This window comes from Argentina silus, assembly GCF_951799395.1.
Source record: "Argentina silus genome assembly, chromosome: 3".
NCBI lineage: Eukaryota > Metazoa > Chordata > Actinopteri > Argentiniformes > Argentinidae > Argentina > Argentina silus.
The window spans coordinates 22,110,254-22,527,702 of NC_139657.1; the positions used below are offsets into that span (position 1 = coordinate 22,110,254).

General features: G+C 41.4%; 23 protein-coding genes across 36 annotated transcripts in view; 15 read left to right on the forward strand and 8 right to left on the reverse strand.

The window, feature by feature from the left end:
- Positions 1 to 47,801: 47,801 nt before the first annotated feature.
- ankrd26 (ankyrin repeat domain containing 26) lies at positions 47,802 to 83,407 on the forward strand. Of its 4 annotated transcripts, XM_083665743.1 has the most exons (41): positions 47,802 to 47,839; positions 48,996 to 49,295; positions 50,397 to 50,511; positions 50,793 to 50,966; positions 51,399 to 51,505; positions 51,649 to 51,786; positions 51,985 to 52,145; positions 52,764 to 52,800; positions 52,887 to 52,956; positions 54,229 to 54,289; positions 54,371 to 54,564; positions 57,236 to 57,455; positions 57,577 to 57,638; positions 57,731 to 57,812; positions 58,834 to 58,886; positions 58,962 to 59,040; positions 59,409 to 59,453; positions 59,773 to 60,114; positions 60,262 to 60,357; positions 60,450 to 60,529; positions 64,829 to 65,061; positions 65,516 to 65,737; positions 66,058 to 66,088; positions 66,234 to 66,381; positions 66,616 to 66,829; positions 66,959 to 67,142; positions 67,422 to 67,568; positions 67,724 to 68,692; positions 68,825 to 68,977; positions 69,228 to 69,403; positions 69,649 to 69,742; positions 70,024 to 70,050; positions 70,487 to 70,564; positions 70,881 to 71,015; positions 72,923 to 73,035; positions 75,938 to 76,088; positions 77,079 to 77,369; positions 77,674 to 77,909; positions 78,140 to 78,389; positions 81,841 to 81,886; positions 82,173 to 83,407. In XM_083665743.1, exons 2-41 carry the CDS (start codon positions 49,090 to 49,092, stop codon positions 82,319 to 82,321), a joined length of 6,369 nt encoding a protein of 2,122 aa, XP_083521869.1. In that variant the 5' UTR covers positions 47,802 to 47,839; positions 48,996 to 49,089; the 3' UTR covers positions 82,322 to 83,407. The 4 variants fall into 4 exon arrangements, with proteins under 4 accessions (XP_083521869.1, XP_083521868.1, XP_083521871.1 ...); XM_083665742.1 differs by lacking the exon at positions 47,802 to 47,839 and having other exon boundaries at positions 48,749 to 49,295; XM_083665745.1 differs by lacking the exon at positions 47,802 to 47,839 and having other exon boundaries at positions 48,749 to 49,295; positions 65,516 to 65,635.
- Positions 83,408 to 92,377: 8,970 nt separating this feature from the next.
- On the reverse strand, positions 92,378 to 100,431 carry LOC310802228 (forkhead box protein P2-like; the record flags this gene model as incomplete). Its single annotated transcript, XM_083666519.1, has 15 exons — positions 92,378 to 92,498; positions 92,642 to 92,793; positions 92,946 to 93,015; positions 93,326 to 93,447; positions 93,852 to 93,953; positions 94,065 to 94,141; positions 94,400 to 94,607; positions 96,102 to 96,185; positions 96,495 to 96,582; positions 96,731 to 96,829; positions 97,208 to 97,412; positions 97,878 to 97,980; positions 98,119 to 98,208; positions 98,288 to 98,392; positions 100,276 to 100,431. 15 exons carry the CDS (start codon positions 100,429 to 100,431, stop codon positions 92,378 to 92,380), a joined length of 1,782 nt encoding a protein of 593 aa, XP_083522645.1.
- A 7,805-nt stretch (positions 100,432 to 108,236) lies between these two features.
- ppp1r3ab (protein phosphatase 1, regulatory subunit 3Ab) lies at positions 108,237 to 111,221 on the forward strand (the record flags this gene model as incomplete). The annotated part of the gene is made up of 6 exons (XM_083666522.1): positions 108,237 to 109,015; positions 109,354 to 109,406; positions 109,493 to 109,581; positions 110,174 to 110,290; positions 110,456 to 110,641; positions 111,189 to 111,221. 6 exons carry the CDS (start codon positions 108,237 to 108,239, stop codon positions 111,219 to 111,221), a joined length of 1,257 nt encoding a protein of 418 aa, XP_083522648.1.
- Positions 111,222 to 118,405: 7,184 nt separating this feature from the next.
- samtor (S-adenosylmethionine sensor upstream of mTORC1) lies at positions 118,406 to 126,179 on the forward strand. Its single transcript, XM_083666408.1, has 5 exons — positions 118,406 to 118,584; positions 122,097 to 122,238; positions 122,337 to 122,471; positions 122,851 to 122,965; positions 123,273 to 126,179. Exons 1-5 carry the CDS (start codon positions 118,422 to 118,424, stop codon positions 123,900 to 123,902), a joined length of 1,185 nt encoding a protein of 394 aa, XP_083522534.1. The 5' UTR covers positions 118,406 to 118,421; the 3' UTR covers positions 123,903 to 126,179.
- A 1,370-nt stretch (positions 126,180 to 127,549) lies between these two features.
- amfra (autocrine motility factor receptor a) lies at positions 127,550 to 137,775 on the forward strand. The gene is made up of 13 exons (XM_083665741.1): positions 127,550 to 128,594; positions 128,789 to 128,881; positions 129,137 to 129,301; positions 131,128 to 131,280; positions 131,435 to 131,475; positions 131,590 to 131,722; positions 132,471 to 132,604; positions 132,712 to 132,822; positions 133,039 to 133,232; positions 134,382 to 134,488; positions 134,779 to 134,913; positions 135,111 to 135,295; positions 135,600 to 137,775. Exons 1-13 carry the CDS (start codon positions 128,349 to 128,351, stop codon positions 135,787 to 135,789), a joined length of 1,887 nt encoding a protein of 628 aa, XP_083521867.1. The 5' UTR covers positions 127,550 to 128,348; the 3' UTR covers positions 135,790 to 137,775.
- A 9,206-nt stretch (positions 137,776 to 146,981) lies between these two features.
- Positions 146,982 to 224,478, reverse strand: immp2l (inner mitochondrial membrane peptidase subunit 2). 4 transcript variants are annotated; one of them, XM_083666858.1, is made up of 6 exons: positions 224,436 to 224,478; positions 215,825 to 215,962; positions 213,429 to 213,532; positions 156,238 to 156,303; positions 153,100 to 153,202; positions 146,982 to 149,621 (listed from the first exon to the last, which is right to left on the reverse strand). In XM_083666858.1, the coding sequence occupies exons 2-6, from the start codon at positions 215,957 to 215,959 to the stop codon at positions 149,478 to 149,480; spliced, it is 552 nt and encodes a 183-aa protein (XP_083522984.1). In that variant the 5' UTR covers positions 215,960 to 215,962; positions 224,436 to 224,478; the 3' UTR covers positions 146,982 to 149,477. The 4 variants fall into 4 exon arrangements, with proteins under 4 accessions (XP_083522984.1, XP_083522987.1, XP_083522986.1 ...); XM_083666861.1 differs by lacking the exon at positions 224,436 to 224,478 and adding an exon at positions 219,977 to 220,046; XM_083666860.1 differs by lacking the exon at positions 224,436 to 224,478 and adding an exon at positions 219,972 to 220,041.
- Positions 168,498 to 170,720, forward strand: lrrn3a (leucine rich repeat neuronal 3a; the record flags this gene model as incomplete). Its single annotated transcript, XM_083665620.1, has 2 exons — positions 168,498 to 170,555; positions 170,712 to 170,720. 2 exons carry the CDS (start codon positions 168,498 to 168,500, stop codon positions 170,718 to 170,720), a joined length of 2,067 nt encoding a protein of 688 aa, XP_083521746.1.
- Positions 224,479 to 230,356: 5,878 nt separating the features above from the next.
- Positions 230,357 to 235,176, forward strand: znf277 (zinc finger protein 277). Its single transcript, XM_083666410.1, has 12 exons — positions 230,357 to 230,418; positions 231,949 to 232,162; positions 232,321 to 232,409; positions 232,499 to 232,581; positions 232,678 to 232,769; positions 232,919 to 233,029; positions 233,201 to 233,333; positions 233,526 to 233,593; positions 233,806 to 233,902; positions 234,014 to 234,056; positions 234,180 to 234,354; positions 234,579 to 235,176. The coding sequence occupies exons 1-12, from the start codon at positions 230,385 to 230,387 to the stop codon at positions 234,769 to 234,771; spliced, it is 1,332 nt and encodes a 443-aa protein (XP_083522536.1). The 5' UTR covers positions 230,357 to 230,384; the 3' UTR covers positions 234,772 to 235,176.
- A 7,416-nt stretch (positions 235,177 to 242,592) lies between these two features.
- Positions 242,593 to 249,017, reverse strand: tmem168b (transmembrane protein 168b). The gene is made up of 4 exons (XM_083666619.1): positions 247,430 to 249,017; positions 247,107 to 247,249; positions 245,059 to 245,333; positions 242,593 to 244,930 (listed from the first exon to the last, which is right to left on the reverse strand). Exons 1-4 carry the CDS (start codon positions 248,561 to 248,563, stop codon positions 244,383 to 244,385), a joined length of 2,100 nt encoding a protein of 699 aa, XP_083522745.1. The 5' UTR covers positions 248,564 to 249,017; the 3' UTR covers positions 242,593 to 244,382.
- Positions 249,018 to 250,250: 1,233 nt separating this feature from the next.
- On the reverse strand, positions 250,251 to 263,456 carry LOC310802111 (nuclear factor of activated T-cells, cytoplasmic 3-like). The gene is made up of 9 exons (XM_083666392.1): positions 263,072 to 263,456; positions 260,573 to 261,710; positions 260,107 to 260,269; positions 257,752 to 257,951; positions 257,070 to 257,242; positions 256,746 to 256,886; positions 256,588 to 256,643; positions 254,277 to 255,336; positions 250,251 to 251,051 (listed from the first exon to the last, which is right to left on the reverse strand). The coding sequence occupies exons 1-9, from the start codon at positions 263,160 to 263,162 to the stop codon at positions 250,921 to 250,923; spliced, it is 3,153 nt and encodes a 1,050-aa protein (XP_083522518.1). The 5' UTR covers positions 263,163 to 263,456; the 3' UTR covers positions 250,251 to 250,920.
- Positions 263,457 to 263,837: 381 nt separating this feature from the next.
- Positions 263,838 to 268,618, reverse strand: dus2 (dihydrouridine synthase 2). 4 transcript variants are annotated; one of them, XM_083667322.1, is made up of 17 exons: positions 268,533 to 268,610; positions 268,144 to 268,232; positions 267,874 to 268,013; positions 267,729 to 267,774; positions 267,463 to 267,554; positions 267,325 to 267,368; positions 266,997 to 267,057; positions 266,853 to 266,900; positions 266,646 to 266,711; positions 266,430 to 266,500; positions 266,229 to 266,315; positions 265,836 to 266,004; positions 265,492 to 265,613; positions 265,219 to 265,362; positions 264,928 to 265,015; positions 264,744 to 264,817; positions 263,838 to 264,639 (listed from the first exon to the last, which is right to left on the reverse strand). In XM_083667322.1, the coding sequence occupies exons 3-17, from the start codon at positions 268,003 to 268,005 to the stop codon at positions 264,375 to 264,377; spliced, it is 1,509 nt and encodes a 502-aa protein (XP_083523448.1). In that variant the 5' UTR covers positions 268,006 to 268,013; positions 268,144 to 268,232; positions 268,533 to 268,610; the 3' UTR covers positions 263,838 to 264,374. The 4 variants fall into 4 exon arrangements, with proteins under 4 accessions (XP_083523448.1, XP_083523446.1, XP_083523449.1 ...); XM_083667320.1 differs by having other exon boundaries at positions 267,874 to 268,016; XM_083667323.1 differs by lacking the exon at positions 268,144 to 268,232 and having other exon boundaries at positions 268,533 to 268,618.
- Positions 268,619 to 270,447: 1,829 nt separating this feature from the next.
- Positions 270,448 to 278,438, reverse strand: slc7a10b (solute carrier family 7 member 10b; the record flags this gene model as incomplete). The annotated part of the gene is made up of 11 exons (XM_083667385.1): positions 270,448 to 270,575; positions 270,819 to 270,996; positions 271,204 to 271,353; positions 271,891 to 271,987; positions 272,097 to 272,200; positions 272,454 to 272,577; positions 273,934 to 274,087; positions 274,291 to 274,416; positions 275,849 to 276,000; positions 276,132 to 276,336; positions 278,267 to 278,438. 11 exons carry the CDS (start codon positions 278,436 to 278,438, stop codon positions 270,448 to 270,450), a joined length of 1,590 nt encoding a protein of 529 aa, XP_083523511.1.
- Positions 278,439 to 279,456: 1,018 nt separating this feature from the next.
- faap24 (FA core complex associated protein 24) lies at positions 279,457 to 282,618 on the reverse strand. 2 transcript variants are annotated; one of them, XM_083666039.1, is made up of 4 exons: positions 282,449 to 282,618; positions 281,524 to 281,579; positions 281,217 to 281,372; positions 279,457 to 281,092 (listed from the first exon to the last, which is right to left on the reverse strand). In XM_083666039.1, exons 1-4 carry the CDS (start codon positions 282,549 to 282,551, stop codon positions 280,850 to 280,852), a joined length of 558 nt encoding a protein of 185 aa, XP_083522165.1. In that variant the 5' UTR covers positions 282,552 to 282,618; the 3' UTR covers positions 279,457 to 280,849. The 2 variants fall into 2 exon arrangements, with proteins under 2 accessions (XP_083522165.1, XP_083522164.1); XM_083666038.1 differs by having other exon boundaries at positions 281,524 to 281,663.
- A 702-nt stretch (positions 282,619 to 283,320) lies between these two features.
- tdrd12 (tudor domain containing 12) lies at positions 283,321 to 301,285 on the forward strand (the record flags this gene model as incomplete). The annotated part of the gene is made up of 35 exons (XM_083666523.1): positions 283,321 to 283,345; positions 284,278 to 284,468; positions 284,687 to 284,823; positions 286,117 to 286,236; positions 287,669 to 287,724; positions 288,522 to 288,607; positions 288,730 to 288,949; positions 289,091 to 289,155; positions 289,254 to 289,342; positions 289,464 to 289,530; positions 290,337 to 290,449; positions 290,739 to 290,792; positions 291,008 to 291,091; positions 291,278 to 291,338; positions 291,550 to 291,657; positions 291,892 to 292,077; positions 292,373 to 292,526; positions 292,655 to 292,782; positions 294,003 to 294,194; positions 294,772 to 294,900; positions 295,180 to 295,297; positions 295,467 to 295,606; positions 295,732 to 295,943; positions 296,140 to 296,221; positions 296,402 to 296,583; positions 296,771 to 296,978; positions 297,763 to 297,855; positions 297,943 to 298,115; positions 298,390 to 298,641; positions 299,042 to 299,109; positions 299,371 to 299,455; positions 299,541 to 299,654; positions 299,960 to 300,113; positions 300,632 to 300,692; positions 301,212 to 301,285. The coding sequence occupies 35 exons, from the start codon at positions 283,321 to 283,323 to the stop codon at positions 301,283 to 301,285; spliced, it is 4,281 nt and encodes a 1,426-aa protein (XP_083522649.1).
- Positions 301,286 to 307,440: 6,155 nt separating this feature from the next.
- On the forward strand, positions 307,441 to 329,498 carry ankrd27 (ankyrin repeat domain 27 (VPS9 domain)). Of its 3 annotated transcripts, none has more exons than XM_083667221.1 (29): positions 307,441 to 307,570; positions 314,284 to 314,406; positions 315,427 to 315,537; positions 316,421 to 316,577; positions 316,669 to 316,823; positions 316,980 to 317,039; positions 317,139 to 317,192; positions 317,275 to 317,340; positions 317,450 to 317,526; positions 317,811 to 317,932; positions 318,542 to 318,620; positions 318,778 to 318,910; positions 319,122 to 319,214; positions 320,279 to 320,403; positions 320,774 to 320,856; positions 322,093 to 322,208; positions 322,336 to 322,428; positions 324,139 to 324,336; positions 324,429 to 324,488; positions 324,576 to 324,692; positions 324,848 to 324,892; positions 325,001 to 325,120; positions 325,209 to 325,406; positions 325,563 to 325,682; positions 325,905 to 326,078; positions 326,279 to 326,372; positions 326,521 to 326,599; positions 327,238 to 327,310; positions 327,494 to 329,498. In XM_083667221.1, exons 2-29 carry the CDS (start codon positions 314,305 to 314,307, stop codon positions 328,127 to 328,129), a joined length of 3,540 nt encoding a protein of 1,179 aa, XP_083523347.1. In that variant the 5' UTR covers positions 307,441 to 307,570; positions 314,284 to 314,304; the 3' UTR covers positions 328,130 to 329,498. The 3 variants fall into 3 exon arrangements, with proteins under 3 accessions (XP_083523347.1, XP_083523348.1, XP_083523349.1); XM_083667222.1 differs by having other exon boundaries at positions 320,822 to 320,856; XM_083667223.1 differs by lacking the exons at positions 307,441 to 307,570; positions 314,284 to 314,406 and having other exon boundaries at positions 316,674 to 316,823.
- A 231-nt stretch (positions 329,499 to 329,729) lies between these two features.
- LOC310802515 (palmitoyltransferase ZDHHC7-like) lies at positions 329,730 to 335,431 on the forward strand. Its single transcript, XM_083666926.1, has 8 exons — positions 329,730 to 329,865; positions 330,339 to 330,440; positions 331,607 to 331,909; positions 332,096 to 332,220; positions 332,420 to 332,516; positions 333,182 to 333,263; positions 333,382 to 333,512; positions 333,849 to 335,431. The coding sequence occupies exons 3-8, from the start codon at positions 331,613 to 331,615 to the stop codon at positions 334,026 to 334,028; spliced, it is 912 nt and encodes a 303-aa protein (XP_083523052.1). The 5' UTR covers positions 329,730 to 329,865; positions 330,339 to 330,440; positions 331,607 to 331,612; the 3' UTR covers positions 334,029 to 335,431.
- A 658-nt stretch (positions 335,432 to 336,089) lies between these two features.
- On the forward strand, positions 336,090 to 340,785 carry tmed6 (transmembrane p24 trafficking protein 6; the record flags this gene model as incomplete). Its single annotated transcript, XM_083666524.1, has 4 exons — positions 336,090 to 336,236; positions 337,601 to 337,727; positions 337,924 to 338,099; positions 340,564 to 340,785. 4 exons carry the CDS (start codon positions 336,090 to 336,092, stop codon positions 340,783 to 340,785), a joined length of 672 nt encoding a protein of 223 aa, XP_083522650.1.
- Positions 340,786 to 341,176: 391 nt separating this feature from the next.
- On the forward strand, positions 341,177 to 347,067 carry LOC310801691 (mixed lineage kinase domain-like protein). 2 transcript variants are annotated; one of them, XM_083665771.1, is made up of 11 exons: positions 341,177 to 341,301; positions 341,821 to 342,272; positions 342,440 to 342,511; positions 343,730 to 343,907; positions 344,043 to 344,143; positions 344,410 to 344,545; positions 344,780 to 344,864; positions 345,951 to 346,090; positions 346,255 to 346,304; positions 346,486 to 346,626; positions 346,819 to 347,067. In XM_083665771.1, the coding sequence occupies exons 2-11, from the start codon at positions 341,831 to 341,833 to the stop codon at positions 346,866 to 346,868; spliced, it is 1,395 nt and encodes a 464-aa protein (XP_083521897.1). In that variant the 5' UTR covers positions 341,177 to 341,301; positions 341,821 to 341,830; the 3' UTR covers positions 346,869 to 347,067. The 2 variants fall into 2 exon arrangements, with proteins under 2 accessions (XP_083521897.1, XP_083521898.1); XM_083665772.1 differs by having other exon boundaries at positions 341,223 to 341,301; positions 341,825 to 342,272.
- Positions 347,068 to 348,710: 1,643 nt separating this feature from the next.
- Positions 348,711 to 360,475, forward strand: LOC310802601 (mixed lineage kinase domain-like protein). Its single transcript, XM_083667065.1, has 11 exons — positions 348,711 to 348,752; positions 353,581 to 354,034; positions 354,571 to 354,678; positions 356,758 to 356,935; positions 357,044 to 357,144; positions 357,269 to 357,404; positions 357,923 to 358,007; positions 358,244 to 358,383; positions 358,549 to 358,598; positions 358,747 to 358,890; positions 359,065 to 360,475. The coding sequence occupies exons 2-11, from the start codon at positions 353,587 to 353,589 to the stop codon at positions 359,112 to 359,114; spliced, it is 1,440 nt and encodes a 479-aa protein (XP_083523191.1). The 5' UTR covers positions 348,711 to 348,752; positions 353,581 to 353,586; the 3' UTR covers positions 359,115 to 360,475.
- A 180-nt stretch (positions 360,476 to 360,655) lies between these two features.
- rfwd3 (ring finger and WD repeat domain 3) lies at positions 360,656 to 374,849 on the forward strand. The gene is made up of 13 exons (XM_083667386.1): positions 360,656 to 360,790; positions 361,511 to 361,805; positions 362,073 to 362,305; positions 362,601 to 362,659; positions 362,787 to 363,002; positions 368,317 to 368,408; positions 368,533 to 368,647; positions 368,831 to 369,056; positions 370,233 to 370,383; positions 370,651 to 370,827; positions 371,804 to 372,018; positions 372,347 to 372,564; positions 373,807 to 374,849. Exons 2-13 carry the CDS (start codon positions 361,519 to 361,521, stop codon positions 373,948 to 373,950), a joined length of 2,133 nt encoding a protein of 710 aa, XP_083523512.1. The 5' UTR covers positions 360,656 to 360,790; positions 361,511 to 361,518; the 3' UTR covers positions 373,951 to 374,849.
- A 445-nt stretch (positions 374,850 to 375,294) lies between these two features.
- glg1a (golgi glycoprotein 1a) lies at positions 375,295 to 392,259 on the forward strand (the record flags this gene model as incomplete). Its single annotated transcript, XM_083667006.1, has 26 exons — positions 375,295 to 375,618; positions 379,435 to 379,464; positions 379,829 to 379,915; positions 380,241 to 380,456; positions 381,377 to 381,580; positions 381,936 to 382,007; positions 382,143 to 382,329; positions 382,561 to 382,775; positions 383,125 to 383,246; positions 383,372 to 383,473; positions 383,623 to 383,776; positions 384,179 to 384,316; positions 384,453 to 384,539; positions 384,785 to 384,847; positions 385,577 to 385,690; positions 385,842 to 385,930; positions 386,067 to 386,184; positions 386,284 to 386,376; positions 386,481 to 386,618; positions 387,631 to 387,754; positions 387,990 to 388,132; positions 388,262 to 388,363; positions 388,464 to 388,571; positions 388,691 to 388,811; positions 388,935 to 389,041; positions 389,162 to 392,259. 26 exons carry the CDS (start codon positions 375,295 to 375,297, stop codon positions 389,327 to 389,329), a joined length of 3,426 nt encoding a protein of 1,141 aa, XP_083523132.1. The 3' UTR covers positions 389,330 to 392,259.
- Positions 392,260 to 394,039: 1,780 nt separating this feature from the next.
- LOC310802233 (fibulin-7) lies at positions 394,040 to 408,622 on the reverse strand (the record flags this gene model as incomplete). The annotated part of the gene is made up of 11 exons (XM_083666525.1): positions 394,040 to 394,400; positions 395,452 to 395,587; positions 396,346 to 396,483; positions 396,752 to 396,959; positions 397,289 to 397,464; positions 397,746 to 397,911; positions 406,486 to 406,570; positions 406,713 to 406,858; positions 407,115 to 407,160; positions 407,263 to 407,501; positions 408,536 to 408,622. The coding sequence occupies 11 exons, from the start codon at positions 408,620 to 408,622 to the stop codon at positions 394,040 to 394,042; spliced, it is 1,788 nt and encodes a 595-aa protein (XP_083522651.1).
- A 2,062-nt stretch (positions 408,623 to 410,684) lies between these two features.
- LOC310801982 (RNA-binding Raly-like protein) overlaps positions 410,685 to 417,449 on the forward strand; it is a gene marked incomplete at both ends in the record, with an annotated part of 33,941 nt that continues 27,176 nt past the window's right edge. Inside the window, 2 exons of the mRNA XM_083666208.1 lie at positions 410,685 to 410,721; positions 414,309 to 414,384. Coding sequence (XP_083522334.1) covers positions 410,685 to 410,721; positions 414,309 to 414,384 — 113 coding nt within the window. The remainder of the gene's footprint in view (positions 410,722 to 414,308; positions 414,385 to 417,449) is intronic.

Consider the following 417,449-nt stretch of genomic DNA (forward strand, 5'->3'; position numbering starts at 1 on the left):
TCTCTCCACCTCTTCCTTTCTGTCCTCACAGTTTATTTATTTTTTTCTCCCTCAGTTGCCACCCCTGACCTTTTTTAGACATCCTCACAACAGTGTCATCTCTCTTTTACTCCCTGTCCAGTGCCCACCCCTCCTCCCTCTTTTCTGGCCATGTTTGGACATCCCTCCCTCCTCACAGACCCATTGTGCATTTGTTTAGAACTTCTCATTGTCTGACCATTATGGGTGACGCCAGTGTGGTTTTGAATTGACCTCCTAAAAATGTCCATCATAATTAACAATCTCAGATTTCCAAATACAATTACTAGGGAGTTGTGGTCATTCAACTGCTATTTTCAGGTCAAATCCATCTGGTCATGATGATAGTTGCCATGTGCCTCTGTTGTTGTCCCACCAACTTGACATTGCCAATTCACTTCTGTTCATTCCAAATTATCCCTGTGGTCAGTAATGTAAGCTGAAGCTCCGGTTCACACAGGAACCTCGTCCTAAATTGCTTCTCAGTTAAATTCGCTGACTGGAATCATCAAGTGTCCCCTATAATCCCTCTGCCCAATGTCATAGTGCACTTCTTAGTGCACATCTTCCGATCAGATCAGAACCAATAAAAGGGAAATCCTATGATGCCACTAGGGCTGATGCAGACCACAGACTCTTATTGGGACTTCTTTGTGTTTTGGCTGCCCTGCAGGAGGGTGTGTACGTGTTTAGTTGGAATGTCCTCTCTCACCAGTCTTATTCATCATGTCCTCTCTCCTGCCCGAGGCTAGGTAGGCAGATGGATTCTGTTAAGCCACTGCGGCTCGGCATAGCCCAGGCTGGACTGTGTCCTGTTTCTGGGGGTTCAGAGTGGATGTGATGATCTGTTATTACTGCTCCGGGCACTTAGTGTTTCATTAGCAATGGAACCTGTTGTGTCTGTTGTGTCTGTTGTGTCTGCGTCCTCCACACAGATGATGTGTCCCGGGGAACTAGGAGAATGTGTGTTGTGTCTCCGGTAGCTCGAGCGGTCACTCTAAATCATTTCCATGACTCTTCCCAGTGCTCTTCCGTTCAGAGTTCATTTGGTTTAGCTCATACTTGCAAGTAGCTCGGGCTTTGATGGCCCTATGAATAGTATACATTGTATAGAATATACTCTTGCATAATACAATATATAACGTGTATTTTATTTGTGTTTATTTCATAATACAACCCATGTGTTTCAAATACAATCATAATAAAACCTGCATAATGCAAAGAGTTTGAATTAATTATTATGTAACATGATTGATGGCCTAACATCTACAAAGTGTCTTTGAATGATGCAAAATATACATATCGTTTTGCTTTACTCTGCAAGAAATTCTAATTTTCAATTTATATGCAGACTGCCAGGAAATATTGGACAGGATTAAAAATGTTTTGTTCGATGACAAGACTCACTTTCAAACTTTTCCTTTTAGGCAAAGTTTGTGAGAGAAATCTGGACACAAATAATCATGTCTCAGCAAGAGTGATGTAATATGTTAAAGTAATAAACATTTATTCTCATAAAATAGTCAATACAGTACTCAATAGTTAATACAGAGCTTTGTCATTCGTCATGTGGACATATTAGTTATTGTATTAGCTTTAACTGTTGCAGTGCATGAAGCTGACTTGCTCTCTTACTCTCACTCCTGTTCATTGTTGTTCATATTAATTTCTGGTTTTGTTGGGTTAGGGTTTTTATCTGTACCAATCAGTGCACTAAGAGAGTACTTCAAAATCCCTCCTGAGAAATCCACAATGAATTCTCCCCAAGAGGAAAACATGCTGTGCAACGACAGATGATTCATAGTGCCTAAATATGACACCCAAGCCCTCTAAAAGTACTTCAAACAACCATAACTCTATAACTCTAAAACCATAACTCATACTCCCTAAGGTCCAAAGCCAGTGCCCCGCTTCAGTCCTTTTCCAGCAAGTTCTCTCTCTCAGTCTATTTTCCCTCAAATAAAATGATAGTTGTACATCAGAGCTACTCTTAAACATATTTATATTTCTACATGCCAATATCTGGCCTGTCAAGTCTAAATCAAATAGGAAATTTAATTTACATTTTTATGGTATGTTCATCAACAGAACAGACATAATGGGCTCTGTTAAAGCTACCAATAAATGGTGGGTTATGTAAGTTTTATATACCTATGTTTATATACACTCACCAAACACTTTGTTAGGAACACTATACTAATACTGGGTAGCGCCTCCCTTTGCTCTCAAAAATTCCTTGTGGCATTGATTCCACAAGATGTTGGAAACATTCCATTGAGATTCTGGTCCATGATGACAGGATTGCATCACACAATTCCTGCAGATTTTTCAGGTGCACTTTCAAGCTGTGAATCTCCCGTTCTACCACATCCCGAAGGTGTTCTATTGGATTCAGATCCGGTGACTGGGAAGGCCACTGAAGAACACTGAACTCATTGTCATGTTCATGTAACCAGTTTGAGACGACTTTTGCAGGTGAACCTAATAAAGTGTTTGGTGAGTGTATGTGTTCCTGTTTGCCCACAGGTGCTGTATGGATGTCATAGCAAACAGGGCAGCAGGTTTTATTACTATGTGAAGATATACCTGCTGTCATTGTAGGTTACACAACCTGTACACCAATGACATAATGAAAATGTATGTTTAAGACATTTAAAGGGCACAGTGGCCGTCAAAGCAGATCCACAATATGTCAACTGCAAATAGTTATGTAACTTCAGGTAGACGCAGACGTGCGACATCGAACGAGACCTGAGTGTTTGTCCACGATGATTAATAAATGCTTGTCTAATTTCTATGTTAAATGAAACAATAAAATAAAGCTCTGAACATTTGTTGACACGTCTAATGTGGAAGCTCAAGTATGTTGCATTGACAGTAGCTTACCCTTGGACTGGGTATGTACAGCTTCATACATGAATGGCTTCTTCTTTTCTTTTTTTTTCTTTTTTATATATATTTTTAGGGCATTTCTGCTTTATTGGGATAGAGATAGTAGAGATTGACAGGAAGGATGGGTGAGAGAGGAGGGATGACATGCAGGATATGTCGATGGCCGGAATCGAACCAGGGACCTTGCGATGATATGGTATGTGCCTCAGTGTGCTACGTCACTGAGCGCCCTGTGAATGGCTTCTTAACCTTAATGTGTTCTTGTTGTTCAAAATAGGCAATATAAATCATGTCTTATTACATCCACTTTTATGGTGCTTTGGTGTATTGTCAAATCAAAGTAATTTACATTGTTATTATAGAATGTTAACAATAGCTCTTTAATTGTGTTCCCAGTCTGATCCATCCATTGAATAATTCACAATGTGTCCATGAACATTGCAATCACATTTTCCACATGAAGCATTATTGGAAATGAACAACACAATTAAATATGTTTTAATCAATGTGTTATGGGAACATTTCAACAGGTCAACTCACTTTGTAAGGAGAGCTACAGTATATGTGGACCTAGTTATAAATATCCTTTTTGAAAACTGAAAATGACAAACACAGGAGAATATACTGCTTTGAAAACAACCCCGCAGTGCCATAGCTAACTGTGGAAACTAAAAATAGCTAGTCAAAGAAATGGCCCATCAATTTTCAATGAAACTCTTGGAGGCCATTGCCACGGGTGACCACTGTCTGTCAGATCTACTTGACCTGCGTCTGGCTGAGTCAGTCTCACATGACCATGTGACTCTGTTCCCACCCAATGTCAGATCGGTCCTCAGTGCTAGTCCTCACGACCCACATGCAGTAGTACAATATCTAAGATCAGTCTCTTCTATAGCCTACTTTCCACTGATTCCCAAAGACAGTGATGTGATATTCTAATTTACCAGGCTGCCTGTATATACTGATATACAATACCAGGCTATACCTCTACCTGCCAGCCAGACAGTGCACAGTTGCATGTGTTGCATAATACACTGAGATACCATAGTGTTTAAAAGACTATCACTGTATGAGTCACTAATTGGTATAGTCGCTGCATTGTTATTTATGTTATCATTTATGCTGTCAGATTTAAATGAATCTGCCCCATTAGTGTCCATATCTACCATTCAATCACTCTCCTAATCACTCTCCTAGTGATTGAAAGGATTTCTTTTTTTTTTTTAAATAGATTGAAACAGTCATTGAGCTTGGAGCTACAATCAGCAGTAGTCAACGAATGAAACAGTTTACTTTTTGAAGTTCAAATATCAAGAAATAGCCTGATCCACTGAATATAGTGGGATTTCCATTTTCCTGATAGGATAAAGCCAAAAAATAATCTAATTCTTATGCGGGATGAAAATCTACGTAATTCATCCAACAGGAAATTACCTGATTCCTGACTCATCATTCTGTTCTAAACAGTAGATTGAGTGATATGATGTTTGTTGTGTATGTGCATATGCAGCCTGCTGTTCTAGCAGAACCATTTGTGTCTGTTGATACAGACTGATGAGAAACTTTCGTCCAAGACAAATAATGTTAAAAACCTGCAGCTATTTTATAGCTAAAATAGATGAGCTGAATGGAAACTCTTCCTCCAAAGTCTATGTGTGTGTGTGTGTGTGTGTGTGTGTGTGTGTGTGTGTGTGTGTGTGTGTGTGTGTGTGTGTGTGTGTGTGTGTGTGTGTCTCATGTGAACTTCTAATCAAGACTCATGGGAAACTATGAGCCATCACCACAACTGATAATTTATCAGAAGTAATGACCTTCCTTGTTGGTCTGCCTTTTTGAACCCCCCACTCTATCCCCATACCACTCTCCTCTCAGGCCTCTGATCCCACTCACTGAACTGGGACGGAACTCCAGTAAATCCATTTTGTTTACATTCTTACTGCCACTATATCCAGGGTACAGATGCACACTCATTACTGGCAGCTGTTGATGCACATACATTGCACACACACCAAATACATCTGGCCAAAGCCTACAGTGTACAGTATGTATAGTACGCACACACACACACACACACACACACACACACACACACACACACACACACACACACACACACACACACACATCCAGCCCTGTATCATAACCTGCACATGCCCATATTTTCCTATTGGTCATATTATAAGACAAAATTCTCATAGCTATTGATACAAAAGGAATAGTCCTACTTGTCACAAAGAAAGAATGGTTGGGGTGCTGGAGAGTGCATCACCAAGATTTGCAATCCGAACTTTTCAGGTTTGAATCTGCTTTGGGACAATTTTGGCAAAAGTGCTTTTTTCTTTTTTTTTTGATGGTTGTGTTTGCAAATTCTTGTTGCTAATATTTGCTAATACCTTCCCCTGATAAATTACACTTACCCTAACCACTTCGAAGCTATTCCTAACCCTTACTTTAACCCTATCACTCACAGTTAATGCCCAACCCCAACCCTAAACCTTACCTTAAACACTCAAAGTGAATTCCTAATTCTGCCTAACCACCATGTTAGTCTATACTAACACATTTGTTATTATTATTATTATTATTTTTTTAATACGAAAAAGGAGATTTCCTAGACATCTTCTATTTTGACGAAATATCACATTGCCTAGACATAGTATAAGAATGTTTTGCAATGATACTGTGTTGCAGCCAAGCTGGCCGAAGACACAGCTGACAAATTGGGCTGAGGGTTTCCTTTCATTCTGCAGTTGCTCTGAAGTGGAGCGTACAGTACTACATACTCCAGTGAGATAGATGTGTGTATCTGGTCCCGGTTCCCCCCACTGTCCCTCAACATTCCACAGTGATATCCAATCAAACACAAATGTGGCTGTGTAAATAAATAACCTTTGTTTTATTAAAGCCCTACATCATTGTCGAACAGGTTACACAACCTCAAGGGGACTGTGGCCGGTTATTATTTTCAGGGCGAGACTGCGACACCTCGCTGAGAGGTGGAGAGGAAACAGAAATAGCCCATGTCTGGGTCTTGGGCTATGTTAGTGATAGCAGTAACAAGGGCACTCCAACATGCCCTTTCAGGCAATTAAAATGTTCTCTTCCTGATCATTCCCCTCACCATTCTCCACCTGCAACACTCTAGTGCCACAGGACCAAGTAGAGTCTGAATGTCAATCGTTATTCTGCATATCCTCCCTGAAGAGTCTACTATTGTTTAATTTAGTCATATCTAAATAGCCTACAAAAAGAAGACACCATGGGTGTTTTCAGTTGAATTTGGAGGACCATTTTCTTCTTCTTTCCATGACACATTCTGTTCAACATGTGTGCTACTCGTGGTGTATGTGAAGAAGTAGCCGCCACACTCTTTGTGACTTTGCTGCCCTTACTCGTTGACCCTTTGCAGTGGTTCACAGCAGCAGAGTAGTAACCCTGTCCCATGAGATCAATATTTATGTCTTCCCTAAGAAGATGATGATAGTGGCTAAGGGAGATCCTGCTGCAATACGATGTTGGAAAGTATGTGATCCAAGATTTAGGAATATTTGTATCATTTTGCATCAGCGTCATTTGAATCTTCTGTGAATCTTCTCAATGGAATCCTCTTGCAACATTGCTCTCCTTCTCCACTTTAGTGCTTGCCGGTACCATGCGCATATGCAGACATGGTCTTGTAGAGTCATACTGTATGGTTTCTGGAGAAGGTGCTGTAGGTTTGTGTTAGCCTGAAAAGTGTGTTTCAATTAGGTCTGTACAAAGGTTATGTAACAATAAATGGGATGGCTTGAAAGAGAAGCAGAGAGTTTTCACTTGGCTGAGTAAGTGAAGCCTTTGTTTTTTAGCTAGCCTGTCAGAAAGGATTTGGATTGCCTGCGAGAGAGCAGATTTACGTTCCCTCTGTAGGTGAAGTTTTCTATTCATGGTTCCAGAGATTTTCTGTCCACTCTCACTGCCAGTTTCTCCTCTGTCACATGGTGGTGTTGAAGCTGTGGTTGTGTTTCCCAGTTGGTGTGGTTTCCCAGTTCCGCTATGGCGGAGCAGTAGGATTAGCCATGGGGTTAGAGTGGAGAGTGCTTCCTCAGTCCTCCATCAGAGGACTGACGGTTGTCTGTGTTAACGAGGTGTTTGATGAGGGGCCCACAGATCTAGAGGCGTCTAAACTTTGTCAACACAGTCTCCTAGCAAAACCTGTAGGCAGAAACAATAGTACAATGCCACCATAACGTGCACATCTGCAAGTTACTATAGCGTGAAATCTGCATGAAGCAAAAAAACAGTATGTTAGCGATGCAACTATGTAGAACTTGGACTTACAAGGCTGTTAGGCAGTAATAGGTGTGGTTACGGTAATGGTAAGTTGTTTGGGGAAAGCCAAAAAAAGGGGGAAGGGGAAGGCAACAAAACCAGTATTTTTGTCAAAATTTCCCCCAAACCGACTTGAACACACAAAGTCTTGGTTATACATCCTTCCCCACCCCTACCCTACCTCCTAGCAAAACATTCTTGCTTTGGTAGCTGCGATGCGTGAATGAAAGCACACTAAGCTGGTAACTATTATTGTGTGCCTTTGACATTGAGTGGTGAGTGTCTTGTGTAATGTAATGTGTAATGGTGTTCTGATTGTTTTTCTTAACCAAGATGCTAGCATTGTGACTGGTCGAGAGGCGTTCGAAGCCGTGGTTTAATAACGATAATGTAATCTATAAAATCACCTATTATGACGTTCCTGCGCTGCAGTAGATATGTCTATCACGTTCCCTTGACAATGTTTTGGGAACTATATTATATACCACCACAATATATCAAGAAATACATACTTAAAGCATTGTTTGCTTGTCGTAATTTTATAATAATATTTTTTTGTTGTATTTTGTATGTATTGTGTTTTGGATTCTTTTTGACGCCTATGCATATTTATGCGTTAAAAATCATACACACGAGTTTCAGTGCCACAAACCTTGACTTGGCCGCAGCTCATGTTTATGAACAGGATGGCTGGCTGAGATGTCCATGTATGCATGCTGGTGGTGGTGTTGACAACTGTCTGTGTACTGGCCAGATGAAAAAGATACTGTTCATCATGAATAACTCATCATACTACAGGCCATGGCATGAAGTAATTGCCAGCACACGGGCCAGCGCTCAGAGCCAGTGCAAGGACCGTGGAGGGAGGGCGTCTGTCTGTCTGTCTGTCTGTCTGTCTGTCTGTCTGTCTGTCTGTCACCACACGGCGCCTCCTTCCTCTCTTGTCACCCTCTCCCCTCTCCTCTGGGTTTGTTATGTATTCAGAGTCATGTTGCAGATCGCGTGAAGCTGCCTACTGATAAAAAGTGTATTTTAATGAGTGGGTTTTGGGTTGGCCACCTCTGCCAGGGTAAACCTCCCCACGGGTGATAGACTCAGAACTCACTGTAAACACTTGGTTATAACCAATGTATTTTACTAGTATCACACACACACACACACACACACACACACACACACACACACACACACACACACACACACACACACACACACACAGATGAAGTAGATCTTCATCTGTGTTAACATGTTCATAGACCACAGTTATCCTGTGAAAGCTTTATCTCTACATGGGCTATGCAAGTTACAGTGTAGTTGTTGATTGATAATTACATAACAGTCTACATAGACCACAGTGTATTTATGAGTACCGTTTATGTAATGGAGGATAGCATATGACCCTGGTCTCCTAGCTATACATACCTCACTGGCCAGCGCAGAGGCGCCTCTACTTGTCTAAGTTGGACATGATGAGCCGTGTCTTTCCAAAATGCCCCCTTATCACAGTTGTCATAGTGATAGCTTCCAGACTTAAATACTGCAGCAGGGTGCCAGGAGTATAAGATGAGGTATGTGCTTTATATACTGGAGTACTCTATCAACCAATATCGACTGATGTACGATACTCTATACTGTCAGCACAATTCACTGATTATTTGGCATTTGAGGGAACAGTTCTGATTTTGACTACAGTATGTTGTCAGAAAACTGAATTCCAAATGGTGTGTTTGTAACATAGTCAGTGTTATACATTTCACAGGTATACAGTGCCATGCGTAAGTAATGGACAGTGAAGCATTTTTCTTCTTTTCTACTACACTCCAAAAGTTTGGATTTTAAATTACTGTAAGGTTTTATTTGATGGTATTTATGTACATATTGGTTTCACCATTCAGAAATTACAACACATTTTATGCATAGTTCTTCTATTTCAGGGCACCCAAAAGAAAGGGGACAATTGGCTTGACAGGTGTTTCTGGTAAGTCAGGCGCGTTCTGTCACATCATTTGTGCAGGCATAAGAGAGATGCCAATGTCTAGTATTCAATACTGCTATTGGTGTCTGTCAACATGAGGACCAAAGCAGTGTCAATGAAAGTCAAGGAAGCCTTTATTCAATTGTTTCCAATCCAAACTTTTGGAGTGTAGAGCCAAAAGAAAATCTTCATTGTCCCATTACTTACGCAGGGCACTGTATATACAGTTGTATACAGCTACTGTAGCAATGATGGTGAGACTGGTAGCCTGGAACTATTCTATATAATCTATTTATTACAGGGATTTACTTTATCTGGCAGTCAGTATAAAACATACACTGGAGCTCTCAGGGTTGCAATAATAATATACGGTCTGTAGTCATTATGATATGTGATTTTCGTGTGAATGAAGGAGCATTCCTGTTTTCCTGCATTGTAGATTTACCAAAAGGCCAGACAAGTTAATTGAATAGCTACTTAATATCAACCAATTTACATTAATTGGATAGTTTCACTATGAAAACACCGAAAGTTCAAAGCTCTCTTTGTTTTCTATTTTCTTTGCAATTTTCCTTGTGCTTTAATGAACAATACTCCCATGCCATTGCAGTGATTACATGCTTGGAAGAGCTAAAGAAAAATGACTATTATCCCCCCATTAATTGTGTACGAGCCACTCTCATTCTTAGTGACACATTGTTGTTTTTCGTCATTCAATCTGGAATCATCAGTTCTTGTCAATCATTCTTGTTTTGGCTCTAACCTACTACTGTTACTTCCCCTCAAATCATTCATCTCTTAAGAATAACTTGTATTATTCTAACACAGAGAGATAGAGAGAGAGAGAGAGAGAGAGAGAGAGAGAGAGAGAGAGAGAGAGAGAGAGAGAGAGAGAGCAAGAACGAGAGCGAGAGCAAGAAAGAGAGAGAGATTGAGAAAGAATGAGAGAGAGAGAAAGAAAGAGAGCGAGAGAGATTTCAAGGTGTTAGTGAACAATGAAGTACTCCGCCTCTAATTTGAATTCACCTCATGCTAATAGGATTATGGTATCTGGTATGTACTGCATCTTATCTTTTTGATTTTTCTCTAGTCTACCCCTCTGCTTCAGTCTCACACACTGTGCTCCTGCAAAGCATAAAAACAATGTAAAAACTTCAGTCTGAGGTCAAACACTTCACACCATCCATATAATGTGTGTGTGCTTTTGCGTGCGTGTGTGTGTGTGTGTGTGTGTGTGTGTGTGTGTGTGTGTGTGTGCGCGATCAAATGGCTACACATTTTTGTTTACATGTTAGGTAGGAATGCACATTTAGTAATATGATGTATTTTGTACCAGATGTCAAATGAAATTTGCTAGAAAAATATGCTATGATTGACAATCAGTATCACAGTGGTCGTCAACCATTTTGGCTCACAAACCCCCAAAAATGTACATTTGAACAGGCACATTCCATATGTTCATGTGGGCAGGTAAACCACACCTCTCAGCTCCTAGCACTCCTAGCAACAGACCACAAGCCTTCCTCCTCCATAGGTCTCAGATCTGAATCACATGACCCATAATGTTTGTGTTAATAATGGCCAGAAATAGCAGGTGTATTTTTTCTTCTTCTTCATATAATACTATTGATATTGCAATGAAAATGTTTAACGTATTGTAAATGATCAAATGATTTCCTGGGTGGAAACCCTCCACCAGAGTACTTTTATCAACTCAGAGCAGAATGAATGTACAGCCATCATCAGAGACAGAATAATCCTCAATTAGACTATGTATACTGCCTGATCCAGACTTCACCCTGGTGACGTACAAACACAGTCTGGATATTATCTAAACTGTTTGTCAGGTTTGGTTGTTACGGACCCCTTTGGTGACGATGTGTGTCACATCTCTGCTTCATTTCCTGAATTACTTTACTGAATGTTGTAAAAGACGGTAAATATTGATCCTCAGTGTATGGCTTATGACAGAGCTTGGGTCTTAAACAGGGCCCTGTTACAGATAAAATGACACCAGGGGGAAAAGTCAACAGCCTTTGTCAAAAGAACGTTAGATAAGGCAATCCTCCACTTCTGGCCGTCTCGGCCACAGACTGTCGTCCTTTATTGAAGTCTTATACAACACGTCGTCTACACACAATGTGATACCAAAGACATTCAGTATGTGAGTCTCAACAAGATAGAATATTCAGAAACACTACTCTGTTAAATGCATATTTTCCTGCCTTTTGTATGATTCACAATGAGATATTGAATAAACACTGTGAAACTGTGCTTTATTTTAATAGACCAATCACTGTTAGCCCTTGTGTGTTTAGCAACGGGGAGGATAAATACAGTAAAAGTAAATGTGCATCAAAACATCATTCACAGTTCTGAAGTAATTATCTAGCAAGCTGATTATTGGAACAGAAAATGATTTTGAAAGACGTCTGCATGCTTGCTAACTATTTGGATAACTATAGTTGGACTTGTTCAAACCCAGGTTCATACAGTACTTGGCTAAACATTTCTGGCTGGCTTTCCACCATTGTTCCACCTAGCTACCGTAACTTCACGTGGGGTTTGTTTTGGTTCTCGTGTAGTAGCAGTAGTCCTAAAGAAGCTAATCTTGATAGCATATGCATGTCTCTTAGATTTCAATACAAACTAATTTCAGTGGCTGTTGACTATTTGAATTTGACTATTATTGATTCATCATTGATTCATCATTATTAGTCATGGAATCCTATAACTCAACACTTTCACATTGATACAAAAGTGAGATTCGACTTTTAGTCAGTAGGCCTATAGCCTATTGGTCAGACGCTGCCATCTAAAGATTTGAGTGAGTTTTATAGATTATAGGACCTGGATGGATAATGGTGTGATTAACAAGCCTAATTAATTCAACTCTCTCACTACTGTGTTCCTGACCCCAGCAGTGGCTAATGATCTCCATTTCCAATAGGAGAGAAATAATAACCTCTCAGCCTTTGTCACTGAGCTGGGGGCGTTTTTATATCTTTGTGATATTGAACCTGTGGGGAATTTCTATTGATCAAAACCCCTTTCTGAGCAATGTGACATTGTGAGAAGAATCCAGACGCGATATTAGACCACAGCCATCTGTGTCATCTCTCCTCTGCCCTGTGCCCAGCAAATGTATGCTTTTACCACTCTCTGAATTATTACACCACCCTAAATCAGAAAGATGAAAGTACAGTGCATGACCTGAGGAATGGTACAACAAATATTTTTTTTGTCTCATTCTCTTTCATGACTGCAATATAGTCCCAAATTTAGATGCTTGTGGTGACAGAACCCTCAAGGTAAGGAGAAACAATGTTAATAATCGAATGTAGTTTGCAGTTGTAATCTAGTCTTTCAATCTTTTTCCCTTTTGATGCATCAACCCCTGGCAGAGCAAAAAGAGAATACAATGTTCTAGTGCCCTTCGCTCAACTCTAAATGACCATAAGCAATGAGACAGACATCAGAAATGTTGTTTTTGTTTATGGAGACACCAAATAGAAAGGTTTCATGGTTCAGGTTCAGGTTACTTTATTTATACACGTAGGTAGATTTGTTTTGCAGTAAACGAGTCATCCATGTTGACACATTTTAGAAACAACACATACAGTAGACAAACATAAATAAAAGTACTCAATGTTCCATTCCTCACTAAAAACTAAAGACATAATAATAAAATAATCTGTGCAATGTTGCTACGACTTGTTTATCTGAGTGATGGCTGCTAGAACAAAGCTATTTTTATACCGCTTTTTTCTGCACTTTGGGACTATAAACCTTCGTCCAGAAGGAAGAAGCTGAAATTCAGTTCCTGAAACCTCATTGTGTTGATACACTGAATGTGTTGATACATTGTTGTTGTTGTTAGAGATTGTAACGATTGTAATGAGCTCACAGTGCCAGAGGAGCCAAGGCCTCTAGATATTTCGGATAAATCTATCTCAAGAAGTGTTTTCTTTGGATACACAATACGTTATTTTAACATGACTAGGCTAGGCTTCACCCTTTCCATGTGTTAAAGGAATACACGTTATTGCATGAAATGACTGCTGGTTCAGGTGAAACAGGTTCTCATTGAAACAATATTTCACAAATAAATTGTTTGAAATTTTAGGATACAGATTGGATCCAACAGGCCTATAGTATTGCTTAAGTTCTACCTGTTTTCTACACAATGACAGCATTTTATTCATGCTGCCCAGGCATATTTCTGTCAATGTGCAGTAACATATCTTAACCACTAAATCTAAACCCTGGTGATTTTCTCTCCTACCAAGCATGTGTCAAGAGGTAGGTAACCAGGTAGGTAGGGTACACTAACACAACTTGACTCTACAGGTTCAAGGATAAACAAAACTACAAAGACGTGATATAATCAAGAAAAGGCTCTTTATTAAGTATTACAGGAGTAAAATCAGAATATACTATGCAACACAACTATTACTGAAAAGTGGTGTTCCCAATAATCACTTACCCATTGTCTGGGATGCATATGAACTCTCATCTGTCAATCAGCTGCGTGATGACGTTGTGTCTTGTTGCGGGGGGGGGGGGGGTCCGGCCAACAAACTCACTCAATACTAAAAAGAGCTCTTGAGCTCTTCATGATTTTTGCTCCAAAAAGCAAACACAGTGCACATTTTGATGTGGAAAAAATATTCTAACCTGTGTACCTTTCACCAAATTTCTGGGTATAAAAAAATTAACTAGAAAAATCACAAAAATCTCCCAACAAAATGTAAAAAAAATTGCTAGGAATATTGGTGCAATCAGTGGAATACGTCATCTTCTACCGAGGAAATTATTGTAAATTTGTATTATACTATGATATATCAGTTTATTTCATATTGTAACATTGTTTGGGGCAGCACTCACAAGAGCTATCTAAATCATCTTTTCATTTTGCAGAAGCATTTTGTAAGGATGGCAACCCTTTCTGACCCCCTCATTAGCACACCCCCTTTGTTTTATAGTCTAAAGATTCTTAGCATCTATGACGTCAACAAATTACAGCCAATTTGTTTTCAATTTCAAAAGGAATCTTCTATCGATCAGCTTTCACAACATTTTTCAGGTTTCAAATTCACAATTACCCCACAAAATCCTCCTCTAATCTCCATACTGCCTATTTCAGAACTAGTACAGGTCAATTCTCAATGCTTTACAGATTTTGCTGGGACAACCATCATCTGAAAAATTGCTCTAGCATTTGCCAGTTTAAAAACCCCCATAAAGAAATATCTCTTGGAGCAACTGTTATAATATTCATTTTCAATTTATGCCTTTGATATTGTTTTATTTTCATTTAATCAAAATGTTTTGTTTTCATTACAATTTGTAACTTCTGTCTTGCAAGACACATTTTAGACTAGCCAACAATAACTTAATGTTTTGTTTAATTTTATTATTAAGATTATATACATTTTCCATTTTATTTTTTCTTATTATTCTATTACTTTTTAGGGGAGTCTTCTCGACAAGCCCTACCAGCTTTCTTAACCTCACCTGCACAATTTGCCTTTTTTCTTTTCATTTTGTCTTTAATTTGTTATTGTGTGTGTGCAAATCCTAAAGTGTAACTTGTGACACATGCATCACTTGACCTGGAGCCATCACTCAGGTTTTAACACGCCTAAAGCAGATATTCAGGTTGGGATGCCAACCACATCACTCCAAATGGTTTGTGATATTTTTAGGCCATCTCGAAGTGTAATGGGATGAGGGCCACAGTCAATTTAAGAGATTATATGTGAATTGAGCCTTCAGCTGGGAAAGAGTGATAAAGGTTGATTGCTTTGGTCCTTTTTTGCCTTCATGTCCTCTTGGTTAACGTTAATGTGTGATAATGGAAGCAGGTTCTCTCTCCCTCGGCATAGCCTGTGCCAGCTTAAGCTCCATTAACCTTTTCCTCACGCCTGTTCTAACCTTTGTGCCCAGGTGCTGTGGCCGCGGTTATTAGAGTTTATAAAACGGTTGGTTTGGAATTCCCATTGTTAGAGCCTATCCTGCTATAGCACATGAGCTGTACAAATTGTATACGTAATGAATGCAGCATTGGGGTCGATCACTGCCAAGCACAAGCCACTATGTGTGCTCACATTCCTCTTCCCCCTTGGTATAAAATGTAGGTTCATTCAATTTGCCTATGCATGTTTTCACAATCATGGACAGTGTCCCGAGAAACTAGTTCTGGAACTATAAACCAGCGCATTGGTAGATTTGCTTTAACATGGCAGTCAATACAAATAGAACTAACGACCAGAGAATGCCCTAAATTGCACCTCACAGCCAGTTTTAGTTGTATGTAGCATCACATTCTGTTGAAAATGTTATGGTTTGGGAATCAATCTTGTTTTTTAATGCTGGTTGTATAAAAGCAATAATATACTTGTGTCCATGTGTTATGACATTTTTGTACAGTACTTTTTTTACTCTGCTTCGCCTCCTGGCTACGACCATGTCACAGCCATGCTACAAATGTCATAATACATGGCCTCATGTATTATTGCTTAAATACCAGTACTATTAGAAAATAGCCAGATGAGGTTTGTTGAATAGTGACGTGCGTGTGTTTAGTGCTTCAACCTCTCTACTGTTTGATGAATAATGTAGACCTTGGCACAGGTGGTTTTCACTTAAACTTGCCTCTGACTATACAGAGATTATAAACCAGTCTGCATGCATTGGTTTCTTCTCAGCAAAGAAACAAACATACCATCTGTGACATGGAGAATTGGAATTTGAATATTATATGATATCATAGTTATCACACACCATCTCATGTGGCATGATGATCGACATTCTGCCAATATTATAATTCAGTATGTGTTGTTAACTTAACATTAGTTTAATTTGCCTAAATCTTTGGATAGTTCATATTTTCATAAATTAATAATTCCCAGAGCTTAATTATTCTTGACATTATTTTACATCTTATCTTAGCAATATTATTTACAGTGTACTGTACAGCTAGCCCCTGACTGACACATTTCATAAGCCTCTTGGATGAAAGAGGGCCTTACTCTGAGGTGCTGCTTTCATCACAGGCCTTCCTTTTGCCCTGACTCTGGGGCCTCCCAGACTCCCCTGTCTCCTCTCTGCCCTGGGCCTCCCTGTTGATGGTAAAGGTACAGAACACAGAGCATCAGCCTGTGTCTTCTACTATCCATCCTGAAGAGTTCTGTACAGGGGAGATGACCACAAACAGCATTCCCAGGACAGGGAGGAGACAGGGAGTCTGGGAGGACCCAGGGTCAGGGGAAAAGGAAGGCCTGTGATGAGAGCAGCACCTCAGAGTACGGCCCCCCTTCATCCAAGAGGCTTATGAGACTATGAGGAAGTCATAGTATTAGTATTGCAAATAGGAATTTATGCAAATAATATCCAAAGGGTATAGATGATATGTAAGCTTTTATCAATAAATTACTTTCAATATGAACTATAAAACGTTGTGAAAGTGTCATTATTTAACATACGGTAAGAACTTATTAAGAATCAAAACATACACATATTATCTAATGCTTATTTGTCACAAACATCATAAATTCTCATGTTTAATAAAAAAAAACTGTAGTAGTAAAGACAAAATTAATCATTTTTATGAGGTTTAAATTGCTCATATCAAATCATGTCCATTAAATGGTGATATGATGAATATGCATTTAACTTTCTTTGTATGAATAATATTGGAGATCCAATCTACTTTAAGCACAATTCTTTTTTGACTGAAACCTCCTTGCAAAACCATAAATGGATGTCAGACAAAAGAGAAAAGATCACATTTCTCAAATAGTCGTCGACATCATATTCTGTTAAAATTTTCGCTAAACCTGAGACCAGCCCAACCAGGAAAGGAGCAGTTCATAGGTTAGTTTATTCTAATAAGCCGTCTAAGAGAGGAGATTGCTTTTTTGGCTGGTTAAACAGATAGTCTGGTATCCATCCTCCTGTAATATGTTTTAGCCTTTCTCCCTGCAAAAAAAAGAGTGATATATTATTATTTTTGGCAGTCCTGAAAAGTGTGAAGTTTGAAGGCCTTGGCAGCAGCATCTCGGAAATCCAACTGATGCAGAGATCCCTATGAGTGTGAGCCCTTCTTTGTCGTAAATTAGGCACTGAGCACACAAGACAGGGGAGGCACTGACACGTTAAGGAATTCTCCACTCTGTTTGTCCTCACAGTAAAAACCAGATGATTCACAATGCCATAACCAAGCTGATCTTAGCCTACCCACAGTTGTTTGTATATGAATGAAGAGGTAACTTTCTTTCCAGGCTTTCCGAACTTTCCAGGCTTTCCGAACTAGGTAGAAGTTAGGGTAAGGATAAGTTGTCCGGGGAAGGTATTAGCAAACATTAGCATTAGTAACAATAATTTGCAAACAAAAACACCAAAAGCACTTTTGTTAAAATTGCCCCAAAGCCGACTTGAACCTGTGACGTTCAGGTTGCAAGTCTTGGTTATACGACCTCCCCCACCCCATTGATGATATATAATAATTGGATACAGTGAACTACAGACCACCCACTGGATTCTTATGAGAGATATGATTGTTGCCATGAAGCCAGAAAAATGCAGTTTACGGGCACTGTCATCTTGAATCGTCATCGACATCTGATTGGTGGAACCAGAACCTTGGCACCACCACAGGTGCAGTCCCTTGCTAAACAAGAGGCAATTTGTAGTTTCGGAAAGTACAGTGAACGCGCTTTAAGAATTTTAACGTCTAACGTCCAGGTCTACACATCAGCCTTTAAAATGATCAATCCTGTCAGCTGTAGGTCACTATCTGGAGACACAATCAATCAATTGGATGAATATGAAATCAATTGTAAACAATGAACTAAGACATTGGCATAAGACATGGGCATTGGCATATACAGGTATATAGCCTATATTACACATAGTAACAGTAGGCCTAGGCTGGGTGGTAGAATTATGAATCAGCTATTTGACGAGACTTTTTTTTTTACAGGCATCCGCAGCACTTCTGATAATAGGCTACCTCAACAATTTGATGACATGCAATATGTGTTATCTGTAGAACATGGTTAACTTTCAGCTTTCACTTTCACCTGCAACAACCTGCACAATCTGAGGTGATTTACAATTTTTTTTGTTTTTGTTACTGACTTTTTGTTATACGCTATATTTTGCAACACTAATCACATTAGGCAGCTGCAAATTCAGTGTGGACAAATCGATGCTCCAGGACCCGTGGAGTGAACAATTAGTAGCCTAGGTTGGGTACAGAAACATCTTGTCTGCTGGAGTGCAAGCAAATGCCTCCAAATTCATTGGATGGCACTTCATCATATAGTAAGACAATGACCCAAAGAATACTACCATAGCAACTAGGGAGTTTTTCTGGGCCAAAAAGTGTAAAGTTTTTGACTGGCCAAGTCAATCTTCAGATTTAAATCTAATTGAACATGGATTTAATTTCCTGATTATAATAATTTAGGCCAAAAGACCTCAAAGCAAACAACAACCGAAGATGGCTGTAGTACAGGCCTGGCAGAGTATCGCCAGAAGATACCAATCGTCTGGTGGGGTCAATGGGTCACAGACTTCAGGCAGTTATTGCATGCAAAGGATTGTCGACCAAATACTAAACATGAGTGCTTAATTTGGACATTATATGACTCTGTCTCATTACTTTTGGTGAAATAGGGAGACTATGTTTATAAAGTGTTGTCATTTCTAAATATTGAAACCAATACGTACAGAAATACCAGAGAATCTGAGAATCTAACCTCATAGTAATTGTTTGATTTGAAATCCAAAAGTTTAGAGTATAGAGCCAAAAGAAGAAATAAATGTTCATTGTCCCATTACTTACGCACTGTATTCTCTTTCTTTAAAATTCAGTAACCATTCACCTTTGAACTATTAGAAAGATGACGATAAGTTAAATGGACCCAAGTAAATCATTAAATAACACTGGTAGACATGTTATTAATAGAAAGAGCAAATGAACACCTTAGCTTTTGTGTTTGCCCAAAGTGTACCCTTTTTGTTCATTGGCGCATCCTGTGCAAATACATTAGGATAATCCATGTTGACACTGGGAATACATGAAGAGGGACTGATATTATTTACCCAGTTTTAAATGGGTCTGCCTGCCCTATATAGGGTGCGCAATAGATGCACACGCATGCACAGAGGAAAGGGCAGCATTTTCCTCATCAGTGGAAAACGGAGTGAATCAATGATCATCTGCAAAGCTATGCTGTTGCTACGATACAGTCGCACAAGCCTCAGGTATTAGAGCCTTCTGAGATTTCATTCAAGGAAAATGTGCATCAGCTTGGTTCGATATTTGGGACCCAAAGGCCCTGGTTATTACCCAATAATGATGATGATGATGGTGATAATAATATCATCACTAGTGCAATCACACAAAGAACTGAACATAAAGTAAACTGACACATTAGTTAATTTAAAAGACATTTTAACATTACATTTTATTAGCATTGTCTTATTTTTATACAGTGGCATATTCCTAGTTTTGTCGTCTGCAATCAAGTCAATAGTAAGGGTCATTTATGAATATTCTAATAAGATGTATAGATATGCTACAGTAGCATATCAATTATACAGTATTGGTTTTTTAGAGTGTGTATTATTTAAAACCTACCAACAGCAAACTGCAGGACCTGACTTGGACAAGTAATTACTAATTGAGTGACAGCTCAACCTTCTGTCATACCTCTGGGCAAAAATGAAATGTATCTGCTTTCCTTCGATGGGTCCATATAAAAATATCATACTGATCGTTCAGTAGGATTCGCCTGTTGCAAGTGATGAAAAGAAGGGTTCTTGTTGCTTGGACTTCGGCAAATGTTGATAGCGGTCAGAGCTTTCAGACGTTATGGTGTAAACACACAGCCCATGACAAATCAATTTCATGGCAGTTACCATTCAGTGGTTGTAGTTCTCACTACCAATAATGGAGTCTGGAGGCCTGTGCTGTAACTGAAGACATCTGCTAAAAATTACTTAGCAAGAGGAAGGAAAATTCCAATTTAAAAAGACAACATCACATCAACAACTGAAGTTTTGTCAAAATAAACACTAATAAGGTTGGTGGTGAGGAAACAATGCTAACTGGTGCAAACTGACAAAGCATACTTGTCAAAAGGTCATTTGAATACATTTTAATGAAGTCATGAGTCTCAAAGGATTTCTAAACTAAATAACAAAACAAGTGTTTGTCTGCCATGATCATTTTCTATAAAGCTTGTTCCTATTTCAACATAAAAAGAAACTCAAAGTGTTTTTAAAAAGGACAGACATTTTTGGGAAAAGGTCTTTACTGGCTCTATTTGAAATAGATTGCAGCTTGAAGAGAGGTATTATTCTGTGTCATTATTGTGATTGCGCAGTTTTTCTATTCAAACATCCGTTTGAGAGAAACTTGCAGTATTAAACCCAAAAGCGTCAACATTATGAATCATTGTCTACCATTACAGAAAAAGTGTTTTCACACGTTGCTATTTAGTACTGACTTAGAATGGTGCTTATGGTACAGTATGAAGCTGCAAGTTGTACAGTATGAAGCTGCAAGTTGTACAGTATGAAGCTGCAAGTTGTTCAATATTTTAGATTATGGTTTGTACTGATTATTTATCCCCTATGCTATAGAGGTCAAAGCACATTTGCTAATATATATCCAAGGGAGAAACTACATTGCTACACAAGAAAAATATTGTATTTATCTGCACTGCAGAGTTCGAGAAACACGTGTACTGTTACGCCCTGCAATCCGTGTTGAATTGCCATGACTGTTCAACATGTGCAGCAAGAACAACACTTTAGCAGGCTTCCCTTTTATCTAAAAGTACTACATAATTACTGTAATAGGAAGTCTAATAATACCTGATTTTTTTGTCTAGTGTTAGACATCTGGAAGCTAGCATTAGTATCTGCTCTTCTCCATCAGTACATGTTTGAAGAGAAAAGTGGCAAAATATTGTCTAAACTCTGATATTCAAGTACTACTTGGGCAGTAGCAAGTGAGGTTTGGAACAATGTTCCACAACTGTGATGGAACACATGGTGGCTGCTATTTACCCTGTATCTCAGCATACAGTTCAAGTACTAAACCGTCAACCTGTCACATCTAATTTACATTTTGAGTCCTTTAGCCTGGCTTGATGTGTCACTCTTTGGGGATAGACTAAGTTAGCTATATGGTAATAAACAGAGGCTTATGATTTAATGAATTATCTTCCAGAAAGGCATCCTATTCAGTGAAGTGCTATGATAAAGGGTTCTTCAAACATCTGCAAAAAAGGGAGTCCGTTGTAAATACCTTAGACATGAACAATTTACAAAATTGTCAGTCTCTTTCATCTGTGATACTGTGTCATACTTCAGGTGGCTTAAACAATCTAACATTTACCACAAAAGTACATGCTGCAAATGGACTTATAAACCATGTTTTTGAATGCAGAAATGTCTAAGGAACGGACAATAACAGTCAGGACTATATGAGAAGAATTTTAAGACATCTCAATATAATGTCACTGGGAATTTCCTCATACCTCTCTCCCACGTCCTGTGTTCGTCTATATCTCTCATGGCCTTAGAATGAGGGTTGAACCTTCGAGGAATAAAACCCCCGAAGCTCCCCTTCCATGTAGAATCAGAGGGTAACCCCACAGTGAGGCCAAGGAATGTCTCACATGCTACACGGCTGAAATACATCACGTTCTCTGGGAGTCTCAGTGCTCATGTTTTGAAACATAAGGCTAATGTTTAAACAGCCACTCGAGGAGAGGTTTGTGATCACACCAATGGAAAAATAACAGTGATGCCTGAAATATAGCACTTTAGAGAGATGTGCATAAAAACCAGATGCAGCCTATGCTAAGGCCATAAAATGTGGATAATGACTGTGCTGACAATGTCATGAACCCAAGAAAAAAAATGTAAACCAAAAACAAGGGTCTCAAGGGCCAATAACTTCAGCTTTCTGCTTTTGTAACACTATAGTTCTGTAACAAAACCAGAACCACCCAGAATGGGGGCAATGGCGTACTGGATTTAGCAGAGTAGCGTTCCCTGCCACCACCTTTAGTAAGCTGGTAGGTCTCGTGTCAGAGGTCCCAACACACTACCACACAAACACAAGCTTTTAAAGGTAAACAGGAGCAATCTCTATTATAATTCATGAACAGCAGAGTAACCTGTAGGGGCCTACTAAACCTAAGCACAGGCCGCTGGCTGCAATTGGGTCCAAGGCTGACACATGCAAAGGGGGTGAATAAACATTTCACCAATGGTCATCACGACTCAACTGCAAGTTATACATGGTCTTTGTTGTCTAAATAGCCAGGAAGTATTTTTATTAAATTGCGCAATTAAGCGAGAAAATAGCCTTTTATCAGTCCAGGAAGTAATATGTCAGAATTATTCAATCCTACAACACCCATTATGCTTTGCGGCCCCCAGCCAGCCACAGAGGCATGTCTAAGCTAAGATGCACATTAGTAACCATAAGTGATAGATGTATGTGCTAGCGCAGTTATTACAGATTAAACAAATCAGGCAGTAGCTAATTCGGTCCACACGTTCGTAAACGTAATCTGGACAATGATTTTTAGGTAAAAAATGTATGATGATGATGAGGAGCAGTTGGAAACAAGTGAGTAACAACTACTCCAACAGGTTTTAGTACTATACACAGAGCTGATTAGCCTACACTGTACATTTGTAAAATCACAGTACAGCACTGTAAATCATTTTACTGTAAGCAGAGGTACTCTAACCCTAACCCATAGATACAGAATGCAAAGGTCAGTTATTACACTTTTCTTTTTTTAATCTGAAGTCTTGATCTCCACAAAAACAGGCAACACATTCATAACAGGATATGCATTCAGCTCAATAATCAAAATAGTTTTGCTGTAAATCATCTCGGTTTTGCTGTCAGCATAATGTGTTGCAATAGATGTCAGGAGAGAGGAGAAGTCAGGAATATTTTAGTGTGCTGGTTTTCGCATCAGCCAAGCCTGGCTGTTGTTGCGATAACGACATCCTTGATCCCCTGCCAAAGAAAAAGCATTAATCTCAAATTACATAACCTCATTGACCTAACGCAGATATACACAGGGGAATGATATACATTTACAGTGATTAACTTTCCTTTATGAACTTCTCACTGCGTTTTATTAGCGTTGGTTCTGACAGAGGTCTACAATTATTATACTCTCGGGTGTCTTTCTAAGACAATCCTGTTATGCCGAGTGCCATCAGATTAGGTTGATCCTAACCTCTTAGAGACCAGGCTTTCCTAGTTTGGAAAGCCTGGGGAAATCCTTTGCAGAAAGTAGCTACAAAGTCATGGAAACCAGTTTGAAATTAGTGCTGCCTCGCCACACGTCAAACCAATCAAATACCTTGCTTGTGCAGAGCTCCAAAAAAACTGAATTCAGTTCTGAAGACCCCTATTCAAGGGTTTGTGCATGGCAGTTGTACTGCTGTGGTATGCTATTTGGGCTTTGCACAGTAAACAAAGAACCTTATAGTATTCCCACACTTTGGACGCTCTGGCTCTGAGTTTTTTAGAGGAACTTTCCTCAGCACTGACAACAGGTTTTGCCTCTGCCATCTTCAAAACAAAACGATGTGTCAGTCTTAAATATGTGTATTGACAAATTTACATATTCAATGTCAATGATTACGTTGATTAATCGTTGCAGCCCTTATGTCACCTCCCCATATGCCAGCACTGGTGCTGCACCATGCACACACAAAAACTGGTTTAACCAACCAATCCATTTCTGTAATCGCTCTACTGTGGGGAAAGTGGAGGGAAAAGACAGCATTCTCTTCTCGTTTACCAAGTTGCAATGACCTCAGTAGTTCAATAAAGCAACTTGAAGGTCAAAATGTTCACCTTCAAGTTGCTTCATTAACCCACCGAGAGGTCATTGCAACTTTGTGAAGGGCTATTACAACTTTTGCCTGTGTTTGATGGGTTTGTCAGATTTGATGAAGGTTACCTAACACAATTTCCCAAGCCAGGTCTTCAACTGGCAGTGAGCTATGTTATCATTCCACACTATCCTTAGTCTTCTCAACTGATATGCAACAGCTGATGATGATCTTACAGTAGGTCCATTTCATTGTTTCCTCAACTTACAATTCCATTTCAGATCAGCGCTCTGTAGAGCATCCACTTATCTGGAGTATTATATCTTCAAATAGGGTGAAGCATTATTGTGAGGTAATACACTTATAGGCCTCTTTTGCAATCTTCAGTGTGTTTAGAGAAATGTCAAACATTTATTTGATCACGATTGAGAACATTATGTGTTCAGCTCTGCTTCCATCTCAAACAAAATCAGATCCTCTCTGAAGCACAAAGGAATTGACTCAAGTCATATCCAATTCCTCATTCAACCCCTCTCAACCATTACCATGCACAACTGTAAGGTCTGGGTTGAATAAGAGTAAAGTTTATATACAGAGGCTTGCATACTTCACATGCTTATTACATATTCTACATTTTACATGGAAATACCTGTCCAGGGTGAAGACAGTACTGTTTGAAGCATGTTTCACAAGTGATGTATTTGAGAAACACATCAGAATTCAGTCTTGGCTATTTCACAGAGCTGTGTGAATAGTACCATAATTCAAAATGGGAAATGACAGATTGACTATCGTCTGAAAGACCACTGTGAGCTGGCTCAAACGGCCTATGGAGAGCAGGCTTCATTAAGTCTCACCTTTCTATTGCAAACCAAATATCTGTAACTGAGTGATTGTAACCTAGTTATTATACAACTCAATGATATGTTTTGACACCTCAACAAAACTGAGTTCACGATAAACATTGCTAGTAACTGGGGTCCATACTCACTACACAGTACATTATATATATATATATGAGAGAGAGAGAGAGAGAGAGAGAGAAACCTTCAACCTTCACTTTAACAACATAAAAAGCGTAAAATTACCAAATCCATGAGGCCTTGAGGATGCCTTTGTCATGAGAGTCTCGTAATTGAATCCTCTTGCATATACTTCTTTCACAGTTTTGTGTATATTGGGGAGATCTTTTTGTTTGTGGACCAATTTTGTGAATTTGAGATAAAAGGCCATCTGTTGCATGTTTCAAAGTTGCAACATGCAACAGATGAAACGGACACCAAACTGGCACACGCTCCTTCCAGTTTTAATCTCTTCTAATCCCAGCATCTTAAGATCCAGCACGCTGCCTCACCAAGCTAACTTCCAGATGAGCTATCTGGCTGAGGAAGTGGCTGTCCTTATAATGTAAGAACCCATCGCCAACCATAACCAAGAATATAACACCCAACCCAATAGCCAAGTTGGTTACCATAGGTTCTCTAATCAACTAGTATAACATGGGCCTCAGGTCTTGATATGTGCCTATGGTATAGAGTTACTCACATTCGTATTATAATAGACTTTAAAAATGTAGACATGTCAAAACTCTATACACACAGAGAGCAACATTGGGACATTTGCTTTTCCTTACTCCCCCCTCATCAATCTTAAGTTTCTTACCCTTGCTTTTCTGAATGGCTAAACCCCAGACGTCTGAAGTGATGTAAATGCAGGGTGGTATGTTGAGTGGCTGCTGAGTGAGTCCTGGCCATGATTATACATGACTCAGTGTTTAACCATTTGAAACATGACGCATGTAGACTAGACTAGCCGAGGAAACAGTTGATGAGGGGTTGGAGTCGATCGTGTAATGGATCAGTGGGAAGTAATGATGAACGATGCAGAATCTATGACCCTGGCCTGCAGAGAATTCAGAAATGAGCTGATAGCTGTCGTTAGGGTCAGTCATACCGTATTTCATCCATCCTTCTTACCGTCTTATATTTTTTTACCCATCCATCCAGCCATCCATTCATAAAGCAAGAACACAAAGTTTCGACAAAAGCTTGTTTTTCAAGGTTCTCAACCACATTCATTACTAGAGGTCTTTCTCTGCTCTATTTTAGCTCTCTATGAAAAGTAAAAGTAAGTAAGTAGCCTTGTGCCCAGGAACACACAAGCCAGAATGGCCCATAGGGGCAGGAGCTTGATGTACAGTGAACCCCTGGGCAGAAACCCCTGGCCAGACACTCTAACCACAAGGCCAATGAGTCTCCATGAAAAGTCAACCATTAACTAGAGTAGAGAGAGACTGCCTCAACTACTCACTGAGTTGAAGTGTCAATATCTGCTGAAGATTGGAAAGTGAAGATTGGCCAAGTACTTGGTGTCATTCTCCTCTCCATTTAGCAGAGTTTTGGCAGCATTAGACTGATCAGTTATTTTTCTTGCTTGGTCGCCAAGTCTTGGTTTCATTACACTTGGCCTTGGTCTTCCAAGAGTGATAACGGAAATTACCTACATTATCGAAAAATGCCCTGTCACCAGTCAAAACAGCAATGCGGAAAGTGCAATTGACCGCTCGGTTCTGTTAAGATACTTAGTGGATGCTAAGGTAGAAAAACAATCCTCTCTCTAATTGGTCATTCTTCCTCTTTCCCGGTCATCAGATTTATGAGCCTGACAGGTTCTCTGTTTTTTTATTTATAGCTCTCTGACCTTTTCCTTTCGCCTTCGAAATCGAAAGAGGAGGCGTGAAAGTTCCCTTAGAGATTTTAGCATTCTGTTATTTTTGCAAGAAATAGGCTTTGACATGGTGTATGAGTTACGTTTCTATTTAAAGCTGTGGTATAAAGCACTGTTTTAACATATGTCAAGCTGGGTGATGAATTATATACAGGTATTTGCACAGACAAGCTTAATACTTAGTTTCAGGATAGATTTTGCACAATTGTTAAAATGGGTCTTTTTTTACACAATCTGTAATTCGAAAACGTCCCATCACGTAAAGCTGAAAGATGGGGTTGTTGAAATGCTACCACTTTCAAATTCATAGACAGAACTCTGGATGCAAGGACCGACAATCTGTGACATCAACATGGGAGTATTAAGCATACTTTGAAGCGATAGAGGCTATTGCTCTGTCACGTAGCATTTTATGTTTAGCCGCGTTCCCCATAAACAGACAATTTACATGGTTTACACTTAATCTGTGAGTGTGTAAATCCTGATTGCTCTGTCAAATCATTCGTTTGTTTAGCTGATTCGCAGTGAGAGTTTGCGGAGAAGTGTTTCACGAATAGTAACTGCACTTTTCTTCTTCTTCGGTTGTGATTGCCTCCATGCGCATGACGTAAATGCATGCGTTTCGTTACCACTAGTGGGTGAAATACAGATAGCAGATTCGATTAACAAAAATGGATCGCATGCATTGTTTTGTTCCGAGATTATTATCTCGAACCCAGTGAGACTTCATTACTTTTTTTTACATTTCTAGCATTAGAAGTGCCTTGATGGTCAAATTCATTGTCATTTAAAGAATTCTGACTGAACAGATTGCAAGTGTGGTAGTATTTCCATTATTAATAGTCTGATGTTTTCAGAATCAATAATTATGCTTCCTTCATAGGCCTATATGTGTGCTTAACCAGACATTTCAAACCAAGAAGTAAAGGGGGGAAAGTCAATCGTGTGCAAAGTAGGCTGCAATTTGTGAAATTAGAACATAATTGTCTTGACAGAAAAAATATAGGCTATAATTTTACCAACTATGTACAATATGTGTTGGATTTGCCTTTCAAACAGAGATAATGTTATAGTCCACTAATACGTAGAAAACTTCTCCTCCTCTTCCCCGTTTCAAAGTCGATCAGGTGATTGTCACTCAAAGATGTAAATAACGTACTTTCAAAAGTGACAATGACATAATTTTCATAGTGATTAAGTTGCTTGTTTGAAATAATGGGCAACTATGCCAATAGATGATGGTGTTGACACCACTGGATGTCTTAAAATATCATAATAACAAATGTATAGCCTATAGCTACTGAAAGTGGATTTGAACCTAAATAGAATAGATAATATCTACGTAAATTTGGGTTTTGGCAGGTTTAGCTAACAGAATTTAAATAGAATTTGACTCACACCTATTGGAATTGAGGTGATTCCTGGCGCGCACTGCAATGGAAATGTGTTATCATTGATTTGAAATTCTGTAATTATGTCGTTGGGTTTAGACGGCATGATTTTGATGAGCTAGCTGTAGTAAAACAGGCTTATATTTTGAATTATGATGAGGTAAAACTGTTGTATTAGGCTCATGAGGCATCTGTAAGTAATACTCTTCAATAATCAATGGGTATATATATCACATTTTTATAAATGCCATTTTTTTTATTAAAAAAAAATACTTCACTAAATACAGGTTGTGACTTTAATGCAAAGTCAATGGCCAGTTAACGTACTACTCTTAAACCAATGGGAACATAGTGTCACCTTAATCTCCACAGTGAATAACTCGGTATGAAGGGATGGCGTCAACGTGTAAGGCATGCACATTTCACCAGCTGTGTAAGCAACTGGAGGGAGAAGATATGGATACACTCACAGGAAAAAACACCATGGAGGTGCTGTTACAATACCATGCAGTACTTACATGGCTTCCTTTTGGACTACTGTAAATTGACTTCCAGCTGTTAGAGTACTTTAGGGCAAAAGAGGTATTGACTATTGTATCGAGTGGTAGTTCTAAGCCTGGCTAGGACCATTCAAGACATAACTCTGACCTGACCTATTTTACTGAGCAAAGCAAGAGGAAACAGAAGCCAATCAATGCTCTCACCAGAGTCTATAAGACATCTGACTCATTTTTGTCAGTTCATTCAGAAAGATTGTGTCCAGATGCACACACAAGGTCAAGGTCACCTTTTGCTTACCCATGACCCTGTAACTTATTCTGAAATGATCCCTTGATCTCTTGAGGTTGTTTAAACCCTCAGACAATACATAACTTTAAAGAAATCCACTGTCACCTAATCTAAGGAGTTCCCATTACAGAGACAAGTAAACAGTCCAGTGCATTTAGTGTTGAACCAACATATACAGTATTCTACATTCAGTGCTGCAACAGTTTTCTTTCCTTCAATTCTTTAGCTGCTCAAGGCTCTTCTCCCTACACAACCCTACCCATGTCTCTGTTCACAGTCTGTGGTTTATGATTGGTTATAGTCTCCCTGGGCTTGAGCAGTAACCTAAGGCAATGAACACTGCCAGTTTCCCGCTGACTCTCTCATGTAGGTACGTCACCCACACATTGCCAGCATTAACCAATCAGGCAGTGACATTAATGTTATTTAAGCTTCGACTGAATTTCAAAATGGGGAAGAACACATTTATGCACACAATACTGCAGAAAAGCTATTGAATCCCAAGAAGCCATAATCTCCTTGCTTTGACATTATTCAACAGTAAGAAATTGAGATCAGACATACTCTCATCAAATATGGCAACCTGATTCTATTATTACTTGCCTCTCTCTCTCTTTTGGCGGTTAATAGTCCGCTGATGATCTCAGCAGATGTGAGGAAATGACAGCTACATAATTCAACCAAGGACAACGGAAAACAAAACATTCTAATAGCTGAATTCATTATAACTTTTTAATGCTAGACAATCCTCTAAATCAACTTTGATTTCAGCCCTGTGATTTAGCTCATGATGTTTTGGCATAGATTGTCTTTATAATTATATTATATTAATATTAATTATGCAAGATCTTTGTAGAGAGAGAGTCTTTTTATTAGAGAGTCATTAACTGTTTGTCATCTTAGAGAGGGAACCTAGAGCCACTTAAGGCCAAATGGGCCACAAATTATTTGAAATCAGGGTCAAAAGTAGTTTCCCTTTTGGCAGAATGATATCCTCTGTGTGGACCTCCAACTCTGCCTCATCTCTCTGGCACAGGCTGCCCTGGACTCACACCCTCACAGGCTTGTGCAATATGCTGGAGCGGAAAGACCAGGACATGAAGATTAATGGTGTTTGTATCCACAGAGCCAAGACCTTCTGCCAGTCTAGTGCATCTGAACTGTCCTCTGTTTTGAGTGCTAGAGAAAAGCATTGTTCACTACTAAGAATACTCAAGAGTAGTATTCACTGGCATCTATACTAGATAAACAAATCTGAAGGGAACTTAAGTATAAACACAGATTGAATCTTCGACTTTCTGTCGGGTGTTGGGACCATTTCAAAATCTCTTGGGATGATTATCATATGAGAGAATACCGTATATTTGACTAACCTGTGAGTGGAAACAAAATACAGATGGATCTGTGGAATGCCTCACTCTTTTTCTGGAGTTTGCTTCCGCTTGTCATCCCACATCACTTCTCAACTCCCTCTTTTACCTACAATCCTACCTCTAACTACCTCCTGCTAGGCTAAGTCAGAGCAGACCAGGGCAACCAACCTTTATATGCCATACTCTTTCTCTCTTTGTTACATTACTTGAACCGTAATATTCAAGGCCTAATGAAATACCTGTGTGGTATGGTTGTGTAAGTCTGTGATGATGCAGCTTAGAGAGAGGACTAAGAGTCAGGCTGCCTCTGACATGGAGCTTTCATCAGGGAGTCGTTACTGCCAGGTTCTGTCCGGGGAAGTGTTCTGCATTTCCCCCTTGCTCCCACCGATTGTTTTTGTTGTTTCTAGAACTTTCCTGTCTTTGTGTACCAGAACAACACTATATAATAGAATCTCAGAAATCAGAACACATTTGTGTACTCTGATCTAAATGTTATGATCTAAACACTGAGTTCTGATTGTTGTTTATTGAACAGACAAAACATTCAACTGTCAGCAATCAGAGCCTATTCCTGGGCCTAGTTACTGTAGCTAACCTGTAGTGCTCACTCCCTTGAACTTTCATGTAATTCATGCATTGGACATTCTAATAACTTATTGCCCAGAGCTCACCAAAGTGACAGTTTATTAGTCACCCAGCAGTCTGAGGTTGGCCTTTCACTTCAGATGTGTCTATCTGGCTTATTGATTCGTTTGGGTGAGTCACTCTCGTCTTCGCACAGCTTTTGGATTCAAGCAGTTCCAATGTTCTAGTAGAGTCCCTTTCAAGATGTAATTTCCTTTAATTCAGCAAAATTTCAGTTTTCTTCTCTCTCAATTGGCTCTCCATTTTTTTATGTGAAGAGGATTTTCTTCTGTCTGAGTAATTCCCGATGACTTAGGTATAGGCTATTTGACCGAGGCTGACAGAGACTATCTAGAAATGTTACTTGTTGCTTATTTCTACATACCATGAGAGAGACATATTGCTGCACAAGGCATCCATAATGTCTATGAACACAGCTTTGTCATTACAATGTATGCGCAAGTCAGCAACAATATACAGTAGAAACCCTATGTACTGCACATCAAAATACACATGCTGTACTCCTAATTACCTAACCTAATTACTACCCTATACTCAGCAACTCCCGCACTTCCAATAGTGTTAATATTGGTTACCATAACGTATGAAGAATTTCATTTTCACTTTGTACATTGATAACACTTAAAAGAGCAGAAAATGTATCACATTTGGGGAAAATTTATTATTTTGTTTATTCATTACTGCTGCAGTTGCAGGGAAACTGTTTTTCATTGCTGTTTCCCCTACAGAATATTTATTGCAAATAAGAAGCTTTTTCTTTGTTTGATCATCAGGCTTGTTTCAAGGAAAACACAAATATAAGAAAGCTGAGAGCTAAATGGATTAGATTCTGTTGTTCCTGGCTCTGAAATGTCAATGCTTTGAGATTCTGACCCTCAGAGGTTGTTTTTTTTCATACTTTAGTCAGTCAAGCCTAAATACTTTGAAGTTGTTGTTTGTGCGGCAGACACAAACATTTTGGCTCTATACTCCAAAAATGTCAGCAGTTACATCATCAATTAAGACAAGTTATCCAATTCTAGTGGCAGCTATACATACCCAAACCATAACACTCCCCTTGTGGTGGAAATCTTTGTCTAGGGGATTTACCACAAATAACGATCTCGGTGCACGAACACAATATCTGTTTAGTAGATTTTAATAATGGTTGCAAGCATAGCAATCTGCACCATACGGATAGAAAGCACCGTACGGACAGAGAGCCCCGATACAAGTTGCAGCATACAATTTATACCCTTAAGATGGTCCGAAGATGAGGCGGGGCCCTCACATGATAATAATGTAACCTTGAAAACAGGTGGCATGATCTACAGCGGTCCTAGATAATACCCTGCCTGGGGACAGCCTCGAAGAACAATGGTCCTGTAGTTAGAAGTTACGTCTCTATCTCCTGGGGACAGACTGAACCTATGAAAAGACACTAATGTGTATTTTCATCTTCTCCTGTCAACAAGTTGTGTTGTATTCTGCTACAGGCAGTAAATATAGTTAGGCTACTAGTTAGGCTTATTGCCTTGTGACTCGATAATGGGATCGTCTCCTGATCACAGGTTGAAACCTTGGCCAGGGGCACAATCTAATCAATGAGACTGAACACATGATACTCCATATGATTGTCACAGATGATGTAACTACCTAGGGGGTTAGTCATATGGAACACTAAAGCACATTCCAATACATAAAGATGTGTGTTTAATCAATATGTGTGTTAATCAATATGTGTGTGTTAATCATAATGCTGGAGTATGTGCATATACTGGTTTTTCCATTACATTCTCCATCATGTTTCACAGATGAAACTGATTTTGGCTATGTTTCTGATTGATTTTGTCTGATATTTCAGCCTCATAATGGCTCCATTGAATCTCAGACTCCAAAGGCAAATGCAGAGCTTAGAATCACTACTACACATTGACAGTTCTGTTATGACAAATGATGTGACGGAACACACCTGACTAACCAGAAACACCTGTTAAGCCAATTGTCCCATTACTTTTGGTACCCTGAAATAGGGGGACTATGTATAAAATGTGTTGTCATTTCTAAATGGTGAAAATCTTTACTTTAACCTCATAGTAATTGTTTGATTTCAGATCCAAACTTCTGGAGTGTAGAGCCAAAGAAGAAAAAATGCTTTGCTGTCCCATTACTTACGCAGGGAACTGTAGCTGAAAGCCTCCACAGGCAAGACTTGCGGCCTCCTCAGCACACTTCTCTCCCTCAAGGTATCTGATGAATGGTGTAGTTTGACTTGAATCCCATCTCTTTTTGTTACAGGTTTTGTAGAAAAAAACACTTTGTTATCTGTATAGTTCTTTTTTACTTTTCATATCCATCATGCATTGTTGTGGATGTTCATAACAAATCGCTGGGTAGGGTTGAGGTTCAAAAACTCTAAGGCCTGTATGAGATTTTAACTTGTTGAGTGAAAACACCTCACATTCCTCTGGTCTTTTCCAGCCACACTTGAATGTATGCGTCTGGACCAAACTTGAAGATTATCTTCTCTCTCCTGACTGTTTGTCTCCCAAGATGACAGAATTGCAAATTGATGACTTTGATGTGCAGACATATTGGGATTGAGCTGATTCCAGGTCATTAACAGTGTTGTTGTTTTTTTCTATATGCACTGCATATTTTCTCATCTCATTCCATTTTTGGCAGACTCATGTGAACTGCCAAACTGGTTTCCAAATTTGAAGAAACGAAGGTGTCATTCTCTTAACATATTCCAACACAGGGAGAGAGATGGTTCCAACTTGGACCTCATGAAACATGTTTATGCCAACGGTATATTGTATTTGCATTTGCCAAGGTGTCTGTTATGTGTTTTCATGCGTGTCAGGAGGTTATAATTCTAAAGATGTGTGTTGTCTTGTCAGTATGTATTCCTGTTTGTATGAAATGCATCGATCTAGACATTTGAGCATAAATTATTTAGTGTGATAATAGTATGATGAGTTGCACACCGTACACCAGACACCCTTGAACATTCCATAACATGCATAACACATGAAAACTCACTTTTAGGCAGTGCTTGAAGTGTAGGTTTGAGTGCTCACTTTGATTTTACCGTACCAAAGTGTATTCAATGGCTGTTATTCTGTAAGAGGTGGTGGTACTTAAGCAGTGAAACATTAGAATTCCTGATGGTCTTTGCTGATCAGCACCAGCCCACTTCAACCACTGCTCTACGGTTCTGTGGGTCTAAATAATTAATGTTGTGATGTATTTTGATCAGTCTCCATTTCGTCTTTCGTTTTGATTTGCCTGCACTTTCCACTTTGCAGTAACTGTAACCACTCATCAATCAATGTATTGAGCTTAAGCCAGTAATTAACATTTGAATAGAGGTGTTTAAATGACCACTACAACCTGGGTATTCATGCTTCCATGCTGTGTATCTTTACTGCTTACAATAATTACATACACTAAACCAAGACTATCACTTTCTTAACTCATGTTTCTTTTTAGACTAATAGTGAATGTGACCCTTTGGACATGCTTGATAGAATAATGGTAATGACCTTTTCATTGTGCGTTGATGTATACACTACATGGTAATGAGGTCCCACAGGTCTCCACAATGTGGAACTGAAGAAATGTGGAACTGAGAATTAATATGTGTTTAATAACCCCTATAGCCTCCTTCAAATGGGTTCTCATATGATTGCATGTTCTTTCCATCATACAATCATAGCTCCTTGTGAGTTCCTCTCCAGCCAGCTCTCATGTGTGAACAAGGCATGTAATGACAAACAGCTCATTGACCGGAAAGTTTTTTCCCAGAGCTTTGCATACTGTACTCTGTAATTATCAGTCTCTAAAGCTTGGGTTACACGAAGAAACTTGGATGCAATTTTAGTTGTGTGCAATAAAGGTGCACTTTCATTGCTCAGTGTACCACCCTGAACCACCCTGGAATCCACTTGTCTGCTGTACAGTGGTTTCTGTTGGCCCAATAGCTAGCGAACAGTGGCTAGCTTTTGTGACGAACAGTATACCCATCTCAAATGCATAAATAGCAACATTATAAAGGCTATAGCTGGCTAGCTAGCTAATAATCAGTCTTGCTAAAATGTATGCGCTTTCCTCAACATTTAAATTATAAATCCATGTAACCATATTACTGTAGTGTGATATCGCTGCATGACAAGCTACAATGAGACATTCATGGAGCAGGATACAGTGGGCAGGGGACAGTAACATAACAGTGTTGCATGGCTATCATCCAACACCCATCATCTTTAGCTAAAGATGCAACTGCCAACAGCAACAGAGGAGGGCCCATATTCACAGGAACAGTGGTCAAATTCCTAACAAGAGAAGTAATACCCAGATTTGGAATACCTAATGAGATTAGCTCAGATAACGGTGCAGCATTTATTCAGAAAACTCTGAAACAAGTCATACAACAGTTAAGAATAAAACAAAGACTGGGCTGTGTCTACCATCCACAATCACGGAATGGTAGAAAGAATAAATGGTACCCTCAAAACAAAGCTGAATAAGATATGTGCCAGCACAAAGCTTAACTGGGTAGATGCCCTGCCACTTGCATTAATGAGCTATCGCTTGCAAGCTAACAGAAACACACACTTAACATTGCATGAAATGCTTACGGGTCGACCCATGCCAGTGCCAACACAAAGAGGACCTTTCAAAGGACCCCCACTGGAACAACTCCAGATGGAACTAAAGCAATACATGAAACAATTAACTGAGATACACAAAGTTATATATTCACAGGAAAAAGACAAGCAGCCAGAGCCGGAGCCACCCTTGCCCAATCCAATAACACCAGGGGACCAGGTGTACATTAAGGTCTTCCGGAGGAAGTGGAACGAGCCAAGGAGAGAAGGACCGTACGAGATAGTGCAAGCTACCCCCACTGCAATACAGGTCAGAGGGAGTCTAACCTGGTACCACCTGAACCACTGCACCAGGGTCCCGAGGCAAGCACTCAGGCAGACCAGAGATGAGGACGAAGGGACGGGTGAGATCACACAGGAGAACCAGGAAAATTAAGAAGCAGGTACAAAGGCTGTACAGGGGCCGGAAACCCAGCCCTCAGCCGGACGGGAAGGGCAGTTGAGCTGGGGGATCCCGGGGAAGGGACTAGTGCTATACTTAATAGTAGTACTAATCTATTTGCTGTCCCAAGTAGAACAGGCCCTGCCGCTAGAATTGACTCAGGAAGTGAAGCAAACACAGGTGACAGACAATCAGATCCAGAGCAGGAAGGATACTTCCCTACTATCGACTTTAAGGCCCTACGTAGGGAACCAGACACAGATCACCCTAGCCAGGAAACACTATGACTAGAAAACATCCCTGTAAGAAAGAAAAATAGGGTAGTGCTGTCCCCCAGGAAAATGCCTTTATTAGAAGCAGAAAAACCACCAGAAGGGGTAGAAATGCTGAATCCAACACAACAAAAATCATAACAATGGCCAACACACAGGTTAATACAAAAATAGATGACGACAGAGCAGACAAGGAAAATCCATTATGGGAGCTGGCTAGGCAAAATAATTGGTACAAATGGGTAGAGTTTACAGCCCAGTCAATAACAGAAGGAGATTGCCTCATGTGTAGTCCATCACCACTCAAAAAGCTACGAGTTGTACCTTACTCACAAACATACCATGATAATGATAACAGTGCGGTCAATAGGTGAAAGGAGGTTCATCGGTACCAAGCACTAGAACCACAGTACTAATATTCTTGTGATAATTACAATGAGCTCACCACCAATATTGTACCCGAGAACTATCTTTAAAAATGGGAGGGGAAACCAGGCTGTGACGAGGTATAGGAACTGGGTGAATGATATTGGTGGAGAACAGCCAGGAAGTGTAAATGATTTGATGATGATATGAGGGATGGAACCTAAATTTGAAATGTATAAAGATGGTGTATTGGGAGAAAGAAGGAAGATGCTTCACGAACCACCTCGGCTTATGTTACTTGTAATAAAAGTCTCTGAATAAACCATCAGCTCTAGTCTTTGGCATTTTATTTCAAAGTATTTTAATTAATTCCACCACACATTCTCAGCTCTGCAAAGAGTGAAGGTGGGATAGGTCGATACCTCTCATGGCTTAGGGGCGCTGTACTGGTAGGGATCTGGTGATTTACCGCATTAGTCCGTCCAAAATCCTCATCATAGGCCGTAAAAACCTTACTCCAACGACAAAAGAGGAGGTTCAGCCTCTGTTGCTGGTCTGCTGTTAACATTTCACCTTGCAGGGAGAAAGTGGTGTTCTGCATCATTGGATAACTGCACCGTCTGGACATCCACCTCCACTGTGCTTGGGTCAGCAGAGCGGAGTGGGGCGTCGCTGGGGCACAAGGACAGGATAACGGTTAACATTTTAAATCTGAATGTGAGATTCCAGTACCTGAGCCCAAAGGTTCATCTCACTGTGGGGGGGTACCTCTACCAGGTCCTGTCGGGTCAGTCTGGCCATGCCCACTTTTCTGTCTGGGGACAACTTGGTCTCTATCCTCCTGCAAACAGCGAAAGCCCGGTCCCAGGCCTCCTTGGCTTTGGAAGACACTGTTGTGCCAAAAAACGACTGGAGGGGACCTTTAATTATGGTGAGCATTCTTCAGCCATCCACTGTAGAAGTCTTCCTTGGCCTACCAGGCTGTATGCAATTACTGAGCTCACCAGTGCTTTCTTTCTTTTTAATGATGTTCCAAACTGTTGTTTTTGTCTAAGGTTTTGGCTATGTTTCTGGGTTTTTTATAATGGCTTCCTTGACTTTCCCCATGGAATAGAAGTTCATGGCTTGTCTGTGTCTCAGCATTGATCGCTCTTTTTTTTTTTTTTTTGTGGTCCACCGCAAAATAGGACTCACTCAATAATATTTGCTCACGGTAATCATATTTTCTTCAGTTATTGTGGACAAACAACAGTAGTCTTCCTTCAATTATCTAGACATTATACTCAGTTGCCATAAAAAGAAGATTTGTATTGGCCTCATCATCTTAAATTGATGTTCTCATGTTGATCATTAAAGTTTTATTGTTCTGTGGAGTAATTGTGTGTCCTTACACTATCTCACCTCGCTGTTTCTCAGTTGATGTGACGTAGAATGTAGCTGTGCTCTGTTGACTCTGAGCCAGAATTCTCTGTAGAGTAGACAATGAGAAAGTTAAATCGTTTTCAGATGTTCCAACCAATGGGCTCATTTATCGACTCGAATTCTAAGAACTCCAGTCAGACTCGTCGCCCAGTATCTCCATGTGGTGAAAATATACTACTGTGTTTGTGGGTTCAATCAAATTATTTTTTCTTCTTATATCCTCTTATTTCTCCCAGATTACTCTACTGACAAATTAAGCCTGTAGGTTTGCAAGCATCAGAGAGTGAGAATATAATTAAAGTAATTCTCTTACACACTGGTTACACACAGGTATCCAATATGGCTTTTGTAGAGACATATACATTCTAGATTGTAAATTACACTAAAGTTATGTAAAATTAAATGCCCTGAAAATATAGTCATTTCCCATAGGTAAAATAATGGATATGTTTGTAATTTTACAGTGAATTCACAGTGAATTCTACAATGACCCTTACTTTTCAAATGTACTGTATATTGAACATCAAATTAGTTATTTTTTCATGTTGAAAATGTGTTTTATGTTTTATGTTTTCATTTTCACTTATCAGTTGCTGTTTCATTTCTTACACTCAAGGTCAGCACACACACCTGTTGAGGTTAGAGGGCACAGATGTGCCCACATTTTTCTAAAGGCAGTGATAGATCTTTCATGTGCAAAACAAGTGAAATCCATGCTAGTGTAGAATCTAGAAAGCTTTTTTTTTTACCAACCCACCAGGGAGAGAGCAGTCTCTGGGATGTTGCTAACCAATCCCTCAGATAGCTAGCTGAAAAACAAAGAAGTCAGTCCTTCAAACAAGTGCTAATTTCAAGTTCCATAGCTTGAAGGTCCTGAGGGCAGGAAAGGTTGAGAAACACTGATGATCATGCAGCCTAGGGTTTAGGGGTTACAAAAAGGTCATGCTTGATAAACAGAAATGTTATGCTGCGATGATTAATAGTGTTTACAGAATGTGGGTCTGACTAAGATATCTCCTATGTATTCTGGGAAGGTGTCCAAAGAGTGATACAAACCAGTAGTGTTGACAAGTGCTGGTATGAATTATTAGCTGCATTATTATAAAATGATACAGGTACTTGACTCAACCATAGTGATTTTACAGGGAGGTATACAGTTACTCACATCCTTGGTATAAAAAAACAATCTGCAGTTGTGAAGACCTCTCTAAGATAGCTAGAACATTAGGTAATAATAAAGCAAATATGTCATACCACTATTAGGTACGGTACTCAAAAAAAGGGTCACTCTCATTCCTGACACCTTGAGTCTGGGGGAGCTTTGTAGGTCTAACCCTGAAAGTATGATACATTTCTCACAGATTGTTCTGCACAACTCATATTCAAAGCAATATGACAGCAGCAGCCTCAAATACTTTTTATACAATGTATCTGTGTTTTATATCATGGCAGCTGATCCTTTTCAAACATAAGTCATAGAATAGATCTATGCAATAGTTGAATACTTTCTCACCTCATGACCATGTTCTAATGCCCCTTGAGGGGCCACTCTTGCATTATGGTGTTCCGTCCGTATCTATCATATATACAATGCCTTGCGTAAGTAATGGGACAGTGGAGCATGTTTTCTTCTTTTGGCTCTAAACTCCAAAAGTTTGGATTTAAAATTAAACAATGATATGCTATGAGGTTAACATAGAGATTCTCAGCTTTTCTTTGATGGTATTTGTGTACATATTGGTTTCACCATTCAGAAATTACAACACTTGTTAGACATAGTCCCCCTATTTTAGACCACCATAAGTGATGGGACAGATTTATCACATGTCCAAATTAAGCACTCATGTTTAGTATGTGGTCTATAATCCTTTGCACCCAGACGCTGGGTATCTTATCTTGTGATGCTCTGCCAGGCCTGTACTGCAGCCATCTTCATTTGTTGTTTGTTTTGAGGACGTTTTGCCTTAAGTCCCTCTTCAGCAAATTAAATGTATGTTCAATAGAATTTAAATCTGGAGATTGATTTAGCCAGCCAACAACTTATCGGTTTTTGGCCCTGCCAAACTCCCTAGTTGCTGTGGCAGTATGTTTTGGTTTTTAGGTATTCGCTTGTACTTGGACTGACAAGATGTCTGTACAATTCATCCTGCTACTGCCGTCAGCAGTTACATCATCAATGAAGACAAGTGAGCCAGTTCCAGTGGAAGCCATACATGTCCAAGCCATAAAACCCGCTCCTCATGCTGGCAGATACCAATAACAGACTACAAAGACAAACACAAAGCCTAGAATCAATAGACATTGAGAGCTCTTTTATGACTGCACAAATGATTTGATGGAACACACCTGATGAACCAGAAACAAGCCAATTGTCCCATCACTTTTGGGTTCCCTAAAATAGGGGGACTATACATAAAAAGCTTAAACTCATAGTAATTGTTTGATTTCTGTTCAAAACTGTTGGAGTATAGAGCTAAAAGAAGACAAAATGCTTCCTCTTTCCAATACTTATGGATGGCACTGTATATAGGCATTCATAGTATATCCTTCCATGCATTCTTAGGGTCAGAGTGAGAGCAGTCATGGACAATTCATGGAAGGGGATATTTCTGCTTGAACTTCCTTGAAGCATCATCTCATCCTGTCCTATTAGTGCAACGACCTTTAACTCTGAAAAGAGTTAACAAAAAACAACAGATGGCAAAGATAAGGCCATTATTGACTTCCTGCTTCAATCTCATTCACCTCTGACCAGACACAACTCTATGGGAATACAGCGCTCTTGTTTTGCTCCTTCTCAGTCTCACCATGTCTTGTGAGTGTTGTAGACTTCTAGTGGGTTGCTTCATGTGTTGGTGTGGTGGATCCTTGTTACTTCAGTTTGTACTTCAGTATAATCTCTATTCTATCATGTTGTCCGTTGAGACCGTTATCATCGTGGAAGCTCAGGAGGAATCTGTCAGTGAATCAGCATGGAGTGTGTACGTTATAAGTACAGCACCTTTGATTAGGAGCTCCTCGGCCTCTACCTCACCGTTTGACACTTCCGCTTCCTGTTGGAGGCCCGGCCATTCACAGCTTTCGTGGACCACAAGCCATTGACTTTCGCAATGGCAAAGGTTTCTGAGCTGTGGTCTGCCCGTCAGCTGCGCCAGCTGTTTTTCATCTCGAAGTTTACCACAGACATCCGACATGTTGCGGGTAAGGACAACCACATTGCCTCTCCCGGGCCGTCGCCAGTGCCGTCCACCTTGGCATCGACTACACCCATACGGCAGTCGATCAGGCCTCTGACCTGGACGTTCAGGCTTTCAGGACGTCTGTCACGGGACTCCAGCTGGAGGACATCATGTTTGACAACGCCGGAACCACCCGATGGCCAGAGGCTGTCCCGCTACCAGCAACTACGAGGTGGCTCGGGCGTTCATTGGCACTTGGGTCGCCCAGTTCAGCCCCATCTGACGTCTCCTGACTGAGGACCAGAGTTCACATTTGAGCTCTAGAACGCGATCGCCGGAGGCCTGGGGGTGAAGTTGCACCGCACCACCGCATCACCCACAGGCTAACGGGTTGTGTGAACGGTTTCATCGCAACATGAAGACCGTGCTTCGGGCCAGCCTTAAGGACAACAGTTGGGTCGACAGGCTCCCATTGGTCATGTTGTGTCTTAGGACCGACGCCAAGGAGGACCTTCAGTCCTCATCTGCTGAGCTGGTCTATGGGCAGCCGCTGCGAGTTCCTGGGGATTTCGTCCCCAACGCCATGGCCCCCTGGTCAGCAGCCAAACAGCGAGTCACGCTCATAGACAGTGCAAAGGTTTTCGCACCTGTGCCCACATCGCAGCACGGTCTCCCTCAGTCGCATGTCCTGCCCAGCCTGCGGATGGCAGAGTATGTGTTCATCTGCCATGACGGCCACCAAGGACCTTTTCTTCCTCCCTACGACGGTCCGTTTCACGTCCTGGAGGCCGGGGACAAAGCTTTCCTGGTGGACATCGGTGGTAAGCCGGATTAGATTTCAGTGGACCACCTCAAGCCAGCCCACCTGGATCTGGACCAACCCGTGGGGTTGGCTCAACCCCCGTGGTAGGGTCGTCCTCCAGCCTTTCCCCCACGCCGCCACAAAGCTCCTAAGGAGCCTCTTGTCAGCCCCCTGGTCCCCGCTCCGGTTTTACGGAGCTGTTTTGGACGGGTGATCCGGGCCCCTCCACGTTGACATTGCCAGTTCTGATGAATTCTTGTGTTATATGGGCTAGGGCCCTTTAAGACTGGGTTTTTTTATGCCAGTTGTGAGGTGAAAATAAGCTCAACACATTTGGGCTTTTCACTGCAAACAAGTCTTTGGTTCCTTTGTTCCCTTCCACCCCTTTGTTCCCTCTACTCCTACAATAGGGGGAAAACAGTAGTAAAAGCCAGGATCAGGATGTATTGTGTGATAGCCCACAGCTATGTGGATGAGTAGAGTAAACATCCATATAGAGCTTCTTATTAGCTTGTTAGTTATATTCAATGCAGCCTGCACAGAATGTTTTCGTTCCACTATTCTCTAGAATCCACATGGTATAAAAGTTAATTGAGTTTTACAAGCCTATTTTTTCAAAACATTTGTAATAGACTTGCAAATGCACTGCCAAAAAAGCAGTATCATGTCGTAAAAGAAAAGTTCATGTTTTTGCACTAAATTTATAAAGACTCACCAGGAATTCATGGAGAGGTTTTGTGGATGTTACTATACTGTAGCTCTCAAAATTCATGTGAAAATCATCTACAAGGCGTCAGAGGCTCAAATTCATTATGAAAAGTAGCTGAGAAGGAAACACAGAAGAGACGCACTGCAGAGGGAAAGTAATTTCAAGCTCATAAATACAATCTATTTATTCCTCTGAGCAGCACTGTATTTTTAATAAAGTGGTCACTTTCAAATGTCATTTATCGTCCTGACACGAACTTGACATTATTATAATTATTTGGGAAAGGGCATACAGTAGCCCCTTAGCTTTCATTTTAAGGTAACATTAAAATTAAGGAAGACTATTTCCCTCTGAAATAAAAATGGTTGACTCAAGACAAAAGACAATAGTCTTTTCAGTGTCCTTGTCCAGTTTAATTTAGTTGTTATTTTATCCTTGTCTACTTTTTTGGTTTGGTATCTCTCTATACTCTAGCTTAACAATGAGATGTTCACCAAGGCCTGCTACTCCAATTAAAATGTCTATCTGACAATGATTCACGGCCCAGGAAGTTTCTAAATGCAATGATGTACCAGCTAGTCATCAGTGGCACCGTTATTGAATGTTAACTGATAATAACTGAGTTATTCACAACTCACTGGCTTGTCATATTGGGATAGCAGTGCATAATTCAAACTTGCCTTATCTGCAAGTATGGTCCCATGAAGCATTCAAACCTCTCCCATTTGATCTCCATTTGATCTCCATTTAATATCGATTAGCAGCTTTAATAGAAATCTCTGATTGAGGGGGAAGTTTTTCAGAAAGTTGGAAACAATTTATCTTAATTCAGATGCAAAATCATTATAGGTGTATCGATAACCCTAGCCGATTGTCCATAAGTAATATCTTCAGAATTAATTAGGTATGGAATTTGACATTATTTAAAAAGGAAAGATGGTGGGGAAAATAGTGTAGAAAAGAACAGGCTTTTGTAATGGGCTTTTGTGGTAATTGTGGTAATGGGCCTCAGTTATTACTATTCTGAGCCTAACCCAGTCACTGACTCACATTTTGAGCCCATTTGGGAGTTTTAATTTCCAAATACCCCAATGTTTTCCATGGTGTATTTATTTCCATCTGAGGGACTGATGATGTGTGTACAAGTAGTCCTCCCTCGAATCACTCCTTTTTTATAAATCTGTTTGCTTTGGGATGTGTCCATAGGCAATGTCATTGGCCTGCTGACTTGAGTTTGGCCGAAGGTTGTCCCCAGGCAGGGTACAGTATAAAGAGAAGGTCTAGACTCTAAAGAAGGCTCATAGCGACATGGTCCAAGCTCTCTTTTTCAAATATGTTGTCTCATGCTGACCGAATACAAGGGAACAATGCATAACAACTTGTTCTATGGTAGGTGGAAGCCAAGTCATTTTTTCATTGATGTCTCCTAAAAAGCCAATTTTCCAAGCCCATTTTCCGCCATTATTCAAATGTGACACATTCTTGCATCTCTCCTAATCTCTCATCAGATCACCCATGATGCTACCAAATAACATGTTTTAAACTTCATTACATGACTTCAAACAGTCTGACTTTTCTCTTCATATTTGCTTGCCTCAATAAACCTAGAGTATTGTATCACTAACACACAAATGAATAATTCTCTCTATCTATATAGGCAGTCTAATTCAATACATTCCTTTTGTCATGAATGTCACATTACATCATTTTTATTTCCTTTAGTCAATGTATTGTTTACTCGCTGTGTTTCTGAAATATGATGTTGGGGACATGAACTTTCTTATGTTGTACTGCTTGTTCTGCTGTAGCAGAAAGCAATTTAGGGCCGCTGTGCTCTAGTGGAGGAAAGAGAGCTTAAGGTTCAAGAGATTGATTTATCTCATAGTTGGGCTCTGGATTATGTGTTCACAGTACGGTTGAATATCTTCTATCTCTTATTATGAGCAGCAGGCTGCATAGGGGGGAGAGCAAAGCCACCAGTTCTCAGGGAATATTTACCATGTTGCACCAAGGTTTACCCTTTGATACATACAAACTACACATATCCAAGAGTACTAAATTCAAGCACAAGTATTTTTTTACAGGGATACTGTTCTCTTGGTGATGTTGCATATATCAATACAATAAGCTAATGTAGATTGTGTGCTGTATGGTGAAATGAATTTCTGTGAAAACTAACTCGACTTGATTTAACCTTGAGTCACTCTGGTATTGAATGTCAAAAAACACACAGAGGAAAAAAGTGCCCTGTGCACTGACCGTACTGTCCATTCAGCTGTAGAAGTAAACAACATCACATTTCTCAGAAGTAAATATGGTCAGAGTGGAGCTCCACTAGTAAGGATATGGTTAGGCCTAGGGATTTGGCTGTCATTCTGAACGTGTTTGGCAAGTGAATTTCACATCAGTGGCTAATAATGTATTGAATTGAATCCTAATCCTGCCGAAACAGAACACCAACATAGCTGCCAAATCTGAATAACCACCCCCGAAATGTTAACCCATAACTTAATTGGTTATGTTATGATTATAGTTGTGTAGCAGCAATATCACACAACAAATGGGACAGTAGGTTCTGATGACACTTAAATGACAGTCTCTTCATGTCATGCCATGAGTGCCCAGAAAGCACCTTGCACTTGAGCATGGCCCCTGTGGAGGAGAGAGACTGAATACAATTCAGGCAGACATAATCCCCTTATTAGAGCCCAGTCTGGATCTCCTCAGCACTTTTATAGAGATAAGACATTTTTCAACCGCTCGACTGTGCCTACATTTATGTTTAAGCCACACACATGGGGTGGGCTTAAATACAGCATTGTGTCACATCAAATACAAACTTCAAAAGTGATTAATATGGGAATGTGTTTTGTACTCAGGCGTTGCTCAAGGTCTCAAGTCTGATAGGCCTACCTCCTGATTTAAAGAAGTTCTACAATCATGAGGTGATTCTTTTTTTAATTAGCAGTACTTCGCCACTCTTTGTATTTGGATTAACACACAGGAATCTCTCTTTCAAAGGTATGTCAAGTCCTGCTCCTCCAGAAGCAAAGGAAGCACAGAAACAGCACAGAAACATATCGCCAGAAACAAATAGCACAGAAACATATCGCCATCTTGAGGTCTTCTCTGGCTCTTACAAGGAACCAAGTACAACCAATCATAGTTTGTTTGCAGCTAGTCATGAGATCCTAGGACGAATATTTCTTGTCATGTAAGCAACTTCCTTCAAGACACTATGTCACTGTTGTGTTGAAGCATTTTATTGCAATTTAATACATGCATCTGTCCATCATTGTACCTTTAAATATTTTATCACAAACTTTTAAATGGGTTGAATGGGCCTTTCAGGCTGACATTTTCGTAGTCTGTCTCAAGAAGCATGATTAAGTGGCAGGTACAAAAACTATATGATATGTCTGCCATTCAACAGACATTTTCCTTTGATAGAGACTTTGCCTACAGTATGTCACCAAGTTAATTCTAAAGCAAATATCACCATCATGTGGCTTGTAGACAGTGCCTCCTTTTTTTATTTCTTGACATTTCAACATAACATAACACATTTGTATGAAGTGTAACGGCAGTGAACATCAACGGCTAGAACCTAAATACTAGTACTAACACAATGAAGCCGCGCCTCCTACTGGACCTCACAGGTAGGTAAGTAGCAAGGATAATAGTAAGCTTAGCCAGGATACCACGTTCATCATCGACTTTTCGTTTCTTGAGTGTTGAGAGGGACATTTTTGCATTTAAATTCAGATCTCTCCATGATAAAAGTTTGTTAAATCAGCAAAGTGGCTGAGGCGGTATGGTAGGCCCAACATCAATTAGTCTAGCAGCGTTGCAAAATGCAAAGTTGAAGAGAATGCTGATTCGCTGTAAACTGGTAACTTGGTGATATTGATTGACAGTACTCAATAGGCGGGACAGCAGAGAAAAGCCGCTTCTCCTATTGGATGAAATTAGATTCAGGCTATAATCAGTCTGGGTGTGCTAATCAGCCGCGTCCGCCAGAAGGCTCTGTATGCGTCTAGGCTGTCAAGCGCGTTAAAGGACGCTCTCTCTCTATTTCAGATGCTTGGGTTGGGTAGTTCCATCCATTGTGGTTTGTTTTGGTGTTGTGCCATCTGACGGATCATATCAGGACAACCTCCGTGGCACGCAGTACGTTGAGGCACGCGACAGAGTATATTGAGTTTAAGTGTTTTACCTGCACAAATGATGTGAAGGAACCTGTCAAGCCTATTGCCCCATTACTTTTTGTGCCCTGAAATAGGGGGACTATGTATACAAATACCTGAGAATCTATATTTTAATCTAATAGAAAATTGTTTGATTTCCAATCAAACATTTCTTGGCATACTAGAGAGCCAAAAGAAGAAAAAATGCTTCACTGTCTCATTACTTACGAGGGCACTGTATATGCTCAGTTGATGGTTGTGTAATGTGGTGATTATTCAAAGAGAATTCATAATGTTTTATTGAGCATTTCAATAGCCGTCATAGCCAGCCATATTTTCAAGCCCTGCAGTCAGAATTGCATCGTTGGCCAACTTGAGACTGCACAGACTGGGATTCGATTTTGATGTCAAACCCCATACACCCCATACTAAGCCTGTTCTCGCCTAGCGTCGTTTGAATTTTAGTCAGTTTAAATGTTGAAGTCAAAAAGCCCTATTTTGATCTCATTGTCCCAGCTATAGGATGTTATCACAGAAACATTATTTTAACACTGCTTTTAGAGGGAATTTGGGTATGTGTGACAGCTACACAAAATACGTGGCCCTTCCACAAATAGATGGGCCAAGATCAGTGAAATATTTTAAACCACAAAAATGTATGTTCCCTCAACCACACTAGCCTGCGCAAGTGTAGTGATTTTTTTTTTTTTTTTTTTTTTTTTTACTAGACCGCGATTGGACAATGAGGGTGGTACATCATACAGCAGATTCCCGATTGGCTCAGTCCAGACAACAGAGTAGTGTGTAGCTAGCTAACTAAGTACTTGCAAAACGCAAGCAAGTGATCAACAGGTCAGTGTATGGCAAACAATTGTTTACAGTTTTTTTTCTGAAAGTATTTAAAAATGTTTCTGTAGATAGCCATGTAGCTCAACGCAAATGAGTCTAACATGCGAGAGGGCCATTTCCGCTTGTACCGGGCAGTCGGTAAAGGTACTAGCTACCTAGCAGCAAACGTAGCAGCAAACCTAGCTACATAAACTACCTTCTAAAATGTACATGTTTAGCCTAACCAGTGACAGACATTGACTGAACTAGCTACATTTTTTTTAGCGCGCTTAGTTGGCAAACTATGCCACCAATGAAAACATGACTATTTAAACTTTGCAACAAACGGATGAGTAAACTAACAAGAACATGTATTTTGTGCCCGCTGGCTCCGTTACAAATTTAAATATCGCGGTGCACTACGTTTGGCACTAGTATGTTTGCGAGGTGACGATGTGGATTGCGATTAACGATACAGCTTGCTGATGTTGGGTTTTTCTTGCCCGGGTATTGGGGAAATTAAAATAGAGAACAATATTTTTTATTGAATTGGGTAAAAGTGACTAACCACAATTAACATATTTGTAAGACAATAACGCAAATGTGAAATGAAAAACCAAACCAGTATTTACAAGACAAGAGCTCCCCTGTTTCTGATACTTTTGAACGGTTGCCCTGGCAACGGTCTGGGTCAACGTTCCTTCCTGACTCGTCTACAGCCACAAAATTGTGAACACCTAACTAATGATTTCGATGTTGCATGCACGTTTTAAAACGAATACAGATGTCATGTAAGAGTCAATATACGGTAAGGTCGGATTAAGTTAATACTCTCACCGTACATAAAGCCCTTTTGCTTGTAGCCATAGCTCTCTTGCTTGATCGATAGAGAAGACTGCATCATCCTATTTGTCTTGGCCATTTACTGTAGCTATTTTACTAGACATCGATTTAGCTCTTTAGTCATTCGTGTCCATTCAGCTTTCTACGCGTCAAGCTTAAGAATTAGTAACAATTCATTGTATTGTATGAATATAGCTAGCTGTGACTGACTACAGAGTATGACACGCCTGAGGGGGTTTATATGAATTCTGCAATTTCTCATGACGTCCAACGGCAACGGTGCTCGCTACTGACATTATTGAATGGCGGTAATCCGCTTTACTCGTTTTATTTTTAGGGATGGGAAAGACCTACAGTGGCATCTTAGTGCCAGGTAGTGACGGTGCACAAGCAATGCAGTCACCTTACTGTCAGCTGTGCAACCCTACACAATGAAGAAGATATTCAACTTCACTAAGAAAAAGAAAGGCTTCTCCCCCAACGCCTCGGACGCTGGGAGTGTGCTGTCAGTTGCTGGTTATGATCTGAAGGAGAAAGACCTTCCGAAGGTCCATAAGTCTGCCTTCGCGGGTGACTTGGCCAAGCTGAAGCAGCTCGCCAAGAAGAATGATATTAATCAGCTTGACAAGGAAAATAGGTAAGCAACAGGATAGCAAGTAACACCACAATGGTACTGCGTTAAAGATTCAGGATAATCCATGTGATGTATACTGGTAATGATCCTGCAGATTTGCTCTTTTGTAATTTTTACCCCTCTTTCTACTCCTCACCCTATCACTACCTGCTTTACAACTTTTCATTTCCATGTGTTCATACAGTAGGCAGTAGTACGTCCTGTAATATTAGTTTGACAATTCCTCATAGAGCTTAAACTTAGTGTTGTAGTATTGTCTAGATGACTGTTACCTCTAACCTACAATGTCTGACCTGACAATATAGGCTATGCATAGTATACAGTAAGTACTTAAAGTACTTCTGAGTAACTACTACAAGATAAACCCTCTCTCAATTGTGATAACTATTCCCCAACAGTATCAAGTCTCTATTGGTTGTCTAATGTTTACAAGCATATAATCCATCCTCCTTATCCAAGAGACTAGGTATAGCTTCATATGGTGCTAATTCATGCTAGTGATTCATGGATGATGTGATGCAATGACTTGTATGTAGGGTTGCAAAGGGGTGGAATTCTGGAAACTTTCCATGGAAACATGGGCCTGGGAATTTTGGAGAAAATCTCAAAATTCTCCAATTTCTCTGTGTTGAAAAAAGTGAAATTAAGTTAACTAAATAGCTCACCAATGATTTAACAAAAGGGTAGGGATTAAAGCTGTGTCCAATGAGGTGACGGCACACATAGGACAACTGTGAGAGCAATAGAAACAAGGTAGCGGTCAAAGCTCCCGGGAGAAGAGTTGCACACTTGCCCGCCACTATCGATTCAATGTTATAGAATGGATATTCTGGAGCTGTGTAACAAGTACAAGGTCAATGTTACAATCTTTCTCAATTACAGCTCAAAATGTTAACCTAAATTAAGTTTTAAGAGGCTGTTTTTATTTGAAATAGAAGAGTATAGTAAAAGGATCAGAGACAAATACATTCAGTGTGCAAAAAACCTCCCATTTGCTGAAAATTCCCAGGGGAAGTTTCAACCTGAAAATTTCTGGAATTTTGCAACCCTACTTATGTGTATGCAAGCCGAATGACTACATTTTCCCCCATACTCCTATTTTAGAACAGCACTTCATATTGCCTGTGCCAATGGACATGCAGAGGTGGTCCAGTTCCTGGTTGAGAGCAAAGCCAAGCTTAATCTATGTGACAATCAAAACAGATCCGCCTTGATGAAGGTAATTGAAGATGACATGAGATATTCCTAGACAGTGATGGAACCTCTGGGAACCTTTTGCTATCTAAGTGAAAATGATGAGAATCATACACTGACAAAACATCTGAAATATCAGATACAATTGTATGTAAGTGAGTAATGCTTGTTAGCCCATAGTACATTGTTTATAGCCATCGGAATAGATTCTAGAATATCCAGCAGCAGGTCTTAAGGCCCCTCCTTGCCTATGAGTTGCGTGCACATTCACATACAGTATTTAATGTGTTATCTGTTACTTGGCAGGCGGTACAGTGCCAGCAGGAACGCTGTTTGGCTTCTCTGCTGGAGCATGATGCTGACCCAAACCTAGTGGACATCAACGGGAATACTGCCCTGCACCTGGCTGCTTTCATTCCCACAGTCTCCACCGCTATGCTGCTACTGGAGCACGAGGCCCACGTCAATGCCCAGAACAAGGTGTGGCTGAACCAGCCAGGGGCCAACAGTACTACCATTCCCCAAGGGCTCACAATACACTTAGGGCCAGCACTGCTAATACACCCTGGGAGATCTTAGTGGGGTTCCAGATTGCTTGGGAGTAATCCTGTCCCATAGGTTCTAATGGAAAGAGGATCAAGCTAAGGAAAAGAGAGCTCAGAGCAGTAAATAATATCTGTTCTTGTGGTTAAAGGATCTTGTATCTGATAGCTGTAAGAGAGTAAAACGCTTGGATGTCATGGAGGCATGCTTGCTGTTTTATTTCACACATAACTTTTTGAAGAAACTAAGAAGTGATGCACATACAGATATGATAAACATGAAACTGCATAATAAACCACATGGATATGCAACAGATTTGGCAATGCCTCGTATAGTGTTGAGTTGGTTTTGATTTGGTTCCGCTTGCAGGAGGGATGTACCCCCCTTACCGTGGCAGTGAAAGACAACCACGTAGAGATGGCAGAGTTTCTACTCAAGGAGGGCGCTGATGTGAACACTAAGGACCAGGCACACAGGTAAGTAAGAAAAATGAAGCTATTGAGATAGAAAGAAGGTATGGAGGACAGGAATTGTTTGAATTGTTTTGAGATGCATGCACTTGTGATATTCAAGAGTGTATAGGTATGTATATTCAACAACCAGCAATTTCCACCTGTAGATCCCCATTGATGATAGCTGCTTGCAATGGACAAATCAGTATGGTGCGGATACTCTTGCAGTATGACGCAGACATCATGTTAAAGGATAACAATGGATGGTCGTCTGATGACTATGCAGTGATGAATGGACATCACGGGTAAGTATTGGACACTTTTACTCCTTTTACACTTTTACTCCTCCTGATCCGGCGTAGATATTGTGCTTTGTATTCCATTATACTGTGCAAATTTGCACTTCATCACCTTGTATTAGACTGAATCAGCAGGATGCTTTGAGTTGTATGCTTCTTTGTTGGGCACAGAAACTGTTTCATATACTGGCATCTCTGTTTCAGCTGTTCCCATCTCATCATTGAGCATGGGACCAAGAGGAAGTCCGTGCCATCTCCTTCACATCTTGTCCCCTCCAAAAAGAAGCAAGCATCCATGTTGGGCAGCCCCTCCCAAGGGGTTGAAGCAGGCTTCTCTCTGAGGGGACCAGCCACTGACAAAGATGGTAAGGAATTTCATGTATATTTTTGCATGTTTGGTTTTATTAAATGTGCCTCAGTGTAACTAATGTTTTCTGCTCTAATAAGCTGTCATAACAATGTGCATGTTCATCATGACCATGAAGTGAATGTATTTATTTATCTTTAATATTCCATTTACCCCTCATGCAATACCACATGACTGGATCTAGAGCATGGAGCAAGTGAAGCAGGGAGAGGTATTATTGCCAGCAGCCATAGCAGTTACAATAGCACCACAAGATCAGACACGCTTGGATAGTTGATGTTCTGTCCAATATGGTTTTGGATGAAAAGCCAAATAATCCTGCAGCGTCTGATGGATATTAAGCCTCTTAAACAAGGGTTCATGTACTCAGTTTGTTTGGTCTTTGTATAGTCGTTCATCCTGTCTTGTCCTAAATGAGATGTCTGAGCTAGTTGTGCTATTTATTTGATTGCAGTGCTAGTTGTGCTGTTTATTTGATTGTAGCTAGCATTTGACAATACCCAGTGCCCATTTCATGGTATGTCTTTGTTAGTTTGTGGTGATCAGTTGATTTTAAGTTGTTTCAAATGTAGTTAAGAAAAAATGCACAGCCAACACTAATTTGACTTTTTTGCAGATGTTGAGGACAATTCACATACTGAATCAATCAGTCGGTAAGCAAATGCTATTTCTCAACCATGAACTTTAATTTATTCTGTTTTACATATCAATTTGACTTTCATCTCCTCTTTGTCCTTAGGGCATCAAAAAGTGCTGCTGATGATTGGCCATCCTCAGATGAAGATGATGAATTGGATTTAAGCCCAAAGGTCTTTATGATATATAATTTGCTAACATAAGCAAAGGGTGAATTAGGGCTGTACTTGACCAAGAAATTGCTTGGTTGAATTTGATTCGCCAGTTCAAACCCATAGTCAACTAAGTCACAAGTTTATGATAGGCTATTTAATTATTTAAATATACCTAAATATGGCCATTAGGAAATGCACTGGTTTGACTTTCAGTGCTGATCAAGAATAAGTTAAATGTCTACTATACTACTGAGGAATCATTTATTATAATGACTTATTCATTAAGATTACTGCAGAGGACAAGGCATTTGATTTAGTGTTTCGATTGGTCCTGAAAATTTCAAGCCCAACCCAACCTGGGTAATTGAGATGAGGCCGAGCCCAACATTATAGACATTTTATGATCCCAAGCCCAAAAAAAATCAGACTTCTAGAAAATGGCTGTGGCTTTTCCATTATGCGCAACAGGAAAATTGCAGCGCCGCTGAGTGAGGAGAGGAGAAATTGTATTTCAGTCAGGACACTTACGTCGGTTTAATATGGTTTAATGAAAATGGTAGAACATTAGGTTTGGCGTAATTGGATGGCTCCACTCTGTAAAGCTCTCCGCCTGAAGTTCAACAAGATATAATACAATGATATAAGGCAGGGAGCCCATAACTTCTCAAACCCTCCGTAGGTAGGTTAAATACAGCGACCAAGCGGGTGGAGGCTGGGGCAGTGGATGGGACGACCCATAAGTATAACTCATAGCCAGTTGCGTAACTGTTTGACCATGGTGAAGTGTTGCATAACTCGGCTCTTTTAAGAACATGTGATGTGTTTTGCATACGTGCCGTTCGACTTCAAGTGTCCTGCCTGAACTTACGTAAACTTCATTTACTGCATCTGCCTTTATAGAATATTCTGAAAGTCACGCAATGGAGAGAGCAGACGCTGCGAGTTATTACACACAGCAATGCAAGATTATATAAACAAATTAAATAAACCGCGTTATGTCGCAGCAAACCCGAGCCCTTCCAATTCTTTCTGAGGTCAGAAGGCAAACGAAAACAAAATACTTGTCTCTCTTCAATATTATTTATAGAAGCCTAAGCATTTCCATGTGGAATCACTTGCTATAAGGCACCTCTCCCGCATGGACATTTTTCCCACGATTCGACCAAACTACATTTAGCCGACCACGGGTCTATTGACATACCAATTGACTAGTCTTCTATTTTGGGGGTCTGTCCTAGGTTGAATCATTTTGAGTTGTGGTGTCTCATATTTTTCTTCTTGTACTTCCAGAAACATCAAAAGCTAAACCTAAAGAAACTGATTAGTGCCTCCAAGAAGGGAAATAATGGCGGTAATTATTTAACCTTATTTCCTTCAAAATGTTCTCCATTAGCTTGTGGCTGTGTAGTAACGTATCACTCCTACCCTGTAGCTTTAGTTGGTCCCGACAAGTCCTGGAGCGAGGTTGAGTCTGAGCGTGAAAGTGAGGACAGAGTCCAGAGAAACCCATCCCTCCCCAAGGCTTTACTGCCCAACAGAGCCCCCCAGCACCTTGTACCCCCCTCACCCGCTTCCTTTTCCAAAGCTCCCCAGATGACCTCAACCCCTCTCCAAAGCTCAAGAAAGGTAATGTGCTTGTGGCTAATGTTGGGTTGTGCATCTGTGACATCTTTCTCTGTGTTCTCTTTTCTCCTTTTCTCGTCCATGAATGCCAATACAAACAGGAAGTGGAGCTGAACTTGAGGGGACTGAGCTCTCAGAGCAGCCCTCTGGTAGCAAGGCGAAAGGTGATTCACCTGAAGAAAGCTCAGAAGGATCTGAGGGAGATGATGATGATGATGATGATGATGAAGAGGAGGAAGAAGATGAGGATGATGATGAAGTTGAGGAAGAGGAAGATGATGATGAAGAGGAGGAGGATGACGATGATGAAGATCAGGAAGATGAAGAGTTAGAAGAAGGAGACATTGCTGCGACCTCAGTCACAGCAGGAGAAATTGGCACTGATGACTTACCAAAACATTCCAGTGCTGGAGCTGTTGAAACTGTTGGTGATGATGATGGTCAAACTATACCCGGTATCAATGTCTCTGATAGTGCAGTAATTGTTTCAGAGCATGTAAATATGTCTAAAGAGATAGAAGGTCTTCAAAAGTGTTCCAGTATTGAGAGCCAAAAAAATGAGGAAATTGATTCAGAGATTCCAGTTGAACCAGTTCCAACCTTGAACTCTGGAATCCCAGTGACTCTTGATGTAGGGGAAGATTGTGTTGTATCAGCCATCAGGGTAGAGTCAAGATTTTCTGACGAAGAGGATAGCCTCTGTAATGAGAGTGGATGGGCATCGGATCATAAGATTGTTCCTGACGCAGGTTCCCCAGCAGAGCCCATGACCCCCCAACACAGCACAGGAGTTACATGTCAAAGAAACTTAGATGATGATGATGGGGATAATGATTATGATGATGCAGGTGCAGACTCTTGGAGTGATGATGCTGAACCCGATAGTTACATGTTGAAGAGAAATGATGCTGATGAAGACAATAACAGAGAACATGCCTCAGTACCTGATGAGCCAAACAGCACAAGTGCAGTTCCTCAGGCTAAAACGGAGAGAATATCAGACAATTTCTATGATGCCGAAGATGATGATGACGATGATGAGCTAAAACCAAAGATAGTTGAATCCTCATGCAACTCCCCATCAGATGAAAATGACAAAGATGTCACTAAAGAAGATGATGAGCTAAATAAGAAGATTCCCCATCAGAAAGGAGATGAACTAGGTTCAGATTTTCAGCCAGCACAAACGACCCCACGCGCACAAAGCACATCACCCAAACCAAAGGTGGATGAACCCAAGTCCTCATGTAATTCCTCATCATATGAACATGAGAAAGATGGTGTCTCACTCTCTAAAGATGAAGTTTTACAGGTTGTTTTTGCAGCAGAAGCAGATAAGCTGCCACCAGCCAGGACCATTGCATCAGCAAGAAGCAGAGTTGAAGAACAACAGCATTCTTTTGATTCTTGGGAAGATGCAGATGAAAATGACATTAAGGAGATTTCAAATGACTCTCCTACAGAGTCTCCAGAGCCAGGAGACAAAAAGGCTACCAATAAAGAGATGTTTGATGATGATGGTGGTTGGGATGATGAAGATGATATAGCAGCCACAGGGTCTCCTGACAAGGCTATTCCACATAAATTGAAAGACACAATGTCCGCTTGCAGATGGACAAAGGATCTTGACCTTTATAAATCCTTGAAGAGTGGCTCTTCAACCTCAAGAGACTTGCCATCACCAACAGCCAGGCCCATGAGTGCAAACAAGCAGAAGTTAGATAAAGCAGCTGATAAATTCGATTTCTCTGAAGCCCGAAAGGATGTAGGTGAGGGAGATATAGAGGATTATGAAGAAGTCACTGTGTCAATGATTGTTGGACAGAATGATTCTTATGAGGATGACTTGCAGGATGAAAAAGAGGTGGCTGTTGACAAGGAAGATGATAACAACATGAGTGACAAAGATGAAGAGAAAAGTGAAGACTCTGACTGCCAAGACCAACAATGGCAACATGACTTTGCCAGTGGAACAGTCAAAGAGGGAAATTATTCTGACAATCTAGATGGATGCCCAGGAGAAGAGGATGAAGAAAACATAGATGATAATGATGGTATGAAGTCAGATAGACATCCAGTGATGGCCATTAAACATAGTCATAAAACTGGTACAATGTTGGGTCATTTTTCAAGTGATGACGATCTCTCCGACCCTGACTCTGAGGATGACCAAAAGCCTGAGGCTGCTGCTTATACTCCATTAGATGATACCGATTGCATTTATGACAAAAGAACTGGCATTGTCCGGCAGACGTCAAATGGGATGTTTTTAGATGACCATAAGGAAGAGGACAACAAGCTACCAAACACCCCCATCAAAGACTCTGCTGTTGTTCAGCAGCATGATCCTGAGAGTGATGGATTTTCAGATGAAGAGAAAATACCTCAGACAGACATTGATGATGTTGATGTTGATTCATCCTTTGAAGATGAGCTGCATGATAGGGAAACATTTGAGGTCAGAGACATTACAAAGCCTGTCAAAGATGTCGAATATTCTGTTAAACAGGTAAGATGGAAGCTATAGTACCACAACTAGGCATTAAGCTGTGCAATGATTTCTGTTGACTCCCTCAGACGCAAGGCAATGTTAATTTACTTGCTTGGCAAAAAAACTCACTGTTACTGTTTGTTTATACAGTTCAGAGCTTCACAAAATATCTCTACCACACAGGAAAAATATTCCACGGAGGATGAAGATGATGATGAGGATGAAGAAGACGAAGGTGATATAGACGAGGAAGATGAGGAGGAAGAGAAAGGGCACAAGGAGGAGATGGATAAGGGAAAGACAAAGCATCATACTGACGAGGAGGAAGATGAGGAGGAAGATGATTCTTCTGTTGCTAATGCACCAGTCCCAAAAAGTGAGGTCTCCAAAGATAAAGAAAGAGGTAACTGATCGATCATAGACCTTTCTCAAGAAGGGACATTTTTAGATATCAAGCTAAAAACACAGAATACACTTTGATACAACTGTTAAAGCTCATACACCTATAAACATTTTCTCCATAGATTTCCTTTCTGAGTTGGGTCTGGAGAAAGGAGATGAGGAGGAGGACTCATGGGATTCAGAGGTACAGTGGGAACTAGAAAAAGACATTGAGTTCCCTTGTAGCATTGGTCATTCTTTATCAGATTTGCTTACAGACACGTCCTCTTCTTCCAGACCTGCTCTGGCAGTCCCAGAAAACAGAATGCTGGGGATCTAAACAATGTGATTTCCAGTATTTCAGAAAAGAACAAAGAAGGTAATGCCCATAAGTAATGTTTTTTTTTTCATTGGGACTTGATCTAAGCAAATGAATGGATGACCACCATTATAGCTATGCTTTCTTGAAATCATCCCAGCTACCATTCCATGCTCTCTAAGAACAGTATGGCTATACTATTAAAATCAGTAACTGCATACAGTATTAGTACTTGGTCAATTCATTATTTAGAAAATTAATTATTTAGATAGAGCTAACCATAAATATCTTGCTTTTTTCACTGATTACTTTTACCTTTCTCTAAGAATTATAACTTTAGCTATTTTTGTAAACACCTAGTATTGTGAAACAAAAGAATAGTCTCCTATGGTGCTTTTTCCACCCTTTGACAAAATGTATTACATTCCTTTTGTAGACCTGTTTTACATTCCCTCTTTCTTAAGAGGATCTGGGAGCTATAGGATGGCAAATCTAGAGCCTCGGAGGAGTGTAGGCAGGCCCAGAGGCAGCCAGGGACCGGGTATGGATGTTCGTAAAGCGCAGCATGCCAGTCATCCCAGTGGACATCACTCATGCAGTGAATACTCATGGCACCCACATTAACTCATACCCCCCCCCCCCCCCCAATAACTCACCCTACACCTGGACCCCACATGTGGTCCTAGAGGGCCACAAGTTTCTAGGTTTGTTTGTTGTGTCGATTACCTTATAGACAAAGCTAGTGACTGACATTTTGATTACATTTTTACCAGCTTTTTAGCAACAATAGAACAAAACAACTTGCATGGCTTTGTGGCCCTCTTAGAACAGAGCAAGGGGGGCTTTGTTTATATATTCTTGTCCATTCCCTAACCACCCTCCTTTTTTATTCAGCACATTAAACATAAGATCATCTGCATGGCGGAGCCTCTCACAGTACTGCTCTGGCTTCATTCAGCACCCTGCCATGCCAGCTCATCCAACTGGAGCCTTGTGCTGTCCTCTTGTCCATTGATTCGCTCTTGTGCTCTTTCAGCTCATCATATCAAATTAATTCAGTGTTATATTTGTTTTCTTGCAGTTTTAAGAAACAACAGTGATGATGATGACAATGATGATGTCCCAGAAAAGGAGGTAAGTTCAGCTTCAGTTAATTTAGGGAAAATACAGGGTTGTTGGTGTAAATTGTAACAGGTTGCCTTTCCACAGCCTGAGAAGATAAAGAGGGAACCACTGTCTGTTTTGAGCAAAATCGAGTCTTCCAAAGAGGATGCTGACAAAAAGACAGGTAACACAGATTATTAGTTAACTTAGTACTTATAGGTGGGAGGCTAGAGGCCACATTTTTAAGGAATTGTGCCTTTTGTGATAAGAGCACAACATTTGACACAGAGCCATGGCAGGTCTTAAGACCATGTTTAGCTATGTTTGGCTAATATCGCTCGGCCCCAAAGTGATATTAGCTGCCATTTTGAAAATCTGTGATGGCCCTATAGCTAAAAATGCTCCTTAAGACCTGCCCTTGCTCTGTGTATAATGCGGTGCTTTTATCACAACAGGCACGATTTCTTCTTCCGTTATTAGTGCCTGGCTATTTTTTCATAAACATGTTATATTTTACATGTGTGTGACATTGTCCTTCATTCTGCTCTACAGACTTCATGGAGGAGCTGGGGTTGGGTGACGTAGATGACCTTGAAGGTAACTTTACTATGAAGTCTAATGACCTGTATCTGTCTAATATTATTCAAACAAATCATCCCATTAGTCTATTCTGAATATCTTTCTCTTCTTTCATTAAACACTTTTTAAGAAACTCAAAAAAATGAAGCAGGTTAGTGCATATGAATCTCGTTTGTTGTCGTAAGCCTCTACATAGTATTGTTTTTTTTAGTGCCTCCTCAGTGCATGATCTGTAATGTATAGATCCAAAGAAACGCTGTAATGGTAAAGTAGCCTTGCTGTTCATGTCCTGAGACGTCCCACTCTCTCACTATTCTCACTGTGTCATTGATGCCAGATGCCTCTGACTGGGACACAGCAAGCACCACCAGCAGGAGAACCCTCCCTGGCCGAAGAGTAGCCTCTCCTGGGGTCGAGGAGCTGCAGGAGGAATCTTCTCCATCCCCCGTCCCACTGCCTGCTGTCCAGGAGCAGGAACAAGACATCCCCACAACACCTCCTACGGATACATCCCAGAGGAGTTGTAGCCAAGAGAAGAAGCCGTCTCCATCTGAGACCCCTCCACTGCCCAGCCCCCGGTCCCTGACCCCCCTCACCCCTCACTCCTCTGTCCAATCCCAGCCACAACCCCAGGCGCGTGCCAGGAAGATATTGTCCCAGAGACCAGATAGCGAGGATGGTAAGGAGGGATGAAACCACAGGCTCTGCATGTGCTTTTGAGTACATCTCTAATACCTTTCCACTGCTATTAGGTTATTTAAGCCTGGTTGTAGCCACTGTGTGAGTCACAGGATTTTGTCTCTCTCTTTTTTCTTTTTTTTTTAAGACTCAGATTGGGATTCAGACCATGTGACCTCTACCTCCAGCCCAGTCAAGACTGCGAAGGAAATGCCAAATATAGCTGATTCAGTGTTGAAACCAGGTAAAGGACCCAAGGTTGATTAAGACTATGGCTATTTATGTACATGTGTTGCTACTGCTTTTGTTAAGACAGATTTGTCTTTCCCCCTGCAGAGTCTCCTGCCCGTAAGTCCCTCCTGCCAGTGAGTCAAGAGAGTGAGATCCGTTCAGAGCTTGAGGAACAGCCACAAGTGGTGGGTCTTAGTCTGGGAATACCCTGCTGTACCCTCTCCATCTTACCTCATCATGTATTCCTTACACCGCTACATACAGTCATGAGAAAAAATTAGGACACCCTATGAAAACCTTTGTCTTCTTCAACATATTCAAACATATGGACATTTGATATTCATTTGAACAATATTGAAAAATTGAGGTAATATAACTAAACAAATACAACTGAAACAAATTATTTAAAAAATTATTGGTAAAATGTAATTAATAGAAATGCAATCTTCTTGTGAGGAAAAAGTTAGGACACCCCTACATTTAGTTCCACTTAAAATGCCTAAAATTATAATAAAGAGCACCACATCAGGTGCAAATGATTAGAACATCGTTACAGAGGATTTTGGAGGAGCCTGTCCTATTTAAACCTCAGATATTTAGTTTGGTTTGCTCTTGATTGTTGAAGTGAGTTGCATCACCATGGCGAGATCAAAAGAGCTCTCTGAGGCCTTCAGAAGAAAAATTGTAGATGCATATGAGTCTGGGAAGGGATATAAAAAGATCTCCAAACTATTCGAAATTGGCCATTCCACTGTCCGGAAAATAATTTACAAGTGGAGAACATTTAAAACCACCACCAACATGGCCAGGTCAGGCCGCCCAAGCAAGTTCAGCCTAAGAGCTGACCGAAAGATGCTTAAAGAAGTCTCCAACAATCCCAGAATGTCATCACGAGACCTACAGGTATCTCTTGCCACAATTGATGTCAAAGTACATGCATCCACCATAAGAAAGAGACTGAACAAGTTTGCATTACATGGGAGGTGTGCAAGGAGGAAACCCCTGCTGTCAAAAAAAAACATCAGGGCAAGACTAAAGTTTGCCAGAGAACACCTAGAGAAAGACCAGAACTTCTGGAACAATGTGCTTTGGACAGATGAATCCAAAGTTGAACTATTTGGGCACAGTAAGAGTAGACATGTTTGGCGCAAAACCAAGACAGCATTTGAGAACAAGAACCTCATACCAACTGTGAAGCATGGGGGTGGAAATGTCATGGTTTGGGGCTGCTTTTCTGCAGCAGGGCCTGGTCAGCTCACCATCATAGAATCCACTATGAATTTTGTATTGTATCAGAGGGTGCTTGAGGAAAATGTGAGACCATCTGTTCGAAAGTTGAAGCTGAAGCAGATGTGGACCATGCAACATGACAATGACCCAAAACATTCCAGTAAATCTACCAAGGAATGACTCAAGAAAAATAAATTGAGAGTTCTGGAATGGTCAAGTCAAAGCCCGGATCTTAATCTTATTGAGATGCTGTGGATTGATTTGAAACTGGCTGTGCATGCAAGACACCCCTCGAACATCACACAGCTGAAAGAATTCTGCAAGGAGGAGTGGGAAAAACTTTCTCCCAATTGATGTCAGAGACCTGTAGACAGTTATAAGAAACGTCTAATTGAGGTTATTTCAGCCAAGGGGGGCAATACTAGCTATTAGGGCATAGGGTGTCCTAACTTTTTCCTCAGTAGGAATTGGCATTATTGTTAATTTTTCGTTAAATAAATGATTACAAAGTTACATTTTCATAGTTTTTTGTTCAATTACATCCCCTTTATCTATAGACATTGTTAGAAAGAAGATAACATATTGATATGTCCATATTTTTAAGAGAATAACTTAATATTTTGGGGGGTGTCCTAACTTTTTCTCATGACTGTATGTTATACATGATATCTCTACCCTGCCTTATCACTTTCGCTCAAACACATCACTCATTCCCTATATCATCATACTATACATTCACTCTTTCATATCCTCAGCACTGTATCCAACGGCAAACCCTGCTTGGCTGTATCTCATCCATTCCACACCTTCCACCCTTCGTGATCACTACTACTTCACCATGTTACTACCACAGACTGCTTCATTAACCACTTATCCACTGTCATAAAGTATATTATCTGTTGACCTGTACTCTATACAGTATTGATGTGGTAATCTTGTTTTTAAATGATATGAGTAAGAAATCGTACCTGCATGCTCCCACATCTTCCTTTTGAACAGTGTTTTGTTTGACTTGGTAACACTTGCATATTCTAGACCCAAAACCTGGTTATTGTCCCTTTTTAGTTTGCTGCCTCAGTGTTAACCACATTTCTTTGTCTACTCATGCCATCAAAGGAGAAAGATGATGCATTACACCCATCAGAGTTAGACGTAAGTAAGTCATACCATCTTGGCCCTTTGGGGTTCCAAACTGGAGAGGAGAAGGAGAAGGATGAGAGACATTTAGATAGAGAAGGAGAGGGAGCCGATGAGGAGGTGCCATGGGAGAAACGCTATGAGAAGATATGGGTGGAGGTGGAGAAAAGGGAGGTCAAATCCCACTATATGAATGTGGCGGCTGAACTGAAGGAGATTTTTGGGGAGCTACCTGAGGTCACTACTGAAGAAGAACAGAAGGGAATGGCTAAATCCCCCACTGAAACTGCTGAGGAAGAGTCCAGTGATGAAGAGGAGGGGGAGCCCATCGTGCGTCCGACCACCAGAGCGAAGAGCACAGTCCTGCTCACCATCCCTGAGCAGAGGGAGTCGGGGCTGGAAGACTCCTTGACGGACTCTGCGGAGAACTCTCACTGTGACGACAGAGCCCAGCCCTGTGATCTCCCACGGAGCCCCCTCCTCGGCCCCAGTACTGAGGGCAGTGAGGCAATGGACATGGAGCTCCCTAGTGACAACACTGCTGCAGAGAAGCAGCAGGTGAACAGGTCTCCTTCAACACAACTGTCTGGAGGAAGTAAAGCTGTAGAGGGAGACTCTGATATGGACAATGCCACTAAGATCTTCACAGATGGAAATGCAGAGCCCAGGTCTGATGCTGTCTCATCGTCAAGCGAAACCAAGGCCAAACCTGAGCCAGATATGGGCAGCAAACCAGAGTTTAACACAGAGGGAAGCTGTTCTGTCCAAAAGGAAGATGCAGAGAAGGACCCATCTCTCTCAGAAGAAGAGGTACCTGAAGTGCGCTCCTCCCAGCCCCCCTCCCTGAGTGTACGGCCCCCAGCTCCACCAGGCCTTTCAGACGAAGAGCTGGAGGAAGACATGCAGAGGTTCAAGCATGAGGTAGGGATGCTGAAGGTTGTGTTCCTGGATTTGGAGAAAGAGAAGGACCTGCTCCAGAAAGAGGTAGAGAATGGCCGGCGCCCTCGCTCCCATAGTCTCCACCACTGTATTTCTCTCTCTCTCTCTCTCTCTCTCTCTCACTTCATTCATCCATTCTATGACTTCAGCTGAGTCTGTGTAAGAAAAGACCCAAACCATGGCTGGAGAAATAGACCTAGAAAACAATTTTTTCCTCTACCAATTTCTCTCTGTTTTAGAAATCTGCTGTTTTCCACATCAAGGAGTCTGTATGTCCCAAAGTAGAATTCCTTGTCTTTATCTCTTTCATGAACCGAAGTGAACTTCTAGTCCTCCTCTGCTCTCCACCTTCACCTCTACACCCTCACCATGTATGGTGTTGACAGTTGCTGCATCGTTTAGCACGTCATTGACTCCTTGCCCGAGACTGTCCTCTCTGTCACACAGGCCTCAGGAAGGGGTCTTTCTTTCACTCAGCTGTTCAGTGTGTGCATCCTGGATTTCACTCCATCATCCACCGAAAAACCATTCATCTCCTCTTAGTGATTTTTTTTTTTTTTCTCCATCTCTGAGCTCTGCATGCTACTTTTTGAGAAAATATTAGTTTTTCTATTCACTTGGGTCAATTGTATTTTGCTCATTCTCCCTAGCTTGTGTGGTGGGAAGTGGTGAAAGTGTGTGTGTAGAAATTAATTGTTTTCTTTTCAATGAAAACAAGCTGTGATTGGATTGATGTGTTGTTCTAGCAGTTTTCATTTTGACTGTGTGTTTTTGCATGGTGTTGTGATTGCACATTAAGTCTAATATATGACTAATATTGTAATCCTCATACACACAAAACTTTTGGCCAGCCTTTGGAATGTCTTGTCAGGCTATACGTTTTGATAATAAAGTGTGTTTTTGTATAATATGTTACATCTCATATGCAAGAGTAAAGTAGCTGTTTTGTATTGCATGGGAATGCAAGTATATCCCTGTAATTAACTGACTACAATGTTCCCTTGTAGAGTAACCACGACGAGGTGTTAGGTCTCCCTGGGGAGGGGTGACACACTGAATTATATATGTTGGAAGGATACCTGCTTCAAAACACATCTTAGGCTGGCCTTAACCTGTTTCAGTACAGTATGTGTTCATTCTGAAGCTCTGATCATTAAACATTTACCCTGTCTTTTCAGGTCATCCAAGAGAAGACAAAGACCAAAATGAAGGTGCAAAAATCAAGTGCTTCATGGGATGCTGGAGGACCAAGCAGACCATCTGAACTTGAACGAGAAGAAGAGAGGAAACCTGAAACCAGTTTAGGACACCTAGAGGAGTCACAGAGTGGAAATGGAGCAACTCACAGGGAACAGCAGCTCAAAACCAGTGACCATATTACCCAAAGACTGTGGTCAAAAAGTCCAAATAGGTATGCACCTTTTGTCTTTAAGATAAGTTAAGTTTGCTTTGTCATTTTGTCATAGTTTTAGCAGCCAAGCAATTGGTTCTTACATGATAGAGAACTCAAAAGTAGAGCAAGTAAAGAGTCTTATCCACTCTGATGGGCATCTTCACTGTTCTTAAGTGGAACTGATTAATCTCATTCAACAGTTATTTGCCTCTAAGGACAAACCACCCAAAGCCAATCCTTAGAAAGCACCATACCTTCATACCCATAGCAGTAGAATTGAGATCTAATTCTATGGTCATACCCTGGTCTGTGGTACCACAACCCCAGTCATAGTTTTGATTGGTTTCCCTCCCTTCCCGAAGCACTTCTTGGATGACATCACACAGAGCAACCATATGACCGGCTGTTGGTGTACATGTACATGTACATGTCATGTGCGTGACATTCACTGCTAGGTCTATGCTCTTCCTAGCGCCAACAGGGCTCCAGAGGAACTACAATACCCACGGCTGCAGCAAAAGGAGGAGGGGAAAGCTGTAGCTAAAGAGGGGACCTTACAGCTGCCCCCTCTGGAGCTGGTCAGTGGGGCCAGGTGTGGCAAAGCCTCTAAGACCCCCTACACCCATGTTAACGGAGACCCCCTCTCAGTGTTTGACGATAGTACTTTAAGTGAAGTGTCGGACGATGAAGGAAGGTATATATGCAGTATGCCATTTTCTTTATCTTTGGCAAAATACTGGTGTCACCTCTTTGACAGTTCAAATATTGGTGGTGGGAAATTATCTGGACTTTTCTTTTGGCTTGAATTAGATTTGACTGACTCAATTAGGTTTTCTCTATTTAGTTGCATGTCTACTTCCTTCCTAATATTGAAGCGTATACTGCATTATACCATCGTACGTCAACTAAATCACCTCTTCTCAGTGTACTCTGTACAGACACTGAGCTTGAGGAGGGACTGTTACATTTTCCAAAATAACTCCTCCCAATCTGTTGTCTGTTTGTGTTATTTAGATCTCCATCTGCAGTGCTTCGGAAAGACAAGGTATAGTTCTGCCATAGTCATTCTATACTATCATGAGTTTTTTTTTACAAATCTTACTAACTTACTATTTTACTAATTTCATATTAAGAACCCACGACTGTGATACCACATTTTAACTGTCACAAATCCTTTGTTGTGTGTTCAGATACAGACTGCAGGTGAGATGGAGATGGCAGAGGACTTTGATGAGCTGACCCAGTCTTCTGACACAGCCACAGATGACATTGACTCTCCCATCTCTGGCTACCGTCACGCCTCTCTGCTCATCAAACAGCTGGACTCCATCACATTAGGTACACAAAGCTCAGCCTTCACTGGCTTCACTCACCACATTGACTCTCAACAGCTGAAGCTGTCTCATGATTCCAAACCTGCACTTTGTTACTGCCTTTATTTAACTTAGAATGCAGTATCTTTAGTAATACCTGTAAACTTCTGTTTGGGTTCAATAGAGAGCCTAACATCAGCTGACCTCATAAAACCACAATGTAGTCTTTGTATGCTTTGACCCTAAATTCTCCCCTCAGACTCAGTGAGCATGGTGAAGCTGCAGAATATGTTCCATGAGTATGAGCGCACCATCCAGAGGGAGAGGAACCGTCATAGCCGGCTGGCCGACAAGGTAACACAGTTGGAGCTGGAGAGGGGCGAGCTGAGGACTGCCATGGAAGAGATCAGAGACACCAAGTCTGCCCTGGAGCACCGACAACTGGAGCTGGACACAGACCTCAACAACCTCAAGTGAGCACCTCTGTCTGTCTAGTCTCTCGACGTCACTGTCCCAACTCTGCATTCTCTTTCTTCTTCTTTTGCTTCTTTGTGTTTCTTTCTTTCACATCTCTCTTCCTCTCAATGTTACTCTCTCTCTAGGTTCATGCTGAAGCAGGAGCAAGAGAAACACAGGAATGCCTCCATGATGTATGACAAGACCCGGGAACAGCTGAGGAGGAAGGAGGAGAAGCACCGCTTAGAGGCCGAGGAGAGGCAGAAGGTGCAGCTCTCCATGAGGAACCTGGAGCTGGAGATGAGAGCTCTGGTCAACAACATGAAACAGGTTAGGGTTAGTGGTCTAGCACCATGACCAACAGTGCACACTTGTGCCCATGTCAGCATTGAATTCAAATCTGGCTCATGCCCTGCTGACATGCCCTCTCCTCCATACTTTCCTGTCTATCTTCACTGTCTCTATCCAATAAAAATATAAGAGTGGGACTGGTCTACTCAAAAAATGTAACAGGTCAGATGTGATGTCTCAGCTCCCCTCTTTATCTGTATTTAGACACATGAATGCAAGTCAGTATGTGTGAGTGTGAATGGTTTGTATGTCCTCTAGCTGGAGGAGGACCGCAGTGAGACTCAGCGGCTGTTGGCCCAGGAGCGCAGTGCTCGTGCCCTGCAGGAGAACCTGCTCAACAACCATCTCCGCAAGCAGCAGGAGATAGAGGAAGAGAACAGGAGGAACGTTAGCAAGAGCAACGAGGTAATGTCGAGTTTCACTCATGCCCTCAATGTCATGCTGTTCAACACAGTAGTATTGATTAAGTCTCTAACAGTTGAGTATGCTGCTGTGCTGACTCCTTTGTATTGACTGTGGTCAGTGCTGTGTTTGTTGAGTGTGGGCCTTGCTGTCTTCAGGCACTGTCCCAGCTGACCGAGGCCAGTGACCGGGAGAAGGAACTCGTCCAGCAGAGCTCTATCTTCCAGGACGAACTAAGCGACTTGAGGACGGAGCTAGAGCGCTCGCGCTCCCACAGTCGCCAGGAGGAGGGCCGTCTGGCTGAGGAGAGTGAGGCACTGCGTGAACGCCTGGAGGATGCCCGTCGGGACCTCAAGCTCAATGAGGAGGCCCTGGCGCAAACGGTCTACCAGTACAACGGCCAGCTGACCTCTTTAAAGGCAGAGCTGGCTGTGTCTACCACCCGGCTAGAGCATGAGAGGCAGGCCCGTGAGCAGCTAGAGACCGAATCCGAATCAGCCCGGACGCGCCTGGCTGGAGCCCTGCAGGAGGTTGAGCGCTGCCAGGTGGTCCGTTCTGATGCTGAGAAGGCCCTGCATCGCGAGAGAGAGGAGCGTCAACGCACCCAGGACAAGCGCACTGGTGAGGCTGCCAGCCAGCGCGAGGCAGTCAGTGGCCTCTCCCAGAAGCTGTCCAAGGCAGAGGCCCGTGCCAACAGCCTGGAGAACGAGGTGCACCGAGTCACACTTTCACTGACGGAGAAGTGCCTGCTGCTGGAGGCGCTGCAGCGGGAGAAGGAGCAGGCGGCAGCCCGGCTGAGGGAGCTGGAGGGGGCCCTGCAGGCGGAGAGGGAGCAGTCGAGCCGTACCGGTGCCCGGCAGGAGGCCATCCAAGAGAGACTGGCCCAGTCCCAGAGCGAGGCCATGTTGATCCGCCAGCAGCTTGAAGAAGCCCAGAACAAAGGGTCGGCTAAGGACCGCGCTGTGACTGATGCTCAGGAGCGCTTTAGCGACATCCTGGTCAAACTTCGCTCGGACTGCGAGGAGAGGGTGCAGCTGGTGGAGGACAGGAGCAAAGAGCTGGCCAGCAAGGCCTCTGACCTCCGGGACCAGGTCTACAAGCTAGAAGAGGAGAAGAACGACAGGGAGGTAAGGCCAGGATAGAGTATAGTAAGAGGATTACCTCTCCCCCTTAGCCCTTCATCCTTATGCTAGCTGACAGTGAGACTTATCTACAGTATCTATTTAACTAAATGCCCACTCTGTTTTCTGTGACCACAGACTGGTCTGAGGCAGTTACAGCAGGAGCTGGCAGACTCCCTGAAGAAGCTGTCAATGAGTGAGGCTTCACTGGAGGTCAACACCCGCTACCGCAATGACCTGGAGGAGGAGAAGTCACGCCTGCTCAAGGACATCGACAGGCTCAAGGGGAAGGTAGGACAGTGCCCCCCTGTGGCTGTTTGGAGTCATTGTGTCTACAATACAGAACGTGCTGTATAATGTGCATCAATCAAGCTGCTTAATCCTAGCTCACTAGTGCAGGTGTATTTAGAGAAAGCTGCTGTCTGCTGGCCATAAGACCTATGAATGGTAGAGCTGTTGATTAGAGTGAGCGTGATAGCCTGGGATTAACCTGTAAAATGACTATGACCTCTGGTCTGATTGGTAATTTGTTTGTATGTAGCTGGAGGACAGTGAAGACCAGTATGTCCAGGCGGAAAGGCGCATTAACAGTCTTAAGAACAGTCTCGATGACAAGGAGCGTGAGCTCAGCAGTTCCGCTCAGAAACTCCAGGAGACACTGTCGGCCTCGGCAGGCTCAGACATCACAATCAAGCAACTGGAGGAGGCCATGCAGAGGTATCCAAACACACACATTCTCTGAGATAAATAGGCTCAAATTAGAGGGTTTAAAATACATAGACGATACTGAACATGCTGTCATAATCTGTCCCAGTCATTTGTTTTGCACCCAACGCTAGTTAATAAATGAATTAAACCATATGTGTTGAAGCTAGAAGAAAGCTTTTAACTCTATGATACTGTGCTTTTGAATGAATGAATGAAAATCAGCAAATATGAATGTTAATCTGCTGTCACTGTAGGCTGGAGATAGACAATGCCAGGCTAGAGGCTGCAGCCAAACAGCAGAACAACAGAATTGAGACGCTACAGAAAGGAGCCCAGGAGGCTGCCATGGTGAGTCACTGCCTCCAAACATATCCACCCCCATTAAGTTAACCCCTACCTTCAGAATCTCAGTGGAACCAACCCTGCTACACTCAGATATGAAAGAAGCACAATATTTCAATAAACATCTGAATATGTTAATGTAGGTACTGTATAAAACGTGCTGTTTTATGCAGATTACACCACTCTCACCCTATACAAGCTCAGCCATCTCCATATGTTGTCTTACAAATAAGATGCAATGCAATGTTATTTAAGTACTATTATTAAGGTATTGAATTTCTTTACAGCCATCTGACTCTTCACCGGGAGGAGGGGTTGGTATTTCAGATGTAGTTGTAGACGTTTTTCTGGGTTGATCTATGGTCTGGAAAAATCCCCCCCCCAAATTGAATGAATAGAAATCACTATTGCCCTGCACTTTAGTCACTGTAATTAGACTTTACAGGCCTTTTGCACAACCTTATACATCAGAAATCCAAAGACATTGCATGAAAGTGTTTTTATCATAAATGTCTTTTAAATTTTTCAGGTTGTGTTATTTTTCTTGGTGATGGTTTCTCTGCGTCAGTATCTTTGTTTCTACCTATTGTAATCTTGGTGCGTGGGACCACTCTTTTGTTTGTATTAAGAGCTGCATGGTGCATGTTACATCTTCTAGATTGAAGTGGTTTTCCTTGTGTTTCCAGGGTGATCCAGATGATGAGCAACAGCATTCATTCACACATTTCTTCACCTTTATTAATTCTTCAGGTCAGGAATCGTTTTGAGGACTTGGTTACAAACCTACAAGGCAGCAAGATGAGTTTGGAGGATCAACTCAATCACGAGGTTGGTCACTCGCTCAATTTCTGTGACCATGAAGGTTGTGTCTTGTGTCTTATGTGGCTGCCTTTCCTTGTCACCTCTCCATCATCTGCACTGATCTTTAAACACAAGATGGGTGAATTCAATATGGTGTTGCTCCCTGGTATCTGCTTTTGCCTGCCCATTTCTTTCATATCAGTGCAGATAAAGGAAAGGAGATGAGGAGAAGAAGGCAATTAAGAATAGTGATATATACCTGTTTTTTGTGGCTCCAAATCACTTAGCACCTTTGTATGTACCCCCACATCCTTCACCCTACCCCCTACACTCCCTTGCTCAGGTGCAGAAGCAGAGCATGCTGTCCCACAATGCCCAGGACTCCCATGCACTGTGGGAGGAGGAGCTGAAGAGCCGCTCCAGGCTGGGCGTGCGTCTGGCCGAGCTAGAGAAGGAGAAGGGAGAACTCAGCAGCCAGGTGACGATGGCAACCACACATTCAGTCACAACACAGACAGGTCCAACTGGCCATGAAGGTCCAACTGGTACAACAGGTCCAACTGGCCATGAAGGTCCAACTGGTACAACAGGTCCAACTGGCCACGAAGGTCCAACTGGTACAACAGGTCCAACTGGCCATGCTAAAGCAGTGCTTTAAAGGCATAATTTTGATGTTTTTTAGCTGATATACAGTGCCCTGCATAATTAATGGGACAGTGAAGCATTTTTTTCTTTGGCTCTATACTCGAAAAGTTTGGATTTGAAATGGAACAATTACTATGAGGTTAAAGTAGAGATTCTCAGGTTTTATTTGATGGTATTTGTGTACATACTGGATTCACCATTTAGACATTTGTATACATAGGCCCCCTATTCCAGGGCACCAAAAGGGGTTTCTGGTTATTCAGGTGTATTCTGTCACATCATTTGTGCAAGCATAAGAGAGCTGTCAATGTCTAGTATTGATCCTAGACTTTCTGTCTGCTATTGATGTCTGTCAACATGGGGACCAAAAAGGTGTCAATGAAAGTCAACAAAGCCATTATTAGGCTGAAAAATCTGATATCTAGCCAAAACCTTAGGCTTGCCAAAATCAACAATTTGGAACATCATTAAAAAGAAAAAGAAAAAAGTGCTGGTGAGCTCAGCAATCGCAAACGGACTGGTAGGCCAAGGAAGGCTTCTACAGTGGATGACCGAAGAATGCTCACCATAATTAAGGAGAAGAAAGAAAAAAAAAGTGTCCCACAGATCAGAAACACTCTCAAGGAGGTAAGCGTGATGTGTCAGTGACTACCATCCACAGAATACGTCACCAGCTGAACTACAGAGGCTTCACTGCAAGTTGCAAACCACTAGTTATCTTCAAAAAGGATGGTCAGGTTACAGTTTCCTAAAAAAAACAACTAAAAAGCCTCCAGAGGTCTGGAAAAGGGTCTTGTGGACAGATAAGATGAATATGATCATGTGCCAGAGTGATGATGACATTTTAGGCAAAAAGACCTCAAAACAATGGCTGTCGTACAGGCCTGGCAGAGCATCACCAGAGAAGATAACCAGCATCTGGTGGGGTCATTGGGTAGCAGACTTCAGGTAGTTATTGGATGCAAAGGATTGTCAACCAAATACTAAACATGAGTGCTTAATTTTGTCATTATATGAATCTGTCCCATTACTTTTGGTGCCCTGAAATAGGTGGAATATTTATACAAATATATTTTTTTTTACCAATATACAAAAATACCCTTAAATAAAAGGACATAATCTATACTTTAACCTCAAACTAATTGTTTGATTTCAAGTCCAAAAAAATAAGAAATGTTTCACTGTCCCATTACTTAAGCAAGGCACTGTATGACATTCTGGTGTTGCACAGTGTTATTTCACAATGATTCAAGTACAGAAAATTGCCATTTAGGTCAAACTATGTGTATTTTGGGCGATACGTTCTATTTTCTTAGCTCCTCCTAAAACGATTTTCCACATGCCGTGACGTATGACATTCCATACAGCTTTAGAGTGCTAAAGTGAGACGTGGCTAGTCTGTTTGTAACGTTAGCGCCCATATTTTATTGAGAATTGCTCCTAGCTATATCTGACATTACTATCATAAATAGCCCTGTGAATGACTAACGCCACCACTTGGTGCTTCCGTTCTTTGAGTCTTTTTTTTCCTTCAAGAAAAGCCTGGTAGAAAAACTGGCTGGCGCCTCTCTCAGTTTAATGTAATTTAGACCCTCCAGTGTTATCGTTAATGTTGTATGTTCTCTTTAGTAGCTGAAAATATAATACTACCAACATTACTTAACAGACCAAATGGGTTGATCTATTTAGACAGACTGTGGATGTGTTTAAAGACTTCTCATCAATCCCTCTGTGTTACAGATGGAGATAGAGAAGAAGAAAGCTAAAAAGATAGCAGAGCAGAAGAAGTCTGTGGACACCAGGCTGGACCAGGAGATGAATAGAAACACTGAGCTCCAGAAAGAAATGTACAGGTGACACCTTACTTCCAGCACAGCGACCCCCTCACCAACGGCAGAGCGACCCCTATATGTGTACTAGCTACCGTATAGAGCCTAGTAGAGCACATTCCTTCCCGGCTTCGCCAACCCCTGGTGTCCCTATCTGTGGGTTTTGTGTGAGTCAGATGTGTCTTATTGTGTCTGTGGGTTTGTTTTTCATCTGAAATCTGCTTTGTTGTGTCTATTGATTTGGGTTGCTTCTCAGTTTGTTGGCAGTTAGATGTGCCTTGTTGTTGTGTGTTGAATGTATTTAGTTCTGACTCTTGATTTGTTTTTGAGTTTGTTGTGCTTAGTTTTGTCTATGGATTTGTTCTGGTAGATGTACTTTGGTTTGTCTATGTGCCTTGTGTCTGTGGTTGTTGTATAAGTTAAAGCCGATTTATGGTCAATCCGGCGTCTGCAGTGTCCGCTCAGCATTTACAGCAATGTGGCCTCCGCAGCTGTCAAGGCGTTCATGCTTTTTGCGCTCCATAGAGCAGAGGGTGTCTTCTACACATTCAATAGTTTCTGACGATCTACCTCTGCCACCTACCGTCAACCGATTATGTCACTGCGGAGCGATATGGAGCTCTCTGCATTGTTACACATTTTAGGAAGCACAAGGAATCGCTGTACAGAGCTTGATTTCACCTCCACATGACTCCGGAGGCTCCGCAATTGCCTCATACCCTCCATATGGAGCCTCAGTACTGCAGTGCCAGATCATGCATAGATTGGCTTTTAGATGTGCCTTGTTGTGTCTATTAATTTGTCAGTTAGATGTGCAAGAAAAGGAACTGTACTGTACGCACATCCAATAAGCTTTAGGCAGGTGCAGAAGTTCAATGTGTCGAAATCCAGAACTTTTCAACCCTTACGCCAGAACTACACGAACACCGAAACGAGAGTGTACCGTCTTAGCTCCGTTAACAGTTTTCAGGGTGCTGCACCAAGAGCGGGACGAGATGCACTGCCACAACTGTTGATTTGATGACAAAATAGGCAAAATTTCATAAAGGGAAGTGAAAATAATTTTCAGCTACACTTGTTAGGCTATACTTGGAGGCTATATTGTTAAAACCTCAACAACTAATATGCAATTTCAGTTATTTGAAGTAGCCTATACCTGCATGACATCAACAATTGCGTTCACACTGTTTTATAAGCCTTTCAATGTGTGCAGGGTGATTTTAGCAATTTACATTTTTTAGGATGATTTGTGAATTTATATTTGATATTATGTGCTTATTTCTTTCTTTGTTTGGCCGTTAGGCAGACCTGATGAAGTCAACACCTAAGGGTTGAAACTTGGGTTGTGACGGTTACTGGTGTTACACGGTTACATGAGGACGACCATGAAAAAAAAAAAAAACGACAGTCATAACCATTGAAATACATTTAATTTTAAAATCTGGATTTTTATTTTCATGTAGATATATTTTACCTGATAGTATGAGTGTAAAATCATTATTATTAACAATTTTTTTGCAACAATAATCTGTCTATCAAACTGTTTCGTATTTTGCTAGCTAGCGAGAGCTTCAAAGGAATAGTACATTTCTTGAGGGAGAGAGCATGCGAAAGTCTCTCTCCCTCAAGAAATGCACTATTCCTTTGAAGCTCCCGCTAGCTAGCACGCTAGATGTGGGGGAGGGGAGGAGGTAGGCCTAAATAAAACTACTGTCACCTTTGCCACCCTCTGCCAAGAAGAGGAACCTCTGGGATCTCAGTCAGTGAAAGGGCCAGCAAAGCACTGCCCCTCTACCGATGAGAGTGCGTGCTGTCACTTAAATTACGAGCTACCTAGAAGAAGACACGCTGGAGTCCACTGATGATCCCCTGGCGTGGTGGCGCAACAACCAGGGTCGCTTTCCTTTGATGGCAAAACTTGCAAGAAAATACATGTGTATTTGCACAACGAGCACAGCCTCAAAGTTTAGTGTTTTTAGTACAGCGGGGAACATTGTTACCCCTGTCCGGTCTTGCCTCAAGCCAGACAATGTAAATATACTTGTGTTCCTGGCACAGAACTTAAATGAAGAGGCCTAATAATAGACTGAACAAAGTTCTTATAGTTCGCCTATTTTGCTATTAAATAGCACGTGTTTATTTTGCTCTTTTAGCCTGTTATTTTAAAAGGACACACACAACAGTCTGTAATTTGCACTGACTATGGTAGGCTTAGAGTGTCTTTTGTGTTTTTTTTCTAATTATCAAGCGGCAGCTGTTCTTGCTTTTTGTTGAATCAATAAATAGATTTTCTTAAAAACCTTGGATGAGTTCAGCAGTCGACCACAAGGTTATTCTGGTTCTTTCATGCGTTAGAGTTGTGTTCCCGTTGCGAAACAGTTATGATGGTTATAACGATTATTTGCATGACAACCAACTCTTGCCAAATTCCATGACCGTCACAGCCCTAGTTGAAACATTGTAAAAAGAGTCCTCTTTTTCTTTTTCTTTTTCAGTAAGATTGTCTTGTTGTGCCTATTGATTTTTTGTCAGTTAGATGTACTTTATTGTGTCTATGGGTATGGTGTGACTGAGTTAGAGTTATGCCTTGTGTTTGTGGTTTTTGTGTGAGTTAGATGTGTCTTTTTGTGTAGGCCCATGTTAAGGGCGTCAGTGATCTGTATGTTGTGTGGTGTATCTGAATCTGTTGTAGTGATTTTGCACTAAGTCAGTAAAAGCATATAGTGAGTGTCAAGACAGTCAGTAGTGTGCAATTGTTTGTGACTCAGTAATGGTATGAAGTGTTTCCAGTGTGTATCTGTGTATAGCTGTTTTTTATCCTATTTCTTTGTGTTGTCCACCGATGAGATGGTGTGAAGTTTGTGTCTGTGCTTGTAGTCAGTGTCTGACATTTACATGGAGTGAATGTGTGGGGTGTGTATTGCAGGTTGCGTACTCTGGTAAAGACTGCTAAGAAGAAGCTGAGGGAACAGGACGGTGCTGGTGCTGAGTTTGGGTCTCCAATGAGCAGCCTGAGAGGGGAGATGGATCACAGACACTCCCAGACTGAGGCAGCCATCGGACGGATGAAGGACAAGGTACACCTAGGCTTCAGCACCTCAGCTAGACCAGCCACCCATAAAGGGAAATGTAAAAAAAACAATTATTTTGATTGGACAGAGTTGTTAACATTAGAAGCCCCGGACTCTCATTACTAACCAAAGTACCCAGAGAGCGGTCCGGAGACATCCATTTGTTGACGTGAGTGTAACAGCGTAGTCATTTAATTACATAAAAAAATAATGCACTGGTTGCATTATAACCCTAGCCCATCCTTCCCCAGATATGTACAGAAGAGCAGTAGTATACAGTATAAGAGCAGTGTGTACAAGTGGAGATACAGTATGTACAGTTTATAGGAATACTAAAGGGTAAGAGTAGTACAATTGTCCGGGGGGGGGGGGGGGGGGGTTGATAGGTTGTCAGGTTGTCACCTAGTTGCAGAGTTGGAGTTCAGTAGGGTGACAGCCGCAGGGAAGAAGCTTCCTCTGAACCTGCTGGTTCGGGTGCGGAGAGACCTCTAGCGCCACCTGGAGGGGAGTGGGGTGAACAGTTTGTGGTTGGGGTGAGAAATGTCCTTGACGATGCTGCGTGCCTTACGCGCCTTACTTGCCCTGGACATCCTCAATGGAGTGGAGTGAGGAACCGGTGATGCGTTGGGCAGTTTTCACCACCCTCTGCAGTGCTTTCCGGTCAGAGGCAGTGCTTTCCGGTCATCCCTCCTCTCTCTCCCATCCTTCCTGTCAAGTCTCTACTGTCTCTATCCCAATAAAGCAGAAATGCCCCAAAAACGTATTTAAAAATAAATAAATAAATAAATATTGTCACAATTTTCTTCTGAACTTTATTTATTTTCAATTACAATTTTGATTAGTCTTGTTGGACCTAACCCTCCCAAAAACAAGGCTTCTGTTGTAAAATGTTCCCAACACAAGAGCATCATATCTTTCTCATACTTGCTGCCTATCCCACTTATCCAATATTCTGCCTGTCCTCTGACTCATGTCTTTTTTCTCTTCTGTCGCCAGACGGACGAGCTGTCTGTGCAGCTGGAGAAAGAGGTGTCTCGCTGCAGCCAGCTAGAGAGGGTAAACGGGGAGCTGAAGGAGCAGCTGTCCTCTCTGAAGGGCCTGGGTCGCAGCAACGAGCGACTGGAGCGCAGCAAGAGGCAGCTGGAGGAGGAGGTGTCGGGCCTGCGGAGGCAGGTGGAGGCAGGCCTGATGGACCAGAGCCAGGCCGAACAGTACCGCCGCGACGCCGAGGAGAGGGCCCGCCAGGAGATCCGCCAGAAACTGGAGGAGGTCAACCTCTTTTTGCAGGTGGGGACGCGCTGGTAGATAAAGGCTATATAGATGTACTGTATCATTTCATCTACCCACTCATTTTAGGCAAATCTGTACACATGACTGTATTATTGAAGCATTATGATCAGAGCACGTATTGGTCCATGTTACCATGTTTTCCTGTGTAACCATTACAATATGAGGCAAATCTACACTCTTTTAATAGCTTTTTATCCTGTATTAACGGACATTACCTTTTTGTGTCATGTAAGTATGTTTCAGACCCACCTGTCTCATGGCCTATGACTTCCAATGCATATGTTGTGTGTGTATACCTCAGACCCAGGCGGCGTCCCAGGATGCTTTGGAGCAGATGAAAGCAGCCAATGAGGCCAGCCTACGCTCACAGCTGGAGCAGCGTATCAGGGAGCTGGAGGGAGAACTGGGCCGGACCCGCTCCACCCAGCAGGATAGCCTGAGCCAGCGAGACTCCACCCGCACCGAGCTGGACCGTTACAGAGAGCTTTACACTGAGGAGCTGCGTCTCCGCAAGGCCCTGGCTGCCAAACTAGAGAGGTGAGAAGCCTGTCCTAGACACCCTGCCTAGAATGGAGCTTTATTTTCTTAGCTTGAGGAAGCAATTATAGGCCTGGATAAAGGACTGATTGGCAATCCTGGGTATGTATGAAAACAAAGTGATGCTGAGGCATGCATGCAACTTAACAATATATAGGTTGTGGGGCTCTGACTCTTTTCTGTTATTAACTCAGCATTTGGCAATTTGGCTCTGTGTTCTCTGTACCCAGGTCAAACGAGCGTCTTACTGAGGCCAATGCCAAGCTGCTGGGCGAGAGACAGCGCAGCAAGTCCCTCATCGCCAGCACCATTGCCAACGGCAGCCTGGGAGGGCCCTCGCTGGACGTGGGCTCTTATGGCTCAGCAGGGGCCTATGGGGCCACACTGGGGCCCCTCAACAGGAGCTTTGGCCTAGGTGCACCCCTCCTCAGCCCCCTGGGGGAAGGACAGAGCAGCAGAGTAGAGGCCTACCTGGCTAAGGTGAGCACTCTGGTCAACACACTTCTGATTGGCAATAGCAGGGGTTGCTTGTATTGCTTAAAAATATGAGGTTTGGGTTAGCAATTATTCTGATGGCCGTGATTTACTTTTGAACCATTTTGTAACCTTTCCAAATTTCATCTCCATGGTGACGTCATTGTTCACATTATTTTAATATAGCAAATTGTTTTATTGTATGTACTATAACTTGATCTGCTTTTTATGCATTAACATGTCTGACATTTTGTCTTAACATAGGTACAGTAGGACATCAATACATGTGGTTTTTTTACCAAGAGTAACTTTTGCACACTGACAACATGTATTTAAATTAATCTGAATTACCAAACTCTTCTTATGGCTTTGCTTATAATTCTCTCAACTGCTTTATTTCTTCCTCTTCTTACTAAACCTTAATAACTACATTTCCATCCTATTCTTATTTCTTGCACCTTTTCTGTCCTTCTTGAGTTTCTCTTGTAGCAGGACTTTGTGCCTAACCTCTTCTATTTCTCACGCCTTCTTCAGCTTCTAGCTCAAAAGTCTGTCTCTCATCTCTCCTCTCTTCAGCCAGACTCATGATCAGGTGTGTAGTCGTGTGTAGCTGACTGACCTGCTGCCTCTCTCTCCTCCACCCTCCTCACCCTCCCATTGGCCCATGCTTATACTGTTGCACTCCACGTAAATGTATTTTTGCATCGCATGGGAGAGTGGCAGTGCTGGTTCACTTCATGGCAGGCAATGGCAGTATCTGCAGCTAGAATCACAGTTGTCACAAATATCAAACTGAAATGAATGAATAGGTGAAATTAATTTGTAGAAAAGCTCCAAAAACTAATTGTGACAACTGTCTTCTAATTTGTTATGAATGGTAGGATTGTTTCAGGAAACAATCAATATTTTGGTAATATTTGTGATTTTAGGCCTTATAGATATTAATGCAATATTGATCATTTCTTAAGTTTAGAATACAGATGTATTTTGTTCAAGGTTTGGTCATTAGAACGTTTTTTGTTGTACCATACTCAAATGAGACAGTAAGTCATGCTATAGGCTATACTGTGTAGATGAAAATAACATCTTAAAAATAGGAATGCCATTAAATTTCCAAATTATGTTAGTTACTTTATGTTAGTTAATAATTTCTGGGTAAATGTTAGGCTGCCTACTTCAGTTGTTTACAATCAAAATGGTAAAAAAAAAAAAAAAAGAATAGTGCTTAGCACCATTTCTCAAGTCAGCAGACTTGTCAGACATGTCACTCACATTTTTGATTAACTGCTTGTTTAGTCAGTCATTCCTAGACCTAGGTTCAAAGCTGGATATAACGATTACCAATTCATTAGCAGCCTACCAGTGTCTCTTATGTGGATTTATGCATTTCTGTTTGTAGTTGGATGCTATTATATTTTTGGTGAGTTACCATGGAGCTGGCTTTGTAAAATTGTTAGCATCTCCACTAATGTAAGTTAGCAAACGTTACGCTCATAGTAGGATTAGGATGCAATTAGGATGACTGCAAACCAATCACAGAGCTTTCAATCAAGCAAGTGGGAAAACGGCAGCATTTACAAATAAATTGTTATTCATATGAATAAAATATGTTTAACTTCTCAATGATTATCAGCATTAAAATGACCATTACCGATTACCATTAGGTTACATGCCTGCATAAGGCTATTCTTTTGATTTGTTTTTTACTTTCCACTAACTAGCCATCTTTATGCCTTAACTTGAATGATCCAGGGACCTAATACTATCTCCAACAAAGATTTTATTCACAAGATTGTGAATAGGTTTCAGGTTAGGTTTCAGGAAGAAGAAAAAAAGAATACCACAATATATGTAAAGCCATGGATTTGATACATAGCAGTCTAACAAAAAAGAGATGCACTTGTGTTTTTCTCATTGTTAATTTCTCCCTTTGGTGGGCTTTCAACATCACCGATTCCTGACAAGAGCACGCATGAGAGCGCAATTTGGCTTTTCCGGGTAGACAATTTACATCTCGTAACATATATTTACATATATGTGTAGTGCAATTTTCCAGTGCGCTCCCCCCAAATAAATGTTGCTATCATTAATATAAGAGCATGCCCACAACACTCAGTGGCGACGTTTCAACTGGCAGAATCATTGGTCAAATTAATCGTAATTTGGACTGAGGGTCTGGGAGTTTTCTCCCAGGAAAATATGGTCGTCTGTAAGCACATTTAATGCAATTCTACATAGTTTTCAGCAGCATTTTTCATCAGCAGTTTGCTTGCTAACAAACCATAACACTAACCCTAACCCCGCTGTCCTGTGTCAATTTAGTATGTATAAATATTTCCCTTTGAGAGAGCAGAGAGTCAGTGTCACATGCATCAAGCAAGTGAAGAATTGTTTTAATGTGTCTCATTGAGCAAGCATATAGGCCCACCTATAGGCTATAGGGTGCAGTTCATCAAGGGTCTCAGCTCACATGGAATGCGTTTCCCACCAGTGTCAATCAAGTCCCTGTACATGTTTATTGCAGGAACGCACAGAAGGTTGAGCCTTTTGGTCCAGGCTGCTGATTCCCTGCTTGCAGTGGTGGCTATCATCAGCGTCACACTTCTCATCTTAATGAAACATTTATCTCCCAATCGCACATAAAGCAGCAACTCTCCTCCAAATCAGTGAACACTCATCTCAACAAAATGAAAAAAGTTGAACATAAAAATGTGTTCCTCTCTGCCCCCTACTACACTTCTCCTACTAGTTCCACTTGCCTTTACACCCACCACCGCGGAACAAACACCCCTCTACTGGGGTACGGAAGTGCGGTTTTCCAATGCAGTTTTCAGTGGGGTACAATTGTCTTTTAACTATAATGCAGGTAATTGATGGTGATGACAGCTAATTATTTTGAAAATGACACTCCAAACCCATGAAACAGTTTATTGGAACATGAAAATAACAACAACAGTGAATGTTGAATGTGTCCAACAGTAAGCTATTTGTAGTGAATGGGGAAACTCGACTTCCAGGAAGGCATGGCTTTAGATTTCTGGGATTTGAAAGCTTCCGGTATGAGTCCCATTCTGCTTGATTACGTCTCTCCTATAGGGAAAGTTGTCTAGGATGGAATAAATAAAAAAAACACCATTAGGTTTTCATCTACACTAAAAGAAAAGCCTTGCTTGCATGTTCTGGTGTGCTTTTATGATTGCAGTGTTTTGTTTCATGCAGTCTGCCTTTTCAACAAGCACGATTTCAGTCCATTCACCAAAATGATAAGCTTTAAGGGGCAATTTTCTCAATCTCTTTGTGAATTTACCTCTCTTTTGTTTGGTAATTGGATACCCAATTATGAATATTGTGCCTACAGTAATTAAAAGCCCACCTTACTGCAGTTGTATGGGCATTTCAAATGTATGCTTTGAAAATGCTTTTTTACACATCTCAGTATCTATTTCTTTTTGTTCAGATGCAACATGAATTGGAGAGAAACATATCAAAAGAGTTGGACCATGGTAAGTCTTTATGCCCAATATTCTCTTTTCTCTCGAGTCAGAATTTTTAACTTTTGATATTAGAATTGTTAATAACATTTTATTTTATTTTCATATTACAGAAAATATTCCTCTGTTTGTGTATTGTAATAGAAGAGTTTAGAAGAGCAAATCATATGGCCTGTTTGATCATTGCTAGGTTAGATAATACTGTATCTTGCAAATTCAACATACAGGAAGCTACAGTACTGTGTGGATAGCTATTGCTAACCAGGTTAATCAGTGTTTCTCTCTTTCTGGTCCACAGCGACAGCAGAGCTGGAGGGTGGCACAGCTCGTATGTCCCCAGTGGGCTCTGCCTCTGGCTCCCCCAAGAGCATGGGTGTGGAACAGGACCCAGTCAGCAGGGCCACACAACAGTACATAGAGGTGCTGAAGAAGAACTACATGATCTGACACCACAGCAGCACAGCTCTATGCTGCCCATAGGGAACCACATCTGTCTACTCTACAATGAACTGTACCTTCTTCACTGCCTGTTTACACAACTGATATATGGACAACACTAAGGCCAAAACCACTCCAAAACTCTATCACAACTCCAGTTCTTAACTATTTATTCTCCTCTTTTAAGAAAGTAAACAAATATGATGCACATTGCACTTACAGTGCCCTGCGTAAGTAATGGGACAGTGAAGCATTTTTTCTTCTTTTGGCTCTAGTTTGGATTTGAAATCAAACAATAGAGATATTGGTTTCACCATTTAGAAATGACATCACTTGTTATACACAGTCCCCCTACTTAACCTCATAGTAATTGTTTGATTTAAAATCCAAACTTTTGGAGTATAGAGCTGAAAGAAGAAAAAATGCTTCAATGTCCCATTACTTACGCAGGGCACTGTATACAACTCAGGAGCAGATGGCATGATTATTATTTTTTTTGCGAATTGTTTTTTGAAGGCATATTTTTAACATGTTTGTTATTAATGGGTACGATGGAGAGCAAGTAAAATATTGTTCCTCCAGAAATATTTGGTTTTTATCTGTAATGTTTCAATATTTTTAGCATGATATGTATGTACTGTATGTATATATAGTATATAGGTTTCTGCATATAGAGTTGTTTTGTTGTTCAGAATTTTGTTTGTGGGAATTTGTAAACAATCAATAATATTGCCAAGATATTGCATTTGGTACGTGCCATGTAATGGTGCAATATGTATTTGTCTTGGTCTTGTTTTGTAAAAGAGACTCCTGTTATTTAGTTTTTTGTAATGCACAGTATATACTTGAATCAGACAAACTAGGATATTCTCTAGTTATTTAAACAGGGTACCTTGTTTTGTAGGCAAACTTGGTTGTTTCCTTTTTGGTTTTGTTTAATATACAAATGTAAAAAAAATAAAAGAAATAATGTACATTTCAGTATTTTTTAAATGTCAACTGCTATTATATGAAATGGATTTAAGGGAAGAGAAGAACTGAACATTTCAAAACCCCTGTACATTGCAGAAGATCCTAAATATAAATAAAACTGAAACTTCCTCATGTCGTCTGAAAATTACTGGGCCCAAGAAACTGCACATATATTGTACATACACCCATTTGTTACCCAACCTCTGCTTGTTTGATACATTGTATTATGTCCCCTCCCTCCCCCCCAAAATCATATGGTAGATTTAAAAAGCATTCCCCTCACTTATTAAAATGATGTGTTTATGATGCCCCCTCCAGTGCGTCTCACTTTCCTTTGATCTGTCTTCTCATTGTCGGCTTCTAATGTTAGATATTCAAATCTGGTTACATTTTTTTTTGTTTCTTTTACAGTAGATGGACACATCTGACAGACTGACTATTAGATGTTTTATTATTCACTTTATTTTTTATTTTTTTACGTAACTTCATACAGTATACATAAGCCATGTTTTGATTGAAGAGGTTACAAACATTGTCATCTAGTGTAGAACAGGGAGGAATACAAATGGACAGAATCTGAATAAAGATATGTTGAAAGGGTTTGTTTTGAAAAGCAACGCACACATAAAACAAATCATTCAGCGGTGGGTCATCCTGTATCTGTAATCCCCGCTGATTATGCCATTCTGTTTTCTCCAGTCGCCTGTCAAACCAATGGTACAGTAGGTGTTGTTATGAAAACAGAAGTTGCCAGTTTTCAACCCAAAGGCCTCAACACATAGCAAGCTAGGAAGTCAATCGATAATAAGGTCATTTTAACAGTTTTAGTGTTTGTTTTAACCATCACGATAAACTCCCAACTGGTCTATACCTGCATACTGTATCTTTTAAAGAAATGAATGACATCAAAACATTAATAGTTCGTATTATCGTACAATCGTACCTTATTTATAAATTCATGAGAAATTAAAACACTGATTGTCAAAAAAAAACATTTTCAGTAGCACTCCACATAATTCATACACTGCTGTGGACAACTTCAGATAGGGATGATAGCCTTGCAGTCCAACAATATTTAATGCTTACTCGGCTTAAACATGACAGAAAATCATTTGCCTGGGAAAAAAAAATATCATGTCCTCCTCAAAACTGGCAGACAGATGTGTGTCCCCCTCCGGACGACTTGTTTCAGAGCAAGTGTATCTTTTCTATATTGTATGATAGTGCCTAGTAATGTGGTCAAGGGAGGCATAGGACTCACTGCATGTAAACACATTGGTTTATCATAGCCAGAGGCAGTGTCATGTCAAATTGGCAACTAATGTAACATTGACCTCACACTGAATGCATCATGCACCAATATAGTTAAGGTAATGGACCCGAATAATGTTACCTTCAGTAGGGGCCACCACCCACAATCTGTTGTGGGATAAGATGATCCAATCGTAGGACCAAGTTCATTAACTAACATAATAATCAATAAACAATAATATGGGCATGATGTTAAATAACATATTTCAATTTGCCAAAAGGTGAAATTTCACTTTACCTGCACATGTATTGTCTTCATCTAACTCTTTATATAATTTTGTTTGCATATACAGTATTTGAATATATGCTAAGGTTTTGGACAAGTGAGACAAATTGAGAGGGACAAGTGGAGCAAACATTAGTGTTTGTTCGCTTGTATATGGTCACTGAGCTCTAAATTAGATATCACCACAGTTGTTTGTCACTTGATGAATTCAAAATGCTTTGATTCGATTTTCTCGCTGTAACATGACTTAAATGAGCTTCTCATCCCTGGGTAGATTGACAGTGTTGTCTTTGGCGTGGCTTTGTTGTATTTTTGGCTATTTACTCTGCCTTTTTGCTGTCATCATTTGCAAAGAGCTTAAAGGAGCCAACATCGATCTTCAAGACATTGCATTTTCAAAAGACCCTTGATGCTATTGAATTTATCTCCCAAAAATCACACACAGGATAAACATTACATTCATACCCTTCTCTTGTCAGCCACTGAGTGTCCTTTCATGTTGTAAGTGCTTTATCTGACACATCTGAAAAGGAATTCAAAACAGAGCTGACAACTTTTGCATGGCTCCATCCCTTAGCTGTAAAGGATTGGGAAAGTAGAAGTCAAAGCAGGAATCGTACATGTATATAAACCCAGACTGAACTGCAGCAGTTGAAGGAGGACCTCTTTACATTGGGGCTCACATGGGTCACAATCATTACATGATTTTAATTGCTAATGTGTCCAGGGTTGTTTCATGTTGGATTATAGGGGCTGAATAACATTTGTTATTAGTATTGATGTGGTAATTCTAAAGGAGGTAGAACATTCAAATGGCTGGCAGATAACACTGTGTCCACTGAATTGACGTAATGAGTCTATCTAGATACTGCATATGATTTGTCAACAGCAGAGTCAGTTGAGAATAATGTAGTAAGAACTCTCACAGTTGACTTAATTACTGTAATGTTATTTATCCTCTATCCATTGAGAAATCAAATATTGAACAAATGACCTGAACAAATATCAAATAGCATTGAATATAGGACGTTTTTTTATATTGTAGCAAACAGCGGGTTAGAGTAGCTTGCCCTAAGCGGGCATCGAACTCACTTCCTTTTGCTTACAAACTGGCCACGCTAGCTACAACACAAAGAGAATTAACTCCCTTGGTGGAGCTGCTAACGGGCCTTATACGGGGTTGTTACAATTAGATTAATGAACTGATAAATATGAATGAGAGAGGAATTAGTTTGTTGACAACCAGAATCAATTCCTTGTCACCAAGATATCGAGCAGCTGTCATGTCCCCTACATGATATGACAATCATTAAAATACACTGTACTTTAGACACTGTACAGTATTATGTCTTCGCTGTGAGCAGGCTAGCTGTTGTGGCAGATCTCAGAGCACTCCAGGCAGAACTCGAGACACTCTATGGGCTCGCAGCAGGACTCAAACAGCACCGAGTGGCAGTGGGCGTGGCAGTTGAGCTCCTCCACGGGAGCCTCCTGGAGGGCGGCACAGCAGCGGGCACAGCCGTGGCAGCAGGAGGAGCAGAGGGAGTGGAGGCAGGAGAAGCAGGCCTCCAACAGGCCCAGAATCAGTACTGAACACTGGCACGACAGGCACGCCAGCACCAGGGGCAGACAGCAGCCTACAGCCAAGGAGAAAGAGAGAGAATGGGAGAGAGACATGATAGAAAGGAAGGAGAGAGAGTGGAAAATAAGTGAGAGCATTGTCTCATGAAAAATCTTTTTATAAGACAGGTAGTTCAGGCAAAACGGGGTCACGCTAGAATGACAACAACTGACATAAGACAATGAGAGGGAGAGAGGTATTGATGTAATCAACAGACACCTGAGTAGACAGCCAGAATAGAGAAGGTTGTGCATGTTGGAGTGCATAGGCTTAGAGTACCAACTACAATAATATCCTTTTGAAATCCACTGTCACTGACAAGCATAATCATTGTGCTAAGTGCTATCCAGTGCTGGGTTACCAACAATATTAACCTCAATTAATATAGTATGTTTATCTACAGTACAGTAAACGCCATCCAGAACTTAAAAGAGCTGTTACAGTGATAGAGCATCATTGTGTGTTTACTTGCTTTAGTCCTCAGGGAGAATAAAGAGGAAGGTAAAAGGCCACTAGTAATGAGCCACAAAGCAAACAGAGCTGTCATTGGATAACTGCTCAGATATTCAAATTGAGCATGCATGGAATTGCATACATTAACCCTAGTTATGTGTAATAGTGCATCAGTTATTGGCCTACTATACTATTGTATAGTAACTGTACTACTGTTTTACCCATATACAGACTGGATAGAGAGCCACATTATGCAAATTACTGTGTTTTATCCTGTTTACTCAAGGAAGTAAATGAAAAAAAGATGGTTGAAATCCCCAGGGAGAGGGGGTTCAGCTCTTCTCTGCTTAGTAGCAGGTATCGTCCTCCTCACACAAACATGTTATGGTAAAATGAACATTAAAAGACAGATGTGTGAGACCACAGGATTGATATACATGTGCATGTACGGTAGTAAATACACAAACTCTATACAAATAACAACAGGAGCACAGTGGTAAACAAGACCTCTCCTGCTACAGACTTCATGATAACTGTTATGTATGAAGTGTAGTTTTAAGATTAAGAGTACTGTGCAGGATAGAGTATTTACTTTCGTAAATATTCAATTATATGAATTCATCTGCATCATGATTGCAACTCAAAATAGTTTTTATGATTGCAACTCAAAATACATTCCAGTCAAAGAGCTCCATAACCATACATTTGTGTGTAAGCTTTACACACTGCAAGCCTAACCCGACCCATGTTATGCTGGCTTGCATATTTCCTGTTCACACAGTCCTTTCCAGCACTGTTATAGCAACTATGGTAGATGCGTAACCAGGCCAAGCTTGGCTTAACTTGGTTCGGCTCTGTATTATGATCATGGTTTAAGTATAGATGCTGGTTATAGTCCAAACCGTCTTGTGTAGCCACAGGCTTGTGTGTGCTGGCTGAGCTGCCTCTACTCTTCTTGCTCCTGCTGCTGCTGTTGCTTTGGACAGACAGACTGGATCCCTGCTCCCTGACCCGGCTCATAGTGGGAGAGAGGTGGGACAGCCTGTGGTCCGTGCCCCAGCACGACTCTGTCCCGTGTGGTGAGGGGTGGGACCTGCAGCCACACTGGGCTCCAGCCCCATGTAAGTCAGCCTGGAGCCTTCCAGAGCCTGTGTCTCTCCCAGAGGGCCCCAGACCTGAGGCTGCAGCAGGCATTGGCTGGGCTATGGGCTGGGCTGGAGAGAGAAGGCACTTTCAGATACATTCTTTCTTTTAGTGCAATAAATAAATCAATGGTTGATCGATGGTCAATTACATTATATAACAGCCCCTGCTTTCTGCCATGGTGTTAGAGCTGACTCAGTTCTAATTTAGCTTTAGGGTCAAGGATTGGAAGCCTCCATCACATTCTGTCATTGAGTCACTCAGCTACGTTCACATGCTGATGAGAATGCCTTCCTTTTTAAATGAATTTAAGGTTGAAGACTACAGCACATTTTGATATTAGCTACACAATGTATCGATATTGATATGATGATAATTATTTTTGCTGGTCATGTGACCAGGAATTTCCTGTACTTGTACTGGGATGAGGGATGTGTTACCTTTAACAAGAGTCAAGGAAAAGGCATACTTAAGAGCAAGTACACCATTAATACAAGTGAGCAATAGTGTGATATGTTATGATATCCTATATTCTGTCATGTATTATCGCATGGGTGCCATACAGTTTTTGCATTGGGTAACACTACATTGTTACCTAACCAAGACAGCGACGATGAGTTGCCCACAGTAGAACCACCAGCACCCTATCCGGGCTAATAGAGTATTCAATTAACTGTGTAAATATCATAAATTCCCAGTTCATGTTAAAAAGTAATAGAGATATGTTTTGAAAGATTAGATTAGATTAGATTGTACTTTATTGTCTGCTTGCACAGACATTTGTTTTGGCTCACATGCTCCAACAAGGTACAAAAGTACAGTACATAGTAAAAAACACAATGACACATTCCCAGTGATACTGTCTGTAGAATTATTGATATTATTCCAGAATATGCAATGTGGGGTGACATTTCTAAATAATATTTTGTATTTATAAATGTATTTGTCATATAAAATACAATGTCATCTTGCCTTGTGCCTGGCTTCCCTCCAGAGAAACTTCTTCAACTGTCTTGTCTACAGGTAAATGTTCCTCTGGTAACATGTTTTCTCCACCACATTACTTTGTAAGATAGCTTGCTGCCAATCTGCTGGTGATGAAAACACAAACAAATTAAAAAACTGTAAATTCAGAAAACAACAAACTGGAATTTGTATTCAAAGCCTGCAAAGAGATGAGTCCAATAGACATCACCGAATAACAACAAACGTATCTGTTTCTTTCTTTGGTGAGACCAAGGAGTCAGCGCACCTCTTCACAACTAATTGCTACCAGCCAACTAGGCTGAGTCATAGCTCAGCAGACTATGTGTGTGTGTGTGTGTGCGTGCGTGCGTGCGTGCGTGCGTGCGTGCGTCCGTGCGTCCGTGCGTCCGTGTTTCTGTGTGTGTTTGTGACTCCTTTATGAGTCTATAGTTTGTAATAGATACTGGGATAACCAGAGTGACTTACTCTTTGTAAATGCTTCCTGCACTTCCATTGGGCCCCTCAGAACAGATTGATCATAGAATAGTGAGGATAGCGAAGGCACAGTATCACACCATGTTGCCTCCATCCACCGAGATAGAAGAACTTTTCTATCTCTGTGCCTCCACCATTCTGCTTTTAGTCATCTAACACAATGGAGACACATACCCCATAAGCTTGTTAGCAGAGCAACACACACCCAGAGTAACCTACAGCTAACTCCTAAGCATTACAAACATTTGAACAAACATGCACTTTCAGCATTTGAACAAACATGCACTTTCAGCATTTGAACAAACATGCACTTTCAGTATTTCAGTGAAATTGCAGTACTCTGTATTATAATTTATCGCACATATTTTCTTTTGCTACAAATAAAAATATTTTATGAGACATTCCTATTTCTGTAATGTCAGTCTCTCTCTTGATAAACCACCATTATCAAAAGAAAGAGTAGAGTTCATCAGAGTTAGAATCCAAATGCTGATGTTTTCATCATTAGAATTGACTGTCATCCAAATACCACATCAATCTAAGAATATATGGGGGGAGTAGGTAAATTATGAGTCTTTTAAGTTTGCGTATGCTACTTCAAGCTCACAGGACATCTTCAAAAGGAGAGGGTCTGGCTGTTGGTGGGAAAACAAAACATCAAAACATCAGAGGCCAATCCTTTTTCCACTAACGATGCTTGTCAAAGACACTGCTACAGTCGTTTCACGCCAGCAGATCTTGTGTCATTTTCAATGTGCACTTTAGTACACTACTTGAGTGTAGTAACTGCAAGCATTTCAACATTTATTCACTTCTACTGTTAAATCCAGCTAATGTTTGTGCCAGTGTGATCCACTTGAAGTGATGTCTAACAACATGTAAAGAATAAAGAGCACTATTTTCCTTCAGCAAATGGTCAAAATTTGAACACGGTGAGAATTTCAGACAAAATCATGAGACGATTCATGTTCAAATGAAGCTGTCCACATACAGTTTGTACCTATATCTTGCAGAACAGGTGCTGCATTGGGCTGCGGCAAATTACATGTATGCTCTGATGGTCACATAAATCATGATTTCGATGTTCCCTCAGACAGTCTAATGATATAGCTGTATCCCTGATACAGTAGTGTACAACTATGGTATATGGGATGGACTGCAATTTTCTGTGTGTTTTTTGGAATATGCTTTACAAATTCAATGTATCATCATTATTTATTCAAATAATGTAATATTGTCATTTAACAAAAATGTTATCAGAAGAGATTTACTGTTAACAAACATGATTTGTTAACTGACTTCACCTATCCACAAACACATTCTTTAAAATGAACAAAAACGAGTTGTTACAGTAAGAAAGCGGCATGAATATATTGGACACAAAATCATAGAACGATATAAACATCATTACAGGATGTTTCAAGCAAAGGCCCTTTTTTGGCTGTTGACTAAGTGCTGTCAAAGTGCTGTGTTGAAAAACATGTTGACTTGCCCGCCTTGCAATGAGTATGTGGCACATCAAAGAACACCCCACCCCGCCCCCCCGTAAATGAAGCAGTTGAAGTTGTCTGTCGCCATGCTAACTTTCAGTCAGTAAACATGCTGCTTAGAGAGGTAATCAGAAAATGCCTTCTAATGGGCTGACAATGCATCAAAGGAAGCCCTGAGAGGCTTCAGCAAACCTAAACCTAACCTATCACTGGAGGCAGTTACTGACATTACCGGTAGTTAAAATGGAGACAGTTAAAATAGAAAACAGTTTGAGATGCTGGGGTCTTTCTTCTTTACTTCCTGATGAGCGTATCCTGCCCCACACAGCAATATGATAACCAGTTTATGATGTTAGAGAGTTCATCTGAGAAAGAGTGTTGTTTTTCACTATGGCTACGTACTGTAGACACTCGAATTTAACAACAGCTGTACAACAGATTTCTGCAAGCAAACAGATAATTTAGGCATATATTTAAATGAAATCCCACTCATTTATTGTGTATTATAAAAACAACACTGTGTACATATAATTGAAGATTTCCCTTTATAGACATTCATAACATGCTACCTTATGTCATTGCTTTATTCTGTATGCCATGAACACAGAACTCCCTTTGTATGAATACAAAGCATCTTGAAAATCAAACATAAACATAACAATATGTTTATGTGTATGTTTAATTTTTCATTAATATTTAGTGAATAACAATGGTATAAAAGTGCATTGCCCTCCACAATTCAGGGCAACTGTATTACATTACATGATCTATAACTCTATTGTCAGACACAAATTGTCACATAATACTTTACTGTACATATTTCATGAGCTACACAAAGAGTTACAGACGTGAAACATACAAGGGTACACACTTGTGCAAAACTATTTGATGGATATTTATATTTAGATAATATGTTTAAGTTCTTCACAGAGCACATACACAGTGGACATATGGGAACCATTGACAACGATTACATATTTATGTCCAATGAAAATAAAAAATAAAACATTCTGCACCTCCCCATAATATTGCACATACTCTATATAAGTTACAATGATCTGCATTCACCCTTTCCTCACATAAACCTATGGGTAGTGTGAGGCAGTTGTATGTGGGGACTCTTATTTCGAAAGGGGAGGATTTGACGGGGAGAGAGGAAAGTTGTTCAGGGTTCTGTTCTGGCGTGGTGTGTGTACCGAGGTGTAAGCTTCACCGAGAGAGAAGCCTTGTGTTAATTAACGTATATTTATCTAAGCTCACCCATGGCCTTATAGGTAGTAATTGGGTCTACTGTATCTGTGCCAGTCATTGTGGTTGCTGAAAGTAGATGGAAGTCTGTTTAAGTTGTGCTGTAAGGTCACAGTCATACTCAGTTGAGGTCACATGGGTCATTCCAGGTTCGTTAAATGCCCCTCCTCTTGCTCCATGTCCTGCAGCAGCTCTGGACTGTGATTGGCTGTTGTCACCAATGACTTCATACACTCTTGGTCCTCTTTGACAAGGGGTGGTCTGCAATAACATGTGGTAACATTTAAGAAATTACTTGGTAAGCCTACACAAATACAGTTAAATACAGCCTACACACATCTACTGAATGGTATGCACAATGTTAACCCTTTATCCTAAAAGTGATCAAATGTAATGGCATTCACAGCTGAGCTTGTGGAGGGGACCCAGGGCTGTTGCTGTATGTGTCCAGGTGCTCTAGAGACCCATCTTCCTGCACCAGACTCATTGAGCTGCTGTCTATCAGACATGGACTTCCATTATTCATCCTAGGCAGAGCAGCCTCCACTAATGTCGTCTGGGAGAAAGTGAGAAGATGTCAGTTGGTTAATGTAGTCAAGTTAAATGCCCCTCAAGTCAATAAAATCTAACAGGGGGGTTAGATGGCCCTGACAAACAGGCAGCAGGTGGATGTTTGCTGTAGAGAATAATAATAAGAGATCATCCCACCTGTAAACTGGCTTTAGGAGCAGTCCCATAAGCTATCTTAGAGGGCAGGTTTTTCACCAGCACTGGGCCTCTGCAAAATAATAACAAGAATTTACATTATACATTTCAAATAGAAGGACAGCAGTCAATACCTGGAATGAATTCTCAAGACAATTGTATAGTTAGAGGCAATATTCATCATATCACTAATTCAGTCTGACTGGTGATCTCTCCTTCCTCTCAAAACAAGGTCAGAAAACCCATGCAGTCGTGAGTATACAATGGTCTTCAGTAAAACAAATACATTTGTGTGCAATAATAGGCAAGGGCTATTTAATGGCAGATCTTACAAAAAGACCACAGTGATACAGTTGCTAGGATAGGTAGGGTAGATACTGTACCCTGTTATCTTCTGAGACCTCCTCCTTTGGTACTCCACCTCATCTACTGTCCACACGGCCCCCTTCACGTTCTCCACGCGCACAAAACACTTGTGCAGGCTCAGGTTGTGGCGGACTGCATTCTGTGTGTGTGTGTGTGTGTGTGTGTGTGTGTGTGTGTGTGTGTGTGTGTGTGTGTGACAGAGAAAGCTTCAGGTAAATACAGATCATTTTCAGCATGACTGGTCATTTTCTCAAATATCACATTCTCATGGCCTTCCTTTCAGACAAACAATATACCTTCAGTGTAATAAACAAGTAATAACATCGGGGGCGCTTAGTGGCGTAGCACACTAATGCGCACACCACGTAATCGCAAGGTTCCTGGTTTGATTCCGACCCTTGACATATGTCATCCCTCCTCTCTCTCACCCATCCTTCCTGTCAATCTCTACTGTCTCTATCTCAATTAAGCAGAAATGCCCTAAAAACATATTTTAAAAAAACCAAAAAAACAAGTAATAACATGAAAATATGAATGCAGTACCTTCCAAGTTGCTGCGTTACGTCTGAAATAGGCAAATGTCCTCATAAACCAGCTGTATATCTCATTAAGTGTCAACTGCATGTCTGATGCTTCCATGATAGCCTAAAATAGAACAAGAACAAGCATGCATAAAACAATTGGGCAACTCGTGAAATAGTGTGACATTTATGTAGGAACAACATATTGCTACAGAATTAAGGAACACATTCTTACCTGTCTAATCAGAGTTGCATAGGTAAACGGTGGCCTCATATCTGCATTCCTGTACATCTCATAGTTATGGCCCATTTCTGAAGAAAAAAAACAACATCAAACCATTGGTACTCATTGTCTCAGATATCTGAATCAGTATGGGCTTGTGATATCAGAATGAATTGACAATGCACTGAAATTCCCCAAAACATCTTCAGCCACAACCTAGAAAAGTGACATACAATGCAAATAATGACAACGTCTGCTCAGTCATGGCTCAAGTGCAACAAAAGAGAAAGGATGTATGTGTACCCCATTCAGTGCTGTGTGTTATATGACCAAGTGTGAATTGTTACCTGGGGAAAGAGAACAGAGGGAGTGGTGCTTGTCAGCATGTCGTGTCCTTATGGCCCCCACACGGAACGTGCTGGCGGGGCACAGTCCTCCAGACCCTGGGGATGGGGGGTTGGCAGGGGCTGACGGTGAGGGAGACATCTGGGGCACATCTGGAGGAGACGGTGATGGTAGGCTCTTGGACATGGCGACACTGGATACAGGGTTCAGCTGAATGTAGAGGGAGGATCACACAAGGGTGGATAGTGGGAGTTAAAGCAGAGAGAAACTCGGGAGAGAGGAAGGGAGCTTCTAAATAGCCTGTAATGATGATTTTCGGATGTTGAAGAATGTAGTCACCGGTGATATAACAAAGTAGCTACGCCAAATAAAAGTTGAATCAGGATAGTTTAATTCAGATCGATCTGGGCTCACAATGGAAGATACATGGTCAATGCACAGTTCCACAAGAGAGCAACGAAGTGGGGGTTTACTCTTAATTTATAGAGTCAGATAAACGTCCGGGAGGTCTCTACTCCTATATCTTGTGTGGCATGGCTCCAGTAAGTCTGGGAGCAAGGGGCCATGCAGCTGGTCACTGTCTCAACCAGGTCTTACGTGAGTTACACCCCAGCTAAAGTTCATCATAACACAGCCTGTGACAGATGCGATTGGATTTGCTTCCTCAGCAGTGTCTCCACTAATATCCAGAGGAGAAGGAAGCCAATCATCGCTAATTAAAGGGTGAAATTGTAGCATGAAATTGTGATTATTGCACAGTGTTAGATAGATTAGTTGATGATTAGTTTCTCTATTATCCTAGCTTGTCTCTAGCCTGCTGTCTACAGAACTCTGTTTTGGCCAGCACATGGTGTCAACACCTGTTTTGTGTCAAAACAATAAAAAACAATAGAGAGTAGCATCAGATTTGTAATAATAATCAATGTCTCAATATTGTTTTGTGTGATAGTCAAGGCCAACAATCAAAATGCTTCAGTATTATGTTAGCAATGCTTAAATTTAAACAGCATGTCATATCTAGGTTTGAAATATCATTCTTGACTCAATATCATTCATTATAACTGGCGATCATGAAGTTCTGTTTGCAACTTGTTGAGTCCATTTGAAAGCATGATCTAAAAAATGACAACTGTGACCCTAATCTAATATCTGCCACCCAAACAGTCTTCTTTTCCCAATTGGAACATATTTTCCAAGCTCATCCAGCTGCAAATACTGGCTTGGTCACAGCACTAAACATATATTACTGGCCAACAGTGTATCTATCACAATACACTGGACTAGCACTCGTGCCTAGCAAGCAATAGACCCAGAGGTATTATTTGCACACTCATCGGCATATTGTGTGTGGTGCCACTTTACACCAGAGATCTGATGGTATTTTTTATAGCATGGCATTAGATAAAGAACCATACAATTTAGAATTGTATTGCTTTTTCTCTGTTGTTCACACACAGCTCCTTATTCCTGCACAGTTAAGAACTGTTGACTTCATGGGTCATTTCTTATCTAGATACTGTGTGTGTGTGTGTGTGTGTGTGTGTGTGTGTGTGTGTGTGTGTGTGTGTGTGTGTGTGTGTGTGTGTGTGTGTGTGTGTGTGTGTGTGTGTGTGTGTAAAGTATGTGTGTGTGTGTGTGTGTGTGTGTGTGTGTGTGTGTGTGTGTGTGTGTGTGTGTGTGTGTGTGTGAAGTCTATAGACTTACAGGTTTGGAAGGTGACTGAGGCTCCAGAGGAGGCAGGTGCAAGTGGGCCATCATTGCTTGGAGACGCTCCCGTTCTTTAGAAAGCTGTTGGAGGAGAGAGGAGGAAGAGAGAGGGAGGTGGTGAAGAGACCAGAGTAGTTTCAGATGAGTGTCTATCACAATATGTTGTGGAGCTGACGTGTCAATCATCCTCACACCATTCCAGCTCTTGCATCTGTTTTTTGAAAGCTTCATACAAAAGAGACCATAAAGCTATTTACTGAATAGTGTGATTCATACCAGCATGTCTTCTGTTGCCAGTACTGTGACGAGACTTGTTTTACCATGTTGAGAGTGAATAAGTCATAATTCAATTTACAGAGAACACATGCGTTGTACTGGACACACACTCACCTGGAGGTCTAACTGCTGTACTACCTGCATCTGGACCCTGCACTGAGCTGTGCTCCGGTCGTCCAGTGTGTGTTCACTACCAAGGTGCCTGACATAAACATAAACAGGATATACTGTACTGTGATGACAAACACACACACAAATACGGACACAAAGCAAACATACAAATACACATTTGTATAAAAAAAATTATATATTGGTGAAATACTAAGGAAAAATTGTTTTAGGGAACCTACTTGGTAAACTGGCTGATGTTTTCACAAGCAGACTCGCAGCCTGGCCAATTACACACACCATGACCATAGAGTGATGATGTACGATCCATATTCACTAAGCTTGAAAGAAAGACGGAAAGGATGGTTCAGCTGGGAAAATATATCCATTTATTTTTTATTTTTACAGCCTCAAAGAGTGAGGGTTGAGGGGGAGCACCAACATTTTTATGAAAAGCTCTTTGCATTTGATATAGTACATGTACAGTACATGTAACTACAGCTTTTTAGCATACACTTTGCAAAAGTAAAAAAGCAAGCAAACAAACAAAACCAAATATGTTGTCCCCAAGGGAATAAATGTGACGTCGTACTACAATCGAGTACAAATATCTTGAGTACCCAAAAATGTCTGTAGATGACATCTTTTTGATGTTTACAAACAGCCGATTTTGACTCAATTTCAGGTACTTGTCTGTAGCCTGCACAGAGAGAACATACCCTTCTCTCATGCTGGGAGGGTGTTGGTTGTTAGCTGTGTGGTTGGGGATGGTTGGCACTGAAGCTTTGGCTGTGGTTACAGAGGCAGGAGAAAATGGGATGGTTATGGCACAGTCTATACTTTTAGCCGTCCGGCTTTTATCTCCTGTTTTGCTGTTGGTCAGCTCCCTCCATATTTGCTGGAGCTCTACCAGACTCCAGCCAGCTGAAACACACACAAACAGCAAATATGACAAAACTGTTTTATTTCTGGAGAAAAAGTGTAACAGGGAGTAAAGTATATAAAGTATGGCTGGAGAAAGAGAGTTTAAGGGTAGCAGTATCTGACTGAGGGGTGGAAAGTAGGGCAGATACTGTATAATGGTATACTTGGGAATAGAACCGGTATTGTACAGCTTTAAAAAAAAAAAAAAAAAAAAAAAAAAAAAAGTTAATTAATCAGGAAAGGCCGATTGAGACAAATTATCTTTTGCAAGGGAGACCTGGCCAAGAAAGCAGCAGAAGTCAATACAAAACATGCATACATCACAAGATGTAAAACATACAATACACTCAGCACAACAACATGATCCGGCCTACAGGAAATATTTATGCTCCTCCTGACCAGAGTTTTAAGGTTACTGAGTATAGGTAAAATGGAAAGAGTAAAGCAGGAGGTTACAGGTCTTACCTGGGGACAGTGTGTGAGATGCCAGACTTGGTCTCTGCAGTTTGAGCAGCTGCTGCTGCTGGAGCTGGAAGAGCTGCTGGAAGACAAGCTGCTGGCCAGAGAGCTGAGACACAAAGACACAGAAGGGGAGGAGAGAATGAGCTCAATGTTTAGCCTCTTTACAACTGTTACCTTAAATCAGAAACCATAAGTCAAAGACCAAAGAGAAGGACAGAAGACTATGAGCAAGAGTAAAACACACGTCTTTGAATTTCTTGCCCGGATGCTGCTGCTGTAGCAGTTGCAGGTGAAGGTGTTCTTGTTGCTTCTTGTAAAATTCCTTTAGATGTTGCTAGAAAGAGAAAGGTGACATTTTAAGCAATGTAAGTGTATGGTAGCAGCATAGAGTAGAGTTGAGTAGAGTATAATACCTGCTGGAGCAGAATGGCTTGTTGCTGCTGTTGGAACAGAGCCTGGAGCTGACCAGGGAACTGAAGCTGCTGCACCTGCTGAGGACTCATCATGGCCATCGACACCTACAGCAGACAAAGAGAGAGCGAGAGAGGGAGAGGGCATGCAAGAGTCAAGTGTTAATTGTTCAACATTGAAATAGCGCTTTAGAGTGCGATAAACTGTTTTCATAGACATACAGCATTATGAACATAATTAATGAGAGCATAATTATAGGTTGTTTCCACAAAGGTGACCCTAAAATGAGATGGAGCTGGGTTGACCGGTTAATTAGCAGCATAATTACATGCATGTTGTGACTCCTAATAGAAGTTTATGGACATTAATAGAGAAAAACATCCACAGAATAATAATAGCTGACTGTCACAGAGTGACACCAGCGCCAAAGCCATGGTAATAAAGGATAAAGAGCAGAGTATCTCGTTTCATATCCCATGAGAGGCTAGGCAATTGACACAACCAAATTATGCATATGCAATCTGAGAACAACCTGTACAATCAAGAGATATGTTGTCAATTGAAAGAAAACATCCAATAAACAATACTGCTGCAAAGATGTACACAACAAACCATTTGGTGATCTAAAGATGTCCAGAAGACAAAATGTAATCCCAACAGATTGGAGAATTGAAGGTGAAATGTTTACAAAGACATTATGACATATTTGCATGGCAATCACAGCTGCAGTATAGGCACCTGCAGGGGTCGTGTCTTGGAGTTGCTCTTTATAGGTCTCAGACTACTCTTGTGTTGCTGCTGGAGCAATATATTTGCAGCTTGTAGGACCTGAAATGAAATGAGTATAATATACTATGTTACATGTTCTGTATATAATGTAATATATCATAATTTTCACTACAAAGTATTCCCTCAGCTGGGTTTTGAGACAAGGTTAGAATTGCACTAAAGCAAATATAAGTTCATATGAACCACAACTAAGAGTGAATGAAAAGGAGGACAAGAGCAGAGGAGGCAGACCAGACGAAACAAAAGAAGAAGGGGAGGGGTGGCAAACTCATTCTGTTGTTTTATTGATTCCCTAGATTAAGATTCCCAGAGAGAGAATTGTAACAGACAACCATAAAATGATGTTCGGCCGTGCTTATTTGCCTTTCCCTTGCATCTATTTGGCCTGGGTCTGCAGACAATTATTTATCCCAGGCCCAACAAACAGACTAATAATTAAGGGCAAACAGAGTCCTGTTTGTGTGTGTGTGTGTGTGTGTGTGTGTGTGTGTGTGTGTGTGTGTGTGTGTGTGTGTGTGTGTGTGTGTGTGTGTGTGTGTGTGTGTGTGTGTGTGTGTGTGTGTGTGTGTGTAAATTCCACTTCTGATCAGACATGATTAAAATCTCTGTAAACTGTATCTCACCCTGGATTATATGGCATGTATTAGATGGTGAGGTGGTCCATGAGGAGTTCAGTCATCTACAAAGTGTGTTTGTGGACACACACATGCACGCGCACACACACACATCTATAGCCATACATATTGTATCTTCTGTCCGATGTTTTAGCTGTGCAAAGGTGAAGCTCACAAAAAAACAAAAAAACACTTGATACAGGCCAACATGAGACATCAGATCAGATTGTCATTCATTGATACTAACCATCTAAAGTTTGCTGTCTGAATGCTAGGACGATCTACTGTGTATAAACTGAGGCAGTCACAACTCATCAATCCCATATATTGTCAACCTGGGGTTTCAAAATAAATTGACAGTGACAGCACACAATAGCGCAGCGATAGTGACTTCATACTGTCTGAGAGCTTGGCGAACTGAAACTAATATCGAGGGTAAACAACAGAAAAGTTGATAGCTGTGCTGTGTCTCTCATGACTTGATTTACTTTACATTGTACACAACTCTGTTATGAAGGGGTGGGTGGATAAAGAGGAGGAGGTAGAGAAGAGCGAGAGGATGAGGATGAGGATAAAGTGGAAGGTACCTGCTGATGGTGGAGACTCTGCTGCCCCTCTGAGCTCAATCTTCCACAGGTGTCCTCATTAGAGTCTCTCTCTTCAGCGCTGGTATCTAACTGGCTGATCAGGCTGCTGGCTCGGTTGGAAAGCATTGAGCTGTGGCTAATTGTAGATTCAGGCATCCCCACTTAAGCCCTGCTTGAGAGAGAGTAGAATCTTTGAGCCATAGTACAGACCACTCTAATTCTAAACTTACATGGATATTAAATGCTGTCAAAATTAATGTGAAACTGGCTGATGTGATATTATAAACTGTTAACTGTTATAAGTTAAAAAGACAATAAAAAAAAAAGTTAATGTAATAATAATGAAACATTAAATAAATTGTGAATGTAATGTAATTTAGTGAATGTATAATTATACAACATTTAGCCCAGCAGAGTTAAATGTTCGTACTTAAACACACTATACTGTTTAGAGCCATGCAAAGTAAAGTCAAGCAAATGTTAGACAAAAAGCCATTGCAGCACATTAGTAACTCTAGTTTAATTCCCACATCCTACGTACTGTATGTACTTCCCATACTGTATGATTCAAAGGATTATATCAGAAAATACCACGTCATATTTTAAATTCTACAGTCTGGAAAAAACGTAATATTGTACGTTGAATTTCATTGTAGAGACCATTACAGGTCTCCCTAAAGTGTGTAGTTAAATACATGCGATTTGTCACCAGCTAAGGATCAGTAATTCACTTCAAGCACAGGAGAGGAGCATTCAGAACCATGACCTCTTTGATCTAATAAATAATTACTATCATCAAAATAATACAAAGGCACCCTTTAAACATAGCTGGTTTCAAAGACAATTTGACATTCGTATCATACACGCACGGGTAAGGCATGTCTGAGTTTTACAGGGCCCAGGTAAACAGTTTTAAAGCAAATATAGAATAGGAGAAAGAAATATACACAGCGGAGGAGTATCAAATAGTATAAAATCATTCTTCAAATTAAGCCAACAAATAAAACACAGCAAAAATATGAACAATATAAGATTAAGCTGTTAAAGCTTATCAACTACTGTCATTTAACAAAACCATTCCAAAACAGTCCAATTACTTCAAACTCAATAATGTGCTGATAATATATAAAACATTCAAAGTAAATTCCCCAAACAATACTCTCTCATTACTGTATAACAATTTCACGTAATTTTCTATAATTCATCATATTGAAAATTGAAACTCACATACCATAAAGACTGGTCTATTCAAGCAGGACAGCACTGGGCTCTTCAAGTCATGGAATGAAGATGTGAGATGGATAGTTGTGTGTTTACCTGAAGAGGAGGAGTCACATTGAGTGAATGGAGAGAATGACAGTTGATTGGATTGATAAGCAAAAGAGAGGACCAAGAGAGAAGCATACATACAAGTACCCTATCCTTCTGTTCTGCTTACACTAACTCATATGGTAAACATGCTCCTCCTCTCCTAGCCTGAAATATGAATCTAGTTTTTTCTATCCATAATGTAAGAGTATGCTCACCTGATATCCATCACAATTAGGCTTTTTGAAGATAAATGATCAAGTAAAAGTGTAAGGTCTTTCTGATGAAAACATTACCTCAATAAAAATACAGCAATGCTCAGTGGTTTCATAGCAGTAACACAATACTATCTTGTGTGTGGGTTTATGACAAGACATGAGCACACCACTCCACCAGCACAAATAAACCACTTTATTAACAAACAAATTAACAAACAAAAACACTCAACAATGCCAATGCTCTCTTTTATCACTAAGAGAAACGTCCCTTTGTTAGAATATGACAAATAAATCTAGTTCCTTGTTACACAGTCATTTGGATGTATCTTTAGATAACTAAGAGTTAAAAATAAAATACCATGACATACCATAGATAGCAGCATCTACTGCAAGTCTGCAGCTAGCCAGCTGTCAGTGCAGCTAGCCAGCCTATTTCCAGTATGTGTTTGTGCAACTCCAAGCTCAGCCATTACATTTGAAGAGGATGGCATTCAGTACTGCTAATTAAAACAAATAAAAATGTCCTCCAATTGCTCTAGAACACAGGGACAAGTTGTACACAAAAGAAGCATTTAAACTCTGGGGCATGGAGACCTATAAATATCCTACCCTGTGAGAAATATATATATATATATATTTCTCACAGGGTAGGATATTTATAATAGGTCTCCATGCCATTTATTTACAACCAATGACAATTTCTCACAGGGTAGGATATTTATAATAGGGTAGGATCATTTATAATTTATAATATAATATATATATATATATATATACACATAAACTATATAAATATACACTCACTGAACACTTTATTAGGAACACTATACTAATACTGGGTAGGGGCCTCCCTTTGCTCTCAAAACAACCTCAATTCTTCGTGGCATTGATTCCACAAGATGTTGGAAACATTCATTTGAGATTCTGGTCCATGATGACATGATTGCATCACACAATTCCTGCAGATTTTTCAGGTGCACTTTCAAGCTGTGAATCTCCTGTTCTTCCCATTCTATTGGATTCTGATCCGGTGACTGGGAAGGCCACTGAAGAACACTGAACTCATTGTGATGTTCATGAAACCAGTTTGAGACGGCTTTTGCTTTGTGACATGGTGCAGTATCATGCTGGAAGTACCCATTAGAAGATGGGTAAATTGTGGCCATGAAAGGATGGACATGGTCAGCAACAATACTCAAATAGGCTGTGGCATTTAAGCAATGATTGATTGGTATTAACAGGCCCAAAGTGTGCCAAGAAAACATTCCCCACACCATTACACCACCTCCACCATGAGAAGGTGTACAGGAGTTCTTAATAAAGTGCTCAGTGAGTGTATATTAGTTTTATCTTCTACAAATAGCAATATCCGTTGCAGAAAGCAAGGGATTCTAGCATGGTGTATTGTGAAACTGTTTTATGAGGTTAAGTAAGCTTTAGAACAGTATTTCTTCATTGGCTTTATCAATTTTCAAATATTTGAGAAGAAAAAGCAATGTCTGTGGGTTGCAAAGTTAAACAAGAGAGTCTTAATATTGACAGAGAAAGAAAGTTATTGCAAGAACATTCATACACAGTATTCATATGATGTGATTCATATGAGTATTCATAGAGTGAGGTCAAAATAGTTTTACTTTTGAGAATCAACAGTGGTTCCAAATTCAAACAAATTTCCTCTTAAAGCATACAGTATCCATTCAGTGTATCACAGCTGTGCTGTTCTTTCCAACAAAGCTGCTTCTAAATCTAAGGTGTGTTCTAAGGTATGGCATGCCAAATAAGCATGGTTGCTTGCTACTTTATTTTCTATTCCAAACAAGTTCAAAAAGCATTTAACACACGTAGATAGTTATCAACAGTAGGCTAATGGTACACTAGACAGGTGAGTTTTATGATTCATTTTGGTTTTGGTTTTGTTTTCTCCTTGATGTCTTGTCATCACATATGAAGGTTTTCTTTTTGTCAGGATTTTATTGTCAATTGTTATTGTCTAGAATTGTTTTGTGCTGTTTCAGTTTTTTGTTTTTTTTACAGGTGGAGACCTGGAAGAGTAGCTGATTCTACTGTATGGGGGTCAAATAAACCTATCAAGACATAAACGGTGTGTATTGTGGATTGAAGAAGTGCAGCATGCTTGTTGTGTTCCATCATGAAATTCCAGTAGTTGAAGATTTTCACCTCACATTGACTGCATGCAAGATACATTTTAAACATGGAATTAAATACAAATAAAGCAGCATTTTTCACACTGACAGAAAGATGTGCCAATTATCCATCATAATAATATAATATAATAGCTTGCACATTCAATATAAAGCAAAGGCCTGGTGAACGTTCTAAAATTAGTAAAGTAGGCCTAGGGTCTTCACTAGTCTGCCAACACGGTATAATTGCAAAACGTCCATATATAAATATGTCATATTTCTTCAAAACAGAATACCTCTAGGGAATCTCCTTTTCCGTCCAAATCTAGATTTTAAAAAGAAAATAAAACAAGTGTACAGACTTAGTAAACATGTTGTCCACGAATGATGTAGCGCCCCTAATTGATGACAATTATTCAAACGTATGACTGAAAAGTTACCGGAACGTTTAGTGCTTAATTAATTAGCAGGCTTGCTTCTTATAGCTTTGCGTATATTTGAAGGCAGTCCATGGAAGCACAGAAAGCAGAAAAGTTACCGGAGTTACCTTATTTGATTAATTGAGAATTTACAGTATTATTTTAAAACGGTCTAAGGTGCGCTCTTTGGACCCTATGACTTTTTTTAATGATAACAACCTATCACGAGCATCATCTTGAAACTCCTAAACAATCTCTATGGCAAGATGCATTTTTCAGTCAAGTTGCGTCAAAATTGTCGCAGCTGTGTCAGAGATACAGCGTGTGACATACGAACGGACAGAGACCGATCCATATATAGTCCCCTCTCCGATGTTATCTTGGGGGAAAAAGAACTGCATTAGCAGCAACGACGACGAACGTGGCGGGTAGGCACATTAGCCTATTCCACATTTATTTCTAGAAGTTTGCAGCTAGCCAGCTGTCAGTGCAGCTCACCAGCCTATTTCCAGTATATGTTTGTGCAACTCCGAGCTCAGCCACAACATTGGTTAGGGCTAGGAATAGTGTAGAAGTGGTTAGGGTAAGTCTACGTTATCAGTGGATGTATTAGCAAACATTACCAACAAGATTAACCCTAACCCTAACCAAAACAAAACCACTAAAAGCACTTCATGTCAAAAATGGTCCCAAAGCAGATTCGGACTTGCGAATTTCGGATTGCAAGTCCTGGTTATACACCACCTCATTGCTTTAAATGGTAATATAAAAGGTTGAATAGAAACGTTGAAATTGATTCGATTAAAAGATTGGTAAACTTACTTAAGTGTAGGCAATGAGCATGAGTTACCTTTTTCCCAAAAAGGTCAGGTGCTTGCTTTGAGTATCTGGCGCGAAAATCTGCACGCTAGTGCAGCCAGTCGGGGGGTGTGAGGATATTCTGTGTTGTCCTTTGTACTCATACAACAGCATAGTAGAGAGGTTATATGGAGATATTCTGGTTGTTAATGCAATTAGTCTAAGTAATTTGACCTCACTATGGCACCTGCTCAATTAGATGATAACTATGATTTGAAGAGCTTGTTGAAAACGAGGTACGGTTCTGCTGTTTTAGTGGCTTAGAAATTGTCACATGAGTTTTCTATAATGACACATCCCTTAACATTAAGTAATTTACTTATTCAACTTGAGTTTAATATGTCTCACACAATTATTGCATACAGCAGGCCTATTCACATGAACACATAATTTAGGCAATAAACAAATTGATTTACTCAAAACGAATGAGACAACTTTTGACCAGTTCTCTTGTAATGTATCATGAACACCAACATCTTTATGTCGTGTAATATCTTGTCAAACTGTCCTCTGCTGTGGTGTGGTTATTATGTGTTTTCATAATGACATGGCTAGAGTTAGATAATTGGTAATATATTACAGGCTAAATATGTGTGCTATTTCAGAGATTTTAGAATACAGGTTTATATGCTCTATGACCCAGTTTACCTCTTCCCAAGGTGGAAAATACAGACAAGAGGAGACGTTTGAGACCTGGGTTGGTTGATAAAGCGAATTTTCATTTCAAGGGAACTTTCTGCATATACTGCCATCTACTGGATTGTTGCTTCTCAGCCCCTCATTCAAAAAATTTATTGGAATGTGCATTGGAAACTAAATCAGTAATCATACTACATGATAACATATTGTGATATTAACACTTTTGTAATGTCTCTCTAAAGAGTTCAATAGTGAAATTAATTGTTTAATGATAACTTCAATTGGTAGTGCTTTTCATTCCAAGAAGAAACTGAAAGTGCTTAACAAGTTAAACAAAATAGGCTAACCAAGCTAAAATAAGCTAAGCAAATCTCTAATCTAAGAACACCAAGGAAATCTAAATCATGTCTTTAAAGACAGGAGACCTATACTGGCAACCAGGAGGGGAGTAGAAAGAATGTGGCCTCACTAACATGCTGTTATATGATCCCTCCACCGTGCTCATTGTTGGGTCATGCATCTGCCAGCTATGCAGTCTCCATGTGGGTGTCACTGAATGGTTATAACACCACCTCCCACCAGCTCTGTTATATGAGTTCTGAAACCTCTCAGGACAGTAATAAGGTCTTAACCAGCCAAGAGACCCCACTCCACCCCCATTGAGCCCCTGTAAGTGGTTGTGTGGTCCAGCCCAGTTCACAGACCCAGCCTGATATTGTTTTGGCTCCCGCAGAGGGCATTGTGGTTCCACCAAGCCCAAAGGTCCAAGCCCACTCCCACAGAGCCTCTCCCAGTTGCAGTGAGTCTCCGCCCAGCCAAAAGACCCAGCCACTCTCCCTTGCATCTCCCTCTGCTGCCTGCTCCTCCTGGCCTTCCTGTGCTGCCTGAAGTCCCCCAGCAGGAAGTCTCCCAGGTGGGCTGGGTGGATACCCCAGTAATGGCCCTTCCCGTCCTCACAGCGGCTCACCTTCACAAAGCAGTCGTTCAGAGACAGGTTGTGCCGCACACTGTTCCTCCAGCCTTGGCCCCGACTCCTGAAGTATGGGAACTGCTCCTCCATCTCTCTGTAGATGGAGGCCAGGTTGAGTTTCTGAGAGGAGGAAGAGAGGATGACTTTTGCGATCAGGGCGATGTAGGAGAGGGAGGGTTTTGCAGAGGGATCCCCAGGTTTTGTGTCTTCACCTGAGTGGCTGTCTGAGGGAGGCTCTGACTGGATGTCTTCTGGAAGACTGGACGATTCTGTTCTGAGATTTTCACAGATAGGCCTAATCGCTGTGTCTGTCTTGAGCTCAGTCTTAAGTGATGCAATTTCTGTCTCTCTACCTGACCCCATCTCTGCCATCGTCTCCCTTGCAATGGCTGCTCCTGCCTTTACCTCTGTTTTTGTCATCTCATCTCTGGATGCCTTTAGCCAATATGTTTCCATCTGTGTATCCATCTTTTCTTCTTGCTGTACTTCAATTTTTTCTATCTCTTTTTTCTCGCACAAATGTTAAGAGTGCCTTTGTTATGCCATAGCGCCATTGCTATGCCTTTGGTATTAGTGGAGAGTCATTTCAGCAGTGGTTGTCTTTCTTGTCACAGTTTGAAAGGATTGCAATACACTTATATACTCCTCCCATCTTAACCACAGGAGCACTAACCATTCAGTCCCATCATGATTTGGGTTAGGCATGCCACATTCTCACAGATAAACTCAGAGAAACATTATCCATGAAATGAAATACAAAACTGTGATTTGTGAATTCTGATAACGTGCAGATAACTGACTGAAGCTATGTTGTCATTTGCCATTTTGAGTTACACAACCAAGTTGACTGACTACTGGGGAATGTTTGTGTGATAAAAGCAAAGTCAAAGTCACATCTTGTTCCAAAGACACAGTGTCAATCAATGTTGTTACAACAGTAGTTACTGTTTAATTGCACAGGTATTAGAGCAACAATATAAAGTGTTACCAAAATGAATTACACTCAGTAAAACAGGAATGACCTTTTTTATGCTTTTAGGCAAAGTATAAGAATATTACATAGGAAAGAGCAGACTAATTACTACTATTATATGAGAAAACATTAACATTTTTGGGCATCAGATGAGAAACAACTTATAATGTATCATAATTTAAACATATATTATTAATACATATATTATTGTTGCAAGGCAATGTCCCAAAGAGACATTGAGATGATATTTTCTCAGTGTTCTCCTGAGCCCAGACTGCATAGTTAGAGTCCCTGTTGACCTATTTATAGTGTTGGCCCTCACTACAATGTCAACTGTAACTCGACTCCATCTGTTCAGCCACAGCATGTTGAATGTCATTTGCCAGAAGCAGAGGCTCTGCAGCTCCCTTTCACTCTGTCTCTGAGAGCCCAATGGAGCCTGCGGGAGAACCGAGACCCACTGGGGCCTGCAGCCTCCTAGGGGTACCGGAGCTCAGCTCCTGGGATGGGGATGATGATGAAGACGAGGTGGTGATCGGCATCAAGCCCAAGTCCTCTCCCTGCCCACGGAGAAAGAACTCTGTCTCCTCAGAGGACTCAGAGCCCGAGCTGCCGCCTTCAAGCTCCAGGAGGGTGTCCTTCGCTGATGCCCTCGGCCTCAGTCTGGTGTCTGTGAAAAAGTTTGACTTGTGGGACATACCCAAGCTCCCGGGCTGTGACTCCCTGGAGGGGGATGGTAAAGAAGCTAAGGAGTACCTCTTGTCCACTCTTTTCACTCCACTGTCGGCTGAGGCGCTGGCCCTGAGAGTTCGGGAGCAGAAGCTGGAGCTGGAGGGCATTGAGTTACTCCCTGGGACCACGATAGTGAGGGGGCTGGTCCGTGTTCTAAATGTCTCCTTTGATAAGATGGTGTACATCCGTACAACACTGGACGCCTGGGCCAGCCACTTTGACCTGCTGGCAGAGTATATCCCTGGGTTTAGTGATGGAGAAACTGACTGTTTCTCGTTCAAGCTCACCCTGGTGCCCCCGTTTGGTAAGCAAGGGGCCAGAGTGGACTTCTGTCTCAGGTATGAGACACCTGTAGGAATCTTCTGGGCCAACAATAGTGACAGGAATTATGTGGTGTTTTGTCACCAGAAAGTCAAGGTGTTGAAAGAGGAACCACAAAAACACAACATACGCAGAAAAAGCTGCCTCAAAGCTATCGGGTGAGGATCTACAGTTATCAATTATCAGTGGTAGTTATAACTACTATCTATTCAGATGAAATATTACAGATCAATCAAAACATATTGTTTATGTTAAGAATGTAGTTTGGAAGGGTATGTGTAAATTACCTGTGTTTCATCAACCTGTCATTTCAAACAATTCAAAAGGATTTTCTAATTCAATGTTGAATGGAGACAACTTAGAGTTGAAGTCAAGTTTATTTATCATGTTTACCACACTAACCATTTACATTATATCCTGAAATATTAGTATTATTATAGTTCTGTAAATGTTGGATAGCTGTTTCCTGAACTTTCATCATTTTATTCATTCACAGTCAGGACTTTGCCTCTGAGGAAAACCTGTCATCAACCAATGCTGACCCTACAGGTGATTATTCATCATTACATCTAATTTTAAGGTGAAGTAAAACAATCATACCGAAACTAAAAGTCAGTAATGATTTTCCTCTACAGGTGTTCCCAAACATGGAGAAGAGGTGGTAAGCGTGAAATCCCAGGAGTCTCAATCAAAAACGATAGAAGACGATAGTCAGAAATTACTGGTGAGTAATTAAAGCATTTAATTGCAGATCTTTTACATTACAGTAATTTGTCTTACCCATTAATAGTACAAGGTACACAATATACATGACATTAGAAATGTGCACAGGGACCTAAAGGGCAATAACTGTAAATTTGAGGAAAACCCTAACCCTAACCCTAACCCAATGTGCCTTAACCTCAGTGGAGGACTGTGTCAGGGTGCGCCTCTCTCACCTCAGGGAGAGCAGGGCTAGAGCGAAAACAAGAGCAACGTCACATGGTTACACCTCCTCTCCCTCAATGCAGCGCTAGATAGAACTTGAGTCACAGCGAAGCGATTATGTTTGGGAAGCCCAATCGATTTTGAGATATGGCATATGTATTTTATGGGATAATATTGTATCGCGGGTTTAGCATTTGACAATTTCTGTTTAAACATATACGATTCCTAAGTGCAAAGTTTGTTAAAATAAAGTGCATTGTTATGGTCATGAGCAGAATTTTATCTGAGCAGCATGATGTAGTGGTCCCTTTAAATGTTATCCTGCCCAAATGAACAGAGACATTGTGAGAGTAAGATGAACTGAATGTATCCCTCTTATTGATGGACAGGTTGAGATCAGCCGAAATAAGAGCAGAAGAAGCCGGAGAAGGGCAGCGCGCTTGGCACGGGTGCAGGACTATTTTTCCCAGAAAGAGGAAGACGCTAATGAGAAAGAGAAGGGAGTTGTAGAACAATCGCAGGCTCAAAAAGGAGAAAACATACCCCCATTGAAAAAGCAATCTAATGGCCCAGAGATACAACCACTGCCACTTGAGCACAGCAAATCTGATGGGCTTCAGATTACCTTGGATTCTGTGGCTACATCCAACAAAATGTCTCCCGGTGTCCAGCCAGTACTGGACAGCACTTCCAAGGAGGACTCAGGGAATCTTAAGGAAATAGACTCAATGGGCAGCCCAACCACAGCAGTGCTGGGAGGAGAACATACCACAGCAATCCCTAACAACCCATCAGGTTCAACTGATAAACCTGCCTCTCCTTCCAAAAATGGCAAGAAGTCTGTTTGCAAGGTGGAGGTAGGTGCACTGATGCAGACTGAGACTTATAAGGGGAGTGATAGAGATGAATCTGACATTAGCACAGATAGAGCATATTCAGAAAATGATATAAGGTTAGAGAACAGTACTGGTGTCCCTGTCAGTCAGACCAATAGCTTTACATTTGAAACTGTTGTAGCTCCCCTTTATCATCAGGTATTTTGTAGAGTAGAAAGTGAGAGTCTGAATGTAACAGATAGAAGGCATCAAATGAGGGGAAGATTGTATGAAGGGGATTCAGCAACATGCACCTCTCGGAGTTACCCTTTCACAGAAAAAGTTGAAACTTGCTCCAGTGTTTCAGCCTATACTTATGAAACCCATACAGAAAAGCCTGGGGATCAGAGGGAATCTCTTGAATCAGACCCAGAACATTTCATATCTGGATTTAACACACAAAAAGAGTCTAGTCCTGTCTCAGAGGAAGCAGAAGGACTTGTTCCCAGGACTCTGGGAACAACTCACACTGCCTCAATCACTGTTAGTTTCAAGGCACAAATCTCCAATGAAAACTCAGGTCTCTTAGGGCAAACTGAAGAGCCTCCATCTGAATCTGTGAGTCTTGATGAGTCAGAGGAAATGGAGAACCCTCACTCAGCCAACACTGCTGAATGGTTAACAGGCACATACACAGAATTAGATAAACCCAAAGCCATGCCAGAGCTTTTGGATGCCAACCTAAGAGTTTTCTCTTCTGCAACACAAGCAGAGAAAGGGTTCACTGGGCACCAACACACTGCTGTGCCCTATACAAACACACTGGAAGAAAACAACAGTATGACAGGGATGAGGAGAGAAAGGGAGGACTCTGTTGTCAAAAAGGATTGGATATCATCAGAGAAAGAGAAAGAACCAGATAAAGTGAAGGGATTTGAAGAAAACAAGCATTCAAGTGAAAATAAGGATTATGGTGAAGGAGATGGAGAGATGACAAAATATATGAGGGATGATGATGATGGAAACACTGACAAGGTTTTAAAGATAGAAGTTATTCAGGAGGAAAAAACAATTACGTTGTTCAATAAAGAAGATCTTTGTGATGTGAAAGATGTCATGTTAAAAGACAATGTCAATGAAGGACATATGCCAGTAAAAACAACTGTAGATGTAAAGGAAAAGGATTGGGAGGGGATTGTGGAGGAGGAGGAAGGAGAGGGGATACTCATGGATGAGGAGGACTTATTAGAAGTGGGTACAGAGGAGATTAGATGTGTTAAAGAACAGCCAGATGAGATTGGGGAGCTGGGGGAAGAAGAGGCTGAGATTACAGAGGAGGAGGAAGAGGTGGAGGATCAGCTGGTTGTGGAAGAGGGGTTTGAGATAGTAGGGGAGGTGGAGGAAAATAGGGTTGATGAGGTGGTGGTGGAGGAGGAGGTAGAAGAAGATGTAGTTGAGGAGGAGGTGGAGGAAGAGGAGATAGAGGAAGAAGAAGAGGAGGAAATGATAGTAGAAGAGGAGGTGGAGATAGAGGTTGATGAAGGGGAGATAGAGGAGGAAGTGGTGGAGGAAAGGGTAGATGTGGAGGAGATAGAGGAGGAAGTACTGGAGGAAATGGTAGTTGAAGATGAGGAAGAAGATGAGATGATTGTTGAAGAGGAGGTTGTGGAGATAGGTGAGGAGGTGGATCTAGAAGACTTGGACGAAGACAGGGTGTTGAAACAGAGGTGGGATGATGCACAGAATGAAGCTGTAGATCAGTTATCCTTACAAATGAACAATGCCTATGATGGTGAGGATGAGAGAGAAATGGAAAAGGACACAGAAAACACAAACAAAGAAGAAAATGCATATGAGACAAATGTAGTTTATCTCCACATGGAGGGGGATAATCCTTACAACAATGAAGCTATCAATGAAGAGACACAGGACATTGACCACCCTGGTGGAGAGGAAATTGATTCTATCAATGGAAATGGAGAGTCGACGTCCTGCATCCAAACAGATGAACCTGCCTGGGAACTTGGGGGCGAGGATAATATTTCTTCAGAATCTCTGTCTGATGATGAGATGGAGTTGTACATGAACAGTCTGAGAGCTGCACAGAAGCAAAACCTTGGGCAGACCTTGACTGGTGGGAGCAAGGATATAGCCTTGAGTGTTGGTAAAAGACCTTCAATAAGCAGACGCAAGTCACTGCTCTCACCCATGCCATCCATCAGTGAGTCTGTGGATGAGGAGCACCCAAGCAACCCTCATGCTGATCAGCTAGACATGGAGTCAATGGAGCATCAGGCCACAATTACACTGTCCCAGTTGGCAGGAGGACAGGATAGCGCCAGGAGCAATGCAATGTGGTGGAAAGATACATTTTCTTGTAATAATATCTCAAAGGCACTGCTGTACACACTCCTGTTTTTGGTGTTTTTTGTTGCAGCTTACCATTATGATTTTCTCGCTTACTTTGCCCTTTACTTGGTCTCTGTGTTCTGGTTGTGCTGTCAGGGGGAGAAACAGCCATTGAAAGAAAATAATAGAACAGGTTGAGAAAATGGTTAAAATAACAATGGAAATCTGTTCAACCTTTTAACAGCTGATGTTGCATATAGGCAACAATGTTTTTAAACACCTGGTAAAATGTCTGATCAATTCACAAAAGGAAACTACTGTCTTGCAGAAGAGATCCTAATAAACACTTTTAGCACCTTCTGGTGGCTAAAGGGCTGTCAAAAGGGTGAGTTTCTGAAATTCAATGGATGCAAAATGCTCATAAGATGTCCAGAGATGCCCGAGTACATTTTCTAAGAAAAATATTCATTTTTGGCGAAGGTATAGTCACTTGAAATGCTAATGTTGTGTAAATGTTGCATATACGCAACATTGGACAGAGCTCCAACGCAACACTCCATAGCCTTTCTCATTTGTTAGGAACACAACTCCTCACATCCTCTACTCACGTTCTATTGAAAACACATTGGTGGAGAAGATCTAAGTTCCTCCCCATATATCTTCTTACCCAATGCTTTTTGAGGACGACGCAAGTGGAGGACAGAGTGGAGGATAGAGGACGAGATGAGTCGTGTTCCTAACAATTGAGAAAAGGCTCATATCATTTCATGAGATGGAGTGTGATAAGTGATGCCGAAAGAGGTTATGGCACTCATGTTGAATTAAGTTGTAAGCTCTGGCAAGCCAATACCACAACGTTCCATCTCAAGAAATTATATGGAGTGTTGCAACGGAGTAACATCAGGCTTTAAGGACTGTAATCACACATTCATGCTTTGCATAGGCTTTCATGTAAAATAATATGTCTTTTGTTGCTCAAAAGCTGAATGAAAACTTCAGAGTCTGGATCTCTTTATCACACATGTATAATAGTGTTAACTTCCTATATTTGTAAAAAAATAAAAAATAAAAAAATCTCCAGAGACTTTGATTATATCCATGTACAGTACAGTATGTTACCTTGATTACTTTGTTGTTTTTAATGGTTAACAAAAAACATTGATTTTCTGATATATGTATGTACTTGTAGTTGATAGTAACACACATTCACAATTTGCATTTACAGTCTCCTTGTTGTATAAATCTAAATATAATTGATTAAAACAGTTCATTTAACTGATGAATATATTACATGCCTTGGCTTATACTTATTGTGGTACTCCATCTAACATACCATTGACCTTTAAGAGGTGAACTCTGCATGGTAATGTAGGCTGTCAGGGACTCGTGAGACTGTATTTTAAGCAGACATATTAGATTTCAGCGTCCCTGTGATCACTTGCTCTCATCCAGGCTTGTTAGGCCTTTAACAGCACAGGGAATCAGAACTATGCACTGTTTATGGCCCCAAATCCCTCATACTAGTATTTTTCAAATAGTCTGGTGCATCGTTTATATCATTTGTAGATACATAAACAATAAGTGTCAACATAGTCTGAGTCTATATCATCAGTAGATATACATAAATGAAAAGTGTGAATGTAGTACAAGAGGCTTAATCCACACTCCTTCAGTCCATCCAACATCTTTATAAAAGTCAATAGCCGTACCAAAGGTCAATAGCAATACCAATCTTTTTGTGGTTCACTCTTGGTAAATATGCAGAGTAAAATATTTGCTACATTTCAGTGGTTGAAGATACCTGTGTTTCATAACAGAGTACAACACTATCTTGTGTCAGTGTTAATGAATGACTGATTATCCTTCACTTTTCCGGGGTCATTCCCCAAGAGCTCCACTGAGTCTGAAAACCTCTCCCTATTCCTATCTGTTTTAGACTGTTTGATTTGTTCTCATATCCAGACAATGCTGTGTATATTAGTATTTCTGGTGTGTTGAAATGGTTGGCTTAACTGTGGTCAGATGGATAGACTCAGGTGTCGGTTTATTGCTTGTCTACATTGCTGTTTAAATGTTTATCCTTCCCTTTATCAATACGAATAGGTAAACAAATGTTTTCATTTCACAATGTTTACTTACAGTATATGTGGATTTTGCTGTGAAGGAGTCATCCACATTTGTCCCTGAACTATGACAGCCCAAATATTTCAATATTTTGCTAGTAACAAATACTTCTTTGGGTGTTGCTGCCAAAATGGATTGCTGTGTCATTCCCTATGGGAATCTTGGAAGGCTGCCCTCCAAGGTGCAGCTGTTGCTAAACAGAGTGGGAGGACAAGAAGAGACGCAGCCAAGTGCACGTACTGTACAGTCCCTGACATCCTCTTACAGAGTCACATTCCTCACTAATCAATCTTGCTAAGCAGATCTCTCTCCACATATACTACGTAATACCTCTGTCAAACTTATTTGCCTGTACTGAACATCAAAGTCAAGATCACCAATAAAAAATAACAATATGATGAAATAGATGGTCAATATCAGGAGGTTGTACTCAAATCGAGTCACTTGATAGCTAGTGCCAGAGGCGACTGTGACCTTTCAGCTTTAGGCTGTGGTCGGAGCAGCACAGCTGCAACCACTTGTCAAGGCTCTCAGGACTGTCATCTGCAAGGATTATCACTCCCTTTTGCTACACAGTCAAACATGTGGACATTTCTAGCTACCAAGAGCAGCACAATGGCATTTTTGGCAGGGCAGATCTCTAACTGTGCAGAGAGAAATGTAATGTTTAAAACGGTTAGGGTTACAAAATATATTTGTGTACATGAACTTACTGACATATACAAGTTACATTATTGCTGAACATAGCATGGCAGAGAGGTGCATAAAGGGCTGCGTCTAAATATGATGTAACTTTATGTCCGTGAGTGCCATATGCTTTGCTTACCCCTTGAAAGTCATATGTTGACATGACTGTGTCCGTCAGTGCAAGGTTTGATATAAGAGCTGGACTTGCACCATAACCCAGACTTGTGACATAGTCACCCATCTGTATCACTGAGACTCTTTTACATCATCAAAGCATTTATGCTAAACCTTAATTTTCCCATGTTTCTATACACGGTGATGATAGATGACAAAGTTGCAGAGATCATCATAGAACTTGAGCCTGTTGCCCATGTTCTGTACCTTCACTGCCTGATAACAAGTGTTGAACAAACATAGGACCTGTCTCATTTTATGCAAGCACAAGCTAATGGTCTATAAATACATCAATGCTAAAAAAAACTAAAACACTTTGTGTCATCTTGGTTTTGTCACAGCTAATTGCAGTTTGGTTAATTATTTCTTTAAACATTTAACTGTGAATATTACAGAATTTCTCAAGCACATGATCAAAAGGTCAAAAGGTTGTTTGAATCAGTCTCAAAAAAGCAGGTGGAGGTGATACAAAGTTATATTTGACTCTGGGTGCTAACTTTACAACAACAAGAACAGTGTGTTTGTGTATGCGTGATTACATGATGTCGATCTGTGATGTCAAAATATAGTCAGCCTAATGAAAAAGGATATATCCCCTGACACAGCACTCTAACATTACCACATCAGGGGGGGGTGTCTGTCAAATCCCAAAAAAGCAAAAGAAAACAGTCAGTCACAATCACATGCTTAGTATTTTTAGGAGGGGATACTAGTTAAAATTGGCCAAGGATTTGAACAAGAATTTACAACCCCTTATGGCCCTGATGTATTTGAGTATCACAGTTCAGTTCACACACATTATATTAACATCAAAGGCAACAGTAATGTCAACTTAAAGGCCCACATTAGTCATGGTATGTTTTTTAGCTGATATATGCCATCTTGGTGCTGCACAATCTTATTGCACAATGATTCAAGTATGAAAGGTGCCATTTAGGTCAAATTATATGTATGACATTTCATACAGCTCAGAGCTCCAAAGTGTGACATGGCTATCTTATTAGTTGTAGTTGCTGTTCTTGTTGTTGTAAAGTTAGCACCCAGAGTCAAATATAACTCTGTATCACCTCCACCTGCTTTTTTGAGACTGATTCAAACAACCTTTTGACACATTTTATTGAGAATTGCTCATGGCTATATCTGGCATTACTTCCCAAATAGCTCTGTGAATGGCTAATGTCACCACTCTGTGTTTCCGTTCATTCAGTATTTTTTTCAAGAAAAGCCAGGAAGCTAAACTGGCTGCCATGGGACTTTACAACTAGGGCAGTATCCTCAATGAGGCAACATAACATTCTCCAAAACGTCAGATAATAATGTTCTCATCTGAAGTTGAATGTTTTCTTGAGCTTGGCTCGTTAATATACAGTACAAGTACAGGCTCAAAGTGCAAACATTCTAAAGGTCATGAAAAAGCATCTTCCTCAGAAATCATTATGATTACACAAAAGTATATGCAGAGATGTGAAACCAAATCCTACTTGTTGAATGCATTATCCTACAATCCATTAGGTGGCAGTATAACAAATATATAAATACTGTGTAAGGGGCTACAAACCTCTGTACTAGGCTACCAGAGAGGCATAACCACTGATCTATATACCATTGTATACTGTAGGTCATTGGGCATAACATCAGGTGATTACAGTCCATCCACCTCCTAATAATGTAAATTGATCCCTATTCCCCACAGAAAAATAAATGGAGAAAGTGTGTTTATTCCAACCCACTGAATGTTGGTAGCTGCAACAGTCCAATCTCTCCCAGATTTGGTTCTATAGACCAGCTAAATTGAGTTAGGGGTGCATGGAGGTAGGTTGGTAACATGTTAACAAATCGGAAACCCGGAATTCCCACCTGTGATCTCGGACCTCCGAGTTCAGAGCATTCAAGTGATTTGAGGTCGAAAACTCCAAACTACGTGAATGCCCACAGGTGATGGGTAACGTTGGCCAGCTATAACCTCTTTAACTTTAAAGTTTGCAACTGTCCAAAACGCATCCCATGCACGACAACAAACGAGTGTGTATTCAACTTTCTTAGAAAAACATGTTTGTTATAGTTCCACTTTACTAAGCGTGAGCTTGAGAAAATACTGCCATGCTCGCGGTTACTTTCTTGTTGTTATGACGTCAGAAAACTACAGGTCGGAAACTCGGACCTTGAGGATGATCCCCGAGTTTTCCACTTGCAATTACGAGTTGGACGGACGTTCAAATGTTTCCCACTCGGAGCTCGTATTTACGAGTTTCTGACTTGTCTTGAACTACCCCACAACTGCTGCTGCGAATTCCACGAGAAGGTGTTTCTGTTCCCAGCTCTGAGATTGGTCAATGGGCTGTCAAGCACCGTAGCATGTGTGTCCAATGGAAGCAATCAGCGCGCGCGTTGTTGGCTGGTGAAGTGGTACGCCGCCGGTACTTAGGTAGATAGCTAGCAAGCAAGCTATCTTTTGCAAAAGGAGAAGTGGCAGACTGTCAGTGGTATTATGGACCCCGTGAACAATGCTGAGACGGGAGAGACAGAAACCGAATCGGAGGCATTCTACGTTCTCATACCGAAGGAAACGCGGTGCAAGAAGAAGGAGCAGGAAAAACTCTCAGGGGTCGTTAAAAACGTCCATAGAAAACTGCGAAGAAAATACAGAGAAGGTAGCTAGCTATGCTAATTAGCTTACCCGGCTACCATGCAGCGAAGGGATCTGTCTGTCATAGCAGTCACGATATTTAAACATTGAAAACAAGGCCCCAAGAGCTAGCCGGTGTCGTGTCAGTTAGTGTTCCCGATCTGACAGAAAGTGTGTTTTCAAGAGTAATATAATGACAATTGTTGTAAAATAACAATGATAGTGGCTTACACTTATCATGACATTTGGTCCTCCAAAGCAATTTTATGATGACTAATTACGGTTATTGATGATACCATGATTATTAATGTTATATTACTAAACTTTTGGAATTATGAGTAATTACTACTTCAGTAATGATTGTCAATACCTTTGTTCATCAAATCAAGTGATTTTGAGTTTCATCGGCTGTATGAATATAATTATGTATTCAAAATATGCATATTTTTGTATTATCTGTAAGACGTTGCTGATGCTTGCAGATGACACATTATTGATTGCATCTGTAATCTTATATCATTCAAGTCAAATTGTAAATTTTGGTGTTAAATTGACAAATTGCAATAACATCAATTAAAGTTCTCAATTAAATAATTAATGTTCTTAAATTGCATAAGCGCTTGGAACACAATGGTGTCATGTAATTACGTTTTGCCTTGGATACCTCTTAAAACTACAATTAATAGAGGGGGAACACTATCTGACATGGAAACACATACTAACACGACACCAAGGTACATAAGGTAACTACAAATCGTTGTGTAGCTATGCTGTGTTGCCAGCCAGTGCTGTCGGTCTTCTTTTTCTGTGGTCAGTTTGACTGTTATCATATTTACATAGATGGCTGGCTTTCAGCCTTCTATTTCTCTTTGGAAATGTTATGCAATTAGCCGAAGTATGCAGAGCTAATCAGATTTTAAGACGCTGTCATCTTCAAGGTGTAGTCATGGCAACAGTGTGAAAGTATCAAGTTGTGGTGAGTGCTCCTCCTGGCTCTCTGTGTCCAGTTGCTTACCGTCGAGTTCTGTCAATGGGCAGGGATCAGCAGCACCAGAAATGTGAACTAGGATATATATAGTCCATCTGTTAGCAGGCATGAGATGGGCTAGCTGCAACTGCGACCTGACTGCTTCCCACTTGGGTTGCAGACAATTACATAGGCGAAAACACACCGCTGCACTCTATTGCTGAATAAAAACCTGCGTCAAGATATCCTGTGTTTTTGTGTTGTTCTTTCGTGTGGAAAGTTGAAATTAAGTAATCAGAAGAGATGTTTTATCCGTTTTTCCCTGTGGCGGTCTCCGACATCACGCGTTGTTAGAAGAATGACAAACAGTCTTGTTCAGAACTCGTTGAATATCTTGAAGCAGGTTTTTATTCAGTGATGCAGTGCGTTGGTGTGTTTTTCTGTTTTCATCTATGTATGTGTGTGTAACCCGAGGGGTAGCAGTTGGGTTGCAGTTGCAGCTAGAGATGGGCTAATGTGATGTCATGCCACTCTATACTACTGTACATCATTGGTTTCAAATCAAACTGTACTTTCAACAAAAGATCTGCAAATACAATAAGACAAAAACAGCATGCTCTAAAATAAACACAACAGAAACATGAGCACTGAAACACAAAAAAACTGGAGTTCATGTTTTTTGCTGTATTTATTATATTGGATAGTGTTTCGCTTTTGTTTACAGACCTTTTGGTGAGTTTTGATTTGAGACCTTTAAGTCAACACCTCCCTCATCCATGATGAGTCCTTAGACTGTATATACAGTATGTGAGCACACAGAGAGTCATGCCTTAGAGATCATCATTTTACTTCTCTCTAATCACAAAGAAAACATCAAAAAGAAGACCCCCAGAAAGAAGCAATTTGGACCTGTTTTTGGAATGTTTTGACAGCCCATGGAGGAAATGAAACAGATTCGGAGACTAGGTTGCTCATAGGCTTATGTTGTTCATGTCAAAGAAAGTATGGTCATTCTGTATGGTCTCATTTGTATAACCCTCTGACTTGAATGATTTGTGCCTTAATGAATGCCTTAATCAAACACATGTGCCCTGCTCTCTTTGGTTGTTTGATGTTTTTTTGTGGTTGGTTGATTGTACTTGTGATGACTGGTCAGTATCTCAGGAGGCTAGTGTGCCATGACCACCTACCTGTATTTTTGTATTGATAACCATTGGTGTGACTCAGTAGGCTGCTAAGAAATTTAAAATCATCCCTTCTAAAAAGAGAAACAGTAGTTGCCTACAGTACTTGCTGTCATTATTGCATAGCAGCAAACAAGCTAGGCTTAACAGGTCACTTCCATTTCACCAGGGCTGGCTGGCTGCTTGACAAGACACTGCACAGTTGTCCTGTCTGTAGACCCCATGATTGGTTAATAAGTAAGGCATGATCTGGTATGCTTGGCATTGTATAACTGTAGTCAAGCTTTATAGGGCACTGCTCTTTATCCAGCCCCTCTTGTTGTTGTCCTTTAATTTCTGCAAATCTGATTTTTTTTCCATGGTCATTTTTCGTGGTCATGGGATTTCTCCCTTATGAGCATGTTCACTCTCACAAGCAAACTGCACACTGCTGCAGATCTGTGAAGACCAGGTCAAGGGGATTTCAGGCTATAACAAATGTGAAACGGGCTATTGAAAGTGTAGTTTTCAGACATACTGCTTTGGTAGAGAAGTGCTACAGGGTGATGAGGGACTGTTGCAGAAAGTAGGGGATATTGTTCTTAACATTGGGGTCATGTTGAGTCATTATTAGCTTCAGCTGTAAGGGGCTTTTGTGACAGGAGAGAGAGAGCGTGTCTTTAATTCTTAATTCTGTTGGATGGCCTCAGTTTGCAAGTAGGTACACTATTGTTGTCTTGTGGGAATGGATACTAACATTAATGGAGGCACAGAGCATCTGTGCTCTTCAGAATACCACAGAAATTTGCTCATGCTAAAGACTTCTAAAAACTTGGTTAATTCCTTCTTAATTAAATGTAGGGATGAATCTGAATATGGGAAAATTAAAAAATGATCTGCATTCTACTTAAGTGTGCGATGCTAATTACTTTGTTGTTATGTGTCATACCGTATAGTGCAGGGATACTAAATTGTGGCCCGCCAGATGATTTTAAGTGGCCCCCCAAAAAAACCATTTTTTTTTTTAATGACTAAACCAGCTAGAAAATGCTTAGAAATGATTGTGGAACCATTTTTTTGTTTCACCTAAACTTTAATTTGTATCTTATACTTTTAAGATTGGTGTGATTCCACATTAGACACATTTACATTTTATCTTCAATTGCTTATGTTGCTTGAGAGAACTGCTATTATTTTTAAATGAACTATGATATCACTGTAGTTAGAACGAAGCTTTTAATAATGTGTAGGTGTAATCTTATTGTAGTCAATTCATAGTAAATTATTCATTTAAAATGTTGTGGCACTCCGACTGACTGCTTGAGCGAAAAATGGCTCCCCACTTAAGTATTTGAGTATCGGCATCGTCAGCTCAGTCCTAAAGTCTTGCCCCTTGCCCTTACACAGTGGGGGATTTTGATAAGATCTGGCGGGAGCACTGTGAGGATGAGCAGACGCTGAGCGAGTACGCCCTGGCCATGAAGAACCTGGCTGACCACCATTGGGCCAAGAGCTGCGAGGGAGAGGGCCGCATTGAGTGGTGTTGCAGGTGACGTAGAGCGCTACAAACTGAGATAGCCTTTAAACATATTCTACCGGTGACTCGGCCAATACTATCTGTGATGTTTTGTACCTCTATTTTTCCAGTGTTTGTCAGGAGTACTTCCTAGATGGTGGGATGAAGAGAATGTTGGAGAAGGATGAGAAAAGTACCAGGCTTGCCTTGGCCATGACTGCAGCAGCTTTAAGTGCCCAGCCGTACAGCTCCATCCCCATCCCCAGGTACTTTGACCGTGTTACATCAGAGACCTGTTGACTTTGCTTTCAGAGCAGCCTGATTAAGTGGAAATGTATCTGTTTAGATAAGAAACATTTGATTGGGCAAATAGGCCCACTGTGGGCTAAATGTGCTGGATGCAAACTCATGTACAGTGGCTGCGTGGATTAAATGTACTGTATGGGCTTTACACACTACAGGGTCTACCCAAACCGTACTGTGCAGGCTGGGATATTTTCCTTTCACATCGTCCTTTCTCGCACTGTTTCAGACACTTTGGTGGATGTGTAATCAGGCCAGCCCAGTACAGCTCAGCTGAGTTTGGCTCTGTAGAGTGAATTAGGGTTATATAAGAGGTTCAGTGTGGATTGCTCTGTGTTGCAGATCAATCCCTCAGTCAGCAAAAATGCGCCTGCTTGACGTGGGAAGCTGTTTTAACCCCTTCCTGAAGTTTGACGAGTTTCTAACTGTTGGTATTGACATAGTGCCTGCGGTTGAGGTATGTACCATTCCAGTCACAACAACACTCTTTTAAAGGTCCTGACTCACTGACTCGCCCACTGCTGAAACTAAATGTTAGGGGTTTTCCAGACTGGTGTCTCGTGTTGTAGTAACAGAAAGCAAAACAATAGAACCAGCAATATAAAGTAAGGAATGAAACCTGACTTGGTTTAAAGAAACAGCCAGAATATATGAGCTCTATTCATTGTATTTAGCATGAAACAGATAACAGACAGACAACAAGTGAAAATATGAAGGTCTATTTAAAAGTTATTCAAGTTTATATTTTAATCTCTTCCCTCCAGAGTGTGTACAAGTGTGACTTCCTCAACCTCCAGCTCCAGCAGCCCCTGCAGCTGGCAGCCGACGCAGTGGAGGCCTTCCTCCGGCAGCTGCACAGCCCCATTGATGCACTACCCGCCCAGCTCTTCAATGTGGTGGTCTTCTCCCTGCTCCTCTCCTACTTCCCCTCACCCTACCAGCGCTGGATCTGCTGCAAGAAGGCCCACGAGTTGCTGGAGCTGCACGGTCTGCTGCTCATCATCACGCCCGACTCCTCCCACCAGAACCGCCACGCCCTCATGATGCGCAGCTGGCGCGTTGCGGTGGAGTCGCTAGGCTTCAGGCGCTACAAGTACGTCAAGTTCTCCCACATGCACCTCATCGCGTTCCGCAAGGTATCCCTTGCCACCACCAGTGACCTGGTGAGCCGCAACTACCCCGAGATGCTCTACATCCCTCAAGACTTCCAGTCCCCCGAGGAGGAGGACTACGCCGACGTGCCCGTTCAGGCGCGCTCCGACTTTGAGGATGACCAGCTGGCATGGGGCTTCACGGAGCTGCCCGACACACCCTACGACTCCGATTCCGGAGAGAGCCAGAGCAGCTCTGTGCCCTTCCATGAGCTGGAGGACCCCATCCTGCTGCAGAACTAGACCTGCTCTCCCTCTCTTACCTGTCCCCCCAATTGCTGCGCTGCCAAATTAACCTGTTGCATTCTTCTCACACTCCTCCTCCCCCTTAACAAACCAATGCAGTTTGCACAGAGTGAAAGAAAGATGTTTACAGTCAGTTGTTTATTTTCTATATCTTAAATGGTTACTTTCACCACAACCATGCACGCACACAAACTCTCCCTCTCTCTCTCTCTCTCACACACACACACACACACACACACACACATATATTCATAGTGTAATAAATGAATTTTGTAATAAAGAGTTGGTAGCTGAATGCCCTCAGGAGAGAGAGCTAGCCGGCTCCTTGATTTTTATCCCATCTTCCAAAAAGTCTCTCTACTAACAGGAGATAACCAGTCTATGCTCCTTCAAAGGCTTTGTCTTAGTCGTTTCTGTGCCAGCAGGTTGCTGAGTTTAATTCCCACTTAAATGCCAAATACCAGAGTGGTCTGTCAAGTCTGGTCACAGTGGAGAGATGGATATGGGAAGAGGGGTATGCTTACTTCTGTCAGTCATGTTAGACTTTCTCAAATTCTTGGTGTACATTTAGTTTTCAAAAAAGTCTGAAAAAAACATTGTTATAAAGTATATTCTTAACAAGCAATGTCATTTGTTCACCTTGAACACACTAGCATTATCCAGCATAATGTGTGACAATGCCATTTTAACTCAGCATCTTTTGGCTGTTTGGTGGATCTTTTACAATAAAGTGATATTTGTAGCATTTTAAGCATTTTCAGAACCTGAAGGTAGGCGTCTGTTAGTTTTACTAATGTGAAACTGTAACTGTTTTCTCATTGTGTAACAAGGTACGAATGTTGCAAAAAAGCTGTTGTTTTTTTTGTGCTTTTTCCTGCTAGTGTCCTCACTGATGTTAACATACTATCAAAGTTGTACATCAAAACATCCTTATTCATAGTCAAATGAAAGATCACTTTTGAAATTTTTGAGGAACAATTTGTGAATAATAGGGTTATAGTGAAGTCTCATTAGGTAATATATTCAGAAAAACAAGAATGCTCTGCAAGTTTGTCCACTTAGGTTAAACAAATATATCGCCCAAGAGAAACAAGAGAAACTCTTTCAAACAATTGATGTTCATCTCATTTTACTGTACTTACATCATATCAGAGGAGTTGGCAGCATTGGCCTTAAATTCAGACATTTCTACTGTAATGAAGTATAACATTAAGCTGAAATGTTAATATTGCTCATATTTGTATGATTGTTTTATTTAAATGTTTTTGTGTTTTCATGAATGGCTTGCCACAAAGTATCAATGAGTATCATTGCATCAGTCATTTAATTTGACGTTATCCCTTGAGATGTTTTTGTATCCTCAACATGGAACTACTTGTATTACTAGTATGTACCGTGCTTGAAGTTAAAAGTATTTTCCAAATGATCTTGTTTTGAGCTTGTATACCTTTCCAAATTATTCGCCTCAATGAGGTTTTGCACTAAAAACCTGTATCGTCATAGTCACGCAACCTCTGATCTAAGTGCATTTTAGCAATAGCAAGGTGTAACCTTAAAGTACTGTATTTTATGGGGGGAGGTTTTCGTGTAGTACCCAATGACACTAGCGTGTGCGTGTGTACCCTTGTCTGGCACTTTACTTCATCATTAGTAATCTCTAAGGGTGCCATGTGTCAAATGTGATTCCTGTTATGGGGATATAGTCTCATTCGTACAACCAGTATGATGGACCCTATCTCACATCAGGATGCATGTAATCCTAAAGGTGCCTTCTTTGTCCGAGTAGTTTTGTTGAAACCTTTTTGTTGCCCATATGTTGGAAAACTCACACTTTTCACTTGGCAGCATACAGTGAGCTTCCTTTGCCAAATGATAGTGTTATGTGCAACTGTCCCAATTAGCTACCATACTTCATAGCTACAATGTTTAACCCTAAGATCAAAGTGTTTTGTTGAAATTATGTAATTTGCCAATTACATCGTACTTTCAACTTTCTATTCATATGTGTTAGTTCTGGTCAGTTCTTGTTTGGTGTGCTTTTCAGCTATTTCACTTAGGTTAAACAACAGCTATTTCTCTCTTTAGTAACAGAAAAGATATAGACATCACAGTGCATTTTACATTGTGAAATTTAACAGTTTGCATTTTTGGGATAGGCCTACATCTGTGTACTTCCCAGGTTTTCTTTATTTGCATGAATATCTTCATTTTCAGTATTAAGGATTTTGACAATTACAGGACAGTATGGTATTTTCTCTTTTATAAATGAATGTAAATGCAAATTTCATGTGTGGTTATTGTGTCCAGTGCAATCACTTCATAGGGTTAACGTACTTCCCTGTCCACTTTCAAACTCCTCACCCCATTTCGCCATAGAGAGCTGAAGTCGGCTCCGACCCTTTTATTTTTGGTACTAGACATGTTTGCCCTCTGTTCCTGAGTAGCTGGATTTCCAACCTGTATTATAAGGGATGGTTCAAAACACGCTCCCGAGCCAATAACCTATTCTTACATACATACACACACACAGACTAGCGGCTGAAACTGAGATGACATGTTCAACACTCATTCATTGCGAATATAACTCAACACTTGTCGGTTTTGATCACGAATTGAATTTGTAATATTTATAATAATAACATAGTATTTTTATTTTAGACCTCAATCATATTATTTCACGTTATAAAAAACTATCACATCAGGTTCAGTGATGACATCTCCTGTGCGCCAGTGTTTGGTCTTGGAATATGCAGTATTTAAATGCCGTATCTGTACCGCATGACGCAGCATTCACCCAAGTTTCATCAAAATTGTCCCAGTGGTGTTGGAGATAAAGCGTACGAACAGATAGAGACTGAATCTTAGTCCCCTCCCCAATTTAATCATGGGGGACAACAATACAATATTATTATTATAAATGTTACAAATTAATTTCATGATCAAAACTGGCAAGTGTTGAGTTATATTCGTAATTGTATATGTTCAACATGTCACCTCAGTTTCAGCCGCTAATCATCGGTGTTTGACGTTAGACATATCCACTCTTATCAGTCTATCCAGAATAAATGGAAGAAAGGGAAATGTAGTTCATTTACAGCTCTTCTAACTTTTGTTGCACACTTATATCAAACATAACAACAAACATGCTTGACTGACGCTGGTTAAGGCTACAACATATTATTGGCCCGGGAGCGTGATTTGATCCCTTAAAATACAGGTTGGAAATCCAGCTAATGAGGAACAGAGAGGACAGACATGCACTTCTGGTACCAAAAATAAAAGAGGTACTCACGCCGGAAGCGTTAAAATCCCGGAAATATGAAGCCACACCCACTCTACTGAGTTCCGGAAGTTTTTATGTTTCATTCAACTTTTTCATGATTAGATTAGATTAGATTCAACTTTATTGTCATTGTGCAGAGTACAAGTACAGAGACAACGAAATGCAGTTAGCGTCTAACCAGAAGTGCAAAAAAGCAGAAAAGTGCAGTGTGAACAGTATATACAGGTAGTGCAGTATATGAAAACGCATTGGAAACCGCACTTCCGTACCCCAGTAGAGACCTGTGAACGTCACGCCGTGAGTATCTATACAGCTCACGTGTTCACAACTGGAAGCACAGTAATTGCGTCACCGTATTTACCGGAAAAGACGAACGATTATGGAAACTACGAGAAAACATATCTAGCCAACCTGAAAAATAAGAAAACTCGATTAAGATTCAGACGAGGCCTTGTTTGGAGTTTATGTTAGGATACAGTGATATCTAATAGACAGCTGGCATACTATGATACACAGTTACCCTGGTTTTATCATTTTTACCCGGGGATTACCATTTTCAGCTAACAGAATCACGAGCGAGCTAGTAGTACAACTGGGTAGCCAGTTGTCTTACATCTGCTAATTTTCACCCTCTTACAACACCATTACGAGAGAGAATCTATTGACAACTTTGCCCATTGGCGGTAGCTAAATTGGTTACATTTTTGAGGTTGAGAAGAGGCTACGTTGCTAGCTGTCATACTAGCTAGCAGCTAACTACAAAACAAACATGTCCATTTAAATTGTTCTGTTCGATTGAGAGTCGAGGTTGAAGGGCTGAAAATCAAGGCATGACAACTGAATAATGTCATTCATAGCTATAGGTTTAACCTAGCTAGCCGATTTATCTTTACAAGAAGGAATTGCAAACACAACTGTATAGTGAGCTAGTTGTCACACCTACGACCTAGCAGAGTAGCTAGCTAGCTGAGTGGTGTGTGTTTGAAGATAAACTTGTGTGTGTTGACCTTAATCTCCGACTCTCCTCTCTAACTAGAGCAAGGGAGTGCTTTATAGGCTCAACCCGGCCGAAATTGTCAAATAAGACAGGGTACTTTAGCCTAATAGTATTTTCCACTGTGATCCACTGTGAAGATTTGGCGAAACACTTACCAGTCAACATGCCCTTACTGTTTTTGGAGAGATTCCCCTGGCCCAGTTTGCAGACCTACACAGCCCTGAGTGCTGTCTTGCTTGTTGGGACTGTCTTGAGTGCCTACACCACAGTCACAGAGCCAGGATTTGACATTCCCGTGACAGAGTCTCAGGGCAGCCTTGAAGAGGAAAAGGATGATGAATTTACCAGCTATGAGGATGTGGCAGCCAATGTCCTGTTGTACTTGATTTCAGACAGTGTTTTTGTTTGGGTGAGTTTGTGGTACTCTGTGCTTCATATCTGATTGTGTAATTGTCAGTGTGTTAGGGTAAAGGATATGCAATTGTCATTATTTCTGTGGACAGAGACTTTTATCTTTCTGCCAATTAGGCAAAGGAGTTGGGATAGGGTCAACATGCTATGGTTCATTGTAGGGTGTAACTCAATCTGCTACTGTATGCCCAGGTGATGGTGAATACAGCCTGCTGTTTCCTGATGCTGATTGCAAAGGTGATCCAGTGCATTGTTTTTGGGCCACTCCGTGTCAGTGAAAAACAGGTTAGTTCAAATATGTCAGTAATGTTGTTGCCATGTCATGACATTATTACCCTGTTACTTGAATAATCTCACTCCAAATGACCTAATGTTTTGTAATGACTAGGCTATGGATCCTAGTTAGATATGTAATTTTTTACAGCCAACCATTCCAATGGGCGTCTGTATCAAGACCATTTTATGATACAGCTCTGTGTTGTAATGCACTGGAAGACAAACAAAATGTCCATTGTACTCTCTCCCTCTCCCTCTCAACAGCACCTGAAGGACAAGTTCTGGAATTTCATCTTCTACAAGTTCATCTTCATCTTCGGGGTGCTGAATGTGCAGACTGTGGAGGAGGTGGTCATGTGGTGTCTCTGGTTCGCTGTTCTGGTCTTCCTGCACCTCATGGTCCAGCTCTGCAAGGACCGCTTTGAATATGTACGTCCTAAATTCAAAGATATGACACAATAAGCAAGGAAATCATTAGAGCCTGTCAGATATATCAGAGCAACGGTATAATTGGCCGAGTTCTGTAAAAAAAAAAAAAAAAACATATCGGCAGATACATCGGTTATCAGTGACTCTTACCCCCCATAAATCGGCATCGGTATCGGACCCAAAAATCCACTATTGATCGGGCTCTAGAAATCACATTCTATTCAAGCTTGGACCACTGCCCTCTGTAATTATCAGAACAGTGAAGCATTTTTTACTCCATTTAACTCTATACTCCAAAACTTTGGATTTGAAATCAAACAATAATATGAGGTTAAAGTATAGATTATCAGCTTTTATTTAGGGTATTTGCATACATATTGGTTTCACCATTTAGAAAACACTTTTTATACATCGTCTCCTAATTTCATTTTATTTTAAGGTGTGTTCCGTCGCATCTTTTGTGCAGGCATAAGAGAGCTGTCAATTTCTAGTAAATTCTAGACTTTGTGTTTGCCTTTGGAGTCTGCTATTGGTGTCTGTCAACATATCACCAGAGATGTCAAGGAAGCCATTATGAGGCTGAAAAATCCCCCCCAAAAATCTGAAACATAGCCAAAACTTTAGGCTTACCAAAATCAGCATTTTGGAACATCATTAAAAAGAAACAAAGGACTTGTTAGCTCAGCAAATGGCCTGGTAGGCCAAGGAAGACATTTACAGTGGATGACCGAAACATGCTCACCATAATTTAAAAAAATCCTGAACAACTGTCAGACAGCTCAGGAACACTCTACAGGAGGTAGGCGTGAATGTGTCAAGAGACTACCATCCGCAGAAGACCACTAGTTGGCCTCAAAAGCAGGATGGCCAGGTTACAGTTGCTAAACAGTACCTTAAAAAGCCTGCAGAGTTCTGGGAAAAGGTATTGTGATTGCAAGATGAAAAGTTTGGAGACTGCCCAAGATCTATAGCATGGTGAAGGGGTTGTTATGGTTTGGTTATGTACAGTATGGCTGCCACTAACTTGTCTTAATTGATGAACATCTTGTCTGCTCAAGTACAAGGAAATGCCTCCAAACTTATTGGACGGCGCTTCATCATACAGTAAGACAATGACCTCAAACATACTGCCGTAGCAACTAGGGTTTTTTTCAGGGCCAAAAGTGTGGCCAAAAATGTTCTTGGCTGGCCAAGTCAATCTTTAAATCCAATTGAACATGCATTTAATTCCCTAAAGATAAAATTTTAGACCAAAAAACAACAAGCTAAAAACAAACAACTAAAGATGGCTGCAGTTCAAGCCTGGTAGGGCATCACCACAGAACATACCCAGTTTCTGGGTCACAGACTTCTGACAGTTATTGCATGCAAGGATATGTGACTAAATACAAGAGTCCCAATACTTTTGGTGCCATGAAATAAATACAAAGTTAATCCATAGTCAAATACATAGTAATTTCTAAGTGGTGAAACCAATACATACACAAATACCATTAAATACAAGCTGAGAATCTCTACTTAAACCTCATAGTAATTGTTTGATTTCAAATCCATAATTAACGGAGGGCACTGTGTATGCACTGAAAGTCGCCTTTGACAGACAGTGATTGTCAAGGTTCAAGGAACAGTCAAAGTATTGTGATGAATTGGATTCACAAGAAAGCCCTAATTTTGAGCAAATAGGATTCTACTTCAAATATGATACCTATCAAAATACCAAACCAATTCTAAGAACTTGTGCTCATGGCAATTCACTACAATATAAATGTGAATTTGTGTCATTGCAGTTCAAGTGTACTCATATTGTGTGTGTTTGTGGTTTGCAGCTGTCCTTCTCCCCAACCACTCCGATGGGCAGCCATGTGAGAGTGCTGGTCCTGCTGGTGGGCATGCTGCTGTCCTGTTGCGGCCTGGCTCTGCTCTGTGGTCTGCTGGGACACGCCCAGGGCATGCACACAGTGGCCTTCATGGCTGCGGAGGTACCTCTCTACCTTCTCTTATTCTGATGAGGGATGAAACCAATTGCTGTTACACAATAGCTTGATATGATGGTGCTCCTTGTTCTGTTTCATTATGCTTGTTGTTGTTGTTTTCTACTTAAACTGCTGTTTGAAATTGTGTTTTTCTTTTCAGTGCATGCTGGTTACTGTCAGAACTGGACATGTCATTATTCGGTAAGTGTTTGCACCAGTCTTTGTTCAGAATGATGTATGTCTGAAAGTAAATGAACTGACTGTTAAACTTCAAAAGGATAAAGCTCATAGCTGACCCACCTTTACCCCCTCTAGGTACTCTATCCACCTGTGGGATCTGAACCATGAGGGGACTTGGGAGAGTAAGGGCTCCTATGTCTACTACACTGACTTTGTGATGGAGCTGGCTCTGCTGGGTCTGGACCTCATGCACCACATCCACATGCTGGTGAGTTTACCCCCTCCGGTCCTCCACTGTCGCTAGAGGTGGAAAGAGTACTGAAACATATTACTCACCTAGAAGTACTGTTACTTCAGTGAAAGTGTTGTCAAGTAAAAGTTCAAGTCTAGAAAACAACTTAAGAGTAAACAAGTAGCTTATTATAAAGTACTTAAATAAAAGTAATTTGCATTGCTTTCAAAATGAAAACGTTACCTTGATTGCGTTTCATCGTCATTGAAATTAAATCTTATGACCGACCATCATTCAGGTTTTGTGCACAGTTTGATTTGATTGGCCTGTTTAGGCGTGGTGCTAACTACTGAATATAATGGGGCACACTCGGCACAGTTTTGGCACCACTGCTACTTTCTTTTGTTAAAAACCTGCCCTTAACGGGTAAATGCTGGTATGATTCTGCTATGAATATCATTGTACTCTGTAATGGTAGAGAAAAGAAGTAGAATACTTTATTCAAAACATACTCAAGTAAAAGTAAAATTATAGACTTTCAAAAATACAAAAATAATTACAAATCCTTGAAAGATCTACTCAATTACAGTAACGAGAGTAGTAATTTGTTACTTTCCACCTCTGACACCCACACAACAGTTTTATATCTAAACTCTTTATTTTATTCAATATGCCCCAAGTAATTAGTCTTTAGGCCCAACCATGTTATAACCCCGCATTGATGTCTAATTTCCCTCCAACTCTTCCTGTCTCTCTCCATCTTTCCCTCACTCCCTCCTCTCAGCTCTTTGGGAACATCTGGCTCTCCATGGCCAGCTTGGTGATCTTCATGCAGCTGCGCTACCTATTCCATGAGGTGCAGAAGAGAATCCGCCGCCACAAGAACTACCTCCGCGTCATTGACAACATGGAGGCCAGGTTTGTTGCTCAATTAACTACCTTCATCTGTGTTTGCAGAATATGAGTGTGTGTCTTTAGATTGTGGTTTCTGATGGAGGTGTATTCTGCTGATTGGTTGATTCCAGGTTTGCTGTGGCCACCCCTGACGAGCTGACAGCCAATAACGATGACTGTGCTATTTGCTGGGACTCCATGACGACAGCGCGCAAGCTACCCTGCGGTCATCTCTTCCACAAGTGAGCAGCTGCCCTAAAATCCTCTATGCTGTGTACTTTGTAGTACATTATCTATCTGTTACTGTTGAATATAATATACAAGCATATATTAAGGCTCAATAGCCATGTGTGTAAAGAAATATGGCTGATTGAATCTGAACTGGTAGTGGATTATGCAAGTTCCCTATATGAGTCTGTCATTATCATGACCTGCGTTGTGTGTTTGTGTGTGGTCAGCTCCTGCCTTCGCTCCTGGCTGGAGCAGGACACCTCATGCCCCACCTGCCGCATGTCTCTGAACATCAACGAGGCGGCCGGAGAGGGGAGGGAGGAGAGGCAGAGGGAGCCCCTGGATGAGAACATGGGCCCAGTCCCCGGGGTCGAGGCACGGCCGCACATCAACCAGCACAACCACTTTTTCCACTTTGATGGTGAGGCTCCAACTCTCCCCCGGCCCGTCTCCTTCAGACTCTCAGATCCACTATACAGATGGAGACAAATAGGAAAATCTCTACTTTGTAATTGTTCGATTTTAAATCGAAAGTTTTTTTAGTATAGAGCCAAAAGAATTAAAAAAATAAATTAAAAAAAGCTGCACTATCCCATCACTTACGCAGGGCACTGTATTACTTTATTGTGAAGCACTTGTGTACATCTATTGATGTGACGTCATTTATAAATGTGAATGACTAGAATAGCAACAAACAAAGAATAGCTCAACAGAAACAATGCTTTTCTCCATTGATTTTATTTAGTAAAATGGTCATTTAAAGAACTGTACATTATTATATGGTTTCAGGCATGGGGGCGCCCCAATTTTACTACCCCGTGCCCACCGCCGAAGGAGTCTTGACCATTCACCCAAGTTTGGGGATCAATAAAAACACAGCCCCTGAATACCACCCACAATACTATAATACCCCTTTCATTGAGCCGGTTCATTTGGTTCCGTTCACCTAAAAGAGCCGTTCATTCGGCTCCCAAGCAGCTCCTTGTTAAAATCAGCCCATTTTTACTTCTGATTGGTCCGTGTGCACATCTGTTGCTTAAATGTGTTCAGTGGAATCCAATAACCTCATAACCGTGAAAATAACATTATTTAGCAATACATTTATTATAGAAACTGTAAAATTAGATGAGGCTACATTTGTTTTAATTGGACTCGGCTGATGTCCTAAAAAAGTATGTATTGAATGGTTGTGTTCATTTATGCATTTCAAATGAATTTTTAGGCTATTCAGTTTAGGCAGAAAATGGAAAGTCCCATGCGAAAAGTCTAGATTTAGTGGTGATGGTTGTTTATTTCACCTTTATTTAAGCAGTAATTTGTCGCAGAAAACTGGAATATCAATAGTCTGCTCAACAACGCCAAAGTGTTTTCTGACACAGTTTTTGAGATGTTGTGCTTTTGGCTGTCGATGCTAGCTAGACATTCTCAGTAGTTAGGCTGATACCGTTTGAGTCATTTGGCTTAAGGCATATACTGTACAGTATGTCCTGTAATATGTACAGTATCATATAACTTAGAAGTAACACCTCTCATGTGATGCATTGAAGTTGGCTTGACTTTTCCCACCTAGGTTCTCGCATTGCCAGTTGGCTCCCCAGTTTCTCAGTGGAAGTCATGCACACAACCAACATCCTGGGCATCGCTCAACAAGCCAACAACTCCCAGCTCAATGCCATGGTAAGTATTGTCACCTCACATCATGCAGTTGGATTGAAGATCATTTTCCTTGAACAATCGGAGAAGCAATAGATGTTTCTGATGACACCAGATGAATGCATCTCAGTTGTCTACGGTGGTGATCTAATGAGATTGGATTTGTGAAATCGAAATGGGCGAGTCCTACCAGATGGTTATCTTTCACCTGTCCAATTCTGTCAGATCAGTAAGAACAAGGAAAAGTGAGAAGAAGAGGTTCCTGTATATTATTGAGACACTGTTAACTCTTCCCCCTGTCCTTCATGCCACAGGCTCATCAGATCCAGGAGATGTTTCCCCAGGTGCCCTACCACCTGGTGCTCCAGGACCTGCAGCTCACCCGCTCTGTGGAGGTCACCACCGACAACATACTGGAGGGACGCATCCAGGTGCCCTTCCCCATACAGGTCAGTCCCACAGCAACACAGATTCCATTATGTGTGTGTTTTGTTGAATGGTGCATCAAGCTAGAGAATGCCTATAAGACATGTTATGTCTTGCACTGAGTGGGTCGCCTTACAGTAAGTTTAGAGCGGACTTGACTTACGGGTCCCCAAACAGTCCCCCAAAATGGCTGATGGCTTCTTCTCCCTGTCCCGGTCAGCCCCTGGAACGCTCAGCCTCACAGGTAAACTCCTCCCCTGAAGACGGGGCCAGTGGGAGTTCAGAGGTTGTGACCCCTGGGATGGAGGACTTTGAGGTCAGGGGCAGTCGCTTCTCCAAGTCGGCCGAGGAGAGACAGAAGATGCTGCTGCAGAGGAGAGACGAGCTGCTGCTACGCGCACGCAGGTACATTGTTATCATACTTAGACCACATTAAGACACACAGCAAAATACACACATATCACGTATCTTTACTCTGCCCAAAACAGTTTTTGGATGCTATCCTATGCCTATTTTATGCATCTCGTTGTATTCCATTTTGGCCCTTGTATCTCCTCTCTCACCCCCCTGCTAATTGTGCTTTCTATTTGGAGTGATGGCTAATTAGCTGTAATGATGATGAGGCTCTGAGCACTGACCTCATTACCACATCCATAGCAGTGTCCCTGTAAAACACAAAATCTGCTCCGCTCCTGCCTTTCCCCCTTAGGAGATATCTGAGCAAGAGTCCAGAGGAGGCTGCTACTGTTGTTAATGATGATGATGAGTATGACGACTATGAAGGCCTGCCCTCGCTGGAGGGTGACGTCCCCTTCTCGGACTCCATGACCCTGCGTCGCAGAATGCTGGCGGCTGCCGCAGAACGCCGTTTGCAGAGGCAACCTGACCCCTATCAGTGAGGATGAACTGGCAACCAGTAAAGAGTCTACTGGTGCACCTGCTCCTTGCTCTCCCTGCACCTTTCGTCCCTGAGCAGAGTCCCTCTAGGGCTGAAGTAGCCTACTGAATGGAACCATCCATTGAATTCATCTGAGCAGACATGAGATGTGCATGACATTTGCCACTGCTGTGTTTTAAACATACTGTCTTGGTAACAATAGCTAGATATGGTTATGGAGTTGAAATCTTCGATAACAAAGCTTTTATTATTTGTCAGTCTTGCCCCATAAATGCCCAGAATCGAAGTAGGCTGTTCTGAATTGAATCATAGTTTGGCCACTAAATCTGTGCATGAGTCATTTTGATTATGATATAAAGCGTATCTAATCTGGAGACCTCTGTACATAGGTCAAAAAAATAAATCCTCCAAAAAGGATACATTCTAAAGCTAAGCTAGTTGGTTGAATTCAGGCCTCAAAGCTCCATGTTGCTCCGCTTGTACCCAAACTGTCTTTGCTATGATTCAGGTGTGATATAGCCTATGATGCACCTCTGAGGACTGGAAGCGTTTGAGTCACACACAGCTGCTGGCTCAGCCACACTGTTGCGTACAGACCGCATATGAAGGGAGAACGCGGTTTGCTTGAGTTTGGAATGGTTGTAGACTGTGTTTTACTGGAAAAGGTTTGTTCACCTTTCGCACTAGAAGTTTGGGCTCTTAATATCGTCACCTCAATGTAACCCTCTCTCCACCACTAGTGCTAGAAAATGAGGTAGATTTCAGAATACATTTTCAATTATACTGGAATAAGAGAGCTAAAAGTAATTGCTGTTTTTTAAGTTGAGGGGTAAGGTTATTACAGAGTAGTTTTCTGTCAAAATGTTCCTGAAAATAAGTCCTGAAAGTTGTTATCTATTTTCTTTGTTCTTATTTTTTTTTTTTACTTTGCATCTTTTCATGTTTCTGCAGTTGAAATCACTGTAATCCCCCATTATACTCTTACCTTATAAGCTCTGTTAATTTGGCCTCTTGTCAGTATTGGTTGTTATTTTCTTCTTTCTTCTTCTGTATTTTTCATGACTGCTCCTGTCTCTGGCATGAGAGGAATGAGGAGATACACTTGACTTGCATTAGTCATTACATTGGTCTTCATCCCTTGTTGGATACTGCAGAATGCAGTTCGAATTACATTCGTTCTTTTTTTTTTTTCTATTCTGAATTCATAAAATGTTTGCATGATAAAGTGTTAAAACAAGCAAAATGTTTGAGAGCAGCTTAAATGATTGAGTTAATGTCAAGAGAGCAATAAGCAACTCATTCTGAAGATACTCTTGAGATGCACATTTACTTTGACTATTAAAATAAAAAGATGTCATGTGCCCATTGCCATATGATAGTGTACCAGTTCTAATATGTTTAAACGTTAATGCTAATTAGGAGGTATTTAAAATAGTTTTCATTGATTCGTTATGTTGAGTAAATGTAATATGGTAATATGGGCTACATGATGCTTCAAAACACAGGCTTTAGCTTAACTGGATCGCAGTTAGATCGCTTAGTCAGTCCTTTGCACTGTGAGATTACTATTTTAAATTGTATTTTATTTAGATCATGCTATATTGTCTTTTTATTTTGGATGTCACTTTCTCTATGCATGAATCTGTGCATCCAAGACATAAACAAATCGTCATGATACAGTATGCCTGTGATGCTTCTCTTCCTAGTATTCCCCTAAGAGTGTTCTGCAGATAAAGCTCTCTTGAAATTGACAGCATTACAGATATGTTTCACAAGGTAGGGCAAGGTCTTTGTAGACCTTGAATATGACATTGGTTGTGTTTTTGTGTTTTAGTTGCACATTGCACCTTGAAACAGTATTTCTTGATCCATAGATGACAAGGTACCCATTGGTCAGTGTCACCTGAACGATGTAACTGTTTACAGATTGGTTTGTACCATACTTTTGAAAATGATAATAGAAAACTAAATAAATTAATGGAATGCATTTTCTACACAATTCATCTGTGCCTAAATTCTACAGTGGATAAAGAATTGTGTTTTTGTAAATACTTTTGTAATGACTGGATTATAAATGTGAAATTACCATGTACAAATACAATTCACAGCTACTATAGAGGCTTTGAATCAATCCCCATATTTGCTGTCTGTGTCTTGATTGAAAATGGCTGCTGAGTAATTCAAAGAAACAGGAGTGTATTCAGTGAGGTGAAATGTTCACAACATCACAAATAGAAATGATTGAACTCTCATTTTACTTTACAGACCCTCAAACCACTTATAAACTACCTTTCCATCAGAATTTTCTATTGTCTCCTCGGTAGAGGATGCCTGACTTCTATAAAATAAGAATAGTAGATGAAATACAAAAACATAAAAATATGTGGAAATTGAATTTGATTGTGTTTTAGCCTTGATGTGTGTTTCTTTCACAACTGGATGTCGGTAAATCGAAAAAAACATGATATTGGTCATATTCTGGGACTTCCTGCAATGTGGCACTAGGGGGTAGTAACATCCTTCAGTGTCCATGAGGAACCTTTGCTGAATACTGTATCTACATTATGAAGTCCAAATATTTGACTTCATGAGAGACGCTTTGACCAAAACAACCAGGAAAAGCCTTTAACGCTATTGGAATGATCATTCCATTTCTTCTCGTTCAATCTCACACCATTTATCTGACTATGGTACAGCCTGACAAACCTCTATGAGGTTGGTGTGTGTGTGTGTGTGTGTGTGTGTGTGCGTTGGGATATGAGGCTCTTGACCCATGACCTTCTGTGCTGAAGCCATGGTAAAGGTTCACTGCACTCACTGCTCTACCAGTGAGTCTGTCCGATGGTGATTGTATGACAATTGGTCTTCCCCCTTTTTTCAGGGAATAGAGAAGGAAGGAAGGAAGGATGGGGAGAGAAGGGGGGATCAGAGAGTAGAGGGAGAGAGGGAGAAAGAGAGTGGGGAGAGGGAGGGGCTGTTCCGATGAATTCACTCAGCGAGATAAGTGTTAAGAAAAAAATAAAACTCAAATATTTGCTTATTTTCTCACTGTGTACAGAGAATGGGAATCTGGAGAAAAGCAAACCCAATCAACAGCTTGATCAAATTAAAAGGTTAACACTGATATTTGACCGCGGTAGTATCATCACAATATTTTCATAAATCTAATAAACATATTTACCTCTTTTACACCTAAATTACCCAGTGTTTGCATTCACAACGGAGCAATTCCACAGATACCTTCAGGGAAACAAACATGATATGAAATGTGTAGCCAGATATCACAAAACCTACAGGCGTGTGTATTAGTTAATTAGCCTCTAACCCTCAACAAATTGCCTGTTGTTGCCACCAGTGTTGGAGATAGCACAGGGCTCTAAGTGGGACTCTAATAGTGAAATATGGTGCTAATGCTGCAAGTATACAGTATATGCTGAGCCTCTTATCAGGCTGACCATGCTGTCACTCTCTCTGCAGGACTTTGAGCTGCTGAATTGAGTTTTAATTGGTTCTGCAGTATACCAGGGCTACCGGGGACAGAACCAGTTGCTGGAGGGGTCCATGTGGCAACATGTGACATGCCTATCTGGGTTTTTCACTTGTTGCTGTTGGACAATCCTTGCTGTGAGGTGTTCTTGCGGGGGGAGGTCATAGACTGTAGCCAGGGATCCGGATGAGCTCCCAGTGTGTGTGGCCATAGCAGGTTTTTAGGCACAATGAGATGGATGTCTCATTGCAGTAAATGACAGGTCATATGCTAGCTACCCAACACAATGTACTCAAAGCAACTTGTTTGATGTATACATCTCTTCTATTTTTCTACCTTAAACGATAATTTGACAAGATCTGACCAGATTCAAACATTGTTAATTATTATGTATTAAATCTCTCTCTCTCTCTCTCTCTCTCTCTCTTACCCCTCCCCCTAAAGCCTTAGGTAAAGCCAGGGGCTAAACACCCCCTGTGACTCCCTCCATGTGTGGGTTTCACTTGTCAGGTGATGGAGGATATCAGAATCCATAATTTAGCGCATGATGCCTCCCTGAGGAGGCTCTGGTTCAAGAGCTGGTGACCCATGTCTCACAGTAGCACATTCACTGTCATGAGTTCTTGAATAATCACATTTCATGAATACGTAATTTGCATGGATATGAAATGCAGAAGGATTTCTACCGCTAAACACAATGCAGATTTCTCAACAGATTCTCCCTGCAAAACAGCATTTGCGTAATGCATTCGGTGAACTATACAGACTCGGCGAACCGTGTGCAGCAAAAGTGTACTGGCAATGTAAATGAAGCATATAGCTACTGGTGTTTACAAAAATGAATAGATCAGGATTAATCATATCGAATAAAAGCTAAGGTGCTGGAGTCAAGGTGGCCTCTCACACAGGTGGAGGTAGAAATCGAAAGACAGGATCAATGTAATGCATGGAATGGAATAAGGAATGGTATCATTCAATGGTACCGTTCCTCATTCCATTCATTCCATACATTACAATGAGTCAGTCCTCCGATTTTTGCCTCCCACACGCCCCACGATGCAGCTTGACGATACCAGGGCAGTCACTGCTGACAATTGGAGGTAGCGCTCTTGCAAGCACAGGGGAATTGAGTTTCAGATGGGCATCGCTCATAGCGCTATGACCTGTGCTCATTTTAGACATAGCAGAATAAATAAGCAGTAGAGTGTAAAAGGAAATATCTTGGACTTCCAAGACGTCGGGGCCAGAAAATCTTCCCCAGTGATTCTTACACAAATATCCACTTTCCTCAGCGTTCACCATTGTAAAAGCCACATTCTCCTCATTCGGTTACTGTGAATTCAATTTACCATTTCATTTCTATTGCCTTTGTTGGTAATATGATTGTCATGTTCAATGAGAGAATGTTATTCTTCCAAGGGGTTCCTGTGGGTACTGAAATAAGTACTGGTATGCTGGTTTTCCGCTCATCCTAGAGCAGATTAACATTCGAAGCCCCAGGCCCTCATTACTAACCGAAGTACCCAGACTGAATCTGGTCAATACCATGGAAAAAATAAAGAATTGGTTTTGTTTAGTCAGGACTTTAGTCAGAATCATTTGTTTGCTCACATATTGAATATAACTTATTGATGGACATCATTGTATTTTAAACTATAAATTATAACAAGTAAAACAGATACAGTGCCCTGCGTAAGTAATAGGAAAGTGAAACATGTTTTCTTCTTTTGGCTCTACACTCCATAAATTTGGATTTGAAATCAAACACTGAGGTTAAAGTAGAGATTGTCAGCTTTCAGCATGTTTTATTTGATTTGTTTTGTGTACATATTGGTTTCACCATTCAGAAATTACAACACTTTTTAGGCATAGTCCCCCTGTTTCAGGTTACCCAAAAGTGATGGGGCAGATTATTCAAATGTCCAAATTAAGCACTCATGTTTAGTAGTTGGTCAACAATCCTTTGCATGCAATAACTGAAGTCTGCGAGATGCTCTGCCAGGGATGTACTGCAGCGATCTTCAGTTGTTGTTTGTTTTGAGGTATTTTTCTCCTGGAGAGTGTTCCTGATTTGTGAGACAGTTGTTGTTGTTTTTCTTTTCTTAATTATGGTGAGCATTCTTCAGTCATCCACTGTAGAAGTCTGCCTTGGCCTACCAGTCCGTTTGCGATTGCTGAGGTCACCAGTGGGTTTTTTTCCCTTTTAAGGATGTTCTAAACTGTTGATTTTGGCAGCGTAAGGTTTTTGCCTATGTTTTTAGCCTAATAAAAGGGTTCCTTGACTTTAATTGACACCGCTTTGGTCCTCATGTTGACAGACACCAATAGCAGACTCCAACGGCAAACACAAAGCCTAGAATCAATACTAGACATTGACAGCTCTCCTATGCCTGCACACATGATGTGATGGAACACACCTGACTTACCAGCAACACCTGTAAACACCCATTACTTTTGGGTACCCTGAAATAGGAGGACTATGTATAAAAAGTGTGTAATTTCTGTACACAAATACCATCAAATACAAGCTGAGAATCTCTACTTTAACCTCAGTAATTGTTTGATCTCAAATCAAACTTTTGGAGTGTAGAGCCAAAAGAAGAAAAAATGCTTCACTACTCCCATTACTTACGTAGGACACTGTATAACAATATAACAAGTATGACAGACCACAGACAAATCCATCGGCTCTATGCTCCACCATGCAAACCACATTCAAAACAAATATTGATTTTGTCTATTGGCTTATAACAAGCAATCGAGTTACTCACAAAAGTGTTAAAAATGTCTGTAATCAGGGCGAATTTGTCCTTCGCATGGGTATTGCGCCCTTATCAATCAGACACACCTACCTATGGGCGACTGTAGCCTACATACACACACAGGTGGAGAAAATATGGTGGTTCTAATAAACTAAGAGCAAAATTATGGCTTGTAAAACAAAAGTAAAAAACGCAATACGGGTGTGATGAAGGGAACAGGAACTGTTCTTTGCAGGCTGGGTGCACGCTGTGCGGCCTTCTATTCACATGTACTGTAATCACTTTAATCATGCAGATAATTATAGTATGTCTGTCTGCCTATGTTGCTGATATCGCCATTACAGTGGAAATGGGTAAGCCATTCATAACTGTAAGGTACATTACATAAACCCGCCAGACACACATAGGAAAATTTGTTGGTCTCATCCATTATCCTCATCATTACCCATTGACTGCCTACTTTCACTATTGTTATCAACATCACTGGCCTTTACACGGACACACATACTGTAGCCTACATATACACACAGGAGGAGATATCACAGGATGCTCATTGAAAACAAGGGCCAAATAGACTGAGAGAAAAACTGTGTTTTCTTTGGAGGCTGGGTGCACGCTGGCTTCTATTCACATGTAACGTGCATTGATCATTCAAATAACTGTTATTGTCTTTCTACCTATATGTGCGACCAATTATGGTTGAAATGGGTAAGCCATTCATAACTGTAAGGTCAGTTCTGATTCACCATGATGAGGATAAAAGCTACGGTGAGGGGAGCAGGACATGACTCGGAGATGTTGGCAATAAAAAAAAGCTGTGTGATTTTGAATTATTATTGTGTTAAAAACAGACATTTAAAAAAAGTCAGGGAAGGAGGATGGTATGGGTTTCACAATGGTAGAGTTATTTTATATTTGTGTCAAATCGTGCCGTGGACATCTGTTTGGTATGACTAGTGTTAAAAGCTTATTTGAATGTTATGTTTTCGAACAAACAAGGCAGTTTGTTTACTGGGGAAGAGAGGCCATTTTGAATGGTTACAAGCCTCCATGTCTAGGGGCATCCATCGCATGGCAAAAATATGCTAATTGAATACACAGATGTCTTTAAATCAATATGAAGAGTAATATATGAGTTATGTATTTATGTGGAACAGGCATTGGGTAAATAAACAGCCATTCCTTATCAACCTTAGCTGGATAATTATTTTATCCCTCCCATCCCATGACAATTATGGCCCTTATTTTTGGAAAACCATTAAAAGCCATTCTGAAAGTGGGGCATGGTTGATACAATAACAATGTTTCAGTAAGTATTTTGTTGACTTATTCAGTCAGGCATCACACTTTCTAGGGCTCTCTCAGTAAACAGCAAACCAGCAAATGTTGCCGCAAGCAACCCCTTGTTTCCAACAGAGACATACAGAGACTTTGATTACTGCATGAGTCATTAGGTATTAATGGCACACAGAGTTTACAATAATGATACTGCCAATACTCTATACTTAAAGACTATCAAGGGCTTGGCATGGCAGGGTAAAGCAGTAATGGTGCTTAGGCGACTTTGGACTTTTCCAACTCAAATCCTTCCACAACCTCTCAATCGTACTGTGAGAGGGAATCCTCCACTCTCGGGTGAACAATAACTTCAGAGGATGTCTCTGCTGATTTCTGTTCGACAGACATTAAACATATCACAGGCCAATGGAAATCTGTATTGATGTGTGCTGGATTCACATTAGAGCCTAATGGGTTTATATCTGACCTTCCTGAAGGAGAGAGGGGGAGGCAAGGAGAGGGAGAAGCAAAGAGAGAGGGAGAGAGATAAAGAGAGAGAAAGAGAAGGGGAGAGAGAGAAGAGGGAGGAGAGAGTGGGAGACAGACAGACAGACAGACAGACAGACAGACAGACAGAGGGAGCTAAGATTCAGAGATAGGACTGACACCTTTGAGCCAAAGCCTTCATAGCACTTGAAGAGTGATTGGTGTCATAACAAATGCTATTAGATGAAGGAACTGGTGAGACAACAGCCAGAGTTCTTTGCAGAAAAGAAAATGTCCATACCCTTGAGAAAGACATAGTTTGTTATTTGCACCATTAAGCCTTTGTACAATCGCATTGACCTACTCCAAGCTACATTCATGGTCAGTGATATATTATTGCCATTCGTATTAGAGAATTGGCTGCCACTCTTAATTGTATTGTAAGGCAGATGAAGCAATCATTAAAACAGGCTGATAAAGTAACTCTGCTGTATCCCATCAACCTACTCCATAAATGATGATTTCTCCATTAATTCTAACCTCCAGAACAACAGGAGGTGCTAAAGGTGTTAAATATGACTTATTCCCATGGCGATTAGGTAACATTGTATTACATTTGTAACCTCTATTACCTCAGTTGTATGTGGCTCAATAGACTAATTCAACAGATATTAATGTCATCCTCTTCTCCCTATACAATTACTTTCCAATAAAACAACAGGACAGGTACTCACCATATCACTTGAGTTTTATCCTGTCAATGTGATTTTTGCAGCATGAACTAAGGCTAGTTTCACAGGGACAATGGCAACATGCGGCCAAATGATTTCTCATTTAAGATTCAAAGCGAGTATGTTTGTACTTCACCACTACAGAGACAGTTAATACATGAGAATGGCTGGGCCTTTATGAAGGATACAGTCCCTCTGAAAGATTGCTCAAGGACAATGCGCTACACTGCCCATTCCATTTGTGCTCTCTTATGAGAGGAGCAAAGCATAATGTGCAACCTTCATCCACCGTTCAAAGTGTATATCTTCATATTTCCTCTTCTTATGCTTCTTATTGGTATTTGTAAGATCCGCAAAGCAGTTTATGATATTGTTAATTTCATCCTCAAACATTAGTTGACAATCTTTAGATAATATAATATTAGATATTTATATATTTAGGTAATATATAAATATCTAATAATACAAATATACTGTATACTTCATTATCTTCTTTAGATATTACATAATGGGATACATTTTACATCGAGAATATGTACAAGATGTTTTTCAGCAATTAAGAGAGATATATTCAAGGTCGTAGCACAGAGGAGACAGAGATCTACAAAGCTTAATTCCACATGGATTGTAATACTGGCATTTTAATGTTATTATTACAGCTCTAAATTCCAATAAGAGCATACTTTTTTCTTTTTCATTGACATTATCTTTCCAGACGGCCACGTCTCCAGATAATGAACTTTAATTTCTGTCAGAGACTGCAAAAAACGTTATCGTGCAACTTTAAATATGCAAGTCTGTAATCAGTTGTTATCTTACTAAACCAATATTATTGTCATTGTCAGAGAACAATTTACCCATCCAGAAGAGAAAAACATTTTCTCTCTTGTGCTAAGTGGGATTGATACAAAAAAAATAAAAGGGGAAAAAAAGAAAAAGGATCAAAGCAGCACACATAGTGGCATAGATATTGCCGGGAGCTTTGAAAGAAACAAAGGGGGTGGCTCAACCTCTCAAATGAAGTAAGTTTGTTATGTTATGCTATAGGCTTTTTACATTACTTTAGAGACTAATACAGTACATGACTCATGGTGCCAATGTCCTTCTTTCGACCCATTTCCAGTATAAACTTTTGACTTCGACCTTGTTGCAGCGCTAGTATTTATGATCGTCAAAGGCTTATGGTTTCTCCGTACTGTCACGCGGTGTGAACTAGCACTTACCCTGTGCAACTTTGGCCTTACAAGATGGAGAACTTCCCTTACCAGGCCTTAAGGACACTGACCCTGACTTCGAAGTGTGGACCTACTGTGAATGGACCCGGTTACATATGTGGGGGATGAAAGATCTCTAAGGGTCAGCTATAGAGGCATAGGTGAAGGTGGGCAATATACTAGTGTGTAGGTGCAGGGGCGTTTGTAGGACTAAAGGACACCCGCACATTGTTTGTATGTCAACAGCTAAATAACGCAGCAATCTGGCATACTTAATACAATAATACAGTAATAAAATACAATAATACAATACAAATACAATACAAGACATTTTATTGCGAGGTAATTTGCACCTTCCCACATGACACAGCAGACACAACCAGTACTCAATTACAGTGTGGGTCTGTACTCTTGAACACATACATCTACAGTGTATTGTACCTCCATACCCCTCAACAACTTCCAACATAGACTCTGACCTATCCAATGACATACTGACACATACACACACACACACACGCACACACTGCTGTAATTGGAATCAGCTTTGAGTGATAGTCTACTGTGAACTCACCCCTTCTCTGCCTCTCTCCAACGCTTTCTGTTTCGTCCATTGCTGTCTCTCTTGTCTATCCTCTTTTGTTGCTGTCTCTTAGTGTTTTATGTTGCTGTCTCGTCTTGTCCAGGTCGAAAAAAGTGTTAATGTAAACAGTTGTTTCATAGTAATTCCACAGGCCTTTTCATCTCACCTGCAAATTCTTTATAAACCATGTTGCAAATAAATTAACTAATTTGAATCTATAGAGCAGCTTGAAGTGGTAGTCTGCTGTGTGCTCAACCCACCTCTGTTCTCTCTCTATCTGTCCTTTTCTGTCACTCTCTCTCTTGTCTGTTGCTGTCTGCGTCTTGTCTGTTGCTGTCTCAGGTTTTTGTGCGTTACTGTCACCTTTGTCTGTTCTTCTGGTGTCTCTCTCCATTTTTATTTTATTTTTTTACCATAGGGTTGGACCAAAAACATCCCCAGGCCCAGGCCCCTATGTAGTTAAGGGTCAACCAATACAGCCTCTGGTTGGTTCATATATGGGAATAACATGGAGATAGTGAAGTGGACATTGAGTGGCTAATTCTGCAGTATTGGTGTTTACTGGCTATTTATATTGGGCCTAAGTTTACTAGGTATAATTGCCTAGGTTTAATCACCTAGTAATGACTTTGACTCCTGTCTCTTTTTTCCCCCTAGTCATTCTTCTGCCATGATCTCCTGGTGGGAGGTGTCGTGAAGTGGATCAGAAATAGAGGGTTAAGCCTCACACTAAACATATACAATTAGCACAGAATAGTCTTTTAGGAACATGTGAGGGTCATTATCAGCATGAGCCCAGGGCACATTTAATCAAGGGCATTTAAAACACATCTGTAGCAGCATGGCTCTGCCCGAACACTACCATGTTAATGACTCATAAGCTCTATTCTGACAGTAAACAATTACTCACCAGGTCAGAGACTACTTATTAAGGTCAAACATGACTTGATGGGTCAGTGGCTGTTGCTCTCAGCCTTCTCACCCTTGTAAACCACAGCAACATTAATTTGAAGTAAAAAGACATCCACTATTTAACCTAAACCATGGTAGATGGATGACCTCAGTTGAGGGAAGGTTAATTTCCAGGTCTCCTCTACAGCAGCCACTCACTGTTTAATATCTATTACAGGGCCGAATGATACGGCTTTTGATCATCCACACGCCTTTGGGGTGCAACTGTTCTCAGACAAGGTAAAAGCCTGTAGTGCCCGAGTGACCCTGGACTGTGCTCCGATTAGCATAATTGCATTTCAAACTGGTCAAGACCGTAGCAAGAGAGGAGCAATCAAACGGTCAAATGAGGCATGGAACGCTTTAGACGGCCTCAAGATTTCATTACAGAGTCAGGAAAACCCGACAGAGGGCAATACCAGGGCAAAACTATTGAAATATGTATGAACACCTGACATTGAAATGGGGGAAATGTGTTTCTCAATGATGGGTTTTATTCCCCTCGCCCAATGTGAAGGTTTAGCAATGATTAATTTCTTGCTATTGTTCTCAAAGCATCTTACTTTTAGACTGACGCTTGGGTGTAAGGTATAGCTTTTTCTTTTATTCTGAACACTGCATTGTAATCCCTCCCTCAGGGGACTAAGGAACAGTAAAGAGACACACAACATCAGCAATAACAGACTAATAAGCAGAGGGAACCGTCCTTGAGGAAAATAAATGTCATATTGACATATGGTTGAATTATGTTCCTATTATCTTCAGATTTACCGTTCGGTCAGAATTCTTAAATTGCTTCATGCATAAAATCTCCCTCCGAATGATTTAATGTATTTCACAGGGAGACAACAGATCCTGAATACCCCATAAATTCAGAATAAAAACAAGTCTAAAGCAGGGCTCTCTCCATCAAGGGACAGCAGAGGGATGGCCCTCTGTACATTGCAGGGTTTGTAAGGTTTTTCAAAAGATTCTTTACTGTCATTGTGTTTGTCTGTAAGCAGTTGTGTGTCTAAATAAGGGCATATGTCAAGAGGTCCAGAGTAACCTAGCAGCTGCAGCATGCCTTGTTTGTTGGCAAGGTAACAGAAAATATGCTCATAAAGAGGCTAGCTTTTTCAGTTCTTTGTAAACATGGATAAAAGTGAAAAGATGCTAAGTCCTTAGCTACAAGTAGGATCAAGGATATAAAGTACAGGTCTGGTAGCTGATGCAATCACTGAGATGTTTGGTGCATTAAAATTAGGATCAGGTAGTCCTGTTTGCTCACAAATTAGGGTCTTGGGAATGAAAATCATACAGAATCACATTCCTAAATATCAGGGGATGATTCTCTGTGAATTAATTATGCATATTTTAGCCCAGCACTGTATGTGTTTTCTCCGTGGGTGGGTGGTGGCACAGACACCCGCACTGAACCTCACTTCTGTTGGGAGGTCTCATCGCAGAGTGACACAGCTGTTACCATTTCACAGTCAACAACCATCACAGCAACATTTGCTAAATTTACCACAAGTGTTCACCCATTAATTTTAAGTAAATATGGGCCTTATCTGGCTCCAAAATAAATTATTATTTTAAGGGGGCAGTTCTCCCACTCAAATTATCCTAAAAACAATAACTACTGCAGCGTAAACTTTTAGGATATTAAAGATGATTATAATGTCTAAGGAAATGATAACAGTCAGCACAATATTAAAAAAGGCAAAAACACACACACACGAGGCATTTAAAACTTTCTAGTCTTTTGTTAATGCAATAATTGCACAGTCAGGAATTCAGCAGAACACACTTATGATCCATCTTACAACTACATCTTGAATTGCACTTAGAATGTACAGATTTTAACATGTAGGACATGTATCAAGTCTTTTATGTACGAATCAGCCTTTTGGACTACAGGCTCCTTCAAGGCTGTTGAACAGTAATGTCTCTCTGAAAACATGCTAACTCTCATAACATGATCCTCCACCTATTGAGAAATTCTGACTACAAATCACAATATCTTGGTGTTCACGTCACATGGTTGCAAAATAGTCTTTGACAATCATATTGACACTGAGCCACTGAGATGCATCTGATCCATTGACATATTGTGTCACAGATGGGCCACTTCAGGGGGACATGCCATTGTCATATGTATCACAGAGTGTGTACTGTAGGTACTGTATGTATATGCTCATGGGTGGGCCTTTCCTCAGTCGTCCTCCTCCACTGTCGACTCCATGTTACAGTTCAGGAGGGGCCTCCGGTCTGGGGGGAGGGACGGTGCCATCCTCTGCCACCGATTGGGCGGCCAGATGATGTGGGAGGCCCGGCCGTGGACCAACCCCAGAGACACCTTCAAAGGGAAGAGGAGTCAGGGGAAAATGACACTCATGCTTAATGATAACCAGAATCAAGTGGGGTTGGATATGGGGTTAATAGCATTCTGAGGCCTCCGACGTAAAAATTATTTCTGCCAGAAAATAGATTATATTAAATTCTATTCATGCTTGTGTTTTCACAACAGGAGGTAAAAAGACTTTGCAAAATGTCCACATAGGGCTAATTGCACATAGGCCATGTTGGACCAAGAGCTAAATATGTTGTTTGTTATTGTTTTCCCACACAATTCTGTCTGTCAATTAGGCAGTTTGCATAAGGTGTACAAAACACACTGGCAAATGTCAACAGCTATTCATAATGCCTTTTATCATGCAGGAGAGGCAGTGCCTATATTTACAAATGAGAAAAGCAGAATAATTATTCTGCTCTTCTTGAAGGTAATCTTTTGAAAAAAGTTTGATTTGGCTCATGCCCCAGGGCTTGTTGAAGACAGAGAAGGAGGCCTTTTTGTTTTAACTCTCATGGTAATGCATTGCCTGGGGGATGATTTCAACACCACATGGGCCTCTAGTCACTTTTGACAGCTAATGTTGAAAACATTTGAACTACCCAAACAATGCCCATTAATTGCTTGGGAAGTTCAAGACTACAGCATAATGAAATAGCCTAAAAATAAATACATTCATATTCTTCACTCCACTCCTTCAAAGGAATAACTTTTATTCCTGACAGATAAGTCAGCAGTAAAAATTATTTCAATTAAGCAGAATGTCATATTCCCATATACAGCAGGCATGGGAAACAGTACCATGAGATATCTTCCCTCCCCTAATACAGTATATTGCTCATAAACCACCTCCCCTGCAGCACGTGAGAGTAGAGACTTTAGAGTGAGCCCTGGTCTGAGGATCATAGATTTCCCTTCCTGCTACCATCAATGCACATATTCCACTGAGGAGCTCACCATTGGGAGGGAGTTTGCCATATAGCACAAACAACAGGCCGTGGAATTTTATTCACAATAAAATCTTAAAATGCCAAGGCAGCTAAATTGAGCAGGGATGGCCTGGAAGGCTAAACTAACTCCACTCTGTTCCTTCACACAAGAGGAATGGCTGCCATGGACGAGCAGACATCAGGGCCACTGACAAATGACTGTAGAATACCAACACCCAACACTTCTGCCTCAGAAGAGCTTGTGAGTGTGGAAAGGAGCTACTATGGGTGTCATACAGATGTATTTCTCATTCCTTTCCTGTGGTTGGATTGTAAACGCTGTGTGATATATTGACTTGATCTGAAAATGTCTAAGGACAACAAATGTGCTTGCTTTTTTAGTTTCAGTTGTAAATATTCGCAAATCTGGCTAAATTTCATTAAATTGTAGACCTCTGGATTTGCATGTCAGGGAATGATTTGAGTAGGAATAAGACATGGAAGAATCACAATGTGATAAACAACATTTATTTGATGTTGTTTGCTCTCCCAAACCGATAGACACAATAACCATTGCACGTAGTTTCAGGCATTCAACCAATTTAAAGCTACAATAAATACATAATCTGATTTAGCGAAAAGTATGACTGTGACATTTGTTATCTGACCTGACAGCTTGACTACAGTGACCACATCTCACACAGTACTTTATTCTCCACCTGCCCTCCTATGGGAGCACTAAGAGCCTATTGGGTTATAGACCAGTAAAAAATAACAGAGAGGGAAAGTGAGAGAGAGAGAGCGAGTGGGAGAGGGAGAACAGGTACTGTTGATAATTTACTGAGAGACATGTTTATTCACCTCCTAGCGACGAGCATACATACATTTGGGAGGAAAACAAAGTTTCCTGCTGAGTAGACCCATTCAAAATGAAGTCAACACAACACAAAATTGGACCATTTCTTCCACTTTCGTTGTTTTCCACTGAAAAATTGAGTTACTAACCTTCGCTTCACCATTACCCAGATATTCTTTATCAACAATAACTAAGTACTGTAGATTTTCACATCTGCGAAAACACTGTTTTGTCTGGAGAGAAATGCAAATCACCGAATATGTTTAGAATTTCAGAATTCATGGGTCAGGGAAGTTTACAAAGCTTTTCCTTTCAAATGCATCTTAGTGTATTAGGATCCAATACTCCATCTAGACCATTATGTGTGCAGCCACACATACCAAAAACTCATTTTTTCTGTTGAATATTTTATACATTCTGATACTGCCAGAAAAACATGAATAGTGCAGAGAGGGAATACATATGAGTCAAAATGAGGACAGTAATAATCTCAAGTCTCTGCATTTGGGACTGGCATATCAGAGAACATCCACACTGTCAAATGCATTCTTTTTGGAAATAAAACAAACAATGTCGGAACGATCAATGCATTTCTTATTTAGATGGTAGGTAGGCCTTAATACAGCAGTTCCCAAATTTGGTGTCCCCTGAGAAAATCAAACTAACCTCAATGATTTGATAAATAAGACTCTTATAGACTTTTATTTCTTATGAAGACAAACAATATTTGTGTATAGCACCTGTGTATAGCACCTGTAACCTATATTGCAGTGTTTTGGGGTTTGAATACAAACTATATTAATTGCTATAGAGCATATTTTAGGCAATTAGAATACACTTGGACATCATTACTATGTGTTGGCATAGCCTGCAATGAAGTTGTTAGGGGTTGCAGGAAATTATTGATGTCAATTTGGGGTCGCAAGAAAAAAAGGTTTGGGAACCCCTGCCTTAATATGTGTGCAGAGTATTCATGTTGTATGGGTACTGCATTGTGGGACGTAAGATGTGACCATATAAACATGTACATGTAGTACAGGGCCAGGCTTTTTCCAGTGGAAAGCCTTACTAAACCTGGGTATACTACTGTATTTAGTATTCTGTTCATGACTCATTAACCAACTCCCCCCCCACACACACACACACATACACATAAAAAGTCTTCTCTACCTAAACACTGAAAAGTTGAGATACAGCTGCAGACATACTGTACTGTACCGTTCAAAAGAATAAGAATAAGAGCCCTAACCCTAACCCTAACCCCATAAGAGCCCTAACCCTAACCCTAACCCTAACCCCAACCCCATCACTCCTTGTCAGTACTCCCAAGTCAAGACCCTTATCTGGGCACATTTGGAGAGAGAGTACACAGGCAACGCTGCGGGACCCATGTGCCCAGTGAGGCCTGTCAGAGACTAATAGGACTGGGTGTGTTAGTGTGTGGAGAAAACAGCCTCGAGTTTCCTCTGAGGGAACTTTGTTTTAATAAGCCCACCGACTATAAATTTAGAATCCAGGTTTGTTCGCCAATGCGTACTAGTCAATTATTTTCACACAGGCACTTATTAAGATCTCTTCAGGGCTTTTTAGGCCTATTGTTCGGGTTCCAATAGGCAGCTGGACACAAAACATGAGCTGTGTGTTTCAATGGGTTGGACCATTCCCATTGTGCAGAGAAGGACTGCAAACAGCGCCTTACCGGTCCAAAGCTGTTGCTGTCCAGACTGTGGCCGTGATGGTCTCCCTCGATCCAAAAGTGGCCATCAGGCACCCTCACGTAGCGATTCTTATAGCCAAGTGTCCTAGAGAGAAAGAAGAGAGGGAGACAGAGAGAAAGAAAGGATTTAATCATTCAAAAACACATTAGAGATACAATACAAGTTTACTTAAGAGCCTATAAAAACAAAGGCAGCCATTAACATTTTACATTCACTCACCTTAAAAAAAGAAGAGCGTAAGAGATAGAAAACTACAATTCAGAATATTGTATATCTAATATGATTATGATTATGATTTTCATTTCACTATCATCCATCAGTGACGGTGCCATTTTTCCTCTCATATCCTTGTTATCTAGTAGACGAAGATCTAATCCAATGGGATGACATTTAAGAACGTGGTAGAGGAAGAAAAAATTCTATATGAGATATAGAGAGAGAATCCTTCCTCCTTCTGGTCGAGCTGCTGATCGGTTCCCCTCCAGAACATTTCTGTTCAATCAACTCTTTTGCCATCATCTTTATGAGGAGAGGGTTGAACGTGATATCATTCAACTGGACACTTAGCTGAGACCAAGGCGTGAATAATGATTTGTCAGAGGAACACTGAATTATGGCTGAAATTACTTTTAAAATGAGAATTTGTTTCGGATTTCATTTTGCCTTGATCCTTCCTGACTGACTAGAGCGGCTCACATTAGACCTTGAACGTATAAATATTAATTTGGTATGGGAAGTAGAGTATTAAGTTCAGTGACTTTAAAGGGGATAATATAAATATGAACACAACCCCTTATGATTTCTGAGCAAAAGTGGAATAACAAATGCTTATACAAAATGCTATTTTCGTATTTTGAATACGACTCGGTTGCAGTATCTAAGCAGCTACAAAAGCAAAAAGGGCATTAGTGTGCATTCAGGAGTTCATGTGACAGACTCACGTCGAGTTCTGTTGAACATTCATGGTCTCACCCTTTTATCAGTATGGGTTTTACGGTAGCTGATAAATGTTGCAGTGGGAGGTTGAATGGAGTTTAATAGAGTATGGGGCATAGAGGATGATGATGGGGAGGCAGGCGACAGCTCACACTGCACTGTGCTCCTCTGTTGGGGAACAGCTCCTGGATGAATTTGACAGGTCAGGTCAAACTTGATCTTGTTCGCCAGTCGTGTGTCGTACAGCCTGGCACATAATGCTAGGTCATACTGTAACTGCATAAATACTCTTCTCTAATTCTGAAGATACACTCATACACACATCATATACTCCCCATTTCCCTCAGTATGTGCATTCAGTGGATGGGCTTTTCAGCATAGCAACAATACCCCGCAATACAGTAGAGTAACACTTCTTCGACTTTATTTTTTCAAGTCGGGGGTTAGATTGCGACACATGATTAATGTCCCGTAGCCGTCTTTGTTTGGAGATGAATCTCTGAAATAGCCCTCTATATCTTCCGAAGAAGCTCTGCTCCCTCTGAGTGGAAAGAGGTAATTGGCTGAGAGGGGCTCTTTTTCCTGTGGCAGCGGCAGACAGTCTTCTGTGTGCGTGGCTAGATTAAAACCATAGCTGTGATTTATGGCAGCCTGGCCAACAGGCAAACACACAGCTACCATTTCCAGCGCCTCAGCCAGTGAAGCCATCAAACCTGTGTTAATTATTAATCTCCTCCCAGGCAAGTGACCTGTAATTTGTTCAGTGGCGCCCATCACAAATAGTTGCCAGGATGAATTACATGGGGACAATGTGTTATGAGATGTGGCACGCCTGTCTGATTTTCCTAGTATCCTTTCAATTAGTGCTTGGCTATCAGGCATTCGACTACAGCTGAGATTGGATACGTTCACTGGTTCAAAGGTATGAATGCAATGTCTTAGTAGGAACTTTGGTAACACTCTTCTAGCTACAGTAGATAAGACTACACAAGACAGCAGTAAGCTGGGTATAAGAATATACCTCATGACATTATATGGTACACTATCAATGATAAAATACATATCACAATACAATGCAAATCCATGATACGATACATTAGATTAGATCCCCTCACTCACTCACAGGAAGGAATGAATGTGTTCACAGTAACTTTTCAGGTCACTTTCTCCCATCATCCATATGACTTTGGTGGAACATTAACAGGTAGGCTAATAATCAAGCCTGAGCCCTGTAAATTGACCATTGCACAGCAGCTGTTACGGACGATCCGGCCTTTGATCAAGATCGGAGATAATAGTCAATGGTGGCCAATTCCCTCCTCTGCGTCTCATAACCATCACAATGGTATCAATTCCTCACACAGTGTAGACATCGCTGAGTGTGACTCCCACGTCACCTTGACATTTGTGTGTGTGGTGTCGTTGGTCTGTTTGTTTCTCCCTCTGTCTCTCTCCCAGGTATTGGTTCATCCCCCTGTCAATCATCGTTTCGTCCGTCAGTCCCCCTGTTGTCCTTCGACCAATGGTTTCATCTGGCGGTCATCCATCGTCCAATTAGACCGTCGTCCGTCTACACTCCTGCGTACTCTTCAGAAAAGGAGGGTGTGGTAGCATCGGTTAGCGGTTTTCTGTCATTTGTTGCATCATAGTGTTGGTATTCTACTGTCCTCGTAAAAGTGTCCTACCATTGTGTTCACTGCCACACCTGTAGTTAGCCCCAGGGGAGGGCGAGTTGGGCAGGTAAGACGCCCATTGGCTTATACCTCCATCACGCAGGTTTGGTTTTGTTATATACATTAGGTTAGTTTCGTGTATTTTGGGTTTAGGGTAGGCAGGCAAGACTTAGTTAGTCAGATAACAGACATTTCGTAATTAGGATAGATAGGATTAGAATATTAGCTTGGGTGTTATTTTTGTTTTCATTTATTTGGCGCCGTCTGGCGTCCTCCCCTTAGTTCCCTCTCTATGTTCCCCCCCGTGTTGTCTGGTTGTTTGTTGTATGTACTATTGAATAAATCTGGCTTGTTGTTGCCATTTTACTCAGTTGTTCTAAGTAGTGTGTGTTGCACTACCACAGCACCAGCAGTCCTCAGCAGCATATACAGACACTGTATGTTACATTCCCCCCCCCCATTTTCTATCCCTAGACGTAGTATCTGGGGGGGTTCGTAACATGTACGTACTTGATGAAGTCTCCCTCCAAGGCAATGACCCGCTTGATGATCTTCTGTTGGGGGTTCTTGGGGGATCTGAAATCAACAATAAAGATATATGAGCTTATAACAACAAACACTGAACATTAAACACACTGAAAAGACACCAAGTAAAATGCTTAAGATATCTGCCCTCTAAAGCAGATGTTTTCGATGCATCTCTCTCTCCATCTCTCTCACTACATCTCTGTTACTCTACAACACTTGGTCATACTGCTTCTAAATGCCTACACTTGCATAGGGCTCCCCTGAATAAAAAGACGAGACCAAAGACTGATTAAGAATCAGTGGTTCTCCTTGTCAGCAGGGAGAAGGAGACTGCAGTGGATATCGAGGGGGTTATGAATGAGGATTTCACTCATCCTCCCCTCATATCACCTCCTTGCCTCTCCATCTTTCTGTTTCTCAGCAGATGTACCTCAGACACCACAGGGGAACACAACCAGCTCTGCAGCAGACTCCACAGCCCATGGAGGAGAGAGAGAGAGAGCTCATTCTCTTTATGTTTGTAGTAAACGGTTTATAACCGCAACTTTCAGTTAATTAATTCGACAACCATAAATGCCACTGCAATGACCTCTTTAATGAATCCACTAAAGATCTCTGTGACGCCAGGACACAGAGGACAAGATTAATTTGATACTGATACCTTTTGAAGACCAACAATATAACAGATTTATATGTTCTATGCTTGTGCATTATGTTTAAGTCTATTTGATCAATAGTTAATGTGCTGCATCCCTATTCTGTGCTATATTCAGCTGAATTAAGTTGAGTCACCTTTTAATTATTTTATTTTTTTAAAATATGTTTTTAGGGCGTTTCTGCTTTATTGGGATAGAGACAGTAGAGATTGACAGGAAGGATGGGAGAGAGAGGAGGGATGACATGCAAGATAGGTCGAGGGTCGGCATCGAACCAGGAACCTTGCGATTACATGGTAAGCGCATTAGTGTGCTACGCCACTAAGCCCCCCACCTTTTACATTTTAACATTGCTTTGGAATGTATATCTTAAACAGTCAAAGACTACAGTTAGCCTCTTAACCATTTACCATTATACAGTGCCCTGTGTAAATAATGGGACAGTGAAGCATTTTTTCTTTTGGCTCTATCCTCAAAAGGTTGGAATTTGAAAACAAACAATTACTATGAGATTAAAGTATATATTGTCAGCTTTTATTTGAAGGTATTTGTGTACATATTGGTTTAATAATTTAGAAATTACTGAAGATTGACTTGGCCAGCCAAGAACTTTTTGGCACTGAAAAAGTCTCTAGTTGCTATGGCAGTATGTTTTGGGTCATTGTCTTTCTGTACGATGAAGCACCATCCAATGAATTTGGAGGCATTTGCTCGCACTCGAGCAGACAAGTGCAGTTTCTGAACACTTGAGAATACATTCTGCTGCTGCTGTCAGCAGTTACATCATCAATTACGACAAGTTAACCTGTTCTAATGGCAGTTATACCTGGCCACACCATAACACCCCTCCACTATGTTTCAAAGATGAGGTGGTATGCTGTAAATCTTGATAAGAGCCTTTTTCTCCAAACTTTCCACTTGCAATCACTCTGGTACATAATCATATTTTCAGACCTCTGCAGGCTTTTTAGGTACTTCTTAGCAAACTGTAACCTGACCATCTTTTTTGAGAATAACTATTGGTTTGCACCTTGCAGTGAAGCCTCGGTAGTTCGGCTGGTGACGAATTCTGCTGATGGTGGTCTCTGACACATTCACGCCTACCTTCTGGAGAGTGTTCTTGATCTGTGGGACAGTTTTTTTTATTTTTTATTAATTATGGTGGTCTTCAGCCATCCACTGTATGTCTTCCCTGGCCTACCAGCCTGTTTGTGATTGCTAAGCTCACCAGTGATTTTTTTCTTTCTAATGATGTTCCAAGCTGTTGATTTTGGCAAGCCTAAGGTTTTGGCTATGTTTCTGATTTTTTTTTTCTCAGATTTTTCAGCCTAATAACCTCTTTGGTCCTCATGTTGACAGACACCAACAGCAGGCTCCAAAGGCAAAAGCAAAGCCTATAATCAATACTACACATTCACAGCTCTCTTATGCTTGCACAAATGATACAACACACCTGACCTACCAAAAACACCTGTCAAGTCGCCCTGAAATAGGGGGACTATGTATAAAAAGTGTTGTCATTTCTAAATGGTGAACCCAATATGTACATACATACCCTCAAATAAAAGCTGAGAATCTCTTTGCTTCACTTTCCCATTACTTACGCAGGGCACTATAAGTCTTGGCCTATAGGGTATTCAAGCCCTAGAGCAAGGTCACTAACTCAAATAAAAATTTCTTGGCTTCTTTTACAACCACAGGTTTATGAAAGACTCTCTGGCAGACGAGCGTGAAGCCAAATGTACAAAGGGGTGCAGCCCAGAGTCAAATTCTACACAAAAGCATTGAATAATGACCCCCAGAAACCGCAGTTTGTTAAACGTTGCCTTCAAACCCCCGGAGAATCAAACAGAAATGCCAGTCTTAATTAGAAGCCACATCCATTCTCCATCCCTCCCGTTTTTCTCTCCTGCCCTCCCTCTCCCTCCATCTCTCTCGCTCACTTTAACACACACACACACACACACACACACACACACTCTTTCACTCCCTTCCTCCCACTCTCTCCCACGCATACACACACATTTGCTCTCCCTCTTCCTCCTCCTCCCTCATATCCCCCCCCCCCCCCTCATGGGGATCATGACTGATTGACAGCCTGCTCAGCCAACCAGACCCACCAGCAGCTCCAAGAAAAGAGCCCGGGAGCTGAACAGTGATTGGCCTGTCTCTGGGGAGGCTGTGTGCCTGTGTGCTTGTGTGTGTGTGTGTGTGTGTGTGTGTGTGTGTGTGTGTGTGTGTGTGTGTGTGTGTGTGTGTGTGTGTGTGTGTGTGCCTGTGTGCCTGTGTGCGTGTGAGGTTATTAATGACGGTGGAGCTGGCAGCAGCAGAGCAGAGTGAAGGCTGATCAGCTGAGTGATCTGCTCTCTAACCGTGTTGGAGAAAGGAGGGATAGACGGAGCACCACCCGCCCCACTGCTCTGCACTGAGCATCTTTACCAAGGATACACACAACCAGTATAGTCTCTCTCTTCTCTCTCTCTCCACGCTCTCTCTCACACACACACATACACACACACAGACACACACACACACACACACACACACACACACAGTGGAACAGGACCAGAGCTGAAGCTACCCATCTCTCCCTCCCTCTCCTTTCCCTCTTTCCTCTCACTCTCTTTCTATCTGTGAAACGGAGAAGACGCACGCTCTTGGAGATACACAGGAAAAAACCCTCAGCTGAATCTTGAATCCCACACATTGTCAACCTGGAATGATGCGCTAATGCACGTGTGCTGCAGCCATGCAAGGAATACCTGCTGCTCCATATGTGAGGGGGCTCACTCCCACTGGTAAGAGTTAGCTAGCTCTCTCCCTATGTGTATGAGTCATATTATGTGTTGGGGGGGAATATAGGATTTTAACTGTGGCACTGCGGTAGTCCTTGAGCACAGATTCTGTGTGGAGTTAGCAGAAGACACAGACTGCAGTTATGTGGGAGGATTGGCTGTGGGGGAGGAAAGACACAGGGTTTTGTCGCAGGTTTGGGTGAATATATGAAGGAGCTGCGGTTCATTCTAGAGCAATGCTCTGGTTGATAGGAGAATCTTTTGTGCCTTCTGGCAAATTTGTGGTATTTTTGAAACAGGTAAAAGATGTATCTGTTTGAAGAGGCAGTGTTGTCTTGGCATCGCTCTACAGGTAGGCTACATTTGAGAAGAATACCAACCCTGAAGTAGACTGTACTCTGACACTGTAACAGGCTGTAATTTAAGACACTAAATCTGTGACGGTGCTTACCTGGACTAGAAAAGACTGGCTATGAAAGACCAAAACATGGTTGAATCACATCAAATAAATACTGCATGTGTGCACACTATGTGACTGTACAGTGGATGTGACAGGAAACAAATATAGGATTGAAACAATATTCCCATCCCTCAGGAATACAGATGAGGTCAATAGAAGTGAAGTGTTGGAGTGTTGGGCTGCAGGGAGCTCTCCTCAAACCAGAGGAAAAAACATTCCCAACACTGCGTGCCTAATTTACCAGAACAACACGCTCTCCCCCCCTCTTTCTCCCTTCCTCCCACCCTTCCCCTCCATCTCTCTCCCACTCTCATTCCCCCTCCCCTTCTCCCATCACTCTTGCTGTATTTAGGGCTTGTTCATAATTAACCACATCACACTGAGGCATCTTTAGTGCACAGACCTGGTTCAGCACATTTGCAATGATGCTTAAATGGGGTCAAATAAGATGACTGCGAATCATGCCGTTTTCCAGAGGTAATCATGCTAAATATTCTATTTTTCATGCCGAAATGCACCAACCATCAACCAACCATCATGGTTAATAGCCTAGCAATGAATAAATAGAGCTTTAAAGAGGCAACACTCTAATTTCCCAAAGGTTCCACAACACATATGTTATTATATTTATAACATTTATTATACGGCAGCATGACACATTTCATTACATTTTCTCTCAGAGGATGACTGTAATGCAATGCCTTGATTAAGAACAAGAATAGTATTCATAGTTCAAAAGTATGATGTCAAACGACAAAACAACCAATTATCCATGTTAAATTGACAATGGCGTAAGTTTGCAATTTCTGAAGACTTCCTCTCAATGAATAGGGGAACTAAATGGAAACCAAACCCCAACCTAACCTGCAAAATCACCACAAGGAATATCAATGTACCGTAGCACATGGGATCCAAGGGCTAAACAAAGATTGATTTGATAGACTGGGAAAACTCATTCCCCACAGATATGAGGCACAGATTCCCGAAGTGAATCCCTAAGTATTTTCCAGTGCAGCAGACGGATACGGTACCTGAGGCTTTGGAAAAGAGAAATGGTAATCTAACACATCATTAATTTCCAGTTAATGCATTACATTACCTATTTATGCAACAATCAGTCATAGTCATATAGCATAATCCAATGTGAAAACTTCATATGAGGCAAGTTCACCGCATCCTGCAGATACTTGATTATGGTGTTCACATGGTGTCATCAATCAACAGGCTAGGTTTACCTGTGAATTTGTATGTATATGTGTATATACATACAGTACGTAAATGTGTGTGTGTGTGTGTGTGTGTGTGTGTGTGTTCTCCTAAGCAGTAGAGAGCGTATGAAGGGGGGTCTGGAAGCCAGAGGGAGCTGACAGCTTAACATCGATCCCTAATTAATTGTTGACTTGCTGCTTATTTGCAGGCGGCGTTGAGCAGATGTAAGGGGGAAGCGCTCCTCTCCAGATTTCATTATGCATGTGTGCCACACAGTGGGCTGTGCTAATGAATATAGCCATACAGCTAATGCTAATGACAGGCACATACCTAGCATTGGTAATGCAGGCAGCACGGCAGTGGGCTGCTCAAATAAGGAAGTATAGCAGGCGGTTTAGCAGGTTCTGGTAGAGAACACAGAGGGAGCAGGTCATGTTGAAAGCACACAGTTTTAGCTTGGACAGATTTAATGGTAAATCAATGAGAGAAGATGGGGGAGGGCAGGGGGAGGAGGGGAGGGGGCAGTTACCTCACTCCATTTACCTCACCCCACCTCCCACTTTGGCAAGCTGTGGCCTCTGATGTAGTTAAAACTAACATGTGACACAGGGGGGAGGTGATGAGAGAGAGAGGGAGAGAGAGAGGGATCAATAATTCTCTTGGGTGCAGAAAGGTGGGAAGGCTACTGCTGAGCGCCTGGTCTACTGTGTTACACAAAAGAACACAGGACATCACAACTGCTCACAGCTGGGCTATACTGCAGCTGCTAGTTAGTGGTATGGTGCCTCATATCAAAAGGAGGGAAGTGTGGAGTAACATTAGCAGTGACTGTAGCTTTGGGGTTTGTACTGTGGTCAATTCCTTTTGGCCCCACTTTTATCTTCAAGCGTCCGTTTCACATTTATTTTACATACAGTAAATAGTGAAAAACGTACAACGTACAAGACCTGAATTGATGGGACATCCAATAGAGGGATGCAGTAATCTATAATCCAAAAACAACTTCAGCTTTCATTCAAAACCATGGAGCATATAAAAGTAAGTCAAGACCTCAGAGTCCATCCCAGACAGATAAGACATTAAAGATATGCCCAGGCTTTTTAGGAAAAAGGAAAGGATACCCTTACACAAAATCAACATTTTCCATTTGCGATTACAATTATTTAATGAGTCTGAGTCTGGGTCACACAAGTCTTAGAAACTACATGACATATCAAACATTCCAAAATCTTCTCTATGAAAGCTTCACACAGTGAAACAGTTACGCCTTTCATGCAAAAGGACAGGATGTGATTGAATTAAACTGGACATTGAACAAAGAATAGTGTAGCTGTGCAGAGCACAAATAAAACACCAATTTGTCCTCAGCAGGGTTTAAGTGGTCACTATTTCCATCTACTCTCTCATTTTGTTTATCACACTGTCTCTAGAACACATGGTTTCATCTCTCTACGCAAACAGGGTGCACTTTAAACACAATCTATCCTCCCTTTTCAATTTGCCACAACATCGTTGTCAGGTAACAAAAATGCATAGCATGACAAAAGATTCATTACAGTAGGCTCACACCATATAGACAAGGCAGGGCCTTTCAGCTTTGTCACAATACCATTGTAATGTGACAGTTGTCACCTCCAATTCACCACATCCCTTGGCATGCTCCTAGTAATGCTCACGTTTCCTGTATTACTGGGGCCGTGGCAACGCCAGGCTGCTCTTCACTCTAATGTAGTTAATAAAAGATGGTAGAATGGGACCACTTTATGAGACGTATAGCACATTAGCGGGGAGAAGTGAAAAAAAGCTGTGGCCCATGGACTCTCATAGTACAGAGTACGTTTCACTGTATGAAAAAATAACATCAATATTTCAGGTATGGCCTAATCTATTTGGAGAATGTCAATATTCAGCACTTAAAAAGGGCCCTGGCATGCAACCTTGCAGGGTTAAATATAACTATTGTAGCTAGGTGGACAGCTTCATCTTTTGTTAGGCTGTTGGTGATGTAATACATAACCTAAACCATTGAATTATAAGTAACAAAACAAAATTCTGTTTTTGAGTGTGTACGTTTTTTTAAGTGTGGATTTTCAGTGTGTAAGCTGCAGCTTACGGGACTTGGGAATGCAACAAACTTTATTTACTGGCAAGCAGCTATGTGCTGTTCCCTCAGCACAAATGAGTCCACAGAGGTCAACACTCTGGGCATCTTCACACAATTAAATTGTTCCATGTTACCACAACTGTTGGCCTCTAAGGTCACAACGGCAAAGGTAACTTGCTTCCAATGTTGTTGTTGTTGTTGTTGTTTTTTTACTGTTTTCTGAATAGCAATCTATTTCTGAGGCTGGTGCAATGTCAACACATATCACATCATTTCAGAAGGAGAGTAAAGGAATATAACACAACTTCAACAACAAACAACATCAGATAAGCAGAGTTCGTTACCACTCAACCACTGTGGTGTCTGAAATACTGGTCAACATATCCTCAACGTAAAATAAATTATTCAGTGAGCAAAAAGAGCAGGATAAACAACAAGGTAACACAAATCATACTGGTACGGATCATAATAGGGTGTACCAAACTGAAAATTACAAGGTGAAGAGGTGGACCTTCCCACTGAAATCTGATCACAAACAGCAGCTTTCCAACTATTGAATCTATACCCTTGCCACACCGTTCCCATAACCACAGATACAATTGACTTTATTTACAGTACATCATGTTGGGAGACAATCTACCACCACTCAAATCAAATTTTTTTTCTATCTGTGTGCCGAAGGGATGTGAGTGAAGCTACTGCAGGCTCTTAGTGTTAAGTAATAAAAGGGAAATAAGCGTGAGTGTCGTGGTAACAAACAGCAGATATTAAATTAGCCCCTGTGAGCCTCTCCGGAGAGTAGACTCTTAGCAAACGAAGGAGAGAGCACATTGAGTATTGCCCACTTTGGAATTCAATCCATGTTCTCCTTATTAGAATGCAGGTTGTTTTTCCAAAATATATTGCTTCCATCATAGTGAAAAACATATTTACATATATACACAGTTGCCCACCTGAGCAATGAGGATGGATCCCTTTCCCAGTGTTTAATGCATATAACCATAACACAAAGGGATCTGGGAGTGGTAACTGCAAATGATGGCTACTGTAGCATTGCTACAGTACAGTGCATTCAGAAAGTATTCAGACCCCTTAACTTTTTCCACATTTTTGTATGTTACAGCCTTATTCTAAAATGGATTCAATTCATTTTTTTCCTCATCAATCTACACACAATACACCATAATGACGAAGCAAAAAGGTTTTTAGAAATGTTTGCTAATTTATTAAAAAATAAAAAACTGAAATATCACATTTACATAAGTATTCCGACCCTTTGCTATGACACTCGAAATTGAGCTCAGGTGCATCCTGTTTCCATTGATCATCTTTGAGATGTTTCTACGACTTGATTGGAGTCCACCTGTGGTAAATTCAATTGATTGGACATGATTTGGAACAGCACACACCTGTTTATATAAGGTCCCACAGTTGACAGTGCATGTCAGTGCAAAAACCAGGCCATGAGATCGAAGGAATTGTTCGTAGACCTCCGAGACAGGATTGTGTTGAGGCACAGATCTGGGAAAGGGTACAAAAAAATGTCTGCAGTATTGAAGGTCCCCAAGAACACAGTAGCCTTTATCATTCTTAAATGGAAGAAGATTGGAACCCCCAAGACTCTTCCTAGAGCTGGCCGCCCGGCCAAACTGAGCAATAGGGGGAGAAGGGCTATCGTCAGTGAGGTCATTCTGACAGAGTTCCAGAGTTCCTCTGTGGATATGGGAGAACCTTCCCGAAGGACAACCATCTCTGCAGCACTTCACCAATCAGGCCTTTATGGTAGAGTGGCCAGACGGAGGGGCCACTCCTCAGTAAAAAGCACATGACAGCCAGAAACAAGATTCTCTGGTCTGATGAAACCAAGATTGAACTCTTTGGCCTGAATGACAAGGGTCACATCTGGAGGAAACCAGGCACCGCTCATCACCTGGCCAATACCATACCTACGGTGAAGCATGGTGGTGACAGCATCATGCTGTGGGGATGTTTTTCAGCGGCAGGGACTGGGAGACTAGTCCGGATCAAGGGAAAGATAAACGGAGCAAAGTACAAAGAGATCCTTGATGAGAACCTGCTCCAGAGCGCTCAGGACCTCAGACTGGGGCGAAGATTCACCTTCCAACAGGACAACGACCCTAAGCACACAGCCAAGACAACGTAGGAGTGGCTTCAGGACAAGTTCCTGAATGTCCTTGAGTGGCCCAGACAGAGCCTGGACTTGAACCCGATCGAACATCTCTGGAGAGACCTGAAAAAAGCTGTGCACCGATGCTCCCCATCCAACCTGACAGAGCTTGAGAGGATCTGCAGAGAAGAATGGGAGAAACTCCCCAAATACAGGTGTGCCAAGCTTGTAGCGTAGACTTGAGGCTGTAATCGCTGCCAAAGGTGCTTCAACAAAGTACTGAGTAAAGGTTCTGAATACTTATGTAAATGTGATATTTCAGTTTTTTATTTTTAATAAATTAGCAAACATTTCTAAAAACCTGTTTTGGCTTCGTCATTATGGGTATTGTGTGTAGATTGATGAGGGGAAAAAATGAATTTAATCCATTTTAAAATAAGGCTGTAACATAACAAAATGTGGAAAAAGTGAAGGGGTCTGAATACTTTCTGAATGCACTGTATGTCTCTTATGTATCATCAGCATCTGATACAAATAAATAATCACATGAATTCACATGAAGTTGTCTCTATAACTACAGTATGTAGTAACGCTGTAATTTCTCTAATAATAATTTTTCAATTCAATAAATATTGAATATTTATATGAAGTTTGTGTCATTGCACAGTTAAAATAAGAAACAATCCTTACTTCACAACTGAAATACTATGCAATTACAATGCAATTTCTCAAGTACTCTGTAAGAGCATGTTAAAGGGGCAATCTGGGATTCAAACAACAACAAAGCGGTCTCCCCACCAATTTTTTGGATTAACATCTGAGGGATAGGGCTGGAGAAATGTAACCACTCTCAAATTCATAGATAGAGCTGTGGATGCAGGGACTGACCATCCATGATGTCAAAATTATAGTTTTAACCATGTTTTGAAGCTATACCATGTTTGTTTACAATTATTTACAATGGAGTAAAACAAACTTATATTTTGGGTTCTGGTAAGACAGTTGAACTAAGATCATTAGGCATATATACATTATATTCTTCAAGAATCAATATAATTTATTTAAAAGTAAAAAAATTGATCTACCAATCCCAGATTGCACCTTTAAAAGGAGCTACACAGGACATTTTCACTGTACTACAGCAAATAATGCCCTTGAAAAATCTGCAGGGATTGTGGAGTGATAGTGTTTAAAAGTAATAGTTCCCCACCAACAACAACATACTGATATCTCCTGGCCGGTGCGGCCACTCTGTTGTCAGATTGAAGCTCATTACAGAAAGTAGGCAAATCAAAATGATCCATAGTAAATATGTATTATTATCTGTTCACTTGATAGGATCTTATCTCAATGGTCTGGATAGTCGATTTTGCGATGGAAGCTAACGAGTACCAATGTGGCTAGTGTAAATAAAGCTAATTGCAATTTCCACTCATAGCCACAGGAGAGCTGAAGATTTCATATGTAGCTCCTTTAAAACAATGTTGTTATTTGTGAGTCACAGGTATAGTGTCAACAAAATGTAAAGTGTCTCCTAAAAAAACACACAATGCAAAATATTTCAGTCAATCTTAAATGAGAATTCCATGCAGAGTTTGGGGAATTCAATGCTTAAGTTATTTGGTGTATAAATTGAACACTTGATTTTTACAGCATAGAGCAACTAGGACAGAATCATTGCAAATGTCTCGTACAGACTGAAAAAATACTGTGTGTGTTGACTGACTGCCATAAACAAGCTAATATATGCATGCTCTGTCATAGCACGTCTTCATCACCAGCCTGCTCTTATAGCCTGACCGACAGCTTCATCTACTATCGCACACAGAGTCACGGCTTCTGCACTCAAGGTCACAAATTAATCAAAACATCAATATGTGCAGTCAACACAGGCAAACCTGGCACAGACCTGTCACCTGTAGGAACAACTTTGATTCAGTTCTTCATAAATAATGCAAGAGGGCTGAGGAGTCACAGCAAAATACCCGTGGCAAGCTTCAGAGATCTTTTTGGTGAATCTAAAATGCCTTGCAGTCATGTATTTATGTTGGAGCAACTCTGGGTGATTTTGTGTGTGCAAGGGGTTGTATGTGTGTATGTGAATATGTTGTTCACAAAAACAGAGGCTTTGGGTGATGTCAAATCTCAGCTAATTACAAGGTGGGTAAATCTGGGATAGGTTAAAAATGTTAAGCTTTTCCAACTTGCTATTTTTGATCACAGTTTTCTTGGGAGGTTGCCAGTTTTGTTTTACTGCTGTGAGCAAAATATGAAGCACTATTAAAAATTCCGTTCCTCAGCCAGATCTTCAGTGATATTGAGTGATTCAAAAGTGCCATTATTAGTCACCAACCTGCCAAATAATATACATAAGGTCAAGTCAATCATAACTCATCATTTTGATGGTGAAGTGAAAGCAATAAAATCAAATGAGCTTGAATATGTCTCGATATTCCTAAATGTCAATATGCCTCAGTCTATCAATAATACCTTGTTGAATGTAGTGTATTTTTTCTCTCGTTTTCCCCCAGATGGAAATTGACACCGGCGACAGTGATCGAGGATAATAATGATGGAAGACAGAGTGATCTGTCCCCAGCCGAAACCAGAGCATTCCTCAAGTCTTCCTGTGCTCCACAGACCTGCTCCCTGAAGGATACATTGACCTTCACATTTCCAGCTTGCATGACAACCTGGCAGAGGCTAAATTGAAAAGTTCTCTCTGCCAAGGACGTGAAGACAACAGGGCCAAAGCTTTGGGGACCAGGAGTCAGCAGAAATCCGCTCAGTCTCGCTGTGGTAACAAATGAGCCTTTATTTGTGAAGTTAACAGTGCTAACAGCTGACTCCATAAGGACCAATTACTATCTGAAGGGAATAGGGGGCCAAGATGAAGGAGACAGCATTTGCGGCTTGTTTGTTAGCCGAGCTAGCTCTGACTGCCTTTGTTCTGGCCTCAGATGAGGGCACACATTGCCCTGCATTGTGTCGATGTGAGATACGACCCTGGTTCTCTCCCAGCTCTATGTATACAGAGGCTCCCACAGTGGACTGTAATGACTTAGGCCTTTCAACACTGCCTGAGGGACTACCCCTGGACACACAGGTATTATTGTTACAGACTAACAATATCATTACTGTTGAGAAATCCTTGGATTACCTGACCAACGTCACTGAAATCGACTTGTCCCAGAATAACATATCGTCAGTGAGCGATGTCCATCTTGGGCCCATTCCCCAGTTGTTGTCACTGCACATGGAGGAGAACTGGATTCAGTCTCTGTCTGACAGCTGCCTCCCTTCCCTGCCCAACCTCCAGGAGTTCTATATCAACCACAACCTGATATCCACTATCAGCCCTAGGGCATTCCAGGGGCTTGGGAGGCTTCTACGACTCCATCTCAACTCCAACCGCTTGCCAGGCATCAGCAGGGAGTGGTTCCAGCCCCTCCCAAACCTGGAGATCCTGATGATTGGGGAGAACCCCATCCTCCAACTATTAGATATGAACTTTAAGCCCCTGGTCAACCTCCGCAGCTTGGTTCTGGCCAGGATGAATCTGTCAGAAATCCCGGAAAACACTCTGGTCGGCCTGGAAAACTTAGAGAGCATCTCGTTTTTTGACAACATGTTTGACCGAGTGCCCCGAGGCGCTCTGAAGAAGGCCCAGAGCCTGAAGTTTCTAGATCTTAACAAGAACCCCATTGAGAGGATTCAAAGAGGTGACTTTGTGGACATGATCCATCTCAAAGAGCTGGGCATCAATAGCATGCCGGAGCTGGTGTCCATTGACAGCTTTGCCCTGAACAACTTACCTGAGCTGACCAAGATTGAGGCCACCAACAACCCCAAGCTGTCCTACATCCACCCCAACGCCTTCCATAAGCTGCCCAGACTGGAGACGTTAATGCTGAACAGCAACGCCTTGAGTGCCCTGCACCGCAGCACTGTTGAGTCTTTGCCAAACCTGTGTGAAGTCAGCTTGCACAGCAACCCCATCCGCTGCAACTGCGTCATCCGCTGGATCAACATGAACAGGACTGCCGTGCGCTTCATGGAGCCCGACTCTCTCTTCTGCGTGGAGCCGCCAGAGTACCAGGGCCAGCACGTCCGCCAGGTGCACTTCCGGGAGATGACTGAGATCTGCCTTCCGCTCATCTCACCTGGAAGCCTTCCTGATCGCGTCACCACTGGGAAGGGGAGCTCGGTAACGCTGCACTGCAGAGCTTTTGGAGAGCCAGAGCCAGAAATCTACTGGGTCACCCCCTCAGGTGACAGAGTCCTGCCCAGCACCATGTCTGATAAGTACTACATGCATCCCGAGGGAACCTTTGACATCTATGGTGCCACTGAGAGTGAGGCTGGGCTGTACACCTGTGTCGCTCACAATCTTATTGGAGCAGACCTCAAAGCTGTATTAGTGGTCGTGGATGGATACTTTCCACATCCTGCTAACGAATCTCTACATGTATATATCAAATCTGTACAACCTAATTCTGTTTTGGTGTCTTGGGGGAATACTGGTGGTTTTGTATCAAATATAAAGTGGTACATGATGGCAGATGCCAACCACCCCTCCATGACATTCACTTCTAGGGTTCTGTCTGATGTGAAAGAGTACTGTATCACCCACCTGCATCCCTCCACCCAGTACCATGTGTGCGTGGAGGTGACAAGCATGCAGCTTGGAAACAACCGGGACTGTGTCAATGTCACCACAAAGGGACTAGCTCTCCCTGTGGAGAGCACTGAGAAGTGGGACACAGTGGTGATGGCTGTCTGTGCTGTGCTTTTCATTGTGGTCACTGTGGCTTGTTCTATCATATACACATCTCTGCAAAGCCAACACTTTTACAGGAAGTTGATGGTATACCCCTCTGAGCCAGGGTTGGGCCCCGGTGCCCTCGCTGTGTCTTCTCTCACAGAACAATGTGTGTCTGGTGTCAAGGTGAGGGCAACAGTAATAGACTTACTAGACAACTCCATTTAAGAAATGTCCTTGGTAATGGAAAAGAATGCTCCGGATTAAAACAAGTGAAAGAGTACGGACACAGTGGACACAGAACTATGTGATTTATGTGCCCTCTCTTGATGACATTGACAGGACACCTAATTCTGGAGCTTCACAAAGTGGAATCAGAAGGGCTCATGCATAAATACGTAACCAGCTAAATTCAGACAGACTCTTTTATACAACAAATGTGTCATTGAAGCAACACTTTCACAGACAAGTATCTAAATTGTGATATACATGGCTTCTGGTCATTCATGCGGTGCAACCAGAATAAAGCACAGCATAAAACATTGTTGTCTCTGTTATTGACTGTGGTTTATAATGCCTTGTGGAGATGTCTTTGAGGGCCACAAGGACTATTTTCTGTGCTGTGTAACACTCAAGGGCCATAAGTAAGAAATGCCACTTGTAGAGTTTATAATGGGAAAAACTTGTTAGACTAGTATTCAATAACAGTGGCGATGATGAAAATAATTTTATGATTCAATACATCAAATAAATTCTTTCAATAAAAAAAACTGTACATTGTCTTAGGGTTGGGCTGGTGTTAGGTATTACTGGTAGCATACAGTGTACAAGCTTACACAGGTATAATTCCTGCCGCACTGTACCTACAGCTATTTTGCCGCTACACCCGCCAAGCGCAGGGTGCGCTTATTAAATGAATACAATAGCATATGCAACGGCGAGGCGTGATCAGTGACACTGTGGACGATTTTGAGCCTGCTACGGTAGCCAGAGAGAGAGAGAAAAAAAAAGGTTCTGAAGCTAAGCAAACAAACCCACGCACTGACTGTGCTTCTTGTGCTAGGATGGTTGGATCAAATTACACTCACTTGGGGGGAGGGGAAGAGTTGTTTTGGTGTAAACACAAAAAAATGCAACTGCCCCAGCATGGCAACATTTTGGATTCAGACATACGACAAAAGGTAGGACCAGCTGGCTTCATGTATGTAGCCATTTAGAGAACATTAGCAATGTAGAGGCTAGTCCCATGTAGGTAAAAAATGCTTTTCAAAATGTAATTCAACATTAACTGCAAAGCACATGACAGAATACTACCTCGATTATTTGAATAGGCTACTATATCAGCTTGTGCACATGCAGTAAAATACCGGAGGAAAACATCTGCTGTCACTTGGTGCATTCAAGAGTCTGAGTGTGCTCGTTTGACAATGCTGTGTGTCACTGCGCCGGGTGGCACAATGTTTTTTTTTTAATTTAAGGTATTACTGGTGTAACAGGTATTGTGGCTGGAAGGTTTGCTGGTTTTGGGAATTCTAATACTGGCCCAACTCTTCATTGTCTTGAAGGGTAGGGGAGACGGGAACACATGTGGGTCAATCAGTACATGTGGCTCAGTACATGTACAGTTTGGTTCACTCCCTGCATGAATAAATTCTAATATCAATAGTCAAATATTTCAGCATCTGCAGGTTTTATTGGAAAAAGTAGTATTTGAAGGGTAAATGTAACTTTAAGGTTTAAGGTTTAATGTCTGAATCTTGACTTGTATCATTATGATTACTGTTCTGTTGGCTACAAATTGACATGAATGACATGTGTCAGAATTGTTGCCAGCTAGCTAGCGCATATGGTTTGGTATGGCTGCTAGGGTTGGGAGCAAATGTAACAGTTTTACAATTACCTGGGACAATTCTAAAACAGTGTTGGGCAAGTCCTGAGCACATGAGGACTGCACAGATGGAAGAATGACGATATTATTGTTAACGAGGATCCACCATGGATCAAAACATTGTTCCAATTAAACAGTCCCTACAGGATTTTGTGATTCTACAAATGCATAAATCAGTGCAAATTCAACCATTCCTCGCGTATTTTGCGAGGGCTTGCCATTTTAACCAATCACCGTACTTTGTTCACATAAAATGGCCAATCAAAAAAGGGCATGCAATTTTCACCAATTACCACACTCTTACCACGTTATCCAGTCCAAACCACACATCAACAAACTGTTTGTCCATCTCATTTGTCTAAAAAAATACCAGCTAAAGACTGTGTAAAACTATTTCGACAGTGGAAGCAAGTTATTTAGTAGTCTGTGCAATATAGTGGCAGAACACAAGAGAATGTCATCAATCATTTAGAACTAAGGACATAAGACATTTTAATTGCTTTAAGTGAAATTAACATGATCAAAACATGTCACAAAACTTGTAAAATTTCTGAAAATCCAAATCAACCATTTTTGGCCACAGATATCACAAAAAACATTGCGAAATCCTAGAAGGACTGATTAAAGGTGTTAATGGAGCATCATTGTGTGTCTATTTTGTCTTCCGCATTTTGTTTGGAGTTCAGTGGGTTTATTTGGTGTTTTTGTGTCCAAGTTGTTACATTTGCCCCCGCCTACTGTTAATATTGCACATTCAGAGACTTTTGGGATTAAAATCAATACTGTGATCCAAGCGTCCTCTTTAGAGACCTACATATTTATAGATGATTAGTAGACATATGTATGTTTCTGATATAAAAAAAGTACTGGTCTAGGTTGAATGGTCTCTGAATAATAGAGGTAATTGATTTTTTTTTTACAATTGCCCCGGTCTCCCCTAATCTCTCTGTACTTGAAATCATACTTGAAAGGGGTGTCTTACAAAAACATTAATAAAATACTGGAATAAGTCAAAGCAACATTTTAAGTTCCCACCATCAATAGCATTGTTGTCCATGAAATGCAAAATGTTATAATTCATAAATATGAGTCCCATAAATCTCTCCATATCACTGTCTAAATCATACAAGAGGAAAACTGTGTGATGTAGACAAACACAATTACTGGGACTGCCCTTGAAGGCGGACATTTTAACATTGTTACAAAAATACAAATCTCAAACAAGAGGACGTGTTTAGCCAATGACTGGGGAGGAGTGTGTGATTTCATGCTTTTGTGTGTGTGTGGGTGTGGGTGTGGGTGTGTGTGTGTGTGTGTGGGTGTGGGTGTGTGTGTGTGTGTGTGTGTGTGTGTGTGTGTGTGTGTGTGTGTGTGTGTGTGTGTGAGAGAGAGAGAGAGAGAGAGAGAGAAGAGAGAGAGAGGGTGTGTGTGTCTACACTGTATGTGTGAGGCATTGGAGAACCCATTGACTTTGAATTGCATTATATTCTCTTTCATTAAAAATCCAATATGGATTCCTAACACAAACCTCAGCAAGGTGATGAATCGGCGTCACATGTGGACTGATGGGGGGCATTTATCAGGAGGACTCAGCCATATATCAACTGAGTTTCAGCACCTTGGACAGGGCTTTTAGAGTGTGGCCATTTGTCACCGCCATGGGAGCTAAAATATGACCCATTAGAGCGCAGGTAGTGAATAGGTCAGCAAGAACGTGCTCCCTTTCCCTCTGTGACCCTGGTGAGACAGAGCCGCCATTACTGGAACAGCTCAGCAACTCTCAGGCTCGTTTGTTAAGCACTTCGCTTTGAACCAGGAGGGGATGGAGACAAATGGACCGCAAAATGTGGACAAAGTGGGTCTCAGTGCTAGAAGTCAGGAACAGGATAGACAAGGACCACCGTAGTAGTACTGATGTTATTGATGTCATACATTTGACTGCAAAGGAAGTTAACTACCTAGCCATGTTCACTAGAGAATTAGGGAGCTCAGTACAGTGTATTCACTACTTAATTAGGATACTATGCTAAAAGGATTAATTTTGCAGTGAAAAAAACCCTCAGTTGAGGCTTCATAACATATTTCTCATTCCTCCATTCATCTGGTTTGAACTCCAACTAACCCCACACAAGGAGAGCAAATTATGTGTCAACATGCAATCCACTTGGCAAGAATAAATAATAATAGACGTGCCTCATCAAATTTTCACACATGCAAACACTTTCCAATTCATGGAAAAATGCCCCATCCCGTCAGTTATTATTTTGTACTACCTAGGGGCATGCAATATGGTGAGAAAAACTAGAGAGAATCTGTTCCGTTTGATACACTCACACAGAGTATCATAATATTAGCCATGGTAAATTACATCTTAAACCTCTTTTGATATTATTGCAGCACACCAACATCCATCACAATGGAAAATAAGTGAGATAATGTTCCCAGTGAATTAAGTTAATATTGGTCCAGGGGGTGTGTGTAGTGTGTTAAATCACCTCATCCTTCACCACACACAGTACACACAGTAGCATCTGCAGCAGATATGTAGCTATGATTAACCCACTGATAATTTTCTCATGGTAATATGCCCAGTCAACAATATTGTACATGACAAATAGGCTCAGATGACATGCAATTGAATTATGATATCCATGGAGAAATCTGGAGTATTAGATGGCAATTTCTAGACTCCACATATAATTAGTCATTCTTTTTAATAACATCTTGCAGGACAGTGTTTGGTTGATTGCACATCAGCAATTAGAACACCATAATTGAATGCGACAAATTCTTTGCAGAGGTAATTCAAAGCTTTAAAGCTATTTATGAGGGTATAGGACCAAATCCTAACACACACGTCATTTTTGCACAAATGTGGGTAACATTTTACATTAAGTTGCCCCACAATGTAATTACTGTAGTAACAATGCAATGACAATGTAATTAGTCAAGATGTCTCCTCATAGCAGCAAGCACAGTGACGACACTCTATGCAGTATCAATATTCTTTTTTCTTTTGAGGGCATACAGAGAGTACAGTATGTATGTGTGGAAAAGACGCTAAGAAAAATATGGTATAGGTCAGAGAGTGAAAGACTCTATTGTGATTGGGTTCAGTGTTATAACGGGAAGCATGGTAGGAGAAGACTAAGCTACAACAAAGAATATCCAAGAGAAGGAATCCAGCAGAAAGGTACAGTAATATATCTGATGACTGTGACATGATCGAAATATAATGAAACATGCCAGAACACAACCTCAGAACTTAATGAAATTTAGAAGGACATTTAGTCAAAGCAAAAGGGCTGTGTACTACATGCTGTCCTTTCATTTCTGCAAAATGTCAATAAAAACAGTCTAATGACCTCCAAATACCTCTCATTATAACGTTTCCACTTGTAAAATGTGCAATTCCTGTGGAATTTGTCAGGCCCTAAAATAAACAGAAAAAATCTATTGTTCCAAAGGCTGCTCAAATCCTCCCATTTTGAATTATTACCCCATTATCAGCATTTTGTATTTAGGCCAGACCTGCTGCTAGTTGCTTGGAGTAAGTACAAATAGGAAGGTTCACATTTATCTAGCATTCCTCAAACAGCACCCTGGGGCTTTAAGTAATTACAGTGCCTTCGAAAATTATTCAGATCCCTTCACTTTTTCCACATTTTGTTGTGTTATAGACTCAATTTAAAATGGATTAAATGAAAAGAATTTGCCATCAATCCACACACAATACCCCAGACAAAGCGAAAACACGTTTTTTGAGTTTATTAAAATTGAAATACAGAAATACCTCATGTACATAAGTATTCAGACCCTTTGCGATGACACTCTTAAAATTAGCTAAAATGCTAAAATGTCATCTCAACTCAGTAAGTTGAATTGAGTCCATCTTAATGCAAGGATCTATGATCTGGTCTCTGATTTGCATAGGAATCAATTACACTGTGTATATTAGGATGTCACTACCAACTCAGCAAATTTTCTATTGATCCTGACAGACTCCCCAGTCCCTGCCAGTGATAAACATACCCATAACTTGATGCAGCTACCACTATTCTTCACACGAGAGATGGTGCGGAAACTGCATTGCATGTGCTGGATTTGCACCAAACTTAATGCTTTGTAGTAAAACCAAATAAACACATTTCCAGCCATTTTCTTTGCTGTATCACTTTAATTCATTGTTGCAAACAGAATTATGGATATGAGACAGATTATTTTCTATTAAGGGATTCTTTTTGGATACTTGGTTATAGACCCATTTTGTAGAGTGACTGAGATGATGTTGTCCCATCGACTGTGCTTTTTCCTCTCCACCATTCAACTTTGTAGATTTTTGTAAGTCTCCCCAGTCCTCAGGGTCGCATTCCTGAGCAGTTAATTGATTCCTATGCAAATCAGAGACCCTATAAAAACAAAGATATTAATTCCAAAATTACATGAACTATTATCCTTGTATTAAGATGGACTCAATTTAACTTATTGAGTGATTTGTTGATGACATTTTTGCATTTTAGCTAATTTTAAGAGTGTCATAGCAAAGGGTCTGAATACTTATGTACATGAGGTATTTCTGTATTTCGATTTTAATAAATTTACTGAAATTTCTAAAAACGTGTTTTCACTTTGTCATTCTGGGGTATTGTGTGTGGATTGATGACAAATTCTTTTAATTTAATCAATTTTAAATTGAATCTATAACACAACAAAATGTGGAAAAAGTGAAGGGGTCTGAATACTTTCCGAAGGCACTGTATTTCCCCACTTATTGGCCCATTAAGTCAAAACAACACTAGTGACTTTGTGTGATCTTGTAATGGTGCACTGTGTGGTTTTATTAACTTTTTTAATTATAATTTCAAGTCCAACTCAACTCCCGGGCAGTGCACTTCTTCTTATTCCTTGTTGATGTTAACAACTCAAAATAAATGTTCTTTTCAATATACTGTAATCCAAAAGAGTGTTTCTCTTATACTTGCAAAAAAGTGAAAATTGATGAAGACATCTCTCACTATTTTTTTTGTCAACCGCTTTCTCTTTTGTCAACACTTCTGTATTTGTTTCTTAACAAAATCCCAACTTTAGTTCTTTTGTCAGTTTTACAGAACAGTAAATAAAGCATCCTGAAAATCAAACAAAGGGAGCAGTGGCACACCCTTACTGACATGATATAGTGGCACACACTGGGACGACAACCAGGAAGCTGCTACACTCTGGATCCACAGGAAGCAGAAAATAGGAGAGCATTCTGCACTAGAGCTGCCATTTCCTTTTATAGTAATAAAAGCACTGAGGAGAAATTGCGCTTTTATGTGTCAATCTACAGTTCAAAAGCAGGAAGCACTCCAAAGCATTCACTGCTGTACCCCATCAATAACACAACATGGGCAGAGATGGAAGCGAGACACATCTAACAGCTCCTCTGCTAATAAGAATGGCGACAGAAATTCATTTACATATACCATACTCATCCAAGATGATTATAGCTTCTATTCAATGTAAAGGATCACTTCATACACCGCCAAGAAACATCTAATGAACTACAATTATGAGAGCTATACTGTACGTGCCTGTGAATATACTGGATGTATGGTGACATTTGTAATGAGGCTATGGTGACTAATCCTCCTTTAACAACTCAACTGCATGTGAAAGTTATTAATGAGTCAAATAGAATTACTTTAGTTCTGCAAAATCAAGTGTCATCTGTACAAGTCAGGGGCAACTGCTACAACAACAAACTATGAGCAAATCTGTGTGTGTGCACATGCACAGTTCACAACCCTGGTGCAATGAGCTGTTGGAGTGGTGGTAGTTAATTACCTTTTGATTTGCTACAGCTCCACAACCTCTCTGTGATCCTTTGATCCCCCTGGTTCATCATGGCTCTGTCTGCGTGACCGGGCGTGGCTAGCTGGCTCTCAAAGGGGGATTGTGAATTCCCTTATCCTCCACAGCACCGTGTCATTCAAAGCACCGTCACCAAAGGCTCTATGATTACACAATCAGTAATGAATAATTTACCTTTTCTTAATGACCCGGTAAGCTGGTTCATTTAAACAGCGGCTTCCTTCTAGCGTGGTGATTATAGCTGGGAGCCAAGGTGAGAAAGGTAGATTAGAGGAAATTAAGACTGGCTCACAAGGGGTGCCTATCCTGTACAACAGCTACAGTACATTTGTTAATGCCGAAACAACGTTGGCCGAATGGCATTGCAACCCATAACAGGAGTTGGGTTACTACTTGGTAACCACATTGAGATGGTTTTCACTCTTGTCAATCTGCCAGTCATACATATGTGCCATGGTTCTCTGGTCCATTTGAAAGTATTCTGGCTTTAAGTGATCCAAATAAATACAGTTGTTCAAGTTATTCCTTGGAGACAATTTATTTATTGGTCATATTTTTGATCAGAAGTCTGGCCTTTCAGAAGGCCCACCATGGGATAGATGTTTTTAGCACGAACAGTGCTGTGTAAACATTGGTCTGAACATAAAAGCCTTAGAAATGACTCACAGTTTTTCAGCACGCACCACTGGCAGTGCTTTCAGAGTGCTAGCTTTTTTTTCGGAATGGGCTTCCATGCTGATCGCATTTGGGCTCAGAGGAGAGTGCTCAAATCTAAATGATTCCTCACCACGCATCACTTCCCGTTCTGCTCCTATGTAAGTGCACCATACTAACTAACCTGTTACTGTAGGTTCAGTCATCTGCACACTGAGGCAACCAGGTACTTCACAGGTCCTCAGTATGTAGGGCGCACCCCAGCCTGATCAACAGCTCTACTATAGCTTCACTTCATCACTGTGTTCTAATCAGAACTACCATTGGCTGTGCTGTGAATTGTTTGATGTTCATCATATCATCATCCACACATCCTCTCTCTGCACCCCCCTGCTCCCCCACTCTCCCCAGCTGGCACTCCAGAACCTCAGATAAGACAAATCCACCAAATGAAGACAGATCACAGCCAAAAAACACATGCTGCTCTATCCTAATGACGATAATTGCATTTAACACTAATTGGGTATTTAAATTATTTGAATTGTAAATGAGCAAACAGGGACGGCTAAAAGCTCTTTGCAACTGAGTTGTTCTTGAGTTGCTCCACAGGACTCGCTACAAAGAGCCTTTCAGAGCAGCGTCTTTATCAACAACATGCTGCCAGATTTGATTAGGTGACAGCACTCAGTGATGCAACACATGTACTGTACAGTTAAGACCAACAACCTCAGACACTTGCTCAGTGCAGTTGAACAGAGTGGGTTTCTAAACCCCCCAAAAACTCATATGTTAACCAAAAGTTCATTACTACAACATAACCCAATTTTTTTGTAGACTTCCACAGACAGATGCTGGTGAACATTAGTGAAACAAATGTAACTGTCAGTGCCTTCACCATCATGGGGCTTTGGGTGAGGAGGTTGAGTAAAATAGATACTTGGTGTTTCTTCCAAAAGGCCCCAGCAGTGACCTATTTGGATTTGACCATTAAATATTGGCCATTGATAACAGCATCAGACGATCAGCCTAATGTGAGTTGTATGATCCACAACACTTAATGCCAGGAGGAAGTGACATCTTCAACAGCTCCCCTCACACGGACCTCACACAAGAAGAAAGAAAAACAAGAAACAAGAGCTACACTGAGTCTCATCTACATGACATCACATCATTCAGATAAACATCCTTTTGAGTGTGATTCCTCAAATTCTACAGCAAGAGTGGATGGACAATGCACACAACAGCCTTCAGCAACTTGCATCCACCATTACTGAGCGATCAAACAAACTTTTCCTTTCTACTCATAAATTCAACCGACATTCTAAAAGGAGAGTGCAGGAAGCGGTTTTCAGAAAGAGCATAATGTAGCGTCAATAGAGAGCTGCTAAGAGGGACCTTTACAGAGACGAGAGAGGCCAGGGAAACCCTAACGCAGGGAAAAGTGCATCTTTGATATTTTTATCACACTGGAGGCAAAACTCATCCTTTATTGATAAAACCATCTAAAAAAAATAAAGCTTCAGATGTCCAAAGTACAGTACAGAAAACATAATCCTGGATCCTAGGAAAAGCAAAAAAGCCCAAGGTTTCTTCACAATAACATTAAGGATATAAATATAACAACAAACTTGGACATGACTAACCTAAAAGACCATACCTACAGCAAAAGCTGATTTGATGCTTCAAGAAAAGTTCATATTCCAAAAAGAGATTGGTTGTCTACGCCATAAATGTCTTTATTCAACATCGTATCCACACCTAATGTGAGCTACATATTCCGATTCCTGGAATTTCATCAGCTGTGAATGCAGTTGCAGCTCAAAAGTCTGCCAAACTCAAGTATCTAGCTGCTGACATCTTGAAGAGAAACAGAGCGATTCTGGGCTCTAATATGCTGTTCCACTTTAAAAGATGCCTCAGCATTGTGTACCATTTGATTTGTCACTTTATGTAACCACAGTCGGAGAGATCAATAGGAGTCTGGTCTGCAGTGAAGTCTGCTACTGGTTAAATGCCCCTGGGATCGATGGTGTAACGACATCCCTGAGCTCATCTGGATCAGGGTGTACTTTTGGAGGCCAGCGAATCATTTTCTCCCATTGAATTGGCTGTACTCTTTGAGGAGTCAACAAATGCTCTGGACCAATACAGGCAAAATGACAAAGACATTGCATTGCCCAGAGAGAATAATCTTATTATTGTGAAATCCTGACAAAAAACTGTTATGCAAAATATGTGATACATTACTGTATGATTTCCCCTTTGCCTATCTGACAATGGAAAACACATTAAGTATGTTTATGATTGACAATGTATTTATTGACAATGTATTATCAACAAATGTGAATAGGAGACAACCAATATGGGCACTGGCCAATAGCATTGACTAGCGACCCCATTTGTGTAAGGGAAAGAAGTGTAGAGATAAATAAGTTAATGTCCTTATTAAATCATCCTTTCTACAAAGTCTCTCAGTTGTTGAAAGGCATCAGTGTTTTAACCGAGAGTGTTTTAACTGAGAGTGTTTTAACTGAGAGTATAAAACACATTTTCATAAACACATACTGTAAATTCCTGTCAGCTGCAATGCAAATTGTTAAAGCATACAACACTGAGTTACACTGATTCATGTCCTAGGAGTTGTCACATTAATGAATAGTGTCTCACCTGCACTCGCCCTGTATTCTCCCTATCTAGTCTATGTCCATCCATATGGTGCTTATCTTCCCTTTACCATTCTCAGTCATATTGTGTCAACGTCCTCATCCATCTTCTCAGAGACACTCTCCCTTGGTGGCTGCGTGTGTACCTACACAGTGCTGCTGTATGGTGTACAACAGAACCTTGTGTATGCTTAAAGACCTATACAAATGTCGCAATGGAAGGAGGGAAGAGGCGGTAGAGAGAGAGATGGAGAGCTCGAGAGCCAAACAAACAGACTGACTGACAGGTGGAAAGAAAACGAAAGAGTAAAAAGACCATGAAAAAATGAAAGGGAATGAGGTTGATTCAAGGACAGATTTTACAGATAAGTCTACACTATGATTCAATTTATTCGCTTTTTAATGAATAGCCTATGGAATCGGGTGAAGCTCCACTGAGATGCATTATAATTAAAGAGAAAGTTCACTCATATTACAAAATCACATATTTTGTTCCTTAACCTGAAAGGAGTCTATGGATAAGGACAAACTTCAATCCACACATTGATTCTGTTTATCTGGGCACTGTAACTAACAGACAATTGTTAGCATTTGAACTATGAACTATACCTTTAACACCAAATATTAAACTCCATTGACGCAATTATGACCATGAACCCTTTGCTTCCTTTAAAGTCCTATCTTATATGGTTACTAAAAAGGTTGTTACATTTCATGTAGGAATTTCAATATGCACCCTGTAGAGTACAAACATGAAAGGTAGGCTAATTCTCTTTTTAGTAACCATAGGCTGGTCAAACAGGGCTGTCATTGGCCTGTGCTCGTGGCAGGACACGGGCCACAAATTACAAAAGCTTTTTCCTTTCAAATTGATGTTAGAAGTTGCACCTGTCACTTCTTTAGTAAACATGATGCCAAAAAACACATCCCCTCCTTGTTTCAACCCTGTCCCTTGAGAGCTCTCTCCCACCTCTCCAGCCTGAGGATGATGAAAGATGGGGTGAAATATGAAGTGGCCATAATAAAAAATAGAGCTGTGATCCCAGAGGAGGAGGAGAATACACACCAATAAAAGAGTGGAGGTAATAGAGAGGCCTTGGTTCAAAGGGCAGCGCGCCCTAGCCGGAGAATAAAAACAACACCTAGATAAATCACTCCACACCAGAGGTCTGACACGAGCACTCCCTCCATATGGCCACTGCACCTGCTCGGGAGAGAGTGGACACTATCTCAGCAAGGAGGAAAGAGCATTGTCCTGGCTGTCTAACCTCCAAAGCACAAGGGTAATGTCCATAGAGTTCGCTGAGCTGAAAACCTTTTCTATCCACAGGGTTCCATGTTAACAGTGTTGGCTACAAGAATTGTAAATTGATAAATCTAGACTTGAACTTCAAGAGAGAGATTTAGGATTCTGAAATGTTCTTGGTAAAGACAGAATTTCAAAACACATTATGATACAGAGAAAACCTTAGGGGAGCTTAGAATAAAGCGAATGGGGCTAATGATTACAATAAAATGTTAAATTCTGACATGCTAATAAAACATTAATATGCATGACATTACCATGTGCTCTTTAAATTATGTATAAAATAATGCATCCTATTAATAATGTAGATACAGTGCTTGTATTTTTCTTTTGCCAAAGAGAGCATTTGGATACACCAAGACTAAGCATATTAAAAGCTGTATGACCATTCCATAATGTCACGTAAAAACAACATACTGTATCTTTACCATCGCTTCTTGCCTCAAAGACTTCATAATTGACAGGCCCCATCGACATAAAATCAATGTTATCACAAGCATGGCTGCATTGCTTCTCCAACATCTTTGAAGGCTGTCGCCATGATGATGGTCTCAATGATGGCTGCTGCTAAACATGAGCCAATGTAGACTGCTGCACTGTAGGTGAATGACATTCCTGGTCAAAATTGCTATTCTGGTCATTCAGTCTTTTTGATAGGGTTGGGGGAGATCAGCACTGATTTTGATCTGTGTCATTATCTCCAAGGGCATTTAAGTGCCCTAAAAGTGGTCTACAGGAACATCAGATAACCATAACAATTAACTCCAATCAATAGTCTGTGGCATTCATGCTGTGCAGCAGCCCAGGCCTTTCTCTTGGAGGTTATTGGGTGAGCATCGGGGCAGAAAAGGCACAACACGGGCCTTCCGGGACCAGCAAGAGGTCCCAGCCCTGCTTCTGAGAACTGAAGTTATAGAGATTTGGGAATTGATCTTATTAGCTTTTAAAACATGTAGAGATACTTGTCTTGAAGATACTTAACTAACATACAGTAGGCTTATCTTTTTAACTCCAATATAAGGCTTAACTCTAATATTAGGCAGTAAGGATTATTGTAATACACAGTATGCTCCCTATAGGCAGGCAGCACATCGGAGAATACATAGTAAATAGTCAAACACTTCATAGTAATAATTAACTTACAGTACCCTCCATAAGTATTGGCCGCATTTTGTCTTCTTTTATCTCCATAACCCAACAATTTGGATTTGAAATTATGGGGTCAAAGTAGAGATTCTCAGCTTTAATTTCTTTTTTCAGATTGGGTTCACCATTTAAAAAATAATTTTAAAACTAAATAAAAAATGTTTTAAACATACTCCCCCTATTTCAGGGCTCCAAAAGTATTGGAAAAAATCATATAATGTCCAAATAAAGTACTAGTATTTGGTTGACAATCCTTTACATGCAATAACTGCCTGAAGTCTGCAACTCATTGACCCCCACTAGACGCTGGGTATCTTCTCTGGTGATGCTCTGCCAGGCCTGTACTGCAGCCATCTTCAGTTGTTGTTTTGAGGTCTTTTTGCCTAAAATCTTATCATTAGGAAATTAAATGCATGTTCAATTGGATTTAAATATGAAGATTGACATGGCCGGTCAAAAACTTAACTGAAAAACTCCCTAGTTGCTATGGCAGTATGTTTGGGGTCATTGTCTGTCATTGTATGATGAAGCACCATTCAATGACTTTTTAGGCATTTGCTTGTACTCGAGCAGACAAGATGTCTCTGTACATTACAGAATACATTCTGCTGCTGTTGTCAACAATAACACATCAATTAAGACAAATTAGCCAGTTCTTGTGGCAGCTATACATGCCCAAACCATAGCACTCCCTCCACCATGTTTTACAGGTGAGTTAGTATGCTGTAAACCTTGGGCAGATCTTTTTCTCCAAACGTTCCTCTTGCAATCATAGGTAAATGCTAATATTCAGTCCACAATACTATTTTCCAGACTTCTGCAGGCTTTTTAGGTACTTTTTAGTAAACTGTAACCTGACCATCCTTTTTGAGGATAACTAGTGGTTTGCACATTGCAGTGAAGCCTCTGTAGTTCGGCTGGTGATGTATTCTGCGGATGGTAGTCTCTGACACATTCACATCTACCTCCTGGAGACTGTTCCTGAGCTTTGGGATAGTTGTTTTTTTCTGATATTTCAGCCTCATAATGGCTTGACTTTTATCAACGTCTCTTTGGTCATCATGTTGACAGACACCAATAGCAGACTCCAAAGACAAATGCAAAGCCTAGAATCAATACTAGACATTGACAGCTTTCTTATTCCTGCACAAATAATGTGACGGAACACACCTGACTAACCAGAAACAGATGTCATCAAAACACTACACTTAGTAGATAACGCATCCAACTTAAAGGTGCAATATGAAGCCTTTTACCTTTGAAAATGTCATTAAATAACCAAGCTGAATCATTACTTATGATGTATTGGCATTGCACCACTACAGTATAACACAATGTTTTTGCCTCTGTAAAGTGCAAGCTGTCTTGATTTTCTGATCACTGTATGCATGATTAAAGTTGTACTGTAAAAGCTTTAATCCATGTGCTTTCTGGTGGATGCAAAAACACGTACACCTTGGCACACAAGGAGGAGTTCTAAATAATCTCAAGTGTGTTCAGGCTCTGCAGAGCTTCCTAGAGTCTTCCAGCTAATTGACTAGTGCTGCAGCGCCATATACAGCTGGTCGCAGCAATTTCCATGCAATCTATTTGGCTCCATCTGTACTGTAGGTATCTATTATCCCAATAGGCAATTTGTTTTGCAGCAAGTAGACATTAAAACATACATACAGTATGTTGAGTGCTTACATTTCGTGAGTTTAAAATGATAAGGTTCCATCTCCGTTTAGTGTAGTTCAGAGATATTGAGCATCAAAGTTTTCACATCCCAGCTGGCAAAACTGTTATGTATTATACTTTTATAGCTCAACAAGGCCATCGCCCTACAGGTACTTAGAGTATAGAATATGAAAATCCTGGCATATTTGGAAATGGGATTTTTTGAGATGGTCCAAATGGAGATGGAACCTTATAATTCTGAGAGCTCGGATCCTGTTCAGAATTATAAGGTTCCATCTCACCCTTCATAATGTAAAACCCTACATTTCAAAGAATAACTATGACCATTGATTTGAATGAATTGATTTATATATAATATATTATTATATCAAAGCCAAAAAAGCAAATTGTGCAAAATAATGTTCTTTTTATTTGCAAACAACACAGAAAGGTTGTAATGTACAAACTTTTAAAAACATCTTAAAAACATATTTTAAAACCATTGTTCATTTATTTGTTTAAACCATTATTTAACCATTATTATAAACCACCATTTATGTAACAAAAACAATGTGAAGATTCTAAAATAAATTGGGCGACTGTTATCATACTAAGTTCTTCTTAAACACTAATAACGTCTCATTTATACCACTTTAAATCTGCTTTTCAATGTACTTCATATATCAAGTGTATACACTCACCGGCCACTTTATCAGGTACACCTGTTCAACTGCTCGGTAACGCAAATATCTAATCAGCCAATCACATGGCAGCAACTCAATGCATTTAGGCATGTAGACATGGTCAAGACGACCTGCTGAAGTTCAAACCGAGCATCAGAATGGGGAAGAAAGGTGATTTAAGTGACTTTGAACGTGGCATGGTTGTTGGTGCCAGACAGGCTGGTCAGAGTATTTCAGAAACTGCTGATCTACTGGGATTTTCACGCACAACCATCTTGAAGGTTTACAGAGAATGGTCCAGTGAGCGGCAGTTCTCTGGGCGAAAATGCCTTGTTGATGCCAGAGGTCAGAGGAGAATGGCCAGACTGGTTCGAGAAAGGCAACAGTAACTCAAATAACCACTCGTTACAACCAAGGTATGCAGAAGACCATCTCTGAATGCACAACACGTCAAACCTTGAAGCAGATGGGCTACAAAAGGGGGTCCAACCCAGTACTAGCCAGGCGTACCTAATAAAGTAGCCGGTGAGTGTAAAGCAGTATACCTAACATACCTTAGGTATACTTAATACATGTATTGTTAGTGATCAAGTACGACTTAGTATAATAAAAGTCGGTCCAAAATGTCACTATTTTAAGTATAACTCAAAAGTCAATTTAGTAACTGGCCCTGTTGATGGTTGGTCGTACTGACTGCAATGTTGAATAATCTTGCAACTAAAGTTAGCTAAAATCAATTCATAATATGCAAGGCAAGTAACGTTAGGACACAATCATTGGGCACAATCAAATATCAAACTAGTTCTGATGTTTGATAGCCTCCCATCGAATGCGAACACATGACAACGTACGAAAAAGGAATTTGGGTCAAATATTGTGTAATGCCAAAACAGCTCGAGTGTCACAGGAGAGATGTAGTACCATGGACAGCTCCTCACCATCAAACACTCATGTGGACATTATGTTGTCACTGCTTATACCAAACACTAGGGTCTGGTCAGATGAAGACAGATGAAGTCTAGTCTTGGACTAAAACACTTTCAATAGAGATTTTCCACTGAAATTGTGATTTAGTTCAGGACTAGGCTTAATTCGGGTCTGATAAACTACTAGCCCTACGGTTCACACAACTCTGATTTGAGAGTAAACCGAATTAAAAACACCATACAAAAGATACAGAAAAAAACACAAAATACATTGGGTCCAAACCAAATGCATAGGTGAGTAAGAGTTGGTCCCACCGGTATATGTGCCACGATTAGTGTAAACTCAAGCCTGACCTCACTGTCTGTCTGTCTGTTATTTACCATGAGGGTAGGATGTAACATTTATTTATGATGTATTTGCCTTGTAATCAATGTATTAAATCCTCATTTGATTTATTCCCACATGACCATTCTTACTGTGGTCAAAGTGATCAAGAATTGGAGTCAGATTATTAATGTTAAAATATACTTTGTTATTAACCATACAGAGGCAAAACTTCCCTGTCAACCCTTCTTATTGTAACTGCCAACCTATAAGGCTCTACATTAGCTAATAGCTAGTATTAAGAGTTGAAGACCATTGGCAAATGACGTACAGGCTCAAGAAACATGTTTGAGTGGCCATGCTTAAACTAGATGAAGATAAGTGGTCTTGGGCTATCGACAGATTGTACCTCTTGACCCGATGGCCTTTTACAAGCTAGCTTTGGAGAAGTCATCTGACTGTTAGCAGATCAATGGGTGTGTCATGTTACTGACAGTTAATAGATAAGAGGGTCCCATTGATTTCCAATAAATAATACTGATTGATGGATTGGGGTGAAAATGACAGGGTGACTGAGAAGTGTATTGGTTTACGAGAGCAGAGCATGCCTCACATCTAGTGTGTCTGCAAACGTGTGGTAGGAGAGGGAGGAGAGGGGAGGGAGGAGAGGAGAGGAGAATTAAGAGGGGGAGGATGCTTTTTCTTGGAAGCAGGTGCACAGAGAGCCAAGGCTCTGGCAGTATTAGTAATGGTCTTCCTTATCTCTGATGATTTCCCTCTGGGTTTAATTACTGCCGCCAGTCTGTGCTATTTACATTAGGCCTAATCCAATCTGGCTCAATGTAAATACTACAGGTACATCTGGACCAGGTCACTCATCCCTCACCCACACTCCTCAGCCTTGCTCAGGCTAAAATATGTATGGTATAACCACATTGGGATTAGCCTTGTGAGACCAACTATTCATCTCAAAAGCGCGCTCTCTCTCTCTCGGCTCCACCTCCATGATCTCTGCTGGCGGTGACTAGCACACCTGTCGGCAATCTAGTCATCGACTCCCCACTACTTATACCCTGCACCTGCTGCTAGTCAATGCCGGATCGTTTGCCATTCATGGTTTGTCCTTGTGCCACGCTTCCAGCTCCAGTACCCCGCTTGTCTGATTACCCGCCTGCCTGCCCGAACACTGCCTGTCTGATTACCCGTCTGCCTGCCCGACCCCTGCTTGTCTGACTGCCCGTCTGCCTGCCCGACCCCTGCCTGACTACCTGCCTGCCCCGCCTGTTCCTTTCTATTATACCTGTCTTAATTAAATCTACTTGCTTTAGACTTACCTGATTGTCCCTAGTCTGCATTTGGGTTCGGTCTCTGATTCGTGACAGTACAATCCGGCCATGACGAACCCAGCAGACCTAGAATCAGTTCGCCAGGCAGTTTCCACTCAGAGCTCCGTCCTCAGCCAGCACGACACTACCTTGCGGGAAGTTGTGAAGAATCTCCGCGACCTGTCTGTTACTCTGTCCAGCCTCCAGTACCAGATGGGTGCGGCTGCCAGTGCTGCACCCGGGCCGCCGATCACGTTTGCCCTGTCGCCACCATTGGTCAAGGAGCCCTGTCTTCCTACCCCAGAGCGGTATGACGGAAAGCTGAGATCGTGTCGTCCTATTCTACGGATCGAGCGAGGATATCCTTTCTCATCGGTCTCCTCCAAGGAGTCGCTCTGGAGTGGGCGACAGCGTTGTGGGAGAGACAGGGTCCTCTCACCGCGTCATACCCAGCTTTCACAGCGGAGATGCATAAGATCTTCCATCACCCGGTTCGGGGAAGGGACGCCTCTAAGAGACTTCTTTCCCTCCGTCAGGGACTCAGCGTAGCGTATTATGCGATTGGTTTTCGCACACTATCCGCTGAGAGTGGGTGGAATGAGGAAATGCTTCAAGCAGCGTTTTCCGGTGGACTGAGTAAGTCCATCAGGGATGAACTAGTGTCGCATCCCGAACCCTCTGACGTTGATGAACTCGTTACTCTGTCCATTCGTATTGATAACCGTCTCCATGAGCGAAGAAGGGAGCAAAGGAATCACTTCACCAACGACTCTTCTGCCCGGCGAGCTCCACCTCTGCCAGACCCGACGAGCTGATCCCGCTGACGCACCCCGAGAACTACCAAGGTGTGCGACCTAACTGGGGTCTGAGCCGATGCAGCTAGGCCACTTTTGCCTCGGTCAGGAGGAAGGCAGACATCGCCTCACCAGTAACAGCTGTCTGTACTGTGGCCAGCCCGGCCATTTCCTTGCCGCCTGTCCTTTTCAGCCGTTAAACCAGCAGGCTTTTTACATCTTCCCTTCACTTTTAATTTACCCTATCCTGTTTCTCATGCCCTGGTCATCTGCTTTCTCCAACCTTTGCTCCCTCCATGTAACCTCTAAGAACCTCTCCACTACTCTCCCCTCACAAATCAACCTCTGGCCATCTGCAGGTCTTAATCCTCTCTCTACCTTTCCTTTGTGGAATTAGGAATCTTTATTTTCTATAGAAATTTACCATAGTGACCTCAGCAATCACAAACGGGCTGGTAGGCCAAGGCAGACCTCTACCGTGGATGACAAAAGAATGCTCATAATAATTAAGAAAACCCCCAAAACAATTGTCCCACAGATCAGGAACATTCTCCAGGAGGTAGGCGTGATTGTGTCAGAGACTACCATCCACAGAATACGTCACCAGCCAAACTACAGAGGCTTCACTGCAAGGTGCAAACCACTAGTTATCCTCAAAAAAGGATGGTCAGGTTACAGTTTGCTACAAAGTACCTCAAAAGCCTGCAGAGGTCTGGAAAAAGGGCTTGTGGACAGATAAGATGAAAATGATCATGTACCAGTGATAGCAAGAGGAAAGTTTGGAGAAAAAAGGATCTTCAGATTTACAGCATACCACCTCATCTGTGAAACATGGTGAAGGGGGTATTATGGCTTGGGAATGTCTTGTCTTAATTGATGTGAATTGATTAATGTATTTTGAAGTGTACAGAAACATCTTGTCTGTTTGAGTACAAGCAAATGCCTCAAAATTCATTGGATGGATTTTAATCATACAGTAAGACAATGATCCACAACATACTCTACTTTTTGTTCCCTGAAATAGGGGGACTATGTATAAAAAGCCAAAAGAAGAAAAAATGCTTCACTGTTCCATTACTTATGAAGGGCACTGTAATACTGTTTCATGGTGTTCAGAGAAACGCTATGGAGGTACAGCACATTTGATAACAATCTAGCACAGAAAATTGTGCATACTGTATGTGGGCACGTAACAATAGGGCTAGCCTTGGACACAGAGGTTTCCTTGGCAACTGCTCTACTGAAGAGAGACCACAGAAACCCTTGGAACTGAATCCAGCCTGCATATATATGTGTGTGTGTGTGTGTGTGTGTGTGTGTGTGTGTGTGTGTGTGTGTGTGTGGTTACCAAAAGCCGTGTGCAGTGGCTTTATACAGTACAAACAGATACCTGGCACAGGGGCCAACACCATCATATCTGTTGTACTCCAACGCAACACTCTTCCACTTTAATTCCGTGCAAGGTTTCTAGATGTCATAAACAGGTCTGCCTGGATGTTTACACTAATGTTTGCTGGAGTTCTTATTTTGTGCTGGCTTCTTTGAATAACTTCCAAGCAGCTCTTTTGACCATTGTAATGTGATAGGCCTACTCATTACAAATCACTAGCACCATATACAGTATAAGAAGCAGTAGGTTTGCCCCCACTTTCCTGAGTGCATTTTGTTTATTAAATATTTTATGGAGTAGAGCACATGGAATTTGTATATACTATAAACAGTAAGTGCAACTAGTCCAACTAGTCCCTTGTGAACTGTAGCATTATAAAGCAAAGCTTGATCAATTGCTACTAACATGACAAAGTGTTGGTGCTTTTAACAATTTTCAAACAGCAGGAAAGAAGTACGGGCTACATATTAACAATGTGACAGGAGAGAGCCAGCTGAAAAAGTAATATGTAATACTAATAAAGTTCATGGAAAAGTGACTGTCAAATGGAAAGGGAGGACATATAGACTCAAATAGATGCAGTAATGTCCTTTCCAGGCAGCTAAAATTGTGCAACATTTCTGTCCCAATTATAATTGACTAATTGCCTCTAAAGACATACTGCATTACTGAATGCTTCCAGTATTTGCAAACACTAATAAGAGTGCATTTGACAGGACCATTAGAGTTAAGATTTATAACCCACAATTAGAACATCTGTGATGCGTGTTGATTTAAAAAAAAGTCCCACACAACAAGGCTAAAGCTGAGAAGTTGCCATGACAGCGAAAGATAAATGAGAGACATTATTAATGCACTATAAAGCCTAAAACCACAATAAATATGATGATGAATTACACCCTTAAACGAGCGATGAGATTGTATTGTTTATTGTTATAAGGGGACAACAGAACTCCCATATAATTTAATCAAAAACAATTTGACTCTTAATCTTAAGTAGATGTAACCTTAGTAGATGTAATGAATATGTGAATGTCAAAGAAATATGGTCTGTCTGGACCAATTCAAAGCTTTATGCATTGACTTTCATGACCTTAATGAAGGAAATAACCTGCTAAAGCCTTCTGAAATTAGCCTAAACATATTCAACATATTCAATATTCAACCTTTTGGGAGTCAGTGCACTGCAAATCCCTATTTCACTCTTCTTCCTACAAGACCTTTTTGCCAAGCCTCCAAGAAGTGAACACACAACCACTGAGATAAATCTGACGTTGGTGCTAAGTACAATAGTCCAACTCAGCAAGACAGCAAAAAAAGTTAGAAAGACCATCAAATCCTCAACCAGCAGGCCTAGCGTACTGTATCCCTCTACATGCAACTGGTGTCAATCACGTGTGGCATTGCTAGTGATGCAATGCCACATCTATCTATATGTCTAAAATATGTTTGAGGGGGGTGACTAACATTTTTAGTTAGTGTTATATAATTTGTGCAGCTAGCTAGTATAAAATATATTGAACTTTGACCCTATCATTGCGTTGTCACGGTTACCTGGCTGTGAAGCATCAGATAATCCCTGCTTTTATTTCATCACAAAACGTGAGTTTAGATATTTTCCGTGCTTAGTTTGCCTTTAACTTTTACTTGTTTATACTTTTCCACAAACAACAATGGCCAAAATGTATGTTGTCTGACAATAGAATGTTTATGATGTCCTTGCGACTTATGTCGAGTGACAGTCGCCCAAATGAGTATAAACCAGCCAACTAGCCCATATGTTTCATATAATTCCTACCAGTGTTTCTAGCAAACATCCTCACACATACTCGCCAGCGGTATTACTATTAACTCAAGTTTAATTCAGAGATTTCAAGAGACGTGTATTATGAGACCAGCACATTGCGAAAGAGTACTTAAAATTGTTTGATCTTACACAAAAATATGCAAAATACAATTCAGTTCCATCTAGATTAATTAGTATGAATCATTACCAAATTAAACAAACGTCATGCATATTAACACATTTGAAATTGAGTGTACTATACACTGTAAATGAAATCCTTAAAATTCCTGTCACTTACGTTAGCAAGTATCCTCTTGGGGGTACGATTTAAAAACAGTACCTCAGCCGTCTTTGCAGTACCATGATGAGGCAGTACCATGATGAGGCAGTACTATGGACAGCTTCATTATCTAATGTGTACTGCAAGAGGCTAATATCTCAATGCAAGTCCAACACTGTTATTTCTTTTCAGAATTTTTCATCTGACACACTTTAAATTAAGCTTTTACAGTGTTTATTTTGAGTTCTGAGGAGTTCTGAATGATAAAGTTGAACTACAGTAATTACACTAGCCGAAGCCAAGTGCTCATTACGAGGAAAAAGGTTATAGGACGGAAGATAAACAAACTAGTTCATGAAAGAAGACCTCTGCATATAGTTTACAGTTAGCACACCTCAGTTACGGGAAAAGCTAACTTAAAAATGAGGGGTATATATGGCTTTAAAGATAAAAGTCCACAGCACATTAAAGTAAACATTTACACCACATCAAAAGATGGGCAAACAGGCTTTGAATATGCAAGCCTCAGACTCTGAAGGTCTGTTAGTGTTCCAATGCAATCGAGAAAGAAGGAAAAACAGTCTAGGGTCTAATCCAGCCCACAAACACTGGTGCTATCAGGTAGCTTACCTTCTGCTCACAGTGTAATGTATGTCAAAGTAATGTATAAATTAATTACAAGCCAATGCCTGACAGGAATAAGGCATGGATATGTGGGGTTATGATTCCATGTAGAGAGCAGGGGGCATTTGGAAAGATGTGTAAGAAGATGACAATGAGCTTCAGAGTTACTGTGGGTACAGTAAGTGTACATGCTCATCTCCTCTTCAGTTCATTTAATTGCCCCAAGGGGAGAAATTAAGTATTGTTTCATAATTCATATTATCTTGTTGGAGAGAGAAAAACATTTCATTCCTCACTGCAGAAGGAACACAGTCCATAAGCCCGAATAGCAGGACATGGTCTTAAATCACTCAATAACACAGCCATTTATAACCTGTTGTGTGTGTTTGTGTGGGCGAGAAAGATCTATGTTGTTTATCATATTCTACCAAGAGCTCTAAAATGTAATCGACTCCCACACACACACAACACACACACACACACACACACACACACACACACACACACACACAAGGGATGCATTGAGAGTGCTACTTTACATCATGTGCCCTGTGCTGGTTCCTAAAATCTGCCATTACTTACTAAGTATAAATATAAACATTTACCTCAAACTACAAATTAAGGAAATATTTAAATATTCTAGTTCAATTCTAGTCCTTCACCCCTAGCTTCCATGGAGTAGACTTAAGGAGGCCAGTGAGAAAAGGGACTAAGAGTAGCCAAGCTCTGTTGTATACTCCAGGGGACCTTTGACTCCTGTAGAGCAGGGCAGAGTTAACATTCTGTGCCTTGCTCCTGAAATCGAATGTCGCCGCTGCTCCTTCAAGCAACACAGTCAGTAAATGGAGAAGAATTTCCCCCCCGCTGCTAGTCTCTTCAAAGCCACTCTGTCTTCAGACATCAAAACAGCAAATTTATCCGCATATGGTGTGGCATTGCACTCTCTGACGGTGTGTCTCTGACCGACAGACGAAAATAATGAAATAAAGACCAGATGTGAGGCATCAAATGGAAGCGTGTCTAAAATGGCTGCGACTGCATAGTAATGCACTTAATGCTCTTCTATCTGCTCATTAGCCAGCCAATTAGGTGGCCTAATTTCACACTGACATTTAGAAATGTTCCCCCTGCTAATGGAAAAGCAAGAGTGAGAGAGAAACATGAAAGTCTCTTCACCAAGGACCTTACAAGGAGGAACCTATTGATGAACCAGGGGCTTGATTGGATTACACAACAGAGAGATGGCATTCAAATTAAGATTTCCCTCTTTTAATAGAGATAATGGCCTAAAAAGGAGGTCTACGGCATGCTTGTCAGGTTAAAGATGTTAACCACATTTTCTAGGCTTTCAAAAAGGAACAGAATGCTACATTATATTTGACTAAGTCTTAAATTGAGCTTATATCTTAAGAGGATATGGACCTAACCTCTACCAAAAAACAAACAAACAAGATGTTAAATGTTACTGCAAAAGGGATGACTTCTGAAAAACAGGCTAATGGTGTTGTGTCATCTGTAAGATGGTTTGAGAGACCACGAGGCCAATCATTCTCTTTTCAGTTCCAAACCCATAGTCTCCCCATGCATACACCCACCCACACAGGGCTCGTAGAAAGCCAGACTATAAAACCATAGAAATATAGTCTCATTCAGCGGAGGGAGATGGAGACGGAGAGAGCAAAAGAAAGAGAGAGAGATGGAGTGGGAGGTAGTGAATTAAAGCCTTGGGCTGCTCTTTGTCCTCCACCTGCCCCCATCCTTCATCTCTAGAGCAGGGCCTGTAGACACACCTCACCATCATTAACAAACGAGGGTTTACGCGGGGAAAGATGGATCCAGACGTTGTTGCACAATGACGGCAGCTTACTTTCTTTTCTCCACACACACACACACGCACACGCACACGCACACGATTAATTCAACAGGGACAGTTCATTTTGTCACTTTATCCCATTTCTCTTAGACTGCACCAACCATAAAAGACATCAGTATCTGGAGGTGTGAGACAATTTGAGACAGAGATGGGAGAAAGTCTGCAGGTGTGTGACGGCAGAATTTGATAGAAAAAGGGGAAGGCAGAAGGTGAAGAGAGAGAGAGAGAAGGGGAGGGGGAAGCAACCATAAAGTTATTGGAGCGTTTCCCAGGGAAAAGTGCAACAGACTTCTTTGGCTTCTTTCTGTCTGACAGCTGTGCAGAGCCTAATAATAGAGTACAGTCTCAGCCCCTTATGTCTATCTGTCAATGACAATAAGACACATTTAATTTGTTAGCATCTGTGCAAAATACTGAACGTGTGTATGTTGCATGTTGTCTATTAAGTGTGTTGCACACATTATGATACTACAGTCATTAAATACTAGAACAGATGTGCTTTTTGGTCTGCTGTGGAGCAAGGGAGTATTTGCAGATAGCAAAGCTAAGCCTAATTCTCTCTCTCTCTCCTTTGATATATACACTCACTGAACACTTTATTAGGAACACTCTACTAATACTGGGTAGGGCCTCCATTTGCTCTCAAAACAGCCTCAATTCTTTGTGCCATTGATTCCACAAGATGTTGGAAACATTCCTTTGAGATTCTGGTCCATGATGACATGATTGCATCATGGATGACATGATTGCAATTGTGGCCATGAAGGGATGCACATGGTCAGCAACAATACTAAAATAGGCTGTGGCATTCAAGCGATGATTGATTGGTATTAACGGGCCTAAAGTGTGCCAAGAAAACATTCCCCACACCATTACACCACCTCCACCATGAGAAGGTGTACAGGTGTTCCTAATAAAATGTTAAGTGAGTGTATATTATAGTGCCACCTTTCAATTACGTATTCAGAGACAGACAGATAGACAGACAGACAGGTGAAGATACATACATAACCTACATTAATCATTACTGTAAATAGAGTTCTGAGGAGCCAGAGAGGAGCCCATTTTTTCTCCCCATGTTTTACAATTAAATAATTCAGGTTTTCTATGAACCACACAGCTCAAATGAACTCCACATACATGGCAGGAACCAGCTAATTGCTCAATTCAGATAAAACCAGTTAAATTCTGGTGATGAATCTGAATCTGAATTGACACTCTTTGGGCCGAGAAACATGACTGCATCATATCAATCACAAAGGAGTTTGTGAAAGACAGCCAAAGCATGGGGGGAGTAGACGTATGACAAAGATTGATTATCTGTGGAAGAGAGTTACTAAAAACAGGCCCTTAAAAAGACATTACACTGTGCAATGTCTCAGACTCATAAACATTCCCTCTCAGGAGAGGCCGTCTCATTCTGCTTATCGTAGGAAGCCATCCCCGCTACGTATTGCTACCGTCACACTGGCTGTGACAGATGATGTTATATCTTCACTATGGCGTCTCATCTCACACAGCACTAGAACAGAGACCGGATGCCCTGGCATTTTGAGGGGGAAAAATAATTTAAAAGGACAGTAGACATCCTCAATACGCTAGTAAAGTGATTGCATCACAATCAAAGGACACCAGAGACAAATTTGCACAAGCTTGTATAGAAAGCTCCATAGGAGACTGGAAATATAGCTATTTACGTAGATTGTTGAGCGTGATAAAATATTTGAATATGATATGAGACAACGTGACCAGTCGCGAATATAGCTGAAAACAAAAAAAACAAACAAATCTTCTAACCTGCGCAGTTTTATGCATTGTCTCCATTGGGGGGCGCAAAATAATGAACAATATTCAATTATATTATGGTGGGAGTGCATTTAGCAGCCAAATATGACCATTTTCATGTCAGTTTTGCAGTGCTGAACATTTCTTTGGGACTCACGTTCAACTTTACCAGTGTATTATGTATTTTCTTATTCAAACAGTGAAATCACAGAGAAGGGATTGTTTACAGGTGAAAGGGTATACAGGGCAGGATTTGAACCCTGTCACCACAGGAACAACATGTGGTGGGAGACAGCAGAACCGAGTCAGACGCCTGTCTTACGGTTGACCCATACCACAACTAAGAGAGACAAAACAAAACAAACAAGCTCACAGCTCAGATCGATAAATAACCCCAGTGGGAACTGTTAAGTTACAACGTGGTAGTCAAATACAAAAACAAAAAGGGAACATCAAAGAGAATATGTCTCTTAGAGAGTAGACCGTCAAAGAGGGAGAAATCAACTGGCTAAATGATATAGTGTAACTATCAAAGAAAAAATAAAGTCAGGCATTCAGCCTCCAACAGATGCCTCCACAGCAATCTGCAGTTGCAGTTTCCGATATCAAGATTCACAGACATCCTGCTGGCTAGCCCAGATGAGCTCTCAGTCTGCACCGAAAGACTTCCATAAATCAGACGCTTGGGAACTCAAACATGCTTAACCATGAGTCAGTGTCCTGGTGGGACAGAACATCACACAACACTAGTTACATGGGACATTTCCTTTCTGCATTGCAATGTCTCTATGAATAACAATCCAATGGACATTTATCATAGTGTACAAAGAAGAGCCGATGGATCCCAGACACCATGCCTCCTTTAATAGATTAATATCCTTGTTTTGCCTCCCCAGTGGTTTATGATTACGGAGAGTGATAAAATGATAACAAATGAGCATAGCAATCTGAGATTCTATTAAAGGGGCAGTCCAGCCAACTCCAATTGCTCTGAATTCAGTTGCACACTATCCCTAGGTAACAACAAACTGCTATGTGATATTATTTCTTGTCAAAATCGTCACAATGCATAACAAAACTGTTTTTCTTATGCCTACATTTATCTGAAAAACAGAACATGCCGACTGGCTGGGCGTGGTAATATAATTAATGTATTTACTGAATATTCAGCATGAACGTAATGTAACTGAACACACAATTGGCTACCCCAATAACAACTACTGCGAGACTTCTGCATAGTGGGCATTTTGATTGTATCTCTCATGTAGCTTACAACAGTGGAGGCTTGTCAGTTGAGGAAGAGGAGGATGGTTCTCCCTTGAATTTTGATATAATAAAATACAAGAATAAACAATTCTGCACAAAAACAGTACATCTCTTGCCCAAAATGCACTCCTGAGTGAAAAAGTTGAACCCCTCACCATCCATCCATAATGACTGTATCTTGCACACTGCTCAGCTATTCCCTAGATGAACTTGTCCCAGTCTCCATAATATTTTAGTGTAAATGTTTTTAATAAATATTTTAGGTTAAAATAAATTGTCTCAGACAATGTTTGAAATAACCTTTGCCGTCAATGTGCGGTCCGATTAAAATATAAATCACAGTTTACACTGGACTGCCCCTTTACAAACGGACAACAAGAATAAAAAAACAACAACAAGCGGATGCATGGAGATCATTTCCAAACCACCCCCACTTCCCTGACATATTGAAGAAAAATGCACCCAGCACTACAGTTAATGAGGCCAATATGGACACTATCTATGGCATGTCTATAACTAGAGCTGGGTCGTGAACTGGGCTCTGTCACTGGAGGTATCCAGATGACAGCCGCACACCTTAACATCACAGTAGTCATGCCAAAACAATCCAGACATTCGGTCTGACTGCTCACAGTCCTGACATTGCTTACAGGCAGGCACATAATGACCTGTCCCTGGGCTATCCACCAAGGAACAGAATAAAGATGACAATGAAATTACACACTCAAATTCAAATGAGCCATTCTAGGAAATAGACCTATTTTTACTTGCCTCGGAGGATAAATATTTCATCCGAACAGACTAGTGCCTGCATTTGCGTAACACCTGTTCTGAGACTCAGTTCCAATACCGCACTTTTCCTGTTCCAGATAGAGGAGTACATAAATGATGTAATAAAAACGTACAATGTTGGCAGAACCGGTTTGCACTGAATTAATATATAATATAACTGAATAATTGAAGCCTAGTGTTTACAAGCAGTAGATATGTGCTCCTTCAAGTGAGAATGAATGTTACTTATAAATGATCATTTGTAATGATATTTCTACCTCCAAAATAGGCCTTCATTAAAAGTGTAGAAGCTGGGAGACCGCATTTACTTAACTTATTGAACTTAATTGCCTGCATAGTGGCAACAGTACAAAGGACCACTTATTTTCAAAAGGACAAGGTCACATCGCAGAGGGACTTCAATGTCAAACGGCTTCAAATGATGATACCAACCTCCTGAGGCATTCTTGGCTTTGGTAAGAATCCCTCAAGGCCTCTGTCATGGGTGAGTAATATCAACTGCAAGCCATGCTGTTTCCAGGCCTTCACAAAAGAGTGTCCAATTCAATGTCTGTGTTTTATGCTGGTACTTCCCATTGATTTCAGAGGGGTATCCAAAGATTTAATTACACAAGTAACACATAAACTGTCCCATGCCAATAGTAGTTACAGGCTGAGAAAAATACAGCCATGCCCTGTTAATGGCTGTAGTGGGTTTGTGGGGCAATTGCTGAGTTTACTGGTGGAGAGAGCTTTTGGTGTTGTTCTGCTTCTAGTCGAAATATTCTGTTTGGTGTTTTTGCTCTATCCAATAGTGGTCAGAGAGCAGCTATCAAACTTCGAACAGAGCAATAATTACTTACCAGCTGAAGTTTAATCAGCATAAATCTTAATCATCCTGCTTTACTCATTTGCAGCAATTAGTCAAACTCACATCCATTTATTTTTCACACTGGTCTCCTGCAGTTCAATTGTCAAACAGCTTACCTATGCAAATGTTAAATAGCCACAGGGATCAGATTGTTATGTCTAAATGCTGGTAATCAAAAACAATTCTAGCTTGGAGACACTAAATGCTCATTGAATATTTCCAGCCAAATGACAAGATTGCAAAACTAAAGGGTGGTAGATAAATGCATTTATATCCAGATTGATCAATTGTTGGCATGAACATAAAGTAGTTTAAAATCAGACCTGTGCAGATCTAAAAACTGGTTTTCTTCCTTGACTTTTAATACTGATCAATATCTGGGAAACCAGATGAAAGGGCTCTCACACCAGTCAATCCATTAATTGATTGATTAATCAAGTAAATGGGAGAAAAGTAAAGCAGTAGAAACTGTTGGCAGTGAATACCCCCCATTTAAATTATGGCTTTCAAAAGGTGCATCCACTTAATTCTATTACATGAGCATCGTAAATTCCACACCCTCGGATTTGCAACACTTTCCATCACATGTTATATCTTCCTGTCGATTCAACCAGAGCCGAGTGACTCCGTAGAGCAGCCATTTCAGTTTACACACCAGAGAAGCATTGCCTGCATCTCCCCACCATAGCATGTCAACTGCATATCATCACTTCCTCATAACTGAAAATCCACATTCACACCTACAGGTGCAGCAATAAGCAGGAAGGCCAACTTGCCAGTCACTTTTCCCAGGAGAAATCATACCAATTGGCATTTGGAAAATGAATTCAGTGACCTATGATAATGTAAGATTCATTTGCACTGTGCTTAAACTAGAAATGAAAGCTTTCTCTTCTCCTCTCACTCATGCAAAATTCATTTGAGATAATTATCACACAACAACACAGAAAACAGAGCAATGGAGAGAGAATGACTACATTTTCTACATGAAATGTGATCATTAAGACCAAAAGTTTGATCCAGTCCTAAATTACTTCTCAACTGTCCCGACAGCAGTTGCATTGCCTACAAAACAATGGGAATACAAGCTCTAGATCAGGTATAGGGCCATGACATTAGGTACGAGTGTTTGCAAAAGGACATTGGTATTTCAGAGGCTCCTAAAAATAGAAACGGCTATAAGAAGGCAGTAAATGCTATATATATATATATAATAATAAATGCTCTATATACAGTAAATATATACTGTGTATTGATTTTATTTTATTGATTTTGATATTTATCCCAGAGAGATAAGGGTTTCTATTTTTGTTTAAATAGTAGCATACTTTCATTGGTAAGTGATTGTTTTTAAATTAGAAAATTATTCAGATTCCAGAATTCCTGCTCTGTTGTGATAGGACATCATATCATGGAGCCAGTATCAAACCTCTGTTACTGGGGAAAATCTTTGATATGAAATGCGTGCCATCTTCTCACTTGTTTGTGGACAGACAGTTTTGATCAAAATGTCACTGGATGCATCAATGACATAGTTCATTTCATCTAAGATATCCACATTGGAGTAAGAAGTAACTGTATAACTCAATCCTGTCAGAGAATAGGCACATCAAATTGTGAACCATAAACTGTCTGTTTTTCATTCACCCTCACCACAGACACACACACACACACACACACACACACACACACACCCGTTTGTGAGCAAATACAAAAATGCTTAGTACAAAGCAGATTCCTGCAACATCACAGGGCAGCCAAAAGCTCTTGGCTGTCATAGTAACACCACAGATACCAAGGTCATGCTTTCTAGTGCTACCTGTCAGCCAGCCAGAGGATGAGAGCCACCGCAGCAGTTTAATTAGACTTAAATGACTCAGTGATGCTGCCACATCTAAACAGCATCATGACTATTACTTCAAAACCATACCTCAGACAATGTAAAGACACTCCATTGTACTAGGCAAACACCAAATAAGCATTTCATGCAGTGGGTAATTACCATACTGTACTTTGAATGGAGATCGGGCAATATTTACATATTTTGACATTTGTTGTCAATATGCAATAACATGGATGACTGTCAGTTAATGGCATGAGTTATTTAACCATACTCAAGAGTGTAGGCTAACACTGGTGTGGTCTTTTGCATATTGTAGTCTGTATAGCTCTCAAAGGACCCTAATCAGTCGGAAGCAAATGGCTTTATGTCCAGTTAACAAATAACTATGCAAATGCAAATCAATGGCTCATGAACCAGAAATCTTTGGCCTCCCAATTAAAGAATGTATTAACACCAGTCACACCTCAGGGAAGTGGATGTATTGACAACAGTAAAGAGGTGACAATCCCCTTATATGGTCCTTTGTTTGATTATTTGTGCAAGTGCATACATTGTTCAGCAACACTTAGGCCTACACTGTATCAAAATCCACAAATGCTAACCATCACAAAATATATTGGTGCAAAATCCTGAACTAAGACATGCACTGATATCGATGCATGACAAGATATCAGTTCATTCTAATTCCAGGAATGCTCAAACCATTGATCAATCGAAATAAAAACAAAAATGATATTCCAAACAGTTATATTGCGAACAATAATAAAAAACACTAGTTTTTTTATAACCACAGACTCTAGTCCATCAGAACATTACCAAAAAAATAGTAAATCAGTTGAAACGTCCTAATTTATTAGCATTCTGCTTGAATAGGTAATGTGTTATCAGTTCCCGGCAAAAAAAAAAAAAAAAAAAAAAAGGAACCTGAAGCTTTTACTAATCCTAACTTCATGAAAGAACATTTAATAGGATAGCTGCTTCCTTATAGATAATATGTGTGCTTAGGAACAAAAACAATATGGTAGCTGCAATATCACGTGTATTGGATGTTCTGAAAGTCAACAGCAGTGCCAGTCCTATCAATTTCTTATGTAAATGTAACTTCGAGAATTATCATTCCCTTCCAAATTTGCATTAAAAGCCAAACCAAGTTTAGGTCTGACAAATGAAAAATAGCATTCATAGTCAGACATAGATGACTGATAGTGGAGCTTCCACTTGTTACCTTAGCAACGTCTATAAATGCAGCCAAGAGAGGTACTCCAGTGGTGCAGTGACAGGCAGACAGACAGACAGGCAGGTTGGCTGGATACATGGTGTGTGACAAGACTGACAGAAATAGTACAAAACACAGTAACTGGAAGTGGCAGTTTGCATAGAGTGGTTCAGAGTCAACCCTAAAATGCAGGATTACAAGAGATGGGCCGGGAGAGAGTGCTACATGTCATGGATTATTCCTGTTTACAGTGAGATCATGCACTACATAGACATCCAGAGGAGGTAACACATTTCTACAATGGAGGATAATTGAATATTTCTCACAAATGTGGATCAGTTTTGTAAAAAGTCACATCCATTCAGCTATTTATTGACTAGAGTCATGATGAAGTAAAACAGTTAAGGGTATAGCAATATTGAGTATTGGCAATTGTGTCCCATTTATACAATGACAAATGTGGAATACATAGAGTAAAACAGTGGCTTATAAGTCATTGGAAACCCATGTCGTTGCACATCACATTTATTCAAAGATTAGGAAGGATAATCCCTCATCTGATACTTGGGTCCTCATGTTATCATGGTTGTGCCCTTGGTGTGCCTGTGTCATTTATCATCTTTAAAGCAGGGCCGCTGTGGGAGCTCGTCCTGGGTCCTGAGCAGCAGATTTTTGAGCGGGAGTGTGGCACAGACACCCAGCCTAGGGCTATGGGTCATATTTCATCGCTTAAGCGGAGCATCCTATCCTGCCTCTGCTGTCCAGCTGAGATGTGAGATAACTGAGATCCCTGGCAATGCTGTTGTGGCCTGTTCAGCGCACACTCCATGAGTCAATCTCTCCAAGGACCCCACCCTGAGAGCACATAACACTGACCAGTGAGGATAGAGGATGGGCGGGAATTTGTAACAGCACTGTTATTATTATTGGCAGAATAAAAAAAACAATCTAATGTTGAATGGAGTTCTGCAACACAGCGTTCAATTGCACACAAACAACTATTGATTCCTGCTTGTCCACACATATATCTATCTATCTATCTATCTATCTATCTATCTATCTATCTATCTATCTATCTATCTATATATATATATATATATATGTTCTTAATTATGGCGAACATTCTTTGGTCATCCACTGTAGAAGTCTGTTTGCAATTTTCTTTTTAATGATGTTCCAAACTATTGATTTTGGCAAGCCTAAGGTTTTGTCAATGTTTCTGATTTTTCAGCCTAATAAAGCCTTCCTTGACTTTCATTGAAACCGCTTTGGTCCTCATGTTGACTGACACCAATAGCAGACTCCAAAGGCAAATGCAAAGCCTAGAATCAATACTAGACATTCAATAGCACATAAACAACATGAGCAACAATTGAGACCAGTGTATTTCTGTTTGTATTGGAGTAGTATTATTTAAGACAATGTCAAGTATAATAACAGGCCCAACTTTCAAAAAGTAATAAAACTTTCTGGACCGCATCATCCATTCACCAACTAAATTGTGATAACTGGTTAGTTACTCCATCAAAAGGCATGAGTTTCTGTCTGTCTCAAAGTTGAGCAAAGCGGTCGAGCTACAAAATGAGAACCCTGTCAGAGGAACTGCATTCAAACATTTCCCATTCAGTGACAGTTGACTGCTGCAGATTCCATCTCCCCTCAATTTCCCTGAGCGGAGGTGAGATGAGAAATGGGTTAAGTCAGCCCAGGGGGCGTCTGGATCCCCGCCTCCAGTGTCAGATAGGGCCAGCTGAAGTGACTGAATGTTTATTGCCCTTCACCGCTGCCGAGCTGTCACCTGCAGTGGCCGAAACAGACGCTGTTCACCTGCGGCATTCTATTTGTCCTCACAACAGAGGTCCTCACAAAGTCATGAATACAGAAGGCGGAGGAGGGGCTGCTGAATAGGAAGGCAGAGGTGTGTGTGGGGGGGGGGGTGTATTGTGTTCTTGCCTGCCCTGGACTGGACCCCATGAGGCAGAGCACAAATTACCAGACCTAAAATAACAGCCCTGTGCTTGCCCCTGTTTCTCTGCCTGTACCTCTGCCAGAGAGAGAGCGTCTGCCCCCAAAAAGTATAACTGAACTTATCCACCTGAGGACAAACCGTCTCAATGACGATTTATAAATACACAGGTCTGGACTAAAGGTGAGCAGCTAGCCTGCTGCCACTGATTGCTACACCCCAGCAGCACCAAAGCAGGGTCCTCTGTCAAACTAGCACTGGCAACAATGGGCCCATAATAAGCTGAACACAGAAGGGCCTCCACTCCTCTGATAAATTATTTTCTGAAAAACTAGTTCACATGTAAAGGCTTATAACAATAGCTTATACGTACAGAGCCTTACACTAAGGCGTTTGTTAATGGTGACTGAGTGCAGAAAACATCCTTCAGAGAAAAAAAATGTCCTGGCAGAGACTGAAGATTGACTGACTACATCTCCTTTATTTCTCATTTCTCCCTTGTAGCTAGTGCTGCTGGGACACGTGTGCACATCCCATGTGATGCTGGAGCAAAAGCCTTAATCACTGGAATTATGTGCCATCGCTGCCAACGCACAAAGATACAATCCATTTTTAAATGAATGCATGCCTGCCAAGCCGGCAGAGAGCAGGCCTACTAAGGGAAAGTACTTTATAAAGCATGAAGCATTGACAATTTAAGAGGCACAGTTTAAGCAAAATCTGGCACGATACCAGTAACTATCTATTATGGGAAGGCAAGCAAAATACAGGATTAATTATAATCCAACAGTGAACTCTTGGTTCTTGTACCTTTTCACCTCAGGGCATGGTGTTAGCCGCACCTTGACCTCTATTAGCATAAACATTATGTGAGAAAGTCGTAGATGAACAGTTACTAGCTCCTCTACACCCCATACAGCAGCAAGAGGTCTCTCTCCACTCCCCCTTCCTACCCTCTCACTTCTCAATTCTCCCCCTGGCCCCCTGCCTCCATCCTCTCCCACACACACACACACACACTGCATGTTATTCCTCCAGAGCTGTGGTCCTTATTAAGGGCTTAGTGTGTTGACAGTGCTTCGCTGGGTCTTAATCTGCAGCCCTCGTATCACCACACGGGCCTGACACCACCACTACGGCAAGCGTCCGCCCAATTAGCATAAGCATGCTAAAACGAGTGACAGGGAATTTAACGCACGGCCCTGTGGGAAAACATGTGGGACAACTGCAATCACTATTTGTTTTGTTGCAGCAGCAGATTTCAACCATCCATATACTGTACAGTATAGGCCCTATCAGCAATTTGGAAGGAACAGTAAAGCACTGACAGCACACACAGAATGGGCTGTAGGCCTGTATGGGTATCTGTTTACAACTCTTAATCAAGCCACTTGTTTTACACATGTCATCCATTGTCACACATCAGCCCATACTGAAGCAATTCATGCTCAGTTTCTGCCTCAACTATGAAAGGGAAGGGAACAAAAACCCTTTGGTCAAAAGTCAGGTTCCCCACCCCACATTTAGGCCATGAGATAATACTATCTCAGACTTGTGTCACTGTAACACTCCAAATGATAAATCCCCTGGCATTTGAAACACTAATTTCCTTCCATCCAGCCCCAATTTCAACTTAAAGCTTTTATCATGCCCTCAATATGTCAAGTGAGTAACCTGCCCACTACCCTCTCGGTGTGGGCAGGAGAGCTGCTGTTAAATGAAGAAATTAGAAAATATTTCATGTCGAGGTAATTCCCATTTCATCGTATGCCTCCTGATGGATGTGAATGCCAGAAAACCAGCTTTGATGTTTGCGCAATTACACGGCGCATGAATGATAGTTATATCTCCTCCATGCATAAGCAAAATACCCGCTGGGTCTGATGACAGGTCTCCCATGTAATGAACAACATCATTTGTGTTTGGAGACCGGTTCTTATCCACGTCTCCTCATGAAGGGAGCTTCTCAATATGTACTGTACATCAGGAAAATCAGCAGGCAGCAAGAGATAGGAACATAAAACAGAGAGGGCTGGCTGAAATTAATTAAAATGAAGAGACATCACGACAGCTGAGTGGGAATTTGTTCTCTCTATTAAATTCTATGAAAACCTGTTATCTATACTCATCTGAATGTAGGCCTACTTCATTGTGTTGATACAAGCCAATGTTTTATCATAGATTCTGATTTAGAGTAGGACTACCACATGTATCACTATAGGTGGACTGCAGCAGCATCTTTTCTGATGAAGTGAACTCCAAACACATACCTTATTCCCCCCCATCCCTGGCTTCAATCTGCTCCGGCTCCCAAAGGTTCTTATTACACTGGCCTGCTTTGGCTCTCTTCATACTTCATGTTGACACATACAACCACTAAAGAAGTCAAGGTTCTCAGCCATTTTTCTCTGTTGACTGTGGAATTTTACCCCAATCAACTTTCTGAGGCGCACCCCAGTTCAAGGCGACCTATCTAAACGTAAAAATTGACCAAAGGCAGAGGCATTCATCACATCTGATAAGTAGAATTGAACAGGAAGCTGAGTCACAATGGCAGTGAGAGACAACATCCTGAACATGAAAGGCTGAAGTGAAATATGCACTCCTCAAAATCTTGATGCTGAGAGGTTTTCCCACTTAAACAAGGGTGCACATATTGTATGACACCAACAGCTGTACTGTGTTACAAAAGAGGATAATTATGAAAAAGTGCTAACCTCTGTGGGCCTATTTAATTAGTGTTTCAGAGCCCTATGAAGAATCCACTTTTTCAAAAAAAAAAAAAACTGTATCAAAATGTATCGTGTAGAAATATCCAGCTTAGTCTGATTATTAAATACATAATGAACATTAATGAATTTGGGGTACCTAGGCGAGACAGATGTAATTAAATCAAATGAAATCAAATTTTATTTGTCACTTATCGCATACAGTTGTAATAGACAAGTGAAATGATTTTTGATCGTGCTCCACACTCAATAAAGCAGCAGCAACATCAATTAAATAATAAGTAATAAAAGTGACAAGTGCAATAATGTCAGTGCAATAATAAGTGTGATAATGTCAGATGTCTTTTGATCACAGGGGGGGGTGTTATTATTATTACCTCATTATGCTATTTATAGGTCATATTTATCAAAATCCAGGGGTAGGCCTATACAGTATACAATATTTGAAATACTGGGAAAATGGCAGAATGTGGCTTTAATGAAATTGATGCTATTTAAGCATCAGCCATGTTTGACCTGAAACCTATGAAGCATATTCAATTGTAGCCTAATGATGAAATAACTTGCACTTCTGCCTTTCCTAAAATACAACACTGCCCCTTTAAGACCTCTAAGAGTCAGACCTCTGCCAGTCAGTGTATCTATCTTGTGTTGAACAGCAAGCGCCCCAAATTTGGGGCTCATACCTGGCGAAAATAATAACTAGAAAATAATCAATTACATAATCAATAATCAATAATCAATTACATTTGGGCACCATATGTGATCGCCTACTTTGCCCATGCTTTGGGCTGGCCCGATCAGAAAATGATGCATTATAAAATATGAATAATAATTGATCATCTTCTTTTTTTTTTTTTTTTTTTTAAGTGTGAAGCGGGGCACCCATTAAACAATTAATCAAGTTTGTATGGACTTAACATTATCACAATTTGCTCTCTGGTAAAAAGAAGCAGGCTCAAGAGAGTAAAATCCCATGAATTAGGACGGTCATAGTCCTGCTCTTGTCAGCCATTTTATACCATGAATAGACTCTGCAGTTGACATGCTACAGTACTTCAATGCCCTGGCTGGTCAGCCTTGAGGAAATCTAGACATTTCCAACATTAATAGTAGAATAATGAATACTATGGTTCCAGCGGAGTTAGGTGAACAACACTACCAGAAAGGGGTGGACAATACAAATAACCTAATGCATCAGGAAATTGTCTGTAAAAAGGGGATTACATAGACATAATAAGAATTATAAATAAAATGTTTTTACAATTCTGAAATAGATTTTTTTAGAAAAGAAAAAAAAAGTGAGCCACTAAGCCACTAAGAGAAAGCAATCCCACTCCAGACTGAATCAAACCCTTAACTGATCAAATATTGATAGCAAAGATAACTCTTCCTTTCACTCTTTCAGTGTGCTTACATGGAAGATATTTACTATCTATTTAGCATAAAGCATTACCATAAATCCAAACGCAGAGAAGATATGAATACTTCATTTACTGCCCTGATGAACAGGAATTTATAAATAAATACATATTTCTAGAGTGATGAGATTTCACAGGGCATTAAATTAATTTACTAATTCAGTCCATTCTTATTAACTTGTTGAATGAACTGGCTGCCTCTGAGCATTCAAACTTAAACAGTTTAAGAGAGGGTGTTTATCTAGCATACAGCTGAAAATATGCAGGTGTGAGTGCTCTGAACAATGTGTACGTGCGGGCGCATGCTTGAGTATGTGTGTGTGTGTGTGTGTGTGTGTGTGTGTGTGTATGTGCGTACGTACGTAGTAGTCGAATTGGGTATTCATAGCTCAAAGGGCACAGCCTGCTTTTAACAGAGGCCATTACCCAGCCATCATGCTCCTGCTGCACTCACACAAATGAGAGATAATGACACTCACATGTCAAAACATCCTGATCTGGGAGAGACGGACTGAAAGACGGACTGGCAAAACAAACCCTGCTAACCTCCCTTACTGCCCTGCCCTCCGCTCCCTCCCTCCCTCCCTCCCTCCTTTGAGTGTGGGGTCTGTTCTGTTCATGCTCTTCCACGGGGACATGGCACAGGGAAGGGTGGCCACCCGGCTCTACTGCTCCCCTGCGTTTGCAGGCTTCAGGAGAACTCCCTCCACCTCCTTATGCTGCACTGTTGCCCGAGAAACATGCCTGCAGAGTGCAGATTGTCAGCTCTTCTAAGCATCTCAGAGGCTTTTGCTTTTCTCTGCAGTCCTCCCCTTTTTTTTTTTTAACCCCAATCCGAGAACAATGGGACTTTGGTCATGGATGGCTAAAACACAGCTCAACAAAGCCAGGATGTACCGGAGTTCTGCTAGCTGTTACTGAACTGGATTCTGTTGATGCTAATTACTGTATGCACAAACTCAATGCAGTCCAAAACCAGATCCTGTTTTTCTCTTCCTGGCATTCACACTTAAAAGCAAAGCGACAGGAAGACACTACTGAGAATGCAGACTTGAAGCTTTTGAAGGTTTACATGGCTGCTGTGTTTCCCATGAATATTCATAATTTAGAGAAGCAAAAAAATGCACGTCAAACTTTGCTCAGGCTCTTTTTTTCTCTTGTTCCAGGATGGTAATCGTTAAACCTTGTCGTAAACAAAACAACAGTGCCAGGAATGGGGGATCATTTCATCTCTTATGACACCTATTTATAACCTAGGGAGAGCATTTCTCCCCTTCCGCAAGAAAATGATGTTTTGCAGAAATCAGTTTTCAGGCTGCTCAGAGGCAAATTGTTATGTTCATAGCAGAACATAAAATCAATCAGGTTTATAATAGTCTGCACTGAAAGCATGACAAATGCCCAATGCACAGGATAGCACTCTATATATGCACTCATAAACGTGGTGACAGAACCATTTTCTTATCCACTATTGCCTGAAAATGAGGAGTATTCTGTAAATAAGATATTACTCTATGGACTAGAATACTCCCTTGGACAATTTGCTTTTAAAATGAGTGCCAATTATAAGTGGGAATCAGTCGCTCCTGCAGTAAATTTAAATACAAGGTGAGATTCTTGGCAAATAAGAAACCCAGCATTTGGGGTTTACAAAATCCCATACGACCGAGGCTGGCAATACAGACCTATTTCACATGTTGCACTGCACAAAGATAGCTGTTGCTTTCAGAATCCCTTTTTTTAAACTGTGTTGATTTGTTTGATGTTGATCCAGTATATGCAGACTAAAAACACGTTTACGATATGATGTGCATGGGTAATAGAGCGGCTCTAATAATGCCAGAGGGATAATCTAAATGTCAAGGATATTCTGTGTGAACAAGATAGAAATGTCACCTTTATTACCTCAAATGTATGTATTTGATGAGTGCTTACGTAGTCATACAACACTGCCGTATCAATACCCACTCACTGTAGTAACATGGTTCCTGTTTAATTCATCTGCGATATAAGATCCAAACTCTCTCAGGCTAAACCCACTGTCAGATTAGGTTAGATTAGCATTCAGTGCTAGCTCTCTCTCTCTCTCTCTCTCTCTCTCTCTGCTCTGCCAGGAATAGTACTTCATAATGGCTGAACATCCTGTTCACACCCAAAGCACAACACGTCCCCTGCAGGGAGAGGCTGCCATCTTGGGGTAATTATGGAAGAGGGATTTATCTCACTGAGGCACCATCCTGCCACTGTCCATCCTGCAGCCCCCTCAATCCACAAGGCAAGAAGGAACACTCACAGCAATGAGGCTCACTTAAATAGCACCAAAGAGAGCTGACCATGTTGAATCTGTCATGAATTAGTGAAATCTCCTCTTAATATTGTTAATTTCTGAAATCGCGAAAGTGATTGTTCAGGAAAGGAAAGGACGATTTGTGCAACTATTTTCCAATGATGTATCAAAGGAGGAAAAGCTGGGAAAGCATGGGTTTGAAAACCTCATTCTGTGGTTCTCCAACCCGGTTTAGCTAATGAACACTGACAGTGCATCATACAGTGCATATTCCCTGACCATGTTAGCATGGTTGTGTGTATGCACGCCTATTCCAGGCCTCTTCCAGGCCTCTTCCACATTTAAACAACATTAAACCTGAGCCACCGAGTCACGCGATGATGTTGACCTGAGAGGGTGGTTGGCAACCAATATGGCGAGAATGGGTTTACAAACATTGCCATCTGATGAATTATGTGAAGAGTAGCTTGTGAGTTGTTGTTTCGATTTGGAAAAGGAGAAAGGAGGTTCAGAGAAAATCGAAATGATGTCCTTGGATAAACCTTCATTTAGAACAAATCATGTCTTTATGGACACTTCATAAAATGATCTCAGACATGGGTGTCCGCAAAATTGCATATTACTAACTTATATATAGCGATATAACGTTTAGGGCCAAAAAGTAGAAAGTCGTTGACTTGCCAAGTCAATCTCCAGATTTAAATCCTATTGAACATGCATTTCATTTGCTGAAGAGGAGACTTGAGGCAAAACATCAAAACAAACAACAAATGAAGATGGCTGCAGTACAGGACGGCAGAGCATCACCAGAGAATATACCCAACATCTGGTGGGGTCAATGGGTCGCAGATTTCAGGCAGTTATTGCATGTAGGCCTCTAGACTAGACGAGCGTAGCATTAACAGCTCACTGGCTAGTGGAGTTCATAACATAAGCAGTAAAGTTTGCTAGGGGACTCAAGTCTGCGAGGAGAGATCTGAGGAGATTTTTTTCATTAGCGGACACATTTGGCTTCCCACGATGCTTCAGAACAAAAGAGTGTGTCTTAAAGCACGCAGCCTAACGAGGGACGTGGGTATGTGCCACTTTAATTGGTGCCTTAGTAATCGCCTGCAGTCCCCCCCCCCCCCCCCCACACTCTGTAATGGAGCCGTGTCAACAGGCTCTCGGCTTTCAACATAAAAGAAAATGTTTAAAAAAAGGAACATAGGAGCGTCACTGATCAGCTAGCTGTGGGCAGTGGTTCCCTACTCTCACGCAGGGAGCTAGTTCTCCTCAGGAGAGGGAGAGCGAACTAGAAGGCCCTCTGCACAACAGGGAAGCGGAGGAGTAATATCAGGACGTGGGGGGTGTAAGAGGACCTACTGACGTGGATGAGGGTTGATTGGGCCGGCTGCCCTTCACACTCTGTACCGCATGTGTATGGCTGGAGGCTTGGAGAGAGGCTCTAAATCATATCAGCCTATCTTTGAGGAGTATTGTCAATGACTCAAAAGGTCAGCTCACTATAACAGGAAAAGAGCCGATATTGAGCATAAATGTATTGAATCCATGTCAACACATGAGGATGGACGGCACAGGAGGTAAGGCTTGGGGCTAGATCCTATAATCCTATCATTTTATCATGTTCTCACATGTACTGCAGCTAGAATTCCTGATCTTCCTGAGCACCATCCAAGAACCTCTACTACTTACATGAGCAAACAAACCTAAGTCCATAGTTACTTACAATACAGACACAACGTCTCCACGTTGCACTTGGTAGTTCCTCACACTCCAGCGGTTCAGGAGCACCACATCAGACGTTGACCCTCCGTCAGGGTTAAGGGAGGGCTAAGGGAACACAAGACACACACACCACAGAGTGATATATCCCTCTCAGAGTAGTGACGTACTGGCATAATGCAACCTCTGTAAATTTCCTCCTGTGTCTGCTGATTCCTCTTGGACAGATATGGGTGAAATGCACAGTAGCTCCCTCCACAGATAAACATCTTACCTTTAATCGGAATAGAAAGGTTACTCAACTGTATCAAAAGTCAGATTAAGGTTCACATACAGTGCCCTGCGTAAGTAATGGGACAGTGAAGCATTTTTTCTTCTTTTGGCTCTATACTCCAAAAGAGTTTGGATTTCAAATCAAACAATTACTATGAGGTTAAAGTATAGATTGTCAGTTTTTATTTAAGTGTATTTTTGTACATGTTGGTTTCACTATTCGGAAATTACACAAAAAGTACACTTTTTATGCATAGTCCTCCTATTTCGGGGCACCAACAATGCAAATGCAAAACCAAGAATCAAAACTATACAGTACATTGAAAGCTCTCTAATGCCTGCACATATGATTTAACGAAACACACCTGACTAACCAGAAACCCCTGTTAAGCCAATTGTCCCATGACTTTTGGTGGCCTGAAATAGGGATACTATGTATACAAACTGTTGTCATTTCTAAATGATGAAACCAATATCTACACAAATACCATGAAATAAAAGCTGAGAATCCTCATAGTAATTGTTTGATTTCAAATCCAAATGTAGAGCCAAAAGAAGAAAAAATGCTTCACTGTTCCATTACGCAGGGCACTATATTATTAGCTGTCATGGAGGCTACATTATCAGCAGCATCAGCATCACAGTATACAGTGAAGCTAACATTACATTACATTACAGTACTGTAAAGTACTGTAAATCCCACTGCACAATCGTCTAATAAATTAACCATTTCATACTCAGTATGAAACGCAACAGGATTTTTCCAACAGCCATGACTGCAACTGTATCACACTTTTATCTGTGAAATCCCCTCAAAATCATCTATTCGTACAACTTAGTTTATGTCACTTTATCGAATAACTAGTGTGTGACGAAGCCAACTCAAACCGTTGGGTGACATGACACAGGCAAAATGATTAATTAAACAGGATGTGCGCAGGCCATTTCACGCTTGCCAGAGTAATTGACAGAATATCTCTTATCTGTCTGACGAAAATAAATATCCCTATGAGTGCTGCCAGCCGCGGAATTTATCTGTTACAGCTGGCTACTTTATCATTTTCAGTTTCAGTCATATTTTCCACATATTACATGCATGTATTGTCTAAGAGATGCCTGTCATGCTAGCTTGAAAGCACCTAGAATTCATAACAACAGAAAAAGCAGAGACAGGAGAAAGTTTGATGAAATCAGACTGTCTGGTCATCAATTACATTTTGGGCTGCAGTGCCTAAGGCAAGATCAGGGATTTTGTAATAATTCCAGTTGGAACACTGTCTTCAACAACAGGGACGTGCACAGACAGGGCAGGTGCTTTTTCCCCCCAAAGAAAGGCACCTGTGGGGGGGGGGGGCAGGGTTTTTGCACATCCCTGTTCAACAAGGAGAGGCAACTGTATAGGTTAGGGCCAAGAACATAGAGAAATCAAAAATACATATTCAGAATGACTCAAACAATGTGAAGGCTTAGATGGCTGTTTTTCCTAATAAGGGAGACCATGGGAGCAATGTGGGGCGTAATGTAACATTGATATTGACAGGGGCCTTTGAAGTCATCTTGCAGCTCTATCACAGCTACAGCTCCATTGACTTGTTTGCATCCTTCACATGAAGCTCTTTATTGCTTTGATCCCATACAGCCTCTTGAACAACAAGGAGAGGAGCCTGCCAGTGAGGTGAAAGCAATGGGTTTTACTTGCCTGACTTATGCTGATGGCAGTATATAGTAGCTATGTGTGTATCTCTAGGTGAACTAGACAATGAAACATGGATTTGAATATGCATGTGCATTATAGAAATAGGAGCACTCCACTACATGCAACTACATATCAATGCATATTATGCCAAGCCTGCAATGTAGCATGTGTACATTTTTATAATGAGAGCAAACAGGGTTTTTTGCACACGGCAAGTGTCACACAAGGCCATGTTGTGGGATCTGACTCAGGGCAAGTAAAGCGTCATGCCACCTGTTGCGGTTGTATCAGGTGAGATGAGGACATGTCTTACAAGGTGAAAAGAGACACCTCTCTCCTTTTGATAGATTATTGAACTCCATGAACTCTGCTACAACAAGAAAAGGTACGATATGATCAGTAACATTGATGGAGAAAGAGAAGAGTCTCACCTGCATTGAGGCCCCCTCTACTCGTGCCACATAAGCAAAACGGTCAAGGACAGTTACAGTGACCGGCACTGCCACGAAGAAGCCGCTCACAAATGCCCGGAAATACCTGCGCCCAACCCCCGCCTGCTGAGCCATCACCTGGAGGAAGAGCAGAGATCAGCCGATAACTATCAGTACATGTCTTGCAACAACCAACAGAGATCTGGATGAAGATAATATTGAAACAAAGAATGCATTGATTTCACACTCAGACAGAGCACTGCATTAAATGCAGATTTTGTGATTTTATTTTTATATCTCCCTCTTTATCTCCCTCTCTTTTCACTGCAAACAGTAGGATGCCCAGACAAGTGTGAAATAACAGAGTGACACTGATCAAATAATTAGTGGGTTTATATACTGTAACAACAAAAACAACCAGACATTCCACCTTTGGATCTGAGAGTTTTTAAAGTTTGTACTTCATAGGAATATCAAGAAGACCATAGTATGTCATTACCTATCTTGAATTACCTTGTTGAATTCAGAAAACCTCACAATTTTAAAGATTTTAGAGGAACATCAAATATTGATGCAGTTTCCCCATCTGGTGTTTTGACTGTCTGAAATGCTAGTTAAAACAACACAACATTTTGAGACAGTGGGTAATTTTGGGACAGAAACATACAACTAATGTTTCAGAGAATCCATCCCTTTATGTTTCTCCAGTCACCTGTCCATGGACAGCAGCCCATTTATTAGGGATTTATTAGGTCTACGTTCTTTAAAATAAAGTTAATATGAATTCATTCAGTGAAGCTGGTCCCAGAGCAGTAATATTTAACTAAAAGTTTTTAGTCCCTAATAGTTGTTTTACTTTTGTTACTTTGAGTTAACAGTATGATTATGGATACATGGCTAAAGGCTACAGCATTGTGGCATAACTCTCATAAGTCAGATTCAGAGACAAAATGTGTCCATTGCAGTGAACATAATGCTTACACGAATGAGTCTCTTCTTATAAAGGAGGCAGGGAGAGTTATGAATTTGTTTTATCCTTGAATCCTGTTTCGGCCTATCTGACAGAAATCATACTGAAATAGAACTTCCAAACATAACAGACGTGAAAAAAACATAGAAGAGCAGGACAAAGGAGGACAGAACATGATTCGCCCAAGGACAGAGCCGCCTCGCCAATTAAGACCAAACTGCAGCAAAGTGCTCTGCCTCTGGTCCCAGCTAGCCTGATGTAATGAAACTAATTAAAAGGCCAAGCACAGAGCAGGTGAATTCAACTGCAGGCCGGCAGGCAGGCAGGCAGACAGACAGGCAAGCAGGCAGGCAGGCAGGCAGGCAGACAGGCAGGCAGGCAGGCAGGCAGGCAGGCAGACAGGCAGGCAGGCAGGCAGGCAGGCAGACAGGCAGGCAGGCAGACAGACAGGCAGACAGGCCGGCAGGCAGGCAGACAGACAGGCAGACAGACAGACAGACAGGCAGACAGACAGGCAGACAGGCAGACACACACACAGACGCCCCTACAGCATCCACCAACAACAAATTAACATTTTCCGTGCCATATTTCACGTCCTATTAAACACAGTCATCTCTTTTCTAAACCCATCATAGGGTATTCTAAGGCATCAGTTACCATGTGCTAGAGGGAAAGCAGTCCAGCATTGAGGCAGAAAATCCATTCTAGCATAAAAATCCATCCTGACGTATACATATTGCCATGCTTATTTACACTTTAATGTAGCCTTGTACATAGGCTAATCCATAATAGGAACAATTGTAAGCCGCATGAGACAATATTGGAGAGCAGGTAAGATCAAGTTTACTGCTTTAGGGTTTGAAACCAATGTCTAAATCTCACTGACACACAAATCTTATCTGGAAAAGATGACAGAATCAAAGACAGGGGTACAGTACATTGTCGGTACAAGGAGACTGTATGCCAATAGCTTGAGGTAACACTACAGTAGTGGGCTAAAATGTGTGGGCAAGACAGGGACAGGTCCAGTGTGTATGTGTGGTGCATGACAAAATCATCTCTTTTTCCCCACATGACCAAAGTCCCCCCCCCGTCCCCACCAAGTTGTCTCTACTGTTTCTCTCCCCCTAAAGGTTTTGTTTTGGTGCTACTGGTCTGCAACATCTTCCTTTGCAGAGCTGCCAAGAAAAGTTGTTGTATTATCTGTATCAATAGTGCACTGAGCGCCTTAGTGTGGCATTGTTTACTGCGATATGACAACTGCACTCAAGCACATTAAAGTGCGCTCCACTGAGGGAAAAAGCCTTTATCAAGGCTGAAGAAAATGCATTAATACTGTCGACATGGTGACAAACGAGTTAACGCATCACATCTGTATTCATGCCAATGCCCAAATGTGCAGGAGCGAGCTCTGTAACAAGCTGTGGCAATATACTAGACAGGTTAGCATAAACATGCATTTATCTGTTATTCTATTGAGCTGGCCAAAAAATGCGAGCATCCAAGGTTTTTGTTGTTGAACAAGAAAGTAGAGAGTAGCTACAGTACACCCAGTATTACCCATGTAGGTGGTTAACATAAGCCGTAGTTACGGATGCCTCCTAAGGACAATTCGAAATATAGTTCCAGTTGTTGTGAGATATTCTATTACAAAAATATAGACTGATATAAATTACACATCCAGGTTACCATAGGCTGATGTTACCAAAACCATTGAAAACACCCACACCGAACAATTACACCCAAGTCATCCCACAGTCAGACACTTGATGTGTTTTTAGTGTATTTAGTTGGGATCTTTAGTCTTTTACTGCCAATGGTTCTACCATGGGTATTATTTAGCTAGAATTGGATTTCATGGGCTCTGTGTTCCATATCACCTATGAGTAATGTTCACACTGGAAAGGCATTTCAGACCAATACATCCACAAGGGATGTTACACTAAGGCACCAAGGGATACTCATTATGGTCAGCTATTACTAGATTTCCCCAAACTCTCTGGAGTTCTGCCTCCACAACAGTTCTTAGCTTTACAGCTTTACAGCACAAATCCATGACCCAGAGAGAGAGCTTGATGAGAGCTTTAGAGACCAAAAGCTATGGCAACTGGAAAATGGACTGGAAAAAGACAGATTAAGCCAGACTTAATATGAAATATGTGTCTGGCTATGTTAATGTTACACCTAAAATGACAATTGAATGAAATGTACGTCATAAGACTACTGGACCACCTCTTTCAACCAGAATGTGTACCTGAAGTAAGATTACACATGAGATTCAGAAATGAAAGAGCCCTACATCAAAAATTTAAAAGTATGTCACAAAACCACAGAGACCTTGGTCATGTTACAGTAGGTTATGAACTGAGTATGTATAGACAGGACACTGTGAAGCACCAAATGCCTGACTGCTCTCTCACTAATCCCTGCCTATGGTGCATTGGGATGCATGACCTCTGGAGCACAGCTTGTAACAGACCTCCACAACACATGGACTACTATTTCTGCTCATCTCTGGTCTGATTTCTTATTTATTTTCACCAAGGGATCCCACATGTAGACACAGATAAAGCAGACCACTACCCACCAGACCATACTTCATGGGTATGAGCATGCCTCTAGGCAAGTTTCAAGTGTGTTTCATTAATTGCTTATGAAACACTGTTTCCACTCTGGTCTTGGCAAGGTGCAAAGGCACCAAAGCAAGAGTCAGGGCCGCAAACACCAACAAATTCCATTGGAACAATTAGAGGCCATTTTTTTCTGGCAGGTAGCAAAAAAGCAAGACATCAGGGCCAAGCAGGTAATGGTAAAGGAAATACTACTGTAGCAAATCTCAAAAGAAATAGGCTATCCTTCATAAAAGTAATCTCACTGATTTGAAGCTTTTTGAAGGGTTCCGTAGGTTTAGAGAAAACATCACAACAGGAGAAGTGGACACATGATCAACCAACAAATAAGTCAACTCCTTCCTCTGTGTGCTAAAAACACCAAAAATATCTCTCTCCTCAACAAATACAGGACTAAAGCACTAATTAGAGAATCCCATTATCAATTTGAAAGAGCCTTTTTCCATTAGAGAGCCGAGAAACGGTATAGAGTGCCGGCAGCAGATTGATTTTTCCTGATGAGTGCTTAATTAAAGAAGAGAGTCCTCTGCAGATGGAGAAGTAGCACCTCACTGGCTCCGTCTGTGACTGCAGCTCAGCAGCCAGGGTCCATGTGGCCAGTCCACACGGCTATGTGTGAAATGGTGCATGGCGTATCCTTCCTAAAAGCAGAAAAACTGTTGCAGACTTCATATTAGTCTTTCTTACAATTCATATATAACAACCTATTTCAGTGGTTATTTGGTTGGTGTGACTGTCTCCAGTCGTTTGCATATTACGGTTGAATAAAATAAGTTGTATACTGGGTAATCCCTTACCCTAATCACTGAATATTCATTCATCTCCAGAAACTGAACGTAATAGTGTGATGCAGGGCATGACCATGCTCACTCAGCCAAAACTAAGGTGATTATTGGAGTGGTGTCAGTTTTTGACTGTAAGCTCACAGGATACAGGCCCACTGCCCAGACCCACAAATGGGATTTGTCTCTCAAGCAGAACATCAGACTCGGGTCTTAAAGTCACAGTGGTTAGAACAGCATTACAACAAATCCCTTCCTCTGTTGACCTTGTATATTGAATGTGGAGTTTGAGGTCATGGTAACAAAGTAATCACTCACTATGAAGGGTATCCTTTTTGAAAACACAACATACTGTAACTGTCGCTCAGAAGTGGAAAATTGGCTCAACCCACAAAAGGGATACAATTCTACCACTCTAAAGTTACGTAAACAGTCTTCTTTCATCCTATGCAGCAGTGATGCCATGGAATTATAGCCTAATAATAAATCAGATATTTTATTGTTTCCATTTAAAAAACTGTAACCTAAGGTAGACCTGTCATTTGACTATTTGTATGTAAATGATGTGAGGAACACTGACTGTTCAGTTCATACAGTATAAGTCTTGATGAGTACAAGATGAAATGGGCCTATCTTAGGTGTTGCCCTCTAGGGTAATTGATTTGTGACAGTATCAACCCCTGCTATCCCAAGGAGAGCAACTTCAAGATCAAGTAGGCTGTCTGGCTGTAGACAGCCTACTTGATCTTGAAGCACGAAAGGATACCCTGTCATACTGTAACACACAGCCTTGGTAAAAGAGCATTTTTAAAATAGTAAAAACTTTTGTGACATGAAAGCTTCAGTTGTGACACCATGGCACAGAACAATGTTTATTAGGAAAAGACAAAATGACTATGAATGTGTAATAACTATATCATTATATCATCTATAATAACATTGTATTATAAGGGATGAAAGGGATAGTTAACTTTTTTACACCTAATAGTCATATGGTTTCTAACCATGAAAGTAGTCCATGGGCCAGGAGAATCGATGGTTCAGAGTGGTTTAAAAAGCCACTACCAACTTCAGCTAATTTTAGCCACGGCTAACAAAAATAATCTATGGGTGTCAATGGGATCAAAGCTTAACATTTGTGGCCAAATCACCTCACAGTAACTACTAACCAAGTCAGAAAGTTCATTTGAGTTGATTTGGCCATGCAATGTTGAACTTTGTCTACTGATCCCATTCACACCAATTGTTTTATGTTAGCGGTGGCTAAAGTTAGCTGACCACTAGGAAACAGGATCCCTTAATTTTCCCTTAAAATGCCCTTGATTTTAACCTTAAAGCTTTCATGGAACCTTTAATGCAACTTGAGGATTTTCCAGAATTCCAGGAGTTTTTCAGCAAACAATTATGGTGTTTTGTGCATGGATTACATGTTTTTTAAGAGGACAACACCCCTGAACAACGAAAAAACACCTTAACCGTTTAACGCCCGATGTTGCATGTAGGCAACAATGTCTTTCAACACTTGATAAAATGTCTGTGCTCAATCAATTCACAAAAGGAAACTACTGTATTGAACAAGAGATCCTAATAAAACACTTTTAGCAACTGGTGGCCGATTGTTGTAATTACATCAGTGTACATTTTCTCAGAAAAATTGCGGAAACTACTAGTCTGTAAAAACAGAAATTCTGCTCCTCCGAAAGAGTATCGTATCTCAAAAGAGTGAGTTTATGGACGCAAATGCTCATAGGATGTCGTGAGATACCCAAGTACATTTTCGAAGAAAAATATTCATTTTTGGCAAAGGTATAGTCACTTGAAATGTTGTGTAAATGTTGTGTATACGCAACATCGGGTGTTAAGGAATGTAATCACACATTAGGCTTTCATGTAAAATAACATTTTTGTGGCTCAAAAGCCTTTTTTTTTTTTTTAAAGCCATAGAGCCATGCATATAGGCAACATTGCTATTAATAACTATTGATATGAGTGTTGATTATTTTTTCCAGGAATGTGTTATTTGGAGTCTCCTTGAGCAGACCTATTCACTGCCTAATTTTCATGCAAGGAAAACTGGGTCTAGGTATTTAAGGGTTAAATGCTGTAGCGCTGTTCAACAGAAGGACTTCGCGTGGGAGGGAGAGGGGAGTTTTGGGAGTTGTAGGAATTGACCCGAATCGGCATTTTGAAACATCAGGAGTGATCAGGGCATTGAAAGCGAGATACCTTAACTGGAGATCGTTTTAAAACGCGATTTTTTGTGAATGTGTCTACTATTGAATAATGAAAACATAAAATCGACTGGATTACAGGGTTTTCGGGGGCAAATCATGGTGAAAGTACATGTATTTTAAGGACTTATTGTTTCCTAGTGGGCTATTTAAACAAATCTGAAACATGGATTAGTTTCTCCTGGCCCACATCGTACTTTCAGGGTAAGGAACTCGGGCTGAACGGTATACAGTTGTTGTTGTTTTTTGTTATACCGCTATACAGTGATCCACCCTGACTATACCGTCAAAACCGTTGTTTTCCTCCTCTAGTCATAACACGTTCAGGTTGTGTGCTGCAACAGTTGAATTCATAAGTTTAACATGAATATAAGACGCACTATGACACCATTGAAACGTTACCCAGCAAACATTTGACGGACCGTTGACGTCGAAATATCGTCCTATATGCTATTATATGAACAATATAATAGCATATATCGATGTATTTAGACAGATGCCGTAATTAGATACATACATATACCACCAACACGGTATAAACGTATTTAATAGACATGTCTAGTGGGAACTACATATCAACATGCTTGGCGCATTATAACTTCCTGTCAGGTAGCACAACTTTGCTGAAATGTGTTATGTGAAGTGGGTTAGGCACAACGAAAGAGGTATAATATTGTCGAAATGCTTTCTATGCAAGTAAAGGGGATTGTTTGATATGAGTGATGGAAAAAAATAAGAATTAAACGTTCTATATGCCGGCATGTTAATCAAGATGGTCTACGCTACCATTTAGCACGCTAGCTCAAAACTAAAGCCAGCTAGAGTAGCGTAATAATTAATGATAGCCACAAAGTATGCCGTCTGGTGTTGTAAAAACAAGGTAAGGTTAAGCCACTTGGCTAGATAAGCAGCTACGTTATGTCCCATATCCCAAACACAAAATATAATTTTATTGCAAAACCGTGCATATACCAGGTGAAATCCTAATGAAGGATTTTCATGATGCAGCAGTGCAGATAAATCATTTGTTTGCCTTTACATCATAATTCTTCTATAATGACATCTTCGCCCTGCCAAAACTTGCTGCTTTTGATTGACTTGCAAGGTTTTGATAGTTTGCGGACCCATTGATTCCAGAAAGACCTTGGTCCAATTTCATTTTTTTTTTTTAAATTCATTTTTTAAATCATGTTATTTCAATAAAAGACTGTTTGGATTCACTGTACTTTTCATTGTGTGTTGATGCACATGTGTATGGTGGTGGAGTACAGAAAGAAGAGTAGTTGGTAGTATATTAGATTACATAAAGATAGTAGAAAGGGGGTGATGGTGTTTGAATTGTACTAAACTGTAATTAATATAACATGTTGAAATGTGACCGTTGAAACAACAACCTCAAAAAGACGTATTTTCAACGACCTCAACGTTCTTGTTAAAAGGTTTAGGGGTATCCCTGGTGGTAATGTTTTGAAGTGCGCTTTGCATTGAGTTACGCATACTCATTAAACATAAACAGTTGAGCGGTTTGTGTTATTACACGAGTGGTATAGGTAGCTAACTCCACTTCTTTAGCGTTATGGGACTGTTCCTTTATACACTTGAGTAACACCACCCTGTATCTAGGTTATCTGGTAACTCCATTTACCATACAATTACCTAATTTCTTGTTAACAACAGGTTCATATCATGTTTTTAATAGATTGATTACAACGTTACAACACAGGTATAAGAAAGACGCTAGTCACAGTGCAAATTGTACAGCTCACAGCCTCGCGACCTCATCCTGCTGCTGTACGGTTTATGTCACAGACTAGCTAGCATGCTAACTAGCAGAACAACTAGGTCCTCCTGTGCACTACTTGGTTATATGCATGGTCGCAAACAACGACAGGCTTACTGCTTACACAGAGACGTTTGTTACACCTTCCCTTCTCTGTTAGGCTGTCTACTTCTCCTAAAATGCCACATTCACAACTCCAGACTGATGATTTCACTCACCAGAAATGTGACTTCCGTGCTCGTGCTCCCCCTGTCACTTCTGGAACGCCTCTGCTCCCCCAGGTCTTAAAGAGAAGTAAGTAAAGTACAGTTTTTAAAGTATATTTTCTCCACTGATCGGCCAGAGATTTTAGAATACAGATACCCAGAATCTGCTTCAACAGTAGCTCATATTAACGCTTGTAGGCTACATCATGGCCGTCGCCGTTAAAACCTTACCATGGTCACAGTGGGACAGACGAACTTTTCAGCCTCAAACCAATCATGACTATTCAACAAATCAATTAATAATTTTCAAGTTTCTTTCCAGTTAATTTCTTAGTTACATGATTGTATGACTAGCAAAGGGGTTTTGAAGTTGAAGGTGCTGTATGTATGTAGGGGGCTTGCAAGTCCAACTCTTGATGTTCCTATTACTTATTTTACTTTCACTTATTAATATTATTCTGTCTGCTACTCCTCCTACAGCTTTTAAGATATTCACCCCAATCCAACATTAAAACATGCAGAGATGCATAACTTGAGTTGTTTGTATTCAATGTTTCAAAACTCTTTATACTTTTTTTTTTTTTAGAAATATTCAGCTTTTTGTAACTAAAAACCTTTAAAACACATCTATCTGTGTAGACTGACTCCACTCCAAAGAAGTTCTATTGTATTGATACTATTTACACTTTTTCAGCTTTACTCGAATTTGCATTAAATCCTTTTCATGCCTATACCATCGCGTGCACAGCCTAAACCGCTTAACCCATTATTTTCAAATCAACTTTTAAATGCCCAGACTTGTGTAACTTGCAAAAATCTTTTTGAGCTGTACTCGAATTTGCCTGAAATCCTATTAATTCCTATGGCCATGAATGGGGACATTTCAAAATGTATGCACTTTTTATATAATAAAAAGATGTTTAATATTTTAAGCTTGACACACTCAGTTCAACTTTAACATGTGTAGACTGACTCCACTTAAAGAACTTACATTCACAGTTTTTATACTATTTAGACTTTTTAAACTTAACTTTAAGTTGCATGAGTTAACATGTGTTTCTATGAGTACCATTGGGTTCCTGTGATACCTTTTAAAATGCATCACCTTTTTAATTTTTTAAGCTTGACCACTCAATCCAACTTTAAAATGTCTACTGACTGACTGACAGATTTTTGATATTACATATTTAGACTTTTGAAACATTAAGCACATTTCACTCTCTCTCTCTATCATTTAATCAATCCATTTATCAGACTATGTATAGTCCAAACTAACTATCAACCACCAGCCACTTTACAAGCCTACAAGGTTTATTCAGGAACATCCTTTTCTAGTTAAGTTTGGTGGAAAAGGACGAAAACTAGCGCATGTGTGTGATGTGCACTCCTCCAATATAAAGCCATTTTTGACAAAGATAAAAGAAATCCCCAAAAAATCAGATAATCCTTTTTGTGGATGTATATTCTAGACAAGTTTGGCTACTTGTAAAATAGGCTTGTAGTACACATTTCTTTTTGTTTATTGTTTTACTAGTAATCTCTATTATCTTTGGTTCTTCTCAACTCATAAATGTATGTTTAGAATACTCAACTCAAGCTTACATGTGCATTTAGATGACAGACATAATCTCATGTACCTACCATATTCTTACATGTTACTTATGTTCTTAGTTTCTGTGTATTAAAGGTATAATAGGACTGTAAACTGAGACAGTGACTATTCCTGTCTCTGCCTTAGTCTTTTTTGTTGTACACTTATATTACAAATAGATTGTCAGGTTAAGGCCACAACATATTATTGTCCCGGAAGCCTGATTTGAACCAATCTCTTATAATAATAATAATAATAATAATAATAAGGGAGGAAATCCAGTTCATGAGGAACAGAGAGAACAGACATACACTTCTGGTACCAAAATAAAAAAGTGCTTTAATTCAAAGCAGACACTCTTCGGCTTAATGGAACAGATTGAAGAGAGCAGGGCCCTATCATTCTTATCTCACTTGAGAAGGAACATCCTGTTCTTCCAGCAGAATGTCTTATGGCCCATGAAGAGAAATTGGGTATTGGCTAAAATATATCCTCATTCACACGCTTAGAGCTATGGAAATACAAAAGGAGCAAATTACATAGCACTTTCATCCTGACTCCTCAAACCATTTAAGAAGAGAAATTGAGCCTCACAGCGACGATATATGGAAATGGAGGCCTTGTGTCAAAGAAGAACTTCAGTGAGGAAAAAAATCTGTGATAATTAAATCATTTAATGAAGTATGCAAAAGTAAATGTGCAAGTTAATGACTAGGGCAGGTAACTTTTCAGTTCTGAATCTTGATGAGAATTAGAAATAAGAAATCTATAAGGTTGGGTGAGCACGGATGTGACATGGTCTTGAAGCAGTATTAGGAGGCTGTAGGATTACAGACAGAGCCAGGTTGGTTCTCCTTGATCGTGTTGGAGTAGCTGCAGGGTGGACATCATTCCACCACAGAGCTGCCAATCACAAAGCCAAAACAGGAATTATCTTGCCCTAATTCCACAAGCACTGTTCTGAGAACAGTCTATAATAAGAAACCACAGAGGGAGAATGTTATTTCCCCCATAAATGATAAAATTTTCTTTTTTCTATATGGTGAGGATCATCTGGAAATAGGTAACAGAGTCTAGCCCCAGGCATAAACTACACCCTCCAAGTACATTTTTTATGCTATCATATTCCAGTTCCATTTCATGTATTTTTCAACCATTTAGAATTTAGGGGTCATGTCGAGTGAGATACTCAAGGACAACGTTGGTGATATATGCCTCAAGTTACCTCCATGAAAGCATTAAATGATAGTTGATAGCTCTAAATGTGTATAATGCTATAATTTCATACTATACCCAGCATGCTTGCACGGCATCCCATTCTTCTGCTGCTAATGGGAACTGTTCCCTCCATCTTGTTCTGCATGGGGCTAAACTGGTCAGCTTAGAATAGCTAGAGTGATTGTAGTAATGGCTTGAAGAAGTTGGGCTCCTCTTAGGAAAATAACCAAAAAGATTTAGTTGATTTTAGATTATTCATTAGATTATAGTCTCTCAGAGCCCTCAAAGTCAATGACATTGCTCACTTCATGAGGCCCGCAAAGTAACACTAATAGGTCAGCTTTCAGAGTTGTTTCATTGTCAAAATTATTATTATTAAAAGTGGGCCATCTGAATGGTCGTCTGGTCTGGGGTCAGGGCTCAGAAGTCTATGGGGTTGTGGGAGACAGACATCATCAAAAGCAGAGTGACTGATTGATTTTATTGGGAGTAACACAAAATGCACACAGAATGCTTGTCCCAGAGAATAATACAAGTCAGTGTAAAACACTTATTTCCACTGTGGTCCTCACTGATTGATTTATTGCAACCTTATTGCAATGACGGCTAAGTAAGGAACGAATGGTGGAAAGTGCCTTTGAAGGAAAAGATTACTTCAACAGAGAATTAATTTGAATGGTAACTCTACAACTCTAACTCTAAACTTGTCAATTGGACACTGAAGAACTGATGTGTCACACATTACAACTGAGCTGTTTACAAAGAAAATTAACAATGAAGTGACTGGATATATGTGTAGATCTAAACAGATTAACACACACAGTATTTACTCGAGAAACATGTCAATTATGGTAAAATTGAGAATAGAAGAAAAAGCACAGCATGCCATGGGACTGCATGCGCATACAGCACAAATCCACATTCAGAAAAGACTTCACTGATAATAAAGAGTCTGGATTTTCCTTGAGGTCTTAATTAAAACTGGAATCTAAGAGCCATTATCAGACCCCATCCCCGCACCATTGCCAGCATGGCCACTCTCTTTATCGGTCATAAGCTATTACAGCTCTCTGATATTTGTTGAGGAACGATACATCCACATTGCTGCAACGTTGATGAGATATAAAAGTGATGTGTTTCTCTGAGGAGCCATCACATAAGACCAAGCCACACTTATCACACACAAAGAGCATGCTCCATCTAATTACCCTAGGTAACCCAGCATGCAGCTGGAGAGAGGAGCAGACTTGGATGCTGATAGAGGCCCATTGGGATGGTTTTGCCCACATAATGACATCTTTTGAGGCTCCTGACTCCTGACTCTAAATGGCAGATACAGGTGCTGAGCAGGCAGTTGCTATGCAACAATCGGGTGCGAGCAGCGGCCAGGAGGAGAAGGTGCACAGAGATGGTTGTTAGACACTGTGGGGTCCTTTAAAAGGCTTCCCAAAACATAGGAGGGGCTGACTTTACCAAGTTAATAGGCTATTTGGCTATGTGGTGAAAAAAAGACAAATAGAATGGGTAATACTATTAGAAACAAATAGTATTTAAATGCATGGAGAATTTCATAGTCTATATTATATTTCATAGCCTATTATTTGTATCAAGGAATGTTTAGACACAAATGTTATACTGCTCAAGATGTGTTGCATAGCAGACACAATAAGGTACAAACATTAAATCCGTTTGAGTTAATTCAACAGTTTCATGAGAAATGGGTGCTACCTGAGCATGTTATTCTCATTGCATTTGAAAGTGAGATTGCCATTGTTATCACACACACATTTATTTCTGATATCATTATATCCACAGATAATAAGAGCTCACTGGCCCAGCTTTTCAGTATTTGGAGTTGAGATTGATTGAGCACAGAGGGGAATAGTGGGCCAAATCAAATCCCCCCCTTCACCACTATACCACCACCAGCACTACCTCATCCCCTTCCCTTGAGTTTAATTAGACTCTCAGAGATCTGTCTGAATAATGCAACACCTGAACACACCTGAGTGGACTGCTCAAACGAGAGAAGAGAGAGAGAGTGAGAGAGATTGGGGCAAAGGGGAAGGCACGGAGTTAGGATGGATAAGGGGAATACGGTTTGGTTGGCATTGGCCTCAATATGACTTTCAGTACTTAGTAGGCCTAAGTTTGTTCACATGAAGACACAGTAAATGCAGATGTGTGTAACACATGTTTGTTTGAAATGTTATGAAAAAAACATGTCCATAGGAAAAATAAATGGATTTCGAGGGAATGAGGGCTATGGTGTTTGCGCCATCTAGTGGTCTTAATGTGCACTGTAAAATGGAATGTAGACTGAATTTCTTCAAACCCAACTAAAGATAGATAGATAGATAGATAGATAGATAGATAGATAGATAGATAGATAGATAGATAGATAGATAGATAGATAGATAGATAGATAGATAGATAGATAGGTACTTTATTGAGGAGAAATGAAGGCGTTACAGCAGCTCACATCACAAACAACAACGACAAAATAAAGTGATAATAGAATAAAATAAAATAGACACCTGAAACATTATATACAATAAGAACAGTCCAGTATGATTTAACATCCCCCAGCCTGATCACCCCGATCGAGCCAGCCGGGGGGGGGGGGGAGTTGTACAGTCTTATTGCGGCAGGCAGAAAATATCTCCTATAGCGCTCCTTAGTGCAACGTGGTTGTAATAATCTGTTGCTAAAGGAGCTTCTCTGCTCTGCCACATTGAGATGTAGGGGATGGGAGGGATTGTCCATGATGGCCAGGAGTTTGGTCCTCATCCTCCTATTGGCCACCTCCTCCACAGTACAGTACAGTACAGTACAGAAGTAATATCAATAATATATTATATAAGTAATATAATACTTTTAATACTTTTCACATGAATTTATTTATGTATTTGTTTTACACATGCCAACTACATTCAAACTTCAATATATATATATATTGTTATTACGATGAAACCAAATTAACTTGTATTCCATTCTTATATGATGTTCTTATGAGACATGTTTTGATATAAACATGTGATACAGCCCGATGTGAGTCACTAATAAAAAGAAAACACAAATCTCTATATCTGAGAGAGCTTCTGATTGGTCAATTATCAGCTGTTTTTTTTTTTATCACGTGACTTTGAAACATGGCTGCCTGCATGGATAGTAGAACATCTTCAGGTACGTAGCATTCAACTTGATAAAACTAGTCAATGTTATGAGATTCCCCATGTCTCTTCTCAGGTGTTTTGGTACATGAAGTAGATTAACATATGAATCTCCAATTTAATTAAAATTGCACATCGACTTTAATCCAGCAAAATGAGTTTAATTAGCTAAGTTGCTAACTGAATACTAGCCGGATAGCATAGTCCTCTACTTTATGCAGTCCTATGCTATGGACAGATAGAGTCGGAGACTTTGCCATGTGTTGTGTCCAAGTATGATACAATAAAAATGAAAATGTCAAGTAACATCTCATATGTTCCTTTAGTTCTTATTTTTGAATAAAGACTTAGGGCCCAGGTTTACAAGTGCCAGCACAATAGTATAATCAATGCAGGTAATAAAGCATCCGGTTCCTAGAACAGAGGGGCTCACTTTTGCAGTCACACCTCACTAGTTCTCTTCAGCTTTGGCAGCCTCTGGTAAGAGTGTCCACAAAGTATCACCATTCAGTTTTAGCCCATCCAAATCGTTCTAATGAAGGTGCAGATGGAAGCGCTGTCAGGCTTGTTGACCAAATGCTTGACTTGAATGCTGTCGTAGTGCAGCCTGTGTTGGGGAAACATTTTCCATTGTGATTTTTTTTTGGGGAAATAGGTGCTTCCTTACATCCTTGCCAGTGTTGAGGTTGTTTTTTGTGTAATACAGAACACATGTATTTCTCTAGCAATGCAAAATCGGGTGATTCTAGATTGAGGGGTTGAAAAGGTTGATCCAACCATGGACATGTGGGTTACTTTTGGTATGGGAAAGAACTATCCGGAGATCTGTCTATGCCATTTGTGAAAAGCTTGAGAGGCAAAAGAGTCAGGCATTACTAAGACTCCACTCATTCACAGGCTGTGATACCAAATCACAATTTCATGGGCAACATAGAGGACCTCCTCTTTAATGCTAAAATCATTGACAGAGTTGCCATTGTACACTAATTGCCTACCCACCAAGTTTCCACATTTGGTTATTATGGCAGCAATGTCAAGCTTGCACTTGCATTAGCCAGCACCCAGACTACACAGCCACAGGGAACATTTGATAAAACATCTCTTCTGGTTCATTTCAACTTTCCGCAAGATACACACATGATATCTTGAAGTATGTTTTTATTCAGCAATAGAGTGCGGCAGTGTTTTTCTGTTTTCGTCTGTGTATTTGTGTGCAATCCGAGTTGGAAGCAGTCGGGTTGCAGTTTCAGCTAATTCCATCCCCATCTGTTGTTCAACAAAATGTTTTTAGAAAAGCAGTTTTCATGTTAGAATAGAATATAGTGGGCACACATGCCCATACTATCTCTATGCATACAACAGATCCAGACATTCTATTGCCATGTGAGTGAATACCACAGACCATGGAAGATATCTACTGTTAACTGGATTGTATCATGTATAATGAAAGTTGATGGAATTCTAGCCATGGAAGACTTTATTTACATATTTATACACCTAACTTCAACTGAATGTCAAAGAACATGTTTTTCTCTCCCCTCAGATGGACAGGACAGTATACTGGAGCCTCTGTGTTTCCCTGAGCAGTCTGCTGTCAGAACTAGCACCAGCTCATCCTCTCATGATGGGGAAGTAGTCACCTGTATGCTCTGCTCTCACTCCGCCCCTCTGTCAGAGAAAGACCATCTCTTAAAGCACCTGGTCCTAGAGCACAAACTGGTCGTCGCTGATGTCAAACTAATTGCAGACTTTCCAAAGTATGTAACCTCTCCTAAACACCACATCATAGGGGTAGATGTAACTTAACATGTTGTATTATATGCCTGCCTGTGCCTTAGTGGCAATGTTATTGTTACATTTTGGTAAACTGTGTTGTGTTTATCTGAAACAAAACTGTAATTCTGTGTTCTTTCAGGTACATGCTGTACTGGAAGAAGAGATTCTCCGAGCAACCAATCACAGATTTCTGCAGTGTGATTAAGACTAACTCAGAAGGCCCAGCTGGTAAGTGGGATTTAAAAAGATGTAGCCTAGAAGTTCACCCCATTACTTACACTTTACTATTTCCTTTTCCTGACTTCCTATGTTTGTAGAAAAACAGGAGCACTTCTGCCTGCTGTGTGACGTCCTGCCAGAGGACAGGATCCTCAGAGAACAGCTCCAGCAAAAACGGCTGGTGAGTTCTCATCACAACATGTCATGGTTTCCCTGACATTACTGGGACTGCGTACCATATATTGTGCTAGTGTCTCATTGTGTGTATGGGTCATAGGAGGAGATCCTCGAACAGCAACAGTGGGAGAGGGATGACAACAGCTTCCAGCGCATCTGCATGTTCTGCAATGATGAGTTTACCGGGAACAGGTAACAGGAAACTCTGCATTGTCACATTAAGGGTCCAATAGATTGACCATTAACGATTCTGTTCTACTGCTTCCATTGTGTCAAAGCATAAAGGCTGAGCTAGTGCATGCTTGGTATACTGTTGAACCCAACTGTGTATCACTTTCCAGGTCTTCACTGCTAAACCACATGGCCAGGGAGCACTCTTTTAGTGTGGGGCTGCCTGACAACATTGTGTACTGCACAGAGTTCCTTGACACACTAGAGAACAAGCTGGACAAGTAAGTCTGTGTGTGGCTTCCCTCTCTCCTTTTTGTATTTGTACATGCCTGAGCACTACATATCTAAGCTCTTCTATTGTTATCATCTGTGTGTCTTAAGTAACAAATACAGGTAATGGGTTTAGTTTTGCACCTCCCACTTTGAGAGGTTCATTGTTTCTTTTGTCTCAGTTTGAAGTGCCTATACTGTGAGAAAACATTCAGAGACAAGACCACACTGAAAGATCACATGCGAAAGAAACAGCACCGCAGAATCAATGCTACCAACAATGAATATGACCGCTTCTACATCATCAACTACCTGGTACGTCCGCGTGTATCTAATCTGGTATTGCAAGTGCAATAGAATATACTATGGTTTTGTATTGGGATGAGGAGCAACATTATTTATATCCAATAATGACGTGCAGTTTATTCTGTTTTGGTTAAGTCAAAAACAGCAATCAAATGACAGAGGTTATTATCAAGACTGCAGTTATTATTTTTTCATTTCCAGGAGCTGGGGAAGACATGGGAGGAGGTCCAGTCTGAGGATGATCGTGAGATGGTAGAGGATGAGGATGAGTAAGAATTATCCCAGTGTCATATACATTTTCTTATGGTTCAGGTCATGGTCTTACAGTTGCAGGTGAGAATTAAGGTTAGATGGTTGGTGATCTGTGCTCTGCCAAGTATTAATCATAATGCAATTGCTGTATGCTGGTGTTCCAGCATATGGACCACATTTGGGATAGAGAAATGATGACAAATGTCTAAAAGCTAACTCATCTCCTCAGTGATTGGTCCGACTGGCGGGCTCACCCAGTGTGTGCTGTGTGTCTGTTCTGTGAACAGCAGTCAGAGACCATGGACAAGACCTACACACACATGGAGGTATCATAGTGCACTACATTCAACACACACACATGTATGCTACATAATTAAAGGTTATATATTTATTTCAAATGTTTTAATATCAATTCTGTTTATTGTGTTTTTTTTAAGGAAGCCCATGGATTTGACCTACACAAGTTGAAGACAGATCTCAGTGAGCCATACCATTTCATAAATAATTTCATTAGAAAACACCATAATTCACCCAAATTACTGGTCACCCAACTCCTTTACATACAAGGTCACTAAAGAGATGAATTCTTATGCTCTCTTCCAGATCTGAGGTTCTACCAGCAAGTCAAACTGGTGAACTACATACGACGAGAGGTACACCAGTGCCGTTGCTATGGTTGCCAGGAGAAGTTTGGATCCAAGGCCGAGGCCCTCCGTCACATAATGGATGCAAGTCATGTAATGCAGCTGCCAGATGTGTCAACCTGGGACCAACCACAGTAAGTCTGGAACTCTCTGAAGTGTTTACATTTTTAAATAACCATACATCCTAAAATGCCTGAGAATCACAAATTGTTAAATAGAAAAATAGTTATTTGAAGAAGAATGTATGGATGCTAGTTAGCAAGTCTCTCAGTTATCGGTCTGGATTCTATTTCAATGTTTCTACCACCTGTCTATGTGCTAACCATTACTATCCATTAACAGCCCATTCTGTCTCTAGGTATTACTTCCCTACGTACGAGAATGACGCCCTCCTGTGTGCCTTGTCAGACAGTGACAGTGAATCAGAGAGCACAGGCCACAGCAGAGATGTTCCTGTCATAGCCGAAGACATCTCCAACCTTAGGGCCTTGAAACAGACCAGTGTGCTCAATCACCTTCTGAAGAACAGGGATGTCTCCAGTGAGAGTTGAATGGTTGGAGTCATCTGATGGACACAAAGTGCAACTCCTTACTTCCCTATTCTATGACTCAACAAAATGCTTTTGCTCATCAGACACTGTTCCCATGTGCACAAGATTAGCACATCTGTGCAGGAGTGAACATGGTCCATGTCAAAATGACCATTTCCTAGGACTCACCTACTGTATGTCTATGGTGTGATATGATATGCTGTACTTGGTACGAATCATCATTTGCAATTTATTATCACATACAACGATTATACAACGATTGCTCTCAACCGTGACCTTGAGGGCAGTTTATTTTCCTCAATACATGCAATTATATATAATTTCAGCAGCTGACTGCTTTGAACTTCTTGAAATGTGACTTGTAGCAATTGCTGATTGTAAATAATAAAATTGTTGAGAATAACCTCTTGTGGACTGTTTTAAAAATAGTAAACTAGGTAATTTGTGTTCATCAGATGTTTACTATTCAATGTTATAAATACAAATATTATTTGTATTTTTATAAATGTATATATATATATTTATAAATATACATATTCAAAACAATAAATATTATTTTGAAGAAATGTGAATTGTGGATCAATAGGTGGTAGCCTTTCTGGGAGACTTTAACTCTGAAGTCGGCAGATTCGCGGGCGAACCGAAAGAATTGTCGCGGATCCTGATGCCAAACGCAAGCAGGTAGGGACTAAGTGGAATCTGTCACCCTCCTTATTGTAGAATTATTTTCGTCTTTCCACTAGGATGTATAGAACTTTAACTGCAGCGGGTCTGGCGACAATGAAGTGCTACTAGTATTGCGTGACTAAGACAGCGTATGCTGCAGACAATCGGCTCCCATGAGCAAACGCTTTCACTTAGCGGCAATGACACCTAATTTGTTCTGATGGGCCAACCAGGGATGGAGATGGGACCTCCAAAGTCAAGTGGGCAAATCCCCAAAAAAGTGTTTTCCCAACTGTGTTCACAAGTGCATGACAAGTCCGGCAATATGAAATCATGCCTGTGCAACATCCACACCCTGAGATACAGCAAATTGTAATATTCTGATGGATTTTGACTATGACTATTGACTTTACTCCATGAGCACGCGGAATGTTAGTACCAAAATTCTGTAAACAAATTAAAACAAATCCACAGACATAATTGACCAGCAAATTCAGATTTGACAGTTCTAATGCTAAGTGTTCTATTGAAGTTATTGGATACCTACACAAAGCAATGCTTTTATTTGTAACTTTGGAAAGATGTTTGTCACTGCTTTTGTTTTTGTTAACACATCGTGACATTTGTTTGAGCATTTATCCACAAATCTTTAGTCATATTTACGAATCATTTTGCATTTATTAAAATAATAGTTTACAAATACAAAAATGTTGTTTGTGTGTGGATAGTAAATTATATTTGTGCTTTGTGGTTTTTGTTTACGGATCATGGTACACATTTTTGTTAGTTATTTACAGTAATCTATCTCAATATTAGAACCAGGAATTAATTAACGTTCTGCTAAATGAAGGGCACCACTAACGTCTTCTTTAATACCTGAGTGAGTGAGCATAAGATAACATAACATGGTGAACTTTCCTTTAACTTTATCATTACCCTCTCAAGCTATTTGTCAGCCTTTGTATTCTTCGCGAGAGTGATGTGTTGGGTGGCTTTGCCCAGGGCCACCTGCCGTATGGATGACCCAAACTGAAGAGTGCTCAGGGTCTCCACCACGTTCTTCGCATCAGGACTCACATTCACAAATACACAACACTGAGGGAAACACAAAGACACAACACATCTGGGCTTAATAAAGCATCAAGTCGATGGGGATTGTCTGTTGTTGCTGTAGGTGTAGCTGTATTTTAGAAAGAGGAAACAATACCTTGGCATCTCCACTGAGACACGGCTGAAGCATGTGTGTGAGTTTGGAGTTTCTAAAAGGCACATGCAGTGCATTACATTTCAGAGCACTGAAAACCTGAAAGTCAGAGAAGATGGAAGTACCTATATTGTTATTTTAACCCATACAAGACAACACATCATACAAGACAACCCATACAAGACAACACATCACACAATGAGACCCTATCTGCTACCTGTCCCAGTGATGTCAGGGACTTGTTGATGGCTGCTGCCTCCACCAGTCTCTGTCCCTTGGCATCTGTCTTGGAGATGCGCTCGGACCCTGCCAGGTCACACAGGGTCAGGGTGCCGCAGGAGGTCACTCCAGAGACACTGTCTGTACCCTCCACAGTCAGGGTGAGGATTAGGTGAGAGCGGGAACTGAGAAAGAGAGAGAGAGAAAGAGGGAGAGAGAAAGAGAGAGAGAGAGAGAGAGAGAGAGAGAGAGAGAGAGAGAGAGAGAAAGAGAGAGAGAAAGAAAGAGAGAGAGAGAGAGAAAGAAAGAAAGACACGACAACCAGATTATAAGCTAAAACCACACCATGGTAATGCTATCAAGATCAGACTTGCCGTTTAAGGTACCTTTCTGTGTTCATTTTGGTCGATGCAATCCTTCTGTTCTTTTCACCTATTTCCATGACATTCAAAATGTCGTCCTCTGTTTTAACCTCAACATGGGTCAACCCAGGCACGAAGATGGACTTCCCCTGGGTCCGAATCTCTAAAGGAGTGGTTGAATTTTTTGATAGGAGGTCATTTAGGCTTTCATTGTATATTTCCACCATGGATATCTGTAAAGGATAAACATTGAATTGATTTGGGTTTAACAATTGTAAACCACTATAACCTTGTAGTCTACAGTACATATATGTTTTATGAGCATACCTTTAGTGTATAAATGCTATTCTCTTTTTCATCACAAATGCGTAACAGTTCTCTGACCGACCTGAGGACAGATACATAGGAGTATAGATTAGACACACATATCCCTCAACACATACTATTGGAATATGCAGTAACCTTAAACTGTGGCGTTGAAAAGAGGATCATGTTCCTTCTCCAGATAGGGTGGAGCTCCAGTCTGCAGTTAGATCATGGTGTTTCACACCACTAACAAAAGGAAACCAGATCTTCTGAAGGTAAGCTGAGTCTGTTTATCCAGTCACAGTTCTATTGGACTAACTGATAATACAATATTGATGCTCAGTATTCAGGTAACACAATCTCAATAAGATGCAATTAGTCTTGCTTGCCTCTCTGATACATTTTTCACACCTTGCCTTAGAAGCCTACATTGAATGTTTGCTTATCTTTAAGAAAGTATTTGCATACATTTGGGTTGATTTTTTCTTTCTACAGACATGACTTACATTCATACAAATATCTCAGTCAGAAAAATATTATTCAGTTCTCACCTAATATTCACTCCAGGTTTATCTTTGTTGCCCATCATTGTGTAGGTCTTGCCAGAGCCTGTCTGGCCGTATGCCAGAATACAGACATTATATCCATCTACACAAGAAGCTATTATGGGTAAGGTCCCTTCAAATACTTCCTCCTGTAAGAGGACAGGAGAATAAAGGTAGCATAGGACATCAAATTCATCAACACAAAGGCAATGTCTGCTCGTAAAATAAATCCTGGATCCTGAGTTGACCCACCTGAGAGGTGCTGGGGGGGTAAACCTTATCAAAGAGGAACTTCTTCTTGGCTCCCTTCTGAATGACCACCACCTCCTGGTCTAAGGCTGCCTCCAAACAGGTGCTGGGGGCAGAGTTCCCCCTGCAGCGGCAGAAGACCCTGATGTTCCCCTGGTGCTCCAGCAGCTTGTTATACAGGGCCTTCCTCTCCAGGGCTTCCTTCCTGTAGAGGGAGCGCAGCTCTTCCACTGCCCCAGCCGACTCCTGCTCCACTTGGCTCATCTTCCCCACCGCTCCCCTCAGCTGCTCCAGCTGGTTCTGCATGTCGGCCAGTGCTTGGCGCACTGTGGAGTGCAGCTGCTTGTTGGAGACGTTCAGGTCGCGGGTCAGATGGCTCACCTGCCGGAGTTGGGCCAGGTTCACGGTTGGTTTATTGGGAGTGGTCATAGCAGGCGGTGTGGTGATGGACTGGCGTTTCAGCATAGCCCTGATCTTCTCCCGGGCCTCCTGCTGGTCAGCCTCTAGCTCAGCCACCCTCTGGTTCAGATGCTGGACCATGTCCGTGAGGTAGTGGGCCTCCCGGGCCAGGTAGCTGTTCCTCTGGAACAGGTTCTGAGCCTCTTTGTCTTTGGTTTGGAGCTTCTGCTTGAGGTCCTCGATCACCCGGTCCTTCTCAAGATGGGCCCTAGAAGGAGTTATGAGGAAGAGAATAAAGTCCTCTGTGGCTCAGTTGGTAGAGCATGGCACTAACAACACTTAGGTTGTGGGTTTGATTCCTAGTGGGACCATATATACTGAAATGTATGCACTCACTGCAATGTAAGTCGCTTTGGATAAAAGCGTCAGCTAAATGGCATATATAAGAAATTATTTATTTCACAGTTCTATTCCAGTTGGTAATACCCTGGTATGTACTAAAGAGTATTATGAGTGTGTTCTTAATATCTCAATATCATAAGCAACTATCTGGTACCAAATGTTGCATACTGTAGCGGTCCTTGTTTCAATTAATCTGAAACATACCACAAATGACTTATTCAGTACTACTTACTAAGTCATTAACGTGTTACTAAGTAGTTCTTACTTGAAGGAGTTGAACTCCCTGTAGTTCTGCTCCCCAGTGGATGGCTGGAAGAGGATATCTCCAAATATGGTTAGGTATACAGATATGACCTCGTCAGGGTCATAGTTGCACTGTCTGAGGGCTGCAGTAATCTCCTTCTGATCCACCAGACCTGGGAGAGCACCCTGAAAAACAAAGGGGAGAAAACACTTATGAGGAGGACCCTGACAAATAGTACAAAGAGAAACGTAACTATGAATTACTCATATGGAAATCAGAACTCTAACATCAGACAGATATTTACCATGACTTGTTTAACCCTCTCCTTGACAAAGTCAATGTTCATCTCCCATTGCAGCGGCAACAACAGCCACAGGCCTGATTGAGCATCAAAGTATCTGCAGATGTTAGCCTTCTCCTGGGAATTAGGATACAGCAAACTAACAGTCAACATTGATTTTTGCACATGGCGTCATGTACATGTATGTTAAATTACTGTGATACAAATGCACCATCAATTTATATCTGGCAACCTCAAACATGTAGGTCATGACTGTTCCTTTGCCTTGGATGTACACCCCGCTAGCTCGGTCATCCTGAGCGACAGCTAGTTCACTGATCACCTGCTGACTGCTGACCAGGGCCTGTGTTTGACTTGACACCTGTAGGGCGTCACATCCATATTCAAAGTGTATCCTTGAAGATTAAACAATGAGCTGAAGAACATTGGTATGTCTGCATTACCTCATTTGTGGCAGTAATAAATCTTCCCTGATTGTACCACTCATTTGGAAAAGGTTGCAGACCCTGAACAGAATAGTGAAGTAAAAGTCAGGTAGAGATATCAACTAAAGTGAATGTATAGCATTGTGGGTTAAAGTTTATTGCTATTCTGTGTCAACTGTGCTTACTTTTGACTCATCAACATATACCCTGTTCCCATGTTGACTGAAGCAGCTGTAGAAAGCACCGTTGTTGTGAAGAAAACTCTCAAAAGCCAAAGGCACCTCTTCACTTTCTGTAAGCTCCTGAGGAAGTAGTCAAGGAAATAAAATCTTTTCACATTTTAAAATGATCAAGCACCTCTATAATATGCTCTGGGTATACAATCTCAACTGAGACATCTTGGACGGACTCAAACTAAGTTTTTATGTCTACTCACAGGCAATGATGGATAAAGAGCATTCTCTATTTCTTCAACAGTCTCATCCTTCTCTTCTGAGAGGCTCTCATCCATAGATGGAATGTCAACTGGGTGACTAACAGGCAATGGTTCCTCCTGAAACAATGGCATGCTCTGAGACATCATCACATTATGAAATTAATAAACAATATCAATGATATGCTACAGTGCCCTGCGTAAGTAACGGGACAGTGAAGCATGTTTTCTTTTTTGGCTCTATACTTCAAGTTTTGATTTCAAATCTAATTGGTTTCACCATTTAGAAATAACAACACTTTTAATACATAGTCCCCCTATTTCAGGGCACCAAATGTAATGGGACAGATTCATATAATGTCATAATTAAGCACTCATGTTTAGTATTTGGTCGATAATCCGTTGCATGCAATAACTGCCTGAAGTCTGCGATCCATTGACGCAACCAGATGCTGGGTATCTTGTCTGGTAATACTCTGCCAAGCCTCTACTGCAGCGATCTTGAGTTGTTGTTTGTTTTGAGGTCTTTTTGCCTAAAATGTTATCATCAGGAAATGAAATGCATGTTCAATTGAATTTACATCTGAAGATTCACTTGGCCAGTCAAGAACATTACACTTTTTGGCCCTGAAAAACTCCCTAGTTGCTATGGCAGTATGTTTTGGGTCATTGTATTACTGTATGATGAAGCACAAACTGTAACCTGACCATCCTTTTTGAGGATAACTAGTGGTTTGCACCTCTGTAGTTCAGCTGGTGACTTATTCTGTGGATGGTAGTCTCTGACACATTCACGACAACCTCCTGGAGAGTCTTCCTGACAGTTGTTTTGGGGTTTTCTTAATTATAGTGAGCATTCTTCTGTCATCCACTGGAGAAGTTTTCCTTGGCCTACCAGCCCAATTGTGATTGCTGAGCTCACCAGTGCTTTAAAAAAAATAAAAAAGATGTTCCAAACTGTTAATTTTGGCAAGCCTAAGGTATTGTGTTTCTGAGTTGTTTTTAGATTTTTTTTTAATAATGGCTTCCTTGACTTCCATTGACACCTCTTTGGTCCTCATGTGGACAGACACCAATAGCAGACTCCAAAGGCAAACACAAAGCCTAGAATCAATACAAGACATTGACAGCTCTTTTATGCCTGCACATATGTGACGGACCACACTTGTCCCATTACTTTGGGTGCCCTGAAATAGGGGTACTATGTATAAAAAGTTTTAATTTCTAAATGGTGAAACTAATATGTACACAAATACCATCAAACTAACCCTAACCCTAAAATCTGATAATGTACATACTAACCTCATAGTAATTGTTTGATTTCAAATTCAAACTTTTGGAGTACAGAGCCAAAAGAAGAAAAACATTTTCACTGTCCCATTACTTACGCAGGGCACTGTAAATGTTTGACATTCCAGTTGCTAACATGTTTAAGGAGCGCTCACCTCCTTTGTTTCAGCAGATGCTGGTGTGGTGGGATGCACATCGTGAAATTCAGCGTCCTCTGCCTCGTCTCTCTGTCTCTGCACTGGTTCACTTACGTCTGCATTTTTGGCATCACTGACAGAGGCACCGCTGCCCATATTGTGGTGGTAAAACGTCTGCCTCCACTCAGATGCATTGGACCCTCAATTCAACATCAGTCTAACTGACAATGCACACTACAACCACAACACAAGTAATAGCTACGTCAGGACAGGTTAGATAAATGGTAACCCAATATGCACGCCTCTCTGCACTTGCCTGACAACAAGGGTATTTCCTTCCACAGCAAATAGCAACCTTCCAGTCTGCTGTCACTGTTGTAGCACCCCAACGGGGTCTTACCTCTTACCAATCCATCCAGGGTCAGGTGGACAAATCCATTCATAGTTTGAAGGGAGGCTGACTGCATTGTTGTGACAGGTAATAATTACCTGGTATTCTTACGTGAACGCATAATCTCGAAAAAAACAAAAAAACAATCAGTGTAGGCCTGCGTTGCAAGCCAGCAGAGGGCAGAAAGTGTCCCTGAAATGCTGTGCAATATGTGTCTGTCGTCTAAGACAAGTAGACGCAAGACAATGTAAAGTCTCAACAATTTATTGCATAGTACAGACTTCATCCAATGCTTAAGATTAAAATATTGCTTTTCCATATACAAACAGTTGATTATGGCAATATAAATCATCTTGACAAAACATAATCACACATAAATAATCAGATAAAATTATTTTACTCCTCAAGGTAGTGCAATCCATCAGTAAAAGTACTGTAACATTTTTGGACTCCCTGCAGTAGTTGTGTTAGATCTCACTGGTCCCCAAAGCAGAACAAAGTTACAAAAGAGGAATAGCAGCCGAGGGACAGCAGTGATACTCTACAAAGCTGATATAATGCATAAAGCTGAATATACAAAAGGTTGTAAGAAAACACTTTAGATTTAATAAAATACAAAGCAATCTGATTACAATGCACATATTTGGAACATACACTTGAGTTCCTATTCTGTTAATACCATATCATAGTTACCTGAGATCTGTTTGGGAGGGGAACAAAATTTCAGAAAAATGATATTAAATAGAACAATTTGCATTGAATTTGCATACCAGAACGAATACCAACATTTTGGTAAGAAATATGTACAGTAGCACTTCAAAATGTACGCCTACAAATCAGTAACCTAATAGCACTCATATAAGTAACTGTACATCATACACACTTTGTATTAAATTCAGTAACTGTGTTCATAATTAACAGTTGCCTACAGTATGTATAGTTGTATACTGAGGGACCACAAAACAGCAAAAACGTATTAAGAAAACATTCCGGATCTGTGAAAAAAAAATCATTATAAATACAAAGAGATGCCTTGGTCAGTATTATTGGAGCCCGACTGATGCCAAATGTTTTGGTCGTTTACCGATTTCTGGGGGCAAAATTCACTGATAACCAATGTATTTACTCTTACAGAATTCCTCATAAGAAAACAATGGCAAAAAGATGCTCTTAATGCTGATTAGGCAAAAATCCATATCTCAATCGACCTGAAATGATCTCCATTGATAAATAGAGAAACATTTATTTATTTTATGAATTAGAAGTTACTTGTACTATACCAAATGAGAATTTCACATGTTCAGTGCACTGCATATTAATATCAGTGATTTGCTGTTCAATCTAACTTGTTTGATCATCCATGGAATTCATTTTGTTACACTCAGTTTATTTACAAAAACATTAATAAAGCACAGTGAAAAGCATCCTTAAAACATACTGTTAGAATACGCACTTTCTGGTTGCCAACCACTGTAATTTCCAGTACTGGTTTATTTCAGCCCTCCTCCTCCCCAAGACAAACTTTATCAAAAGCGGTAAATTCTGCTCTCTTCACAAGAGTAAACAAACTTACGTTGTGCAGTCCATGCTGATACAGTTGATTGGAACTACACACCCAGGCTGCTTGTGACAAAAGTTAGCTAGAACGTCTGACTCTTGAAATTCATGGATACAAGCTAGCCATGTTAACTGCTGAGATAAATAATATCTTGGTGTGTGTGACTCCTTATGCCGAATAGCTCTTGTTCAGTCAACATCCTTTTAGTTAGTAACTGTGCTAATTGACTGCAATCCAAAGAGCTCAAATGAACAGCAAACACCAATATACAAGTTTATTAATTCATAAAAATCTATGTATGTCTATATTTCGCTCTGAAAAAACCCAATTAACACTGATTTTCTATAATTTCGGAATGTGAGACTGATGCACATCTTTGGTGCTGTATAGAGGAATGTGCCGATACAGATATTTCCGTAAAAGGCCAATATATGCTCCAATACATCTGCTGGGCTCTAAGTATTATACTAAATTGCTTTTCTAAGATTTGACCAGTTTGAAGCCTAGACCAGTGTCAAGTATGGCTGGGGGAAACCAGTTAAGTTTGACCCTTCTGAGGCACCTTAGGCAGACACTACAGGCCCAAAGCAGGTTCAGTCCAACGCACCAGAGTGCCAACTGGACAACAGGGTAGGTCAGCCGTGGGTAGTACATCCTCCAGTGTTTGGTGACATCACTTCTTGTGGGTAGGTGCAGTGTGTAGTCGCTCCAGTGCTTGGAGATGCCATAGGCAGCAGTGATAGTCCTTCCCCTCTCTGACCATTGGATGTTGCTGTCTGCATAACAGTTAAACTCAACCCATTGTGAGGTGAAGTCCCCGAGCTGGGGGGCGTCCTGTAGCTCTATATCCGTCACACGAGCTAGCTCCGCCCCCTGAACTGCCACATAGAGTCCCTCCACCTTCCTGACCTCTCGCACCCATGGTAACGAGTTCTCACTGTCTAGAACCAGAATGAGGCGAGAATAGAAGCCGCTGTTCTTCTCCCTCCACCACTCCAGGATCTGGTCCAGTCTAAGGGTGTCCCCTCCTGACAACAGCAGCACAGGTCAGTCAGGCAGAACAGCATGAATAAGTTCTGAAAATGTTTCTAAGTAAGAGATAGAATACTTAACTGAGCAACATAGTAATAGAACATAACTTTCGAGGAATTCTTACCTGCCAGAGCCCACTCTCCACTGCGGTGGGTGTGTCCACTGTAGAAGACCACATATGTGTCATGGCGAGGACCGTCTGCCGTGCGGAGCTCCAGGAAGGCCTTGAACTTGGCCTGCAGGGCCTCCAGAGTCACCCCGCTGGTGGAGTAGTCACATCCGAACGTCTCGATCAGGTGGTGGGAGAAGAAGTGCTGCACGCTGTTCAACATACCGGTGGAGCGCAGGTTTAACTCCTGCACCTGGTCTGGAGGCAGCAGGGTAGGCTGGCCATCAGGACTGCCAGGGAGAGAGGGGGATGATGAGGAAAAAGTGAGTGGGTGAAGAAACTGAGTACAGTACGGTGTACCGGTTCCACAGTGTCAAACTAACATCGTCATACAGAAAGAATTTGACCTGTAAGGTTATCGGTTCACCGTTGTTACTGCTCAATCTACTGCTAAAACTAGTGCCTGGCGAACAACCAACTCACTTTTTGAACTTCATAAACTCATTTTAATTTACATGTTATGATTTATTGATAAGTGCCAATCACTATGCGAACAATGTCAGTTGAAATCTGCACTGCTCTCTACTCATTGCTCAAGTGTTCCTGTGGCCCCAGGAAAATAATTATACATTTATACAACGATTTGATCAGAACATGAAAGTATAGTACACAACAATACAAACATACTGACCCTACATAACGTTGCCCTAAAGCAAACTGCAGCTTGTGGAACACAAAGGATTTGTGATAGAGTGGGAAGAGAGAGAACAGCAGATCAGTCACACCTTTTGTTGTAGTCATCATGCATTCTCTCTACCTTCTAAATGATCTAATCTGTAATATGGCAGCTTTTATACATACGACAGCACGGAGTAGTGGTGAATAAAGTGAGGAATTTTCATCGAAACAAGAGTCAGGGGTTTAGGTTTTCAGCAGGATAGGAAAGGATAGGAAAATAGCATATAGGCTGTTGAGTAGGCTCTAGGACAAGAAGATTAATTTTCTCTCTCATGCCATCCTCTATGCTGAATAGTTAACAGATTTGCCTATTTGTGACTGTCTGAAGATTCACAATGGCAGCTCAAAGAGGCAGTTATTTCATAGGCTATACTGTAGGCCCAACTTTGGTGATGTATACACTCACCTAACACTACATTAGGAACACTATACTAATACTGGGTAGGGCCTCCCTTTGCTCTCAGAACAGCCTCAATTCTTTGTGGCATTGATTCCACAAGATGTTGGAAACATTCCTTTGAGATTCTGGTCCATGATGACATGATTGCATCACGCAATTCCTGCAGATTTTTCAGGTGCACTTTCAAGCTGTGAATCTCCCGTTCTACCACATCCCAAAGGTGTTCTATTGGATTCAGATCCGGTGACTGGGAAGGCCACTGAAGAACACTGAACTCATTGTCATGTTCATGAAACCAGTTTGAGATTACTTTTGCTTTGTGACATGGTGTATTATCATGCTGGAAGTAGCCATTAGAAGATGGGTAAATTGTGGCCATGAAGGGATGCACATGGTCAGCAACAATACTCAAATAGGCTGTGGCATTCAAGCGATGATTGATGGTATTAACGGGCCCAAAGTGTGCCAAGAAAACATTCCCCACACCATTACACCACCTCCACCATGAGAAGGTGTACAGGTGTTCCTAATAAAGTGTTTTGTGAGTGTATATAGCTATCTTTTAGGATTTAAGGCTTGAGATTGTAGGAAATGGCTGTTACAGGTGTTTAATAAAGAAAAAGTGCTCCAACCCCTCCTCAACTTAACCAATCAATTCAGCTAAAAGAGAAATGTGTGTATTAAAATTGCATATTTCATTGATTATTTTGTATATCGGAACAAATAATGCATAAATGTTCATGAATGCACTTATGCAATTAAAATACTTGTCTTTCAGTCCACACATAAATAATTGTAGATGTTACAGTAGTTACTTTTTTAAAACTAATGTAAAACTGTAATACAAAAATAAATAAAAAAATATTGTTACCAGGCACTTCAGCATGAAGGTTATCATACATACACTCCTAGTGTGCATACATACCTGCAGTAGTTGGTGGGGATGACCACGGCATATCCCACACATGTGCCACCCAGGCAGTTCCCAAGCTCATAAAACAGGCCATGGAACAGTGATTCCAGTGGCAGGACCAGTAGGAACATACTCATGAAGATACTGCTGGAGGACTGAGAATCACAAAGAATGGGTCTGACATTAAATAATATCTAGGACATCAGAAACTAGAATAAAGTGTCATATTTTCATTGAAGAAATTCATTAAAATTGTAGGCTAACTTAAGGGCTTAATGTGACAGTCAGAGTACTTATGGCACTTACATGCTGTCAAATGCTGGAGATACACCTACCTGCCATGATAAAGCGGCCAGGACTGTGGTGGACACGAGACTGAAGAGCACCAGGCGTTCAGAAATGAGGCAGAAGTGTCTCACTCCCTTGGAAGCCATGACCTTATCCAGGTTGCTGACCCCTGACCCCTGGACAAGGCACACTCTCTGGCAATCGCTCAGTTTGGTGTTGAAGCCCCACACTGTGATGACAAACACCACATGACAGATGGCCCAGAAGACCCCGCAGATCACAAAGCTAGGAATCATTAGGTACCACTGGTCCAGGTCTGTTAGCTTCCGGGCTGCCAGGATGAAGAATGTGATCTCCACCAGCAGGAGAGGCAGGAGAGAGAGCCTGCGCCATAAACCACGCCAGGCCAGGTAGGGTGCTGAGCGCTCGGTCACCGACAGGCCACTGAAGTACACATCCAGCAGGGGGTCACAGATGAGCTGGCTGAAGAAGCAGGCCAGGGCAAAGGGGTTGATGAAGATTTGTAGCGACTTGAAGAAGAGCACAGCGGTGATGACAGAGAAGCAGACCAGGTTGGGCAGAGCCAGGAGAGCCTTCATCCGGAGGGCCACCATTAGAGTGGCCAATGCCACAACCATAATCACCACACTCATGGACTTATCAATGAGCAAAGCAGTGCTTGCAATGGCAAAGCCTGCCAGCTCCAAGACCTCTGCAGGGGTGAGGAACACAGGGCGGTATCTGGCACAGCCACACATTCTCTCCAGGAGAGCCCACAGTGTCCTCATGACCATACTGGCCAGCAGCAGGTAGTTGGTGGCCTGCTCCTTGATGTCACTCTCCAGAGCCGGGCTGTTGTGGAAACACAGGAGGCCCAGAAGAAAGCCAAACCACAGGTGGAGGAGGCCCAGACTGATTGATTCCATACTGAAGTAGTAGTACAATATGCTTGCTATCCCAAGCACAAACAATGCCAAAATAAATATGATCAGGATCATTGGTTGTGCTGTCTTCTCCCATCGCACATAGAGACCCAGACAAAGAGCGACCAGTAGGTTGAGACCAGACAAATAGCCCAGACACCGGACAGAGGACCACATGTTCAGCTCTCCATTTACCTCCTCTAGTCTAGTAATTGCTGAATGTAGACAGTGACTGAAACAGTAGCGTAGACGACACATTATGTTGAAGAATGAGATGTCCTCAGAGGCAGAGGGGCAATAAGAACCGTTTCACGGAGCTTGCCAAAGTAATCAGTCACCTACGTTGTTGACTTGATACTTCTCACCAATAAACAAAAACAAAATACTTGTAAAATATCTTCTTTGGTGTGTGGCCATATTGCCAAAAACGTGCGTTGTATGCTGCGATCGGCTACAGTATGCTACCTAAATCCAACTTCGAGCTACTAGGCTAGCTTTGCTAGCTAACTTAACTAGCTACTACATGTTTCGCCGGTAGTAAGTTGACTGTCAGTGGCAGACTAGATAACATGAATCATTCACTGTCGTGAGCAAAATTGCAAGGCGAATGGCCTAATGCCTAGCCAAACACAATTCGTTACACGCTTAAGGGAAAGGTGAACGAATATATTTCGTAAGCTAGCTACAACTTTGAAAACTTTCAGCTAGATGACAGACGCCATCAGTAGAAGTCGGCTCCGCCCTTTTTGTTTTTGGTACCAGAAATGAGTGTTTGTCGACTGTTCCTCATAAACTAGATTTCTAATGTTAGATTTATTATATGGGATTAGTTCAAATCACGCTCCTGGGTCAATAGTATGTTGTGGCCTTAAGCAGTGGCATTTAAACATGACAATATATTTGTGATATAAGTGTACAACAAAAAAGTTAGTAACAGCCGAATAATAAACTACATATCCCGTGAGGCCGCGTCGTCGTATGCAGTCCAACTAGGGCAATTTGAACTGTTGGGCCACAGTAAAAAGCCATCAACACTTTGTATGACACCACTCATGGTTGAAACTCAATTCACTCATATTCTACAAGTGCTCAATAGATTGATAGTAAATACCAAGTTTAGCCGTTTAGTTACAGTGCATTATAGGTGCCCTATGTAAAATGGTATGATAAAAAATACTTTTTGAGATTGTATATACTTTCAGTTACATAATATTCCCTTATTTGAGGAAAATATGAAATATAATATATATATGAAATATTGTGATCCCATCTCTTTCCAGTGATTTCTTATTTCAAGCTTTCACAAAATTAAGACCGAATGTTTTAATGTCGGAACCTGTCTGAATTCTAGTCCGGTTACAACACTTTATTGGGAACACCTACACACCTTCTCATGGTGGTGGTGGTGTAATGGTGTGGAGAATGGTTGGGCACGTTAATACTTTGGGCTCGTTAATACCAATCAATCATCGCTTGAATGCCACAGCCTATTTGAGTATTGTTGCTGACCATGTGCATCCCTTCATGGCCACAATTTACCCATCTTCTAATGGCTACTTCCAGCATGATAATACACCATGTCACAAAGCAAAAGTAATCTCAAACTGGTTTCATGAACATGACAATGAGTTCAGTGTTCTTCAGTGGCCTTCCCAGTCACCGGATCTGAATCCAATAGAACACCTTTGGGATGTGGTAGAACGGGAGATTCACAGCTTGAAAGTGCACCTGAAAAATCTGCAGGAATTGCGTGATGCAATCATGTCATCATGGACCAGAATCTCAAAGGAATGTTTCCAACATCTTGTGGAATCAATGCCACAAAGAATTGAGGCTGTTTTGAGAGCAAAGGGAGGCCCTACCCAGTATTAGTATAGTGTTCCTAATAAAGTGTTCGGTGAGTGTAGTTACCACTCCACACAAACACAGATAAGAAGGTTTTTCTTTGTTTTGCTTTTAATTGAATTTATACTTAAAAATATAACTTGATTCGAAATATGGCTGCTTCAATTAGCAACCTGCCAGTCCAGATACATTATGTGGAAAGTAAGATCCTTAAATACAAAATGCTCATAAAATACCAGGCTGTAAAATTCCAAAGAACCATACTTCTATGTATACTGTATGCAAGACCTAGGGTATCAAAAATAGATTCATAATCAATGTATTTTGCCAATAAATACAACAATAATACAGCATTCAGTCTTTGACAGCCTCTTCATTGACATGAAGGCTACTTAAACAGCAAAACATATGCATCATTTTAACATATTTACAGACATTTGTTATCATGTACCAGCTGGGCCTCAATCTGTAACCTTTAACAAAAGACAAAAGAGAAAAATCTTTGGTATGAGAGTGAGGTATAGCTATATGAAAGATCCTGAAAGGCTATTTTTATATAAGATAAAACAAATGTGTAAATAAACAAACCAACAGGCATAACTTCACTACAAACTAAACCTCAACATAGGCAAATCACCAGCCAATGGTTCATTGTACCAGTTGAGGCACCACACTGTAGCTTCATCATCAAAAGGACTAAGCTGTGACAGTTTATATAATTGTCGAATGCATATATAGCACCAGTCAACACCTGAGTAAGGAAGTGGAAACTAATGAAGGCCACAGAATGGTTGCGCAGTATCACTGGAGTTCTGGTCCCATCCCAAATTGTCCTGTCCCGATTGGATCAACTCTGCACCGCCACTGAGCTGAGATATGTCTCTGTCGATGATCTCATTCACTGCAAGAGAGAGACGGACAGACACAGGAATTTCAATTATCTTATTGTTTCTTACAGAGTTACTTCAGCCATCTGAGAGCACTCTTTAAAGACACATTCAACAGTAGCCTACATTGAATCATACAATATTTTGATACTTAATCCACTCCTAATGTCACCTTAAAAATTAACAATCATTAAGGTCTGATTAAATAGTTAGATACTGTATGGCAATTGGTGAAAATACATTTTGGAGCTCTATCAAAGCGTGTGATCCATGCTCCAGTCTCTATTTGTGGGTCTATGCATATGCCCACAGTGCAACAAAAACATGTATCAAATGGCCACATATACTGTACACTATCTATTCATAGCCTCCCCATGAAAAGGTGGTGTGTTTGAAACCTGACCCATATTGGAGAGTAGATGAGAGACAACACATGTAAACAAACACATAGAGCACCAGCACTGAGGAGCCTGAAATAATCAGTCTCCCGTAGCTCAATCATCAAGACCTGATACTGCTCGACTCCACCTGTTCCCTTCCTCCATGACCACTTGCAAGACAAACTGCAGCCACAATAACATACAATGGCAAAATCAAGCTCAGTATCTAAAATCGAAAAGGACGCCAGCTGCTTTAATAACAAAATCACTGAAGTGTCCTGGTACCAGACAAAACGACATAAAGATGGAATGGACCATTGGGCCTGCCATGCTGGGGAAGATGGAGTAGTGGGCTGCGTCACTCATTTTGGGCTGCATCACTCAGCGGCCCACAGCCCACAGATAGATCAGCCCATACACCAGCCCTGCAGCCCACAGATCGCGTCTCTCACTGGCCTTGCAACCCACAGATCCACCAGACCACCGGGAATTCTCCCGGTGCTCCAGATCACCAGTCCGCTACTGGTTGCTATGGCAGTATGTTTTGGGTCATTGTCTTGCTGTATGATGAAGCGCCGTCCAATGAGTTTGGAGGCATTTGCTTGTACTTGGGCTGACAAGATGCTTCTGTACACTTCAGAATTCATCCTGCTGCTGCAGTCAGCAGTTACATCAATGAAGACAAGACACCAACAGCAGATTGACAGACACCAATATCAGATTTCAAAGGCAAACGAAAGCCTAGAATCAATACTAGACATTGAGAGTTCTATTATGACTACACAAATTATGTGACGAACACACCTGACAAACCAGAATTGTCCCTCCTAAAGACGTCTTCATCCCCACTACTCCCCTGTACAGTTTCTCTACTGTAAATAAAAAAAAAGTAATTCTTCCTTCTTCTAGCATTGTGACTGCCAATGGCCCCTGGTCCTAGCATAGATTTGTTTTTTTATGATTGATGTATAGATGATTCACATATTTCGATGTACTTGTTGTAAGTCGCTTTGGATAAAGGCGTCTGCTAAATGTCTAAAATGTTAATGAGAATTACCTGTCAAGCCAATTGGCCCATCACTTTTGGGTACCCTGAAATAGGGGACTATGTATAAAAAGTGTTGTAATTTCTTAATGGTGAAACCAACATGTATAAACCTTTGAAGTATAGAGCCAAAAGAAGACACAATGCTTCACTGTTCCATTACTTATGCATGGCACTGTAATTTGTATCTAACAGCACCCAATGAGGCATAAGCAGTGTGTTAATTTAAGACCAAGTGCTGGAGGCACCATACAGGGTGAAAGTCAAGTTCAAAGAGGACCCTTCCACCTAGCTCAGGGGTCTTATTTCCAAGCTGTAGTGAGGGGTTGTGGGGTCTTATGAGTGCCTGTCATCACTGCACGGTGACAGCTGGGCTACGGTAACTGAAGCAGATTAGCATGTGAGTTATCTTTAGCCCCCTCTGTGACTGTATACAAACCAATGCACACAGTTAGTGTCATCTCCTCTGCTAGCAACCAAGACCCATACCTATAATTAACCTAGATCTTAATGGGTACTAACACACACACACACAAGCGAGTGAAAGATGTATGTGTGCGCGCACACACTCACACACGCGCACACAGCCGGGCCAGCAGCCATGCAGCTCTGTAGGAGGGCAAACATACAACAGTGTGGGCATATGGTGACAGGAATACTGGGCCGTGTCTATGTGGTCGGGACAAACACAGTCTGTCCGGCGAGAGGTGATTAATTAAAAAATCTGGTAGGCATGGTGAGAGGCTGAGAGCTTTCTAGTTCATCAATCTGATAGCACCCTATAATTTCACAGTGCAATGGCATCCATTGGTATCTGTACAATACAGAATGTGTGGCCACATACACTCACCGGCCACTTTATTAGGTACACCTGTTCAACTGTTCGGTAACGCAAATATCTAATCATCACATGGCAGCAACTCAATTCATTTAGGCATGTAAACATGGTCAAGACGACCTGCTGAAGTTCAAACCGAGCTTCAGAATGGGGAAGAAAGGTGATTTAAGTGACTTTGAACGTGGCATGGTTGTTGGTGCCAGACGGGCTAGTCTGAGTATTTCAGAAACTGCTGGGATCTACTGGGATTTTCACGCACAACCATCTCTAGGGTTTACAGAGAATGGTCAGAAAAAGAGAAAATATCCAGTGAGCGGCAGTTCTCTGGGCGAAAATGCCTTGTTGATGCCAGAGGTCAGAGGAGAATGGCCAGACTGGTTCGAGATGATAGAAAGGCAACAGTAACTCAAATAACCACTCGTTACAACCAAGGTATGCAGAAGACCATCTCTGAATGGACAACACATCAAACCTTGAAGCAGATGAGCTACAAAAGGGGGTCCAAGCCAGTACTAGCAAGATGTACCTAATAAAGTGGCCGGTGAGTGTATACATATTGTATTTTCCACTGCCCACCACCACCTACCCTTAGAGAGTAATTGCTATTACTATTGCTAATAACCTGTATTCGTATTTGTATTTATATTGTGCAATTTAGTTATGGTGTATTTTTAGCATTTATTATTGTATATTGTATATTCTGTACAACACTGTTGAGGCCCCATGTGAAGTAAGCATCTCACTGCTCTGCTTGCAGAGTATGTGACAATAAAGAACTTTGACTTTGTCTCTTCTAGCCCACAGTTCTAACTCCTCTGAGAATTAAATACTTAACAACCACAGATAGTTTTTTTTAATATATATATATTTCACTTTCCCTTCATTTTAAGGACCCTGAGTTTTCCTGACCAGTCTAAAACATTACTAAGGACCTAATATCAATGATCTCAGGAGCACATTGGTACAAGCTTCTTACCGTCATCGAGTGTGATCTCCTGAAGCCCCATGGAGCCCAGGGTCAGCTTCTCCTCCGGCTCCTGCTTGATATTCACTCTCTCTTCGCTGTTTGAGAAGAGTGAGTGAGGGGCTGGGGGATGCTTCCGGAGGTCAACAGAGATCAGGCTGGCTCTGCTGGGACCCAGAGAGGGGGGCAGGTGCCTGGGGGGCACTCCAGAGGTGGCCGTAGGGGGGACGGAGGGGTCGGCTGCATGGTTGGGGGAATAGGAGGCAGACGCATCTCTGGCAGAGTGGTAACTTAGACTATGCTCAGTCTGTAATGGTGCACCTTGGGCAGAGCCAGAGTGTGAGCCGTGGTAGCTGAGAGAGTGCAGCTGGGTTGAGGTGCGGTCTCTGGCTTGGCTGGTTGTAGACTGGAGATCAGAGCCAGGGGCCTGGAGATCGGAGCCAAGGCTAATATGACTCAGGAACATCATGCCTTCCCTATGGGAGCTGGAGCCAGACGTTTTGGCCTGGGCAGACATGGGTTGACTGACCTGGGGTGGGGCTGACCTCATCGAAGCGCTGGGTTGGCCACTGTAAGGCATGCCAGGCTGCGTGGCCTGGTATGGAGACCTTCTCCGAGTAGCTGGTGTGGGATCGACAGTATGCATAGAACTTATTCTCTGGTGTTTGTAGCCCATACTGGGACTGCAGCCATGGAGATGAGGGGAGTGCTGGAGAGGTGAGGAGCCGAGGGGGGAATATGCTGTCTGGGAGGGCTGAGCACAAGGCACTGGGTGTCCAGAGGAACCATACAAGGATCTGTCCTGAGGGAAGGCATGGTCAGGGGAGGGCAGCTGGGTGCTGGCTGGATAAAGGCCAGGTGGATAGACTGAATCTCTGTGTTCCTGCTTCACCAATGGAGACACAGCTGCACAGTCAGTGGCGGGGGTTCGACAGTCTGTGGTATCAGCCAGGTATGTGAAGTTCTGTGTCAGGCTTCTTCTCCTCTTCCCGTGGCACACATAGAATTGGACCTGAACTGCAGAGCCCACAGTCTTATTGTAATAAGGAGGAATCACCACCACAATGCTGGACTGCAACAACAAGAATGTGTCAAAATGATGAATCATCTGTTCATGGATCTTGATTATTTCTGAAGTAAATCTAGACTTGCTATAAGGATATACAGTGCCTGGTGTAAGTAATGGCACAGTGAAGATTTGTTCTTTTGGCTCTATACTACAAAAGTTTGGAATTACTATGAAGTTAAAACAGAGATTCTCAGCTTTTATTTTAGGGTATTTGTGTACATATTGGTTTCATCATTCAGAATACTTTTTATACATAGTCGCCTATTTCAGGACACCAAAAGTAATGGGACAATTGGCTTGACAGATGTTGCTGGTAAGTCAGGTGTGTTCCATCACATGATTTGTGACATAAAAGAGCTGTCAATGTCTTGTATTGATTCTAGGCTTTGTGTTTGCTATTGGTGTCTGTCAAAATGAGGACCAAAGAGGAAGCCATTAGGCTGAAAAATCTTCATAGACTACCAACTACGTCACTAGCCAAACTACAGAGGCTTCACTGCAAGGGGCAAACCACTAGTTATCCTCAAAAAGGATGGTCAGGAAGTGTACAGAAACATCTTGTCTGCTTGAGTACAAGCAAATGCCTCCAAATTCATTGGATGGTGCTTCTTCATACAGTAAGACAATGACCCAAAACATACTGCCTTAGCAACTAGGGAGTTTTTCAGGGCCAAAAAGAGGAAAGTTCTTGACTGGCTAAGTCAATCTTCAGATTTAAATCCAATTGAACATGCATTTTATTTCCTGATGATAAGATTTTAGGCAAAAAAAACAAAACAAAAAAACAAGATGTTTTGAAGATGGCTGCAGTACAGGCCTGGCAGAGCATCACCAGAGAAGATACCCAGTGTCTGGTGGGGTCAATGGGTCACAGACTTCAGGCAGTTATTGCATGCAAAGCATAGTCAATCAAATAGTAAACATGAATGCTTAATTTGGACATTATATTAATATATCCCATTACCTTTGGTGCCCGATGTATACCATTTTCTGTCATTTCTAAATAGTCAAACCAATATGTTATAAGGCTGAGAATGTCTACTTTAACCTCTTCGTAATTGTTTGATTTGATTGAAGAAAACATGCTTCACTATCCCATTACTTAACTCAGGTTACTGTATATGAGGCTTGTATTGTATTTTGGGACCACATGGTGGAATGATGAGGGGGGGAAAAAAAAGAAAAAAGAAAAAAGAAAAAAAGACTTGAAATTACAAATAATAATGTACACAACGTCTCTATGTTCCAACTTACTCCATTGCTCTTGTCTCGCATAACTTTTGCATCAACTTCCCATAGTGTGCGACCATCTGGAGAGATTAAAAAAAAAAAACATGACTCTATTCAGGCATTTTTCCGGTGTTCTTTCACAATATGAATTCTAAAAAGGCAGGGCAGTGACAGCGTCTTACCGGGGCCTTTCTCCTGGAAGATGACCTTGGACTCGGGGGAGATGTTGGAGCCTGTGATGACCATCTCCTCTCCTCCAGCCACAGAACAGTTAACTGGACTGAACCTCTCAACATGAGGAAGCTCTTGGGCTGACCGCTGGGCTGTAATCCAAGAACACGTCAATAACAAAATGTTCAATAACAAATAAAACAACACAAGTACAATGTACATAAGCACTGCATTGTTTATATGAATGTTTGCAGTGTGCGTAAGTATGTATGTATGTATGTATGTATTGTATGCATGCATTGCACACATGTATGTAAATATTTGTAGACACTCACAGCATTCCACTGGAATAGATGCAGCTTGCAGACACAAGACTTTGCCATTGGGCTGGGGGATATGCACACGAAACGCAATTCTCACACGTGTGTTCTTCCTCCCGATGTCTGTCTCCCCCTTCCTGAGTTCAATATCGGAGTTCCGCAGCTTCAGGATCCCTGCACAGTCAATGCTGTTGTGGAGGTAACCCAAGCAAAAGCCAATATTAGAGGGGGTGACCTTATAACTTTCCATTTGAATAATGACAGTTATTCAATAAGTTGAGAACTATTTGAGATAGAAGTTCACATTTAATGGTTTTTTTTTATGGTATTGTGCTATCTACAGTTTGTTGAATATCCTAAAATAATCAACAAGTGTAAGATATGCAGTATGAAATTGACTCAAAAACTCTAGAGACAAAGTAATTCCTGAATTCTTCTATCATGGAAAGCTGCCACTTTTCCATGACAAAACATCTAGTTCTGGTCAGTTGGAGAAATATGACTATTCGAGTGATGGATTCTGAAAATCCATAACTTTTTTTATACATGCTATCTGTTATGAATTCTTAAAAAATGAACGGAATTCCCAGTAGTAGCCATTTAAATCACAGAGCCGTTAAATCACTTAAAGACATTTTCTATTTTTTATCTTTGCGATGCATTCAAAACATAAATCCTACATGGTTATGAGTATTACCTGGTAGACATATTGTTTTCAGGGAGGAGAGGTATTTCCAGAACCTTTGTACAGCTTATTATGTTTTCCTGGCAAGTGGTAGACACTGTTTTCCCTGTTACTCTGTGCACCTGGTAGAAGGCATGAGGTCTCAAGTAGCGGTCGTCTGCAGTTCCAATGAACACCTGCAGGTTGACTGGCTTCTCATTGTATCCAATGAGCTAAAAATGACACAAAAGCAAGATGAAAGCATACTGCACATTTCTAAAAGCTTTGTCGGTGGACAATTGAGATTGAGGCGGGAGGGGTGGGTCCATCATAAGTAATGTTCTGGGAAACACTGTTTGTGGCATTACATAGGACTAGGGAAAAAAGCTGCGTGGCTTTCACACTGGTGCAATGAACCCCACCTAAAATAAACCAGTTGGTATATATTACATGTGAGGCCTTAATGAAGCTTTGCTTATCTCAGCCTGCATCTGTTCCTCTGATCCAGAGATGGTAGTACACACAGGCAAATAGTACACAGCAAAATGTTAGGTGATGTTCTCAGTGTCTAAAATAACTAAAATACTGGAAGACTATCATAGGGTGCGGTTGTTGGTATGTGAATCACTTTTGAGTAAAACGTGTAACACCAAAGTATGAGAAGCATTCCACATGTTGAATGCGTAAAACCCTCTCTCCTGGTTGCCATGGCATAGCTTGATGTGGTCAAATACAGTGCATTCTGAAAGTATTCAAACACTTTTTCCACATTTTGTTATGTTACAGCCTTATTCTAAAATGGATTCAATTCATTTTATTCCTCATTAATCTACATACAATACCCCATAATGACAAAGCAAAAACAGGGTTTTTAGAAATGTTTGCTAATCATTGATCATCACTCCAATCATGTTTCTACAACTTGATTTGTAAGTCGCTTTGGATAAAGGCGTCTGCTAAATGCCATAAATGTAAATGCATGGTGGTGGTAGCATCATGCTGTGAGGATGTTTTTCAGCGGCAGGGACTGGGAGACTAGTCAGGATCGAGGGAAAGATGAACAGAGCAAAGTACAGAGTGATCCTTGATGAAAACTTGCTCCAGAGCACTCAGGACCTCAGACTGGGGCGAAGGTTCACCTTCCAACAGGACAACGACCCTAAGCACACAGCCAAGACAGGAGTGGCTTCGGGACAAGTCTCTGAATGTCCTTGAGTGGCCCAGCCAGAGCCCGGACTTGAACCTGATCGAACATCTCTGGAGAGACCTGAAAATAGCTGTGCATCAACACTCCTCATCCAACCTGACAGAGCTTGAGAGGATCTGCTGAGAAGAATGGGAGAAACTCCCCAAATACAGGTGTGAGGCTGTAATTGCTGCCAAAGGTGCTTCAACAAAGTACTTGGGGTCTGAGTACTTATGTAAATGTGATATTTCCGTTTTTTATTTTTAATAAATTAATAAACATTTCTAAAAAAACTATTTTGGCTTTGTCATTATGGGGCATTGTGTGTAGATTGATGAGGGAACAAATGAATTGAATCCATTTTACAATAAGGCTGTAACGTAACAAAATGTGTAAAAAGTGAAGGGGTCTGAATACTTTTCTGAATGCACTGTATGACTTGGGGCCATGTTTACTGGTGGACCCTGCAGTAGCTGTAGTGCCCGCATAACATAAAACACACACACATATACACACACACATATACGCACACACACACACACACACACACACACACACACACACACACACACACACACACACACACACACACACACACACACACACACACACACACACACACACACACACAATCCTGTTAGTCTATAATAACAGGCTTGTTTGTCTGAGGGTTACCATGTATCAGTAGTTTACATTAGACAAGGTCAATAAAGAGAGAGAGAGCTCTGTATGTTTTTGCAGTAGTTGGCTTGGTAATCATATGAGATTAGAGCCTCCAATGCTCTTGTGGTTGGTTGGGTTTGAATAAGGTCACTCACTTTTTGCTGACCCAAATGAATGAATGGGCTCGTCAAATCTCTGATAAAAACACGACATACATTTCAGGTAAAAATGAATTGGTAATTGTTCTACTTCATGTCCACTTAACTAAAACATATTCAATGTGACACAAACATTTCCTTTGATATCTGCCAGGAAGTCACACAGTTGATACTGTACTTCCAGGTTACAACTTCAGATTATCAAACAGCAGCTTATCAAAACATCACAAGCTACACAGAAGGGAAATAGAGTCTTCACCATTTTACCAGTTTATCTTTACCCCTCTTCAAGAGCCTCAGACCTTGCACTGTATAATCATATTGATCCACTGAGTTGGAGTCAATGTCGGTGACCCTGCATGCGTGCATACTTCTCCTCACCTTTACTACAGGGTGTCCTCCAGAGGTTGCCTTGACTGCCCCCCGACTTCCCTCAGTCTCATAGTGAGCCCTGTGGTGAGACCGGGGCTGCACCTCCATCTTCAGCTCACACTGGCCAAACTGGCTGGGCAGGGGCCAGTCCAGAGGGGGCAAGGACGAGGTCCTAGAGAAGTAACACAGGGAATCTCTCATATACACTGTATGTAAATCAGGATCCATGAATACCTTAAAGGTCTGTATTTTCTTCATCTCTTGTTCAGTCCTATTGACCTATGGCCTTACTCAAGAAACAAATAGTTGAATATCTTATTCATGATGGGCAATCAATTGAATTATTACTACTATTACGTTTCATTACTTAATGAGGAAGGTTTCGTTACTTATTACTTATTTGGCTGAATGTGCATGCTGTGTTTCCACAATAGAAGTTGAAGTTGGAGCATTAATGTTGGCACAAATGACCAACCTGAATAGGGGAGCATTGCCGGGTTTGGGTTTGTTCCAGGTGAAGTGTGAGGGGACTGAGAGAAAAAGCTCTGCAAGACCATCGTCCTGTTTTAAAGCAGACACAGACTCCTCGACAGGGAGATCCAGATAAGGCAACCCAGCACATTGGTCCTCCAGCCCAGCATCTCCAAGCCCTGTCAGTAGAGCCATGTGAGCGGCAGACGTCCTCCTAGTTTTGGAGGGCACATCCACCTCGGGGTAGCTGTATTGGAGGGGCCCCATGGCTGCAGCAGAGATCCCCCCCCAAGTGTCCTCAGTCACGCTGCCCCTGGGAGAGTGACCCGGGGTGGGGCTGGGGGAGTGGTGAGGGGAGGGGGAACGGGCGTAGACATCTGCGCTGGAGTGTCGTCTCTTCCCGCAGGGCGACGTGGGTCTGGAGGACGACCTGGAGGTGGGCCGGGGGTTAAGCCAGTTCTCATCTGTGACGCTGGTGCGCGGGGAGTGATGGGGGGAGTGGCAGGGGGACTGACGGGGGGACTGGTGAGGTGAGAGAGATTGGGTGAAGCAGAGAGGGTGCTGGTACTGCTGCTGCCAGAGCTCCACTCCGAAGCCAATATTACCCACTGCCTGTGGGGAGCAGCCAGGAGAGGCCAGCGGAGAGGCCAGAGGGGAGCCGCCCAGGGTGAAGCGGGCTGCCGCCTCGTTCAGCTCCGCCTCCACGTCGTCATACACATGGGAGAAGGACTCGCAGGATGAGACGTCGGACAGCCAGCTTCTAGAGGACAGGCTGCTGCAGGGGCTGGGGCTGAGGGTGGAGTCCCTGTAGCAGGGGTCCAGAGGGAGGTAGAGGTGGTCCCTGGACCAGGACCGCTCAGAGCACTCCCCTTCTGCCCCTCTGACTGGCACAGCATCCTGGCTTGTGCCCACGTCTTGGTGAGGGTTGGGAGCGATGGATGTGATTTGGATGCTTGGGCAATCAAATGCTTTGGGGTGCCCCATGGGACTGTATCTGGAGCTGTGAACTTCATAGCTGGGGTCGTAGCTACTGTGGGTTTGGAGAGGAGCTGGTGTGGGATGGTGACTTTGGGTGTCCTCGCTGATGGGCTGGTTGACCAATGATTGGGTGTAGTAAAGTGTGCTGTCATCAGGATCTACACCTGGTCAGACGAATAAAAGAACAAGTAAGCAAATTGTGGGGGTTGTTCATTTGCAATGCAAAGTAAATGTCTAGTCTTTGTTGCACAACAGACAAAAACAGGGCCATAAAACAACTCCCTGTATCACTGAATCACTCCAAAGAGGGGCAGATAATAGTAAGAGGCAACTCTGATGTTATCATCACCTACTCTCTTCTGATCCAGCCTTTAACACAGACAGGTCACCCAATTGGTAAAGCCGTAAGGCATGTTTGTCATAAAAATCCCTGATCTCTACAAACGGTAAGGGAGACTAGTGACCTCATAGGCATGCCACTGTAGCATGGTGATAGATTATCAGCAGCACTCGTCGAGCTAATTCGCACAACTGTACGTGCTCACAGCTGTCAACAGGGCAGCAACAGCAGCCGACTATTAATACCACAGTTCACGCGGGACACACACCCGCCCGCCCACCCACCCACCCCCACACACACACACACACGGCTGGTCTGCATGCAAAATGCAAAAAGGGTGAGACGTCAAAGGGCTGATTGTGCCTTGATATGGAGCACATAAAACAACTGCCTGCGTCTTTACTTATTTGCAAAACCAATGAATGTAATGAATATAAATATTATCTGATGAAACACTGGCCCTCTGGGTACTACCCAACATGTTGGCGCCTAAGCTATGGGTGCCATTTAGAACCGTTAGAAAAAGGAAGGAAGCTCTATAACCAGATAGCTGTTAGCTGCAAAACATCCAGTTCAAAATGAGCCACATTTCACTCTCAAATGTGCCAGTGCAATTGTTATTTTGAGTTTATTACAGATTATAAAATGACACATTCATAAAATGACACTTTGTAATGAGGGTAAATGTATAACAATTCGTCAATTTATAGACATCAATCAAGCTTTGGTGGGTGTACAATAAATATTTTATGTAATGTATTAGTATTACTGTGTAATAACTATTTTAACATGTCATTTATTTCCATTGTATAGTAAACACCTAGTAAATAATGCAATATCTGAATGCACAAATACATGTATAATCAACACCCCAAGTGCTTGTATCAGTGAGAAAGGAACTTTCAAAACTTTGAATGTGACATCTTCTTGTTCAGTCTGACAGCCAACTTTTAGCTTAGTTCTGGTAGGCTATGCACTGCAGCAACTGCAGTCATACAGCATTAACTGTCCGTCAGTCAGTCAGTGTTATGGATGGTTGTCCAGTCACTGTTATCAGTTTTTTTCGGTTCTGTTTATTCATAACGTAAGCACATAACGAATGGCACGGGCAACATTTTTTGCACATTGTTGCGAAAGTGCATAATTGAGGGAATAGATATAATGTTGCGAAAGAGACCAACTCACCTGTGGGGCCTAGCGAGTGCTGTTGCGCGTCCTCCGCGAAAATAAGTCTGAAGTCAAGCTCTTCATTGCCGCTGCAGTTTACAGTAGTCATTGAATAGGACGAATGTGGTTCAACCTAGAGCCGTCGGGATTGCTTCAAAACTGTATCCAAAACGTTAAACCATACGGTCGCAATGAACACTTTTGTTTTGACAATAAACAGCAACAAGTATCCAATGCGAAGTTGTAAACTGTAATGCGAATCCTAAATGAGTTTCCACTCCTCTCCAGAAGGCTACATTTGTGGTGATACTCTCTTGATATTTCACGACGCAATTGAGCTCGAGGACGCATATGGAATTGTTTGTCCGTAGTTTCTCTCAGTGACCAGTGAGGTGAAGCTTCTCTAACTTCCACATTGCAGACAAAGCGTTACAGACAGCTCTATTCATGACGTCAGCAATATCAAACACCCTGCGCGTACAGTACTGGTGAAAGAGAGTACTGTACCAGTGAGAGCATAATCATAATCAATCGTCAAGTTCAGTCCATGATAAGAATCAACATTTCCACGGAATCACATTATTAAATTAAAATCTAACAAATTAAACCATTCTGGATCTAATACACTCATTTTACCCTTAATCAACAGGGAAGATGGTGGTTCATAGAGGAACGACATAGCTATTTATAAGGATGAAACAGATCAACAGTACATTTTCCTAATTTTGAAAGACCCTCCATGTGAAACAAAACGATAATTTAAAATGCTATCTTAATACACACATGATATTTCCCTCTTTATTATATTTGTACAACTCCTGTACTGCCCTCCTCTGGTTTAATAGAGCTTATTTGTTTTACATAGTACAAACATATGCGAAAAATACAAATATAACTGAAAATGTAACCGAAATCAGTTCACTTCTGTTTGGTATAATGTGGTCAATTCATATAATATGACTTTAAATATTCTGAAAACATAGTTATTTTACAGAAGCAGCACAGAGCTTTCTGCAAACCAATACCAAACATTATTGTCGATAATCTGTAAACAAAACAATCCAGGAGAGAAAATAGCATCCATAGCCTGCTGAATGAATGTTTGACTATTCGGGCCGGTAGATGGTGAGATAAGTCACACACTCACTGTAACTCAAGTTGCAAGTCTCAAACTCGACAACATGGCCGTTATAGTGTCTCAGTCCCTGTGACCCCCCTGTATAGCAACCTCTGCTTATCATGAATGGAGCATGCTGTCTTATTGTAGTCCTATAGCCTTGACTTCCTTCTACACAGTCCTCCTTACACAGTCCAGTTTCAGTCAGTTTGGCTTGTGTTGCACCCCATTTGGAATTGCTGGTGTCCCAGTGGTTTTTGCTACCTCTTGCTCTCGGTTTTCTGACGAGAGTCTTTTCCTGGCTCCTAACTCCACGGGCATGTCCTCGTCTGGTGTGCCGTTCGCCTTCTCCCTCTTCCTCTTGCCAACCAAGCCAGAGTACTCTTCACCCGTTCGCCCCTCTGGTAGTCCAAGTACACGCAGGCATACTACAGCTGCAGCCTGCTCTGCATATTTCTTTGACTTCTCCCTGCATAGAAAAAGAGGGGAATATCATGCGTGTAAAGAGTGTAAAGCTCTGTACTCCAATCAAAGGATAAATGTGTGAAACTTTCCACCTGCACCACAACTCACCACAGGGTGGATCTGTACTTTTTCCCTGCCATTGATACGATGGATTGGAAAGCCCGGTCTTGAGAACGCTGTACCTGAATGCACAATATGTAATAGACTTTGTTAATAACCCACACAATGCACTCTGATTCTAGGCTTGAAAGATAAAGTATTAGGACATAGCCACAAAGGAGTGTCCACTTACCGTCTCATATTGAGGCTGAGCCAGTTTCTCCTTGCGGCTCCACTCCAGCAAGTACATCTTCGGGGAGATCTCAGGCAAGTACTCCCTCCTGACACACAAATATCACAACAGTCAGAAAAGACCCCCCAACTATCTGCCTACTGGTGAATATCTGCATTGAAAATTACTACGCCTTTAATACGGTAAATGTCACCAATGTCTAAAAAATAGTCTGATTGATTCATTAATTAAGAACCAAAACTGCCGTAACCAAAGGAGAAATATGAGAAAGAGAACTTGAGAACGTCCAACCTTTCAAATCTAACAGTCATTGTGATGATGTCACCATCTAGGACAGGTTGGTCAGAGTGATTGTGATCGGTTTGGATGGCTTCTCTTCGGACTTGTAGTTGGGCCTGGGTCTTCTCATAGTATTCCTGCAGCCCGAAAATCTCACTGAAACACACAGAACCTTAGAATTATTATTATTTTTTTTTTAAAAGGTTCACCAACAGAATGTCAAAAATAACCTCATATTAATTCACTTGAATTCAGTGTGCATCATGAATCAAAGGAGATGTGTACCAAATCTCGGCGTTGGTCTGGGCTGAGTGCAGTTGCTTCCCCATCGGAGACTCCACCTTATCCCTCAGTATCTGGCACAAGCAGTACTTGCTGTTGTAGACATGATTGTCGTAACGTACAGCCTACAAGTGGGAAAAAAGGTTGACATACAGAATATCATCCTAGCTGCATTATGCCATCTGTAAAGGGTTTAGTGGATCAAGACTAGCTTGGAGTTGCCTCAAGAAACCATCATGCCACAATAATAATTGACAGTGAATAAGATCTTCAACATGTTAAGAGTTTGGCATTGCTAACCCAGTAAGTATAATTTTCAGTGAGGTCAGATGGATGTTGGCACGTACATATTTGATGTACTCCTCCATGACCTCCTCTACAGACAGTAGGCCATTCCTGCAGAAGACAGAAGGGTTCCACATGGCTGCCCGGGCCAGCATCACTGAGGACGTGCCTGTTGCCTTCCGGAACTCATCAATGTCATCATAGGCTTTCACCATGTCCAGAGAACCTCCGCTGCACGAGACAATGGAAAGAGGTGCAGGACACTAGGAGTTAAGGCATGTTAATATTGTGATGGAGTAAGCAGGATGTCAAATGGCATAGGAAATGAAGAGGTGCAGAAGATCTGGAGGGACTAATGACAGAAATTAGTGTAAAGGGGAGGGTGACTCCAATACCCTCAACAAAACAAATGGTTTATAATTGGCATATAGTGGCAGAGAGAAATAGCAACTCACTTAGCGATGACAGGGATGGACACAGCGGCAGCCACAGCCTGGATGTAGTCACAGTGAAGTGGGTGCCTTGGACGCTCCTCTTTTAACCTAAAGATGTGGTAGACATCAGATTAACATAGCATTTATACATAGTCAAGCACTCATATCTAGATGCACTTTGTTGCAAAACGCAATGGGCATGGTAGAAACAGCAGGCTTTACCTGCCATGGACACCAATAGCAGCCACGCCAGTCTTCTCAATTCTCTGGACTAGACTTAAAGTGTCTTCCAGCTGAAAGAGGGTCAGTATTTCTCATACATGCAATTTCAATGGTGGGAGTTATTATACACAGGACAAAAAGCTGATGAATGTGGCTCAAATGTCACAATCTATTATTGCTCTAACAGAAAAGGCACATTGACCTTTCAACACTTACTGTGGATAAGATTCTGATTTTACACGTCACTGGTTTAGATACTCCTTGTACAAGTGTTCGAAGAATCTAGAAAAGAGAAAGGTTAACAAAGGTAAATACACAGGTGCCACATTTCAGTCACCAGTCTTCTATTGAACTATTCCTGTTCTCTGAGTTGAGTTCACTCCTAACTATTTTATTTGTGGGGAAACAGGAAAAGACACTCACTGCCTCTATTTTGTCAGGGTCTGAGAGAAGAGCAGCCCCCATTCCACCCTGCAGGAAGTACAAGAGAGTCATGAGTTAGCAGAAATCCTCTCATGGGGGAATAGAGCAATGAATGTCAATGTTGGCTGTCAAGTCACAACATACCTTAGTGGAGTATTCCTTAGGGCAGCCCATGTTCACGTCAATGGCAGCTACATCATTCTCCCTTTGGATATATACAAAATAAATTAATACAAAATGTAGGTACAATGAGGCAATGAGCCATTCCTTTTCATTAGTGGGGTGCTACTGGTATGTTGTTTTGACACAAGTGAAATGTAAGTGCCATACCTCTCAACATCAGTAAGTACACTTATTGATCACTACACTTATTGATCATAAAAAAGTAGCCTTCCTAACAGACCAATACTAAAAGCATGAGAAAAGTCAAATGGAAGAGAAAGGCAATGTATGGACAGGACTAAGAACTCACACAAGCTTTGCTACAATCAGTGCTCTGTCTGGGTCTGCAGTTCCCTGCAACAGTACAGTAAAACACAGTCAAATAATGTTAGTCAAGACATAGAACTTCAATAATGCAAATGATGTTGAAATAGCAGAAGTTACATACCATTTGAAAGACCACTTTGTCCTTCTCCTTTTGGCAGGTTCTGAACATGACTCTGTCATCTGGGGCCACAAAATCCACCGTCTCCAAGACCTCTGCCAATTCCGCGCGCGCGCACACACACACACACACACACACACACACACACACACACACACACACACACACACACACACACACACACACACACACACACACACACACAACTGTTGTAGCTAGCTAACTGCATCATATTCTTTACAGTGAAGGAGAAAGGGAAAGACACCTACCATTTACCACCCTCCGACATTGTGCCATTTTGATATCGATCAGCTCCTATAACATAAACATCTAAGTCAGGAGGTTGTGTGGTCCAGATGATGAATACCACTGATGCATTACTTGGTGTTACCAGGTCAGCCACACCTGTCTTACCTCACAGTATACTATGTCAGCACCATAGTCCAGAGCCAGCAGTCTCATTGGTAAGGTTCCAACACGCACCATAGGAGCCAAGGCAGTTATATTGCGGAAACACAGTCTTCCCATCATTGTATTTGCTGCCATGCTTTATTCTCCTCGATAAAATACACAAAAGTTGTTAACAGCAATTTGGCGACGTTGACAAAAGGGACTGATAGATTATCTTGCTAGCACATTGCTTTCTGTGTTAGCTCAATGAGATTCAATCAAGCCTTTGCTTACTTGTATGTACATCAGAGTCGTGAGAGAGGAACGTCTACCCGGCGAGCTAATTTGCATGCAATCATTCACCGGCACTTCGGACTTCTCACCTACCACAGTTGAACTTTGATCAGGTTTTACTCCAGATACTTGAATAAATCACAGTATTTACGGAATCTGGCCTGCCCGACTGCCCTCACTCCCCACACACGTTGCAAAATGTTTTTTTTCTCAAACGCTCGAGACATTTGAAAGTGCCATGGATATACTAGATAACCCAGCTACATGCACGCTAACCCTAAATCGTGCTGCATGTCGTGACTCGTGGATAATATTGTTCCTCTTCAAGGGACAGATCTAAATGTAGGGTTTAAGCTATGTAAGGGTTATCGACAATTGAAATAACTCACCGACATTCATGAGAGACAGTGTTATGTTAGTAGTAGCTGGCTAGCTGATCAAGAGAAGAACTAGATGAAGAACTCCACATGCCCATACACTTCCTGTTTGAATGTTGCGTCATCAAAACTCGAGTCATCAGCACGCGTCATCAGATCCAATTATGGTCATGGGAAACCTCTTATAACGGAATTATGTTGATGTTTTGTTGATGTACTGGATTTAATCCAAGGAGTGCTCATTGTTGTTGTTTTTCTATACAAAGATAATACTGTAAAAGTTATTTGCAAAAAAAATTATTGGTTTTATTTACAAGACACAGATTAAAGTAATTTCCAATAGGCATTTATTTATTGTGCTATTTTTGTTATTTTCTCTTTTGCAAAAGGTGCTCTAAAATACATTCCAGTAACATTCCAAGTACTAAACCAATTGTAAACACCTGATGCTTTACAAATAATTTACAGTGTAAAATATCTTCATTTCAAAATCTGTACTAGACTGCGTAAAGTAGTAATAAATTCTATTTAAAAGCACTGCACTTTACCTGACTGGCTTAATGATATGGTAGCTGTAGGAGACTATAGAGAGAGAGAATTGAAAGTGAAGTAATGGATCAAGATCCTACATCATCTGGTTAATGAAATGAAATTGTTCCCTTGAGTATTTGTTCCAGCGGTATCAAGTGTACTCCACCCTAGCAAAGATGTACATAGATGCTACTTAAACTTTATGCTCCATAACATCTTCAGATAAAGGAAATATAGCATATCATTTTTAAATAATTGTATATTTAACAATCAAGAGTCTGGCCATGTGAAGAAAAATAGTGTTTATCAGCTCTGTTTGGGTCAGAGATTGGCATTACTAAGCTGCAATGACAAATAGAATTATATATATTTTTTCAGGCTATTGGCATATAACATTTCAAGTGTTGAGAATACAATAGAATATAAGATGTTAGAACTTTAGTTTGGAAACAAGCGTTAGAGAGTGTGCAGCAAGCATTGTAAGTATTTTTACTTCCACATAACATTGGCGAAAAAAAAGAGATTGGGTCATTTAATCAGCTATGGTTTGTAAAGTTGTGCGTGAATGTATAATATACAAGAGAAAATCAGTAGAGTAAGAGGCAATGGCATGGGTTAAAACATAAGCTAGGGAAAACATAGTGATCATCAACTCAAAATGTCTTTCATTCTGTTGAATGCAATATAAACAGAGCAAGAGTGTTCAATCTGAACACTTTATTGTTGTCTGCTGGCTGATGCACTGTATAGGCCTCAATTCAAAGGCTAAACTTTGTGTAAAAAGGTGTTCCGTCTTATCCCCTGCCTTTTAGGTTCTGGTAATCAATACTGGATAATATAGGCCTATTCAACTCGATTAATGAGCATTTTCATGATCTCTATATTCAGGTCTAATAGTCAGAGTTATGTGGCAATTTAACAACTGTCAAGAAGTACACAATGGAAGACCAAAGTGCTTTTTAAATTCACATAAGCAAAGCAAAAGGAATTCCAAAATACATTAATATGTAATAGAGTCAATGAGTTAATAAAGTACACATTTCCCCCTGTAAGGCACAGTAAATTACAGTACATTTCAGGCCAATTCAAACCAAATACAGCCAATGTTGAAAAGTTATAGAAAAGGCGCAGATAGTTCCTTAGGGTGTATGAAGTCCATTTCGAAACGTGATACGTTGGCATTAGCTTGTTGTACTTGACGACTTAGTAGAAAAGAGGGAAAAAAGTGCAATGGCCCATGCATAAAAACGCTGGCAATTCCATTCAGCTGAAAATAAACAGATATGACCCTTAGGTGACCAGATATCAGACATGGGAGTTCCACTAAAAGGATCTGGTGCACTCAAACAGTGACGGAATGTAAACAAAAAAACATTCGGTAAAAGGCAAACATATTTTAAGAATTCCCAGAGATACTGCTCCTAGCTGAGGATTCGTCAGTCAATTCAATGGGTGCGATCTCTATGGGGTCAATCTGGGGAAACACCACGCAACACAGCCTCTGTCCCACGTAGGTCGCTGATTCTGTGAGGAGACATGGGCCATGTTAAGAATACAATATACTAGACCACTAGACAGGCTGTTGACATGGCATTTATCTGGTGGTATAGTGGATGATAAAATGGATTGACACTTGTACAGAGCATGGAGTATAGAATACATTCCATAACCCAGACAAGAGGAAGAACAGTACAGCTCTTAACCCTAACCCTAACAGTACTAACCCTAACCCTTGCAGGTTGGGGGAGGAAAGAGGAGGACACTCACCAATGAAGTCATAGATACACTTTGGCTTGTCTTTCCAGTGGACCCCAAGGAAGTAAACAGGCACACCAGTGAGCATGATGACCAGACCGACGCCACACACCACAGGCTCAGAGTACAAGCTGAAGCCCAGTAACACTGCCCAGAAGAGCAGGTAGGTGACCGGGACCAGCAGGTTCACCTGATAGAGGGGGAATGAAAAAAAAGCTGTTGGGCTGCTCTAGTCGTTGTATTGCATATTAAAGGGACAATCTGATTGGTACATCCATTTTTGGATTCTCTTCCATTCATGTGTCATTTTATGCAAATGCACTTATTCAGTACAAGCACACTTTTTCAAAATTCAGACAGGTGAAGAAAGGCTGTGAGTCATTCATGTATTTATTACCTTTATAGGACGGTAAAGTTTGGGTTTCTTCCATCGATAGTAGAGCAAGCCTGCTATGGTGACCCCATAGGAGAGGTAGTTGATGAAGGACACATAGTTAATCAGGTTATGCGTCTCTCCTATGCACAGGATAACAATGGTGGCAGTGCACTGCAAGAGAGAAATCATCATGTAACTTACTATGTCTAACATTACACTTTGATTTGATTTGACTATTACTATAATAATAACGTTCTAGACTTATGGCTCCAATTTGCATGTGCAAAAATGTGTGGAATGGGAACCATCTTTACCTTAATATTTCTAATAAGACGCAATGAGACATAATCCAATAGGAGTTTTGAATAATGCAGCTAACATTTTCAGACTGTTTACTAAAACTCATAACAGTTTTCTCAAAGTTTTCTCAAAACATTGTTAAACACAAGGTACAAAAGAAATCATGCTGAAGAGTATTCTGAGCTGTAGGGTATTTTTGCTCTGCTCAACACTATTTGCTCCAGCAAATGGGGGCCTTTAAGACAAATTAGGGCCATCACTATGTGTATACAACATAGGGAGGCACAGTACCCTTATCGAAGACATACAGCACTATGAGAGGCAAGACCTACATTGAGTTTGATACATGGCCACAGAGTGTGTTTTGGGGAATGCAAATTCAGAAATTGTAGTGCTACGCAGTCTTACACAGCACAAGAGAGCGGGTATAGGGGTACACTTCTTGAAGTGAATCATGGCCAGCAGGCTCGGTAGGTGTCCTTCTCTGGCCCCGGAAAAACACAATCTAAAGGGACAAGTATACATAGACGAGTTGTCTCAAAAACATCGACAATCAATTTGAAATAATGTACAAAAAATGCATCTGAACAAATTTCCACCAGTCCAACTCTCACCTTGAGGATGTGAAGAGGTATCCATTGATGCCTCCAAAAGTGGACAGAGCCACAGAGATTGGCATAATGACAGAGAACATTCCCAGGAGCTTCTCTCCAAATGTCTGCATAACAGAGGATTACATTTACAGTATGTATCAAAACAAGCTTCGGATAACCATGAAAATGAAATGTTGAGAGGCTACCTTTCTTTGTACATGCACTGTGCATTCTTAACAGGTCTCAATAAAAGACAATGAATGACTCATCGATAGTAACACCATTCAAGTTTACTTAGACCTGATGACGCCGTTCAATGACAGTGTTCAAGAAATCTAGGTGGTTTTGTCATGTTGCAAAGCGAGCAGCATTACTCACGACGGCCACAGCGTTGGATGAGAGCAGCTCCTCGGGTGACATGGAGGAGAAGTAGGCGATGTTGGTGAGGGTGTACACAAAGGTCACCAATGGAATGGAGATGTAGATGGCACGAGGTAGATTCCTGATGAGGTCATCAACACGGATCACATATGATGCAAACAACAATCACAAGGGCCCAGGAAATAGGCCCAGAAAGATTTCTTGACCACCTGATCTGTGACATCATTCACCTGTGATTACATCTGTATACTCAAGACCCAACTGCAAGCATCTCCACAATCTAAGAAAACAATAGATACGGTAATTTACTTATCTATTTAATTTACTTATCTAGACAGGTAATTTATTGATTAATTAATGAGATAATCAATCACTTTCAGCAGAAGTCAGTAGAAGTCACCCAGTGCAAGGAAAATGCACATGCTCAGAGGTGAACTGGTTAATTGTATCAATGCATGACAATTGTTTAACACATGACCTGAGAAGGCACTTCATCCACCTCTTGATGCTGGGTCACAGAACTACCGCTTAACAAAAGAGTCAAGAAATCCTCCAGGCCCTATACAGTACATAAATCATGCATTGTTGGGGAAATAAAAAGGAAGCTGACTATACTGATTTTAATTTATTTATTAGTCTTATCTGCTAAATAAATATAGATTATATCACAACAAGCCTCCAATATACTATGCGTTATCCACAATGCTTTCTTTAAAGGCTGGATATAACAGATGGAGAAGACAGGTAAAAGTAGGATGCGATTTGCCGCTGGGAATGGTGGGGATTTCTCCCCTTCTGCTTTTCTTATCCCTCCCTCTGATCAGTATCTTTTATCCCCGGTGGGGACACTGGATATCCGACTTGAGCATTGCAATATGTTCATCATCTCTCTGTCTCCTCAGATGCATGTTATCTGATGGCGTTAGTGTTAGAGTTTGTCTGCTCTTTCTCTCTGGCTATCCTACCGTCTGACCATCCCACTCACACTTTATTTCAACTACCCAGCCATCATCCTATCAATCTTCCAACCTTCTCTCATCTATCTGCCTATATGCTACCCCTCTGACCATATTTTATACATAGGTCCATCCTACTACCCAGCTTATCTATCCATCTATCGTCCACAGTTAACCACCTTTAAACTTTTCCTACTACCAAAATAAGACTGCAAGGCCACAATTTCAAGTTACTTATTCTCATTATTAGTGGGCTTGCTTCAGCTTATTATTATTATTTGTATTATTATTATTCTGCCTGCTACTCTTACAGTGTTTAAGCTATTTACACCAACATAACTATTCAGCTTTTCCTATATTTTAACATGGTGGAATGTTGATTTAGGTCAACATTCTGAGAAATCCTATTCATTCCTATGATCATTCGCTCTCAATGGGGACATTTCAAAACATTGAATGTTTTTTTTCTTATGTTAATAGGCCTAACCCAATTACAGTGTTAATAGCCCGATGAAGCTCACCGTCGTGGGTTTACCACTTCCTCAGTCACGTAGTTCAGGAAATTCCAGCCACTGAAGGCAAAGGAGGCCTGTAGAAAAGCCAGAGCAATCTGCCCAACCGAGGGCGTCTTGTAGAACTCAAAGGCCACCTGAGGGGTCAGTCCCTCATAGTTACCTACAAGGGTTAAAGTCACAATGAGTGTCTGGGGGATGATGGAGGGAAATTGTAATGACAGTTAGAAAAACACCATGCATAAGCAGGCACAAGGACCAATATCACGTTTGAGAAATGTGTTATTGGTTTCTAAATGTTGTATCTAATTCTGTACACTTGAAATGTAAGTGTTGTGTTGTTACAAACCAGATGTTGTATCTCACCCTTGCAGATCTGGACCAGGCCCACCACTATGATGAGCCCCAGGGCCATCAGCTTCCCAACAGTAAACACGTCCTGGATCCTCGTAGCCAGACGCACACTGGAGCAGTTCACCCACGTCAGGAACACTGCAGGGAGAAAGAGAGAGAGAGAGAGAGAGTGAGAGAGTGAGAGAGAGAGAGAAAAAGAGAGAGAGAGAGCAGACAAACTAACACTTAGCCATCAGATAGTCGCTCCACATGCATGTGAGGAGACAGAGTTGATGAACATATTGCAAATGCTCAAGTAAAGGGAAATGAACCACTCCTAATTAGGGGTTTCAATATATTCATATACAATAGGTCTATATCACAAGGCTTGCAACTCTCTGTTGCACCATTGCTGCAGAGGGCTGTTGTCAGTTTGTGCAATATTAGTTGAAAGTCACATTTTGCCCTGAAAACAATTCACATAGGGGGGCTCTTGCCCAATTGTAGCTTGGCATTATGGATGCTAGGCCTTGTAGTGCGCTGCACAGTGATGTGTCCTGCTCCAAGTCAGTCAGGGATCATAGTTGTGCACATGGGCCAAGGGTTTCTGGGTTGATGGGGCGGCAGCGGGCAGTTGCCATGGCAGGCAGGAATGTGGGAAATGGTTGAGCAGGGGTGGGCACGATTGTTTCACCTCGTCCATCACTGTCATTGGCTCCCCTCTCTCTCTCATGGTGGCCTGGCTCTCACACACAAAGGAGAGCTGTCAACGCCCCCAAAACAAACTGCTTCCGATGCAACAGAACAAAACCTGGAGAAGACAGGCAGGCAGGTCCCTGTGAGAAAGCTCACGTTTTTCCCCCAGATGGTTGGCATCCAACTCCAAAAAACAAGTGTGAATGATGGCATCCAAAAGCAGGGATCACACGCTAAAAACCTTGCTGTTTCACCTCATTGGCCACCACATTGTTGCCTTGTTGGCTTTTTCATTACTTTATTTGCTCACTCATCATACAATGAGGTTTTGTGTCGTTCACTGCTTAATAGGGCTCAGTGCAGGTACTTTCAGGCACGGTGCCAAGTAATTAGGCAGGCTGACACTTCCAAATTGTCCAATGTTACAACCATCACCCATCAGATCAAAGGCCACAAAACCATCAGTAATTTCACAAAAAGAGTGATGTCCTCATTCTGGCAAATGTACCCAATGCATACCCAACATTAAAAAGGAATATTTGTCCAAATTCACACGATACAAACAGATTGTATGTCTCCTTTAGAAACTGTGCTCATCATCAAACTTTTGTTTTCATAACTTTACCGCTTGCTCCTTCCTCATGTCTCCCCCTTCCATTTTCAGACACCCATGCATTGTTAATATCCCCTTTAAAAACTGTAATGGGCTTGGAGGCAACTGTTACATAAGATACATTTTACATTGCACCACTAGATAGACCCACAAGAGAGCTCTGTTCACATATTTTCTGGATACCTTATAGTATTTGTGAAAGATCACTCTGTATTGAGCATTACCATGGCATGATCTACATTGAGTTGGAACACAGGATGAACAACATCGAGCAGTACTCACGTAGACAGGTCATGGACAGCATGCGTGTGGCCATGTAGGGGGGCACACAGTTAGGGAAGACAGGCTGCAGGACATAGTTGGAGAAGGTCAGGGCGATGACAGCCAGGGTGGTAGGGTACATGATGAGAACCGCACTCCACAGTAAGAGGAAGCTGGGAGCAAACAAACAGTCCGACGTGTAACCACTTTGATCAAAATTGTAGTCTATTTTAGTGACTAGTGTATTTCATCTGTATACAGAGAATGTTAAAAGTATGTAGGTGTGGGAGACATCGATACCTACCCAACCAGACCTCCAAAAATTTCTGTGACGTAGGAGTAGTCTCCCCCTGATTTTGGGATGGTGACCCCGAGCTCAGCATAGCAGAGGGAGCCTAGGGCGGCTATGCCACCTCCTAATAACCATACGATCAATGCTAGGCCCACAGAGCCCGAGTGCTCTAGAACCCCCTTCGGGGAGATGAAGATTCCAGACCCAATTATGTTTCCTAAGAACAATGACAAAACATATATTACTGGAATGCATGTACTAAAAGACAGACAATAGAATGGCTAACAAAACTGTTCTCAAATGAAGTTATTCACAGATAAATCTATATTTATAATATAGAAATATATTTTAATTTAATTTCTCATCTCATAGTAAAGAATGCAGCAGAAAATGTACATGGACTGTGCGATCAAAATGATAGATACACTGTCTGGGGGGATTACAGTGTAGAATCGGGGGTGCCTGTAGTATATTGTCTGTTTTGCTTTATACATGTAGATAAAGTAAACAAATGCAATGGAACTAGAGCATAATTTTTTATTATAGAACCATTTATAGGAATCTGTCTACTTGACATTATCTCCTATTCGTTGAGACACATTGTTCACAGAAAAAAATAATACCATCAAAATGTCAAAACAAGATCATACTATGGATGTGAATGAAAGAAACTGTCAAAGAGTAGGGAAGTGCCTCCACACAAGGGGCTTCAACCGTTGCTGGAGTATCATACTGACCAGGATCCCAGTATACCTCTGTGATGTACCAGTCTATCCCAACCAAAACATTCAGGATACAGCACTCGGAGTAGCACAGCAGAAGGCAGCCAAGTGGCACAGACTTCGATTACATAACTGGACATAAATTATTTACTCTTAACTGTCGTGCTCAGATGGAGACGCGAGAATTGAATTCAGCATCTCCTGCATTATTTCTACGGTATACTCTTTATTTTGGTTTGTGCTGTTCCCAATATGTCAAGACTTGAGGTTAGATGTCTACCTTTAAAAATTGTGTGGATGCCAACATTAACCTGCTTGTCTGGATATTGTTCAATTTGTCCAATCACAGTTGGTGTTCTCTTTAACACATGCAATGGTGAATCAGTATTCTGTGGAACAGACCTTCCAGTAAGCACCAATGTCACTTAAAAGCAGCAGTAGACAGCAGTAGACCATATACTGTGGGGACTATACTAAGACAAGACAATGTAATTGAAAAACAATAATCATACATACTGCAGAATTCCTTATGTATTTCAGTTGAACAAGGTTAAGTTATACTGTGAAACCAAAACATAAACCTAATCTAACCCTTTCACAGACAGATATTCTAAAAGAGTGCATGTTTACCTGCATCATAAGATTTTTCAGCAGTCTGGGGACATACAGATAATATGACACCAGTGCATAGAAACATCCAGTGGCTGAATCAACAGATATTTTAAGCCCCCCTGGGACCCTTACAATCAAAAGCACCTACAAAGTAGAGCTTATGTGCATCTTCTATTTCAACCATAGACCAAAGCTATTTTCAGTCGAATTAAACCACAAAAATCTAAAACTACAAAGTAATAAACTACCACAGTTCCAGACATGTCCTCATAGTGACATTATATTGTGGGCGGCACTAAGGCCTACATCTTCATTTCACCCTTCAACCAGCGTATAGTTGATTTGTGTGAAGATTTAATAATGAAGTCGCTGCCATCTCTTCTGCCCCAGCAGTCAATTTGCTTCTGCTTGACAACCAATGTGCTACTTCACTTAATATATTTCGGCCACGTAAGCATTGAGGTAGACAAGACATAGTTGCTCATTTTATCTAAGTGCTATATGCACCACAATACCTCAAACATGCCACAAGGGCAGCTGAGTGAGTCCGTCCATCACCTTAGGTGTAAAACTACTTAATAAAATAAAATAAAAACCAAGGTAAACATTTCTCATCCAAATTGTGTTTGAAAAGCATGTAGTTAACTTTTAATTTGGCTTTACAAAGTCCACCATTAGACATCTAATAATTTAAATTCAGCAAGTGCATGCCTTTGAAATAAAAACAAGTTGTATCTTCAAAGAAAGCACTGCAATGAACAAACAACCCCACAATTGATTCTAATAAATGCAATAGCTACACTTCAACCTTACCTATGATAATTGTGCAAGCGCTTAAAAGTCCTATTTCTTTTTTCAGTGTCACTCTATCGGGGATATCGTCACGCGTGTTGTTCCCATCTTTCGGCGTCTTCTCTCCGGCCACCTGCTCTTGCCGTGACCAGATACTTCTTTTCCGCTTTTCTCCATCCATGTCTGCGACCATATCAAAGGCTCTCTCGAATCCCTCTCTTGAACTCACACACGGCATTGATGCACATTGAATAGCGTGCGCATGCGCAACAATCTGTCGCTGTCCAGGGTAGAATGCTAACTACCCTACTCTCGTGCCATCAACTACTTGAGCATCGCTGGATTTTCGAAGACCCACTGTCGGAGACCCCCTCAATCGGATTTGTTCGAAGCGCGTTGTTTTTCTTTTTCTCAACAGGTTATTGGGATTTTGGAATGCCTCTGAGCTGAGACTTGCTTGATAGGCTACTCTCAAGCTTCTTGTGAATAGATGTCGCCCTCATATGAGAAATTACTTAATAAACAGGTCTGTCAACAGTGTAAGATTGATAAAGATCTTCATCATACTGTATCTCATTGATAGGGTAAGGCCTACAGTATACATATATAATATAAATACCAAATCAAATCACATTTTATTAGTCACGTACATCGCATACAGCCGTAATTGACAGTGAAATGCTTTGGGATCTTGTTCCTCCCTCAACAACAGTCGACAACAATCAGTAATACAATATAATAATTATTTATAATAATAAAAGTGACAATAGTAGTGCATAAGTAGCAGCAGTAATGACTGAGTATTAACAATAGCAATAGTGTAAGTAGTATTGCAAGTAGCAGCAATAATTTACAGTAAAAGTGCAAAGGTGCAATGAATGTAGTGGCAATAATGTCAGATGTGCAAGAGCAGTCTCTACTGATGGGTGGGGGTAGTATTGAGCACAAGTTCAAGGTTGGTGTTGAGTTAGTGGCGGTTGAGCAGTCAAATGGCCTGCGGGTAGAAACTGTTCCGGAGCTTGTTGGAACGGGTCTGGATGCTCCGAGGGAACAGAGGGAACAGGGGGTGGCTGGGGTCCCTGATGATCTTCCCAACCTTCCTCTTGCACCTCTCAGAGTAAATGTCCTGAATGGCTGGTAGTTTGCGGCCCATGACATATTTTACAAATAAAATATCTAATTACTCAAACTGATACAGAGCCGACTTTAAATTGTGTGAAAAAAAGTTTATTGCTTAGACTTTTCATTGAACAAGACAATACATATATTTCCTTTACAAGGAAAAAGTCATTTCCTTGAGAACAGTTTCGCAAATATTTTCTCGGTGTACTGTATATTTCATGTCAGATGCACACAATCACACAACACTGCCCTCCGTTTGCTCTTGTATCTAAAATAAGCCTCAGTCATGTTATATTGATACACCTCTACAGCCTCCTGATGAGGCCACATTTGAACTGTTCGGATGGGATACCAAAGAGAGGAGCGCTCCGTGCATGCATCCAAAAGAGGGCCTTCTTCATGCTTCCCTTCCCCTCTAAAGGACCCTAGTGTGGAATTTAGGAAGTCAAGTTGTGCGGTCGTACCAGGGCTTTTCTTTCCCTCTCTTGCTAACGCCAGACTACACAATAAAGGGCCTGGATTCAGCTGATCCTGTTAGAAGGCCAATAAAACGGGGAGCTGCTTTGTCTGCAGGCAGGAAAACTGAACACTGCCAGCAGTGTGCAACGCTTAAAGGAGGAAGCAGAGCAGAAAACCAATACATCACAGGAGGAGCCACTCTGAGTAAGGGGAAGGTAGACACTGGACAGTGCAAGAAGCAGAGAGAAAACTTAATCCAGTGTTTTTTCACTGCCAAACCATTATATCATGGTGCAGTGCAAAAGTTCACACTGTCACAAGGGTCAAAAGTTTAGATGCGCTGTACCTCCAAAATGAAAACAAACGATGACAACAGAAAAGACTGTTCCCTCAAATGTAAACAACACTTATAAGATCCCAAAGGAGTAAAGTGAGCTGTGAGATCCGAGGTCTCATACAGTTCACCCTACAGTTTGTAACAATAGGCAAGGTGAGAAAGATTCCTAAACATTCCCCCACCCCATGAGAGTTCATGTAGTCAATTCATGCTTGGCCAGCATGCCATTGTCACTGTCTGTTGTGTTGGGTGGGGAGGGGATGGAATGTCACAGAGCCAGGTCACTGCCAGGGAAAACTCCATGCAGCCAGGTCACATGGTACAGACTGGTATAAAAGGCAGTCCTGACTGTGGTTGGGAAACAGGGACTTCCACAGGCTGCCAAGAAAGTGTTCCTTCACTGACAAAATGCTTTAGTGCAAATGGAATGGATTTAGAGGGATCTGCTGTTTGAATTCCAGGCAGTGAAAGTGTATTTATAGTCCTTTATCAGGAAAAGCCTCTTCTACTCCATCTAGTGGTTAGCAACTGATCCAGTGTGTCTCATGTGAGGAACAACTTAAACACAGCTTGTTTAATTTAATATACATTTTAAATATCACTAGCTATTCCTTTCAGAACTTCAACAACTCCCAACTTTGGGTCCTCTGTAACAGCATTGACACTCAACTTTACTGTACCATAAATCAAACCAACGCGTTGTGGAAGAAGCTGCGGATATGCTGGGCTGCAGCCTGGCCCACTATGGGCTCTAGTTCATGGGTCCCAGCGTTGCACAGCTGGTGGATGTTGGAGAAGTGCTGGAGCAGAGCGATGGCTTTGACCTTCCCTACCCCAGGTATCTGCTGCACCAGGGCCAGGACCATTGGGTCCAACAACCGAGACACACTCTTCCTGCGGAATGGGTTCTCTTTACTCTCTCCATGCACCTGCAGAAAACACCAGAAGTAAATCACCAATTATTCAGCACTGAAAATGATTGATTATTACTCTTTACTTATTTTCTTATATGGGGAAGTAAAGTATAGTTTGGTAAGAAAATGTATGACTTACTATCTGTGCAATTAGTTGGGAGGCTTCTGTTTGACTGCCAACAGGTAGCAGTGTCAGACCGAGTTCAAACACCACAAACTTCTGCATGGCAGAGAAGTACTGCTCACTGAGCAGGGTCTTCTCCACCAACACTATTCTCTGGAGACTGCTGTTGGCCTTCAAAAGAGGGCAAGAGACACATGATAAGAACACCACTAATGAAAAGCAGGAGTATTACGAATTAGTTTTTCAAAATAGAGAAGTAGCCTAGTACACAACACAAAGAAATGTACTAAACTTACATTAAACATACATTAAATAAACTTACATTTCTAAACCGAACAAGTTTTCTTTTGTAGTTATTTCCAGCCACAATGTCACATTCTGAGACATACAGGATACAGCTTTTATTGGACAGATGAAAGTCAACCACGCCAAGCTCATTCTCTAAAATGGTTTTCACACTTCCTAGAGTCAAGAATTCAATGACAGGTAAATTCTATAGGAAGAAGAAGAAGTTTAGCCTGCAATGCATACTACACCATAAAAGCTTAATCTATTTTTTGTGTTGTCAGGGTCATTTGTATCCTCTGCTAAAAAACTGAAAGGGTTAGGGTTCACTTTTTAAAAATGCTTTAACAAGTTAGTATTGTGTTGCAACGCCCACAGAGCACAGACAGTTGTTGTTTGACCAGCCGGATTATCCGATTCCATGGCACTTGCCACCGAGTCGGAGAGCCTTCCCAACTCACTCACAGGTTTTACTCCAAATAATGTGCGGTCTGGCCAACTGCCGCCAGAAGTCAAATTAGAGTTTATTTATCATGTGCCGTCTTGATCATTGTGCCGGTGTGATGGGACTACGTCAAGTCCTCAGTGATGTGTACACCGAGGAACTTAAAGCTACTGAGTCCCTCTCCACTTCACGGTGACAAGGACTTCAAGTGGTGTAAATTCGGAGTAACGAAGCCCAAGGACGCAATCAGTGCAGGTGTTTCTTCACCTTGATTCGTTTGTCCTGCGTTACTCCGAACTGCTGGGGGAAGTGGGCCAGTTTTTTGTTTTTTTTTATCGATGATAGAAGATGATATGACGGCACACTTTATTCAAGTATCTGGAGTAAAACCTGATCAAAGTTTAACTTTGATGGGTGAGTTGAAAAGGCTCTCCGACTCCGTGGCAAGTGCCATGCAGTCGGATAGTCCGGCTATTGTTTGACTAGGTTAATTAGTTTAGCTAGCAAGTTTCCTTACCCTTCAAACTTTGCACGAGTACTGAGCCCCTCCACTTCTCATTGGCAATGATGTGTCCATAAGGGGGGACAGCATTCACAAGTACTGGACTTTTTGTCTCCATTTGGAATTACGATTTAGTTTTTCAAGACGAGTTTTCTGGGATTAGTTTCCCTCCAAAATTGTATCTGTGTTCCTTGAATGACAACAGTCAGATTCGGTTTGTCCACCTCCCTCCTCGGGTGTATGTAAATGAGGATTTCTTCAAAATAAAAGCGCCGATGTTAAACTTGTTTTAGCATTTAGAAATAGTGAACATGGATGAAGGAACCACAAATTATATTTCACTTATCTATGGAAATAAACATCTCAATGTATCATTTGTGCTTTTAAGGGTTTGTAATTCCTAATTCCTTTGGTGAAAAACTGCTGGGCTGCATAGGGCACATATAATGAACTGTACATGTATTCAAGGCTAAACTTGATTTTTAGTACCATCTACTCAGCAACACTTCTAGAATATGAATCGATCACTTTGTTAGACAAGGCTCATGTTTGAAACACACTTAGTTCATATTCTAGAAGTGTTGTTGACTAGACGGATGTTATAATTACAAGATCGGTAGGTATTCACAACGGCAGGGGATCTTTTCAGACTGCGCATATGCGTAGCAGCCACACCCCCAAAAACGTTTTATTTTTATTTTTAATTTCTTTAACAGATGGGCATAACCTGTTTTGTCTTGTGCGGCGAAGAGACCGTAAGACCCTAGACATTACACACGTTAAGTTAAAACTAATAAGGATAGGGTGCACATGAGTAAAACAAGAATTTATTTTCCAGCATTGAAAAAACGGCCCAGTCCTTGTTTTCACACAGACTGCGGACAGAAATGGATGCTCCTGTCTATGGTGAAAGTGAAGTTCATGATGGACATGAATACATACCGCCATCTCGTGTGCAGCGGAGTACATTACAAATTATTTACCCAATCACTTTGATAACCACGTTGCTGAGGTGGATGACAGGTAGCAAATTCTACCTGGACGAGAAACACACTTTAATGATACTGTCAAAACTAAAACTAACCGAAACAGTTATACTTAAACTAAAACAGGTACAAAACCCATTAAAGTCTTGAACGGAGAAGCAGTGCTGACGGGCTAGCTACGATGTTTGAAAAAAAATACAGCAAGAGCTCGCTGTGATGGACCAAGCACTTTACCCGTGCAAGTTCTGTGTTAGTTGTGTTGGACTTCGCGCTCAGCTAGTTTCCAAGCCAAATGATTTCAAACTTTAAGAAGGCACAACGTGTGAAATTGCTAACTATCATGCTTCAAAGGCGTGTGCAAGCGAAAACCTGCTAGCTGAAGTTATTAGCCAAGAAAACCGCCGTCTACCGTATTACCCAGACTGCATTTCAATTCTCCTGAAAAGAAATTGAAGTCATTAGCTAGCAAGTTAACCGTATGCAGGTGCTTAGACTATAGTTAGAAAAATTAGAAAATGCACGACTATAACTAACCATTTTAACCATTCATGTATAGCTCATAGATTTGAAGAACAGGTTTAAGTCATCACCAAGCTGAGTTTATTGCTGTGTTGTGCAAGCTAGCTCATTAAATGAGCAAGTTTCAATTATATGTAATACAGCCACATTTCACGTCCAATATTCTTTGTTATAACTTGCAGTTGGCCAAGCTGTTGGGGGTTTGAACGATGCTTGAAATATCCATTCTGAAGGTAATTATTTCATCATTGCATAAGTTGATAGTATTAAGAGTGGCTGATGTTTAAGTGAGAAATTCTGACCTTGTTACCTTGCATCTTTAAAAACTAACCTGTGTAGTTGACTTGACATGCTTTCTATTGAAGGTTGAGAATCCGTTCTGTCTCTGGGGCCGGATTGTGAAGGGAGCAGGGACCGACCCAGAGAGTCCAAAAGAATATGATGACCTACAAGTGAAGATGAACCTCTTCTATCATGAGGTCAACCAGGATGTGCAGAAGATAAAGCCCTCATCTATAGATGAAGGGCAGGTAATAATGACTGTACACTGTTGCACACATTCTCCATTTCCAGTACCTATTCTGTAGACATTTTCATGGTATAAGAAACACATGTTGTAGTTTATGAAAGTATGACTGCATTTCTAGATCTGCTTGGCTGGCTTAGCCCATGCATGACTTGAATGTATAGGTGAATGACCACAGCTCTTCCTACAGGAGAACTTGCATCTACTGTGTTGCTCCCCCAGGTGTGTGTGGTGTACTTCTCTGCCCTGAAGAGCTGGTGCAGAGCCATAGTGGAGTCTCTCTTCCTGGGTACTGTTGGCAGTCAGGCCATGTGCTTCCTGGTCGACCACGGAGAACACATCATTGTCTGCTCAGATGAGTATGTCCCGACTCTAGTACTGAATTATAGCTACATAACTAGAAGTGTGAGAAGCAGATGCAATGCATTGCTGTAATGTAAGTAGGGATGCACCAATATCAAAATTCAGGGCCCTTACCGATTTTTCATAACGTAATCGACTGATACCCATACGATTATTTTTTTAAACGTATTTACCTATTTGTAGCCTGGCATAAAATAAATCAATATTTTGCTTTTGATGATGCTTTTAATGCGCACAAATTCAATCATACTACAAAGTGATGGGACAACTTCTATATATTTTCTTTTTAATAAAAAAAATAGTAATGTAAAACAATGATGTAGCATTTGTACCTGTTTAAGGGCCCAGGGAATTATAGTTTTTTTTTGTTTGGTAGAATAATGATAAAGAGACACATGGTGAATAAAGAACCTTGTTTATAAAGTTCAATACTGAGTCCAGTTTGTCTTCAACCCAGATACAAAAACTACAATTACTATTACATTATTATTAATACAACTTAACCCCTAGATACCTGGACCGACTTTTCTTTGTATGAAAATTAAAAATTTGTTTTAACACACATCAGTATATATGCAATGCTGCATTTATTCATGTCTCTATGGCTTTTTAAATGCAAAAAAACTTTTTTTAAGCTAACTTTTAAAGAGATGTTTTTTTATTTTTTATTATTATTATTATTTTATTTTTTTTACAAATATAGGCAGTTAACACTCATCTGTGTGATGGAGATCCAGACTCAGCTTTTGAGTCAAACATTTACATTTTTAAGTGACCTATACCTTTTCCAAAAATACTTTACTTTACTCTGGCATCTCTGGACATATGAGTATTTTGCATCCATTGAATATCAGAAACTCACCCTTTTGACCACGTACAAGCAGAATTTCTGTATTTACCGACTTGTTATTTCCAAAAACTTTCAGAGAGAATTTACGCTAGTGTAATTACAACAATTAGCCACCAGTGTTTATTAGGATCTATTGTCCAAGACAGTACATTCCTTCGGTGAATTGATCGCTCACAGGCATTTTACCAGATGTTCCAAGACATTGTTGCCTAATGCAACATCGGGCTTTAAAGGGTTAAGAAAATATTTGTCATCAATTATCATGCCAGGTTAGATGCAATATCGGTTTGAACAATCAGTAATTTTAAAGCATTCGGCCAATCAATTTCTTACCATTACCGGCCAATACCGATTGCTGGCCGATTAATCGGTACATCCCTAAATATAAGCATTATGACATTAGAATTGTCTCAAAGAACCATTCTATTTTTTTCACCAGGGTCCGAGCCCCATTGGAGAAGTTTTTGCAGCTGCCGTTCTGGGTCAGAAAGTTCCAGCTTGCTGGTATCCATCCCATGAGGCTTCAGGTGTCCATCTGTAAAGAGAAAGCTGAACTAATGTAAGGGTTGACTATAGTGCCTTAAAGAAATGTTACGGGATAATTTGTATAATTTCAACCTGCAGTTCTAAAAGTAACTCTTTAAAACTCTGTAAAAACGTCTCCCGTCACGTGCCCTGCAGTCTGCGTGTGCATGGATTCCACTGAGCCTAAGCCAATGGAACGCAACCCAAAAGTGAAAGTTAAACTTAAGGTATTGCTGCGTCGAAATACTGTCACTGATAAACTAGGGCAGGGCATAAAATTAACTTTTTGGCCTACCAGCCAAGGTGTCAGGTGGATGAGAAAATTCACCAACCATTGATTATTTAATTTTTTTACTAGCCACATTATTATTATTATTATTATTTTTTTTTTAAACCAATGTACTCCCTGCAGAGAACAAACCTCCTGTAGGCTTTAAGTTTTGTGCCTGACCCTGTCAAAATACAGCTAAATGTATTCCCCTGCATGTTTTCTATCTCACACGGCCGCATGTAAGTTGAATTTTACTGTTATGCTTTATTTTAGGTTGTAACCAGAGACATTGTAACTAAGAAAGCTCATAGACTCAGGAGTTTGTTTGAAAGTCAGTGAGTGAGATGCATAGCAGTTATAGTCAGCTGGAGGAGGCAGGAGCAGCAGGAGTGTCACAAATGTTTAATCAACGGTGACAATAATTGCGGATCGCACCAGTTTTTAAATTGAAGCATAGTATTCGCAAACCTTTGTTGGCTACCCGCCAAAGTGGCTGATAAGAGCAGATACAGATTTACCCGCCAATGCCAAAATCTACCCACATTTGGCGGCTGTTCATTTTTTGCCCTGAACTGGGGATTCCGTGGTTGGATGAGGTAACACAGTGTTTCAGTTCATAGATTATATTTGTATGAACTATACATTGACCATCCAAGCCCAAAATTCCAGGCATAGTCGCAAAGGTCGCGTGCCGCATTGGACCAAATGCATTCTCACATGGGCCAAAAAAAAAGAATACATTTGTTTCATATTACAGTAGCCTGTACTCAGCCTACACTCAAAGCCTCATTTTCACAGAGCTCCATATTACAGTGATAAAGTAGCCTAATCACAGTAGTACATTTTCAAGATGGGTTCATCTGTGGGCATCTGAAGGTTGGAACTAAAAATATAATTAATAATTAATTGACCAATATAGTTACAAATCCATTACAAGCAATAATAAGAAACTAGAGACAGATATGTACTGTATATTTTTCATTTTTTATATTACAGGTACCTTACCAAGTACAATAATTAGGTGTAAGTAGGAGCTGATCTATCCTTAAATGTGGGCCTGATTGGACCACCAGACGTTCCGGTTCCGGTGTATCTTTGAACATTGATGGTCTTAAATCACTGTAATTGCAATTGTGCTATTAGATTTGAATTGTGTGGTATTACTGATCCTTGAGAGCTTAAGTTTTCATTCTAGACCGTCAAATCAATGGGACAGCTCTGCTACTCGCTATCTGCACAACCTCTTACAAGGTAAGTAATTCTGTAGCATTGTAAGATGAGAAGCGTGAATTCTAATATCTGTTGATAAATGTTATATCTTATACAAGTTCAGACATTTTTGTGGTATAAAATAATGTGATTTTATACCTAATTTTTATTTTTAAAGTTTATTGAATTGTTGTTTTTTGTTTACTAATAAGAAGGCACAGACTTCAGTGTTGAGATTGTCATAGCCCCAAATCAGCACTAACTATACAGTGTCTTCGAAAAGTATTCAGACCCCTTCACTTTTTCCACATTGTTGTGTTACAGACTCAATTTAAAATGGATTAAATTAAAATAATTTGCCATCAATCCACACACAATACCCCAGAATGACAAAGCGAAAGCACGTTTTTTTAAATTTCAGTAAATTTATTAAATTTATAGGGTCTCTGTAAATCAAGGTTAGGGTTACAAAGATATTAATTCCAAAATTATATGAACTATTATCCTTGCATTAAGATGGACTCAATTCAACTTATTGAGTATTTTGTGGGTGACACTTTTGCATTTTAGCTAAATTTAAGAGTGTCATAGCAAAGGGTCTGAATACTTATGTACATGAGGTATTTATGTATTTCAATTTTAATAAATTGACTGAAATTTCTAAAAACGTGTTTTCACTTTGTCATTCTGGGGTATTGTGTGTGGATTGATGGCAAATTCTTTTAATTTAATCAATTTTAAATTGAGTCTGTAACACAACATAATGTGGAGAAAGTGAAGGGGTCTGAATACTTTCCGAAGGCACTGTATATATTGTCTGTTCAATTGTTTACCTGAAGCATCTACCCAGATGGAGGCAGTGTTCCGTGAAACACATGCTGATTCCACTTTCATTGAGCTCTACTTGACCATAAAAAATGTGAAGGTATGATGGTGCTACAATCCATGTAGATTTGTAAAAAGAAACGTAGTTGTGAAGTGTGCAGAATTTCTAATGTACATTCGTCTTACGTTACTCATCAAAGCTAATTCTCCCTCTCCCTCCAGATCTGTGTAAACGACGATCTAGTCACCAAGAGGTTTGCATGTTTCTCAAGCGAGAAAACCCATTCCAGTGCACAGAATGGTATTGTGGATCGATCCCCTGCAATCTTGGCTTGTGACATCTTCTCGGACACGGAGAGGTTCCTGGCCACAAACGGCTGCACCATACGATCACTGTCACCCCTTGTCTCACCCTGGCAGGACCCCACTGTTGTCACGAAAGGTGAATGCACCATTATTGAGGTTTTAAAAAAAAAAAAATATAGTTTTCCCTTTTCCACAATGCTAATGCATGTTCTTTGAAAAGAGGAGATTTTGATGGTACCACTTATCATAAGAAAGCCCTCTTTATTGATTTCTTCAGTGACCAATCAGAGACCGGTAACATCAGGGCAAGTTGCATTGCAGTCTTCCAATGAAGTATCAGAGGTGAGTGTTACTGACCATATCAGCCTCTAGGAGAGATTACTGTGATTGCAATTGAATTTCCTTAATTAATTTCTGTTTTCTTTGTTGTTTTATTTAAGGGCCAAGAAAAGTTCAGAAAGCTCTCTGAGGGAGACAAAAAGAAGGTACACAACAGATCTCAGCATTCAGAGCTTGACAGTGATGAGAGGTAAAAAACCTTTAACATTGTTTTGAGAATTAACTCAGAATTGTAAGCAGATTTAAAGGACATGGTTATTTCTCTATGTGTGGTTTTAGAATGTATTTTTCTCTCTTATTTCCTCTTTTAGGCACCATGGTTTGGGAGAGGACACAGAAACTTCTCTGGTGGCAGAGTTGTTAAAAAATCTGAATCTGGTCAGGTAAAATATTGCCTTTTAGTTTTGTAATAGCTCTAAAGACAGTCAAATTAATTCCCACTTTTTCTCAACAGATTCCTGAAGTTTCTGAATCCTGCTTCGAGTGCTCAAAGGCCGATTCCTCATGTGAGTTTGTGGCTGTTTTTTGTTATGTCTCATTCCTACATATTGGTGATTTATCATCCAAACCAAACCATGTTTTATTTGCCAATCAATCACTATTTTGGAATGTGATATTTCTGCACCACACTCTCCTCAGAGATTTCGCTTTTGCACTTGTTGCAAATTACGCTTGAAAGGATTTTTTTTGTCCATTCTAATTGAAAATAAAACAATTACAGTATCTACAATCGATTTGCTCAGAACTGGAACGATTTCCTCGTCATAGACTCACACAGCCTCTTTGTTTTGGTTTTGAAGCTCTCCCCACCATGGATGGGCACGTAACCGCGGAGTGATTACTAGCTGTGAACAAAACGTTTCCTATATCTTAATGGAGTCCTGGAAGTATATGTGACAATCGATCGATATTTTTGCATAACTACGTTGTTTGCGATTACAATAAAAGCAGGTCTAGTGTTTATTGCCCCTACTGAACAGTTTGTTTCTCTGAGAAGATTTTGGCATTTTTCAACAAATAATTTAAATGATGCTAAACTAGTAACTGCCGGAATCCTGTTTGCTGTGGTAGCAAAGTAGAATCTTTCACAACTGGCTTTTGAGGACTCAAGGTAAGATCTTTCACCTAAACATGAAAATAGGCTGAACCATCCCTTTAAGTACTGTGGATGTTTTGATTTTTAGACTGATCTTGATGAAGAGAATGAAGATGATGATGTTCAGGGGATCTCTGGGGCTAAAGGCGAAGAGGAGCTGGTCAGTGCAACCCAACAGACCATGGATGAAACAGTAGTATGGTATGAATGCATATTACAGAACCGTCTACTACCACTTCTCACATGCATATTATTTCTACCCTTTCAAATTCAGTGCCCTCCATAAGTATTGGAAAGAGGAAGCATTTTGAAATTACAAAAGTATTATTGAAAAACATTGGGCCAAAAAGTGGAAGGTTCTTGACTCGCCAAGTCAATCTTCAGATTGAAGACAAAATGCTTCCTCTTTCCAAAACTTGACAAGAAACTGGCACTGTATTTTATGTGGTGATGACCTGTTGTAATTGTCCAGATCTCTCTGTTTTTGCAGCAATGGTGAATGTAAAACTGATGATCCTATTCAACAGCAGGGTACTAAACCAAGGTGTGCCTCTATCTGATTGTTCGACTTCATGTCTGTCAGCATGAAGTCCATGTTACTATTTGAAAATAAACATTTGTTTAAAACATTTTATCTTTCTTTGTCATATTAAATGCCAAGGAAATTATTTGTGTATTCTCTGTGTGGTACAATGTTGTGGTTAATTTGGTCATTGGTTTGAAAGGCTCCTGTACTGAGTTGTACCTCACAAATTTCAGTACTCCCAGTGACCTAGCTGGAGTCCTTACTCAGGAGGCCTTTGCAGAGCAGCCAACCATTGAGGATGAGCTAGCCTGTGCACGGTATGGTCATCCTGCCCTGTGCTGCTCTCTTTGGTGTCTTTTAATGCTAGGCTCACTTGAATTTGAAATACACGTCATGACAATTCATAACCATGGCTTTGGGCTGTGGTGGGAGTTTCAGTGCATTGGTACAAACATGTTTGAGAAATCATACCAGTGACCAGAGTTGCCACTGTGTCTCTGCAGGTTGTTGCAGTTGCTGAATCCTGACCCTCTGAACTCGGACGTTGATTCATCAGATGTCACTGTAAGCACTTTGGATCAACATTTTATGAATGTGTGAATGCATGAACTGCGTGAAAATGCATGAAAATAAAAAAAATATATATAAGATAAAGGCGTCTGCTAAATGCCATAAATGTAAAATGTAAATGGCTGTGCAGGTAGCAATAACCTAATGAATTTCCTTGGCACCATTACGTCTATGCGTGACTGACTGACCTTGTCATCCATGTCAGATCATCCGTAGCGATCCAAGCAGTAGTGGAATTGTGGTGCATTCTGCCTTCACTCTGGACCCGTGCACCAGTCTGGCCAATGCTCCCATCACTGATACCTTCCGCAGGGTACGTTCTGCTCTCTGTCATGCACTGATAGTCCTGAAATGTGCTGTTAAAATAAAATTATATCACTCAATTACACCTGGAATACAGATTAATTATGTTTATACATTTTATATTAATACAATTATTTAATGAATGTTTATACATGTAATCTGGAAGATGTGAAATCACATCCATTGATGTCAGATGTCTAAGTCAGATGTTGTGGTGACGAATGTGTATATGTATTCTCTCCAGATCCTAGTGAGAAAGAAGTATGCTAGGCCGTCGGTGGCTGAAAGCTATTGCTGGCCAGCAGTTGCCCGGGGCGGTGACACAGTCCTCATCTCCCACAGCGGAGACGAGCCCCTCACTTACCTCCCCCCGTTCCTGGCCCACATGCAGCTGTCCTCAGTCTTCAGCACCCTCTCCTCACACACCGGGGTGAGCCCAGCACACAAACACCAGACTGTAGGGTTGGGATGATGGAAACATGGAGATCGCTGAGTATCTGTCTCCAGGCCCTTCTCCATAGCATCAAAGATGTGATTGTCTGTGTTATTAACAGACAAGCCTCAATAGTAAAATATGTAGAATAGAACAATATGGTTCCAACTCCAGCACTTTCCATGCTATCAGTAGGCTGATTTGGATGTGATTTTCTGTACTTACAAATCCATAGTAAAAAGATCAGTTGGTGAGTCAAGATACCCATGTCTTGTTGTCTGGTGTCCCCCAGCCCATAGCAGTGATCCTGTGTCCGGGGTGGGAGAAGGCCCAGACTGTGTTTGACCTGCTGGAGGAATGCCAGACTGGCCAATCCCTCCACCCCATGATTGCACTAGTGGGACTAGGGAAGGATGAAGCCAAGATGTTCAAGATCCAGAATAACTGTAAGCCTATTGTCACGGGAGCTCTCTTAGACTTTTTCTAGTTGAAGTCAAAGAATATGTATTTTTTTGTTGAATTACAACATTAGATTTGGAATTTGTCATTCCCTTTTTAACCCGTCTGTCTCCAGGCCAGATGGTTGTGACCACTCCCTTCAGCCTGGTGCGTCTGATGGCTTTCCACTGCTTTCTGTTCCTGCGGCTCTGTCACTTGGTGCTGGACGAGGTGGATCTGCTCTACTCACAGGCCCCAGACGAGGTGAGACAGAGAGAGCGAGAGAGAGATGTGCTGACTGGAATGTAGTAAGTAGTAAAGTAATAGAATGCAGCAAATTATTGTAAATTAGTGCTGGAGCTATAGCCGGTTTAAATCAATAGTAGACAAAACTGGCAACTTTTAATATGTTTTGGTAAAATGTTGAACAGTCACTTAACATGTAAAATTTGATTGTACAAGTAACTGCGTATAAAATAAATAATTGTTTCTCTATTTATCAATCAGATAAATAGAGAAAAAGATCAGGTCATTATTGAGATATGGATATGGATTTATGCCTAATTAGCATTAAGAACATCTTTTAGCCATTGTTTTCTTATGAAAAAGGAATTCTGTAAAAAAAATTATAATAATAATAATTTTGCCCCACATAAATCGGTATGACCCAAAAATACAGTATCAGTAAGGCTCTGGTCGTTATATGGTAACCCCCTGTTTATGTGCTTTTTATATATCCTGGCACAGGGCACCAAACCGTGTGATTAAAGACCATAAGCTAGGTAGCTAAATAACAAATCCAAGAGACTATGGAGGAAAGTTTTCACTGTCTCTCTGCAAAGCGCGTTGTTACTACACACATGCACATTAAGCCCGGGGCTCGTCTTTCCTCGTTGCTTGGCAGAGAGCTCAGAAAAGGTCAAATTTTGAACCTGCAACCCAATATTATCCCATAAAATGCATATGCCATGTCTCTAAATCAATTGGGCTTCCCGAACATAGTCCGTTCGTTGTGACAAAACGTTTATTTTTTTCTGAGATTTGCTGTATTCTACGAAGTTGTATCTAACGCTGCAGTGAGGGAGGGGGGGGGTATAACAATGTAACATTGCTCATGTTTTCATTCCAGCTCCGCTCTCCCTTAGTGACAGAGGTGCACAGTTTGAAAGACAGTCCTCCACTGAGTCAGAGAGGTTAAGGCACATAGACAAATTTCCCAAATTTGCAGTTGTTCCCCTTCAACAAATCATGAAAGTTTGAATCATGTTTACCCTACCATTGCTTACAGTGAATTGTTGAGTTTGGATCAATTCCATTTCAACTCCATCACAGAAGAAATATGAAATGGATGACATATTCTGCAATAAAATAGTAATTAACCTGATTGATTCGCAAAGCCCAGTCTTTAGCAAACTGTTCTTCTCAGCACCATCTCCCCATGAGTGTTGTCTGACTGCATTGTTCCTTCTCACCCTTCTCCTCAGATGGCCACCATTCTGCAGCACTTCCAGAAGGTGACAGACAGTGGGGGGCGGGCTTCCTGCCCCAGGCAGATCATCGCCGTGGGCAAACGCTGGAGCAGCCAGATAGGGGGGCTTCTAGCAGACCACATGAGCAACCCCTGCATCATCATCACAGTGACTGAGGAGGCAGCACTTTACGGCAACGTACACCAGGTCAGCTTAACCCTAATGCTTGATGTTGTATATAGGCAACAATGTCTTTAAACACTTGGTAACATGTCTGTACACCATCAATTCACAAAAGTAAATGACTGTCTTGAGCAAGATATCCTAATAAACATTTTTAGCACCATTTCGTGGCCGATTGTTATGATTACATCAGACTATGTTTTCTCTGTAAAATAGTGGAAATCACAAGTCTTTAAACAGAAATATTCTGCTCCTCTGAAAGAATCTCGTACGTGAGTTTCTGAAATTCAATGGATGAAAAATGCTCATAAGATCCGGAGTTGCCCGACTAAATTTTCTAAGAAAAATATAATTTTTTGGCAAAGGTATAACCACTTGAAATGGTAATGTTGCCTATATGCAACATCAGGTGTTAAGGACTGTAATCACACATTTATGCTTTGCATAGGCGTTCATGTAAAATAATATTTTTGTGGCTCAAAGGCTATGGGTGTTAACTGCCTATATTTGTACAAAAACATTGTACACATTGTACAATTACATTAAACGCATATAGGCAACATTGCATAACTGTATGAGTGTTGACATTTTCTCCCCACAGATGATCCTGATGTGTCTGGACTGCACAAAGATCTCAGTGCTGCTTGGTTCGTTGGACTTCAACCCTGAGGTGGCCCAGAAGACCCTCATTATCGCTAACTCTGCAGAGGAGGTTGAGCATGTCTTTAAGGTACAGCACTCTCATGTCTCTCAGACATTGTTATGTCTGCTCACCGTGCCAATGTCTACACGTCTCCTGAATATTGTAACTATTAGTTTGAGCCATTTTAGTTTAGCAGTTACCTTTGTGGCAAAGGAACTTGTATCTTGTCATGCAAAATATACATCACTATCTTGGAGAAAACGTACTGTCAGAGTATAAAAAATAAATAAATGATAATTGGTCATTTATTAATTCATGTTTTTAACTACATCTATTTGATCTTCCCTCCTTGTATCTGTCATTCAGGGTGTGAGCAATACATCTGCATTCTCCCTGAAAGCTCACGAGGGTTTAACATACCAGTTTGACTTTGTGATTGAGCAGTGGAAGAAAGACATCGGACTTGGCACTCATGTTATTTTGGGTAAATTAAATCAATTAACGAGTTGACAGTTTAAATCTTGTCAATTTCTCATTGATAATCTTCAATAGCGCTGTGCTGGCTTGAAAGAGACCCTCTGCTAGTTTCTCCAGTTGTTACATTTGTTCCTGGTAAGAAGTTTACATTTCTCCCCTTTTTTGCTGTATTCCAGTCACCACCAATGAGTGTATGAAGGCGCTGGGTGTCAGGGATGCTACGTGTGTTGTGCATTACGGCTTCCCAAGCTCCCCTAAACTGTTTGGCAGTCGTCTGTTCTGTATGTCTGAGAACTTTCAAAACCTCTCTGACAAGGTAGGACAGACCAGCCACCCTCCTTTTGTGAGAAATGTGCTCCATTCTCGCTTTCCAGCAGCATGATTGTTCAATCTCAAGATTATACTTGCTGTCTGGACTCACCAAAGTCTTTTCTTTAACAGGAGAAGAATGCGGCCCACCCTGTGAAGTCAATTCTGCTGCTGTCTGAGAGGAACGCCCGTCACGTCATCGGGGTTCTGCGTTACCTGAAGCGCACTGAGGCCTCACTGCCCCCCGAGCTGCTACACTTTGCCCAGGGGGTCCTGCAGGCCAAGGAGGAGCAGAAGACAGACAGGCCCCTCTGCAGCTACCTCAAGAGCTTCGGCTTTTGCAGGTCAGTGTTTAGAATAGGGCCGAATTTACCTAAAATGTACTTGATTTGACATTAATAATCTGCTAACATGCAACAGTAGTCAGTTAAACCCTGAATTTGGCCAAAGGTAGCTATTATGCATGTAGGTATGTGTCTATGAAGAAAGGTGAAGTGGAACTAAACTCTGTAGTGCTTAATAACTTTCTTTCTGTTGCAGGGACAGTAGTGTTTGTCCTTATCGACACAGCATCAGCCCCAAACAGGACCAACCACTTCATCGAGACTCAGGAACCATAGTGGTGAGTCAACATAGTTTATCAAAACACAAATTTGACCCTAACCCAAATGTCATTCAGAGTATATTATATGGATAGTAATGGGTGCTTGTCTATCTTCCACATTGAGATGAACCTCTGTAACATGCTTATCTGTGTATATACACTTACAATGTTTCCCTTTTCACCCATTTGTCATCCAAGATTTTGCCCTTGCACATCAAGACTGCTTCCCTCTACTATGGCCGCATTGTGAGCAAAAAAGACGACTGTTATGAGAGCCTGGCTGCAGAAATGGTCTCACACTACGCCAATGAGAAACTCTGTGCCAAGGAGGTGCTAGAGGGAGGACTCTATGGAGTACAAGAGGAGGAAGTCTATCATAGGTCAGAAAACTCCCCACCAAACACATGAATACAACATTTCAGCTATGAAAAGATAATGTTCTCAATGTCAACAATCAGGTGACTTAGAGAGTAGTCCCATTTGAGTGTGTTTTGTGATTAGACAACAAAGAGGTGGCTCCTCTGAGACACTTAATCATCTTCACGCTCTAATCTTCATCTCTGTCAGAGTGCGGGTGACCTCGGTGCCAGACGAGGGCGGGCGTCTGTTCTCCAGCGTGATGGTGTTGTTCCTGGACGAGGGGCGCGAGCAGAAGGTGAAGGCCCACCAGCTGCTGCAGCTGCCTGCTCATTTCCACAGCCTGCTGCCCCAGGCCGTGGAGATCATTGTGTGCCGGGCCAAGCCCATTGACTGTGAGGTGGACTGGAACCCCAAGGTCAGTACAGTCACAGAACTCAAGTATCAGCAACTTGATGTATAAAAGAGACATTAGTGCAGTAGAAATTACAATGAAGTACTGTATTAAAAAGGATGGTTCAGCCTATTTAATTTTGACCCTGAATTGTCTTCATAGGCCAGTACTGAAAGATTCTCAGTTCTCAGTCCATTATCTGCTTTGCTACCGCAGCACAGACTAACAGTATTCCTGAAAGTAGACATCCTAAGCTACACACTAAATATAATTTTATCTGTATTGAACCACTTTGAAGTTTTACCCCAATGTCACACTTTGGCCCCCTCATTTATGGAATGAGCCATATAGCCACTATTAAACGTTGAAGTTGAAGTTTCTGATTTTGGCATGTAATTTCAATGATGCTAAAGTATTTACCATTGGAATCCTGTCAATTGGAGACGGCGCTGCTAACTGTTAGCCTGTGGTAGCAAAGTAGATAACGGAGAACCAGAGAATCTTTCACTACTGTCCTATGACAACTTGGGGTAAGATGATATTTCACCTAAACATGAAAATAGGCCGAACCATGCCTTTTAAGCTAATGGCTTGTATTGAGATGATCACTGGATACATAGACATATTGCCAATCCAAAAATATTTTAGCTACTTTGTCGTGCATGTAGAGTGGATCTTGTTGCTGAACATTGTTAGTGGACAGCATCTCTTTCATATAGTATAATGAATAACTGTAGAAGAACATACAATGACATTCCAAGGGTGTAACTTACCTGCTCTTGGCTCACCATGTCTCTCCTCTGAGCAGGCCACTAGAGTCATTTGCCAGAAGATCAAAGGCCTGCAGCACCAAGCCAAGGTTGTTCTGAGTCTGGGAAACACAGTCTTTGTTGATCCCATGGTAGGCATTCATTACACTTTACTATAGCAACTTGATAACCCAGAGTTCTCTCTGAACTACAAGCCTAACCCTTGTCGCATGTTGTAGGTGAGAATGACCCGTCTGCCAGGCCTGAAGACGTTCATAAATGAGTACAACGTCCACGCTGAGATCATGAACACAGGGATGGGCACCAGCAACCCGCAGCACCTAGACCTGCTGAAGGAGCTCTGCCAGGGGGCTGTGCCAGCCAGTGTTGGGGAGATAACTCACAGCATGGGGTGAGTGATGAAGCTTACAGCACCACACACCAGACATCCTAGACCTAAAGACATTCAGTAATGTTCTCTGCGTTTCAACCCAATGTTAAAATGCGTGCTAAAATCAATCCTACGTCAGGGGACCCATGACATTTAGTTTCTATGTGATTTGTAGATTTGTCATTCTCCACCTAGTTCCCCAATAGTTGCTGAGAGAACTTCACTGGCGCGTGTGTGTGTGTGTGTGTGTGTGTGTGTGTGTGTGTGTGTGTGTGTGTGTGTGTGTGAGTGATAGGCCGGAGGGCTCTGAGGTGACTCTGGAGGACATGATGCAGGCTGCCGAGGAGACCCTGGCCCACCGGATGAAAGCAGCCATTGAGAGCCTGCGCTGCGACCAGGAGGTCTCTGCAGACCCACCCCAGGTCCTGACAGAGCTCCTGGATGCCCCTGAGCCATTTGAGGCCCCTGTACCTGTCGCAACACAACCAAAGATGGAACAGTGGAACAGCCTCATAGCCAACCTGACAAATGCCACTCAAATGCTGAGGTTTGTTTCTTTACTTGCACAGAGAGTAAGGGGCTTCATAAACCTTCCGATGATGGACCTCACCAGCTGGGTTCCTCTCTGTGTCTCCTTCTGTTCTCTCTGCTGTTTTTCTTTGGTGCCGTCGGTCTAACCTTAAGCATGATTTAGGCATAATTGGAATTGACAATGGCTAGATAAAAAGTGACGCTAAGACTGTTACAAGTGCTACGACAAATAAAAAGCAATGTTTGATTGTTGTGATTTCTCTCACTACTCTATGCAGCTTTACCCCATGACACATTTGAGTGCTTTTAGAGTTTGTATGGCAAGTGTGAATTGTGAACTACTGGTCCTGTCCTCTCTGTGGTGCCTTGATCTCACATCTACATGTGATGTTCACAAGACCTCTGTTGTCATGCAGGAATACAGGCCTGAAAGGATTCTCTCCCAAAGAATGGATTTCCGCAGTCCAATCCCCATGTGAAAATGGTATGAAAACATAATTGTTTGCATGCAACCCTGCTTTCAAATCAATATCTCTCTTGTGCGTTTTAATGTGTTGAGCTATGAGCCACATATTTATTTTTGCCATATAATTCGATATTTTTGCTTGAAAATATGCCCTGTGAAACTGATCAACAATATCCACTTAAATGTATGACTAGTCTACCATGCTGTTCATCATTGTTTGTGCCTGATGAGGCTGGCTCTCTTATCCTCATCCTATATAATATTATATGTCCTATTTAGGTCATTTGATGGGTGACAAGCAAGTCATTAATGTTGAGAAAATCAGTAGTGTTGATAGAGCCATTGCAGTGGACTCACTAAAAAGGTACTTAAATATTTTTTTGCCTATTTCGGAATACCAAGTTATATTTCGTCTCATCATGGATATACTGTGTGCATGTCTGTTTCAGTTTCCACCCACAGATAAAGTGGTTTCAGAGAGATGACACGGTCATTCTGAGAATAAAGCTAATCAGCCCTGTGGCACAGAGATGTGAATTCTTCCCAGGGCGAGTGGTGTTCAGGTTTGTTGTGCTGGACATTACATTTTTACGTGTCAGTTTGGACACCTGAAACATGTTCTCTCTTTTAATTGGTAATGAACGTTATGATCCTTTTTATCACTCCTCCACTTGTTGACTCGTTGAAGGTCCATTTTGCAACTTTGACAAGGCGAATTACAGATTAAATCCAAACAGCCTCCCAGGCAAAAATAATAACACAAACACATTCCAAATGGGCTTGTATGTCATCATCAATGCTGTCTTTGTCGAAAAGGGAATAGTAGACGTTGCATTGATTTATTGACTAATTTATTAATTCTCTGTAGTGCCACTGTTAATGACAGACCATACCGTGCAGACCTGGAGCTCCATAGCACCATTGCTGCTGAGAGGTGCTCCTGGGAAATGAAGTGCAATGAGCCAGTCATAAAGCTAATGAAAAAGGAGAGGGGAGATTGGAAGATGCTCCTCAAGCAAAAGGCAAGTGTTTTTCATCAATCTCTTGAATATTCTGAGTCACCCACTTTGCATAGGCTTCATGTAAAATAATATTTTTGTGGCTCAAAAGCTGAATGAAAACTTAACTTATATTCATTCTGGATCTCTTCGTCACACATCTGAGTGTTAACTGCCAAAATTTGTAAAGAAAAAAAAAGAAAAAGAAAAGCCATATAGGCATGCAGATTGTTTTGAAATTTTCATTTTAGTTATTTTTTTAGTTATTTTGGTCTCTTTGGCCAGTCCTAATCACTGCTTAATTTTCATGCAAGGAAAACTGGGTTTGAGTATCTAAGGGTTAACTCCTGTTTTGGGTACACACTTCGCTTTGTGACCAAATGAAAATCATTCAATTGGAATGAGAGTTATGTTCACTGTAACAGAAAATAAGTACTAGTTGATACATTATTGACATTCCTTTATTTGATATTGCTTCGTCATTGTAGTAGTGTATGAAAATATGTTTTTGACTCATGAAAATTGATCATGCCGTCCAACAGAGCTCTTTTGTAAGTCTGGACTTCGATCATTTCGAGGAGAATGAAGAGAAGATTCCAAATGGTAAGCTATCAATCTCTTAACACTAGACTTGCCAAAATGTAAATATACGTTGTGTGACATTTATTAATTAAATGATTGTTGCTTGTGTGAAAGCTACGTCCCATCTCCTATTTATTTATTTTTATGAAAAAAATATTTTTATATTTTAGCATTAGAATTTCAAAATTGTGAATAGAATAGAATCTGGAAGCATTTAGAGCGTTGATTTTCCCCAAGTGCAAATGTTCACACGTGAATGGGACGGAAGAGAGAGGATTGATTGATCAACAAGTTATATCAGTGAATGTTATATTCAATATCTAACCCTTCAAAATACACAATGTGGTAAAAAATTACACTGGTTAGTGCTGAGGGCATGGCAGTTCTAGTGTTAAAGCCGTCCATTTGTATCATCCACTGTACTAATGTGTGCCACTGCCCGAGCTTTGATTATGAAGTTGTATTGTTCTGCTGTATTAAGATATTTGCTCTGTTAATTAGCCCTCAGGGATCACCTTGTTTTGTGATTGTTGTCACCAGGTCGCTTGTTTGTGGAGCACACCGGGGAGGAAGGCTGCTATGTGAGCTCAGAGAGTGGCAGTGAGAGCGACTGAATACTTTAACGAGAACCCCTGTCAGTCTTCCCTGAAATATCAACTTGGAGCCCTCAGAGGATTAAGCTAGAATGGGGTATGCTGCTGAGGCACATCTTACAAGTTAGCAGTGCCTAGCAAAGAAGAATGTCTCAGTTCAACAATGGTTATTCAGTTTGTTTTTTTACATGGCACCAAGGGTTTTACTTCTGCATTGCAGTTTGCTAAATGTAAACTTGTCTGCTTGAAGAATTCGTGCCAATCACTGACAATTTTAGGACATTTGATATTATAGAATAAACAAAGCCTGTTGTTTTAGGGTAACAAAAAAAATTAAAAAAATAATATCCTTCTAAAAAAAAAAAGGCTGTTTTGAACACCATTTAAAGAGGAGCTCCAGTGGCAACTACTTTGCTTTTTAAGGAAAACAATCCCACAAAATTCAAATTTATAGAGCTTAATCATAAAATCTAATCATTTTGTAAATATTACACACACACACACACACACACACACACAAAATCCATGAGTATTCCTGAGATGTGGCCGACTTCCCCATGCAACTAAAACGCCACGTTCAAGGTGATTGTCCTGAGAAAGGCACTTTGCAGAATCCCTGATCTGCCAGAAATGACTCTACTGATTTTTGTATCAGGGCCAAAAAGTGGAAAGGTCTTGACTGGCCAAGTCAATCTCCAGATTTAAATCCAATTGAACATGCATTTATTTGGCTGAAGACTTACAGCAAAAATACCTCAAAACAAACAACAGAAGATGGCTGCAGTACAGGCCTGGCAGAGCATCACTAGAGAAGATGCCAAGCACCTGTTGGGGTCAATGGGTGGCAGACTTTAGGCAGTTATTGCATGCAAAGGATTTGCGACTAAAACTAAACATGAGTGCTACATTTGGAAATTATATTAATCTGTCCCAATACTTTTGGTACCCTGAAATAGGGGGGACTATGTATAAAAGGTGTTGTCATTTCTGAATGGTGAAACCAATATGTACACTAATACCCTCAAATAAATTACACTGAAGAAATTAATGTGATTGGCAGGGCGGAGGGCAGTGAAACGAGTAGACGCTCTGGTTCGATCATTCAATGCAATATCTTGGATGAAAATGTCTCTGTTTTCACAGGTGTGATGTGTCATCCCAGACTCCACCTTTAAACCTCAGAGTAATTGTTTGATTTCAAATCCAAACTTTTGGAGTATAGAGCCAAAAGAAGAAAAAATGCTTCACTGTCCCAATAATTACGCATGGTACTATAGCTAATAGAGTTACACAGGTGTACAGTTTCTTTTACCTTTTCCTTTCCGATTAACTAGCATTTGGTTCTGGTAACAGTTTGTTTAATAATTTAGTCAAAACTGAAAATGAATACGCTAACTTAAGAGACTAGAGATGGCTAACTTAAAGGCCCATGCAAACCAGTTTTGCTTCCTGGCTTTTCTTGAAAAAAAATACTTGGAGCAGTAAAAAGGGTTTGACTCAGTCGCTCGTTCAGAGGGTTATATTTGACTCTGGGCACTAACTTCACAAACAGGCTAGCCACGTCACACTTCGGAGCTTTGTAGCTGTTTGAAATGTCATACGTCACGGCATGTGGTGCCCAAAATAGACACACGTCAATTTTCAAACTGAAAATTTTGCAATAACATTGTGCAGCACCAGGATGTCATTTATCAGCAAAAAAACTTGAAAATGACTAAAGTGGGCCTTTAAAGACTACCTTAAAACTTCCAACCGGTATGCATTCTCTGTTGATATTACCAGATTACTACAGCAAAGCATTTGATTCTGCGCGACCTTTGCAACATGACCGGTATTCTACAGTCCTACAGCGGCATCTTTGTAAGGACACATTAATATATTACCATATCTATCATGTATCTGATTAATCTTGTTTTGACTTATTGTAGGCAAATGTTGGTGGATATTTGTTCTCAGTATGGTCTACACTCATTGAACACTTTATTAGGAACACCTGTACACCTTCTCATGGTAGAAGTGGTGTAATAGTGTGGGGAATGTTTTCCTGGCACACTTTGGGCCTGTTAATACCAATCAATCATAGCTTGAATGCCACAGCTTATTTGAGTATTGTTGCTGACCATGTGCATCTCTTCATGGCAACAATTTACCCATCTTCTAATGGCTACTTCCAGCATGATAATGCACCATGTCACAAAGCAAAAGTCGTCTCAAACTGGTTTCATGAACGTGACAATGAGTTCAGTGTTCTTCCTAGTCACCGGATCTGAATCCACTAGAACACCTTTGGGATGTGGTAGAACGGGAGATTCACAGCTTGAAAGTGCACCTAAAAAATCTGCAGGAATTCCGCGATGCAATCATGTCATCATGGATCAGAATCTCAAAGGAATGTTTCCAACATCTTGAGGAATCAATGCCATGAAGAATTGAGGCTGTTTTTAGTGCAAAGGGAGGCCCTACCCAGTATTAGTATAGTGTTCCTAATAAATTGTGAAGTGTGTATTCAGCTCTGTCATATCGTGGGTTTAACCACCGGTCTCTAACAATAGCTCCAAGAGTCTCCAATATGTCCTGGGTGCGCTCCGTTGTTAAAAAAAATAAACGTCCGGGCTACAAAAATAAGTTTTGCGGTAATCAAACGCTAGTTAATCGGAAGATAATGTACAAGAAACTGTAAACCTATATTGAACCGGAAGTAAGCAGATTTTTGACGGCACACTTCGGCACTCTATATGAACCGACTTGATCTGACCAAAAAGACTGAAGCGTCTCACTTTAAGCTGTCTTTGTTTTGGGTGCCGCCCTGCTGAATCTACCTTTTTAATTTTTTTCCCAGGACATCCCCAATCTCATCTGAAGCTTGTATTACCTCCTCTGTATTCCTAATTTAGGGCACATGTATGTCACCAAGTCCTCCAACTTCTTTTTCAGCCTAGGTCTGGAAATACATTTGATATATTAAGCCAAAACTGTCTCTAAACATTACATTTTTGTACCACAATAGACAAACAGGACAATTCAACATTAGAATATGATCTTTCAATTGAAAAGGCAAATTTACATTGGAGTCCCTCTACAGTTGCTTGCTTTGCTGGGCTGGCTAGCATGGCCACCCTCAGTATATCCAAACAGCAGCCACCCTCAGTCTATCCACTACAGCATTCACTATTCATTCTCGTTCTTGGAAAGAACAAACAATAATACAATATTTTGTATCACTGCAAATCTGTAAACATCATCCGTTTTGGTGTTGTGTGGTTCCTTCCTGGCAGCAACTGTTTGCTCTGGTTTTATTTTATTTAAGTGAATGATATTGAAGCTGTTGCTTTGTAAACAAATAGTTGGAACATTTCATTCCTTCCAATGCATGGAGTGAATTAATTAGACTTTGTTTATAGCACAAAAGGGAGCTTCTGTTTGGAGCTTTCACAATAATCATCACAGGGGTGGTCGATCTGTGGGCTGTGGGGCTGGTGTATGGGCCAGTCAATCTGTGGGCTGCGGGGCCGGTCAATCTGTGGGATGTGGGGCCGCTCGATCTGTGGACTGCGGGGCTGGTGTATGGGGTCACTTGATCTGTGGGCTGTGGGGCTGGTGAGCGACGACTGAAAGCCCCCCAGTGGGCTGAAAGTTCAGGGTCGTTTTGTTGTCCCAGTCCGTCCCTGCCTACCACATTGTTTAGAAAAGTAGCTGGGCCCGGTTGTTAAAAGCTATTAGTCGATTTTGTAATACCCTATTTTGCTATAAATGGAATCTGACTGCTTATATTGATTTAGCTTAATGAATCGGGGGCTGGTGGGTGGGTTACCATCCGGTTACGTTTACCATTGCCAAATATTCTATCGAGAAAGCTTTGAGGTGCTTTGGGAGGTGGGGAGTTTAACCAGAAAGTGATATTAATGGTCTTTGGTTTAACTAGAGTATTCTCTGGAGGTGCACATGTCAATATTGCCGATTAGAAACGGCGAGTGAAGTGGTAGGCATACTAACCACATACTGATTAGTGAACAAGTTCTGAAACAGATTGCAGTGCAGTGGTCCCAAACGGGGAATTGAATGCACACTGCTCACCTGTGAAATTATGGGGGGGGGGAAAAAGAAGAAAAAAAAACTAGGTTATTTTCAAAATCTAATTGAAATTTAAACAGCACTAATCACTCACTATGGTGAACTGTCTAAATATTTTTGGAAATAATTTGAGTAAAATGACCCTTTAATGCTGGTTGGAATAATTATAATTAAATCATACATTTAATTTAGAGATGCATCCGTTTTTGTTCTCAGCTCAGTTATCTTCCTCCAGATCTCTGTATTAACTTGCGAAAGTACAATTTGATGTGGCTCACCAAGTTTCTCTAAATTGAGACATTTGAGTAATTTTAAATGGAATGTGTACTGGTACACTTAGGAAAAAAGATTACTCTGCTGTATAAGCAGTTTTCTTTCAGCTGAGTGTTGAAGAGCCCTTTGAAGTTTCGGTGCCATGTAAAACACTTTTTGGTTCCATGTTGAGCACAGGGAGTCTCTTCTACAGGCATTGTGGTCTATTGTGCTATTAAAACGTCTCACTAGCTTTTAAAATATGTTCATGTTTATTTGACTAGATTAGTGACAAGCATTCCTAGATGTGTTAAATGTAGTGTCAGGAATTAAAGACCCGAAAACATTTTTTGGAGGGTTGTTGTGTTGTTTCAAGTAGGTTTGTTTTGTTCCCATAGACTATAGATCTTAGGGATTGTCGTTCAGATTCAAGTGCTAAACAAGAGTGACATTGTAAAGATTTTCTGATTGAATTTTGAAAATGAACTTTACATGTCTTTATTTTATTTGTTTGTATTCTTCTGTATTGTGCTGCTTGGATTGAAGTATAAATTAAAGTTTCTTGATTTGTTGTGACACTGTTTATTATTTGTAATTTTCTATAGAAATCTGTAGCATATTCTGTCCACCTGAACCCCACCAAGGAATTGCTCAATTTAACTGACCCAGGCTCTGAATTCATTTTCAACATGAATGGAAATGGAATGCCAATCTCATACTTTTCAGCATCAGCAGATGGCAGTGGAAGACAATTTAACATGCCCTAGTCTAGCCTTGGGTAAAGCTTTTCACTGACTTGTCTATTCAGATGATCTCAAGGAAGAGGAGTTGGAGAACCTACATTAGCTTTAACTGTATTTGCCCATCTTGTTCTATAATTAACAATTTGAAAGTATTTTACTTTTCCAGCGAATTGCACCAGCATGTTTTCACCAAAAGGCCAGTATATACCAGGCTCTGAAACCAGGAATTTAACTGTTACCCCCTTATACATGTAACTAGGCAGAATCTCAGTCTTTCCTTGATTCCTTTCTCCTGACTTCAAAATATATTGGAGGAGAATGCCCAATGGGATGAAACCTCATACATTCTTGAGAATGTCAGGATAGATAGACAAGGAGTCAAGGAAAGACTTGAGATTTGGCCCAAGGCTCATGTATGCCTCTGCTTTTTCTTCAATTCCTTGCATCCTCTCTCTCTACTTCTCAAAACACACTGTTGAAGAAGGCTTGAAGAGGAGACAAGGGCCCTTTCTCAATTGTTAGAAACTTGATTTGAAATAGCCAAGAACAGATGAAGCGAGGAAAGACTTTTGAGATACACCTCTTACTCTGAGTAAGATTGTGAGAGTCTCTAGAAACCTAGAGTTCAAACAATTTACATTTCAGTAGGTTGAATGCGCATGGACCCTCTAATGTAACATTTTCAAAACATTATTAATATTAAATGAGCATATGAAAATGTGACCTGTTCAGTAGAGTTTTGTCAAAGATCTACTAAGATGTTTTGGGTCGAAACCATTTTTCAGGCCTCAGGGAAGTGACCAAAAAGCTAAGACCATGTAAATGATCTAATCAATTTATCTCTCAGTATATAAACCATCACAGGTGACAACCTCAGTAGTAGCAGCCTACAGCCAGAAACCGTATGATCAGTTTAGTGTAAAACGTCTGGGACTATGAGCACAGACTCCCTTTGCTGTAGTCCTTTGATGCCTCGGCCCCCGACCGAGAACTGACCAATGGAACAGACACCTCGCAATTTTCAATGATTGGCCTGCTGTAGGGAATGTCTAATCTGATTGGTTGGCTTCAAACCCACTCAAATGTTTTCTCGTCATCAAGCTTGAGAGACCGGCAGTGGTGCTGACTGTGATAGCCAGGGAGTGGGTCATCGATGGTAGACTTTGTTTGAACTGTCCGTCTTATAAAGAAGGGCATTTTGTGATGCGATTCCGAAGTGAGTAGCTAGCTAACTGATCAGGTAAGTTAGATTGGCACATTGGTAATGGTTTGAATTAATGTCCAACCAAGTGAAGTGGACGTCGCTGTCGCTAGCTAGCTAGCTAGCTAAGCTTTGACTAGTGTTGATTTCGTGTGTATGTTTGCGCGCACGTAAGTTAAACCCCGACCAGTGCAGTGATGCTCGTACGGTAAGATTTCACAACCCACCCAATAAATAGACGAAAACAGAAAAACACGCCGCCGCACTCACTAAATTAAAAACCTGCTTCAAGATATCCTACATGTTGTATTCCTTGTTGCGGAAAGTTGACATTAAATAAACAGTCGCCAGAAGAGCTGTTTTTTTCCCCGTTTTTCGCAGTGGTGGTGGTGTATTCTGGGTGCCGACCAAGGGTCCACCAATCGCGCTTTTGTTTTGCCAAAACAGCGGCCTTCAAAAGTGGAGTGGAAAAAGACGTGATTGTTGCTAGGCTACCTGATACAGTGCTTTAGCTGGCAAGCTAGCTAGCAACGATTAGCAATTATGCTAACACGAACTAGCATTAGCTGGCACACGGAATACACCACCGCCACAGCGAGAAACGGATAAAACATCTCTTCTGTTGACTCTTTACTTTATACTACTATCCGCGAGAAAAACATTACAAACATGTAGGATATCTTCAAGCAGGTTTTTATTCAGCGATAGTGCAGCGGGGTGTTTTTCTATTTTCGTCGATGCATTTGTGTGCAACTCAAATGGGAAGAAGTCAGGTTGCAGTTGCAGGTAGGATAGGATTTGTCAATGGTTAATCAACTTAGAGAAGATCTTATAACTCGCTTCAGCTTCCAACTTTAGTCATGTTAGCTAATATTATAGCTAGTAGTAATAGTAATATAGCTATGCAGTAATTATTTTGCATATAACTAACTACACTGGTACTAAAAAGCTACCCACTCTCTCTAACCCGGTAAGAGACCCTAACAAATTAACAGTAAATGTTCGTGAATAATGGTATGCTTCAATTTAGAAACGAAACTGATGGGATCCACAATTATGGTCGCTGTCCTGCTGCACCTGCTTCCTCCAGTTGACTTAACTACTGCGCATTTCACTCATGCTTCTCCTGAATTTCAAACCAACCCCAGAGTCTGAGCTTTATTAGTTACAAGCAAGTAATGCATTAAAATAAAGCATTACATTTAAAATTCAACTACAAGTGACAACACGAGATGGCAACTGACACGCGACGCGTGAGAGAACAGGAACACATTTAGCGGTATTTTGACACAGGGATAGGCGTAAAACGTAAAGCCTTAACTGTTCGTTCTGTGCAGGGAGTAATTTTCAGTGTGTCAGGAGTCATGCTAATGTTTATTTGGTCTTTGCCTTAATTCTGGTTTATAAATAAATGTGGCTGGTAAAAATTCTGGGTGTCTGGTGAATTCTCATCCACCAGACACTGTGGCCGGTAGACCTAAAAGTAAATTGTATGCCCTGGGTAAGACACACACTTGTTGAGAGCAATTTATCTGAGGATGTAGAAAAGATAGGCCTAGTAGCCTGGCAGAACTGCCAATCTAGCCTACTGTTATCCAAGGTATTTGGTGGGAAACGGTGGTGGCTGCTGGTCGGGAGACAAGGGAGGCTGAGCCTACCTGACATTTTTGCCAACTTAAATATAGGAATGATCGTTCTTTGTGTCTAATGACTCAATTTTCTGTAATTCAGTGTAGCGCTATTATTAATTTAAATGCTGAAGTGCCGTTTGCGGGAGTAGTGGCCCCTGTCTCTAACTGATGTTCTACAGGCTATGGTCAAAGGGAGGCCAGGAGCGCTTAGCCTCCCGTGATACTAAAAACTGGCCAGTCATTGTGAAGTGCACTTGTTTAACTAATACAAAATCAATTCATACAACTTTAAATGCTTATAGATTAAAAAGTCTAGTAATAACATCTGAATGAAAGTTATTTAAGTGGAGTCAGTCTTCACATTTTAAAGTTGAATTGAGGTGTCAAGGTTAAAAGATGAAAGAGCAGTAGCATTTAAAAATGGAGGTGTGAAGTACAGCTTAAAGTATAAATGGTGAGATTTTTTCAAGCAAGTCAAGTTACACAGAAGATGATTTGGACAATAAATGGATAGATAAATAGATTGGCTTGGAAGTTGAAAGAAAGTGAGATCCATTGGTCCATCCTGCTATAAAATATTTTCAGACGGTAGGATAGCCAGAGAGATGAGTGAAGGTTAAGAGGATTGTAAGATGGAGAGAGTGTACAGTGGTTTTATTGCTCAATATTTTATAAGTATATGTTTAAAGAAGTTTAATACAAGTAACTAAAGTTAGACCTCTCTGCATGTTTTGAAGTTGGATTGCTGTGAATAGCTTAAAAGTTGTAGGAGTAGCGGTTGGAAAATCTGAAGAAAGAGAATAACTAGAACTAGAAAAATAAGTTCAAGAAGAAACTTTGTGGGCTTAAAGTCTTATTTAGATAGTGGAAAAAAATTGATTTTCTCTGGTGTTGTGGAATTCTAAGATAAAATATAAAATGCACAAGACTAGAGCTGATGGTTTCTTCTGAGACTTTTATTACAAGTAACAAAGCCGAGGTGGTTCGCGTAACATCCTGTTTGTCCCTCAGCACACCATGTTTATACAGTTCCAATCTTTATCAAATTTAGGTTCCATCCCTCATATGTAAATCATTCACACTTTCTGGCTGTTCTCCACCAATATCATTCACCCGGTTCCTATACCTCGTCACGGTTTGGTTTCCCCTCCCATTTCTAAAGACAGTTACCGGGTTGTAACAATATTGGTGGCGAGCCCGTCATGATTATCAAAAAGAATATTACATCACCCCCGGTACTGGTTAGTACTGTTCCTGCCCTTATCCTCTGGGTACCTCCTTTCATGCACCAACTTTTAGGTACCTCTTGATACCACTCCCTCCGTAAATCATTACTCCCTCTATACATCAACCTCTTTTCTTATGGAACATTTATTTAAAAAAAATAATAATAATCATAACTCACTTTTAGCCTGTCCTATATGGAATGTTTATAATTGCTTAATATTATATCACCCCCGTACTCCTTATTACTGTTCCTGCCCTTATCCTCTGGGTACCTGGTTCTACTTGGTTCTGCTCCTTTCATGCACCAACTTCTAGATACCTCTTGATACCACTCCCTCCATAAATCAACATCTGGGTATCTCTTGATTTGACTCCTTCTGTCAACCTGTTTTTCTTATGGAACATTTATAATTGTTTTTCATAACTCACTTTTGGCCTCTTTGTCCTGTCCTATATGGAATGTTTATAATTGGTTTTCATAACTCACTCTTAGCCTCTTTGTCCTGTCTTACTTGTTATGTTCTCTATTTGCTATAGAAATTTACCACAGCAGTTGAAAGAAAGTGAGTGTCTTATGATAGGTTGAAGGGATATATGAAAGAGAGGATGGATAGATGAGGGGGGAGGTACAGTGCCATGCATAAGTAAAGGGACAGTGAAGTATTTTTTACTCTATACTTGAAAAGTTTGGATTTTAAATCAAACAATTACTATGATTTAAGGTTAAAGTAGAGATTCTCAGCTTTTATTTGATGGTATTTGCCTACATATTGGTGATGGGACTGTTGTCTTGACAGGTGTTTCTGGGTTGCCAGGTGTGTTCTGTCGCATCGTTTGTGCAGTCATAAGAGAGCTGTCAATGTAACCCTAACCCTAGTATTGATTCTAGGCTTTGTGTTTGCCTTTGGAGTCTGCTATTGGTGTCTGTCAACATGAGGACATCAAGAGGATGAGGAAGTCAATGAATGTCAGGGAAGCCCTTTTGAGGCTGAGATATCTGAACAAATCTATCAGAAACACAGCCTGAACCTAAATATCAACAGTTTGGAACATCATTAAAAGGAAAGAAAGCACTGGTGAGGTCAGAAATGGTAGGCCAAGTAAGACTTCTACAGTGCATGGCTGAAGAATGCACACCTTCATTAAGAAAAAACAAAACAAGGAATGGGTCGCAGACTTTAAGCAGTCCTTGCATACAAAGGAATATCGACCAAATACTGAACGAGTGCTTAATTTGGACCTTTGATAAATTTGTCCATCACTTTTGGTGGCCTAAAATAGGGAGACTATATCAAAAAGTCAAAAGAAGAGAAAATGTTTCACTGTCCCATTACTTACGCTGGGCATTGTATGCTTTTCTACTGCCATGTTCTCTCGCTCAAATGTAGGCTTATCACTCAAACTCCCAAGTTGATGCCAACCAGGTATGCTTTTATTTGCTACTGAACTGTTCTCATCTTATTATCAAGATGTCACAATTTGCTTCGCCTAAGTTTGCCTAATCCTAACTCAAAACAGAACATCAGTATTCTCACCAACCCACAAAGTTGACAACTGTTTTTACTGCACCTGCCATTATAGAATATCATATATATTTTCAGAAATTAGCTAGATCTTTCTGTTGTCTTTTGTGTGTTTGTAATGTGTAAACGATGCCATATCGATAGTTCTCCATAAAGCTATGTGCACACATGGGGCGACAGGTTCTGCTGCTGTGCGTCTCTCACTGACTAGAGCAGAGGGGAAGAGAGCAGTCGATGCTCTGAAGTACAGGCCATTTCATGTTTTAATCAAATATCAAAAGCAACATTTGTTAGTTTTGTGTGCAACCATGGTCGAATTTTCTCCTTGTATCTCCCCATCATAAATAACAATCAGTCCGTTAGGGTCATTAACATTGGAGCCAGAGGTTAAGTGTTTTCATACAGGTGCAACCTCAATTGACCAATAAGCTTGGCCTTTATTCACTCTTTTTGTGACCAATCTGTTTTTACAGAGATTTAAATGGATAACAACTAGCTGTTTATCACCATAGGCACATCATCGTAGCCTTTTTTGATTTGTAGAGTGGAGTCAATGCAGTACACTGAAAGGCATGCAGATGATGACCTGTCATGAAAGATTTGTGTGAATTGTGACAAAAAAGGCATGAAAGGCCATTTTCCCAACACCAATCCACCCGAGCCATGGAATGCCATCTTTGGCTTGACTGAACTAGAAAATGTGCCATGAGCTTTATTCCACTCTGATCACGAGTTTGCAGAGGTTTCCCCCAACTGGGGCTCTTCAGGCCCAGCAGGTCAATCACATGGTACATTCTTCAGTTTCAGGCCAGCATCCATCTGATACTAGCATATACAGTGCTGCTCGAAAGTTTGTGAACCCTACAGGGTCATTATTTTTGTATAAAATATTCAAATGAATGTTGATTTCTGCGTCCTCTTTTCTCGGCGCAAACAAGTGAGTCTAATCTATCATATGAGACAAAGGGTTTCAGATTATGTGGTTCTGTATTGGGGATGCTCGTGATGATTTTTTATGGTTCAATGGAATGATTGGAATCCTACTCAAAGGAAGCACATGACCTTTCTTTGGTGATCACATATTGGAAAATGTTTCTGGTTCAAACTATTCCATATGAACATTTGAATGATTCGGAGATATATTTTTTTAACTTGCCTCAAGGGAAAACAGATGCAGAGGGAGCATCACAAGGCAACCAACAGACGGGGATGTTTGAATCCTTTTGTAATGATGAAAACAGATAAGCTGTCATTTGATCTACAAAATGTTATGCAAATGCCTTGTGGGTGCTATTCCACTAGACGTCACAGAATAATTGTTACAGTCAAATTGCTTATTGAAATATCTGGTATTGACTTATGGAGCCCCACATGCATACACTCCAAATATTAAAGAATAATAAGTTGTCATATGATATCAAATAATTGGTAGAGTGAGAAATCTTTGTGCCAAATTAATCAACAATCAATAATCTACACAGTTATGATGTCGAAGCGGAAGTTCTAATTGTTTTAGCCCATCTCATATTCCTTGCATTGATGCCAATTATTTTGGTACTTTCATCAAAGTCAACAGAACTGGATGTGTCTTGAAATGATCCTCACTCTTTCTGAGAAGCCACAGTGCCCCCTCTTCATTACACAACATCTCTTCAGCAAAGCCACAGGTAGGCCCAAAGAAGAGGAGGCACTTGGGGTTAAATAGAGGGGGTTGTTTATGCACAACACAGTCATGTCCCAGTGGCCTCGACAAACCTGATCTGCCGTCTTAATCAGCTCTAATAGCTACAATTTAGCAGACCAATCAGACTATTGAACCTCCTCTCCGATTGTTCCAGATGAGACTGATCTCAGAGGCATTGCTACCATAAAACATGTTTTTTTTTTTTTTTTAGGTCTGTCTGTTTACTGTTGTGTCAAGGTCTCACAAATGTCATATTTAGCCTTCCTGGTGATGCAGTTATGTAGTGAACCATCTTTGGTAATTTCATTTCCGAGAAAGTTAACAAGCTTAGCTGAGAGAGGCAGCTGTATATGCAGAGAGAGACCGAGGAGTGTAGACACAAACAATCTTCCTGTTGTTCCTGCAGTGGTTTAAGATGCTCATGGGGAGCCTCTGAACCAGTGCTACTCTCCTGTCTCTGCTTGTTTACTGTCTGTGGAAATCTCTATTGATCTCTAGACCGTAGCAAACTACCATTCGCTCGGATCCAAATCATGGCAACATCGCTAACGTTCGCTTTCCCGTCTCCTTAGCTTGAAGCTAAGTGTCGTGAAAGCTTGACTTGAAACTTGAAATGATTGTTTTGTGGACTGTGACGTGTGTAGATGTCCCTAATATTCAACTCCTCCCATCTTCTTCTCTTCTCAGGAGCCAGAGTCCCAGGTCCTTATGGCTGTGTATGACGAGAACATCCTGAAGAACCCTTTTTACCTGGCACTGGAGAAGCAGAGACCAGACCTGTGCAGCAGAGTGGCAGAACTCCATGGCATTGTGAGTGACAGCCAGGCTGTAGAGTGCCGTTCAGCACTTTACATTGTGTATCAGAGACCAAGCTCAGCAGAATACGGTAGCTGGGAGGCATGCATGTAGTATACTACTCCTTTCTCTGCAATCCTCATTGAATTTTTACTGTACAATAATGAAATGTTTTTCAGCTGCAATTAGGCTAATTTCTCCTTGTGACCTACAGTTTCGCTACAAATGTGCACATTTGCAACTTGATGAGTTTGACATGGGCTTAACAAGGGGACAAAACTGTGTGCTGGCTTGTCTTTTGAAAATATAAGTGTTGGTAATATAGGTCAGCTAGTAAATGTCAATGATTTCTTCCGGCAATGGATAGGGTGTGACAGTGCACTTCTGCCTCTATAGCTTCAATCAAATGATAGCTGAGAAGTGAGCTTCTTCATTGAAGGTTTTAGAGACAGAGGAGACGTTTGTTAAATTGAAAGTGATGTGTTGTTTCAGAGGAAACTGTTTGTCAGATGTTTCTGTTTGAGGGTCTTTTTAAAGTCTCTACTGTGTCCCCTCAACTGAGAAAAATCCAATTTATGGTTGTCTGTTGGGAAAGTTTAGTTGTATGATGACCTATAGAGTACTTGGGAAAACATGTTTGTATTTTGAAAGGCCCAACTGTACTTGGTGGTTAGAAGAGGAAGCTCGAGGATAAAATCTGGGTCACTCCTATAAGTCATCAGTATTACTGTTCTGGAAGTTCTCAAAAGAGAGCTGTGTGTGTGAAGACAGAGAACTCCATTCTGAAGTTTGCTGCTAGTTTGCAAAGAGTAGTAATGGAAAGATACTCTGTCATGGGAATTACATCAACTCATGGGCAGCAGCCATATCATGAAGAAATAAAAGATCCTGAGGTGAAACGGAAATGACACAGTCAGATGCTTTTTATTGTTTAAACTCCTAGTGATCCTCCTAGTGAAAAGCCAGTCTGAGTCATGGGAAACATTGTTCATAAGTTAACTCCCCCTGTTGCCCATGTTATTTGTTGCCCCCCAGGTTTTAGTGCCATGCCGTGGAAGTCTTATCCTGAGCTCATACACAGCGGCCCAGTTTGACACCTACATTTTACAGCCTGGGGAAGAGGGATATCAGACGGTAGATGGAAAGGTAAGATGCACCATGCTACTTTCACTGCATATGTTTCCTGCGGCATTGGTGCCCTAGCACCACTATTCCAACTAGTCCCAAAACATACTGCCATAGCAACCAGTGAGTTTTTCAGATATTATTCAGTTATTGACTGGCCAAGTCAATCTTCAGATTTAAAACGAATTGAACATGCATTTAATTTCCTGATAAGAAGATTGTAGGCAAAAATACCTCCAAAACAAGCAACTGAATATGGCTGCAGTACAGGCCTGGCAGAGCATCACTAGAAAAGATACCCAGCGTCTGGTGGGGTCAATGGGCCGCAGACTTCAGGCAGTTATTGCATGCAAAGTACATTGTCGACCAAATACTAAACCTAAGTGCTTAATTTGGACATTATATGAATCTGTCCCATTACTTTTGGTTCCTGAAAAGACTGTATAAAAAGTGTTGTCATTTCAAAATGGGGAAACCAATAGGTATTAATGTACAATCAAATAAAAGCTGAGAATCTACACTCACTGAACACTTGATTAGGAACACTATACTAATACTGGGTAGGGCCTCCCTTTGCTCTCAAAACGGCCTCAATTCTTCGTGACATTCCACAAGATGTTGGAAACATTCCTTTGAGATTCTGGTCCATGATGACATGATTGCATCATGCAATTCCTGCAGATTTTTAAGGTACACTTTGAAGCTCTGAATCTCCTGTTCTACCCAAAGTGTGCCAAGAAAACATTCCCCACACCATTACACCACCTCCACCATGAGAAGGTGTACAGGTGTTCCTAATAAAGTGTTCAGTGACTGTATACTGTAACCTCATAGTAATAACTTGGAGTTTACAGCCAAAAGACTTACTTACACAGGGCACTGTATGTTGCTTGCTGTCTTCCAGGAGATAAGTATCCAGGACAGCCAGGTGAGACTGGGTGCGGGGTTCCAGGCCCCAGCCACAGTGCCCATCCTGTTTGAGGAGACCTTCTACAATGAGAAGGAGCAGAGCTACAGCATCCTCTGTATTGCTCGGCCAATCGACACAGACCAAAGCCCAGGTAGTCGTGTGTGTGTGTGTGTGTGTGTCTGTCTGTCTGTCTTTCTCTCCATTACCTTACTGTCACTTCTCTCTCCTCCCCCCTTTCTCAGTGGAGGTGACCCCCATCCCGACCCCATACTGTCTGAAGAATGTGGAGGACGTCAAGGAGTTCCTGGGCCGCCACGCTGATAAACTGGACAAGTTCATCACCAGCTTCTGTCACTCCTTCAAGGAGCAGGAGAGGAAGGGACTGCGGCACCACATTGTAAGCACCATTCATCCCTGAAACAACATGTTTGACTGTAGACTTTGACTGTTAGCAGACAATGACATATCTACAGCAGTATGTATTTCGTAGCATCTACTATATGAACTCTGCTGCTAATGACAGCTCTAATATATACGTTTCTTCTCCTGTCAGGACTCGGTGAATGCCCTTTATACTAAATGTCTTCAGTGCCTATTGAGAGACTCGCGCCTGGTGAGTGTGACCTTAAGTTAATTTCTCAGTGCTAATTGGCTGCATTCCATTGCATCTGCTGAGATGGGAGTCTGATTGGTTGAACTGCCTGTCTTTTAGAAAATTCTGGCCAAACAGGAGTTACAGATGACGCTCCTCAAACAGGCAGTGGAGGTAAAAAAAAAACTTGTTAAGATGAGATACTCCCCGTGTGATGTCATGCTCATGAAAATCACCAAGTTTTCTCCTTTTTTAGATGTATATTCATCATGGTATCCATGAGATCATTTTTAATTTCGTGGGAACTCTTGAAGCCAGCCAGGTACACGAGCAAACATGATATTTGGTATCACTGCCAGACTCATTTCTGGAATCTAAATGCAGGAAAGGCTGATGGCTATTGTGTTATCATTACTGTACTGTACCAACAGGATGCTGCCTTCAACAAAACCACGAGAAGCCTGCAGGAGCTGCAGCAGAAAGACTTGGGGGTGAAATCTGAATTTAGGTTTGCTTCATGACATTTTACAAAATCCTGGTTCTGCTTTTTTTGTATGTTAATAATCCACAGTATAGATCGGTGTTCTTCACTTCTTGTCCTAGAAAGCCATTGTGTGCTGGCATTTGTCTCAGACCATTTTGATAAGTTGCTTTCTTAAATCAGGTGTGTTTGCGCTGAGCTGTAACAAAAGCCTGTACACACACCAGGACAAGGTGCCAAGAACACTGATAGGAGATATTTAACATATGACTGCCCCACTCTAACCTGCCTCGCCTCCTCACTCTCCCCAGTATCAACATCCCCCGGGCCAAGAGAGAACTTAGCCAGCTGAACCGCTGCACCTCCCCACTACACAAGCTGCTCTGCCTCAGGAAGGTGGCCCTCACCATCATGCAGTCCCCCAGCCGCTCAGGTGTGTGTGCGTGTGTGTGAGTGAGAGAGAGACATATCATTGTTTAGATTGCCCTAACTATGTAGCATAGCCATCTGGTAAAGCTGACTGTTGTAACTGAGAAGGTCAGGTTTTGTGAATTGTACAGTCAACCACAGTGTCCTCCTCCTCCTCACTACAGCCCTGTCTTTTCACTCGCCCAGTAATAGAATTAACCGTTGTGCATACACACACAAACAATATGCTAACTGTTAAGACCCAAATGTGTTAGTCCAGTTTGTTATTTAAATCTGGCCACACAACAACCAGGCTCTGTTTTTGCAGAGTGCCACATGCCTCTCCTAATTTCTGTTTGCCAAACAGCCAATTTACCAATTTGGGCGTAATCAACAAACACAGAGGAAGAGTGTCTCCCAGAGGTTAGGCGGAGTGTATGGGGTTTCACAAGTCAAGAGTCTGTTTGTAAGATCAGTCTGTTTGTAGGGTGAAGTTGCTATTCATTTTAAAGAGCGTCTTCTCTCCCTATGCTTCTTCCATAATCCTCAGAACTACTTAAGCATGTTACAGTTACTGAAGGTAATAATACTTCCACAGTAATGGAATATTTCCTTCTCCATTTCCCCTCCACAGTGAAGATAGAGGCCATATGCGCGGACGAACTTCTCTCTGTCATTTTGTATTTACTACTCAAGACAGAAATACCTAATTGGTAAGTGAAATTCAACATAAACCTTTTGACAGTAATCAAACATTGGGTAATTAAGTTACTTGAGGTAAACTAATAAGATTGGTAGACAAGTCGTTAAGCTTAATTAATCTGATCTACTGTCCAGTCAACAGCCACGTTAACAAGTATATTCTTCCAGGATGGCCAACCTGAGCTACATCAAGAACTTCCGGTTCAGTAACTCCTCTAAGGGTGACCTGAGCTACTGTCTGACGTCGTTCGAGGCCGCCGTGGAGTTCATCAGCCAGGGCAACCTGAGTTACAGCCATACAGTGAGTGCTGCACCAACAGTGATGGGACACCTCTCATAGTGTTAAAAATCACTACAGATCCTGAAACCCTGCTCTGCAGCACAGTCTAAACTTTTGCTGCAGTACTGTCAAAACAATTGCTACATAACAGATGTTATGGACAGAAGGGCTAAGAGATGTGTTGGTGTAGTAGAACGGTTGCCAGTGAGTGACTGGCTCCATTGTTTTGCAGGGCTCCGGGGACCTGAACGGAAAGGTGCTTTTCAAAGAGAAGATGAACTTGCTCTCCCAGCCTGCTGCTACTCCTATAGACTGTCTGTTTGAGGTGAACCCAATCTTCCTCCTGTCACCTGACTGCCTAAGCCTAGCCCAGGGGTCGGCACCTTTTTATAAAGAAAATAATACATTAATTGGGAGCCTCACAAGCCCTTTTCAAGTGCAATAGCGGCAAGAGCTGATCTAATGTATTTGCATAGCACTTTTTACGTAGACAAATGTTGCAATGTGCTTTATAACAAAAACAATACTAAACAATATCAACAATAAATACAATACAAACAATAGGATCTAACAAAACCATAGACCCCCAAAAAGTAAGCAAAGAAAAAAAAAAAACTGCCCAGAGCGGAGACAAATATAGGGCACAGTGGCAAGGAAAAACTCCCTGGGAGGAAGAAACATTGAGAGGAACCTCTGGCTGATCAGGTGCTGAACAGTAAACTAATGTGGTGTGGTGCAAGAGTTTAGGGGTCTATAGTGAAGGGCAGCTTTCTGGTAGGACCCGGGTGGGGCGGCAAGGACCAGGATATAGGGTGGAGTAGACTCAGCCTGGACGAATTCAGGAACTGGAGTCTAGTTTGAGGGGGCTCCCTCGGACAGATAAGCACAAAGAGGACAACAGAATATTTTTGTGACGCTGTGAAGATTAGAGGCTATTGCAAACTGATGTTCAACAGTAGGAGAGAATCAGCATGAAGCAGGTGGCCAGAGGCCCCCGGCACATCTAAGTGACGACTAAAATACATCTAAAGGACAAGGCCAGTGCCCGCTTACACCGTGTCCACTCTGTCACGGGCTGGCCCACCAGAGGGACACAGGGGGGTAGGGGGGGCACCAGCATGAATGAGCCCGAAATGCTCAGAGCCAGCACCACACATTGAATGGCCTAGTCTGACCCACACTCTGTAGTCTCTCTGAGCTTTATGGCTATGAGTTGCAGCTGTTAAAGTGGATAGAAACTGATGCTCAGCATCATAGGGCTTACAGTATAGCTTTGTTGGTTAAGATGGATGCCGTACTCGATGTATGATTTATAGACCATGTTCCGTTATTGTAGACCATTATTTTTTTTGATACTACTATGATACTGATTGTGTGTTTATACTGTAGCACATAGCCAATGGTAACGAGGTGGAGGTCCAGCGTGTGTTGAGTGAGAGTGAGAGTGAGGAGGATGGAGTAAAGATGTGCCACCCCCTCTGTTCCTGTGACCACTGCGAGCTCCAGCTTTCTGGGTGAGTTTACACACACACACACACACGTGCTCATTCATTATACAATGTCTTTTATTGGTTAATCTTTATTCAGAAGAAATAACTAAGATGCAATCAGAAGATGCCACAAATGCTATTTTGTGTATCAGATACGCATCAATGTTTTTTGCAATAGCAATTCCCTTTTGATAAAGAGGGGGTGTAATTATCAGTTTCTCTGACATTTCGCTTTCTGTTTCCTTTATCCCGGCTAGTATCATTTCCCCATTTTAACAATGCTTTGTTTTGTTATTTCCGTCCTGAAGTGTTTTGTTGTTCAATGTCATAAATTGCCTTCAAGTGAAATTCCACGCTTTCATTTCCCTTTTCTGAATATTGTGTCTGATTGCAGACGACTGAATGACCCCTCCATTGTAACACCCTTCTCTCGTGACAACAGGGGCTACACACCACTTCATGTTGCTGCTATCTGTGGTAAGTGATCTAAAAAAAAAAAAAAAAACACTATTACAGTAATCCTACCTGGGCTGAAATAACGCAAAATGGTCTTCACATCCAAATTGGAGGAAGGGTTTAGGAATTACAGCTCTTTTATATGTAGCCCCCTCTTTTTCAAGGGACCAAAAGTATTTGGACAATTGACTCAAAAGCTGTTTCATGGACAGGTGTGGGCTATTCCTTTGTTATTTCGTTACCAATTAAGCAGGTAAAAGGTCTGAGTTGATTCCAAGTGTGGCATTTACATTTGGAAGCTTTTGTGGTGAACTCGCAACATGCGGTCAAAGGAGCTCAATGCAAGTCAAACAGGCCATCCTTAGGCTGCAAAAAAAAAAAGAGAGAGAGAGCAGCAATATTAGGAGTGGTCAAATCAACAGTTTGGTACATTCAGAGAAAAAATGAACACACTGGTGAGCTCGGCAACACCAAAAGGTCTGGACGTCCACGGAAGACAACAGTGGTGGATGATCGCAGGATCCTTCACATGGTAAAGAAAAACCCCTTCACAACATCCAGCCAAGTGAAGAACACTCTCCAGGAGGTAGGCATGTCATTATCCAAGTTTACCATAAAGAGAAGACTTCACGAAAGCAAATGCAGAGGGTTCACCACAAGGTGCAAACCATTCATAAGCCTCAGGAATACAAAGGCCAGATTAGAAAACATCTAAGAAAGCCAGCCCAGTTCTGGAACAGCATTCTTTGGACAGAAGAAACTAAAATCAACCTGTGCCAGAATGATGGGAAGAAAAAAGTATGGAGAAGGCTTGGAACAGCTCATGATCTGAATCATACCATATCTTCTGTAAAACACGGAGGCAGAGTGATGGCATGGGCATGCATGGCTTCCAATGGCACTGGGTCACTTGTGTTTATTGATGTGACAGAGGACAGAAGCAGCCGGATGAATTCTGAAGTGTTTAGGGATATACCGTCTGCTCAGATTCAGTCAAATTCAGCAAAGTTGATTGGACAGCGCTTCACAGTACAGATGGATAATGACCCAAAATATACTGCGAAAGCAACCCAGGAGTTTTTTAAGGCAAAGAAGTGGAATATTCTACAATAGCCGAGTCAATCGCCTGATCTCAACCCGATCGAGCATGCATTTCACTTGCTGAGATTATGAAAATTGTGTCGCTGTCCAAATATTTCCAGACCTAACTGTATATACTAAGATGTAAAGCTTTAACCTCTCTCTCTGCCATGGCAGGTCAGTCTCTGTTGATCGATCTGCTGGTGTCAAAGGGAGCCCTGGTCAATGCCACAGACTACCATGCCCTCTCCCCCCTCCACCTCTCCTGCATGAAGGGCTACCAGGGAGTCACGGTGAGGCAGGACACTGCTCGGAGGGCTACAGTACATGAGTAAAACTAACATACAAAAAGGATGCCGTTTATTATACAAAATGTTAATCTCTCTACCTTCACAATCTACCCCTCTACCTTGACTTCAGCTGCTGCTCTTGCACTATAAGGCTAACACAGATGCCCAGGACAACAATGGCAACACTCCTCTGCACCTGGCATGCATGTACGGACACGAGGACGTAAGTCGAGGACACAAGGATATATGTTACTGTGGAATCGTCTTAGATTTTTGGGGGCATTTTGTATCAATGATTTATTTATATATATATATATATATATATATATGTGTGTGTGTGTCCTGCGTAATTAATAGGAGTAAGTAAAGCAAAGCATTTTTTCTTCTTTTGGCTCTTCACTCCATAAGTTTGGGTTGGAAATCAGAAATTACTAAACACTTTTTATGCATAGCCCCCTATTTCAGGGTACCCAATTCAGGGTACCCAAAAGTGATGGGACAGATTTATCAAATGTCCAAATGAATCGCTAATCCTTTGCATGCAATAACTGCCTGAAGTCTGCGACCCATTGTCCCCACCAGACACTGGTTATCGCCTCTGGTGATGCCCTGCCAAGCCTGTACTACAGCATCTTCAATTTGAGGACATTTTGCCTTAAGTCTCCACTTCAGCAAATTAAATGCATGTTCAATATGATTTAAATCTGGAGATTGACTTGGCCAGTCAACAACTTTCCACATTTTGGCCCTGAAAAACTCCCTAGTTGCGATGGCAATGCTATGTTTTGGGTCATTGTCCTGCTGTATGATGAAGCTCACTCCAATGAGTTTGGAGGCATTTACTTGTACTGACAAGATATTTCAGTACACTTCAGAATTCATCCTGCTGCTGCCGTCAGCAGTTACATCATCAATGTAAAGTGAGCCAGTTTCAGTGGAAGCCATACATGCCCAAGCCATAACACCCCCTCCACCATATTTCACAGATGAGGTGGTATGCTGTGGATATTGGGCAGTTCCTTTTTTTCTCCACACTTTACTCTTGCCATCACTCTGGTACTATGTTTAACTATGTTAATCTTTCTGGTTTGCACCTTGCAGTGTAGCCTATGTAGTTCTGTTGGTGAAGTCTTCTGTGGATGGTAGTCTCTGACTACCTTCTGGGTTCTTAATCTGTGGGACAGTTGTTTTGGGGGTTTTCTTAATCATGGTGAGCATTCTTCGATCATCCACTGTAGAAGTCTTCCTTGGCCTACCAGGCCGTTTGCGATTTCTGAGCTCACCAGTGCTTTCTTTCCTTTTTAATTATGTTTCAAACTGTTGTTTTTCTTAGGTTTAAGCTTTTGGCTATGTTTGTGATAGTTTTTTTCGGTTATTTTCAGCCTCCTAATGGCTTCCCTGACTTTAATTGACGTCTCTTTGGTCCTTATGTTGACAAACATCAACTGCAGAATCCAAAGGCAAATGCAAAGCTTAGAATCAATACTAGAAATTGACAGCTCTCTTATGACAAAGGAAAACCTGTCAAATCAATTGTCCCATCAGTATTTTAGGGGGACTATGCTTCAAGTGTAATTTCTGAATGGTGAAACCAATGTTTTACACAAATACCATAAAATAAAAGCTGAGAATGCTTTAACCTCATAGTAATTGTTTAATTTCAAATCCAACCTTTTTTAATGTAGCATCAAAAGAAGAAACAATGCTTCACTGTCCCAGTACTTACGCAGGGCACTGTGGTAACATGTCTCCTAGCAGCATTTTCAGTCACTCCATTTTGTCTCACTGAATGTTTGCTGATGTGAATAATGAAAGCAGGTAGCATGAGACTATAGGTGTAGTAATGTAGTGAAAAATGAAGGCAACACTGATCATATTACTGTGACTGGAGTTGTATTCAGAAGATCTAACTTACAGCATTGTTCTGTCTCAGTGTGTTAAGGCCCTGGTGTACTACGACCTGCACGTGTGTCGCCTGAACATCCAGAACGACAAGGGTGACACCCCCCTGCACATCGCGGCACGCTGGGGCTACGAGAGCATCATCAAGGTGCTCCTGGAGAATGGAGCTAGCACTAGCATCTACAACAAGTCCAAGGACACACCCCTGCAGTGCGCCTTAAACTCTAAGGTGAGTGTTTGCTTACACCAGAGAACGTTTCATTTACAGTGTTTATATTAAGCTGTGTGTGTGTGACTAATATGGGTGTGTTTGTCTTGCAGATTCTCACTCTATTGGAATTGAGACACAATGGATCTCACCAAAGAGAGAACAGCAATGATGTAAGTCATACTTCTACTCTCCTCTTGAACTAGTAATAGTCCTGTAGGTGTCAGGTCAGTGATGTTGCTCTCTCTCGTCCCCAACAGTCTCCCAACCGCTCCCCCCAAGCTTCAGACTGCAGCAGCAGGCGCTCCTCTGTCTCCAGCACCTCCTCCCTTAACACAGAGCCCAGGCCTGAGAGCGACAGGGTACGCCACAAAGAGGTAAGGATGAATGAGGACTCCTGCTCAAGGCTAACCCTGCCATTGCCTGACACGAAATACTGTAGAAGCTTTTTTAAGCACTAATAAATAATTGTCAATTGAGTAAAAACTAAATGACCCTGGTGTATTTTTCACTTTCTCTCTGTGATGAACAGGTGGAGAAACTGCTGCGTGCGGTGGCAGATGGAGACATAGAGATGGTGAGGATTGAGGATGTTTATTGGCTAATTTCCTAATTTATTGCGTGGCTGTGTATGTGTTCTCGCCTATCAATGGTTCTAACCCCATTGTGTGTTTGTGTATTGTAGGTGCGTTACCTCCTGGAGTGGTTAGATGAGGAGCCAGAGGAGGAAGATTCAGAGCTGCCCTCTCAGACAGAGTTCTGCCACCCACTGTGCCAGTGCCCACACTGTGGGCCAACACAGAAGGTCAGAGAACTACCCTATTACAACAAAATGGTCAAAAGATCCTCAAACCAAAAACTCACTTGATGTCTGTGTCTGCACTTCCACTCAGAAGTTGGCCAGCCTGCAGGCGAGTGGTCTGGGTGTGAACAGCAGCAGTGTAGATGGCTTCACCCCCCTCCATGTGGCAGCCCTGCACGGGCACACTGCACTGGTCTCCCTGCTCACCCGCCACGGTGCCAACATCAATGCCCGCAACAGCCAGAGCGCCACGCCGCTGCACCTCGCCAGCCAGAACAGCCACCTAAAGGTGGGCACACAGTAGGGCGCCGATCACACCTCACTAATGTCCACACTGACCACTGATCACAGAGGCTCATGCAGATTGAATCTTGTCATTGTTCACACTGTCGTAGGTCTTTCTAAATACACAACAGACTGATGTTTGAATATTACCTGTTTTTAGGTTGTGACATCACTACTGGAGTGCAACGCCAAGCTGAATAAGAAGGATAACTATGGCAACACCCCTCTGATCCACACCTGCCTCAGAGGTCACCTGGACATAGCACTCCTCCTTCTTCAGGTGAACACAGACTGAGACTGTTCCCTGCTGGTCCCTCAGACCAACTACTCCTATAGCTCCATGTCAAAACATCTTCTGTTTAAATAAATGTGTACAAACCAGAGAGTGGTAAAATGATAACAAAAGACCTAATCTGACAATTTTCGTGACAACAGTTTACAACCATAATGGCTACCACCTCTGTGTGTATCTGTCTTATTGTCTGTGTATTATTACCCTTAGAGCAATGCATCTGTGAACCTGGCCAACAACCAGGGGAACACAGCCCTGCACGAGGCAGTGAGGGGGGGGCACTTGGCCCTGGTGGAGCTGCTGCTGCAGACTGGAGCTCTGGTCCACATGAGGAACAAGAGACAGAGGACCCCACTGGACTGTGCCCAGGAGACCGGGGGCAAGGTAACGTCAAGGCATTCACATGGTTCACACTAGAACATATCCGAGCCAGCACAGAATGGTTTGGGTCGGCAAAATAGTGTGAAGTGTATACCAGCCTGAGCCTACTGCATGTTGAGTACTAGACCCAAACCCATTGACTTTGGCTAGAACTGAGAAATGTTGAATTAACATTGTATGTCAATGTATTTCTTTCCATACAGAACACAGAGATCCTGAGGACTCTTCAGAAGGCGTCTGGACTCTCTCCTGATGCTGAACCAATCAAACTGCTCTCTGTACCCAAGGGGGCTCTGGGTAAGAGCACTAGCTAATCAGTGTACCATCCACCTGTAATGTCATTGTAAAGATGAAGATTTAGACAGCAAGTTTACTTACTACCTTTAGTCTTACAACAGCCAATAATGCAAACTATCTTTTCCAAACTCTTCTCTCCAAATCACAGCACATTCATTTGTCCAGCGGCTGAGGTCCCAGGATGCTGCCAACGGTAGACGACAGAAGCTGGCCCAGTCAATCAACAGGTAGGCTTTCAAGCTGCCACAGAGTAGGCAGGTGAAACCCCTTTTTGACGATTTCTGGGAAATAAAACCGCTATCGTGACGAAAAGCTGACACGGTACTACAGACAGACAGACGAGCCTATGGGAGGTCAGTGAGGTGGGAGGTCAAATCAGCATTCCACTATGTTAACCGGATGGGAGGTTTTGGGAGTTCCAAAAAGCGTTATAGTTTAAAAAGTTGAATAGGTGTCAGAAAGCCTTTATCAGGGTTGATAATTTGGTATATGGTTGCAAGCCCACTAATTAGGTCCCTTGGAGGACCATTTGCTGTGCACTTCTCATTCACTTTCCTTGGCATCTATTTAGAACTTAATCCCCTCCATATAATGCATTTATTTTGTATAGCATTTTTCCTTAGTACTCAATGACACTATATTTCATGGAGAGAACAACAGTAGATGGATGCAAACAAATACATACCACACTGCACTTCGATATTAGCCGTTGTGCCAAATGAGGATGGTTTCATCCTATTTGACTTTACCTTTCAGTGTCCTCTGGAAAAGACGGCTTGCATTACGCCCCCTTGTGGAATGAAAGTTTCTTTTAATATGTAGGACTTGTAATGACTCAACTCTCTATGCTTGATCTGGTTTGAAGGGTTCAGCAGATGAAGAAAGGCATGCCGAAAGACGTCAGTGTGCCTTCCATCCACTCGGCAACCCACAGTCAGGTACTCCTCTAACCGATCACTGATGTGCCATGACAAACTTTTTTTGGTGAATAGGTAAAGGCTGTTAGAGGATGGGATTGTGAAGGTTAGCAACATGCTAACATGATCCTGAAGAAATGACGAGTGGGAAAAGCTAGTTAGCATAGCCATATGATGCTAACGTTATCCTCTATTTCCTCTCAGGAGCAAGGTGGTAAACCGGAGAGGAGGCGGCTGAGACGGGGTGAGACCCTGGACAGCAGCGGCCCGTTCAGCCGTTCAGAAAGCCCTGAGCTTGGGGACAGAGAGCAGAAACGTCTGAGCCGCTGTCACACCATAGACCCAGAGCATCCTCCTTCCCCACAGTGGGGCAATAGAGAGGACCACGCTAGAGAGACGGAGAACACACACCTCCCTAGTGATTCCACACACACCCCTAGTGAGAACACACACCTCCCTAGTGATTCCACACACACCCCTAGTGAGCCCTCCAAGACAGACACCCCCAGCGAGCCCTCCAAGACAGACACCCCCAGCGAGCCCTCTGACACACACCTCCCCAGCGAGCCCTCTGACACACACCTCCCCAGCGAGCCCTCTGACACACACCCCCCCAGCGAGCCCTCTGACACACACCCCCCCAGCGAGCCCTCTGACACACACCCCCCCAGCGAGCCCTCTGACACACACCTCCCCAGCGAGCCCTCTGACACACACCCCCCCAGCGAGCCCTCTGACACACACCCCCCCAGCGAGCCCTCTGACACACACCCCCCCAGCGAGCCCTCTGACACACACCCCCCCAGCGAGCCCTCTGACACATACAGCCAAGTCAACTGAGACACAGATGAAGATGGAGAAAGAGATGGCCACACTTACCCAGACAATGACACTCAGTCTCAGAAGACCTGTACAGAGACTCCACTCCCAAAAGAAACGGAAGACCTAGTCTCTAAAGCACTCTGAGGACATGAGGCAGAACCACTAGTCAGGGGACAACTTGCACAGAGTCGGTCAACATTGTGGCAGCCTAGTTCTAGTAACTGTTTAGAAAGGACCTGGGCTCTTTTTACCTGTTTTTAAAGCACTTTCTCCTTGCCTTCACAAAAAAGGGATGCAAATGTCATTTATTTAAGTTTAGTTTTTTTATTTTGTTGCCCACCCATACTAAAGACACAGTCTTTGTAAGACCATAGTAGTGGATGCTGACATAGCAGTGGCATGTCAGCATATCATAAAGCAGATGGTTGGTCTACTTGACAAGATGGAGATCTGAAAATCAATGCTCATACTGTATATTGTACATCTGACAGTTTAGAAGGTGTAGAATCAGGGATTGATTTATAGAGCTTGTTTGTGTTGCAGTCATTGCCTTTAGTCAACCTTTAATGTCCTACTCCTGTTAGATATTTTATTAGTTATATTTTAACCTATTTATAAGACAGAATCACCTCCTCAAAGTGTTCCCAGTATGGCTACACCTATATTGCATTGAATGTAAGAAAATACAGTTGCAATTAGTTTTCTTGTGTTCTGTGTAGAGAGAACTATAATGTAGCTCAAACCACAAATAGATTGTAGTTAGATACTGCATTTGAAAATATAACACCACAACTACCATTGATGTTTTGGTCAACTATATGCTGATGCCACATTTATGAAAATAAGGACAAATGTTTCCTGTCAAAAACAAGTAAACACTAAAACTTGTTTAAATTGCATTCTGCTGTGATTCAGCATCTTTGGGTGAAACTCACTTTTCCCTCTGGTTTATTGTTGTTGTAAGAATAAGGACACATCCTCATCCTTTAGGTTTGAGTTTTCCCTCAAACATGTGCCAAGCAGGGCCTAGGCCTGTGTCATCTTGGTAAATTACTCAACTGGGAGTTTGCACTTTACTAGCCATTTGTTTTCTATCCAAAGTCTTAACTCGAAGTGTAGCTGTTTTGTAATATTTCTTTACAAGGTCATCCTCCATCATGGAGACTTACTGCGGGAACCCCATTCACTAAAATGATTAGTGTCCAGCCAAAAATAAACATCTACATACGTTTTTTTATTATTATTATTATTATTCCAAGGTGGCTATTTTGGTAAGAAAAGGTATGACTGAATTATTTTTGTACTACAGTAGTTTATTTCATTTTTGAATGTTTAAAGATGCAGTGAATGTGCCTTATTTAATTTTGTCAAAATAACCAGTATTAAAACCATGATCAAGAGTAAGTTGTCTCAGTGATATACTTTGCATTGAATATTATCATCGACTATCTACTCCATCAGTACCGAACACTGGTTTACATCAAACATGTATGAAGAGAAAAAAGGTGATGATAGAAATGATTTGAATATGAAATGAGTGATATTTTTTTCAAACACATCAAAGGTAATATGAAGATGAAATATATGGGAGGGGCCGAAAACGGCAGTGTACAACGGAAATGCACCTCCCTAAACATTGTTGTGTAGCTTTCAGCTAGCTGGGTGTCAATGTAGTATGGGGGTCCGTTTAATGACATGTAATTGGATGTAACGTGATAAGGGTAAGCGGGAGACAATTGGAAACTGCAGAAGCGGTAAGAATTTGGTTAAAATAATAAAATTGCCAGCTAGCTCAAACTGCACTGGGACATGCAAGGTGTGCCTAGCTAGTTAGCTGATAGCTGGCTAGCCTAGCTGGCAGGCTGACAGTGGCTAATCTTGTCCAAAAATACAATACATTTCAATCTCTCTCTGACAATAGCTACCATGTTTTGTTTTAACGTGCATGCTTATGTCAGATGTTAGCTAAGTCAAGTTGTTATTTGCATGTCAGTTCAAGCAAGCTAGCTACCGTTGCACTGTTATTAGCTCTACTGGCTAGCTAGTAGTTGTGGACAGCAATCTAACTTCCTTAGCTAGTATTAGCAACTGCGTGCTAATGTTCCTCTTTGCCACATCTAGAAATGATGTGCAAATGATGTTTTTTCTGCTTATTCATATTATCACCAGATATTAACCTTAGATGTTTTGTTGGTCCTGAACTGTCACCCTCGCTCTTCCTTTCCAGACTGTACCAGCTACACGTATGTGGCCTGGGAAGATGAGCCCTGCATGCTTCTCTAATTCGTTCTGAAGAGCAGACATGTCACTATAAACGGGAGACTGAAGAGTGAGTATGCTGTGTTGCATTCATGCTGAGCCATCACACAAGCAGCTAGTGTGTGAATAGTTGCAACAGCAACTCGAGTCTGCATCACACTCGTCGGGTTGCACACACACACAATTGAATTAAAAAACCTGCTTCAAGGTATCCCACGTGTTTGTTGTGGTGTTCTTTGTGGAAAGTTGAAATTAAGTTTAAAAAAAATAAATAATACTCACCAGAAGAGGTGTTTGATCCGTTTTTTCCTGTGGCAGTGGTGTATTCCAGGTGCCGGCTCGTGCAAGCGCACGCTTTCATCTCAAGTCGCATATCGAGGCGCGTGCTAGCATTAGCCAGACCCCTAATACACCACCGCCACAGGGAAAAACGGATCATGCAGCTCTTCTGGTGAGTATTTTTGATCTAATTACGAATTCCCACAAGAAGGAACAACACAACAAACAAGTAGGATATATCGAAACAAGTTGTTATGCAGCGATAGAGTGCGGCGGTGTGTTTTTGTCCCCCCACGATGAAATCGGAGAGGGGACTAATGGTCCGTTCCTGTGCCACACGCTTTATCTCCGACACCACAGGGACAGTGTTGACGAAACGTAGGTGAATGATGCGTCTTGCCATATACGTTGTTTAGGAGTTTCGAGGTGACGCCTATTCATCGCGTGATGGTGCGGCTAAAGTGATTGGTTGTTATCCTTAAAAACCTCATAATCGTGTGCAAAGAGGAGAGCGCACCTCACACTTCACCTTTTGGCCAATTGTCTTGTTTTAAAATAATACTGTAAAATCCTTGGAATTTAATCAAATAAACACTACAAACCAGTAACTTTCCAGCCTACCTCAAATGTGCCTTCAAATAAACATAATGCTGTAAGAAGACTGATAATTAATCAAATAAGCACTACGTTAACTTTTCAGTCCTACTATTGAATAATTGTCATCAATTCACACAAGGAGGCCTACATTATTTGTGTGGTACATGTTTATTGTTGTAATGCAGACTCAGGTTGCTGTTGCAACTGAGGCTATAGGTCTACTGGACCAGTCGTTCCAGAATTGTCATTTTGGTCTGATTATAAACTGGTTCTGCATTTGTTTTACATTTTCTCTTGTCTTTTGTGTTTTCTTATTCCCTATCTGTATCACTCTGTCCACATTGGTCTCCCCTCCTTCAGGGCAGCATGTCTTCAGGTCACCGCCTGCGAGATGTGGAGCAACACCACCCCCTGCTGGACGGGGAGGAGGTTGCAGGTACTGCAGCAGGGGAGGTGGAGCAGGTATGGTTCATCCAGGACGGATGTGGCATGGTCTGTGCTTTCATCACCTGGTTCCTTGTGCTCTATGCTGACTTTGTGGTCACCTTCGTCATGCTGCTGCCCTCCAAGAGCTTCTGGTACGCAGTGGTCAACGGGGTGGTCTTCAACTGCCTGGCTGTGCTGGCACTGACCTCTCACATACGCACTATGCTGACTGACCCGGTGAGTGAACATTCCAGGTTCATGGAGGGGGTGAGGTGAAATAGGACCTGTTAAGGGGAAGGACTGGGAAAAGGAGGACTTGGAATTAATGAGAAGCCATTATCTTTTTATTTACAAAAATAGCCATCCAAACCGGCCCCATCTCTGTCCCTCTTCCCTGAATGTGTCTATCCAATATGTGTGTAGGGAGCTGTACCCAAAGGCAATGCCACTAAGAAGTACATGGAGAGTCTGAAGCTGAAGCCTGGAGAGGTGATCTACAAGTGTCCCAAATGCTGCAGCATCAAACCAGAGAGAGCCCACCATTGCAGGTGACAAGGCCTGAGGGAATGTTTTATAGCGTGTGCTTTGATGTTCTACTTTCACGTCCTATATTCTATATATATTTTTGAGAGTTCATATGAATATTCTGTTGTTCTTGTAACTTTTGCTTAAAAGCTGGGTAGTTAGTTGGCGTTGTTTGTAGATGCTGTAATGCTGGTACCTATGCTTGGTCTCCCTCCCCTATAGTATTTGTAAGCGCTGTATCCGTAAGATGGACCACCACTGTCCCTGGGTGAACAACTGTGTTGGAGAGAACAACCAGCGCTTCTTCGTACTCTTCACAGTAAGTGCATCTAAAGTTTCACTGCAGCTCTAGTGGGCAATGGAAATATTGAATTCCCCCACTACCATTTTATAGTTTTGCGTGAAGCGTTGTATTTTTTATTTTGTATGACAGAATGAATAATGTGAGCTTTTTATTTGTGGTATCTTCTCACCTGTTATCTAAAAGCCTGGAAACCAGCCAGTCCCTGCTCACTGATTGCCATAAGGAGACCACATTGGTGGTATTATGCTTTTGAAGTCTCACCAGTGACTAGTAGAGTAGCAGGATTCTCCCCATGATTTTTGAACAGTGTGGCACTGGATTGCATTATTGAAACCCGATTTGTATTTATTAATGCCAAGATGCACAAAAATACAGCTAAAAGGCTGAATTCACTGAGGAACATCATAATGCTTTCACTTTTGCTTTCGTTTTTAACAATGTCGTTGGTGATCAAAGATCATTACTAAATATATAGTTTAATTTACCTTGTAATGTTTACAGTGTGGCACAGCGCCATTCTTACGTTCTTTGGGGAGAACCCTGGAGTAGGTTGTGGCTAGTGTAGGCTGTGGTTGTCAGAGTACTCTAGTTATAGCTTTACATATTTGTTTTGTTCAGTGAATGGTTTACCACAGGTACCAGTGTTGAGTAACAGTTAGTTCTCTCTCCTCTCTTTGCAGATGTATATAGCCTTGATTTCGACCCACGCTCTCGCCCTGAGTGGGTACCAGTTTGTAACCTGTGTCAAGGTCCAGTGGAGTGGTAAGCATCCCTCACTCATGACTGACGATGAGTCATACAAACGCACTACGCCCTGCCTTATCCAGCTCCATTGACTAAAGAAAGATCAATGATCTGTATCGTGTTTCCTCTGCTCCAGAGTGCAGTGACTTCTCCCCCCCAGTGACGGTGATGCTGATGATCTTCCTCTGCCTGGAGGGCCTCCTCTTCCTCACCTTCACGGCTGTCATGTTTGGCACTCAGGTCCACTCCATCTGCAACGACGAGACGGTGAGGATGAGGAACCCCACCTGTGTTTCACTGAGCCACACAGAAATGACGCCTATTTGATCATGTCAAACAATTTACAGATACAAATGTCTCCATCCCATATAAAATGGATATTATTCTCTATTCCACATTATAGATAATTGTTTCCATGCTATTCATTCCTACTCATGCAGGCTATGATTTGGCAAGCTGAGGTGCTAACAATAAGTATACAAAGAACAACGAGAAATTAAGCATTTTATTTAAGGTGTCTACACAACGCACATCGCATCAAGCTATCTAAATCCATGTAGTGTATGTGAATTGCTTTTCATTCCTGTAAAATGTGTGCCACAGGAGATCGAACGTCTGAAAAACGAGAAGCCCACATGGGAAAGGCATGTGCACTGGGAGGGCATGAGAAGTGTGTTTGGAGGCCAGCCGTCACTGCTGTGGATCAACCCCTTCGCCGGCCTCAGACTACGACGACTGCTCATGAAACGCTCCCGGAAGGGTGGCACAGAGTTCTCTGTCTGACCCTCACATCAGCAGCTGGAGCTGGCTCACTGTGACTGTGGCTGTGTCCCAATTCTCTGCCTTTTCCCTGAAATGTGCACTCCACCACATGAATTTAAAAGCATAGGATTGGTTTAAGCATGGGCGTCCACCACTTCTCTTATACAAGTGTGTACTTGAGGAAGAGGGCAGAGAATTAGGATGCTGAAAACCTCTGGAACCTGGGGTGCTGGGGCTGCCTCTGACAGCAGTGCACAATCAAGGCCTATCAAACTGCATGGACAGTGGTGCTTTCGGATGTCACATCATTGTAGTTGAAATGGAGTATGAATCAAAGGTATTGAATACAAATCTGTTTTAGATCAATTTAATCGACTGTACCATAGTCTTAAATCAGATTGGAACACTACAAAGAAGACGTTTTAAGCAGATTGTCTGAAAGGCAACCAACCAGGGAAGAAGGAGAATCCACTTCATCTCAGAGAACTGTTAATTTATTGACATTTTAAAGACACTTGTTGTTTCTGCTCTTCTCACTCTAGGGGTGTGAGTATATGGTACCTGGAGGTATCTTCACCTCAGGAAAAACAGAAATGATTAGTTAACCACTACCACTGTATGTCGATACAATTGTTTTTATGAATATATTGCTGGAGGATTGTGTTGTTTTTATATCAATGTCAGTGCACCAACTTGCAACTTAATTTAATTTTTTAACCTCAAACTGATGTGTATACCTTGTATAGGCAGTAGATGAGTGAGGATGGGGTGAGAGATTTTTAAGTAACTAATTACAGGTTACCAGTAAGATGGTAGACAAATATTAGAATCAGCTATTTTGATCCTGCAGGAGGCAATCATATCAACTCTTAGTTTCGTGTCTGACAGGCTTGCTGTTAATGAGCCAATTGAAACAGTGAAGCTAGTTTTATTAGCCAGTTCACAGTTCTGAATATGTTGAAATGGCATGTTTGGGAGTATGATCTCAGCACAAATCAATAATCAAATGTCTACAAGGGTGCTGTATGATATTTACTTTATCAACACCGAACAAATACAGTATTGTAACCCCAAGAGAGTTCATAAAAATGTTATTCATGTGCATGTGCTTTCCTCACAAGTATTCCATGCTACACTCTCCCTATGTATACAGGGGACTTGTCTATCATGCTGATTGTAAGATGTATTATATATACAACCTCCAATTTATCATGATCATTTTTATCTTTTTTCCCTTGAAATATAAATGTTTTGGGGATACAATGTAGACTGGTTGAGTCTTCAAGGAATGTATCAGGAATGGGCTGATTTTAAGATTATTTTATGAGATTACACCGTATGTTCTGTACTTTGTTGTTTTGAAACCTTTCATGCTGTTTTACAAGCATTTATTGGATACCCATTAAATGAACTTCATTTCTACCTCTCCAAAATTATTATCTCTTTGTAGATATTATTCTCGCGTAAGGTAATCCCACACCAGGAAATGACATGCTATTGGAGTACAGTTACATTAGACACTGCCCCTGGTGAAAAACGTATTGCTTCTTTATCAGTGACCTAACATAATTGGATAAGAATGATTTCTTAGAAGGTCCCCTTTTATATTCTGCTGACCAATCATGTCCCACCAAATAAGTGATGACATCAGAGGGAGGAAGGAAAAAATGCATATGAAAAGTATTCTAAAGGGTGGTGTCCCAATAGCCTCTTCTCTATTCCACGCATTCTCCTTCTCAAAATGCATTGGAGGAGATGATCCAAGGTTCCTCCCCTTAGATATTGTCCTCCAATGCTTTTTGAGAAGGAAAGAGGATGGCTATTGGGACACAACAAGGGCCAGGGACTGACACCACCTGTGAAGAGACCTGTTTTTTCTCACCGCACCACCAAGGGTAGGAGATATTAGTACAGCATGTTGTGGTTAATCATTTCCTGTCCCACGACAAGATCACCCTGGTAGTAGGTAGCTACACTTCTGTGTTTATATAAAAAGTGCTCTCTTGAAGAAGCCAGGCCATGTTGTATGGAATATCCTACATTGTGCTCTTGGTCCTTTTTGGGCAGTGTTGGGGGGATCCTATGGCAGACCCCCATCCTGACCTGTCAGACCAGGTCCTGTTCTGGGGGGCTGACCAGTATGACTTTGCCATTGTGTTGCCTGCGTCAGCACTGGAGTGCTTCTGGCACTTTGCACACCATGGAGAACGCTTCTACTTGAACTATATGGTAAGAAATGTTTTTCCACGATTTGGTAGAAGCAGAACATTAAATTTTGTGTCACGTGATATTTAGTTGTCTTTATTTTTTTATTTCTATCTTTAGTCTCTGCATTATCATTTGATTTGAGTCTATAATCTGTATACAGATAAGTTATAGATAATTTATTATTATACTTATAATTTATTATTATACTTATTATAAATAAGTTATTTCTTCAGGACCTTGCAGTGAAATCCATTGTAATTCTCAGAGGTAGTCTACAGAGCACAGCATATGGTTCGAACATGGTTCAAATCACAGTAAATGTTCTCCAGTCACTCATAAGTGCATTGTTAATAAGAGAGGTTATACCAAATGCATCTCACCTCAATTCCTTAAAGAGAAGGATTTTAGAATCAACTGTTTTCTTGTTTACGGTCTATTTACTGTGTCTCCTTCTGTCTGTCTGTCTCTAGCCCTTTCTCAATTCTTAGGAACACTCTCCTCGTGTCCTCTCCTCTGTCCTTCACTCATGTCCTACTGAAAATGCATTGTAGGAGAAGATCTATGTTCCTCCACTTACATATTCTCCTCCAATGCTTTTTGAGGTTGAAGCGAGTGGAGGACAGAGGATAAATATACACTCACCAAACACTTTATTAGGAACACCGGTACACCTTCTCATGGTGGAGGTGGTGTAATGGTGTGGGGAATGTTTTCTTGGCACACTTTGGGCCCGTTAATACCAATCAATCATCGCTTGAATGCCACAGCCTATTTGAGTATTGTTGCTGACCATGTGCATCCCTTCATGGCCACAACTTACCCATCCAGCATGATGATGTACCATGTCACAAAGCAAAAGTCATCTCAAACTGGTTTCATGAACATGACAATGAGTTCAGTGTTCTTCAGTGGCCTTCCCAGTCACCGGATCTGAATCCAATAGAACATCTTTGGGATGTGGTAGAACAGAAGATTCACAGCTTGAAAGTGCACCTGAAAAATCTGCAGGAATTGTGTGATGCAATCATGTCATCATGGACCAGAATCTCAAAGGAATGGTTCCAACATCTTGTGGAATCAATGCCACAAAGAATTGAGGCTGTTTTGAGAGCAAAGGGAGGCCCTACCCAGTATTAGTATAGTCCTATATCCTAATAAAGTGCTCAGTGAGTGCATATATGCCATTTAGCTGACGCTTTTATCCAAAGCAAATTACATTGCAGTGAGTGCATACATTTTTCAGTATATATGGTCCCAGCAGGAATTGAACCCCCAACCTAAGCATTGTTAGCGCCATGCTCTACTAACTGAGCAACAGAGGAACACTCAATTGTTAGGAGTCATGTTCCTAACAATTGAGAAAAGGCTTATGTCTCTGTCTCTAGGTCCAGTGGGTGACGGGTGTTGGCAATGACAGACACCTGACAGTCACAGTCAATGCTCCTAACAGCATGCTGGTATCTACTGCTGATGACGCTACAGGTCAAATCACCTTTAAAGCTAAGGAGACAGGTACATTGTTCCTCTGTGTACACACACACACACACACACACACACACACACACACACACACACACACACACACACACATGCACACAGAGTGCAGGACAGATTAATAAACATATGCTCTTCTACCTCACTTGGTCATTTCTTTTTATATGTATGAGCTAAATATTGAATTTGATGTTTGGTTTCTTCTTAAATGTAGGTTTCTATCAAATGTGCTTCAGCAACTTCCACAACCACTTTGGCAGCATGCAGATCTTCCTCAACTTTGGGGTGTACTATGATAGCTCAGAAGAGGCTCAGAAACAGAAGGAGGAAGTGCAAAAGAAGAAGGAGGAAGTCAGCAAAGACTTAAACAACACCCTGTCCACCATAGAGGTACCGTATGAGATGACTTGTGCTTTACTACATGTCTTTGTCACTTTACACTAAGGTGTCATGAATGAATATGAAATAATGCTGTTAACACTCTCATCATTAATCAATGTTTATTACAGCTTTGGTCTGTTAAACCATGGATTGAATAATTATGTTTCTTGAATACAATAAATGCTTTGATATTAATTCATTATTAATTATTTTCTCAAGTCATTTTAATTAAACATTTATGAAACAAGGTGTAAGCCTGTTAGATGATATTTCACAATCACTTTCATTACATTTTCAGGAGACTTCCCACAGGGTGGAAGGCTATATCTTCCACATATTTCGATACTACAACTATAGCCGCATGCGGAGAGGTGTGGACTACTACCTCCTCCTCTCCAACTCCACCTATGTGACCTGTTGGTCTGCAGCCCTGTGTGTGGTCATCATCTTGGCGGGCTACCTCCAGCTCTTCTTCCTCAAAAGGCTCTTCAACACCAAGACCACCACAGAGGCAAACAAACCCCGCTGCTAAGGGACTTCAATCAGATTCAAGTTCCTTTATTTTATCAAGTTTCTTTATTCATTATCCAGAGCTCTCATACTTACTGTTTTTGGGCTAAAAGTCTGTTAAAATTGAATAAAATCTCATAGTTTTGATTTGTGTCTTTCATTTCATCATATTTATTTGATTTAGATATTTGTCATTGTCTCTGTGTTTGGGATGGTGATCCGCACACCACTAAGGAACGCTGCTATTGTATAGTTCTTGAGTCATAAGAGAGGGTAGTATCAGAAGTAGTTAATTATTCTCCTGGGCTTTGTATCTTATAATCAGCACAACAGAACAGCAGCTACCTCTACCCCCCTCACAGTGTGTGTATATGAATGTAGACCATGCAAGCTGAACTGTGGTACGCTATAGCCATACTCCTTACGGGACATTGGGTCAGGGGACAAAAGACAGAGCCCAACTTAAGTTTGGAGGATCACAACTTCTTCAGGGGGTCAATATGATCAATATGACTTTGCCATCGTAGTGCCCGCTTCTGGGCTGGAGTGCTTCTGGCATTTTGCACACCAGAGTGGAAACATGTACCTCACCTACATGGTAAGTGCACATACATGAAACATTAGTATTTTCCAGGGAGCAGTAACCCTGCCAAATCATGTACTTTATAAAGATAAATATTTGTCAGAAGAGCACATTAACAAATTGTTTAAAATAGGCCTGTAAAGATTAATAGAATAATGAATCAGATTAATCAACTAATGCTTTAGCTGACAACTAAAACATTTCTATACATCAGCCCAAGGACAAGAAGTTAAAGCAAGTGTGAGAAGCTAAGTAACCAAGAGTATTGTACCAAGGAGGCAATTAGCACTCTTTGTCTTAAATGGGAATGGCAATTCGCACCTTTTATGTGGTGCATTGTTAACTTTTAAAGGGCCGTTCTACTCCCCCACTTCCCTTCTACTCCCCCACTCATTGTTTATGTAACACTTTGGGGTTCTTGTCTAAAAATCGCTAAAATAAAATCGATAACCACCTAAATTGCAAAGTAAGTAAAAAAAGGCAGTCCTTTCACATTTCCACATCAGATTAATTTGGAGATTAGTCAACTAATACAAAATGTTGGTACATTTTTTATCAACAAATGTTTTTAATCAACTGGCAGCCTTAGTTTAAATAATACAGTGCTTTTGTGACTGACCTACAGTGTTGACTCTCCTTGGACTTATCAGCTAGAGATTATGGGAGATACAATTCTACACTTAATCTTCTTATCTTTGGCTAACCATTAGGAATGCAGAACAAAAATAACTTGCAAGCATGTCTTGAAATAAAGTCCCACTTTTTAGTTTGAATAAAAGACAACATCATACAGAGAATAGCACATTATACTTTGGCTGTGCCAATGTTCTGTGTGTGCAGGGCCAGTGGGTGACAGGGATTGCCAAAGACCACCACCTTTTCGTCACTGTCATCTCCCCAGACGGGATCCTCATGGCCTCAACAGACAATGCCATTGGTCAAATCAACTTCCAAACTAAGGTGACCGGTATGGAGTGCCATTTTATTTCCATTATATCATCTGATATTTCATCTCAAGCATTTATGTCACCCTATCAGTGACATCCGTATTAGTTCTCATGAACATTTCTGATTCATAGGCTTTTATCAGATGTGCCTGGGTAACTATAACAACCAGTTTGGAGGCATGAGAGTCTTCCTCAATTTTGGTGTGTACTATGAAGGCTTTGAGGAGGCCCGAAGAGGGGTTGAGGAAGGAGAAAAAGTCCTAAATAGCACCCTGTCCAATATCGAGGTTTGTATTGGCCAAAAATACATTTGGGTTTCGGAATCTCCTGTCAAAATGATAATTTGACAAATATTGTTCAGTTTCATTGATGATAATTGTTGATAATGTCAAGTTTGTTCTAAAAAGTACACAATCTACCATGTCTTGTCTAGGAGAGTGCTAACAAGATACAAGCTCACATATTCCACATATGGCGCTTCTACAACTATGCTCGAATGCGGAGAGGTGCAGACCATTACCACCTCCTCTCCAACTTCAGCTACGTGACCTGGTGGTCTGCAGCCCAGAGTGTGGTCATCATTATGACCGGCTACCTGCAGCTCTTCTTCCTAAAGAGGCTCTTTTACACAGACCCCCAGAGACCCCGCTGCTGAGCCTTTGGGGCAGCCTTAGAGTGTATAAACTGATGTCACCTTGTCTTACTAGAAGGATGTATAGACTGTATGCAGGATGTTATGGATTTATCTATTGTACAGTCAGTCATGAAATAAAGATTGTTTCAGAATAGTGACTGATCTGTCATGAGTTTCTTTTCCTTCTCAGTGATTTGTTGTGGTATATTGTGGTATATTCTATTGATTGAGCTATTAATGATATGATGACAATTAATGGCAATTCCTCCTTGGAATATACTATGTGGCATGCCAGATCACATCACTGCAAGCATTTATTGGTACTACTGAAGAAAGTAAAGCTATCTATTCTATCTCAGATAACGTAGCATGAGGTAAGTAAAGGAAGTTACGAGCTACTCTGGGCTGGACAGTGTAAGAAGAGGGAGGAGTTTTAATGTGTTGAGTGCAGATTCTAGAAGGTTCCCTACTAGTTTCAGTTTTCCTTATAGTAGAACCTCGGCAAACAAGAACAACCAACACTAACAATCAATCAAGGTACAGTTTATTTGAAACATTGCTGTAATAGTTTAGTTAGGCTGAAAGAGGCAGCAAAAGGCACTATACAAGTATAGTGACAGTTGTATACTTCCTATTTTTAAGAACAATGCACTCAGCTCAAACCATTCACTGAGTTCACTACGTTATGTATGAGGGGTGTATTGTGATAATGTTGATGTATAGATATGTTGTTCTATTTCGTTAACTTGTTAACTGTTTGTTGCCATTATTCAACCACTTACTACATTACTTTGCATAACTCTCTTACTTTTGGTTTAACACCAGTAGCAAGTGCATGAAATCTACACTGAATATTACATCTAGTGTTTTTATATTGCAACGTGCAGAGTCCAACCCACTGTGTTGTTCATGTAATACCGTTTTTTCCTCTGTGTTGTTGTGTAATAATTGTTCTTCTGTTCTCTTCTCTTCTCGCCTCTCCTTCCTTCTCTTCTCTCATTTTCTCTTCTTCTCCTTTCCTTTCCTCTCTTCTCCTCTCCTCTCCTCTCTCTCCAGCCAGCCAGCCATGGAGGTTATAGAGTCCATCTTCACCATATCAAAGGACCTCTATTCTCTGTGTAAGGCAGCAAAGGCCAATAAGAAGAGCTGTGAGAATTTGGCCAATCGAGTAAGTAATCTTGAAATGATTGTGACGGCACTTAAGGAGAAGGGAAATCCTGAGCTAGCAAAGAACTTCCTCAGCGAACTCAGTGTGACCCTTGAATGCGCCGTGAAGGTGGTGAGGAGATATGCTTCACGCAACTTCTGGAGAGGCATGTTGAAGGCCCATGACATAGGACAGGAGTTTGAAAGTTTGAATAACCGCCTGAGCCAAGCGGGTCAGGGGCTCCAGCTCGCCCTGCAGGTTGACGGAATAGAGATGAAGCCAGATGTGCTTCAGGAGGTGAAGGGATGTCCAGAACAGGATCGGGTAGACAGAGAGAGCGATATCCATGAGCTGATCAAATGTAAGCGACAACTCTTCCTCACAGTTCCAATGGGCCCTTACTAATGAGTTCCTACTCAACCATTACATGTCTGACACATCAAATATGTAGGCTAAACACTTCAATATGACCAGCATAAGCATTCTCTCACAACATTGTCAGACAATTGTTTGTGCTCTATCCCATAGTGCTAAAAGGAAAGTTGTGCCTCAAGAACACCCAAGAAGACATGAAAGACATGAAAGACTTATTGAAACTCTGTGAGTAGACGTGGAATGTCAGTGGCTGGGGCTGGGGACATATCTGGTTAGTCAAAAGCTCATCTGTCAAACCTGTTGAAAGAAACCTGCTGCATCCCCAATCCCCCTCCCCCTTTCCCTGAGGTGTGCACTTCACTCCCCTGCATGGATTTAAAAGCATATGATTGGTTACATACGCGAACATATCAACCCTATGCTTTTAAAGGATCATGCACAAATTAACACTTCAGGCAATAGGGTGTAGAATTGGAAAGAAGGACTACCCATCAAACACAGCCACGTTGTGGCAACATAGTGTGAACCTACTTCTTTAGGTAGATTCCTTGTGCATACCTGTACAACCTGGTACATACCAATGAAATCCTTTTAAGGGTCGCAACAACGTATGTAAGCAGCCTTTATCCTACCTGGAGACGACTGATGGGCAACCTTGTTAGGGGACGTACCCAGTACGAAGTGGCAACGATTATTTATTTGTTTGCCTACCAGGTAACAACTAGGACTAGGTTTTACGTTGCCACAGCCGACTATTAAGAGAACTTATTTAACTTATTCTCTAGCCAAATAACAATTGTAAATGGAGCTCAATTCATGAACGATCACAAAACCTTTGTCTGTCATTGAGTCATAGTTGTATGCCATCACCCACACTGACATGTAATAATAATGGTAAAAAGTTGACAATGTAAGACTTCCAAATGTAGTAGTGTTTGTGGGAACAATAGCATAGTGTAACAAAAAACTCTATATAACGTTGGTAAATGTTTGCTTGTAGCCTAACAGATGGGAAGAACAGAATAATTAGATATGTATTTGAAAATAGTTAATTTTTCAGACCTGACCATTCTGTTAACCCATTTTGCCACACCCTCTTCTATGTGAGATCTGACACTTGCACCCCATCAGTGAATGCCCTGTGAGTCGGGAAGCTACCTTGTCACAACTAGCGCGCAGTTAGCGCAATTTGGATCAGCTTGATTCCGGTGTGTGATTTAGCATTACAAGTTGTCATGCTGTTGTGTTGGCACCAGGATGGCACCAACCGGATACCACCATAACGTTACGTTAACAGAAGGTGGTCATTAGGTAATGTTGACACCAACTTCGCCATAACCTCACCACAAGGTTGCAGTTATGTACTGTGTTTGCTGGATAGTCCATAATCTCTAAACTATGAGTTTCATCTTATTGAATTTGATGTGTTGATCCCATTGGCAGTGGACAAGCCCAACATTTTTCTTCAAGCCATCCGAGAGATCAAGCCAGAGGAGTTGAGTTATGACCTGCCCAAAAAGCCTATCATGAACTCTGCCAACTCAGAGATGTTCAAAGGAGAGTACAACAAATCCCCTGTGGCCATCAAAAGATACGCCTGCACAATGGACATTAAACCAAGGTAGGTAGTGTAGCACACAACACCTATTGAGGTCTTGTAATATCAAGTTAATCATGATAGTAAACTCCTCATCCAGGAACATTGAAAATCAGAACTTAAATGAGAATTAACAATGGTATTCCTCCCACAAAAAAGTGTAATGAGAAATACCTTCATAAAGGAGGTGGCAACTATGAGACGCTTTGAATCACAAAACATCCTGCGAATGTTTGGGATCTGTATCCAGGGTGAGGATGGTGAGTACAGTACATAAACTTTGAGAAATAGCTGTAGAACAAATAAGAAACGTTTTCAAATCACACCATATTGTGTGTGTGTGTGTGTGTGTGTGTGTGTGTGTGTGTGTGTGTGTGTGTGTGTGTGTGTGTGCGTGCGTGCGTGTGTGCGTGTGTGTGTGCAAGTGTTCGTGCGTGCGTGTGTCAGTGTTAGCGTGTTAATGTTTGTGCGTGTGTGTGCGTGTGCCTAACAGTAATTGCTTTTTGCCACCCTTGTTATCATGTAGGACCCAATCAAAACTACCTCATCATCATGGAGTATTGTGAGAGGGGCAGTCTGAGAGAGGTTCTGGATTCCCGCCCTGACCTAAACTGGAACAGAAAGACTTGCATGAGTCTGGGAGCAGCCCATGGCCTTTACAGGTATCACATCTCTAGCAAAATCTCTATTGATATCAAGGCACAATCTAAGATCTGGATTATTACATAGATTTTTTGTAATCTATATGTTCCTTCATCTGCATACTAAAACTCCTCTGCTCAGTTCTATCCACAAATACTAGATATTTACAGTGTTGGTCACAGGATGTAGGCTATAGCACCCTATTCACAGTGATCGAGTTTGTTATGACAGTTTTGATTGCACCCTTTCTTTAGATTACACCAGACTGAGGAGAAGTTCAGTGTACACGGATGCATGAACAGCAGCATGTTCCTGGTCACTGAGTCGTACACAGTCAAGGTAAAAGGTCCTGAAGGCTTGCTGGAGAAGGTCAATAATTAAGAAAGATCAGGCGGTAGATCTTCAGAGTAAAAGATCATGTTTTTATTGATAAAACAGGTGCAAAAGCAGCAGACAAGACAGGCGCCTGGGAGAAAGTTCTGGTACAGTGATCACCCGTTTCTCAAAGACTAATTCCTTGGTTTTGGGTTCCTTGTTTTGTGGGGAACATGGAGATATGTCATTTTTATTTTTATTCCGCCAGGAACCCTGTTTTTTTTCCGCCTCAAACAGCGCCACCAGACAGCAAATCCGCTGAATATTTCCCAAGCCACACTCATCAGTCCGCTATCCACGTAGTACTTAGTTCTACGTCAGATCTGGCTTTGCCCTGATTGGCTTTATTCATGAGTGGGATCACAATTCAACATATCATAACAGCTGGAGTGTAGAGTTTCAATTAACTAGTACAACCATATTTGGCCATATTTCCAGGTGATGACCTCAACTAGAAAAGGAAGTTCCTGAAGAATATTTGTGGGAAAAGTCTTATTTTGGTAGTTGATCAAGGTAAAAGATGCTTTGTGGAATGGGTCGCAGATTTCAGGCAGTTATTGCATGCAAAAGATTGTTGACCAAATACTAAATATGAGTACTTTATTTGGACATTATATATTGGGGGGTTTTTCCCAGTACTTTTGGAGCCCTGAAATAGTAGTAGTAATAATAGGAGTATGTTTAAAAATGTTTGTACTTTCTAAATGGTGAACCCAATCTGAAAAAACCCATTGAATTAAATCTGAGAATTAAATCTGAGAATCTCTACTTTGACCCCATAGTAATTGTTTCACTTCAAACCCAAACTATTGGGAGTATAGAGCTAAAGGAAGACATGCATCCTCTTTCCAATACTTATGGAGGTCACTGTATCAGTAGATGTCAAAGAAGAGATGTGCCTGGTGAGATGGCTCTTGAAGATGCACTATTGTATTGATCACAGTGTGGTAACCACATATATCATGATAGTGTTATTAGCTATAATTCTGTGATGGTAACATCTCCAAATGTACTCTGTGTTCTTTGCTTTGTTGTGCTGTGTCTGGTCAGCTGGGTGGTTTTGAACTGGCGAAAACGGAGACCTCTTTGAGGAGGACTACAGTCAGAAAGAACAACTCCTTATGCTACAGCTCACCTCAGCAGCTTGAGAACATCAACCACCCGTATGACAAGGCCTGTGAGATGTACAGGTCAGCTTCCAGTCACACACAACAGCATCCTCTCTCAATAACTACAAATAATGTGAAATCTCAAAAGAAACCTACTATGTTGTTATTGAACTTGAAATTGCTATTGGTCCAGTGTACGTATATGGTCTACCTATAGTTCACTGTTTGAAATATGTTCTTTGCAGTTTTGGCATCGTCCTGTGGGAGATTGCAACCTTCAAGCGTCCATTCAAAGGTTTGTATCAACTTCATCAATGAAAGTGCTATGTATAACACTTTTATATTACAATTATATTTCAGAAAATGTATGAATCATATGTTGGAGTGAACTCTCCTTCAGAATCTATGCTTGCCCCCCAGTACCTTGTCATTTGTCATCCCATCTTTGTTCTCTATCAACTTCTCAACATCAACAGACTGCTCAAATAAAGACATCTTTAGAATAGTGTGTACGGAGAAAGTTGCAGAGCCTCTTCCTGGAGACTGCCCTAAACAGCTTGGAGACCTGATCAATGCCTGCCGCTCCTATGACAGCTTTTACAGGCCAAATGCAGGAGGTAGGAATGACATGAATATTGCTGCTTGGAATTGCTAAAACAAATATACTTTGATTCCATTATCCTCTCCTCTCACTCAGTCTTGTTACAGTACCTCTTTCCTCCTCTCATCTAGTGATGGTGATTGTCAATATAGGTGTGTTATCATGTCCAGTAGAACAAAGTGAGTATTTACGTTTTTCTGTGCCACAGTGTTGGTGGACAAGCTACGCATGGCAGCAGGGCAACTGACAACGGACTAACACAGAAGGTCTTCCCAGTTCTTTGAAATATGGCGAGACCCAGAGGAGCAAAACCAAAAGAGAGGATCAAGATTGTTTTTATACCATTACATAAATACAACTATGCTGATAAACAAATTGTAATCCTGCATTATTTTCTCACTTGATTTTAAAACTCATTAAACAAAACTCATTAAAACTCATTAATTTTGAAAGAAAATGATGATCCTTATCCATACCCATAGAGACTGTGAATCATGAGCATCTCAGAAGTTTGCGTATCATCCTCAATGTATTGTGCACTTGCCTGTGACCACAAAAGGCACACATGGCTTTTCAAAGTGCAACAAATCTACAAACTTTCTGGGTAGTTGCCAAACATTGTATAGCAACCATGTGAGTCTATCCTGATGCAGTATGTGCACTCTACAATTTTTGGACACTTGAATGGGACGTGTGAAAACTAAACTACAACATTCATAGAATCACAAAAAAGTTATTGTTTATATTAAATTATGTTGTTTTGGTTATAAAAAAAAACATTTAGATACGTTCTAGGAATGGATTGAGAGATAAACAATTCAACGTTTTGGAGATGTTTTGCTTGTCTGCTTCAATTGAAGCATTCATTGAAATATGTGGAATGTTCACTTCTTAGCTAACAGCCCTCTATTACCGGGCAACCCCTATTATCGGCCATGCCGACGACCAGCTGTTTTCGTTGCCTTTAGCGCTCATTTGAACGACCAGAAAAATAACAAGTTCCCTCCTCCACTGATCCCTACCAAATATCATAACAATTAATCTACATTTAGCTTAGTTGTGATACTATAAAAATACATCATATCTTTAAGCGATGTTCGATCTGCTGTGAAAATTCGACATTCGCGACAACCCGGACAATTTTAGTACCTGATGGCTTTACTATCTGAAATATCACTAATGGCAGAGTTAATTCAGATAACATTGATGCTAAAGGCCTATAGGACTTCCTAGCTTAGCAACTAGCAGGAAAATTGATAGTTGCAACTAACCCGGGTCACGAAACCACAAAATGTTATCAAACAGCTATGTCCACACGATGGCGCTGTTTCACAGGCAACAAAAGTTCAGAAACAAGCAATTTTAAAGAACAAGTGTACATGTTGTTCCCCAACCCTCTATAAAAAGAGTGATGGAATGAAGCCTGTAAATGAAGCAAGATGTTTATTCCTACGGACATTACTCTTCAATAGCTCTTAAACCCATTGTGACATGCCTATGGCAAGTTCTTCCAACATTGATGTTCATCAGGGAATACTCAAAGCAATTATTATATTCACAGGAGCAGTGAGCTAGTTTCTTTGTTTGGCCCATAGACTTATTAGGCCACACATTATGGTGCTTCTCTAAACAGCCACAGAGTTGTGAACTCATGTCACCGCTGTCATTACAGCATTACTGTTGTACAGAAATGATTGATTAATTGATTTAAGGAAAAGAACAACAATAAATATGTTACACTGGAAATTACTGACTCTCATTCTAAGAGTGAACATTAACAATTAAAGGTATAGTTAATTAAAAATACAAAAATACATAGTCTCCTACTTAGGTCCATCTTGGCTGTTATCAAATGACTCAGACAGTTTCTAAGTGCATTTTTGGTTTATTGAGTTATTTTCAACAGCCTACTAGCATTGGTCTTCTTTGAACAAAAATGCATTAAGCAATTAAGCCAACCGTAATAGTGATTTAAAAACATGAATTCAGATGAGCAGAGGAAGTTTGATATACTCTGAGCAATGGTAGGAGGAGCTCTATGGAAACCTGTGTCAGTGCAAACAAAGGTCTTCCCTAGTTTCAGTTTCAGTGACAGTGGAACAAAGACGCACATTGTCAGCCGACACAAGACAGCCTCTCAAGGTAAACTACCATTTTCCTTTATTTGCCCTTCAATTGGTTTTAAGTAAAATGGATATCAGGCAATGGTTGTGATACTTGAGACTGATGCTTTCGACTTTTGAGTTTGTGAGCATGTCCTTGGCTCAAACCATTCACTGACTGACTAGGCTGATTGTTGAATCAGTTGATACAGGGTGCTGAATGTGGAACTACCAATGATGAACCAAACAATATTTCTAACTCTATAGTAAACCCTAAGACAGATAAAGTTAGATAATGCTTCGATTAATGCATGAATGCTAATACATGAATTCTTGCCTTGTCTGTACTCGTTTTTCAGTTGCCTTGGGGCTGCAGAAAAAACAGGTTGGGTAAATGAATGTAGGTCAAACTATGAGCTTGTAGCACAGCATTCACGAACTGAGAGATTCAAGATTCAAGATTCAAGATTCTTTATTTGTCACATGCATACAAGTATACAGTGAAATAATAATAATAATAATAATAATGCATTTTATTTGTTTGGAGGCGCCTTTCAGGTCACCCAAGGTCACCTTACAGAAGAGAAGTAAAAGCAAAAGCATGACATCAATCATTAAAAACAAAACAAACAACACATTAAGATAAAAACAAGTGAAGTGAAATGTGAAGTGAAGTGAAATGCAAAAGTGACAGTGCCACAGAGAAGTGCAACAATACAATACGTTTTAAAATAGAATAAAATAAAATAAAATAGAAGTACTAAAAAATATACAGTATGAACAGTATAAACAGTATAAACAATATGAACAGTATAAGCAGTATAAGCAATATAAACAGCAGATGGATGATTATGTGTGTGCATATGTGTTATGATGTCAGTGAGTGTGTGAGTGACTTGAGGGGGGCACTGGTGGGGTCATCGTTGATGATCCTGATGGCATGGGGGAAGAAACTCAGTCTAAGCCTCTCTGTTCTTGATGCATGACAGCGAAGGCGTTTGCCTGACCGCAGCAGCTGGAACAGTCCGTTTTTCGGGTGGTGAGGGTCCTTCATTATCCTGTAGGCTCTGGTCCTACACCTCCTGGTGTACAGGACATGGAGAGGGGGGGTTGGAGCTCCCATGGTCTTTTCTGCCAGGCGTACCACCCTTTGCAGAGCTCGCCTGTCCTGGACTGTGCTGTTACCGTACCAGACGGTGATGTTGCCAGCCAGGATGCTCTCCACAGCTCCAGAATAGAAGGACTGAAGGATCCTCCGGGAGACTGAATTTCCTCAGCTGCCTGAGATGGAACAGGCGTTGCCTTACCTTTCCCACCAGTGAACTGATGTGGGTAGTCCAGGTCAGGTCTTCTGTGATGTGGACTCCCAGGTATTTAAAACTGCTCAGCCTGTCCACAGCAGTCCCACCGATGTCAAGCGGCGTGTAGGTCCTTGGATGTTGTACTCTCCTGAAGTCTACAATCAGCTCCTTAGTCTTAGAGACATTCAGGATGAGGCTATTCTCCTGACACCAGAGTGACAGGTCCGCCACCTCGTCGTGTAGGTCCTTGGATGTTGTACTCTCCTGAAGTCTACAATCAGCTCCTTAGTCTTAGAGACATTCAGGATGAGGCTATTCTCCTGACACCAGAGTGACAGGTCCGCCACCTCGTCCAGATAGGCTTCCTCATTGTTTTCTGAGAGAATGGGTAACCTTTGTAGAAAAGTCACCGTAATTATATCTCACAAAAGGTAGTTGTTTGGAACAATAGTAATCACTGATTGGTGGGGAACTATTCTCTGCTGCTGGGGGCGGGACTTTGGGTAGGGGTCTGGCAGACACAGATCTTTCTCCTCAGTCTGTCCTTCTCCCTTCATCGAATAAATTTGAGTTGATGCAAATGGACTGATGATGGAAATTCGCAAGTAGCTATATCTGGTGGAAAGCATCAGAGATTACTGTTTTTGTACATGATCCCTGACAAATATAAGCATAATAAACAAAAACTTAACTAGTTAAACTAACATTGAGAACACTCATTTGTTCCAATCCATACACGAGTTAGAGCAGGTTATGCGTTTGAGTGTGTGATTTTTCTTGCTTTGCCTTGCTCTGTGTGTGTGCAATCTGAGCTATCAGAGTTCATAGTTGTCATAGCAACACCCCTTCCCCTCGGCATGCTCCGAGAGACACTGTGCAGCGGACGGGTCTGCTTCAGAGCTCTGTGTGTTTGTGACGAGATGAGGGGGTGGGCAATGGGTGACTTTGGAGGCGGGATGTAGGCTGCCCACCCAATCAGAAGTTAGAAACGGTACTGGTATTTCCTGTGCTATTTTTCCATTGACTGAACAAAAACATTTTTTTTTGTAACTTTTGAAGACGCATGTTTGACCATAGCCACCGCCAGCCTTGTCCTACCGAAATAGAATTGACTAGTGTTCATTATTTCGCTTTCCCCATCATCACAGAAACACACAGTGTGAAAGACTGTGCAGGTTAGAATATTTATTTTTCAAAAAACAGTTTTCAGCAATATTAGTGACTGATCACATTAGAGGCATACTTTGAGCATGGCCACACTACCATATACCAGTCCTGTTCTGGCCCCTCTCTGTCAATGAAACACTGAGTGGGAAAAATGGTTGTGCGCATGCTCAAAGTATGCCTCTCTGTTGAAAGCCTCAAGGGGCCTAGCTCCACCGGCCCCACGGTCCCTAGTGGTTCAAAAAGGTGCTGCAGCCAGAGAAAGACAAAATGCCTGGAGTTTAACAATAGCACTGAGCCAGCACAGCCGTGAATGTTTCATTAACCAATTATTCGATTTGCTAACGGTAGGATATGAATATACAATTATGACAATGGTGATGCTTAATTTGCACAACAGCGCCATCTACTGGTGGGGCCGAAACGACACTGCATTGGAGTCTAATTTTCTTGGATCCTCCGTTTTCTTTTACTTATCTGCACATTGTCCTCATTAAATTGAGCTAAACATGAATAATGTCCAGGGTCTTACAATACGAGATTTTCGCCACAGAGCGGAGCATGCTAGCCCGCCAATCGGAAAATATTAGTTTATGATAAGATCGTGACTGCTACGCACATGCGCAGTCTAACGAGATCATCTGCCCTCGTGAATAATCGCCGATACGCATCAATGAAATTTGTGACACAATTTACTTGCACTTCGTTGCCCAGCTACTTTCACAAATGTATATTACAAAATATGAAACCCATCAGTGAAAGAAAATATCTGCGCATGCCTGCAGTGGCTACGTTGCTAGATTCCAGGTGGACAAGGGCTACCATTGGGTTTTGAGCCACGCAACCATCTTCTCATTATAAAACATATTTTATCAGCAGACAGGCCGTCACATGTATAGGGAATTGTAGTATATTTTGCTCTGACCAGAAGAAGGCCTGATGGGTCAGGCCCTTGGAATGTTGCAGCATGCAGTTGACCTCTGTAGGTTGGGGGGATGGTAAAGGAGAGATAGTGGTGGGGGCAGTCTTAATTAGTTAAGGCTGTGAACAGCACCAAAAGGTATACCCTTATTTGGTGAAAACTGTAAACATCACCATCGTATAGGTTGAAAATGTTTAGGGTAACGTGGACCTGGGAATTCCATGCCCAAATCTGGAAGACAAAGCAGGCTGTTTTGTATAAAAGACTGAACGGCTGGACTAGATAGGAGGGGACATTATTGACTGGACAGGAGCCCCCACATCTGGCCGTGGTATGTAATGATGAAGTTATGATTAATTAAAGACGATTAAACTGACTCATCCGGACCTCTGCAGCTTCCTTTCTTCATCTAAGTATATTTACTACAGAATGCTTAATGTAAAAGTGCAATGGTTAAAGTAATTACAACAAAAGTGGTTCCTCACGTATGCAAAAAGTGAATGTGTATAGTAGACAGTGTGGAATTTAAAGTTAATTGTGCTGATTGTGAACATAATGATTTTAACTCCAAGGATGTGTAGGACTGAACTCCCAAGGACCTTTAACCACATGTATGCAAAGGCTGATGGAGAGCATGTCAGTAGGACTACATACTTGTATGTGCCTTTGACTCAATACACATGTGGGTCTCTCAATGTCAACATCCTTGCTTAGATTCCATTTTCTATGAACAATGACATATAGTGGTACAGTAAGTGATTGCTCTTAATCAACTTACAGTATGTTTAAATGTGATGTTCTATTAATTTGCTAATCATTTGTCATCATTGAAACACCACTTATTACAATGAAACTATTTCAAAGGATTTTCATTCCTCGGTATTGCAGGAAACTAAAACTGCATATTACAGTATCTCATATCCGATATGCATCAGGGATAAGCAAGTTTCTCTTCCTCTTCCACACTTATTTTGGAAATATCTTAACTGACAGTACTTTTACAAGGGTACACTCACAAGGGAACTTATGAAAAATGAGTGGTCAGGGTCAAGAAAAGGCAAGAAAACCTATTTTACCTGCCTTCAGGTACAATAATGTATGTGGTGTCAGCATATATATACACACACACACACACACACACACACACACACACACACACACACACACACACACACACACACACATACCTGACTGATTTGAAGTGACTAATAAGTCTGACTGTTGTTATGTGATGCCTTCAACATTATTTAATTGGGTTGGTGCTCTGTCTACAAGGAGGTCAGCATAGTGTTTTGGTGTACTACGCTTGGTTTGGAAATGTAGAATTGAGACATACCTCTGTCCAAAAGTGTGTTTACAGTGTACAGTCTGTAGGCTATTTTGAAAATACTTTTCCTCTGTAATTAATTACACACATGATGGTGGATCATGTGTTCTTCTCACCTCCATTCCCTGTTCCTCTCTGTCTCTCTTGTCTCTAGGCAGCCATGGACATCATAGAGCCCATCTTAGGCATTGCAAACAATCTCTACTCCCTGTGTGGGGAAGTGAAAGCCAATAAGAAGCGATGTCAGCGTTTGACCCAGCGTGTCAAAGCACTGGTGGAGCTGGTGATGGCAGTGAAGGAGAGGGGACTAGGGGAAAACCATGGGCTTGTGGAAAACGGCCTGCGAGAGTTCAAAATCACCCTTGAGTGTGCCCTGGATATGATGAAAAAATATGCCAGTGCCAGCTACCTAAAACGCATCTTGAAGGCCTATGATCAAGGAGACGAGTTTGGGAGTTTGAACGATCGTCTGAATGATGCGTTTCAGGTGCTCTCACTCGCCCTGCAGGTGGACCAGAGAGAAAAGCTGCAGGGGGTGTTCCAAGATGCCACACGTTGGACACAGGATGAGGCAGACAGAGAGAGCGACCGAATGGAGCTGCAGAAATGTGAGACAAATATTCCGTTTTTAGACATTTCTATTTAGGTTATACAGTGGCTTCGGAAAGTATTCGGACAGCTTCACTTTTTCCTTATTTTGTTGTATTATAGACTCAATTAAAAATGGATTAAATAAAAATGTTTGCCATCAGTCCACACACAATACCCCATAATGACAAAGCTAAAACATGTTTTTAGAAATGTTTGCACAATTACAATTGAAATACAGAAATAGCTAATTTACATAGGTATTCAGACCCTTTGCTATGACACTCTTAAAATTAGCTCAAATTCAAAAGTGTCTTCAACAAGTCACTCAGTATGTAGCAGCCTGCCTGTGTGTAAGCTTACTGCTGACATGATGTCGGCTTTTATTATTGCACAGGAAGTAACGTAGTAAGTAAGTAAAGCTAGTCTTGCACTGTAACCACAGGTTTTTCCACTTTAAAGTTCACTAGTTCAAATCCGCTCTGTGAGGACCCATGCAATTCAGGCTGTTACCTTTGTGTGTGTGTGTGTGTGTGTGTGTGTGTCTGTCCCACAGTGCTACAGTCTCTGGCTGAGGATACCAAGGAAAGCATCGATGCAGTGCATGAGATAGTGGACTCCACACAACAAGAAGTGAGAAACATCAAAGACATGTTAGAGTCATGTAAGTTGCCTAAGGTGATATACTGTAGACAATCTATAGTATTCAATTGAACATACAGTGCATTCGGAAAGTATTCAGACCCCTTCACTTTTTCCACATTTTGTTATGTTATGAATGTCTTATTCTAAAATGGATTAAATTCATCAATCTACACAAAATACCCCATAATGACAAAGGAATTTAGAAATGTTTGCTAATTTATTAAAAATAAAAAACTGATATCACATTTACATAAGTGTTCAGACCCTTTACTCAGTACTTTGAAGCACCTTTGGCAGCGATTACAGCCTCAAGTCTTCTTGGGTATGACGCTATATTTGGGGAGTTTCTCCCATTACTCTCTGCAGATCCTCTCAATCCTCTCACAGCTATTTTCAGGTCTCTCCAGAGATGTTCGATCGGGTTCAAGCCTGGGGTCTGGCTGGGCCACTCAAGGACATTCAGAGACTTGTCCTGAAGCCACTCCTGCGTTGTCTTGGCTGTATGCTGTATGCTTAGGGTCGTTGTCCTGTTGGAAGGTGAACCTTCACCCCAGTCTGAGGTCCTGAGCACTCTGAAGCAGGTTCTTATCAAGGATCTCTCTGTACTTTGCTCCATTCATCTTTCCCTTGATCCTGACTAGATTAGATTAGATTAGATTCAACTTTATTGTCATTGTGCAGAGTACAAGTACAGAGACAACGAAATGCAGTTAGCGTCTAACCAGAAGTGCAAAATAGCAGAAAGTGCAATGAACAGTATTTACAGGTAGTGCAATATATGATCAGTAGTAGTGCAGTATAATATAGTAATATAAGCAGTATAATATAGCAGTGCAGTATAGCAGTATGTGAGTAGTCCCCCAGTCCCTGAAAAACATCCTCACAGCATGATGCTGCCACCACCATGCTTCACCGTAGGGATGGTATTGGCCAGGGGATGAGCGGTGCCTTGTTTCCTTCAGACGTGAAGCTTGGCATTCAGGTCAAAGAGTTCAATCTCGGTTTCATCAGACCAGAGAATCTTGTTTCTCATGGTCTGAGAGTCCTTTAGGTGCCTTTTGGCAAACTCCAAGCGGGCTATCATGTGCTTTTTACTGAGGAGTGGCTTCCGTCTGGCCACTCTACCATAAAGGCCTGATTGGTGGAGTGCTGCAGAGATGGTTATCCTTCTGGAAGGTTCTCTCATCTCCACAGAGGAACTCTGGAGCTCTGTCAGAGTGACCATTGGGTTCTTAGTCACCTCCCTGACGAAGGCCCTTCTCACCCTATTGCTCAGTTTGGCCGGGCGGCCAGCTCTAGGAGGAGCTTTGGTGGTTCCAAACTTGGATGGAGGCTACTGTGTTCTTGGGGTCCTTCAATACTGCAGACATTTTTTGTACCCTTCCCCAGATCTGTGCCTCGACACAATCCTGTCTCAGAGGTCTACAGACAATTCCTTCGACCTCATGGCCTGGTTTTTGCTCTGACATGCACTGTCAACTGTGGGGCCTTATATAGACAGGTGTGTGCCGTTCCAAATGATGTCCAATCAATTGAATTTACTACAGATGGACTCCAATCAAGTTGTAGAAACATCTCAAGGATGATCAATGGAAACAGGATGCACCTGAGCTCAGTTTCGAGTGTCATAGCAAAGGGTCTGAATACTTATGTAAATGTGATATTTCAGTTTTTTTAATTTTTTTTTTTATAAATTAGCAAACATTTCTAAACCTGTTTTCGCTTTGTCATTATGGGGTATTGTGTGTAGATTGATGAGAAAATTTTTTTTGAATCCATTTTAGAATAAGGCTGTAACATAACAAAATGTAGAAAAAGTTAATGGGTCTGAATACTTTCCGAAAGCTGTAGTTGAAGACGTTTTTTCCATATACAGTAATGAACATGCCATAAAAACATAGCCAATATGTAGGCCTAATGTAATGAACTATAACATTCAGGGAGGGGAGTGAGCTCACAGATTGAAAGGGGGCAGGACTAAGGGCAGGGCTTGAAATCAGAGTCTCATCTATGAAACCTTTAAACAGATATCCAGTCCTCAAACTACAAAGTGATGAAGTCCATCTCATTGACTTTGTTATGTTTATCTCATTCGCAGTGAAGAAGCCCAGCATTTTTTTTCAAGACATTCGAGAGATCAAGCCAGAGGAGTTGAGTTATGACCTGCCCAAACAGTCCATCCATAACTCTGCCAACTCAGAGGTGTTCAAAGGAGAGTACAACAAATTCCCTGTGGCCATCAAAAGATACACATACCCAATTAGCACCAGCCCAAGGTTTTTACAATAACTGAATTTCTTATGGCAACTAACTCACGTAAATGAAATGATGTTTGTATGCTAAAACAAATACATGTGTTGAAAACAGTGGTATTTCTCCCAAAGTCAGGTGAGAAGTGTCTTCCAAAAGGAGGTTGAAACCATGAAGCGTTTTGAGTCGCCAAACATCCTGCGAATGTTTGGAATATGTGTCCAGGATGAGAATGGTGATTAAGCTTCTGAATTGGCTTATTTTATGTGAAGGTCATTGCTGACCAAATAGGAGACAGGATACTGTGTCTGTGATGCATTGCATTTCAATCACTATTTTCCACCCTTGTTCTCCTTTAGTACCCAATCCAAACTACCTCATCGTCATGGAGTACTGCGAGAAGGGTAGTCTGAGAAATGTTCTGGATTCCCAGAGAAAACTGCCCTGGGACAGAAAGGCTCGCATGAGCCTGGATGCAGCACAAGGCCTTTACAGGTGCCACCATAGGAATGAAACCCTTGTGAAACCTATTGTTCTTAGTGATTACTTTTGGTGCCCTGAAATAGGACGACTATGTATAAAAAGTATTGTAATTTCTAAATGGTGAAACCAACATGTACAAATACCCTTAAATAAAAGCTGATAATCTATACTTCATACTAATTGTTTGATATCAACTTCACTGATAACAACTTCACTGTTGCATTACACTGTATGCCCTGTTTCCTCTTCATTAAATCTAAGAAGAAGACATACTTCATTGATCCCTGAGGGGAAAGACAACACACACTCCCAGGGAGAACAGAGCTCTGGGTCAGGCACCCCTGGAGCCAGCAGCCCTCCAGTCACTAGCTCACCTCCGGCTCCCTCCTGGGGTGGGGATCAAACCAGTGACCTACCGATTGCTGGCCAGCCTCTCTAACCTCTAGGCTACCTTCCACCCCAATGGGTATATCTATGCCATATAACTAAAATGTATCATGTTGACTCTGTTTTTCTCTGTCTCACTGTAGATTGCATCAATCTGAAGAGAAGTTTAAAGTGCATGGATGCATCAACAGTAGCAAGTTTCTGGTAGCTGATGGATACAGAGTGAAGGTATGAGAGAGCCTGGGCAATCTTTTACACAGCTGCATTTGTGTCTTCGACATGACAGTATAGTAGATATCAAGGTCCATAGGCATGTAGTTGCAGCTGCCAAATGTGATTATATCATATCAGTAAATGTCAAAGAGATGTATCTAATCAGACCTGATTGGAAGATGTACAGTTGATGTTGTTTACAGAGTTTACAAAGTGTAGTAATTTTTGTGTACTCTGTTGTGTGTGGTCAGCTTGGGGGTTTGGAGTTGGCGAAAACTGAGACCTCTTTGAAGAGGACCAAGGAGAGAAAGAACAGTTCCTTATGCTACAGCTCACCTCAGCAGCTTGAGAGCATCCACCACCCTTACAACAAGGCCTGTGAGATGTACAGGTCAGCTCCCAGTCACACACAACAGCACCATCCCTCAACAACTGCAATAAATATGAAGTCACAAAAGAAGCACAATCTTTGTTGTTGAAACTTCCACTGTTGGTCTATGTTGACAAAAATGTCGACTGACAGCTCCCTCTCACTGAATTATTATGTTCTTCGCAGTTTTGGCATTGTCCTGTGGGAAATTGCAACCCGCAATAATCCATTCAAAGGTGTGTGACCACTTTCAGTGAATATGCGGTGTATGTCAATGAAAATGCACTCTGAAATACAGCAAACAGGAAATTCATGCTGTCTAATATGTAGTCAAGTCAAGTCATACCCTATCCGTTCTCCTGTCCTTTCTTGTCTGAACAACAGACTGCTCCTCACACAAAGAGGTCTATCAGAAGGTGTGTAAGGACCAACACACTGAGCCACTTCCTGAAGACTGTCCTAAAAAGTTGGGAGAACTGATCAATGCCTGTCGCTCCTATGATAGTTTCCACAGGCCAACTGCAGGAGGTACCTTCAACTCATACTGTACTGTATAGAAATTCTTCAACTCTTCTAGCTACCTGTCGAGCTCAGTTCAAATGTGTCCTCTTGATTGTACCCATATCCTGTCTGTCTATAGTCTCAGGATTGGGGTTGTCATGTGAAGGAAAAACGTGCTAACTAAGTTTATCTGTTCCACAGTGTTGGTGGACAAGCTACGCAAAGTGGTGGAGCTGTTAGAGGAGGACTAACGGAGGATCATCTCCTCGAGGATCGAGTCCTTCAGAAACATAACTGATTTAGGAGAGCAAAACCAAATCAAGAAGAGATTTGTGATCACCCACACAGGTCAACAGAGGAGCAACTTGCTGCTGCCTCAAGTTCATCCTTTATGAATACCCATTTTTCAGAGAGAGCTTCAAACTGAAATGAAATCCTGTCCTTTTCTTTAAAAAGCTTGTCAATTACTTTGTTTGTTTATTGGAAGGGTTTGCATACCATGTGAAACGCATAACATTGTATATGCCCAAACATGAAACGTTTGGGCACATACAGTACAGGTTTTTATATTTTAAAAAATATGCCGTGAGTGACACCTATAGCTCAATGCATTTTCAGTTTTCACCCATTTCTAAAGAACTCTGATTCTATCAGCATTCCGGACATAACTTTGATAGAGACTCTAAAACTATATACAGTGCCTTGTGTAAGTAATGGGACAGTAAAGCATTTTTTTATTCTTTTGGCTTCACTCCAATTACTATCTTGCTATCTTTTATTTGATTAAATAGTGTACATGGTTTCACCATTCAGAAATTATACTTTTTATGGATAGTCCCCCTATTTTTTATGTCACCAGCCAAACTACAGACGTTTCAATGCAAGGTGCAAACCACTAGTTATCCTAAAAAAGGATGGCCAGGTTACAGTTTGTGAAAAAATACCTAAAAAGCCTGCAGAGGTTTGGAAAAGGTGTTGTGGACAGATAATATTAATCTTAACGTGGACCAGAGTGATTTCAAGAGGAAAGTTTGGAGAAAAAAGGATCTGTCCAAGATTTACAGCATACCACCTCATCTGTGAAACATGGTGTAGGGGTGTTTTGGCCATGTATAGCTTCCACAAGAATTTGCTAACTTGTCTTAATTGGTGATTGTAACTGCTGATGGCAGCAGCAGAACTATTCTGAGATGTACAGAAACATCTTGTCTGCTTGAGAGCTAGCAAATGCCTCCAAGTTCAGTAGATGGTGCTACATCACAGTAAAACAATTACCCAAAACATATTGCCATAGCAACTCAGGAGTTTTTCAGGGCCAAAAAGTGGAAAGGTTTTAACTGGCCAATTGAACATGCATCTCATTTCCTGATGATTTAGGCAACAATGCTACATTGCATCAGCCAAGTGTGTTACATAGCACTGCACATATCCAATGATTATCAGATGGAATTCACTATACTTGTGCACTGTTTACATTCAATGATCTTAATGCATGTGGTACGTGATGATTTTGTTTTTGGGTCATATAATTCTTGTAATGACAGCGTTTGGGCTGCAATGTATTGGATAATGTTATGGTGACAGTTAAGGTGTACATGAATAAATTAATTAGAAGAAAAAACATTTTGCGAGTCATTGTAAAAACTCTTCATAGAATCATAGAATTATTTCAGACATCCAGACGAGCAATGTTGTAGCCTAGTCTAGCTCCGCACCAATGATGGAGCAAGCACATGATGAGGCGGGCAGTTGTAGACTGGCCGGGAGATTCGAGCCTTCTGTCTACCAGTGGGGGAGATAGCAACAAGATGAATGCGAATAGAATGTCACATCAAACTAGTACATGCATTTGAAGGCGTCAAAAATGTTAGCATGGTCTTCCACGGACTTTAACGAAGATCGATTTTGTCACGCGCGAATTTCAAAGGTAGGCTATGTGTTGCGAATACTAATGCTGGAGTCGAGAGGAGACTTGAATCAGCTAGTTAGATAAAGTCTGCAGGGGAATTCATCGCTATCTTAACGATAGCTAGCTACGAGCTAGCGGAACTACCATAAGCTAGTTGATTCGATCGTATTGATGATAAACTACATTTAAACAAGGTATATTTATATAAATATTTAAATCAAGTTGTTTGCCTTCTCCGAATCATAACAGTTAGCGCCACCCGAACTGCTGAAGAGGCCATGGGGGTGGCTAGGAATCTTGCTAGTGCTAGCTTCTGGGCTAGTGCTAACTTCTGAGCTAGCTAGTGAGTTTGTCAGCTAGCTTGAGTTAAACTAGCTAACGTAACGTTCCGCTCATATTACATACTCGCTATGCTTAGCAAGCTATTTCCCTACTAATGTGATTACGTGCAAGCCACACTACTTGCGTTAGCTAGCTAGCTAGCCAGCCCACTGCCCAGTAATACAGTAGTATGGAAGTTGCATAACCTGGCTTTTTCGGACTGCCGTATCGTTCTCTAGCTATGAGTGATACCATTCAGTATGCAATGTAGGTTGTTGGGATAAAATACAAATCCATGGCAACTGGTTAATGAGGTAAATCTGTTTCAGGTTTCGTAGCGATTGCATGTACTAGTTTGTTTTATTACAGTGACATGATGCAGTATTTTTAATTTATTTTCCCTATGTCTACCGACAGGTCGTGAGATGGAGGTAATGGAAGCTATGGAAGTGGACTTGCAGCTGGGGGGCCCAAGTAGGGAACCAGAGGCAGGTGCTGTAGCAGGTCATGAGGGGGCCCAGTTACCTATCATCATCCCTGACTCTGGCAGCAGCACAGAGGTAGAGGATGATGATAACGAGGGGGATGCAGCTCCCCGTGACCCACCACAGTTACTGACCACCTGGGCGTTCAGTCAGAGGGCTGAGGTTGGGTTTGGGGCCAGGACCACTACTTCAGCATCCCAGGGTGTGAGGAGACGGAGGAGAGCCAGGTAGTTATGGACTATGATGGACACTGGACACTTATCTCAAAACAGCTCTATGCACATTTTGGGTAACTATTAGGTAGTTTGCTGAATTGCCTGTAAAGTTGTGAGGTGATTCATTCAGTTAACAGTTTCAGCTGTGCTCATATTGATGGTGGCTTTATAATGCATGCACTGGAGCTTTAAACTGCAGGGATAACTGTATAGTCATGAGGCCTATTTTACCAATATGCCACTGTCTCATTGCACTCTTGCTGTTTGTTTGTGGTAAAGACCAGGCCTGAGAGTCCACTACCCAAGCCAGACTGCTGCCCCTGCCAGCCGCTTCCTGGATTTCCTGCTGAGGGTTCCTGCAGCCAATGTGGCTGACCCTCACTCTGGGAGTACGACGGAAGTAAGCGAGTCAGAGGACGAGGCAGAATCCCCAGCAGGCCCTGCCTTACCCTCCAGCCCTCGCCTGACCCTCCCGGTGGCAGCAACACCACCACAAAACCCCAATCCTCCAGGTAAGGTGACCTCCTTAAAGAGATTTTAGGTGTATTGTTCTTGTATGCCAAGGCCCAGTATTTCAAAACTTTGAATCTAGATCAGAATCAGAATTCTTTTTTGCGATCCAGGGTCAGATCCATCTGCCAGATTTTGAGTAGTATAGGGGAAATCAGCCCGCTCGATCTGATCCTGAAGACCTGATCATTCTGATCCAGTTTAAAGGTTTGGATATATTGGGCCCAGGAGATAGCAGTCTGGTTGTATTGATATTTTCCATCAATGTAAACCTTACAACGTTTTCCTTGTGTATAGATCCCAATGCAAATACAGAGGCTGGGAACACAGAACCCGAAAGTCAAGTGAATTCTGAGGTAACACCATTTCCAGCACAAAAGAACCTGAGATACTCTTGGATGGGCATAATGTCACAGTAGCTTGTGCATTTCCTTCCATTGACTGTTTGTAATGTTCTGCATCATCTATCTGTCCTCTCTCCAGTCTATATTGGGACCCGTGGTTCCCAGTATCAAGGCCCCTCGGTCGTCCCAGGGGGATGAGGGGGAGGGGGAGGGGGAGACCTGCTCCATCTGCTTCGAGCCCTGGACCACGTCTGGGGAGCACCGCCTGGCCACCCTGCGCTGCGGCCACCTCTTCGGCAACACCTGCATCGACCGCTGGGTCAGAGGCCAGGGTCAGGGAGCTAAGTGTCCCCAGGTCAGTCAGTGTCTGAGCACTCACATGTCTGGGAGAGGGAATATAGTATACACTTTGTGACAAAAAGTGATGACGTCACATAAATTTAATCATCGAAAATAATACTTGAAAATTATGTCCCCGCCCCTTTGGGGGCGGATGTGGTAGGCTGTTGATGCTTGTCCAATGAGACGTGGGGGGAGAGGCTAAAGGTGTTCTGGTGTTTGTCGGAATTTTACATTTTTATGAGGATGTGGTCACCCCCGTAGGATGTAGAACCGTGAGAATGGAATGTATGGATTAGGGGGGAGGGGGGGCCCCAGGGGGCCCTGAACTGTCTGAAGAACCATCGGGGGTTCAGCTAAAGTTTGTCACTGATAAGGGCTGTTGGGAGGGGTGGTGATGACTTTATGCTGCATACAGACATCTATGTCAAAATTGCATATGAGGTTTAAAATAAAACTTCAATACTGGGGGTTAAAATGTGCAATTAAAAAAAAAGGCAATTAAAAAATGGTTAGGCTGCTACTCTAGTGCTAGTATTGTGTTCAATAATGAAGGGTTAGGGTTAATAAAAGGGGGCTTAAAAAAAAAAGTTCAATTTTTAAAAATGTTTAGTTTCAAACGAGGCTCTGCCCCAGTGTCACGGACATGTCACTGATAAGATCACGTGTTTCCCGGGCAAAAGGTGTATATATGTATATATATATATATATATATATATGATCCTGTGTGAGATCTGTATTAGTAGTAGTTGTGGCCATATGACAGTCTCTAAAATGGCGTCTACAAGGATGGAGGGGGAATTGGAAGGGTGTTTATTGCCCTATGAGACGTGGGTGAGAGTCTAAGGTGTTCTGGGGTTTGTCGGAACTTGACATTTTTATGAGGATATGGTCACCCCCGTGCGCTATAGAACTGTGAGAATGGATTGGATGGATTAGATCGGGTCCTGGGGGGCCCTGAACTGTCTGAAGAACCACCGGGGTTCAGCTAAAGTTTGTCACTGATAAGGACTGTGGGATGGGTGGTGATGACTTTATGCTGCATACAGGCATCTATGTCAAAATTGCATATGAGGCTTAAAATAAAAGTTCAAATTGGATGGATTAGGGGAATCACAGGGCCCTGAACTGTCTGAAGACCGACCGAGGTCCGGCTAAAGTTTGCCTCTGATAAGAGCATGTGTTTCCCGGGCAAAAAGATGTATATATATGTGACCCTGAGAGCTGGTCACAAAGGCCCAAAGACTTGTGACAGCGGCATCTGATCAATCTCTCTCCACCATGGAGGTGCAATTGTGTGGAAATGGCTGTGTGTTCTACCTCTTGTTACCTGTTCAAGTGTTATGGTAACATCACACTGCTGGTCATTTCCTCATAATTACACGTGATATATCTATCTGATAGGCATCGCTTGAGTCTTGTATTGAGGTTCAACGTTTTTCAACGTTTGCCATGTGGGACAGTGAACCGGCATTCTGTAATCCTAGTTTTTGTAAGCTATCCTGAAGCATGTTCTAAATGTTTTTTCAAGAAAAAAGTGGCTTGAAAGTCTTGGGATCTTTAGCATTGAGCTGTAAGACCCAAATTGTTAGGAAAGTATTTGTTGGTCGTACAAAGCTTTTGGCTTTTTCCTTTTTTTCTACATGCCAATGGAACAGCATTTTTAGCACCTTTTTTTTTATTTGAGATGGATATGGGAAGTTTAGAAACCAATGCTGGATAACAATACAATCTGACTTAAAGAAGCGTATTGCATATCTTTGAATATAGACATGTTGCATATGTAGGTATGTTCGCAAGTAACATGTCAGTAAAGAAAAGGGTAATGAAAGTCATAGCAGCTCACCACCAAAAATCTGAATTTGACTATGGGTATTGTCTCTTATTTTAACCCTTGGCTTGACATTTTAAATGTACAACATGTACCGCTATATTCCCATAGACACATATAGAGTTCATGAAAAGTATCACTAATTTGGATCGTTATCTCACAATTTGTTATTTAGGTCGATTTTTAGGATAGAACTTGAGTTGCTGGTATTATTGTGGGAACTCAAATCAGTCACTCAGCTTTTTCTATAGGCTACCCTCATCAATGCAGAATATGTGCTTGTCCAATGAAATGTGAATGTTCTCGTTTCAGTACGCTGAACGCTTCATCTTTCACTCCACCGTTTCCTAAATCATTTCACCTCATATCCTTTGTTCATCCTAAATTTGTTTCTAATACTGCTTATTCATGTTTTAAGTTACCTATTTATACCAGCACCTTAGATTACCAGACCTGTACAACATTTGATAACAATGTTATTTTTGCACTAAAATAAAATGACTTTTGGAGCTATTGCTTGAGTTGAGTCTAGTGTGTTTCAGATGGTTGGACGTTCAGATTGTTCTGTTTTAGAGAGGAGAGGTGATGAGGGCAGGTGGATGTTCATCATGAAGCTTACTTTGTTTAATACCAGGCTAGTTTGTCGGGTGAGACCACACCAACTCATTGCATAGCTTGTTAACCAACTGGTCCCGGATACACGTAATGTACGTGCACTACTAATTCAGAAATTCATTTTTACACCCATTGGTCGAGAGGGATATTAACTAGCCAACTAGCATGCAGTGGGTGATATTACAGAGAATAATGCCTTTAATGTTTTATTACAGAAATAACTGCCAATAGGTTGTCATTGAATCTCCCCCCATAAAATGTTGCTGTTCATTAGTTATGATCTCAGTTTTGAGCTATGGTGAAGCGTAACAGTGCATATGCAAAACATTGTGAAACTGACATTTATTACATTAAAGGCATTATTCTCTGTAATATCACCCACTGCATGCTAGTTGGCTAGTTGGTTAACAAGCTATGCAATGAGTTGGTGTGGTCTCACCCGACAAACTAGCCTGGTATTAAACAAAGTAAGCTTCATGATGAACATCCACCTGCCCTCATCACCTCTCCTCTCTAAAACAGAACAATCTGAACGTCCAACCATCTGAAACACACTAGACTCAACTCAAGCAATAGCTCCAAAAGTCATTTTATTTTAGTGCAAAAATAACATTGTTATCAAATGTTGTACAGGTCTGGTAATCTAAGGTGCTGGTATAAATAGGTAACTTAAAACATGAATAAGCAGTATTAGAAACAAATTTAGGATGAACAAAGGATATGAGGTGAAATGATTTAGGAAACGGTGGAGTGAAAGATGAAGCGTTCAGCGTACTGAAACGAGAACATTCACATTTCATTGGACAAGCACATATTCTGCATTGATGAGGGTAGTCTATAGAAAAAGCTGAGTGACTGATTTGAGTTCCCACAATAATACCAGCAACTCAAGTTCTATCCTAAAAATCGACCTAAATAACAAATTGTGAGATAACGATCCAAATTAGTGATACTTTTCATGAACTCTATATGTGTCTATGGGAATATAGCGGTACATGTTGTACATTTAAAATGTCAAGCCAAGGGTTAAAATAAGAGACAATACCCATAGTCAAATTCAGATTTTTGGTGGTGAGCTGCTATGACTTTCATTACCCTTTTCTTTACTGACATGTTACTTGCGAACATACCTACATATGCAACATGTCTATATTCAAAGATATGCAATACGCTTCTTTAAGTCAGATTGTATTGTTATCCAGCATTGGTTTCTAAACTTCCCATATCCATCTCAAATAAAAAAAAAGGTGCTAAAAATGCTGTTCCATTGGCATGTAGAAAAAAAGGAAAAAGCCAAAAGCTTTGTACGACCAACAAATACTTTCCTAACAATTTGGGTCTTACAGCTCAATGCTAAAGATCCCAAGACTTTCAAGCCACTTTTTTCTTGAAAAAACATTTAGAACATGCTTCAGGATAGCTTACAAAAACTAGGATTACAGAATGCCGGTTCACTGTCCCACATGGCAAACGTTGAAAAACGTTGAACCTCAATACAAGACTCAAGCGATGCCTATCAGATAGATATATCACGTGTAATTATGAGGAAATGACCAGCAGTGTGATGTTACCATAACACTTGAACAGGTAACAAGAGGTAGAACACACAGCCATTTCCACACAATTGCACCTCCATGGTGGAGAGAGATTGATCAGATGCCGCTGTCACAAGTCTTTGGGCCTTTGTGACCAGCTCTCAGGGTCACATATATATACATCTTTTTGCCCGGGAAACACATGCTCTTATCAGAGGCAAACTTTAGCCGGACCTCGGTCGGTCTTCAGACAGTTCAGGGCCCTGTGATTCCCCTAATCCATCCAATCCATTCTCACGGTTCTACATCCTACGGGGGTGACCCCATCCTCATAAAAATGTCAAGATGCTACAACTAATTTTACAAACACCAGAACACCTTAGCCTCACACCCACGTCTCATGGGTCAATAAACACCCTTCCAATTCCCCCACCATCCTTATAGACGCCATTTTAGACTGTCATACAGCCACAACTACTACTACAGATCTCACACATGGGTCATATATATACACCTTTTTTGCCCGGGAAACACGTGATCTTATCAACGTCACGTCCGCGGCACGGGTCAGACCCACGTTTGAAACTAAACCTTTTTTTTTTTTTTTTTTTAAGCCCCCCTTTTATTAACCCTAACCCTTCATTATTGAACACAATACTAGCACTAGAGTAGCAGCCTAACCATTTTTTAATTGCCTTTTTTTTTTAATTGCACATTTTAACCCACAGTATTGAACTTTTATTTTAAGCCTCATATGCAATTTTGACATAGATGCCTGTATGCAGCATAAAGTCATCACCACCCCTCCCACAGCCCTTATCAGTGACAAACTTTAGCTGAACCCCGGTGGTTCTTCAGACAGTTCAAGGCCCCCTGAGGCCCCCCCCCCCCTAATCCATACATTCCATTCTCACGATTCTATAGCCTACGTGGGTGACCACATCCTCATAAAAAATTTTTCCGACAAACAGCAGAACACCTTAGCCTCTCACCCACGTCTCATTGGGCAAGCATCAACAGCCTACCACTTTGACTTATAATTTTCAAGTATTATTTTCGATGATTAAATTTATGTGACGTCATCACTTTTTGTCACAAAGTGTATACTATATTCTCTTCTGGGCGGAGATATGAGGGGTGTTGGCCCTCTTGACTGGTCCGAGGTGGAATCTTTTAGAAAATACTGCCTCAGGAAATTAAAAAAAAAACCATCTAGAACCAAATACGTTAAAGACTTAAAACATAAATAAACATAGTTGTTTTCGCTGAATATGCAGTCTGAAGATAGAAGAAAATTTCCTTACCAAATCCGTCTGGTCCTTTTAATGCTTCTGTATTTGTGTCTGCAGTGCAATAAGAAGGCCAAGCGCTCTGACATTGTCCTCCTGTATGCTCGCAAGCTGAGGGCTCTAGACAACTCTGAGCAGGAGAATATGAAGAAGTAAGTGGCTGAGTTCTTCAATGCCTTGTATCTTTTTTCTATTGTCATTGATTGATTTGACAACATTCTCTGCTGTGGGAAGCTTCGAGTGTGAGTGAGGTTGACTGGCATGCTGTCTATTCAGGTCATTGGGACTGGAGCAGTCACTGCGAAGGAAGGCAGAGCTGGAGTCAGCTCAGTGCAGGCTGCAGCTGCAGGTGATGACGGACGAGTGTGGGAAACTACGCAAGCAACTACAGGTACAGTACTTAATTTCCTGTGTCTTTGCTTCCAATCTGCCTTCTCCTTTTCAGTCACAAAGTAGACTAGAATAACAAATATTTATGATCTGCTTAACCAATCCAAATTCAACAAAGACCGAGTCCACTGCGATATCAACAGCACAAATAGTTCACACACTTTCTCTCCCTCTCCCCTGTTAGGAGCTAAAGACCCTGATGGCCCAGCCAGGCTGCGGGCCCTCTCAGAGTTCAGGGACCTCTCTTGCCGGCCTCTCCCAGAGACAGGACAGCACCAAGGGGGGCCACTATGTCTTCTCCAAGGGCGTCCTGGTCTCTCAGACAGGGGGCTGCAGGGTGCTGGCCTACTGTGAGCCCCTCAGCTGCCTGCTGGCCTCCCAGCCCTCCCCCCACACCACTCTGGTGCCCGGTAAGACTGGCAGTAGAAAATCAATCCAATCAAACTTTATTTATAGAGCACCTTGGTACAATTTGCTTCACAGAAAAGAATAACTATATAAGGGAATACAAACTTGATTAATTGTTTAAAGGATGGATGGATTTCACTTAAAAAAATAAAAACCCATGATAAATGATTATTAACATGGTTAATGCATCGTTTTATGATCGGGCCGACCCAAAACATGGGCGAGGTAGGCGATCGCATATGGCCCCCAAATTATATAATTTGGATTTTAGTCTAGTTATTATTTTCTCCAGGTATGAGCACAGAATTTGAGCCACATATTTGGGGCGCTTGCTGCAGCTGAAAAGTGAAGGCCGACAGTGGGTAGCTGTGTTTAGTGCTGTTCAATGCAAGATAGACACACTGACTAGCTGAGGTCTGCAAGTTATTTCATCATGAAGTGAGTGATCTCCAATTGAATATGCTTTGTAGGTTTCAGGTCAAGCATGGCCGATGTTTAAATAACAGCTTTTTCATTAAAGCTACAGTCTGTAATTTTCGCTGAATTTCCAATAATATATACTGTATATATACTGTATATACTGCCTACCCCTGGATTTTGCTAAATATTGCTTGTAATTACCACATTATAATATTATTTATAACTCTCACCTTTGCATAACCAAAACACCAAAGGTGTAGCATAAGACTTCAGACTACACCAAAGGTGTAGCATTATGCGACCGAAAGGTAGCATAATATTTCTCATACTTTTCATGTTTATTCATCTAACCATAACTCGTACACTCAATACACTTTGATACAGTTTTTTCTTTACTTTTCTGTTCCATTAAACAATTAATCAAGTTTGCATGGCCAGAGGCAGAAAAGACGAAAACAATTAAAAGGAAGTCAAAGTATATTGTGAAGTCTGTCTCTCACTTCTCAGTATGCAAGTACTTATATCTGTTGCAATCATTTGGCTTTTGTCCTTTTTTTTCCACATTGTGTAATATTGTGTGCATGGTGGTGAGAGTATTAGAAGGGATATTTTCATATGACTGTGAAATATTTACCATCACCAGTGAAAATGTATTTCTGTGCCTTCTGACTTGAGAGGCATTCCTGCCTTGTAATCACCACCGTCCCCTCATTTCATGTCTCTCTCAACCCTCTTCTCTCACTCTATGACGCGACCAGGTTGCGGAGTAAAAAAGGTGAGCACAGTGAATCTGAAGGCCTGCCAGTATGTGCCCATCCACGTCAAACAGATCCGAGGTCTGGCCTTCAACAGACAGGCCGACAGTCTGCTGCTCTCTGCTGCCCTGGACAACACCATCAAACTCACCAGGTAGGTAACAGAGACTGCCTCTATCGCTGTCAAACAGAGTCAGTGTAATATGTAATATCATAATTCAAAATTAGCATAGAGTTCTTCACCAAACCCCCTGGCCCCACATTAGTTTGATTGAGAACATTTGATTTGGCTCAGGAATAAAGTTGTTATGGTTTCAAGAACATTAATTTAATTTCAAATGTTTATGACAAGGCCTGCATATCATTGGCATCTGCTTTTTTCCTGGACTCTATATCCCAATTGTACCATCCCCCCCCACAGCTTAATGACCAACACAGTGGTGCAGACCTACAACACAGGCAAGCCAGTGTGGAGCTGCTGCTGGTGCCTGGACAACAACAACTATGTGTACGCTGGGCTCAGTAATGGCTCTGTGCTGGTCTATGACACCAGGGACACCAGCACTCACGTCCAGGAGCTGCTTCCTCTCAGGTCCAGGTCAGTCCACTTCACCCAGAAGGCAGAGGTCATTGAGTCGGTGCAATGCATTCTTGACTCATGTTAGGACTACAACTTTCAGTAGAGTTGATTTCACTGGCTTGGAGTTGGTGTTTTGTTTTAATGAGTTAGATGTTACTCATACATAGTATTCATGTATAAGGTGAGGAATGTAATATGTACGTAAATATAGTATAATATAGAGTTGCATAGTAGTACTGGTACCACAATACCAAAAATAGTAATACTGCTTCCACGGCCACATTTGTGAACAGTGCACTGTATATTTCTATCCAAGAGAATGTTTCTATGCATGAAATTGGCTAGCAAAGGGGTTACATCTTTGCTACTAGCTAGCAAAGATAGTTAGCAAGATGTGATGTCCAAGTTGAGAGGTATGGAGTTTACAGAGGGACGTTTTTCACATGTTGCTGATTTCTCAAAGTTGAATTAGAGAGTGGTTGAATGCACAGAATAGTGTTTGTTTTCCTTTTTCAGTGACACTCCGGAGGCATATTTTATGAATAATTTCACACAATAGTTAATTATTTTCGTAGTGTGATGCATTTATTTTGAATTTCCAATATACGTAGTGGACAACTAAACTAAATATATAAATATAATGCCGACTACTGTAGTAAATTAATCAGTTTGTTGTACTTTGAGGCTTTTTTTCCCCTCTGCTGTGGTATTGTATCGGTATCGTGATACTGAACTGGTATCGGTATTGAAGTTAAAATCATGGCAACCCTAGTATACTATACAATTTATGTAGCCACAAGCTAGTATACACTTTTAGTGATAAAAACATAGGGCTGCATCCTAACTTGAGATGAGAAAAACCTATGCTCAAACCTCCCATAGAACATTACGTCGGTATATGATTTCCCAAAACCATTTTCAGAATGACAATTCAGCCCATACAGTCAAAATAACAGTGCATTCAGATAACCTCTCTGAACCTGTGTCCTCCCAGGTGTCCTGTGGCATCCCTCTCTTACGTGCCTTGTGCTGCCTCCAGCTCGTTCCCCTGCGGGGGTCTCATCGCGGGCTCTCTGGGGGGGGGCTGCTTCTGGGAGCAGGTGGATGGGACCACCTACAGGCCCCACATGTTGCCCCTAGAGACGGGCAGCTGCACGGACATCCAGGTGGAGCCGGAGAGCAGACACTGTCTGGTGACCTACAGACCAGGTGAGATTCTCACACAGCAACCTCATAGTGAGGGGAAGGGGGAAGGGTTCTGAGTGGTAAAAAGAATAGCTAGAATAAGTGTGCATGGAATTGATATTAATTTACATTTTTCCATGTATGCAACAAGAACATCAATAGACAACTAGTTAACAATGTGATTGGGAGTTCCTGAGTCCCAGCAAGTAAACCAATTTTTCTAGCTAGGACCAGAAGGACCTAAACCATGGCTCAAAAATCATTTGGGCAACTGAATGGCCTTCCAATCTGTCCCCCCCCAGTGTTAGTGTTTAGTAATACTATGACCCTCTGTGTCTCTGTCCCTGCCCAGGACGCTCCAACCCATCCCTGCGCTGTGTGCTGATGGAGCTGAACCGGACCCCTCTGCAGGACACAGCCCAGGAGCCCACTTGTTCCTGCTCCCCAGTCCAGACCTTCAACGCTGGCTCCTCCTGCAAGCTGCTCACCAAGAATGCTGTGTTTAGAAGCCCAGCCGGAGAGGGTTCCACACTGGTGTGTGCTGGGGACGAGGCCTCCAACTCCACAATGGTAAGCACTGGCACTGATGTGTGTGTGAGTGGGTGGGTGTATACGTACATCTATTGATCAGCCACTGGCAATAACGCAATTGTGTGTGTGTGTGTGTGTGTGTGTGTGTGTGTGTGTGTGTGTATATATCACGTGGTATTAAGAAACGGGGGCAAGGAGAGCATAGTCCACTGTGTGGAGACAGGGAGCACATTGTTTCAGTCATTACAGATGGAAGTCTAACCCGATTATGTCAGTGTCAGACTGCAGCTGTGGAGCTGTCCCAGTGACGAATTTGCCTCCCCCAAACCTCATCCCACTGCTGAATTTTTGGAAGACTCAATGGTGCAACTGTTATGCGATTCAATTAAGCAATAAGGCACGAGAGGCCGTGCTTTATTATAAATAAGTAAGTCAAAGCTGAGGGGCGTTGTTAGGCCCGACACAAAGCAGAGGAGTGTCTTTATGACTGAGGGCTGTCTTTTTGACTGAAGCGGAGTGTCTTTGACTGTCTTATTTGAGATGGTTTGGTGGATATATAACACAATAACAGAGATTGTATATACTAGAGATATGCCACTCCCTAGATTTACTATTGGTTTTGCGAGAGACAGCAAAGAGGATGGGGGGGGGGGATACATTTCTGACCAATTACCACACAGTTAAAGATTAGTGTTAGTGACAGTTGTCGTTGCTAGGTTTGCGTTTCAAGGATCTCGCGCAGTTTCCCTTGAAGGCTAGGACAGAGTCAAATAAAGTGTCTTTTTAAGCCATTACAACAACTTTTAATGATCAAATGACCCTGCAAAATGTTTCTACACACTTCAGTGAGATGAAAGGAAAAGTTGCTAATCTGTATCATTTTGGTGTGAGTGGAGTTTTTGTCCTGTTCTCCCATAGACGACCTGTCTAAAAAAAAGTGTTTGGTGTCCTTATTTAAAATAAGCGCCCGAAGAGGCTTCACCAGAGGCTTCTTTTAAAGATGCTTTGATGATGCCATCAAAATATTCATCCAATTGTTCCATTTTGTGTATTAATGCTGAATACATATTGCTTTTTAAATTAAAAACAGACACAGATGAAGTTGTAGTCTAAATTCTAAAGATCTTCTGAATTGAGGGAGATGGGAATCTTGGGAATTGTAGGAATTTACTCAAATGGGCAATTTGGAACATCAGGGCATTCAAAGCAAGATACCTTGAGGTCTGTGTCAGTGTCAAGGCCCTGAGTGAATATAGATCCTCTTGTCTTGTCTATTTCCAGGTGTGGAATGCAGGAAGTGGAGCCCTGATTCAGAAGCTGCCTGCTGACCTCCCAGTGTTGGACATCTGCCCTTTCGAGGTAAACCAAGGCAGCTACCTGGCCTCTCTCACTGAGAAGATGCTAAAGGTCTACAAGTGGGAGTGAGGAAGGTGCTTTGGAGATATAAAGGAGGACACTTACACCAGCATAGAACGTATATAAGGAACACTGCTGCTCTGTATGAATGAGATGCATTTGTACAGCCCTGTTCTCATGCAAAGAGCCTTCGAGGTTTGAACTGAGGACCTCTCATTGGGATTTCATTGCAGTGGATGGACTGGCTTATCATCTGCTACAGTGTTACTCGGTGCGCGAGTGCTTGTACAGATACACCACTGTTCTTAATGTTGACATTGACTGTCTGATCCTGTTTAATGGAAAAACTCCTTGAATGACCAGAAGGGAACGTTTGAGGCTAGAGAAGAGGATAATTGAAAGTATGACTCAAAATAGCACAACAGATCTAATGCAGCCGGTTGTACTAACTACCCAGTCTTTTGCGCAGTCTCTTTTTGGCTGAAAGTGAAAGTGGATTGATGTTGTAGGCACATACTTGTCCATGACCATGTTTGAATTCCTCAATGTTGAGTTTCATGATAGGTCTTTGACTGATATTTGGCTGGGAATCAGGAATTATACTAAACAAATGTTATCCAGTTTCAGATCAGAGCAACTTATCAGCAAGGATGTTCAAAAGTCATTCAGATTTTTCACAATGGGATGGCCACATGCGGACTGATTTTATTTTTAATTTTTGTTCTATTTCCAAAGGAAATTGTATACTATTTATGTATATTTTCTACCAAATGTTTTTGTGTACAATTTTAAAATGTAATAAAATCTATATAAATATTTTCAGTCTAACTTATGACTGTGACGCTGCAGGCGCTGATATGATGAGAGCACCATATTACATCATGTTTATGTGAACAGTATATTGGACAGTGAACTATGTTTTTTCATAGACCTTAATTAAATAATCAATAAATTTGATCTCAACCATGTCTGCAACATGTCCAGATCTATTCTGTTTAGTTATTATGGCTCTATATTCATGTGACCGTCGGTATCAGGACAGGCCAGAGGTTATGTTAAGGAAAACATGAGAGCAGACAGGAGTCAGATAATAGAAACAAAAGTACTAGAATTTCCCATGGAAATCACGTTAAAATATATTGGAAGTTACGATCTAATCATACCCCCCCCCCCCCCCCCCCCCAATATATATATATTCAACATTGATTATTCAGGTTAAAGGAGGTTTGTGATCCATTGTCTTGGCATTTATTAGAGAAACACCCAGCAATTAAGACATACTAGCTCATGTTCTCAATGAGGTGGTTCTATCTAGAAATTGTCGATCTATGTCTGAGATTGCCAACAACGCACACGCCGACGTCCAACTGTAGCTAGCCCAACGAAGCAAGCTAGCTAGTTAGTTATCCGAAGATGGCGGCTTGTAGACGTGTTCCTCTCCTCCTGCTTTTGATGTCCATCCTTTTGTATGTGCATCCTATTCGGGGACAGAAATCTCAGACTAATGATGTCGTCAAACCCGCCGTTAGTGTTGATAACCCCCAAAATCAAGGTGGAGAACCACCGGCTGCAGCAAATGCAGCACCAGTAGTCGGGGCCTCGCCACCCCGTAAGCGCACCACCGGCTGGAGGCTGGCCGAAGAGGGGGCTTGTCGGGAGGACCTGACTAGGCTTTGTCCGAAGCATTCCTGGAGTAACAACCTGGCCGTGCTTGAGTGCCTCCAGGATAGGAAAGAGGTATGTGGTGTAATAGCGATCTTCAGAGCAAAGGTAAAGCTTGTTATTAATAATGTTGGGTGTGCCTTCCACACAAGCACCAGACAGCTATGAGGACCAGTTAGCTTGCTAGCTAAGCTAGCTAGCCAGTTAACAACTTAGCAAGTGCTAGCTACTAGCTAAACACTAAGCTAGCAGCTAAATGCTTTAATGCAAAAAAGAGACATAGAGCTATATTAGATATATTTAGTGCAACATGTTAGTATTTGTTTGCAACATGGACATGGGGGGGGTAAATTAAGTCATCTCTCGTTAGCTAGGTAGCTAGCTGCCTCTACAGATGTGTGACCAATGCAATACTAATAAGTCAGCCAGCCACTGCTGTTGAACGGGTTTGGACAGTCCTGACCTAACATCCTCTTTATTAGCTATTGTTGCATCCCATCAATGTTCTGATTAGAGAAAGGATACAGGACGATGTTAAGTGTGAAAGTTTGTCCTGAAGTGTTGGCAGATTCATTCAGTGACAATATTTGTGTCTAGCTGGCAGCCTTGTATGATCTGGGATAGGCTAAGGAAAGCGATTTGCAGTGAGGGGCCTCCTCTGCTGCTGGGGCCAGAATTTAAAGAGAGAGAGAGAGAGAGAGAGAGAGCACCTGTGTCAGTGATGATAAGAATACACTCTATAGTTGAACTTAATTGACTTCCATTAGCCTTGTAAATCTGTTGTGAAACCAGAACAGTGCTGGAATAGATTTGACAAGAAGCTTGCTGTTACCTGAATTGACAGGTGGTCTCTCAGTCAGTTCTGATTAGTCTCTGGTATTCATCGTTTCCAGATGTCAAGACTTATTTCAGGGCCTGCCCTACTCTCTTGGTGCAGTTCTACTGGTGGTCTGGGTAGGTTTAGACACATAGCATTTTCTCTATTGGTCTGCTAACTGTCAGCTTCCTTGGTAGTTGTGGTTTTGTTTACGTGGTTCTCAGACTTGGGAGGAGGCCATGGTAGAGTGTTGCTGACTGGCTTGGCTCTTCTACTTTTGGGCAGTTCTGTGTAAAAGGACCAAAATGTGAAATTCATCAGAGCATATCAAATCGGGTGTCAAATGAAAGCTAACAGTCTATATTTTGGGGTGAGAAATGAAGTGAGAAACACACTGCCATTGAGAATGATGACATGCATGTTGCATACTTGATGCAAAAAAGACAGCAAGGGATTTGTCTTCATCATTAAATAATGCACAGACACATATGGTGTGGTGTCCTAGGATCCATCCCACACCTGTTGCAGACAATAAATAATGATTTTGCGGAGGCTATCTCTGAGGCAAACTAGGAGCAGATTGGGTGTCTGTGTGTCTGCACATGACATAAGCCTACTTGTATTTACATTTTTTGGTGGCAAAAGTGTAGGCTTTTTTGTGTAGTGAAGAGAGAGACATTGAGAACAACAAATGTCATTGATATATATTTCTATCTTCTTTCCCATATTTTAGCGACATCATCATGTACAGAATGACATTCAAATCCATAAATCATGCATGTCTGTGGGGGGACACATTTAGTCATTCTGTTACCGGATTATCCACTTCACTTACTGTAGCTGAACAATCAAAAGCGATATTTTCCAACTTCAAGTATGATAGCTAACACCCCACTCTTTGTTAGAAGTAGTCCTTGTGCATAGAGTTGTATAGTTTGTTAAACTTTGCTATCAAGGGATTTTGTTTGGCACACGTTTAAAAGTGAAATATCGAGTCCCGGGGTCATTCTGTTACCATGAAATTGCCCTTCTCTGACATCTGGACTGTCTGTTATGATGCTCTTCAAGAGAAAATCAAGAAACATTTGCTTTTTATCTCAGGTTGAAGGTTTTTTGGGCTATTTATAGAGGTTAATGTAGCAGCATTCATTATGAATGGCTATCATCCCTCTGATCCTATAGCTTCCATCTAGCTTATGCTAACAGCTTTCTGTTTACAGGAAATAATAATAATGTTATATGTGTCTAGGCTTAGTCTACATGACATACAATGTCATTGCAATGTATAGCATAGCATGGCGATTTTGTGCTCAGAGGGGTCAAGAAAGGATTTTCAGTCCTTTTAATTTTATTTGGTTCCATTTATAGGCACTTCACAGCTCTTATCGAGGCTCCCCTTCCAGTGTGAATTAAAGACCCAGATAATTTTCAACTGCTCTGCTTGATATAGCCTAAAATATTCAAGTGTTCCCTCCTCTGTTTTTAAATTCACAGCTGCTCAAAATAGGGACCATAGCTAAGCTTATGCCTACACAGTGTTTCAAAGAACATAATTCAATGCCATTTTTATGTCCTCACAACCATGTCTCTCTTTTTGAATAGAGTTGAGTTTTCACTGAAAAGGTGTAGGCTTATTTTGATTGCTCTGGCCAACAACACAAGTTGAGAGATGTGCTCTGGAAGCTGTCAGGTATAGACAATTTCATATAATGAAATGCAGGACACGTGATGTCATGACTGACCTCTTTTGCTGCGTCTCTCCCCCTTCAAGGCAACATGCTTTAGACAAGACAAAGATAGTTTTTATAAGAGATGAAGTGATATTTATGGGTTGGTCATTAACTCCCTTTTCTGCAGTTTTTGAAATGAGCGTGGATTTAAAGAGGGACATCTGGGGAGAGGGTGGGGCGACAGCTGTCTCTATAGGAGATAGCATTAATGGCCCACAGTGATGTATGTACGTTGTGTGTGAGAGAGAGAGATACATAAAAGACAACAGAGGAAGACAACAAAGCCATTTATAAGTGGGACTAGAATGAGATGTTTTTTGTTTGATTTTAACTTATCATTGCAGAGTCAGTGTTCCCTTTTCTCGATGCTACTCCCCTGCTCTTTTCCGGACTCCCCGATTTGCTTGTGAGGGTGTGAAGTGCTCGTTATGAATGGCTGAAATTGACTATGAATATGCTGCAGCAACTGAAGCAGATGGACCGCAGAGCTAATGTGTGATCACCGTGATAGCAACTTAGCTCTTCTGGCACATGCTACTCCACACTCACTGCCATCTTTTAGTCTTACTCGTCCAAGCTCGACAGAGGCTGAGAATCTGTGATAATTGGTGAACTCATTAGTTAGTCATGTCATATGAAAAATAAGGTGGGATTTCCATGTGATGAAAACTCGCAGACACACACACACACACACACACACACACACACCATTTGGCTGTCCCTCAGTAGCTTGTAGGCTGCCATCTGTAGCTAGCCTAGATGTTATTTTAGGGTACAAAAGAGTGGTGAGCGGTTGTTTGGACTGCATTGTTGGCACGTTGTCTCATGCTGCTCAACTCTCAGGGAGACCCATACATCAGTCACACTGAGAGGTGCTGAAGGGGGAGTCAGTCATCTCACACTGGGCAGCAGTGGGGGCAGAGGCATCCTTTGGCCACAAGGAGGACCTTAAGTGAACATTGTACAGGCATCTGGTCAGTTCTCAGTGGCCTTCTGATATTTTAGGAGGTGAATCAGTCAGTAAAGGAAAGGGGATGCTCCAGGCCCACCAGTACTTGAACTACCTCTATGTTGAAATGATTGACAACGTTGATGATGGAATTGTAGCACTTGTACTTCAGGATCATCAGGATATTTTGCTAGGGGGTTAGGCTATGTTTGGCTCTCACTACCCAGAACTCATTGATAACCCAAGGTGTGTGCATGTGTGCCTGTGCATGTGTATGAGAGAGAGAGAGAGAGAGAGAGAGAACAGCTTTTGGCGTTCAGACCTCTGTAAAGGATTCAACACACTTATAGTTGTGATCACAGTCTGACTCCCTTGTCTCTTTTATCTTCCTCCAGGAAACAGAGATTGCTGTTGACTGCAACCATGTAAGTCTTTGAACTCCCTCGCATCTGTAAATGGTACTGTCAGTTTGAGTTCTGAGTCTCTGCACTGACATTTCAATGAGGCTTAGATCAATGCTAAACTGAACTCCAGTCTCCTCCCAGCCAAGTTTGCTGAGCTCAGTATTTATTGTTTTTGGAATATTTGATTTCCAGAAAAGAATGTGAGGGTAATGTGTAAGCGAATGTGTCCATAATTTCTCTCAGATTCTGATAGTTAAACACTGTCACTCTCTCGAGTAGCAGAAAGGCAAATACACTCCCTGCTAGAATTCCCCACACAGACAGGGAGTTTTCTGTCCTGGATTTCCTCTGGGCTATCAATAGACATGTTTAATGTGTCCTCCAGCTTCTGTGGAACTACAAGCTGAACCTGACGACTGACCCCAAGTTTGAGTCTGTGGCAGTGGAGGTGTGCAAGAGCACCATCTCTGAGGTGAGAAATTGATCTCCTTTTCTTTCTCATTGTAGTACTGTCTCTGATGTCCTGCCACCTAGAGACACAAACCACTTTGAAAAAGTGGAGCACCAGGCTCTTTGCTTGAATATAGCAATAGTCCAAGATTACAAGAAAGGCACCCTCGCCCTCCTATAATCCTTTTTTCCTACATTTCTTTGATGATCTATTTTGGCTTTGGTTAGATACTTAAGCTCACGTTTACATGCCCTTGATGTTTGAACCAACTTTGTGTGTTTGAGAGAGAAAGAATGAGAATGAGAGGAGAGGCTGAGAAATCAAAGCATAATTTTCCTCTGAGCAGATAAAAGAATGTGCGGCAGAGGAGCGAGGAAAGGGCTACCTGGTATCCTGCCTGGTGGATCACCGTGGCAACATCACAGAGTACCAGTGCAACCAGTACATAACCAAGATGACCACTATTGTGTTCAGCGACTACCGCCTCATCTGTGGCTTCATGGACAAGTGTCGCGAGGACATCAACACTCTGCACTGTGGCAGCATCAGCACTGGAGAGAAGGTAAGGCACTAGCCTTGTCTCAACATTGCATTGACTGGGATTTTCTCATGCTCTCTATAAAGTCTCATTATCCGTATCACTCATTTCACTGGTGGAAAGTGAAAGTTTAATGGCTTTCCACTACTGAGCGGAGCTGATAGGTGTGAGCTTGCTCTCAACAGGCTTTGATTGGTAAGTTCAAAAATAGGGATATTATAAAATTTAACTTGCAAGTAAATGTTTGTCAATAGGAATCAAGCCACTGTCTCTTTGTATCACAAATTTTCTCATGGTGGCTTATTGCATTTTGGAACAGCTGCTTTTATGTACTCAATTTATACGACTTTATAAATTGAGTACATATTATGTGCCTATTGGTAACACACCAAATAATTGGCAGGAGCAGGACCAGTCATTTTGTTTGTGTTGGATTATCATTTTGTTGGTTTGGTTTTCAGTTTATTTGACACCTGGTGTTTAAACATGGCCTAAGTCTTTATGAGGTGTTTTAGTTTGGGCAGCAGGAGCATTCTATGGTAGAGCCAATAACCAGTCTGTTTGCTCTCTCCACAGTCACATACTGCCACCTTATGATTTATTACAAATTTAGCCTTCATTCTCCATACACTCCCAGTGTTAAACAGCACTATTTATATCTCGGCTTCCCTTGATGAATTATTCATTTCTCGATGATTAATGACTGTCTCTGGAAATCAAATTGTGGGTCGCCAGGGCAACATGTTCACGACAGCGCTAACTCATTAAACTAAATTTAAAGCCCTAGATGTCACTGCTGTAGCAAATGCCTAGTCATCCTTGTAATAACAGTAATGATAATAATGCATATTATTTGATGCATCTTTCATAACACTGAATCATCTTTCATAACACCCATGGGTCATGAATGACTGTTCTTTCTCCTTACATGTTCTCTCTCTCAGGACATGCACTCCCAAGGCGAGGTGATAGCGTGTCTGGAAAAGGGTCTGGTCCAGGAGGCGGAGGAGCTGCCCGGGGCCCATACCATCAAGGACGAGTGTAAGAAGTCTATCATGCGTGTGGCCGAGCTCTCCTCCGATGACTTCCACCTGGACCGCTACCTCTACTTCTCCTGCCGCGAGGACCGTGAGCACTTCTGTGAAAATGTGAGCTCCTCGCTAGTCGCCATCTCTGACGATTCCTCTCGTCTCTGTTATTTCATTTTAGACCTTTTTACTGGAGAGAGAGATCAGTTATACTCGGTCCTGGTCCTGGAGAGCCGGAGTGACACACCTGGTTCAGCTAATCAAGGTTTTGAAGATCGGTTTATTACTTAAATCAGGTTTGATGGCACTAGGCTGGGACAAAAACCTGGAACCACTACGGCTCTCCAGGACCAGGATTGAGTATCACTGGGCTAGATTAGGAAAGTACACCTCTGCCTTGACTAAATGAAACATTAAGAACAAAATGAAAACAAATTCCTTGTTGAATCGCAATTTCTTTTTTTTTCTCCTCTAGACGCCGGCTGGGGAAGGCAGAGTCTATAAGTGTCTTTTCAACCACAAGTTTGAGGAGGCCATGTCTGAAAGGGTAAGTGTGCTCCTGTTGACTATGGATAGACAATAGAGGGTCATTGTTGGCCAAAATAGAATACTCTTATTCTACTAGTATTGACTTTTGGAAATGATTTGGATTGTGATCTAACAGTACTGTGGTCATTCTTAGTGTCGAGAGGCCCTGACCACCAGGCAGAAGTTGATAGCCCAGGACTACAAGGTCAGCTACTCCCTGGCCAAGGCCTGCAAGTCGGACCTGAAGAAGTACCGCTGCAGCATGGACACCAACATGCCCCGCGCCCGCGAGGCCCGCCTATCCTACTTGCTGCTCTGTCTGGAGTCTGCCGTACACAGAGGTGTGGACCGCCCTGTTGTCCTGTCTCAGGCTGTTGAATATCTATCTGTCTTTGCCACTGCCTCTCACTGCTTCTCTGTGCCTATTTTTGTCGATACTTGTGTCTTTTTCATATACTCATAACTATAAAAGAAAAGTGTTTGTGCTAGCATCAACTGGATGAAAGTCGTCTTGTCATGGTGGTTTTGTTCTGCCTTGTCGCTAACTGTGTCCCTGACTGCGTGTGCTCCAGGTCGTGCGGTGAGTGGAGAATGCCAGGGAGAGATGCTGGACTATAGAAGGATGCTGATGGAGGACTTCTCCCTGAGCCCAGAGATCGTGCTGCACTGCCGTGGGGAGATCGAGGCCCACTGCTCCGGCCTGCACCGTAAGGGACGCACCCTCCACTGTCTCATGAGGGTGGGCCGCGGAGACATGGGGGCCATCGATAACCTTTGCCAGAAATCTGTGAGTTAACACTCTTGTTTTTCTCGTCTTAAATATTTGTAATGTGTGACCACTGGGGGGAGCTACTTAGCAAACTTTTTTGACCCCCGCAGCACATCTTTTTTTTTTCATGTTTTTCCAAAATTCTATACGGATTTGTCTTGTTTTCTATATGTGCAAAGTAAATTAACTTTATGAATGTGGAAGAGATCAGTTAGGCAACATAATTAAGAGTTTCATGGCGTAAAAGAGTTACTCTACACGCCCCATTGTGTCACAAGTCGATCAGTTATCTGGCAGTGCTGCCATCTCATTAGCTACCAAGGTTGTTGTTGATGTTTTGGATGATGCCTCTCTCTCTCTCCCTCAGCTCCAGACCCTGATCCAGGAGGCCGACCCGGGGGCAGACTACCGCATCGACCGGGCCTTGAACGAGGCCTGCGAGTCTGTCATTCAGACCGCCTGCAAACACATCCGCAATGGAGACCCCATGTAAGTTATCGTATCTCTCTCTACAGCTCTCAGTTGGATAGAAAAATCAACAGAGATTCAAGAACAAAACACAGCCCATCACTGCTTGTTGTCGTTCGTCAAGTTAGGTCTATTGTTCTGTTTAGGATCCTGTCCTGTCTGATGGAGCACCTCTACACAGAGAAGATGGTGGAGGACTGTGAACACAGGCTGCTGGAGCTGCAGTACTTCATAGCACGAGACTGGAAGTGAGTGACAAGATCCCAAAGCCACAATTTTAAACCATGTCATGTCTGCCTTCTAAGCACACAATCGTCAAAAGCAGCCTGACTCCATGTGTCTGCTCTGCTCATAGTATACTTATTTACTCACATACGCACTCACTCTTGTCTCCCAGACTAGACCCTATCCTGTACAAGAAGTGCCAGGGCGACGCCTCTCGCCTGTGCCACACTCACGGCTGGAACGAGACCAGCGAGATGATGCCACCTGGTGCCATCTTCTCCTGCCTGTACCGCCACGCCTACCGTACAGAGGACCAGGGCAGACGGGTATGGCTGCAGATGATACTAAGTCGTTTTTTACTGTAAAAGTACCAGTCCATGCACCTCTACATTGTGAATGTGTAATTGGTGTCTTAAATGGGATTATGTAATAATATACTGGATTATGTAATAACTTTATACCCATCATTATGATTAGCAGCAGATGAGATATTTGTGAATATTAATGAATTGGTTAATTTATAACCAACACTCACAGACTTAAAAGACTTGAGTTGCGCTCGATCCGGGTTGCCTAACGCAATCGAACCAGTGGAAGAGTATGGTGACAACAGCTGTATTATTTCTCAAGTGGCAAAATTATTTGGGCTCTTCTCTTCCTTCCATCTCACAATCTCATTTGTCATGCATATTGAGTTCTCTTCTCTTTCCCCTTTTCCCACACCTCAGCTCTCGCGTGACTGCAAAGTAGAGGTTCAGAGAATTCTCCACCAGAGGGCGCTGGACGTGAAGCTGGACCCTGAGCTTCAGAGGCGCTGTATGACTGACCTGGGAAAGTGGTGCAGTGAGAAGACTGATACTGGTCAGGTAGGAGCCTACAGTCAGCACAATAGATCGCAGTCTAGGTCTCTAGACTAGCTTTGGGTCCTGGGTTGGTAATAATTGCACTAGAACTCGTGTCTGTTTTTACTGTATGTGTTTGACTATGAATGTTTGTCTTCAGGAGTTAGAGTGTCTACAAGACCACCTAGAGGACCTGGTGTCAGAATGTAGGGATGTTGTCGGCAACCTGACTGAGCTGGAGTCTGAGGTAAGAGAGACAGTAATATATGGGTCAGACTACTCTAAGAGATTTTTCTGTGGTAAATCAAGGTTGGATATATCTAGTCAATGAATGGTTGTCTTTCTTTCCTCTCTTTCCGTAATGATTGGAGTGCTGTCCATACTTTGTTTCCTCTGTTAGTCTACAAGGATCAAGCACCCGAAAAGGAATTTTTGATAATGATTTGAGTGAGCATGTTGTTTCTTATAATTCATCTCTCTCTTTCCTACCAGGACATTCAGATTGAGACCCTGTTGATGCGAGCTTGTGAGCCAGTCATTCAGTCCCACTGTCACGTGAGTCTTATACCCTGATGCTCTCTGTCATAGCTTCTTTAACCAGTAAATGCCAAAAAGCCCATAAACTGGTTTTGATGTTTAATTTCGCATTAGATAGGTGTCTGGTTTCACTGGCTTTGTCCTTATAGGGCAATACTTTTACTTTACTTTACTTAAAGGCACTATATACAGGATTGTGCCCTCTTTTCACAGCAATGGGAATTGCAATGACAATTCATAATATATATATATATTTTTTTTTAAAACAATCATCAGAATGCATGTTACAAACTTACTTCCACACGAAGGCTTCCAGCACTGAGAAATGCTTGCTGCTCCCAGACAGTACTGTAGGTAGCCAATGAGCCCCACACACATGCAAGTCGCAGGTTACACACCCACAGCAAGTGGTAGACACCCAAAAACGTCCTAAACATTTTGGAAAGGCAAATTCAGTCTTGGCAGGTGCACGCACTGTCACAGACTGCCAATGTATCATAAGTAATGATTCAGCATGTTTATTTAGTGACATTTTTTTCAAGGGGAAAAAGCTACATATTGCACCTTTTTAATTATATTTATTTGAAGGGGACAGTGCACATTAATCTTAGCCAGATGGCTCATTTTCATCTGCAGTCCCTTGGCAGGCCAGACCATCAGACCATTCTTCTTAGCTGTATATTCCAGGGGACGTCTGGAATTCACTTTTATATTAACTTGTCAATGCTCCTTTTTTTCCTCACTCAGGAGGTGGCAGATAACCAGATAGACACTGGGGATCTGATGGAGTGTCTGGTCCAGAACAAACATCAGAAGGAGATGAACGACAAGTGTGCTGTGGGTGTCACACACTTCCAGCTGGTGAGACTGGTTTTTGATTCAGGCTTGTTCATGCCATGGTTTCTCTGAGCTTCTCAAGCTGAATGGACTGTATCTGACTGTTGCTTTACTCCTTTTGTATTCCTTTCTCAACTGCTCTCGCTCTGAACCTTTCTATTCTCTACTCTCTCAGATCCAGATCAAGGACTTTCGCTTCTCCTACAAGTTCAAGATGGCCTGCAAGGAGGACGTGCTCAAACTGTGCCCCAACATCAAGAAGAAGTGAGTGCAAGAGATATCACCTGCCACAGATGTTTGGCTGTATTGAACACCACTCCAGTCTTTTGGCAATACAAAAGCCATCAATCTGGGTTTGACATAACAAGTCTCGCCCCTGTCCTCCCACTCTCTCTTTCAGGGTGGATGTGGTGATGTGTTTGAGTACCACTGTGAGAAACGACACACTGCAGGACGTGAAAGAGCAGCGCGTCTCCGTCAAGTGTCGCAAACAGCTCAGGGTGGAGGAGCTGGAGATGGTGTGTTCACAAGCCCTATGCACATGCTTGTTGCACAATGGCAATTTTTAAAAAAAATAGAAATTACAGTGTAATTGTGTTTATGGCGTTGCTCCACAGTCTGAGGATATCCGTCTGGAGCCAGAGCTGTTTGACTCATGTAAGCAGGACATCAGCAAGCTGTGCCAGAACGTGGCCTTCGGTAATGCCCAGGTCAGTCTGTCACTCACTCAAGACACTCCATGACGATAGTTTTTTAAAAATGTAGAGTAGTATTGATGTTTGAACACTCCCTTCTCCTATTCCTTTGTGTGTAGGTGATCGAGTGTCTGAAGGAGAACAAGAGACAGCTAACTCAGCGCTGCCACCACCGAGTGTTTAAGCTCCAGGAGGTGGAGATGATGGACCCAGAGTTGGACTACCAACTCATGAGGGTCTGCAAGCAGATGATCCGGGTAGGGCTTTTACTTGAATACTCAACATGATATTACGCCACTTAAAGCTGCAATATGTAACATTCAAGCTTTCTAAAAGCTTATGTTTATTCGGTAGCAATCAGGGAATGAGATCCCGTGAATGAAGCACGTTCTAAAATGGTGTCTGTGGGGGGACATGCAGCGTTCGGCCTGTAGAGGAAGCTACAGGACCGTGGCCGGGGTTGTGTCGGCGAGGCTTCGTTGCACACCTGTTGCAAATAAAGTCTCGTTGGCGAGTGCTTAAGATGTGTGTGCTTCTGCCATTTCAGTAGGTGAGCTGGGAACGGAGAGAGAGAGAGAGAGAACGAACGAACTAACTAACTAACTAACCTTTTGACGAGGCTGGAAAGCCGACTAAGAGTTTTACGAAATACTTTATGAATAAACGGGAGCAATCCCTAATCCCTATACTGCGTCTGCCTCTGTGTACTAACAGACCTTGTTACAGTGTCCTACCCGACAGTCTTGCAAAACAAATATGTATACAAACATGTTACTGGCCAGGGGTGTTCTAGGGGAGTGGACTCACCGATATTCACCTTTCTGTATGGTGGCTGCCTCTTCGAATCATGCGCACATGCAACAGACGCAACAGCTAATGTCCAACACTGCAAGTGCTTTTCAGGGGGTTGTATTATTATTAGGGAGGATGTTGTTGTTTGGAACTTCTAACTGCAATTTCACTGCAGTGGCCCGAGGTAGAAGATTTCCAACAGACTTACGCCCTCCTCCTTTAACCTATGACCCATGCACCCAAGCACACCTCAAATCCTAGGCTGAGTCAACCATTTAAGGAGGAATGATCGGACTCCAGTCCAACTCCACTGTAGCTATGCTCAAAGGCGCCTCAGTCAAACCATGATTGCTGCTTACATGAGGTGACATATCATGATATGGCTAGGCAATGATAATTCCCATGGAGGCTAGACAGTGGGCTCCTCCATGTGTGACTTCTTATGTAATTATGGTTCTCTCTCTGTGTCTGTTCCAGCGCTTCTGTACGGAGGCCGATGCCAAGAACATGCTGCAGTGTCTGAAGCAAAACAAGAACAGCGAGCTGATGGACCCCAAGTGCAAACAGATGATCACCAAGAGACAGATCACACAAAACACAGGTAGGCATAACGCTTATAGATGGACAGATGGAGGGAAAACACACGCGCGCACACACACACACACACACACTTTTATACTGCACACACACCCTAAACCTCATTTGTATGATACATCAGAGCACACTTTATAGTGTCTTATCATACCCACCATGTCCAGTCTAGTAGCATTACTGTCGGTGTGTATATATCCCAGTATATATCAGTTCTAACCCCCATCTCTCACCTGTGTATGTAGACTACAGGTTAAACCCAATACTGAGGAAGTCGTGTAAGGCAGACATCCCCAAGTTCTGCCAGAGCATCCTCAACAAGGCCACAGGAGACAGTGAGCTGGAGGGCCAGGTCATCTCCTGCCTCAAACTAAAATATGCTGACCAGGTGTGACAACACTACTACTGGTTTATTACAATGGCATTGTCGTCAAGTTAAGATGTTTAGTTTTTTATCATTGCTTGTTGTTGAATAGTTGCATTTTCCTTTTCTTTTTTTTTGCGTGTACATCCACAGCGGCTCTCCCCTGACTGTGAGGACCAAATCAGGGTGATCTTACAGGAGTCAGCACTCGATTACAGGCTAGACCCCCAACTCCAGGTGCATTGTACAGAGGAGGTGAGTTGGGCTGCACAGGAATAGGAAGATGACGCACTTGATAATGCTTTATAACACTACTAAGTCATGTGTGTGTGTTGTTTCGGTGTCCCTGTCCCAGATCTCTCAGCTGTGTCCAGAGGAGGCTGCAGCCCAGGAGCAGACGGGTCAGGTGGAGGAGTGTCTCAAAGTCAACTTGCTCAAGATCAAACAGGAAGGGTGTAAGAAGGTAGGTGTGTCTCTTGTCTCTTGTATCTCTCCTACTACTTTTTCTTCACTCAAGGCAGACCCAAACATAGAAATACAATGCCCCCTAGAGCTTCACTCTTTCTCTCTCTCCCTCTGTAGGAGGTGTTGAACATGCTGAAGGAGAGCAAGGCAGACATCTTTGTGGACCCTGTCCTCCACACGGCCTGTGCCCTGGACATCAAACACCACTGTGCTGCCATCCCGCCCGGACGAGGACGCCGTGAGTGCAGACACACACACACACACACACACACACACGCACACACGCACGCCTTTAGCCCTTTTCCTAGGTGTTGGATAGGTTTTGATAGTGTGTGTGCTTTTCCATTCATGTATGCTATAGAGATGTCCTGTCTGATGGAGGCTCTTCAGGACAAGCGGGTACGTCTGCAGCCAGAGTGCAAGAAGAGACTGCAGGACCGCATTGACATGTGGAGCTACGCTGCCAAGGTTAGTATAGCAAATTCATTTTGTCCTGACCCAGCATGGCCTGATACTGCAAATTAGACTTCTGTGAACCATTAGTGGATTCTCTAATGATTCATGTTGACCCTAATATATCTCCCCCAGGTGGCACCAGCTGAAGGCTTCTCAGACCTGGCCATGCAGGTGATGACCTCGCCGTCCAAGAACTACATCCTGGCCATGATTTGTCTGGGCGTGTCCGTGCTCTTCCTGTTCGGCCTGCTGTGCGGCCGCATCACTAAGCGTGTGACCCAGGAGCTCAAGGACAGGTAGAGAGGGAGGGGCCTCGGGAGCCGCAGCAGCAGAAGAAAAAGAAGAAGAACCACCAAAAGGCCCCTCCCCTACCTTCAGTGTAGCCCGAACAACTCCCACCTCAGCCTGGCCACATGTACAAACCCCCCACCCCTACCTTTCTATCTTTCTGTTTCCCCCATGGCCTCCTCCACTTCACTTCATAAGACTGGGAAGCTCGGGGGGAGCCATTCATGCTTATCTCTCATCGCTATGCTGTTGGAGGGTCATGTTTGGGGCTATATTATCCAGACTCCCCTGTCATGGTTGGTCTCCCAGTGCTGGTGTGGAAGCGGACATTCCCTGACTGTGAGACTGTCCTCCTCCTTCGCTGTCCAACAGACGGAGGCCAAAGCTTCTCTGCGCTTCACTTCTGAAGGAGACTTCTACAAGGACGCTGCTGCCTACCTGTCCCTCCACTGCTAAACGGCTAACAGACCTTTGCCCGGCAGCACATAAAGCATTATTTGTTATTTTGGATTATGCTTTGGTTTCTCTTGCAGTGTTTTTTCTTTTTCTTTTACCTCATTTAGAAGCAATATCTTTTTACAGATATGTTTTACTGTGGGGGGTTGGTGGGCCAGAGGGTGAGGTGGATTCTCAGTAAGCATTAAGAGTTATGGGAGAGGGAGAGAAAAGCCTCTCATTACTTTTGACTGGAGGGTTTTTTCAGTGACTTCAATACTGCAGGGGGTGTGTGTGTGTGTGTGTGTGTGTGTGTGTGTGTGTGTGTGTGTGTGTGTGTGTGTGTGTGTGTGTGTGTGTGTGTGTGTGTGTGTGTGTGTGTGTGTGTGTGTGTGTGTGTGTGTGTGTGTGTGTGTGTGTGTGTGTGTGTGTGTGTGTGTGTGTGTGTGTGTGTGTGTGTGTGTAAATGGGGAGGATTAATGCTGTCTTTCTATTACTTATTATTTAGTTCTTCTCCTGAGAGGGTGGGGTGGGGGGTTGATTTCAGGTTGCCGATGTGTATTACATTTACTGACTTGCCATGAGACTGCCAGGTGTGGTGTAGAAGACTGTCCTCCACTGAGCCACATAGGACATGAGTCAGACAGCCAAACTTACAGTATATATCAGTCTTACACTCATAATGACAATGATGATATTATTATTATTATATTAATGATGATTATACTGGCAGACCTGGCAGCATAAGCTCCTCCGTCTGTATCTCAGACCGCTCCAGTGCCATGGATGCAATCTCGATACACTGAGTCTGAACTGGCACTCCACAGACCATGGTAGGGTTAGCATTGTGCTAACACAATGGGTGAGATTATTAGAAATGGTTAGCATGTTACAGATTACTGGAACAACAGGCTACAAGTATTCACGTTTCTCTCAAGGTACGTCAACCTAACAGACAGAGCGTTTAAGATTACAGTCACAGACGATCGGTCCACTCAACTCTCCTCAGCTGGAGTGGACACAACACTGGTGATGGTGCAGTGTCTCATTTTGAACACTGGCTTCTAACATTTCCAAAGCGTCCCCATCTAGATTTCAAGTAGTCAACCTGCAGTTGTGGCAGGTTTAAACCAATGGTATTTGTAGCTGTTTTACAGTACATTGGCAGAATGGTTGGTATAAGGGTCAAGAACAATGCAACAAAACAAAAAAAATAGATGCTTATAGAGATGTGAACATTGTGTTTTAAATGATACTGGAACTATTGCACATTTGTATGTTTTTTTATATCTTATATATATATATACACACACACACACATATATATATATATATATATAGAGAGAGAGAGAAAGAGAGAGAGTTTGGTCATAGCCTTATTTATTTGTTTACTAATGGTCAAGTTTGTGAGTCCTTTTTTGATTTGAATGTTCTCTTGTTGCCTTTTATTCACTGCCTTCAAAGTATCCATGTTCTACCAGGTGAGGGGATAAAGGCTGCTGACATTAGAAGGGTATTTAGTTGGGTCATTTGGGGCTTGATGTTTGTAGGACTTTACGTTGTCACCCCTGGAGCTTTTTAGCTCGGTATAAGGATTGAGTATTCTGTTGCCATTTTGAATTTAGTTACTGAACTCAAAACATACTTGCAGTATCAGATAGAACTCAAAGCTCCTTCAGATTTAACCTGAATACTAAACCTATTCAACCAGTCCAAATGCAAGAAGGTCCTCCGCAGGAGAAGAGTTGGAACAATTCATATGATTATTCTACACTATTGTGTTCTCAAAAAGCTCTGCCATGCAAGTTTGTTTCCTCAATATGGTTTCCATAACATTGCCTTGGCCTTGCTCTTGAATTGGTGTCAGCGCTTCCTTCCTTGCTTGTAATAAACAGTTCATGATTTGACTTGTAAAATGGCCTGCTGTACCATAGAAGATTGATCATTGATCTCAATGTGTGCCTACTCTGACAATCCCAGAGAGGGATCCCCCCAATGTACAGTACAGTAGTATACCAGATCCCTGGCCCCCTTCCTAGTTTACACTCCTGAGGAACCATGACTCCAAATCCAGCAGAGGTGTGAGTTCTCATACCCTGGACTTGGAGAGGGAAATACATTACAAATACACCTAGTTTGGGAGAACTTTCTGCTTCTTTTTTTTCCTTTTTTTACCAGCACTCCTCTGTTGTGCTTAGAGACAGCATTGAATACTGTTGAGTCGTTCTATCTATCAGTACTTACTGTTATTTTGTCTGTCGAGAGCGCTCAAAAAATTAAATTGAAATAATGATTATGACTATAACATATGATTTAAGATTATGATGAAAAAATATGTTTTGTAATGATGTTTTTTGTGTATACATTTATGGAGGTCCTTTGTTTTTCATCTCTGATAATGCCATGTACTTGAGATGTAACAGAATAACAGTGCATTTCCCTGGTTTTGATTTTAGGTTTTTTTGTTCTGTACAGATGAAATTGGACAATTTGTTAATAATAAAGTCTGCAGGTTTTTACACTGTTGTCTTGTATTGATGTTATTCTTACCCGATGCCTACTGTAACTGCCATTGTAGTTATCCATTGAGCTGTCTGCCTGGCCAAAGAGACATGCATCTCCTGATGTGCAACTGAATGCAATTTCTTGTAAAAGGATAGATGTAGGACAGAGAAGTTACATAAATAGTGTTTACCTTCCTCACCTCCTCTCCCACTTACCTGGCAGAATCAGAGTCTGTACTATTGACAGAACGTGGGAACAGGAGTGGGTCTATGGCGCCAGTGCTAGCGTCTCATAACATGATTCTGCCCACCTACTGTACAACACAGTACACAGACCCACCCTCTCTCATTCAAATTAGGGTCCAAGCCAGTTTGGCTGCAGTACAGTTCAGCCTTCAGTTGCCTTAGTGTCACAGGGAGCCATCCAGGGAACATGGTTACAAATAACCTGATTTCTGTTTATTTAGTAAACTCAGAAGCATACACCCAGTTGCCTAATCATCATTGCTGACTTCAGTGGTGTAACTGTGAATGCGTGGAGGAGAAAAATTCCCATCTGTATGACTGAGTGACTGCACTTCGACATCCAAGGCAGTTGACCTACATTCACCATGAATACTTGAACAAACATATGTGCCAGAGGTCCTCTCAGGCCATGAGGAGTGAATTGCTTGTCTGTCTGTATGGAACACTGACTTGCTCTATGCTACTCGGTTTCTATGTGGTTTAACCCTTCATGTGCCCCAACAAAATCTGCTCAGCTGCTCTCAATGCTGGATGGTAGAGCCCCTCATACATGTTATGACACAGAGAGGCTTTATGCATTTGGCCCAAAATACACACATGATGTACCTTTCCCCAGGTCGTCTCATGATCATCTGAGGAGCTGACCTTCGACATTCTAAATGTGTACTGTCTGGATCCTGGATCTGCGTATTTCTGTGTGTATGCATGTATGTTTGAAATAACTCAGACAGGAAAGGGGCAGAGACTGGGACAGATCCTATGCGTGCTGTCTGACACTAGAGTGATACATTTTTGCTGCCTTCTTCAAAACTACCCACTTGTCTGCCTTTCTGTGGATTGATAGACAGATAGCTGTAAGTACAGTAAATCTCTGTAAGGACCACTTACACTTCAAAATGCCTAAATGCAATACATACTGAATTCTGTCTAAAATTATAACTGGATTCAAACCAACATTTAGTGAACAATTAATGATGTCTTTTGAGTATTGTACCCACACAGTGCAGCTTCACAGTCTCAAATAGTGAATGTATTTTAATAAATTGCAAGAAAAACAAGAATGATACATTTTCACAAATGCCTTACACAAAATCTGGCACGCACACAAAATAATAAATAAAGACAAATACGACTGATGTACTGAAGTTCTCAGTAGAATACAGTATCGCCTCATCATTTACATGCATTACAGATAAGGGGTTGGTCTTCCTACGATACTTACATATTCTGCAATAAAAAAAGGCACTTCACTATGCAATCACTGCATTACATCAAAGACTGGAATCCTTTTAGTTTATTCACAAATATTTCACATATTTTGGAATAATCCTAACTATAAAAATCCTTATGAATAGTCTGTGTAAAACTATTATATACAGTACAGGTCTGGTTTATGTTGTGACCCTTTGTCACAGCATCTACAGCCTAGGAAAAACGCATAATCACAGGCTGACAAAACAAACTCAGTGGTTCGATTCTCCCTTTATCTAACCCCTCCTATCTCTCTTTCCACATCACCACCCTCCTCGTTACTACTCTAGAATCTGTGGGGTGAAACGAACAGGGTGACTTTGGTAAGGTAGCGCCCCAGCAGCGCTCGTTTCTCCAGCTCGCTCATCTCCACCTCTGCCTCCAGTGTAGCGGGGCCCTGAATCGGGTTGACCAGGAGCAAGGTGCCCGTCTGTCTGCCCGAGCGCTGCACGCTGAAGTGCCCGAGCCCACCGCCCCCCAGCAGGCCGAAGCGCAGCGTGTCTCCCAGCACTCGGGCAGCTGACACTCGGAACAGCACACGTGGGGTTGACAAGTTGGACACCACGGACAGGAAGTGGAAGGAGACAGAGTTGGGCGCCTGGGAACAGGCCTTGTCCCCTACAACGCAGGGGTTCCTCTCACAACGCCTAAAGGGGGAAGAGGGGGAGAGGAGGATCACGAATGGCTTGTTTTGACATTTTCAAATCTAAATTGGTATTGAGGATAGACAAAATAGTATTGGTTGCCATCCTGTGAGAATAGGGGGATTGCATTTAATTGAGTTTTTCCTTTTCTGTATAAATGAATGAATACATACCAAACTGCAAGAGAGAATGTTCATTACCACATACTGTTCTTGATACCACTTTGAATGAACAAAGCATGAGCAAACCATGGGGTTAAGATCTCTGCTGGATAATTTAGGTGAATGAGGTTACAAGAGCTTAGTTATGGGTGGGACTGCAATGTGGTGACATTGAAAATGAAACTCTTCTCTCTCCACATCAAAATTGTTTGTTTGGTCGAAAATTACTGGATTGTTGGGATAGCAAGGAATCTCCCTTCCCATTATGGAGTCTGTGTAGTTTACTGTGGGTCTCCAAGCGTAACCACAATAAGCTTTGGTTAAAACAGTGGGAGGCAAAATGACGTGGCATATATATCGTGCTTTGGCTCTCAAAAGTCAAGGAAGCCATTATTGAGCTGAAAAATCTGAAAAACCTTAGACCTGCCCATAAAGTTCTTGACTGGCCAAGTCAATCTTCAGATTTAAATCCAATTTGACATGCATTTCACTTCCTAATGATAAGATTTTAAACAAAAAGACCTAAAAACAAACAACAACTGAAGATGGCTGCAGTACAGGCCTGGCAGAGCATCACCAGAGAAGACACCCAGTGACTGGTGGGTCAATGAGTTGCAGACTTCAGGCAGTTATTGCATGCAAAGGATTGTCGACCATATACTAAACATGAGTGCTTAAATTGGACGTCTGTCCCATCACTTTTGGGTACCTTGAACAGGGGGACTATGCATAAAAAGTGTAACCAATATCTACACAAATACCATCAAATAAAAGCTGAGAATCTTTACTTTCACCTCATAGTAATTACTTGATTTCAAATCCAAACTTTTGGAGTGTAAAGCCAAGAGAAGAAAAAATTCTTCACTGTTCCATTACTGACTATATATACTTACACAGGCGAGGTCTTGATATACGTGGCGTTTTTGATGTGTGAGCACTCCACCTGCGCACACTGGAATCCCCCGTATGTGTTCACACACACCTGGTCCTGGGTGCAGTTGTGCAGCCTGCTCTCACACTCGTCAATATCTACACAGTAGGGGTGGGGGAGTTAGAGGAGTAACAGCACCACAAAACTACTCCAAATGACATCCCACCTCAGAATCCTGAAGAGAGCAATTCATACAGGCAGCTTAGTTGAGAGCTTAAAAGAAGCATTCTAATTTACCGAAGGTTTTTATTTTCATTATTTACATTTACATCACATTTATGGAATTTAGCAGACGCCTTTATCCAAAGTGACAATCATTATCCATTGCAGACTCATCTTTCACTGTAATTAACTGTACTGTCAACCTGTCATTGCCATTGTATATAGCCATTCCATTGTGTACATTGCTTCACCGCTGGTTATACTGCTGCTTATATTCTATTTATTTTTATTTTTTATTATTTTATTTTACTTTAAAACTTATTGTTGCACTACTCTGTGGCACTGTCACTTTTGCATTTCACTGTATACTTGTATGCACGTGACAAATAAAGAATCTTGAATCTTTATTCGATCCATCAGTCATCATAAGATAAAGTAATCAATGCTCAGACCAGGGGCCATAGGCAGTCACAATGCTAGAAGAAGCTTTTTTTTTTTTTTTTCATTAACAGGAGAGAAATGGGGGTGAAGAGGTATTTAGGAGCAAAGCAGCATCTTCCACCTGCTAATCAAACTCGTCATAGGTGGTGCTAACACAAGAGACTGTATCAACCTACACATTTCCTGGCAAATAGTAACAACAGGTGACAAGGGTAGGTAGTCTTAGTTCGTGGAATGGGCTACTTCCTTTGACCTTTGCAGCTGCGGTTGTCTCTGGTGAGGTTGTAGCCAGGGGGGCACACACAGAAGTAGTTGCCGGGGACGTTGACACAGGTGTGCATACACAGGCGTCCCGGCTGGCCCAGGGGGAACAGCTCACACTCGTTGATGTCTGTAACACACATAAGACCCATATTGTTGGACTTCTCGAATAAGGATCTCATCACTTCCAATCGTAAATCCAATCTCAATCCCAAACACATTGGCTCCTAAAAGTGAAGTACTGTATATTGTTAATGTATGATGTATTGTTAATGTATGTATGTGTTTTTGACCATTTGATTATTATACAAGATCTGTAATTCTTAGAAGCAAAGAGAACTGTATTTGAGCTCAAAAGCCATCGACCTCAGACAGGAACTGGTCTTGGTGGGACTCACCTGTACAGATGTTGTCCCGGCCTGATATGGTGAAGCCCAAATCACAGATGCAGTGGGCGGAGCCTTGAAACTGAGTACAGCGAGATGGGCGGATGAAGGCCGAGGGGGGGAAGGAGGACGGAGAGGGGGAGGAGGAGAAGATGGAGATGGAGGAGGAGAGGGTAGAGGAGGAAGAGAAGGAGTAGGAAGAGGAGGAGGAGGAGGAGCGGGAGGATGGTGAGGAGGTGGAGGAGGTGGAGGAGAAGGAGGGGGAGGAGAGGGTCGGGTTGAGGGTATTGAGCACTGTGGATAGGACTGGGGATAGGCACAAATGAAACTATGAATTATGACACATCTTATATACAGTATGGTGAGCCACAGTGTGCATAGCACGTGACTCTCATCATGTAGACAGACTAAAAGCATGCATAGTGCTGGATATTACATATAGCGGAGGAATTAGGTAATACACGCAGACAGCAATAGAGGATAGCCCACATGAAAGTACATGTGGGATATCCTTTATTGGGGGCGGGGCAGGGGGGGGGAGGGATTTGCCTCACCCCTGCATGTGGGATGTTGACCACTCCACTTCAGAGACTCCAGGCACACCCTGGTCTGTGGTCCCAGCAGCTCGTAGCCAGCTTTACACAGGAAGTGCACTTCATGACCCACAGCAAATACCCTTCCCAGCCTTCTGCCATAGGCCAGGCTCTCTGGCTTAGGACAGGTTGCTGGATGAGGAGAGGAGAAGAGGAATGAGGTAGAATAACCAATGAGCACCACATGACAAGGACTTTGATGAGATAAATATGATATACAGTGGTTGTCCATAGGTGGACATGACAGAGGGTGACAAGTTAAGCCTTAAAGCACTCCTCCATGTCTAAAACCTTGGTCAAACCATTGCCTGTATGTCAGTAGTTTGTTCTGCAAAAGTGGAAAAAAGGTTAAAAAGTGGTGAAATGTCCCTTTAAGAATACACATGATCGCTATATGGTTTCCTCTCTCTCACCGTTGCTGTGGGCCTTGGTGGTAATCTGCCTGATGGTGCTGCTCTGCATGGCACTCAGTTTCTTCCTCAGGGAGCGGAGGCTCTGCTGGTAGGAGGCCTCATGGACAGACAGCATCTTCTCCACCTGCTGCAGAGAGCTCTGCAGCTCCTGCCTGGACGGACACTCCTGGGGTGGGGTTGGAGGGGGGAAAGTGGAGGGAGGGTTAGTTAGTGAGTGCTCTTCTAAAGGAGATAAGGTTTAAGATTGGTATTGACCTAGATATCAACTTCAGAAAAAGTATTTTAAAATTGCTGGGGGAGGGACCCCATACCCCCTTGTCAAAATCAAAACCACTGTTATGCCCTTGCAGTTCTGAATGAAAGATCAAATAGAGTAAAGCCAAGCGGACACTGCGATTTTCACAAACGCAGATGATTCCAACCGATGACAGGGTCTCATACTGCAAGACAAATTCTCCACGTCATGCTGTCTTGATGTAATGTACATATACAAGTACTCTATAAGTATGGTCCCAACTGCAACTTGTGCATTGCCACTGTGCATCATCTTGGATTCCTATTGATTTACGTTATATTGCTCCGTAGCAAATATCACATCTCACACTGCACAAGTAGAAAGAAGCCACGACCCAAAATGTGGGATTCAAATCGGACGTTATCCATGGCAAATTCATGGCTGAAATCATGCAGTGTCTGCCCGGCTTTAGCCACACCGAGACTGAGATGAGAACAACTGGATGGCTGACCTGCCAGTACACTGAGGTCATACCCATTCCCTCCTCCACACTTCTCCACTCCCTATCTATCGTGCTTTGGCTCTCTAAGATGAAATGGAGGAAAGGGTGATCCAAACAGTATAGTAGTGATCCAACAAATAAAATCTACATGACAAGAAGTCCCACAGTAATGACTAAATAATTACATGTCAGTGGTAGAAATACCACCAGAAACAAATATGTCAGTGACTTTCTATTCATAGGATGAGTATCTGCTATACTGTATGTGCAATTTACTAACAATGAAATTTCATATTAGGCATCATTCACGCTTACCAATACCCACTGATAGCAGTAGGCCTATCACCAATGTGTGACTGCTCACTTCACACAAACAACTCAAAAGGCGTAGTATTTACTGAAACATAAGTAAAAGCTGTCAAGTCTATATATAGGGATGAGCTTTTCTGTCACAACCTCTTGTGAAATTGTTTGCTCCAATTATGAAGTACCACCTGAGTGAACATGTAGTGTGTGCCAGGAATTAGACAGCCTGACACTGACTTCTCTATTGAGCTGTGAAAATAAACACTTTCCATTGTTTCTGCATATCCTCCTATAGATAACCTGTAATGTTATGCCTACTATACATGCATTTATTTTTTAACCCTTGTTTCCCAAGGTCAGTCCTTTTTTTTGTTATTGCCATAATGGTCAGCTGATTTCTTTCGCCACAGCTGTCTTTTAGTGTTAAATCATTCCTTAAAGGTCAGTTTATTTCAGTACAATTCAATTCATTTCATTCAGTATTTAGACAAATACATATATTTGATTTAGAATGTTGAATGAAATAGAATCAGCCATGTTAATAAAATCAAAGCAATATTACAGACGTCAATCCACTCAAGTTACCAATAACTGTTGCTGGCTGAAATAAATACTGTACTCACCTGCCCATAGGCAATGTAGAGGTGATGCAAGCAAAGCATCATCATAACAACACAAAACCGATTCATCCTTGAAAAAATCTGCAATCTGCCACCCTCACCTTTATTCCTGAACTTGGATGATTAATTGGGGCTATAGGCTACTGTGAAATACTGCTACTGTGAAATATATAACACTAAATAAAGTTTAAAAAAAGAAAAGAAGGAGAGTAAGAAATTTGCTGAAATCTTCAAGATAAGGAGTCTCCCAAACACTTGACAGACCTGAATACGACTGAAACATTTCTCCTCGAGCCCACTTCTTTTTCGAGAGCAGATGCCAAATTTTTCCCCACGTAAAGTCGCCTAGTTGGGGTATTTCAAAGTCGCCTAGTTGGGGTATTTCAAAGCCAAAACGAGGAGCAGAATTCACCACTAGTTGGAGAGTAGTGGATTGTACATCTGCATGGCGGTGGAACCACGGCTTTGAGTTTGGATAAGCAGTCATGCAAGTAACTTAAAATAAAAGGGCTAAATTATAAGGCAAAGTTTCATCTGACAGTGCCGTCTTTTGATTTGGAAGGTAGGCCTACAATCTTCAAATAATTGTAGAAATGCGACATTAACCCTGAATAATAATCTATTCGGTTTTGAATTGTGAAGTCATCTTTTTCAGTGGGTAAGAATAGATAGGTTGAAAGTATGGATGACAGTGCACTCGCAATGTTAAACGATGATTGTGGGTGCAGTGAAATGTATGTCCACAAGGACGGGAGAAAACAGTAGTGTACATTTCCTTGCCAAATGATACAGACACATAATGAAAAAAAGAATACTGTAGGTAGTAATAGTGTGATACTGACCACCTGCAGCTGTACTATACTTGACAATATTATACTATACTACTTTACTATTATAGTACTATACCATACTAAACATTCCATTTCACATTTAAGCTTGCCGTTATCACAGCATACTTACTCTGTCATCACACTGCAATACATCAAATCGATGGAGTTGTGAGGTTTAAAGCCTGATTTTGTTTCTCCTGATTGATTGACACAATTGATTTCGGACCTTATTTGTATTCTTTACCTATTCGATAGCCTCATACAAATTGGGTTGTTGATCTCATTTGTGCATAGTTGACCTGCCAATAGACTATTGATTGCATCGTGGAGAGTCTGAGATGGTATGAGGACAGAGGTCTATAGTGAAGCCATGAACGTTTTGTTTGCAGCCTCTCAGGTATGCAGAGGCTACTTACTGGTTGTGATGTTCTGTGTTCTGTGTGTTCTGTGTGTGTGTGTGTGTGTGTGTGTGTGTGTGTGTGTGTGTGTGTGTGTGTGTGTGATTTAGAAAGGACATGATTGGGAGCAGGGGACAATGACATAGGGATTAACTGTCAGGCTAATGAAAGCAATATGTTTCATGTCGAGTTGAACGCAGCATCGTGCATTGTATGGCAAACTAGAATGCAATTACTCAGCCAGTGGCGATTGCAAGGGGGGATGACAATTAAAAACCTCTTTGAAAATGACTGTCTCTTAATGACTTTCACTTCAGGCCAGAAGAAGAAGCCACAACCAATTACAGTGTGTGCGTTATGATGCTCTGGGGATGTGTGTGTGTGTGTGTGTGTGTGTGTGTGTGGTCTCCTTTTATACAGAATACTTATTTTATATCATACCCCATGCATGCACATACCTATGTCTCTCACACATATATGTATTCTCTCAGTATACACATTACATTACACTTTCTCTAGACACTCTCATACACATCGAGGTATACCAGTCTGCTCTTTCTTTAGATAGCCTAATGATAACATGTGTGATAATAGCTAACCAGTCTAGCGCTTTTCAGAGGACCAGAGGAGCCAGTTAACCTAGCTAGCTGTCTGTCTCCAGCCCAGAAGACTGTCACATTGGGCTGCATGTGTTAGATAGCTAGCTCCCCTGCTCCCTTCTGACAAGGCCATTAGTGCTGCTGGGGAGCTCTGTATGGAGCCTCTGTTAATTAGAGGAAGGGATGACAGAGTCATCCTGGAGTTCAGTGATCCTCAACAAGCGCTGCCTGTCGACCAAAACCGGTTTCTGCTGGTTCTGTTTACTTTAACAGTGATTAGGAGGTACTGTATATACTGTAGTTCCCCTACTGGTGCTTTGTGTTAAAAGTTGTGGCTTGGTGTTTGGTCACACCACTGAGATCATAATAAAATATCTTATGATTCTGTGTGTCACTCCTCACCAGAGCTGATTGGATGGAGGCAATGTTGTTCAAGATTAAGGCTGGTCATGATGATAGGCAAACTGACAGTCATTTTGCATGTGGCACAAAGAAGTTGGAGAGAAAGGTTGCAAAAGATGTTTTTACTACCAAGCAACAATACAGAAGGAAAATGGGGTCTTGATCACTTTTTAAATCAATACTTGAATTAAAATGGCATTTTAAGTGTATTTACAATTGTACAGGTACAATTGTAAATACACAAGTTCAGTAGAATAGCCTATCGTCTTAATATGCTTAATTGTATGAAATAAAGATAAAAACAAAAGTAAACTGTAGCAAAAACAGCATTAAAGGACATGTAGAAGCAAAAAAACAAAAAAAACAGAGAAAAACAAATCCCCACAAACAAAAACAGAAAAAAACAAAACCATGTGATTGGATACTACAATGGCAAAAAAGTATGAAGGATGATTAAACACGGTGCAGGGCACAAAAAGCAAACAGGACCACATAGATACAAAATGGGAAGAGGCATTCTCTTTTCCTATCCAAATCCCACATCCTGATATGAGATAGATATCTCTAGACATTTCAGCCAGACACATTCCACCCTATTGATCAGACTAAATTACTTTGGTTTTCAAGAGCCGCTTATCTGCCGAGCTGAATGTGCCACACATTCACAGCGGGAGCAGAGGATCAAGGTCTTCCATTCGTGCATATCCTCTTTGGAATGCATTGCAAGTGTAGTGGTAGTGATAAGGCTTCGCTGACAGGGGTAAACTTAGAGATAAATAAATAAACCCAAGAGAGCCCAATCTACACAAGATCATCATATCTTAATTATATAGGACGGGTTTAATTAAAATGTAATCATTTAATGGATTTTCTAATTAAAACAGAGTTAGATGATGGTCTCTCCCACTAGCCCAACAGAGTGCAGTCGTGCGTTGGCTTGTTTCATTGAACACTAGACCTCCCTTTGAGTGTGTGTGCGTATGTGTGTGTGTGTGTGTGTGTGTGTGTGTGTGTGTGGGTGTGTATGAGTGAGTGTAGTGTACTTAAAATAACTTGGAGTTCTTCTTAAAAGGACTTGGAGACTTCCCGAACTAGATCAATGTGTTAGGGTTAGGGTTAGGGTTAGGGTTAACCCTAACCCTAACCCTGTGTATGTAGGACTACTGCGGTGCAATAAGAAGCTCACACAACTCGAGAATAGAATCATTTGATAAACGGCAGTGGAGATCCATTCATTAGTATATTATGACATCAGTATATTATGTAACTGAAACTGAGGTCCTCATGTCAGCTGTGCAGAATTTAGATTAGATTAGATTAGATTAGATTCAACTTTATTGTCATTGTGCAGAGTACAAGTACAGAGACAACGAAATGCAGTTAGCGTCTAACCAGAAGTGCAAAATAGCAGAAAGTGCAATGAACAGTATTTACAGGTAGTGCAATATATGATCAGTAGTAGTGCAGTATAATATAGTATAATATAAGCAGTATAATATAGCAGTGCAGTATAGCAGTATGTGAGTAGCAGTAGCATTATAGCAGAATAAATAGTTACAGTATGAGCAGTGTAGCAGCATATGAGCTGTATGGGTAATGCAGTCTAGCAGTATATATGTATTAACAGTAACATGAGGTAGATGCAGAATAAATATAAATATGGAATGCCGTATAAACAGTATAAACAAGTATGTACAGTATGTGCAGTAGTATTAAAGAAAATATAGGATATGTGCATTATGTGCATTATGAACAGTATGAACAGGTATGTACAGAAGAGCAGTGGTATTGAGTAAGAGAAGGGGAGGGGAGTATAGTGCAATAGTGCAATTGTCCGGGGTGGGGGGGGGGGGGGTTGCGGGGGTAGTAGGTTGTCAGGTAGGTGTAGTGTTCGAGTTCAGCAGGGTGACAGCCGCAGGGAAGAAGCTGCCTCTGAACCTACTGGTTCGGGTGCGGAGAGACCTGTAGCGCCTCCCGGAGGGGAGTGGGGTGAAAAGTCTATGGTTGGGGTGAGAGATGTCCTTGACGATGCTGCGTGCCTTACGCAGGCATCGTTTGCTCTGGACAGCCTCGATGGAGGGGAGTGAGGAACCGGTGATGCGTTGGGCAGTTTTCACCACCCTCTGCAGTGCTTTCCGGTCCGATGCCGAGCAGTTGCCATACCATACTGTGACACAGTAGGTAAGGATACTCTCGATGGTGCAGCGGTAGAAGTTCACCAGGATCTGAGGAGATAGATGGACCTTCTTTAGTCTCCTCAGGAAGAAGAGACGCTGGTGAGCCTTCTTTATCAGGGTGGAGGTGTTGAGGGTCCAGGAGAGGTCCTCAGAGATGTGGACACCCAGAAACTTGAAGCTGGTGACTCGCTCCACCTCAGTCTCGTTGATGAGGATGGGGGTGTGTGCGCCAGCTTTAGACTTCCTGAAGTCCACAATGAGTTCTTTGGTCTTCTTGGTGTTGAGAGCCAGGTTATTGTCGTTGCACCACACTGTTAGGTGCTGGACCTCCTCCCTGTAGGCCGACTCATCGTTGTTGCTGATGAGACCGATCACCGTTGTGTCGTCTGCAAACTTAACAATGGTGTTTGAGCCATGTACAGGTGTGCAGTCGTCATATATACATGTATATCAGATTAGCACCAGATTAGCACCAATTCAAACACATTGACATGTAACGTAACTCTAATGAATCACGGCTCTTTTGATGTTACAATCAGCCACATCGATAGACTGTTGTCTTAATGAATATGCTATGTTGCTGCCATGGAGAGTGAGTTATGTGGTGAATGGATTCCAGTGGTCTGTGGGGCAGCAGCATGTGATGATCAATGAGGGACTGGAGGCATTGCGTGGGTTACCCCACCTACATTTTTCATTGTGTCACCGTTGTGCAATAGTCAGAAACTAACCAAACTGACCAAACGGTTGTAAGAGTATTGTTTTTGAAAGTGAATGTGAAAATGAAAACGCTGGATCTCTTTTATTTTTTATTTATACAGATCTTGTGTTCTTGTGATGGTGGTCTATGTGCGTCATCTAGGCTACTAGTTAAATTGTGTGACTGCTGTTGGATTCTATGCTTTTCACTTGCACTAACCACTATGTTTTTCTCCCATCAAAAGTCACCACAATTGCCTGTTTAACAGGTGATAGGCAGCATTTTTGCTGGGTACATATCTTCTGTCATTGTCGGAATCGGGACAAATAGCCAAAATGCGAGGTATTCACCTTACTCCATCTCCATTTCGCATTACGTTGCTCTCTCTCACTATACAGTATGTGATCAGTTTGTGTGGTGGTGCGTGTTGACATAGGCTCCTGCTAGATTGTAGCACAGGTTTGGATGAGTTGGGATTGATATACTGACAAACATATTCAACGCTCTCGTGATCAGATAAGAGCTGTTTAATGGGTCCGGACAGGTGCACTCAGGTAAATCAGCTGTATTTCATATTATTACTATTTCATTGAAATGTGTTTAAATGTGGCTGAGACAAAGACAGTGATCATCTGATTGCCCAGTGTGAATGGTGATCAATGCCCCCCTCTCTCTAGCCCAGAATACCTATTTACAGTTAAATGAGCATGCCTGGTGGACGTCTGGAAGAAATTGCACCTTGACTGTCGTCAATTCCTTTGCTATTGTAATGTATATAGTATAGGCCAACTGGCTCTCACACCTATGTTGTATTGTTGGGGTGTTATTTAAGGACAAGGACAGCAAGATTTCCTTTGAGTTTCTTGGATTAGGCCTATGTGCACCGGTTTCCTGTGTTGTCCTTGACACATATAGTGTTAAATGTATGGTTAAAATTCCATTTGTTTGCTGCAGTTATATGTTACTTTGAAACTGTTAGATGGTTAATTTGTTAATTGTCTTCCTATGTGCATTAATGTGTTGTTGTGCGCTAGGTAAAGGTTCTGTTAAAACAGCATGACATAATCGTGACCAGGTTCTCCCATTAATGTCTAATGTTCACATGCATCGTTAGCAGCACGTAGTGTCGAGTCATCAGCTTCAGGTGTTGGCTTGAGCGTAAACGCCTTGCGATTCAATGTAATTTGAGAGCATGGTAAAATAGCATTTTGGGTATTCTTGCTGGAATCAAGGATTTGATATGATCAAGTGTCTGTCACACCGGGATGAGCAAATCATTGTCAATCATTATTAACCATAAAATATATTTTGGAGTCATAATGTTAACTTGTGTTAGTTGGTCATGTGACCACTTGTGTAGAGTCCGCTTCATCATGTCCATAACTGTCTGAAGTTGTACATTCGAATAAATGTATGTCTTTATTCTTAACCTGTCCAGTCCTCTCTCGATTCTTCAGTGTTTTTATTACAATTCTTCATAAGCACTATGTTATTCTCCCATCAAAAGTCACCAGAATTGCTTGTTTAACAGGTGATATGCAACATTTTCTCTGAGTACAAGGTGGGGCACAGTACCCCTTCACCCCCCCCACAACATTTTAGGCAGCACCCCCTCACGAAATATACTTCCTACTTCCCTGATAACAACTGTAGGCTACTTTTTTTCAGATCCAGTCTCAATCCCACTGAAACCCAACATCCTTACTCACATCAAAATCCTTAACTTCATTCTGTAATCAATACGGTGCATTATCAACAGTCTAATGGCCTGAGGGTAGAGGATATTCTGAAACCTGTTGGTCCGGGACTGGATGCTTCGGTACCATCGGCCAGATGGAAGCAGAGAGAACAGGGTGTGACTGGGATGGCTGTTGTCCTTGATGATCTTCCTGGCCTCTTACATCTCTCGGAGTAGATGGGGTGGATGGCTGGGAATTCACGGCCCGTGATAGACTGGGTCGTTTTCATCACTCTCTGCAAGGCTTTACAGTCCTGTGCAGTACAGCTGCCATACCAGGCGGTGATGCAGCTGGACAGAATGATCTCAATGGTGCACCTGCAAAAGTTTGTGAGGATCTGGGGCAGCCTGAGGAAAAACACGCTGGTGTGCCGACTTGATCACTGTGTGGGTGTGGTGTGACCATGTTAGATCCATAGACACCAAGAAACCTGAAGTTAACTCTCCATTTCAGCTCTACCCCTGTTTCTTCCTGAGATCCATGATCAGCTCCTTGTTTTTGCTAACATTAAGAGAGAGATTATTATCCCGGCACCACTCTGCCAGGACATTTATCTCATCCCCATAGGCTTTCTCGTTGTTGTTGGTGACACAATGGTGTTGGAGCTGTGATGGTGTTGGAGCTGTGCATGGCCACACAGTTGTGGGTGAACAGGGAGTACAACAGGGGACTGAGCACACAGGCCTGGGGGACCCCATATTGAGAGACAGAGTGGAGGAAGTGGTGTACCTAACCAGTCAGGAAGTCCAGGATCCAGTTCAATAGGGAGGTGTTGAAACCCAGGTCCTTGAGTTTGGTGATGAGCTTGGAGGGGACTATGGTGTTGAATGCTGAGCTATAGTCAATAAACAGCATTCTCACATAGGTGCCCTTCTTGTCCTGGGTGGCAATGGCATCATCAGTGGATCTGTTGGGACGATATGAAAATTGGAGGGGGTCTAGTGTTGCAGGTAGAGAGGAATTTATGTGGGACTTAACTAACCTCTCAAAGCACTTCATTATGACTGACGTGAGAGCCATAGGGCGATAGTCATTAAGACAGGTAGCCTTGGTCTTCTTTGGGACCAGAATGATAATGGTCACCTTGAAGCAGGTGGGGATTACAAACTGGGACAAGGAAATGTTGAATATGTCAGTGAAAACACCCGCCAGTTGGTCAGCGCATGCTCTGAGGACCCTGCCCGGGATGCCATCTGGGCCGGCCGCTTTACTGATGTTGACATGCTTAAACATTTTACGCACGTCAGCCTCGGTAAACGATAGCACACAGTTATTAAAGACAGTTTATTCATGTCATATTGAGCAAAAACATTTTCCCTGCTTCTCTGCACTGTGAGAGAATGCGTGATGACGGTATGAGAGTATATAGGAGTTGGTCCCATTGCTTGATCCTGGGTTAAAATAACCTGATATTTAAACCACTTCCACTCTTCATCTCTGTAATTCACGAGCTGCTATAATAAACTTGATTTTTCCAATCTATCTGATAAGGCAAGTTGATAAGACAAAATAATTTTCTTTCAAACATCCTTCACAGCTCTTGTCACCACCTTGTGGTGGGTTTCGGCAGCACTTCACGCCTTGTGTCTGCTGTGGCAGTGACATTGAGGTAGACCACTGCTGCGATGGCGGCATGAACCTGTTAGTATTTGGTTGACAATCCTTTGCATGCAATTACTGCCTGATGTCTGCGACCCATTGACCCCACCAGACGCTGGGTATCTTTGGTGATGCTCTGTCAGGCCTGTACTGCAGTCATCTTCAGTTATTGTTTGTTTTTAGGTTTTGTTGTTTTTTAGCTTTGTGCCTAAACTCTTATCATCAGGAAATGAAAGGGATGTTCAATTGGATTACAATCTGAAGATTTACTTGGCCAGTCAACTCCCTAGTTGCTATGGCAGTATGTTTGGGGTCATTGTCCTATTGTATGATGAAGTGCCATCCAATGAATTTGGAGGCATTTGCTTGCACTTATAAGATATATATATATATGACAAGATATATCTGTACACTTCAGAATACATTATGTTGCTGTTGTCAGCAGATTTTAGGCAAAAGGTGGTATGCTGTCGATCTTGGGAAGTTCTCTTGCAATCTGCTACAGTACATGATAATATTTGTCTTATCTGTCCAGAATACCTTTTCCAGGACTCTTCAGGCTTTTTAAGGTACTTTTTAGCAAACTGTAACCTGTTTTGTTAGGCTAACTAGTGGTTTGCACTTTGCAGTGAAGCCTCTGTAGTTTGGCTTGTGACGTATTCTGTGGATGGTAGTGTCTTTACCTCCTGGAGAGTGTTCCTCTCCAGGTTCCTCTCCTTGATTTTTTCAGATTTGTCAGTCACTTTCAGTGACACATCTTTCGTCCTCATGTAGACTCCAAAGGCAAACGCAAAGCCTAGAATCAAGACTAGACATTGACTGCTCTCTTATGTCTACACAAATTATGTGACAAACCCCACCTGACAAACTAGAAACACCTGTCAAAGCAATTGTCCCAATACTTTTGGTGCAATTAATTTGATTTCAAATCCACATTTTTGGAGTATAGAGTCAAAAGAAGAAACAATTCTTCACTGTTCCAACAATTACAGAGGGCACTGTATATCTGGATACCAATATTTTACCAACGTAAGTTTTGATCTTTGTGGTAATGTTTGCTTGGGGACACAGCATCAATGATTGCTTACAACTACAATGCAATAATCTGAAGGTAACCTTCAGATTATCATTTGTTAACAATGTTTCTACGAATACAGTATGTCAGAGCAACATCTGTGGAACAGTGTTTACTAATATTAAAACATCTCTGGCATAATGTCTTGCAAACTTGTCTGGTTGACATTTGGTATGAGACGTTGCCTCAATTACACTTTCTGACTGCCTTACTCTGCTCCTAAAATAATTGACAGTGACACCACATCCTACTTCACATGTCTATGCAATGTTTTGGTTTAACATTGCCTCAGTTATTTTCCATCGTCTCTTTATGGTTGGCATAAGGCAGTGAATCAACATCCTTTTACAAATCTTTAAACAATGTTTGGACTTTGTTGAACCATACCATTTTCCGTCACAATGGAATATGAATGCAACATCAGCTTTTAAAAAATGCCAATGGGGTACTGGCGTGAGCCATGCTGTCCCTCATGTGTGACTCCCTCTGTCCCCCCGTTGTGTGAAAGATTAAACAAAGATGAAACGACGGCAGAGTGTTTTTGGAGCCAGTGAGTATTGCTGACAATGCTACTGAAAGAGATGGAGATTAAGAGAGAGATCGATTGAGAGAGAGAGAGAGAGAGAGAGAGAGAGAGAGAGAGAGAGAGAGAGAGAGACTCACTCAAGAGACACCCAAGAGAGAAACACCCTGGGACAACGCTCACTAGGTGTTGGAGTTAAGAGGTGTAATTTCACTGCGTTGATGATGAGGCAGTTTTTGATCTTCAGCTGCTCTATCCACTCTGCAGTCTCACTAGATGAATGTCATAGAAAAACTTGGGGAATGCTCTGTGGAGCCCTCAGTTTGATCTATCAGGAAATGTAGGGGAAGATTATAATTATGAAGCGATTACACTTCGGTGACACTTTATTTGGATAGTCCATATATAGATGCTCTACAAACTATTAACAGACTATCACTGCATTACAACAAGGGGGCATCTATAAACATTTTAATAACTTTCCATAGACTATATCACATTCATGGATTCATCAAGTGTTAACCTTTTATAAATTCTGCCTAATTTGTTAATCATTTGTTAATCAATATCAGTTAATTCCTCCTCTTGGCTTTTTTTTTTATAGACTAGACTATGTGGGAGGGGGTGCTACTTCTGTGTTATTCCTCTGGCTGGGGTGCCGGGACATTTCTGCATTCTACAACGCTGTTTTGTTTCTCTGCCAAGATAACGACAAGTTGGCTGAAGCAGAGACATAATGGCACCCAGGGTACTGTTCCGTCTGTATCTGATCCACAACATTAGGGCTGTCTGCTTTCTCCCTGTGATACAAACCTCTGCTTGAGAATCCATGCTCTTTCCCCTTCCTCCTCTTAGTTCAGCTTGCCATAGTATTATCTCCAGTTGTTTGCCCTCCTCTGTATGCTTCGAAAGTTCCAGCACCTCTGTTTAACAATGACATCACAGCATCTGTACAGCCGTACCACCATCCACTTCCGCTGAGCAGCACCCCCATGTCTGCTACAGAGTGAGATGTCCCAGCCCCCTCCTCTAGCCCACTGCTGTTGAGTGTGACATGGTACGGCCGGCTGGTACAGTTCTTCGAGCACAGTCATTGATTCCAGAGGAACCAGTCATCTCACTGTCAGGATTGTAGGGAGACAGTGTCAACTAGAGATCAGCCAAAAGAGTCTCTGGTGATTTTACTCGTTGTTTTACTTGCTGTTTCTCTGCTCTCTCTTTCTCTCCCTCTGGCATGACCCTTTTCAAGAGTGAATATCACAGCGTGAGACGTGAGTATAGCACTGCCTATTTGTCTCTCTCTGTCTCTCTCTTACACACACACACACACACACACACACACACACACACACACACACACACACACTCTCTCTCTTTCTGTGTGTGTGTGTGTGTGTGTGTGTGTGTGTGTACTTGAATGTGTGTTTGTTTTCTAAATAGTAAAGCTTCAGCTACTGCCTACAATGGTCACCAGTATCTCTAAAGAGTGTAAGGAGAAACAATGTTAGTGGTGCGATGAGAAAGCATAGCTGAACATTGATAATGTAGTTATGTTTGGGGGTTATATTTGATTGTACACTGTACTGTCTATTGAGGTTCAGAAAGCCTGAACTCTAAGTTTACCTGAAAGTTTAGAAGTTTCATCTTGATATGATTCATCTACTATGACATGATGTATGTAAAATGAAAAATGTGACACCTACAGTGCTATTCAAGGAAAGAAGATATTTGTAGGAGAAATATTAAGGAGAACCTCATACAGTATCTGAAGAATGTGAGAATGTTCAGGAGATTGGGTGATCTTTGTGGGAGGTTGGAGAGGTGATTGAGGAAGCTATGTAGTATTTGCCAGGAATGGAAGGTATTGATCAGACTCTGAGACCCTGGGCTAGAGCTACTACAGTCTCTGTCAGTCAAACCATAGAAGGACTAAAAATGGAACAGCCAAGCACAGGGGACTGTTGTTGTCCTCCACATCACTCTATTCTTGATTAGCCTACATGGTGTACAGTAGAGTTTATTAGTGTGTGTGTGTGTGTGGGTGTGTGTGTGCATGTGTTTGTGTGTGTGTGAGTGTGTTCTCTTATTTTGCCCCCTTCCCCCACCCCTCCCATTTTATGCTTTATGTGTTGTCCAAGACCAATAAAATAAGAGGCAAATAGCCCTAATCATTCAGTCAATGATGCACAATTACCCCATAAGCAAGCTGTGAGCGTTCTTGTGACCTGACAGCAGTATCGATCTTCGGGGGCTGGAACGATTAAAAGCGCCACTGGACAGCTAACAGATGGCACTCATAAACCCTGCACTAAAAGACTAATGCCCTACAAACAGCAGCACGCGTCTGTGCCATAAACAATGCTGCCACGAGGTGTCACTTCTGTATGGGTGGGCTGTGTGGGTGCCAGAAGATGGGAGGTGATGTACGGCCTTTGTTGTGTTGTAGCTTTACCAAACATATCCACTGCACTTGCACTAGGCTACTAACCACCATGCTTGTTCAATGGTATAGAGTAGAAATTGAATTAATGTGTTATTGATGAGGATAATGGATCTTCTCTAGTTACGTTATAGTGCTACAGTAGCCTATATACTGTATATTGCATGGGTGTAATATTCTCCATCCACTTCCATTGTGTAGCACCCACCTGGATAATGCACTGCAGCTATTATACACAGTAATACTCACCACACATTGACTATCACAGTGAAGAGGTGAGGAGTGGAGCCAAGTTGAGACTGAGGATGATTAGAAGGTCATTATCGTATGAAGAGCCAGGCTGGGAATTTGGCCAAGACACTGGGGTTAACAACCCAATTCTTGTGAAACATATTCCAAAAAACTTGCCAAGGGCTTCACCAATCATGAAAAACAACAAGCCGCCATTGATACTATGAGATCTTTTGTGAGCACAGGACCTCAATATATCATCCAAATGACAGCATCCTTTAAAGGGCAGTGTCTCAACTCCCGATCACTGCTCTGGAGATAGGAGTCTTCCTGGACCAAAGAGAGAAGTACCTTGACTGGCCTCCAAAGACATTGCATTGGACTCAATTTTAAAGCAATAATGGAAATTGAGGGGTAGATTGTTGTAATGCTCTGCCACAGCTGTGAGGTCAGATTGTAAATGTGGCTTTGCAGAAAACCTTCAGTTTTCTGGTTGGGCCATGCAAATTGCTAACCACCCACAGAATAACCGCCGGTCTCCAATAATAGTCTGTCTTCAATACACGCGGGTTGCGTTCCGTGATAAAAACAAATAAACACCCCAATTGGTATTCCCAATTCGGTTAGCATTATTTGTTTTGCTTGTACTTCGCCTACTTATTTATTTATATTTTTTATATACACATTTATTTGCCTTCAGAGATTTTTAGCACAACATGTGAAATATTGCTGAATTCTGTAGTTGCTCTTTCTGAGGTTACACAATGATCACAGCTAATTTAGCATTTTTCTTCCCAGAAGTCATTTTCAGGATGACTATGCTACTGAAGCATGAGAGTAGCTGCAATTCTCAATACCATTAATAATTGGCTCTTGGTGAGCATTTGTGTCTATATATATATTTGTGTCTATAGTTGGTGAAGCCAAGTTCACCCAAACCCTGATAGAATTATCTGTGTTAGTCCCATTGTCAAAAAAGAGGGTGCTTCACAGTATCACAACAACGCTTTGGCCATGGGAAGTCATTCCATTTTCATTTTCCACTTTCACCCAAAATCAATACCACTCTCTCTTTTCAGTATTTTTGGGTGAGTGAGTGGGACAGTTTGGCTGCAGTCTCTTACCATGGGCTCCACTTTGACCAAGGACTGGGGAGTGGGATGCAGCACTGTGACTGGAGTTAAATCAATCCTGCCAGAGCAATGCTTATGCGTATCTTTGTTTACACTACTACTTCCTGTGCAAACATGTGTATCAACCTGAGAAGAACTTGCCTTTCATTTTTACATTACCATAAATCTATTCTGAGATGGGACAAATGCATGTTTATATTTAACTTTGTAAATACTGCAATGTGGGTTTGTTTGAATTGAGCCCTGTATCGGGAAAAAGTAATGGGTGGATGGATGGATGGATGGATGGATGGATGGATGGGAAGGGAAGGGAAGGGTAAGGAGGAGATACAATAGAGGGAGTGCTGCCTGTCAGTGAGTTTTGTGGAGGAGGCAGTGATAGGAATTGTAGAGCTAGCTTTGTCAAAGACATATTTAGACATAATACAGTTAACCTTCTAAGATTCTATAAACAGATCTCTGTTAGGAGGGTCAGCAGCTCTCATATGGAACCAGTGGTAGTGAAAGAGAAAAGGGAGGAAGAGAGAGAGAGAGAGAGAGATGGTGAGGAAGAGCGAGAAAGAGAGTGAGGGAGAGTTTGGTCTGGGAGCTGGGAACTCTGCGATGACAGACAGGTTCATGTTGGAAAGAGGGAAGCAACATATGAATGTGAGAGGCAATTAATTTCAGTCTGGCAGATGGAGGGCAATTAGGCTCAGAGACCTCTCGTTAATGTGTCCTGCTGTGCATGTGTGTGTATATGTTTGTGTGTGTGTGTGTGTGTGTCTGTGTGTGTGTTTGTGTGTGTATGTGTGTGTGTGTGTGTGTGTGTGTGTGTGTGTGTGTGTGTGTGTGTGTGTGTGTGTGTGTGTGTGTGTGTGTGTGTGTGTGGGCATGTGCATATACATCTGGTCCTAAGGGTTCGGGCTGTGTGTCTGGCAGCCTGCTCTGTTCACCTGTCCAACTCTATCCCTGTTTCCCCAGGGGTTGTTTTAAGAGGAGACACCTGACACCTGGCATTACTGACCTTCTATCTAAATGCATGTGACCTTGTTTTTACTGTGTTCTATTCCAGACATGAATATGACTGGGGAACTGAGAGCCAGCCGACCAAAGGCAGGAACCAAGAGAGCCAGCAGCGAGGCCTACAGGTAAGTCCAGAGATCCATCCTCATTTAGATAATGAAGCACACACTACTGTACAACTTGTCTTGCAGCCACAACTGTACTGTCATTTGTAGACAGAAGAAACATTGTCTACTAGCTCAGCTGGGTAAAAGTATAATGCTAGTGGATATAGTGAGATAATTCTATGAGATAGCTTCAAGTAAGATCAGTAAGCCTTTGGTGATTATTAAAACCATTAAAACCCATGTTGAGTTGTACAATACGAACAGTATCAAAACAATTTCTTCAGGGTTCTTAATTGAAAGTTTTCTGAAAATTAAGTTGGTGTTCCTAGCTTCAACAGTGTAATAAGAGCAGAGGGGTTCTAATAATTCCAAAGAGCATGGGGGTAATTCAGTAGAGTTGGTAGAGAGAGGAGAGTCTTATCTACTATAAGAAACCTTAAGTTACCTAACTAAGTCAACAGTATTGTAATTGCTATACCTAAGTTGTTGAAGAAAGAGAAAGTGAGAGAGACAGTAACAAGGTATGATCAAATATTTTGGGTGGGACAGGTGGGACTTGAGCCATGATCTGTAGGAGTGGAAGGCATTGTCATTACCACTAAGCAATAGAGACTTAAATGTTTGCTGAAAATTGTGGATTTAGTTATTACTGGGAGAAATTGTGTGTTTTTACTGTCCTACAATAAAAACTAGCTTGTATTCCTGGTAGTGACTTAGCTGGCTAAACTTCTAGATTAGATTGATGGGCGGCATGCTATATAGTGTGTATTTGTAAAAGAGACATAAGAACATTGCTAGCCAGCAAGATAGCTAGAACTAGTGTATTAGCTATGTTCCAAATTGCTGTTTATAACAGTCAAAAGGCATTTGTGGGACTATAGGCAACATGAGTTATTGAATTTACAAGTGTTATGTTGACAACATTTGCGTCATTCATCTTATAAAACAAATTGTTCATCTACAACTGGTTGCTAAGTGATTTAATGGCCGCCATGAACTCCCTGTAAATTGCTAAAGTCCAATCTCAGTTAAGTTACATTTTTAACTCCATGTAAAACCAATGGGAGTTTTTGCAGTTACAAAAAGTTGAATAGTTTAAAAAGTATAATAGGTATCAGGGTTTTACAGGGTTTAACATTTGGAGTTTTCTACCAACATGATCTCATGCTGATACGGACGTATTTTTCCGATTGTTCATGCCTCACAATATGACCAATGTTTACGTATGCTTGACCATGTGAATTATGAATTGCGTGGCGGTTAGGCAGTATTAGGCATTAACTTTGAGTGGTTAAGGTTAGGGTAAGTTGTCAGGGAAGGCATTAACAAATATTAGCATAAGCAACAAGAATTATCAATAAGTACTGTATGTCAAAGAACAATAGTTGGACTTGTTGAAGCAAACCCACTAATAAGTATGTCGAAGAACAATAGTTGGACTTGCTGAAGCAAGCCCACAAATAATAATAATAAAATTAAGTATGACGAATAACAATTCAACAGTTCGCAAGTACACTAATAACATTAAGTAAAGTAAAACAAAGAACAGTAGTGTGTTGCTTCGCAAGCACACTAATTAATTTCTCCATTGTGTCATAACTCAAATACTGCTTGTTTGTTTGCTTTGAGAAATTGAGACCATCAGCCATTCATCATCTCTTCTGCCTGCTCTCGTTCACAGTGTATCTTCTATCTTCCCCTCTTGCTTTACATATCTATCAGTAGCTGAAGTGTGAGTGGGGAACTGGTGAGGGGTGTAGGGAACATTGATACCATTGTTCAATTAACCAGGAAAGAACAGTTCACGAACAGTACAGTACAGTATGTTGTTATGACAGTAGTTTTAGTAGTACAATAGCTGTGTAACAGTACTGGTACCCCACTACACGTTTGATTTTCTGAATGTGTATGTGGCTCCATAATCTGTTTGGCACTATAGGCGGTCCTGTTGTCCCTCGCCTTAAAGTGACAATTGAGTCCCTCTAGGTATTATAGGGGACGTGCACAAGTCAGAGCTTGATTTATAGACGGGCAGCAGGAATGCCAGAGTAATATTTCAGGGACTTATTCAGTCTGAGCTGAGAGGAGTAACCCTAACCCTCCATGTTTTGGTGCTCATTTAGTGGGTCAGTAAGTGACATCACCTTGCAGACTTGTCTTTAATATTACAAATACTGTAGAATAATCTTACTGGACACCAGACAGTAGTCACATTTCAAATTTGATTATGCTTTGCAATACCATTCTCTTCTAAGTAGTTAGAAAAAAGGATTCTTTTAGGGTTCTTTGTCATGGTTGACCGTTCTATGTCAAACCATTTCCACACAAATAACTATTTCTGGTTCTTGGTATATTAGAAAGGGTTCTTTACTACTGTGAAGGTTCTGAAGAACGATCCTTGCTGGGAGATGGTCCTTCTGTTGAACAGGCATTGGCTCACTCTTAGAAAAACAGTTTTTTAATGGTTCTTTATGCCACCTTTGAGGTTCAACACAGTCATTTATGGAACCTTTTCATGAAAGAGGTGCTATTTGGAACCCATCATTCCACACAAGGCACCTGAAATTGGGATGTTACATGAGCAATTACCCATAATCCCCTAGCACACTTGCTACACTTGTGTGCAAGTCTATTTTATCATTAAAATTCTTGCGCAAGCTCATTCACCTTTGAGGTATCTTGTAATTTTTAACTTTGAGATATGTTAATGTGATCTGCTAATGTGAAATTGCCTGCACTGCTCCTCAAGCTAAGCTACTCCAACTAGTTAAAAATAAAAAAAGGTTACTTATATTATAAATTAGAACCATTTAAAGAACCCCCTATGGTTCTTTCATTACAACCATTTAAAATTATAATGTGATGATCAGGAGGCAGGAGGCAGGCGGGGACAACCTAAGTTCCATCTGTTAGCATGGGTCCCACTGTGGCCATTTAGACTGGAGACTCCATGGCAAGCAGGTTTCCCATGCAGTTGCTGCAACATAAACTACGACTAAGTGTGTAAGAGAGAGAGAGAGAGAGAGAGAGAGAGAGAGAGAGAGTGTGTGTATTACAGACAGAGAGAGGTTGTGTGTATGTGT

Coding starts and splice junctions, on each gene's coding strand:
- ankrd27 (XM_083667221.1), top strand. CDS start 314,305: ATGGCTGTGTATGACGAGAACATCCTGAAGAACCCTTTTTACCTGGCA. Junction 314,407..315,426: donor TGGCAGAACTCCATGGCATT/GTGAGTGACAGC, acceptor GTTGCCCCCCAG/GTTTTAGTGCCATGCCGTGG. Junction 318,911..319,121: donor ACCTGAGTTACAGCCATACA/GTGAGTGCTGCA, acceptor ATTGTTTTGCAG/GGCTCCGGGGACCTGAACGG.
- immp2l (XM_083666858.1), bottom strand. CDS start 215,959: ATGGCTCAGCAGGCGGGGGTTGGGCGCAGGTATTTCCGGGCATTTGTG. Junction 156,304..213,428: donor GGAGACGTTGTGTCTGTATT/GTAAGTAACTAT, acceptor TGTTGATTTCAG/ATCCCCCAAGAACCCCCAAC. Junction 153,203..156,237: donor TTGGAGGGAGACTTCATCAA/GTACGTACATGT, acceptor CTTTCTCTCTAG/GACACTTGGCTATAAGAATC.
- LOC310802111 (XM_083666392.1), bottom strand. CDS start 263,162: ATGACTACTGTAAACTGCAGCGGCAATGAAGAGCTTGACTTCAGACTT. Junction 261,711..263,071: donor GCACTCGCTAGGCCCCACAG/GTGAGTTGGTCT, acceptor TCGTCTGACCAG/GTGTAGATCCTGATGACAGC. Junction 257,243..257,751: donor GAAAACAATATGTCTACCAG/GTAATACTCATA, acceptor CCTCCACAACAG/CATTGACTGTGCAGGGATCC.
- LOC310801691 (XM_083665771.1), top strand. CDS start 341,831: ATGGAGGTTATAGAGTCCATCTTCACCATATCAAAGGACCTCTATTCT. Junction 342,512..343,729: donor GAAAGACTTATTGAAACTCT/GTGAGTAGACGT, acceptor TCCCATTGGCAG/TGGACAAGCCCAACATTTTT. Junction 344,144..344,409: donor CTGTATCCAGGGTGAGGATG/GTGAGTACAGTA, acceptor GTTATCATGTAG/GACCCAATCAAAACTACCTC.
- LOC310802515 (XM_083666926.1), top strand. CDS start 331,613: ATGTCTTCAGGTCACCGCCTGCGAGATGTGGAGCAACACCACCCCCTG. Junction 332,221..332,419: donor GAGAGAGCCCACCATTGCAG/GTGACAAGGCCT, acceptor CCTCCCCTATAG/TATTTGTAAGCGCTGTATCC. Junction 333,513..333,848: donor CCATCTGCAACGACGAGACG/GTGAGGATGAGG, acceptor TGTGTGCCACAG/GAGATCGAACGTCTGAAAAA.
- ankrd26 (XM_083665743.1), top strand. CDS start 49,090: ATGAAGAAGATATTCAACTTCACTAAGAAAAAGAAAGGCTTCTCCCCC. Junction 66,382..66,615: donor GCTGGACTCCATCACATTAG/GTACACAAAGCT, acceptor TTCTCCCCTCAG/ACTCAGTGAGCATGGTGAAG. Junction 68,978..69,227: donor TCGACAGGCTCAAGGGGAAG/GTAGGACAGTGC, acceptor GTTTGTATGTAG/CTGGAGGACAGTGAAGACCA.
- rfwd3 (XM_083667386.1), top strand. CDS start 361,519: ATGGAGGTAATGGAAGCTATGGAAGTGGACTTGCAGCTGGGGGGCCCA. Junction 362,660..362,786: donor AAAGTCAAGTGAATTCTGAG/GTAACACCATTT, acceptor TCCTCTCTCCAG/TCTATATTGGGACCCGTGGT. Junction 369,057..370,232: donor CCACACCACTCTGGTGCCCG/GTAAGACTGGCA, acceptor TGACGCGACCAG/GTTGCGGAGTAAAAAAGGTG.
- znf277 (XM_083666410.1), top strand. CDS start 230,385: ATGGCTGCCTGCATGGATAGTAGAACATCTTCAG. Junction 234,057..234,179: donor CAAGTTGAAGACAGATCTCA/GTGAGCCATACC, acceptor GCTCTCTTCCAG/ATCTGAGGTTCTACCAGCAA. Junction 234,355..234,578: donor TCAACCTGGGACCAACCACA/GTAAGTCTGGAA, acceptor TTCTGTCTCTAG/GTATTACTTCCCTACGTACG.
- LOC310802601 (XM_083667065.1), top strand. CDS start 353,587: ATGGACATCATAGAGCCCATCTTAGGCATTGCAAACAATCTCTACTCC. Junction 357,145..357,268: donor ATGTGTCCAGGATGAGAATG/GTGATTAAGCTT, acceptor GTTCTCCTTTAG/TACCCAATCCAAACTACCTC. Junction 358,599..358,746: donor CCGCAATAATCCATTCAAAG/GTGTGTGACCAC, acceptor TCTGAACAACAG/ACTGCTCCTCACACAAAGAG.
- faap24 (XM_083666038.1), bottom strand. CDS start 282,551: ATGGAGACAAAAAGTCCAGTACTTGTGAATGCTGTCCCCCCTTATGGA. Junction 281,373..281,523: donor AACTTGTTCGGTTTAGAAAT/GTAAGTTTATTT, acceptor CCTCTTTTGAAG/GCCAACAGCAGTCTCCAGAG. Junction 281,093..281,216: donor CCCAACTAATTGCACAGATA/GTAAGTCATACA, acceptor TGTTTTCTGCAG/GTGCATGGAGAGAGTAAAGA.
- dus2 (XM_083667323.1), bottom strand. CDS start 268,005: ATGGCAGCAAATACAATGATGGGAAGACTGTGTTTCCGCAATATAACT. Junction 266,501..266,645: donor AAATCAGAATCTTATCCACA/GTAAGTGTTGAA, acceptor ACCCTCTTTCAG/CTGGAAGACACTTTAAGTCT. Junction 265,363..265,491: donor CAGACCAACGCCGAGATTTG/GTACACATCTCC, acceptor TGTGTGTTTCAG/TGAGATTTTCGGGCTGCAGG.
- tmem168b (XM_083666619.1), bottom strand. CDS start 248,563: ATGTGTCGTCTACGCTACTGTTTCAGTCACTGTCTACATTCAGCAATT. Junction 245,334..247,106: donor ATCCCCACCAACTACTGCAG/GTATGTATGCAC, acceptor TCTCCCTGGCAG/TCCTGATGGCCAGCCTACCC. Junction 244,931..245,058: donor TGGAGAGTGGGCTCTGGCAG/GTAAGAATTCCT, acceptor TGCTGTTGTCAG/GAGGGGACACCCTTAGACTG.
- samtor (XM_083666408.1), top strand. CDS start 118,422: ATGGACCCCGTGAACAATGCTGAGACGGGAGAGACAGAAACCGAATCG. Junction 122,472..122,850: donor AGCTCCATCCCCATCCCCAG/GTACTTTGACCG, acceptor TCTGTGTTGCAG/ATCAATCCCTCAGTCAGCAA. Junction 122,966..123,272: donor ACATAGTGCCTGCGGTTGAG/GTATGTACCATT, acceptor TCTTCCCTCCAG/AGTGTGTACAAGTGTGACTT.
- amfra (XM_083665741.1), top strand. CDS start 128,349: ATGCCCTTACTGTTTTTGGAGAGATTCCCCTGGCCCAGTTTGCAGACC. Junction 131,281..131,434: donor TGGCCTTCATGGCTGCGGAG/GTACCTCTCTAC, acceptor TTTTCTTTTCAG/TGCATGCTGGTTACTGTCAG. Junction 134,914..135,110: donor AGGTGCCCTTCCCCATACAG/GTCAGTCCCACA, acceptor TGTCCCGGTCAG/CCCCTGGAACGCTCAGCCTC.